Raw genomic sequence first — 576,716 nt, forward strand, 5'->3', positions numbered from 1 at the left:
TGTGGTTAGCTAGAAAACCGCTCGGAAGATCACGCGGTGTACGAGGAGTTAGGGCCCCTCCCTCTCCACAGCGTTAGCCGATCACAGTCGGCATGGTAAGGTGACGTAAGCACCTGTCGGGTACTTAAGCCGGTGCCCGTCAATCAATAAACGCACTTTGCCATCCACCATATTGGTGTAGTGTGCAATTTGTCGTGGCCAGTTTGTAGTTTCGCCGCGGTCTCCCTCCGGACCAGGTCGTCCTTGCTTTGCGTCACCAACGCGAAGCAACAAGGGGCAGAGCAATTCATTCCTTCTGCTGTTTATTCTGTTTATTTCTGTGTGAGAAAACATTATGATTAGTGTTAATCTGTTTTAAATGGAGCCCAGTGGACCTCAGGGGATCAGGGCACAAGTTCCAGCACAGTGGGCTGCACAAATTAGACAGAATTATGTAGCCTGCAATTATGCAGATGTGTAGTGCTCCATAATTTCTGTTCTGGAATAATGTGTATAAATCTCTAGGTTTCCTGCAAAAATGTCATCTTTGCTATCACTGCCAGCTTCCCAGGCTGTTTGTCATCTGCTCAAACCTTGTTGGGTCTTTGGGGTGCTGTGCAGAAATATCTGTCTGTGAAATGTGTGTCGTGAATTACAGTCCTGACAACTATCAGAGGGTGCATGCTGAGGTGTAGCATTAATATTCACTTGGGAACTGATGTCCTGGCTATTAGCCAGGGCAAAACCTTGTTGGGTTACATGTGGAGGAAAAAAGTCTTGCCCCTAAAAACTCAGTCTCTATAGAGCAAGCATTAAAAATATTTAATATCTTAAATACAGTTAGAAGAATAGGTAATATAAAAGTGTGGGTGCAGGTAATGCTGTAATAACTTATTTTCCCTAAACTGAAGGAAATATTTCCAAACAAAGGCTAATTTATACATTTACTTTAAATGGGGTTTAAGTGTCCATTCTTAACCCAGCATTTTTACACTGAAAACCTTAGCTATAAAAGAATTTTATTTTGCTTATACACTGGTAAAGATGTTAAGTAAGAATTCTTAAACCATTTTCCTGCTCTGTAGAGTAATGGCAATGTAGAGACACCGTATTTAAAAATCTTCTTTGCTCTTCCTGGCAAGATTTTTAATTCCAGTGAAGAATGACAACATCTCCTTCTGCTTGGTTAGTGTCATGCATGCATGTGCCTGCTGTTAGTTGCAGGACAAATCTTCACACCAGACACAAATAAGCAACAACAGGCAAAGCCAAAATCAGACTGTTTATGTTGAAAATAGCTTTCCTCTGTGCTCTGTGTGCTATTTCTAGGGCAGATGCTAATTCCAGTTCTGGACCAGCTGGTCATCTGCTCAGATGGCCTGAGATGTCATGGTTAAAATGTGTACAGATGCTGCCAGTGCTGTTGCAGAGGTGAACAGCAGCTGGCTGGCAGAGGTTTGGCACTCCAGAAGTCCTGCAATGAGTCCTGTGCCAAGTCTTGGCCATGAGCATCCAAGAGTTGAGCTACACATCTTTGTACATCCTCTCTGGGTTTTGTGTGTGCAGCAAGACGAAGCTTGCCTCACCATCTGCTTCTCTAGATGGAGATCTCTGCTGCCAGGGCAGCACTCAGGGGCTCACAAGGACATTTTCTGGCTGATGGGCATCCAGACACCTTGATGTCAGCACAGGGAGAAGTGGAGAGCTCTGCCCAAGAGCACCATCTCCATAAGCAATGGAATTCAGCCTTCAAGATTAGAGGCCAGGCAAGAAATTAACTCTGTATGATGAATATCTGTGAAACATCTGGATGGGGAAAAAACTGCCAAGGGCCCAAAAGCCTAAATCCTTCACTCTGGTTACTGATGAGAAAAGAGTAACAAAAATCATATGACTTTCCCTGACTTACTTCCCCTCCACAAGAAAGGAGTGAAACCTTTCTTTGACTGACCAGATTAGCTCATCTTTCAAGAGAAAGAAAGGAAAGAAAGAAAGAAAGAAAGAAAGAAAGAAAGAAAGAAAGAAAGAAAGAAAGAAAGAAAGAAAGAAATTTCCAAGCTTGTAGCCCTACTGAGGGTTTTTTACTCTGCACAGAGGAGCAGTGGGCTCTGCAGGCAGCACAGAGAGCAGAGGCTTGACTCATCACCATGGGTGCAAGAGCAGTTCCTGGAACCCACTGCACCCATGGCAGCATCTTTCTGGGAGAGGTGATTCATCACTGAGGAAGTGCAGGATGGGGTATGGACACCACCTTCCCAAAAGGGACAGCTGTGGTCTCTTGCACGCCCCTCCCCTGCCTGCAGCAGCACTGAAAATGACTTGTCTCCTCTGGGAATGAGCCCCATGTGCAGATCTCAGGGACTTGTCTCCTCTGAATTGCTAAAGCTGAGCCACTACAGGTGATGTCCCCCCCAAATGGGGTCTTTGTCAAAAAGGGCTTGCAGACAGTCCAATGGTTTTCTCAGGAGCCATAAAGATTGCACAGGGATTTCTGGAAATACCTAAGGCTTCTGTCTTTTTCACTCTGCAGAAATCTGATGTATGTTTCATCCACCTAGTGCAGGAGTGTCACACACTCTGTGGTCCAGCCTTGATTACACAAGGTGACAGCACCAAAAAATGGGTCCACTTCTAATCAACAGTTCTGCTACAAATAAACCAAATATTTCAGGGGAGATTCTGATAATCCACTGAGATTTGAGGGGGACCACAGGTGGACCTCAAAAAGGGGCACAAATCCTAGACAAAGAACTGCAAAAGTGAAGGATTGGAAAGAAACTGTGTGGGTGAGGAAATATGGGACAATATGTGTTCCATGGAACCAAAACATTTTGAGGATTTGTAGCAACTTTCAAGTGATGGACAGACCCTGTGGGTGACTTTGAGCTTTAGGCATCTTCTTCATGAGTTGTGGTGAAGCTAGAAGGATGGAGGAGAAAGGAGGAGCATGTGTGACTAAAACTCTGTGAAAACACAGATGAGTAATATAGAGGGGCACACATCCAGCATGCAGACAATGAAGAGCATCTGAAGGGCAAATAAATAAGAGATCAGAAACAGTAAGTCTTGAGAAAGCACAAGGATGTGAGGGATGCAACCCAGGGCTCTAAGTACATCAAAACATCCTTGGCTCCAAAATTTTCTAATCTGGAGATGGTGGCTGGGAGAGCACCCAGGGGAAATGTTGTATGTGCTTACCCTGTGTTCATACTTTTCCCCAGGCATTTTGCTTTTGCCCACTGTTGGAGACAGGAGCTGGATGGACCTTTGGCCTGGCTCAGTGTGGCTGCTCCTCTGTTCTTGTGCTCTCCTATTGTGAAAGAGCTGGAGTCCTTGTGGCGAGCCCTGCGTTCTTCAGCACAAGCTGCAGGACAAGCCATGCTTATCATGGTGCCACTGCTGACTCAGACACAGGGGGTCTTGCTGACATCCCACACTGCTGTGCACACAGCATGCTGAACACTTCATGCTGTGAAGGAAAGGCTCTGCAGTGCCCAGAACCAGCCAGGCTCCTCACCAAGCTGTCTCCTCTGTAGGTACAGCAGATTGCTGTCTCCTGCAGCCAGGCTCTCCAGCCTCAGCCTGTGGCAGGGTGGCAGCAGCAGCTTTCTGTCCAACAGAACATGTTTTGGCTTAAAATCCAGGGTGCTGTGCTGCTGGGAGTGCCTGGAGAGCCCCTCAGGGCACTGTCCTCGCCTCTGTGCCACTGCAGCCTCTGCTCTTCGGGCTCCTGCCCCAGTGTGCTTGTTCTGGGGCAGCTTTTGCTCTCTGGGGGGATGAGGTGTTGGGCTCCTGCCCCAGTTTGTTCTGGGGCTGCTTTTGCTCTCTGGGGGATGAGGTGTTGGGCTCCTGCCCCAGTTTGTTCTGGGGCAGCTTTTGCTCTCTGGGGGATGAGGTGTTTGGGTCCTGACCCAATGTGCTTGTTCTGGGGCTGCTCTTGCTCTCTGGGGGATGAGGTGTTGGGGTCCTGCCCCAATGTGCTTGTTCTGGGGCTGCTTTTGCTCTCTGGGGGATGAGGTGTTGGGGTCCTGCCCCAGTGTGCTTGTTCTGGGGCAGCTTTTGCTCTCTGGGGGATGAGGAGTTGGCAGCTCTTCCCATTTCTCTCCTTACTTCCATCTCAGCAGCTGTGACAGAACCTTCTGAGCCTTCTTCTGGGTGTTTTGGATTCCTTGCTCCTCCCCCTTCCCTGGCTCAGTAATCCCAGCTCTCCTGTGGCTGTAATTATCCCAGTGAGTATCCCAACCTGTCTTGCCTATCAGGGCTGGCATTACCAGGCAGGGTCTCCACGTTCCAAGAACACTGTGGCACTTTTAAAAAATAAATATCTCCCAAGGACATGAATCTCCTGAGAGCTGCACTCACCTTTTTGCTTTTTCCTTTCTCCTTTTCCTCATTTGCTCATTCCCATGGTAAGGATGGCAATATAATTTTTTGCACAATATTTTTTTCCACAATATTTTATAATTTATCATATTTATCAGGTAGGAAGAGGGGAGGAATTTGTAGGTAACAAGAAGGGGAATTTGCTTCTAGAGTGATTGAGAGGAGGGTCAGAGTTCCAGAGCAATGTTTATACACATGTACAGTAATTTCTTGCTCAGTGTGTGCATATGTGTGCACATGAACTACATATGTTAACAATACATTTTGTCTAAGGTCAATGTTGCTCTCTGCAGAGCCCAGACCCCACTTAGGGGAGAAACAAGGCTTGCCAATAAATGGATTCGATTTAAGAGAAACTAGGTGGAAATAATGATGAGGAAATGAGAAAAATAAGCTTTTGATGAAATAATTAATGACTAGTTGTGACACAATCTCACAGCAGCAATCCAAGGCTCAGGGAGATCAGAGGAGACAATTTACTGCCAGACAATGCTTACTATGCAAAGCCAAGCAGCCTCCTGTTTGCAATTTAAAATCATACCCCTATACATGAACTGCAGTTGGTGGTGGCTTGTTTGTTTTAAACTCTCTCCTAACAAAGTACCAGCACTCCCTTCACGTTGATCTGAGAGGGGAGCACGGGCTCCAAGCAGTTCTGCAAGATGGGTCCAGCTCTAAGGCAGCCACAGCCAGGAGATGAGTGCTTCAACATGTGTGAGTTATTTTACTGCCATCACACTGAGCAGAGCTCTGCTGCTCACAGCTCTGCTCCAAAAGACTGAAGCTGGTTATTCTTAGCTGGGGGTGTCTGGGCTGGGAAGGTCTTCTGGAGAGCCTGCAAAAGGTGCAGAGGAAAAGCAAACCCTTTGTCAGCAGGCTGTCACCAGCGGGGGGCTGGCAATATTTTCACGAGCCCACAAGTGGACAAAGAAGAAAGCAGCTGGCAGGAGATGTTTTTGCAGAAGGCTCTTCCCTGGGAGATGGGCACACAGTGCATTTCCCAGCACAAGACATTGCCTGTCACCCCAGGACAGCCAGTGCCACCACTCAGCTGCTGGGCAAAGCTTGGGGAGGTGCAGAGCTGGGCTGGCTCCTCTCACTGGAGCTCTGCACATCTGCCATGCCCAGCACACCCCTGGGGAAGGCAGGCTAGGAGACAGTCCACTCCTAATCACTTCCAGAGGTCCTGTTTCCAACTTGGTCAAGGCACTGCTGAGTCATTTTCATGCAGAATGAGTTATGGCTGTGTTTAAAACCTCTTTATTACCCTTCAGTAGTCCAGAGCTCCATCTTGCATTTTTAATGTTGCTCTTCTAAAGGGCAGATTTATATGTAAAACACTTTGCACTTTGGTTTCCTCCTAAATAATAACTAATGTTGTTCTTATGAGTGCTTTATGACATTAACTAACTAGCCCTGACAACACCCTGGTTTTACATATGCACAGCAGAAAGCTTGGATGAGCTTCTTAAGTCTGGTGTTTTCAATTCTCATGATTTTATTGTGAGTCTAGGGTGGGCTTTTTCTTCAAGTCTCAGCTTCTGGAAGCACACAATCACATGACTTTCTCACTTTTCTTTTTTTTTTACAATAAATTTCTGATTTTTCCAGTTGCAGGGGAATGCCTGGGAACATGATCCTGATGCATTACAAGGCTCAGAAACCAGATGCCAAATGAGTACCCAAACCATGGTGCCATTTTTGGGTATCCAAAGCTTTAAGGTAATCTAAGGATGCTCTGAGTCTTCACCCACGTTTTCTGAGTGTGGAAGGGCTCAGCAGAAAGCAAAGCTTCACATTTCATGAAGGCAAATAAAGCCTTCAGGGGTGCCAATATTCTCCATCTCCCCTCTCTTGCTTGCTTGTTTCTGATTTTCTTCCTGCCTGTGCTTTGCCTTCCACATTGTGAGTACCCACATTCCTCACAGTGTAAAAAAAAACCCAAAAAAACCACAAATAAATCTTTGCTTGAACAAGTAGTTTTAAATCAAAATTTTACATACAAGTAATGTCAAGGCTTTAAACTCTCCCATCTGTTGTTACATGCTTGTAGAGTGCACTTTGCTGGGGGATACAGCTCATGGCTCTCAGGACTACTGTAACACAACAGCCACCACAGCTACAGATGCTTCTACTACCAATAAAACAGAATTGTTAAGTAGATTTTGTGATTGTGTTTGTCTGCTTAAAAAGTTGCAAGAAAGCCTGCAGTGAGCTTTTATTCTGCAAACCAGCTTTTTCTACATTGTAAAAGGAGCAGGGCAACAAAAAATGAGTGACATCCTGATTTTATGTCATAGCTTTTGTGGGGGTTTTTACTTCATTATTGGTTTTATACTCAGACATTTAATTTTTCCCATTATTTCCTACTGACACAATTGCAGATTAGAGACCATAGGTAGCTGAACTGGCTTTGGGGCAGTGATTTAGATTTCTCTCATGCTTTTTAGCCCTGTGTAATGCTTACTGCTCTGCATGGGAATCCAATGCTATTTTAATTACTCCATGCGTGTATTTCTTCTTTAGTTATTAGAAAATCTCTGTTAGACTTGGAGGCCAGAGCTTTCCCAAAGAAAATATTTCCTAGCCTGGAAATCTTAAGGATACAAGATTTCTTGATATTTATTATAAACTGTCATTTCTTCATTTTCTCCCATGGTTTCCACACAAATATTTCTGTGACTCTCTGAACAAATCCCTTGTTTCTCCAAGTTGGACAGTTGCCTCCCTCTCACTTCTGCTCAGCTGAAGAATTATTTTTTTTTCTCCTTTAAGCATTTTAATCATGCTTGCTGTTCTTTAAACCATTGTGCCTGTTTGCCCACATGTTTACATGCTGAGTAGAAAAAACATTTCCCAGGAAGAATCAAAGGAAGCAGTGGTTGCCATCCTGTGGTGCCCAGTTACTGCCAGCACACCTTTGCATGTCAGACTGCCAGCAGAACCACAAAGGAGCTCCCTGTGCCAGCCACCAAATCCACTGAGAGAGCTGATGGGAGAGTCAATTGCCTGCTTCAAGTACTGACCACAAGCTTATTTAGACAGGTTTTGTCTAGGAATCTAAGAATTCCTGTATTGCAATCATCCTAGGACCTTCCAATTCTCTGCATAAGTAGAGTTGCTTTAATTTTGAAAACATCCTCTGCTTTTGTTCCAGTTTGGAGTGTTCAAAGCCAGACAACCCTAATTTATGTTTACTCTTGTTAAAGTCAGTCTATTCTACAGGCACAGCAGAACCAAGCCAAGACAGAGTGCCATTCACTTAAGAGTTGGGCTTGATGATTTTTGTGGGTCCCTTCCTACTCAGAATATTTTGTATATTGAAATTCTACACTGAGGAAAGTGACCAAGACTCCAGTTGGTGAATTTGCTAGTATCAAAGAAGTGAACCACTATCCAGCACAAGATAACCACAAATAGGTCCTTCCCAGCAAGGACCTGGACCCTTTCCTCCCCCTTCCAGGAGGGAAGTGCTGCTGTTGAGATGAGCTGCATGGTGCTGGTGTCACCTGGGGCTCCTGCCAGCTCTGCATCCAAGTAGGAAGCACCTTGCTGAACTGAGGGATGGAAAAGAGGCACAGACAGGACTGATTCAGCTGGCTGCTCTGCTCTGGCCATTCCTTGATGGATTTACCAGGTGCTTTTGGTTTGCTTTCCCCTCTCCTGTCCTTTAACACACACCTTACCACACGGCAACTCGGGATAGTGGATTGAAAGGTTTGTGGTGCTGATTCTGCAACAACCTCACTGAGTACCAAAAGTGCTTCCAATTTCCTGCATCAAGCTGAGCTAGTTTGTTAAAGGAATCCTCAGACAGCCCCTCATTCATACCTGGGCCTGGTTAGATCCACTGTCTTTAATTAATTCCCTGCTATTCCCTGCACTGGCAGTTTGTTCCCACTCACAGATTTGCTCCTCCACCAGCCATGGAAGCTGCCAAAATGAGCTGCACTCCAGGATTTGGACATTGACCTGTGTTTTCCTTGTTTGTTTAGTGAAACTGCCACATAACTGACCCAGCAGCCAGCAGTTCCAAACAAACTTTGGCTGCAGAGTGTGTGCTTGGCTCACCTTGACACACAGCTCTGCTTTCTGGAGGAGCAGACCCTCTGGAGAACAGTGTCACCAACTTGAGTAGAGCACAGAAAAAAGGCAGCAAAATTTCTATGGAATGCAGGGGGGTTTTATTCTTGTTCAGTTTACTTCTTTTTTTTTTTTATTTTAAAATATATGTGATTAATTGATGTGCTTCAGTATTAGGCTGTTCATACCTATATGGTGTATAAAGCTGATTAACAGATTGGCCTGTGATCTCATTTATGTCACCCTAATCCAAAGTGACTCACTTGAAAACAAAAAGCAAGACTCCATTAATGTTCCTAATCATTAATTTGTTCTATGGTAGGTTTCTGTTCCTTACATGTGAAAATGCAAATAGTTTGATGCTTTTTGAGGCAAAATTGTTTGCTAAGGCTGTAAATACTTCAATTAGTCCAAATATTGTAGTACATAAATTCTGTTCTGTTGAACATTTTTGTTGAACAAACAGGATTTACATTGAATATGTAATATACTCTTAATCTCTCATTTAAACTATCAAAAGGAGTCCAACTAAAGTTGACTAAGAAAACAGCTATGGTATCAATTCTGTGGTCTGTTGCAAATAAGTGTCAACTGTTACTGCCTGGTTAATATCAATGCCAGGAAATGACCACCATCAATTTTACAAAGTTAGCAATGCCTTTCAGAAATAAGTCTTTCAGGAACTTGTGGAGGCTCCTCATGACTTGGAGGAGCTTTCAGCAGGGACACATGGGCTTGGACAAATTGACAAATCTTTAAAACTATATGTTTGCACCAGTAAATTAATTCAGAGTCATTTTTCCTAAAGAGCTTCCCTGCAGGAGAGCTATTATACATGCTCTAGCCTGAAACTTGAGCTGGCCAGAGAGTGGAAATTGTGTTTCACAGACAATTTTGAGATTTTGAAATTTGTTTTCATTCCAATTCAAAACAAAACCTCAAAATGTTGAAATTCTCCACAAAGGAAAATTCCACCAAAAATAAATAGTTTAGTCGTATTTAGATCATCATAGCTTTTTTTAAATGCATATATTATATAAAATAAAGAACTCTAAATGTTCGTCTTTTTTAAATGTTGGGTTGTTTTTGGTTTTTTCCAGAAAGGTAAAATGATAGTTTCACAAGCATTTTGACTGTGACAGAATGACATTTTTGGAGGAAAGCTGCTCCATTAGATAATTCTCCATCTGAAGTCCATTAGAGCTCCTATTGCCACACTGTCCAGATCTTTTGTTGCAGTACAAAAACTCCACAAACAGTGTGGTGCCAGATCCATGGTCTGCAGCTCTGCTGCTTGTGGGCTCCTTGCTGTGCACTTGGGCTGTGGCAGGACCTGCACATGGGAGTCTCCTTGTCCTTGGCAAGGTGAGCAGGGAGGAATGAGCTGTGCTGCTGACAGAGCTCTCAGGGTGTCAGACATACAGCCTGCAGAAAATCACGAGAAATCCTCTCCCTGGTGGCAGAGCCAGCAAACAAAGCAGCACTGGGCATCAGAGCTGGCTCTGTCACTGAGAGGAAACAGCCCCAACAAGGAAATGTGCCTCCTCTGTCCCTAACAGAGCACAGTCCAAGTGAACAGACTCTAGGACACCTCAGTGACAACAGCCTGCACCCCACAGGTCAGGAGAGACAGTGGTGACATGCTTTCTGTGCCTCTGCTGAATTTTGGAAGACTTGTGCAGTCCCAGGGGTATTACCCCAGCAGAAGGGAGTCTCATTTTTCATCCATGTAAAACTGTGATCTATTTGACACCAGGACCAGATGGATGATGCCTCACAAACTGAAGAGGAGCTTTAGCTCCAGCCCAGCAGCATGGGAAGAGGAGCACTGGGGCTTGCACTGTGCTCAGAGCAGAGGCAGTGGCAGCAAATGCTGCCCTTCCAGCCCTCCTGAGGGACCTGGGCAGAGTGGGTGAAGCTAAAAGACTTTACATGTGCTGCTGCCTCTGCTTCTGATAAGCAAACCATTTGGTGTGGGCTGCTGGTAATGGCAGTGGCAGGTGAAGAGGTTATTGGATGACAAACCTGTTCACACAGGTCTGGTGAGATTCTTGCCCTGCATGCTGTGCCCAGCAAGAAGGAGCAGTGTTTGAGTCTCTATTATATGTAACAAAGCCAGCATGTTGTCTGCAAGTGGGACATTCAAGCTTGGAGGGTAATTCTGGAATATGTTATTTTCCTTGGGATATTTCTGAACTGCAGTCACTAGAAAGTGTCATGTAGGAGTCACCCTTACTTGTTGAAAACTTGGTAGGACGTCTGTACAGTATTATGGCCATCAAACTATGTCTTAACCTAATTGGTTGCATGTGGGATTAATTGCTTTAATATAAAGAACTGAATACACTGAGGACTTGCCAGAGGTTGTGGAGAAGATCAGAGAAGGTCAGATAAAAGGCCAAGTGTAGCTTCAGTAAGAGCAATTGTAAATGGTTATTCCTCCAGTGGAAGGGCTCTTGCCAGCTCCAGGCTGGGGCTGTGATCCTCAGGATAGGCTGCCCTTGACAGCCATGTCCAGCTCCCATGGCAGCATTATGGTCCAGAAATCATCTGGGGCCAATAATTCAGTGTGATGAGCTCAAAATGCTCCAGTCCTCTGGGAAGTAAAAATTTCTCTTGAGAAATTTATGAATTAAGTGTCTTAAACTATTGTCAGAAACTCCATAAAAGCATCAGGAAAGAGGCCCCAACCTTCCTGGTAACACTGCCACCCTGCCATCTCCCAAAGGAGCATCACCCCTGCAAAGCTGTGACCATCACGTTGTGCCCACACACAACAGCCCCACTCAAGGGCCAGGAATTCCCTGCATTGTACAGGCAGCTCCAAAACCAAACATCCAGGGTGCAGAGCCCTCAGTGCCTCACACAGGACCTCACTTATTTTCAGAGCCCACTGGCATGGAGCTGCATGGTCTGTTTGGGGAACAGGCTCACAAGAGTATTGACAGAGTATTTGCATGATGGTGAGACAGGTTTCTAGACAGAAAATGCCACGAACTTATTTTCCCAGCAGCCACTTCTGTCAGCTGCTCTTTGTTGGTTTAATTTCATCTCAAAGCATGTGAACAGCCCTGCTTGGTGCTCAGGAACAGGGATGATTTGGGTGTTTTGGTGCAGATCTTCAGCAAATGTTCTGAAGCAGAGCAAAACCTCTGCTGGGGGCACAGCCAGGAGAGGCTGCCCCTTCTGCAGGGCTGCACATTACCTGGCCAAGGGCTTATACAAGATCCAAAAAACTTCTTCAAGGCTCAGTCTGTGCCACGAGAGATGCAAGACAGAGCTTATTGAACAACACAAGTTGTTGCTACTAGGCACACACAAGGAAAGCTTCATTTAAACTTTTGCTGCCATAGCTGCAATGGTCAGAAGAGAAAGGGAGTGCACCTCTGAGCAGCAGAGCTGTGCTGGCAGAAGCCTGGTGTGAGCAGCCAGGTCCCCTTTGTGCTGTGACCCCTCTGGAGAGTGGGGATGACTGACTGCACAGGAACTCTCCAGCATGAACTGTGCTTTCCAGATTGGCATCCTCAAGTTTCCAGGGTGTCCCTAACCAAGAAAAGGCAAGGAAGACAGCCACACTGGAAACTGGAGTGGCACTGGGCACACTCATAAGGGAATTTGCCTGCATCTCTGTTTCTTGACAGCAGTTCCCAGCCAGGCTGCAAAGGCACAAGGACAAATGCAAAAGCAGAGTCTTGCCAGACATCAGGTTTGACCTGCACCAGATTCCCAAATATCTTTGGGGCTCTTCCCATCCTTACACAGGGCTCTGTGTCTGGCCTTGGACATTTTAGGGCTGGTCTTCCCCAATGGGATCTGGATGAATTATCCTATTCTGTTCCTATACAAGGAACTCTTGAGATCCCAAACACAAGCCCTGTAATTACAGTGTGTGTGTGTGTGTGTTAGCAAATGAGAACAAACTGAGTTAAGCTATTAGATGAGGCTGCAATTGCATGCTTGCTTTCTGTGCTGCCTGGTCAGAGAGGGCACTGGCACAAAGTGAAAAGCTTGGCAGCATGAGAGAAGGGCAGCTGGCTGGGACAGTGTCTGTGTCCCTACCCAAAGCCCCTCAAGGTTCAGGGAGATAAAGGTTAGGTGAACTAGAGTCATTTAAGCACAAGCACATCTGACTGAAATAATGAGCCCATTTTAAAGCCTTTTATTTCCTTAAACAGCAGTGTGTATTTGGGCATCTCTAAAAGATCTATGCCTGCTTGGCACTCACCAGCCTGCCATGGCTCATTAAGGGCCTGCCTGGACCCATGGCAGAAGCCAGGACTGGTGCTGAGCACTCCAGAAATTCCTCTCTAGCTCCAGTTCTGTTTGTTTTATTATCTTTGCACAGCAAGTCATTTAGAAGTCACTTTCTGAAGGGCCCCATACTAAAAAGCACCAAACACTCCATGGCACTAAGTGGTGACTCAAACCAGTGCTATTTTCCCCCAGGATGTTTGGGGAAGCCAAGGCACCGTGGCTGGAGTGTCCCTGTGACCTGTGCTTGTGACTTTGAATGGCTTGACCTCAGCACAGGGCAGAGATGGCAGTGCCTCCAAAGGGCTGGGAGAGAAATCCATCATGAACAGTGTCCATGGCTTTGTCATTCCTTTTTTTAATCAGCATTTCACTAATTCCTGCTAATTTAGCAAATGAATGCCACGATTGGCTTGATTAGGACTAGAATGAAGGGGAAGGTGTGGGATGTTGAGGAGCCTGCTCTGGTTTCTGTGCTGCAGGGATGGAAGGTGAGCTCAGGACTGGCCAGGGTGAGAGGGCAGGCTGCTGCTGTGTGTGCAGACCCTGATCACATCCCCAAGGGCAGAGAGCTTCAGGCTGCTGCTGTGTGTGCAGACCCTGATCACATCCCCAGAGGCTGCCAGCCCTGTGCTGATGGATTGTGCTCATGCAGAGCCTATTGAGGCTGCAGAAATGTCCTGGAGAGGAGGAGACTGTTGCTCTCTCTGGTGGGAAGAGGGAAACCTGAGCTATGATCATGAGGTTTTTAACTGTGGTCCTCTTGCAAATGAGCACTGTGCAAGACAGGCACCTTCACAGCCTCTGCAGTGTCCCAGTGACATTCATCCCTCCCAGCTTCTACCTGCTGCCATCAGAACCATCCCTGCACCCAGCCTGTGTCCTTGACACCATCACTGAGTGATCACTCCACAACTCCCAGGGGAGAAAAAGGTGCAGTAAGCAATTTTGTGATGGCCTCTTCCCATTATCATGCTGCCTGAGTAGAAAAGAGAGTAAAATCTCGACACAGGAGCTTGGACAAATGCTGTCCAAAGTGCAGCCATGGAGACCTGCCCGTGTGCTGGGGGCTTGGGCACCAAGCAAGGCAGCTGGGCACTGATCTGGCACCCTGGCACTGCTGCTCCTGGACTCTCCAGTGCACTGACTCCAGCCAGCTCCCACTGAGCACATTTCACTGCTGCCATCACAAATATTACTGCTGCTAAGGGCTGGTCAGCTGATGCTGCACCTATCCCATGGACTGCTGCAAAGTCCAATTAAATTAAGGAATTGTGAGCTCAATAATGGTCCAGAGGAAGCAGCAATTACGTATCTATTGTCTGATTGCTGATTTTTTTTTTTTTTTTTTTTTTTTTTTTTCAGCAGGCATGGCTCCTTGACATTAGGCCTATGGAATCTGCCCATTAATAGTAGCTTTAAATGGTCAAGAGGTTACAGCAGTAAGGAATGTTAGCAAAAAAATGTCTCTGTGGAGTTTAAACAACCAGTATTTTAGGCAGGGCTTGGTGGGTTACTGTCCCTGCACAAACAACTAGAATGTGAGAGTCTGGGCTGGGAAATACTTAAACTGTTTGGAAAAACTTGTTTTGTGCAGCTTGAGAGTGTCCCTGGAGGCTGTGGCCCGATGCCATGACTCCTGGTAAAGGCTGGGCTGCACTAACAATGAAGCTTTTATGGGGAAGCTGGAGAACAATCAGAAACTTTCTGGTCCCAAGGGATTATGGGGAGGGGAGTTCCTGGTTTCATGATGTCTGGCACATTATGCACATTTCCACCAGGATTTGGGGGTGTTCTATGGCATGCAAGGTATGCAAATTGCTAAATGTGTTTTCAATTTTGCTGTGCTGTGCTGTCTTTCTTGGGTGATCATTTTGTCTTCAGTGCAGCCAGAAGACAAGATGGGTTTGGAGCACAAGAGGAGAAGAGTTTGTCTCACAAGCAGTGCTGACCCATGAGGACTCATCCCTCCAGCACCCTCCTGTCTGGGTGGCTGCAGGATATTCACCAACTGAACCTTCTCTAGGACAAAGTGTCCTGAACAGAAAGGCATCCCTGTGGATCTCCTCCCCAGAGAGACCAGTGCACACAGAAACTCATTTGTTAACTACAGCTTACCTTTGTATGCCATAGCAGAGGTCAGCAAAGCTCTGGGAAGTCACTGAAGGTCCACTCCATCAGAGTGACTGCACTAATGCAGATTTCCTGCAAAGACATCACACTGATGGCAATCTGAGGGCATTTCCTTTTAGACATAGACTTGCATTACTATTGGTGTTGGCTGCTAGAAAAACCAGGGCAGGATGGACCCTGGTTCAGCCTGAGGGCCAATCTGCCACTGTGTGTCCACTCCAGAGTCTGGTTTGGAAACTTTAAACTGACCCAATGCCCACTGAAATCTGTGCAATGGTTCCTGGAGATCTCAGCAACCAGGAGGGGAGCATGCAGAGGCTGAGGGGCAGGGAACCCAGCTGCAGGAGCAACCCATGTCCTGTGAGCCTGCAGGGCAGGGCATGGCCAGCACAGCACAGGGTGGGCAAACCCTCCTGTGCCTGGGCAGGGAAAACGAGCTATGACTGAAGAGCTTGGAAATATATATATATATATATATATATATATATATATATATGTATACATATATAACATATATATATATATATATATATATATATATATATTTTTTTTTTTTTTTTTTTTTTTTTTTTTTTTTTTTTGGTACCAAGCTGAGACTGCCCCAAAGATTGTAGGATTCAATGTGTTTTATTGCTGCTCTCTTTCCCTTCTCTGCCTTCTCTGGACTCTCAAGGAAGTGAACCAGTGACAAGTGAACCCCTGCCAGGGTCCCTTATCCCCATTCTGTGCATCCTCCCCCATCATTTGCTGAGGTTTAACCTTAGGTCTGCTTCCAGTTTGGAAATACTGAATGGTCCTTAATGACAGCAGCACAAACACAACCCTATAAAGGCAAGATTTGTTATTTCCGTGGGGTTAATTACCACATCAAGCATGTTTATTCACTTTAATAAATTCTTAAGATAGGAACATGTATTAGCTTGACCAGATTAATCTGTGCATATATTTTTCTTGTAGCCATTTTTGCAAAGCTGTATGTGCAGGACAGAAAGAGGCAAGGGATGCCCATTATTTAGGCAGTAACTGATGAGCTGTGTGCTTTTCTGCCTGAAATGGGATTTACTTCAGATCTGGCACAAAATTGACTTTATCAATACTTGTGTTGCCTTTTTTCTTTAAGGAAATTAGTAGATAATAAGTATTAATTACAGCAGTGTGATCTATTACTCTGACATCCGCTTGCCACGGGAGGACTGCAAGGTCTATGTCTGCTTCTGCTAACAGAATAACACATATATCTGCTATAACTAATAGCACATGATCATTATATTCCTGAGATGAAAAATCTGCAGTGGCAGATGCTGGTGCCAGCCCAGGACCTGTGAGCTGTGCCTCTGTGAGGGTCCTACAAATTCATCACTTACTTCCATATTACTGGTGGTGACAAGCTGGAGATTCACACCATCAGTTTGAGCTAATAGCTTGGTTTCATTGGTCTGGTTTACTGATACAGAGAGGTGACCTCTGGTTTTAGGTGATGAATCACTTGAATAGCTCTGTGTGGACCAGCATTATTAAACACTGCAGCTGGCTCAATTGCATTCTGGTATACACAGGTGGCAAAGAGGGTTTCCTCAGCTGCTGACTCAAATGTAGCTTTAGCCACCTTCCAGGTTTTCAGTGCAAGGCTGGCTGCAGTGTCCCTGATTTCCTAGGCAAGTGTTCAGCACTGCACTGTGCCAAGCATTAGGAACTGGTGTCAGACAGAACATTTCATACAACACAGAAGATTCTGTCACCCTTGGTGGAAGGAAGCTGTTTGTGTTAAAGGTAATGTGAGACCAGGCAAGCTCTTTAGAACACACATTGTGCCATTGATGTACACAGTACAGTAAATATGAAAAACAAAGAATCCACTGTGGTATTTACCCTCACTGCAAACGCATTAGCAAAATAGGATTATTTGCAATCAAATCAAATAGTGCTGCTTTTAGGCAGAAATCCTGGGTGTTCAATGAAGTGTGCTCCTCAGGTTTTTTATCATTTATCAACCCCAACACATTCCTCTCCATTTTTTTTTTTTTTTAATTTTTTTTTTATGCCTTCCATTAATAGTTAAGAAAAACCTAGGGAAAACAAACACTCTATTCCTGATTGTTTATTCACCAGTCTCTTAGGAACCATAATTACGTCTCCCAGGAATTGTGTTTTATCATACTGTATATCTTAAAGAGCCACTTTAGGTAAAATAACAAGGAGTGCCTTATGAAAGAAAATTGGATTAATTTTAAGACTTTTTTAACCCTCTGAAGAATGGCTCTTTGTTTACTTCTCTAGTACATGTGGCAACTTGCCCAAGTAAATACTATGCTGCATAAATACCAGAGATTGGTATTTATGATATTACATAAACACACTGTGAATAATGAGTCATTGTAACAGTGAAGAAGAACATGAGCAACATACACTGCAGTCAATGCACTGCTCCTCATCAGTACTGTGTGGCACTGAGGTGCTGTGGTGCAGAATGACACTGGGAGTGGAGAGGAAAAAACCTATTTAGCACATCAGAGTTTACTAAACAGAGCAGAAAACAGGAACCTGATGAGGGTAAGGAGCACAGCAGGTGACTCATCAACAGGCAGGGCTGAGGAATCAGTGGTTAGGTGAATTTTGGGGTTGGTTGGCAGAAGGCTCAGTGCTCTCTGCAGTTCCAAGGAGCTGAGCCCCAGGGTTCACTCTCCTGACCACAGCTCTGCCTGTGCCAATGGGATGTTCACACCACTTCTGCACCCATGGAGCCACCTTCCAGATTTCTGCAATCTTAGTTTCCCCAGCTATACTTTTATTAAATATTTACCTGCACTCCAGCAAAACTCTGTGTGTGCAAGGTTTGTGTGAACAGAAGTGTTACCATGCCACACTTTGCATTACTGCCAAATGATCTGGCTCCTCTGCTGCAGGGCTCATACCTGGAAAATCAAAACCCTGAAGGGAAGATGTGTATGCCAGACCTTCTCTTTTAAATCTAGCAGGGTATTGCCAAACTTTATTTTTCAATGTTGTGGTCTGTCTCATTCAAACAGAAAAAAAAAACAACAAGCAAAAATGCAAAGACTCAAATCCTGTAAGGTCTACTAAACCTCTCCTTTCAAAAGGATGATAAAAATTATAATAAATAAAGCACAAGCCTAAAAACATGATTAAAAAAAAAATTCTTCCTTCCCTGGAGCAATCACAGCCCTTGAGGAGCAGAAGAGAGGCTCCCAAAGGCAGAGCATATCCACAGAGAAGGTGGTTGCTCCTCCTAAAATCCAGAAGTTTTGGGGGACACTCTGCTGGTGCAGCTCCCTCCCTGAGTGTGGGTTTGCACATTGTGAAAGAGGGGTGGCTCCTGTGTTTGCTGTCAACAGCAGGCATTTCCTAGGTGTGAATAAAGGGATGAGTTGAGGAATACCCTTGGCCCCCCTGCTCTCCCAGCTGAGAATATAGCTTTGGATATCCTCAGTGTCCTGGCAAAGCTCCTGGGTTTATGGGAACCTCTGGATTGCTCCCTGGTTAGTAGCTGTTTATTGTGGTTATTAAACCAAACCTTATTCTTCTATTTTTTTGCTGGTTTTAGTTCTTTAGTCAAACCCACTGGGCTCAAGTCGAGCTGTGCTCTGATGTTGTTCTGTGCTATTCCATCTCAGACACAAGGTCTTACCAGATGACTGAAACAGTCACTGACATTTTTTTTCCCTTGTGCTTGACAGGTTTTGTACAAAACTGGAGGTGACACAGGTGATGGGAAAGTAGAAGGCTGCTGGTCTGCAAGGAATCACCTTTAGAGCATGAGTTCTGGGCCAGGACAAAATGCAAGGTGTCCAAGTCTGGGAAGGGCTGGGATGCTCTCTGTGCCATTCTGTGTGACACAGGATTTATGCCTGGGCCACTTGCACACAGCTGCCTGAGGCACAAAGTTCCACCTTCAAGGTTTGTCTGCATTCCCTATTTTCCCAGAAAAAAGAAGCAGCAGTAATGTATACTGGCAAAGTTGAGAGAACAAGAAATATGGTCAGATTTTAAATTCAGTCACAGTCCCATTTTGTATTTTAGTATTGTTAAGTCAGCAGCACTGCCCAAAGCCTTCAGTTTCATGGTGTATGATGCTCTTCAAACACACACTGGGATGTTGTCCCAAGACATCTCCCCTTTGTTTGGATTTGAAGCCATGTCTTACTAACAGTTACCTCAAAACACATATTGAGACCAGTCCCAGGCAATTTTAATTTGAATTCTTCCCTCATGTTGCTTGAGGTCTTCTATTCTTAGTTCCTGGGAACCTGGGTGATGAGATGGCAGACTGAGGTCAGCACAAATCCTGATGACAGGAAAGCCCCATCCAAGCCCCAGAGAAATCAGTGGGAAGGCTTGGGTGGACAGCAGACACATTGGCTCAGGTCCAGAGATACTAGGAAAATAACAAAGGGACAGAAAGAAATAGCTTGATCAACCTTGGGGGTTATTCCTCCTGTCTTTTAAAAGGAATAAGTGTATGGCCTTTGAGTAATTTATCTGAGAAGTTTGTCCTCCCAGTCAGGTGTCACAGCAGTGTGCCTGTGTGATGCAGGCAGAGTTTACAAGTCTAAAATTTCTTTTCCAGTATAGTTCATTGCAGGGAACTGTAATGAGAACCAGCCTCCTCTCTGACATGCTGCTCTGCTTGGCATAAAAACATCCTTGCACTTAGCACAAGCACGAGGGTCACACTGGCAAAGAATGGTAGAATGGTTGGTTATTTATTCATTTAAGTGTCTGCAGATCTGAAGCAGCTTCCACACCTCTGATTGGTTTGTAGCTTTGTTCTTGCTCCTCAGTTTTGCACAGAAGGATGCAGACACATGTCACTGAGAGCTGCTTTGGAATCACAGCCCTCTGTGGTACCTGTTGAAGAAGAAAATAGGCAAGAGACTGCTTTTCATGATTTCTGCAGGGTAAACTGCACAGCCAGGGTCTCAGCTCTCACTTTGCCTATAGAAATACACATCAAAAATACTGTTCCAGGCAAAATGTATCTACATGGGCCTAGTACACAGGCTAAACTTACAATTCATTTTAGATTTTAACCTTTTCAGAAGTTCAGCTGTCTAAAGGAGGCCTTTATGTTTTGGCTCCTTGCTCCAGCAGCTTCTGCACAAGAGAGTATCCATGAGAATGCAGAGAAGAATGATGCAAACTCAGCATATAGCATTTGTTGAAATGGCTTAGAAGAGGATCCTATAACTTGAAAATGATGCCATGGCTCCTCAGTGGTCCTGCTTCCTTCTGCCACTCCCCACATAAGCAAACAAAGCAAATTCTGTCTCTCAATTTCACCTTGTACAACAACCAGCATTTTTCAGACATCTTTTCTCTTATTTCTCAAGTACCTTTTCTGATCTTTTACTTTATTTTGAAAGCAGAAAGAGAAATAAATCTGCAAACCAGACATGGCCAAGTGTTAATTGAAGTTGTCTGACAGGTGGGAAGTTGGCATCCATTACCAAAGCAAGAGACTTGTCTCTTTTCTTGGCCAGTTCAATGTCAGATTTTGGGGATCCTGAAAAATATAATTGCTGTATAGAAGAGAATATGTCTCCCCTGTATTCAGCTCTGCTGAGGGGTAAGAATGGTTCATATTAAGGATTTTCTACTCCATAGATAATGATTGTTTAAAAATATTTAAGGATCCTCACATCAAAATTATGCATGGACCACATCCACAAATATATTACATTAAGACAAGATGTTTACCTTTAGAATAAACATATATGAATTCTTATTTTCCCACTCCACAGCAGCTTCTGTTTCCCTGCACCATTAAGGATTTGCCCCATCCCTGTGGTACAGGTCACCTGTTCAACTTCAGTTTGTGACAAAAAAATTTACTGCAGATTATCCAAAGAAAAGCTTAGTACCAAACTGTACTAAGTAAAAAAGGTACTCAGCTACTTGTACAAGAGATGTGGTGTCAGAGATGTGTAAGAGCAGCCACAGGTAATAAACTGCATAATAAGCTGGATAATGAACTACAGCAGCCCTGGATAGCTGGTACAGGTGATATTGCTGAAAATTGCCTTTGGACAGTGGTTAGATGCTTCATTGTGCATGCCACAAGTATCAGTGCATTTGAGGATAACACAGTGTACTCAGGTGTATTATTCACAGAATATTTTCTATAAAATCAGTAGTTTATTCTAGGAAAACAGATCTCAGTGTTCTTGTCAGGTACCTCCAAGTGAATCACTAGCCATTCTTGCTCACTGACGAGGTAAACTGATTTTTTTCCCTATCACCAAATGCTTTAAATTCAATCTGTGATCTGAAGAAAACAGGCTCCTTCATTTTCATCAGTGTGCTAATAAAGATTCTGCAATTGGATCTTATCTGACAAGATGATTAATTGCATTGCTGCACAAGTGTAAATAGAATTCATCTTCCATCCCTGCATTTGACTCTCCCAGTAGTGAAGGTTTTCTGGTTTGTTGGTAAAAGATGTACACCCTGAAACTGGATCTGTTGATCAAATTCCATTTTTTACCACTTCTGTAACCTTAACTGCCTTTTTTGAAGAAAACTGAGATCAGCCTCATTGATGATGCTCCGTGAGTCAGAGACATGTCAGACTAGAAGGGTGATAGCTGCTCTCCTGCAACCACAGGCACCCAGCTGGGATTATTTATGTGCCATCATTAGTGGAACATGCTCAGACCTGAAGGGCTGCTGCTGACCTTCCCCTGCTAGCTAATCATTTATACACTCCTTGTTTTGAGTGCTCCACCTTAAGGTTTCTCATGACTCACTTTGTGCAGTGAACAAGTGAATGCTGAGGGACACTGCACACCTCCAAGTGTGTGAGCTGTGCCTGCACTCTCTGCAGTGCTGACTGCTGTGGGGTGACCTCAAACAGGACCTGGAGAGCAGGAGGATGGGGATGCTCTGGCTGTTCAGGCTTCTCTGGATGAATGCCAGCCCAGTGCTCTCACAGGTGCTATGGGGAAGGGATAAAGGTCCTCTGACTTTTGGAAACAGGGAAGTTGCACAATTTATAGCTCACCCTCCAAACAGGGAACCCCAAATATTCAGATAGAATACCTTGGGATGTGTATATATAATATAAACCATATATGACATACATATAATATCTACAACACAATATACAATTTGTTATGGTATATTTGCAGTTCTTATACATTAGGTGGGTATATATGCATGTACACCATCTATCCATATATACATGCACATATATATGTGTGTGTGTGTGTTTTAAACACACCTCTTTTAAACCATTTTTGTTCATTTTTGAGAGTTCTTGAGGTGACTCACTGAATGGGCACTGGCAGATGTGTTTTGTGTCTGAAGGGAACTGTGAATTGTAAATTCCTGGGTTGTTCAGTCCAAAAGACTCTCAGCTGCCAAGGGTGCTGCTGGTAACTCTTCCCCTTCTGCAGTGGCTGGTGCATTTGCTGGGTGGGGGTTCTCATGCTGACATCCCTCTCACTGCTTTTAGGACAAATAAACAGCAAGCAGATGCAAATGATTTGAACATGCAATAAGTGTACAAGGGTTGTGGAATGTAGCAATAATGGAAAAGAACCAATATTGCCATTAATAAGACACACAGCAGTTCACAAACAAGACAATGAGCTTGAGAAACCTAGTGAATCAGGTGTGAGAGGACATAGGTACAGGAGTGTGCAAGGAAACTGCACCTTGCCTTCATCCTTCCCTTGGGGAGCTCTTCTCCAGGAAGCATTGCAGGGAAGGCAAAAGAGAGCTGATCTGCCTGGAGCAGGGCTGGTTCAGCTGGGAGGTCAGAAGCAGAGGGAAAGGAGGAACATCTTTGGGTTTATGCTCAGCAGAGACTGTGGGGCTGGAGCTTCTGAGGACTTGTGATAGGGCTAAATGGGTGGGGAGCACACCAAAGTGTCATTTTGATGTGACCTGGCCTGCTGAGAGCCCTGCTGCCCTCATGGTCACTGGGTGAGACACATCAGATGGGAGGATGTTCACCAAGCAGTCCCAGGGCAGCAGCGTGGGGAGCAGCCACTGGGGTGGCTGCAGCCTGGGGAGTCAAACTGGGATGCAGAGAGGATGTGGTTCTTGCCATTCCTTCCCTGTGTCCCATTGTTTCCTTCCCAGGCACACACAGAATCTTCCTCTGACACTCCCAGCCCAGCTTTTCTCCTCTCTTTGGCTTTTTGTCCTTCCTCTGTTCTAGAGCCAAGCTCACCAGTACCCACACCCAGTGCAGTGGGGACTTGCCCATATTGAGTTAAATTTGCCCTTTTTTGCTGTTCCTCCCTATCTGGGACCCATATGCTGAGCAAAACAATTGTAAATGGGATTAGTTCATAGCTTTGGCATGGGGCAGCAGGAGGCAGGGCCAGAAATGGGTTCCTCAGAAAAGGTTGTACTTCACAGCTGTGCCCATTAATTGTGCTGGGTGGACTCTGATGAATTCACAGTGATCCCAGCCCAGATCTGGAATTAGAGCCCAGGTTCTGTCTCCTCCCTGTCACACAGGAAGGCCTGGGAGCCGTGAGCACAGTCAGCTCCTGCCTGCCTGGGATGCAAAGGACATGACCTGTCCTGCCATCAGCTCTCAGAGCCAAACTCTCCCTGGCTTCAGAGACTTTCTATGTGAGTGTGAGGAACCATGGCAAGGTCAGGGCTAGATTGCTTCACATCACCAAAATATGAATTCAGAGGTTCATCCTGGAACAAGGGTTGTGCAACAAAACTAAATGGAATAATATAAAAGCTGGGAGCTGCAATGGGCTGCAATATTATTGGAGGAAGCACACCAACAGCCTAAAATGAGACACAGATTAATGCAATCAAATTAACCAGATTTTTTTTTTTTTTTTGTTTAATCACAGACATGACCTTAGAGCTGTCCTTTGCATGCTAAAGATACCTCTGACACTGTGAGGTGCATTGCAGAACACATCTTTTAATGGAAGTTCCCAGGCAGCCTGCCAGTGCTCTGCAAACAGATAAATTTATGGTGTCTTTCAGGTACAAACCAGCATGATTTGTGGTCTGGAGGAGGATGTGGTTCTTTCCATTCCTTCTCCCTGGCCCCTTTAAGCCTTCCAAAGCACACATGAGCATGGCCCAGCAGTGCAATGTCCCAGGTGTGATAACCTGGGACACTCAAGGTTACTTATCTACCTTCAGCAAAAATAAGTAAAATTTTCATAAGCACAATCTATTAATCATTCTGCAAAATGCTATGTTGGCTTCACTGGTGCAACTCAAGACAGCTGTATGCTTTATTCTTATTTCTGCTGCTGAATCTGTGCTCTTTTGTTATTTACAATAATTGAAAACTCTGTAAACATGGAGCAGTTTGTAAACTGGGAAAATTCCTCTCTCAAAATTGCAAGTGTATTTTCCCATACTGATCTTGCACCAAAATAAGCAGCATTCACCCTGGAAATGGACCTGATTCTAAGTTCTTGTGCCATGCTGAATAACTGTGTGTCTCCAGATGGTGCAGGCAGCCCTGGACTTGCTTTGCTGGCACAGTGTGATATTTGGATGTGCTCCACAGCACCACACCCCAGCTGGTCCCGTGCTCATGGAGCACCAGGCAAGGCAGAACATTTATCAGGAGCCTCCCTGGGCTGGCAGGGATCAGCAGAATGCTCTGTCTCTGGGCCACAGGTGACAACAGGACCATGCTCAGGTGTGCAGCCAGCTGCCATCCATCTGCTGATACCAGAAAAATTTAAAACTAAAGCCACATCAAGTCCCAGGTGTGCTGGAATGGGTGTGACACAAATGCAGTGATTTATAGTGAAGCAGTGATTTATAGCCCTGCTCTTCTGACTATTTTCTGTCAGCTCAGAGAGAATAACTTGTGGTATCCATACTGAGCCCCCAGTTCATTATTGCTCAGGGACTGTGAACAGGCTAAGTTTGGCTACTTTCTAGATTTTCTGCCTGTATTAATAATACAAACCCTCTGTGTGCCAGGGAGGGAGAGAGGAAGATGTGGAAACTGCTGCATGCACATATTTATGAATATTTATGAAAGCTGTGCTCAGTTATTTCACTACCTGCTTGGTGGTATGGCTTTGTTTGCCTCCTCCCTTCAAGGGTCTTCAAATGCCTCATAGCAACTCCTTGAAGAGCAGCAGTATTTATATTAGTTCAACTGATAGACAAACAAACTTACAGTTAAATAAACAAACATATATGGGGCCACAAGGATCTGAGTCCATTTTAAAATTTTCAATGCTAAATGTGGGCTAAGTGCTGCTGTGAGTTCAGGTAAGTGGTGCAAGGTCCTTTGTACCAGGGAGGAAAACAGTGTTTGCCACTGCTGCTGCAGAAATCAGCTGAAGCACTGGGGGATGGCTTGGCTTTCTTAAGATTAGCTGGCAGTTTTGAGAAACTGAGGAAGCCTTGATCCAAGGCTCCCAGCTTTTACTAAAATCACATTTTCCTTCTTGTGGGCCATATTGTCTCAGAAATAGTTTTGATTGCTCTCCTGTAAAGCCTTTTCCTGTCTTTGGGATGTCAATGTTGGCATATAGGTGTTTTCAGTCTTCTCCAGAAAATTTAAGTTGCTCTGAAAAGGGAATTAAGTAGGGAAGATTTTCTACAATTTAATGAATCCAGCACTTCAATACCCATCCTCCAAGAAATGCTTTGTGATCCAAATGCTTTGTGTTGTCTGTCATTGCATTGGCAAGACTTCCTTTGTCAAAGACTTTCCATTTTTCTTCCTAGGTATTAACACAGACATAACCATCAGTGAAAGCATCTACTGAGATAAAACTTGCTTTTAAAACTGAGTAGGCTGGAAGGGACATCAAGTTATTTATCTTTCATTTTCAGTAGTATTTTTTTAAGCATTAATAATTATCCAGATTATTGGTCTTGCCTCCCTTCCAACAATAAGGACAAAATTTGGAACTGTTTCACAGTGATCTTGGAAGAACATGAATGGGATGTCTTGTTCCCTATGTAGGATTCATTCTAAATTCATTGTTATTTGCAGACAATGTCTTCACCTGGCTGTCTGCCCTGCTGTCCCCCTGGTTCTGTGCTGTTAACCTAAAGATAATTTGAGATAATTACAAAGTGGCTCAAACTCTCCTCAAGCTGAGTTATTGGAAGTATAAATGACACCAATCATTATTGTTCTGCACAGATTCAGCACAGTGCAGAGGTGTCTCCAAGAGTTTTGTGCAGGTGTGTGGTTGGCAGCAGCCACCCTTCAGAGGTCTGGGGCCCTCCTTGTAGCTCCACATGAGGTCCTTTTAAATTATGGGACACTTGCAGTGCCAGCCAAGGGGAGGATTTTGAGTGGTTAGAGGCATTTTAGAACACGGGATTCAAATTGTTCATTTTACCAAACTCATTAGCTGCCATGGAGAAGCCCTAAAGGCCAGGCAGGCCCTTCAGTGTCCCTGCCCTCTCTGAGCACACAGAGCACCAACGTGGAGGAGCAAGCCTGGGTCACACCTGGCACTGCCACAGTGCCCAAAGCTCTCCCAGGGGGTGCAGCAGGGCTCCTTGCACTGTGGAGCAGGGACAACCCACATGTCATTCCAGAGGACATTTATTTATTTGTTTGTTTGTTTGTTTGTTTGTTTGTTTTTTATTTATTTATTTATTTATTATTAACCTTCTGTGGCAGCAGCTGTTACTTGCAAAACAAGCTTTTTTGTGCTATGGATTTTTTCCTTGGTTGGAAAGTTAAAGCAGTTGTGGATGTAGGTGTAGAGCTGGCTTCTGCACAAGGAAAGAGCACACAGGACCTGCTGCTGGCAGGAGCTGCTCTGCCAGTGCTGCTGCCCCGTGCAGCCAGGGCTGATCTCCTGCAGCCTGGCACATCCCCACCCCAGCCCCACTGCCTGGTGCTCTGTGCCACCCCCAGCTCCCTCCAGCCACTGCCAAACCCCTTGCAGGGCCAGTGTTTTCCTGGGGAGGTGGTCCTGCAGCCCCCAGCAAGCATCTCAGTGTGGCCAGGCCCAGCTGGCACTGCCCTTGGCTGCTGGGGCACTCCTGGCAGGGCTGGCTCAGAGCCCTGGCACAAGCCTGTCCTGAACCACTGCCTACAGTGCTCTGCCCAGCTCACCCTTCCTGCCACCTTCCCCCCAGGGTCCTAACTCCCAACCTTGTTGCTCTATAAACACAACAATAATTATTCTCTCATTGGACACATAGCCATCTTCTTTGTTTGCAGCCTTAGATTAATATCGTTCCCATCTCAGAGTCTGATTCGTGAGTCAGGACCCTGGCAGCCCTCCAAAACCTCCTGCCCTCCTGTGTTTGTGTGAGAGGGAGAGAGTTTCACTGGGTGAAGAGTAAGAAACTGGAAGCCAAGTGAATTAAATACAAAGCAGGTAATTATATGTAATTCATTTACTGACTAATGATTGCACCTTGGTATGGAGGTTCATGAATTCATTTGACTCTGCAAGGTTCTCAAAACAATCTCCCTTCTACAAGATAAAAGCTGGCTGATTTTTTTAACAGATCAGTGTTTACATCACTGTTATTGTAAGATTCTGCCTTTTTGGCTCATTTCATATTTTATCTTGTGACCATTCACTTTTCCTGGGTTCATGTGGTGTCTCTTGGCCAGTTACAATTGCTCAGTGCTGTCCAGGCTGGGTGTCACTGCAGGCTGAGGACATCCTCTGCTCCTGAAAGCAACTGGACCTGGTTCTCTGCTGTCTGCTGCAGCCAAACCTTGCCATGGAGACTGTGATTTTGGCAGGGAAGCAGCAGGTCACAGCCCCCTTCTCCACTGCTGGGGTCCCCAGCAAACTGGCACTCCTCATGGTGTCACCCAGCTGCCACCATAGCCTGGTGCCATCAGCACCAACCCTCACCTGTGAACACTGGCTGGATTTTGGGTTGAGAACACAAGGACAAAGCCTTTGATGGGGTGAAAAAGCTTGTGCTCACCCAGTGAAACCCAGCAGCAGTGTCTCAGATGCCTTTGTCAAGATCTCAGCCTGTGTGATGCCACCCACGCCTGGCACCCAGACCCCAGGGCAGCTCCAGGGTGGAGGTGTGAACCTTGCCAGGCAAAGCCCCACGCCTGGGGGCTCACTCAGTGCTGCCAGGCAGCAGAGGTGCCACCCAAGGTGACATCTCTACCAGTGGCACAAGCAGAAGAACTTTTGCAGTTGTGCTCCCCTTGCAACTGCTAGACATAAGTGCGGCCCCTCTCTCACCCCTCCCTTCCAAGCAGAGCTATACACTCAGTTAATTGCTCAGGACCTCTGTGGCTGTGGTTTGTCAATCAATAGACATTTGACTGGGCCACCATGTAACTGGGAACCATGATTTTATCAGCCAGTTTAAGCACAGGGTACCTGAGAGGCAAATGCACAGCATTTGGGCATGAGGCAGAGGGCTACAGCTGCAGGCACTGGAATTTCTCTGGTATTCTCTATGAGATGCACTTAAAGACTGAATTTGGGAAGGGAACAAAACAAGAATAACACATCCTTAAGGGAATAATAAGGGAAAGGGGAAGCTATTTGGCAGTTTGAATAGAGACTATTTAATAAATCATGACATGATCACACTGAAGGATGAACACCCAAGCAGGTGATTACACTGGCACACACTTTCTGTCCTTGCCATGGTGTGCTGAAGTGTCCCACTGTGGGCTGAGCTCATGGCTGCCAGCAGAGCAGCAGCAGTGTCTGATGCAGGAACACACACTTGCAGGTGTCTCCTTGGAGCACTCACAGCCAGGGACCCCTGCCCTGGCCCTGCAGGAGCTGCCCTGGGCAAGTGACAGAGGTGCTGCTCTCTATGTCCATGGCAGCAGGTAATGAAAACAGCAGCAACAAAAACAAACAAAAACCAAAAATCTAACCCTCTGCTCTGCCACTTTTGATTTGAGCAATTTGTAATGAGAAAAGCCAAAACCAGCTCATCTCGTTGACATGAGTGTTCCCACTGACTAAAATTCAGTCACCATGCACTTTAATTTGGAGGCTGTGCAATCCTTTTCCAATGAAGATCTGGCAAGCCAGGACAGATTTCAGTCGGTGAGATACTTGCAGTGTGATAGTGTTTTACCTGTAGGTGGATCTTCATCTGAGATACTGAGATGCAGAGCCAATGAGCCTGATTCACTGCTGTGTTACTCCAGTTTTGCAGTGGAATAACACCACTGAATCATCAGCAAAGCTGAAATAACAAATGATAAAATGGGAGCATTGTGTCAAAGTGTGCAGGGACTGCATGGCAAAGACTAGCTAGCTCCCTCTTGCAGAGCCATTCACTTACATGGACTTTTATCACTTTGAAATTAATCAAAAATATGACAATGTGCCTAGGCTAAAGTTTTACATATAAAAACAAAATTAAAATTTAATATAACAGCTAGTTTGGGAATCCCTCAATTTCTCCATGTGGTAAGTAATATTTTATTTTCAGTCAGAAAAAGAGGATTTTTGAGTAGAGTCCTTAAATAGCTTCTAAGAAGATGCAAGTTTAGATGCAGTTGATTTCTATGCACTGGCTAGGAACCATGTAAAACTTGGAAATAGGACAAGTTAAAAAGACAGTCCTGTTTCTTTTGGGTTCTTTTAATTTGTGAAAACACTCACTGAGCAGTTGAAAACAACTGAGTAATTGTGAGGTTTTTGCAAGTAATGCTCTGGAAAAGCCAACTGAAGGTAGTAGGCAAGCTTGCAATTAGTATTTCTAATTATAAAGTACATAAAACAATGTAGCATCATAAATAAAGGCCAAATGTAAATGATGCAATAGGAACACTAGAACATCATAGAAAGATGGACAAAAAAGCCAGCAAGATAAATACTTGTAAATTGTCTCTATTTTTCCAATAATAGCAACAGCAACAACAACAGATGAAAGAATAGTGTACTTTGTTTTATTTTATGCAACTTTTACAGTGCCCCTGCCTCAGTGCCACCTGATGCACCTGCTTGTGTTGTGGACCTGGGGAGATTCCCAGGAAGGTGTCAGAGGCACCCTGGAGTGGTGCTGTGGGAGCCCCTGGCTCTGGGTTTGCCTTTCCCATCATTTGTGCCACTGCCATGGTGGAAAACAGCTTCCAAATGCCACAGTGGGAGGGGGTGTGAGCCTGACCCTGCAGGGCTTGGTCAGCCAGATCTGTGCCAAATTCCAGCTCTGGAGCCCCAACAGGGACTAACTGCAGTGCTACACAGGGGCTGTGTTTAGTCTGTGGTACAAAATACTTCATGTGGAACACAGAGAACAGGAAACTCCAGGGCTCTGGAGCATCCCCACCGCAGCACCCTCTGAGTGACACCTGGGCAAAGCACAGCAGCATTACTGCACTCCTCACACAGCTGCTCTCCAAATAAATCCCTGGATGCAGCTAGAGAAGGTGAGGAGACATAATACCTTAGGGAAATGTTTTTATTTATTCTCCTTGGGTGCATATATGGCAATCACCCATGCAGCGTGATCCAGGATGTTGAAAACCATTTCATTATGTTCTATAAATAAAGGACTGATGTGGTTCAATTGTATCAATTATGCAATTCTTCTAAGTGGTGTAGTCAAGGGTAAATTCAGGCAAAGGGCACTCCCTTTGGAGCTGCTTCTGCTCTGTGCACTTCTAGTATTTACCTGCTCTTTGTATACCACAGACAGATGAATCTGCCCACTGTTATTTACCACTACACCACTGACTCCTCTTTGGCCAGGAGCCTTTCCTATGCACAGATGACACAATGAAATAGAAAATGGAAGTCAAGACACTGGTGTGTGTTAGTCTGTTGTGCAAGAAATGTGGCTGCACAGTAATTTTGAGCAAAGCATCAGGCTTAAACCATGTTTAAACTGACACCATTATTATGCAATATTGTTAATTATGGCTAGGAGGGTACTTGAGGTTGGTTGGGGCTACCTGTGTCTATTTTATAATTATACCAAGAAAAGAACTACTAAATTGTGCCCAAGCTAATTGTATCCATTTGATTTTATCCCTCCTCTTCACCATTGTGAGCCACTTGCATTCTGAGCTGTCACTTCTTTTGAGGGGTTTGGGTGCATTTGAGCTAAATACAGTGGAGCTCAGCACTGACAGGGCAGCTGCAGGTAACACTGCAATAGCAGCACTAACAACAGCAACAATAAATAAATACAGCTAGTCCAAGTGATAAGTACACAGTAAATGTCACTTTTTTCCTGTCACAGTCACCTGCAGGAGGTTTATCCTTATCTATTCCTGAGCTGTGTGCTCCAGGATGTTCAGCACTCCTCCTGGGATGTTTGTGCTCAGAAACAGCTGGGTGCAGAGGCATAGCAGTGCCAGCCCTCCTGCCAGCTGTGCTGCAGGGTTTCAGCATTCAAGGGATGCACAGAACAGCTCAGCTGCTGCAGCTGATGGAGATGGGCATCCTAAAGTGCAGTCACCCCCAGCTCCACAAAGGCTGTGCTGCAGGTGTGACATCCTGCCACATAGGCTGTCTCATCTGAATGTCACCTGCCACTGTCAGGAAAAAAACAAAATTAACAAAGAAACAACCAAAAAAACCACCCCCAAACCTGACAAACACAAAACAAAACAAAACAAAACAACAAACAAACAAGCAAACAAACAAAAAGCCCCAAAAAAATCCACCCAAAAGACCCACAAAACCCCTACAAAATCTAAACCAAAACAAAACCCACCAAAATCAAACTAAAGGGAAAAAAACTCTCCCAGTGTCAGTGGATTTACCCCAGAAAGTAATTTGGTAACCCATGGTCTTGTTTGCCTATGACAAAAGGCTGCAGTCTGCCACTGATGGCACTTATGTAAAATAGAACTGCCTGCAAGGCCTGAGTGCTGTAATTAACAGGCACTTTTAAAAATTACTGGCTAATGCTATTTAATAGAAATATTGCCAACTATTGTTGCAAAAACGTGGTTTGTTCCTTTGGTATTTAATATAAAATGACTCAACATGGCTTCATTGGGAAAACATACCTTTGTCTGTTACATATCATTTACTTTTTTACACTGGTTAAACATCACAGTGAAAATTTTGGAATTTAAAAGTTTAATTTCTCAAAACTGAGAGGGTCAACAACCTCTTGAGCAACTACAATGCTGGTGATACAACCTGGCCCTTTTATTGTAACGTGGCATTGATGCTCCCACAGCAGCCAAGGCAGCTTTTGCCACTGGTGGTGTTAAAGCAGCAGCAAGTTTAAATGTTTTTGTATCAGGGAAATACACTCCTGGAAGCCTGAGCAGTATTTTCCTTGCACTGTGCACAGTATCACTCAGAGAATTAATACACATTCTTGCTAATAAACTCTCGATCACACTGGAGAGTACAGATAGCTCCAAGATAATGTGCTCTGCTCATGTCAGGTAGCTGTTCTATCACCTAAGAACATTTCCACTTATTTCACATCAGTTGCAATAATGACTAAAAGGTTATTTCTCAAACCTTGTCACCAAGGAGGTACCAGCTGAAATGTTTCTGTTTGATTGCTAAAGAGTAGAAAGCAACAAACTAATATTGGCAAATTTTAGATGAGGCATGATGTGAATGTTGCACACTTCAGCCTAATGCCCATCTTCACTTCAGGGAAAGGAGAAACCAGACTTGCAGACACATTAATTGCCTCCTGGTTGGAGAGTTCCCACTCACCTGTTTGGAAATGAACTCCAGAATCTCCCTGCTTTCTATTTACTGCACTGAGAGCCAGTAATCTCATAGTGCTGCTAGATCCTTAATTGCACCCCCAGTACAGCACTTTATGATGCCTTTTAATGCATGGATGCAAAAGAAAAAGCAGTCCATACAGAGATTGACCTTCCTGGTACATGGAGGGGAGGCAAAGTTCTCTCTCTGTTCAGGGGGAGTAGCACAAAGTGACCCTGCTTATGTTTGGGACAGCTCAACAGCGTGGGAGTGACACCAAACCAGGGTCAGCTCACCTCAGCTGCAGCACTTCAAGGGCAAGGATCAGCCAGTGTCAGACAAAAACAGAGCTCCCAAAGTCTATCTTCTGCCTGCACCCACTGCAGTTTGAGCACACAGGGTGTGCAGCCTGTCTGGGGCAAGAGCCAATGCCCTGCATGTTTCCCAAGGACAGGCACTTCCCAGCACAGGGCATTGATGTGGGTGGTTGGGACCTTCTGGACATGGCTCAAGTAAGCAAGACAGGGACACTGACAGCACCAGAGGGACTTGGGAGCCCCATCCCACTGGCTTTCAGGAGCATTTACCACAGCAAGCTGCTGAAGAACCAGTGAAACCCAGAGCACGATCCAGGCTGAGATCTGCCTGGCATTGTCTGTGAGCTGCCCTGCTCCTGAGCAGCTGCTGTACAGTGATCCCAGGAACAGGAACTCCCCTTGCAGACCCACACAGTGCCTGCAGTGCTCTGAGCAGAGCCCCGGGGTAATGGGGCACCCAAAGCACTCACACAGTGCCTGCAGTGCTCTGAGCAGAGCCCAGGAGCAATGGGGCACCCAAAGCACTCACACAGTGCCTGCAGTGCTCTGAGCAGAGCCCCGGGGCAATGGGGCACCCAAAGCACTCACACAGCCCTGCCTGCAGTGCTCTGAGCAGAGCCCACGGGCAATGGGGCACCCAAAGCACTCACACAGTGCCTGCAGTGCTCTGAGCAGAGCCCGGGGCAATGGGGCACCCAAAGCACTCACACAGTGCCTGCAGTGCTCTGTGTGGGGAGCAGAGCCCCAGGGGCAATGGGGCACCCAAAGCACTCACACAGTGCCTGCAGTGCTCTGAGCAGAGCCCAGGAGCAATGGGGCACCCAAAGCACTCACACAGTGCCTGCAGTGCTCTGAGCAGAGCCCAGGAGCAATGGAGCACCCAAAGCACTCACACAGTGCCTGCAGTGCTCTGAGCAGAGCCCCGGGGCAATGGGGCACCCAAAGCACTCACACAGTGCCTGCAGTGCTCTGAGCAGAGCCCCGGGGCAATGGGGCACCCAAAGCACTCCCAGCTCTGCAGGCTGGGCAGTCCCAGGGCCGGGCCAGAAGCAGAACTGCTGCTGCAGCAAACACTGCAGGGTATGTCACTGGCCATGCCTACCATCCCTGCTAGCTGACATGGCACATGCCTGTAGCACATGACACTGACACTACAGTGCTCACAGAGGTTGTGGAGGTTGTATATTAAAATATTGAGTGAATTGATTTCACTTTTCACTGCTGTCTCTTCTCTTTTCCCCCCATTGATCTGCACTTTAAAAGAAAATGTATCTCCTTGTTCAGGCCCCATGTATCCTTGTACCAGGAGAATCCTTGTCCACTGGCCAGAAACAGTGAATTGTTAATGCATCTTCTCCTTTGAAGTGTTATTCCATCCTCCCATACATCTTTCTTCTTTTGTAAGTACAGTCAGCCATCCCTAGGACCCACACATGGACAAAACAGATCTTGCTAAAGAGATTGCTGCCCCTGTTCCATAGTGTGTTTATAAGCTTGTTTGGATACCTCAAACTAACAACCCCCAGTGATGATGGAAGATGCTGAGCAACACAGAGCTTGGTGTGGGATATGTGGGACACTGGTGCCAAAGAGGTTCCAAAAGGTGAAGGGAGGAAAAGTTGCCTACTGCTGGTACTGTAATGGATCAGCACTGATGCCATCAATTAAAAAAAAAAAAAAAAAGTATGCTGGATGTTTTGTCTTGCTTGTGTGTAAACTGTACTGTTAGAATCTGAATAAACACAGTTTGTCAATTTTATTACCGTTATGATATAAAAATAAATAACCTTAAACAAAGAAGGAGTGAAGACTCACCAAGCCAGACTGGTTCAATAGGAACTACACTGACAAGGGAATAATTTTATCCCAAAGATAAGGGGATGAAATTCTAAGCTTTCCTACAGTAGGAGCTGTGTTTTACACAGGAGGGTTTAAAATTTAAAAGGGGATTCTTTGAAAAGGAAAGGAAAAAACCAAAAACATTATAAAATTTTTGGTACCAGAGCTGCTTTCTAGCTTAATGGGAAGCTGCATGCATGACAGGGTAACAGCAATTAGGAACATTTTAATGATCATTAAAAAATCACAAGGAAATTATACCGAGTATTAAGTAACTGAATATAAAACAGACATCAAAAAATCATGCTTTTACTTATTAATTAACTTCAGCAGTGAGTTCTAGGCTTACCACTCTGATGCCAACATGGGAACTTCCAGTAGGCATCAAGACATAATGACTGCTGGGTGGGGGCGAATCAACCACATTCTGACATGAAGCAAAGGAGAGACCCCAGCCCATCTGCCAAAGGTGGGTGGGTGAATAAGAGTGTTACTTTCTTGCTAGACTCCCATCAGGGCACCACACCTTTTGATATTATCTCTGTAATAAGCAAACAACTTTAAATGCTATTGTGTCACTCCAGGAGGGTGACCCAGCAAATCAGGTTTCATTAATGCAGAAGGACTGCAGAGTGCTCACACTTACCTTGGGACCCCGGAATCCTCAGCCTGCCATGCTGAGGAATCTGAGCTGGGTCTCCTTCATTATAATGCACATGGCTCAGGCAGCACTGTCACTACACCAACATCCTTTTTGCTTTCTGTGCACCACTCTTAAAAGTCTTCCAATGTGCTAGTAAGGAGATTAGAGGTGTAAGTCCATCACATTAGCATGGATACAAAAATGATGACAATTAGCAAGAGGTGCCCAGTGCTGCCTGAGTGCTCCTGCAGTCCTCACCAGGCACCTCGGTGCTGCCTCTCTCCTCGAGTGCAATGCCATGCTCCAGGGTCAGTCACAAAGAGTGTGCCTGCTCTGCTGAGTCCTTCTGGCTGTGAAGGCCCCAGGGAATCCCACAGGACCCCCTGTGAGGCTGGCCCACCCCTGTACTGACAGTGCTCCCAGGAGTTTTGTTTTCCACAGCAAAGGGGCGATTCAGGGCACTGCCTGGGCTGGAGCAGGTGCTGAGGCTGCAGCCAGGCCCCTGGGGCAGCAATAAGTCTCAAACCACCCAGATTCAAGCCAGCCTGGCACAGTAGTGTCTGTTCTGCTTGGGCTCCACAGTCAGACCTGGTGGCTTTTCACCCATTCTCTTTCTTACCTTCTATAGCTCTGACCTCAGCCCTGTATTCAGATATTTGTGAACCAAAGCTCTAACTAGTGAAACTCAGCTGCTGTCTCTGAATTCAAACCACTGCAGGCCATTGTGTAAACGTGGTTTTTACAAATGCCTGGCCCTTCCTGTTGACTGAACTACTCATGCTCTCCAGAAAGGACCATGCCTATCCCAAACACTCCATGCAGCTGACCTTACCCTTTCTTCCTACTTATGTTTTCCCTTTCCTCCAACTATTTGAATCTTTGCCAGGGCCAGAACCAGGCACCACCACACTGCACTGCTCAGTGGCCTGGTAGCCTCATTCCCCTGCTCTTCCCATTTCTTCCTTGTAGGGAAAGACCATGGAAACAATGGCAGAAGATTGTCCTTTGGTGGTGGGACTGGGAAGAAATAGCAGTATCCTGGTTAGGTTGCTTCTGGATTTAGCCTGCTTAGCCACTCCCTAACAAAAATTTCCTCAACCATCAGCATAGGCTCATGTTGAAGGTCTCACAAATTCAACACATGTAATCAACCTGCTTGTTCTGAAAGGGATTAGCCAAAGCAAAGATGAAGATGTCTTACAGAAGATATCCATACATTTTTCCTGGGAATATTATGGAGCAAATCCACAAAGGAACCATGTCCAGACACAAGAAGATAGGTAGTAACAGTCAGTATGTATCAAATAGAGACAAATTGTACCTGACTGGTGTGATTGTCACCTGTACTGGAATGATGTGCTCAATGGACAAGGTGAGGGAAGCAGTGGATGTCTCCTGTTTTGTTTTAGCATGGTCTTTGGCATTGTCTCCCATATGGGCCAATCTAGGATGGCATTCCCTGAATGGATGCACCACCACCTGGCTGAAAAAAGCTCACAGCTATCCTGTAAGGCTTGAAAAATAATAATGGGCAAGAACTAGACATTTAATTGGTATTAACAAATGGCATTCTTCAAGTGACAACACTAGGGCCAGTCTTCATCAGCAAACTGGATGACAGAAAATGATGCCTCAGCAAGTTTGTGCAGGACACTGAATTGAGGGTCTATGCCATTATGCTGGAGGACAAGGCAGCCATTCCAGTGGTCTTCAGCAACCTGGAAGACAAGCTTGAAAGAAATCTGTTGAAATTCATCAAGGACAAATGTAAAGTCTGCACCTGACCCAGACCAAACCTGTGTGTCAGTCAGCAGCATGCCTTTGCAGTGCTGATGGGCAGTGGCACTCTGCAGGGGTGAACAGCACAAAACAAGAGGAAACTGCAATGAACATCACAGAAGAAATGGTTCAAAACAAGAGCAGTTAAACTCAAGCAGGTGCCCAGAGAGGTTGTGAAATCCCCATCCTTGAAGATTTCAAAATGTAATGGACAAAGCCCTGAGCAGCCTAAGCTAATGTTGAGGTTAGCCCTGCTCTGAGGAGGTTGGTGTACAGCCCTCAAGATGTCCCTTCCAAACAATATTATTTTGTGTCAGTTTTGTTGGGCTTTTTTGTTTGTTTTTATAGCTGTTAACCAGGGAGATTCATCTGGAGTAAATGATTCCCCAGAAAGAATGGAAGCTGTTACCAGGTCCGTGGTTACCTGCCAATTATGTATTTATAATGTGAATGAATTCTGACTACACATCACAAGTTCAAACAGTGAAGAGACTTCAGAGATGCTGTGTTCAAGGATCAAAGATACTAACTTTCTCTCTCAGATCTCAAAACTAAGCAGAAAAGAGGTCCTGCCTCCACATAGGAGTCAAATTTGAAAAAACCTCAGTTCAGAGCTAGCAGAATAAAGACTATTTCTCAGCTTTATTTTGGATATATGCAGCTCTCACATATTCTTGTGGTGGCAACTCAACATGTTGAGAGGTTTTCTAATGAAAACATTGTTTTCACCTGAAAGCAATACCTGAGATCTTGCCTCCAAACCAAACCTCTGGTTGTGTGTGTGCATTCAGCTGCATCCCAGCCAACACACTGGGCTGTGCATTATTTGTGTGCAGCCATTTGTCCAGCAGCCCAAGCTGCCCAGGCTGCCAGAAGTTCAGGAAAATAGCTGCTGCCATGACAAAACCACAACCAAAGCTGGTTGCTGAGTCTCAGCAGGACCTGCTGCAAGCACTGAGGCATGGGAGCCTCCAAACAGCACTGCCTGCAACACCAGGCAAAAAGGGGGCCAGGATATTGTGATATATAGGATATATAGGATATATAGGATATATAGGATATATAGGATATATAGACTGACCTGCTGGTGTCTCTGGTCACTCCTGTGAGTCACAGACCCAAACTCCCCCCAGCCCAAATGCCCAGCCCTCTGCCCTTCTGTATGATTATGATGACCAATCTCAGGAAAGGCACCAGATTTGTGCATTAAAAATAATAAATACAGATCTCTGCATTAGTTGTTTTTTGTGATACCAACACAAAACCTGGGCCAAAAAGAAAAAAAAAAATATAAGTAAAACCCCAAACCTATTTGCAAGTATGTTCAGAAACTAACAAGCAAAACCTCTTATCCAACCAAATCATAGTTAGATCTTGGGTGACACCCAACTTAACCAAAGTTAACCAAGGAGCTTGGAGATACTTCTCCAGCCTTAACATTACACTACCAGCCTGGGCAAGTGCTCCTAGAAAACACCTCATTAAAATGCTGCTGTGGCTTTTATGTATCAATAGTAATTTATATCACATCCATCACAGACACTGATCTGGCAGCTAATCAGCAAATTGGACTGCTTCTCCCATGGCACCTGTGGCTCAAATCCTCTCCCCCTCTCCCCCACTCCCCCACTCCCTTACCAGCTCTACTGCTTCCCACTGGGTATCTGCACGTGTTCTCCTGCCAGGGCTGTCATTCTGCAAAGCTTCTCTCTTTGTCCAGCCCTGCAGCCCTCCAAACATGCAGGTGGGGTATCAGAGATGCAACAGCCACATCAAGAGCCAGGTCTGTGGTGCTCTGCAGGTAAGCATGCTTGGCTGCAATCATCAGAGGCACTACACACCTTATCCCTGCAGTGGACAGGCAGCTGGAATCTGTATTTGCTGGAGGGCCCAAGTGGCTTTGGAATGCACCAAGGATAACACCAGAGAATCACATCTGCAGGTCACAGACACTAGTGCAGCAGCCAGTGTGGTAAAACACCCTTATAAGAAAGCACAGGGTGTGTCTTCTGTGGGGAAAGCAAAGAAAAGAAAAAAAAAAAAAAAAAAAAAAAAAAGAAGAAGGAAAAACACTGGCCAAAAGAAAAAAAAAAAAAAAAAGACATTAGGTGAGGTAGCTGCCAGGAGCAATGTGAAATCAGTTTACATTAGAGCAGGTTGCTCTTGATTTCCCTTCAGCAGTCATCATGTTTGTAAGAATAACAAGCCATTGATATGTGCAGCTCAGCACAGGCAGCCCAGCGTAAAAATCTGAGCACAAGCAGTGCCTAGGATGGGACTTTTTAAAAAAAGCACATAAGATGGTTATGTAAATGAGTTTCCACTTCAGGAATCTGTTTCAGGAATCTTCAGAACAATGGTTTCCCTGTAAGGGGAATTTGTTACTATAGCACCTGATGTGTTACCTGAAATCTGTATTGAAATCTTGTATTGAAACACTGTCATACACACATCCCTGCAGCTCCTGGATCTTTCCCACTGTCTGGCCCCTTCAGTCTCCAACTTACTTTAATACTTTCAAGCTCAGAAGATCTAGATTTGCACCTCCATGCATGCCCAGAACTGCCCTAGTCCTGACAAGGCCAAGCAGCTCAGCCCAGCTCACACCTAAGTCTGATCAGGATCAAGAAACTAGGCGTTGCTTTGCTAAACCCCCGAGGGCTTTGATCAGGGATTAAATGTTACCTGGTGACTGTTTCATGTCAAATGCATAAACAATGCTGGGAGCAGAGTCCAGGATCTCAAGCTCCCTTGCACAGGCTGGAAGCAGGAGGTGGGACAGCCGTGCCCACCTCACCCAGGGGTGCAGTGATGTTTCTGCAGAGCCCCCAGTGTGCAGCTCCCAGCCTTGGGGCTTCAGTGCTCTGCTAGAGGGGCCAGCTGAGAACAAACAGCCTCCAGAGAACAGTGACCCTGTTTGTCACTTCCTGCCTGCTGGTAATCCACATTTCAGATTAGATATTTGTGCTGTGACAGAGGGACTGCTTCCAGAAGGCTGGATCACTGCAGCAGGAGCATTTAAGTCTTAAAATGTCCCTATTAATCTCTCTGCTCACCACCCTGAATGCTTTGATCCTTGTGTGGAAGTGCCAGGCTTGCCTCAGGCAGGCTGCAGGGATTGCTGGCTCTAAAACCAGGAGCTGGGCACTAGAAATAAGAAATACAGAGCTTAATACTGAGACATCCAAGTAGGATATAACTTTAAAAACTTGTAAATGCATCTGCAAATGGATATACCACATGCTCAGGCTAGGCACTCAGGTCTTGGTGTTTGACATGAGGCGCATCATGAATTAACCTGTGCTAAGTGAGAAACTTTCCTTTCATTAGGAAAATCTGTACTGCTGCTATTGCTAAAGGGAAACAAAGTCCTCCCCCTACCCAAATAGCACATCAGCTTCCTCCCTGATAATGCTCTCTCCCTAACAACTAGTGGTGCATTTGTCCATTCAGGACCATTTGAGGGGAGAGCAAACAGCTTTGTTTCTTCTAAAAATGGGGGGAAATTGCATTTATATCTTTAAATAGCAAGATTATTTCTGTGTCTGTTTGCATTGCTCATAGAGGAATAATTTTGCCATAAAAATGCACAAATTATTGCATTTCTCTGAGGAAACATCCAACTGAACATGCTTCCATGACAGTGTGCAGTTTGGTCTGGTTGGTTTCCATTTTTACTACAAAAAATATATTTGTGATGGTAGATATTGATAATTCTGACCTTGACCAAATACACAAACTTGCTTTGAAAAATGCAGTATCTTGCTTATAAATGCAAAGCAGAGGTTGTTTTTGAGTTTCACTTATTCAAGAACTCTTCCATAGTGGATTTCCCGGTTTGCTGCAGTGCTGAGGAGGTTCCTTTGGAAACCACTCAGCACACCCAGTACACACACCAAAAATACCAGGAGAGAGCCACAGCCTAAACTGTTTCTCATAAATGCTCTCAGGCTTCCATCTGAGATGACACAATAAAGAGCAAAGCTATTCACATTGCTTTCATGCCACAATCTGGAGGCAAAACCTCCTTCTGATACCTCAGAAGAATGAAAAAGAGAAGGCTGGGAATATGCTCCTGAATTGTGCACTTCAGCCACAGCAAGCTCCACCATGACTTTATGACTAATGCCACAACTCCTCTCTGGGCTGCCACTGCCTTTGCCATCACAGGCACTATTAGGGATCCCCTGCTAAAAGCTGGAGCAGCTTCTGACTGAGTCTACATCACCAGAGCTGCTGCTCTCAGAAGTCTGGCTCCTCCAGTCCCAGGCAGAAGCAGAACACAGTCACTGTCCCAGCCCCAAGACACCATTAAGAGGGCTGTGGGTGCTGCAGGGGTGGACAAGGCAAGCAGCTTTCCCTGGGGCTGATGGTGCATGAGGCTGAGGAAGCAGGTCACTGTGCTGTCCCCAGCAGTGAAGCTCAGGGCAGCAGTGGCAGTGCAGAGCTCTGATTCACAGCACTGCTTGCAGGGCCACCCTGCAAATCACCAACAGCTTCAGGGGAAAAATAACAGATGGTCATGGGGAAAATTCCCAGCGTTTCTTCCTCCTCTCCTCTGAGATAATAGGCTACTTATGATTGTCTGAAACCACCTGCATTTTTTCCCAGGCATCCTGGCTACCAGTTAGAACAAAGTGTATGTCTCTACAGTGGTGTTGGCAGCACTGGGCTCACCTTTCATTAAAAACTTCACATTTGTGTGCAAGAGACTGCACAGCCCAGAAGCTCACTGCCATGATGCCACTGAGGGGTGACATGGATGGCTAACTCAGGTTTAGGTTCAGGGAACACTTAACATTTTCTAGCTAATCCTACTGCTTCAGGTAGTACATCCTTGTACCCCAGGTTTTCTTCCACTGCTGTAAGGGGAAGAATTAAATCATCACCTAGTTTTTTACAGAAAGAGTGCAGCGAATCAGTGTTGTTAAAGACTCCTGCAACTTGCTAGGCAGCTTAGAAACAACAGATGTTACCCAGAACAAAGCACAACATGAGGAAATAGCACTCAACCCAGGGAAAGGAGCAGAAAATGCCACCACCCTGGGTGTATACTGCTGCAGCAAATGTGTATCTTATGTAAACTGAATTTTCATGTAGCATCCCAGTTCTGCAAAGTCTGCCATCCAGTAACACTGCTCTCCCTACCACGCCATGGGATGTACATGGCCATGTGCTCTGCCAGAGCAGCATAGAAACAGGATCTGGACTTTTCCTTGCCATCCTTCTAGCCTTGCTTAAGCTACAAGATATTTGCCAAAAATCCCCAGCTCAGCCAGATTTCATAAAAGTGAGCATCAATTTCACTTAACTCCCTGTTTCTGACACCAGGTTTTCTGGGATGAGCATCCTGCACACAGAGGTCACTTCAAGGACAGGTGAGCTGTACTCTTGCCAAGCACCCACCTGAAGCCCACTATGCAGCACAGACACACAGGGCAGCACCAATGACACCTCCACTCCCTCCTTCCCATCCTAGACACAGAACACACTGAGGCAAACATGAGAGCTCTGGGACACCCCAAATATCCCTTTCCTAGCAGCAAGGAGCCTCCTGATGTGTGTGAATCCTCTTTTCCTCCTGCTACGAGTACCCTACAACACATCCCACATTGTTCTTCCCAGTATGCTCTGTTCCTTCACACCAGAATCTGCTGCTCTGCCTCACTGCTTGGTGCAGATGGGCAGCTAGCTAAAAAAGCCTCTCCTTCCCTCTCCTGCTTGTGTGGCCAAGCCTTGGATGGAGGCAGGCCCTGCTCCCTGTGACTACAGAGCTCAGGAAGATTCTGTCAAAGGTCTGGCTCTTGAAAGATGCTCTGACTTCCCAGCCAAACACCACCTGCAGAGCAGGGACAACCTTTCCCTCAAGCTCTGTCCCTCCCCCAGGGTTAACAGCAGCTGGGGCTGGTGGAGCAGGGGTTGTTGATTTGTTAAAGGATCATTGCCTCCCAAATTGCATTCCAGGAAGCTGGGAATTGTCACCTGCAGGCTGCACGATTTCAGTTTCCAACGGTGATATGTGTGTGAGTGCCTGTGCCACCCTCCCTTGAGAGGCAGATCACCCTGGGGCAGCAGCACTGTGGGGCCATGCCAGCCGTGCCCTGGGGCTGTGCTTTGGCTATGGCTGCCCCAGCCCTGTGCCCATCACATCCCCTGTTTGAGCACAGATATGTGCCTCAGGCCAGGCCTGTTGAAGGGCAGGAGCACTGAGTGCTACAGCTGAGGAGCTGTGGTTACCTGGCAGGTATCATGAGTATTACTTTTATGATCACTAGCTCCAGTGGCAAAACCTTTTCCAGGGTTTTGAAAACCTTTTTCTGCAGCCAGTGGATGAACCACAAAGGACAGACTCCACCTCTTTTCCAGAACTGTTTGGTATCTAAAGACAAGTGTTTCTTAGAAAATGACTGTGTTTTTTTACAGAAGACAATGGCAGAACATGGGTCACAGTGCATAAAGTGCACTTATGCTCAGTCACTTGGAAGAAGGATGTGCTGTAGCACCCATGTTTGAATTTTAACTGTTGGCTGTGAGCCAGCTACAGAGATGACGTAGGTGTTTTTTTTAATTACCTCAGTAACTTAGTGGGGTGTCTGTAAGCAGGCCAGATGCATCTCGGCTCTTGACTGGCACAATTCCATAGAGAAGATGCACAGGTCTGAGCCTAAAGGAGAATTTCCCAGGAGATAAATAATGCCCTATCTGATATTTCAACCTTGATTGCCTACAGTATCCTGAGACAAACACTAGAAAACTGGAATATATGGACTATTGTTGTTGTTATTGTTGCTGTTGTCCCCAGTTGCAAAACCTCTCAATAGATCTGGAGATGTTGAAAATAATCTATGAGAATGTGGATTATTTTTAACTGGTATTTTAGTCTAGAACTGGAAATAGTGGTGATGGAAGAAAAGCTAAGCCAGGCTGACTTGTTACAGTAAAGTTGTGCTGTACTTTAGATTACTTATTAACAAACAGCAAATGGGCCTCTGCCTTGACCTTTTTCATTTGAGCAAATATACTCTTCCTGCCCCTTGTAAACAGAAGTTACTGGTAACTGAGTCACGTCCCCCCTCACATCCCTGGAGTTAGTTTTTTTTCATCTGTGGCAAGGATTTTAGTCAAATTGAATTTTGCCAGGCTCACCAAGGTTATTAGCAGTATTACTAGTCTTAATAATACAACAGTAATAATACTTCTTGGGATCACCATAAACCTGAAAACATCTAAGTACCTCACAAATATTAATTAAAAAAACTCCACAGGAGATCTGAGAAACCAGCAGAAATTGTCAGCTTTGCTCCAGAGCTGAAGAGCTGAAAACAGCCACACCAAGCACAGGTGGCAGTTTGCTAGATGAATTTCAATTAATGGCTGTTCCCTTGGTGTCATGAAATGCCAGGTGCACAGTGCCTCTGGCAACACTGCCAGGTTAAAAGCAGCAACCCACAGCACAAATCTGGAGCAGAAGAAGCCAGTGGTAGCTTTGGGACTGGAATCAAAATGATAGGTTCCTCACTGAGAGCTGGGTTTTCAGCAGCTGCTGTGCTTTCAGTGGGGCTGTTGGACATGCCCCAGGTGTCTTGTGCCTTAGGAGTGAATGGCTCCTTTGGAATATCTCTCTTCTGCAGATCTCCAGTGAAGCTGAAATCAAGAACATGCCCACAAATCTGCAAATGTCCCAACAAGCTCTGGCTATCCACTCCTTTGTCAGCTTTTAGGTTAAACCTTTTTGAATGAAGGAGGCAAACTCTGACAACCACAAGGAGCTCCTCTGCAAAGCTCATGACTACTTTTCCTACCTAATTATTTCCCTGACTTGTCTCTACTGGTATGAAACCTCCAGTGGTGGCCAAAACATGACAATAGGACCAAGGAGTTTGTAGAGCTCATCTTGATTTTAAGTTAATTTATCCTGCAGATATCACCCAAATCCATTCTGTAGAGGAAAACATCAGGTACTTGGTAAACAAGATGAAAGTTTCATCTAGATTCTTAACCAGTGATGTCTAACAGTTTTTGCAGCACAGGGTAATTATTTGTACTAATTGCAGACTCCTCTAAGGTACTTTATGCCACAGCATTTGGATGATTGGATGCACTGTCTGGAGGAGTGACTTTTTTGTTTTGTTGATTTGTTCAAAAAACTTACCATTTGTAGGCACAGAAAGGAGACAAAGTCAATCTGGACACAGACTAAGTCAATTATCTCTTGAAGGCAGAAGGACAAAGTCCTAATAACAACAGCCCTCACAAGTGAGAGATCCAGGTGCAGTTTCTCACTCTGACACAGACTGCTCATGTGATCCTGAGCATGTCACATGAGCTGTCTGTCCCCAGTTGTAAAATTAGGATAATAGTAGTTAGCTCAGGTCAAAACAGTACAAAAAAGAAAGCTTGTCTACACTGAGTCTTCACCCATCAGTGTCTTCTAAGACAAAAAGCATTGTGATCAGACTGATTCCATTTATTTCTCTGTGGCACAATCACTCATCTTTGACAGGTGGGCAATTTCTTCCTCTGTGACTATGCTCACTCCCTATGCTCCATGCCTTGTGAAGACACACTCTGATAACCTCTTCTCTGGAAAGGTGGATGCTCTGACTTCACCATCATATTCATCCAATTTACTCCATTCAATTCCCCCAAGCTCTTTAGAAAGCTCTCCACCTTTGCAATGAAGCATCTCATTTGTTGACAATAAATCCTTATGTTTCACATGTTCCTTTACAACTCCTGTGATAACTACTCCTTACAAAAGAAACACTGGTCCTAAGGCTGAAATTCTGTGAGGTCTTGCTATTTCAGGCATGGCAGAGTTCATTTCCCTCCACTTCCCTGTGTCTCAGCTGCCCCAGCCCAGAAACTCCTCTGCACAAACACGCTGCTGCCACAGAAGTTTTGCCATGTGATGCCCAGTAACTTTAATGGGAACCCCACAGCTGCCATCCCACACAGTGCTCTGAACATCTGGGCTCTGTGTTTCATCCCAGATAGACAGTCTATAAAAGTATGGCAAACAATTCAGGCACAGTTTCTCCACTTACATGTTATTGTAGAGCAGAAGCAGCTTCTGGGCCTGCATTCAGGCAGGAGTGGAAGTGATGCTGCATCTCTCTGGGAGCCCTGCTGGCCAGCAGATCCTAGAACACAACCCAAGCAAAGGTGAGGGTCCTCTGCACACACCCCTGGTACTGCACTCTCCAGGCAGAACATCTGGCAAACATCAAAGAGGGGCAGGAAGAATCCCACCCCCACCCTCTGCCCCCAAGGCTGGCAGGAGTTTTGGGAGTTCCTGCAGGGCAAGGCACACTATCTAGTTCCATGCCCTTGGCTGCAGTCATTCACAGAGCCTTGGAATTACACAGAGCTTTCTGGAGAGCTTTGGTGACTCTGATTAAAAAAATAAAATAAGCAAAGGCAGGGAAGCATGCTGGGGTCACCTGAGAGGACACCTTTGCATGGGAGAATTTCCTGTTCACAGCCTGGGGACAGCTGTGTATAACCTCCACTTGCTAAGGGCAGAGGCTCTCTGGACTTGTGTAGACCCCACATTCTCCTAGCTGTGTCTCAGCCAGCTGTGGGCTCTCTGCTCTACAGACACAGTGGCCTTCACTGCTGGCCTGACTTCCACAGCAGGGCAGGCCAGACAATCCTACAAGCAGACAATAGGATCATAATGTGCACTACAGTAAGGAATTGGGTTGCTGAGGTCCCAGACTCATGGACACATGAGTCCAATGCAGGCATCAGTGAGCAGGATTGTGTTGCCTCAGCTTTCTGAATCATTCTTCCTCACTTCCATGAATCCATCAGCTGCCAAAAACAGCTGCCTGGTACAGCAGGCCTGCTCCACATCACCCAAATATCCAGGAGCTGTTCTGCACCTGCAGCTGGGCAATGGTGCAATAGATCATGCCTAACCTTCCCTTCCCTTCCCTTCCCTTCCCTTCCCTTCCCTTCCCTTCCCTTCCCTTCCCTTCCCTTCCCTTCCCTTCCCTTCCCTTCCCTTCCCTTCCCTTCCCTTCCCTTCCCTTCCCTTCCCTTCCCTTCCCTTCCCTTCCCTTCCCTTCCCTTCCCTTCCTTTCCTTTTATCAAGCCCTGGGCTTGTCTCCTTCACTGAAGTGAACACCTGGGCGTGATGTCAGGTGAGCAGGGAACAGTGTCTCACCATCATCCTGTTCCTTGGCTCTCACACAATTGCAGCAGAGGTGTGGGATGACCATCCCTAGGCCAAGCTCTGTGCCCAGACCCTTAGCCCTCTCCTTCTCTATGGAGCTGCCCCTCAGCAGTAAAAAAGAAACAGAAAGGATCTGGAAAGCTGTGACCCAGTGCTGTTTTTGCATCTCTTTACACTCATTACTCTCTGAACAGGCAGAGATCTGTGAAGCTGCTGATTCATTAACATCTTTGCCATCTTGGCTGCTTCAAATGAGAGTTCACCCTGACCCAAGAATGATTTACTTCTCTTGGCTGTTCATCACAAACTGATACTGTCTCCAGTCCCTCAGACCTTGAGGGATTTGTGTAAAAATATTTTTTTTTTAATTTCTTGTGAAGTTGTTACTTTTGAGCAGTAAAACACTCAAGTATCTGACAGAGAAGGGAATGATATCTAGAATTAGTGTTGGGAGAAGCCAACTTCCTCAAACCTATCAGTATCAGCATATTTGCCAGATCACAGCTTGGGGACCATGGAAGAATGGATGAGAACCTCTGACACCCAAGGGCCCCCAACTGGGTCTGTGCATGGATTGGAAATAGGTTTCCAAGCTGCCAAATACTGCACCTGTCCATTGATATAGGCTACAGCATCACCAGAAAAGCTTCATTTCCTTCTTCCTCACCTCAGCTGTCAACAGCAGCTGTTTTTGCAGATGATTTCAGCTTTAGTCCTATTGCCTTTGCCTCCTTTCTCTTCTCATTGTGCTCTAAGAATCTGTTACTGCCAATCTACCTTCCCATGAATGATCAGAGTCTCACTAAGCAGGGCAAGGCTGTGGTCAGTAAGATTTCCTGCCAGTGCATGTTATATGGCACCATTGTGGCCAAGAAACTGCCCCCTTCCTCCCCCCAGCTCCCCACTTGTGAAACCATCCCCTCAGAACCAGAAGAGCCCACTCCAGGGTAAGATGCCCGAATGGGGCTAGCAGGATTTGGCTGAAACTTTGTTGTTAGAGCTGACTCCAGAATCCGAAGAGGAGCTGCTCAGCTGCACCTCCCAGTAAGATCACCAGTATGGAAGGTGGTTTGTATACCTCAATATTAGCCCCAGCATTATCACAGGACAAATCAAAACCATCACAATAAAATTTTGCAAGAACCTCAGTTTAATTAACAGCAAGGAGGAAAAAGTCTTGCCAGGCCAGATGGCAAACTCTTTGTTTCTCACATGGTGACTGTCAAATTACCATCTCCACAAAAGAACGTCACGGAATATATTTAATAAAACTTGGAAATGTTTATCAAAGTGGCAGTAAAGATCCTGACTGATCTGCCTGGATCTGTCCACATGAAACAGCCAAAAGTGGGCTAGGTTTAAGGAGTCACCACCAATAAAGGACTCAAGTGCATAATGCTGGACTCCAGCAGTACTCAGGCACTGAAGCCCAGAGTCACAGAGGCCTCACTCTCACGTGCCTGGACTCTGTGGTCTCTCCTTGGCTCACATTCAAGATTTATGCTCCCACACCTGGCCAGAACAGCATCTCCAAGGAGATGCACTTTACACTATCCTCCATGGGCATCCAGAGATGAGATCCTCTTCTCTGAATGCCCTAAGGGATGGGGTCTTTGTAAACCAGCTCTGAGAACAGCAAATGCAGCCTGAGGCTCCTCAAACCAGGGAGCTCTAATCCCCTCACTTCAAACTGAAGCTGCCCACCAGTGGGACAGGGAGAGCAACCATCCCATTAGTGGAGGGCATGGTTTCACCTCCACCCAGAATAGCTGATCAGCTGGCAGTTAGACAGTCTTATGGGAAGTGAGAGACAAACACTCTCAGATTGAGGAAGGCATTGAACTCAGGTCTCCCACTTCCCCAGTGAATGCTCTAAAACAAAAGACAGTGACTTAGACACCAACCAGAAGGAAGGAACACTACTCTTATCTCCAAGAGCACTGTCCCTGGGGAGATGCATGCCATCAGAGGGTTTACAGAACTCAAGCACTATGTTCTGAGTGAGGTTTCTGTGCTCTGATGGAATGGCAGGGACAGGAGAGTAGAAGATTTCAGAAACACCTGTATTTTCAGTCTGCCCTCACACACCACACATGGTCTCTGGGAGCAAGATGTCTCAATTGTCTAGGTTAGGTCTGAAAGTAGCCCTTACTGAACAGGGACAATGAGAAGGAGAAAGTGCTCTGTCATTGAGTAGCATTGCTGCTCCATTTCTTGGGAGCATACACTGATCTGGACCAGGATCCCTTCAGCCCATCCTAGCAGCCTGGCCTGCTGTCCTCTCCCTGTCCACGGGCTAGGGCGCCTTGGCACAACATTCTGCTTTTGGCACTAGGGTCTGGCTCTTGAGACTAGAGACAGTGGCACCTCCTCTTTGGACACTGAGCCTCCACAGCCTGACTTGCAGTAAGTCAGCACCACTCCTGGGGTGCCCAGGTGGCACTCTCATCACCAGAAGCTTGCCTTTCATCTACGCTCTTTGGGTGAAAGGATGTGGTTCACTGAAGGTTTATAGGTTTTTGGTTAGTGAATGGACATGTTCTATGGGAATTTGTTTCAGTTCTTCTATATTTTTGTCTTTTGGTAGGACAGTACACTTTGAAAATTTCTTTCCTCCCCACTTACAGAAAATAGGAGAAAAAATGACTGACACCTTCATACTGTAGCAGAACAATCTTTACACTGTACTAAGTTCTGCCTCATCTGTGTGAAAGCACAGTGTACTTTCATGGCCTTATCTGTTATCTTGCAATAACAATAACAACAATAAGAAAATGAATTTTCCATATAAAACAAAGCAATAAAAGTGCATCAGCTGCAAGTGCTGGTTGGAATCCCATGAGAAAAGGCAATATGACACAATTTTTGCAAGCTGTTTCTCTTGGCAGATGTTATTTCCATTTCCAGTGTAAAGGCTGAAGTGACTGACACCACTCTTAACTTTAGCAAAACCCTGCTATAGCTGCTGAAGCCACTGCAGGGTTCTGCTTTCATGTTGCTGCTAGCACAGGGAGTTTCAGAATAATTTTGGATTGGCTTGGATACAAGTCTAGTAGGGTGCTACAAATAGAAATAGCAGAAGAAGGTAGTAGAGTAAAAATACTCAGCGCTAGATCACGGGTGGAGAAGCAGCACAGACAGGAAGCCAGTGAAAGAGACAGAGCATGCTGCTGCTCTGCCACTTGCTAGATTCTGAATGCACTCATTTCCAAATTTCTGAAGAAAACTGCCACTTGCATCAACCTTGCCTCCTGCCTACACAACAGCATTCTGGATAAGGAAGCAGCCATGACAGGAAGGGGAACATTGCTTTAGAAGCTGCCCTTCCAAAGGCACCCTGTGCATTGCATCACAGCTCACACAGTCACCGTGCTACGAAGTTTCATCTCACAAACAGGTACACTGGGGCACAGCCCTGCACTTGAACCTCTCTGACCTTTGGGATACCTGTTTTCAGTCTGGGCTCACCCATTCCTGTGATGGCCCACATCTGACAGCCTGCATGCCTGCAGCCAGACTCTGTTGATGCACCTAATGGCCTGGCTTGGTGTCCAAGACCACGACCAATTCCCACTGTCTCACATGGGATTTGTCAGTAATTAAGGAACCTGAATCTGGATTTAGGAACCTAACTTATGGCACTTGGAGTGGAAAACTCTAGCCAGTAAGACTGCACAACCCTATTACCATGACAGCTCAGGAATGTCAGAACTCAGCAGTCTGGAATAAGGGGCCACTTTAAATGTAGATGAAACTGAAAACAGCCCTTATGGCCTAGAGCACCTGGAACCAGTGTCTGCCAGCTGAAATGCCTTGAAGGTAACTATTGCTGGTGAATCAGGTGCTGGTTTAAGGTGCCTACATTTGCCTCAAGACACAGACAGATTTTTTTTCCAGAGACACTGGTTTGATTTTTTTGGGCTTTTTTTTTAGTACGACAGGAAACTTGTGAGCTCCAACCCTACGGAGATCCATGCAAGCCTCCTGCAAACCTCCTGCTTGCTTTGGTTCCCATGGCACACCCACTGAGTCTCACTCATTTCAGCCTCACAAATCTCCAACCTCAGCCTAGAGAGATAAACTATGCCAAGCCTGGGTCCAGCTATGGAGCAGGACTGTTCCCCTTCCTCTGAACACTACTGTGTGAAACCAAGTTGCCCTGCTGTGACACAGGACAAATATGATCAGCATCCAGTGCAAGGCGTTGGGAGGATGTGTTTTCTCATCTGTTTGCAACCTGAGGGTGAAACAAAGGGTGAGCATTTCCCTGGCTGTGTCTTCCTGCTTGTCCTTTTGGTTCTCTTAGATGTGTCCAGCAGTGATCTCAGAGATTTGTTGACATGCCAGTGGGCACTTCTGACAGTGGATGGGGTGCCAGTGGTTCTGTGTTGTCTTTTCCGACAACTCCCCGAGGACAGTGATGCTTTTATGCCTAATACATGCTGTCATTTTGTATTATAGCTTTTCTTTGGAAGCAACTTCATAAAGGACCAAAAGAAAACACAGCCCCAAACCCCAAAATACAAACACCATAGAAAACTGAGGAGTTCTGCAGACATCACAGATGAATTACTGCTCCTTCAGTTGACACAGAGCCAACAGAAGCCATAGCCCTGCCTGCTTTACAACATGATCAGCCACTGGCTGGTGGTTACTGGTCACCAGCATGACTTCCCCTGCATTTCTGCTCTTTTTCTTCTCCAGTCCCATGATGTGGTGAGGCCCTTGATAGAGGCTTTTGCTGCTGTATCAGCATTTCTGGCATGAAAAAACATTTGTGACAATAGAGCAAAACTTTGGATTCCACAGCTATGTTGCTTGAAGACATAAATGACCAAGCATAACCCCAGTGCCTAACTGTCCTCCTCCTCAATTTGCCCTCCCATGCCTGATTCATGCAGCAGTCACAGAGTGGCAGCAAGAGTTGCAGTCTTGCATAAAGAACTCACAAATGACTTGCTCAAAGCAGACTGGATGGATTTGCATGTAATGGTTCAATGTGCTGGAATAATATTACAAGCACACTCCATCCAATTTCATCTTCAGCTGAGTGCAGTAATTCATTCAATATTGCAATACACTTGACAGATTAAGAAACCTTTTTTCTATTTTATTAGGCTTAATTCCCTTTGTATGTCTCTTATTTTCCCTGCATGACAGTTTGGGAATGCCATACAATTACAGGACCAAAAATAGACCAGTATATACCAAGTATGTGAATGACTATGCCCCATGATAAAAACAATGCCATAACTTTGGGGTGATTTTTCAGTAATTCTATTTCTGTTGATACAAGTTGTCTGCAAACATAATTGACTAGGTTCTGGTGAATAAATAAAACCAGATAAATGAGAGATGGGAATATACCTCCTGCAATTCCTGGGTTTTTCAAAGGCATGCCTACTCCCTCCAAACAATTTATACATTTTAAGGTCCAGAAGGCAGCTTTTTTTCACAGCTAACTTTATAATTTTACACTAGGCTTCATAATCCTAAAAATATCTCTGTGGCACAAAGCCACATATGCAATACGTGGGTGGAAGAGCTGTTAGCATAGTGGGAAAATATTCTGCTGAAACTCAAAACTTTGAAGAAACAGCTGAGTCACTCTTTCACAGTTAAGGTAGTCTGGGCTTGTTACTCTCTCCTATAGCCCTAGATGGTGTCTGGCACACTTCCCCATCCTCTGCCTTGGAAATACTGGGCTTTCAGGTGAATCTTTCCATGCAGGCACACAGGCTGAATGAACACTGGTTCTCCTGGGGACTCCCTGGGCACGTGCAGCAATGCAGGCACCTCTGCACTGACTCACAGACATCAGCTCTGCCTTGCTATGCCAGGTGATATTCAGTAACATCACCAATTTATGATCACAGTTCTCAAGGCAAATCATGTCTTCCTGGCCTTAGAAAAAAAATTCCTTTTTTATTAAAAATCATGAACATAGACAAAATTTCAAAACCTAGCTCAAGTGCACTAAGCTAGAGGAATGAGACAAAAACTTTGAAAAAAAATCTCATTTATCATTCTCTTATTTTATCTTTTTTCTCCTCTCCTCTCCTCTCCTCTCCTCTCCTCTCCTCTCCTCTCCTCTCCTCTCCTCTCCTCTCCTCTCCTCTCCTCTCCTCTCCTCTCCTCTCCTCTCCTCTCCTCTCCTCTCCTCTCCTCTCCTCTCCTCTCCTCTCCTCTCCTCTCCTCTCCTCTCCTCTCCTCTCCTCTCCTCTCCTCTCCTCTCCTCTCCTCTCCTCTCCTCTCCTCTCCTCTCCTCTCCTCTCCTCTCCTCTCCCCCTGATTCTAGTCAGCATTATTACTTTGGTAAAGAAGAGGGAGCTGCCTATGAGCCATTTATTGCTACATAAAATTACTGAAATTACAAAGGTCTATAAGTAATAACTGCCAACAGATTATAGGCTCTACTAATGCAGTCACCCATGAAATATATAAGGCTTATTTTAGAAAGAACTCTAGTACAGCCTATACATTTTGATCCCCAGAAAATAAAACATGGCTTGAAAATATTTTGATCTTTTGACCTGCATTTTAATTTTTTTTTTATTTTTGTTTTTGTGTGTACAAATCAGAAAAGCTTACACAGATGTAAACAACAGCTCAATTTGTACATGTGACAATGTGCCAGGTTTTCAGCCTGCAAGAATAATTTTCATATGAACTGCAACAACAATACAATTAATTAGCTGCACCATACACACACAGCCATGCAAATGCTGTCATTGGGATGGACTCACAGTGGCTTGTGGGACAGGTTTGCCAAAATGGCAATATCACAGGGGACCTTTGCATTTTAAGCCCTGTAACAACAAGCCCACTTTTAGTGATAAACCTTCCATAAAAGCCTATTTCCCAGTTTTGAGTTATGTGCTAATGTGATAGCTTCTAGCCAGTCTGATGTGTTTAATGTCTGGAGGAAAAAACAGCCATGTGTTTCCTCCTCTACTAGGAGGATATAATCCATATAAATCCATCATAAAGCAATGCTCAGGATGTGAAAATACTCCAAACTTGAATTACCCTACTCTGCTCTACCATCACATTGGAATTATGGATGGGACTCTTGCTGATGAAAGAAATGGAGGGAAGGATTCCCATATATTTTCAAAAATTTTCTGCAACTTTTCTTGTTCTTCTCACATTTCACAATATCCAGCAGTCCTCCAGCAAGAGCACTCTGCTTTTCACAGGAAATGACTCTGTCTGGGGCAACAATATATTTTTCTAAATAAACAGAGTATGTTATATAGCATGAAAGATAAAAAAATAAAGTAGGCTTAGCATGCCTACACCCCACCTGCCATCACCAAGTACACAAACATACCCAGGCTTTGGCTGGATAACATTTCAAGTGACAGGCCCTCCATGAGCAGATGTCCATTTTCTCTCTCTCTCTCTCTGGTCCTTTTTCTCCTTTTCCTGTATTTTTGTCCTTGAACATTTGCTCCCAGTCCAGTTAAACTCAATGCTAATTTTGCCATTTTGGCAGAATTTAACTCTAAATAGCCCCACATCTTAACTACAGCCTTTTTTCTCCTCTCTTTTCCAACCTTCCCTCAGTATCACATTTTCTTTTTAATACATCTCTTCTTATCTCCAGTGATGTTCATGCTTCTGCTGGCTGCTGGGTGCCCATCACTGGCCTGTAATGTAGCACTGTGGTGCTGTGGCACCATGCTGGTGAAGGGAAGCCTGCTCCTCATTCCTGTGTGTCTGACAGGTCCAGCAGCACTGGGGACAGCACTGCTAGGCTCATGTGAAAGTCTCTGTGCTCAGCCCTGTTTCCTCAGGCAGCCCTTTCTCTTAACAGCATACCCCAAAAGGAAAGGCAGACACAACTCCATGTGCTTCCAGGAAGCCTCCTCCAGGAATGCCCAGCAAAATCAAAGATACCTGTATTCCACACTGGCATCTTGCATTTAAGTATGCAAGCCTCTAAAAATCATTGCTCTGTTATGGGCACAAAATACAAATATACGTACTGTCCACCTGAGCCCCAAAATATTTTCATTACTTAAAATCTTCTTCTATCAGCTACTGAAAGGGAAAAAGCAAATTTCATTCTACTAAATTAATACATGAAAACTCTCTCAGCTGGCTGCTCATGAGCTCTTGCAGTGATAATTCAGGCCACTGGTGTAACACTGAAGAATACATCCAGCTACTGATGATGAACATCAGTCATGTCAAGAAATATCTGCTGCTGTTTAAAATTCTAAGCTAATCACAAATTAGCTAATAAAAATGAGTTATTTTACTGATAGCTAAATAATCACATTTCCTAAAGCACTTGGTAATCCCATTACATAATATATTACATGAGATAAATTAAAAACATTAATGACATTCTTCACATATTATAATATGACCTAGATATTGCTTTGGGTCTCATGAAATAGCCACTTGGAACTTGCCTTAGCAAAGGCCACTTCAGACTGCTTTTATCAATTCAGAATTCTCCATGTGCTATCTGTAAATGTTATTACTCCCAATGCAAACAGAAAGCAGTATTCCTAGAGCTTTATTTATTTACATTGCCTACATGTGCACTTCAAATCAGAACTTGATGATGTCCTGTGGAAATCATAGACTGACTTTTTCAAATAAATGTTGCCAATAGAGTTGTTACATCCATTCCTCACTTAGCAAACCAAATACACAGTGTTACTAACTAAAACTGCAGTCTAGGGAGTCAAATCCCAGTTTTATTCCAGTCACCCCCAGAAACAATTTGAATAAGCCAATTCTGTAAGAAATAATAAGACAGGTCAAGAAATGCTTGGTATGAAAACTCTGGCAATCCCATTCTTTTGATATTTAACATGAGTTCCAGTAAACACAGGAGGGTTGCTGACTGGAATGAAACAAACAGCAGTGGCACATAGCCTTTTAAATTTTATATTAGATTATGAGAAGTCTAAATGCTAATTTGCACAATTATGAATCAACAACATTTATTTCAGCCTGACTCTTGTCATCAGCATTTTAACTGAACTGACATACCAATAAAAATGTGAACATAACTTTTAAAAAATTAGGGAAGATACATTCCCAGTCCACCAAACTGAACGTGGTTCCATCACAGCAAATTAGACTCTAATGTATAAACAACAATATAAGAAAGGAAAATTTATATGACAAAAATTATTAGAAGCTTGTGTATAAGAGCTAGAATATGTGGCACTTAGTGACCACAGCAGATCTGGCATTCAGCCCTGATCTCAGTTGCTGGTTTGTGTGCACTTACTGATATTCACATAGTCTCTCCTCCCTCAGGGACTGGAATATAAATCATATGGTGCATCCAATGTGGAATAGCAGCTCAAGATTCGTTTGGTTCTTGAGGCAAGTCTACAGCCAGATAGAGTGAGAAAACTGAGACTCAAAATTTCCACAGTATTCAAGAAAGTTCTGAAACATCTGAGGCATCTATTCTGCCACGGTTTTCCCTGACTTCAAAATTATTTTGCCAAAGTGGTTTGAATGTCTAAAGTGGGGTTAATCCCTAAATGTGGCTCTTTATTTTAAATGTAAACAATTAAAATCACAAAACCCCTCTCAGAAAAAGTTCTGTGCTAATTCCTCTCTTGTCAGTGAAGCCGCTCTTAGAAAATCATTCATTGCTGCCTTCTACTGAGCATTCTCATGTTTTGTGGAAATCATCAAACTAATAAAGTCATGCCTAAAACTAGGGGAGGTCTTGAATCTCTCTGTTGACTAAGAACTGTTGTTAAAATGTAAGTTGCCCTGCCACACAGAAAATAGTGAGTGCAGGTAACGAGAGCCAGCTTCCATCACATGAGCCCAATCTTGTTCCCACTGAAGTCAATGGCAGAACTCCAACCTGTCTAAAGGGAAGGGCAACAAGCCTTCTATCTGCTGAATACAAATGAAGATACTCATCTCCTCTTTGACATATTTTGGGCTCCAAGCCATTGGCTGACACTTGTTTGGTTCTCTGCACGTATGTGACTCATGGGATAATATAATGCCTAACTTCCATTCTGCCAGACCTGTCTTTCTCTGTGGTTGACTATTAATTTCAGAGGCAAGATGCAATACTGCAGTAAAATAGGATGGTGTTAAACTAAGAAAATTGCACTTACTGAGAGTAAATGAATCAGATTCCCTTTGTGAGGATTCCCTTCCAATTAAACAGGTATACCCATGCAGTCCTGAAGGCATCAGCCCATTCCTCCTGCACAGAGAGGGAGTTTGTGGAAGTCTCTAGCAAAGTACTTGGCAGCAAAGGTAGTGTAAACATCCCACCTTCACCCCACCAGGGGTAACCTGAGGAGCAACCTAATAATGGAAAGGACATAAAAGTATCTGACTGGGTTAATCTGGACATACAGGTGTTCAATCAGCTTAGCTGATTTTCCACCAAAGATATAAACTCTTTAAGATATAGAATGATTTTCTCTCTTTGAACCCATAACTGAATAACAGTACCATCAAATAATAATAATAATATAATACAGACTGGAAGGAATATCTGAACAGACTTTCTGGTTCTTGTGAAGTTTCTTGTGATATGCTTATTATTACTAAGTCTTGGCTTTAAAGTGCAGTATGCATTTTATATATGACATAGCAAACCACACTGTAGCACTGGTACTTGTGTGGTGTTTGTATGCAATTTCATGTGTATGAACATGTATTTCATTACAGGGGAAGAAAGACACACCCAAAAACAGAGATGTCAATGTATAAAATTTAATTTTTCACCCCATTTTTTACTTTTTACCCAAGAGAGGGCAGTGGGTCTGTTTCTCCACCCTTTACTCAGACATTTGCCATTCTTTTCACCACTGAATTGGGTCAAAGCCAATTCAATCAATAAATCCAAATCAGTAAGCACAAAACACCTGCCTTCTCTTACCAGCAAAGCATCTCTCACTGCCCCACTTCAGTGTAGAAATTTGTTCCTTTCCTCCCAACTCCTGAAGTGGGTAGATGAGGAAAGCTCCCCAGGGTCAATTCTCTTGTCACAGCAATAAAAAATAGAAGACTGAGAAATCATGGCATTCCTCCACCACCCCCAACCCGCTGCAGGACTTTGCCATGGCCATGAGCAATCTCTCAACTCTGTACACAGTGCTAGAAGACAACTACTCCCTTCATCCTCAACATGTGATTGCTTGCTCAGCCTCAGTCAGTGCCCAGCCCCCTGCCTCACCCCCTCCGTGTCCCCAGCCCCCTGTCTGGGACTGCTGAGGGGCAGGGCTGGAGAAGGAAGGACTGCATAGTCCCACTGGTGCAGCAGGACGGGCAGAGGCTTGGCAGCATTGCAGCAGTGCTGCCAACAAAAGGAACAAGCTCAGTGGGAAAACCAAAAAACCACCCAGAAGTCACGAAGATAAATGCTGCTGAGGACATTCACCCACAGCAACCTCCCAGAGCTGGAGCTGATCAAGCCCCCGTCAGGCAGTGTTGGTGCAGGGTGCCTGTGTGCAGGGGGGTGAGTGCAAGTGCCAATGCAAGGACAGTCCCTGCTCAGAAGAGCACAGCACAGAAAAGAAGAGCACAGCAAAGCAGAGCACAGCACAGAGCACAGCACAGCACAGAGAAGAAGAGCAGAGCACAGCACAGAGCACAGCAGAGCACAGCACAGAGCACAGCACAGGCTGCCTGCCCTCCCCTGCACAGACTGCCAGCTGTGCTCACAGGAGTGAGCTGCTCCACACCTGTCCAAACCCCCACACCTGAGGCTTCCAGCCCCACCTGTCCTGTGATATTTGGAGTGGACAGTGTATAAAATCCTTCCCACCATCCAGCTTGTGCAGCACATGCCTAAATGCCAGTGAAACAGGTCACATGTGAGACTGGAGCACTGCAGGGTTGCAGGCTTTGACCCTGCTGCTAAGGCACACATCCTGGACGTGCTGCTTTCAGAACTCTTTTCACCTGGACAATGACTTAGGGACTTTCTGAAGGCTCAGCTGTGTGCAAGGGTAAGGGTTTGGTTGGAAAGGAAGGGAAAATGCAGCTCTGCAGCTGGGAAGGGCTGGGAAGGGGCTGCCAAGGCAAAAGGCAGTCCACAAGGAGCATGTTGAGACTGCAAAAAGCTCTGTGCTGTGAGAACTGCTTAGTCTGAGCCATGGCTGAGGGCCTTGTCGAGGGCTCAGCCTACAGTTAGGGTTAGGATTAGAGAATGCTGCTCACTTTGGCACTGTGTTTAAGGCAGTGTCTCTAAACACTTTTATGATATCAATAATTTACCCTTCGTACTCTTCCAGGGCATTCTGTGTTTATATAACTATTGAAACACCTATGTGGTAGACAGGTGATCTTACTTTCGAATCACAGAATGGCTGATTCTTCTGTCACTGAAGACTAGTTTAATCTAAAGTTCATTTAAATTAATGGAAAAATCTGCTTTGTGAGGCCATAAATGATTTGCTGAAACCAAACACACACACACGGTGAGTCACAGTTCAGAACGTAACTCAAACAACCAGGACTGTATTCCCATGCTCTAACCACTAGATTACAGTCCCTCCCACATATACCCTGCAATAATCTTTGCTCAAATGATAACAGCATTTCCCCACTTTACACGTTGGACAGCATTACTCAGTAAGGCACATCCTACCCGACGGCTGTAGAGCTCTGCAGGGCAGGGGAAGGAAGGAAGCACAAGTAAAAGTCATTATTTTTGCCCAACACCACTAGATCTTAACTCTCTCCTTGGAAAATTACTAGCTCTGGACCCTGCAACTTACATTTAACTGAAAAGTGAAATCCTTGATCCCGATTTGCATCCATCTTTCACCACCCCAAGCAGCGAGTGCCTGCAGACTCATCCTCACTGGATTTTTGAAGAGCAGCCTTCCCTTCCCTTCCCTTCCCTTCCCTTCCCTTCCCTTCCCTTCCCTTCCCTTCCCTTCCCTTCCCTTCCCTTCCCTTCCCTTCCCTTCCCTTCCCTTCCCTTCCCTTCCCTCCCGGACCCGGAGCCGCTCGGAGCTGCCCCGTCTCTCGCAGGGCTGGGGCTGCACCTGTGCCCGGCTGAGGCGCCCAGAGTCCCGCAGGGCCGCGCACGGCCGGATCGCACACACACCTGTGGATCCAACTCTCTCTCTGGGGTGTTTCATTTCTGCTGTGGAGTGCCACGCTGGACACACACAGCGTGAGGGCCACGGGCACCGCATGGAGCAGTGAGGGCCATGGGCACACCATGAAGCAGTGAGGGCGATGGGCGATGGGCACAGCTCAGAGCAGTGAGGGCCATGGGCACACCATGGAGCGGTGAGGGCGATGGGCGATGGGCACAGCACGGAGCAGTGAGGGCCACGGGCACAGCACGGAGCAGTGAGGGCCATGGGCACAGCACGGAGCAGTGAGGGCGATGGGCACAGCACCGAGCAGTGAGGGCGATGGGCGATAGGCGATGGGCACACCATGGAGCAGTGAGGGCGATGGGCACAGCACGGGGCAGTGAGGGCGATGGGCACAGCACCGAGCAGTGAGGGCCATGGACACAGCACGGAGCAGTGAGGGCGATGGGCGATGGGCACACCATAGAGCAGTGAGGGCGATGTGCGATGGGCACACCATGGAGCAGTGAGGGTGATGGGCGATGGGCTCAGCACAGAGCGGTGAGGGCGATGGGCACACCATGGTGCAGTGAGGGTGATGGGCGGTGGGCTCAGCACGGAGCGGTGAGGGCGATGGGCGATGGGCACACCATGGAGCAGTGAGGGCCATGGGCTCAGCACGGAGCGGTGAGGGCGATGGGCGATGGGCACACCATGGTGCAGTGAGGGTGATGGGCGGTGGGCTCAGCACGGAGCGGTGAGGGCGATGGGCGATGGGCACACCATGGAGCAGTGAGGGCGATGGGCGGTGGGCTCAGCACGGAGCAGTGAGGGCGATGGGCGATGGGCACACCATGGAGCGGTGAGCGCTCACGGGTGGGTTCCCCTCCCCGGGAAAGGTCAGCACAGGGCTGCAGAAGGGCCGGGCCCGGGGCAGCTTCCCTCACACGGCTGAGGCGCAGCCCCAGTCCAGCCGCAGAGAAGGGCGGGCGGGCGGGCGGGCGGGCGGCGCGCCGAGACCCCGCTGACCCCTCACAGGCACTGCGCCACACGCCGGCAGCGATTTCACCTCAGGCCGGCCGCCCCCACGGGGCAGCTCCTCGCCGGGCCGGGCCGGGCCGGGCAGAGCCGCCTCCCCCTCACGGCTGCTGCCCCTTCCCGCCCCCACCGCCCCACCTCCCGCCATGGCCCGCGGCCGAGCCCCGCCTGCCCCGTGCCTGCCCCGCCGGCACCGAGGGGCCCGGGGCGGTGCTTCCAGCCCCAATCCCGCTGGAGCGAAACTCCCCGGGGCGGGGAGCGCTCGCCCGGCCGGGAAGGTCCCGCCGAGCCCCGCCAGGCCCCGGGCCTGCCCCGCCGAGCCCCGCCGCTGCCCGGTGTCCCCGTGTCCTCCCCCTCCCTCCCGGCCGCCCGTCCCCGCTGCCCGCCCCAGGCCCCCGGCGGGGTGAAGGGTGAAGCGAGGGGTGACTCACGGGCACACATCTGCCACCGCAAGCGTTTAGGAAATTGCCCTTCTCTTAAAGGCAACCGTGTACTTATTTCTCTGGGGCGAAAATCGGGGAGCTGCACTCCATTAACGCGTTTCAGTCACCAGCCCTGGCAGGGATGTGCAGAAATCAGTGGAGAGCTGGATGCTGGTCTGGAGGAAGAGGAGAGCTTTTGCACTCCTGCTACAGGAGGAGGACTGGAAACAAGCAGAGAGGCGGATGGTTATGGTAGAATATATGCTGTTTATTTATGAAGGTAACCAGGACTTCTGACAAATTTTATATGCAGTTCCCCCCCTCCCAAATTAAAAAAAAAAAGCCCCATCAATGTGTGTGCATATACATACATGTATACATACCATACACACACACTGCACACACATACACACGCTGCCAGCACTATGCTCTCACTGTCATGCTTTCAAACAGTTCCATCCACCTTGTTCTCTCTTGTCAAGACTTACTTCAGTTAGACAAATTGTTATGCAGCTACGACACAAGGAAGAAATGTTCTGCATGGCTACCAGAATGCCCAGGGGGCCTGTTTGTTTGTTTATTTTCCTCTCACTCTGGGAGAAGCTCCAGAGTCCAAAGGTGCAGCAGCACCGGGGACAAGCCTCCTTGCCCCACCACAGGTATCCTGCAGCCCCACAGCCCATGTTCCAGGCACTCCTGCCTTGGGGTCGGGAGGCAGCAGCCAGTACAGGACAATGTGAGGAAGGCAACACACACTCACGCTCACCCACCCATACAAATAATAAAATAACGTTGCAGCACAAGGGCATAGTCTCTGTCACCAGATAAGAAAGTTGTGTGATGGCAAAGATCTAAGTAAGGCAATAAAGTATAGTGTACACGGAACGGCTTTCACATTACATGAGGCACAGTTTGGGCCGACAGAGACTTGGAGAAGAGCTAAATGTTCTGGAATAAAGCAAAATACACTGAAAGTTCATAGTAAATACCCGCATCAATAGGTATTTATTCATTTGTGCTTCGCCACGTCGTGACATACAGTACAAGACACTGCTGCTCTTTCTTTCAAAGGAGAGAGCTCACCACACTCTTGCAAGCTGCTGTTCCATCAGTCCAGGCTGTCCATCGGTCCTGCAGCCGTTCTGGCCCCTTGCCCCTCTCCCAGCCAAGGCAGGGGCCAGGGCTCGGCAGCGGCAGCCCAGCCAGGCTGCGACAGTCCTGGCAGCAGTCTGGAGGCTGCCCCACACCTCAGTGCTCCTAAAGGGCGACCAGTGCTGCACATCTCTCAGCCTCAAGTCCTCTTCTCGCTGCTGATTTCGCCGAGCCGCTCCTGCCTGCTGCGCTGCAGGCCAGCTGAAGGGGTCTGGCAGGACACCCCAGCCCTCAAGCTTGCACGTCCCTCACTCCCTCTCCTCGCACCCTGCAAGGCTGGAGGGCATAGTAAGCCCCAGAGCTCCTGCAGCCAGCTTTTAAGGCACATCTGGGTTGCTATGTGTGCTTTATTACTGTTGTTATTATTATTATCATTATTATTATTATTACTGTTATTTACCCTGTGTAGACACGTGGTCTTTTAATTCTTTCTTCCCCTTGCCTTTCTCCTTAGAAAACCCACCATGTTTTCAGCTTACTCGTGTGTCATCTCTAAGGCACAAACCTTTTAATACTAGAGCTGCCTGGCTTCTTGTATAGGTCGTGGATTGATAAAAAACAAACGAAACGAAACAAAACCAAAACAACCCCCCAGTCCCTCCCCCCGGCACACCGCGCTCGCCGGTACAGAGTATCTGTGCGGGCAGGGCAGCCCGGCCGGTCCCGAGCGGCGCTAGGCGCAGCTGCCCATGGCCTTCACCAGCGAGCTCTCGGGCAGCTGCCTGAAGATGCCCCGCAGAGTCTCCAGCTCGCGGGTGAGCTGCTCCACCCGCTTGCGCAGCCGCTCGTTGTCGGTGGTGAGCTCCAGCACCTTCTGCTGCGTCTCTACGTTGCGCTGCTTGGCCTTGTCCCGGCTCTTGCGCACCGCGATGTTGTTGCGCTCCCGGCGCACCCGGTACTCGTTGCTGTTCTTGTCCACTGTCTTTTTGGATTTGCTCCGGTGGTCCGAGGGCATCATCTTGAGGGTGCCCGCGGCGGGCAGGCCGCCGGGAGGGTGCGGGTGGTGCGGGTGGTGCGGGCTGGGCACGGGCGTGGGGGGCGGCGTGGGCTGCCCGGGCTGGAGGTGCATGGTGGTCTGGGCGCAGTGGGCGATCTGGTACTGGAGGTGGGACGGGTGCTGCTGCGGGGCGTGATGGGGATAGAGGGCCGACAGGGCCGCCGACTTCACCTCCTCCTCCTCGCGGGGCTCCTGCTTGATCACCAGCGGCCGCAAGCCCGGCGCGGCGATGCGCTCGTAGAGGGGGTCCAGCTTGCCGTCCATGTAGCCGGCCACGCAGCCGAAGAGCGGCTGCTGGTGGTGCTGCGGCTGGTGCCCCGGCGCCGAGGCGGCGGCTCCCGCCCCGTGCATGGTGTGGAAGTCGAAATCCCCGGCCAGGATGGCCTTGGCTTTCTCCTGCTGCTTGCTGTGCTGGAAGAGGTCGGCCAGGAACTCGTCGTTGAAGGCGGCTGGGTCGATGTAGGCGCTGATGTCGATGGAGTTCTCGTTCTCGCAGATGTCGCCGAGCTCCGCGCCGCCCGCAGCAGGTGCCGCCGCCGAGGGAGCCTCTCTGTAGCTGTAGGTGCTGCCGGGCAGGGGAGTCTGGAGCTGGTGGTGCTGGCCGCTGCTCATCGGGGGCCGGGAATCGACCTCGTAGAAATTGGCTTGCTCCATGAAGCAACTACAGTCTGCCGGGCATGGTGAAGGGCTCCTGCAATCCAGGTTTCGAACGGGACGGCGGCGGCGGCGGCTCTAACAATCTCGCGGCACGGTGCTGCACGGCACGGCTCGGTGCTCCCGGAGCCCGTCCCCCGGCCCAGCCCCGCCGCGCTCGCTGCCTGCCCTGTTGCTAGTGGGCTGCCGCGGTCCTGCTGCCGTATATATACAGCCCGCAGCAGGGCCGGGGATCGCCCTCTAGTGTCCAACCTCCTGCTGGGAACCTTTGACCGCCCGCAGCCGGGTCCCAGTGCCCCAGCCGGGCACGGCCGACCTGCCGCCGCCCCCGGGAGCCGCCGCACCGCGGGCAGCGCGCCCCGCGCTCCTCGGGCCCCTTCCCCCTGTCCCGCCGCCGCCCCGAGCCCGGCGGGCTGCGGCCGAGGAAGCTCCGCGCTGATACGAGGCCCGGGGGAGCGGCGCGGGGAGTTTGCGCCCGCGCTGCCGGGGCCGCTCGGCGGGGCAGAGCGGCCGAACGCGGCCGCTTCATTTCCGCCGACAGCCCCGGCCGCGCTGCGCAGACAGTCTCAAAGTTCACCATCCGCGCACACTTGCAAATATTTGGCCAGTCGGGAATACTCGCCCGGTCGGGATTGGGACCCGAGGCGCTGCCTCCCTGGCAGTGGTTACCTGCCGGCCCTGTAGCCGTCGGGCTCGGAACAGCCGCCCGAGGCCGCCCGCGCCGCGTTCCACCGCGGCCCGGCTTCACCGGGGGGCTCGCCCGGTCACAGCAGGACCCGCGAAGTTGCCCCCGAGCGCCGCCAGGACCTGTCCGGGATGGCCCCGGTGAGGTCTGTCCGGGATGGCCCCGGTGAGACCTGTCCGGGATGGCCCCGGTGAGACCTGTCCGGGATGGCCCCGGTGGGACTGTCCGGGATGGCCCCGTGGGACCTGTCCGGGATGGCCCCGGTGAGACTGTCCGGGATGGCCCCGGTGGGACTGTCCGGGATGGCCCCGTGGGACCTGTCCGGGATGGCCCCGGTGAGACTGTCCGGGATGGCCCCGGTGGGACTGTCCGGGATGGCCCCGTGGGACCCGTCCGGGATGGCCCCGGTGGGACCTGTCCGGGATGGCCCCGGTGGGACTGTCCGGGATGGCCCCGGTGAGACCTGTCCGGGATGGCCCCGGTGGGACTGTCCGGGATGGCCCCGGGCGCAGCGCTCCGTGGCCGCGGGCGCTCCCGGCTCCGCTGCCCGTGTCCGCCGGGTACCGCGGGTCCCCAGCCCGGAGGAGCTGCCCCGTCTGCGCGGAACGGCCCGAGCCGGGTCACCTCGGGCCGCTTCGCTCCCCGCACGAACCGAGCGGGTAAATTTAATGCCGGATTTCCCCAAACGCGCACTCAGCGATCAGTGCCCGGCCCTGACGCGGATGACGGCGGGCGCAGCGGGGCCCGGAACCCCGCGCAGCGCTGCCGTGCCCGGGTATCCCTGTACTGCACACGGTGTTGCCCGGCCCCGGCAGCAGCTTCCCAGCCCCCGTTTTCTGCGGGCTTTGAAGGCCATCAGTGTTCCCGCAAGCGCGGGACTGGAGAGGAGCTGCGTGTCCCAGCCACCGCCTCCCCAGGAGCATCCGTGTCCAGCTCCAGTCGGGCGGGGGAGGATGCACAGGACTCCTCTGGCTCTCATCACTCGCAGTAGGCAGAACAGATGTGTCTATCCCGACTTGCACAGCACCCAGGGGCACCTTGGGCAGCTCATGGGCATTTGGCTCCCCTGGTCCTGAAGGTCCCTTTGAAAGGACAAGCCAAGCTCACTGGAGTAGGTGTGGGCTTAAAATTGCTACAGAAAGACCTGCAGGGAAAATTAATCAGTGATGTCTGGAGAGAGAGGGAAAAAAATGCAAGTCTTAGTTCTGAGTGTTTTAGTAAAACAGAAACTTGTGACAGTAAATTCCTCAGAAAGAGTTTGACAGATTTCTTACACTTAAAAATCACTGTCAAAGGATTCAACGGGAAGCAAAAATGACAATGCACCAAACCCCCATGTTTCTGTTTCACACAATGCAGGTGTGAACTTTCGTTTCATGAGCAAGGCCAGCAGAGTCAGTTGGCACACTCCAGTGTCTTCTCAGGAGAATGGATTCTGTAATTACAGCAGGGAAACATTAATTTACAGATAACAGAGTATACTTTTCACTATCAATTGAAAAAAATCAATCCTAAATTGTTTTTACATGCAGTCAGTATTTTCTAAAATGACATGTCTTGGTTTTAATGCCATAGCAGTGCCTCACAGGGCTGCTCCCACTGGGAGCTGCAGCACTGGATAAGCACAAAAACACTCACAAGAACTCTGAACAGAGTACTAGTACAGAGGACAAGCCTCAAGTCTGTGACAAGAGTGAGTTTTAGGTGTTTCAGAGTGGAGAGTAAAATGTCCCTGACTGCACCCAACTGTCCAAATCCAGCTTGTTCTACTCAAGTGAACCCGTTTCCAGAAACAGGACAAACACAGAGCTGGACTTATTGCCTGCTGGGAGAAATATCATCTAGAATAAAAACTGGTCAGCAGTTTATGCTCAGAGCTTTCAAGAGGCCTTTTCTGACTCTGAAGTCAGCAGAAACAGGAATAGGCCGTGAACATTTAAAATAAAAAGTCACTGCTGCATGAAACAGCAGAAGGATAACTAAAAAAGTGTAAGCAGAAGTGTATCACTAAGTTTGTGATTTAATAACAATACCTACGCCTCTCTAGTCTTTAAACACTCACATTTTATAATCATTCTGAAATTAAGGCCTAACTGCATATTAAAAAAAATAATAAAGTAAATCAGAACGTTTAGGATCAGATTCCATTCCTAATTACTGTAATTAACGAACAAGTCCCCACAATTTAAGGACTGGTTTGCTCAGTTTTGTTTTGTATTTTTTTTCACATAGACCACTTTTATCTAAGTTAAGAACTTTTAAGTCTTCTATTTTTACATGGAAACCTCAACTCCTGTTCAAATTATTTTAATATAGTATAAAATGAAGCTTCCAGCTTTATCAAGAAACATCTTTGTCTTTTTACTTTCCCTCCCTGTTTGAAGACAAATAAAATGTTTAGAACTTGATCATCCCCAAACAAGCACAAATGCTTATTTCCACATTCCTATCAACAGTGATTGATACCAAATATTTCAAATATTAAACAGAAAGCTTGTTGCTTAAGTTTCATGAGCCAGGGAGCTGATTTAACTAAGAGAGGAAGGATGTGTGCTGCACACCATGGCTCCCTGAAGCAGTGCTGTCAACTCTTGAGGGTGCTATTCTTCCATCCCAAAGCAGATCTTGCTGTCCAGAAGCTCAGGGAGGGCGAGTAAAGTGCTCCACAATTCAAAACAGCAGCAAGAGTCATCTCTAGCCAGCCAGCTGCACTCCTTTATGCTTAGGGAAGGAAACTGGACAGAAAAACACAACTGTGAAGGAATGTGACTAAGTGCATTTGTGACTATTAAGTTTTTAATGGCATAGGAGCACTGAAGTCTCTTTATTTCACCTGAACTCTGCTCTTGTGTGGCTCTCAGGCCTTTCACTCCTGTGGGCTGCAGCAGGGTTACTGGCTGTGGGCAGGATGGTGCTCTGCTTGCTGATCCCACAGCCTGGCAGTCTGTGCACAGCATAGCATGTGGCAGCCCTGTTAGGAACCAGAGTGCAACTGCACATTTATTTTATTACCTTGTTAAACCAGAATCTTTCATTGCTACTGACAAAGCTCCAGGCAGGAGTCTGCACGCAAAACTTCTCGGGGTTGATGCCAGCAACAGCCCAGCCTCTCCTCTCTCCCACCTGCAGAACTGCTGGGGGAAGGAAGACCAGGGTGGGCACTGGGGAGCAGAAAGGATGTGACAAGAGGATATTATCCTCAGCTGTGTCCTGAGTGCACCTGAGGAGCAGGCAGGGATGGAGCAGCAGTGGTTTCCTATGCAAATAAAGAGCTGGCAATCTACCATCTTACTTGTTGTGGTACACTGAAACACAAACTTCTCCCCTTTCCTGCTGTGTTTTCTGCCCCAGGGAGGAGACACATGATACTGTGCATAAAAGCTGCCACACATGACAATTTTCAGAGGAAAAGATTTTATATGCCAAAGCCTTGGAGGTCTGTAGATCAGTGTGCAGCAGTGTCTGACAAGTCAGCCTTCCCTTCAGCTGGGAAAGGCAGCTGGGGGCTGCTTATCATTTTTTAATGTGCATTTTGGTCCAACAACAGATGATTTAATGACTTATCATTACAGCTTTTCTCCTTTGGAGAAACACAACTCCAAGGTGAACTCAAATCCATGCTATCTTCTTTTTCTGTACCATTCCCCTTCTTTTCAGGGTCTCAATGTCCATGTCCTCAATTCTTGCTATCCTTGTGCTCAACTGACTTCTGGCTCTTCTACTGAGAGCTCAGTCCTTTGCAATTTCCAAGCTAGGTGACCGAGGGCATTTTTTCACTTCCATTTCCCTGATAACTGCTCACTTCCATTCAAAAGGCCCTCACAGCCCAATCTCTTTTCTGTCACCTGTAATCTTGCACCAATCAGTCTCTGAAGTTGTTTCTTATCCACTCACAATCTTTGCATGGTTAATGAGCCATTGCACACACAGTTCCTCTCCTGTAATTAGGACCATATTTCACTGACCACATCCATGGTGCCCAAAACACTGCAGATGTTTTTCAGACACAGGATTAAGTCCCATTCCAAAGAATGTACAGTTGAAATACCACCAAAAAAAACCCCAAAAAAATGATACTGTTGCTCCTCACCTCTCAGGGTACTGTTTTTTTCTGCAGTACTAGGCCATCACCTTTGCCTAAAGACTTCCACAAATGATGTTATGATGTTTAACAGTAGTTCTTCCAATGGTGTCCAATTATCCCTTTGTTCAGTATTTGGCCTATCCACAATCACCCGTTCTCTCTCTCTTTAATCTTTCACCTCTGATTAAATTAAATTATAGCCTCCTTTCTTTCACACCTGAACTTCCAATCTTTCCAAACTTCAATGGTTTCTCTCCTCATGAATGGCTCATCATCTTCAATTTATTCATGTTACATCTCCCTGGATGATGGAGCAGTTTATTACTCTCTATTTCAAAGCTAGAGAGCTGTGAGATGCAATGACTTGCCAAGGCCATGCAAGAAATACATAAAAAGCTGAGCATTTAATCTCTCCTATACCCTAATACCAGCCTGCTAATGTAACCAGTGAGCATGCAAAAGTTTGACTGCTACATTCCTACAAACAAAATCCTTTCATACAGTGCCTTCTTGATGGTTTTTTAAATGGAAATAGATCAACTTTTTTTTTAATCTGAAATAAATTTATCTCTGAGGTAAACTGCCAAGAAAATGTAATTATTTTTGATTTTTGTCATTGTATGCTTAAAGAAACATATAGAAAATACAGCTTATCTTCTTCTAGACCTAGTCTGCTGGATTGAAGACTCTCATTGATCTCAGTAGGAACCTGTGCAGACCCTAGCCTGGCATACAAACTATGCAGCAGAACAGTAAAAGGGTATCCCACCCCAAACTCAATTCCCAACTGTGCTTTTAGGGAGGCGTTCTCAAAATATTCTCTGATCATTTTGGCTCTTAGACTTTGGCAAGCTAATTTTCATGGCATTATATAAGAGCTAATCCAAACCCAGAGATTTAAAATCCTTTAAAATACAGAAAAATTTTTTTTTTCTTTTTTTTTTTTTCCCATTCAGGTGACACCAACTTCTGGCATTTAATTAAGATGCTCTCAAAGTGCCTACGTGAGCTGTGCAAGGAACTTAGATTTACAAATCTCAATGTCTTAAACTGCACCTAAAACTAGATGCTGAAATAACAGCAGCTTAGCAGTCTTGTCAGCAGGACTGCACACCTGGGTTAGCATCAGCATTTACCAAAATCCTGCTAGTTAGAGCAGTAGCATCTCCTGACTTGCATGAGTAATTCACTCTGATACCCAAAGCACATTATGATTATGAGTTTCTCCATAAATCAGCAATTTGCAATCTACCCAAAGTGGCATCTAAGGCTGAACAACTACTCTGGTTTCAAAGCACACCTATGTGAGCACTGGGAGGTAACACTGAATCCCAAAGAAGAAAATCCCCTTGTTTGTCTCAGCAACATTATTCATTGTCCTTTTAATGTAAAAAGTTGTTTTTAAGCATAACTTTGGCAGTCCATAATCAATCATCTGTTTTGGAGAATGGTCTGGTACATCTACAAAGCTCAGCTAGAGCTTGAGAAAACTGCTTAATAATGAGGAATCCTTCCACTGACTTAGATGTTACATTTTTCTGTTCTCAAAAGACTTTCAAAAAGAAGAGCTTCATCACTCTTTATAGGCAGTTTGCACTGTAGACATTATTTTTTGAGTTTCTAAAAAAAAAAATACGACAAAAATACCAAAAAAGTTAAGCATTTTCTAGAAGTGTAGAAAGAGATGCTTTGATAGACAAAGAATGCACAGTCAGAAGAAGATGCAAAAAGTGAGAGCAATGGGACTAGAAATGAAGAGAAAGATCAACTGATACAAATAGTCATGGCATTTCTTAATTATGTATTTTAGTACATGACACATCCTGTCATCCAACTTACTCCCCTTTAGGAGAGATTGTTACAAGGATCAAGATTAGGCTAAAGAGTAAAAATGTGGCAGAAGTTTTCATTCTATAGTACAAAATGGATCTGAAAGCCTCATGCTGTTGTTTCACAGATGAAGACATTGCTAAATGCATGTCAGACTTCAGCATGAGAGCCCTGACAGAACTCAAGGATGTGGTGGGATTTTCCCACTGCTCTTCCAGTGAAGCTATTGTGTGATTTCCTGGTTGGACACTGGGATAACCCATGACCTCACAGTTTTTGACTGCCAGCCTGCAAATACTTGATGCTCAAAGTACCTATGGAATTAAGGACTAAGATTTTAAAATATGAAGATAATATACCTTTGGTGCAAACCTTCTTTTATTAAACCTTCTTTTAGTGTCATAAAGCATTCAACTTCAGTGAAAGAAAGCTTTGGGAACACACTCAAGTCATATTTTAAAATGTCAGATTCTGTAAGTATAGACTCTAAACTAAGAGGAAGCAATTTTACTGTTCAGAGCAGAAGCCACCTTCTATCTTAAAATCTGACCCCCTGCTGAGATAAATTCAGTTTTCTTTAATTATCCCACTATTTGCCCAGGGATTACTGGCATGAGTAATCCAAGCAAGAGCTGGCTGACTATATAAAAATGTCAATGGCAGCAAGAGGAAAGGGAGCTCAGGAAGGAAGAAGCTCAGCAAAGTCCTTGGAGTCACTCAGTGACATCACCAATGAAACCAAGCTGTGATCAAACCAACCACCAGCATGGGGGAACAACCAGTCACAGAGGAAGGAATCAGGTCAGAGGCAATCTTAGCTTGAAAAGGATCACAGATTTGTTATCAGTTTCCAGCTAATCATAGTGGCACTGCTGGCAGCAGAATTCCCTAGACTCTCCCAGGAGCAGCCCCTGCATGGAGATGGAGGGGCTCCAGCTTTGGAGCCAGCACTGTGCTGCAGTTCCATCTCTGGCACAGGGTAACTCAGCTGCAGCAGGCTCAGGGCCCTTCCTTTCCTGCAGGGGTTTCCAAGTCACTTGAAAACATCCAGAGAAGGAGCCTGGCACTCCTGCCTGCTGGGATAGCACCTCTTCTGACTTCTCAGCCTTCCCAGGAAGAGAAGCTGCCCACAGTAACATTCAGCATGACAGTCCTGTTAATAGAAATAAGGAGTCTTTACTCACCACCACAGGAGCTCCTCAAGACCTTCATATTTACATTTTTTTTGTCCAAATGGAATCTTATGCTTTAGGTAAAATAAGTCTTAAATGAAATGAAAGTTAATCACAGAGCAAGCGAATCTAATGATCAGTAGGGTTTTCCTGAAAGAATCATAAATAAAAATCTAGAATCCAAAGTTTCAAAATTTTGGAGGAAAACAGGGCTGGCTACTTCAAATGATGATGCTTGAAATAAACCATCCTTCTGCTTGTGTTTAAAGGCAGCTAATGCCTGAGCTACATAATACTTGAAATAAGTATTATCAGAATTCATACAAATACAATCAGAGGATTTCTTTTGATGGAAGCCATTATATTTTTTACTCATTTTATGGAATTATGAAAATATTTTGTTTGCAATAATATTTCAGAAAGTAAAAAGCCAGTGACAGTGCTAGTTTTTTTGCAAGGCTTGGGTATCTAAATGCTCATAAACAATGCTGAAAATTGTTTATGAGCATTTGAGCAACAATATCATGTGACTTACCTGGCCATAGTTAATAGCAGAGCTAAGTATAATCAAGCTAATCATTCAGCAAGAGCCCAGGGCTCAGAGGTTTCTAATTCTGAACAAAAAGTCTTTGCAAAATACTTGTGTTTCCAAGAAAAAAAAAGAACAAACTATGAAATGGGCTCCCATACAGCAAAAATGTCTATTTTTTTCTGCTGCTGTAATTAAAGATAGGAAATGGGAATAAGGTTTTGGACTCTAAATTATTCCCTTTGAATAATTCTTTCAAGCCTAAACAATTATGCTAGATGCTAATTTTAATCAAATTACATGTAATATGTTAATATGAGTGTAAATCCTACGTTCCTTGACAAACACCAAGATTATATTAATGTTACATAATTATATTAATGGGGTATATGAGCAGTACAAGCTGCTCACATTTATGACATAAATGTGGTAAATATAAAGTGAAATTCAAGTTGGCAAACTAAAATTTAATTTCAGAAAAATAACTCCTGTCCTCTTCAAAGCAGGCAAAAATCCCATATTTTTAATTATATGAGTTACATGATTCTAAAAAGAATGTTTTAGTGTTGGATGCTACAGCTCTTGCTTTTATTTTACCAAAATATATGACTTTAAAAGGACTATGATGATTTAAAAACCTGTGTGGCACAGAACCCATAGCATGGGAAGGCTGAATCCATGCTGGTTTTCTGCAACCTGACACTCAGCTGCAAAAGACAAGGACAGGAAAGTGTAACTTGGCACAGAACTCTGTTACTCCCTGTCAGAGAAACAACTGCTGACAGTTACCACAGCCCACACAGCTGGCATTTATGTTGGGTAAGACAGTACAGCTGATAGTGGGTCAGGATTTTCCATTTAGAAAGGGGGTATTCCCCACCAGCATGAATGTTCTGGGATGTTTCAGAAAGGCTTAGGAGATGGAAGTACTTATGTGACTAAGTGCAAGGCTTATGGACCATTTACATTTAATTTAAGTCATCAAGAGATCATTTGCATCTATGGTAGGGTCTAGACCACATGGGAATTACTCTTCTCCTTTATTAATAAACTGAAATAAACATGACTTATCCAGCTCAGGATGTCACTGATAAAGTCTGAGTCTCCTTTTGGAAGCTGAAGACACTGTGGGACTCCTGACTACAGTTGTTCCTTGTACATAGCTGTGCAAGTTCAGCTGCTGTTTCACTGGATGTGCAAAAAGTGGTGCCAGTGTTTAACGGAAGACAATCCATATAAATATATGTGTCCCTGTCAAGAAGAAATGCTTTATGTTCAACCTGGAAAATGCTGCAGGAGGAGCTCAGATCTTGTGACATATCAACTGCAAACTCAGTCTTCAGGAAGGTGCTTTGCCCCAGTGCCCCTTGCCTATTTGTTTCACAGTCAAATCTCCCTTGCAGCACTGAAACACCTCCTAGTCCTTGGATCTACATATTTTAATCACATCCATCTGGTGGGTGAGTATCTGAATGTGTGACTTACCAAATTTTAAGTGGACTGAAAACCTCTCCAGAAATCTATTAAAAAACACTCCAAAAGAAAGTAAAAGCCTGCAGCTCTTCAGTTTCCATAGCTCAGCTTCCAGTGCTGCTACAGCATGAGGTGTCTGAGAGCTACAGTCTTCATGTGAGAGAAGCCAAAGGTACATGGGCTGTTTCAGACTGCTGCAGTACTCTCTACTGATGCTGAATAAATGCCCCTGCATTGAACCAGCGTTCACACAAATGAAATATTTTGTTACAAATTTTTGTGTTTAAGGCGTTGGCATGTGTTTGGAAAACAAATGTTTTTTCAGTTATCTATGGCACCACTAAAGTACAACATCCCATGTTATATTGCTAGCAGTGCAGAAGTTTCTCAGACCTGGAGTTCTCCAGAAGTGCCTGCCTATGTGCATTTTCCTGCCAGGAATACACATATACCTGCATGCACTCATCCTGTCTTCATCCTGTTCTCAGGAATGAAAAAGACCACCGTGTGCATTAGACCCTTTGTCCCACTTGCTGAGTCCCTTAATGTCAAAGGGCTTCACACAAGAAGAAAAAGAGGACATGATATGAAAGTACACATAAACAAACATACCTTGAATAATCTCTTCCTGGTAAGCAAAGTCCTTTTCTCCAACTGCCAAACCACATTTACAATAGGACTGCAGGAAACTTGAAAAAGAGAGCCTCAAAAACCTGCACTAATGATTGTGACTTTTACCATATTTATTATGCACTTTCTACAATTCTGTGCGCCTTGGTGAAGTCCTCTTTAGAATGTGTGTGCTCAGCAAATATTGAGTCTGCAGCAAAAGACTTCAGGGACAGCAGTGCTTTTGTAGAGTAAGTCTCAGGCTCTGCCAGCTGATGGTGGTTGGTTGCCAGTGCATGTGCAGCACTGGGAGTCTGTGAGAGCAGGTTCAATGTTTTGAAGTGTTCTGTGCTGTCATCAGCTGTTTCTTTGCATTTTACTCTCTTTGGCCCCATATTTTTGCAAACAGGTTGTTCCACTGTAAGTCAGTGACATCAACTTTGTTGTAACATTGCTGAGCCTGAATTCTCTTCTTGGGAAGGATTCCTGATAACTTCAACTGGTGCCTTAATTGTGGGAGAACTTCTAATCAAATAAATCATGCCTGATGCATGAAACCCCCACATGATGGCTAAATAACTCAGAACGAGGAGACTCCTCTGTACAGAGATTTGCAAAGTTGCATTTTACAGCCATTGAGGTGCACAAACGAATGCAAAGAACATGTAGTGATGGAGGGAGCACAAAGCTGCTCCTATCAGAGGGAAGTCTGATCTGGTTACTGCTGAGAGGAGAAAAAACCTGATGTTGTTCCTGGAACATGCTACAAAGTGTTTTTCTCTACAAATTTGTCTGCAATGGTTATATTCAGTACAAACCCAGATTGTGTTTTTTAAGTTCACAATGACAAAGATATTCAGATGCCTGCAAGTGTAAGAGCAATTGCTTTGTTCTGGGAGCCTGCATTAAGTTTGAAGGTTGGCAGAGCCAAAGCAGAAAGCTGTGCCCCACTGTTTCTTTGGAAATTACTTCTTTTTCAGGAGGCAAGAGAACTGATGCCTTGCAGTGGCTTCCTAAAACAGGGGCTAGACAAAATTCAGAAAATAAAAGCAGTATTTATTGAAGGCCTTCAATAGCACACATTGGGCAGTCAAAAGCCTCAGAGGGGCTACACCCAAGATGGATGATGGTCATGAGTTTTTCATACAATTATAAGTTTGGTCCATTTATATACCAGAGGTTAATCCTCCAATTACAGCTTCAAGTAATGAAGTAATTTATTGCAAGGTTGTCCACCCCAATTCACTTGTTTACATCTCTTGGGGCCTGAGGCAATATGGTATCCTTGAGATTCAGACCTGGAGAGGAATTGTTATGTCTGAATAAAATGGGAGAACAGTAGCTGACAGGCTATGGAGTTTAGAGTTATACACTAAAGTAGTAGAGGATCTGAAAAATATAAAAGCTAAATCTTAAGGCATCAGAACTAGAAAGAGTTTACTCACCAAATGGAAAGAATTGATGTTCTGGAAGGAAGATGGCCCTGCTGAGGGAAGTACTTACCTTCTTTTCTGTTCGGGGCAAAAGACAGAGTCTGCTTTCCTGACCAAAGTATCAGTCACTGATTATCTCATCCAGAATTCTCCTCAATGTTAGCAGCAGGAGGTCAGTGACAGACATATTACATTTGCTAATACATTTCCTCAAACTGTCCTCCCACATATTTTGTACAATGATAAATAATTTTCTATTTTTATTTTCTATTCATGTTCATTAACAGAGTTGAGGTGGAGTGAACAATCAGGTGGACTGTCCTCTGCCAGGTGCCAGACTCTCAGTTTTGTTTCAAATGGCCATTCCTTGAGCTTTTTGTGGTATTTCAGAGGTCATATTGGTCATAGGGAATAATAAAGCCATTTATAAGAATGCAGTTTGTTTCCTCATCTTTCCAAAACCATGAGACCATAAACAAAGCTATGCCTCTCCAATTTAATTGCTTTTCTGGAAGGGTATTTATTTTAGGTTTCTGTTCTGAACCATTTTGTAGCCTGGATAAAATTAATGACTAAAACTATTCACTCTTCTTGATATCATAGGAATAAGGTAAAGTTCTTCACTAGAGTATACCCTGTGATAAACAATGCCCTAGTAATTATGGGTGGGGATTTTCACACGGTGACTGATGATGCCTTGGAAAAGAGCCATGGCACTGTGCATTCAGAAGCTAAGCTATCTAAATCCTTGCAGGCCTCGTTTATGCTTTTGGGAATATAGGACAGGTGTGGCAATTACTAAACCTGGATACTTGAGAATTCACCTCTTATTCCCAGGTGTGGGCCATTAATTCTCGCTCAGACTTGTTAGAACTGAACAAGTTCTCTTTTGAACCAGATTTTATATGTGCACATATACTCACACAATAAATGGCATTTTCCTTTCAATCATTTATCTATTTTGTTTTTACTCATCTTTAGCTCTGCAGCTCTCATCTTACCTAACATTTTACATACACATGGCAGCAAACCCCCAAAAAGGTCAGTGGCAGTCTGCAGATCCCTGTCATGTTCTGTAGATACCAGAAGACTTGCAGTTTGCATTGTTTTGTACAATTGCTAAAGAAACTTGGGTAAAACTCAAGCCAAGCCCCAGTGAAATTCACAACAAAGGCTATACCAATTTTTATTGGATCACTAGACATCAGAGCAATGCCAGAGAACACTCAAACACAAACATGTTTATAAAATCCTTTAAAAAACCCCCAAACTGTAAAGGAGTATAGTGTTCATTGTTTTTGTTAGATGATCTTCCAGAAATCTGAACACTTTGGGTTGACACACCTAGAAGCCTCCTCACAGACCAGGTATTCTTCAGGAACATATTTGATATTTTTAAACTCAAATACCTACAAGAAAGCTTCTAACTCGATATTCTGATATTTCCATAGAAGGTCACAGACAGTAATCTCAGCTGCTTCATTCCCTTCTGAACACTGATGTATATCTGGTCATCTTTATATACCTAAAATACGTGGGTCAATTACTAAGCAGTCCTCTGGAATACAGTGGAGAGATGGGATGATATATGGTAAATTTTGAAATAGCACACATTTTTGTGACAGTATTTTTATATGCAAAGAATTGTCACAAAAGTAACAAGATGTCCCTCTACCCTCAATTCCCTCATGAAGCCATGGCTGTCATGGCACATTTCTCAGGTAAAGTACCATCTGGTGAAAGAGAACACTGGTATTGCAGAACCTGAGCTGGCTTGGATGGAAGAACAAATTCCTGACAGCATGACAGCACAGACTGAGTAAGGGATCCATTAAAATATAAATTTACAGCCAACAGTATTTTGTAGCTAGGAAAGAGAAGACTCTGACATGTGACTGCTGAAGAACCCAACCTATTAACCAGAATACCACACAAAAAAAATTGAAACTTGCAAAAATGGGCACACCTTTATCTGTGCAGTTGGCTGATTCTGAAGGTGCTTGCTAACAGTTTCTGATTTAAAAAATCACCTTCCTGATAACTGCATGAAACAAAAATATGGCAATTAGGAAATCAAATCTCTGGGCACTGCTATTGCAGACTCTGCCTAGATGAAACCAGTTCATCTTGAAGTACCAAACCTCTCATTCCCCCAAAGCTGCAGAGGGAAGTGTGAACAGCAGTAGCTGGAGAAGCACGGTGTGTAACACCTATAGAAGTGACAGCCTGGGTTTGTTGTAAAAGCAAGCACATCATCAATGCACTCCTTCCCTACTACATGATGTATGTATCTCACTGATCTATTAGTTTTTTTCAGATGCTGTAAGACTTCTGGGTTAGCCTGACTCCTTTCACTATCACCCAATAGTCTGCTGAAGTTGTGGGGAGCAGTTGTCTATTATGGGTTTAATTGATTTTCAGAAACCAGTATAAGTAACTCTAGGTAGCTAGATAAGCTGGATATTTTGATAACTGCAAATAAAGGGGAGTAGTTCTAGAAGATGAAGAACTAGAAACTGGAAATACTTTTTTACAAGACTTATTAGCTGCATAGAGAGCAAGAACAAAGGCACTCGATTTTTCCTGCAAATGAACTCCAGGCAAATGTGACAATAAAATGGATGTTTGCTATTAGTACAGATTGGTTCCTTTCTTTACTTAGTGTTTGCTAGAACAAAAGCACTGTAACTTTCCAAGGCTGGAGTGAGTCAGTGCTGGAATTAGCAGTATGATACTGCAATAGTGATCACCACTACGGAATCTTTCCTTTCTCCTCACCTAGTCAAAAAGGCTACCTCTGACAAATCAGCTATTAACAGATAAGTTTCTGTCCTCAAACTATAAAACCATAGTGAAAACCCAAACTGTGTGCTTAGGAAGTATAAGCTTTTTCAAACAAATAGGCAGAGCTATTCATATTGCTTTTTCTCTCTGTGTTTAATTTTTTTTTAATATAGCCAGAGCCCTGAGAAAATAAATTCAGCAATCCTTCTGCTTTCTGAAGCTTAAACAGCTCTGCTCTGCAAAATTCAGATTTCTAACAATAGGATTTTGGTCTTGGTGCAGGTCAGTCCTGAACACGAAAAGTAATTATTGTAATACCAAAATGCTGGGCTGTTAAGAGAAGGGAGATTTGCAATAATAAGATTATGGAAAACCTCTATTACAGACTTTGTATTTCTGGGATATTCCTGAATGAATGCCATCTGCTTGGTGATCATAAGGAATGTAATCATATTGAGAGAATCCTTCCAGTTTTGAGTAAATCTAGGTTTGGATCACCAAGAAAAGGGGTAGCAGTTACCAATAAAAGGTTTTATTTTGGTATAATTCAGTGCATTTGCCCTTAAATACATCTGAGTGATCCTCACAGCCTGGAATTGTGTGTTTTTACCTAAGGGGCCTATTGATTTCCACCTGTGAGCTACATATTCAAATATTTTTATTCTTTTCTCTTCTAAATCACTGGAGAGAAATTATGATTTCTTCTCTAGTATTCAAAGGCATGGCTGTTAGACCAGACTGAAAAAGTACATAGCAGCATATAATGTGTGAAAAGTAAACTTTAACTGAAATGTGACAGTCTGAAGGAAAAAAAAAAAATAAAAAAGAGGGAAACAGAGACAAATGCTTATGGAAACAAACAATTTTGTAATGTGTAGGTTGTACTCCAGAAGTTTGTAGGGTTTTTATTTTAAGACAAAGAAATAACTGCCCATGAAGACAGAGGAAATACGTGTGAACAATGGAATCAGATACAAGGGAAACTATCCAAGGGCAACAAAGTAGTTTTTGCTCTGAGTGAAATGCACCAGGGAATTCTTAACATTTTTGTGCTAAAGGAACATACTGCCTGGGCAGTAAACAGGGACATTTGTCCCAACAGGCTTCTCTCCCCTTTACACCTTCTGACTCCAGTTCCTACAGTTTCTATTTCCTCAAGGGCCTCTCTGCCTCTAAATGTGAATTGCTGTACATTACTTGAAGACACTGAATATTAGTATAATTTTTTTTTCCAGGACTAAAGACTTCAAATAATTGTGAGACTGGATAACGCATTTGAAAATAAGAACTATCACATTATTCTCTGTTTTCCCACGAGTAGCTGGTTGCTATAGGAACACACCCAGAATCAGAGTGAGAAGGGCTCTGTCCCAGCAGGGATCAGGCTGCTTCTGACACCCGACCCCAGAGCTGCTGCTCATCTGGCACAACTTGCACATAAGCAGGTAAAGTGTGTGTTTCAATGCCACATCTCAGTTATTCATACGTTTCTGTGCTTACTTTTTAGATTGCTTCCATGGTATTCTATTTTTACTGTAACAGCGAGGGGGAAAAAATCTTGCAAAAACTGAAGTATGCTGTGTGAGGGTTTCCTTGAACAGGATATAATGCCAAACTAGGACTGGAGTGTCTTACATGCAGGGAATTATGTGTGAGTCTGAACGTTTAAAATAGCCAGACCCAGGGAGAGTAAGTTTGTCTACATTTTATTTTCTTCAGCTGTCTCTGATGAGGATTAATGAATGAATGATCATGAAATGCTTTAAAATCCTACAAAAGCACACTAAGAGCAGACATTTACTTAACTATTGTGAGCAAACGGTAATGTTTAAAGCTTACCTGGAATTTCACTCTAGCTATAGATGGATGAGTCATTGTCACAGAAAATGTAAGAGTTTCAATTAAGAAACAGAACAACATTAGAGAAACTAAATCAAATACCTGATGACTGCAAAGGAAAAGTATCTTTGTGGTAAATGAGCTTTGTAAAACTGTTTGCCCAGACTAACTCTGAGAATTTTTCTGCAAAGATGGTTTATTTTCCACAGGGCTTTACAAAAACAAAACCCCTCCACAACATCAGCCAGCCATAAAAATGGCAAATATAAATAATTGTATCTATATTACAGAGCTCTGCAACTGTATTTACAAATCTAATTCTTCACAGGTCTTTTGCAGACATAAAACATTTTCAAGCATGTCTATGTGCTAAACCAGAGTAGCACAAGTCTTTAACTTTTTTTTCTCTGCATTAAAAAATCCCACTTTTCCAACAGTATTGTTTTCACTGCCTGAACACTTGAACTTGTTCCAAACTTGCCTGCCTTATAAACAGAAAATTTTCAGACCTGCCCACTGCAAACACACACACCTGTGTATTGAAGTGCACATTTCCCACTCAGGGAGCTGCAAACACACCTTGCTCACACACAGCTTGAGATGTGAGCATATGCATGCATAGTAAGTATATGCTTGTTTGGGCAGAACTAAAGTGATATAAACCAAAGTGTCTGGAAAATATTAAGGGCAAAAAGAACTTTTCTCCACATAAAGTGATGCATTTTATAACAACAACCATACTAGTGAAACAGTGCATAATCTTCCTGTGACATTTAACTCTATGATCCAGATGCTTCCTAGTCTACCAACATTTAGGATTTCTTTTCTAATAGGAAGTTAGAAAAGAAAATTAACCAGGAATCCATGAAATTAAGAAATTTGCTCTAATTTCTGCTGTCAAGAGAACTGTTGATACTTTTTTGGGATGTCTTTGGCATTCCTTCCCCTTGATCTCACAACATTCTACAGAAGCAAACCACACAGCAGCTAGGATCGAGATGGGAATACACTGCCAGGTATTAATTAACAGCCTGGGAACAATTAGGATGTGCCAATCAGTACAGAAACACACCACCATGAACTTCGATACCCGTGGGGCACTGCCAGCTTCACCAGAATCACATAACATCCTGAGCTGGAAGAGGCTCATGGAGCCCATCCCTTACGCGAGGATCGAACCCAGGAGCTGTGCCAGGTACGCGCAGGAACCGGCCGGCCCGGGCACACCGGGGACCCAGCCGGGAATCGCTCTCGGCTCTGCCCCTCGGGCTGCTGAGGGTCTGTCGGGCTCCGGGCGGGCCCCGGCTCCTCCGGCGCGGGGACGCGGCCGCCTCGCTCCCCGCCAGCCCCGGGCCGGGCAGGGCAGCCTCTCCAGCCGGCCCCGGAGCCAGACACGACAGACGGCTCCAGGGGCCCGGGCCAGCGGCACCAGCGCCTTTCCCTGCAGCGCGGTGTCAAACCCTGCGAGCGGCCGTGACAGGGCCTCGGCCGTGGCCGGGCTCCGGCCGTAACGGGCTCAGACCGTGCCAAAGCTCCGGCCGTGCCCAGACTCAGACTCAGGCTCAGGCCGTGACGAGCTCCGGCCGTGCCCGAGCTCAGGCCGTGACGGGCCCCTGTCGTGGCCGCGCTCCGCCGTGACGGGCTCAGACCGCACCCCGGCCCAGGCCGTGCCCAGGCTCAAGCCGTGACGAGCCCCTGTCGTGCCCGAGCTCCGGCCGTGACGAGCTCAGGCCGGCCCCGGGCTCAGACCGTAGCGAGCCCCGGCCGTGCCCGCGCTGGAGCGGAGCCCGAGGGACGCGCTGCCCCCCCCGCCCCGCCGCTCCCCTCAGGCGCTGGCCCCGCCCCGCGCGGGCGCTGATTGGCCGCGCGCGCTGCCAGTCGCGCGGCGGTTGCATCACCCGGGGGCGGGGCGGCCTCGCGCGGTGTCGCAACCGGCGCCCGCCGCACGCGCACGGTACCGAGCGCGGCCCCGGCCCCTCCCGCCGCTCGCGCCGCTCAGGTAAGCGCGGGGGGCGCGCGCGGGGCCGGGGGCCGCGGCCTTCCCCGCCCGCCGGGCCCGCACGGCAGCGCTGATGCAATCGGCGGGCGGCCCCGGCTCCCTCCCCTCCCTCCCCCGGTGAAGTCACGGCTTGGCAGCGCCGGGCACCCCGCGCCCCGCTCGCTCGGGGGAGGAGCGGCGCGGCCTCGGCGGGCGGGCGGCCCGGGCAGGGCGGCGGCGCCGTGGGCCCGCCGGGGAGGGCCGGGCCGGGCCGGGGCCCGCGGTCGGTGCCGGCCCGGGGGCGGGGGGAGCGGGGCCGGGCCGGGCCGGGGGCAGCCGGGAGCGCCCGCGGTTCCGCCCGGTGCAGGCCCTGGGGAGCGGCTCTGCCGGGCCGGGCTCCGGCCGGGCTCCCAGCGCTCCAGTGCAAGTTTGAGAGCAGAAGTTTGGCAGGCAGGGAGCTCCGCGCTGGCCGCAGCGCTGACATCCGGCAGCAAGAGCGCTCGCTGCTCCGTGACACTGCCGTGCCGAGCCGCTGCGGAAAGTATAAGCATTTCTGGTCTGCAAAACTTTCGGATTTAAGGAACTGGTTTGTCGTTAGACATCACAGCTGTCGTTTTAATTCGAAAGACAGTCTTTTGCTACCTCCTTGCCTCCCAGTGTTTGGGATTCTGTCATGTTAAAATTAAAATGCATGCTTTATGTCTTCTGATACAGTCTGTTAAGGGTGTCAGAGTGCATTTTTCTTGTAAGATGTGTATTAAAAATGGAGATTCTGAAATAAATGTGGAAAAGTGATGATGTCAGCTATGGCAAGAAATGATGGGATTGAGCTGCCCAGTCCCAGAAGTGTTGTTGCCCAGCCTTCAGCAGGTGACAGTGAGTGCGAGCTCCTGCACACCTGTGTGAGCCATGCAGGAGCCAGCCCTCCCACTGTTCAGCAAATGTGCCTGCAGTTCTGTGCCACTGTCCTTAGTGCAGGGTCATTGGAATCTGGAGTCGGATCCTATTAGGGTATTCCTAGTGAAATGAAATGCTGTTCAGATTTGGACCGATTTTGCATTTGACAGGACAGCTTTGTGAATTTGTGCAATAAAGTCATTCTGACTAATGATCAGAATCAGTGTCACACCTCAAGAAAGGAGTAGAGAGAAGCACTTTGTATTTTTTGCTACCAAATTAAAAAAAATGCCAATTTAATTGACAAGACAATTTTTTTTTTCTGCCAAAGCAAACATTTGGAAGTTTAATGTCTTCATTTTTATTTTTTGTATGTGTGAAAGCAAATGAAGGCCTTCATTGCTTCACTGGTCCCTGAGGAGTACTGTGAGACAGTAAGAAACATCTTTCTGCCTGAGAAGACACCTCTTGAGTTACCAGCTATTATGCTGTAGTGGGTGGCCAGCTGGTTTCCTGGGTGGCCAGTTGGTGGCCCAAGGAGAGAACTAGGCAGTTCTAACTGGCCACTGGAAACAGTACCATGTGTTGGGTGGAACCAGCCTAGGGCTGTTGCTGAGCTGAAGCTCATGAGCAGTTTTATGGGAACAAGATGCTGGGAAACTGGGCTGGCTCTCAGAGGAGCTGTCTCCTGCTGTGCTGGGGCTGGCAGGCACTCACAGGAGAGCAACCTGTGTGCAGAGGCGTGCAGCAGCTGATTGGTGTTGCACAGCTCTGAGAAATGTGAGCCCTGTCTGCCTCTCCCAGTTACCATGTCCTTTAGCTCACCCTTCTGAGACTCCCCTCTGGATGTCTCATACCTGCTGCCTTTAAATCTTGCAGTATCTGCTGAAGGATGCCCCATAGCACCTGCTGCTATCTGGGATAACCTTCTGACAATTGGTAATGAGCATTCAGCCTCCAAATCACCAGGTGGAAAAACGAGTTTCAAGCCTCAGTTGTTGGCACTCATGTAACTCTGTGATGCAGTACAGTTAGTGCTACTTGCTCTGCATATTCTTTGGAGCAGGACAGGAATCCAGGTGTCACCTGTCCTAGCTAAGGGTTGTGATCATCAGGCCACATAAGAGCATGTCTTGCTCAAGAAACAGTAATTTAATAAAAAACAAATCAGTTCCAGTGGGAAGGAACTGAGGGAGGTCTGTCTGAGCAGGCAGGGCTAGAATTCTTGCTTGAGAATTCTCTCTGCCCAACTAAAATACTCCATTAATATTAGCTTTAATTGAACAAATAATTTTTTTCATTGAATCATAGGGAAATCTGATAGAGACAGGAAAGAAGTGTTAAAGAAGTATTAAATTGTTTTGTCAGCCTAGAGAGAAGTAGGACATGCAACCTGGTGATATGATGAAACTTGTTACATGTCAGGTGGGGTTCCTCTGGGGGCAGGAGCCACCCCTTCCTCTGTAGTAGCTCAAGGAGCACAAAAATCAGATTATGAAAATGGTGTGGGTTACATAACTGGCCTGTCCAGGTGAACTTTGCAAGCACTGAAATGTGTTGAAGCAGAGGGGACAGCAGAGTGTTCTGTCTGATTTGGAAAAGGTGTCAAAATCTACTTGTCAGAGACAACCTAGGAGACCTGTATATGCATTGAGGGCTGCAGAAATCCTCTATTTTAAAATGAAGTGCAGACAAGGCCAGTGTATGCTTTAAGAGGGGCATACACTTACACCTTGACTAAAAATGCCTGTGCAATGACACATGCACAGCTACAACTGGCCCTGCCAGTCTGGTGCTGGTGCACAGGAACACCTTGTTAGCTGGGTATTCAGTTCAACTGCCCAACCAAACTGCTTATTAGGTCAGAACCTGACAATGAATCATGGTTTGCAAAAGTTGCTTTAGGAGTTGCTATTGGGAAAATAGTAACACGAAGATGTTAGACACCCTGTGTCTAGATTCAGCTCCAGATGTCAGAAAGTGTTGATGGTCTCATTCTGCCCTGAAATAGGAAGATGACAAGGTTTCTGGATAGGAAGGGTATGGGTATACTCACACATCTTCACAAGTAGGACAGAGAATACTAATTTTGAGTTAACGTTCAAGCCAAATTTAGTGGCCTTTTCCATGAATGTTATTGAACCACACTCTGCAGCTGCATCTCATTCTGGCTCCTTCATCATGGAACAAAATATGCACTTGATCTACACAGTTGAATTTTAACATTTTAATGATAGCCCATCCGAAAGTAAAACAGCAACTCGGACTGCTGAGAAAAACAAACAAGAACATTACACAGCTGATGAACCTGTGAGTTCAGAATTATTAGTGACACACAGGAGCTGGCTTACAAGCCTCTCACACATCCCTCTGTTCACCAGGCAGACAGTGAAGCCATCCACGTGCTGTTATGGATGTGAGACGTGTTCTGGGCAGTCAGCACTGCCAGTGCTGCTGCAGCTGCTTGCTTTCCCCCAGTCCTCTGGGGCATGTATCCCACTGGTGTGATACTGCATGTCTGTGTGTGACAGTGCTGGGCTGCACTGCTGCCATGCAGTCTGAACTTGGAGTAGCATTGTTTAGTGCCAGTTAAATGCTTTTCTTCAGCATAACAAATCCACACTGATTTGACTGATCAGTAAGTATTTTTCATTGGAGCTGTAGGTAGGTGTTTCAGGAGCTTAGGACCATCCTGTTGTCCTTCCCCTCTTCTCTCCCAGGCACTTAGGAAGTCATCCTGTGAGATGAGAAGGGGACCAGCTGTTAGCCTTGCCAGGGCCCTGCAGCTGTGGTGGAATCCTTGTGCCACCAGTAGGGCCAGGAGCAGGCTGACCAACAGCAGCAGAACGTGAGTCAGGTGAGAGGATGTCTTGCTCACCAGGACAGTTTGTCTGCTGGAAAGAAGAGTGGGCAATGACCAGTGCACAAACTACAGCAGGTGACCTTATTTGTGGATGAGTCAGCTGTGACTGCTGTCTTTTGATGGATGACAGTCCTGTGTACTGATCTGCATCGCCATCACCCTGTGTTCCTGTCCCCCTGCTTGGTTCATGCTCAGCACGCTGCTGTGGTACAATGTCACCCAGACACAGCCTTTGCAATACCTTTCTCCACAGATCTCTTTTTCCACTCAATACTAGTAGACCTTACGACAGTCATCAACTTGAACATCATCTTTAGAACAAGTGCTGTAAGATGGTTGAGAAAAGGTGGACAGGCTGAGCACCCTTGCTCCAGAGAAAAGAGATCAGGGGGGACTTTGTCTGCGGATACACCCAGAGAAGTGGTCCGAAGAGGACAAGGATCAAATACCCCTGTTGGTCAAGAGTCAGGCTGTTAATAGGGTTAAGCCACAGAAGGAAAACTCCAGTCTGAAAACTAAGAAAATTGTATAACTGGAGGAAAAGTTAGACAGTGGAACATGTTGCCAAGACAGAGGTTGTGAAACTGGAGATATTTGAGGCTAGGCTAGACACCCATCCATCAGGGATGGCTTTGGAATAATTGAGTGAAGCCAGTGAACAATTCAAACAGCTTGACTAGATGACCCAGTAATAGTCCCATCCAATCCAAATATGTTTGAGGCTTCAGAAATGTAGTTGGCAGCTTGTCCACTTCCAGCACAGTTATGATGTGTTGTTGCCAGATGTACCATCAGTACTTTATGCTAAAGCCAGTGATGTATAAGATTGTAGTTGAAGCCAGCATCTTTAATAGCTTTTTTTTTTTCCCTACTAGGTTCACCTTGCTCTTAATCCATGTGAAGATCTGTTGGAAACACCTTCTAGAAACCCAAGAGTTTTCAGTCTAATAAATTCTGCTGTGTCCAAGAACAGCCTGTCCAAATGAGCAAGACATCCCAACAGAACAGCACCACAGATGCGAGCGGAGTAAGTGTGATTCACACCCAAGCACACTCCAGTGGTTTGCAGCAGGTTCCCCAGCTGGTGCCAGTTAGTCCTGGTGGTGGAGGCAAAGCTGTGCCTCCGAGCAAACAGGGGAAGAAAAATTCCTTTGTGGATAGAAACAGTGATGAGTATCGCCAGCGCAGAGAGCGAAACAACATGGCAGTGAAAAAGAGCCGCTTAAAAAGCAAGCAGAAAGCACAAGACACACTGCAAAGGGTCAACCAGCTTAAAGAAGAAAATGAACGTTTAGAGGCAAAAATTAAACTCCTGACCAAGGAGCTGAGCGTACTGAAAGACTTGTTCCTTGAGCATGCCCACAGTTTTGCAGATAACGTGCAACCTGTTGGCACTGAGACCACCACAACAAATCCAGAGAACAGTGGGCAGTAGACACCTGCGACCTTATGAAACAGACTCTTGAGGTGCAGCTTGTCTGCAGTGCCCATGCAGTAACCAAGCAAAGACTGTACCTTTAGTCACTGTTTTGTGGAGATTTTCTTCTTTAAGATTTAACACTGAAGATTTGTAACAATTAAACCAGAAACTGGTTAGGGTATTTGTTTTCAATATTTTTCTTCTTAAAGATTTATGCAGATCTGAACTCATAGCCAACGAGGAATGTAATATTTAGGAGATAATAATATTTTCACAGGAATATTCACTTACCATTTTAGACTTTGCATAATGGGAGGAATCCAGCAGAATGGCTCACTGTAGTATCAGAAACTTGTAATTGGATAGAATGTCTTTTAAATACCTGTTAGTGTATTTTAGCCCTTGGTTTTCTCCATGACATATTACAAACTGCAAAGGCTGTGGAGAATTTTTGCTTTTTAATCTGTAGAACAAGTCCTATGAAGCACCAAGTAGGTTCCTCCTGTCCAGGTATAGTTAATGGGGAGGTTGTAGTAATAGTGAGGTGGGATGCTTACCAGTGTTCACCAGAATAATAACAATATGCTCTGATATGTACAGGCAGGTGGCCTCCAAATGGCACAGGAAGCATCATGTACAAGAGGCAAAGCAGCACACTGACAAAGCTTTTTATTTAAGCTTGTATTCATATTGCTCACATAGTGACTGGGGCCTTATGAGAACAAGAGTTTGTTTCCAGAAAGTTTTGAAATGCTTCCAAAAAACTGTGCCCTGCAAAATTGCATTCTTGCTGGGAAGGAGGTATTGGGGAGAACAAGAAGTGCAGCTTGGCTTAGCAGTGAAAGGGGCAGGACAGCAGGTGTTCAGCTGAGATGTATGGATCACTGCTGGCTGACATTAATCTTACAGAAATTTACAGTGATTTTAAAAATAAATGGCCCTAGTATGAAAAATGGATTTGGTGGAATTTCTACAGCCATCGTACAGCTGTGTGAAGGAGTATCTTTAGTTGTGTTTTATTTCCATAGAAATTTTTCTGTAGCAACTTTTTTATTGCTACTGCTTAGTCCTTGCCATGATCCATAATGCAGTGCTATGTGCTATGTTGAGGATTTAAACAAAGTAAAGCAGGAACTTTGATGTAACTTTAATTTATTTTCATTTTAAAATATTTCATTGATGGTATGGTTATTTTACATTTAACCTGTGTGTCTGTCTTGTAGATTACTACACTGTCTTAATTTCCCTCTTACACTACCTTTGTCCATAGATTATTTTGGAGGATGCTTGTTTGCTTTGTATTTGTACTTAGGAAAAAACTTGGATGTTATCTCTATGAAGATATTGTTAGAGAATGAAACCTTGAAAAGTTCTTTTTTGAATTTAAACTTTTAATACATTTGGATAACTTTAATGGATTGTTTTGGATTGTGTTAGACTTTTTACAGATATGTTTTTTCATTCTAACTGCGTCTGAAGTTGGTAGGGTTGAAATACCAGAAGCTAATAAAAATGTTTTGCTTGTATTGGCCTCGTTTTTCCTGTCCCTTTTCTGTTTCCCTCAGGTGCCGAGTTGCCCAACTCACGCAGCTATCTTGGAGAAATCAGTGCAATAGTCTTTGTTCCACTCTTTCACTCAGGTTTTTGCTCCATGGAAGCAATCAGAAACTCATTATAGTTTTGTCTAAATGTCTGATTTAACAAAAAAGAAAAAAAAATTAAGTCTGCGAATATATTGCAGTTAGAGGGGAGGGGAGAGGCGCAGAACACCAAAACTTAGAAGGAAAAAGATGGCCTGAAGGCATGGCATTTGTTAGGTGCACCTCCTGTGGTGAACAGGGCAGTGCTGATCTCTTCCAGCTGGCTGACCTGTGCTCTGGCATCCTGTGGCCCTGCTCTCCAGGTTTGCCAGTCTGAACAGGGGCTGCAAATCCTGGCTGTTGGTTTGTGATTTTGGTGAAAAAGATTTCTTACATGTCCTGTGAGTGGGGTGATCCTTTTCCCAAAGCGCTGAAGGGTGACTTTTCCAGCTGCTGCTCCTGACAGCTGTGATCCCATTTCCTTCATGTTTAAAAGTTATGGAAAGACATTTGTTTGGAAAATGAAATTTCGGGTTTTCTGCAGTGGTTTTCTTTACTGATGTTGCGGTTTAAACCCAACTGGAAAATAAACCCCAGGCAGCCACTCCTGTCCTCCACCCCCTCAGGTGGGAGACCAAATGCAGATTATGGGTTGAGATAACAATTCAGTGTTAGTGTGACAATTCACAATTTAACGGGACCAGCTGGGGAAGCAGCAAGCACTGGTGCGGTGACAGCAGTGACAGAGGTGACAGGGGTGACAGCACTGACAGAGGTGACAGAGGTGACAGAGGTGACAGAGGTGACAGAGGTGACAGCGGTGACACAGAGGTGACAGAGGCGACAGAGGTGACAGAGGTGACAGCAGTGACAGAGGCGAAGCCGCTCCGAGCCCGGGACAGAACAGAAGGGACGGAAACGGCGGCGCCGCCTCCGAGCAGCGCCTGGGGCTGTGCCCAGCGCCGGCACAGGGACAGGGACAGAGAGAGACCCGGGCCTTGGGGACAGAGGGACAGAGAGAGAGATCCGGGCTTTGGGAACAGAGACCCAGGCCTTGGGGACAGTGATCCAGGCACTGGGGACAGCGGCACAGTGAGAGGGGCCTTGGGGACAGAGGGACAGAGACAGAGGGACAGAGACCCGGGCCTTGGGGACAGTGGGCCAGTGATCCCTAGCCTTGGTGACACCAGGACAAGAATCCTTGGCCTTGGCTGACAGTGGAACAAGGACCCCTGTCCTCGGCTGGCGCTGGGACAATGATCCTTGTCCTTGGCTGGCACCAGGACAAGGCCGGGAGGAGCAAGGGGCTCCGAGCACCTCAGTGCCCTGTTTGTAACAAATCAGTATTTTAGCCGTGCCTCAGGGAGAGGCTGGTTAAAGCAAGGGCTCAGTTTATTCCCAGCCCCCACCTGCCAAAGCAGCTCCGAGGAGCAAAGGCCATTTCCCCAGGGTGAAGCCGCCCAGGCTGTGCGACAGCAAAGTCCCTCCATCTCACCCCTCTGCTGCAAGGCACAGAGAATTTCATTTGTATAGAAGTTAGGATTTTCCTTTTAACACATTATTGACTGCAGTCAGTGCACGAGGAGTTACAGCAGGACAGCCGATTCCATTTTCTCCCCGTACCGCTAAGGGAAGCACTGGGAGCCGCGCTCCCCAACCACTCCCGCAGCTGCAGCACGGTAATTGGCAGGTAAACCCGGAGTGCACCCAGCCCCACGGAGCTGAAGCAATTTGCTGAAGCAATTTACATGTATCATTTCAGAAGTGCTCAGACGTTTCTAAACGCACGAATTTGCTCAGCCCAAGATACATTCTCTTACTTCGGAGCCAACTCTACTCAAGTCTGTTTGTGCCAAGGGGAAAAGGCATTTGGGAAAACATGGCAGTATAAAATAGCTTGATGTAGTAAAAAAGAAAATTTGCCATAACCTGTGCTTTCGCCCCATTAATACATTTTAAATTATTAAACATCACTTTTAAAAGTAATAAATATCACTTTTCCTTTCAAAAAAAGGTTTATTCCCCCTCTCCTGTCCAATTTAGGAAAAAAGGTCTAATTCACTTTTCACTTAAGTGGATAAAAATGATTACAATTACAGTACAAATTTCTGGAATGAAGGATGCAATTCTTAGTCCCTGATTGGTGGGCCTGCCGCTGAAGGGAATGGGAGCGGGTGCCCGTGCGGAGCGGAGCGCGGGCAGGCGGGGCGGCAGCGGCGGGCGCTGCCGGGCCGGGCGGGGCGCAGCCCGCAGAACCGGTTCTGCTGCGCACAGCCGCCACCGCCCGACCTGCCGATCCACTGCCCCGCGCCGCCGGCTTACCTGAAACTCTTCCAAAGCTCTCTTTCAAAAGCTGTGAAGTGTTACTATAGAACAGCAAAGGCTGCTGCACCCAAGCACAGCAGGTTTCGGAGTGCCCAGAGCAGCCATCCATCCATCCATCCATCCATCCATCCATCCATCCATCCATCCATCCATCCATCCATCCATCCATCCATCCATCCATCCATCCATCCATCCATCCATCCATCCCCCTGGCTGTGTTCAGAGCCTGCCACAGGAGAACACTTGGCTGGTGTTGGTGGAGGGAATGGGGCTGAGGCCACGAGCACAGCCTTGCATTGAAACCCCCTGAGCTCTAGGGGCAGATGAGCTCAGAGCAATGCCAGTATAGTCTCTGTGTTCCTATATCTGCAAGGCAGAGCAAAGCCTGATGTCCCTGGCCCTGTCCCTGTCCCTTCAGAGGTGGAAGACTCCAGTCACCACAGCAGGAACATCAATGCAGCAGCACATTCAAGCTTCTGCTCTCACAACCTCCCTTCCTGAAAAAACAGTTTCCCTTCACAGTCAAGAATTCTTGCACTTGCCTCTTACAAAGCAATGTCAAGAAACCTCCAAAAAATGTAAATAGGCTTATTTATTAATTCAGTGACATTAATGGAGTCCTCTGGATTGTTTCACAATGTTTCTTTGGTCTCCATAAGAGTTTCCTACACAGCAATGGATCACCAAGCTCTTGGGAATAAGGAGCAGGCTCTTGTCACACAGACCAACCTGCTTAGCGAAAGGAGCTCTCCTAGAGCAACATGTATGATGAATTTAAAGGAAATTATTTCAGGCCTAAATCCAGTCTGGGGGGGAGGGGGCACAAAGGCAGTGGCAGTGGTTTCTGACAGCATCCAAGCCCATGTTGAGCTTTGCCCCCCACGTGAGACAGGACACAGGACACTGCAGGAGCTCACAGTCCATCCATCCATCCATCCATCCATCCATCCATCCATCCATCCATCCATCCATCCATCCATCCATCCACCCATCAGTGTCAGTGGCCTGGTGTGAGCAACAGAACCCAGCTGCTCACACCAAGCTGCTGAGGTATCAACTCAGCTGATTCCTTCAGAGGGAAAATCCTCACCTGGCAGGCAGTGAGGTCCAGAAAGGCTCTGATGCTCTGCTGTGGCTTCAGCTCCCATCAGCACAGCACAGGGATGTTCTGAAGTGGCTTTGCAGTCAAACTGCAACAGAATCTGAAGACTGAACAGGAGTTTTGATGTGTATGTAGAGTGAGAAAGATTATTTTTATGTAGTTACCAGCACCTAGTGCTATCTTATGATGCAAGAAATATATTTATTATCCTGCAAGCTGATGAATACCTACAGTAAAGAAAAGCTTCTCTTGTTAATTTAAATCTTCCATGAGTGGAAAATAATTTTGTGACCAATATTAATATGTTTGTAAGGTATCCAAATAAAATTTACAGTATTTCATTCTGAACTGTCTAACACTGTACAGTTAAAAATAACTCTATCATATGCTGCTGAATGACCATAAGCCCTGCAGCAAAGATACTCCCCTCTTTCAACTTTAAAGGGTCACGAACACCATAGCAACCTATGTTTTTAAGGAACAAAGAAATGGACAAATCTAATGAACATGGGGCTGTGTGTGAAGGATCAGTACAGCCACTATCCAGAGCAGAAAACTCTGGCTAGTGAGGGTCAAAGGTTGCAGAGTACAAATTGGCAGTTGGGTCAGATAAAGAAGTAGGAACTGGAGCAGAAAAGCATAATAACCACGAAGTTGTGAACTCAAATGATGCCAAGGTGAATTTTAATAAAAATTTGATTCCACTTATTGCAAGGATACAGATCCATAAAAAAAAATGTGTCATTATGTCCACTGAGAACAACTGATTTTTATTTCTGCTTTTCACAGTACTTGTGATGAAGTTTAAAAAAGGAATTAAGAGCGTTACAACTGCTCATAACTTTCAGATAATCCATTTGGTATTTTAGAGTCCCAATCATCAAAATTCAGATTTAATTGCAAGATATATCTGAGCTGAAATCTGACAGAAATACGATAAGGCAGCAGGGCTATTTAGCTGCCACTAAACTGCTGATTGCAAGCAGCAGTTGAGGTACTTGGGCCTTCTACCTTCATTTTTAATGCATGAATTTTTCCAACTAATAGCCTGCCTGCCTCTCTTGCTGTTAAGAATTGGATGCATTTTATTTTATATGCTGACTGATGACTGATTAGCTGAGGCAGTAAGTATCTTCCTGAAGTTTACTGCTGCTGGCTGGAGAGGCAGCCAAAGGATTTGGCAGAGCTCTGGCCCTGTGCCATGAAGGCCTCGATCTCCTCCACAGTCCGTGGCACGCAGGTGAGCAGCTCCATGCCGGTGGCGGTGACGGCGACGTCGTCCTCGATGCGCACCTGCGGGAGCACACGTCAGCAGCGATCCCTGGGGAGCACGGGGCTCTGCAGCCAGCACAGCATCCCACTGCGGCAGGAATGGCAGCACCAGCACCTGGCACGGGGCTCTGCAGCCAGCACAGCATCCCACTGTGGCAGGAATGGCAGCACCAGCACCTGGCACGGGGCTGCTGGAGCCAGCACAGCATCCCACTGCAGCAGGAATGGCAGCACCAGCACGTGGCACGGGGCTCTGCAGCCAGCACAGCATCCCACTGCGGCAGGAATGGCAGCACCAGCACGTGGCACGGGGCTCTGCAGCCTCCAATCCCCCCCTGCCACCCCCCTGGGATCACACAAGCCTCGTGGTGACCCCGGTGTGCTGGTGGCCCCTCAGGTGCCTTGGGTACATCAAGGGCAGTCTGAGCAGGGTGCTGCAACAGTGAGTTCATGCTGTGTCACTCTATGGGGCCAGTAAATCTCAACCCCCTGACAGCAGCAGCAGTAAAAAGAACATTCTTCCCCGGGTTTGCCTCCAGCCTTCTCAGCACATGGCCTGCTCAGAACAGTGCCTCCTGATGCCCACAGTGCCAAAGCTGTCCTGTTGCTGAGCTGCAATTCAGGTAGCTTCTCTTTGCACTCAAAACTTTTCTCTAAACACAATAAACTTTCAAAGTGAAACTTTGAACATGAAAAAGCTTGTATTCCAAACACTGAATTTTGAGCTGATGAGAAAGTCCTAACCAGGTCAGACATTCCTTTTCAAATACAATCACGACATTTCAAATCATGGGAGGAAAAAGCAGATCCTCTCAGTTTTTCAACTCTTGCTATTAAAATGAAAAGTGTGCTCATTTCTGTTTGTCTCTAATCTCTTACCAGTAAATGTGCCTACACAGTCATTCCCGTTATCTTATCAGAAAAATGTTGCTAAGTTGCTAAGCTGCAATAAAAGCAATTTTAGTAAGGTGCAAATCCAAAAGAACACAAACCCTGGGTACTCCCACCTTACAATTGCTTTAATTGTTTCTGACCTCTTGACATTTTCAACTAAAAATAAAGCTGGTTAACATTTGTACTTCTGATTGCAAAATAATCCATTTGTTCAAACAAAATGAGTCATCCAGTCCTTATTAAACTGTTTAATGATGTCTTTGCCAGATTATTTCTTTTACATGGTATCAAGTTAAGTGTATTATAAAGCAGAATTAAATAAACAAAGTCCATTGAGTTTACACATTTGTTTTGGCCAGCTGTAAATTTGCAAGCTGTGAGGCTCTGTATGCTCAGTGTGCCTGAAAGGCTGGTGCCTTGCTGCAGAAGAGATCAGCAACACATGCAACGACTGCACTGGAACAGATTTTATCAGCATGGGCTTTTTGATTCACTGCTGCAAATTTGACTGCTGAGCAAAACATAACACAAGGATTCAGCATGAGGGTCCCTGTGCATCCAAAGGCAAATCCTGCTGTGTGCCTGTCCTGCTGGGTCTTGGGCCTGGGCAGAGCCTGCCTGGGTGGACCAGTCCCTGCCAAAAACCTGATGGAGTGCCAGAATCCAGGGACAGACCTGGTAAGATGGTAAAAGCCAAAGCATCACATTGGCAAGCCCAGCCAGTGTACATGAAGCAATGATGTGGGAAGTAAAAATGTCAGTGCAAAAGTAAGTCTGAGAGCAGAGTGAAGGCCAGCCAAAGCTAGAACTGACTGTGCCTACAGAGAGAGCCTTTTCCCAAGCACTGCCAGCTTTACAAACCTCTCCCTGCTTGAGCTGAAATTCCCCAGCTACAGAGACATATCAGCCAAAATTCATATGCTTAACCAGTAATATTAGCAAAAAAGCAAGAAAAATGGCTTGTGTTTTCCAGTTCAGTGTTTCACACCTTCACCAATACCTCTGCACTCTTTGGGAGGACGGACTGACTTAAAAGCAGAGCAGATGAAAGCCAGACTATAGTGGGGAAGAGTAAGTGGGGCAAGGTATCTATCCCTGCTGTTGTCTATCTAGGCCACAAGAGAAAATCAGGGTGGGGAAGGAGCTGGGAAATAGTTAAGAGTCAAGAAAGGATCAGGGAAAGGAAGGTATAGTGAGGTGAGACAGGATTGGTAAATAATGGACAAAGAGAGCTGGGACTGGCTAAGGAGTCCAGGTAGGGAGATCCTGGTGGAGGTGAGAAGTGAGACATCCTGAATGAGGAGAGCACACAGGGGCTGGAGCTGCCAAAGGCAGGGAACTGAGGGTGACCAGATGGAGGAGGATGTGTGCCATGCCCAGTGACTCCTTGTATAGGAGGAGCATTGTTAGGAGAGCACACAGTTGTGATCGCTGTGAAAAGTGGGAGAGCCAAGTACTGTCACATCAGCCCTGCTCAGCAGCAGCACCTCCAAATGGCCTTTGGGATGTGATGGAGGCACACAGAACCACCCTGGGACCACTCACCACTCCCTAGGAACATGCCACTTCTTTCCCTGGAATCTAACCCTTCCTCTGCTGGATGAATCTCACCTGAAATGGATGCTTGCCACAAGGGAGAAGTCAGATTTCCCATTTTCACTGCATGGTTTTTCCTTTGCCTAAAAGCAACATGAGTGCAGAGGAACAGGCTCTCAAGGGGAAGGAAATGGTTTCATTTGCTCTTTTCCTTCACACCCTCCATGCTTCACCCTGAGTTTAAACTCAACAGCAGCAAGAAGCAGCTTCAGAGGACCTGCAAGGCCTTCCCCACAGGAGAGCCTGTCATTTGGTCTTGTATTCTGTCCAAATGGACAAAAGATGCTGGATCTGCCTGGCAAGGCTCACTGGCTTGGGACTGCCTTTCCCAGAGGGGGACAGTGGTTATGAAACTTGCTCTCAGAGCTGTCCCTGTTTGCAGGCTCTTTGTTCATTAGTACTGCTTGTTTCAGGGCTACAGAGGGGTTTGGAATTGGGCACTGAAGTGTGAAGCTCACAGCACCCCCAACTTTCAGGGTGCTCTGCAAAAACCTAGGGGAGGCTCTACTATTTTGGTGTGAAATGGCAGACTTCAAAAAACCACTCCTGTAAAGATGCAGTGGCCAGGAATGCCAGGACTGCTCCAAAAATGCCTTTTTCTTATCAAGGGTAGTGGCATGATCTGTCTAGATAGACCTGATTGCACAACTGCCTAACACCAGCAACAGGCCATCATGTGGCTCAGCTCAATGGTCCCAATCTGTCCCAAAGCAGGGCTGTGGGGGCACAGCCAAGGACAGCACAGGAGTTAAACACCAGGGCTGCTGTCAGCTCTGTGCAGCCTCGCACTTTGTCCTGACTTACTAATACAGTCATGCTCCCCAGAGCCTCCTGTGTTACCTTCCAAGGGAAACAGGGTTGAACTTACTAATTTCTTTTGGATGATAATATATATACAAGGGTTTTGACAATCAAAAAACTCTTCTGGCCAATTAAATAATCCAGATTTGCATGATGACAGATCCCAGATGTCAAAAAAGGCAACTGGTGAAATATCCCCCCTTTTTATTTTCATCTATTGATCATTTGTTTGACCATGACTGTGGAAAGCAGCAACACTATCACTGCAAGACCTCAGAGTGGGACTTGCCTGGAAATAATGACAGGTGGCCACACATGGGACCATCCAAAGCAGACCAGCACACATCCAGCTGGAGGACCCATGGGTCTGTTCATGCTGCCCTACAGAGGCAGCTCAAGGTAGCCAAGGGAACTTATTTCAACTCAGCCATCCACTTACCAATAATTTTTAACAGAGCAAACTTATCATGAGCAGAGTTTGACTTCTGTATCTCAGAGGGATAGGAAACAGAGCTGCTACACCAAGCCCAGGGTGCAGGGCTGGGGAGGGCTCCCTCCTGTTGGTACACACAGTGGCTATGCCAAGGTGTTTTCTGCAGAGGCCTGTAGGCTCTCTGCTCAGTGAATCTCATCCCATGCTGTTGTCTTCCTGGCACAAGCAGGTTTCATTCACAACCAAGTCCTCGTGTCAAGAGAACCTTTATTTTAAATGTCCACATTTAAACGTTCACATTTTTATAGAAGAGGATCAATATAAATAGGGTGAGACCATGTGTTTTATTAGATTAACTAATGCAGATAGACAAAAAGCCTCAGGTGCCCAGTCCCTTCATCCAGGCTCAAAAAGTAGTATTAAACTACAAGCTAAATACAGGTTAGAAACAGCTGGTCTCACTTTAACCTGATTATGTTAACTACACAAGAGAAAAGGGTTAAAGAAGATTTATAAGCAACTAGCAGTAGTTTTTCGGTTGCTTACAACTATCACTTCCCTTAGAAGAACTTTTAAAGGAAGTTAAGTATGTACATTGGGACAACTGCTTTCCTATGAAAACTTTTGAAGAAATGCTGTGTAGCACTATTACTTTATATAAATATAAAAAAAATAAAATAAAAAATAAAATAAATTGTATATATTACTTATATACAATAAGCAATGTTAAAAAGTGGATGAGCATAATGTTTATTGCCTAGTAAACAATTTCATTTCACAATACAAATTCACCATAAACTCAGAAACAGAGCCTAATCTTCTGAAAAATAAAAATCAGACAGAGACAACTTGAACCAAAAGCAGAAGCAGTTAAATATCTTGCTCTTCATTTGGTTTAGCATTTATTCTGAGTAAGGGAAGTAGTATTGTTTTGAAAAATATTGTAATATTAGCGGATCTTCAAGTTCCTGGGCTTTGTAGATCCGTTTAATTTTTAAATGAGAAAAATCTGTAAACGGAAGAAACTAATGCATTTAACACCCATCTGTCTTTCAGCATTTTCTCTGAGTTGCATAGTTCTCAGATACTAAGTCTAGTGCTAGTTCTACAAATCCTAGGAAAAAATAAAGCCTGAACAGAGACTGAATGGCTTTACTGTGTCTTTGAGAAAACATCATATGAACTGCATGAATCAGTAATCAGCTTATGAAGAATGGAAATGTCAAACCCTAAAGGGCAGCATTTGGAGTCAGCACTTCCCCTTCCCCGAGGATTCAGCTGCTTTTCCTGAGCAGTGCACACACCCGTAGGCACATCCCTGTATTTGCACATCTGTGTTTATTCAGGAGCATGTGGGGCAGAGTCCAGGCAGAGCAAAGGTGCCCTGGGCCAGGCACTGTGCCAGTGTCCAGCAGCAGCCCTTGTCCCACAGGGTTTCTGACCTCGGCAAGCTGGACCTTGCTTTTGCAGATGGACAGCTGAAGTACATGTGACTGAAACGTCCCAAAATCGGCCGAGGGAGCTGGTGAAGGACTGAACTCACCAGTGCCAAGTACAGAGTGTGGGGCTTCAGACAGGGCAACATCCCCTGACCACTGCTCACCTCCCCACAGAGGGGTCTGTACGTGATCCAGAAGAGCTCATCTGTAAAAGGGGGTCCCTGAGCAGCAGTGACAGCCACAAGGGCTGTGCCTGTGCAGGAAGGTGTGCTGGGGACAGACCTGTCCCAGCAGTGCAGGCAAAGCAAACCTCCTGCTGACTCTTCCCTGCTCCTGCACCTTCCACGACCCCTTCATGGCTAACTCCATGCAGCACAGATCACAATAAATGGCTACAGTCTTGCCCTTTCTGGCACACTACAAGAGCTTTGCTTCTCAAGGCAGAGACTTGTCGTAGTCAAGAAAATTATCCAAAGCCCAAAGAAGACATGAATTCAAGGTGAATTTATTAAAAATCCAAAAATTCCCTGTGCGGACAGACTTACTTAGAATTACAGAGGTGTTACCTCAGTGAAAGTTAGTTTATTTTTGAAGTGAAACCAAATTAAGAACATTTTAATTAGTGCTGACTTCTGCAGAGGGAAATGGACAATTTATTTCCTTTTGTAGAATGTACTTTACTTTTACATTTAAAGGAAGATTAGACTGTGTGTAGGGAACTCTTCACCTAGAATTGACAGCAATACTAGCCCCTGTACTATTAATATTTGTCAGTAAAAACACTGGGCTGTACAAGACCTTTTTTAATCCCAGAGGAAGAAAGTTTTCTAGCATGCTTTTGTGAGAAATACTCTGGATAAACTAGAATGAAACATCTTGTTCATAACTAAGCACTCTACACAGCAGGAATTGCATCTTCTATTTATGCAGAATCAAGCCTGAATGGTAAAGATGGAAAAACTTATTTTGATTACATTGTAATTCAGCTTTTGTGAAGAATTCAGAAATATTCAGATGTATTCCAGCCTCCGAATTTATTTTCATTCTTCTCCTGGACAAAATCAAGTGACAACATCTGGCTCGGGGTTTGTGTGTATTATTATTTTTTCTCTCTAAGTAAAATGTATTGTTCACAGGGGGATCAGAGATTTAGATTTTTGCTCAATCGTTTTTGGGCAGCCCCTTCTTTTAGCAAAGTTTGTTGGCTAGCTCTCCCTACAAGTCATTGTTACAGGAAGCTAAGCAAAAATGAGGGAACAAAGTTTGCTTGAAATCTCTGGAACAAAAGTGCCTGATCCAGCAACTTATTACCAAGGTAGAGACCCCATGCTGACACTCCTATTCTATGCCTGTCACTCCTATTCTATGCAACCACAGGCACTGGGTGAGCCACAGACACACCTCGGGCTGCAGAAATGGAGTGGGCACTCACAGTCATTTGGGACGAATGTGGGCTCTGCTGAACAATTTCAGGGAAAGCTCACTAGGAATCAATTCAAATACTGGAAAACTCCCTAGGAGTGTTTACAAGGAAAATGAAGACAGTTAACCTGTTTCCATTGCAGTGTCAAGCTACACAAACACATGACAGTGTTTTTTTAAAATGCATTTCAGTGTGTGGTGCCATACAGAATATGCTCACAGTTAGAAAATGCAGAATTAGCTGCCTTTTGTTCGCCAGTACTTCAGTTGTCTGGCTGGAAAATCTTGATAAAGAAACAACACAGAGACAGATAATGTCCCAGACCTCAGCAGTGAATTAAATACCAGCAAGGGTAAAGTCCTGTGTTTCTTAATAAGGCTGCACCCATATCATGGGTGGCTGCCCTCGAGCCTGGTTGGCTCACATGACCGAGGACAGCACACACAACTTTTCTGTCAGGGCTGGTGGTTCCAGGGCAGCTCAGACCAAAGTGCTACAGTAATCACCCTCTCAAGGCTGAGGTACAGTGATAAATCAGTCAATGGCAGCAGCAGACAATTCCTAATGAATGACTCTTCATACCAGAGAATCACCACCACTGCCAGTGACTGCTTGCAGTATTGAGACTTAGCAGAAGAGCCACGGGGAGGATGTGGCATGGCAGCTGCCTACTCTATCTCCTCTGTGCAGGAATACAGAAGCTCAGAGAACAATGTGGCACCCTTCAAATGCTTGTCCTGCTGAAATAAAAACCCAGTGGAAGCACTGCAATTGCTGAATGCTCTGTGGGGGCGGTGGTTTGAATGGGAAATGTGCCCTGGACACTGTGTGCAAACAAGGCCCTTCTACCTGCCCAGCTGCTGCTGCAGGGGAACGATGGCCCAGATCACCTCCACCTCCCATGGCCAATCCTGTGCACACTGCTGCCTGAGCCTGGCACACTGAGCACGGGTGCTCTGGAGCCCCATCAGCCATTCTTCTGCAAAACGGGGAAGGCTCCCCAGCTCCCCCAAGGCACAAGTTTCATGCCATTCTGTCAATAATCCTGTAAGAGCAATCATTGCTGTTTTCATCTACTGCCTCCCCAACTAAAACAGCATCGGGCTCTTCTGCCCTGGCAGGAAGCACTGGACTGTGCTGCTGTCAAGGAAGCCAACCCTGGACCACAGAACTCAGTCTCATATTTCTTATTAGACAGAACACCTACCTGGCAAGTCACTGTATGGTGCTGGCAGAGGATGTTTCAGTCAATGGGAAAATAGGGGGCTATCATTAATCACTAGTACAAAACCACATTAAAAAATTAGAATAAACCGCCCCAGTTTGCAGAGTTAAATGGCCCAAATGACTCAAGGTGCTGCTTCAGGAACAGCCTATGTGCAAAGCCCTCTCCTCAGATCCACAGCAAGGGCAAACAAAGGGAAGGCAGTGAATAAAGGCATCAGTAGGCACGACTCACCCCGCCGAAGGCTCGGAAGCGCTGCAGGACGCTGCTGTCGATGAAGCAGGCCTGTGCAGGGTCTCTCAGGGCCTGCTCCAGCAGCGGCTGGATGAAGTAGATGCCCGGCTCGATGGTGAGCACCATGCCCGGCTGCAGGCGGCGCGCCGTGCGCAGGCTGCGCAGCCCCGGCTCCTCGATGCGCTCCACGCCCTGCGGGGCACACACCAACACACGGAGCTTACAGCCAGCCCTCCGTGCTGACTGCCCATCGACACAAAATATCATACAGAAACTGAAACTTAGCTGTGTAATTACCCCCCTCCCATCAGCCCTCATTTAGCTTGCACACGGAGCGATGACCAGTTTCCAACTCAATACCCCAACTGTTTTTTGCACCACAGAAGTCTTGGCTTTGGATATGCTTACTATCCTATTCTTATTATCCTAAGGTACTCTCTACCTTAGGAGAAATACTGCACTACAAAGAAAAATAAAATTACTTGCACTATTCCTTGGTATACTCTCCCTTGCAAAGTATGGTATTGTAAGTGACAGGCAGATTTTGAAATGCCCCTGCCACGTCATGGCTGAAACAGCTGAACTATGAAGCACAGAACAATTTCTCCAAGGATATGCAAATAGTTATTCTCACCAAATGTTATTAAAATTACACATTTATGATCTTGATTCAGGAGCAATGAGTCTACACATGACCTCATAAAAGCAGCCCATTTAAACTAAACTTTTGTCAGATTCAGACTTTCAGGCAACATGGTGCTGACTGGTATTATTAAAACCTAAGTCAAAACAAGTCCAAACTAGCAAAATATTCTCTTCTTCCCAAAAGCTGGTAAAATAAAATGATATATGAGGACATGCTTAGTCAAGGAATTAGAACACGGCAAAGACTAGTTCCGGATATTAATCTTCTTCCCCTCAAATGTGCCAGGTATTGCAATATCAGAATAAATATATCTCAATCCCATTAGGTTTCTTTTCATCTGTAGCAAAACTTCCCCAACAAATTATTGTAATAACCCATGAATAGCTCACAGACCCACCAGCTTCCAATCACACACTCTGCTCATGACACCTTTTCTGCTTTAGCCAGTGAGTGAGAGGCTAACATGCCTGAGACCATGGCATTATTTATCTGGTCTCCATGTAGCTTTCCTGAATCCTGGTTCTGTACTTTCCCTTGCCAGCAGAAGGGCAACTGGTATCAGCATCACTATGTGGATGATGGTATCACAAGGATGAAACTTTCCTTTCTGCCAGAGAAGCCCTGCCCAGCACTACCCCCAGTGCTGGGGCACCACGTCCTGGCACAGCCCAGCTCCCGTGTTTCGGCCAGGCCAGGCCAGGGATGGAGGAGGCTGGAGCACACCACCCATGTTTTCATCTTACTGGATCATTCCCTCTTCAGACTGCACACAGCCCTGCAGTATTGTTTGCTCTTGAGCTCCACTTTCAGTTCAGAGAAAGCCTGTTTCACAGAAATACTTTGCAGCAGCCCCTCCACAGTGTTTGCTTTATTCTCACTGGTTACCCAAGAAATGCTGGGGCTGCTTTTGTTCCCTTTGCAGAGCTTATTCTGTTCCAATGTACAGCATCTCACAGTAGCCAAGATTTCTAGAGCTAACCTGCGTGGACATTCGGATTTAGGTTTGCCCATTTTGACCGTGTGTTCGATATGTTTTATGTCATATGTTTGATTTGGACTTTGCAGAGCACTATATATTACACTATATATTACATATTCTTAAAATAAGAAAACATTGTTTTGTTTTACTGAGCCTAGGAAACAAGAATACTGTGATATTAAGCAAGGCATTTTGAATTTGTATTCTTATCAAAACTCAAAGAAAATCAATATATTTCTAAACTTGAAACAATAACTGCACTGAAATGGAGCCATTTTTTCTCTCATACTGCCCTTTGGGGTTTGGCATTTCACACATTCATTGTAATGTGTAAAGGAAATGAGGGCATCCAATCTTGTGGATTAATCTCTCCATGAGCTGTAAACAATTAGATTAGTGTCTGGACCTTTTGGTGCCTCGCCAACTATCTATCGGCTACTTTACAACAAACAGCCCCGATTTGGCTTTTAAGTACACTTCTCAATTCTACTTGTAAATGCCTCTTCCAAGGCAGTCAATCCAAGACAGATGCTAGAAAGACAAATGCTGAGCGAGGAAAACAATCGCAAACATCCTCTGAAGGCAGCCCTGGCACAGCATCCATATTTTTTTGCCTTTACTTAAAATAAATGGTGTTTAACACCATGTGTGACAATAAAGCCTCAGTAGCCCCCTTTATTTACTTCTGTACAGCTGCTGAAGCAATGGCAGGCATTTTGTCTAGACTGTTTGCAGTCTGATCCTGCTTTCAGTTCTTCCCTCAAGAACCTAACAGCGACTCAGGAACAAGTCCCAAGACACACATGTGGAAACGTCTCTTAGCAATGCAGGGAGACTCCCAGAGGCACCTGAATATTGCTGCTCACCCAAAAGTAACATTTTACTTCTCTGGAAGGAATTCACAAAGTCTTTTTGCTATTCCCCCCGTCCTATCTCAGTTCTGGGTTGTGCTGGCTCCAGGTTTCATCCCCAGATCTCTGGGTTCTGCAGGAACTGATGCAAGCTATATCCCTACCACAAAGGCATCTCCAGTGGGCCTCCAAAGAAAAGGTAACACTGCTCAGCTTTTCAAGGCTGAAAAGCAAGCAGGACAGCAGTGGGTGGGCTTGTCCCTTTTAACAGAGACTAGCAGGGTGCTCACCAGGAGAGGTGTGAGATGGCTGAATAGAGACAGGTCCTGGCTATGGCTTGTATGTGGCCACTCACACTCTGAGCAGAGGACTGCCCCAACCCAATCTGCTGCAAGGCTGAGGGACAAAATGAGCTGGCACAGGAAACAAGCAGAGAGGGACAATGACCAAGCTGGGTAGATGACAAAATCCCTTCTTTTGAGAACAGTGCTGGATTAAAACACACATCAGACATCTGATCTCTGGGCACTCATGACCACCTTGGTAGCCACCACACCAGTCTGGTCCAGGGGCTGACAGCTCTCTGTCTGCTGAGGTTGTTTATGAAAAGTAGGGCAAACTGAGGGCTATTTTAATGACTGAAACACCACAATCCCCAAACAGAAGATGACAGGTCTGAAACAAGACTTGCCATTTTTTATTAAGTCAACCTCTCCTGGGAGCAAAGCCTGACAGGGCAACCTTGCAGTGTCACCCAACAGTGTGAATCTGCTGGATTAATGGACTTCCTTCTTTGAGAAGAGGAACCTTCCCTACATCTCACAGCTAAACAACTCAAGCTTTGCTTTCAACAATGACCATGATGTTGTTTTGCAGTCAGATGAAATGAAGAGTGAAACTCTGAGTGCTGGTCCAGCAGCTGTGTGTGTACCTGTTTCTATCACCATTATATCCTGGATGCTTGGGCACTCAGCAGGACCCTTGTCACAGTACTGCACAGAGAGAAAGTATAAGTTGATAATTTGCCCCAAAAAAGTGTACAGAATAGTCTAGAAAATATTAGTGCCTAGGCATCTGAAAAGAGACTTGCAGTTATATTCTATGAAAACCAAATTTTGATTAACTGTTTATTCTCCTGTATATTGCAACAACTGACTATATCTGAAATTTTTTTCTAAGACTGACTTTGTTTGGAGATTCTGCTCACATTTTAAGATTGAGACACTCCTCCTCCAGTAAGCACAGATGTATGACACTGTCATTTGTGACTGTACTCCTGCCAAGAACATTGGATTCCAATTAATGGTTCATCTAAGGTAACAAAAACCAGCATGGCTAGGCAATAAGGACTGTCAAGGGAACAAGAGAATTATTATGTAAACTGATTTTATTACTATGTAAGCAAAATAAAAGTTCAAATTAAGTGTACAGTAATACAAAATATTACTATTTTTGGAATAAGTAGGGAATTAGGAAGTATGCAAATCTGCCTATTTCCCAGAAAAAGGGCTGTGAAGGCCTAGAATTTGCAACATCCCCAGAATACCTCAGGATAAAGATGAACTACTGCTTGCTCCTAAGCAACTCAATGGTTAATATGTTGCTTTTTCCATGGAAGAACTGCACTGTGTGTCATGCTGGATCTTGTTCCACAGGCACGGTCTCCCAGGCAAAGCAATCAGCAGCACAGACTCGGGCCAGATGCTGGGCTTGTTTCTGGATCAGAACAGAAGAAAAGCACAGGTGATGTCCCTGTGCTCACCCACAGGGCTGGGCAGTGAGTGCAGAGAGATGCAAGGGCACCCCACCTGCCAAAGCCAGGGGCTGCAAGCTGGCATCACCCCAAAGTGTCCTCAAGCCAGCAATGGCAGCAAACCCCAGGCAGGGCAGAGAACACCTGAGCTACTCCTGACTGCAAATACTGAACCACAGTGAAAGACTCATTAGTGACACATCCTCTTACATTCCCTTAATGTGAAACATTAGTTTCACATTCTCTTTTCCAGCTAAATCATCACAGAACTTTTTGGAGCCTGACAGACTGTCCCAGTTGGAACACATCCAGCACAGTGAATCCTAACCACTTTACCAAGCTAAGTGCAATCAAGTATTTAAATTAATCAGAATACTAACATTACATTTAGATAATGTGAAATGAGCACCAAGGTGAAATCTCAGCTCTTCTACTCTTCCCTGTTCTCCCACTGCATATACCTAACTTCTAATTAGCTCATTTAATGTAAAAAGAACAGAGCTGTGCAGCTAGGAAAATAAAAGTCTCAAATTCCATTTCACGTGTCTCCTGGTCCCTTCTCTCTAAGCCCTGGTTTCACTTGCTGAGTGTTACTAATGAAGATTAGTTTATTCAATCTCTCCAGCTTTTCCCCAGCAGCCTGAGCTGCCTTTAGTCACCTGAAGGAACTGTCAGTCCTGCCTCTGAAATGAGCAGCAGGTTACAGAGAATGTGCCCCAAGCACCACAGATCACTCGTGGCATTTGCAAATCAAAGCTTCCACTTCTGCAGGAGAATCGAATTACTAGCTGGAGCTTTTGGGACACAGCTCAAAGTTAATATTGGGGGAACAGAGGACACTTAATCTTTAACTGGCTATTTTACTTGAAGTGTTATCTTCTTTTTCTAAGTATTAACTGTGGTATCAGGTTTGAGTTACCTAAGAATTTTCCTGTTATTGCAGAGAATGAGGAAAAATCATCTGCCACTTATTTAAGGCACTGCTGCCTCGTGATTCAGCTGGAGCTGAATTTCAGCCCATCACTACAGCATGGCTCTGAGCAGAACTCCCCAAATAATTTTTGCTTTCTGGTCATCTGATGTTACCAAGCTCCAGTGCTATCATAATGGAAATAACAAAACATATGGACTATATTTTTTCTCCTTTCTTAGAACCTAAGTTTGAGAAAAAAAGAGAGAGCAAATAGTAAAAATCACCAAATTGACAACTACACATTAACCTGGAAGATGAGGAGAATATTTAGCACAAATTTATAAGAATTTTATAAGAAATGATAAAAAGAATTGCAAAAGCTACCAACAACAGTGTTTTAGAATGAAACCAATGACAAACACCATTTAAAATCTAATGAACAAGTTTCTTGTGACACACAGAAAGCAGATGTAGGCAATAGTCTTAAATGAAAGGGCTTTTTCTTTTGTGACCTTTAGATACCATTAGTGAAAACTGTATAGCAAAAATCCCAAAGTATACCAATGGTACCTTACTGTTTTCATGTAATTGAAAGCAGAACTCTACTGTTCTGTTTTTCTCTCCTACTGCACCTAGAATGAATTGTTCAAAAACACCCAAGCTCCATTAGTTGCTGCTAAAATTTCAGAAATATTTGGACAACAAATATTCAGATAAAAGCTCTGTTAGCACACAAAGTCTTTTGCAACAAACTTCAATAAGTCAAAGAAACGTAAGCAAGAATCTCCATTAAAAAAAAATTTAAACAGAACTAATGAAACCCAAACCAAGCAACTAAAAGCCTCAAGTCCTTAACACCTTCTTTCTGAGAAGAGGAGGGGAACTCTGTGGTATGACAGGGCATGTCTGCACCACAGCACTGCACTGACCCAGCACCTGAGCCTTCCCTCCTTTCCTGCCTCCGCTCCAGCCCTAAGTCCATAAGCACCCAGACTCCAGCATGTGTTCTCACAGGGACAGCTGCTGGGAACTGATCACAACTTCTCTGAACACAAGATGAGCCAGCAGGGTAAGATCTATTAGTCTAACTCTGAGAGGGGTTTAAACCCCACAGAAGAATCCTAGGCTGCAGGAAACTCTCCTGGTTGGTGTTGGACCCAGCAGGTAACAATAAGCACCATGGATTTCAGTGCTGCTCTGCATAGAAAGGCACTATTCACTCATCTGTTTCCCTCCTGCATATTGCCTACTCAGTGGCTGTATATATCTTTTTGCTATGCAGGAAGTCAAAGAACAAAAAAAAACCCCAAACCAAAAACAACAACAACAAAGAGCATTCAAGGGGGTCCCATGAATCAGAAGCAGCGAGTCTTTTCTCCTAATCTTTTCTCAAGGTGTACAATCACTTGCAAGAACAAAACCAAAAGCTAAAACTAATGAAAAGCCCTTTTACTCTTTGTACTCTAAGTGCCTTGCATACAGGTTGTTTCATGTTTGCAGGTCCTGGGTAACCAAAGCTGGAGCAAGGCTTTGCAAGGTTATGGCAAGTGAGGCAATTTGCACCACCAGCGCCCTACATAACAGCTTTAGGCTTCTTGGTGAATTCACCTCATCCTCTGATTCTTAAAGGAAAAAACATTAATGCATCATTTGCAATGCTAACCACAAAAAAATTGAAATCTGCTTCAGCAGAAAGTCGGATACATAAGGAAAATAATTTTTGCCAGAACAAGATTATTCCTGTATTCTCCAGGACATTTGGTGACTTAAATTCCCAGTCAGTCATCTGGGATCTGGGAGCAAGCTCTCTGTTAAAGCCAGACACAGCCTGTGCACAGCAGAGATGCTCCCCATGCATGAACAGTGATGGAAGGATCTGGGGAACCCCAAAACAGACCTCCAAACTTAATTTGTGATGCAGAATAGGTACAAAAGGATCAGCTTTTCATGAGAATTGAATTACAATTTTAAACTAAGGTAAATCTTGTAATTTTAAAAAACAAAACGAAATTAAACTCTTAATTCATAAGATGTGAAAATCACAGTAGTTATTAACCTAACTTAAATTAACTGGCTTATTATTACAGAAAGTCATCAAATGTACTTAGCATTCTTTAGAGCCTTATAGTCAATTAATATAGCATGAAATTGAATCAACTCAGGCATCTAGAGACACAGAACCTAGATTTAAATGAAAACTTCAGCCTCATCTACCTCAGGGTCTGAACATTTGGGGCCACCTACCACATTTTCTTCACTGTGACAGGCACAAAGCCTCATTTCTATCCCATATCGAATTTACCCAGAGACAGCTGCAAGAATGTGAGAAAACCATCTCCACGATTCAATTTAAGCCCACTGGGGTTTTCACCCTTTGAAGCGAGCTCTGTCTGACTGAGGGCCAGAATTTCTGAAGTGATTAGTACCACTGGGGCTGAATTTTCAGAAGTGCTGGAGCTGCAGTCAGCCCCTCAGAAGAAGCAGGCGGGTTTTCAAAGCAGTGCTGGGTTCCCATGAGGAATTTGGGGTCCCCAGGGAGCTCCTGGCTGCTCAGTGCTCCCCAAAACCAGAGCCCTCCCCAGAAACAGCACCTTCAGTGCTTCACTGCCAAACAATGCTGCTACACTACATGTTGCCCTAAAATAAGGTTGCCAAGACATATTTGTTGCTGGCCAAAACCAATCATTCTTTATCACAGCAAAAAGGAGGAAGGGAAATGTTGTATTTTCTAATATCTCCGAGTATACTCTGCAGAAAATCTGCAAGCATTTACATTTGTCAAAGAAGAAGAAAGTGCTTGTTCAATGCTGCATGTGAAAGCAGCTTACTGGAAAAGATGAAAACTTATTGCCAATTTTGAAAAAAGAAATCTTTGGCTACCAATGAATAACTAATCTAAGCTAACAATGTCTGGAAATAGTTTTTTTGGAACACACAAAACTTTCTGATGGATAAAAATTAGGAAATTAACGTTTATTGTATTATTTCAAATGTAACTGTTTACACTTGAGGAAAATAATGGAATAATATCCACTTGGAAAGTTTTTATTTTTAAAAAATCGTTTGTAATACTCCCAGAAATTCTCTTGGCCAAAAGCAAAGAAGTTGCTTTTTAACCAGCTAGAAAAAAGGACATGATACTACAGGCATGGACTCAGTGTACAATAAACACCAAAACAGCTTTATAAAAATCTAGCTGGTAAACATTTAAAATGCACCACAAATCAATCCAGAGTGTTCTAGATATCTTCAAAATGTGCTTTTTCATGAAACAATGAGGCATGGGTAACGAGCCCTCTCCCATTTAATACAGACACGTCCCACACTTGCAGGAAAGGTGCTCAGTTGTTCGTGTTTAGATTAATTTGGGCAGAACCACATCCCCTGCATCCTTCCATGGCTCCCTTGCTGTGGGCAAGGATCAGTTCATCAGGTCTCCCATGAGGGCTTCAAGCCCAGAGGAGGCTGATGAATTCCAGCTCCCTGATGGGCTCCTGGTGTGTCCTTCCCAAACCCAGGTACCTCATCTTAGCCAAAGGGCCTCCTGCTTTGGGTCAGAGAGAAGTGAGGGGTCTACCAGAGGTGGAATTCATGCTGCACAGAGAGTTTAAAGGGGTTGCTCTTCTGCAGAAGCTGGAATTCATAATTTTGCAAACTAAGGTGATGCCATACATCCATCTATGTGCACTTTTATATGCAAAGGTTTGATGCCATACACCCATCTATGTGCACCTTTATATGCAAATACACCATGTTAGCTATTTGTTTGTGAGCTTTCATATATGTTTCATATTCAAGGAACTTGCTGTTTAGGATTAGATTTTGAAAGTAAATTGGCCATGCAAACATTCTTCATGTAAGATTGCAGTCGCATGCCAACACAAACAAATGATTTTAGTATTTGCAGGTATTAAATTCTGCATAGAGCTCTGGCATTTTTACACACAGTAAGTATGAAATTGGAGAGCCTAACTCATTTGACAATACAGTGCCTATATCCATTTTTATCTCTAACAGGCTGCTCTTTGGATAGATCAGTTTGCTTTCAAAAAATGACTCTTAAATTCTATGATATAGCATATAATAACAATTATAAATTCAATCATATGAAAACAAAAACTATTGTCCAAAAATTATTCTGTAGCTTCTGTGCCATACTACTGGAATCTGCTGAGAGATAGAAGGTGGACAGGGTCCATTGCTCCAGACTCCCACAAAATCAGTTCTAGAAATCTCCCTTGACAGTAAGGTACTTGCTCTAATCTAAAGAATACAGTTTCCAGACAAAACCAAGAAGGGTAATTTTGCACTCTCAGAATTCTTCTCACTTGTTCCTAAAATGTAGTTTTTACCTACCTAGACTTCAACACATGCTCCTGTTTTTTAAGTTCACCAAATTCAGCGAGGTTGTTCCCAACACAAGTGAAAACAATCTAAGCAAAGGCATGCAACAGCAGGGTCCTGGATTTTCAAGGTAATGAACTCTCCAAGTAACCCCAGTCCTTGTGCTCTGCTGAATGTCTCTATTTGTACACAGAGAGAATGCACTTGGGAGGAACAAAGGGACAAGCATCCATCCTTTCTGTGTCAGCTAGTGCAGAAACCTTAAAAGCAGAATAGTACTGCTTTTGATTTGTTTCATTTTTATTACATGTAAGTTTATTAGCTGATCCTAATACATCATTATCACAATACTGTATCTCAACTATAATTATAATGTGAACATAGTAAGTATCCTCAAATATTACATACTGTGTCATCCTTGCCTGCAAAACTGAACCAGCAACACCAGCTGTTATGTAGCCTGGTCACCCAACATGAACAAGCACCAAAATATGCTTAAACCTTACCTGTAAAGTTCCTCGTTTCTTTTTCAGATTCTTGCAAAACAACAGCTTACATATGAGAGGAGACAAATGATCCATTTTTGTACTGTATTACTGAAAATCCTTAAACAGTTAGCCTCAAATAACCACAACCTAACACAAACACAGTCCTTCTGAAATCTTTCTGAAGCTGCTGTAAACTTTCCTTATTAAACATTGAGTACAATTTGACTTAGAGATTTTATTGTTTTAGTTATCATTGCAGACAAAGTGCTGTTGATTGGTTACAGTATTTTACCTATTCTGCTTTCAGAGCATAGTCATGAATCATCAAATTAATTTAGGGAAAAAGACAATCATTCTGTGTTTTCTGCAGGAACTCAGAATACAAGAGGTTATGCTTTCCCATTTGCAAAGACTGGAAGACTTGATGGACTTTTTTCTTTCTGCTCTCACTCCAGGACGGTACATCTATCCTGCTGCCCATGCTGACATGAGCCACCAAAGCTCAAGATAGGGCTACAAGCCAGCTTGTTTCCATATGACAGCCCCTGGGATTCACTTCCCAGGTACAGCAGGGGGCTCCTGCAGCTGCCTCACATCTGGAATAGAGCAGGTGAATCTTGCCAATACAGGACTCAGGTGCTCTGCCACAGCACAGGGTACCTGTGTGGTATCTGCCTGAGCAGTGACTTATGGAGGAACAGCACAATATATGTAGAAATTGAACACATTAAGAATGCCCAAAGAGCACCATCAGTTGAATTCTTCCCATAAACAATCTCTGTTTCAATGAACTAATAGATTTCCTTAGAGTAAATTACATAAAATATCACATCTAAAAAAAGGAGACACTTAAATGCACATCTGCTCTACCTCTGAGAAGAAGCAGCTGGGTAACCACACATAAAGCATGAGCAGTGCTGACTGAAGTGAGGGGGTTAATCTGCAGGGGAGTTGAGAATGGACTAACACTAACCTCTGGGTAGCCTCCAACATCATGCACGTCGATTCCAAGTAGATGTCCAAGTCCGTGTGGCATAAATACTGCACCCAGATGAACCTTCACCATGTCATCTACATTGCCTTTCAGAATGCCAATTCTAGTCAGCTCCTCCAGATGGACTCTGTCAGCCAGACGGTGCATATCAGGCCAGGAGACCCCTTGGAGAGCAGAAACAGGCAGCTGAGTTAACTATTGCTAAAAGTTTATTAACAACAACTTTCAAAAAACAGATGGAACACATGTGCCCTTTGTTTATTTAAAAAACAAAGGTGGAAAGAGCAACTACATTTTCACAAAAACATTTTAAACAAGACAAAACTATTTTAACATGTCTGTGAAGTACAGAAAACTATGAACAAGAGAAAAACTACAAACAAGAGAAACAGCAGCACCTTATAATGCAGACTGATATGAAAAGATGTTAATACAATGTATATAAGCATGTCCACACAGATGCAAATTAATTGGTGAGTCTCCTATAAGAACTGTAGATTGCAGTTGTCTAAAATGCAGAGCATAGAACATTATTATCCTATTATTTCCAAGAATGATCATACCCATTTAGAACATCTGACATGACACTGACATGGACATTACTTTTCTACGTACATTGAAGATTTAAAGCCCACATCTTTCTGGCAAAGACACTCTCCAGAAATTAATGATTCCCTTGTGTTAATGGGCTGTGTAAAACACAACTCCTCTAATACATGTACTGAAACAGCATTACAAAATACTGTTGTTTGACTGGAGACAGAGTGCCAGGATACATTAGGTTGCTATTATTTTGGTATAGGATACAATTTTGTTTGACAAAGTGCTGGGGAGAGGAGGGAGGAAGAAAGCAGCTCTTTTGTTAGTAACAAAGTACTGTCCTAATTAGTTCACCATGGCATTGAGTCATCATCAACAGAGCAGCAGTTGCAGAGTCAAGACAACTAGGGCTAAGGTACAGTTGAAGAATATTTTCCTTGTTCAATTTTGGCAAGATTAAACAAATAAGAAATGAGCAATTTTTAAGGCCAAACTCCCACCAAGTTCCGTTTGTTTTAATCCAGTTAAGCATGCAGCTCTAGGGTCTTGTGAACATAAATGTCATATCTTAATTGCATTATCACTTTTTGCTGAAGGTATTGAGGCTTCAAAACAGAAATAAAATCATCCTATGGGAGTGCTGGATAAAGCAGTCAGCTGTCTCTTATGGCTCTGATATGAAGATCAGAACCAAACTGAGCAGAAGTGGCTGCTCTGCCCTGTGCATGCTCTCACAACCCAATGCACCTTTACACCCCTGTGAGCACTGGCTGGGAAACAGCTGGGTCATCACTCAGATGATCCCCATCAGATCACTCAGGGATCCAACTGCAGCCTGCTGCACACAGGCTTCTGCCTGCCAAGCAAGGCCACAAGGCAGGGGACAGGCACAGACAAACCCTCACCTGCTGCTTCCTCACAAAAGCCAGCAGTGCCCAAGTGACTGATGCTCACCCACTAAATGTGTGCTATTTTTATGGTTTCTCTACTTTAAAAAGGAATTTAGATTTTTCATCCAACACGAACCAATACAACTATAACCAGCTGTTCTGTGACAACTGTTCAACATTTTCTGTAATTATTTATCTTTCTAGATGTTGATTTTATTGCAATTTTCACTTCTCTAGATTCACCTGTGCTTCACAACTCTCTCATGTTAGGCTCCACTCTACTGAATGATAAACTGAAATCACTACAATCCATCACATCAATATTACACATCACACTAAAAGTATTACTGAATCACAGTTCTTTCCTGTTGATTGCATAGTTGTGGGAATACAAAATTTCTGTGTCTAAGTCGAGGTTCAGCTTTTGCAGTTTTTAACTCCAACTGCTCTAAAAGTCTTCAATCTTTTTTCTGAGGACACTGTACATTCTTTCAAGATCTCTCCCATGATTTTTTTAGCTGAGTATTACTACACCTGTTTTCATTGCCATAATTGCAAAGGCACATGTAACAACATCTGACCCTGGTCAACTGTTTGAAGCCTCACCCTCTCTTGCTAAAAATGAAGGTCAGAGCTCCATGGCTGCAAGACAAAACACAGCCATATCCTGGATGCTCTGGATCAAGCTGAGTTGTCTGGGAGAAGTGGAGCTGAGGTGAGTGTTGTTTGGAGCTCAGCTTCCCTGGTACTGTTGGTCTCAACCCAAACCCACTTAGAGAGACATAGTCACCTTTATCAAACTCAGGAAGAGATACTAAAGGAGATACAAATACCAAACTGACCAGAAATAAAAACACCAAAGCCACACATCCATTTGTATGCAGAAATTTAAGAGACCAAATTACTGACACTATTGCCCTAAGTGAAAAGACTGCCATGGCTGTAAACCCTGAGTATTTCTAGGCACTGAGTAGATCCATTAGAACTCCTTCTTCCCTTATCCCTACCATTTTCTCTCATTGGCTTAAAGTGCAACTACTTCTCCTCTCCTTCTGCCCAGTACTCTTAATTCCCCATCTGTTTTGGTTTTTATTCATCTTATCTGTTTCATTAGAGACTGAAGACAACAAAAAAGCTCGACTGTGAAATAAATAATGAGGCTGGATGGAAAATCTGCAGCTTTGGGCTCTCTCTTGGAGCTAGGGTGGTGTTTCAGACAGAGCCCAGCAAAATGACTCTGGACCACTCTTTTATCATCCAGCCAGTGCCATGAGCTTTGCTAGATATGAAATATGTCAGCTCCAGTTCTCTCCCACATGCTGCTACAGCTGCCGACTGCACTGGGGCAGCTCTGGGCAGAGGGAAATTAAGTTTCTGCTGGAGGCACCCTGCTAAATAATACAAATCTTGGTTTACAAATAAATAGGTATTCAAACAGTCTTATTTAAAAAGCAAATGGTTTATAGATAGATTGCACTTTCTAGTCTATTGTCTGGCTTCATGCTTTATTCTATTATGACTATGGGGTGGTGGCCACCCCCCTCCAAGACACTTAACCTACAAACCTTGGATAAAACACTCAAATACAGACTATTACTTGAGTGCTAAGACAAAATAGGAAGATATTTTGAGCTGACTAGAGACAGTGAATTAAGTGGAGTGATTTTTCTGGTCTTCACTTAAAAAATGGTGATATCCTTGTCTTGTTTGATATGAAATAATTTCCATCATGCTAGGAATAACCTTTAAGAATAAGGTTCAAAGAGATTTCTACTCATTTCTTAAACAGGTAATTTGACAAAGAAAGAGAATCTAAATGCAAATCTTCATACACATCTTACTACCCTTATAATATTAAAAACATTAACTTTGTGAAGAGAAAAACTATTATACAGTACTAAGGCAACTACTGAAAAGTACAGAAAAAAATCCACTCAAAAAAAGGAACAACTGTAATTCAAGGCAGATGTCTTTGACCATCTTATCCAAAAGTATATTCACAGTTGCATACATTTATTATAGAGTAAACAGAAATATGTGGTGCTTTAAAGTTATTTTAGTATTTAGTTTTAGTATTATAGTATTATTTTAGTATTAGTTTTATCTGGCAATTGGAGTCTTTATAATGCAATGGCCTGTGCAAGCCCAGCTGTCTCTGGGACTGACTGCCATGTCATTTAGACAGCTAGTAAGTAAACTTGAAGAGTAGAAGTCCTTAAATTCTGCTAATCTAATTTTCCTTTATATATACTGAACTTCCAGTAATTGCAAAAAGCAGAGAAAGGAGGAAGAATTAAATATCAGAGTTGATAGCTTCACCAACCTGACAACTTGGTAAGAAGCATGAAGAGAACTTTTTGGTATTCTCACATGATGTGCAACTTTACAATCTGGAAATGGCACAAGGACCTGCAGTGAGACTATGTGAGTCCCTCTGTTAAAGCCCAGAGGTGTCTATATTCTGCTCAGATGTCTGTGCACACATGTGTGGACAGCTTTAGCATGTTACAGAAAACAATAACAAAGAAGAGTCTGCAGGCAGCCAGGGAACAATCTGCCCAAAAGATTGAAGACTTGCAGATGTGAAGAAAAAGAACACTGGCTAAACAGTGCTGAATGTACAACATTTTGTACAAAGAATCCTTACTTCATGTTCAGACACTTCAGCTTTTGGATTATTGGGGGTCCAGCAGAGACTTCTGTGCCCTGATGCAAGTTAACAGGAGAAGTCAAACACCATATTAGTATTCTTGTGGGGAGAAAAAAAAAGTTAAGTTAAAGTCCCACAACAACAACTTCCACACAAGTGCCTCTGCCATCAGGTGTGTGAGTTACCTCAGTGACTGTTCTGCAACATGGGCCAGCACTGACCTCCCACCAATCACTCACCAGGATTTTTTACTCATGCATTATTCAGGACTATTATTTTTAAGCTTTGGTGAAGTTTATCATAGTTGCAGACATGCTTTTTGTGTAAGAACTACGATAGTTGCAGACATGTTTTTTGTGTAGAAAGGTTAGTTCAGTTACTATCTTTAAGCCAATTTATAAACCAATTACAGTCCAGTGACAGATGAGGTTTAAAAAGTCAGATTGGAGGGTCCTTGGACTTTGACAGCTTGTACCAAAATGAGTCTGTGCTCAAGAAAATCTGCTGATGAGGTGTCTGCTTCCTCCTTAATTCTCTGCCAAATGAGATACTGGGTAATACAGGTCACTGAAGCAGTGCCTGGCTCCCCAGGAAAGCTCAGCTCCCCAGGCTCATTAGGCTGTGATTTGTTCCCTGCCATGCAGCACGTGCTCAGGAGAGAGGTCAGGTCAAAACCCACCTTTTACAGCAACCAAAGCACTTGAGATTCCTTGAGATACTGAGTGAATGAACTACACAGCAGCAAACAGACACTGGAGATGTCCAATAATGAAATAAAACAGACCATGGATTAATTAAACAACAAAAAACTAGGGAGGTTATTAGTTTTCAGACACCATGCAAACAGTACAGTGGAGGTTTGCAGATGTGTGAGGTACCACTTAAAAATGGCAAATTTAGGGCATTAAATTTGCCAAAGGTTTTTTTAAAATGTATCCTCATAAAGTTAGTTATCTGATACTCTTAGATATTACTGTGAAAGAAAGGAAAAAGATAAAATTAGTATTATTTTATTTCCCTGAAAATATTCCCTCTCTGATACCTGTTTGCAAAAACCCACAAAGTTTCAGATAAAAGGACTCTGGTACACCATATAAAAATCTCTGCAATAATGTGTGACCTCTTTGATCACACCAATGGAGATTTTTGTACCTTCTTTGCCCCTCTGTAAAAAGAAAAAAGTACTTCTAGTGAAACCAGAAATCAAAAGCATTCCTATCTTTTGATGAATATACCATAAATTTTTAATCAGCAGAATTAAAAAGATGAATTGCTATAACACATCACACTATAAACTGCTCCACAGTTGCTGTTAACTCACTAGTATTTTTATTCCAGTGATTATTATCTGAAGTTTTATTAGAATCCATTTGAGAACATAAAGTAGAAACAGCATACAAAAATAATTTAGAATTACTGCGTGGTATTTAGCCACTTTGGTCAGAAAGTACTCTGAAAAGGCCTAACAGGATTTTTTTGGCCACTACTTAGGGTACTTTGTGGCTGTAATGTGACAATGATTAAACCACAAATGATTTAACAGGGTTTTTCTTGTTGTTGGGTGGGGGTTTTTTGCCAACACAGATGTCACAATCTTACTAAAAAAAACCGAGTATGGCAAGGTTGTAGTAACTTCTCCCCAAATTGTGCTAAGGTTAAGTTACATTTAATTTCCAAGTGTCCACAGACAAGGGCAAAAGGCCCAATGTCCCCTGGCAGTGCCACTGAAATGCAGACAGAACACACAATCCCAGTCCAGCCAGCAACCCATTGGAACAGATTAAAATCTGCCAACTGGCAGAGACCATATCAGACATAAAACAATAGGTCTTTAGAAATTCCAATCAGACCCAGTTTAAAAAACAAACCAAAACATAATTTAAATACTAGAAGCAATTATCTTTTCCCTTTTCATTTGGGTGCTAGAGAAACAGTTGTCGTATTTGTGATTTTCATGCTCTCTTTTTGGCCCACTACATGAAATATTCAGTAGTTTCTCTGGTTTTGAACTTGGTGTCTTGCAGGAAAGGCAACTCTGCCATGGGGCAAACCCCCCAGATGCTGTACTCTATCACTGGCAATGTTTGGGCAACAGTGGAGCTGAATAAAGCTTCATCTGCTGTGTAGATGAGCACATGGCTCAAGGGGTGAGCACCAGATGAATGCAAGGATGCCTAATTCAGGGGTGCAATTTTTGACTGTGCTTTACAACTGTGGCATGGCTGCAACTGGCTGCCATGTGATGAGAAGAGCCTGGTGACTTCCCCAGCCCAAATACTAGACCTGACCCTGCCCTGTGCCCACAGCCCCAGTGCCACAGCTCTGAACCAGGATGGGCTCCTTCAGTCATCCCTTTATTCCCCAGAAAGATGCACCTGCCTTACAGGAGGGAAACAGAGACTGATCCTCATCATCTCTGAAATCTGGACTTCATAAGGCTGAGCAGCACGGTGCTATTCAGCTGTACTGTGACATTACCTTTGCATCAGCATGGTGGAGGTTTTCAGCAGTAAGTCCATCCTCCCAGTTATAAACCCTACACAAGATGAGCTGTTGCTCACCAGAAGCAACATGAGGGTAACATTCTGCCCTGCAGAAACATTAAGCAAAGCAATACAAGAGATGCAGATGTGGAGCAAGAGGAGGGATTTTTTCCATGTCTGGGTGCAGCACTGGATTGAGCAGTGCTGGCAGACACTATAGATTTTACAGCACATTCCTTCCAAAACAGGTGTATGCTGAAGAGGAAAAAAGGGAAAAGATTGACAGAATGAAGGAAGTGCTTGGAGGGAGTGATAACAGTGTGGAAATTTATCAATCTCCTGAGCTCAGAAAATACTCTGATTAGATAAGACTCAGGGCAAACAGTACGATTTATGTCTAGCAGGTTTGCACTCTGTCAGCTACAGCTGATGCAGTGTCAAGATTGAAAGACTTGTGAACTTTGCACCTCAACTCAAATTACAACATATAACAAGCATAATTCCTGAACATTGAGCTGTGAGAAAATCAGTGCAGGTACTAAAAATCAGACAAGGTACAGGCAGCTTATTTCCCAAAAGTCACTATTAACACCAGAATCATACAATGCTACAATATACACTGTGTTACAATAAGGAAAAAAGGATTAAGAAAAAAAAAAAGCCTTAAACCAAAATCCATTCAGTATAGAAAGGCTAAAAGACCTGCAGCTAATTTAGGCTAAGTCTGCAAAGGTATCTAAAGGTATTTGCTTGTGCAAGCCACACCTTTGAAGAAACCCTGAAAGTAGTGAAAGAAGCTGGAAAGCTGCAGGTTTGCCCCTGAACCATGGCAGCTCCTGCAGACACTCAGGTATCTTGAGATGAGAGGGACTTCAGGGCAGAAAGACCCAACAGTTTAAAGTTCCTGTTCTATACCCCTGGGAGTAACTCAGCATTATCTGAGGCCTCTGGATGCTGCAGTGGGCACTGTCTGTGGGGCAGCTCCTGTCCATCACAGCAGGAAGAGCAGCTCCCAGGTTTGCAGCCAGACTCACATTCCAACAGACTGCTGCTTTCACAGAGGGTCTGCAGGACCTACTGAAGCTGGCAGAAAACATTCCCTTTTCTTTCACCTCTTGCCATAGGTTACTGCTGTGCTGAACAAGGTTAGGTTACTTGACCAACGAGAGCTCTAGTAAGCAATCCTACCACTTTTATTTAATATCTTGAAAGAAGAAAGAATTTCAATTTGATTGACAGTACTATCTATGCATCCTTTAGTGCCTTCTGCTTTTATTTCCAAAGTAGTAGCAATGCCTTAACCATTTCTACTGACAAAACCAGAATTAACACACCACAGAAAGCTGTACTACCTTTGCTGGGTCCAACCCAGAGTCAGTATTCAACTTTTGTTGAATTTTTTGTTTGTTCATTAATTGATGAACATTAATGCCAACAAAAAAGTACAACCAACTCCATTCAATAGAGAAGACAGAGAGCAGATTACAAAATAGCTTTTAAGAACATACATTGACAAGATTTACTTTCCAATCTGTCTTTCAACACAGTAATGCATTCTGAATTGCAAGGAGGGAAAAATAATACTGCAGTGCCATTCAGCAAGATTTGTGAATACCAAATATTGGTTACAATATGCCCTAAAAGCATTTGTTCTTCAGAGGAACTGGAATAAAATCTTCAACTTCTGTCATTAATATTATATTCCTGAGAAGAATTGTTTTGCTTCAGATATTGCAGCAGATTAATAATGATCAGTAGTGCTTTGACTAAAATATGACAATCTGAATGGGAATAATTCACATGGGCATCTTGAAATTACACAAACTGTAAAACAGATTGTTCTCTCATACCCTTCCCTGTTGTGCTATTGTCAAAAATTCCAGTTTACAGTCCAGTTTCTTTTAAAAATTCACCAAAATCAGCTACTGTTTTTATACAGCACAGCTGAGAAGCATGGCCACATGGTGTTCCACTGTTCTGGACTATACAAAATAAAACTCAAAATTACTTCCATGCAAAAAACACCCACTGCATGTGAATAAGAACCTTCTACCTGGGAGAATAATCATTAGTAACAGTTACAGTTATTTTCTTTGGGTATAATAGATTTCAATCCTAGCTGAATACAGTGACAAATACTCTAAAGCAGTATTAGGAACCAAAAATAAATTTGAATTGTAAAGAAGTTATAGAACTGTTGTGGACAAAAAGAAGCAGTAATCTGTGAAGTTGCAAATTTTGAATTTGCATTTGTTGCCAAGCACAACTCTCCTCAACTTAATAACAGAAACACCTGCTGGTAATACGATCTGCCATGCCAAATATACACCCTAGCCATTAGTTTTCATTAAACTGTTTTCATTAAACAGTTCTTTAATTGAGTTTTTTTCAGCTTTGGTCTTAGTACTATTCTACCTGAGCTGCATTCTCCACTATTCTTTGTCAGAGACATTTTACTAGAAAATAGAACAGAGAATCATACAGCTGCTTTGAATTCAGATCACAGCATTTTTGTTGTCTAAATAGGTTTTGTAGTGGTTCACTAAACTTACTTCCTCTTGACTGTGCTTCAGTATTTAGGTACCAAAGGAGGACACACCATCCAAAATCTACATCCTGCTGCACTCCAATACAGACCATTCACACTGTAAAGTCCCTGGGCTTACCCCTCTACCCCCATCATCTTTTCTACTTCAATCCTTTAGCATCAGGCAAACAGGGAGGAGACAAAACACTAATTCACAACATTCCTTGGAAGGCTGTACATGGGAAAACTAGCTAAGACAACCCCTCCATAGCAAAGCAGTTAGGAAGTTACACCAATAAAGAAAACCTGAAGAAATCAGGAGAAATGCACAAAAAGTGCCCAGAGTTCCACAGAGCAGCTCAACTCTTACACAGTTACAGGTGCCCACAGGACAAAGAGCACATGGGATTAACTTTGTTCTGCATCCTGCACCTACAAATCCTCCTGAAGGAAGGGCAAAGCAGGAGGGGCTGACACTCAAAACTCCAGGCAGGAGCAGCAGTCACCCACAGGAACACACTGAGCCTGCTTTCCTGGCTGCCTCTGGCAAGTGGCTCTCGGCAGACCTGGGATGTTCCATCCAAGAGAACTCCCAAGGACAGTGTCTCCTGGTCTTCAAAGGAAGTCTTCAGAGTCAGACCTACAGAAGGGCCCCCCTCTGAACCATTCTGTATCTCAAATTGTTCATTTTGAAATTGTCTAAGCATGACAAAGAAATGACAGGTGGAAGGGTTGCTCCTAACATTAGAGAAGCACCTTCAAACACCTATTTTCAACTGCAAAATGCAAGACTTGACCCAGGGAGGAACCTGGAGCAAAGACTGAACTCTGCTGGCCTGTGCTCACCAGCCTGCTCCCCTTGGCCTCTCTATCTTAAAACACCTGAGTCTTTTGCCTTTATTTGGCATCCACAGCAAAAGAGAGGAGCCATTTCTTGTAGGCTCTGAGGATCAGCTGCTATCTACATGATTAATAAAAAGATCTTTTATTTGCTTGACATGTAGGTCTACTTCCTTGTCTGAAATGTTTTTGACTGTACTTGAAGTGTACTTGACTGCACTTTCTTGATCAAAGATTATATGGCAATCCTGGGATCAATGAAATCTGCAAAGCCTGATCTTTGATCCTGGAGGACAGGATTTAAAAGCTTAAAGAACCCAAATCTTTAAGTGAAACTGGATTACTGGGAAAACCACACACAAGGAACCTTCCAGCCCTAACATGGAGAAACCTCCATCTTGTGCTGTCAGAAATGTTAGCCCTGGGACTGAGATTTTCTTCAAGACCCTCCTCAAAAGCATTTATTGGAAAACAAAGCCTGAAAGCCAGAGGCAAGGCAGTACTCACTGTCTTGGATAGTAAAATGCAGAACTTGGGGATATGCATATAAGATGAGCTCCAACTTGAAAAAAGCAGAGGTACAAATTCTATAGGGAAACCCTGTGGTAATGTCAGTATCCCAAGGAGGAATTCACACTGCACATAAACTGATGTGATGAACAACAACTTCTGTGCATATTTGGAACTAATTTTTATTTTTCATTTTATTGAAACAAACAAACATCAATCAACAAATATTCCCAGCTGCATAGCTAATGTCTGAATGCAATTTTGATTCAATGGGGACTCTGTATACACAAGCTTTTCAAATCATAAAAATGTAGAGATAGGGACTTGAGTGGCTGCCAACCTAGCCTTACTCAACTGTTCCTTGGGAGCAGTTTTCTAGACAAGGAGATCTTTTTTGGAACTGGAATTTAGGACAATAGACCTTACAGAGCGAGGTGCTTTAATTCCTTCTTTCTTGCACCCCATATATTAATGTATATAACTTTAAAGATTGAAAAAAAGATTTTTTTCAACATGGATTTTGTAGTAGTACCAGGCATGTTAAGCACAACCAGCTCCCTTCCTTCTCCTTCTCCTGTGATTTTCCATTAGTCTACAGAGAAGACAGAGAGTAATGCCTAGAGGTCCCAGGATGCAATTGCAAAAGGATGAAGATGGAAAGTATGTGATTGCTCCAATATTTAGCTCATTAATCTTAAAGACTCTGTTTATGCTCTAGTGCATTAATGCAAAATAGCTCTAATTGCAAAGCTGAGAGATAGACATACTTCCTTTTTAGTTCTTCTCAACACAGTAGCAACTTAACACATTTCAGAAATTTCAATGTTTCCATAAACAGAAACTATACATAGAAACTTTCTATATGTAGCAACCACACTGTCCTCATCAACCAGGAATTAAATTTATAGAACTGAAATTATTAATATTCTCTAAATGCTTAAGATAATAACCCGAACAATAAATAACAGAATAGCAGAAATCACTTGAGAAGCTGTACATGGTATAAATACACAGTCATTTGCTGCAGAATAAAAGAGAAGCCACTCCACAGAAACCTCCCCAACACTATTGGGCTGGCATGTACCACTGAGAGTCACACATTGTGCCCAGGGCTGGCAGCACCACCTGCCCTGGGCAGAGCCACAGCTGAGTACACGGGCACTGATCCTCATCAGCCTCTCCTTGGCACTGACCACTGGCATTTCCATGGGGATGCTTCACAGCAGAGCATGGGCTGATTCAGGATAGGAGGATACCAGGAGGGTACCTGGCTCAGAGTAGGGCTAAATTGAAAGTTAGATCATGTTTCTTCAACAAATTGTTTTTTGAGGTTTCAGAGAGAGACTTACAGCAAAATAAATTATTTCATACTTTTTTTTCAGAGAGACTGATAGTAATTCCAAAGAGTAAACAATAGTGGCCTTCCAGGTGTAACCAGCTACAAATGATGGACAACAAAGCCAACACATTGACATTGGATCTAACACAATTAGGATAAAGAATGGAGTGAGACAGATTTGGGAACCATGCACATGTGCCCTTTCTAATCCTTCAGATCTTTCCACTACTAACAGACATGCCCAACCTGCTCACCAAAGAGTCTAACCTACTCCTGTAGTTCAGACTTTCAGCTACTACCACAAGAGGTGTCCACTGGAGGTGCTCCAGACATCAGGGCTGAGACCTTCACCCCTGCACTCTGCAGCCTCATGCCTACTCAGGGTGTGCTACACAATCCTTTTTTCCACCACAGTTTGCTTTTTTAAGCCTGGGCAATTAGGGGGGTGGGGGAGAGCTACACTAAGAGCAGTAATTTTATGGTTATAGCATCAAGGACTCCAGAGTTGAGCAATATCAACTGACAGTGTCTGTGTGAGCTTTGCTTGGACCCTTGGTGCTGACGTGTTATGGTTCAGTCCTTTAGTTACATGGACATCTGCTCCTTTACACAGGATTTCAATAGTACCTAGTCTTCTTGATGGTGCTGTCTATTCCAGCCCTGCAGTAAAATCTTAAAAAATGTAAAAAATTTTCAATGACACTTGCCAGAGGAACAGACCCAGGGCTATGTTTTGCAATGTAGACAGCTGGCTAAAGGATAGAAGACCTCAGGCAAAACTAGCATTCATGTGTTACTACAGACATGGAGGAGAGCCTCAGAAGTACCAGTGGAAAAACTTCCACCACACCAAACAAAGCTTCCCACCAACCACAAAATGCAAACCCACAGGAAGCTCCAAGTTCATTTACTTCTAGGTCTACCCAGTTTCCAGAAGGCAAGCACAGCTCCTGATAAACCACTGAAGATTTCTGCCCATTATATAACTTCTCTTCCATCTGTTACAAAAGCTGAAAACAAGCAAGAAAAAACCCAAGAGACTTCACAAGCGGGCAAGCATGGCAAATGCACCTAAAAGTTGCCTCTGGTAATCAGCAACCTTTCTTGCACCAGACTCAGGCTCCCAGCAGGATGCTAAGCAACTTGCTTCAAACACATGGGTTTTAAAAAATTTATTTTACATTTTTTAATTAATCATTTTCTTTCATTTTACCAGAGTTTGGCTTGACAATCTGGAGTGTAATTTGCAGAAAGGCTGGGCACTGAACAGCTGTAACAGAGGTCAAAAAGCTGGGGTTTGAGCAAGAGCAATGTTCAACTCTCTTAAAAAAGATCTGGAGCCTGATGAATTTCCATCTTGGAATCCCAAATGAGTCAATAGCTTTTGCATTAACTTCTCTAGCCTGTTGGCTCCTGCCTGCAGAAAGGGAACTGCTGCACACTTGCACATCATTAAGATGCAGCCCAAGCAAACTTACTTGCCTGCCCAGCACCTGTGTGCTGTTATGATGAGCACTCTGAGAAAAACTGGTGAGGAGGTTGATAATTTTGGATTCAGAGCAGGTTTTGAACAGTAGGCAATAAACAGCTCCAGGCTATGCACAGAACAAAAGGTTAAACTAAATTACTGAATAGCTGCTCATTAGCTCAGCTCTTACTGTTACATGGGTTGTGTGAAGACAGCAGAGTGAGAAACAATGAATGTATCTACAGGAACATTTAATTCCAATCATCCTTGGAGGTGAAATCTCTCGGTTGTCCCCACATACTGTGTTTTTGTTTACACAGTGGAATTTTGAAGTGCAGGAATTGAATCCATTTCAGATGAAAGTAAACTGGGAGATGTGCTCCAGGACTGCATTTAATGTGCCTCAACCTTTGGCAAATCCAATGAGATTAAAAAAGAATGCAGACGTGAGACAAATTAGGACACTAACTTCTGGAATACTCTGAGACATGTGGCTCTACAATTTCACTTTTTAAACTATTCTTCCTATGTAGCATATCTCTATAAAGCAAATTGTTTCTAAAATCACTGTTCTGAGAAAGAAACAGACATGCCTCAGCCATTGAAGGAAATTAAAGTGTCAATATTCTGCACATCTGTCCCTGTATTTTAGTTCCCTGGAAGAGGAAATTTAACACAGATGGACTTGACACAATTAAGAATATCCCCTAAGCAGAAATGCAACATTCCTCTCTGACATCTTGGATCATAGGCCTGACTTTGTAGGAAAGACAATTAGCCCACTGCCACACAAGCACACTTTTTTGACTTTCCCTTCAGTGACAAGCATCACTGTCTTCATCAGTGCTCAATGCTCAGTGGTTTCAAAACTGCTGCTTATGCAAGACTGAATAAGTCTTCCTCCTCTTTCACTTTAAACACATTTTGTTTGTGGCAGAAGTTGTGACAACTGCACTGAACTTGGGCTGTAATCCCACAGAGTGTTTCTTAACTTTTAGAATATATTATTTGCCTTGCAGAAGAAATTCTGTTCTTGGAGTTGTAAGGTAAGGAGACCCATATAAATGATTAAAGCTGTTTGTACATTCAGGCCATGCACAGAATGTAGTCAGGTGAATGCTTCTCTATAATGAAATAAAATGTTTTGGAGCATTTTTAAAATTATATCAACTGTTTATATATAGAAATTTAAAGAGAATGTATTAGGAGGTCTATTATCTCTCAACAAGTACTTGGACTCAAAAGTTAATTAGGTTCATATCAGAGCCAAACTGAAAGAAGAAATGCAAATCTCTGAATCAAACACACCTATACAGAATGTTTAAGGTTGCTAGCAAGCTGTGTCCTTCCATAAACACAGTTATGTAACCCAGTCTTTGCTCAGTGGCCCTCCCTAAAGTACTTGCTCCCTATCTTGCAGTCAGAAAGACCCCAGGAATCATTAACATCCTGAAGACAATTACTAGATGTGCCCTGTGACCCTGTGCCAATTAAGTGCCTTAAGTGCCAATTCTGCAGCAGGATTTCCTACATTTCCTACAGCTGCTGATTGTGCTGTGCCACTCTCACTCAGCCTGCTCCAGGAATGGCTCCTGCCACCTGACCAGTCACTTAGGAACTCTGGGAAGACTAGCAAAATAACAGCAAAATTAACATGGGCTCTGTAATCCAGAAAATCTCACTGAAACATGATGGCTCTGGATTTTAAATTTAGTGCCTCTATCCTGCAAGCTCCTCTGCCTCTTCTTTTGGAGACCCAAAGTACTATAGGGAGGAGAGATACTTGTGAATTCACATCATCATTTCCTCCTCCTGTCTGTGACAGTACCTGGCTTCCCCAGGAGCAGATGCTAGTGCTTTAGTCAAGGAACTCACAAATTAGGTTTGTTCAAGGAGGCTGCAGCCTCTCTCCCTGAAATGTCTCCTGGACTGCACTGACAATGCATTCATTGGCATCAGCCCCCCAGGGGTCTCTCGGGTTTCTCAGCCTGACAAGTATCTGACACCAACCATGCTATAGAGGTCAGCCTTTCCATTTCTTCTTTTTCAGAATGCTGGTCTTCCAGGAGATCTTAAAAAGAACCTAAAAAGCAGACTTTTTAAGATGGTGAAAATTTTTGCATGTTACCAGACTCTTAACTGGGTCTGTAATTCAAGAGTCCAGGTTGCATTTCACTGCACTCTAAAGCACAAAAGAAATGAAACCAATGAACCAGTCCACAGCCCATTTTCTGTTGATACAGAATTCATGATTACTAGTCTCATGAAGAGTACAAATACATTTTCACTGTTCTTCCAAACAGGCAAGACAACAATAAGAACAGAAAGTTTAGTTCCTTTTTCTGCCAGAGATTAAGAATGATTTGTCTGTCTGTGGATCTCAAGCTCCCAAAGCTAGTAAAAGACCATTGCAACTACTTCTCAGAAATCCTCAACTTAGTATGTCCTTATTTTCTGACACTGTAAATAAAGTGTTCAGCATACAGAAAATTTCTCTACACCATCCTGAGCACAGCATCATATTAGCTCCCAAATTCTGAAGACAGTCTGCAGCTTAGCATAAAATACTGCTAAAAATGTTACATGAAATTAAAGGTGACACTAAAATGCAACACAAACTGTGAAGAGGAATAGGGACGAGTCTTCAGGAGAGGAACAGCAGATGATGAAGAATACATATTGCTATTAAAATAGTCTCATTTTGCAGATAAGCATCAAGAGTTATTTCTCCTGATGCCTTAAGAGGCTGCCTAGAACAGAAGCTAGACAGTGTTATAGGAATAAAGTAGGTATTTATTAAAAAGTCCTTCAAAGGATTCACCTTGGGCAGTACAAGAGCCGTGGCTCCACCCTGGATGGACAACAGATCACGTGTTTTCACACTTTTATAAGTTTTGATCCATTTACATATTGAGGTTAATTGTCCAATTACAGCTCCAGGTTATGAAGTCCCATCCTCCCAGATTGATCTCCTCAATTTGCTGCTGTTTACACTTTTTGGGCCTGAAGCTGCAAAGGTGTCCTTGGTTCTGGGGCTGGAAAAGGCTTGTTTTGTGTGGCTGAGCTGTGAGAAGAACTTGCTCACACTTTCTATGAAGTTCAGAGTTGTATACCAATGCAGTATAGTCTGGATAATATGAAAGCTCAAACTTAAGGCATCACTCCCTTCCAAGCTGCCCAAATAAACAGTGCTGCTGCCAGCCTGTGTAACAGGAAAATTGCTTCAATCCAGAAAGTGCAGGCACTCCAGGCCTGACGACTGAAGACTAATACAGCACATTTAAAGGATAAGTGTGCTTTGTGCATTGAGTACATTCTTCTCAAAGATGTTCCATTAGTAATACTCAGAAATGCTCAGCTACCTTCACCAGTGACAAAATCACAGCAGCAGCTAGCTCTAAAACATTTATTTGCTGGCCTGAAAGCAGAATGGGAGAAGAATAAGGCCTCCATTAAGCCAGACAGTTGTTTCAAATGAAAATGTGTATTTGTTGAATCAGTGTGCCTGCACTTTAAAGGCATACAGTGAAGTACCCAATAGCCAGTGCTTTTGAAAGCTTTTTAAGGTTAATCATCCTTCCCAAAGATGCATACTCCATCCTCTTTTTTGACAGGAGATTTCTATTGTGCCTACACATAAAATACAGAAAATGCTTAAAACAAACTGAAGAACAACATGTGCTCACTTGAACTCTGACCTCAGCATTTGGCACACACTTCCTGAAAAAGATGGCTGTCTGTGTAAAGACAAATCAGAGTAACAACTGTCATCCTTAGAAGAAGGGAATTTAAGAAAAAAAGAAAAAATATTAAAGTATCTTATTAATTGTGTTAATAATTGTTTCTATGTTATGTATCCTACCTCTATATATTAGGAGCTGCTTAACCATGGAAATTAATTATATCATCTTGTTCCCTTCCAACACTTTCTAAAATGCAAACACAATTGATTTGACAGCCTGAATGCTGCTCTCAATTCCTGCTGACAGGCACTGGTATTTACCTGGCTTGATTGCTTTCATCACAGCCCGTGATGACTTCAGCACTGCCTCATAGATTGCCCTCTGGTCAGCAGTGAACTTGCCATTGGCAGGGAAGGTGCAGGTGATGTCAGAGCCATAGCAGTAATATTCTCCTCCCATATCAAACAGGCTGAAAAGGAAACACAGGGCAAAGAAGTGAAAATTTAGCTCCCAAGAAACAGTAGAACATTGTGGACCTTTCTCTTGCTCTGCACTTAAAAATCATTTTGGTAGATCACCAATATAATCAGTACTTGAACATTGTTCCAAGTAAAACAGGATGACAGTGCCTTGGAATCTGCAGAAGGGTATCTGCATTCCACAGGGCTTAAATGGACACCCTTATGGGTTGTGCTGGTCCAGGATGGGAATGCTCAGAGAACACAGAGAGCAAGATAAAAATTACATGAAGAATCCACTTTAAGCTGTTCAGTTCCAGTTTCTAGGAATTCTTCTCAGAAGAAAAACCATGTCCTTTTCTTCTTTCCTGAGAAATGCTAGCACCACATACAGCATCCAACATCCAAACCAGAATCTCATTTAACAAAGAAATGTCAATGGAATAGGATTATGGAAAGATCCAACCATAAAAGTACACACAGTACAGCTTTCTGCATCAGAGACAGAAGAAAGAAATTATGAAGTGCTTTCTTTTATGAGGACAAAAAAATTGGCTTACCCCTTCAGAAGTATATTTATTCTATACATGAATAAATGATTTACCACTGATTGCTCAGCTGCCAGAAATCAATCTACAGGAAGAGCAAGTGGGACTCTTCACCCTTGTGAGGACCATGTTAGACATTTGCAGTGCTGTGCTTCTCAAGCATGCTTGTTAAGGTACTGCACTGCCTTCATCAGGCTCAGAAATCAGTAAATAACCAAATAACAATGTGGACCAGATAACACTTGAGCAAATAACCCCCTTGGTTCATCATACATTGATTACAGGAAGGCACATATTTTCATCTTGATGCAGTATTTGTGTGACCTCCTGATTTCTATGGTAATGAGTCAGAGTTGAAATACGTGAATTTAAGTCTTCTTCCAACTACCCCAAACAACTATGAGAGGCTAACCACCATAAGAAATATGATTTTCCTTCACTGTGTTTGAAAACCTTGGAGTTTTCCTCCTCTTGCTGCTTTTTCACAGCAGGATCAGCTCAGACAGCACAAGCAGAAGGCAGGGCACCCTCTCTGCCACTGAGTCCTAATTACAGCAGTAATCAGGAAAACTGCAGTGTAGCTCTGTCCCCAAGCAGCACATGTGACAAGGTAAGGATAAATATAAACTACCACAAAAAGTGCTACCACAGTTTGCTGTAGCTGATCACCATTTCCAACATAACTGCTACTGAAAGCAATGGACAGTGAGGAAACAAATGCAATCATGATAAAACCAAAGGATATTTCAGCAGAGCTAGGACTCTTCTTGCTGCCTTGCACACACAGACACATGTTCATGAAGAGTTACTCCAAAAACTTTTACAATCCACTCGACAAATTCCTCCATGAACAAATCTCTGTGCTGAGTGAATCTCTGCCCTGCCTGAAGTCCTTGGGCAGGGCTCAGCTGCAGAGACTTGCAGGACTGGAACATCAGGAACAACCCCAGTGGTTGCAGCTGCAGAGCTGCACAAGGCTTAAAGCTACAGGAGCAAACTCCTTAGGAGAGTGCTACAGAGAGAACTGCAAAGTTACCTGTGTACACACCTAATACAAACACCACATTCGTTCACTTAAATAGGGAATATGGAATGTTAATCCAGAAAGTTCCTGGTTGAAAAAAGATACAAAACAGGCAGCAAACATCAGATCTACAGGGTAAAAAAAAACATGACTGGATACCAACATAGAAACTGCAAACCAGCCTGGCCAAATCTCAAAATCAGGAACCCCATCAGCACTGCCTAAGTTTTCATTCTATGGTTCGATTGGCTTCTAAGAATAACTGAAGGTACACATAAAAAATCTACAGATACAGAAAAATAGTTGCAGCAACTGAGAACCATGGAAGAAGCTGCTGTTATTACATGCTGTAATGTAACAAGAAACAGATCAGTTTTTGAATGCACCCCAGACTGACCCTTTTAAAGTCACAAATCAAGTTTCAAGATGCTTTGTGGGTTCTGTAGCAGTTCTGTGGCCTGACTCTGTAGCATTTAGAAGTGTAAATGCCCTTTCAGCATGGAGACAGTAAAGCTGCGACTAAGAGCTTGAGAACTCCCTGTACATGTCTACTGGAAGTTGTTATATTTTATGGCATATTTTACCTGCAAAGTAGTTATTCTGAACTTACCAGAGGCAGAATTTTACCTATGTCTTTAACCTTACAATTATCAGCATTTGCTCAAACCCATTCATCACTCAGTGGCTGTTTAGTAGTTCTTGAGTTACTGGAGAACTGAGCAATGGAAAAGAAATGTCCCAAAGCTGATGGTACACCAAAACAAAGCTCACAAACTAGGAAGCACCATTTGTTCAAGTCTCTTGGCTTCCAGACAAGGGGAGACATGAGGGAAGATGATCTTTCAAATTCCACCACAGATCACAGCACATCATCCAGCCTGTATGCTTCAGTAAGAAAGCATCCAAACCAAATGGGACATCTGGGAGATATTTTGGCTCTTATCAGGAATTCTCTTCCATTTAACTTCAGTTGGGAACATATCCATTAGCTAAAATGTTGCCCAAGACATGGAAATAGCCCAAATATTGTAATTTTACTGAGAAAATAATGGGAGCCTGAGAAGATCCCAGTTTCATAAATTTGCTTGCCAGGCAAAATAAATGGTGAAGCATTTTTATCAAATAAAATGCATGACAGCTACTATCTTTTCCTGTTGACTAACCAGAAAAAAAAAAAAATTCTAAAATAAGGTTCCTTGGAAAAAATACATTTATTTTACCCTGAAATTAGATGATAAATTTCTAGTGAAAAAGATACTATTAGTGCATTGTAGTTTGTTCTCAACTGCATGAACAAAATTACCTGTCTGATAGTACAGTCTTAAAAGGGTCACATACAGAAACAACCACTTATTATTATTTAGACTGTTACCAAATGTAGCAGCAATATAAACAAATTAAATGTAGAAATGAAAATAGGTTTATAGGCATCTTGATCTTTAGCTTACCTCTTAAAAGCTGTTTAAAACAGATCAACATATGTAATAATATCATAAATATTCACCAAACTCTATCATGTTTTCCTTTTAGATAAATTAAGTGCTACACATCTAGCAGACTGTGTATGTCATCATTACATATACATTGCACATACATTACATTTTGTATAATAAAACATAACTGTGAATTCAGTTTTCTGCTGAACTGTGAAAAACTTCATTCTAAAAATACCCTTTCACCACTCCTTTTTCAGCAAGAACACAATTGTGAATTGCTGATCTCAACAAGATGTCTGAGGCTGTCAGGTTTCTGAGGCACTTGAAAGGGATGGTGAATAGAGGAGTGTTGCTGACCAAAGGGAGACATTAGGTTTTATGTCAAACTGTTCATTGATTTAGCTTGAAGAGGAAGAGGTCAGCTCGATCTCTTTCAAAACCTTCTGAAAAAAGCTAATCTTGCTTTGCATCATCTTGTTGTGAGCAAAAGAACAAACACCTTCATGTTAGGATGAAAAGTGCATGATGTATACAGCAAATTTAACAGTCAGAAGACCTGAGCACCCCATGAAAATTCCATGCTACTGTTTCAATTTATTTTCTAGAATGACTAGGGAGCTACACCATAAGTAAAAGATGCATAACAAAAATAGTCCAACTTCTTGGAAGTATGGGCACAGCTCTCCCAATGGAGGCTTTAGTTCTGTGTGCATACATAATCTTTCCTACAAAACATATTGCAAAATACTGTAAACATTACTAACTAAAACTGAACAATGCAAAGCATAAGAAAAATCAGATAACCTGCCAGTTGCTCTACTGACAGAATGCCTTGCTTATGTACCAGTAATCCAACATTAGCCAACAGCAGTGGAATACAAGGCGCCTTCTGCCTGCTTTATAAGTCACCTTCAGAAATAACTGAGAGCATTTAATTCCTTTCATAGGGAAAAATAGGAACCCACAACTTGAAATCATTTTGCACATAAACCAGTTTCATAGTCAAAACGAAGGAGGAACGTGTGTGACATGCCACAGCCTTGCAGAAAGGCTTGACTGGACATGCCCCTCCTCAGAGCAGCTCCCCAGCCCTTCCCAGCAAGTCCCTGCAGCAGTTCTTCCACGTACAGCCCAACTGGGGCTCTGCTCCCCATGCAGAACCCAGCAGGGAAGTTTGGAGGAAATATTTCAAGTCCTGTCAATTTTAAAGTGAATACAGGTTTGTAAGTCGATGCTGGAACTGAAACACAATGTGATGCACACAAAAAGCTCCTTTCCCCTCCTGTCCCTCTGAAAGAAAACGGATGAGTAAGACATGGCTGTGTTACTTTCACAGAATATTGGCACCACAAAATGCAGATTTATAGTTACATTTTTTGCTTTCAAGCCAAGAAAAATAATATGCATTTTGATAGTGATTTTAGCTTTCTTAACCTTTGACTGTGAAGCACCATGAGACACTTTGTGTAACACTTCAAATTTGAACACTGTGGACTATAAAGTGTCACAGCTCTTTTCTTCATAAAGTCACTGTATGCCATTTTTCAAAAATAAAGCATCATCTTCCTTTAAGCATGTGTTTTACTTTTATAGGCTTGCTGACACTTTTATTGTCAAATAATTTGAAACTGCCAGGCAATGAGGCAAATTATGGCCAATATCACAATGGGAAGCAATACTTTATTTGGGATATCTGAGCCATGTGTATGAATTGTTATGATCCAACCACTAACCCAACCCAAAGACAAGCTCTCGCAGGCATTTTTTGGGAAGCCTACATCTACTCCCACGAGCTAACACATAAAGCTGTCACCTTCCTGCTCTACAGATCTGCTTGATCTGTACACTCAGAACTGGATCTGCTCATGATAGTTATAAAATAATTACTCTTCAGCAGTTGTTAATGTGGCAGAGCGATGACTGGGGTGAAACCCAGGTGGATGTCCTTGTGCAATGCACCCTGACACTGTTACTGAGCATCACCTGCCTGCAGCCCTCATCCTCCACTGAGTCTGTTCTCAGGACAAATCTTCCCTTCCCCTGGGTGGATTTGCAAGACTAGCAATTAGAAAACTGATATTGCCCTATCTTACTGTCCCTCCTCACACCTCAGGTTAAACAGGTGTGAATACTGAAGCACTTTACTCAGCAACATGTACTGAGGTTTTAGGGTTTGAGCCATTATTAACCAGCACACCTGTAAGCAGCCACACAGATGAGCTGGTGCCAGCCAGTCTTAGGACAGCAGGAATAAAGGTACACACAGTCTTGTCCTGCTCTTACTGCCATGAAAGCAAGTCATCCCCAGCTGGAGATTTATGCTGTGTGATCTCAGCATACTCTGCTCCGAGTTCACAGAGCGCACTGTGCTTTACACTTCATGCAGCAATTAAATCCTCAAGTATTCACACACTGACAAAACCCACTATTTGTTTGGTTAAACACTTCTAAGGCAATTTCGAGCTTAAGGGAACTAGGTATCAGCATTTCTATGAGATACATTTTGGAAACAGGCCAACTGGTTTGGAAATAGGGTGGTTTAATAGGAGACCACAAGAATGAATTATTGTAAATGATATCACAAGGAAGAAAACAGAGAGATAAGTGACACATATTTTTTCATACACTTGCATCTTGACTAGCCAAGAGTTATCAATTAAAAAAGCAACACTGGGTAAGATAAACATCAAAAAACCCCAAGAGAGAATTGGGGCAGTACAGTGTATAGTCCTACCATGCTCAGAAAGAGGTTTTTTAAGAGAAGCCTTGCTGTTACCAGCTTTTATCTGACATGGCAGACAAGGAACTTGTACTGGCTCTGTCCTGAAGCCAGGCTTGGCTCACTGGTTTAAAGACAGATTTTTGTCATCAGCACCTACAGAGTCAAGAATAACCTTTAAAAAGTGTCGGAGAATACTTTTTGTGTAGGAAATTTGACTCTGAGTATTCACAAGAAATCAAGTTTTTGTTTAAGCTGCCTGTTCAAAAGAAGAGGCTGCAGCCACACAGGTAAATGCAGTTACAGCTGGATGACTACTCTCCACCCAATTGCAAGTTAGGCAACCATTTGGTCCCACACTTGTTGTAACTCTTGTACCACCATCCCACTTCACAGGCTTTCCCAAACTATCTCAAAGATAATGGAAGGCTTGTCTCAAACTTTTCTCACAGAAGATGACAAGATCCTCCACTAACTAAGCTTTGCTCAGATAAAGAGTGTGATAAAAATAAATATCTCTGTCTATACTGAATTTTGAAGGAAAGAGGATTGCCTACCTGTATCTCTGCAATTCCAACTACAGAGACTTCAGTGGCTCTAGCAAGAATACACAAAAGTTTGAGCTGGCTGGATTAAAAAAGAAAAAAGAAAAGAAAGCAACCGAACACAAAAGCTCCACCAGGTGTTGGTGCCTGCACTGCTCAGAGCTTCTCCTCATTGTCACAGACACAGGAGACTGGCTCAGAATCAGAGCAGCAGTGTGATGATGGGTGCTGTACCCCTGGCAGGAGCTGTGCCCCTGCTGCTTCAGCCCTGATGCTGAGAGAAAACCAACAACAGTGTGTGGGGGTGTCCTCTCTTACAATGATTTGTGCCAAGCAGACCTACAGAGCCACTCCTCCCGTGGGATATGAAATCCAAATCTCACTGAATCTACCAAATGAGCTGCACATAAGAGCTGGTTCAGTAAACACCCATGTTATACTAGTAAGATTGCTGTTTTCATACACAGGCTAAGAAGGAGCCCATTGCTTACAGCATTTATCTCTTAAAGAAACCCATGACAAGATCCTTAAGCTTCTGCACTAAAAAAATAAATTTCCATGATCAAATATAAGCCCTCTTCTACTCCCATGCAGTTTGCATTAATGCCTTCTTAAAAACATTTAGTTTGCCCAGAGCAAAGAGCCAAAAAATCTTCTGATTGGCTTGTTCACAGATAAATTTGCCCCCAAGTGCCATTTTCAGTGTTTCAGCTAAAGCAGAGGGACATTTCTGATACAGAGGTGCTGCACACAAATCACAAGTACTGGTTACACCATGCCAGTACTGCTGGATTGGGTGAAGGAGGTGGCAGCAATGAGGGTTCCACAGGATGCAGAAGGCAGCTGGAAAGCTCAGCCAGATCCATGCTGACAGTGTGCCACAGACCAGGAGCAGACTCAGGGGAAGGGTTACCTATTTGACTTGTCTTTTTGCTGAATGGGTGATTCCTTTTCTCTGTCTTTACTACCCTAATTATTATCCATTTTAACAGACATATTTAGAAAGTCTCTCAACTCACTCTCTTTAGCAGTACTCTCTTCAGCAGAGACAGTTTGCTGAGAAGTCAGCAGAGATGGCAGCAAACCCCAAGTTTTGGCTAATTTCCATCCATGAGGAGCCTCCCCATTGGAAAGGCAGTATCTGGGGCTGCAGCTGACTTGCTCAAACAAGGAGCAAGGAAGTCAGAGCTGCAGGGAAGACAGGGGTGCATTCAGGGAGAAACCTGTACTGGCAGCTGAGTCCCAATGAACAGGACACCAGCAAACCTCAGTGGTCCCTCACCAGAATGTGTCTCACCTGCACAGGGTAAGGACAATACAGCTGCCTTTGCAAGTTACTGAACTTTTGCAGTTGACTAAACCTCTCCATTTCTAGATGTCTACTGAGAAGTGGAAGGTACTGAAAGTGAACTGTAAAAGTTTGATACTTCCCATGCAGGTCATGATTCCTGGGTGGTGATTCAGAACTACAAGCCTTTGCTTTCAGCAGCTGTTTCTGGACACTCTGACCTGTCCAGCCTTGACAAACAACCATCAGAGATCAACTGAGCAGGTGAAGGGTCAGGCCTTACTTAATGACTTTACTGTAAATATTGTCACGTTTTCTTACGTGTATATGTGCATGCTCACGTGGTTCCAATGTCTTTCCAAGATGAAAACTGGGCCAGTGTCCAATGGCACAGGTTCACTTAGTTTTTTGACAACTTATGGTTTTTTCCTTGATTGTTCAAGGAACCTCCAAATTATCAGTTCTTAAATAGAACACAACAGAGAGGAGTTTTAGAACACTCTACAGAAGCTGACAATGAAAAATGAATGAATGAATGAAAAAAAAATGAATGAAAAAGCCCTGAGAAGGCAGTTGCTAGCCTTTCCATGGACTTGTCCAAAAGTTCAAGCCAAGAGCACAGTAGTGAAGGCAGCAACTAGTATTCCCCAAAAGGAGGCTGCCTGTTCCCCAGCTGAGCCTGCTGTTTAGCCTGTAAGAACATTTCTTTCCTATTTGAAAGAAACTCTTCATGGCAGTGGGAAGTGGAAGTGCAGCACTGCACTCTGCAATTAGAAATACTGCCCTGAACAGCTCAGTGGGCTCAGGCTGGTGTGGAGCAGCACCCCAGCAGCAGGACTCCTGAGGCTCTGCCACGCTGTGCCCCTGCCCTGGGGTAACAAGAGATTCTCTGGACAGACACAAGAGACCCAACACTGACCCAAACACAAGGACTGGGAATCACATCTGGTTCAGGGGGAGCACACAGAAGTTGTGCTGGGGACTAACTGTACCTTCCCTCTGAGCCATGCAGTGGTTTAAAAGCCAGGTAGACTCTCACTAAAATTGTATTTTGACCTACCCAATTGAGTTCCCCACACCACTGAGAAAGATTTGGCTACTGACTTCTATCCAACACAATCAACATTCATCAAGAGTACTTCTATCACACTCCATATGTATTTGTGTTAAAGACCACCACAGAAAGTAGATTACAATTCCAACAGCAGCCAGTTTTTTTCAGAATATGCTGGGAATGCTGTGCTAAAACAATGACAGATAAAACTCACAGTTGACAATTAAAAAGACATTTTACATACATTATAGACAGCAAAAATTGCAAGGCAGACCATAATAGAGCACTTTATGGAAAGCCAAAATTTGTTACAGCAAACACACTAATACTTAGTGATCTGGGCTTTGGTGAAAAGGCTTATACATTTCTGACAGTAAGCAACCTCACAGCCTGAATTAACCAGTACTAACAGAACACATTCAATTACAGCAAAATTATTGTTAATTCCAGCAAATACATTTCTCTATTTTTAATCCACTTCAATTTTTCTGAATTAGCATAAAATTAATATAGTCCATAGGTACAACAAAATGAAAAATACCTACACTTGATGAAAACAGTAAATATTAATCAAACAAGAGGAATCAAGCCAAAGGAGTTATTTCAGAAATGGATAGCCAGTTAATTTTGCAATCAACCAGTAAGTAGTAGCAATGTACTTTGTATTATTATTAGAAACAAAACCATTACTACAAACAAGCTGTTTCAAAACTGCAGACTGAAAAGTTAAAGCTAACCATAATTTTTGCATATTACAGCACTGAACTTCAAAATACATAAAAGTGCACAAGGCCAAATGAAAATATTAGTCTCACCCACATAAAATAGTTGAGCATTTACATCTGACACATTAACATCCTGAGATCTTACAAGCAGTGCTTTCAAGAAGTAATAAATACAATATTTTGTACCCTAGGATAGATGGTTTTAATAGCAGACACTGAAGGACTCGGATTGGAAAAGGAAGGACTTCTATTTGATGGAAAAAGAGGGTCAGTTCCTGCTTTTTAAATGCAACATTGCCCCCACCTGGACAAATGAGATTTGGTTCTAGGTTGATATTGGTATTATAAAACTCAATGAAATACTGAGAATTCAAAAAAGAGTTTGGAAAAGAGATACATCAAACTTTAATTATCTTTTCTGGTATACCTTTTTAAAGTTCAACTAAATAGTTTCCTGACTTACTGAAAAATTTCCAATATTTTCCTAAAATAAATGACAGCCACTCTACTCACAGAAAGTCTTACACTTACTTACTTATTCCTCCAGTGAAGAGAATAGTGCATTTCCTACAAATAAAGTTGTATAATATTACAAAAAATATGCAGATATAGCTTCAATGCAGTATGTACAGTGCACATGTGTAGTGTCTGCATATATAAAAGATAAATACACATGGATTATACATGAATTGACAGACCTTTCCATTATAGAAAACTGTATATAATGCTTTGAACTCAAAGAATTAAAATCAGCAAAGTAACTTTTATTTTAGCTAATAGAAGGCTTAGCCATGAACAACTGAATCTGGCTAGCTCTTGCAAGAAGCAACTTTCTTTTGTGATATTTTTCACAGAATCACAGAATAGGCTGAGTTGGAAGGGACCCAAAAGGACCCCCAGCCCTGTCCCTGCAGCCCCCCAGCAATCCCCCTGTGCATCCCTGGAGTGCTGTCCAAGCTCTCCTGGAGCTCTGGCACCTCGGGGTCCATTCCTGGGGAGCCTGGGGGAGTAGAACCTTTCCCTGATACCCAACACAACCCTCCCCTCCTTCACACACCTTGGAGTGATCAGCCACTCCAGGGAGCCTGAAAACTGTCCTTTGCCCCTTTTCAGTCACTAAAAATAAAAAGCCCCAAACATTCAACATCTTCCCTCTCTGCATCATCCAGAACAACCTTTCACAACTCCCTGTACTGCAGCCAGGAAGAACTCCCTGTGATGAACAAAGCTTCTGAAATGACAATAGGAGAGGTTCTAGAGGGATCTTTTCAGAGTGCCACAGCTAATAATAAAAACATCAAAAGCTACATACAAATGACAAATGGAAGGAAACAAACCCAAGTTTGAGAGCTTGAACAGAACACATACATGTAAAGGCAGTGCTCCCAGAAGGAGCTGAGTGTATGCTCTGGCCAGCACAGGATGTCACCAATATGAAAACCTGGGCAAAGCTCACTTCTTTCCACAGATCTTACTTTAGTGCCCCCTGCTGTCAGTATTATTCTGAAGATTTAAATTTGCACTGGGATATTAAGGAAAGAAATAGAAACAAAAATATGCCTCAGAGTTAAACTATTCAGATAAAGACTTTTTGCAATACTAGACAGTTTTCCATATCCCCAGCTCTATCATTTGACTCAGCAAATAACTGTGCTTGTTGGTACAGCCAAGAGACATTTAAATCATTTCGCATTATGCTTTTGTAAGACTGTTGCTTTTGTAAGATTGTACTTTTATGACAGATGTGTTTGGTTCTGTGACACTAACAAAGCTTTCTGATACTAAAACTATTTCCAGGTAAAACTTGTTTTACTGTCATCCACAGCAGTGATGGCATGATATGGGAACAGCAGTGAGAGACATTCTGCTTCACCAAGGATACTGTACTCTGCTGTCACTGAAATCAAGACATTATTTCAATGAAATAAGTAATCCATGAGCAATTATGTGAGTGTTAAAAGACACAGTCAAATAAAATGAAAGACATCATCCGATGATCCAACCTGCTTCTATTTAAACTTCTAAAACTTCTAGTTTTATTTTATAAATAATAGATAGTCCCACTGTGAATACAAGGTTAATGGATTCTCTCTTAGGCCTGCTGCACTTCCCAAGCAGTTGATGCTGGTTGCACTCCCCTTATTTATGCTTCCACCCAAGCCCTCTTAATAAATTACACTCTGGCCCTGGCTCCAGTGAGGACCAGTGTCCCCTTCCAGCTGCCAGAGCTGCAGCAGGTCCTGACCCAAGTGAGTGCCTGGATTCCCTGGGGTGTGGAACAGACCCTGCACAGCCTCAGACTCTGCTGCTCATTAACATTGTAGCTTTGGAGGATATTTCTAAATGTTAAAAATGGGGTTTTTTTGCAGCAGAATAGAAAATTACTTTCATTATTTTGCAAATCCAAAATGGACCTACTAATGTCATTAAGTGCTTGAAGGTCAGTGAACCTGCCAATGAGAGCAGTTTACAAAGTACTGAATTTTCACTGAGGTACATTTGTCAGATGCCATAAAAATACCAAGAGCTTCAACTCGTGACACCTGCAGAAATGCACCTCAGGTAAGAGCTGTATCTATTTCAGTTACATCTGGGCTCAGGCTGATTTTCTTACTTTTCTATTATTTAAGTGTAAACCTCATCATGAATAATCAACCTTAATTTTAAGATCACAGAAGCATTTTCTATGTGCCAAACACTGCAGGAGCCCTGTTGATCAACTGCAACAGAACAATCAACTCCTGCCATGGGTTTGGCACGTGGCAATGCCAGGAACCCACTAAGTCAGGCTGTAAATCAAATGCAATTAAACTACAATTTTACTCAAAAACTTCTCAAATTAAAACATAAAATATACACTTCAGGGTCACACCTCTGATGGTTTCTAGAACAAAGGTGAGCAGACATTTGCCTTGCCCTTCCTCTGCTGCACGTGGCTTTGATGCTCAGTGTTCTCCCTTCCCCTCTCCTCAGCCATGAGTAACTCCAGTAACTCCACACTGCAGCACTGGCAGGGCAAGGACAGCAGGCAGAAAGAAGGACCAAAGGCAATTTGCTTCCATTACTTTTAAGGAAGCTTTCATTTTCCAGATGGCAGATGCTGGTTTGTTGAGACAAAACACTTTTCATAGAAGCACACTGGCTCTTACTGAACTTGTTCTGGATGCTGTTTTCCAGGGTCAAGTCATAACTTCCAGCCGAAGTCAGAGATCAGTTCAGGAGAGCTGAAACCAGTTTCCACCTCCCACAAGGGCCCTCTGACTGTTGAACCAGTATCTTTCTGCAGTGTGCTCATGAGATTCTTGCCCAGAAGAATGAGCCAGTGGGGGCTGCCCTTTGATGAGCAGGAGTCCCAAGTGCACATTTGCTTTTGATTTGTGCCTAGAGGACTCAGATCTCTACTCCTTCAATTTATTTGGGTTTTTGTCTTCTTGAGTATCAGCTTTCAATTTCATTCTACTCCTCACCAAACTTAGAAAGACCTTTGGTTTTCCAAAATGCTGGAAGCCTCTTGTGTGCAAGGCAGGAGATTGCAAACTACAAGAACTTTAGCTTATGACTCCACTTTCCCTACCATGAAATGCAGTTACAGCCTCAGTACAGAAACAGAAGGGGCCTTGGCACCCAATTAGTAATGCAATACCTGGAGAGGATGCAGTGAACCTCAGTCCAGGGATCAGCTCCAATCCAAGCTGTCAGAGCTTTAAGAGGACAGAAGAAAATCAGTATTTGTAAACAGCCTGGCCATACATCATCAGTGCAAGCTGTGATTTGCAACATTCCAAGTAGAAGATTTTATTTAAAGTTCATACTGAGTAAAAAGGCCATGTGCCTACAATGGTGACTCAGCCTACCCATTTATCTGCATGACCTTTCTGATCACAGAGAAAACAGACACCTGCTTAGGGAAAGTGATTGGTTTAGAGCAAATTGATAATTTCAATATTCACCACAGATTGCCACAGTACATGAATCATTTATACAAAACACTGCTGCTATTGCAATATTTGCTTTTAATATCCAGACCAGTTAAATATCTGTATCCTGAACACCTAAATTTCCCTAAAAATACTGATTTCTTTCTGTCAATCACAGTGCTTTGTGTTAGATAGCTATTTCAATATTTAACAGATTGAAAAGGATAGCCCTGCTTAGCAAGACAGTGTGTATTAAAAAGAAGTGTCAGAAATTCCCTTGATAGTCCTTTGTTTTGCACTGGGATGTTTCAGTGCAGAAGCTGTACCTATAAAAAATGTGGATTATGATGCAGCATCAGAGGTGCAATTCCATATCAGTATCTTACAGAAGCAATAAACCTACTTGATATAGGTCAATTTTAAAAATAGAACACCATAAAGCCAGGCTTTTCTAAACCTGCCACAGCTTTTGACAAAGAAGTCAGAATAACAGCCTTTTAAAAAGATATAAAAATGCAATAGCACAAGTATTTTGGCCTATGATCTTCTTTTGATGCAACTAAATCCTTGTTACTTATACTTTTAAAAGAGCAAACAATGCATGCACTCAAGCATTTCACAGAAGCAAAGTCTTAGTCTTCCAAATGTATTTTTTCTAATATTCAAGTGCTTAGTTGACTTATTTATGATACTTACTGCAGTGCACTGCTTTGTACATAAAAAAACTGAGAAGCACATTTCTGCAAAACCCATGAATGTTATTCATATCCACTAAGTAATGTTGAGAAAAAGATATGAAATTCTACTGAATAATTTATTAAAAATCATACCAAACACCCACTCTCCCAATTCTATTATATACAACCCTATGAAGAGTTAAATTAATGTTATGCCAAAATGCTGGCAGAAACAGAAATAACCCTTAAAATACTCTTACTTCTTTTTCACCAAAAATAAAGTCTGTTTTTCCCCCATGTTCAGGGCTTCCTAAGACAATCCAACAGAGGGCTCCCCATAGCTATTAAAAAGCTTAATTGAAAGCCAATATACAAATGCTAATATACCCAGGCAAATCAGCACACTGTCATTTTAATGCCTCCTCTGTATGCACACACACACCCTTCTACACCCAAACCAGACATTTGTAAAGGCACACAGTGAAACCACTCAGGTAGTGCCTTGGCAGAATTTGTATGCTGCTCATGTATGCAACACCTCAAGACTTTTTTCTGAAACACTATTTTTAACTGTGGAAAATGAGTGCATTTTTAAAATTGTCTTTACAGAAATTAAATCACTTTTTCTTATTATTTTTTTATTCTCCCTTGAGATAAATACCAAGAGGTCAGTGTGGAGCAGAGTGTGCTCCCTGGGATCAGCCAGTGGGAGAGGCAGGGCAGTAGCTGGAGCCTGGCAGGTGCTCCTGCATCTGGGGCACCCTTTGCTGACACCACCTGCACCTGGAAACACCTTCTCACCAAGAGCATGGTGCCATTGTGGTGGAGATTATTCCACACCCAGTTAAACCTCCTCTCTTTGTTGAGGCAGAGTGCTGCTCAGCAGCTGTGAAACACTGAAGTAATTGATGTCTTTGGTAGGTTATGGTTTCCTGACACTGAGATACCTGAGGCTGATAAAACCCAAACATGTTTTAAAGACTTTTCCAGTACTGCAGAAAAGAAGGGTTTGTAAAGAGTCTTGTGTGAGCTCTTGTGGTTTAAGAAGGACTACAGCCATCCACTAAACTGTCCTTGGAGACTGAAAGTGAAACATACCCTTCAGCCTGAGGTCTCCCTCACTGTTTAAAGATCTTAGTTTTAAATATGGGATATCATAATGCACTGTGACATATCTTCTCTCAGTAACACATGCTGAGATTTCCTGTATGCCACACACCTTTGTAAAATTTAATTGAATGACACAGCTGGTACACTTTTATGTTGGAATGTTCTTCCTGATCAAAAAATACTCATAGCATATTATCTACTCAAACACAACATAATCATAAATCAAAACTATCTCCTTGCAATAAATTAACTTTATTGTTTGATGGGTTTAGTAAGTTATCAACCACAGGTGAAGATAATACATAAACTATTGTACAAGAAGCTTTAAAAAATGTTTTTACAGTATTATAAATAAATTATCTATCTATAATTCCATAAGTTCACTGTGCAGCATCTGAAGATGTGCCTGGAACTTTAGCCAACAAGGCATATTTTTTAACTTCTGAGATTCAATTTGTTTTCCATAATAGGTTTTGAGCTTATCAATGATAATACTAATTTGCTTTCCTTCATACATTCACATTCCCCTGTGAAAATACATACCTGCACTCTTCCTGCACAGGCTACAAAGGTAATCCAATACCTTTCCTCCACTGAATGTCAGTGATTAACTTCTCCAAAACTAGCCTTGCATTTTTGTAAAAAAAGGCTTTTTGACCCATGTCTTTGGAGGTACAGTATGGAAGTTATGATCTGATATATTACACATCAGACAAAAAGATCTGTCTGGCAATTTATGGGAATGTATTTGGTGCTTCCATTCACTCTGCTTTTACCTGCAGTGATACTGCAAAGCATGTGGACATGTAGCACACATAGAGAAAATCTTATGGCATTTGCAGCTGTATTGCACATCACTAAACTCTTAACTAAATCTTTATAGGAAGTTTTTGGCACAACACTAGAACTAGAACTTCCTGACCTGAACCAAATTTGACCTCTTCACATATTCTAATCTCTACTTTCTTGTGGGGGTGTCTGTGTGCACATAGGCATTTGTAAGACCTAATCCATTCTGCAATTTGATGCAATTCTCTAAAAGTTGCCAACACTCTCATGATCCTCTACCCCAACACCAGAGCTGAGGTTTGGATCTGAGATCCAGGAGCAAACTCAAATCAAACTTTGCAGCTGCCCTTGTACTTAGAATACAGCCATTTCCTAAACTAAATTCTAAGTGCCTCTGGTCCAGAAGTCCAGTTTGAAACAATATCTCCTTCTTCCTTTCAACTGGAGATGCAGGTGTACAGGACCTTTGGAAGAAACCAGAATAATTTAGCATGCAAATCTACCTTCTATTTTAAAGATTTAGACTTTTTATCAGTATGCAATCATCCTTTTTCTAAGAGTACATACAATTCCTGTATGGAAACAATAGCAAAACAAAAATATCAAACAAACTCTAACCCTTTACTTACCATAAGTCTCCATCTTCAATAGTCTTATCATTTGGGGCTCCAGCATGGCCATAGTGCAAAACAGACGAGTTCTCCCCACTGATGGGCAAAAACAAAATTAGCACAGTTAGTGGAAGAAGAAACATTAACACACACATTCATAGGGCATAAGAAGGACCACTGTAAGCATCAGTGTATTCACACAAAAAGCAGCCTGTGAGAGCTGTCACAACCCCTGCCCTGCTGTGGGCTGCAATAGCTGCCCCACCACTTGTGCAGCAGAGATGGGCATGGCACAGGAATTCTGCTACCCCAGCTGCAGAAGAAACATGGCACAGTTCATATGAATGTTTCCTATACCCATGACAGTGTAAAGGAAAGAAATATGCACAAGTAATTTTTCAATTTACACCCATTTATTATTTTCTGGTGGGGTTTTTTGTTGGTTTTTTTTTTGTTTTGTTTTTTGTTTTTAATTACTTAGTGCTATTTTCCCCTATTCGAGGTTGAGTAGTCTGGGACACAAAACAAACTAACTTCCAGTGGAGTAAAACCTGACATTTGAAACACTCTAGGAAATAATGGGACTGGAGAAATTGAGCTGTTGGAGGGAACAGCTCCAATTCCCCTCTGGCATGGCTATAGGTGGTCTCTGCTGAAGGGGATACACTGCTTGGGGAACAGTCACAACTTACAATGCCAGCAGCAGGGGCAGGTATGAAAACTGTCACTTCTTATCTGCTGTTGAAAAATCCCATTGCAAAGAGAATATTTTTATTCCTGGAAATCTTGCAGAGTAAAATGCTGATTCACAAGAATAAAACAGCTCCAGAGAAGGAGGGACACTTGTTCTGTTGTTCAGAAGTTCCATGATCCACCAGGTGACCTACATTTGGCCTTGGCATCCTCTCTTGCCTACTGATATTCCTCTGGGTCTATAAAATGTCAGTTAAAAGGCTGATAAAGATCTCAAGCTCTACCTATTTTTCTTTTACTGTTCTCTTCAAATAGATGCTCTTGCTTTTTCTCTTCAAAAAGGTGGAAGAATTACATCACATCCAAAAATACACATGTTGGGACAGGTTTACTGCAGCTTCTCTCTGACCCCTTCAGCTCACTTGCCAGTCTGTACCCTCAGCTTTCATCCAAACCTTTCATTGGTCACCCTGCTCAAATTTGGTTCTTTCAAGTTGTGATGCTGGAACAGCTTTGTATCTTGGATGACAGGAATCTGAGGCTCAATTTCAATCAATCTTTTGTTGTATCTGGAGTAAATGTGACATCTGACATACTTCTCATATTAGACTTCTGATGTGTGCAATTACAAAACCAGTAGGCATGCACTGTATCCAAAAAGAGACTACTTTCAAGACACATTAAGTACTTGTGATATTAGATATTTAGATCAGCAGTCATTTAGATAATTTCATAAACAATGACTATGGAGTTGAAAGTGGTAAGTTTCTGCACGCTCTCAATCTAAATGGCTGGACTGTGTCCCTGGAAGTATTTAAAAGGACTTTAAAGGACATGTAGCAGTGGCACCTGGGGACACAGTGTAGCAGTGAACTTGGCAGTGCTGGGTTAATGGACTGGATGGTCCCAGATACAACCTGGATAACTCTACACTGATATTTTGAAAACATTAAGTATTTATTGATAAGGTTTTTTTAGCATATAAGAATCACTATGTAATAAGACAACAAAAGATGGTGTTTCAGAATCATGGGGATGATTTTTTGATACAAAGTGTACTTCATAAAATTATACACACTCCAAACAGAAAAATTAGAAAAGTTAAAAGTTGTTAAATCAAGAGCTAAAAAGCCCCACAGAACAAAGGCTGCAACTCATTCATTTTGTGATGCTGGTCCAATGGCTTAAGCACAGTTTCACAAATGGCTGGATGCTTTTTCCTTGCTGGATGGACTTGAGAACCTCTGCTGCAGTGCAGATAGCTAAAAATGGACTCAGAAAGCCTGTATACGAGATGGAGACAGGCATCAGCTTCTTTCTGAGATGTTCTGTCTCCTGGGCACTGTTGAAATATTTTCCACACCAGGACATTTACAGAATTAGTTTGCTCTATGTGAAGAAAAAACTTGTAACAGAGCAATGGAGTGCAATCAAAAGAAAAGGTCTCCTGTGCCAGGCACAGTGTCCAGTGGGAGCAGAGTCAGGTGCCAGGAGTGCAGGCTGCTCCCACCCCTGCACTGCACTATGGGTGTAGGGAATGCACCATCACCTCCTGCCTCAAGACCTGCTTCCCAGGTGGGGGGCTAAAATTTTGGGAGCATGGCATGTGGAAGAAGCAACTGGAATGACCTTGCATGACATTGTCTGGTGTTTAAGGAAAAACACAAGAAATAATAAAAAAACACCCACAGCTGGTGTGCACATGCATACTGCACAGCAGTTTTTCAGGAATTGAGCTGCAGATACTGTTCCTTATCTCCCTCCAAAACTGGGGATAAAGTATGGGAAGCAAACAGCACATGCATATATTTATGATCAACTTTTAAAAAATTATCATGAACCTTAAGGGCATGACTCCATGCTTATGTATTTGCAGACAGCTCGTTTACTCATCAAGATATGCTGGCACCCTCAGCAATACATACCAGTGCATAAATAAGTCATATACTCAAATTTGACAACTGCACAAATGCTTTCAACAAAACACACTGCAAATACAAAGATGAGGGGTTTCTTTTGCACATTTTAATGTAAAGGTTTTAGTTTATAAAATATTTCTGTTAGGCTCAGCACCAACTGTGATGGGAGCTGCATGAAGGATCTGTTTTTCAGCACCAGTGGTGAAGCGTTAAGCAGGCACAATCTCTCTTGGCATTGGAGACTCCTGATCTGCCAGGCACATCTTGGCTCTGTCACACACAGGATCACAGCACAGAGAGCACAGTTGGTGCTGAAGACCAGATCTGCACACCATATGCATTTCAGGGGTTTGGCTGCAGGGATTGACTGGCGTTAGAGGATCTGCTCCCCTAGGACTGGCTCTGGGCAGATACCCTGGGCTCAACAACCATGGCAGAGCCTGAAAGCTCTCCCAGCTGCTTTTCACCCAAAACAAATCCACCACATGCACAGAACTGATCCCTGGCTCTGAGCAGGCCCTGCAGCTGAGGATGAGTGGGACAGCTTGACTCAGAATTGCACTAGTGACCCAAACTAAGACAGCAATATGGAAACCTCCAGCAGGTTCCTGCCAAGAGGTGCACATCCAATCTCACCTGCAGGGTGCATCTTTACCACTGTCCTGAGATGAAGGCAGGAAAATGCTTCTGGAGCAATGCTACAGAAATGATGTGCACTCACAAGGTAAATGCTACACTTAGCCAGAAATTGTTCACACTGTTTCAGTAAGCTTTACAAGGTGGCTTTAAAACAATTTAAACAAAACCCCCAGCCACTGGCAAAGCAAATGAGCCTCCATGTAGAAGCCTCTTCTTTCTTTTTAAGAGGTGACAGTTGCAAGGTCTAGCATTAGAGCTCCAAGTCATGGTTCAGGATGAAGTGCTGTGGGGAGCTGAGGATCACTGCCTTCTTTTCAGTCAGCACCTCTGTAAACCATGTGAGGATGCCAGTGCTCACCTTCAGGCAGCCAGCCTGAAAAATCCTCCAAGAGGTTTCTGTGAGTCCATTTCTATTCCTTTAATAACTTGCTTCTAACTGGTGCCAAAGACATACAGAAAGAATTGCACAAAGCAGCAGAAGAGCTGCAAATTAACACCACTGAGAATGCAAACCACAGTAAGAGATTCTGATTAGTAGCAAAGGAAAACAATCCCCCAAGATGCATTTTAGATCAGAAAGCACCCTGAAAACAAATTATTAGAAGAAAGAGGAGGAATGTTAGCAATAGTTTAAGGAAAGAAATATGCTGAGCATCAAGCATTACAAGAAGTGTAGCTAGTAGCTCTATATTAAGAATATCTAAAGGAAAAACAAAAGACCATTGAATAAAACTGGAACATATTTCCATAATGGTTTAAATCATCAGAGAATCAACCCAGAAGAAAGCATTAACCCTTCTTGCCACTTTTTTGTCTAAGGCATGAAATCTTAAAATTTGTACTGAAGTGAAAAAAAGAAAAGTAGATTCAATAAGTATCCTAATCTGGGCCAAAAAGCTTCACTTATGGCAACCCTAAGATGGAAAAAGACATTTCACTGCACAATGTTATTCTTAATGACTGATAGCACCAGATGAGAGCTGTCATCTGCACAGAGACAGCAGTCAAGAACATCTGAACTGAGTCTAAGATGAGAGAGTAACAAGCAGCAGCTGATGGTGGCTCCTGTGGTGGCTTTAGAGACACCTAACTGCAGCTGGAACCTGTGCATTGCTTCCCAGCAGATGCCATCCACCCTAGCATCACCAGGACACTGGCATGGATCACCATCTGTAACAATGGTTCCTTGGTGCCCTACACTGCAGTGAATAATTCCTTAGCATCTGGACACTGCTTGGAAGTAGCACTTTGTAAATGAGTGCCAAATATACCCAAGTATGCTCAACAAATGCTCCCATTCTCCTTTCATGCCAGTGATGCCTGCACTTCAAACCCCTCCCCAGCACAGCATCTGAAAGTATCACTAACTCCAGGACTAATCTCAAAAGGTAACACCCTGGCACACTCATGAATGTGTGTTATTATTCTTATAATAACAGAGAACACATTAAGCAGTTTTGGTCACACCAAATATTCATTTAGCATCTCCTCAAGAACATAGCACTGCACAGGGACAGGAATAAATAAATGCACCCATCACATGAGAAGTGATTCATTTCTGTACTGAAATAACATATTGATTACTCCTGATTTCCAGTTCAATCAGCATATTTAAAAAATTTTGAATAACAAACTTGTTTTTATTTAAAAGGATTATTCTTTTCAATGTAAACTATTATCAGGCCTATAATCTAAAAAGGAAAGATCCTGTCAAAATATGCCCATTTTAAGTGTTCAGGAAAATACAAAATTCAGCCTGAATAGAATAAAACATTCAAAAATCCTAATTGCAAAAGCTATTTTTAGATGTAAGTGTAGTTAAGTGAAATATTTACAATGCATGACATTTTCACAGTATTAAAAATGTCTATTACTTTGCCATTATTTTTGCTATTATTATGTTAATTGAATTCATTCATTTATTAGAAGCTAGCTTAAAACTGTTAATATTATTCATTCTTACTTCATCACTCATAGTCAGAACATAGAATACAAAGACTTTTGTCTGTAAATTGCTGTCTCATGTAATGATTTCTTTTTTAAATCAAGTTTGTTGGCACCTTTGATTCTAGTGGTAGGATACAATGCCAGCTCCTAAGGACAACAGTGAGTCTCAATGTTGTTTGGATCCTGCATTCCAAGGACAGCCCTTCTCTATGTTTCAAATCCTCCAAGAGTTCAGATACAGCTCTAATACCACCCCCAAGCCCTGCAGGGCAGGACAGGATGCCCAGGGAGCTCCTGTCAGTCTCCAGGTCAGAGCTACTGTTGGGGCTTTCCTCCTCCTGGGTTCCCCAAGATATGTAATGCAGGTCCTGTGTTTTCAGTCCTGGGGAGAGTTCAGCCTGTTCCCACACAAGGTCACAAGGTCCTACTATACAAACATTGAACAGACAGTTCTGTAGGTTTAGCAAAGTGATTTGACCACCAGCACCCAAACCAGATCCTGCAGCACAGGCTCTGATCCAGTGTAAGTGAATGTGGAGTCTGCATGGCTGTGAAAAATCATAACACCAGTCTGTGACAAAAGCTTAGAGATGGAGTCTCATTTCACTGGGATGTTAATTCTCAAGTTATACAACGGTACTTAAACCAGGAAACTTTTCAGATAATTTAGATACACAATTTGCCATAAAATTGCTCATGCTCCTGCTGCAATTTTGCATATAGACTGGAAAATTGCATTTACAAACAAGCAATTGAGTAAACTGCAGAAAGAAGTGAAGGTGCTAATTATTCTTAGTACCTTCAAAGCAATATAACATTATAGTCATTAACATAAAAATTATCTTTTGCAAGTGTATGTGACTTCAGTGTAGGGCAAATGTTTCTGAGTAGCAGCAGAACAAGTGGAACATATATGGCTCATCTCACTGTCATACATCTCTGATTAGATTAATTCCACTAAGTAAGATTAATCTCTGCATGAAGCACACAGCTGTTCTTTAGCAGGTATACCACACTGTTCTTTTGTGCATTTCTACAACTGCAGGGAGAACTCTTATACTACTTTCCCAAATACAGTAACCCTCAACACTAGCTGTTCATCAAGAAGCAGAGAGAGCAAAAAATTCCAAATTCCAAAGAGATTAGTTTAATTGCTTCCTAATCTTTGAGACTAAGAATTTTGAGGATGATAAGAAATACTTAAGGCGTATTTCAAAGAAAGTATTTTTGAGAAACAGAGAATAGCTCTAAAGCCATTTTCCATGATGCCATTTAATAAAAAAAGCCAACTGCAGCACAGGAGTGAGTATAAACATGATCTTGGCAACAGCAGCAGCACTGGGGAACCTCTGGAGTGCAGCAGAATCTATTACCAAATTATGTCTTCAGGAGACAGAGGAAGCTACCTACCTGTCTTTGTCTTTTCCAGTGAAAACAGAGCAGAACTCACTCTGATGGCATTTGCAAACACATGACATGCCTGAAAGGACCAATTTTACAAATATCCAGGGGGAAACTGATGATGAAGATTACACAGTTGAGTGTAAATCATCCTCTTACCTGCCACAGATGCAAGTGTAGGAGGTGTGGCGCATGCCACCTCGAGTGTAGCAGTAGTGCTGGAACAGGCTGCAAAGAAACAAAGGTGGCAATTAATGATTTATACAAAATCATCCCAAGACAGGGAGAGAAACAGGCTCTGCTTGAGTACAGCTGTGTTGGTGTAAATCCCCAGCTGCCCAAGAAGGCTCTCTGCCCATTTCTGCTCAGCTGAACACTCCAGTGGCCCCACACCCACAGCTCAGCAGCCCTGCAGAGCTGCACGCCATTTCCACAAAGCACCTCTGCAGCAGAGAGGGGCTCAAGTGCAGCCCAGTGACCTCGAATGGCAACTGCTTTCCTTACAGCTCAACACCAAAAGGGAAATTACTGCTGGCAAGAGTTCATCTGACCCCAGAACAAACAGGATGGCAACAGTTAAAATGCTGAAGCTGGTAAAGCTGACCAAACTCTCCAAAGTGGAATTGAGAAAACCACTGCATTGCTGCATTTCAGGTACACAACCACATCCATTATCCTTTTTTTCAGTCCTGCTGCCCTCAATCTATGTTATGTAGATTCAGGAAAAGTGAAGTCCAAGCAGCCCTTCATGGAGGAAGGAGCTTGCCAGACCAGTCAAAGCTCTTTAAAATAATTTCAGCAGAAGCCCTCTCATTTTCACCACCTCACAGTCACCTCCTGCTGGAAGCTGAACTAAATATCCCCCTAAGCCTGATTTGCATCTGACTGTTCACCCTTCTCTCCAGACAAGCCAGCAGAGCTCTCCCTTCACATAACACCAAGTACTTTGTGCATCATAGTCCAGGTTGGAATGGACACTCTCATGTTTTCTTGTCTGTAGCACAACAGACATGGAGAAAACATAAGACTTACTCAATTTCAGACTGTGGTACCTAAATACCTCTATGATCTTTCTGTTCAAATGTGGGGAAAAAAATTAACACAACTCAATCCCAAGAGCAAGAAGATCACGTGGTAACATGAGGCCAAGTCTCCTGCAGCCTATAAAGGACAGTACAACACAGCACTGTTTGCTTTTGGGTGTGCTTGGGACAGGGAAGGGAAGGCAGAACATGGAACCCCTTTTTCACTGCCATCCTGCTGGAGGAGCTGTTTGGCCTTAGAAAGCATTACAGCATTTTCATCTTCACTGTCAAAGTCCCCTTCACATGAGGGCAGATGTGCCCAAAGCACAATTAATACAGGATTAGGTGCTTTACGAGCTAAGCACATATCATGGATCCTTTTATTCTTTCTGAAATATGCTCTAGTTACAATCCAATTCCCTGTAATACTGAATGAATTCCAAAACCTCATTTCTTGTAATTCTGAAATAATTTCATTAACATAGAGTGATAATGGTGCTATTCAAAGAAAAGAGATGTTGTGATTTTGCCCTTCTTCAGCAGCAAGCCACAGCACACCATTCAAATTCAAAAGATATTAAAGACATTACATGCTTGTAAATCTAAACTGGATTTTAAAATTACACAAAATGACAATATTTAAAGAGAAACAAAAGAAAACATACAAATTAATCACATATGAGAAGAAGAAAAGCCTCCACTTAGAGAATCAGTAGAAGGACACCCTGTTTACAAGATGTTATTTCTGTTCAAAACACCATGGTGGTTTACAAGGCAGAAAACACTAAGTTTGTTTTGGCCCATAAATGAATAATGGCAATGAGTAATTCAAATGCTAGAGAAGCTAAGGAGAAACTCTGACATGGTGAGAACCCAGCAGAGATATCACTAAATTGAGGTAACAAAATTTATCACCTAAACTGTCATTTTTTCTGACAGACATTCTTTCATGGAAATGGACATTTCATATGGGAACATCTGCTTGCAGACAAGGTTTACTCTATAAGACATGACACTATACACAAACATTTTGCACACTAATTATAGTTATATATGTATAGTTACATTTTAGGAAGCACCTTTTAGTGTATTTTATAGACCCTTCACCTTAAACTACGTCCTCTAGACAGCAATTTCCAGTAACCTTATAAAGAACTTAAAAATGAAATGTAAAAATGAAATAATGAAGGCTCTAAACATCTTTCCATCATCAGTGATGCAGGATAGCAAGGTTTATTTTTCCACATGACAACTGATCACATATTCATAGTTGCAATTAATATGAAACAATGCAGCCAGTAATGGTAGTCACCTCCTGCAGTACTTCCTGACTAGCAGTAAAAAGCAATAAATAAATAAGACACGCTTTGTGCAATCCAGCTGTTGCCTGGACTTTGTTTCTGTCTCATCATGGACTTCCTTTAAAGACTAAGAAGGAAGGGGCTATCTATGTGATTGAGCTGATGATGGTACAACTTTGCCAGGTGATGAGTTTCCTGCTAGTAAAACTACTCACATCACTTTTTTGAATTTACTTTTTCAGGGTATGACTTCATGCAACTGGAAAAAATCCAAAATTTTATCAGAGACAGCCAGCATCCTAGTATAATATGACCTAGATACGTGAAGGACTGGATATCCTGTTGATGACAAAGGCTGGCTTTTCAGAGCTAAAAGTGTGTATGTAGAATTAGAGAAGGAGTTTGTAGGTAAAGTCCACGTTCCACTGCAGTTAATGCACATTTTGACACCAGACTTCATCACATCAAGATTTCACTGTCTACACTCTGTAAGAATCTTTATCCATAAGAGCAACATAAAAGTATAAAGTCTGAAATAGCTGGATGGAATATAATTTAATCTGGCACTCTGCATACATTGCAAATATTGCACCCTGAACTTCTCCTGGTCTTTTTGGTTGGAAGATATGTGTGTTCAGTCAGTTTTATGTTGGTGCTGGATGCTTTGCCCTGAGCTTCTAATGCAACCAACACAGGCACAGAAATGAAGCACTCTTTCTCTTCTTCTTGCACGGGTTTAAAGCTTCCTGCCATGTTTTGTGCACTGTTTCTCCAGAAGCTGTGTGCATCACTTACCAGGGATGGCCTCAGTGGTGTACACAGATCAACCACTGGTGCACTGGCTTGTCAAATGCCACCTTCACAACAGTGCCAGAGCTACCATGGGCTGTGCATTGCTTTGGACACAATTGGTTTGTTGCTGTTGCTCTGTAGAGGAATATCCTGAGTTTGGTGCTCTTTTATTTTTTTTCCAAAACCATCACTTTCTTTGACTGACAATATGCAGAGAGTTAAAGCAGTTTTTAAAAAACTCACTCTTTTTTCCATCAATTAAAAAAAACCCAAAAAACCCAAGTATTGGTCACCATCAACTCAAGTAAATCTGACATGAGTGCACTTCCCCTCCTAGCAGATTTGCTGAGGCACAAGATAATGTTAACCCCACTGCTCTGCTGAGTCTCAGCTGCCTCACTGACTGTGCTGACTTGAGAGAAGAAAATTCTCCTTTCAGAAAAAATGGGTTATTCACCAGCAGGAATAACAGAACCAGTATATACTTTCAGATCCTATGGAGTTACTGCATACATCCAAACAAATCTCCAGAATGCTTGAACAGCCTCAACTTCAAAACAGCCTAAAAAGCCATTAAAGTAAAATTTTCTACGAACAATCTTTCTGACAAATTATCAAAATCACTCTGACAATGATGTTTGTGTTTCATGGTCATCTTTGGTCCTGTTTTTACTGCTGTCTAATGCACATTGACAATTACAATCACATATGTGCTATGAATTGAAACTGCACTAAATAAGGTAGTTCAATGTCAACAGTTTTCTTAATTTAAGTGAATTTACAGAATGAAGACACATAAAGCAGGAGAAAAAGAATTATCTGTATTGATTGCTCTCACATTTTGCCTTTGTTCAGGTCTTACTCATCACTAGAACACAACATATCCATACACACTCAGCAGTGTTATTTTTATTTCCAAAAAGAAGTACATAAATCGTCTCTAATTTTAATTCTTACCATCAGGCCTTCTTGAGTTATAAGTAATATTTATAAGAAAGCAACATCTGCATTTCTCAGCTATTCCCTCCTGAAACAAAGACTTGATCAAAAAGGTTTAAATTTTAAATAAAAATCCAATTGAGCATTCTGATCTGTATCTTACAAAACCAGGAAGAAATGCAATTATAGGAAGCATAATAAACATGGAGAAAAGAGAGATACAGAAGGAACTAAATGCAGCAAGAATATCTGAGCAATGTCTGTTTTAAAAAAATTTAAGACTTCACCAAGTTTTTCTAACACTGCCCAGTGCATTCCTCAGTGACATCTTCTGCTGGTCCCACACCCTCAGTAACTGCAGCCAAGTGCTGAATATGAGACATGCACATCACTTTGTGCTGGAGGAACAATTACTCATCCCAAGGTTTCTGATGGGAGAGAGAGAAAACCACGGAATAATCCTGTTCATTATTCCCAGATACTGCATCTAGAACACCTGGACACTCAAGAACCCAATTTTTAGGTTGTGTATCAGAGAGATCTGCTGCCAATTTGACCTGTGAAGTGTACAAATACAGAAGAGTCAAGGACACTTGTAGGTCAGCATCTCATTATGGTGTTTATATTGAAAACATATATTTGAAAAAGTTGCCTCTTAATAAAAAGAAACCTTTGGATACTTCAAAAATAGTACTCTTTGAACCTTCTAGCCCTTGAGAGCTGCCTTGAAATGCAAGCAGGTGGCTTTCAACTATAAATTGGAAACCACAGTAACTTAAGGGAGTTCTAGACAGAAGTTAGAGGATTTTCTGTAGTTCCCTCTTTTATTTTTATGACTACAACTGGAAGATGTAAGTGAATATCTATCTCTTAGTTACCTGTGCACTGAATTACTTCTGAATTACACCTACAATGTGCCCTTATGCTTTTGTAGGCTGTAAATATGAAGCATAGCCATGATACAGGCTAAAATCCAAAGCCTTTCTAAAGCATTCACAAAAGGCCAAATATTCCAAAGCTGATCCCCTTAGTTAGAACAGGACTGAAAGCCATTATTTTGATCATTCAGACACTTAAAATCTCCACATAAGAAAGCTATAAAGCCCAAACCCCACAAAATTGTTGAGCCACAGTAAATGTAATTTGCCCATGATTACTAAAGCCATTATCCTCAACATCAAGCTAGGCTGAAAGAAACATGCTCAGAGGAAAGAAGGCAAGGTGTCAGGAACAGCCTGTCAGTGAATACAGGGGCAAGGTGAGCAGTGCTTCCTTTAATCTCACACTAGACATAGTGAGGTCCCTAAAAACAGAGCATTTTCCTCTGTTAACCTACTTACTCTGCTAATGTAATGTATTTTCCATGGGCAGCTAGATGCTTAAAGGCTTAGCCTATCTAATCCTATTTTCATTTAGTTCACAACAGCACACTGCAAAACATCTCTGCCGTTGTTTTAATACAAAAACAAACAAAAAAAAGTCAGTACTTCATTGCAAAAGGATAAAATAGAGGGGAGAAGTGTAGGAGAAATAATCCAACTTACTATTAATGAACAAACTAACTTGCAGCCAAACAAGAAAAATAGCACAATGAGCAGATGAGCAAAGTTATTCTACACCCTGGAGACAATACATTTACTTATTTATGCCTGGAAATTGTATAGAACACAACTTGCAGATCCATGAACAACAGGAAACAAAACCACTTCTGTGCATTGACTTCTTAAACTAACTGGTTACATACTCCTAATGAAAATTTTAGGTTAGAATCCCTGGCTGGGTTATTTTGCATGCTCACAGAGGAGAGCTGCTGGAGCTTACTAACCAGAGATACTGAAAGGAGATATATTTTGAAGCATCTCTATTCACAATTGTCCTAATCTGTATTATCCACAAGAATAATATGAGATTTTTTTAAAAAAATGTTGATCCTTCTGAATTCTAACATCTAGATTCTGTTTTCATTTTTACTGTATTTTCTTTAAATTAGTTATTTTTTTATGTGCAGCAAATGCTACATAATAGTAGAACCTTAAAAGTGACCAATGTTATTTGAGTTCAGCAGGACAGAAGTGTAACTTTGGCAAGCAGCTATGACACAGGAAACTGGCAGTATATTTACATTTTTTACATTTTTACAATTTTTACACTTAATGTAAATACAGTAAGAATGTTTTGAAGGAAGAGCTGTGTAGAAGCAGCACAGAAGTAATTGTGCTCACCTCTGTAATAATTCATATTGGGATTTCTAAGAGTGTTACTTCTCTGTACTAAAATGGATCACAAGCCAGAGCTCAGGGCAGGAACAGAGGGTAAGATTACCCTAAAATGCAGATGTATTTTAAGATACAAACCAACACAGATCAGAAGGAATACAATTCCTTCAGGCAGCAAAGTCCATCAAGGTAAAGCCACTAATACTACTTGGAAGCCAGAGACACACGAAACAGAAAGTCCATAAATAAACCAAAACTCAGCACTGTCACATATGTTATATATGATTTGCAATGATTGAAGGGAATTGATAATATCAGTTCAAGAACAGAGAGTTTAGGTGAGGCATAATTAGCATTTTAATTGCATAATTGGGAATTATAAATTACCTGTCTTATGTAAAGAATAACTGAAGAGCTTATATGACATGAGCTGATAATTCATCTTTTAGCGTAAGCTACACAGGTTGATGAATTTAGAGAATCAGGAATTGCATTCTCCTCACAGACAGAGACATCTCCTCTTAGTTTCTTAATTTTGTAGCTCTTCCTTATATCTATTCCATATGAAGAACAATTTTCCCCATCAATTTGCAAATCTAGAATTTTTGAATTATTTTTGAGTCAGAGAACATGACTGATACTGCAGTAGTTTAAGATTTCCTGTGGAATGATCTCCCCTTCTCCCTTCTCTCTTCTGGACAGATTGACATAAGTTTTTTTGTAACAAGACTGTTGGAGTTTAATCCAAGTTTTTCCTTTTTTCAATATGAGGAAAGGGCAAGAGCTTTCAAAGATGGGATTTTAAAGAAGTGCATACGGAGACTCTCACTTGATTTGTCTTTCATCTGATTCTATACTGGTGCCACATCTCTTTAACTCTGAAAATTCATCAAGTTATGCTTTTTCACACAAGTTCAGCTAAGTCATTTCATTACCAATGTTCAAATGCAAACAATGATTATGTAAGCCTATAACCTCCCACTCAGTTGCTGCTTTTCCAGAAGATTGGCAAGACAATGAAATGGGTACCCTAGAGATAGGACAGTTATCAAGAATGCTCTGTAAATACCACTTTTCAGTAAGTCAATCTTCATATTAACAATTAAGAAGCCTTTAAAAATGTCTTAAAAAAGGTATGGTTGCCAAATTACTATTTTACTGAAACTCTTTTAACTCTACTCAGAAAATTCACCTATCATTTGTCAGACGTGCTTGATTCGTCTGCATAAAAACCAGTTGATTGTGGAGTCAAATGTTATGACTATTATGCTACTGAAATTTTAACTATCAATCCTGTTGAAATACAGTTAGTGTTTCATAGTAATCGAGCTGATTAAAATATTAATAATAAAAAGGTTTAATGCCAACTCTGACAGACTTGCAAGTCCAGGTCTACCTCACATGGATTTTGGCGCATAGCTCAGAGGCAGGAGGCGTGTGGCTGCTGCAGAGAGCACAAGTGAGGATTACCCAGAGCTCTGCAGCAGGGCTGCAGCCAGGCCAAGAGCCCCAGCAGGTGATGGACTGCCTAGGATGAGAGATGGCCACGCTGGAGCTCCAGCTGCGATGAGACCAGCACAGGCAATGGAACCGAGCCGATGTGAGCGAGCATCCTCTGCCCGCAGAGCCACAGCCCCGAGTGCCAGAGCAGGGCAAAGGGCACCTCAGTGCTCTGCAGCTGGAGCTCAGCGCTGTTTGAAGGCGGGGCCGTGTCCCTGTGTGCCGTGCTAAGCCCATATTCCATGTGCTTCCATGTGCTCCCTCCTGCCCCTGCCCCTGCCAGGCTGGCTGTATGAACGCCGAGGCTCCTCCGGCCCTGCTCCTCTACAGCGACCAGAAACACGGGAACAGCATCTGTGTTCATCCATCTCCCAAACCACAGGGATTTAAAATGGTTTTCAGTCTTTACTAAAGACATAAACAGAGAACAGATCCCACTGCCACACTACAATGCAATGATCATTAAAGAGTCTGTGTTTTAATTCCTCACCAATTCAAAAGACCACTTGGAATCACATCCATCACTAACAAGGCAGAACAAAGTTCTGCAGTGGCCTACATTTCATAATTATTTTAATACTACAGAAAGAGATGGCAGAGATGTTTCTGGACTCATTGCTCCATTTCCAGCTGCAGTAATTCTAGAGGACAGCCTGTTGCTGATGACGGAGGCAGGAATGTGCACCGACCTTCCGTGCGTACGGTTCTCCTTATATAGAGCAGAGATCCGCGTGCTCAATCCCCATTGGCTGAAGCAGCTGTCACTCAGCCAACCAGCCAATAGCGGCTCGCGTGCCCAGCGGCCTAGGCCGGCTCTGTCCACACTGAAGTTACGTCAGCAAGGTAATTACAGAACCAGTCACCTTCCAGTTATAAAAGAGAGATTAATCATAATTGTGAGGCCTTCAGGCCAGCTGTTGGCCACCACAACAACTGGCATATTTTAAATTAAAATTTTTTTGTAGTTTAAACCTATTTATCAACAGCTAATTAACGAGGTCTAAATCCTTTGATGACAGAATGATTAAATTGCATTTTAGCTAATCCATCTTTAATTAAAATGCTGCCAGCAAACCATTTCTGGATATGTAAAAAAGACACATTTATAGATGCTCACTCTTTAACTATGCATTATGTAAAGCCAATAATTAGAAGAACTCGTGATTTCAATTATATTTTAATTACTGTTACATATAAAACATGCTTTAATAGATGTAATGCAATACATTTTCTTTCTTTACAACCCACTAATCATTCCTATTGGGGTGACAACCATATAAAAGGAAGTTTAATACATGCGATAGTACAGGAATCTCTTTCTAGCTTTGAGCCAATTCTCTCTCCATTTCTTCTTTGCAGCAGAAAGGTACTTAATTATCTCCAAATCTAAACCACAAACGAATCCCTATAAATCCCTGTTAAAACTCTAAAAGGAGATTAGCAGTAACTGACCATAATAAAGAGGAATGCTTTATCCTTATTATTGCACCAGCATGTCTTCAAGTTTCTTCAATTCAAAGCACAAGGCTACTAAAAGCCTGCTCATTAGGCAAAAATAGAAGGTGACAATTAACCAATTTTCCTATTTAATTCCTTTCTTATTTTAGGAAACAAGAAGAGCCAAGAGAGGCTTCAGTTACTGGAGGAGCCATCAATTTTCATTTCTTTAGGGTATCCCCTTCCCTCCATCTGGGAGGTAATGCCATGGCAGCAGCCAGCTCCCCATCACCTGCATTAATGGGAGGCTGAGACTTGAAATGTGACAGTCATAAAAGTTTAACCATCCTTTACTGTGGGTAAGTCAGTTTTCAGTGCAAATCTCTTTCTAAAGCTGGGCAGGAACACTCAATATCCTGTAGCAAATTCAACCTTTAAAATTGTTGTTATTGCAATAGATTTTGTTTAGCTAAGACAACTTAAAAATGATGAATTACAGTTTTTAAACATGTTTCTAAGCTCTCCATGTTCCAAGTAGTTGTACATCACTGTAAACTATTTTACACCTTCACTGCTTGCAGTGATCTGAATGTGACATGAGGAAGCCAATAACTCTGTAGGAGAATCCTGTTTACCCATTATGTTGTACTTTACAAATATTAAAAAAAGGTATATTGTTATTTCTTCTAACTCAGAAATGTTAAAATTGAATTTTCATGTTGATTTCTACTGTTTGGATATGTTAATAAACGGTATGGATATGTTATGCTGGTATTTCAGTTTATTTCAAGTTTTCTCTAAAAATATTTAACATTTAAAACACTGTGATTGATAGTTAAAATGTTTTCACCACAGGCATCTATTATGAAATCACTGAACATATAAATACTGAAATAACCACAAAACAAGACTTGAGCTGCTGCCTAGTTTGATTTACATAAATCCTTTCATTTCCATTTTTGACAATTTCTGCTTATAAGCAAGCTCTTGTGGGCAGAGAATATATTTTACTACCCTACAAAGTGCATTGTCCATTTATATTCTGATGAAATAACAAGAACAGCTTATTATGAAGAGTATATAAGCTGTATCTCCTCTAGAACATGTCTAGAAAGGTCATTTGGAATATGTAAGTACTCATATCCAACAAGAACAAATGCTGATTTAGCAACGAGCTTTATCAAGGTTTATTGAGAACATTCATTACTTTTTAAAATATTGCAATAAATCTACCTGGAAAACACACCTCAAAACTTATTATGAATGGTACCTGATTGCTGTTCCCCCAGGAGCCTTGTAGTGCCAAGAGAAGTGACAAGCAGACAACCAAGACTGCATCATCTCACACCACCTGTTCTCCCAGCCACACCACTGCTTTTCCTGTCTCTCTGAAGCCTTGGCAGTATGAGACCAAGGACAAATATCTTTAAGGACTGCACACACAGTAATATTAAACAAGATGAAATATTCAAGAAGAAATATTTTAGCTGTTGGAAGCACTGGGGGAAGGACAGCAATAAGGCCAATAGCAGAAACAGCGTTATGGTAGAAGCTAATCAGATACATATTGACAGCTTGTCTTACTTTTGATTTAATGGACTGCTTCATTTGAATGCTAACTATAGTACTGCTTTTGTTTGAAGACAGCACTTTGGCCAGTAAGTGTTCTGATTTCCTTCTGAGTCTACAGAGACTGCCAGAGCAAGGACACAGCATGTAAATGCCAGCTGTCATCTGAGAGGTGACTAACATCTTCTTGGGAGGATATTTTCTTGGAGGAGGCTAGCGCCAGACAATTTTACTTGCCAGAATTCAGAGACCTGCAACACTGCCTAGATCTCCCACATGCTTTCTGGAGTAACACAGTGCATTGCTCCTTCTCTAGCAGAGAATATGCAACTACATATAGAAAAGCTGGTTAAGTATTTCAGAATCTTCTAGCAAACTCCACAACACTATCCAAACTTTTCTTAAAATTGCATTTTCCCTGGTCCCAGAAGTCTTGAGTAAGATGGTTTGTTTGGCTGGGTCTGCTTCCAGATGCTGTATCGTCAAAAAGAAAGTTTTCTTTGCTTGATAAATAACAGATCAGAGATGTCCTTCTCTAATCTTTCTGACCATGTTTCAAGGGTCCCAGTCACATAAAATGAGTGAATGGCTGTCCAGAGGACTACACCATTTACCACAAATTACTTCTTTATGGAAGAATCAATTTTATAGTCTCCTGAATTTCAAACACTTGCCTTTTCAATCCAGTGGAATTACTCTTTTGAGAGCCAAGCCTGAGATAGATGACTCTAAGGATCTACTCTTGGGGTTGTGAAATATCTGTTGTAAAAATCTAGAGAGGACTTATAAGTCTTTGCAAAAGACTCTGAGTAAAAAAAACATGTATCAACACTTTAAAATTATATGGCAAAAAGTGTCCAGACTAATCTGTTGAGTTTCCAATAATCTTCTGTCCTGACACACCAGGAAGCTAAATTCAAGTCAATCCAATCCAACAGAACTGGAAAGTGTTACCAAGAGACACCCTCTGCATGCTGTCCTGGAAACTCCCACGTGCATGGTTTTCTGCTCATGCAGGGAGGGTTTTGCAAAGCTGAACTCATGAGAATAAAGCTTTAAAGACACATTAACTGATTTAAACTCCTAAGGAGACAACAAGCAACTTGGAAAACAAATACCACTGCAAGACTGGGGAGCAAAATGAAATGCATTCAGGAGAGATGATTCCAACAGCTCTTAAGCTCTTGCAGTCTCAAGAAGAAATCCATAATACTGATCGTGATTCCCTTAATCCATGTCTCAGAGTACAAATCATCATCTGGGTGCAAGTGAAGGGAAAGTACACTCTCAACAGAACTTTCAACAATTCAAGCTGTCATGCAAGGCTTGACAAATCCATTTGCCTGCTTTTAAGTGGCACACAGAAAACTGCCTGACTCGGTGTTCATCAGTTTCTGCAGATCTACAGATCTTATTGAAAGAATTAAAGCTGTAAGGATTGGAAAGATAGCATTTATCAACTATAAATGAGCCTAACATTTCACTGCATGCCTAAAACTCTGAGGGTGTTTCAGTTACTCCATTCATGGCAGAGCCTCCACTAGCAGCAAATAAAGCAAGAATTCAGTCCTTAGCAAACAGCATAATTTCTAGAACTGTTAAATGAAAGAACTTTTGCCCTGATGCTGCATGTCTACTTAAAGATGGAAACTGTTTATGTCAAGATGTGAAACTGCATAGAAGAGCCCTGTCTGTGGGGAGGCACAGTCCAGCTCTTGCACCAAAATGACATAATCTGTTCTGTTACCCACCAACCCCAGTTCCTTCTCCCTACAGGAAGATGGAGTCACACAGAAAAACAGGCAACACACAGAGGCAGCACTTGCAGGACCAAGTCTCCCAGACTTAACCCCCAAACTCTTCTGTGCTTCCTGCTGACATTGCTGGAGAAGAAATCACATCCCCAAAGATTGAAAAAGATCTTCACAGTGACACTGCCTTAAAGCATCTCTCAGAGCCCAGTGCCACATCCATGCAGCAGTGGATTGATGTACAGAAATTCTCAACTCTTATTTCTTGCCATGTAAATCTCTGCAACAGGAATGTGAGTGGCTCAAACAGGTCATCCTACAAACCACTGATTCTGCCAGGAATATAAAGTATAAAACACCTCTTGATTCAGTTGGCCAATTATCTTTTCACTAGTACACTCTACCTTTCACCACCTGTGGAGGTGCCTATATGCAGAAGAGGTAAACATCTTTCACTGTATAGAGTAAACTGAGCAGATATAAACAGAAATATGGGCTTTATTTGCCATTTCTCCCAAAGTGAGAAAGATGAGGTCAGTGCTGAAACCCCACTAACAGGCTATGGAAGCAGTCACTCTTACCATTGGATCTGACAGGTCTCCACAAACACAAGGCAAAAAGATCTGGCTCATGCCCTGAGCACCAGGTAGAGGACCAAGAGCAGGAAGGATGGTAAAAGACCAGGATTGTAGAAGACCATGGAACAACAGGAAGCAGTGAGGGCTGCTGAATTCTCTGAATTCAGGGTGGTTAGGAACTGCCCGTTGGTTTGCTCATTTACATGTGCATTTTTACACTTAACTTCTAAGTCCTTCCTTAAATAGTCTTTCCCAAAACAAGCTGGTTCTCCATTTAAGAAGTGCTAATTCTGTGAACAGGTAGAATTCACCATTTCCTTTGTTTATAATTTATATCTTATCTGTGCCCTTCAGTTTCTATTCAATGTCATCTGGCTTCACCATACAGTTACTAAACATGTGGGGCCTTTTGTTTAAGCACCCAAGTAGCCCCAACCTGAATGTTCCTTAAAGAATTATCTGTATTTACCAAAATGGCTATTCTTGGATAATGCTGTGTGTAGGCCCTCATATTTCTCAAGAAAGAAGTGTTCCTTCCCATCATTTTCAAAAGTGATGGAGCTGACATTAGGAGACATTAGCTGTGACTTTCCACACAGACATCAGGCACAGAAACAGTACAGTGAGACATCTAAAAAACATTACCTTGGACTAGAATCATTCCCCCTGAGATAATTAAGCCTTTGTTCAGATGCATACACAAATGCCTCATTAGTTGTTTCTGAGTCTTACTACACAGAAGACATGTTCAGTTGTTTGCAAACTCTCACATTTAAATTATTTCCAGATCACAAGTGCAGTATTCTCTAGCTTTCATTTAAAACCTTTCTTCTTAAACTTATGATCTATTTCTTGAATATATTTAAAAAATGTTATATTGATAGGCTCAACAGATCAAGTGATCCAGATCTTACTGCTCAATTCCCATCACTTTGACAACTTAGTGACTTTCAAAGGTCTACCCCTACATGATTTATTGAGATCTAGAGATTTCTTCTGAGATGTCAATACTGCCAGATTTCACATCATCTCCTTTGCAACTCCACTTGTGAAAAAACAACAAGTGTTAGAAGATGATTCGTTCCTGACAACCACTTCTGTCAGTTAACCAGGCTTAAATCCACTGAATGTGTACCTTATTAATATGGTTATACAGCTAATCCCCATGTTGTGTGATAATAAGTCAAATGCACTGCTGAAGGCTAAATATATTAAATATAAGCCATGGAATTAACTTTATCAACTAAATATAAACTAAATAAAAAATTAAATTCTGGTTTCTTTAATAAGATGTCCTTCATAACACCACATTAATTCAAATTAATTAAATACTTGTCTTCCACTACTGGAACTTCATATCAGCACAGTTGTAGTTGCCAAATAAGCTTTTTTCATCATGAATTCAGCCTGATGCCACCCATAACCCCAGTCTGCACCTACTGGTTGCTCCCTCTCCTTCTGCCCCAGTGTAAATCAGAACCAGATGATCTGCTAAAATTTAAACCATGTTTTAGAATTTCTACATTGAATACACATATGGATAGTAAAATATTTAGGACACAGTAACAGCCAACAATATTAATTCATTTCCTCGTGGAACAAATGTGCCATTTTTCATTTTTAATACTCACTGAAGAAGAAATGGAACTGCTAAAGGAGATCTGTCTGCATCATGGCTTCATTTAATAAAGCTAATAATGAAATTATGTTTATATATATATATACACATGCACATATATATGTGTATGTATAAAACCTGAATTTTTAAAAGGACTATTTATTTAACTGTAGGTGTCAGATGACCATTATTCTACCAAACACATTCCTTTTTCACTTTAGTTTTGAGTTCAGTTACTTTTATTTGTCCTCAATTATTCAGCAGAAACCAGTAACATCAATAAAAAATGTCAATTTTGATCTGCCTCATAAGATGCAAGAGCTCTAGATACATTTTCAGTCAGCAGACAGGATGAGTAGAACAGCTATTATTAACAGCTGTTAGACAGAGTGGCAGGACCAGAAGACAGCTCACTAGATTTAGGCTGGATTAAGTGGATACTGTACTCACACAGACCTTCAAGCACTGTAAATAACTTTAAAACTCTACATTGTGGCTGTACTCTCTCTGCTGTCAGAATTGGTTAGGTCACATCATGAGATGGTTTACAGCAAAGTGACAAGGACTTTGCTGAATTGCAAACTTTATATGGCTTATCATAATAAATTAAAATTATTTAATACAGGTACTGGAGCAAAGGTCTACAAGAACGAGTGAGGCAAAGAAGATTGGCACAGAACTAATCAGAAAACCACTATAGGAGAGGAGAAAACACAGCAGCTTTGCTAGAAAGTTTGCTAGTTTTAAAATAACATTTCCTGCTTCTCCTGATGCTATCAAAACATTCTTTGGTGTCTTAGGTTGAAATGTAAGATGCAACCAGAAGTATGTATTCTATCACCATCCTCACAAGCTGTTAAAACCAGGTGGAGCAGTGCTCTTTATCTTCCCCATGACCCACCCTTCCTCCAGGAGATATCATCTGCTAATGGGCCACTGAGTCCCACTGCACGACTGATCAAATTACATCATCCCTGTGAGAGATGCTCCCCCCAAAGGGGAGGAACCAAGCATTTCATCTGGACATGAGGTTTGGAGGAGAACAAGCAGCCTTATCTGTAGGATTCCCAGAGGACAAGAGCTACATCACCATCCCTGGATCTTCAGAGGAAGATCAAACCCTTCTACAAGATCACCACTTCAAGAGAGCCACATCTATCCCTTCAGGAGAACTGCAGCCACCATTTAATCAGACTGCTACCACCACCCTGACTGACGGGGTTTCAGGCTGTATCCTGACTGTCAGTTTAAGCCAGTGTTTTCTGTCTTTAGTTTAATTTTCCTATTAAATTGCAGTTCTGAATTGGAATCTCCCGCTGATTTGTTTTCAAGCTAGTACATTTGGTTTTATGCCACCTGTATTTAAAATAGACTAGTCAAATGGAAGTAACTTTTACTTGGGCAGATACCCAAGTTCTATGATCATTGGGGATAAATACCCAGCTTTCATGAGCCAAAGAAAGGACACCAGTATTATTCATATAAAGAAAGGAATCAATGCAGTATGTTTTGCAGCAGTTCCTGATCCTGTTTGACAAAAGCACAGAGATCATGCTAGCATTTAACTTTCTTTTTCCTTTCATCTAACCTGTTTGCCAATATCCATCTCAAAAATTAAACCAAAACCCCATAAAATATAAAACAGAAAAAGACTCCAAACCTAAATAACCCAAAACAGCTACTAGTGAAGAGCTCAAATGCTCACAGAAAAGTTGTCATTTCTTCTTTACCATTAATATTTTCAGGTCCCCCTTATTGCTCTCTGAAGTTCCAGGTGTGTATTCCATAGCACTGCAGCTTTGGAATTAAACAAACAATAAGAAAGTTACTTTTATTCAGGTATTTTGTGCTTTTATGCTAATTACCTGCATGAACTTCAAGAGAGACCACTTCATGCAGCATTCTCCTCATCCCACAGCCCTGCTCAGGAGCTGAGGCAGTAGCAGTCCTTTTGGGGGTTCTTCCTGCCCTTGCCTCTGAGCCACCCCACACTCACCGCACCCAGCTGGTGTCCTGTGTGCCAAACCAACAGTGCTGCTCACCAGTTCCTTCACAGGGCTTCTAGGGAGGAAGATGGCACAGAGATTGCACAAACTCCTGCTGCTCCTTTTCAACAGGAGCATCTCTTCATGCCCAGCGTACATTATTAATAAGGCTTTTAAATTAAGAATAGCCAAGAAGGTAAGAGGGTCCTTTCAGAAAGCACTTTATCTTGGCAATTTAAGTCCATATTATAGAGTCCAGAATATTATAGACTGATTCCTACTCTATCCAAAAAGATCCAGTTGGCTTTAAAAATCTAGCCTTTAAAACTTTAAATCCTACTGAAAAGGTGATATGGAAGAGGAACTAGAGAACTTTTCAATATTGAAACCAAAGTCTTTCCTTACATTAACAGCAGCTCCTTTGGTAATTTAAGCTGAAAGGAATCCAATATATTTTTCACTCTCTAGTCTTACTTTTAATACCCTGTTAGCTTGGGTAACGAAAATAGATGAATCCATTTCACTTGCAGCTTCTTGTGCACCAGGTGAGCTCACCAGGCCCCAACACAGCCCAAGTCTGCCTTTGGGAAAATACAGCTGGCCCAGGCTTCTCCAGGTAAGTGAATGGAATTACTTCTATTGCTCTTCATTAGGAAAAATGGGAGAGGAGTGGCTTAGGGATAGCATTTATCAGTTGTGGTTACTCTCAGGGAAGAACGCAGATTTTTAATTTCTCTATTTGAATTTTTAGTAATTGCAACTGGAAAGGGATGCCATTATTATAATACACACAATAAAGAAATAAACTGCAGTTCTCCAAACTACTTTGTTTACTTTTCCACCAAAAAATCAATGCAATAAAAGCTCTTAAAACTGCTACAAGTCATCTTTACCAAGTTCAGATAAGCATCTTTTTGATCACAGCTAGCCAAAAGAAGACAGGTTTTTTTTTTCACATACAGGAAAAAAAACCTTTGTGCTACTAATTTTATAATTCATTTTGTCATGTTTCTCTTGAGCCAATTTTCTACAGAATCTTGCCGAACTAATTTACAAATACTCCCAGCTTTTGGGAGAAAATAAAAATGTTTCACCTATTTACTGCAGCTGCTTCCAGTACCTGCAGTAATCACCACACTGGGGTGAACTGCAGTTTAGAGACTACCCAGACTCATGTTCCTATTCCCATCATTTACCAGCAGTTTAATTTTGTTCTTCTTATATTCACTAACCTGTGTTGAGAGTCTTTAAAGGCAAGTGTACTGCTCCTTTAAATAGTAATTTCCTCAGTTGTATTCTGCTTTTATTTTACCTCTTAATGACAAACAATAACTAAACCCCACCTCATAACAAAAGCAGTCTGAATAGCTCCACAGAAAACTGGGATTTGACTCTCAAACTCCAAAGGAGCAGAGCTGTGGAAGCACCTGAGCAGGAAGGAGGCCTGGGGTGGTTATGGGGGCACACTTGAATGTTGCACAGAGGAACAAGAGATCCAGCTGAGGATGGTCATTTGCTGTTACAAGTACTGTAGGGAGTTTCTCTGTGTCCACAGAGACAAGAAATAATGAAAGGAAAAACACAAGGTGGTCAAACAGACTTGCCTGGCATCTCCCAGAAGAGCTCAGCATGGAAACACATTTTTAAGTTCTGGTCCAAGCCTTAGCCCTGGATACGCTGATTCTTGTCCCAGCTGGCTGATTTGGCAGTGTCTCCGCTGGCAGCTTTCCTGACTTCAGCTATTAGATGAGCATTTATTATCATTCTAGTTTTCTGTTCTGTTCTCATATGAGAACTTCAGTGCAAGGCAAGTTCATCTAGCCCCATTAATGAATTACGTTTATTAACAGGATTAAAAAGCCAAGTATTTTTCATACCTCAGGATGTATAGGCTATGCATTTGCACACTAGCAGTTAGTGATGTTTTTTTATAATTCATAGCATCACTAAGGTTGAAAAAGCCCTCCAAGACCACTGAGTCCAACCTGTAATCAATTCCCACTTTGTTCCCAGACCAGAGCATTGAGTGCCACATCCAGGCACTCCTTGGACACCTCCAGGGATGGGCACTCCAAACCTCCCTGGGCAGCCACTTCCAATATCTGACCACCCTTTCCATGGGGAAATTCCTCCTGATGTCCAACCTGAACCTCCCCAGGTGCAAGGAGGGAGGCAGGAAGGAAGGCAGGCAGGAAGGAATCAAGGAACGAAGGAAGAAAGGATTTTCAAGCAATTTCAAAGAAACAAGATATGAAAACAGATAAGCTAAAAATGAATTTGGAAGTTTAAATTGATGTCTAATCCCACCTGAAGTCTGGAAAGTAGAGAAGCTGTATTTTCAGCCATGATTCTTCAGTGCTACATGTGTATGGGGGCCTCACCAGAGCTCTGATCTCTGCTGCACAGTCCCTGTCAGCTCTTGGAAACACAATCACAGCTGGCACAGAATTTCCATCATCTTTTCTAGACATCCCATTCAGAAAAAACAGCATGCAGCATACACATAGAAAATGCCATACTTTGAATTTTGAGCAATGTACATTCAGTCCAGTGTGCAATATGATTTCACATGTATTTATAGAAGAATATCTTGCAAGACAACAGTTTGAAGCGTTTGTTCAATGAAATGTCATTCCTGCCAACTGCACCATTCTTCGAACAGCCACATCAGACCATTTTTTCACAGCAAGGAGTAGCATGAAAGTCTCAAGGCCAATGTGTTTTTCTGGGCCTTTTGTGTAAGATCAAGCCTGTATCAGAAAAAGTAATCCAGCTTCCCCCAATTCTTAACATGTTTCTTCTTTTCTATTATTCCTTAAAGATGTTCCTCAGCATAGACTGAAGCTTATTCAGTTATTCACACTCAGACCAGTATTACCACGCAGGGTTTGTAAGTATATCTCCGACAGGCACACTTCCAGGGATTTTAACAGATACTTTGCTTGTACAATACAAATCAGCAAGACTAGTGGCTTTAAAAAAGTGTTCTTGTTAGCAAAACGCTCTGTGAACATTACTTTTATCAAAACCATGTGCCAACTCACTGCACAAATAAATTGCAACCTCATAAAATTGTCAAAATTGTATCCCTTAGGAGCAACAAAGCACTTTCTGCATTGTAAAGTATTTCCTATTTGTTTCTACTATGTAAAGTGTAATAGGCTACACGATTTGATTTATATTTTGGGGATCCAGTACATCTATTAGCTATGTAAAACACAGCATACCAAATATTTCAGAGTTTATGCTCTGAGTTTCAATTATTCCTGACACTGAAATAATGAACTGGTACAGGCAAGAAAGTACTGGGGGGCAACAAAAACCAAAACCCAAACAAAAAAACCCAACCAACAACACTGCCCCAAGGGTGCTGGCACTGCCCAGGCTCCCCAGGGAATGGGCACAGCCCCAAGGCTTCCAGAGCTCCAGGAGAGTTTGGACAACACTCCCAAGGCACAGGGTGGGATTGTTGAGGTGCCTGTACAGGCCCAGGAGTTGGACTGAATGGGTCTTGTGTGTCCTTTCCAACTCAGCCTGTCCTGTAAATAGAAAAGAATTGTCTGCTGACTACTGCCAGCCTAAATCCTTCCAGAGCAAAGCAGGAGCCAGACTGGGGAAACACTAGGAAGTAAGGGACCAAGAAAAGATTTAGCTACATAAAGAAATAGTAGCTTTCTAATACTGGAGTGGAGAAACATTTTAATTCATGCCTATACCATCATTAACATTGAAATTAATATTCCTATGTGAACTAAGATAGACTGTTTTATTATTAATAAAAATAGTCAATTAATTTGAAATATGAGGAGGAAATAAAGCTAGATAGATTGCTGCTATGAATGAAAACTCAACCTTAGCTCACATCTTTGAAAATGAAGATCATATCTGCAAGTTAGTAACCATTTTTTTAAAAGTTGCACACAAATCCTTGCTTGAAGTCCCTCTAGAAGTCTGTCTCATGCAGTAAAAGCCCCTAATACTATCTGCATATTAACATAGAACACTGGAGCAACCTGCACACAAGAGTCACACCTGTACATCTGAACAATTCTTTCAATTTTTCAGATGATGAAAACACAAGTTTTCTTGTGTTTCTTTTTTAATCCTAGATAAATTGTTCTGCGTAGTGGAAACAATTAGTCCAATACACATAACTTTAGGATCAGCTTTGTTATAGATGTCGAAGTTTTATTAATGTACCACAAAACCCCTCCTGTGCATGCAAACAGCAAACCCCCAGGTCCCCAAGCAATAGCTCTCCCCCCCTGGCATTAAAATGACAAACTGCATCCCCAGCTGCAGCACACCCAAACTCCGTAACAGATTACATTGAAATTGAGCAATGCACCAAGGCAGCTATTAGTCTTTCAACTCAAGTGTCAACTTCAAACAAATTAATGGCTGAGCAATCTCAGCCAAATGGCGTCTTGACAATTACAAACTGCAATCCTAAATCCAAATTCCAGTGTGAGATTACTGAGTAAGTTTTCTGAATTGTAGTAATTTGAGTAAAAAAAATACTGCTGAATGTGATTCTGCTAGTTATCACATCCACTTCACCATCCAATTCTGTAAAGAAAGACATATACTGGAGATGAAAGAAGAAGAGATCAGAGCAAGAATTTGATATACAAGAGCTGGAAGTTACAACACGCATACAACCCTTGTCAAATTCCTCCAACTACACCCGTCTACACACAATCTACAGCTAAGATGAAACTGAATATTTCCCAAGAACCAGCATGATGTGAACTGCATCTCAGCTTGAAACTACAAAGAAATTGGCCAGTAGTTGAGATTTTTGCACACTATCATCCATTTTCAGCACACACTCTTGGAATTAGGGAAGACAAGTAAGCAGACAGTAGCAACTAATTGTATGGCCCTTTCCTTTTCCTTAGAGGTTTATTTTTTCTCTTCAAAGCTTTATAGATTGATTGCAAAGCTATGCTGTAAATCAAAAGGAAGCCACTACTCATTACCTAGTTAGAATTTTCTGAGCTCTTTACTGTAAAGCTATTTCTCTGCTGTTTGATCCAAAGGCCACTGGCAATGTCTATGAGTGCACTACCTGCCATGGCAGCTGAGACTCATTTTTTCCCAATTCCTTTTTCAACAGCTTGATGAATTTCCACCTGCTTCCAGTTCTAAAGAGAACCACCAAGGCATATGATTCATGGATTCAAAATACTTGTTCAAAGTGAACAAAAAAGAAAAAAAAAAATGTAGTCTAATAGTAAGTCAAAGAAGGTTCATGGTCTTCCAATGTAGACCAACATGCCCAGCTTTGATTACCTACACTCCACCTGAAAAGTAAGGGAACTAATGCCTTCTTCTTCTTCTTAAAGAAAATTAAAATTTAAAAGTACTGTTGCCACTATCGAAGTTATCCCTCAGCAAGAAAAAAATACATTGAAGGACACAAACATCCTGCTCACCCCTATCAGCTTCTAACTTTCTTCCTGATGTATGAAAGATGGCAGAGCAAGTTTTATTTTTGGGAGGTTTTCTTTATCTTTGAAATAGTCCAAGTCTCTTCTTTCTGCTACTGCTGGAGGACACTACTGAAACAAAGCACTTCCATTTTCCAGTCCTTCAGCATGCAATAGTGCACTCAGTCCCTCACCCATGTTCTTTCTAGATGCAAATGAATACTTTAAGCCATGCCTTCATCACTGCCAGCTTTGGGAAGCCCTGTGCCTCTTGTTTTAGTACAGTGAACACAGCTCCAAATGGCAGGTCTCTGGCAGCAACCCAGTCTTGACTGGTCAAGCCCTACCAACAACAGGAGGAACCTGAAGGGATTGTATATGTATATGTGTATCTTGGGATGTGGGGACCTGTGCTGAAGGTGACACTGGATGCTAGCAGAGGGCTAGTGAGCCCAGGTGGAAGCAGTGCAGGAAGATGAATGGCAGCTGGTAATGATCTGGCATTTATCTGGCGTGACAATGGTGACATCTGTGATTTGCCATGATTTGTAGCTGGAAGCCAGGAGCCCTACAACCACTTAGGTGTTGAGGATTAAGGCAAAGCCACCAGCAGACAGCCAAGATTAGTGTGGTGCAAAGTGCTGGCTGGCAGGGGGAACTCCATGCTTGAGCTGGTCCTGCTGGCACTCCACACTCCCCACTCAGTCCCTCTGACCACAGCCAAGTGACCTGGCCCAGCACAAACCTGTAGCACTCAGCCTTTGTCTCATGCAGCCTCAAGTGAAATCCTTGAGCAGTCTCTTCCTACACATGCTTGATTTTTCCAAGCTGTCTGCAGAGCATCAAAGCAGTGGCAAAGGGCATAACCCTGCCCCTCCTCTGTCACTGAGCAGGAGGAGAAAGTGGAGCAAGGTTAAATATATAGACTGAACACTGAAGGAATGAATACACCTGGCAAACAACGAAGTGATTTAGCTAAAAAAACCCCACAGGGATCATGTTCACAGATGCAGGTACAGCCTGCAGAGCAGCAGCACATTCTGTGTGGATCAAGCAGGACAACATGCAGCAGGTCACAGGGCTCCACCTAAGATCTGGCAATGCCACCTGAAAAGGGCTCATAAAAGGAGAGCAGTGCATTTCCCCATATTTTGGAAGAAATTTTTCAATGCTTGTCACAATAATCTGAAATAACATTCTGAATTGCTGAAAGGCCTCACAGAAACTGTTAAAATTACTTATGCATGCTAAGCAAAACTGAACCAAAACTTAACATAACTTCTAGGAAAAAAAACTTGTTAAATTTCATTGGATGTTCCACATAATAACTAAAGGATATCACTTGTGTCTACCCACACAAATGAAATCTGCAGCCTTTAGAAAGTTAGAAACTTCTGGATTTTTACTTGCAAGGTCCTCTCTTCACGTCTCAAAACTAGAAGTTCTTCATTTAATGTTGCCTGAGACTATTTTGAGTATCATCAATATTTTATATTTGGAAAACAATGTGATGAACTCAAATCACTAACTGAGAAACAAAAAGTACAAGTAAAGGTGACTCATCCTATCCCAGGGTTGATATATTTGGGACCCATTTGTCTTGCATAACATTCCTCTTAGCATCTCACAACTAGTGTCACTTTGCAAAAGTCTTTGAATACATGATGCAAGTTCTATCCATTTTATCAAAGTTTTGTCACAGTTAATGACCAGACTCATCCAGCACCAAAGAACATATATGAGAAAATAGGGAAGTGCAGGAAATCTGCTGGGTTTGGATCTGTTATTTAGGTAATAGAAAAATATTCTTTTAATTTCTGCTAGGAGTAATGGACATGCTTTGATTTGGTAAGTCCTAAACAAAGCCCAGAATGAAGGAAGCAGAAATGCACAGCCACGTAGCAGCTCCTGCAGAGGATGTGGGTTTCCCGAAGGCAGGATCAGCCCCGCAGAGCCGCGGCTGGGATGAGCCTCAGCTCCTGCACCGAACCTGTCCCTGGCCTGCAGCTCAGAACCACATCCAGCCGGTTCCTAAGCAACCCACACCCTCCCCCTGCTGCCACCGCCAGACAAGAGGTTTTAATCATCAATTCACTCTGCATCCAACCTGCCTGAGCCCCACCGGGAGAGGCTTGGGCACAGCGCTGCATTAAGCAGCATCAGGCAGCTCCAGCCCCAATTTTGTCTTCACCAAGGCATGCAGACTGCCAACTTAAAAGACAGCACTTTTACCTTTCAGTTGTTTATAAAGAAAATCTTTTAAAAAAAATCCTGGCTCAAACATAAAATAATGCAAATACAAGCTAAAAATTTTTATTCTTGCCAGCAGGAATGAAAACATTCTGTTGGAGGTACTGAGGGTTAAACTTATTTTTGACATTTATAATATTCAGTGCTGGAAAAAAATCTCAGCAAAGAGTAATTGCTCCCACAGGGACCAATCCATGGGTCACAGTTTTTTGCACTTGATGGCAACAGAGCCTTGACTGAGATTTTCTGTAAGACCCAGATTTAAGCTTGCAGCATAATCACAGTGTTTGCCCTAGCTCCAGAAGCTGAGCTAAAGCACTACTTCTACAGTGTAATTATTCTACATATGTTCCAAAACCCATGGGGAAATTTTATTATTCAGAAGAATAAATAGGGTAAAAATAAATGGTTTTTAATTTTAGCCAATTTTTAAACTCCTTATGAATTTTCATTTTTCTTATGCAAGTTTAAGTCCATGGGAGAAAGGATTTGCCTTGAAGAAATAATTAAACTTTCATCTTCAGTTACGGTTCTTAGCAAATACACAGCCACCCACATAGCACAAGTGCTGTTCAGTGACAGAGTGCCAACATAATCACTAATGCCTCATAATCTTCCTTTCAGTTTTAAATTGAATATTTGAAGTTTGAACTTGTGTTCAACAACCCAGAGCAAGCAGAAATGCAGTAAGGGCTTAGGTTAAAAGGGCGTTGGTGTCCCAGCATAGAGTTTAATTTGACCTCAATAGATTTTTCAATACTTGAACTATTCTGAGAGGAAAAGGCAGTAATTTGTCATTTGGGATATGCAAACCTACTTCCTTAAGGATAATAAAAGATTATAGTACTCAATTTATGATGACAATGTCTGGACCAAATTTAGTCAGGTGCAGAAGTCAGAATTTTGAAGGGAAGCTGAGAAAGCAGGTTCAGGAATATGGAGACACACTTTGAAGCTAAGTCTACAATGACACCTTCTCAATTCCTGGGAACATTTCAACACTCCTTTCTTTATGCAGGGACAAACAAATGACTACACAGGTGCTCTGTAGGCAGGTAAAAAAATCTGCACATGCCCTCACTGGTGAACACCTTGCACCCTGTTCCATTCACTGGCCTCAAGCCACACGCATCTGGAAAAATGCTGCTCCTTTTGCCTGGAGCTCAAGCTGCTTTCCAGCACCTGAGCTGGCTGAAGGATAGGGTGGAAAGACCAATCACCAACAGTGGAAATCAGAGGTTAATGCAGACTGAGCCACTGAAACAGGATTAATTGTCAATTGTTAGTCTAACTGCACAAGGGACCCAAATCAAGTTCCAAGGACCCATCACAGGTGATGAAATCACTACATCAATCCCAAGTATTAGAGGCAATATGAAAATGAAGCACAAAATAAAACAGAAAACTATCAGAAAGAAGTTATATCATCTACCCAAGAACTCCTTTGAGTAACAGAGGCCTCCTTACCCCACCAGCTCCAAAAAACAACAGGTTCACCTGATCCAAACAAATTCTAGGCCCCCTCAGAGGCGTTATGGACACAAGTCTCTATTCTGCAGCAGCAACAGAAACAGCAGGACCAGGACCTTCTTCAGTTTAATGGTTTCTTGTCATACAATACCCACTTCCTTCTCACAAATACAGAATTACTGATGAAAAGCAGATGACTCCTCTCTCAACATAAACATCTCAGGAATCTCCTGAAATATTGCAGGACAGGGAAGCCAATTCCTGAATGCCATTGCAATTTCCAACTCAAACAACATATGTAGTAACAGTTCTTATCTTCTTATCTTTCTTCAAACAGAAAAAAGAAAAAAACCCAAACACTGGAAAGTTGACCCAAGGTAATATACTACATCCAACATCAAACCTTCCATTACAAATCTAGAGGTTACACAGGCAGAAGGCTATTAATAAATCACATCCTACATGTCACACAGTCCTAACACCTAAACTTACAGTTACACTGTGCATCCAAACAACCCCATACAATTTTTGCAAATTATCTGCTAACCAGAGACAAGAATGCTTGCCCACCTCTGCCACCCAGTACTGACCAAGAGGACATAGCAGAGTTAATCTGAAATAAGAAAAAGCAGAAATCCAGTCCAATCCTCCTGAAGGATATGGCACTTTACAAGAGGTTTGTACCAACTGAGAAGTGATAGCAACTGTACCTTACAGATTAATTTGTGCACCCTTCACATATCTCATTAGTCCATTTAAATATACAGGTTTCAGTAGATGAACTGGGAAACCCAGAGTCAGTTGTCAGCAAAGCTCTTTTTACCTCTCACTTGCCAAGACTGCCTGAAGGTTCAATTTGATTTTAGCAGAAACATCACCTCTGCTGTCTAATGTAATTCAGATTCCTCTCCAGTCCTATATTTTCCATTCCTTTGCCTGCCTACTAGAGGTGTCCTGCCAGACCTGTTTGTGAACAAAGGACCAGTGGTGAGTGAGTGGTGCCCAGTGACCATCTTGGGCAGAGTGACCACAAAATGTTAGCATTTTCTATACTGGGTGAAGTAAGGAAGGACACCAGCAGAATTCCACCTTGGACTTACAGCAGGCAGACTTTGGCCTGTTTAGGACACTGATTGACAGAGTCCCTTGGGAGTCAGTCCTGAAGGACAAAGGAGTCCTGCTTTAAGGAGACATGCTTTAAAAAGGAACTCTTAAGTATTCAGGCTGTCTACATGTGTAGGAACACAAGTTGCCGGGGAGAAAGACTGGCCTGGTTAACAGAGAACTTAGGCTGGAGATAAGGGAGGAAAAAAGAGAATCTGTCATGTCTGGAAGAGGTGTCAGGTAACTTGGGAGGACTACGAGGATGACACAAGGTCATGTGGGGGAAGATCAGAAGAGTCAAAGCCCAACTAGAACTTGATTTGACCTCTCCACTCAAACACAACAAAAAAGTTTCTGTAAAAACCTTGGCAGCAAATGGAGAGTCAAGAGTGTCTCCATCATTTCTTGAATACAAGAGGGTAGTGCAGACAGGGAATGAGGAAACAGCAGAGGTACTTAACGCCTTCTGTGCCTCAGACTTCACTATCAGGACAAGTTGTCCTCAGGATACACAGCTCCTAGAGCTGGAAGTAGGTGATGGGGAAAAGAATGAAGTCCCCATAATCCAGAAGGAGGTGGTTAGTGACCTGCCCTGCCAGTTAGACACTCACAAGTCTATGGGCCCTGGTGAGATCCACCCCAGAGTGGCAAAAGAACTGGCCAAACCACTCTTCATCCTCTACCAGCAGTCCTGGAGAAGGAACTGGAGAAGTTCCAGCTGACTAGAAATTAGCAAATGTAATACTCATCTATAAGAAGGGTTGGAAGGCAGATCTGGGGAACTCCAGGCCTGTCAGTCTGACCTCAGTTATGGGCAAAGTTATGGAGCCATCCTGAGTACCATCACATGGCATGTACAGGACAACCAGGGCATCAAGCCCAGCCAACATGGATTTATGGATTTATAAAAGGCAAATCCTGCTTCATCAACCTGATCTTCTATGGCAAAACAACCACTTAGCAGATGAGGAAAAGGCTGTGGATGTGTTTATCTAGACTTCAGTAAAGCATTTGACACTGTGTCCCACAGCATTCTCTGGAGAAACTGGCTGCTTGTGGCTTAGATGGGTGGACTCTGATGACTGAAAAACTGGCTGACAGCCATGCCCAGAGATTTATGGTGAATGAAGCTAAATCCAGCTGGGGCCAGTTGCTAGTGGTGTTGCCCAGGGCTCAGTTTTGGGGCTGGTCCTGGTTAGCACCTTAATCGATGATGTGGATGTGGGGATTGAGAGCAGCCTCAGTAAATGTGCAGACTCCCATTGGGTGGGAGTGTGGATCTGCTGGAGGACAGGAAGGCTCTGCAGTGAGACTGGGACACTCGATCCACGGGCCAAGGACAGCGGCGTGAGGTTCCACAAGGCCAAGTGCCACCTCCTGCAGGTCAGCAGTCACCTCAGCGTGAGCCAAAGTGTGCCCAGGTGGGCAAGAGGCCAATGGCACTGGGCTGTATCAGCAGCAGCGTGGGCAGCAGGAGCAGGGCAGTGCCTGCCCCTCTGTGCTGGGCACTGCTGAGGCCACACCTCGAGTGCTGTGTCCAGCTCTGGGCCCTCATTTGAAAAAGGACACGGAGGGGCTGCAGTGTGCCCAGAGAAGGGCAGCAAGGCTCATGAGGGGTCTAGAAAACAAGCCCCATGAGGAGTAGCTGAGGGAGCTGGGTTTGTTCAGTCTAGGGAAGAGAAGGTTCAGAGGTCACTCTTTCTAAGTACCTGATAGGAGGGTGCAGGGAACTGAAGCTGATCTCCTCTGCTGTGCTTACAGTGTGAGGACAAGAGGAAACAGCCTCAAGCTGAGACAAGGAGACTCACACTAGGTATCATAAAAATATTTTTCAGCTTGGGAGGTGGAATTGTTTCCTCTGGAAGAAGGTGGAGTCACCATTCCTGGAGGTGATTAAGAGGAATCTGGATTTGGCACTGGGAAATGGTTTATGGTGGTGGTGCTGGGTTGATGGCTGGGATTGATCTTTAAGGCCTCTTCCAACCTTGATCCTGTGGTTACATATCATCCTGTAATGACAGCCCTGATCTTGCATTTTTCAATACTGTTGATAATGCACACACTCAAAAAACTACCACCTGCCAAAATAGTACACAACTCTGCACAATTCATCCCCTAGACAGATGATTCAACCATCAAACAACCAAACCAAACAAAAATCAAACAAGCAAAAGAGCCATCACAATAGACGTCACTTGCACACTATGATGATGCTCTAAGAACAAATTTGGGAAAGAATCTGTGCAGTGGGCAAGCCAGCAGCAAGGAACAAAATCTGCCCTTTTTCTTTTCATGTGTGTAAAATAGGTTTAATTTTCAGGTCAGTGTATGATATCATGACATTAATGGACAGCCTTGGATTCTACCCATTTCCTTCAGAGAGCTTCTGGTCTCTGATCATGATCACAAGCAATTCTGTTTATCAAAAGATGGCCAACAAACACAAAGTTCTTGTCTTTCTGCTTAATCAGTAATTAGTAAAAATTATCGAGGTAAAGCTTACAATGCAGATTAAGCCTCACACAGGGCAGAATCTTTACATTTGACTTGTCTGAACAAGCATGAACAAAATCCACATCAAATAGTAATTTCAGCCTGCTGTCTTTTATAATAAGTTTCATTTCACATATCTCCAATCGTAGCTTGTTATTAACAATGTTAATTAGTTCACTATCTCAATACCACACTAGATTTAGTAAAAACTGAAATCATTGCTAATTTGAGAAGAAAGCTTGTCCTTCCTTTAATATAGTAATAGTCACTGCAGTGACTAATAGTAAGTCACTGTAGAAAACATCCATAGAAATTAATAATGCTTTCAATTTTCAATCAGATATAACATTAAAATAAAAATGCTACTACTTTTTAATCTCCAAAAAGATAATAAAAGGATAATTATGGAATATCACATTTACTATATTACTAACCCTGTGAGGACATACAGTGACACAGCATTCAAAGCTGGATTATCTCCTGCTATGCCACGAGCCAAGTTCTGTATGCACACATGTGGTGCACATCCTGCCACAGCTCTCTTTCTGAAGGCAACCATCTTCCAGTACAAGCATGGTAATTGTTCTTTGGTATCTCTGTGATGATAAAGGGGCTTATTTTAAATCTCCCACATGACCCAAGATTACAGTTTTTTGTAGAAGGTAAAACCCAATTATGTGGAATTTCAATCACATCACAAGAGTGGCCTGTGCAATTAAAGAACTCTTGCACCAGGAGTTGACTGAAAGACAGAATACTGAGCTTTCCCCAGGACCTCCTGCAAAGGGCAAATGCTGAGAGGTTACTGGGAATACACTGAAACTGCTCTGCTCCCTCCCAGCAGCTGATGGAGTCCATCACCAACCACCATGAACATACTGACCAGCAGTTCAGACAAAATGGGTCTCTGAGGTTGCAGTGCCCCAAGAAATGTCTAAATCCCACATTTCTCCTCTCAGCTGGGCAGAAGGGGGAGAGCAGGGCAACTGGAAGTGGGCATAGGGGTGCCAGGGCTGGGGCAGCTGAAACATCTGCAGTGGATTTACAATTCCTAAAGCAGATGAGGTGCTGAGACAGGAGGTCTCCATCCTCACAGGTAATCCTCTCCCCCATTTCTGCTGAGTCGAATGTGCACACATTTGCAATTATGTCTCTTCTGCATGTCACAGAAGAGAAACAATGCTCGGGAGTTTTCTAAAGCAAATTTTAAATTTACATTTATTGAAAGACTTTTACAATCTTACTTCAGCTGGATTAGGAAATGAGTGGTGGCAGCTAACTTAAATATCAAAGGACCAGCTGTACGTAGGGAAGGTGGGCAGGAGGAGAAGGCTGCAGGATGTGTCTCTGAATCCAGCTGCTCTTCCAGGCAAACACATTATATCTGACTTCCCTCTGGGAGCTGAACACGTGAGATTCAGCAGCCCCTCAAACCAATGAGCAGGTACCCTATCCAGCATCTGCTCTCAGAGCTGTCAGCACTAAGCTGCCTACCTGGCCCTGGACACTGTTGGTCACTTCGTATCACCATTTTTAGGAAGCCCTGGATGACCCCTGCTGCCCCTACACAGGCACAGGGACAAAACCACTGCCTCAGCTACTCCTTCCCTGCCAGCCCCAGTGCACACACATTGAACAGAAGCTCCTGGGCTGCTGCATAGTGAGGATTTCTTGCTAAAAACAGGGACTGTGGCTGACCACTTCTTCCTTCAACCCTTGTGCTAGAACTAGATACACAGACAAATAAATAATATCAGGTACAGGATCATCTTACACCAAACCACCATCCTGCAGGCAGACTCCTGTTCTACCACACAGGCCTACAGAAACAAAGGAAAAATTAGTGGATTGCATGGGGGTTTTTAAAATGCAGGGAAAGGTCACCTTCCACCTCTCACTCTGTTTCTTATGTACTTTAAGGTTTGAAAAGTAACCTTTTGATAGCAGCACCCTACGTTTAAAACCTCTAATTGCAAGGCAGTTTGGGAAATAAGGCAGTCAAGCCATTTCCAGGCTACACAACACTAACTGTTAAAAAAAAAAAAAATAAGGAAAAGAAAAAAACATTAAAAAAATGTATCAGTAACTGAGAAGACTGGCATGCTGCTTGAGACTAATCAAGTGCTGGTCTCTTGTTTAATAAAAATACACAAACATCAGTTTCCACAGCAAAAAGCAACTCTGAAGGATTCACCTGTGTATTTTTGTCAGCTGCAGTGGGCATTCGTATTTACTATCTATGCACAGTTATGTGAAGGACTTACAAAGGTTATAATTGAGCTAAAATTCTATTCAGCCTCATGAAAAAAACAAGTATTTTTGAAGATCACTTGCTGCAGAAGTTAGTGACTTTTTTGAAAACATTCAAAGAGCAAAATAATCAGGAAATGGTAAGTGGCAAATACTGATTAGCTAAAATCATCAGCATTTCACTAAAATGAAATACCCAAAAGAAAATAAAATTATTCTGGCTATTTTCTCCTTTTTAGTGAAGTAACATGTATGGTTTATCTTTAATTTGTTCCACTGGAGCAGAGGAGAGAGAGTAAAATGAAAGATGGGAGCCATAATCTGTGAGAGCACTCTTAGACTTGCCCAGATAGTGAAATTTAACACTGACAAATATAATAGCAACTCATCTCAGAGCCCAAGCTCTGCTCTGGAATCAGAAACAGCACCAAAAAGAGCAGGGATAAAGAAATTTTATCAGCCTCAACTGGTAAGAGAAGCAAGGTGTAAAAATAGTGGGTAAGCATTGTAAACCAGCAAGAAAAAGACTCTGTAGCTGCTTTCTTGCCATTTCATTCTTCAAATTGTTGCTGTTATAGCAGAGTGGAATTTAAGTTTAGTATTAACTACTACAAAATCCCCAGAATTATTTCCCTTCCAATGAAGATTTTTTTTCTTACTATCCCATCTAGCTCTGCCCTCTGTCAGTTGAAACCATTACCCCTTGTCTTGTCACTCCAGGTCCTTGTAAGTAGTGCCTCACCATCTTTCCTGCAGCTCCTTCAGGCCCTGCAAGGCCCCCTGAGCTCACCCAAAGCTTCTCCTCTCCAGGTGAGCAATGCCAGCTGTGCCAGCCTTTCCTGCCAGCAGAGCTGCTCCATCCTCTGCTCACCCTGTGCCTCCTCTGGGCTCTCTGCAGCAGCTCCAGCTCCTGGCTGGGCTGGCCCAGGGCTGGGGCAGCTCTGCAGGTGCTCAGGGGCAGAATCCCCCTGCCCTGCTGCCCATGCTGCCTGCTCTGTACACCAGCCATTGCTGCCTGTGCACGAGCCACTGCCCCATGTACACCAGCCATTGCTGCCTGTGCACTAACCACTGCCCCATGTACACCAGCCATTGCTGCCTGTGCATTAGCCAATGTCCCATGTACACCAGCCATTGCTCCCTGTGCACTAACCACTGCCCCATGTACACCAGCCATTGCTCCCTGTGCATGGCCACTGCCCCATGTACACCAGCCATTGCTGCCTGTGCACTAACCACTGCCCCATGTACACCAGCCATTGCTGCCTGTGCATGGCCACTGCCCCATGTACACCAGCCATTGCTGCCTGTGCACTAACCACTGCCCCATGTACACCAGCCATTGCTGCCTGTGCACTAGCCACTGCCCCATGTACACCAGCCATTGCTCCCTGTGCATGGCCAATGCCCCATGTACACCAGCCATTGCTCCCTGTGCACTAGCCACTGCCCCATGTACACCAGCCATTGCTGCCTGTGCATGGCCACTGCCCCATGTACACCAGCCATTGCTCCCTGTGCACTAGCCACTGCCCCATGTACACCAGCCATTGCTCCCTGTGCATGGCCAATGCCCCATGTACACCAGCCATTGCTGCCTGTGCACTAACCACTGCCCCATGTACACCAGCCATTGCTGTCTGTGCACTAATCACTGCCCCATGTACACCAGCCATTGCTGCCTGTGCACTAACCACTGCCCCATGTACACCAGCCATTGCTCCCTGTGCATGGCCACTGCCCCATGTACACCAGCCATTGCTCCCTGTGCATGGCCACTGCCCCATGTACACCAGCCATTGCTGCCTGTGCACTAACCACTGCCCCATGTACACCAGCCATTGCTCCCTGTGCACTAGCCAATGTCCCATGTACACCAGCCATTGCTGCCTGTGCACTAACCACTGCCCCATGTACACCAGCCATTGCTGCCTGTGCATGGCCACTGCCCCATGTACACCAGCCATTGCTGCCTGTGCACTAACCACTGCCCCATGTACACCAGCCATTGCTGCCTGTGCACTAGCCACTGCCCCATGTACACCAGCCATTGCTCCCTGTGCATGGCCAATGCCCCATGTACACCAGCCATTGCTCCCTGTGCACTAGCCACTGCCCCATGTACACCAGCCATTGCTGCCTGTGCATGGCCACTGCCCCATGTACACCAGCCATTGCTCCCTGTGCACTAGCCACTGCCCCATGTACACCAGCCATTGCTCCCTGTGCATGGCCAATGCCCCATGTACACCAGCCATTGCTGCCTGTGCACTAACCACTGCCCCATGTACACCAGCCATTGCTGTCTGTGCACTAATCACTGCCCCATGTACACCAGCCATTGCTCCCTGTGCACTAGCCACTGCCCCATGTACACCAGCCATTGCTGCCTGTGCACTAGCCACTGCCCCATGTACACCAGCCATTGCTGCCTGTGCACTAACCACTGCCCCATGTACACCAGCCATTGCTGCCTGTGCACTAACCACTGCCCCATGTACACCAGCCATTGCTCCCTGTGCACTAACCACTGCCCCATGTACACCAGCCATTGCTGCCTGTGCACTAACCAATGCCCCATGTACACCAGCCATTGCTGCCTGTGCACTAACCACTGCCCCATGTACACCAGCCATTGGTGCCTGTGCACTAGCCAATGCTCCTCTGTTTTAAAAGGCTCCACTGTGCAGGATCAGGACCCAGGTTTTGGGCACTGGAATCAGTTCTTTGCATGATAAGCCCCAGGTGTTCCTGTGTTGAGCAGCTGCAGAGGTTTCCAAAGGGGCAGTCACATAATCCTGAGGGTGTCAGACAAGAGAATGGCTGTTCAGGGCTGGTTTAATGCTGCCAGATGTCATCAAGGCAGTGATAAATGCATCATAAATGCATTTAATGAACTCAGCACTGTGCACACGCTCCTAGCACAGTGATGACACCAAAAGGGTTAATTCATTTTACTGTGGCTGTGAAGCTTTCAGCAAAGAAACAAGGCATGCAAAAGCTGCTTTCAACAAGGACAGTTGGGAGATAAGAAGACATCTGGCTCAAGAATGCCATGATAGAGAAAACAAAGGACTGAATCTCTGGGAAAATGGAGTGGGATTTATGGTAATGGCTAAATTTTCACATGCATGTAGCAACTGTAGATAAGTAACACTCTTCTAGATCCGCATGGTCAGGTTAGGTTAGGATCTCCAGCATGAACCTGAATAAATGATGCTCTCTTTAATACAACCTTAGTGTTGGAGAACCTTATTCTGTCATTTTGGACATTTGGTAACAACAGCACCTTCAGTGCTATTGAGAAGAGGATAAACTCCCACAAAAATGGGCAATGCATACAACAGCTGTGTGTCCAGAACTCATGATGCAGGAAGTCACTCACCTGTTGCTACAGCATACACTTTTACATCATTCCCCAACCAAACTGACCTTCCAAGTAGCCACCCCAATCCTGAACATGTTCTTTTTGGTAAAATGGGAACAAATGAGGAAATGCACAGAAGATTCCACACTTAATTTAAAGTAAACAGATAAAATCTAGAAATTGATAACTTCTCTAGATCACTGTTTATCTCCAGGCCTTCAGAGCACTCTGAAACAGGTAACTGTAGGTCCTAATTAGTACTTTCAGTGTGTTTATATATAGATGTAAAACATCTTTGTCAATACATGCACACTTAAACAACTTTTGTGATACCACAGATTTTATTCACACACTTCTCAAGCTGAAGAGGTTTTTTACCATTTTGCTATATTTTAACACTATATTCACTACAGAGCATTTCATAATTAAAAGCCTTTAATTAAAGAAGGTTAATTAAACATGAGATAAGCACAAATACTAAACAAACTGCTCTAGAGAAAACCCAGAATCTGACCTACCAAGACTACTTTATATGCAATTACATGCTGTGAATTACTGTTTGTAGATAATTGCCTTGGCTGTCTCCTTAAAGTCAACCAGCCAGACATTAAAGTTAAATAATATCAAACCAGAAGAGAAGTCAGCACTGATTGGAGTTGCAGTTAAATGCATATATATTTTATATATCTCAGCATTAACACATAGCTGGTTTAAAATAATTTACCAGTGTCTTACTAAATGGACAAAGAAAAGGCAACACTTAGGTCCTACATCCAGTAACAGAGAATTTTAATTGCTTTTGGGATCTCTGCCACTATTCTTCCTATCAGATGGAAGAATAGCAAATAGCATTTAAATTTTTAGGGACCTTTTTCCTTAAAGGAATGGGTGCAGGGATGAAGTCTACCACTAAAAGAAACTTAAATCCTAATTATAGTCTCCAAGGCAGACAGAGTAGAGCAGTCTGCCAAGACCTCTTTCATTAGCCAAAACTCTTTCAAGAAGAGTAATCCATCAATATAAAAGAATTGAAGGCAATTTTAAATAGGTGTAGTAGCTGCTTAATTTATTAATTTTTTTCAATTGAAACACAAATACTCTTTTCAAAAGGTTGATGTGTATGGAAGGAGCTAGCCAGTGAAAAATGGAAGTCTTGGAAAAAAAAGGTAATACACCTTACAGAATTATAGAAGAATGTTTATATATGTTGCTGTATATATGTAGCTGTTGTATGACATTTAAATCAACCTACCAGGATCATGACATTTAAAAGCACCTGAGAACAAATTCTGCTTTAGGAAAATTTTTGATTGCTAATGACTTTCAGACCCAAAATTTCACTATCAGCATGTATAGTGAGTAAAATGAACAGAAACACAAAGTTCATAAATAGAGACAGATTGTAAACAATTTTTCCTCCCAGTTACTTGGTGGTATATGCAAGTGCAATTTAAGGCACTGATAAATTATAGACATTAGCCTATAGTATCTGCAGAAATTTTAACTGCTTAAATGCAACATTAGATTCTCCATATTGCATATGTTCTAAGGGCTTTATTTGTCTTTTGAGCTACCTTGAAATGCTGATAACAAATATTGTGGTCTCTTTACATTCCCTTCCCTGGGTGCTGCTCTAGCCTGCTTATAAGCCTTTGAAAAATTACTGCCAAGAAACAACAGTAACTGACATATGACTGTTATTTTCTATTCCTTCCTTATGCAAATACTTTGAAAATTGAAAACACCATGTACAAGCTAAAAATAAATGGACTTGATGATCAAAACCAAGCTTTATATGGTAAATGCTGATGATCTAATGTAACTATTGATTCAAGAGAGGAGGCAGTGCTTTCCTTAGATCTAGCCACATCATTAGTGTATCAATTAGGACCAGCCAAACCCCTCATGGATGCATGTACAGCATGTTCTTTTCAAAATAAGAGCTACCTGCTGCTTTCTTATGGACTTAGCAGCTGTAGAACACCCATCACACATGAGCTGAGCTCCTTGTGCAGGCTAAGCACAGGTACTGCTGCCTTGTAATTGCAGGCAAAATGGAATTGAACACAGCCTTTCATAAGGCTCTTAAACACCCACTCATGCAGTCTTCTAAGCATAACCAGACTAAAGGCAATGTTTAACCATAAACACCATTTTACTGGATGGCTTCAAACAATGAAAACAGCTATTCATCAATTTACTTCTGTAAATTACTGTAACTCCAGGAAGAGATATATGCTACACTTAACCAAAAAATAATCACAACTCATCAAGTGCATGTTTGAAACAGATTAAGTGCCACCTCAAAATAACAAAATAATGCTTAGAAGGGCCTTCAAACACCAATGAACTCTCAGTCTCAGCTGAATCCATGCTACTGCATTGTCTCAGCTATTGCTTTTCCCTCTACTACAGAGATACTATCTTTTTTATTATAGTTAGTGTAGGAACTCTTACCTCTCCATCTCGTATTCTTTCATTCCGACTTTTACGGCCTTCATTACCTGTAAGATACATATTAGCATGGGACCAACACAGCAGGAGGGAATCTCATATTTATAAATTTATGACTAACTCCAGAGAAACCTGTATTACAAAAATATCATCTGTACTTGATTTAAATTTACATCAGTAGATGCATTTTAAAACTGCACTGGAATCAACCACTTTAATCTTTAAAAATGCCCACAGTCTCCAGCAATAAAGCAAGTTTAATTGCCAAACTACTATATCCTAATAAAGTGCAGTTTATCAAAATACCAATGTTCAACTGTGAAAACTGTGGTGAACAGGGCAGCAAGTCCTTTTGTTCTACTTAGGCAAAACAAAGCTATGAACTGTATTATCCTACAATGGGAGAGTCTCTTTTATACATTGAAACAGAAAACTACTAGAGTTAACACTGGTTTGCAAGTCATAAATCTGATCCTTGTTCTCAGATTTGCTAAGAAAGTTGTATTCCTTTGTTTGTGTATTATAGAACTTCTAGGCAGCTGGTCTACAGGAAAAAATACTCTCAGATGTGATAAGATTATTCAAGGATGATGAAAAACCAAGGAGTATGAATGCAAAATGAGAAAACTCCTTTCAGTTTTCAATTTTACAATATTCATTTTCAAACACTCTTACTCTTCATAGTTTGGATACCTGAGGAGTAGGAGCCAAGACAACAGCTGGGTCAGTAGCCTCCTCAGGTACTTTTACCTAAGCTCTCCCTGGTCATCACCTCTCAGAACTCCCAGGCAGATCTGCTTCACTATATGGAGTACAGGACTGACACCCAAGTTGATTTTGTCATCACCACCAGGAGAGGAGTGCAGCTCCCCTGATGCAGTGCCAGGTCCCACCTGAGCAGCCTTGCTGAGAGCCTGGGCTTGTCACTGCCACATTGGTATGGCAACAGAACAGCAGTGCTCAGCACTGCCCCAGGGACACAGCCAGCTCTGAGGGGACCCTGAGGATTCCTTTCCCTGTCCTACACTCTGCATGGAAAGACTTCCCCAGCCCATCAGGATCTGGGACAGTCACCTGCTAGTTAAACTTTTCAGAGCTGCACATGGGCCTGAATAATCTTGACCTTTTTTTTCTCCATCATTATACAGGTATTTGTGCACACAGAACAGACAGACTGCAAGCAGGTCACCTTCTGCTGAGGTGAGCTCTTACCCAAACCCACACTTCATTTCTCACACATCACAAATGCACCACTGAGTTCAAGGACAATGCAAGGTATATTACTGGGCTGTAATAGAAGGGATATTATCCTCTTATTTCTATCCAGCCTTTCCATTATTTTATTACTAAGCAATTCTGGGTTGCTTGGGACATTTTCTGAGTACCACTGCTACACTAAGAGCGAAAATTATGAACAGTAAAGGATCCATTACCTCTTTATGAGCTTCACTGGAGATTTTATTGGTGTAGCGCAGAACTTCCAACTCCATGTCTGTCTTAATGACACGACTTAAAGAGAAGAAGAACAGATAGCATGTTAGACTGCAACTTCACAGCTTAAGAATGCAAAATGAAAAAACCCTGAAAATAATATGCATCACCTATAATAAGATTAGATCAAGTACACCTCAAGAGCAAACAGCTATTACAGTATTCATGACAGTAAAGTATTGTTGGCATTGATTCAGCATTAGCAAAACAATCTTACAAAGAGAAGTCACAAGAATTTTAAACATCAGCCTGCCTATTTAATACTTACAAACAAGTGGTTCAACCAACATTTATTCAACTCATTCTACAATACATTAGGAACAAAACCAATGCAATTCTGCATTTGTCATAACTCTGACACTACTTCAAATGGAACATTTTTACAAGCATGCTGAATTTCCTTTTAAACACAATTTGAAACTGTTTTACATATTTAAATTCCCAGAGCTCCAGAATTTCTGTTCAGCACAATCCCAACTCCCACCTATTCCCAATATCTCAAAAGGTAGGCAGGGGGTGGTGTGAAAAAATGTAATTTTTGTTTGGTATTAAAAAACCCAAACCATAAAACCCAGAAACCACAGCAGCAGTAATTGCAGCCATGATGTCCATTCTTTCACATGCTTCTGAAGGAAGATAAAAACATAAAACCCCAAACAAACCAATGCCTTAAAAACCCCATCCTACTCTTTGTGCCTTATGAGATGCTGAATTCATGTATGTTTATGGGCCTTGATACTCTCTTCTGAACTCATGTCAAAAATGCACCATTTAACTCTTCTCTACATGTATTTCTATCATGTGTTTAAAATAAAAGCAGCTATTGAGTGTGGCATACACAGTAAAGCAGACACAGTCCCATAACCTCTATTAAACACCACATACTCCTTCCACTGTTACACAAACTGAATTCCTAGTATTTTTCATGCCCATCTGCCAAGGCAGCTGTGAAGTACATACTGTTTACAAAGTACAGAACTACACCTATTGAATTGCATGAAAACATTTCAATCATGTTTTCAAGTTGCACTCCAAAGCTTGCAGCAGTTATAACTGTTATACTTTGAAACTGCCACCAAGACCCCTCTTTTTATTGTAACATGCTCCTTCTCACGCTGCTGTAGAAAACTATTTACTGTATTTTTGCTCTGTAGTTTGTTTTAATGAGTCTAGAAACAGGTTGCTCAGCCATCAGTGTCTCTGATGTGAGATTACAGCACTTTCCACAGACACTGGAAGGGAGCACAGCCACTCCCCTTCAAACACATCTCTTCTGGCAGGAGTAAAGGTATCTTTGTAAAATCCTGATATTGATCAAATGCTTTTACAAACAGAAACACTGTTGAGAGGAATGCATTGAATTTCTTAGTCAAATGGAATATGACACAAAATAATCACTATGCAATTGAGAATGAGAAGTACAAGGTTTTAAAAAGTACACCCAGGTGAAAAAATTACACTAGGATAGTAAAATCTGCTGACCATGAGTGAGGAAACAAACTTTCACTCCCATCTTTCAGCCAAGACATAAAAAAGAGTGACTCAAATATATTCCAGTTAGAATGGGGTAGCAAAAGCTTATAGATTTTTTTTTTTATTTTAAATCCTGTTCTTTGGATGACTGCATGTGCTAGCAGGGTAATTTAATACTTGTTTGATGTGCCTTTATAGTACTTTCAGTATACATTACATATCCATGATCTGCAATTGCCCAAAAAATTGGTTGTTTCATAATTCAGTTGTCTAATCTCTTTGTTGGAATCAGCTAGTAATAAAAGTTAGTAACTGCTCCACAGCAAGTGCAGTGTTAGAAACCATTTCCCTTGACGTGGGCATAAGGCTTCAGAATCAAGGTATTTGTATTAGATCACAGCTTCTCAGGAATTAGTTTGAATTTAGAAATTCATGCTCAGCCTCAAAATGACTATTTATGCAATGCAACCCATTCACTTACACAAGGTCAGACATTGAAATACTTTAGAGAAAATATTCCCTCATTCTGAGACCAATAAAAACCACTACCCAAGCACCAGAAGGAAGGAGAAGGAGGATGTACAGTTGTGCAGGGAACAGGATCAGCTTCAGCCTACACCAGACTCTGGGCTCCTGGGTTCCAGTGGTACCATTTCTGGAGTTCCCACATCCTGTCTGGGTAGTAGAAAAGCCTGCATTTTACCACCTTCCCACAGTGCAAAAAGCAGCACAATCTCAAGCCAGGTTTACAGCAGTGGCTAGCACTTCAGGGTAATCTTGCACGTGATGAGTGTCCACAGGTCTCATGATGTTTTCCCCCACTTCCAAAATAAGGATAGGAAGAAAATCCCACCTTTTTTTGTGAATGTGAACTTCAACATTCTATTAAAAACAGTTCTAGGACCAGTTACAGCCTCTGCAAAAACGCATTAATATTTTAATGGGAACAAATAAGCTAATGCAATTGCCACAATGTACAGATTCCACATATAATGCAGTCCTCAGATTAGCAGGGAGGGCCACTCAGTGCAATCTAGTTGAAATAGAAGCACAAGTCTCTGACTGTCAGGACTGACCTAAAACTTTCAACTTTTTGTCCCCCCTCATTTTATCAAATGTAAAAACATTTCTTCTTCCTCATTCTCCTTTTACACACATTTTCTGCTTTTATTTTCACTCCACCATATGAGCAGCTGGTCTTTTCACACATGTCAGTCATCCAACAGGATAGAGAACCTTTAATATAAACAAGTATCAGTTCAATCCTGAAAGTGCATTTGACCATTTTAAATGTCTGGATACCAAATTATATGCATGACCTAATCAAGTGGTCAAAAGCATATATAAAATTTGAGGCAATGATGAGGCTGAAACTCACATAACTCAAGTGTATATTCCTAAACCAGTGCTCTTCTCAAAGATACAAAAATTGGTTCTCTCTGTGCATTCTGCAGCTCTGATTATGCTGCCAGAAGTATTTGTTTCCAGTTATCAGATCACTGTTTTATCAGCTGGCTTATTTTGCTGCTTTTTAGTAGGTGTGTGTAACCTTAATATCTCCTTTTTGTGACATACATGGAAAACACCTGGGAATGTCCACGCCTCCTTTTCCTTCTGGAAATATTAGATTTACAGACCACCTGGTATATAAGGATAGTGCCCATGTGGGCACACTTCACAGGCCTGCCTTATTTTTACCCTTTCTCACCTCTGCTGTTACCTTTCCACATTTTATTTATACAAATTTCTCTACCACAGTTTATACATTTATGCTCTTCTGCAATGTATAAAAACTTGCTAACTGAATTAGCATCAATACAAATACAGCAATGTACATATGCAAAGGAGAGGCATCACACTGCAATTCTGAAGGACAAGTCCATGAACACCAAAGACAGGGCTTCAAAAAAATGTTAAGAAGTTTACAGCATAGATAGAAAAACCTCTGAAAACATAAAAAGCAAATGCACAGTTTTAAGACCTTAACGTACAGATCAGTTTTCACAAACAAATAATTATAGCTTTCCATCAAAATAATGCAAAATGCAGAGCATATGAAATCACATCAAACTATCAAACCCCATTTTCACTGAGCTTACAGGAAAATATAGTACATATAAAGAGTATATAAAGAGAGCTGCACATTACTAAATGTTTACTTCTAGCAACAGCATGATTATGATAGACATTGGCAAATTACAGGAACAAAAGGCCATTTGGCTAAGTGTTGGTGTCAAAAAAATCTCCTGATTACTTAAGGAGATCATTTGGATAAGTTTGAATTCTTTATTCTGTTAGATGACCTTTTCTTTTCAAAACACTGGAATCAATACTTAGGCTATCCATTCACTATGAAATTTGAAGTGGAAGCATTTAAGTTTGAAATGAAACTTTTAAAACTTGTTTGGAAATACATCTACTCAATAAAATGAAAAAAAAATAAACACTATCTGCAAACTGCTGAAATCCAGTGTAAGGTTGAATTCTCCTGTTTTATCTTTAAGTTCCATACTAAGTCATAAAATTATGAGATCTTGAAAAAGTAAGCAAGAGAGGCAACTACAAACACTTTGCCTCTTGTCAGTATTGAACCATTTTTTCTGCATTTTATTAGAAGACTGTATAATACTAGAGTTGTCTTTTGTATCTCCCAGTTCTCCCTGGCTGGCTCAGAAAGCTCAGCCATTTAATCTCTAGCTGGCAGTTTGACAGCATGGCAGACAGCAAAGTTTTTCTGACAAGTACCATGTAAAACATGTAGTTCAGAGCTCACCAAATCTGAAATGAAATGCATCCCTGCAAGGAGATAATTCAAAGGATGCAATTTCCTACCCCAGAATATAACCCAAAGAATTCATCTTCCTAAAAGAAAAATTTTCTTAACTCTAAAAATACTGCTTTCCAAACAAACTTTCTTGGCTGGTAACTTGATATTCCAAGGATATTTCTACTTTCCTAAGCTTTAATATACATGACCTGTCATTCACATGGTAATTTCACCAGACACTTAAATCCTAACAACCATCTTTAACATACTTCTGACTTAAAATGAAAGCCACCAAAGTCAGTAAAGTCTTTAAAAACATTTCTGAATACAAATCTGAGCTTTTCCTTTATTTAGAATTCCCTTTCCTTGAAAGGCAGGTGTAGGGAAGGTGCATACCAAGCACCCCTCTTCTGTGAGGCTGCAGGAAGAACTAAATCAGAATTCCAGGCTGCCCCTTACAATTCACTGAAGAGATTATTCTTTCCACCCCAGCTCCAAGTGCTGCCTTTCTACTGCCTCAATGCCCCACCTCTCTCAGTACAAACTCCAGGCCTTATGTTTGTCCATACCTGAGCTCCCTAAAGAAGATTTAATCACCCTTTAATTGAAACCACAGAGGAGAAAAGCTTATGACACCTTGGTAAGGTGGATGGAAACAACCTGAAAGCTACCTTGGGAAACAGTCTGTAGCCCTACTCAAAAGCCTTCTGCATCTAAAATTGCCATCTCTGTCCTTGCTGTCCTGCTGTGTCTTCAGAGCAAAGCTTGGAAGTCAGACAGGACCCTCTCCAGGTCCTCTTCCTCACCCCTCTTAAATTCAGAAATCTAACCTCTAACATAACTTCTCTGTTTAGGAAAAGGAACGGTGCAAATTCTAGGAGGACAGAATTGTCAGGAGAACACTAATGGGAACCAAGAAAGCAGCCATTCTCAGACTGCTCAAGGACAAGAAATTATAACAATGATTAAACACCTGCTGGAGACGTGATGTTTTGCAGAAAGCATGTTTCCAAAGAGGTGTTGCCTTTTTGGACCAATAAGCCTTTTCTATTTTGTATTGCACTAACTACCCTATATATAAGTGTAGTATTTCTTTAAATAAGGCTCTTATTACACAAAGAACTATGTTGCATTGTCCTCTTTGCCGCTCTCCTATAGCTCAAATGCAGCACAGAATGGGCAAGATCTAAAAATCAGTCCCCACTACACCCATTAGCAGGAGCAATGAGTCCACTGCCACACCTCCAGGCCCATCCATGACTCAGGGATGGAGCAATGTCTACACAGAGCCTCTCCACTTCCCACTTCCCTTTGGAAACTTTTTGTCCTGGCAAGCAATGAAAAATATCTGCCACAACAGATACGTGACCTTTTAATAATTCTAAATGTTCTGAAATCACTGATGTTCAAAAAACATCCCCACAGTTTTCAAGCTGGGAATTAGCTGTAGATGGAGATAAGAGAAGATGGTTCTCAGCATATGTGCTGAAAAAAAAACATTAAAAAGCATAATATGTAGTAGCATGCAATATAACAAGCTACAACAGTGGCAGTCAGAGGGTGCACCTGTGTTTTGTATTTTAAGCTTATCTGTCTTAGCTACGGATTTGCTTCCTCATTTCTAGATTAATACACACACACACAAAAAAAAGCTTAGATAAAAACTAATTCATAAACAAAAATCCACTATGTTCTTTCTTCAGTAATTTCCTAAATGGAAAACTAGAGAGCCTGAGTTAAGGAGCAATCCTGTGGACAAAGTCAGCAATGCTGACCAAAAGAGGAAAACTAGTAAAATGGAACAGCTTTGCACTTAGTACACAACTAATATGTTTGTTTCAGATAGGCTACAGCAGAATCCCCCAAGAATTACAAAGTACAGTTATATGAATAATAATTCAACAAAACTAAGGCTGTTAAAATAAATCCTGGAGAAGAAATTACACCTAATTGAGCACTACCTGTTTAGACAGAGTTTTGATCTACGTTTGATTTCTGTTGCTAGAACATAAATTATCCTCAGTTCTTTTTCCATTCATACATATTCATATTTACATGAATGTGACTTAAACCCTAACACATCCTAGAGAAATGTGTATCCAGATGCACACTTAAGAAACACTATACAAATTCTATGGTTTTCAATACTGTTACCTAGCCCTATTATTACGTTTGTACGTTATTTCCAGTCCATAACATGAAATCAATTTAAAATTAAAACTCCTGTGCTAAAGTAGGAGGCTTCTGCTGAGGGAATCTCTCTGAAGCAATGGTACAGTATAAGCATGTTCAACACTTCTCATAGAGAAAGATTCTATGTTACTCACCATTCTGCAATCTCAGGATGAAGAATCTTGTTGTTCACATTAAATCTAAAAAAACCCAAAGACACTAATATTAAAAAGCAGCCAGGCACAACAGCAGAGACTACATACTCTTTTTTTTTTTTAACCGTGTCTTCTCAGTGGAAGTAAAGTGAAAACAAGTGTTGTATGGGAATTCAATAGAGACCCCAGTGAGAAAAATGCATTTAATTTTGAAAAAGTGAGACTAAACCAGATACATAATTTTAAGGATGTGCAGAAGCCAGCATAACAGCATATTTGAGACACACTTATTTTGACAAGGATAAAATGTTAGGTTATCAGTTCACTGCTGTGAGTGTGAGGTGGACCAGGCTGACCTCCAGACGTTCCTTCCAAATGATTCTGTGGTTTTTACTTTGTTCCTCAAACACTTCAAGGAAATTAAACCCAGTGAATTGCAGATTTCATCCTTTGTTTCATGCCTTCCCACTTCTGTGTGCACAGAGGTGGCCGTGTGATAAACAAGCCTGCTTAGAGGATGGTGAAAAGGAAAATGACCTCTCCAAGTCTTTTCCAATCTACAGCAGAGGCAAAGCAGAACTCGCCTTGGCCTCTGACACTTCACTATTTTTCTGGTTATTTTCTACATGAGCAATCAATGTATTCTCAGAATGATTTTGAGGCTCTCTAAACAATAACACTATGGTGGCCAATGGAGTAAGGAGGTAAGTAATAAGGTGGAACACAAATGGATTTTCAAGAATTGTTACAATTTAAATGCCTAAGGAGTGTTCTGCATCAAAGATTTTTGTCTGCTGAGGACTGCTGGCTCTCCAGTTAGGGTATTTAAGAGAATTAAAATGCAACAAGCTCCCAACAGTTCTTCAAAAGAATGTTCTAAGGCAACAGTTTATTTGCCCACATTTTTGAAGGAAAAAATTAAATCTATTCCAGGTTATTAACCATTCTTTATACATCAGAAGGGAACAATGAAAGCACAAATTCAATTTAAAAAAATTACATAGAAGTCACTTTTAATTGTGTAAGGGTCTTTCTGGGTCCTGAGAAAGCAGAAAAAAACCCTTATGTTTCCCTTTTTCAGAAACTTATAAAACCCTAACAAGGAGAAGGCTAGCAGCTCTGTATTCCTGCACCAAGATACAAACCAAAACCTTGTTACAACATTCAACAAGGAGAAACTGTATGGTATTCAATATTAAGGGTATTAATGAGAATCACTGTAAAAACAACTCAAGACAAAAAGCCACCCACCAGTATCAAAAGGGCATATCTTCAATTTAATCATCATCATCTCAAAAATTATCACTTATGTACACCAATGCAGAAATAATTCTGCAATGGAAGAGACACTAAAATACAAATTTATGCAGAAGAAAATATTTGAATGACATGAACCCAAAAGCCTGAGCTCCCTGTGTGGCTGGAGAACATACCAACTGACACCACCACAGAAAACCAAGACAGAGTTATGCTGCAGCTGTAACAACAGACACAAAACCTTTCAATAATGTCATCAGCATGTCAGACAGAAAACTGATCAATGAAGGCAAATGTAAGGAGACAGTGCAGCTCTGGAGTGTCCAATACCAGCTCTATGCAAATAGGAGTAAACTGAATTATTGTGAAGTAACAAAAGAAAATAAAGCACAGGGAAGGGCAGTTACAGAAGGCAGCTGACTTTGACTCTGAAAATCCACATCTCAAACAACTGAATTGATCACTTTAACCACAAGCACAAATGGATGAAATCAAAAGCAAATCCCCAAACATGAACCTCATAAAAGAAGACTGTCTCACCAGAGCATTCAGAAAAGGGGGAAATTGTACACTGGTGTAGACTTACAGCAGTTCACTCTTTTCTAAAAGCCATTTCAGCTACAGTCCCCAGATTTCATCTTTCTGGGCAATAAAGGCTCTTCTTGAACTTTGTGCTACCAGAAATCCAAGTCTTGCTTAGTGGGACCACCTACTATGTGGCAGTTCCTTAAAATTCTGGTTTGCTGTCAATTGGGGAAGCTCATTAACCACACAGAGAGACAGCAGGATTGAATCAGGAGGGTTCTGGTGGGTAGAGAAGAGCCAGGAGGTCATCAGCTGAACAGAAGTTTTCTCTCTCACCTGAAATACAGACTTTCTGATGTAATGCCAACTAGGAAACAAGATGTTAGACCTCTGAGACACAGCATCAATCCATATGAGACAGAGAATATATTGTAGGTCAGTTTCTCAATGAAGACAAAGATTAAGGACAGAACTGTCTCAGCTCCACTCATCTCATGGAAGCTGTGGGTCCTGTGTGAGCAGCCACAAGGCCTTCAGTTTATAAATGTGAGACTTCTAAGGCTGAGGACTCAAATTACACTTCACTTAGGTTACTGCTGTGGTTTAGGGATAGTACTCTCCAATTTAGTGCTCTCACTAAAAACACAGTACACAGCAAACAACCTACTTGTAACAAAACATGTACTACCCAACTGTTCGGAGGATTAGGCAGTGCAATCTAATTTTACATTTTTCTGCAATTTGCAAATTAACAATACTTAGATGATGAGATATGTGGTCTTGAGGAAGAAAACAAATTGGCATTTGCTACAGTTGCAATCTGTAACATATTAATGCTCCCATTTAATCAATGCAGAACTAAGAAATACTACACTTTAAGGCATGTCCAAATTGATTTCATACTCAGTTGTCCTTTCACATGCAAGACAAATTCATTAGTTAAAATAACCCTAGAAATCTACACCTCCCATATAAAAGCACTGTATAATGAGACCTCTTTTTGTCAGTTTAATGAATACATTGTGTGTGTCTACAGTGATAAAAAATCTAAAACATAATCATACGCAATGTTAGAATTTTCTCCTCTTCTTCAACATGGGGAGTCTTTGTCCTAATGATGATTTGGCTATGCAATATGAAAAGAGGAATTTGCTGCAAAACTTTAAACAACAGGTACATTGCTTAAATTGTCCATCACTTACTTGAACTGATTCTGAGGATGAAAAAAACCCTGCCAACACAGTGAGCAAAGATTTATTCAACAGTATTTTAAAGCATATGGCACATTACTGTTCAACCCTACAGGTTAGAGATCCATTTTCTGTATGGTGAGTCACGTCTTCTCAAAGCATTTTTACAAGGGTATGTTACTGACACGATAAGATTAAAGAAAATCCTGCACATTCTCCAATCTCAAGAATGGATCCGTGAATTAGAAAAAAACCTGCGAACACAGAACTGGCCTCTACTACTAAAGAGAAACATTAATTTCTAAAAAAGAAAGTGCTAGAACTACTTTAGAAATCTGCCTTCTATGCTTAAGCCTTCTAGGACAAGTGAGCAATCCCCTTCTGCAGGATTCTGAAGAGCTGCAAACAGAGCTGACCTGAGGGCAGTTACCAGGAAACAGTCCAGGTCTCCTGTCTTCAGCCCTGTTCCAGGCTGGACCCTCACTGACCCTCAGTACCAGCCTCTGCTGAGCAGGGACCACTGGCTCTCCGTTCCCTGCAGCAACAGACCAGCTTTTCTGAAGGACAACATCCCTTGCTATATGAGAGAGCTATACATAAACTAATGGAAACCATTAAATTATTCACCACTATAGACTCTATAATCAGGATAGAATCAAGCTTAGCTACTGCTAGCATGACAAAAATAACTTCAGGGTGATCTTCAGGGCACAGAAATAATCCACGACCACATTTGGTCTCAAATGACTATTTATGATTGTAGAAAAATTAACCAAATAGCTCAGGTAATAATGTTCAAAGAAGTTCAAAAGGTTCAAAAAGTAAGCCAGGGGAGGCAACATCACTAGGGCAAGAAAAAGACAGCCTCTAACAGAAGAAGATGAACAGCATGCAAAGAGAGCAAGACTCACCTTTTCAGGAAGTTAGACATTATTTTCATTATTATTCATCATGAAACATCCCCCATGCCCCCCCACCCCCACTGAGCCAGGTCAACCTAGGAGAAAAAGGACATATGGGAGCAAGAGAAACACAAAACTGTCCTAGCAAGAAAACAGATCTTGGCCAGGAAGCCAGAAAAAAACCCAAACATATCAGGCATAAAATAGAGTATCATGGCCAGGATAGAGTCTGACTGAACCAAGAACTGAGAGAGCCAGCAAGGCACAGTCACAGGCAGGCAGGAGGGAGCACAGTCTGAAAGAACACATTGCTGTAGGTGTAATCTTCTTGGAAACAATCAATACACCTGAAATACATCTTTCTATAAAGGAAAAAATTGCCACAGGAGAGGTGGAGAAGCAGGAAAGCAGGAATGTAGAAATTAGTTTGGGTCTGTATTGAAAACAAATATAAAACGGATTGGTTTATATATACAGTTACAAAAATAGAGTTTAAAAGGAAGCTCACTTCCTACTCCAGACCACCAGTTACCTCCTGCACGTGGATCAAGCACGAGCTCACCAGAGCCACCACAACCCAGGAGAAGACACAAACAGAATCAGGGAGATCAAAGAAAGGCTGGAGTGACAAGTGGTTTGAAGGCATGGTCTCTGTCAGGAGAGGGGAGTTGATCCAACAACAAAATCAGTGCATGCTGTTCCATACTGCAAGCTTGCGAGGGGAAGGTACCAACCAGACCTGCCAAAGGCAGCAAAATGAGTGACCTAGTGCCTAGGGGTGGAGAGGGATGAACATGTGCCAGATCTCAAAAGAGAAATATCTGTCAACAGCTGGAAATCCCTGCTAGGAATGGAGAAGCACTCCTGGAGCCCATGGACAGCATGTTTTGCACTAACTGAGAAGCCAATGCTTAAATTAAGTGTTGTAGGAGACACTCTATTAAAATCTCAAATGAAGCACTAAATGGAGTGGCTTCCTTGCTTTATGTTGACTAGTGAATGGACTACTAATTAATCTCTTTAAATGGAGTTTAGTGAAATTCAGGGTAAAAAGGGGGTTTTGGCAGTTCAAACAGACTTTTGTACATCCTTCCAATAAATAATTGCCAGTGAAGTTAGTAACTCTTTATACTTCATGTGGAGGTATATCAGATAAAACAGGAGATACTGCTCCACACAGATTTTGGAGTCCACCTGTGTGTGGAGAGTGTAAGATGACTATCTACTTGGACAAAGCAGCAAAACTCATACTGGCTGTAACAGCAGAAAGGACACGAAACACTCATTAGAAGTGACCTGCATGTATTGTGGAATACTTCATATTAAACGCAGTGAGCAGCAAAAGATGTCCAAATGCCTGGCACCTGGTTCCCAATACCCCTGACAGAGCCATTACATTCCCATTTAGGATACAGAGGGGAGAACTAAGTAATTATGAAATCAGATTTTAGATTTCAGATCACTTGACACAAAGAAACGATCCCAGCAGAAAGCATGCTCAGACTATTCAAATGAGTGCCCAGACTTGCAGCAAATTCTGAGCCCTACCATCTTCACTGTAGAATTAACATGCTATTGAGAGAGGAGGATAGAAAAAAATATAGTAGGGTCACTGGGAGTCAATGATCATAAAAAAAGACCTCAACATCTCAGCACAACTGTTTATTTTAACAGGCTTTTTAATGAGGGGGGACTGTTTCTATTTTGCCATACACTTGAGCTAAAATCAGAAAATGATCTCGTTTAGAAGATATTGCAACAGAACAGACAATTGTATTTCATTAAAAATTGAGGCCATCATCCTCACATCCCAGAGCAAGCTGTGATCTATTTCTATTTACTGCCCTTTCAAAATACTGCATGCAGGAAGACATTTTCACCTCACTAGTAGCCAAACTTCATAAAAAGACAGCATTAAGGGACACTAAAAGCTCACATCTAGACAGAGAAATTATTCTTTTTTTTGGTGATTTGTGATTTTATTTTATACCTGTAATGTAACATTTTTTCAGAAGACTGTGCACTACCAGAATCCCTGATAGCTAGATTATTAATGTACAAGGAACTCAGTAAGAGAAAGAGGCTACTCTTAAAGATTAATTTTTCTTCAATCTGAAAATCAAATATTCCAATCTCAAAAGTAGAAATGGATGTACGAGGATGGGTCTATTTGGTTTTAAATAGCTACAATATAAACACAGACAAAGAGAAAATCTGGATTAACTTAGATACAAGAGATTTTTTTTATAAACCCGACTGTATTTCAAGTCATTAGAAACCGGGATCAAAATTTCTTTGGAAATAAAATGTTTGGCATCTGATCTGCCATTCAACATCCTTTCATTAAGAGAAAACATAATTTAATTTGAAATATAAAATTAATTCAACAAAACCATGTAACAGTTAATGTACAAAAAAGCTGTGTCACTTACTGGCTGATCCCCTCAAACGAAGCTTCTCTGGTGACATTTCCACTATCAGTATTAACACCACGCTGGGAGGAAAAAGATTAAAAGGACTGTGATTCTGAGCCAAACACATGTATTTAAAATTTAAATCATGGGGAGAACTTGATTGCAGTAAGTATTAGGGAAAACTTACACATAAGTTTACCTGAATCACTATAAACAAAAACCCCTGACTGTTCAAACATAGTCCAGCACAAGAAATAATCAGTTATAGGAGACCAGCACAGAACTCAAATCAGGATGTGCTGCTCAGGAAAAAGGCAAGCTTTGATTTCTAATGCCCTTACATCTTGAGAGGGAGGTGTAAGACCTATAATAAAATTATACAGGGCAAGAGAATGAAAAATAGGCAAGGTTTCTTTGAAAGTTATTTAATATTAAAATAAATTGTTATGCCCTGCCTTGGCAATGTTACTATTTAAATTTGCTTGCTGCTCCCCTACAGCTTTCCATTCAAGCAAGCAGCATAGGCAAGAGTATTTTGGCTGCTACACAGCAGATGAACACTTCTGACATGTGCCTGGGGAACCCTGCAGAGCAGCAGCTCTGGCATGAGACCACAGGAGGAGAGGCCCAGGTTTCCATTCAGTAGCAGACAGAGAAATGCTCTTCCCTTCTCTGAATACTTCTTCACAGGAGTGGGAGGAATGTGAAAGCATCACAGCACCCTCCTCTCAGCCAAAAATTATGTGAAAATTCCTGATTACCAACAGGATGCTCCCAGAGTGATAACTACTCAACAACTCCATGTGAAGAAATGCACAGTAAGAAGCACAAGACAGTAAAAAATTCTATTTCTTTCATTTCTCTTAAAGAATATGAAATTAAGACATAGGAGCATCTTTTAAGTGTATATGTGAGTATACAAATATAAGTGAAAGAAAGACTGAAAAATATTTATTATTCTTAATGGATAAAGACTTTCAGATCTGAGGCCATGGAGCTTCCTAAGGAGGGATTTTTTTTTTAAGATTTCTGTCTGGTCTCTTTCATGGGAAAACAAGAAATCCAGGAGCTGCCACTGCGTTTGCTCTAAGGGAAAGCTCAGAGTCAGCAAATAATTTTTATAAAGATTGGAGACAATAAAACAGATAGTGTGAGTTTAAAAAACACCTATAAAGCAGGGGAGCAGGTGGGAAAGAGGTGATGGGGAAGGAGAAACTTGCAGTCTTTGCCTCCACTCATTCATGCTTCTTCCCAAGAAATAAACAAGCACCATTCAAAATACTTAGCAAGCAGAAAGGCCCAAACATGCTCATGACATGACCAGAACAGCATAAAAGGAAAAAGAGATTTGGAGTCAGTGTAGATGGACTGGAGGCCATCATGGTCAATAGGTTTGTCATGTTTTACCAGAAAACCAATACAGCTTTTGGCAGACAGAATGCAGACTGGATGAGGCCAAAGGCTACAGATCTTGAAATCATGGAGAGGCCCAAAGACGAGATTGTTATACACAGGTGACCTCTAATTTGGTATAAAATGGGGAGGAAAAAATAGAGAATGACAGTGCAAAGAAATGCTGCATAAACTGGTATCTTTATTGAAGAAATTTAGTATTTTCAGGTTATGACTTACCAAAGTCAAAAGTACAGCAGGTTTCTTCAAAGCCAATACATTGGATATCTAAAAAGAGGTTTTAGATCACTGTTATTTGTCTTTCTTGCTTCCTCATAACCACATTGATACTAATTTCATCAATATTCATTGTATATAAAGTGAATGAGCTGCAAAAACAAAAAATGTCCCTCTGATACCTTTCAGATATTGTAGTATACCTGAGACATGCAACAAGAGACAGCAGAATACAAAATATTGACAGAAATGCAGTGATCAAGTTGATTGTGTCCTTTAAAGATATAAATATCAATTATAACTCATATCTATTGTCATCATTAGGAAGACAGAACATAGGAGCCAAAAAGTTGTAATGTCACACAGAAATAAGAAACACCAGGGTGCTCTAACCTGCACATATAACACTTGCATTAATATTACTACAATGTGCTAAATGCTTAGCAAAGAATATTTACTATTACTCTCACAGGGTCACTTCTATGACTAATCCTTTTATTAGGCTCCTTCAGTCTCCTTCAAACATTCACAAAATGAGAACAAAATCATTGGGCTTGTAGAGTGCTGGGCTTTCAGAGCAGCTGCAGAAGGGTGGCTGCTGAATTACACATACCTTGAGGCAATGAATATATGACACAGCTTCATGGAGCTTCTATCAACTTTAAACCACCTTAACAGCACACTACTAGTATTAACAAAAGAAAGCATATGGCAGGGAAGTTCAAAAATATCAATTGCACCCTTTAATTTTTTCGTTTCTTAATCTCATGAAATATCAGGGTAACACACACATGTTCACTGGCATAAAGCTATTCTATAAAAAAGGCCCCTGGTGTCTCAATGGTGGAAAACCAACTCATTGGCAAACAAGGCCAAAGTTATAGAAGAAACCATTGAGAGCCAAACAGTGAGGCTGCAAGCTTCAACAGATTCCCACTTCAATATATGCAGTCCAGGTTGAAAGTAGCCTTCATTTTAAAATTTATTTACTGGTCCACAAAAAGAGCACTTTTTCCCATCAAAGAAGTTTTTAAGCCATAAAAAAACAGAGAACAGAACTGCCATAAAGATATTTGTTGACAGAAAGTGACCCAAAATGACTAAGGTGAATGTGATTTTTAAAAACGTGATTTTTAAAAACAAAATATGTATTTTCTATTTGCAATTTTTACCAGATAAGCACTGGAGTACCTGAACACTACAGGACTCAAACTCACACATGGCAAAAATCAATCTCTCCATAGCTCCCTCCACTTCCAGCTTCTGACATGCACATCCAACTTTACTTTGTTGCTGGACTCATTATGAAAATTAAATGAAACTTTCTCACAGCTGATGAGAGCAAAACTTTTGTCTAGAGAGTCAGAGTTAGTGTTCTATGAGAACAGAAGAATCAGAGGATTCTTCTTCAAGCTGCTGTCCATGAAAGTCACACACACAGCTTGGCAGGAATACTGTCCTCACCTGCTGAGCCTTCCTGCCAAAGAAACGATCACTGGCCAGGTGCACAAGTGCACAAACATCTGCTCAGAAATTAAATCAGAAACCTAACTAAGCATGGCACACTTGCACTGAGGAATGGGAATATTTTTTTATTGAAGTAATAGGATGATTCTATAGAAAATAAGAGTGAGGCAGGCAGCCTGTCTCAACAGCTTTTTGGAGGCATAAAAAAAATGTAGGCTCCCAACTCTGAGCTAGGACATGCAACCTCAGTGACAGCAATCTCTTCAAATCTCCAAGGAATTCCAAAAAGTTTATTTAGCGACATGTTTCAGTTGGATAAAGCCACACAACGACAGGTCTCATCATGAACAAAACATGAGACTGCCTTTGGATTAAGAACTGTGTTCAGATCAAAAGAGCAACCTTAAAAAATATTTAGATGTGCTTTGTAAGATAAAAGGACATTTTCCAGTAACAGGGAAAGGAGAGAATATCCCACCAAGTCAGGAGACATCCAGTAAGAAGGGGACTAAAATTAAGCAAAGTCATTGCCACTCACTGATTTTGTATTCACAGAAAAAAATATTCAGAGACACAGAAAACTCACCTCAGTCACATAGTGGGCTTCATCCACAGCATATTTGTTTTTGAAGAATTCAGGGGGATGAATCCTTTGGAAAACAACAAAAAGAAATATTTGGGTTTAGCTTTGCTCTTATATTTAATAAGGCCATAGACAAAGAAATAATATTCTCTACTACACAACAATAGACTCAGATAAGAGGAATGTTTTACTAATCTTATCTTTAACTCTATTTCTCAAAACGGGAGATTACACAGAAAGTTGCCACAGCTACAAAAATCAGTGTGCTTTTATCCAGTCCATGTTTAGATAGCACAGTCTCCTCAGAATGAAAGTGTTTTTTCCCATTCTATGCACGACAGTTTTGTTAGGGACTTTTGGCAGGCCATTTATACACAACTCTCCAACTCACCAAACTTTGGAAGGATGTGGAAATAACAAAAGACCAGCCTATCCTGTGTTACATGCAAAGAGTGAATAAAGCATTCATTTTTTGCCCTGATAACTGCTCTAGCAGACTGAAGGCTATTAAGATGTGCTCTACTGCCTCTATTCATCAGGACACCAGAGATCCACTCCTCCAAGCCAACAGAGAGGACAACTTCACAGGTCAGTGTCCAAAACTAAATCTCTTCTACTCTTTCTCTCCGGATATGCAGCCAGAGACAATTTTCTAAAGGCAAGAGGAACATGAAGGATCTGCTTGCAGTCAGTGCCACCAGGACTCTCCTGCTGTCTTCTGTACCAGTGGCTGTACTGTTGCTCATTCCTTTCACTGTACGGTAGCAGCCAGTTATTCAGGAGACTTACAATCTCCATGTCCTCAACACTGAAATAAATACAACCTCTGTAATCTTGAAAATGTGGTCTCAAAATAATAAAATCATCCAGTCTCTATCCTTCCACCAAGTAAACATTTCTTAACTTCCAGGGTAAGGAAAAGGTGAGGAAAAAGCCATGACTGGAAGTGATGGAGCTTGGAGGATCCCATGCATTTTGCTCTCTGAGTGACAGTGGGAGAGCAAGTGATGCGTGCAGGACCAAAGCTTCAACTAGGTAAACATTACACAACAAGAGCACAAGACATCAGGGGAAAGAATAAATGAGGCTGGAGGCCAAAGAGCATTTCTAACCCTTGCAGTGAGGACCATCAGAAGTGGTGGGGCAAACAGCTCAGCACCTTGAGGAGCTGCTCCACAGCATGTGCCAGAGCTGCTGGCAGCACCAGGGTGCTGGAGCAGTGCCTCATGTTCACTTTTTAAATCTTGTATTCTCCTTATCATTTATATTTCTTCATGCTCCAAACAGTAGTTGGCTGTAACGTGAACAACATGAAACTGTTTATGGTGTTCTCAAGCAGAAAAAACACAGATTTTTAAAAATTTATTAACTGTGAAAGTACTACTCAAAAGTAACACAAAACTATCTCATTATATGTTCCCTTTTGCAATACTCCTTGTGTAGACTCTTCCTATCAGTGACAGAGATTTCAAAGCAATTATCATTTATCTCCTCTCCCTGGCTTATTTCACATATAATTTAAAACAACCCACTATATCCTCTTATCTTTATATACCCTCTGTATTATAGTTCCCTTACCTCCAGCTTTTGCATACTGTTTCTCCTGCAGACATCTCCTTATTCTTCCTTCATTCCTCACACACTTAAGTATTTTAATAATCCAGAAACATGATAAACAGATTTAGCACCTTCAGGTTTTGTTCTCTTACAGTTTTAAGCAATTCATCTGGTATCAGAAGAATCCCAACTGTAAAACCAGCTAATGTATGGCCAATGGTAATTTATGTAACATATGCTCTTTACAGCAATGCATCCAAAGCACCTTTTTATTATTAGCTGCATTGTTTAAATCAAAGAACTGTTTAATTTAAAGTAAATATTTCACAAAAGTTTACCCACAAGTGTGCTGGATTTTACTGACTTCATTTAATGCAATTAAAGTAAGAAAAGGTCTCATTTTCTATTACTCCAACAAGGAAATTTCTTTCTTTTCACAAGCTCTTTCTCAACTTCATTTTTGTTCTTCTTGTTGCTAGTTGCCTCCTATAATTATGTAGCCTACAGCACACAGCTACTAATTTAATTCTTCAGTTATGGTTAATATTAATCCGTTCCAGCTATAATCCCTCAAACATCTCTTTTTATGTACACTATGACTCTTCTGAGGAACAAAAGTGGCTCATCATTCTTTCAAGGCTGAGGAATTTTTCTCTACTTTAAGAGAAAGAGAACAGCAGCTTCCCACAATCCTCCATCCTCTCCCTCAGTTGTTAAACTAGGTTATCTTTGAGATACTTTTGACTTCATCACACCTAATGACAAGCTGCCACAATTCCCAGACGTAATCCTCCCTGCTCATCTTCTTGCTATTTCACTCAAAAGTCAGAAAGACTTTTAGCATGAGAGTCAGACTTAGCTCCTCTCTGAAGCACTCACAGCTCTGCCTCACTTTTTTATAGTCACTTAGCACCTCCAACTAGATGGAAAAATAAATTCATATACACTTCCCACAAACTACCATCCCACAGGAGCCACGATGCTCCAGTGATGAAGTTGCCTCTCCCACTGGAAAGATTTCTAAGACCAAGTCTATTGCAGAATCATAGAGGTGCAAGGAAAAAGTGTACATGAAGTCTGTGCTAGAGCCAAAAAATTCTATGCTGTCACATATAGAAAAGCACTATAGAAAGCAACCAAAGGTCATGGAGAAGGAGAAGCAAGAGAAAAAAAGCATGCCAAGGGAGGCAATTCTGCCCTTCTGCCCCTCAGGTGAGACCCTGAGCATCTGCAGAGCTGTCCCAGCCCTGGGCCAGCCCAGCTGGAGCTGGAGCTGCTGCAGAGAGCCCAGAGGAGGCACGCATAACGAAAATCTGAAGTTACATTCAGTTATCATAACTTCAAGTACATCTGGTACTTCCCAGGGATGAGGAGTATTTCTCTCCACAAATGACTCTCAAGAAGCTATAGTAAGTTAACTGGTTACAACTTTTAGGTTTGGCTTTGTCATTTGTAACGCTGCTATGGGCTGCCAGTTTCAGAATTCTGATTAATCACTGTTGAGACTACATACAAAAAACCCCACAGCAAACCATAAATTAATTAGAAAGATTACCCAAGTGGAAGATATTATTAAATCATGCCTATTTACCTATAAAAAAATTAACCCAAACCCTTTTGCAAACAGATGTGAACAGAAGCAATGACCTAATTTTTACAGGCTTCAGGCAGGAGCTTGGGGTGTGCAGAATTGTTTGAATTCCCTGACAACACAACTTGGCAAAAACCCACAGAGAATAATGCATATGAACCCCAAAAAGGCTCAATATCCTTTCCCTATAGTTTTATAACTCCAGCCAAGCAAATACCAATGTTAATTAGAATTGTCAATAGTTAACTTCCAGAATAACAGGAGCCATCATTTTCTCTTATAGTGGAAATAAGCAACTCCAAACTCCTGAAACATGCCCACGAACACACGGCCAAGCATCTAGGCAAAAATCTGGCATCTCAGAGTTCAAGGCCATTAGAAAGAAAATGTAAGAGTCCTGACCTGATATTAATTCACATGAATATGGTGCTCATTTTTCTCATTTTCAGCCACAAAGGACCCCTTAAACAAGAGACTGTCTCTACTTCATTGCTTACAATTCATCCCAATTTCTGGTGAAAAAGCTTGAGTTATTTTGAGTTAAACATTAAGCTGTTTACTTTCTGTTGATGCTTCCCATGCAACTCCTCTCTCTTCTACATTATTCTTCTCCTCTAGATCACCCGCTTGGTTTCTTACTCTCGAGATTTTCAGTGATTGGGAAATGCTGAAGATGGCCTAAAGATATGAAGCTGTATTTAAGAAGATTTTAATTCTTATACCCTGCCTTATTTTAACTGCTACAGTTTTATTTAGGCACCAAATAAGGAAGATTCATCCTTCAATGATAACAAGTGACTATGTTAAACAAAATTCTACTCAGGTAGAATGGGAAAAAAGAGGTGGGGGAGCAGCAAAACTTTCACTGTAAAAATACAATGTGCAACATTAAGTCAGAGAATAAATTAATGCCTTACAATAACTGTACTGCATTTCTGTAACACACATTTATCAAACAAAAACCACCAGCAAAAGCATAAGGGAGCACAGTATTAAAAACTAGTAATCACAATCCCAGTCAGTTATTCATCTTAGTGGAAAAAATCCAAGTTTCTTCTAAACTTCTCAATTTGGTTTAACTAAATTCCCATGGTACATGATGGCATGTTTAAAAACCAGGATGCTTCACCAAATCACAACCAAATCACACCAGTTCAGATTTTGCCAGACCACATTATGAGGACTGGCTCCACTTTTACGTGATCTTCAAATTGGAATATAACACTGACTCTTCTGTTTATCCATCAGTAAGATGAACAGCTATGACAGTTCTATATATATATACCTATAAATACACCAAAAATTAATTTTAAAGCTTTTACATATTTGGACAAAATTCAAATCACAATTTCTTTGTAGCAGTTTATCAACCATGTTTTGTTTCCACTTTAATCCCAATAAAAACTTGGCCTCAGTGTCTAAAAACGTTTTAAACCTGTTGCTCATTACATTGCACAAGAATTCATAACAGAAATCTTAAGAGATTTGCACAAATTTGACATTACTGTAAGAATTCCATTAAGCAACATTTCTTTGTATGCTAAAGGACTCTGAGCAATAGCCTTGTAATACCAACATGATAAAAAATGTTCTAGTTTTCAGAACTGTATTCAGAAGAGAGGCAAAATTAGATGGATCTAAATCAAAAATGCCAACGAAAAACTGTGAACAGAATTTTTAACAGCTGATAGCTATTCTTGAAAGAATCACATCTAAGCCACCTGTTAATATATTTGCAGCCTGATTGCTGATACACATTTTAGGTATATGCTTTCATTTGCAACTAAACATTCGTCCAAACTTCAATATATTTAACACTTATTCCTAAAAGTTGCTTTGTATTTCCATGTTTCAATGCTTCTAGGACAGATTTTCAGTTTTTAGTTTTTCCAGTGCATCTGCTCTAAAATGAAATTCAGCTTTTCCTGAAGCAGTCTGATTTAGCTTTTCTTCAGCATTTCAGTTGGAGTTCCTAGCTCAAGATTCATTATCTCACTGCATAGCCTAGAATGTACAATATTCACGTAGGAAAAAAATATTCCAAATGGTATGCTCATTAGCAATATTAAACAAATTATACCCCTTTAATGTTAAGATTTGAAAGGTTTCAGAGAATTCCTTAACTGCTCGCATCTGACCTCTTTTGTGCTTTGCAGCTATTCTGGGAAAAGGGTGTCTTACTCCACTGTTACATATAAAAGAAAGCAATAGGTGTAGCCTACTATAAGCACCAAGGTAATGTAACTGCTCTTCTGCAAAATGAAATATTAATTTAATATCAAATGGCACAGACAACAAAGCAGTATTCTGGATGTCATCACACATGCTATCGCTGAATGTATATTAGGACAAATAATGGGAATTACCTACACTTTCTAAGCACTGTATCTGGCTTTAGCAAGAAAAAAACTAAACCAAAACAAAAACCAAAACCCAAAAACAAGCTAAAAATCGCACACACACACACAAAAACAAACCCAAAAAAGAAAAAATCAAAACCAACCAACCAGCAAAACTCAAAAGCATTTATTTAATGTGTTTTTTTCAAAGGAGCTGTAGGAATCTCAAAATTACCAGTCAACAACTATTTTGAGGAACTCTTCCTACTATGTCAGGGAAGAAGAATCTTACTGTCTTTAGGATCCATAGTTCCTGGTAGATACCAGAAAGTAATGTTTTCCCAAGCAATAACTAAAAGTAAGTATTATCATAACTGGAACAATAACAGAATAGACCAAGAAGAAAATACACAATAATGTTCAGGATGCAGTACTCTCCTAATAGGTTCTGCAAGTTTTATTGCCTAAAATACATGAAAAATTGTTGAAGCTTTTATCACAAAATCAGAAGAGGATGATTCTTAATGTAGTAAGACAGAAAGGCTAAAACTAGTGAACTTCACAGAAAGCTTTCTGCTTCTTCCATTCAACCTTTACTTTAATATTCAGAGTAACAGATACAAAACACCACTTTATGGCAAAATCACTTTGTCTTGAGCAAATTAAATGCCTACATTATCTTGCAGGTAGCACCTGTACATAGCACTGCAGCACACACACAAGGCATGAATTAAATTACATTTTTCTTCACTTAAATGAGGGAAAGCACATGCACAAAGAGAAAATTGGACAAGCATAATCTTCAGCACTTGAAGTTCTACACAGTCAACAACTCATTTGACAACAACTTGCTAGAATGTGCTTAAAGCAGAGTATAAATTTCAGAGAGACTGCAAACACAGAGTAGTAACCTTGGGAAAATTTAAAGCAGAAGAATAGAAATACATCAGCATATGTAGCACTGAAAGAGGAAAAGGGATGCAAAACCAATGTTTTAATGCTGTCAGAGATTTACCAATAAACTCCCTTCTCATTACAGTATCATCAAGTTAACAGATGGTAAAGCATTAACCAAAAAAAGAGGGTGTCAAGAACTGCTAGGAAGAACAACACAGCACACTTTAAAAGACACCAGCAGATGTTCCTGATTTTGTCCAAAAAAGTGCCATCACCTTTATATCCAAAAGGAATTTCACTATCTCAAACAAGAAGATTAAAAGGCATCAAGCTAGATTTAAAACAAAACAGTACTAATGGGCTTGCTGGTGTCACAGACAGCCTCCAGCAATGTTTTGACTACCTTAATGGTATTCCCTTTCCACATTTCTCTATATTACTGCTACACTCTTTGAAAGACAAAACTACCTGCACACGTGTAAACTCCCTGCTCCTTTTGATTCAGTCTACAGCAAGATGGATTCTGAGAAAATACTGGACTTCAAAAGAAATCAAGGTGAAGATGACAACTCAAGCTGATCTGGTGGAAAACAAGCAGGAGTGTAAGTGAAGCCCCATCTGTCAGAGGGGCAGAACAACAGAGTCCACAAGCATGAAGAGCATGAAGCTGGACACAAGGTGCTGGGTGTGTGATCCAGTGCTGTACAGATCATGCAGAATCAGAATAACTAGGAGCAGCAATACAGGCCATTGCACTTAGGAAATCAGAAATAAAGTATTGAGGAGAATCTCACAGTAAGTCCTAGTAAAAGCCAAGCACTGATCTCCCTATTTCATCTACTTGAAGTACATGGTCTCACTGCTCCTGCTTAGCTATTCCCACCATGCATTTCCAAAAGATGAACAGTTCCTAAGACTTTCTATAAATTCCACCTCAAGTAGCAGTGTCTCAATTAGACATTTAAGAGATACTATCAAGAGCTACCCAGAAAAAAATACAGAAAACCTGCAATTGGTAACCTTTACTTTATTCCTCTCTGCAAATAAAATTCTTCCTTGGAGTCAAGGGCTCTATACAGAAAGAACTGTGACTAAGGAAATGTTTATACACTGAAATCCCCAAAAGATTTCTTGTAGTATTAAACTGATGACATATACTCATTAGAAAGCTCTCTTCTCAAAAAAAAAAAAAAAAAAAAAAAAAAAAAAAAGAGCATAGGAATTATAGTGGTTAAGACATTAAGTGTAATTTCTAGATAACTATATACAGTAAGTGTTTCCCTCAAACACTGGTCTCAATCCATGCTTCTTAACAAAAGAAAATTATATACTGAATCTGCCAATAGCAGATGTTCTGCTTGTACTTTGGAAAAACACCAATACTGGGGGAGAGACAAAGCAGCACTGATTTTTACAGCAGCATTACATGACCTGAACAGCTTTAAGAACGAAAGGGATGATAACATTCCCATTTTACAATTTTTAAGAAAAGCCAAACCAGAGAGAAGTTAAATGAACTTAACACAACAACTCAATGGGCACAAAGAAAAGGCAGAACCTACCCTTGCACACAGTGCTCTACTCAGATCATGCTGTCCCTGCCAGACAAAGAAGTATCTGGCGTCTCCCAGGACTGGGGTTGTGGCCACCCGCTCTGACTGACAGAGCTCCAGCAAGGGGTACACAACAGTAAAACACAACCTGCCTGCTTTACACTCACGTTCAACTCTTAAGAAGGATTAATATTGATTATATATTTCCCTAAAAAAATTTTAACAAAGCAGTTGGGTTTGTTTTTTCTTTCTTTTTTCTTAACAGAGACCATACTCTTTCAGAGAGTCCTTCCTGAGCATAGACAGGCCACTGGGAATAAAAAACCTAAGGAAACCAGTTAAGCTAAGAATATAGAATTTCAGCAGTGCAAGAATAGAGGAACCACTGTAGGTATTTCACTTGAGGTTTTTTTTTCACTGAAGTACTTTCCCACATGCAGGGCAACAAGAAGCAGAGCTCTGCCCTCAGCCTGGGCAGTGGCACAGCAGGAGGCAGTGTGGGGGTGCAGAGCCTTGTTGGAACACTGCTGGCAAACCCCCATGGACATTTCTTTTGCTGCAGCTCATCTTCCTACCAGCAGCAGCCAAGACCTTGTAGAAAAAACATGTGGCATGACTGATAAAAAAAGAAAACTTGGATTCTCTGATATTTCAAAATGTTATCGGGAGTTTGTATCAGTGAACTCAGTACTCCTGGTAGCACGCTACATAAAGTATAAAATAAGAAATGCCTGGTGGGGGTTATCAACATTCCCTGCCACACCACCAAGATGAGACATGCTATCTCAATCTGTGGTTGGAAGCCACATACGGATATTAAAAAACTGGTGCAGCATCATCAAACAGATTTGCTTAGTGCTGGTTCTTTTCTCAATACAAATCAAAAAGAGGAAAAGAAAAAGAAGCACTTTAATGCTTACAAAACCACCAACTGAAGCATTCACTTAAAGGTGTATGCTGGTAGAGATGGACAATCAATGGACTGATACAAATTGCTATTATGGTTTCAAGCCTTTTCAACAAGAAACTTAAGTTGTTTAATAAAGCCAAAAGAAAACAAAGATTTATTAAAATAATTACTGAAGTAAAAGTCATAAAAACAATACACATTCATCAAGCAAGGCTTGTGAACAGTAAGGACACTGGGACAATGACTACACTGAACATTTGAGAAGTCTGAGCATTTGAGCAGTGCTTTTAGAGAAGACAATTGTCAGTAAAGTGGCAAGAGATTCCAGACATTAATTATTCTGAAAACGTAATTGCATCCACAGAGAAATCGGGCAGCTCATGGGAATCTCATGAGGTTTAACAAGACCAAGTGCTAGAGCTGCATCTGGGTTAGAACAATCCTCAGGATCCATCCAGGCTGGGAATGAACAGGTCAAGAGCAGCCCTGGGAAAAGGACTTGGGGGTGCTGTGGGGCTGAGCTGGCCCTGCCCCAGCCATGGTTGCTGGACCCCAAACCCTCCTGCCCTGGGCTCAGCCCAAGTGTGGGCAGCAGGGCAGGGGGGATTCTGCCCCTCTGCCCCTCAGGTGAGACCCTGAGCACCTGCAGAGCTGCCCCAGCCCTGGGCCAGCACAGCCAGGAGCTGGAGCTGCTGCAGAGAGCCCAGAGGAGGCACAGGATGAGCAGAGAGCTGGGACAACTGGGATTGTTCAGCATGGAAAAGAGAAGTTTCGGAGTGACCTAACTGCAACCTTCCAGTGCCTGAAGGAGCCAAAAAGAAAGATGGAGAAAGTTTATTTTCAAGAGCCTGGAGTGACAGGACAAGGGGAAATAGCTTCAAACTAAAATAGACTAGGTTTAGGTTATATATCAGAAGAAATTTTTTCCCTGTAAGGGTGCTGAGTTCCTGGCACAGGCTGCTCAGAGAAGCTGTGGCTGCCCACGCCTGGAAGTGCTCAAGGCCAGGTTGGACAGGGCTTGGAGCAATATGGGACAGTGGAAGGTGTCCCTGCCCATGGTGGGAGGTTGGAACTTGATAATCTTTAAAGTCCCTTCCAACCCAAGCCATTCTATGATTCTATGAAATACAATAATAAATGAACAGGGGAAAAGAAATGGAAATCACTGTACCGGGGAGAGAACTGGAATCACGGAAAATAAGCACCCTGGGGAATTGCACAAGTAAGTCTTGTCAATCAAAAGCAACCAGCTTTATTGTGCAGTTTTGAAATTATCAGATGAAGGGTAAAGCAACAGATGTACTACCTGAATAATTGTAAAATATTTGACAAAATAAACTCTCTCAAGACTGCTACTCTCCAAAATCAACTCAAATTGACTTGGACAGAAACACTACAATGTAACCTGAAACCCAATGACTAGTCATAATAAGAAAACAGAAAAGCCTAAAGCAGAAAATAAAAATAAGTAAATAGATAAAAAGATGAGCATTACTCAGGCTGGGAAACTCTCCAACTGCCACACTGAGAAGTGCTGTGTCAATTTAGACGGATGTTCCCAGAAGTTAAAGCAATAAACAGAAATAGACTGTAAGTCTTGATTAGTGGGATACTGCAAAGATTGAAATTAGTTCTGACACTACTGAGAAGCAGAACTGAGTATGTTTGAGATCCACAGAGAACAATTCCAGGTGGTAACAAACTTTGCAGATAGACTGCAATGCCAACTGTTAGAAAACAGTTATAAGATGATCTAAAGTGATTAAAACCTGGAGTTTTTTTTAAACAGCAAAATAAAGATTCAGTAGGTACTGGAAAATGACAAACTGCAGTAAAAGATCAAACTGAGAGACACAGAAAAAGAAAAGCATATTTAATTCTAGACAAAAAATTACAATAAAAAATAGCAGGAGATGGCTGATCAGTTCTGAAAGTAAAACCAAAAAACACACAGCCCTGGAGCAAGAGAAGAGGACCTGTATGTTCCATTAATAAAATTCCTGTAAAAGATGTCCTTCATTCCTGCAAAATGTACATTAAGAAGAGCAATTAAGGTAATCTGGAGTTCATTCCCTATAATTCCCAACCACCTCCACTCCCTTTTCAAAGAGCTATCCTCACTGTCAGCTTCTCTTCTACAGACCTCGCCCTCTTGTTGCCAGAACAAGGGTAATTAATGCACCAGTCTCCATCCCCATGACACTGTCAGATAAGCATACCATGCTGAGCACAATTTGATACAATTATTCAAAATACAAATGCCACAAAATCTCACCAATCTCCATTAAGAAGAGATCAAGAAATCAATTTCTCAGCTTCTAATTTTCATGGTCACAAAAAGTCTATAAGAACAAAAATATAAAAGCCCAGACAGACTGAGAGGCTGCTTTCTTTTAAAAGTGTTCAAGGGAAAAAAGCAAATTAAAAAAAAAAAACAAAGCCAACCATGTACTTCTGCAGTATTTTTCAAAAGGCAGTAAAACTACTCAGCTTTGCTGATGTCAGTCAAGTGTAATCATGAAAACCAAAGGTTAATTTTGGTTGTAACCCACCTGAAATTGATGACAATGTTTTAAAGAGCTTCCTCATTAGGTCACTGAGAAATAACTAACATTTGCAAAGCATTTCTCTGTGTTTTATTACAGCTCCAAGTGCTAATCCAACATTCAACTTTGAACACATTACTTTATAGTGGGTGCAATGTCAGATTAAAGCTGCAATACTTACCAGTCATCCAGCAGAGCTTCAGAGAAAACACAGGAAATTTCACCATTAATTGGGCACCACAGCACCTTTTATTTTTCTGAACCATTAATACATTTAATAAGTGTTTCTAAAGCTAGAGTGTGAAAGGGTTAAGTACTTTTTGTCTTCCCTTAAAAACTCTCTATGTGACAAGGCTATTAAGTTATTCTGGCATGCTCTCCACATAAAGCAGCTGCTGTACAGTATGTTTTACTTTATAAAATATCTATAATCAGCACACTGACTAGTTCTGTCATTTATAATTAAGGAGGTAAATGGCAGGTGCAGCATAAATTAGCAAAACTGAAGTCTCTGTGAAGACTTCCAGTCATACCAACTCAATACTTTCTAGGAACAGAAATGATAGCTTAACAGCTTTGTTGCACCAGAAACTTGACTGGGTAAGACTATGCCAAGAAAGAGGGAGATTTACAAAACATTTACACTTCTGAAGCCACTATCCTATATTACCAGATTCATTTCTTAAACTCTTCCTTCTAAAGTTAAAACCAGAAAAATATTCAGGAGCAGAAAAGCCACCCACTAAGCTGTGGTTCTGCCTTACAAATAACAGAGGGACAGGGGCAGAGGTACAGGTCAAGCAACAGGCAAAGTGGTTCTCTTACTTCAAAACATTTTTCCAGCCAACAATTAAGAAATTTGCTGGCCCAACATCTGGAGAAATGCCCACACCCACAATTTAAAAACAGAGCAATGCTGTTGAGATCCATTCAGTGCACAAAAGATCGCCAGTCCTACAATTACTCTCATAAAAATTCTGCAACTGCCACCTTAGGTGGCTTTGGTTGTTTTTGGAAAAGGTCCATAGCCTGTGAGTTAAACTAAATCTCTCCTTCCCTTTAAAACTGCAGAGCTTATTTTGGCTTGAAGGACTTCTGACAGGTAGCCTTACAAGGTTTTACAAATCTTCAGAGCACACATATTCAGACCCACAACACTTCCAAAGTGGCAGCCACCCTCAGAACCAGTGCTGGTGGTGCTGGGTTGTGGGCTGACCCCAGCCCAGGGTGGTGAACTTCCCACCTCCATTCCACCTGTTCTGCAGGGTCTCCAGGCACCACCACCTCGGCAAGCAGCACCACTAGTAAAACAAGTACAGTGGTGAGGCTGGAAAAATTACAGTGTTCATGGTTTCATTTGTAAACTTACAGTCTGCTGATCTCCAAGCAAACACTCTCAGAAACTGCACTGGCTTTGGCCAAACTAAGACTGCAATTTGACTGGAGTCAAGAAGCCCCATTTTTGTATTCCTTCAAGGCAAAATGATTAACCCTTCTGAATGACACATTATCCACACTACACTTCAAACACAACTCAAACATGTGTTCTTCAAAAGCAAAGGCACAACACATCAAATGATACATTTAGTAACACAGCAGTGGTAAAACTGTAGTGAAGAGCTTTTTGCATTAATTATAAGAGAAACTATGTGTTTCTGCCCAAATTCACAGATTCCCACATCTGTCTTAAACAAAAAGCAGAATAAACACTGGGCAAAGCAACTCCACCCTGTGCTATCAACTAGCAGACCAGCCTGCAGACCTCTGTAAGATACCAACCTCAAACACCACACAAAGCCTTACACTGATTTGTGCTTCACTGATGTGAAATGACTGTTTCTTCAGTGGGTAGACAGTGCCTTCCACAGGCCCAGAAGAAAGTACTTCCAAGGGAAACTACAGTAATAAACTGCAGTGGATGGAAGGCATACTTACTTGTATTTTTCTTTCAGTGCTAATTTTGAGTTGAATCTTCTAGGAAAGAACACACAATCCCTAGCTGTGAGCAGTACCCACTGCCAAGCAACTTATGAAGCAGAACCACTACTGACTCACAAATGAGTTATTTACCCATCCTCCTTCTGACAAGCAGAAAAAGTACATGACCACAGCTGACAGAAGAGAAAACAAGATTCAAACAGAGGGATTCAGGAAGGGTGAGGAGAAGAATTTAGAAAACAACAAAGACCATTTTTTATACTCTGCAAGAAGACACAATGACAATAAACCACTTTTAACTAGACTTAATTAATTCTATAAATGGACAGATAACAAGTCCTGCACAAACAAATCAAAAAGGCCACTAGTTATAAGCACCACAATATTTTGCTTGAAAATGCAAAATGAGATGCTAGAATTTCAATAATATTTTTAAGCTTTTTTAGATTAGGCACAATCAGAGTGGTATGAAACAGCTGTTTTGAACTAACAGAAGAGAACTTAAGGAAAGGAAAAACCTGTCTGTAAGTGGCAACAAGCACCAAGTGGGAACAGATTTCAGAGTACACATGAGGGGCTTACAGAACCTGCCCTCCCAGACAGGTGTGGCTCACAGCTAAAATATTTCAGACAGCAGTATGCAGATTGTTATGCCATCACAACTTCAGTCCCCAGACAGGTCTAAGACAGTGAAATTCATATAAACTCTCTGAGAAGACAGCAGCCATGCCCTGCCATATGGTTTGGCACAGTTCAGCACTTGGGATCAGTTACAACTGTTTTCCTTTTCCCAAAATTAGCACTAAAATATAAGTGATAGCTTCAATTAGAAGTGAAGCAGCTTGTCAAAAGATTAAATTAGAAGCAATCCAATGTTCTGAGACAATGTAGATGATACAAAAATTTACAGTTTGGTAGAGGGTATAAATACAACTAAGATTGAGAAAATAAATGAACACATAAATAAATCAATTCCTCCACTACTATGGCCCTGTGCAGTATTACTACCAAGGTGGATGGAGAGATGTTCATGGTATACTCATAGAATGGCATCAAAATCACATTTTCCTGTCTGTGAGTTCATTTTTAAAAAGCCTATCAGAGGCAAAACTACCTTATGCCATTCAGAAAGCTTCATTAGCTATGGCTGCTGCAAAATGGAAAAGAAGCTTGAAAAATCCTGCTTCATTAATAAACTTGCTTGGGCTTAACACAAAATATTGACTTTTCTTTATGATTCATCTTCCCCTCAGAGCTACCACGAGATTCATGGGTTCCAATTCTAAGGGTACTGTGTTCTAAATGGGGGTGGATCACTTCATATCACATGAGCAACATCAACTGATCATGTTTTGTACCCTTGTTTGTATATATCACTATGTATATATCATTCCCATGCCTTGATTTGGTGGGATCTGATTAAATGACACAACACTGGAGCTCTACAGGCAATTATCTTATATAAAGTACTTGGATACACCAGAATGCAGTTAAAAGACAGGTCTTACTTTCCCATCCAAACAGCATAGCTTTCAGGGAGTTGTGGAACAAAAAGTATAGATCTTCCAGTATCAACATCTACTGCTCCAAAGCAGCCTGCTTCAGTTACTCCAAAAGTCCAGTGAAAGTAAGATTCCTAGGTTAAAACAAAATATATTCTTAGAAGAAAGACCTCAGTTCTACCAGCTCTAAAAATACACTAGAGTACATATTAATTCCTATTTCCACCTATCAGGAAGAGATCTCTTGCTTCTGAAGGGAGAGAAGTGGTTTAGATCTAAACATTTTCAGATTGGTTAGTTTTAGGTTAGAATAATACAAATCCCTTTGTTAGCAACTGGAAAGGATCAGAGATTAATAAACTACTATAAAGAGGTTAACTCAACACAATAAACATACACTACACAGTAAAATACATTCTTCCAATCTAGAATTATGGAATGTATTATCAGGGAGAAACAATCATGCCACAAGGGATAAGGCAAAAGCAGAGTGCAGCTTCATTGGGTTGTGAAGGCAGAGTGCTGAAGTGAAATCCCAACCTTCCCCAGAGAAGAGGAAGCTGCACCAGGAACAGCCCTTATCCAAGAATTATTTTAAGAACAAGCAAGCAAACAACAAAGCACCTAACAACATAGGATTTAATCTTGGTAAGGACAGACATATGCTCCAGTACCCTGAAAGGTGCATCTCCTCCAAAACCAGACTAATAACTACATTAAAGATATGTACTATCTAAATGAGAATTTACTGTGTTTGTTTCTTCATAACATACAACAGCTCAATTAAATTCACAAAACAAAGTGCTGCAGAAACCATGCAGGGTATGGGATATGCATAATTTGAGCTCTTTTACATCAACATCCCCAGAACATGTTAAGTCCTATATATAACAGAAGAACACATGGGTACTTAAGGAAGAGTGTAATTTAAGAAAACACATGTTGTAAATTCCAAGATATAGGCTGCTGTTCTATAAAACCTATCTATGAAATATACTTTTCTATTAATTAATTCAGCTTAGATCCACTGTAACATGTTTTATTACACATGGAAGGTTGTTTTTTGGGTCACAGACAAGACTGAAAAAAATGAAGAGATATTCCACTGCTGTCTTCAAGATTAGAATCAAACACTGATGAGCAATAAGGCTTGAACAGGTTTAGGCCCTTTAAACCTGATAATGAGCCTGCACTAAAGCACTGAAAGTGAGAGCAACTCAAAGCTGAAGAAGCAATGTTATAAAGAAGCCAATTTATTTAAGTGAAGCAAGACAATGCACATCTGAGAGATACAGAGAAAATAATTTAAAATCATTTAAAAATTCATGCAGCCAAAAAGAGTTTCTTAATTTGAGGTTTTGACTCAGCCCTTACCTGGCGAAACACAATACCAGTATCAGTACAGTATCTCTGGGTTTCTTCTCCACCCTGCAGCAAAACAATGGAATTCTTCTGCACATCCTTATTCTGTCTCAGGCGTTCACACAGCCTTCTTCTGTTCAAGGCAAAGAGTGCTACAGGCACTTTCAGAGTCTCGTTCCCCAGCCAATAGCAGGGTCTAGAAGAGATTTTGTCATTGACAATTAATGGCAAAGACAGTGGTTAGCACAATTTAGATGCAGAGTTTAGTCCAACTCTACTAGCAAGAGGCTCATCACTCATGGGGAAGAGATGTTGTATGCACTCATTGATCCCAACCATCAAGCATTGCTCACACAAGTACAAAGGAGAAAAAGGAAACAGCAGACAAGGCTGGCTGCAGCTACAGCCCACAGCACGTGCCTCAGTACATCCCTCTGGGCAACACAGCACAAAGTGACTACAGCCCATGTCAGCCGAGGAGAGGCAAAGCAGAAGGGCAGGAAATCAGCTCTGAGTTGCTGAAAACAGAAGTGGAAGTTTACATTAAGTCTAGCTTTAAACTTCAGCAAGTCCTTCTGGGGGAACAGGGAGTGAGAGAAAAGATGACGGACAGCAGACACAGGACAATAGCATTTCCCATACTCACACAGGACCAGCAAAATCTCTTTTCTACGTATATATGTTTGTTCTTGCATGCACATAAGCAGCTTCAGCCTGTGACTGAACTCAAACACGTGGCCACAGGAGCACTTATTGGGTACTACTGCCCGTCCCTAAGGATACACAAATGTGCTGAGACAGCCCAGAAAGTTCCTGTAAGATTGCACTCAGCAGAGCAGCTACTGCGAGGATACAGTTTAAAAGCAGAGCTCACTGTTACTAAGTAATTTTAGATCTTGAAAGTACAAGAACATGTGGCTGATTCATTCACGTTTGTTTCAGGTCCATAAGTGCACTTTTTGGAGCTTTACCAGTAGAAACACTATAGCTTTTTTAGGATATGGAACAAGGGAGGAGTTTAACCAGACAATACGAGAAAAACCTAAAAGCAGTTTATTTTGGGGGTGGTTTTTTATGCTTAATATAGCAAAGCTGTGCTTTGGATCTTCAGTATTAGAGATAATCAATAAAATTTATCTATAAAATCCTAGTATTTAAGTCCAATTTGTCCCTCTACCCCAGCTTCTCCAAGACTGACTGACTGGATGGTCACTTCCTGTCGTGCTTTACAGGAGACGCCAGGAAGGTGCAGTTAACTTGTTACTATGTTAAGATGACAAGAAACTAAATAACCACCAAAGGACTTAACCTTAGAGGAGCAAAGCTCCACATCTTAATTATTATATAGCTTTCATAGGCAATCTGAAAGCTAACCTTTGATTTATAGCTGCATAACCTCCTAAAAGAATTTATCAACCTCAGAAATGCAAACCCTATAATTTCCTACTGCAGCCACAGCATAAAAGAGCTAATAAAATACTTTATTTCACTTGCTTATAACCACTTGATGTAACAGTGCAAGTAATTGTAGAAGGCAAAAGACTGCTCTTGCTAATCCAATTATCAAACTATCTGCTTATAAGTTCAGCTGATGGTGCACAAAACCCAAATATGTTTATTTTTATTCCTTCCAACACACACCTGACAACCCAGCACTAAGGCAGGTAATGATCACAAGGGCTGCAGACTGCCTATTATAGCACATCAGCACAGCCTGGGAGCACAACATAAATTTTTTTTTTGGGGTACCCATGCCTGTAAGAAGAAGGAAGCAAGTTCATACAATCCTAGCAAAAGCTACTGGAAGTTCTAAGTCAGATAGTAAACCTTAAACTAAAGACAGGCAAGGCTTTCCAGGTACTAAGCTGTGGGTTGGTAGTTCAGCAGTGCACAACAGGCTGAAATTGCTGTTCTCCAAGCACTGTAAGTACATGCAATGGCCTGGAAATCATATGCTCACCTTATGGGACATTTATAAAAGGGAGGAGAGAACATCATCAGATACCCTTACACCATATGCTGCTCTCAGATCTTTGTGTCTGCTGATAAAAAAAACAACAAAAAAACTCCAACAGGCAGAGGTTGTAGCACAGCCTGTCTCATGTTTTGCTTCAAAGGAAGGAAAAAAGTCACTTTCATTGCAATTTTACTCGCTTCACAAGTTTGGCGATCTTTTTCTGTGATTAAAAAAAAAAAAAAAAAAAAAAAAAAAAAAAAAAAAAATAGAAAAAAGAGAACTCTGACCTCTCTCCTCCAGGCCTATTCCTACACCCTGGAGGTCACAGGAAACTGATACAAAGGCACATTTTCATCTCCCTTAAGTCAAATATGAATGCTTTTATTACACTTAAAACGTTTGACAATCCAAATGAGACTCAAGCAGAAATAATTGCATCAGGCAGCAATTCACACCAATAGTTGTACTAAGGTACTTAAATGTGCCTTTTACAGGGATCTTAATGCTAAAGCTAAAGTGCATTCTAGGGCAAAACAATAGTTCTTGTACATGTTTTCTCTAAGTGAAAGTGTGTTCTTGCTTGGACATAACAGATCTCACTTACCCTGTCTGAATACGATGCCACAGTATTAACCCACAGCAGTGGATTTGAGTGTTGCTGCAAATCCTGCTCTGTGCTCAGGTTCTCTGCTGAGCACTCATGTTAATTCACATCTCAGACAGAGTGAGCTTGCCAGGAAATATACCTACTTTCACAACTGGAATTCTGTGAGGAAAACTAGCTTTTAGAAAGAATATTCAGCTCAGAGGTGTCTTCTCCCTGCACAGCTCTTGTTCTCTGTTTTTCACCTGCAAGCAGCCAGACACCAAATTGATGGCACCCCTTGGATGGACTGCCAACACAGCAGAACACCCACAGGTGCTGCTTTGCCTCTGCCTTTGTAAGAGATCCAGTCACTTGGCACACACGAGCCAGGCACAAGCTCTCCACAGTTAACACAGAGAGCTCTTTTCAGAGACAATACTGGCTGGGGCATTTCAGTCTTACAAAAAGGTGTATGGCTGTACACCCAGCTTTCCATGGCAAACAAAAACTGGGAAACAGAACTCTCATAATACTCAAGATCACAAGAAAAAAGGCCACACATAGGACTGGCTGTTCAATGACTTGTAGTAAATTGAGTGGGTACATGTATGTAAGTGTCTCACATGTGTATCAACCCTACAAATACACATGCAATTACACTGCAAGCAGTGTGAATTTTTCCTTGGAACAAAACTGCTACAAAATTCTCTCTAGAGAAGAAACTACAAGCTTTTCATTTTGGTCCATGACCTTTAATCACTCAGTTATATCCCACAAGAGACACAAATCACAGAATCATACAATGGGTTGGATTGGAACAGACCTTAAAGATCATCTTGTCCCACTTCCCTGTCATGGGCAAGGACAGCTCCCACTAGACCAGGCTGCTCAAGGCTTTGCACAGCCTGGCTTTGAACACTGGCAGTGATGGGACATCCACAGCTCCCTGGGCAATCTGTTCCAGCATATTACCACTCTTACAGCTAAGAATTTCTTCTTAATACCCAGCCTAAATTTCCACTCTTTCAGTTTCTACCCATTACTCCTTGCCCTATCACTACAACTCCCAAAGAACAGTCCCTCTCCAGTTTCCCTGTAGCCCTTCAGATACTGGAAGGTGCTGTGAGTCTCCATACAGCCTTCTCCTTTTCTGAACAGACCCAATTTTCTCAGCTTGTCTTTTTACAAGAGGCACTTCAGTCCTCTGATCAACTTTGTGCTTCAGCAGAGTTATCAGAATTGAGTTAATACAACACATTGGCTGGTTGTTCGAGGTCAGTTTCTTCTCTTAGCACAAGGACTCCAGCATCTCCAGCCACAAACTCAACCCAAAACTCTCATGTGAAGTTACACATTTAATACAGAAGTGTATTTGATACAAGCACTGCTTTGTGGTGCATGCCTCTTTGAAGCTATGCAGGCTTCTGTCAAAAGTGGATACCTACAAGAACAAAACAGGGCAAGAGAAGCTCAGCTCCTTGTTTTCTCCAGTCTGGTACCAGCATTCAACCACTGCTCAGTCTGGTAAAGGCCTCCCACAGTAGCTGACAGTTTCCTGCTGGCTGTCACATACAATTTTTATGATCACTTAGGCCCAAGCTCACAGACGAGCTCTTTAATTTTATTATACTGCAAGTGAAATATAGCTAGGAACATTAAACTACATCTGTTTCTTTAAAATATATTTTTTTTTTGCCTGGAGCTCCTGATTTTCAATGCTTATTTCAGAAGTTTTATATTTTAGAGAGCGTACATTCTGGCACTATATGATTCATCTAACATTTTGGATTTGTTGTAAAGCAATCACCAGAACACAGTGGTAACCAAAACTCCTATTTTATCTCTGGTTTTCCCACCATTTTTCAGTTAACCTTTTGTAGTTCTGGTCTTACTGAGCAGAAAATTCATGGACTGCCATTTCTATTCTACTGAGATCCCACAGAAAGGATCCAGATTTCAATGAAGATGAGAAACCACTGAAAATACTTTTCAGTAAATTTTCCCTTGTTTGTTGACTGGGCCTTATTTATTTTTTTGTTTTGAACAACAGATTCATCAACATCAGCCTGAAGCCCAAACAATTATCAATGCTGTTTCCACACCCCATATGTGAAGTACAAGAGCCCTATGTTAACAGCAGCACAAGGAAACAGCAACTACAGCTGTTGAAGGTATAAAATGGGTATTTTCTTCAACTCAGTGCTTCTTGTAAAGTTGGCAGCTGGAAGTCCCGGCGCTGCTCCACGTCCTTGCTACCAGCGCAGGGTGGGAGTTCCCGGGGCAGGGACCGCCCGGACAGCGCTGGGGACCCCGGACCCGAGGGGACCTCCCAAAGCCCCGGGTCACAGCCGAGCCCCAGCCCGACTCGTGTTCGGCATCTTTGGAAACTTCCCCCTTCGTTTTGATACAGTTAGAATGGCATCTTCTTACAGCACGGGAAGGAATGGCTGAAATGTGGGAAAACCCGTGTGTTGTGTAATCCAAGCCACCTTTAAGCATCGCTTCTAAACCTGAGACAGCTTAAAGGATAACGCACGGCTGGGGACGAGGCACTCGGAGCCAACCCGCCCGTAGGACCCTCCACAGCTCTCTCACCGCCCCGCGCAAAACCCGAAATCCTTTCGGGGAGCCCCGGGTCCAGCGCACGCAGCCCGGCCCAGCCTACGCCCTGCCTGCCCGGCGCGGGACACCGCCGACCTCCGGCGGGCACCGCGCCCGTGGCAGGGAGCGGGGTGCCGGCGGTCCGGGGGTGCCGGGGCCGGTCCGGAGCGCACTCACCCCGCCGCCGCAGCCATGTTCGCTCGCCGGCCCTGCGCTGTCATGTGACGGCGGCGCCTCAGCGCGGGGCGGGCGGAACGGCCCTGCCGCCCTGCCCTCACAGCCCCGCCGGGCTCCCGTGACAGCCCCACTGCCCTGCCCTCACGGCCCCGCCGGGCTCCCGTGACAGCCCCGCCGCCCTGCCCTCACGGCCCCGCCGGGCTCCCGTGACAGCCCCGCCGCCCTGCCCTCACGGCCCCACTATGCTCCCGTGACAGCCCGACTGCCCTGCCCTCACGGCCCCACCGGGCTCCCGTGACAGCCCCGCCGTCCTGCCCTCACGGCCCCGCCGTCCTGCCCTCACGGCCTCGCCATGCTCCCGTGACAGCCCGACTGCCCTGCCCTCACGGCCCCACCGGGCTCCCGTGACAGCCCCGCCGCCCTGCCCTCAGAGCCCGGCCGGGCTTCAGTCACAGCCCTGCCGCCCTGCCCTCAGAGCCCCGCCGGGCTCCCGTGACAGCCCCGCCGCCCTGCTCACACGGCTCTGTTGCGCTCCCCTCACGCCCATCCCGCACTGCTCTCAGCCCCGCTGCGCTCCCCTCACGCCCATCCCATGGTACCCTCACGGCCCAGTTGTGCTCCCCTCACGCCCTCCCGCTCTGCCCTCACAGCCCCGCCACGCTCCCCTCATGCCCGTCCCGCGCCCTGCCCTCACGGCCCTGTTGTGCTCCCCTCACGCCTGTCCCCCCTTTCCCTCACGGGCGCCCTGCGCTGCCCTCACGGCACCGCCCTGGGATCCCCTGACCCCGGGGCTGCCGTCCTGACGGACCCGGTGCTCCGGCCCTCTCCGCCCTTGCTGGCTTCTAAGGAACAATTCCAGGCCTCGAAGCCAATACAACATATCGTAAACACGGCCTTTTACAGGGGTCGCTGCCCTACTGCTGACCTCTCCTCAATTAATGGTTGTTCAAAAATCCACTTCATGTGCAGTTCTGCTGTAATCCCTGGAAGAGATGTTTTCCTGCATTTTGAGGTGTGAAGGTGTTTAACAGAGTGGCCTTGGGGCATGGTGTGCTGGAGCCATCGCCAGCCCTTGGGCTTGCCCCACTGTTGTTTTTTTCCTATTCACATAGATTTCATCAGAACCCAAAATGACTCTTTCTTGCCTCAAAATTACTTGTTCTTCCTTCAAGATTACAAGATACCTGAAGAAACTATCATAGTCCAGGGCTCACATATCAAGTAACTCAATGCAGTTACAAAAGCAAATACCCAGGAACATGAAACACAAGAATGAGAGATTGGAGCTCTGCTCGGTGACCTGAACACAGGGTCCTCTGCTGTGTGCAGCAATAAAACAGCGATAAATGCAGCTCTGGGCAGGCAGGGAACCCTCCCTCCCTGGGAAAGAAGTGTGAGTCCTTCTCTAGGACTGCTTAGTGATGCCACTGCTCTCTGTCTGGCACTGATCTCAAAAGAAAGTACTGTGATACCTGAAATACGTGGCTGCTGCACATGGAGGGTCTGCTTCCACCACAAACACTCGGGAAAGAGAGGAGTGCAGGGCAGCACAAAGGCAGAGTATGAGCATAAAATACATGGAGCTTAAAGTTCACGTGTGTTATGAAAAATCAGTGCACTGTTACTAAGACATGCACAATTAAGCCCCTTTTTTCTCATTTGGTCATATTGTCCTCTAGAAGTCGAAAGAAAACTGCAGCTACTCATGCACAGCTGGCTCTGGAGTGGTGTGTGAGAGCTGCAGAGCAGTCATAGGCAAAGACTGATGTCAGGAGTTCTAGATATGTGCATGTAAACTGCTAAAACTAGGAAAGTCAAGCAATCCTTCTCTAGCTCTTTATGTTTTTATGTCCAAGAGTCAGAGACCTTTAGTACAAAATACATAATCAGAAGTTTCTTCCATGAACTGTGCATTTAACAAGTAACAAGTAACAATACTTATTTTGGCCCCATTTTAGAAATAATTGATAAGTTGTTGAATTTCAAGAAACTTCCCTCAGTTTTAGCAGACTGAAAAAAAAAAAATTGAACTGTAGTGAAATATTTTACTGCTTTCAGTTCTCTAGAGGGGCTCCCTTCTGCTTAGCTTCCAGCAGAACCACTGGGAGGAGGCTGGGAAGCTCACTTTGCTTTTCCTTCTCTCAGAACTAGAGAGAAAAGACTAAAGCCTTAAATTCTTCCAAATACTGCCATTAGTGGCTTTGGGCACTCATTCTTCCCTGCTCTCCTTTGCCTACCCCTACACTCACCCTCTGTAGAGTAAAGGTCTCCTGCATTGTAGTATCTGCTCTCTAAAATGGGTTTTCTGGGTCTCTGTCCTGTTTATTTTAATTTCCTTCTTGGGCATTTTACCAGCCTTCCAAAAACAATCACCACATTTAGAAGTTACCTGCAGTGTATTAAATCTCAGCAGAAAATAAGACTGCATTCCTTAGGGAGGAAAAAAATATCCTGTCTGTCTCAGGATTTGTAAGAATGAAACTCCTGCACTGTGCACAACTTAAACTCATTTGCAGGGTGGCTATACTTGAAATGCCAGCCACAAGAATGACACTGGCTGCCAGATGGGAGCAAACCCAGCTTTATTGCACACCTAGACAATTCTGATTCTCCCCATGCTGCAATTGACTCTGCATCTGAGAGGAGTAAACCTTAATATCTGAGAGGCTGAGTTTAGAACACAGCTCTACACCCAGGTCTGACTGACCATTACTGTCACTCACCTCCCAGTAGGGCTCTCAGAGAGCAAGAACATCCTTTCTCATGCTGAAGGTCTGATTTGCAATTCAGGCAGCTTCAAGATTCCCACTGTAGCAGTTTGGATGTACAAGAGATGCAGGACTGCAGCATGTGATGAGATTCTCCACTAGTTCTCTGTATTTCAACTGTTCACACTGCTGTCCAGGCAGCATCCTAGAGTTCAGAACCATCAGTGCTGATTGCTTCTATTATCTATATTATGAAAAGAAATAATGTTAGGTTAATAAACTTCCTTTTATTACATGAACATTACCCAGCTGTTGTGAATACAGGTCAAGGCATTTGCTCCTAGTTTTAGAGTACAATAGATGAAAATCCAAAGTTAGCAGGGACATATGCAGTCCAAATATGAGCTAGTGGAAAAGGAAGGATGCTGCAGCTATAGTCATAGCATGTGCTTGGGGAGCATCACCTCTCCTGCCCTCCAGCCTAGAGTGGTGTCAAATACTGCAGCTAAATACTCTCTGACTGCTGCAGTGTCTGACCTTTTCTCCTGCTTTGGGAAATTGCAATTGTTGAGAGACCAAATCACCTGGGACTGCTGTGCAGGATCACAGAGCCACACCGAGAGCACAGTACCACAGTAAGAAGTCTCGAGCTGCCAATACCATGACATGATGTGGGGAACAGGGTCTAATGCTCAGTGACTAAGGTCACCCTCACTAGTAAATCATTACTTGATATATGATTTCAATACAAGTTTCAACTGATTTTCTAAATATCCAGAAAGCTTCCATATCATACATGCCACCACAAAACCAGAAATAATGCGAAATGCTGATTAATCAGCACAGGAATTATTCTAAGTTCAGCTTGATCTGTTTTTCTGCTGATTATTCCTCCAAAATTTTGGAAGGTAGAATATTGCTGCCTGAAATACTCTGTGACCCTCTTCACTTGGGTGGGGGAGCACTGGCTAGGCAAAGAACAAGAGATAGATTTTGTACATATTTGAGTCAAAGCTTTTCATACATTGTAGGATCAGCTGTTAGTCCAAAGTAATCATATGGACTGGTTTGTTAAAATGTGTTAATACTGTGGGGTTTTTCAGTAGAATCATTCTACAGGGACCCCTACTGCCTTTGTCTGATATAATGGCTATAAGTCTTTAATGTGGAATTAAGATTGCAAGGTCCCTTCAAAGCAACAGATTGAACAAAAGCATCTGCCTTTGGCATTTTCATCATGAAACGATTTTTAGTAAATTTTCCCTCAAGCACTAAATGTATACTGCTGTATTGATCTTTTGGATCTTGAAATGAAAGTGTGATTTTCCCAAAGCTTGCTTGAACTAAATTATTATAAAAGATAAGAAAGGTAAAGCGTTACATTACCTCATTACTCTCACCATTGACTTTCACTTAAGAGTAAGAAAATCTAGTATATTCAAAATGTGCCCATCAAGGATCACACCATCTAAGGTTGCTTATCCAGCTAGTGTTTGATCTTCACAAAAATGTATAATTTATTTTTTTAGGTTAATTAGTATAGACTGTAATTGTTTCATTTAAATCAATCTGCCCAGCAGTATTTATAAATTGCTGCCACAGATACTCCTGTCTCATCAAAATATATCAAAACTGCTTCAAAGGCTTCCTTTTTTAGAGGTTTGGGTTGTCAGGTTTTTTTAAGAATTGTTGCCAATGTGATGTTCTCTGTACTGCTTCTCTAATATCTCTGGCAGCTTGAAAGAATCAATTTTTGTATATTGCAACATATTGCCTTGCTTCAATAAAGGGAGACTTCTCTATGATTTTTTTAATCTGTTTGCTCATATATTATATTTTTTGCTAACCCACAGGCCAGGAAGGCACAGTTTATGTCTGTCTGTGTGTCCTTTACCTAGTGCCCAGCACCAGGGCTCCTTTCTGGTTTTCAAAGAGTTGGGTGTACTTATACTGCTTTAAAAATGTGACATGAGTGCAGTTCAATCATGGCTAATTGCCAGGTATAAGAGACAGGCCACTATCCTGTATCTCCTTTTTTATAACTGATACTAGTTAGCATGACAGATGAACATTTCTGTTTATTCTAAGTAAGTTTTAATGAAAAACCCATACTGAAATTTTTCAACAGTGGGTTTGGAACATGAATGAAGTCAGTATCACTGAAGCCATTACCCCAACATCATCACCAGAGTTACAGCAGACACCACATCTGAGAACAAAAAATTCCTTCACATTACTCATGATTTCTTCAGCATTTCTCACTTTCAAAAGCACAGCCTCTTTCTACAATGAGGAGTGGCTCCCTGGCTGTGTTTTGAAGGGCACAACCAAAGGGGCTTTGCACCACCTTCTACAGTAGGAGCATGGGGAGAGGCTGATGGAGCTTCTGTGGTGTTACAGAGAATTTGTCTAGCCTGCACATGTGAACACTTCTGTACAATGGGAAAGCACCCCTTCTCTGCAACTGTGGTACCTTGAACTCAACCTGAACCCTTGCAATATGTTGTACAGTTTTAATACAGAACAGGTTTACAAAGTGTATTTTTTCTTTCATTAATATCTGCATAATATACTCTTCACCCAGTGCATGACAAATCCCCAAACAAGCTTATAATACACATATGTAAAAATTTTCTCAAAAGATTAATGCCTTCAGGTTTTTCCAGATTAAGATCCATATCTTCATACCAATTTAAAGTCAGATTTCTCACTTTTTTTTTTTTTGGTAGAAAAATCCTCTTTAATTATTGTTTATCTGGAATGTATTTTCCACTCTGAAATCTTACAATAAAATTGTAAGCCACTTGTTTATCAAGATCTGTATTTTGTTGATGATGAAGAAGTTGCTCTCTCTTACACAAACGTATTAGAATTGTGTGAAATGAGTTCTTTCAGGCTTTGCATGGGCAGCATTTCTTTTTCTGCTTGAAACAGTCCTACCCTCCTTGCTAGGACACAAAGGCATGCTTGTGATGCTGCCCTCTAATGCCAGGAACCCTGCTCCTGTAGCTTTTCCTTTCTCGTGCAGTCAGTCCAGGAATGACAGCAAGGTTGCCATGGAGCCCTGTCTGCCCCCGCACGAACTCAGCCCTTCCCGGCCACAAGTCATCAGTGCTGCTGCCCCAAAGCACCTCCCAGCGCTGGCCCTCAGTGCCAACTGCAGATGATGAGATAAATTACTTCCTTTTCCTGCAAACCACTCATCTAATCTCCTCTGCATCTGATGGAAATTTAACCCAGCTGGCTCCTGCCTTCAGTTTAAACCTAAAACCCCCAAGTGATAAGAAACTGGCCATCAGATTATCTAATCACAGTCTATGTCCTGGGACTTTAGCACTTTTTCAGTTTGGTCAGACCACTTACACTACCCAGTGTCCAAAGCCCCCTCTCATGAGCCAGCTCTAACCTGGGAGCTTAGGAAGGAGCAGGGGGACTGTGCAGTAACGTATTAGAGGACAGAGAAGATAAAAAACTAGAGCTTGTGAATCACAGAATTCCATCATCTTTTGAACTGTAAAAAAAGGCTGTTTTACACAACCACTGTCTCCCCTAAAGCCATTACACAGCTTCTCTTCAGGCAGTGGAAACTGTGCCAAAAGCACAAAGTTCACTGAGGATGTTATCCACCTCTTTGCCTTTTAATGAATCAACTGACTAACATTTATTTTAAAAAGGAGTCATATTTCCAGGCATTTTTCAAAGACTACCAGTTTGATGAGAGTGTGACTCAGTTTATTGCAGAGACAGCCCTTATTTGCAGAGTGTTTCTCCAGGGGTACAAGCTGGCACCTCCCTGCACAAGTCACAGTGGGCACAGGTATCTACAAGGTGACTTGACTTGGATGCATGCAGGAAAATTAGGCTCAATGAGAGTCAAATTGGGCAACAAAAATAATATCTACAGTCACCATCTTCTGCTGCCTAGCCTCTAAATTCAGATCTCATTGTCTGTTTTTAATTTTGCAGTCGTGAATATGGAGGTGATTTCTAGGAAATTATTATTTTCCATCTCAAAATTTTTTTTGCTAAGCTACCCTTTGGTTCTGTACAACTTTAAGCTTTTTTAAGGACAGCTTCTCTTGGTTCATGTCAGCACTAGCAGTGTTAATGCCATTTGTGCCAAGGAGATTCAGAAGGGAAGCTCAAAGAATGTGTGTGGTTTAATTGTGTGTGTGTGTGATATTTCCAAGCATCCTGTGTTTCAGGTGGCATCTGTCTGCATCCTTGAGAATAAAAAGGCTCATACAATTTCACTGATGTGCTGGTACAGCTGTGCCATTTTTTCTGCCTCAAGCCCTGACAGGCGTCTTTGTTTGCTTGTATGCAAGGGCCCTGTTTGAACTGTTGCCTGGTGTCCTTGCTTTGTAGGCTGGCAGGACAGGTCTTGGGGTTTTTTGGTTTTGTTTTGTTTTCATTTTCAGGAAAAGTGGTAACTTTTTTGCATCTGTTACTGTTGACAGCAATAACTTCTCTGGTCCAGGCTGACATTATATGATGGCCAGAGACAAAGGATTCAGCTTCAGAAAATTGTGTGGGTTCTCAGTGAGTCCCAGAGCTGGGGACTTGCCAAGCAGCAATAAAGTGCAGGCTTCTCCCTGGGATGCTGTTGTGCAAGCAGCCTGCTCCCCTCCAGCCCCAGCTTCTTCCCAGTGATAACTGTTAGGGCTTTAGGCTGAGCATCAGGAGGCCTAAAGCAGGTATAAACCAGAACAGTACCAGAATTAAATGTGACCCAACTGTGCTCATTTAGGACATGGCTTTGTGCATTTGCTTCCTGCTAATTGCATGTTTAACTGTGATACCACCCCTACTCTCCTATGAGTAAGGGCAGAAAAGGAGTAAGATTGCTTTCCCAAGACTGTAAAGAGGTAATTTTCACTTGTTTCCAAACACACAAAAAAAAAAAGAGAAGGAAAAACCTCTTCAGGCTCAGGCTTCTTTCTGAAATCACACCTTGGGGCATTAGGGTACCATCCTCCAGCTCATCAGCTGTGGGCTGCAGGCTGTGCCCATCTCCCTTGCTGTGTAAAGTCTTCCCAGTTTCACTTTTCTGCAGTAAGAATGGGAAAACAAATCACTGAACCACACAGCAAAGTAGGCCCAATGACATGCTGACTAATGGTGCTTTGACATCATTCAACAGATTTTATAGAGATTAAGGTCCCATCAGAAATTTGTCAGCAGTAGTTTAGGAAATACTTACTGAAGATTTGCAGAGTTAACAGCTTTGTGGGTGTTTGCTGTTTGGCTATCTACCTAAACAAACAGCTGGTGCAGTTGGAATCAAGTCAGCAAAGTTGTTACTGATTGAGATTCTTTGGGCATGTCTCTGCTCCAGGCACAGAAATGACTGTGCTGGAGCATACTGGAACCCCAGCTATTTTTAAAGCACCTAGCTTGGTACTGGAGGAAATCAGTTACAGTAGCACAGAGCTCATCATAAATTCATTTACCCAGCTTTTTGACTCAAATATCAGTGCCAGCAGGATTAACTAAACCCTTTTAAAATGAGAAAAAGGAGATAAAAGGACTTGATTCAGCAACAGTCTGATTCAAAGAGAAAACTCACATTTGCTCACTCTAGGAGATATGACAAGCTACACTGATTAAGACAAGAAGACAAAAAACTTGAATTTGCTGTATTGGACAGCGAGATGGGGGACAGGGGGCAGGGAGCCAGTAAATACAGTGCCTGCTGTGGAGAAGGGTCTGGCCTTCCCTGTGAATCCTCTGTGTCACTGCAAATGGAAATGAAGGAGATTCCTATTAATAAAGAGTCATTGGGGTAATGTGCACTAGAAGGGGAGGAGGGATTGTGTCCAGACATAGCTGCAAGGAGCTTTATGTGCTGCAAAAGCTCTGACTTTCTGCTTCTGGAAGACTTTCCTAACTCCAGTGTCAAAGTTCAGGGACCTTTCCCACATTCCCAGTGCTAGCTGGCAGAACCAGCCCTTTGCAATGATTTCTTTTTAGCAGTGTCTTGTTTTAAGCATGTGACTCTGGTCTGTTAGCAGCTGGTCAGAGAGGGAGGAAATAGCCCAAGGCAGTCAAGTGCTCACTGTGTAACTTCTGGCCAAGAGGAAGGACATAGCCCCAGTCACCAACACCCCATTGACCTACCCCAAATCTGAGATTTATGCTCCTTGCTAGTTGAGCAACAGTGAGAATAAAATGTGCAATTAAAAACAAAAAAAAAAAAGTGAAATATAAAATGGAAATATCCAGTAAACTTTAGACCTCCAGCAGGAGCCACACTATTTGCTGGGATTGCAATCTGTCAGAACAGGACTTGCTGGAAAAGCAGTTTCTTGTAAAAAGCTGCCTTCTTGTTCAGAACTTTAAGGGCCCTGGCTAAGGCACAGGTTGGGGCTAGGTCCTCACAAAACTAAAAAGAAGATTAAGGAGCTGTACATTAAGAAGCCTCCTAAAGCTATGCCAGCCAAGTCCAAAGGGGATGACAGCAGAAAATATATCCAAGTATTAAATGGAGAGAAGCTGAGCCCCTACATTGCCCCAAAGCAGGGGTGAGCAATGTCATTGCTGCAGCACAAGCCTTACAGACCCTAATGAGACAGGCTGACTAACAGGGAAAGGATGTGGGAGACATTCAGCAGGAGCAGGCCTCACCTGGAACTGAGCCCAAATTCTGTAGCAGAGAGTAATAGCAAGAAATGCAAGATCAGAGGAGACAGCCCTAACAAAGAGATGGGTAAAGACACTGAGCACTTGGCTCCCCAGTCCTCTGCTCCCACCTGGCCTCCTGTTCTCCCAGCTCTGTCCCATCACCTTTGCACACCTGAGCCTGGTGAGCAGGGCAGCTGCAGCTCAGCTGCTGTGGGTATATACAGCATGCCTGCTTGATGTATCCACAGCCATTATGCATGGGTAATCTTTATTACCCAAGGGCATTTCTCTTTTACATATCCCTAGCTCAAATTTTACTGAAATAATTTTCTTTTTTATTGGCCTCTTACATTGTTAGAGTGCCCGAGATTTCCCCAAGGTTAGATGATGAATGACAACACATCATGCAAAGACAAAATACAGGCATTTTCCAACTATAAAAGAGATTTTTTTTTTATTTGATATGTTTCCTTTTCTTGTGCAATGATAAGCAACCTCAGTGGGATGAACAGTACAAATAGAAGTTTAACAAGCTCTCTTCTGAATCCAGGATCACACAAAATATAGATTTAGTAAAAATACTAGATTTCTACTAACATGACAGAGCTTCAGAAAACGGAGTAACCATTATAAAGACAATTTCAAATATAACAGCTGAGTTCAATTGTGCAATTAGTTGTGCCTGGGTAGCCAGCTGAGTCCCTGAGAGGTTCCAGTGACCTCAGTAAAATCAGTGGGAATGTAGAGACATAACCTTTCATCTCTGCACTATCAGATGCAGGCTCAAATCCTCATCAGTTTAAGGATCTCTTTTCCCTCCTCCCTTTTTCCCCAGGCCTCTCCCTCAGCCCAGCAGCACAGACACCAAACAGGCAGCAGTGCCCCTTTCCCTCCCACCCTCCCATCTCCTTGTGAGCATCTGATAGCAGCAATACCTCCCAGCAGCCCTGTGCTGGAGGCAGCTTTTGTACAGACAGTATTTGCTGTTCAAACAGGCATTTCCAGCTGCTCCTGGGGAACAGAACATGAATATCATTGCTTTTCTGGCTGAAGCTGTGTGACCTAAGCCAAGCCAATCTGACCAATAGGTCTTTCCTTAAAAAGCCAGGCAAGAAGTAGCAAGCAACGTGTGGGTGCCCACAGCAGGTACCTGAGGTGACAGTGCTGCCCCACCTGAAGGTGAAAGAGGTTTAGGGACATTATTAATCCAAATATAACAACAGATCTTTCCTCTCAAACATATGCAGATTGCATGGGCAGCAGCAATTTGACCTTAAAAGAAACCACAAAAGAAGAGAAATTTAAATCCAGATTAGAAAAATAAAGTAAAAGAGAAATGATATGAGCTATTTTATTATGGCAAATACTTCCAGAAAATCCAATTATCAAAATCTCCAAGTGAACACTGTTGTACTTACTATTCTGAAGGTGAATATATTGGTGGTTGAATGGTAGGATATGCAAATATCAAGTGTTCCACACACTCCAGAAGTACTTCTAATCAAATACTATTCACCCACTTATCCATACCAATCTATACCTATCCATGTCACACTGAAGGGAGAGCAGGTAGCAAATTTTTTTCAGCCTTCTTCAGTCCTGGCTGCCGAGGATAATGAGCTGCCACCTCAATTTCATCCCCCTTTTTGAAGAACAGATCTCAAACTCAGTGAAGTTCACTGAAAAACTTCAGCTGATCCAGGGCTTTGGTTCACTCTTCTACCACAATTTCTTCTATTACTAGGATGGGAAAAAATGATTTTATTTTGTTAAAAAAAAACAAAACAGAAGAGCTATAAATCCAGCAGAATAGAATTCTAAGGTCTCAAACATAACTAGTGGGGCTCTAAGGAGAAGTACTAAGCAGAAAGCATAAATAACAGGTAAGCCAAAAAGACCTTAGAAACAAGTTACACACCTGAACTTTTGAACTCAATCTTCCCCCTGTAGTATCATGTATAAAAATGGTATGATTGATGGGCTTGAAATTCACCTTTCAAATTTTGCAGATGAGATTAAATTAGAGAAAACATCCAAACCATTTCTAATGCCATGGAGGCATTAGATTGATTATACTCTTGGATCAATAGATGGTCATTGTAGATACACAAAGACCTTTAAGTCTTCAAGCAAAGGACTTGCAGAAGAAATAACTATTATTTGGAAAGGCACTGGAGCAATCTACCTCATAAAAGAGATAAAACTTACAGTGCAATATTGTTAAGGTTTTCAGCCAATGTACATATGAAATGAAAAAATAGAGAATCAGATTGCTAAAGGAATAATGGAGAGATAAAAGGAATGACAGTTTTATTTTGTGAGGCACTGGTTAGATGTCACAGAGACTTCAATCACTGAAATGAAAATATATTTTCACTATAGCAGTAGCAAGCAGAAAAAGAGTAATATAATTAAGGGTGTGCTGAGACACACTTGGAAGAGTCAGCAGTAAAAAAGGCTGTTCCACACAGGGAGTCAAGGCTGAGCTGCACAACACACAGGTACTGCCAGTTCAACACAATGCACCTACTGAGGAGGGGTATCCCAAGTGTTTGCCCTGTCCTGAAAATATTCAGGACATTCATTCAAGGATTCCTGCAGGTCTAGAGCTCCTCATGATGACTGTGTGGACCAGGTTATCACAAAATGTACAGCAGATGTAAGTCTTCTGCTATGTTTTATAGACAAGTTGAAATTGGAAATCCCCAGTGGCAAGTGAAAAGGATACAAATGCAATAGCTATAAAATCTCCTGGTTGATCTAATGTTTCTGTGCTTAAAGTAGGCTTTTATATCCAAAGTTCTGCCAATCATACAGAAATTGCTGACAAAACAATGAAAATCAAAACTAAGGGTTTAGAAATGCAGTTTTTCTAAGCAATCACAATATTGATAAACAGACAGGCTGAGTGCTATGAATGCACCAGCCTGCCCACAGCAGGTGCAAGATTTCTGCTCTTGCCTACACATACACAACCATGGCTGACTCTCACCTGTGTTCCTTTGATTAGAACTATTTATTTGGGATTTTTAAAGTCTTCATGAAAGTAGCATATATTTGATGGAGAAGTGAAATGATCAGAGCATTTGCAAAATCTCCTGCCTTTTGTAGTCCTGGAACAATCAATACTGGTTGCAGTATTATCCAGCATTACTGTGACAGAGCTGTGCTGTGAAAGCCTAAGGAAAAGCAGTGCTGGATCAGCCCTGAGGGCCAAAGAAAAACAGATGCCACTCACCAGAATTTGTTTAATCTACAAAATAAAGCCCTTTTGTTCACATGCAGCAATGGTTAAGAAGTATTACATCTTGATCTATTTGTCACAAAAATGCTGATTTCCAAACCTCCCTCCACCCTTGGCATTTGCAAAAAAGGAAAGCTTCCTGCTATTCATATAATATGTAATCATAGATGCTGACAAGCTGGTGGCACAGCAGTGCAGTAGCCAAGGGCTTGTGTAGCAGTAAGAGCAGCTTCTTTCACACATGCAAGCTTTGAGGGTTTGGATTGAAGCACATTTATTTGTTCACTTGTGTACAAACATGGAACCTACATGGAGAAAGGTAACTGGAGAATAGCAGATTAAACTAGGATCCCAATCTTACAGGCCTCAGCTGAACCTCTTGAATGTGGGAAATGTGAATTCAAATCTTTTGTGGGGTGAAGTCTCTTGTCTTCTAACCATCTGTTTTGGTTTGAAAGACACATGTCAGCTAAGAAAGGCAGGAGCTTCTCTTTGAAATGGAGAATGTAAATCCCCTCCCTCCAAGTTATTATAATTTTGAAATTAAGGGGCTCTCAGGTAAAGATATGGGAATTAGGAATAACAGTTCTTTACTAGGAAAATTAAAATAGAAATACAGCATTACAAAGAACAATCCTAACCCTGACAGTCAGAATCCAAGCTGACACCCGTCAGTCAGTCAGGGTGTTGGCACAGTCCCATTCAATGGTGGCTGCATCCTCCTGCAGTGGCAGATGTGGTTCAGCTGGAGCAGTGCTCCTGGAGAAGGTGCAGTTTCCTCTGAAGTTCCAGGGATGATGTGGAAAGGTCTGGCTTTCCTCTGGAATCCAGTGGAAAGAAGGTTGCCTTGGTGTTCCAAATCTCAGATTTCATCTAGGTAGGAAAGGCTTGGCTGCTCCCCTGGCTGGAGCATCTCCCAGTGGGATGATGGAATTTTATCAGTCATGCAGTGGGACTGAATGGCCCAGCAGCAGATGATATCTTCCTGGAGGGAGGATGGGCTGTGGAAAGATAAAGATGACTGCCCCACCTGGTTTTAAAGATGGTGACAGAATACACACTTTTGGTCACATCCTGTATTGAACCTAAGACACCATCACCAGTTCATAAAAAGAAAATTGGAATGGATCTATTGTGGGACAGCTCGTGGCAGCAGAGGAGACCTGTGCAAACCTGGCCTCCTGCTCTCTGCCTTGCCTATCTCTGTAGTAAGGAACCAGGGCCCATGTTGGGACAACCTGCTTGAAAATCCTGCCTAAATGCCCATCTCTCCTGAAATCAGTCCATCCTGCTATAAATATTTTAGCAGCTTTTCAGTTGGAAGTGAATTCTTGTGCAGCTTTGTAAGCACTGGGACACACCTGTGGAAAGCCTCTCTCCCAGGTCAGTGAGCTGAGACCCTGGCACCAGGGAGCCCTGCCCAGCAGCATCAGGGCATGGTCCAGGTGCATGCATGCATTGTTTGGTCTGTTCCCAAGGCTCTGAGGCTCCATGGGGCCCTCTCCAGAAGGGATCTGGATCATCCCTGCTCGGAGCAGTTGTCAGCCACACGTGGCCAGCACAGCAGCAGACCCCAGGGAAACTCCTGACCTGCCCAGTGCCAAGCACACTTGTGATGATTCCCATGACAGACTGCTCAGGACTGTGAAAAGAGCAATCAGAAGACCTCCTGCTTCAAATGAACCATCTTAATTCACTCCAGGACCTGAAAACGCTTTTGAGACAGAGTTCAAAGAAACAGAGCTTGTTCTTACAAAACCTGCAAATTTTCAGTCCTAGCAGATTTGCCACCAAGTCTCATAGTAAAACAAATCCCCAAAACCCCCCAAGCAAACTAAAATCTTAGATGATTTAAACTGATACTTGTTTTCCTGCTTAGTTTCTGTTTAAATTTAGACTTAATAGAATTTACTCCCATGAAACAAACTCAGTCTGGAAAACAGGGAGCCTCCTCACCTTGCTTTATTGTTTAAACTAGACCTTCTGGAGACAGTTCTTCCTTTGCAAGTAAAACCCTTTTAATGGTGACAAATAAGACTGAGATCAGTGTTTTATTAAGGACAGACTCTTGCTACAATGTGCACAGATTATTTTAAATCATGTCATTGTGTCTAAATTACAATTTTCATTTGAATAGGATTTTTGACTAGAGAAAGGATTTATTGTCAATGTCTGGAATTCCTATCAGAGTACCAAAAATACAGCAGGTGCTATGGAAAAAGTATGAATTCTTACATTAAAGCTATTATCCTGACCAGAGCTCACATGTGCAGCACAGTACACATACTTGTGGCTATCTTTATTTCCATTTAGATATGTTCTATAGCAAAAGAAGATTTGTCACTCTAGCCATGGCAGTAGCATTAGAGAACTTTTAAAACAGGAGCAGATAGAAAGGATTTAATTTATCTTATCTCTGCACATTTGCACATTTCTCTCTTAAGAAAACCAAACTTCTGTGCATACAGTTGTTTGCAAGCTAATGCTTGAGATACATCTCTGAGTAGAAGTTAAATTGCTTGCACATGTACAGTAAATTGATAGCTAAACCTAAGTTGGGCTGTGTCTGAACAAAGCAGCTTCTTTGAGAAATGATAGCAGGTATCAGGTTCTGTGCACTTAATGCCCTGTGAGAGGGCAAGTGGCTACAGGCTTCTGAAGGAAGCCACTTCAGGTAACATGGAACTGAAAAGGTGTTTTCAGAGTGCAAAACCAGCAGATATTTACACTTTTCCTTAGTTATAAAATGCACCTAGATCACATGCAAAATCTTAAGTGTAGCTCACTGCTCGTACCATTGCTAGTATCCAGCCTCTGGTCCAACCTGCCTGACTGAAGGAGATGTGCACTCAGAGCAGCTCACCCTGAGTTTGGGAGATGGACAGAAAACTGGGCTCTGCAAAAAGCTCATCCTCCTTGGGGCAGAACATTGCATGCTGTGCTGTGCTGCTGCATAGGCACCAAAACTATGGGAAAGGGAGAGAGGGGAGACACAAGGACCTGTAGGATTTGAAGTGAAATAGGGGTGCTTGCATGGGGGTATGTAGGGCATGAATCCTTCCTCAGCTGAGGCAGTGATGGAGCTGATGTCCAACATGGAGCATCTCCTGGGCTGAACTCCTTCCACACAAAAAGACTTCTGTTGGGAGCAGACACAATATTGAGGAGGGCAAGCTGTAGGATGCTCTTCATTCTGGGTGTGGATGATAGAGCCACACTATCCTGCTGAACAGCCCAGTGCATGCACATGACTTGATTTGGAAGAGACTAAACATCACTGCAAATTTTAGAACTATAATTTTAAAAGCCTGGTTGAGAATTCAATCAGAATATGGAAATTACATGCATAAACTTAGTTTCTCTGCAAATGTTGACACATGCTCCAAACCTCTCCTATTGACAAGTTTTCTGTACTGAATTCACTCTTGAGATTTAAAAAAATCAGAGCTCCCAACTGCAAGTTTCTGCTCTATGTGCTATATTTCTTAAAATTATCATAAAAGAAAACTGACATTTTCATAAACTAGAAGGATTGTATTAAGATCATGCAATGGGTATTTATAGTCTTGTTAGTCTTTAGTCCCTGGTAGCAACTACCAAAAATAATCATGTAATGTGATATTATCACACTCCTACTAGTTACAGTGTGAAAGTGAATTAAAACATGGTTAAAATTTTCTATAGAAGCTCTGAAGAGAGGCCAGAAGAAGGACAAAGGAGGACACTGAACCACACATCTGAAAGCACAGCACATCCTGCTGTCACTGGGTGTGAAGATTAGTGGCCCACCATGCCCCAGTGGAATTGCTTCACCATTTCCTGCTGCACCAGCAGGAAGAGACCAAAGACAATTAGCAAAGAAAGTGTCATTTGGATTTGTACAGTAACAAGCAATATACCTCCAGAAGTTCATCAATTCAGGCTATAATTCCACCTTAGATTATGGTCATGTCAATAAACTGTTCCTTCTGCTCTCAGGGCTCTAAGACACCTCCAGGCAGACTGTCAGAGGAATGAGATGTGTGGCACTCACTGTGGGCAGTGAGGGGGTGTTTCCAGCTCTGCTGGTTAGATTCTTCATGAGCTGCATCTCCTTCCTCCCTTTTATTCCCTTTGCACTTACCAGAGCAGATATTCTTCCTCCTCCCTCCACTATGCTGCAGCATTTTGGTCTTATGTGGAGAGATGGAGACAAGAGGCCAAAAGTTTAGCATCATTCCACAGCACAGAAGAAAATTATAAATTTATGGCAAACCACTAAGTGTTATCCTGCAAACTGAAGAAGGTGCAAAGCAGAGCCATCTGGCAGTCTCTCCTCCCTCCTTCTGAATCGCTGTCACATTTCAAAATCAGCCTGTGTTTTCCATCAAAATTGGGAACCCATGGGCCACAGGCTGGGAAATATCTCTAGAGTAGGTGGAACAGGGGGCAGAAAGCTTGAATCCTTACTTGATACTGCATTTTGTGGGGTTTACTTCCAATCTGCTGCTTCCCCTGCTCCTAGGAAAGGCAGAGGAGGTGGTGGTAGGCACTCACTCAGGCACTCACTCAGGCAGGACCAAATCCCAAAATTTTCTGAAGGTCCTTCATTTCTCCAAGGTCATGAGACCAAAAATGTCATTCTACCCCTCCTCTGGGAAAAATAACAAACATCCTTTGCCCCAGCCCCACTGCAAAGCTGCAGCTATGCTGACATTTTTGTAAACGTTTTATATTTCGCTGCTTTTGAGTAAACAAGCTTCTGTGGAGAGACAGAGAGAAGTGTGAGCCCAAATTCAGCTCTTTGGATGAAAAGAGAATTTTTCTCTGTGTAGATGTGTGATTGTTTAGGCTCCATCTGAACAGAGTTCATGGATACACACAGGTACCCATGACAACCCAGCACACAGAGACCTGGGTATTCTGCATGGGGATGGATGGGTTAGAACACACACAATGACAAGGATCTTCCAAATGAGGGATGACAGCAAATCACTTCCATCTGTGATGTAAAAGAAAACCTTGGCATTTCATTCTACATACTTGATCTTCTCTAAGTACCTTCCCATTTGTTCTGTAAATAAATAATAGTTTTACTTTGAGTGTGCTCTTCTCCCAGCTAAGTGGAAAAGACTGGTTCCCTTATCAAGCACAGAAAATGTGCTATTGGTTATGGGAGTGTCAACAAGGCAACACTTGTACTGCCCAGCACACCCCAGGAAAGAAAATACAACAGAAAAATAGAGTGGCTCCAAGTTTAATTTGTTTGTTGTTCTCATTCTGTCTCATTTTCATTCCATTTCTGTTACCAATCCAAAATTCTTAAATCTTTTGGGTGAAACACTAGCTTAACTGGCAAAACAGAACTACACTGTAATCACAGCTCTGACCCAATTATTTCATTCTGCTTGGTGATCATTCCCTTCCATGGCTGAAAACTGCAATGTAAAGCCATAGCTCTGGAGTGAAAAAACTTTTTATGCCACTTTTTTATCCCCTCTACTGTTGTGAGGCATCCTCTGAGCAGTTCCTTGTGAGGATACAGCACACTACAGCACATACTTCCATGCATTTGCTTATGAGTCATGGAGAGCTCCATGTACATCTTAGTTCCATAGCTCTTCCACAGAAGGACTACTTTTAAAATGTTTTTGAACACCAGCCATAAATTCTTGATCCAAGTATTCAGCTTAATCAGGACTTGCTCTCATGTCAGACTGCATCCCTGCATGAAAAGTCATGTCCTTTAAATACTATGGAAATATTACCTCTGACAAAGATGCACAAAATGCCACAGACTGCAGAGTGCACTTACATCTCTTTTACTTACGCTGAGATATTAGAATAGTTCTACTGGTACCATTTATTTGATTGGAGAAGTTTTTACATATTCATGCTAATCTCAAGCAAGTGCCTCAGTCCGATTTATGATGTAAGTTCTTTTCATTTTTTAAGCCATTCATGCAGGCTTTTCATTAAAGTAGAAGAGAATCTATAATGGATTCAATATGTAATGCAAAGATCAGCTTTGAAAATAGACCTATTTCTGCCTAAGTCATCAAATATTACATGTACATGAGTCTAAGTTCTGAGAAAGCCAACTGAAATGAGAAACTGCCTTGAAGATGATACTGTGGGTGCTGGCAATTACAGAGGTTTTCCATTTGTTCAAAGTCTCCTTTTTACTTCTGTACTCAGATCTTCCTTCCCAATTCTGTATATCCTCCCTTCCCATATCCTGCAGCCTCTCTGCTCATGAAACTTCCTGGTGTCTTGTCCTTTTGGCAGTCTTTTGTGCTCCATCCTGCTTGTCTAAGTGAGACATACAGTATGAGGCCTTTCAGTATTTCTGTAGCACTGAAACTGGTAACTGGCCCAAAACTTTCACCTTATTTTGACAAAGCTTCTACTGAAGTTGTTGGTTAAACAGCCAATGAGTTATTTTTCCTGATTTGGCCTTAAATGCTGGGTATATTAAAATGGGAAGAAAAGCAAAGAGATGCTGTCAGTTATCATCCAAGTACTGAGTACAAAATTAGGAATCAAAGTCTTTTCTCAAATTAGAGCAGACATGAACTCTGAAGAATAGAGGATAACCTACCAGCAAAACATACAAATGAGGTCTCAAAAGGTATTTCTATTAATAATGAGTCACCCATCCATCTAAGCAAGATTTCCAAGTTCCCAGGGACATTTACAGGCCAATAAGTGAATCAAATAGGGTAACAAGGAGACAAGGGAACAGAAATCTTCAAGGCATCAGCTACAGTAAATGGAAGCAAATGAGAAGATATGCACAGCAGTTTGCTGTGAAGGATTTGCCAAGGGCAGAAGGTAAAATGGAACTCTTCAGGAGCAAACCCAGCAGTGACAAACATCCATTTGGACATCCAGCAATGCACAGCCAAACCAGACAGACAAATTCAGGAAGAACCTGAGCAGCTTAATAACGTGGCCCACAGAACTTCAAGGCCAAGTCAACATCACTGGTGAGCCAAGCTAATGCTAATTATGCAGTTCTTTGACATACTACTAGAGGAAACCAAAAATTGCTCGATTCATATTTGAGAAATAATTGATCTGACAACTTATTTGATTTATTTGGAACAAGGTATATAATGATTGACCTTCCTCTTTGCCATATTTATTTTCAGCTCATAGAGCTGCATAGATTACTTGTGAACATATTCATTGAACATTTTATTGGATCAATTTTTCAAAGATGCTTATAGACAACCAATGTTTTTTCCTTTTCATTTTCTTGCTTATGTCATGCTGCTACACCAAGAGTTATGGATGGCCAGGAGTACAAGAATCAGAGCCTCAGGGAGCCCTCATCCTTCTTGGTTACAAACAACAGCAGCAAACACCTCTTCATTAGCAGCTACAAGAGGACTTACAACACACCAGTGGCAACCCTGCCTCCATCCATCAGGATCATTCCCCTTTTACCCTAGGAACACCCAAACCACTGTAACAACCTTGTAAACAAGAGCAAGGCATATTCCTGCCTATTGCCAGAGCCTGAAATAGTCCACGAGCAGAGATTTTACAATGCTTAACATTTTGCATTTATTTTTAATGTCACTCTGCGTAAAATCAGAACCATTCAAATTCTTTCTGTAAAGATATTTCAGTAAAAGCTTTGCTGCTAAGATGAGAAGATGCCTGTTGTTTAATCCCACATCTTTGCTGTATTTCTCCTGCTGTTCTTGTTGTGCTTGGTTCCTTTGCTACTGGCTCAGTAAAAAAGCACAGCATAGCACTACTACTTGTTTAAGTACATTTTGGGGGAAAAAGGCAAGCCCTGTACAAAACCCTAACTAACAAGATTGCTGTAAGCCCTGAGGAGCTGCAGCATTGTCTCTGTGTGTAGGTGGCCTGAGCCAATGGCAGAAGCAGCAAAGCACCAGGAATCTAAATCCAACTGCAGAGCTGGGGATTGAGCTCAGTTCGAGTGTAAACAAGTGAAACTCCATCCAAACCAGGAGCTGTGCCTGCTTTTCCCAGGAGGGTTTTCTGCCAAGTGTGTATTCCAGAGGCACTGCCTGCAGCCAGGGCTGGCCAACCTTCCAGAAGATACTGCTGCCAGCAAAGAGGGACAGCCTGGTTAGCCAAAACCTGCCATTTTACAAACATTATTGTTTAGCACTGTGTTGTTGTTTCTCCTCATTGTAGGCTAGGAAGTCTGTACTACATGGGAAAGGCTCAAAATGATGAATTCCTTTGCAAGTGCCATGTTTACATGGCATGCTTGCACATCACCTTTGTTTTGCTGGGAGCAAGGCAAGGACCAGATCAGAAGCTGGAGTTTCAGTCTTCAGCAGGGTCCCCTGAGACTCAACTCTGAAGCCCTAACACAGCAGCTGCTAGGTACAGGTCATGTGGAAAATCAAACAGCAGTACAAATCCAGCTCAAAACTGGTGAAGATTGTGCCATGCTCTGTTTTAAAGGATTCTGTTCTGAGTAGTAGAGATTACAGTGACATCAGGGCAAACCCTGAAGCAGATCAAAGCTCAGAGGAACTGTTCTCACACACACCCTGCTTCAAATAGAGAAATCAGAGCAGGGGAACAGGTGATAAAATATACTCCAAATGCCAAAATTCATCCCCCAGCTAGTGCTGAACCAGATTAACTTGCCATGGCACGGAGGGAGCAACAGCATCACCAGAACAAGCAATCCAACTTCAGTGTCTGATACCACTTCATCATAGTGAAAGATGTTTGGCCTGTCTGCCATGTGCACCCCAATCAGAGATTCCTCACACTTTTACAGCAAGCCTGCTCATCTTTCTTCCTAAAACAAATAATCTCTGAGGCTCATTGCAAACCACCAGTGACGCTTAGTATTCTGATCACTCCATGCAAGTCCACCTGGTATACTGTGTTTTAAATCCAAGCACTATTATGGCTATGCATTTTCACTAGCTCCATGCTAGAACACAGAAGCTCTATTCAGTAAGAAGTAAATCTAAATTTCAATCCTTGACTGGTGAGGGTTATATAACAGTGGGTTTTTTTACACTTTTATGCATCTTGAAACCAAATCTGTCAAAACATGTTAACTAAACAATAGGATACTTAAACACTCACTGCAATATCAAGGAGCTTTTTCTTCCTCCCATTTCACTGGTTACAAACCTTTTTGATCTTAAACAGTGACAAAGGATCATTGAAAAAGTCCCCACTGTCTGGTAATGTCTGGAAAACACTATTTATCCTAGACAGTTTATCAATGTGTCATTTAGCTCAAGGAGATTATAAAAAGGGATGAAGCACATCAGCTCCAGAGGGACTTTCAGAAATCTGACAACACCCCCACTTGGCTCATGGCTCACCTGCCCCCACATCCCTACAAAAGAGGATCCTACTAAGATTTTCATTCTGCTGCCATAGGGATGGAGCTGTGCAGTACATCCTTGGCTTGGCACTGGATGAAATCCCTGACCCTGCTTCCTGATGGTGTGAGGTGTGATCCCAGGCTGAGAGGGACCAAGCATCACATGGAACTTCAACAGCAAAGGCAAACAAATACTGGATCTGCTCCCAGGACTACTGACATCACTTGCAGTTTCTGCAGAGACCTCAAGGCCTTTGGGAACATTTTTGTTATTCTTTTAGCTAAAATCATTGATGAAAGCAGGACAGATGTGAGTTCAAATCTACCTAAGCTGCCAGATCTAAATAGTGTAATGACAGAAAGGTAATAATTTCCTGTAATCATGTAAACATCTCTCATTTACCAGTGTCCAGCTCTCCTGTCTGTGGATACTGCTCATACTTCCCCATTAGCCTCTCCAACAAAGATCAAACTTGTATGTCTCATAACTCCTTAATGTGATTTATAAAGCTATCTAACTTGTTTTCTTCCTGGCTTATCTCATGTAACCTATTTGTCTTTTTATTACAGCATCTTATCTGCCCCTTATTTGCTGCAGCTATTTATCAAAGACTTACAGTAATACCTCTTCCTCCAACATTATTGATGGGGATGCATGCACAGCCAAACCCCAGGCTGGCTGTGCTGTGTGAGGGTGACAAAGCTCAGGCTGTGGAGCAGCAGCAGCACTAACCAGCAGTCCTGCAGGGTGACTTCACACCCTGCCCCTCAGCTGTGCCTGGAGGTACCTTCAGTGGCTCAGGTGGATGAACCTGCCTGCTCTGCACATTCCCAGGGCAGGGAATGTCCCAGTGTGGCACCCAGAGAGTGGCAGGGCCACAAATCACAGCCACCAGCAGCTGATGGGAGTGCATTTCAACTTTTGGGGACTGACTCACACTCTCTACCCTAGCCTGTCTATGGTAGGTGAGTTATGCTGGTGCTTTGCTGCATGACAAAAGATGTACAAGTCTTAGATCATTCAGTGTATAGAGCCCTCTGGAGATGTGCTTGGCTTTATAACTCTATTGCCAATACCAATACTATTGCTGCCATAGTTGTGGTTGTTTTCAGTCAAATACCTCAGCCAGTGACAGCTCTTTGTGGTTGGTTTTGAGTCTAATTTGTTACTTAACATCAGCTTTAAAGGTAATGAAAAGCAAAATAATGACAAAAATATTGATCTTTAATATTCAAAAAAGGCAACAGGAAAAATGCTTGTTAGGGTGCATTTATATTCATATACATGTGTATATATCTCAGGGAGATGTTTTAAGGTGTGTGGTCAGTAGAGATCTGCCAGGAATGATCTCTCCCATGCAGAAGGGCTCTGTGCTGTGCCCTGGGAATGCAAAGAGCACAGACTCCTTCAGAGCCATTTTCTGTGTATTTATATTTGTATTTGAAAGTTGTAGAAAACTAAAGTCCATCTAACTGTGTGTTCTCATGAAGAGATCTTATTAAACTTTCCTGAAACAGAGATACCACTTGACCCACCCTGTAAGAAACCATGTGCAACCAGACTGCCTAAAATGTCCCTAAAATCTTTCCTGAGCCAGGAAACTCAGCTGGGTGCTGGGCAGCTGCTGCCTGCTGTGGATTTATAACAAACTCTCTCCTCTTAGTGGCTGCTTTGTGCTCTGAAGTCAGGGGGGTTATTTCAGTGGACACACACTCAAAGTAAACTTTAAGCATACATCTTAAAAATGTCTTCTACTAATTAAATCTTCTCTAATTGTATGAATTCTTATTATCTACATAAATAAATGCCTTTTTCCATGAACATTACTATATGTTGATAGACAAAAAGTAGCAAGTTCCAGGCACTCATGACATATTATTTTTTTAAAGCAGCAAATAGGAAGAAATTTGACTTGAAATTCTGATTTATACATCAACTCAGACTAGTTTTCTTCAGAACTAGCTAATCTTGACCTTCTAACCCTGTCTTCACACAGAAATTTATCTAATCATTAACAGTCCTATTCTCATTTACCTGATCTACCAGGTGCAGGAAAATCTTAAAATGGGCAAGTGACAAGCATGAGAAGAATGATGAGAAAGAAAATGAGGTGTCAGGTTTATTAGAGAAGATACAAAAGAAGTACTGAGAGAAAAGCAGGTGAGAGTAGCAGTGCCTTATGAGTTGTAAAAGTTTTATTAGATTTTTTTAGTTCAGGCATTGAGTAGCAGACAGGAGAGCATGTCAGCTGGCCAGGAAAGCCAGGAGTAGTCCTGTGCCCTCTGGGAAATGCAAGTTCCCCAACCAGAGGATAAGGAGCCTACCATGGCAAATTTGCTGCAAGGAAGATGAATCAGACTGAACTGGGACACTGGAGGAAAGATCCTGCTGGAGCTGGGAGAGGCCAGGGCTCTAGAAGGGAGAATGTTAGAACCTACAAGATGGTCTTCTTTAAATTCTCCACAAAGGATTCCTCATGCACTGGTTAAGCCCACAAAAATTGAGACATCAGAGAGATGTGGATAGCAGGGCAAGAGGAGAGGTCAAGCTGAACAAAGGGAAACAAAAGGCACCATTTTATCTGCAGGAGAAAAGCAGTGGGATGCTTCAGGTACCGAGTGACCTGAACCAAGACTACAATGAGCATTACAAAGTCTGCATTAAGGAGGGAGAATAATTCCTTCTTTTCAAAATCAAATTCAAGCAGAAGCAGCCTTAGCAAAACCCACTTTATATAAATTAACACAATTCTTTCATATATCACAATGACTGGCTGGGCCAGAGGACTTTTATTGTCTGCAATTTCCTCCCAGCTGTGGTGCTTTGGCTGTGTGTGTGACAGAACCTCAACAGTGCAGCCCAGCACAAAGACAAGGGATCTCTGTGATATTCACCAGGTGCCTTCTGCCTCCCAAATGGAAAATGAAGGCCAGGCCATCTGAGATTGGCTCATTTGGTCAGAGCATGGTGATAATAACACCAAAGTTGTGGGTTTGAGTCTCATATGAGCCATTCAGAGTTGGACTCCATGATCCCTGTGGGTCTCTTCCAACTCAGAATACTCTGTGGTTCTGTGATGGAATTAGTTTGCACTAATTCAGTAGAGATTGAGAACAAGGGATGGAGATGACTTAAGGCATGCTTATTTCTGTGTGATCTCTGAGCAACCCTGGACCTGCAGGAGGGCAGCAAAGCCCTGGTGTGCCCACCCCAGGGTCCACTGCTGTGCTGCCAGCTGGGCTGTGTCTCCTGGCATGCTGTCTTGGGCTGCAATACAGGATGTGGCCAGAAATGTGAATTCTGTCACCATCTGCTGGAGCTGGGTGGGGCAGTGACCCTTATCTCTGTGGCACATATTATCTGCTAATGGGCCATTTTTAAAACCAGCTGGGGCAATCATCTTTATCTTTTCCCCAACCCATCCTCTCTCCAGGAAGATATCATCTGCTGCTGGGCCATTCAGTCCCACTGCATGACTGATAAAATTCCATCATCCCACTGGGAGATGCTCCAGCCAGGGGGAGGAGCCAAGCCTTTCCTACCTAGATAAAATCTAAAATTTTAGGCAGCAAAATACCTTCTTTCCACTAAATTCCAAAACAAAGCTGGACCTTTCCACATCATCCCTAAACCTTCAAAAAAAACCCTGCACTCTTCTACAGGAGCACTGCTCCAGCTGAACCACATCTGCCCCTGCAGGAGGATGCAGCCACCATTGAATGGGACTGTGCCAACACCCTGACTGACTGATGGGGTGTCAGGTTGGATTCTGACTCTGTCAGTGTTTTGGGATTGTTCTTTGTAATACTCTATTTCTATTTTAATTTTCCTAGTAAAGAACTGTTACTCCTAATTCCCATATCTTTGCCTGAGAGCCCCTTAATTTCAAAATCATAATAATAATTTGGAGAAAGGGGGTTTACATTCTCCATTTCAAAGAAAAGCTTCTCCCTTTATTGGCAGACACCTGTCCTTCAAACCAGGACACATGCCCAGCCCTGCCAGGCATTGTCTGCACACTGCACAGTGAGCTGGAAATCACACAACGTGCTACAACTAAGAAATTAGTTGAGAGGACCCTAATAACTGAGGAAACTGGAGGAAAACCAGGAGTGTCACACCTCTCTATGGCAGAGGTGAATGCTGTTGATTTTGAGGCTTTCTTGTGAGCAATAATCTCCATCAACAGGTCCACAGTAGGTGGACAACAATTAAGACCTATGCTGAAAGTAACTATCACCATCTGCATAAGGGGAAAAAATACACACAAACTGAGTTTCAAGGGTACTTGAGTAAGTCTGGTTCCTGTAATTACATCAGCCAATTAATGTCTGAGGAAAATCTTCTTTAGCTCATTACACAGAGCTAGTCAGGGGCATCACTAGGAATTCACCTTGGAGATGTCATGGAGAGGCACAAAACAATTGGAAAGTGACAGTGCCCATGCTGAACACGGGGGAGGATGGCAGAGTGAGGAATGAAAGGGCAGTTGAGAATGCTGGAACAAATAAACAAGTGATTTGTAAGGCCAGGGAGGACATGAAGGAGATGAACAGCCCTGTGCATGAATCTGTCATGTAAAAATAATATCAAAACAATATCATTTCATTCTGCAACAAGGTAGCAGACCTTGTGGTGAAGGGAGAAGGGCGAACCTCATACTTAACCTACTAAGTCTCTGACACTGTTTCTCATATATTTTATATAAGCTATGGATATAAAATGTAGATTAAACTTCTGTAGGAGGATGCAAGAAAGACAGGGTGACTCAAGCCAGGGAGGAGTTATTGATTGCTTGCTGCTCAAAATGGAAGGATGCACAAAACAAAGGCACTGCCTGGGGATTTGTCCTGAGCCAGCTCTGCTCAATGCCACATGGCTGTGACCTGGAAGATAGGATATAGAGTGTTCTCAGTGCATTTGCAAATGACCCCCAGCCAGAAGGGACTGCAAATGTGTGGGAGGACAGCATCAGAATTGCAAATGGTCCCAACAAGCACAAACAAGAGGGTGCATTTCAACAAGAGCCTGCAAAAATACTGCAGAAATACAAGATGGAGGGAAATGGGTTAGATGGAAGTTCTTTAGCAAAGGATCTAAGAATTATAGTAAATTATACTGAGTGGCACTCAAGAATGCCACAATTTTGAAAGAGCATAATGCATAAATAAAGGAGAGTCTGCAAGTTGTGCAGGTTGTTGGGGAAGCTGAGCAGAGTGGGGCTGTCCTTCAGGAGGGGCCTGGACTGCTTGGTAAGGGTCTGAAGGAGAGCAGTGGGAAAGGTCAAAGCCTAGAAAACAGCCGACATGGAACTGTGAATGAGTATTTTTATTTAGCCTAATGCTAAATAAAAGCTAGCTTTGGTGAAAAGACACAAGGAATCAAATGCTTTCTTTGTCCCCAGCTGATGGAATAGGAAGCAGTGTGGAACTCAGCATCAGTTTGTACAGACACTGCAGATGAGGGGTTTCATTAGAGGAAAAAAAAAAAAATTCTAACCCACTGGAATAATCTGAAACCAGGCTGGCATGGGCTCACACCACTACTTCAATAATCATTCCTATGATGAGAAAGGCATAGTCAAGATCAACATGTAATGATCAAGGAATGTTAACCACTGAATACTTGAGTGCAAGGTGTGCCAGTCAATCAAGGTGAAAAAAAAATCATGTCACACAAATCCTACTTCAAGGATAAAAAACCCCATGATTTGTATTTTCAGGTGATTGCAATGTTGTAAGAGAGGTCATCACATTGAATATTCATAGATTGCCTTAGGCAATGCCTTAGAGTGATCAGAGCAATCTCTGACTGCCCAGCAGTATAATTTTATTTGATCTTAATTGAAATTTAGGATTGAACAAGCTTTTGTAATTGTCCTTAAAGTGCTCCCTTCCTGGACATTTATCCTGTCCAGCCTCACCTCTGACTGAAAACCAGTGTTTCATGGGCACTGCTTCTGTGTTAGCTGCAGAGAGACTACTCCAAAACCTCCAGAAGGAAGCCCCTTAAAGCTCAGTGGCAAGGAGCCCCTCATTGCCATCCCAAACCCTCCAGCTCCTGTAAACCACTTTGAGAGCAATGACTCTTCAGCTGGAGCACCCCAGGACCCCTCTGGACCCAGCAGAGGGCAAGGCCCATGGGATCCTGCTGGGATCCAGGGGTGGGGAGGGGCACCAGGACACAGCTCATTTCCAGAACCCACCCAGTGCCTGCTTCACAGCCACCCTGCTTCTCATGGCTTAGAGCCATGATGACAATATCCACCCTGACAAACTCCCACATCTCATTCTGACAGTGGGCACAGCACTGTAAAATTAATGAATTAGCAGGAGGAGAAAACTACTCATTTGGAAGAAAACTTCTGGAGCAATATAAAGCTGCAGGAAACCTGCCTGATTTGTCTTTTGGCAAGTTCTGCTACCAGCTTTAAATTAACACTGCAAGTGTTCTCAACTGATTCTCTACAGGAACTAGTCAAGTGAACCTGAGCACACCTGTAATTGCACATTGAAGTTACTCAGACCTCAGCTTCATGTCTTGGAACAAATTAGGTTTATTTTTAGGTTTTTGTCTTCACCTGAATCCAAAGCTACAGCTACAGCTTTGTAATGTTAAATTCACAAAGGTCAAAGTCAGAAGAAAATTATTGCAGCAGCTGTTTTGAAGTGAAAGATGCATTTTACAGAGATCTGCTGGTAATGTTTTGTTCTGCTTCTCTGTCCTTGCACAATTTTCTGTGCAAAGAGACTCTTTTGACACTGGCATTGTATTCTGCAAGTGCTGGCTAGGAACAACTTCTCCAGCTTCCACAAGGTTTTTAAAGCTAACATTTTTTTTTTAGTATTATCTTCATCCCTCCCATGTCAACTTAGCAGTGATTGAGAAAGGCTAATTGGAGTTTTTGGGTTTACCTTACATCTTGAATGTAATGTGGATCTATTTGTTTTGTCAGATTAGAGTGGTGTAAGAGCTGAGGAAATTTTTATGTTATTACAGCTTCAGCATTCAAGTTAACACATGATGAAGAGAAGGAAACTTAAAAATACGGAAAAAATTGTGGAAATGTGAGATCTTTCAAAACTATATAAAACTATGTAAACTTCTAGAACTATATAAGGCATCCCACATGCTTGCTCCTGTTGCTAAGAGCAATCTGAAAGTCAAAGGCAACAAAAGCTCTCACCCCAAGTAATTCATGTCTCACTCACTATCAAAACCTCTAAAATATGTCAGGTTTTACAGTCAGCTCTAATTAAAAGTGACAGGTGACAGGATGGTCCCCATTCCTGGGCCCTGCTGCCCTTTGTGGTACTCTTCTGGGGCTGGCATTCACCAGAGACACTCAGAGCAGCCTTCAGATGTTTTTACTCCCCCTGAAAGCCCAGCCAGAGCTAGGGCAGCACAAAGTGAGGCAGCCCTGCAGCAGTTTCAGCAGTGCCTCCATTAGCCAGCCCACTGCAGTGGCATCAGGACACCCAGCAGCAGCTGACAAGACCCTTCACATCTCCAGCATGTGAGGATCATGGGTTTGACTTGGATTAGATTGTTCTTGATTTTTCCTCAGGGAATCAAAACTTTCTGAAGAAGCATTAGGTGCACTCTAAAATGATCTCCTGGTGCAGGGTGCAGTTCAGAGCCCAGTGTCCTGTTAAACACCAGGCACCATCAGAGGATCAACATCAAACCAAGCCCCTGCCCTACCTCAACCACTGTGACCAAGCCTAACTTCTCACTCCTCTGTCCCAAAACATTGAAAGTTTCTTGAGGTAGCTGGGGAGGAATGTTGCAGATGCCTTGAAAGTCAGGGTATCATGCAAATCTATCAACCCCAGCTATGAAGTGCCTTAATTATGCCCCACTATCTTCATTACATAGGTCTTATTCCCATTTGAAATGCATCCAGCTCCCAGCACAAGCATTACATTTGATTACCACAGGATTTTTAGGAAAGGGCAGCATTGCTGACTCACAGAAGTTTTCCTGAGCTATTTCAGTCCTGTTTGATTTAAGGAGCTGTGAAAATTTCCCTTCTCTGTGCATTACAAACTTCATCTTCTTCCACTTAGTTACAAAGTTGAGATCTAAAAAAGGCAAAATCCCCAAGGCTGACACAAAGAAACACCCTGACTTATAATCTCAAAGTATGAAGAAGTAAATTTCCAGCAGAGTGAGCTACCTACCTAGCTGCAGTTATTATATGTAAAAATTCCCTGTACACCACACAGAAAATTTGCCCCTAAGCATTTTTAAAATTTTCCCCCATCATACAAACTGCCAGAATACTAAAGTGACTTTTAGGAAATTGCTCTCACTGGTAAAAATTCACTATCTGATATCCAAACATAAGCCTGAAACACAGAGGCCACAACCAGCCCTCTAATTTGGAGTAGGTGGGGATTTTCTGACAAAACATGTTCTGTCAGAAAATGTCAATTAATCAGCTTTTCCCAAAAAGGAGACTTCATCTATTTCATTAAAATGTTCCCTGAAAAGTGTCAGACTGCCAGCATGGACAAAGCAGGCTCCTTTCCTGCCTAACTCCCAGCACTGGCTGGGACTCTTCTTTCCAGGAGCTCTCCCAGCCTCCCATTTTCCTTTCCATTTTTGTGTGCTGTTTACAGAATAATTTAACATTTAGTGGCCCCAAGAGCCCACAGGGGCAGCTCAGTGGTTCTGCCACCCCAAAATCTAAAGCATGTCTCCATTCCTGGTTACAAACCATCAGGAGCTGGATGCTTAATCCTGGCACAAAGCTCAGTCCTAACGTTCCCAGTTAACCCACTGAAATTACTGCAACTCACTGTGAGCTTTGGCTAAGTACAGGGGGAGCTTTGGACTATGGCAAGGTGTTTAAGGGTAGTAAATAACAGGGATTTGTCATTTCCTCTGTGAGAAAGGCTATCTGCCAATCTGCCCTGCTCACTGCACTATCAGCACCCACTCCCTTCACAGGCCCAAGCCAATACATCACACACTGATGCTCGTGGCTGAAACTCATTAGAAGAGATATGTCTGGGTTATTGCTTCCACAGGAATGAGATTTTCTTCTGGAAACTGTGAGCTGATAAAAATTCCCTTTGTAAATATCAAGGTTGCTTGAAATTTTTCCTTCTAATTTTCTCTCATGAATGTGAAGGATGTTCAAGGAACAGACCACAGAACAGGGAATGGCAGAATGTGGGAAATTTTCCTCCTGAAGCTTTTCCACTTTTTATGGAAACGTTGAAAACATTTTTATTTTCTCCTGTTCAGAACTAAAAATATTTATTTTTGCATCTTCTAAGGCATCTACAAGTAATTCAAAATTTTCTCCCAAAAAATAATCATTATACCAAAGCAGGCCAGTGTTTCCCAAAGGAATAAATAGCAGCTGGACCTTTCAGCCCTGCTCAGCATATTCTGCACATCAAAAAGAAAGATGTGTAAAACTATTGATCACTTCTGCTTCAATGCACTAAAAATCTGAATTTAACAAAAGTGCAAGGCCAACATTGGGAATTTCTGTACATTCCCAAAACAAGGAGGCAAGTGAGGCATTGCTCATGGTGCCCCAAATTTAATTATTTCCCCAGAAACAAAACCTGCCTTGGTCCTATTGCAGGTTACAATCAAGGCATCCAAAATTGACAGGCTGTCAATTAATGTTCAGCTTGGGAGCTTTTTATTATGTCCATAAAGAATTAGAGTGTGGCCATTGCACTCACACACTGAATCAAATGGGAATGATATACAGTCAGAGCAAGCCTTGCTAGTAATCTAGCCACATTATTTTAATTCTCTCTAATTCTCTGTGCTTGTGGAAATCCCACAAGAGAAAATCTAAATAAATGAATCATAATTATAAATGTTGTTTATGTAATTGGTAAATGGTGCAGAGATAAGTGAGCACTGTTTGTTCCTACACAAATACAAATTACATCTGGACACTGCACCAAAGATGTGACCCATAGTACTCCAAATTTAACAGGATTCAAAAAGCTCAGCCCACTGCTGATTGTCTGTCTTACCACACCTTCATATCTAAGCACACCCATACACCATGGCTCCCAAATGGGAATTATGGATCAGATAATTTTAAGAAAACATAAGCACATTTTTCATATCCCAAGTGCAAAAGGAAAGGGCAAGATAATCCGTCAGCAAACGAGCCCTTATCAGGATCCCAGGCAGCCCCATTACTGCTGTGACAGCTAGCTCAGCTGCCAGCAAGTGCCTGCAAAAGGCCAGCCAAAAATCCATCAGTAAAAGCTCATTTCTCTCTGCTGAAGGAAAAGCCAGGCTGGCATGGCAGGGCTGGCTCCAGAGCGAGGTGTGCAGGGCTCAGCAGGCAGCTGGACACAGCCCCACTCCCATGCAAAACTGAACCCACTAAAGCAGAAAGAGCAGCACAGGGTGGTTTGCAAGGCTCAGAGGTGAGTGTGTGGCCTGAGCCACTTGGAGCCCCCTCCAGGGAGGAGCCACAATGCATTCAGTTCATTATTTCACCAAATGAACTTTAGAAGTTCAGAAGATGGATTTTTTAAAAGCTGGAGAAAAGAAGACTACAGACAGGCTTTTAAGCACATCCTAACTTTTTTTTTTTTTTTCAATATGTATTCCAAGGAAGCACAGTACCTCTGTACCTTTCTCTAGAAACATCCTTTTGAGGCGCTGCAGTGCCAGTGGAGGCACAGGATTGACAGCTCTGGAGATTCATTCTGCTGTTTACCCACTGAACAGGCACAGTGCAGGCAGCACAAACTTTGCTGAGCCTGCCTGACCAATGTGCCTTTGGCAGCTGGTAAAAAATTCAGCACCTCCAGGAGATGCTGTGACTGGCAGAGGGAGCAGGCTGGGTGCCCAGGAAGGAAGGAAGGAAGGAAGGAAGGAAGGGAGGGAGGGAAAAGAAAGAAAAGAAAGAAAAGAAAGAAAAGAACCCAGCCAAAGCTAATTCACTCAATCCACATACAGTTGTGTCTTGCAGGTAAAGTACAAGATTCAGCTATTCCAGCTTATTGCTATAAGGGAAAAGCTGCTTGATTGGCCCAGGGGTGAGCCAGAGCAGAAGGAGAAGCTGTGATAAAGAGTCAGGAGTAGGAGGGAGTGAAGGGCATGGATCCAAGGTTATAAAACCCTGGCAGGTCTGCTGTTAACATGACAATTGCCTCTCAAGGGACTGCTGCCTGTACAAACTGCCCAGGCCACTCCAGGCTGGATCCCAGGGCTGGGCAGGACAGGAGCACACCACAGCCATGCAAACTCGGGATTCTCCATTTGCAGCAAGAACCCACATCCAGCCTCTTGACACTGGTGCCAGGCAATTTGCCTGGGGGATCTCAGAACAGCAGATTCTCAGGGGTGCTGCTCCTCACCCCAGCAGCAGCCTGGCAGTGATGCAGAAGCAGGGAGTGATGCAGGAGCCTCAGAGCAGGAGATGGAAGTCTGCTGCTTAAATATCTACACTGGGTGAGCAGATTCAAGCTCATCTTCCTCAAATTGCTTTACTAACCACATTAACCTCTGGGACTCCCCTTTGTTTCCTGAGGTGGGTGAGTAATAGCTCAGGGATCCAGCAGTAATGGCTGAGCTCACTTTCCAGTGAGGATTGCACCAGATGACATGGGAAGCTGTGGTTTCCAGAAATGATGTATTATTAGTGCTGCATCTGAAATAACCCAGTAATTGCTTAATGCTTTATATTTACATAGGCTATACATTATGTTTGCTCTGAGAGAAGGAAGGAAAACTAAGCAGGAAAGGAGTTTGCAATAAACCTACAGTAAGCAATAAAGAGCTATAAATGGTAATCTGTCAATAGCATCAGCTTCATGAAGGGCTTGGCTTAGGAAAAGAAGAGCATCCTTAGCTCCCAACAGACCTAAACCAGCCCAGACTGATGTAGTACCAAGCATGACTGAGTCCTTCCTGAAGGATGAGCTATTAAATGTAAACATACATAAAATCTTGTTTGAAAGAAAGATGCTGGGCTGTGCCATCTTTCTGTGAGCATGTACAGTTCCCATGTGAAAGGAGATGCCCCAGGCCAGCTGTAAACTAAACAATTATTTGCAATATTAATTCTTGAGCTTTCTTTCTTTCTTTCTTTCTTTCTTTCTTTCTTTCTTTCTTTCTTTCTTTCTTTCTTTCTTTCTTTCTTTCTTTCTTTCTTTCTTTCTTTCTTTCTTCCTTTCTTTCTTCCTTTCTTCCTTTCTTCCTTTCTTCCTTTCTTTCTTCCTTCCTTTCTTTCTTTCTTCCTTCCTTTTGTGTAGCAAATGTTTAACCCTACAGAGTTTACCATGTTCACTAAGAAACTGATGCTAAGGAAGTTTGGCCTCTTCCAAGTTTGCTGTCTGCATTTAAACTTCCATCCCAGGGAAATGGAGAACAGTCATGAGCACCAACTTGTGGGTGCTCATCTGTTTTCAAAAACAAAAACTTCTGCAGATTTTAATTACAAAATTGCCCTCAGAAACAAACAGTCAAACCCTTGTAAATAAGCAAGAACATGCATGTGTGTGCACACTGCTACATGCTGGATGCTGCTGCACTGAGAAACTGGAGGTACCAGGGTACAGGAGAACTGGGAGCTGTAAAAACTCTGAGGATATTATACTAGAATTACCATGGCAAATATATTGCAGTCTACTGTGGGCAAAATGAAAGAAAAATAAGAAAGGAAAAAAGAAAAGAAGGAAAAAAGCCAGCCAAAGCCAATTCACTCAATCCACATACAGTTGTGTCTTGCAGGTAAAGTACAAGATTCAGCTATTCCAGCTTACTGCTATAAGGGAAAAGCTGCTTGATTGGCCCAGGGGTGAGCAGCAAAAAGAAGCTGTGATAAAGAGTCAGGGGTAGGAGGGAGGGAAGGGCATGGATCCAAGGTTATAAAACCCTGGCAGGTCTGCTGTTAACATGACAATTGCCTCTCAAGGGTCTGCTGCCTGTACAAACTGCCCAGGCCAGTGTGGCAACACCCAAAACACACAGGCATGAGCAGGGCCCCAGAGGTCAGCCAAGCAGTGCCTCATCTCAAGGTACCAACATCCATGCAAAAAGTTATAAAATAAAATAATTTCATTCCTGGTCCTTGCAGGGAATCTCTCCCTGCCCCTCTGCAGCCCTCCTCCAGGGCAGTGGGCCAGTGGGATGGGGGCAGCAGTCTCACACTGCCCCAGTGCTGCCCAAGCTTCCCATGGGGACAGCCAGCCAGGACTGGCAAACCATCCTCTGTGCTCCCAGACAGGCCCTGAGCTGAAATCCAGCACAAGACACTCAGGGCTTTGCTAGAATGACACAGGAGCCACAGCCCTGACATCTGAGGTGTCAGACACTGGGGCAGGGGCTGTAGCCTGGCGGTGAAGGAGAGCACTCCCTTCTACACCTTTTTGATAATTCACACATATGACGCCATTAAAAATAGGCAGGGGAGGTGACAGAACCCAGCCTGCACCACAAAAGGGAAGAAACCCTGCAGGAGGTGCCACCATACCTCACTACTGAGAGAGCTTTATGAAAACTGTGGGAAGAAAGAACTAATTAGCAGTGAGTGGTAGGAGCAGATGAACTTTTTAAAAAGGAAGATCTCCATTTTATGCCCATAGCACCTCAGTAACAAGCAGAAGGAAGGAGAAATATAGAAAGTATATGAGACTGATGAGGAATTATTTGAAACTTCATAGAGCAGGACTGGGCATTTAGTTACAATGACTGAACAAGAAATGTGCTACTGCACAGGGAGGAACCTCTTCAGCTCCAGTGTGCCTCTGCTGGGGCAGGGACTCCTGCCAGCTTGCAGACAGGAGAAGGAACATTTTAAGCATCTCAGAGAAAGGGGCCTGCACCTCTTGAGGCAGGAGCTGTGAATGCCATCCAATGTTCAGGGAATGATAGGGAGATCACCTGAACAATTAACCAAAATCAATCTGTGTCCTGTTCTGGACTAACCCAACCCACACAGAGCAAAGACCTCACTGACATCAGGGAAAACAGCAGAGTCCCAGCTGACACTTGCCAGAGACAAATGAAGGAATGTTTGCACAAAACACCCTTTAGAGGGACAGTCAGCAGGTCCCAGGTGAGATAAATGGGAATACTGAGAAGCTGCCTTGCCATTGCCTTTGGAGCCTGTCACAAGATTCCTGGCAGCAGTCTGGCCATGAACAGCACTGCAAAGCCTCAACAATCTGGCCAGCAATTTTTTATTTTTCTGACAAAAACCTCAAGCCCACCCCACACATGAAAGCTGTGCAACATGGTACTTTTACAATAGCTTGCATGGAAAACCTTCCAGCTGGTCAGTCCAGCCATGGAGCTGAGTAACTTGAGAAGTCTGAATACATTTAGCTTACTGTTTTCACCATGGAAATGCTCAACAAAACTGGCCTTTTCAATTTCAATAAAACTGGATTTTCCTGTAGGTCCCTTGTCAGCCACTGCAATAATAAGTGAGAATGCTAAAGCCCAGAATTATTAAAAACTGAAAAAGAATAAAATGGTGTCCCAGCCCCACTGCTGCTGAGCTGGATCTGACTGCATTCACTCTGCTGGCAAAGCTGCACTGTCCTTCAAAAATTTCAGAAAATTTCAAACTCTGAAGTTTCTTATGTTTTTTACCAAGGAGTTTTGGCACACCTGTTCTTCAGACTATGATCAGTCTCAAGAATAATAGATAAAAAACATGGCTGGAAAAATATTGATGTCTGTTTAGACACATGCATTAAGTAACCATCATTTGGCAGCAGCTGAAGTAAGAAATTATTTCTTCTTTGTGTTTAACTTTCTCCAGTGTCTGTGTTTAGGAAGGTATCCCCAGGAGTGATGAAATTTAGGCATTCACACCTCAGTCAATGCTTTTGGGACTGGGTAGTTTTGAATTATCCAAATCTACATTTCACATGTTACTATTTTAGCAAAATATGGATATGGGTAGACAAAATCTGAAACAGAGCAGCTTTTAATTAACCCCTCAGGTTCCAGCAAACCACATTGTTAAAACAGCTACCATCAGGTTCCAGTGTGTCTGTCCTCCCCACACTCTCTTAGCTCCAAAATATAAATTTTCCCTTGAGATTCAAAATGGGCTGTTAACATGCCAGTTGTTAACACTGTGCTGTTCAGACATTTCACATGTCAGACAGACAACAAGGTCTGCCTAAAGCCAGGGCAGGGCTGCTGTGTGGCACAGCCAGCCCAGGGCCCCCCGGCCCTGCTCTCCCCATCCCTCACACACAGGGCTGGGTTTGCCATCCTGTCATGGAGCACTGCCTGCCTGTGGCTGCAGTGTGCTGCAGGGACAAGGCTGCCCACTGCCAAGTGCTAGTGATGCCTTTTCACCTGAAGTGTGCTTCCATGCTGCCTGCTTGCCTAAAAGAGAGATCCAAAACTGAGCTTAACCCTTTTCCTTGGCAGGTTTACAGATCCTTTCCACTTTCCAAAATACGAGACCATGCATGTATCTGTGCTCACATCACTTTCTTTCCTTTTGCTGTAACAACAGGAGTTTTGGGTCTCTGTTCCCACAGTGGAATTAATCCATGGAGGCCCAGCCTCAGCTGAACCTTATTCAGTATTTGTTGGCTGCTGCAGAAGTGCAGAGCACACTGCTCAGCAGTGAGTTCACAGCTTTTGGTGCCTCCCTGCTGTTCCTTGAACAGAGGCATGAAATGAGAAATACTCACATTCTGCTGCAGGTACCATGGACTCCCTGGTGATGGGGCAGTGCTTTGTCCACATTCCTCACCTCTTCCCAAGAGCTCCTGATGTGCAGGTGTCCCAGTCCTCTTCTGCTTGTGCACACCAGCTGCTGGAACAAAGGGCAGGCAGAGCCAAGAGCCTGAGCAGTGCTTGCACCTGGGGACCTGCTGAAAGCTCCTGCTCCTCCCGACTTGCTTTGAGCTCAGCTTCTGCTTCAACACAATATTTTTTTCCTTGACAGCTTGAGAAAAATAACTTCTGTTATTCTGAAGGCTATGGAAAGGAAAAGCCAACAAAAATAAAATCTCTCCTCCTATTTCCCACTTCCATGTAACTTATTGCAGTAGCACAGTGCATGTGCTGCCCAGCTCCCCCAGCTGCCTGAGGGGCCAGAGCCTTTGGGCAAGACACACACCAGATCCAAGGGATGAAATGATCCATGCCCTGGGGAACTTACAGCCCCACAGGGTAATGGCACCTACTGGGATGCCTTCAGGGTGGTCCAGGGGCAGAGGAGTCTGAAGAGTTAATTCAACTTTCAGAAGAGTTAATTCAAAGTTTTAAGTTCACTGGCAATAGTGGCTCTGTGCTCCCACCCAAGAGCCCTGTCTCTGCCAGCTGCATCTGCACTGGAGAGCCAGCAATGCCTTCAGTGGGGAGGCTGACAGGCTTTGCCAATGCAAGGCAAATTACAGAACTAAGGGTTTTAATTACTTGTTTCATACCTCCTTAACAGAAATAATGTTCCTGAAAACCCATAGCAAATCCAGCTGAAAAACAAAGGAATAAAGGGAGCAAGAGAAAACCTAATCCTGAAGTAAGGATGAGGATAAGCCCATCCATAAGTTAGAGCATTTTATTTAAGACCATTTATTTTTGCTTTGCCCTGTTTACCAGAGCTGTAGACCTTTGATCCTGCCAAAGGCTGTACAGACACATTACCTCTACCAGTGACATTCAGATGCCTTTCAGCTGCATGACCAACACAGCTGCAGAGCAGGATGCTGGTGGAAAGTGGATTAGGAGATTGCTCATCCTCTCAGAAAGTCACCTGGGACAGCTGTGTGTTGCTAAGCTCTGCATCAGATGGAGGGAAAAGGGTATTTTGCTCAAATCAGGAATTTGGTTTAATTGTCACAGTTCACAGCTTCAGCAGGAACCCAAGGTGTGAGGCTGGTGGTTCACACTCCAACAAGAAACAGGAAAACAGCCCAGAAGTTTTAAAAATAGGCATGGCACACCAGGCAAAGGCTGTGGCAGAGAGAGGGAAGATCCCAGAGGGAAGAGCATTGCCACCCCAGCCCTGCTCCAGGCTCTGTGCACTCAGAGAAAGGGCTCTGAGCAGTGCTGGCCTCCCTGCCTGGCAGAGAGGAGCTCTGTGCTTCCTACCAGCACTGGCTAGTGAGTCAGAGCACATTTTAAGCCAAATGTTTGTGAGACTGGTGGCTGGGGGGTGTGGGGAGAAGCCTCCTTCTTCTGCAAAAATTACAGGACTGGTTCTTCATTTTATCCCTGCTCAGTACACAGAGCATCTTCAGAAATGGTCCTTCACACACAAGGCCAAAGGTAGTGCTGGTGCCACCCCCCTGTCCCTGTGGGATGCAGAAGGGGACTTGCCCTTCTCCTCCTAGGAACTGTGATTCCCATTACCTTCCCAAAGCGATTCCATATGAAAGTGGACTCAAAGGAACCATGCAAAATCAAAGACTACCTGAAGGAAATTAAGCAAGCCTCTTTCTGCATGCCATTAAAGCCCAAATGCTAAGGAAATAACCTTGTGTGCTTCAGACAGTTTGTTTCACTCTGCTAGTTTTTCAAATGATTTTAAATTACACATGCTCAAATAGAAAAGGATGGCAGTAAATAGGAAGCTGTAACTAAACATTGCTCCTTAACAGACAGCAGATGAGATGCCAGCCACACCATACAATGGCATCAAATATATACAGATTTTCCTAATATTTTTCCATCACTCTGATTTAAGAAAAGGATGGCTGCTATTTGCAGCCTGTCATGGAGTGCTCTGAACACTGCTGTGGTCTTCCTTTGGGTTCCCTATAATTTATCTAATTTCCTAAGCCCATTTCTTAAGAATCATTCAGGGATATTGCCAAGTTTTATATTTTTACTCAGTTTTCCTCAATCCATGTATCCCCACAGGAATTAAAGCAACTGAACACAGAATCCTGACCTTTGTTGATCTGTCTTGTTTTCAAGAGATGCAGCTCTTTGTGCAGTCAAAACAGACAACCCCAGGCATTTGCTCTACACCACAGCCCATCCTTGTCACTCCTCTGTGCAGTCATCAGTTCTGCTCCCCATTATCTGCTCCCTGCATGGCAGAAAGTGAGGGTTCATGAGCACAGACAGGGCAGCCTGGCTCCCTGGGACCAGAGGAGCTCTGGGCATGGAGGTAATTCCATCCAAACAAGTCTTGAAAAACAAGTCTCCATTAAAACTCCAAAACATAGTTTTAGACATCATAAAAATATAGTAAGAATAATGTTTACATTTTTCAGATAGAACAGATAGGCCATATGTGTAGATTATGTGTAATCTTTTGTACTAAGAAATTAGAACTCTAATAGGTTAAGAAGAAATGCTTCAGATTGATGTTTTTAGCTCATTGGGTAACTTGTAAATAAGAATCAGTGTATTGGAGTGAGAGCTCTCTCACTCTGTCTTCCTCCACTATCATCACCATCACTACCACTACATGAAGAAGAGGAAGAACAAGAAGAACACAAGAAGAAAAAACCAGGGAGCATCTCCCTCTGAGACTCTGTACCAGGCTGCACCTTCAGCCCTCCCAGGGCCTTGCACCAGGAGCTGCTCCTGCTTCTAATGGGGACTTTACCTCCATTTGGGACTCTATCCCCAAAAAAAAACAAAAAAAAAAACAAAAACAAAAAAAAAAAAAAAAAAAAAAAACAAAAAAAAAACAAAAAAAAAAAACAACAACAACTTTTAACATGGACTTGAACACTTGGGACTTTTTGCCTTTTGAGACTGATGTGCCTTTATAATAAAGATCTTCATAGCATCTAAGAACTGCTCAGCTCTTTTATAGAAAACAAACAACCCAACACTGTGTCTCAGTGCCAGCCTCTGCTGGAGCCTGGGCACCCCCTGCTCCTGCAGACTTGTGCCTTGAGACAGACATTTCAAAAGTGCCCCAGAATAAACACTAATAGCTGCTGGGTCAAACTATTTGCTGGCTCAGTGGACACATGGGGCTTCCTCCTGCAGCCTTCTCTGCTTCCATTTGACTCCTTTGTGAAAAAGGCTGAGGGAAAGAGACTTTCTTTTATAAATTAGACTATTATCTCAAACTCACCTTTTCTCTTCCCTTAATGAAAAGCAAGTTTCTACAGCATGTCAAATAAATAGCCCTTAAGTACAATACAGTCAAGTTCTTCTAATGCATGTCTTGGAAAATGGGGAGTTCTCCCAGTAGGTCTGTACCCCCAGAACCCCCAGCAGGATGATCAGCATCTCTGCACCCCAGCAGAAAGCAGCACCACCTCCCTTCTTGTGACCAACACCATCCACTTTCAAAAGCACTGTCTTTCTTCTCAATTTCCTTTAAGGTTTTTCACTGCTGCCATTGCTCAGCCTGTGGGGAATGCTCTAACCTCAAACCTTACTCGGGTTCCCAGAGCCTCATTTTTTGAAACTATGAGATTTCCCAGCATCTCAACCCACTTCACATTTTCCTGTCCTTTTTCTAACATATGCCCTACCCCTTCATTTTTGTTTACTACTCTTATCCCCTTTACTATTTTTCCCCATTTTTTTATTGATCCATTTTTTTTTACCCTCTTCCCTTCAAGCCTTTGCTTCTCTTTTTTCTCCCTGCCCCATCCCAGTGACACTTTCTGGCTGGATGTATTGCCCACTGTGCTGAGGGAAGCAGTGCATGTGAATTCAAGCTGCACTGCACAAGAGCAGTCCTATATATACTTATAGAAACAGCAAATCAAACTCTGAGTGTTCTCTCCCCATGCTAAACTCCCAGAGCCAAATGCCTCCCATTATCAAAACAATTTTAAATAAAGCTAAGGGGAGGATTAAATGAGAAATAAATTGGGCATTTAAAGGCCAGTTTGCAGCACTCAGCTGCTCTCACTTCAATAGCTGCACTGCTCACCTTCCATCAGGCAGAGCAGTCTGTGTTCCCCACTCTGCCAGACATGATACAGACACCCTGCTCTGCCAGATAAGCAATACATGACCCTCTCCCTTGCCTACAATTAAAATGAGTACATTAATTTATTTTCTACTACAGGCTACAGCACAAATTAGAGGGAGAGGGAGCACGTTCTGCACTTGGCTGTGCTCAGAACTGTGCATCGCCCCACACTTGGCCAACACTTTTGTGGTAAACCTTCAGATACTTCTGCATAAAAATGAAATAAAATGGAAATAACTACTGCTCTGGGATGACATGATTTTGTACTTTTTACACTCACAGCAAGTGAATGCCAACCACATCCTTTTTGGATAGGCCCTCCCCAGCTGGATGGGAGCAGAGCACATCTGGGTGACCTGTTCCCTCCATGGCCAAGGGAATATCATCTGAGAAATAAAAGTGCTTTAATTGAAAGCAATCAAAAATCAGAGTGATGCCAAGGAATCCTTTTTTTCAGCCCTAAACAAAATGAAAATCAAACTGAGAAATTAGTTGTTCAGAGGTCAGGAGAAAACTAGCTAGAAGGAGATAATGCTACATGTTTATACATTCTATGTATTTTCTGTCCATTTTAATGAGAATCGTTTCTAAACTGGCTGACACTCATGTGAATGATGACATCTGGCTCTAGAGGCTGTAGACACAGGCAGTGAATAAACAAACCCACTGCACCTGTCCTGCTGACACAGGGCACTTTCATGCACTGCTAAAGGGATGCAGAGGAAGTAACAAAGAAATGTACAAATTCAGATTCAGAAAATATAATTCTTCTTGTCAGTGAAAAACAACAGAATATTTTCACAGATGCACATGGATACACGTACACCTGTGCAGGCAGTGTGGGGGAGAAGGAGGAAGAATGAGACACAGGAAAACCATAAAGATCTTACTGTTCTCACCAAAACACTCTAGTCCTGTTATAAGGAAAAAAAATCCAATCCTGGTATACAAGCAAATTTCCCAGGCTGTGGTCTAATATATATATTTTGCTTTTTATTTAGCTATACTTTTGAACTACTGAGTTACAGATTTAAAATACACAGAATCAGTGTAGGGAAGCATAGGGAAAAGCAGAAAGAGGCTCCTCCTTAAGACTCAATTGAATTATTCTGAAAAGATTAATTAAAATTGAATTCTCTTTTGACACAAAATCTCCTGTTTGCTAGTTCTCAGTACATCTATTACCTAGTTTCCATTAGGAGATATTATAGTCTGTAATGAAATAAACCTCAAGGACCCTGTGGGATTAAACAAAAAGTTTACTGTATTCTGAGAGCTTCAGGAGCAGTGAGGTTCCAGTGCAAACTGGCTTGCTTAATGAGAAAATGTTTACATGTCATCACTGAATTCACATCAGGGACCTCCATCTTTCCTTTTTAAAGTACAGAAGGGCAAATAATGAGTGCAGATCAGAAAACAGCTTGATTTGCAAAGTGACAGCCAAAAGGTCTTTATTTGATCTCTCAAAAAATCTAAAGGGGGGAGGAGGAGATTTCCTTCAACCCTGAGAACAGCTCTGTAACTAGAACAAGAATTGTTAAGCAGGAAAGGCCACTGGCACCTCCAGCACATGGTTGTGCTGTCAGTATTTGGGAAGCCATCCAGGGAATCACCTACATTAGGGATCAGTGTGAACGAGTTAGATACAAGAGTGAGAACATTTACATTTCAGCTGGTGCTTCAGGTCTGACATGCTACAAAATACTGCTTTTTGTTTTACCATACCACACTTAGAGCCTTGACATGCCCCTCAAAATGGACCTGGGGGCAGAGCCTGGCCCTAGATGAAATTCTTCCCTAGGAAGAATTTCACTGCAGTGTTGAATTAACAGCAGCACAAAGAGTCACTGACCACTTTAAGTGGACAAGGAAAATCAGTTTGAGCAAACATCATTTGTATCCTTTTGTTTTTTCTGCATATTCTCGTTTTATGGCACTTGCAAGGACACTATGAAATTTCCAGTATCTTAAGTCTTGGCCTCAGAAGCTGGCACTGATATCAAGAGGATAATATTTGTGTGTGGCTGTTTGGGGCACTGTGACAGACCCCACCAAACAGGTATTCACCACATCCCAAATTTGTGCTTCCAGCTACACAGCCAGCAGCCTTGTGCTGGAAATGAAAATACAAGCTGCTGTTTTAGTGCAATCACACAAATGTAGTAGCTTATGTTCTCTTTTCCTTTATTTCCAGAATGGACAGGGTGCCTGAATCAAGCTACAGCTAATACTTTTCCTTTTTTCTCCTTTTTTCTTTTCCCTAAGTGCCCAGTCAATTAAATCTCCCTTACATAAAGAATTCTTACTTGCCTTATTTCTAAAATGACAGTTGACAATGTTCAGACTAAAGGATGCCAAAATCTGATTTTCCCTAGACAGTAAAAATACAAACAGAAATCAAACCCAAGCAGACTAATAAAGGACTACAAGAGCTGACAGTGCTTTGTGAATTTGAAAGGTTACATTGCTTGGTTCAAAACCTGGAATCCTGAGTCTGCCCTGAGATTTTTGCCTCCCCTGTTCACAACAGTCTTCCCTTTGTCATATAGATAATTGTTCACAAAGGAGTTCACTGACATCACCTTGCTCATCTAGTCCAGATGGCCCAAAGTGATGAAAATCCAAAGGTATTCCAGGAAGTGACCTTGGAGGTGCTTTAGTGATTCAAAATGCAGGGAAGTCTGAGAGCCTGACTCTGGAAGCATCACAGCTCTAAGGAAAACCTGTTCACCCTTTTAAAGGACAACAGCAGATTCCCCAGTTGACAAGACATCTGCTCCAGTTTCCCACAATTACTGATTTACAAAGGAAATAAGAGCTGGTTTGCATCATGTATGTCAATAGCTGGGATTTTTTATCTTTCTTACCCTTCAGCTTGTGTTACCTCTAATGAGACAAGATGACAATGCCTGTTCAGAAATGAAAACAAGAGGGGGAAATCTATAGGACAAAGATAGTTTATTTTTTTTTCCTCTGAACTGATCTGTTAGCTTTCCTCTGAGAAGCTGGCCAAACTGAAAATCACAGCTCTGTGCTGCTCTCACCCTCTGGGAAATAGATAGATAGATAGATAGATAGATAGATAGATAGATAGATAGATAGATAGATAGATAGACAGACAGATAGATGATAGATAGATTAGATAGATAGACAGACAGATAGATAGATAGATAGATAGATAGATAGATAGATAGATAGATAGATAGATAGATAGATAGATGATAGATAGATTAGATAGATAGATAGATAGATAGATAGATAGATAGATAGATAGATAGATAGACAGATAGATAGATGATAGATAGATTAGATAGATAGATAGACAGACAGATAGATGATAGATAGATAGATTAGATAGATAGATAGATAGATAGATAGATAGATAGATAGATAGATAGATAGATAGATAGATAGATGATAGATGATAGATAGATAGACAGATAGATAGATAGATGATTGATAGATAGATAGATAGATAGATAGATAGATAGATAGATAGACAGACAGATAGACAGATGATAGATAGATAGATTAGATAGATAGATGATAGATAGATAGATAGATAGATAGATGATAGATAGATTAGATAGATAGATAGATAGATAGATAGATAGATAGATAGATAGATAGACAGATAGATAGATGATAGATTAGATAGATAGATAGATAGATAGATAGATAGATAGATAGATAGATAGATAGATAGATAGATACATAGATAAAGATATAAAGTACCTCTTCCCAAACCAGACCCAGCTTGGCAAAATAAAAATTAAATCAAGGTGGTTTTGCAACACAAAGCCACCCTCTCACTTTTGCTGAGGACTGTCTGAAATAAAGATGGATCATAGTGTGAGTCATTTATCTCTCCTCTCTGATGCACTCACACACGCCTACCACTGCAGGGGGATTCAGAGGAATGACCTGAATCTCAAGCACCCGTGGGTTTGCAAACAAAACCCAGCTGATGAGGTCATGCAAAGTCAGGCCTAAATGTATGGCTTCCCTTTGCCCCTGGTTTGCTCCTCTCAGTATTTCAAACAGTGGGACTGCAGGAGAAGCAAGGAGTGGTGCCACATAATAAAACCAGGGATCACAGAGCAGCTCCAGGGTATGGCATTCCCATTTCACAGGGGGGTACTCAGGCAAGCAGATGAGGTGAAATCCCAGTTGACCACAATACTTGCACTTATTTTAATTGTTTATTGAAAACAGCATGACAGATGCAAAACTAAGGGAGAATGAAGAAAAAGAAACATCAGCTTCATTAACAGGCTCAGCTCCCTCTGCATGAACCACACACAAAATCAATTCTTCACATTATATTTAAAAAAAAAACCTGTTAATAGTAACATGAGAGGGAAAAGAGGTAGCAAAGAAAAAAAGAGGTGGCAGGAAGGTCTGGTCAAAGACAGGTTTGTTTTGGCAGCAGGTGTGTGGGATGGAGATGCAGAGGAGCACTCCAGGGATAAAGAAGCAGAAGGCAGGAGATGCTGAAGAGAGAAGGTCCATGATCAGGGATCAGGAGCCAGACCTAGCATAAGGCTGGCAAGAGCCTCACTTTGTACTCATTCTGCTTTGGTTGGTCCTCAGAACAGTGGTTCAGGAGCAGGCTTACATGTCTGCACAGAGTTCCCTCCCTGCTGACTCATATCACATAAAATTGAGAAGAATGAATGCAAGTATCAGGAGATCTTCCCTGTTCCCAGCAGCCCAAAAAGGAACTTGTTTATGCCACCTATGAAAGAGCTGTGACACATTCCTTCAGTGATGGAATGATCCCACTAGGATCACATTTGCTGGCCAACATTGAGCGTATTTTTCTTCAATTCATCTTTCCAGTGTGATTTATTCCACACATCCACTTGGAAAAACATGCTCAGCACCATCACAGCAGCTGCAGAGCAAAGTCCATCACTATATTGATAGATCATGGTTTAATTTCTTGTCCAAACACAGACAACAAGGACCTGCACATGAATTCTGTCCCTGAGCTTTACTGTCTCAGCAAATGACAAAGCAAATCCATCCAGAACAATGAAGCCAAATCTGAAAGCCCCAAATGCCAAGACCCCCTGAAGACCCAAATTTAGGACAGCACTCTGTATCACCTGCAACAAGTTAGTCCTTAGAGAATGGTATTACCTGCAGGTTTGGTTTGGAAGAGCCATCAGCAATTACTCCATCTTAACCACCATTTTTCCAGGATGGATGAAAAACAGGAGCAGTAAAACACTCCAAACCCCTGCACCCTTGTATGTTGTTCTGGGGAGTGTTTCAGCACACATCTTTGTGTGTCCTGCAGAAAGAATCCCTTCCTGCACCTACCCAGTGTAAGCAGCACAACAGCTCCAGCTCCCAGTTACTCTAAGTTATTGATGGAATTTCCAAAGAGAAGTTTTGAGTGCCATTTTTGGATTCTGAGTCTGGCAGGTCTGGCTGCTCTCGCTTAAGACTAAATCAAATGCTTCTCAGGCTCTCCTGTCCAAACCATATTGTTCCTTCTGGGCCCTTTGGCTATATTTTATGAAATAACTGATGTTCTCTATCTCCAGGGGGCAATTTATTACTGCTTCTACCAACAAGGAACCATATGATCTAATACATCTCTTCCAGTTCTGTCTTTTGAGGTTTCTATAATTTTTCCAGAGATTTTTATTTTGTTCCCAAAGAATGGTTTGTGTACCCTACAATTTGTCCCATGGATATTTCCTGGTCTGAAAAAGACACTGCCTCTCCATAGAAGCCTTGCCAGCTACTACCTATGCAGAAGCATTGCTCCAGGGGTAGAGTGCATGGAATTATTTAATATTCCCTTAATACTGGTTAACTCCAGAAAATTCACTATTATTCCAGTTTCTTCTATCCCTGGCATTACTGTGTGCTTTCCTCAACCCTCACTGGCACAGTCCCATACCCCAGCCTGCCCAGCTCACTCAGACTGGCTCGTTGTGTGTAAGCATTTTTAAGAAAATGGTCTTCAGAGAAAAGCTCTGTTCCCCCAGTCAGGTCTGGTAACTCTCAAGCAGCATCAGTAACACAATCAGGAACTGGCCACAGAAGAAACTTAACTCTAGCCCAAGAGCCTACAGGGGCAGATGTTTGAAGCAGGGTTTTACCAAGCACCTCGTACACACTTACTTCAGCTGGGCACCAAAATGAGTGGAGCTTGCAAATGAGCTTGATCCCCATGTAGTTTAGATATGGGGCATGTGCATCCTGCTATGAGCTGCTTTTTGAGGGAAGGATCCAAAGGGAATGAAGGATTAGAGACCTGGGAGACAAAATTGCCCAGATCTGCTTTAGACATTCCAATGAGGTTCTTAATTTGCTGCTTTTTGCACTACATGTAGACACACACACACATACACATGTAAATATGCTTTTTTTCCCCATAACACCCAACTGCTTTTGCTGCTTCTTGAGAAGGATGGTTTTGAAATATCCTTTCCAAAGCTGGGAGAGATGTTTCCACTGTTGGGGTTTATTAAGTTCCTGTGGCTGCTATTTCCAAGGCTGCTTTATCATTTCTATGCAAGAGACCAAGAATGGCAGAGGAGCTTTGCAGATAAGCATTTCAATTGCAACCTTTATACTAAAGTGTAATAGGAACATCGGGGAATTAAATAAAATTATATTTTTCCTAGATGTCTGCTTAAAAAGGAAATTCAAGATTTTATGGATGCCCCAGAGACAAACTATTACATTACATTCCTCGCTGTTCTTATTTGAGTTCTGTCTGTTTGAGCACCTCAAATAGCACAGAATCATTCATAAAGAATGGGCAAGAGAGACTGTGTCCCATCAATATTTCAAGCTTGGTTATCAAATCAAGAGAAATTCATGAGTTCTGCTCCAGCTCAACATTTTCAGGTTTGATACTATTGTTTGACAGTTTAGAGGGTTTTCCCTCTGCATTCTCACTGTCATTAATATTTTATATAATGTTCCAGTTGATACTATTGTAATATTTATTAAATTTTTTTTTTTACTTGGCTGTACTAACCACTTTTTTCTTTTCTCTTTCAGCAGGGAGAAATTCACACTCATTTGCTATTTGTGGGGTGATGACATAGTGTGAAGAAACAGTAATGATGACTGACTGATAGAAGACACCATATGTTCTCTTCATTTTTCTCTGTGCTATTTTCCAAGAGATGAATAAAGACTCTGTGTAAGATAAGCTTTCCTATATATAGTACAAAAAAAAAATTGACCTTTTTTCCCAAATAATTGGCAGGATGGGAGAAATGATATTTTTTCCTAAAGCATTCAAACAGTATTGCTATAAATATCAGGCTCCAAATCACCAAGATAAATAATTTCCAGTCTTTTCCACCAGAAACATTTTACATGTACCCAGGCACCAGAAACAATTTTACAATTAATTCCACTCACCCCCAAATGTTCTCCATCTTTCTATAGCAAACATTTTGAAAATATAAGTTGCACTTGCTGATGACTAAGCAAAGGTAAACAATTCCTTCCAGTCTTAAAAGAAACTAAATTCTACATAGGACTTTAAGTGACTGTGTGCAGTGCATGATAATCAGAAATCCTGATTATAAGCACAGTACTACCATCACTAAATCACAATACTAGATTATATGCTGGGGTGTTTCTTTGCACCCTGAGTGTCTGACTCCATACAACTAATAAAACAGAAGATTCCCTTCAAAAAATATTGTCTTTGCTTTAACATGCTTTAATATCAAAATAATTGGAAATCTCATTTCCTAGAAATAACAGAATAAAAATCTTTTATTGTTCTAGCATACGCATTTACCAAGTATATTCTTTTCCTAAATAAATACTTTTTTTTTTTTTTCTCTCTGTCCTTTTTGTTCATTCTACCCTCTCAAAACCAAGGCTTTGTGATTGTTTGTCTTCCTCATAACTTTGTAATAGCCACTAACCAGCCCCAGACCACAGCAGAGCCGCACACGTATCTGCTAATAAGCAGTCAGGAGCAGAAACAAAGAAGTAAACAAAAGGGATTCACATTGCCTTCTGTTCCATTGGAGACAGAGAGGGGAAAAAATAAAAATCAATCCTCCAAACAAAAAGGTAACCCCCAGAAATCGTTGGTTTAAGATACCTTATTTTTCAAATTCACAGGAATTTTTTGTAAGCAATGGAGCCACAATTGGAGAAAAACATGATTGTGAGTCCTGCAAGGCAGCAGGGCAGAGAACTCGCTGTCAACGGAGCTAGTGCCAGGACTCCTGTTTGGGCTTTGTTTTCAAGGTCATCCATTTAAAGCATTTTTCATAGCACAACCTGAATAAAGAATAGAGAGGCACACTGTGCTGGCCCTGCTGACAGAGGCGCCCGGCACAGATGCAGCAGGGAAGCTCCTTGTGCCAGGAGATGGCCCTTGGGGGACACGCTCTCCCCAGTCACCTGCCATAGCAACAGACACCCAGAAATGCTTTACACGTAGAGTGCAACTCACTTTACCCAGTTACAGACTTACTGCTGTGCTGTGACAGCACCCTGCACCACGGAGAGCAGGACAGAAGGGGCTCAGGTAAAGCAATGACTGCAGTTTTCACATGTTATTCTTCCTTTGAACTCCAAGTGGCATGAATGCATCATCCCCTGGAAAGCTGTCATGTGCACCTTCTTTTCCTATGACAATGGAATTGCATAGAGTCTGATCTCAAAACTCTCATTTAAATGTTCCATCCTATCAGCAATGAGCTGGCTGGCTTAAGGACTACAAAGTTGGGTCCCTAATCAATACTTTAATAAATAACACCTACTTAGAACAATTGACTGCTAGGGAGCAGACTAAGTATAATGTATTTCTGCTAATCTAGTCACAGGATAAATGTCATCGTTTATTTATAAGACACACCTGGAATTATTCTGAGGGCTGTAGACAGGATCCATCCTGCCACGTGGCATTTCACGGTGTGCACACACAGTGTCAGGTTGGGGTGGGTGGTGGGCATGCACTCACGGCAGCACGTCTGGCACTGCTTGTTGCCAAGCTCCCGATGGCCCCCGGGCTGCCAAAGCTCAGCAAGGGCAGCCCCTGGGACCCACACTCCAAACTGAGGAGTGGGTGCAGAGCACAGCATAACCCTGATGCCAGGCTCTGGGGGCATTACTCAGTCTAATTAAATGGCCACTTCATTGTACTAGCAATAGCCACCGCGGCCATTCTCGGGGTTTGCAGCCGTACCCCGGGTTTACTCTCATGAGACTCTTTATTCTGCACAGTTATGTGGGAAAAGTCTCTCTGTACTTTAGGGTGGGAAATAGCCAGCAGAGAGTGCAAGAGGTCCCTTTTGTGCTGTCACTCCACAGTCCATATCCAGGCTCAAGACAAGGCACCTTGGTGCCCACCATGCCCTGCCTACAGTGTGTCTGCTCCAATTTGTTGTTCGAGGACACCACCACTTCAATTCTCTTCCAATTACTTCTGTGTCTGCCCTTGAGGTGTGTGCTCACAACCTCCCTTTGGGAGCAAATATGGGCCACCGATCTTCCCAACTGGTCCTAAAATATATATTCTACAAATTGCAGCCCAGAGGAGACGCCCGGCAGGATGCTTGTATCCCCACGGAGGATACGGAGGAGCCTTCCTTCTCCATTCCTCCCAGACGACGCCGGCAGCAGGGGAGCAGAGGATTCCCCGCAGCCTGCGGGGACCTCTCCTCCATCCCGGCACCGAGCGCCTCGGGGGTGCAATATCCTCGCCGGGGCTGGGGCTGCGGGGCCGGGAGCGCGCAGGGCCGAACTGCCCTGCAGACAATGCGCGATCCGGCGGGGAGCGGCCGGAACGTGCCCAACTCGAGAGGCGGCAGCACCCTGGAAAGGCGGCGGCCCCGGCCGGCCCCGCCCGCGCCGCGGCGAGGGGAGATGCGGCGGGGCGAGGGGAGAGGCGGCGGGGCGAGGGAAGATGCGGCGGGGCGAGGGAAGATGCGGCGGGGCGAGGGGAGATGCGGCGGGGCGAGAGGAGAGGCGGCGGGGCGAGGGGAGCTGCGGCGGGGCCAGGGGAGCTGCGGCGGGGCCAGGGGAGCTGCGGCGGGGCGAGGGGAGAGGCGGCGGGGCGAGGGAAGATGCGGCGGGGCCAGGGGAGCTGCGGCGGGGCCAGGGGAGCCGCGGCGGGGCCGGAGCGCTGCGCTCCCGCCGGAGGCGCCGCTCCCGCTCCCGCTCCCGCTCCCGCTCCCGAGGTGCGCGCCGGGCGCGGGGCGGTGGCCGCGCCGCCAGCGGGGCCGGGGCCGGCGGGCGGGAGGCGGGAGGCGGGGAGGGGGGCGGCGGCCTCCCGGCTCCGGGCGGGCTGTCCCGCTTCACTCTCTCCTCCCCGCCGAGCATCGCGGCGCGGAGCCGCGGCTGCGGCGCGCAGGGCGGCGGCGGGAGCGGCGGAGGATGCGCTGAGCGAGCGCGGGAGGCGGCGCGGCCGCGGCGCAGGTCAGTGCCAGACCCCCTGTCCCCGGGCTCGGGACGCGCTTCGCCGGCCGGATCCATCCCCGCATCCCCCGGCCGCTCCCCAACTTTTCCCCGCACCACTTCGGGAAAGTGACCAAACTTGCGGCTGGGGCCGCGGGTCCCGTGTCCCCTCCTCGTCCCCGCGGCGCGACCCGCTGACCTCCCGGCCGTGTCCCGGCCGCGGCGCTCGGCTCCCGGTGCCGGTGCCGGTGATGGTGATGGTGATGGTGATGGTGATGGTGATGGTGATGGTGGGCGGAGGGGCAGCGGGGCGCGGTGCGGGGCGCGGTGCGGGGCGCTCCCCTCGCTCCGCTCCCTTCGCGCCGGGCGGGGCCGGCCCAGCCCCGCTCGGCACCGGGACCCATCTCCCGGTGAGGATGGAGAGGCGTCAACGGGCTGAGCGCTCGTGGGGATGGGTCCGGCACGGGTTTCTCTAACGAAAATGACGGGATCCGAAGCAAACTAGTTGATAAATGCAGGCATCTCCCTCGGCTGGAAACCCAGTTCACCCGGAGTTCAGTCCGTGCGAGCAGGAGCGGTATGAGGGGACACGGAGGTATTTTTAAATTTCTGAAGTTATCTTTAGAGAGCAGAGGCTTTCTTTGGGCGCTGCTCTCCCGCAGGAGCGCTTTTCAGCACGTCCCGGTTCCCCTGCCCTGCTCGGCCCCAGCGGCAGCTCAGACCTTGCGATGCCCCTTTACACTTCACCCAACCCTCCAGGACGGGTGTGTTCAAACCACGGCAAGCGTACGGCAAAGAATGATGTGTACAAGTGTGTTAGTACCAGTGTGCTGGTGGTGGGCAGCCGGACAGCACCCTGCTGACGTCTGGGATTCCCGGGTGCTGGTGCTAGAAGTAGCCAGGAATGATGGTTGTAGCTGTGCCATTAGTTTTTTAAGATTTTCCGGGGTTTAGGAAAACCCATTATTGTAATTGTGTCATAATATTGCTTTCTGTCTGTGGCTGATTTATGTTGCATGTAGATTAACAAGTTTAAAAAACCCAAATATGCTCTTTCTTTAATGTTAGACACCTACCATAAAATTCTTGTATTTTATTGCAAGATTTAAAAGTTGCAGCTATTAAGAGAATAGGCTGCATCTACAGTACCAGGGAGAGAGGGTGAATAGTAAACCTGAATGGTCTCAGAAATGAAAATTGGAATGCTGCTGCTAAATCTGTTTTGTTTATTAATGATGCTCACCATTTGACAAGAAAGCTACGCTCAGTTTATCCCAAGAAGATTTCATTTTGCCAGATGCCTGGTGTCTCATCAATTCCTTTCATGTCCCTGGGATTTTCTCTTTTCCAGGCTCAGGCCACAGCAGCTCTCTGTGTTGGGGATAACTGTTAAGCTCTTCTTTTGAATTCATGAGCTTCCAAATTAAACTTTTGCTGACACCTGCTACCTAGCCTGGTTGAGCATAATGACAGTGTCACCCAGGCCACTAGAGCTCTGCCACCAAACAAAGTAAATCACAAACAAAAATAATTGTAAGGTGCCTGGACTAGGTAACACAATGATTTGGGGGACATCTGGGAAACTCTGGCTACTGGAAATCCAATCAAAGTCTGCTTCTAATGGAGCAAACTTTCCAACAGCAATCACAGGCAGGAATTAAATCCATAGAGTAGATGGCAACAGAGATTAATAATCATCATCAATTAGCTGATGGAATCAAACAGAACAAAATGAGGGTAAACAAAGACCTGTCTCCCCCTCCCCCTTGAATCCAGTCCCACCTTCATTTATCCAGAGTCAAGCATCTCTCCTGAGCACTGGTTTCAAGTGCCAAAAAATTTAGCAGGTGTCATAACATAAGGTCAAGACTTAATTATTTATATGGAGACATCAATCATCCTGTGGGGATGATTTATTTATAAATCACCAGAGCTGTAACACAAGACAATGAATTCTGATTTCCTCCTGCTCTCTCCTGAAGGGAGCAGGAAGGTCCACACTGTGGCCAGATGGCCTCAGGAGCCTATGGAAGTTTTTGCCCAGCCCCACATGGAGGAGGCTTTTCTACACCCTTTAGATCATGCATATTTGCTACATCTCAGCAATGAACATTTACTGATTATGGGTTATCTGGAGAATTCAGCTTTTTAAACATTATTCAAATTTTTATGTTTATGTAAGCTAATAAGACTAAGGAGATTCAGTAACTACTCTTTGCCTTACAGTATTTGAAAAGAGTGTCCACAGAGCTTAGCTCAGCATCTTGCACAGTCACTTTTAAAAGACCAAAATAGAATTTTTCTGCCTGAAAAAAACCACCCTATGTCTACTCCGTATAATGTTCTTTGCTCACAATTAATGCCAAAAATCAATTTTCTAATACGCTTTTTATGTTTCTGCTGAGCACAAACAGGATGGCATAGTAAAAGCTTTTATTGCCATCTGATTAAGCTGCAGTGGGGGTAAGGAAGTGGCTTGGGCCAGCAGGGCTGCAAGATTGCTGTGCTGGATGCAGAAAACACAGAGGAGGGCATGGGATGAGGAGCACCAGCCACAATCCTGCTCTCAGGGTCATTCAGAGAAATGTTACCAGCTCTGTGGGCAGAAGCAGGGTCAGGCCCATTGGGTTTTCTGGTAGCTGGACAAAGTCCTGGACATGTGCTTGGGCTGTTCCTTAACCTCCTCTTCTGGGATTTTGATAAAGGGTTAATTACAGCCAGGGATTCACAGAGATTGGTCCATTTATTTATCTGTTAAGAGGAATCATGCTATTGATCTTATTCACATGACTCTTTTTCAGGAAGGGAGGTGATTAAATTTGAGTGAAACTGGTAAAAAAAGAATAGAGGAAGAGAGATGGAAAGGAAAGTTATGGTAAAAATGAGAGCGAGGATGGAAGGTTTCCTTTGCTCTTCTGTCATTATCTTGTGAAACTGTGTAGCCCAAACCCATCAGCTTTACCATCAAGGAAAGAGGAGCACAAGGAGTATCTAGGGCATCTTGTGATCCTTCTGAACTCCATTCTGGCAAGAGCAAGTCAATAAGCTCTTCTGCACATCCATTATTCTGTTCCCACTGATTTTAAAAGAAGACCATTTATCACTGTATTTCAGCGACAAAAATACTAACATAATGTTTCACTGGGTTTGTAAGAGGGTGTGGAAAAGGATGGATGAGCTGGCAACATCTTCAAGGAACAATTAAGACATTAAGAGTGCAGGAAAATATTGTTAGGAAATAACTAATTAGTGAGAAAATAGGAATTTAGGACCCAATTCAGTTATGAGATGTTCCTCAAGCACCCTCTGGATTTTGCTCAGAGCATGTGAAAAAAATGAAAAATTCATAATATTTCTTGTAGGCAAGACCAGTCATCTGCTTGTGTGTTTTTAGGCTATACTGGGTATATTTATAGCATTTAGTAATGCCAGCAACATTCAATGTAAAGAGTAACAGATGCCTGTATCGTGAAACAAGGCACTGGCAAGGCAGGTGGGAAATTATTTCCAAAATATTGCAGCAACCAGGCTGGGAGAAATCTAGGAAGATGGTAAACATAACAGACCTAGGTAGCTTAAAGCAAAAGCAGGGTTAAAGGCCCAGGTGAGCCTCCACAGGTGTTCTGTAGGGGAGGAGAGCCAGGACTCCTGAGTGTGAGCCCAGCAGAGCTGCCTCACACCACTCCAGCCCCAGTGCATCCAAGGGCATGGGTGACACTAAAATTGCAGTTGAGTGCTGAGAGAAGAAAGGAGGGGAATGAAATTGTATTGGCTCAGCTGCAAGAAGCAAATCACAGGCTTCCCTAATCAGACAGATGATGCCTAACTAGGGCACAACGTGAACCACAAAGAAAGGTGGCAGATTTCACAAATTAGTCATGGCAAAAATGGTGAATTTCACAGCTTGAAGTGAATTCATGTTATAGGATGAAACAGCACAAAGTGATTAAGAGCTCTAACTGATAGGAGCAATAAGCATGTGAGACTTAGTCATCACACAGCAGCCAACATTTGTCTCTGGCTTCAGCTGAGCCACAGGAGCAGCCCTTCAGCCTCCAGGTTTTGATGCTGAGTGGGAGCTGGTGGGGGCAATCAAACGAGATCCCACAGCTGTTTGTGGAGTTTTCTGTTTCTGTGAGGTGCAGCCATGGCAGTCCAGCAGAGCTGGAGATGTTCTGCAGGCACAGGCTCCATTCCTGGTGCCACCACCGAGACCTTGGAGCGCTGGCATCAGGAACTCATCTGCACAGCACCACCCCAGTGAAGAGCAGGGGGAAAACAGCTGAGAAGGGCTGGAATGAGGGGGTCACTGTGGCAGCACTCTCCCTGCCATGCTGGGGATGACCTTCCAGGCATGGCAGTGCCATTTTTAGAGCCACTAGGTGCTGGCATGTGCCACCTCATAGTAACCACACCACAGCGTGCATCCCTAATAGAAAACAACCATTAAACGCTCAATTCCCATTTTCTGTTCTTTCAGGGGATCAAAACCAGTGTCACAAGCCTCTGTCACAGGTGGTGTTGCATGACTTCTGCTGGTAAAACATTTTAACACTTTCAAGGAAATGTCTGTTCCAGATTCTGGAATTTTACCTTTCCACTTATCCCTGCTTTTAGATGATGATAAAAATTCTGGAGAAAAATGTCACCATTATTCCTTAATACTTTTGTTTCAATGTACACTTCTTCATATCTATTGAAAATTCATAGAGCAAAATAGAAGCAAAGTGAGCTAATACCAGCCAGGACAATTCCACGCTGGAGAATTCCTCCTCTGGCAGCAGAAGCCTCCTTCAAACTCCTCCCCAGCTGTGGCCAGGCTGGGGCAGTGCCCTGAGCAGAGCTGTGCCAGGGGGTTAACACAGCCTGGGCTGCCAGGTGGAGCTGTGAACCCTTCAGGGAGCAGAGCTGGCAGCTTTCCTCTGCTTGTTGAGGGTGTTCCAGCACCGTCGGGTGTGCTGAGCGCAGCTGTGTTAGTGCTGTGCAGGGAGAGGGGAACTGTGGAAGTTGCCAGGACTGAAGCCACAGAGGAACGTAATGGGGCAGTGCCAGTCCCTTTAAATCCCACCTGGAACTTCTTAGCCATCTGTGGGGGTTGTGGAGCATCTGCCCCCCGGGTTATCAAGCACTCACCCTCTGTGCAGAGCCCAGCTGCACTGGGCAGTGCCTGGCCACAGCTCCACTCCTGACCCAGCACCACAGCATTTCCAATTGTGCTGTGAAGAAAGACCCCAAGAGGAATTGATCACTCTTGAACAAGGATGCAAATACAAAGTTTGAAAAGGATTATGATTTCTAAAGCATTTTGAATGGAATACCCTTGGAGTCCTGGTAAGGAGCTAGAAAGGACTTTTAAGAAGGCAGTCAGGGTGAGAGACCCTCTCCTCCTACACTGATTTTGGAACCTGGCAAGTTTTAAGAGATCCTTCAGTAACATTTTGCAAGTCAATGCTAATTTGATGTATCAGAGCCCAGCACTTTGCCAATTCACTGTCAAACCAGTATTAACTAGGCATTTTTGGGGAACACTTATAGCTCAAGGTCCATTAAATATGCCAACCTGGCAATTATTTCACCACCCTTAAAATCCTTAATTTGAAATGTGCATCAGAGCACCCATGGTCTTTCAGTGTTCATCCAAATGAAGCCTCCCTCTCTTGAAGGTGGTCAGTGTTCTGGGAGAGGGGCTGGTGGATGGAGACAGGAGGCAGGAGGGGCTGGTGCTGCCTGCAGGGCACAGCCACCTTCAGGTCTGCCAGGGCCTGATCTGCCGACTGCCATTCACACACCAGCCAACCTGGAGACACTCAGGAAATGTTAAATAAATGGCAAACCTCCAGAGAGCACTAATTACTCACCTTGGGAAAGGTGGCCAGATCAGTTGCATAAACTTTCTGAGTGCTTGTTCAACCCCAGTGCCTGTGATCTGACATCCACTTAAAGCTGGGAGCTACACGAAAGTTGCTTTATTTTTTAACAATTGCTAGTTTAGCCAAAGCTGCAAGAGATCCTGGCCTTTAAATCTGGGTTCCTTTAATGCCTGCACATTAAAGTTTGGGAGAGGTTGGTTTCTCCTGCTATTCAGACCCAATCCCCTTCAGAGCTGGGAGAATCACAGCATAGTTAGCTGGTGATATGTATATTTAGATGGCTGACTTCAGGCACCTATATTTGAATATTTGATTTAATATGCCTTCATTTTTATGTCCTGAGATGGGGATACTACTTAGCTCAAAGAAGATCAATTAATTTTTGTGTTGCTTTTAAGTTCTTTAATGGAAGATGTTACATAAATAATTATTTAATTAACAAGTTTTTTTGCATGAGCTGCTTGATCTGCTTAAAGCATATAAATCAGTATGAGCTGATTAGTATTAGTATAAATCAGTATTAGCTAAATAATAAAATAAGTTCAGAAATCTAAGGAGTGCATCAGAAGTTAGACTAGTGCATAAAAAGGGGTAAAAGCTAAGTTGCTCTTTCATTGGCAAAAAGCAGACAGATTGGGGTTTTTTGTGAACCTTTAAACTTCTCATTTCTCAGGAATCACAAAATCCATTTGTGAAAAGATCTAGGAAATAAAGAAAGAAATTGTGCAAGTTGCATCCTGGTCAGTAAAGCATGTGAGTCTGCAGGCACACAGACAGGATGATGCCATGAATCTCCCCTTTGTGGTGCAGCTCAGAAGAGGAGTTATTTCCTTCATCTGAGCAGATGCCAAGGGCTCAGAGGAGGGCGAGCAGGCAGAACTCAGCCCCTTTCTTGTAGCAGAAATGTATTTGCCTGGTTTCTCAAGTCACAGGAGAGAGAATCCCATCCTGATCTGCAGGGATGAAACCTCTTTGTCAGGGGGTTATCACAGCACTGGGTGTAAGGCAGAGCACAACCAACTATTATTTCATCCCTCCATCCATCCCCCAGCCAGAACCTACTCCATCCAATACAGATTTCCACATCCACCAGTTCTTGGGAAAGTTCCTTCCCTGCCATCTCCATGGTATTTTACAAATACTTGCATGCATTTTTCCATCTTTTCCCAAAAGCAGACTTTATCACACTCACTTTCAAAAACCTCCCTCTCGAGCTACAGAAGCAAATTTATTACTTTTCTGGCTTTTCTTCTCAACTGTTATTCAGATCCCATTGTTAGTGTTTCTTCCAATAATACCAAAGCCCTGTGACAATGTCTTAACGAGTCACTTATAACCTACTAGCAAAATAATTCACATTATGGCAGCATGATCCACCCAAGGAAGTTGCTGTCCAATAAATTACTGAACCATCTGCCTTCACACAGTGCTCCCCAAACTCTCCAGCATCTCTTCACTGCTTTCTATCACCTAACTTAGTGCAGAGACCAAGGGTGGCAGCTGTTTCAGCACTTAATGCCAGGATTCCTTTGCAGACTGGGGGAAAGGATTTCCTTTCAAGATGCCACTCTTCCCACTGAGAGTGGCAGTAGTATTATCTCACATCTTTAAACACAACTCTTGGAGTTACCAGTGTGACAGCAAGGTGCAGAGATTTTGTGATACAGAAAATTTACATGAGCTATTTATTTATGCATTTATTTTCAACATTTAAAATCTAAAGTTACATTTGAATCCTTCAATAAATTAATTAATCCTTTTCTCATAAACACTGTAATCATTTAATGCTTTGCACTGCCCATATTGTTTTGTGTATGCTGCCACTCCTGCAGGTCTCAGTGTCTCCCCACAGCATTAAATGCTGTATATGCAGCTAACACATGTGTGTCTATGACTCACATAAAGCTATTCTATTCCCTACCTTACACAGGAGGGCTACAGCACTGATGGCCAGTACATAGTATCTATAAAAATCATCACACTTACCTGCACTATGTTCATCTTATACATTATTTTTAACCTCTGTTGCAGCACTTTTACTTCAAAATACTAGAATCAGCTTGTATTCTACCTTTAATTTACACTGGGAGAAACCTCAGCTCAGGGGAATGTCAGGAGATTATCTGAGGTCTCTGTTATAGTAGCAGCATGTGTTGCTAGCACAGAAATTCATCTGTTTTTCATAAATATTTGATAGGGCTCTATCATCCTCATCATCATTTTGGGCTGGTTGGAAGAGGATCCCCCTGCAATTGCAGCCCATTTCTGAGTTGTCAGGGAAAGTCAGTCGGTGATATTTCAATCAGAGTGCTCTTGTAACACATTCCATTCAAATTCTGTCTGAAAGGGAGTTAAGGTTTCATCCTGCTGCTTAGAGAATGATATGCTAAATGCAGCTTCCCATGGGCTTGGCTGCAGTCCAGCACTTTGTAATTTATAGTTCTCCTTCTGAGTTCTGGCTGTGACCTTGGGACTGCACGCTGAAGTTCTCCCATCTCTGGCACTTTTTGCTACAGCACCATCCCAGAGTCCTGACCCCTTCCCAGGCAGCTCCTGGGAGATCCAGGGCACTGCTCTGGCACATGGACACGTGGCAGCAGCAGCACTGGGGAGTGCTCATGTTCTTTTTTACTATTAGGAGGAGATCATGGATGGTTGTTCTTAAATGACAGAAATTACTAGCTAGCTTCAAAGCATGAAATTCATTCACAGAAGAGGTTTAAATTTTATTAGCCAAAGGTGTTTTCTGCAGAGACAGCCACCAAACAGCTCTAATTTGAGATCTCCAAACAGCTGTTGTGCCCTATGTATTTATACTGAAAAAATAACTTGGAAGATTATGGTAACATGCAATTAAATTTTTAAAAAAAGTTTTAACATTAATGCTGATCTTATTGTTAGTGTGCAGGGGGTGTCTAAGATGCTCTGCTGAGAAATGTGTGTGTCCATGGCCAGAGGAACTGACAACCCAGATTGTAACACATGCCACTTTTAAGGGAAAAATTGTGTAATTGAGAGAAATTATTGCCCCTTGAAGATTACATTCATTATAGATTGTAGCAGAGATATGTCTTCAGAATGACTGCAGTTCCCTTCAGTTAAAGAGCTATTCAGAAATGCCAGTGTTGGAGCTCATGGACATAGCTGCAATTGTTTTAGCAGAGTTAGTGAGGAAAAGCAATTTAGAGGAAGGTACAGCAGACCCATGCAGCTCTTTTGTTTCTTTATTCTTTCCAGATTTTTCAAGGACATATCTTCTGAAAGCACTTTTTTGTATTTACCTGTTTGGATTCCTTAGGATGGGGAATAAATTTAAAATTAAAAAAGGATTACTTTTAAAATAACGATTTTAAAAATTATTTTTAAAAATTTTAATATCATGATTTTAGAAGTCTCTTAATTGCAGTCTGCAGTAACTGCCATGGATTTTCTGCAAAACAAGTCATATGGATTTAGCTTTGAAACCAAAGAAAAACGATTTTTCTTTTTTTTTTTCATTTAGTCTTCAAAGTATTGCATCTGACATTTTTAGTGATTGGCATTTACCATAAATGAACCTTCTCAGTAACCCAGTTGTATCCCAGCTGTATCTCTTTTGAAGTGCTTTGTCTATTACCTATTGTGAATACATCAGAGAATCATTATGTTAAGTAGTTCTTTGTAAACAACAAACCAAGAAACTCCATTTGCTGGGTGCTCATCACTGAGGTACCACTGGCAAAACGAGCATCAGCTCCCTGGACCAGTCTGAAAAAGGTGGCCCTGCACTGGAGAAGTTCAGCAGAAATATGTTTGGGTTTTTCCTCACTTGTGGCACCGTGAGAAGGCTCCAGGTGTGGGCAGTGCCCAGAGGGAGCTGTGTGGAGCTCCCAGTGCTGCTGTGAGTGCAGAGACTGCAGCAGTGCCCGGGAAAGGACAACTGGCAGTATTTATGGCAGGCTTCTGTGCAAGGGCTTGCTGTGCTCTACACTGAGTATTTATTCTGGCAGAAGCTCTAATTGTGCTGTAAACCACCCTGGGTGCTGGTTGCTGAGTGCCCAGGAGTTTGACTAGAAACCAGCCAGCAGTGAGCTCTGTGATAATGGTGCATCATTCTCTGCAGGAGCCTCATGCCCGTGGGTACAGCAGCCTCCCTGCTGCCTCCCACGCTGCTCTGAGCAGCCCAATCCCATCTCCAGGGTCTCTGCTGGACTCTAAACTTGCTGGTGTTTATTATTAGCACACCTCATGAAGTGTGAGGCTGGTATCACATGTTAGAGAATTAATATCAGCCTGTCTCCAGCCCAGCTGACCCCATTCCCATGCATTTCTAGGGCAGGGAGAACTTGTGCAGAAGGGACCAACCCCCAGAGCTCATCATTCCCTCCAGGAAGTCTTCCCTTCTCAAAATCCTGCTCAGCCCTGAGAATCTCCTCATTCTTTCAGTGGAGACCAGTCAGTGTTGGCTTTTGCAGTGCTCTGAGCAGCAGCAGTGGTTTCTTCCAGCTTTCCAGTGTTGCAGAGTTTTTTGTATGATCATTGGCATTATTCATGCACTCCTCCAGCTCCTCATCCTTAAGTGACTTTGAGCCTTCCTTCTAATCCATCATACCAGCAGCCCTCTTGGCTGGCCTTGCCTTACTGACAACTGCTTCTTCTTCCAGCATTCTCCCGACACCTCTTGTCAGCAGGACAGAAAGCTGAGCTCAGGAACAGGGGACTGCATGGAATTCATCCACATTTGGATGGGAAGGGAGGGTGCATGATGGATAAATGAGAAATGTGAGACAGCATCAGAGGAAGCAGCTCTGCCTTGTGATCGCTGTGTGCCATTCCCTGGAGCAGAGCCTGTGAGACCAAGGAACAGTCATTCCCTCTCAGCTGGCTCGTGTGTGTGGCTGGAGCCTCTCTGCTTCTTGCAGCCACACACCATCTCACTGCTGCACAAGCCTGGCAGTCACTCCACACTGGGCACTTCCCCTGTTTGGCTATTCAACTGCCCTGTTACTTTCTTTTCTCAGGGCCTCTTTTCCCCTCTAATATCTCACCTAAACATTTTTCTTTCTTAGCTTCAGACCATTGCTCCCTGGCCTACAATTTTCTGAGACTGTGAATAACTTCCTTCATTTCTGTTGTTCCTTTGATATTAGACTCTGGTCATGCTCACCCTGAACCATCTCTCTCACCAAACTCTGAATTTGTCTTTCTCAGCCTCTCCACATGTTTTATTCTCTAATCTACATGTCATTGTCCTCCTTTGTTTTCATCTTCTTCTGAAGGTTGGTTGCTAGAAATACAGAGCATCATGGTTCTGGATGGCTGTTATTTGTATTGACTTTCATGCACTTCCCACAGTTAGCTGTATTTTCTTACCCAGAAGGGCTATTTTTGTTTATATTGCTTTACTTTATGAAATTATCTCTCTCCTCTCCAAATTTAATTTTGCAAATGAAAATATATGAAATAACTCTCCATTTTGCTGCCAAGGTATCAGCAGAAAGCAGTAAGGCTAAAGAAGACAACTGGTTATAAAGGCTCTGAAGTTCAATTTTTGTTTGCTGCAACAGCTTTGTATGAGTTTGGTGCAGATCCTGCAGAGGTAACAGGGAGGCAGGGAGGTTATCCCTGTTCATGTGTAAGGATCTCTTACAGAAAAAATGTACTATCAGCTACCTGTTCCCAGAGATTTAGTTTCTCCAGTAATTAGGGTCTCAGTTCTGAAAAATCATGAGAGAAAGAATACTTTTTAAATGTTTTTAAAATAACTAATTCTCAGTTCTACATTGACTTATTGAAAAAACCCCTCCAATAACTATTAATATCAATGCATATGACACTGCTGATGTAAAGGGCAGGACAAACTTTTTAAAATATCCCACATCTTTGTACTCTATAAATATTTATTTGTAACAATACAAATTTCACTGGCACCCACCTCACTCTGTGTCAGCAGAGCCATGACATCTTCATAGGACAGTACCAAGTGAACAAGTAATCTGCAGAGCCTGTTCCTGACAGGAGAATTGGCCTCTGAATAATTTTTCTTTTCAGTGTTGAACCAAAATCAGTAGGGGGAAGAATTGCTTCAGTTGTCCAAACAACAACTCAAGTGTTTCTTTTTTATCACTGAAATAGCAATCTTCAAAATTAAAACTAATTTCCAATACAAAAATTACTTTTTTTCCTTGTAAGTAAAACAAAACGTTTGTATTTTTTAAGTTCAGAATAATGTTTCTGATGTTTAATTAGTTGCTACCCTCATTTAAAAAAAATCAAAAACCAACAAATAGTTCATAAAACATATAACAAATGAAAGATCCCAGCAAGCCTCAGCAAGAATTACAATGAAGTAATTGCCTTTTAGACAATCAGTGCTTTTAATGGACCTGAAATGCACTTTGGAAATGGACTGTTGCATCTGTCTTTCACTCAATTATTAAATTCAAAGTGTTTGAAATATGTGTTGTAAGATGACTTTATTTTAATTTTCCCAGCAGAGCCATTGACACCTCCTGGATGATACTGCACCAAACTGTCCTCTTTAATGACACTTTCTTTTTAATAATCATTGATCCACATGAATTTGTCAGCTCCTAAGTAGGAGCTCATCCCTCACATTGCTTGTGAGAGTTCTGTCAAGGGCTGAGCATGGCACAGAGGATCTCCTGCTATGCAAGTTCACCATATAATCATGATTTGGATTCTAATATTTTGTGGCTGCTCTAAATACCACAGTGTACCAAAATGCCATGTCTTTTGTGCATGTAGAAGGGTGCAAGAGGAAAGTGTAAATTCTTAAATACAAGAGTGAGAAGCCAGAGGAGCTGAAAGGAGAGCTGGCATCAGTGCCTCAAGGGATTCATGAGGAGCAGAAGGCTGCCTGGCTGTTAGAGTGTCCTTTCAAGGACACCAAGGAGGGTGGGAACAGCTTGCAGCAATTCCTGGTGGCAGAGACAGGGTGAGTCTCCCACAGGCTGGGCCTTGGATCAGCCACACTATTGCAACACCTTGCTTCTCCCTCTCACTGCTCCAGGTCTTGTCCTGGACTCACCTTGACTGTTCTGAAAGCAAACACCTTCTGGAAATGGAATTGTAACTTGTGGTATAAGAGCACACGTGGAGCCCTAGAAAACCATTACAAAATCATGTTTTAGTGGGTCTGGTCATAAGGAGAAACTGTGGCTTCCAGCTGTTCTACAGAGCCTTGAGAAGCATCATATAATTATAAAAAGAAAAGACATCAGCACTTTTGTGACTTCTTCCCTGCATAGGGAGTGCTATGGGGGAAGAGATGGGGAAGGCCTCCTGTCCTTTCTCAGAGAATCCCCTGGATTGGGGAAAGGAGAGTCCTTTAGGATCCCTCCCTAGATTCCACTAATACTCTTACTCTTCTTTAGTGATTTCCAGCAGTTCTCACAGATTAGCACCCCCTCAGGACAGTTCTGCACACAGACACATAATGCTCTGTTTGCTCCTTCCCTCAGCATCTCCCCTGAACTGGTATCCTTGGGAAGGAGAAAGGTTCACTGTTCTTCCCCCTTTTTTGTCTGGTAAGCTGCACTCATTTTCTGCTGCTACACAGACAATAAACCAGGTTCCCAAGCAGGGCTTGTTTTAGCAACATTCCATTTCTCTGTCAGACTTCAGGTCAGGTGATAATTTGGGGTGAGGTATTGTCTGCAAAGACAATGAATGCAAGAAACCATCTTTATCCCAGCAAGGGATAAACTAGATGATCCAAGTGATTTTCTCTGTCACTATCTATGTTTCTGCTATGGAATGAACTGCTGGATGAGGAGAAGGATTTATTGCTTGGACTGTAGTGATGGATACTTCCAGAAAAACTCAACCCAGGTTATCTTCTCACTGCCTCATAAGGGCAGCCTGTGTCCAGCAGAAAAAAAAGGATATTTCCCTGCTGTGCAGAGACAAGCTGGAAAGCACAGCCTATTCCCCTGAAGGGTGTCACATATGGAAAGGACCCTTGGTGTGGATGGCTCAGGTCTTAAATGTCAGCAAGAACTCGAGGCAAATTTTGGCTTTCTTTGTTTTTTCAGCCTTTCTGAGACATATTTCATTCTAGAATGAATTCTTAGGAGTTGTGCTCTAAGGAAGCTCTAGGAATACTGAAGTAGGGAGGAGAGTTCTAGGGAAATGCATGGATTACAGCTTTTCCCTTCCCTGGAAGCCTGAACCACAATTACAGCCTGTCCATTACCAACTTCAGGGGCAGGAAGAAATTTGCAGTCATGATGCCAGCAGAAAAATCCTCCATGAAGCAGTGTGTTTTTAAGATCCTTTTCATTATACAGCAAAGGTCTCACAGGTCAGTCTGTTGTTCTACTTTTTAAATGAGAATGCCATAGTCCAGCTCATAACAACTGTGAGGTACCAGCCCTCTGCCTTGTACATTTGTTTTTCTAGGCAACTGAAGAAAAAAGCCCTTTAGTGGGTTCAACAAAGGGAACCAAGCATAATTGTTTATAGCATATAGACATGAAGGTGACTCGTGGATGTTTATACTTCCCAGACTGAGAAATGCTATTCAAGGGAACAGGATGTTTTGAGCCTACAGCATCCTATTTTTTTTTCTGTGAAATAAAACTCCATGGTATCACAGGGTCAATAGTTTATTTCTGCTGCTAGCCCCTCAATTCTATTAAGAAATTCTTAAATATTCTTTCCTTGCCTCTTTCCCTTTTTCATTTTTTTGTTTTGTTTGTTTGTTGTTTGTTTGTTTGTTTTGCTTACCAGATATAGAAACACTTCTCTTAAAACACTGTAGTCAGTGAGTGTCTGTAGCTGACACTGCATAAAGTTGTCATTATGATTTAGGATTTCACCAATTGTGCTTTATTATTTTTATATTTTGGAAGAGGTTTTTAACTTTCATTTTGTGTGTTCATAGAATTGTTTAAAGTGAAGGGGCTTTGCCATACCACAAGGATATTGAGGAGAGCCTGTTGTTATTACCATGCAAGCCAGACAGTCTGAACAGTCTTTTAGTCAGATGTAAATCCACAATTATAAATCACCATGTGAAGGGGAAAGCAATCATTTCATTTTGATCTATCACCACAATACTTTTCATATAAATACACTGACCAGAATAGGAAATTTAGGTGTATGTTCTGTGTCTTTATGCAGTAAACATCTCACTGAAGCACCAGTTGTGCTAGATGTCAAGAATATCTCTGAATAAGAACTGCTCACAAAGAAGAGGTGGTGCCAGCCTTAGGGATTTAAAAAACCTAATGGGTGGCAAAACTAGGTAGGTCTGTCAAATTTCTACAAGCTGGGATGTATAGCATGTGTAGTTGTGTACACACCATGCTTAAATAGTTCCCTCTGCTTCAAAGAGAAGAGCTGTCCTGGGAGCTGTGGGGCAATCAGAGTTTAGTTCTTGCTTTGGACTTCTGTGGTATTTTCTGTGAGTTGTTTAATTTCATTGTGCCTAAGTTTCTTCATCTGTAAAATAAATCCTTCAAGTACAATTGGATCAGCTTCATACAGCAAATTACATCTGATGCTGAATCATGTCTTTTATCTCTCTATCTGCCTGCTTATTTTTATTGTGAGCTCCTCAGGGCAAAGACTATTGCTTGAAGTCTCATATATAATAAAAGTGTCTTTAGCACCACAGATCCCGTTCTTGGGGACTGGAAGCTTAGTGTAATAAAAATAAACAAATGTGATCAGCCATGGGAATTAAAATAAAGCATCCAAACCAAAGAAAATCTATACTTGTGACCTTCTCTCATGAATATACTGGCCCCCAGAACAGACACACTCTTTAGATGCTTCCCAGATGTAAAACACTTTGTCGTGTGGCCAGTTGCATGTGTAAAGAAAAGCTTCCTTGCCACAGCAGAGCCATGTAAGAATAAAATAAGATCATTTCCTAGTCTAGGAAATGGGGTAGTCAATGTTTCAATGACATTAACAAGGGTTTGGAAAGGAGCATTAATATTCCTGAACCTCTATTTTTTATTTGTAGGAGCAGGTTGGCTAGTCTAAACATATCTGAGCTGGAAAAAAATTAGGAAAAAAAATAATTTTTCTGGTGACACAGACACATGGGGGTGGGGTACCTGGAAAAGAGAGCTGAAAACAAAATGAGGTCTGCCTGTTTCCAGAGCCAGGGCTACCAGCCAGGTTTTGTGACATACTCACATAGCATAGAAAGACTTATTTTAAAAGGTCCTTCTTAGAAGGCAGAAGCTAAAATTTTGTTCTTACTGAAAATGTCATCTCCTGATACAGAATAGAGATACAACCTGAGTAGAAGCATGACAGGGATTTGGTCTGATGAGCAGTTTCAGAGCATGTTTACCATACTTCATCTGGGCAAAAAACTAAAGCGCGGCAAAGACAGAAATACTTTCTTTTTTTAATGCCTAGATTTGAACATTATTTGCAAATAAATAGAGAGGAGATAATAGGCTTATTAGGCTGTAGAAACACCCTTGAAAACTGTGGGAGGAGGTGAGGGGTCACTGAGGTCAGTCCCTTGAGGCTGAGCAGGAGCTCTTTGCTCAGTGTCTCCCACTCACGTTGGTTGCAAGTCCAGAGCCCAAGGTTGTGTCCTAATGACAAGCTCGTGATACAGTGCTCATTATTTTTCATACATATTAAAGTAATTGTGTTCCCAGAAGAGGTCTCTGGGGTCAGCAGACACCCCTGGTTCCTGCTCCCTTCAATGGCATTAACGTGGCAGCAGCTCAGCAATTTTGCTTGCTGGGCCCACATTTTAAAGAACATCATTTTCTTCCAGAAAAAACATTTTAGTTCTTGCAATCAGTGCTTGTTTCTGTAAATTAAGGAATGAATTGTGCCAAATTGTTCTCCTCTTCTTCTCTCTTCCAGGGCTATTTGCAATGTAGCTTATGCTGCTGTCAGTACATGCACTGCGTGCTTTACAGGAAAATGAAATCATTACACACAACACACATTGCTAGCCCTCTTTCACAATCACACACTCTTAATTGGCATGCAAGCACCAAGATCCCTGTAATACATGCACTAAAATGTCTCTGACTCATTTTTTTCTCCCAGGTTGAAAGGTCAATGAGAATATTTTTCTTTAATTTGACAGGCACACAAGAAATAATGCAAGACTCATTTATGGTCAGGTAATGCACAAAGAAATCTATAAATCAAGCTAAGGGGAATATTAGATCATGCTCATATCTGAACCCATCTGGCTTAGTTCACAAAAGAATCAATATGAGGCAGAGAGCTCAGTATTACTTGTGATTTATGCTCTTGCATCTAAGGGAAGAAACATTTGCAATTTTTAAGTCTCTTCATCTAAAACAAAAGGTGAAAAAGAAACTACGGTTGGCTCTTACAACACATGCAATAGGTAAGTGATACAGTGACAGATTACAGCTGCAGGGGGAAGGGATGCTTCATTCCACTTAATGACTCAGCACATTGTTTTAGTATTTTCATCTTCACATCCCTCGCCCCCAAAATGTATCAGTGCAGAGTGATTAAGAAATAAAATTGACTAGATTTCCACAAGTTTTATGTTTGTAAATTAATTGTGATTGATAGTTCACTGGCACAGTACTGTTAGAAAATACAGCATATTGTAGCACACAGTTTTCTTCACTGTCTTCTTTCAAATACCACTTTCACCAATAAACCCCACACCTAAAAACGTGGCATGGCTAAATATCAATCCTGCCCCGCACCGTCGTATGCACAAAAGCTTTTGATCCTTTTGTGAACACCCAGGATTTACATGAAAGATTTCTGCTTCTATAGTACATCTCTCAACTAAATAAAATCTCCAGTTGGCCTCGAGTTGAGCCTCCCCAAGAGGCAGGAGGAGGAGTGTCAGCATTGCTGAAAGCTGCGCCCGTGCTCGGGGTGGGAGGCAGAGGCAGAGCTCTCCCAAAGCAATTAGGGTATGAAAAACACACTGCAGTGATGGGTGCCATAAAAGTGTCAGGGGAGCTGGGGCAAGTAAAACATCCATTTCAGCCTCAGTGATTTGTTTTACATACACTGCTAATATCCTTCATACAAATACCAAATGCAGTTTAATTTAAATCTCGGAAGCCATTTAGACTAAAGTGAGAGCCTGACATATTTTTCTCACAGCTAATGTGCACAAGAAAAATCAATAATTTTCCCAGTATAATTTGATAAATTATTACATCAGACATTATTGATCCAGTCAAAGAAGAAGGAGGTCAAAATAATGGAAATCAGTTGGTTGTGATTAGAAATGCTTGGGATATTAGTTTGGAAAAGGTTGATAAGTAAAATGGTCTATGGGCTTTACACTTATTGATTTAATAAATAGAATAAGCCAAAACAAGGTTACTTGTATAGGTATTTCAGGGGGTTTTGTTGCTGAAAGCCAGTCTATATGTCAACAGCTCCTGGTAAGGAAGCTGTTGGGAAGGATGAATCAGGAAAACCTTATAAATATGATTGCCTAGCAAAAGATTTTGAGAATATGGAAACCATCAGCGAGATTGAGATGAAAGCAGTTTTCGACTGTTGCTGAGAGCAACAGTGTGGATGTTTGAAGGCCTTCTCCCCTTGTTTAGATAATGCCAGTTGCTGCAAATACCAAAAAAACCAGCAGACACCCTCTCCAGGCATGGCAGGATGGATCAGAGATAAGGTTCAGAGATAAGAAAGCAGTAAAACATGGTAGTGTAGCAATTCTTACAGGCTGTATGTAAATGCTAGAGAATTTGTATCTTGTATTAGATTGGTTAGTGGAAATTAGAGTATTCAGCACAGAAGAAGATTTATTGTGTTGTAAACAGGAAAATCACTCTCTTGCCTCCCTTACTTCGCTCCCTTACTTCATTCTCTTACTCCCCTCTCTTATCTCTTAGAACTCCTGCCCCCACCCACTTTATTTCTGCCCTGCTCTGAGCTGCAGCTGGCAGCTCCTGGCAGCTCCCTTTTTACCCACACCCTATGTAATAAACTGCAAACATCAAGACCAAAATATAGAGAGCCCCTTAGTTTGTGCTGAGCACCGTCCACCCCCGAGGCTCCCGCAGGAAGCAGCAGAGCTGAGTGTGTTTCACCTGCTTTTTGCTGGTGCCCATCAGAGCAGGCCAGAGCATTGCCTCTGGGAAGGACAATTTAACTGAGCATGCAATACAAGTGTATTACTATAGTCCTGAATTGCAAAAGAGAGAGCTCTGCCACATCTCTGGGAATGTGGTCACATCCATCCTCTTCAAACGTCCTTTAGCACAGGAAATGTGTGTGTGCAGATACGGCTCATTGGAAGTTTAAAATTTTTATCCTGTCTTTTTTCCTCACTTGGAATTACTCCAAAATTTCTCTTGAGCATGAGAAGAAACTAAATATGCTTTCCTTAAGGTCTTTAGAAATTCCTTGCTCTGGTTCTGGTGTAATAAATACCAGCTGACATTTGAGTTGACAGTAGCTACAAAGCCTGGGCCACACAGGACAGCAGTATAGTGTGAAAAATTAAAACATCCACGGGTGCTGCTTATGTGCTGTGAGTAGAAGGAGATCCTGAAGAAGAATTCCATATTTCACCCCAATCATCCTTCAGCATGGCCAATGCCTAAAGGTATGTGTGTTTTCCCTTGCCAGCAGCACATCTAGCAGGCACAGCTGCTGTGCAGGAGTTATATAACCAGGGTGACAAAAGTCATCTCCCAGACAGGTAGGAAATGACACAAGCTCTGTGGCACATGACTGGATTGATCATACCTGCTCTGCACCTATCTGAAGGTGCAATAGCAGAGCACAGCAAGTTATGCTGGCTAACTCAGTGTAGCAGCATCACAGCCTCTCTTCTGAGTTACAGTTATGAATCTCCTTTAGACAGTACAATGCAACTTTTCCTTCTGGATAAGGTCTATTTTTTTTGTCACCTGCTCTATAATAAGACACCTGGAACATGATTATTCCAGACCAACTTTATAGGTTCTTCTGCCTGCCCGAATTGTTTCATCCTAGAACTCACCAGAATGATCAGGATGAGAAGAGTTGGTTGGGGTAAAAAGGAGGAGAAACACTGATTCCCAGTTCCTGTACATGCTGCAAGATGCAGCAGAGTCTTCTGAGTTATAGCAATGGGCATGGCAAAGCTTTGTGGTCCTTTCTAAACAGCCCAGATTTCACTGAGCTGAGCACAGGCTGTAAAGGATGAGACAGGGAGTGCTTAAAGGGCCATTGCTAAACATTTTCTTTGCTCTCCAGGCACTAAGTTCAGCTCTGGAGCTTTACCTGCAGTAGTGGTTTAGGATTAGATTAAGAAGTACTTGTGCCTGGGATTACACCCAGGTGCAGAGAAGTCATTTCAGATCTCTGAGGAGCAGTCACAGCCTAAAGCAGAGAGGCAGCTGTCCTGTGCATGGTGAGATGCTGAGCACTGAGCTCCTAACAAGGCACCAGGGAGCCATTTGCTGCCCCTCACCTGAAAAGAGAGATGATTTCCCCAGCAGGGAGCCTGGTATTTGTACTGCAGTCAGGTCATAATGTTTGTATCTCTGTTAAAATAGCATATTACTCCCAGTGCCAGTATCTTTCTGGCCACAGAGGCTAAAGTAGTATTTCTTGTTCATACTTTATGTATTTTTTTCCTGCAAAGCTTCACTTCTTTATTGTTTCTTATTTAGAAACTCTGAGTTATGTAAATAAAGTCTGTGGCTTTTGCTTTTCCAGGGGCTAGAGCTGAGTTAATGTAGAGCAGTGCCAAGGAGCAAACAGGGTTAGAGCATGTTTTAAATTGCCCTTCTCTTGCTTGTAATTTATTCTTCCTATCTCCAGCATTCCTCTGCAGAGATATTTATAAAAATAGGTGTTCCATGCACTGTATATCACAGGTTTATTTAGGATTGTTGTTGAAGATTTACACTGCTCAAAAGAGCAGTCATAGTAGATAATTCCATTTGCAAGCTTCAACAAAGTGTTCTGGGGAAAGTGTTGTTATCACCATGAAGGATTTTAATGATGGCAGACAAATTCTTTGGCAAACAAGGCTGCAGCAAGATAACTCAGCAAGTTCCTTTGCCAGTGGTGGTTTTGTATTTTTGCTGCTACCTGTTAAATACATCTTACATCCACCTCCCAACCCTTCCCAGAAGTTTTAGCAGCACATCTACACCCTGCAGTGCTAACCTTCCTAAACATAGAACACCTCTCAGGATCTCACCTGAAAGGTTGCTGAGCACCTCACAGATCAGCCACCACTTCTTCTGTTATAAAACCTCTTGTTGAACAAATGTGTTCTGGCTTTGCCATTACAATAAGGACAATGATGACTTTACTAATAACCTAATATGATTCGATGTGATCATGGGAGAAGCTCAGTTAAGATGCTTTTTACATTTACACCTGCAGGGACATTTGAGAGGGATTTCAGTGATATTCTTGCTATATATTGCATGTAATACACAATTATTATGTGTCATGTATTGCACACAGGCACATAAAATGTAATGATAATACAGTGCTATATATTGCAGTTATCCAGGTTAGATTCCCTTCTCTGGAGACAAACTGGTTTTCTGTGTCACAGCCCTGGTGACCTCTGAGCAGCCACTGCCTTGGCCACCTCAGGGTCCCAGTGCCAGCCATGCCACTGCTGAAAGGGCAAGAGGGACTCAGTGTCTGTGGCCTTCCCTTCACAACCTTTCACTGGTGTCTGGAAAAGGGAATTTTTGCTGTTCCTTCTCATATTGTTCCTTTTCAGCAAAACCATCAGATTTTGGTGCTGTCAGTCTGGCATCCCCTCATTAGCACTAGAAAAGCTCATCAGTGTAATTCTGTGTATATTGCACTGGAAATCTTGCAAGATGCCTCAGAACTCCCCTGTGATTTTTTTTTTTCCTTTCTCTCATTGCTTTTATGTTGTCAGCAAGAACAAAAGGAGTTTCAGTTAATTATCTGTGTATGTTCTGAAACCACTAACCTACATCCCAGCTAGCACAAAACAGTTGCTTGACTGAAGTTCTTGGCAGATTTAAACACCTTCTGGTCCTAAGTTTAAATAAAAATCTACTCCTGTTTTCCAATCTGCACATTCAAGTTTTCTTATACAAAAATAAACATTCTACTTTTTTCACTATTCTCCAGTACCTAAGGAAAAGGAGGATGATTAAGTAGCTGGAAAACTAACCTGAAGTCTGGGGGGGTCCAAACCCTTGCTGGTTTTGTCCACAAATTTTCACTTCTGTGGGCAAGTTCTTTAATTTCCTGTGCCACAGTTTTACCTTTGTAAAAGGCAAGCAACAGCATTGTTTTCAGAACTACAGATTGTGAAAATCTCAGCTGTTACAGTAACAAGAACAGTGCAGGTGATTAAATAGATAATTAGATAAATAGATATTGGGGTATTTAGTCTGGTTTAAAGCTTTGAAAATATATTTATCTCCATGAATATGACTTTCTTTCAGTGCCTTTCTGTTTTGGTGCACTGCTCCTTAGCTGAATCTGTTTCCTCAGCTCACTCCACTACCCACAGTATAGTGAGAAGACAGCTCAGAGACACTTTGCAATGTAGTGCAGGATGAGATGGCTCCAAGTATTAACTTCTTGAGTTGAGCCACCACCAAACAGCACACCACAGCCCCAGAGCTTCAGCAATCATTTCTTTTGCACAGTAGCACATGACATAGCTGGAGCCAAATTAATGTTTCCACTGATTTTTCATAGATCTGTGCCCTTGCATGCAATATCCAGACAGATCACATCCAAGTCACAGCCACCTCACTGAAAAAAACAGTGTCACCATCTATGCACCCACCATGTTGTCCTCACCCTTGATGGCAATTAAATGTGATTTTCTTTTCCTCTAGGGAAAAAATTAAACAGCTGCAAGATGTGGAGGTTTTATCATGTGTGTGGAGGGAGAGGGTTCAGATGTCTCTCTTCTGGCAGATAATTGCTTGGTTTAATGAGGAAGTTTTGTAGTATTTTTAACCATTGCTTCTGTGCCTTGTTTAATTATTTGCATATGGCATCATCAAGTTAAAAAGAGTGTATACATTCAGCACTTCTTCTAAGTCTTGTATTAGACATTAATGAAAAGAAGCTGAGGATAGGTTTCTTGCTAATGATGATGGAAAATTAGCTTCAAAACCCCAGAGGTGTCTTGCAAGATACACCAATGATATATAAAGGTCCAAGGAGAGAAATTCAGCACGAAATATTGCCTAGGCTCTTTTGGACTGTTTCTCCAAGAGATCCTTTTCCCATTTAATTTTGTAGTTATGAGGGAGGATGGCAAAGAGTAAACACAGAAGGTTCTGAGAGATTGCAAGGCTGCAATGCTGCCAGCAAGTGAGGCTGATAAACAGCACAGGCAGACAGCGAATGCCAGCGTGGCATATCCAGAAAAGGTCACATGCCTGGAGACCTGCAGCAAAAGACAGATTCATGGCTGTTTTTCCTAAGTCTTGAGCTAGTGAAAAGTTGAGTGTCTGGAGAGGAGCACCTCTTTATGCATTAGTCATAAGATTTTGAAGGGCAGCAAATCCACAGCAGGAGCACAAGAAAACAGTTGCTGTTCCTTTCCCTCTCCTCCTGCAAGGTGCAGCCTCCAGGTATTGCCAGGCACCTCAGCCCAGCAACAAGGACCCAGTTCAGAGGGGACCATGCTCTAGCTGCTGCCCTAGGCTTCAGCATCTCATTTGCAATCTTGTCTATTCTCTGATAAGGTTTGGGTTCAGCAGTTTTTCAGGTGTGAGGGGAAGGGACAGTGTTGATCATTAGGTCTGACTGGCTCAGTCAGTGGTGAGCAGTCATGAGAGTCTCTAACAGCAGCCACATTTAGCAGCAAGGGATCTGTTTGCCCAGCTTCATGTTGTCCTGCAGCTGAATTGGGAAGAGCTGCAGGAGGGAGGGTTGGGTGATGCTGCTGACATGGCTCAACCATTCAGACGGGTGTTCAGTGTGGGAGGTCATTTATTTTCCTGAACAAGACACTCCTAATTTTTTGTTTGAGGGCCTGCATAGCTCTACAGATAAATAAGTCTGTGGCAATAAGGCTGCCTTTTTAGATAATTTCAGAAGAGTTTAGACATAGCCCAGATACACAGTCAGCTTGAGAATTCCTCCACCTAACAGCTGCTGCTCACTGCCTACACTTGCTGTTTGCATTGTCTCCTGTGTCTCTTGGGTTATCTCCTTAATGGCTTTGACATTAAACACCTGAAAAGTTGTTCAATATACAGAATAGGAAAAAAAGGATGAGGCAAGATTGATAAAAGATAAATGGAGGTGAAAAGAAGGTATCACTAATGGTTCAAACCAAAATAGCTCGTTTTATATTTGAGCAGGTCCTTGAAACACAAATGCATCACAACCATTAGCCATAAGATGCACAGTTTGCTTGTGTTAGTATCAGTGCTCTCAATTCACTTTATTTTACTGATCTCAAATATTTTACACATAATTATGATTTTGTAGTTACAGTTTAGTTATGTGGGAAAGGCTCTAAAGTTATCTTGTCACACAGTGTGTGCTGGAAGTGTGTTTAAACCAGAACTAAGGGTTTGAAGAGGTCCCAGGTCCTTTTTGTTTTGCAGTCAGCATTTAGCAATAACTCAGTCATGATGCTACTTTAAAAGGGGCAAAATACACCTGTAGGAACAATCAATAAAACTGGAAGAAAAAGTAATGGACTGGAAGCTGGGAAAAGCCAGAATAAAATCTAAAACAGTGCACTTAACATCCCTGTTGCACCCTGAGTATTTTGGGGATCTGACACTGGCCCAGCCACTCTTAGGCACACACAGCAGGACAGTGTTTGGGCAAAGCTGTCATTTCCCCTGTGGTGCATGTGCATACACTCCAGCCACTGCTAGCCCTGAAGAGGGCTGCAGAGCTGCAGCATTGCTGTCTGGAACCTTTAGAGTTCCTCTGCTGGCTTCTGCAGTTTGTTCAATGAAACTTTTACAGTTAAGTTTTCTGTCTAACCACAGCTCAGTGCCAGTGATCAGCTCACACACTGCTAATTGCAAGTGGGGTAGAAATAACGTGCAGCCTGACTTGACTTTTAAAAAGTGTATTTTCCTCAAATCCTACACTGTTTTTTCCTCTATCAGAGTCACACAACCATGAAGTGTCATCTGATGAGGCAGCAGAACATGAAAGGTTTGGATTTCAGGCTCTGGATGTTTTCATCTTGCCAGGATGAGTAGGGGCATTGGTCTGAAAAGAAAGTTTCTAAGGAGACAGAAGTTGCTTTCAGTGACTTGAGCAAAACCAGGCCAGTGGCAGGGCTTCCTTGGGAAACAACCCCAGTGCAGCCCATCAACACATTTTGGTGTCCTTAGGAGTGCTTTGTGTCAATGTATTTACCAGGCAACATGTATGTATTTTGAAATTATAGTAGTATTCACAATATTAGTTTTGGCAATCAGACACAGAATTTATCTTTGTCGAGGAAAGCAACCCATTTTGTTAAAAAGCCATTTTGGCCAAGAGAATGGACTTGCTCTAATCAAAACCACAACACTATATAAAACACAATATAAAATAAGAGAGAAGTGACTATGCTATTGAGGGCATCTGAGCATAAAATGGTGAAACAAGGGAGGGAACTCAAGGGCACTTTTTGTCACCTTCCTACTGCTCTGCCCATAGAAGGGGGAAATCATACTGGAGAGCACCTGAGTCAGGTAAAGAAACATCAGTGGCATTTCATTTTTCTGATGTCAACTGTTCAAAATTCTTGAGTGACACTCTCCAAAATAATGAGGTTTAAAAATAGTAAATGTCATAAATGCTTTCTGGTTTTTATTCCATAATCAAAGTAATTACAACTCAGTTTAAGGTTAAGTGCCTTATTATTAATCTTTCATTACCTATGATTGAATTAAAGGCCAGCAGCATTCAAACCAGTCCTGCAAGCACTTGCTTGCTGGCTACTACCCTTTTCTTGATATAAGTAGCACAACTCTGTCATCTCAAGGGACTCTAGCAAAACATTAGCTTTTGAAACATGACTGGAAAGGTACCAAGTTTGGGTTATTTTCAGTCTGTGGGAGTGAGTTCTAGAAAAAGAGCTGGTTGGGGAATTCTCCAGCAGAAGGTTTTTTAGCAAGAAAATGCCCTTTTCAAACAACCAATGTTTTCTATGTGGAAAAAGAAAATTTTTAAAAATACATTTTTTCCCTGGGAGAATCAAAACAAAGGCTGGCCCAGCTGCTGCCTGCTACACACTCCCCAGTTCCACTTTGAGCAAAAAGTGAGTGTAACAGCTGCTGGAGGTGGGCACCAGCTCTCTGTCCTGCTGGTGTGTGCCAGCTGCAGAGGGAGAGGAGCAGGGTGAATGGGGAGCATCAGAGCCCTCCGTGCTCCTGGTGAACCTTTGCCACTTCCCAGGCTTGCTGCACAGCTCCCCAAGTCATAGCAGCCACACACAATGAAAACACTACTTCAGGGCCCAAGAAATTAAATATTTCTGCAAATCCATTCCTGCAAAAATGTCACTTTGACATTTTGTCCTGGTTCAATACACCTGTTTTCCCTGGGGAACGGAGTTTTCTGTTTTCAGGATGATTCTGCCCACGCATGGCAGGCTCTCAGGAGACCCCCCTGCCACCACTCCTGTGGGTGGAACAAGGACACCATGCCTGGGTGACCCTGCTGGCCATGGGGAAGGGCTGTCCCACTGCTGAGGCCCCTGCAGAGCTGCTGGAGCACTGAGTGAGCAATTAACAAACCTGAAATTAGAGCTGAGGTCGGAAGAAAAGCTCAAATCCCTCCATCGCCAGAGCTATAAAATGTTTATTCCAACCACAGCATAGAAACATGGGTTTAATGGCACTTAAATTTATTGGTGTCTTACAGCATCCTAGGACATGAATATATTCATCTCTTTGCTTAGTTGCAGGAAATTGCAGTGATGGATTGACATCATTTTGTAATTGCATGCGATGCACAGCCCAAACAGAGCTCGGGCAGTGAGCTGCATTCCAAATAAATGCTCAGGATTTGTTAATAATGAAAGTTCAGCTAGCTTGATACAAGAGCTGCAATATTAATTTATTATGCTTCAGTTGAGATTTTTAAGGTAGTCTGATTTTCCTTGAATGTGTGTGTTTATCATTAGCAGCCTGAACACAACTAGCACTCCAAGATTTCTCACTGAAAAGAAATTGAGCGTGCAAATCCTCTTTCATCATAATCACACTGACTGTGCAGGGTAATTCATAAAAGAGCCAAAAATATATTGAAATTCAATATTATTTTAGTCCAAATCAATATTAATAATTGTTTGTATTTTAAAGTGAAATTTACAGTTGAAAAATGTTCAGAGAGCAACCCATAGTTGCTAGCACATCAAATTTTCCTATTAAACTTAAAGGCACAGTAATTTTATTTCAAAATGTTTCTTATAAAGCAAGAGAAGGCATTGATCTGTGAAAACAGCTATCTATTATTTATATGAACAACATTAGAACAGATTTTAATTATAAATGAGCTGAAAGGTCAGTAACTATTTTATTTTTAAGGTCTTGATTTTAAATTTGGATAGCTTAATAAAAATATTTATGTGGGTCGGCTCCCAGTGGAAATGCACAGAAGGACTAGGCACAAAACTATCCACAGTCAAACCCCAATATTATTGGTACCTTTTACAGAACCATTAAATGTGAGTGATTACAGTAAACTGATAATGATTTCTTTGATCTTCAGTCATAGAATCATAGAATCATAGAATCAGAACAGTTTGGAAGGGACCTTAAAGATCATCCAGTCCCAACTGGATTTCAATCTAGTTACTTCCAGGTTCTTTTGAGTGTGAATGCCTTGATTTCAGTACCAAATGCAGATGGGTTGGGTTACAAACCAAGCCTGATGTCAGGTGCAGGGAGTCAGTAGAGTCTGTCCATTCCTACAGAGCATCAGTGGAACAACAGGAAGTTTGCTGGTGACATTTAGAGCTGGTGACATCTGATATTTGCAGCACATGGCAGCTACTTGCCTTATCTGTTCTTATTACAGATCACACAAAATGTGCTTAAAAATAACTGAATAACAGCAAATCAAATAGTGATATTCTCCCACTGTACCAGCATTACAGAACTGATTTTAAAGAGATTTCATGCCCATTCAGGATTCTCATTACAGCTCAATATGAAAAATTGCATTCTGTTTAAAAGGCTGAGTAGTTGCACTGATATCTGTGTGTTTCCTCTGGCTGCTCTAAGTGTGGAGTGCCTGAAATTCTGGTGCAGAGTAGCTTGAAAAGGAAGAACTAGAAGTGCATCATGTGTAGGAGTCCAAGTTCTTTGTACAGTGACCATCATGCTGGTGTCTGCTCCCCTGTGTAAATGGGATTTATGGACACCTTGCAGCTCCTTTCTCACCCACCCAGACTTACATTTGGCACAGCCACCTCCTGAGGACACAGCCCTGTTTGTGAGCACAGCCTGTGGCATCTCCTCCCTGGATCTGTTGGCAGCTCTGCCCTCCTGGTGTTCAAATGTGGCTGTGCTGAAGCTGCAGCTGGGATTCCACCCCTTCCCCAAAGCTGACTTTGGAAAAGGCAAAACTTTTGGAAATGAAGGGGTGTGAGGTGCAAATGTTCACTGTCCTGTGTAAGCAGTGCTCCAGTAAACATTCCAGCTCTGCCTCTTCAGCCCTTCCACCTTCCACATGCACCTGCCTCACTCACCATCACACAGAACCACTCCACTCCTTGAAGTGATGGAAAGTTCCCAGCTCCTTCTCTGCCCTCATACACACCTCAGTTTGCAGATCTTCCCTTGGTGCCATTTGGAATCAAAATATAGAAGGCATTTTAAAGACAAAGCCAGTTTCCCAAGTAGATCTGGTTGTAGATGTCTTCTCAGCTGGCTGCTTTAACTGCCCAAGTCAAGAGCAAGAGAAGATATCTCAGCTCTGATATACAGGCATAGTCTAAGTGAAAAAGCACCTTGATTAAACAGGTCTTTGATTAGGAAGAAAGCAAATTTCAATAGGAAACAAATTACTCATGGCTGGAAGGATTGAGTCAGTATTAGCTGAGAGCAGCCAAATGTGCACCATTACAGAAGGTGCTAGAGTCCATAAAGGAAGCCTCTCCACAGCCACAGCAAAAGGTGCTGTTCCAAGGTTTTGTTCTTCCTGTAGAAGAACATCATCACAAACCCACACAGTGCCAGTCAGGAGCTTGTTATCCTTCTGCTTTAGCAGAAATTTTGGTTTATTTTGTTTCCTCAAGTGCACAATTAAAACCACCCTCATTGGTGATAAAGGTATTTAAAGGTATTTAATTTCTAGGTTACAGGGACCATGTCACAATTTTTCCTTTTTTTTTTTTTTTTTTTTTTCTTTTTTTTGCTTGCTTATGGCTCCCAGACACAGATTGTCCACTTCAGATATTTCTGTCCTTTAGGAAAAGGAAATACAATTGAGGAGTCATGAACCTCTGCACTGTATTGCATGAACTGTATTGCATATGGCACAGTTAAGCCATAATGTTGAGGAGGAGTGCCCTACACATAAAAATGCATAAAGCCACTCAAAATTATTGCTATAAAAAGTATTTAAAATCTCATGATATCAAGAAGTGTGGCATGGGAATAAAACTTTTACCCAATGGATAGGAACATATAAACTTTTTATACAAACATGCACATATATATCAGCTGCTCATAAAATCTTTAAATTTTGTCATCTTTTCCTCTTTATCATAATACACCTAAAACTGCAAAAAAAAAAAAAAAAGTTAATTTATAAAGGAAAAATTCAAATTTACATTTGCTTCATACTGACATAAAGGAGGAAGGATGTCTGGGGTAATCACTTGTTTGGAAATCCAGTTTATTCCAGGTGCATTGCAACTTCTGAAGGAAGGCATTTTCATTTGAAATACAGAGGAAACCTATGGAACAGATAAACGAAGCAAGACAACTGAAGAAGAATATAATATCATATAACTGTTATGTGACAGTGCAATAATCTAAAAAACCCTTTGAAGATGTGAGAGTTACTTTAAATAGAAAAGAGACTGAGGCAAGTGGAGGGAAGGGAAGCATTTCAAATTGGGCTGTAATGAGAACCAAGTGGGCAGCTGAATAACCAGAACTTTTCTGCTGTATTTTACAAGAGTTCAGTGTTCTCCACACTGCATATTTCTATATGTAATGTTGGATTTGGATAACATGTAAATCCTGCTGCCAGGCAGTGCCTGGAAAGGCTGAGCTGCCCTGCAAATTGTGTGCCTTCCCCTCCAGGGTGGAAAAAAGCTGGACAAGTTCATTATTGACACTCACTGTGTACACTGTCACTGTGCAGCTCCTGTGAGATGTTAATTTGAAACACAGTAAAAAAAAAAAAAAAAAAAAAAAACCTTTTTCATTTCAAAGGCAAACTGCTTTTGAGATTATGTTTTAGTTTAGGAATAGAATTATAACCCCTCAAGGATCTTGGAGAGGTGTGTGTTGACCTGGTAAGGCCCTGCTGCAGTACTGAGGAGATTAGTAACACATGATGCCTGCTACAATTTGCACCCAGAAAGATAGGAAGCAAATCTTCTTGACTTTGAAAGGATTATTTTGGTTGCTTACTGAGTGCTGTCCCTTTTGGTCTTATATTGTAGATGAAAGTGGAAACCAGAAGTGCCCACTTCCTATTGCAGCATGTGATGGAAGTGAGAGCAACAGCTTTACCAGATTTGCCAGGGGTTTGGGAATGGGAAAAAGGGCTCATACATTACCACTCTTGACTTCAGCCACGTAAAACAATAACACAACTTTCTGCAATCATGCTGAAATTCAGGCTTTGGCACATTATGTGGCTTTAATATCCCTTCTAGTACTGTGTGGGTCCAAAGACAGCACTGATGTGTGTGGGAGAGTAGAAATGGATCCACTAATACCTGACAAAACAAGTTTCCACCAGAGTAAGAGAAAGCCTCCTATCTCCCTTTCCATACTCTTTTGGGTAAATGGATTGGTTTATAGGTGAGCAAAAGAGGCTCCTGTAATTTTCAGGAATCTCTTCCTGTCAAGAATTCTGCATTTTGCATAATTGGAAGAGATGCTGAAAGCCAGGACATGTCATGACACCAGTGACTGGACAATAGAGCTGTCAATAGGCAATAAGTTCTGCCTGGTTTGCTGCCACACTGCTGGTGTGCACTGGTGGCAGGTAGCAGGGATGCTCAGCTCAGCATCAGCTGGATCCCAGGATCACTGGGATGCAGGAGAGGCTATTTAGGCAGCAGGGGGATGAGGTGCCAGCTCCTCAGGCTGGTCCCAAGCTCAGTAGGTCCAGTTCACTGGAGTGCCAGTTCCTGCCTCTCAGGTAGTTCTTGGAGAAAATGGAGAGTGTAAGGAGTGCTGCACAAAGTCACACAAGGCAGGTGTGTCCCTTCCTGAATTCCAGGAGTGCTGCACAAAGTCACACAAGGCAGGTGTGTGTCCCTTCCTGAATTCCAGGAGTGCTGCACAAAGTCACACAAGGCAGGTGTGTGTCCCTTCCTGAATTCCAGGAGTGCTGCACAAAGTCACACAAGGCAGGTGTGTCCCTTCCTGGATTCCTGTGCATCTGCAGTGCTCAGGAGATGCCCCTGGAGCCACCAGGGCTCATCACAGTCCTGAGGACACAGGCTGAGCCACCCCTCTCCACTCAAGTGTTTCACTTCTGATTGAAAGGATTTCAGAGCTGGAGAAACCCTTCACTTCTCCTGATTTAACCAAAGTAGGTTTCGTTCCTTTCCCCATAGGAAGGGAAAATATGAATCCAAATCTTCTCAGAAAAGAGTTTTGGGGATGTTTCAGGAACAGGGTATTTGGAACAGTTTCAAATTTAAAGTTAATATTTCACCTTTCTCCAAAATGCTTCTTTTCTATTATTACACAAAGAAGAACATGATTATATATCAAGTCAATATAAGCCAGACAAAATGTTTTGATCTGAAATATCATCTGGAAACAAATTTGTCCTTCCCAAATCTCAGGGAAAATTAAAGTTTTTGTTCTATTGATACATGAGCCTGAATATAGTGATAAAAAATACCCAAAGATGAACATTTGATGAATGGAAGTAGCCACAGGATTAATAGTTTCCTACTTTTTTCTCTGCTAAAGAAGCTAGAGAGGCTTTGGGGCATAATAGGATTCATTTGCAATTCCTATTTCCAAGAAGTGCTGACAGATACAGAATAATATGACTATTAGTATCTCCACCTCTGCTTTTGTAAAACTCCTATAAAAAGTTAGTTTTGCTGGTGAATATGAATAATGTTTATAAATCCAATCTTTGCTTCTATAAATGTCATGACAAGCCTTATCTAGAAGTCAGGGACTGGACACTTGAGTGATTGGAAAACTCAGTGCCCTGTCTTTGAAGCCTTTTGTCTCTGTAAGTGCTTTGAAGCAAGGAAACACATACTTGGCTCAGCTGCAGAGTGAGAATTAGCTGTTGTTCACAAACCTCCTAGAAACAGCTAATGGATCTAGAAGAGATCACTTCAGGAATAATAGTAAATTTTTTCCTATATTCTTATAGTAGTAATATTCCCTTTTTCTTAATTCAGCTGTTTACCCAATATCACTGTCCCAGTCTCTAACTATATTAAACAAGTAAAATCATCTTAATAATGCAGAAAGAAAGTGCTTCATTATGGTTCAGAATATCCAAAAGAAAAAAAAAAACCTCACATCTCCCAGTTGCCAGCAGCTCCCAGTTAATCTTCCCCAGATCAACTGCAAGAATGCTGAAATTTCACACGTAGTTTTTATTGCTGTCAGGCAAATCTTGACTTAGAAAAACATTTCTGCATTAAAAAGTCTCTCTCTGAAACTGGGAATGCTGCCAGTGTGTGCTTTAGCTGGGGACAGGGCATCAAGGGTCAGCCACTGCTGAGGCTGGTCAGGGCAGTGCCACTGTCAATGTGCACAGAACTGGACACTGCAGAGTTCCACAGCACTGGGGGGATGCCCCAGTTTGCCCCAGGAATGGCACAACCTGAGCTGCAGGGGTGCCCAGGCTGATCTCTGCTGCTCAGCGTGTGCTGATTCCTGAATCCCTGGTTCCACAGGACACCTGCATCCTGCTCTGAACCAGCAGCAGGCTCTTGCTCTGCTCTGAGGCAGGAAGAGCAGCTAAACCTCACACAGCATGAGCAATGAGCTGTGCCATGTGTGAACTAGGCATTTACATTCCTTCCCGGGTGATTTGTAATTGTCCAATTTAGTGATGAGCAGTTTAGCGATTTGCAAAGAATTTGGGTGTTTTGTCGACTTGCTGATGCATGTGGCAACAATACATAATGCTGATGCTGGCATTAGTCTGTGTTCTGGATTCACTGGCAGCTGCCTTGGCACCTTGCAGTGAAGCCTCAGAAGGGAGAGTATAGAGGTGCCTTGTACCTTCACAGTCTCTGGCACACCTTGATCCTTCCCTTCCCCTGGTTCCACAGGGGGAAAAACCCTCTCTGGCTCTTATCTTGGCACTTTGATCTTCAGGCTGGCTTGGCTGTGCTGTAAGCAGCTCTGCAGTGGAGTGGCAGCACAGCAGCACCAATCCCACACCAGGCAGCTTGGGCTGTGCAGGGGGCTGCAGGTGAGCAGCCTGAGACAGAAGGGAGGGGCTGGAGCAGCCTGGACCCTCTGTGCCCCCTGCTCTCTGCAGATGGCCAAGCTCTTGGGAAAGCTGCACACCCTGATACCATGTTTTTCTAAGACAGTCTTAGATACTCTGTGCTCATACTGACCTCAGCTGAAGATAACAAACCTTTTCCTGGGGAAAAGGGGACAGCTTACCCTGCCACTTTGCTCTGCAAGGTTTTATTCTACTTTCCTTTGATGCATCAGTGTGGTTAGGGAAAGATCCAGCTCTAGATGGACCAAAGGCTAGCTCCTGCCTTTCTGCCTAAGGATTACACCATGCCCTTAGGTTGTATCTCATCCATGCTGTTCTTCACTGACTTCAGCAGCAGACAGGGGAGAGAATGTCATGTTTGCAACACCAGGGATGGACAGATAGCCATGAGCTGTCAGACACCACCCCAGGGCAGCTGGCTGACCCACCTCAGACCAGGGATCAAACAGCACAGGTGTTTCCTCCTTGGGCTGATCAGTGTTATAACACCAAACTGCTCCAGGGTTTGGTCATTAGGCCTCCAGGCAGAGATTGCCAAAAGCAGACCTGCATAGCACTACTTTCAGAGACACTTTTGTCAGAAGATTTAAATAAATCTTTGCAGGGTCTTTCCATACTGCTTGGGAGGAGGGAGAAATTAGTTCTGCTTCTGTGTTTGTAAAGAAAAGATTTCCTGCCAGGAAATTTTGCTATAATAATCAAGTATTTTCCACAAACGTATTTGGAATTTTTTTTTACCTAAAAGTGTACATCTTTTTTCTTTAAAAGTCTTGCATTAATGATCCAACACCCATTCTCCTATGTGATGCTAATACTCCCTCAGCTCACAATTCATATGAGTACTGTGGTGATTGATAAATGTCTTTGAGCTGGAAAGTGCTGAGTGCTAATTACTATCCGTGCACACTCATACTTGTGCTGCTTTTGGGTCAAGGGCAGTCAAATATCACTGTAATGGGAAAGCTTAGGAGAACAGATATTGATACCTAGGAGTTTTGTCCACCATAGGAATATAATAAGGAAGAATAAATTAAAAGTTAGATGTTTCAATTCATTATTGCACATTCTAATGAACCTCTTTCCATCTGTTTGGTAGGTTCAGGGCAGCTCAAAATGGAGCTCAGATTGGAAGCTGCTTGCATCCTTATCTGCTTGCACTCTGGGTAATGTGAAGAATTACAAAAAGATGTTATTGCCCATTGTGAGGAGCACAGTTAAATTTTGTGACTGCAAAGTGCAAGCTGAAGGGTATGGATTCATCCAAATTCTGCCCCCAGATGCTGGGACACTGGATGGGTCAATCCAGAGCTCCCACAGAAAGCATCCATCACACACCTGAGGAAGTGCTGCCTGATGAAACTTAGGTCAAGCTGCACTTAGGTTTTTTGTAGATTTTTTTCCCCCTCATCCATCTTTAAAGTGATGTGATTGGCGTGTAAAGGGTATTTTCAAATGCTTCCTTAATGAGGATACTCTGTTCACATTTATCAGTCGGTGCTAACTGCTTTCAGAGCTGCTGTAGCTCAAGGACCAGCCTGGGAGGGCTTGGGAAGCACCTGCTCAGCATCCATAAACCAGCCACTGCCTTTCCCCAGCCCTGCTCACAGAGGACATGTTAATTAAAGTCAACTGATTGGAAAAATAATTACGGCAGAATAGGGAGGGGGAAAGCTTAGACCCATCATCTAAAGATCTCTGACGTTTCTGTGTTGTTGAGAGGTGGTAATTTCATGGAGAGGAAAGAGGATCTCTTCCTTTTTCTTTCTTGGATTCCTGTGCTCACTGCTTGCAGAAACAGGCAACAAGCAGCAGTATTTCTTTAGTTATGCAAGTACATGTGGCCTTTTATTCTTTCCAATACATGCTTTCACCTAGCTTTGTTGCTGTTGTATCTTGAGGTGTTCTGAAGAGGCTCTAATGTCCAGCCAAATAAAGTTTTGTATTCCTGGACACACTTATTCTATAGGATGTGGGATAATGTGAACACTCTAAGTGTTAAAAACTGCTATTTTAGCATTTCTTGCACTAATTAAAACCTGGCTAGGGATCTTGATGCTGCCTCTACTTCAAACAAAAGCATTTCAGCAAATCAAATCCAGGGAAAATGGTTTCACATTTTAAGCTAATAATACTAATAGTTTTAGAAACCCATATTTGCTCAAGGGTATAATTCATTAAAAAAAGACCTTAGAATTCAACACTGAGCAAATATAAACCCCTTTTTATTTGGGGGTGGATGTTTTACAGCTACATACAGGAAATCCTGTATAAATACAATTCTGGCTGGACAGATTTACAAAGTGATGGTGTGAGTTTGGTGTTGTACCAGCCTTGCCAGCACTGGATTTGTTTGGAAGTGCCCATTTATCCAAACCCCTGCCTATGTAGCCAAACAAATCCTGTAGTGAACCAGAGAGGGGGGGTTGTGTTCCCTGTTTGCTCACAACAGCAGTGGTTGGAACTGGAACACAGTTCCCTTGAAGGCTAATCTGACTCCCCTGGTGCTTTAGAGATAGCTTTTGGCATTTAAAGGTAAATGTAGTAAAGGCAAATGTCCATCCATACTAGATTCACAACAGGCACAGATGGACCTGCACGAGGACTTAGAAAACCTGGTTTTTCTAGTGTTGAAAAACTGATATTTTCATTTAGTTTTACTTTTAAAGGTGTGAGAAGGGTTTAAGGTGAAAAAAAGAATACACAATTACCATCTGCCATAATTTGAACAGAGAATAAAGCTGAATTTGCTTATGCATAGAGAGAACTTAGTGCTCTGCATTCATTTAAGATACAACATCCCCCAGTGTTCCTGGCCTGGAGCTCTGGCTGCTTTACACACTGAATAAATATAGCTGCCACTAAATAATGTTAATAACCTTATCAGTCAGAGTCACAGAATGACTTCATCTTTCACACCTCATGTTCTTCTTTGATGCCTTTTAGAAATTTAGAATGCCAGTACACTACAGAAAATTAAAAACTTGCTAAGGAAACCATGAAAAGCATACCAGTTGCCCCAACACCAAATATTCCAGGCACATTAAGAATGGATCTTTAAAGACTTTTCCTGACATAACTACTTTGAATCATCACCCCTCCACAACCCCTCCTTTCTGCAGACTGATGTTAGCTATACATTTACACATTTATAACTGATGTTAGCTATATATTTAAATACACTCCTTCTGTGTTTAAAATCCCTTTTGTAAATGAAGACCAGCTTCAAAAACTTTCCTTCAGAGCAGATCACATTTGCACTAAAAAAATCTGAGGACAGCAAAGTGGTTTCTACCCCTGCAGCCTGCTGCTGACCTCCAGCTGAGCCCTTGTGTTCAATAATTTGCTATTAAGAAATCCAGTTCCATTTTGAGAACCAGTTCCACTGCCTGTGCCCTAATGCACCTTTCCTTGTGCTGCTGGGAAATGCATAGCTCTCAGAAGCATTCACTTTAATTAATAAAGACATAAATAAGACATTAATAAAGCTTCTTCCATGGTTGGTTGGAGTGTGACTGCTTTTTTCTCAGCTGCCAGTTCTGTGTTTGGCACAAAGGTGATTGTTCCCCACACATTATCTCCCTGTATGGTTTTCATATTGTTTAATCAGTGAGAAATAAAAATAGAAAGTACATATTCTAAGCAAACTACTGAGAGAGATTTCTCTGAGAATTGCAGCCATGGAATGACCATTTTTTCCAAAATGCAGTTTTTAACTTTATTCTACCTGTTAAAGTACATAAAATTAAAGACAGACTGGTGGGAGAGAAATAGACTGGATGATTGCATTTAACTGTACAAAAGAAATGCTAGAAAAATCAGTCATTTGGTCTAAATGAAAACTTAAATCCACTTATATCTACTAATCTTGGAAAAATGAATGCCCTCTATGCTAAGTTTTGGGGGTTTGGTTTCTTACCTCTTGTAGACATATTCCACGAGAATTCCAGAAGAGAGGACGAAGACTATGAGTGAGGAGTGCCCTGGAGGTCACAGGCAGTTCTTTTCCTGGCTCAGAACTGGATTGATCTGAGAGCAGTAATTATGAGGCTGACATGCATGTTCTCCTTCATCTTGCTGTTTGGAGCAGCTGGGCTCGTTGTCTTCATTCACCTGCAGGATCCAGAAGAAATAGTTCATCAGCAGACACCAGGTCAGCATTCCTGTTTCTGTTTGAATCCCCTGCCTTTTCATGGTCAGTATTTTGTACTTATGTTCTACATGTTTCACAGAGAATACCTCAAAAAGGTTTGTCATCCTTAATGAAGGCTACCCTGAAAGTAATTATCAATGTCTGAAAAAAAAAAAAAAAATAAAAGCATTTTCTGACAAAACAGTTCCAAGAACCAATTAATTGATTATGCAGGGGCCTTTGCCAAGATGCATAGGGTCAGCTGGGTGGAGTTAAGTTTCTGCTAAAGTTGAGACCAATTTTTGATACCAACTATATCAGTATAAATGTGAAAATGAGAGATTTCATCTCAAGTTCTGTTCCTGGAAATGCACACCTCTGAATTTATCTTTACTTGTGTATGGTATTCAGATGCAAAATAAGAGATGTATGAATGAGTCACATCAAAAACATTAAATACTTTAGGATGCATTCACTTAAATTGCTTAACTTCAATTAAACCTTTAGTAGCTATTACTCATATGCATGTTATCTGCCTGCACTGCTAACTTGAAACTGTGAAGAGCCACAAAGGCCACAGAGATGGGAAAATTAGAAAATTGTGGGCTGAAATAGTAGTTTCTTTTTAAAGGGAGGCACAGAAGAAGTATGAAAGAACCTAAGATTTACTTACAGTCCTTTTCTCTTTGACTGTGGCTGTAATGAAGGCTACTTTAGAGCCCAGACAAATGCCAGTGCAGTTACTCTTGTTCAGGATAATGCCACTGTTCTGGGGTTCTGTCCCTGTGCTTGCTCTTATATGCACTGAAATTGTCCCTTGACTAAACAAGTGCTTCATAAAATGTTTGTTCTTTGACATCTTCATTGTACAGGGAACACAATGTGTCTATATAAAATCATTGCTAACATTTTTAAGGAAGCTCAACTGTAACACAGAGAACTCTTAAACATTAATTGCTAATTTCTGTGTCTAGGTTTGTTAAGTGCTTGTTTCCATGTCACAAAACAATCTGTACTTTAATATGCTGTTTATTTAGTCCAGCTGCAGACACCAATTTTGAAAGCAGCCACTCAGCTGAAACTATAGAAGTAATGACTCTTCAGTGTTGTGCAAAGCAGGGAATTAACTAGTTCCTTCAGTGCTTTTGCAATTTATTTTTGTATGCTTACACGTGAAAGAGTTTATAGATTAAAAACAGAGGTTATGGCCATATTTGTCTGAAACTGGCCAGTGGTTTAGGCATGGGGGAAACATGCATGGACAACAAATGCAGGCAGTTCTCTAAAGCATCTAAGAATGTGTAACTTTACATTGAATAGTTAATTCTTTGCTCCTGAAAAAGGTGGTTTCCTAGTGTGGTCTCAAAGCCAGTGCAATTTCTTTCCCATTTTTTTTGTTGTCAGTCCCTGCTCTTGACCTGTTCTCTGCCATAAACCTCTTGAATGCTGACTGCTGATTGTAGAACACTGGGAAATTATTTTTTTAGGGCAGAAGGGGACACCCAAGCATATTTAAATAAAAGCAAGTTTGAACAGAGCTCCTACCCCTGGTGGGGAAACTCACTCTGTAAGGTGCTCGATTGCTGTGGATACCTAAAACACAAACAACAATGCTGTTACTGCCAAAGGTGTGTGATCAATTCCTCAATTCTCACATTCAATTACTATTTGTGTTAATAGGAACCAGGCTGTACCCTTGAGCTTAAGGTGCTCAGTACAATTACTTTTATTTCTGTTTGGCTGATTTTCATGTGTGTTAAGTGCTTTCCACTCCCAGTGGACTGAGAAACTCCTCCTATCCACAGCTTTTGAAAATTATACCAGTTACCACTAAAACATATTAGGTGACTTAAAGAACACAGGAAAAAATATCCATTCATTCAATTAAAAAAAAAAAAAAAAAGAGGTTGGCATATTTCCTTCCTAGACAGTCTCCTGTGAAAATCTGTCAATCACAGGCAATGTTTTTGGTGTGCTGAGAAGGATCCTTCCCTTGCTGTGCTCACTGTTTCTCCATAAAGGGGTCTGGTTCTAGTGGAGATGGGATATTGCTGTAATTTGCTTGCCTGATTGCTCTCTTGAGAGAATTGAGCAAATGCACGTATCATTAAGCTACTTAGGACAACAGATTCTGCATGGAAAAGCTTTACTGGATTAGCTTTGTTTTTGTATTTCCTGTGTATAAAACACATTTGCCAGACGCTGGAATCTCATCAGCAGGGCTGGAGAGAGGTTGGTAACACTCATTTTCCACTGAAAAGCAGCACAAGAGCCTTTGCACTGTCCAAAAGGACATTTTTTGTTGTTAGTATGCTCAGTCATCTTTAATTTAGGATAGAACAACTTATGAAACAAGATTAATAAAAATACTTTGGTACTTCAGTTTTGTCTGTCTGTTTTGGGAATTGTTCTTGATTGTTTTAGTCTTGGCAAGCATGACAGTGAGACCTTGATGTATTACTTAAACCAGTATAAAATCCATAGTCATAAAACTTTAAGTAATGCTTACATTACTTTCACTGAGCAAAGTACTCTTGACAGTAGCTGTTTGTGTTGATTTGTTACTATTCATTTATTCTTTCCCTGTGCTTCACATTGCTACCTAATTGTGATGCTGTACTGAGAAAGCAATATCAAAGTAATTTTCCACAACATTAGTTACAATTTTCTTCTGATCTTTCAAGTGAAAAAATCCCATCCTGTTGGCTTCTGTGAGCATATAAACCTTGATTACATTTATCTGTTGGAAACCAATGCTTACAAAGTACATGTGCCCAGGACAGAGGGTGTAGGGCCTTTTTTGCTGATTGACAAACATGCTGTCTGTGTGTTTTTGTTTATATAACACACATCACTCTGAGCAGATATATTTAAGACAGATAGCTATTTGGAGTGGGCAGAACAGATTTCCCAAAGCAATATATTAAATACAGTAGATATTCCTGTGGTCATTAAAGAGACAATAACTTCACTTAGTTGTTTTCTTGGCATGTATGAAGAGTGCTCTTACTAGGGGGAGCTCAGGACAAAAACAGAAGGGGCATGAGTGATAGTCACATCATATAAAGGAACATAATGTTATTGTAATAACTCACCCTGTATAATTGTATATGCCCCTGCACATCATGCAAGGTGCAAGGAAGAAATTCTTCCCTGTGAGGCACTGGCATGGGTTGCTCAGAGAATCTGTGGGTGCTCATCCCTGGAAATATTCAAGGCCAGAATGGATGAGGCTTTGAACAACCTGAACTAGTGAAAGGTGTCCCCAGCCTAGGGCAGTGGAGTTGGACCTCGATGATCTTCAAGGTTCCCTTCCACCCCAGACCATTCTGCAACTCTATGATTTCATGGTACAAAACTTGCCTTCTGCAATAATCATACCATTGTTCTTAAACAGACACACTAAAGGATTTGTTTGAAGTCAAGCACATTTGCACATGGTGCACAAGAAAAATCTAATATATATCCCCATCCTAATGCTAATGCCTAAATGTCCTGTCTGTGACAATGTAGTAAACATGAAAAAAAGACTTTAAGTAACAAAATATTTATCCACTCCACCACTGTGTTGGTCCTGGAACTGATGCCAGTTTGTGTTTTGCCCTTTGTTCTTTTATATGTTCTCTGTGTTCTTTGCACATATATTTGTAGCTCTGTAGCCTACTGTACTAGCAGCTAGTTTTCCTAATTATTCTCCATGGCCTTTCCCTAGGCAGAAGGACAAAACAAATTGCAGAGCTCCAAGCCCCAGGAAGTGCAGGAACCCTGTGCTACCTTGGTTCTTCCTAGGAGCCAAGGCCAAGAACAGCCCTTAGAGATATATTTCATGGACAAAGTACAGCTAGTGCTGAGGGGAGGACCTTCTTTTATATCAGCTCCTTGCTAAAATTACCTCCAGTTTAATTTCCAGGTTGGGAAAAAGGCAAGAGAACCACGAGAGAGAAGGGTCCTGTCCAGCCCGTGGTAGGAGGAGGATTCTTCAGCACAGAATTGTCAGACCTCTGTGTCAGGGTCTGCAGGGAGGAGTCAGCAGGGCTGATGAGCCCTTCCCAGCCTGGCCAGGGCCAGAGCAGCTCATGAGATCGCTGAGAGCAAGGGCTGTGAGAGCTGCAGCTGGGCACTGCTGGAGAGAGCAGCTTGGACATGCAACAACGAGAGAAGGGCACAGCATGTCCTGGCACATCTCAAAGGGGTTCCAGCATAAACTTGTGAGCCACAGAGCAGCCAGTCCGTGGGCTGGAGACAGGACTGTGGCCATGAATAGCAGGTGGGTGGCTGAGGAAGGAGCACTGCTTCCACATGTCACCAGGTGTGACATCTGTGCTGTACTACAGTCCCTATGACTTGAGACTCTGTGCTCCATGGACTGCAGTCAGGAGAGACACAGTGTTTTAAAATTACTTTTCTAACAGGAGATTTTGCCACATAAGAACTGGAGAAAGTATTAGTAATCTTCTATATAAGTCTGTGGGGAGAAAAAAATAATTGCATTTTTGCCATATGGTTACCAAATTCACAAACCTGTATTTTCAGTTAGAACTTCTAAGGCGAATATATATGGTCACTTGCTTCTCTGGGAGCTGAAAAAAATGTGGAAAATACATCTCAAAGGATCTGTATTGTAAAAGCTCCTAAAGGGGGATACATGGAATGGCTTTGCACTCTGACTGTATCAGAATTTGAAAGTCAAATATGAATATAACCAAGCCTGAAACTCATCTGACTGAGATTTTGCAGTGATTCCCATCTTACCTCATTGACCAGTTTCTAACATTATTCTCTCATTCTCTTTATTTTCTGCTTTGCTGAGGGTGTGATGGGGAGGAGAGGGAGGAAGGAGAGGTGGGGAGGGGCTGGCACAGGGATGCTGCTGTCCCTGACAGCACAGGGGAGGCACAGCAGGTGCTGCAGCAGCCTTAGAGCAAGAACCAGCACTACAGCTGTACTTAAAGCTACTTAGGAGCACACACACCTTGTTACTCACAAACTACACTGCTGTGACACCTCCATGCTCACTGTACATTTCCATAATGCTGTCCCTGTGCACATGCACTGTTTGCTTGCCAGAATGGAAACTTTCTATAAATACAGTTGAAAATGAGCTAGCATTGTACAATTTCAGGAGTAATTTTCCTCCCATTTGCAACTTACTGCTCTTTATAAGCTAGGAGCCATTTAATCTACTTTTCAACTGAGTGTATCAGCAGAAATGATGAGCAAAGAATCTGGTGGCTGTGGCAGAGGTGAGGGGCTTGCTGGTGCTCTTGTGAGGCAGAAGAAATGTCTCTTATGTGTGTAGGGTAGTTCTGCCAAGTCAAGAGAGGTTGAACCTGCTGCAGTCACATACTCTGAGTCTTCTTAAACTTCCCAAAGAAAGAACTTCCCTGCAGACTGGTTCACAATGGTCTGCAGTTACTGGGACAAAAAGAGAAATATCTATTTCCTTGTCTGCCAAGGCTCTTACTAGGGACTTATGAGTATGATATTCCCTTTCCTGCTGCTTGAAATGGTTTAGACTGTGAATGTGAGCCTGGTTGTTTTTCAGATGGGAAAGAAGTGCTAGCAATGACTTCACCAGCCTACTGCTCTAAGGGATCAAACACTGGCCAGATGGTTTCAGAGGAAACCCTGCCCCACACTGCCAGTGCAAATCTGTTCCAAAGAAATGTAGTCAAGTGTAGAAAGCAAAAACAAATAATCTGTTTTATCACCAGTGCACTACACAGAGGTTGTCTCCTACAACCTTCTCCTTGCTTTCATTTCTATGCCATATTCTTGGCAGTCTTATAAAAAATGCAGCAGTTATTTATTACATGGGATTGAGAAGGCACCACTCATTTCCCCCCTTTTTTTTAATTTTTTTTCCTTTTCTTTCTTTGTTTTTTTTTTTTTTTTTGTTTGTTTGTTTGTTTGTTTGTTTGTTAACATTCTTGAGCCTAAAGCCTAGTAAAGCAATTACAGCTCTTATGCTGTAGCATGGCAGACCAGCATTCATTTGACAAGTATTTTCTGCCAACCATCAGCAAGTTTTTCACAGGAGCCACAGCACTGAGGTGTTTTAGGGCTGTGGAACTGGGATCCAAAGCTGCTGAGATTTGCTCCTGTCTTGCCCTACTGCTCATAGATTGTGCTGTATTGTGTTATGTCAGGCAATTCACCCATTCAGTGTGTCCATTTCCTCTTATAAAGGGAATTCTCTGCAGAGGATTCAAGGTGCCCAAGGACTTTTAGATATCATAACAAAAAACCACATTAACCATGATGTTATCAGCAAATCCAGTGCACTGCCAGCAGCAGTTACAATCCCACTGCAGTGGTGCCCACACACTGACCCAGCTGGCTGAACCAGATCATTTATTTGCCCATTTATTTGATGGCATAAAGACCATGCCACCTCATCCCAAGTGTATTTATCAGCATAAAACCAGAGTGGTGTTGTGCTGACTCACTCCTGCAGGGCAGCTTTCACTTCCACAAATTTCCCTATCCTCTCTCTTTCTGTGAGCTTTTCTGGTTAAAAAAAAAAAAAAAAAAAAAAAAAATTAAAAAAAAAAAATAAAATAAAATAAAATGTTTAATATTTCCTTTAAAGCTTAGTTTTAAAAACTGTCAGAGGCTGACGCTTCCTTGTTGTGTCTGGAAAAATAAAAAGCAACCTGCCATCTCTGAGCTGCATTCATTTGTGGTGCTTGGCAACATATCATGGGCAAAACTCAGCTGCACCATGTCAGAGGACTCTCAGAATTGCAGCTTTCTGAAAGAGTATTCCCAGGGAATGAGCCTGGAAGCATCCAAGATTCCCCTGGAAATTTACAGGAGCATTACAAAAATGTGCAAAAGTTGATCAGCAAACTTCCATTTCACCTCAAAACATCTATTCTAAATATAAGGCTGTATTTAATTTTCCATAGAAAATGTGTCTGCACTAGAAAGCCTCCTTCCATATGTCAGCTATCATTCAGTTTGCAGGATTTTTAAAACATAGTAACATATTGAGGAGCTTAAGTCAGTTTAAATACTTCCTGGATTTTCTGCAGTTTATGCCATTTTAAACGTGTTTTATAATATATGTTTCCATTTCTGAAAGTTACTAATATCCCCTTAAAAGCTTAACCAAAACTTCCCCTCTCCAGCAATATCATCCTTTTTCATTTAGTAAACATTAATTTTCCTTTCATGATTCTAGTGGAGCTTGAAATTAAGGGTGGCTTTCTTCTCTATTATGGCTTTCTTTGTGTATCAGCATCAAAACTGTGAGTTTACTGCTTTAGCACCTGTCAAGAGAGCAAAAAAAACCAAAGTAATTGATCTTGTGTGGGCCCTACACAAGATCAGCTTCTTGGGGACCTCTATAATTTTCTCCAAACAATCTGTCTATTTTTGAAAATCAGTGACTGGTTTGAGATTTGTCACCACTTGATATACACAAGGTGGTTAACTGATTTTGATCTGTATAGGTCCTCTCCTGTAAGACCCCATCTCATAGCAATAGTGCAATAAAGCATTTCCCTATCACTGGTTCAGTGCTGCTTCTGCTCCAATGCCTCAGTGTTCTGCATCTTGTGAAATTCAGTCCCATCTTTGTCACTTTTTGGTCTCAGCCACTTCAGAAGATCTGTGTGGTGATTAAGGGTTAAAATGCTCCTGCCAGGCCCTTCCTGTACTGCCACTCCTGCACATCAGGGCAAGTCAGAGATGCTCCTTCCCTCTTTTCTTTAGAATCACTATCCATAGCCACAGAAATTGGGTCTTTTGGGCCTTCTGTTCCTGTGCTTGGTTGGAAACCACACATTTTCTCACACAGCTCTTGACAGGGACTATATGTCTGATGTTTGCATGTCTGTGTTTACAGACTTTGGGCATCCCCAAATGATGATGATGTGACACCAAGGATTACACAGGCCTGGGGGAAGGCAGAGACATCAAGTCCCTTCATGGAGCAATTGGTACTGAACAGCCTCAGGAGGGAAAAACCTGCAGGGTGTGAATGAATTCCTCACCCTTCAGCTGGTGCTCCACTGCCCTGCTCCTTTTGTGTTCTAGTTCAGCTACCTCTCTCCTTCCACTGGCAGTGCTGAGCTTCCTGTAATGATGGCACACAGTGCTTGGGACAAACAAAGGTGAATTTGCAGGAGTCTCTGGATGGCCTGCAGCCATGCACTCAGAGTGGCTGATATGGAAGCAGGGGACACACACAGGTCCTCCTCATTGTGGCCAGGAGGACAGAAAGCACAAGCCTAAACAGGGGAAACTGGTCCCTTGCCTAGTGGCTGCTTGAGAGGGATGGAAGAGGAGACTCCTTTCCTCAAGGTCCTACATACCAGTTTCCAGATTGCTGCATTTTTTTTTCTTAACTTGTTTGACTTAACTTCATTTGTTAATGAAGTCCTGCACAACCCCTAAGTCAAACCACAGGAGAAATTACAGACAGCAATCACTGCAGCTCTGTGTGAATGGATTGCAGCTTTAATTGGGCTCCCCTAATTGTGTGTGCAGCTGCTCAGGGAAACATGATGAGCCTTATCTCATGCAGGAAAACAAACTCTGCTCACTATTCCACTGTATATGAATGAGAAGGTGTGTGTTTAAATGGTCACAAAAGTAAATACACCCACCTGCAGGCAGGGACCAGGAATTTTATGCCATAGCAAAGCAATTCTGTACTCATTGAGACTTCAGTGAGGAGCACAGTAGTTCACTGTGATTGTTTAAAACTCACCCTAAAGGCTGTGTGGAGAGCTGAAACAGAGCTGGGATGCCATTCACATGCTCAAAACAAATATGAGCCCCTCAGAGACCGAGTTCACTTGGATGCTGTGAACAGCCAATACCAACAGTGGAAACCAATCCTCTGCTTTCCTCTGAGCTGCTAAATTGAAACCTGCCCCTCCCTCCATTCAGCTCAAGAAACACTATTTCCTTGTAAACAGGAGGCATCCTTAAATCATTATGTAATTAAAATTCCCATTACTCTGCATTTATGAGCTGCTCATTCTTCTGCCAGTGGAAGGAGCTGAGCTGCTCAAGAATGTAGCAGGTAAAGTGTTATTTAACACCTGTGCACTGGTGATGTGGGTGTTCAGTGCTTCAATATCTCTCCTATGTAAGTGGAAGAGGAACAGGAAAAAAAAATATGTGTGCAGGAGAAGAATGGTGGGCAAAGAGGTCTGAGAAACATCAGCTGAGACAACTGCATTTTCTGTTCTTCACATTGAAATTATCTAAACCAGCTTTGTGGGGTTTTTGTCAGAAAACATACAGAGACACTAATTCTGCTAGGTTCTTCAACATTTTTTAAAAAGGAAAAAGTTATTATTAAAGTGGGGGTTTTTAATTAAGTGAGGATATAACAAAATTTACTGCAGTTTTATAATGCATGTTAATAGGCAATGGGTCCAGAATCAGTGTGACTGAAATTCATGGGGTGCTACAATGGAGACAAGGGAAGTAGGAAGGAAAATGTATATTTTCTATAGTTACCTTACAGTAGTTAACAAATTTAGGAAGAACACCTGGAATTTTTAAAGCACTAAATATTTCTAAGAAACAATAATGATATAATTATATTATACTTCCATATACAAATCCTTAGAACATAAAACATCCTTAATGTCTACACATCTGCACACCATATTTTACCTCTTGCTAATTCCAGAGATCAAATTATATATTCAGTGTATTCTGATTATTCTCTGCCTTTTCCTCCAAAGGCAGTGGCTTCACTTCTTAATTGTGACCCAGTGGAGATAAGTTCACCACAACATAATTTAATGAACTGTGGAAGAGTTCCCTCTTTCTGCATGAAGTATCAGGCAGCATGTCAGAGAAGGAGTATCTCCTAGGTGATGTTTCAGTAGATAATAATTTAGTGAGACATTTCCTACAATAATACTGCCCACACACAAAAGCAGCCCTTCCCCCCAAATTGGACAACACAAAAAGTGAATTAACAAGCCAAGGACACCGTTCCTAAAAGAAATTCAGTCCCACAATTTCTTTCCTCTATGAAATCACAGATTAGAAATAGAAACCTACAGTACAGACAAGGGAATTTTCCTGTTTTTCCCTTCAGCTTCAAAGGCTGAATTACTTTATTCACCTTTCACATCAGTCTTGGATGTGCCATCACCAGGGTCCCTTCCAGGTGTGGAGTTTTTCCTTTTTGCCCTAAGTGATCAGCAGCAGCACTCTCAGACACACAGCTGCCCACTGGGCACCTCCAGCCCCCTTTCCTGGGGCCTTTGGAAGAGATTTCTGCAGCACCAGCCTTGCTGTATTTTGAACTTATTTATATTTTTATATAGGGAAAGGAGCTCAGACTTTAAAACATGCCCTGTGAGCTGGCTGGGGAGCAGGACTGAGCTGCCTCCCATCTCCCTGCCATCCTTCATCTCCCTCACCCACACCTGCTCTTTGCAGCCTGGAACAGTTAAAGCATCCCTGTGTCCCTTTTTCTTTGTATATTTTTGTTGCAATTTAATCTTAATTAGATTTCAAATTCCTCAAATTAAGGTGTGCAAGTCAAATGCTGGCTCCTGCTGAGTTCAGAAGTGTGTGTGTGGATTTTTAGGCATCTTTACAGCATTCAGCCACTTTCATCACAGCTTCCACACCACCACTAACAGACAGTCCTGTGATTAAAATGCAATATGTTTCACAAAGAAACAGAGATAGCATTTCAAAACTTCTGAACTTTTAAATATTCATTCATTAAGTGTTTCTGTGTTTCTGTCCTTTTAGCAACCAACCACTGATGCTGTTAAAGCATTCAAGTGAAGGGCTAATCATCCATATTCCAAGAGAAACCCTATTTGCTACAACAGCAGCTACCATTAGCAAGGCAAACCATCTCCTTGCAGTCATTTAGTGGAACCAGAAGCAAGCACAGAGCTCTGATATTGAAGCAAAGTATTTGCCATCTCCTTCTCCAAGAAGAAGGTGCATGGTGTTAGAGGCTCACCTTGGGAAAGGCAATTCTGCTTTCTGCCTGTGACTTTGCTCCCCAAACAAAGCATTTGTTAGACTTGTTGCATGTAATGACTGTTTTTATAGCCTAGTTGCATGAATCTGTCCCTATTTACTTTTATTTAGCAAGCTCAACTGTTCTTTGTCAGGAGTTTCCCGAAACTAAGATTCCTGGAATGCACAGCTGCATTTGGATTGTATGTCCATCTTCTCCACAGCTGTGTCTTAGCTGTGGGGCACCTGTAAAATGGGAACCCAGGTGCAGGTGGCCAAGAAGGTTTTTTAGACACAGAATGGGAAAACCCACAGGTTTTTTCACTGATAATTTCAGTGTTTCCCATCACAAAGAGGAGCTGAAGCCAGACCTTCATGGCTTGGAGCCTCCAAGAAGGGGTGGCCAGGTCAGGGTATGCAAAATATGTGGGAACCATTCTACACTACATTTTCAAGTCCATGGATTACTTTTAAAGCAACTAGAAGGTCCAAACAAGGGGAAAAAGTAAGATTACACCAGCACACCTCAATAGAAAGAGGTCTGTATGTCCACACAATAATTTTAGGAGCTCACGGACTTAATGGATGTTGGAGCTGCAGTTCAAAGGGTAGAGTAACCAGAAGTGCATCTAAAGCTATGCATTGGGTTTGAACTGTAATCTCTCCAAAAGGAGATTGAAGGAATTAGGAATGCTCCACACCAGATACAAATAACCACCCAGCTGGAGAGTTCCATCTCCTCCCTGGGCCAGTGCAGAAGGATGGTTAGCAGTAAACGTGCCTGCACTTAATGGCCCTTTTTGCAGCCTCACTCAAGTTTACAGGGAGAAATCCCAGCCCCAGCTTTGTACAGAAGCTGTATTTGCTTTGCCTTGTTCAGAGAACTTTTGAGGATGAGTCTGTGAGGGTGCAGAGCTCTGTCCTCCCTGTGGCTCCCCATGCTGCTCACCCATGGCTCCAGCAGTGAGCAGTGCTGTGTACAGATCATGTTGGATACACTGCTCACAGCAGCCACATTTAACCCTCCTGCAAACATACATATTTCAGATCTCTTTCTATATCTGAAACAACAGCAAGGTACATCTTTGTACACATTGGGAAGTAACCAAAGCTTCAGAGTGGTTAGTCTGTTCAACATTCATCTTTCCCAAAAAGTGGTGCAGAAGTGATGCATGCAGCCTCTGCTACAGCTGATGCAGCCTCATCCTTTGAGCTGTGCTCCCTTTCAGTCCCATCCCTCTGCTCAGACAACAGTACAAGCCCCTGTGATGTGGGTGAGACTGGAAGGGACAGCATCCAGAAATCCTCAGGCATTTCTGTGGGAAATTAGGGTGGAAAGGCCCTAAAGCAGCAGGGGTCACTCCCAGCAGGTTCCAGTGGCACCTCTGCTTTCAAACTTCTGGTGCACTGGGCACAAGGATCTTCCTTGGATTGCTCTAGCCACTCATACACATAAATAGCTAATTTGCCCAATTGTTATGTTGGCTCCTAAAGCAGGTGCAGGTCCATGCACTTTAAAAATAGCTTTAGAAAACCTGATTCAGAGACTGTTAGAGAGAATAGTAACTTTTCTTGACTCGCTTTCAAGTGTGTCCCAAGAAGTTATCAGTTCCTGCAGCCCCTGCTTCAATAGAGTTGAACTCAGCTTACTGAACATGATACTCTGCTTTTTTCTTATTACTGGTTAAATTTATATTCACAGTGCAGCACTTTGAATCAGAGGTTTTCCCCAGATGCCTCTGATGCTTATCCTCCTTTGTTGAAGAGAATGCTACTTCATCTTGCAGAGCTGGTGGCCTCTTTTCAAAACCTACCACACTGCAAAGAATGTTGTCAGACAAAATGATCTTTCTCCAATTGCTTTTGCAGCACTTTTGTTATAAAGATGTTAAAGATAACATGGAAGAGAAAAGGAACAGATTTAGAGTCTTGGGATAACAAAATACAAAGCATGACAAAGAATCATAATACTGATACTTGTAATTGAAAGAGCTACTGAGTAAATCTATTCTGGGTTTTGGGGAAGAATAAGGGAAATTAGTAATGTAGGTTGCTAAAAATAATAAGTAGATTTTTGTGAGAAATTATAACAATATTATTTTTAAGAACTGTTCATTGCTTTGTTTCAGTGCTGTAACTGACACTTATTTGTGCTAACTAGAAAGAGCATCAGTCCAAGATAACACCTTCAGCAGTTTGAGCCTCCAATTCACAGTTAAGCTAATCCAGGGAACTATTAAGTACAATAAAAGGCCAGGAATAGCATGAATATCATGGGAACAGAGAGCTACAGCACTTACTCTAGCCCTGTGGAACAGAAATTATAATGAAAATATTTAAAAATGCATTGATGTGGAGAGTCCTTAGTAACATTACACTGACTTAAAGTGATGGCCCAGCTTTTGGGCTGAGTTCTGCTCACAGGGTCAAGGTCTGTACACAGTCTGCTAGATGGTGTTTTCTCAAATAACAAAAATACCTCAATCCATCTCTTACTGGTAACAGTGTTAGCAGATTTATACTAGTGCTGAATACTTTGCAAAACCTGAGATACTGAAGAGTAGAAAGTCCCTTAGAGAAGATCTAGTTAGGGGTACAGGGGACAGAGAACAAGGTTCATTTTGCAACTACACATGTTCAAAGACAGCTTGTGCAAGAGTGAAAGAGTTTCTTCTAATACCCTCCTTAATGGGAGTTGTTCTATTCTTCAAGAAAACAGAAAGTGCAGGTCACCCTGAACTCACCTTATTTTGGTGAGATTTCCTATTTGGTGGAGTTGTGCTTCCTCCTGTTAGAAAGAAAGACAAAACCCAAGGGAACAAGAAGCCCTTAGACAGCACCTACTGTAAAATAAAGCCTGGATCTCTTCATTGCTGAGACTGCCCCCTGTTCCACATGGATGGAGCTGCAGTGCCCAGAGACAGTTCTTGGAGCAGGGCTGGGCTGTTCCAGAGCCAGCTGCTCCTGCATTCCCTCCTGTGATGAGTCTCTCTTTGCTGCACCCAGTGAACAAGTTTTAAAGGATACAAACACCAAGTAAAGAGCCCACCTGGTGGGCTCTCTCCACGTATCTTTTTCTTGCTTTCTACCTTTGTAAACAAGTTAAAAATGCAGCAAAGAGGAAAATTGCTAGTGATGCTTCAGACCTTGTGGGTCTCCTACCATAACCACTCTGAACAGCACAGAAAAGTAGTTATGCCAATTAAGAGAATTGGAGTAATAACTTTGAAATAGCAGATGTAAAACTTACCATTTTTGAGTGAAGTCATCTAAAACAGCTTCTGAATTTTCTGAATTTTTTTGCACAAAGTATTGTAGCGTGCACAAGTCTTATAATTAAAGTGCTATCATAGTGAATAGCATGTACCAGGGCTGAGGATTAGGTGATCTTACTCCTGTAATAGGATTTGCCTGCTAATTGTCACTGAAATGACAGCAGCCTCTGTTATTAGGAGCAGAGATATTGCCATGCTGGCTCAGATCAGCAGCCCTTCTATCCATTAAAACATCCTGTCTTTAGCAGTATGTACTGCTTTAGAAGAAAAGGCAAGGCAGTCTGTTCTGGAATAAACTGCTGTCAGGTAAAGGTTCTTCAATATTCTCATTACTAACACACAGGTTATGCCCTAACCCAGGAGCACTCATATTTCTTACAGAACTGCTTTTATGTTGGCAAAGAATCACAGCCTTTTAATTTGTCTTCAAAAAATTTGTAAAATTCTTTCTGTGACTCCCAGACTTCAGAAGATACACGGTGTGATGGCTCTCCTTGTTCATCACCTGAATTTCTTTGTGCCATCCTGGTCATGCCCAGAGCAGCCCATGATGGTTGCATGGGTAGAACTTCATGAGAGACAAAGACCAAGAACTGAGGGATTCACCCAGAAATGTGTGACACAGTTGTGCAAAAAGTGAGGTGCATAGAGAAGACTCTTTCCTGCAGCCTGTTCCTGAAATCATCAAGCTTCAGTTCAGGAAATCTAGGACTTCACAAGGCAACAATGATGGTTGTGGAAATTTCAACTGAATGCAGTGATAGCTTCTCCTGACTTTTGGAAAACAAATTCAGATCAGCAGGGCTGTCAGGAAAGAGGTGAGCTACAGCAGCTGCCCTGGGCAGTGACAAGGGCTCCAGAGCACCAAAGAACCACCTTTGCTGCATCAGCACAGTCCTGCCCTGTGTATGGAATGTGCAAGGAGGATGCTGAGGAGGGAGAGGAATAGGGTGGGTGATGTGAGAAGAGCAGCTCTGAATGCTTGTCTCATCAAAGCTCAAAGCAACACCTGCCCATGGCCAGGTCACAGATCAGTCTGGTTCTGACTTTACCTGTAAGCTGAAATAATTTAATGATTTGGGATTCTTCTTTCTTTATACTCCAAAACCAAGTGATCCTTCTGAAAACCCACTCTATGACTTCTGCATTTCTGTTTCTACTGCATAAGTAAGACAAAAACAAGCAGTACACTGCAATATCAGGTAATTATATCACAATATGTCCAGGCTCTTTCAAATCATTCATTAGTCAAACATCTGCTGCAGATTAATATTGGGCCAAACTTGTCTATTAGGTAATTCAATGGACTTCAGTACCATTTAAGCAAGGGATGATCTGTTCCAACACATGTACTGTCTGTGGGTAATTTACTCTGGTTTAGAGCTTCTCCCTTGCACTGCTCTAGCTTGAAATCCTCTTGCAGTGCAGTTGCTATTTACTAGCATGTGCTGACACATCCACTTTTTCTGACTTAATTCAACAAAATTCAAAATGCACACATTGCCAAGGAAATTAATTTATTCAATGAGCCCAGCAATGTCTGCTCTTACTAATTCAGTAATGCTGGAATAAACAAAATCAGAAATTATGCTTGGCTTTCTAGGCATCAATAAAACCTCATAAAACTGCAAGGACTCATAAATTTCACTGTATAAAACCTGATATTAAGGCAACCTTTAACTTGGAAAATTCATATTACATTTTAACCAGACAACAAATGAAGCTAATATGTATTGATTGCATTAAAAATTCATAAATGCACGGAAAATAAATAAAGAGTCTTTATAGCATTGCCATGTCTTTGAGGCATTGATTAAACTCTGTAGCTGCTGGTCTGCCACTCCAGAGCTGCTCAGTAAGCTCAGTGTTTGTCCATCAATGTCTTTTGTCGTTGCTCTGGCTGTCCTGCTCCTTCCCAGGTTGGCAGACATTTCAAAAAATGAACTGTCACCGTGGGATAATCAATTAATCAAGCGTGAATTGCTGGACCGAATCTCCTAATGAGTGTTAACATGTAAACACTTGTCAGGCACTTGCAGAGCAGAGGGTTTGTGTGGTGCTGTTGGTGTCTGGGAAACTGAGTGGCAGCTCATCCCGTGAGCACAGACCTATCTCACCGTGTTAATAATGCACATTGCTTACCAGGATTTCTTTAAAATAGATTAGCTGCAGCCATAGTGATTTTATTGATTTTGCAATCTTTTCTCCTGTAGGAATTGAGATGAATCTTTGCAGGAAGAGGCTGGTGCCCTACAGGGACTAGGGGAGCATGCAGGGTGGGAATGGTTGATGCTTCTTCATGAGCCATTGCCTCTCCTCACAGGAGCATTTTCCAGCCAATCCCTGTAATTACAGTACTGCTTAGCAACACCCCAAAAGTCCTATTGCTATTTCAATGACAAGCCTCATTCATAGGGATTACACTTGTTAAATTAATATTAAAACTATGCAACAGTTCTTTGTGAAGATTTACATTTTAATTATTTTGTATAAATAGGGTGCCTTAAACCACTGGGCTGTGATGAGCACAAGAGTGGAGGGTAACTATTTCAGCAAACAGTGTTAATTGTCTGCTATGCTATCCAGGATCTTAAGGTGCTAAAGTGTCAATTTTTGTTCTCTAAATTTATTCTTGAACCTTTAAATAAATCAATTTATTATCCAAACTGGTCAACAAAATGAGTTAAGGAATTTTTTAAACAAAAGCATTTTAAGGTCACTGGCTTTTAACCAAACACTAGATTTTGTCCCTCAGAAGTTTTGTGGGGTTTTTTTCCCAACAAAACTCACAAAAGAAAAAAATCAATATGATGTTTTTCTGATTCAAACACAGCAGTTTTACATATAAATACACTTTTTTCTGGAGCACTTCCCCTCCTGAACAATCTCCACTGAACAGTGTGCTTTTAAAATGAGGGCACTTTTTGAGATGAAGGATTATGGGCTCAGTAATCCAGGTTTAGTCAGGCTGGCTGTGAATTCCTGTGGTGGTGTGTGTGTGGTGGTGAGCTGCACTGTGGCAGTTCAGAGCTGTGCTGGGCCATACAGGGTCAGGCTTTGCACACAGGAACCTTCTTTTTAAAATTCAAAATCGCCATTTACGGACAGCAACTAGCACTTAACTTTTATTTTTGGGATGCTGCCTCTGCTCTGAGCAGGATGACTTTCTTGGGAGTGCCTGGAATGAGTGCAGAAGAAGCACCCAAAGGGCAGCAGCAGCCCCAGCTGGGCTCAGAGCTCTCTGAGCACCCAGCAAGCCGTCCAGGAAAATGCCATTTTGATTATAATCCTCTTTATTTAGTGAACTTCCTTTATGGAAATGGCACACAGACCTTTGGAACGATGTGCATTGGCTTTTCATTCTCAAAGGAAGCAGTATGTTCTTTTATGCTTCCCAGATCATACAGTGTTATTAATCTCATATAAAAACCATCAAAGAATGAAAATGGCATCTGAGACAGTCCCTATCACACTGTATACATGCTTTGCAAAGCATATAAAAACATGAAAATATGCTTCCAGTTGGTTTAATGTGAGTTACCCTATATATTTGTCTTTTTCATAGAATCATTAAGGTTAGAAAAAACCTCAAAGTTCACCAAGTTCAACCATCAACTTACAAGGCCCAATCTTTTTGTCACATTATTGTAATGGATTATTTACTTAAACTTACTTATATTATTACATCCAGTGCAAACATGTGAAGTCCGTTTCCAAAAAGTGACTAGACTTAGAAACCATAGCTTTATCAACTTCCCAAAGCTTGACTTTAGATCAGTCAATGTACAGCTGTTTTGTTTCAATTAAAACTGGTTTTTAATAATATTGCCACTTGCTTCTCTGGAACCACATGTGTGTCCTGGTTTGAAGGACAGGTGTCTGCCAACAAAGGGAGAAGGTTCTCTTTGAAATGGAGAATGTCAACCCCCTTTCTCCAAATTATTATGATGATTTTGAAATTTAGGGGCTCTCAGGCAAAGATATGGGAATAGGAATAACAGTTCTTTACTAGAAAATTAAAATAGAAATACAGTGTTACAAAGAACAATCCCAAAACACTGACAGAGTCAGACTACAACCTGACACCCCATCAGTCAGTCAGGGTGTTGGTAGCAGTGCCATTCAATGGTGGCTGCATCCTCCTGCAGGGGCAGATGTGGTTCAGCTGGAGCAGTGCTCCTGGAGAAGGTGCAGTTTCCTCTGAAGCTCCAGGGATGATGTGGAAAGGTCTGGCTTTCCTCTGGAATCCAGTGGAAAGAAGGTTGCCTTGGTGTTCCAAATCTCAGTTTTTATCTGGGTAGGAAAGGCTTGGCTGCTCCCCTGGCTGGAGCATCTCCCAGTGGGATGATGGAATTTTATCAGTCATGCAGTGGGGCTCAATGGGCCAGCAGCAGATGATATCTTCCTGGAGGGAAGATGGGCTGTGGAAAAGATAAAGATGATTGCCCAGCTGCTTTATAGATGGCCCATTAGCAGATAATATGTGCCAGGAGATCAGGGTCACTGCCCCACCCAGCTTCAACAGATGGTGACAGAATTCACATTTCTGGTACATCCTGTATTGCAGCCCAAGACAATGTGTAATAGAGCAGAGCAGCATGTTTCATTCATTCATTCCCTACATTGTAGTTGGTAACATAAGTGCTTCTTCTGAATACCCATGAAACTAATATGTACATGCATGAGTTATTTTCTCAAGAAAGAGACATGCCTTGGAGGAGAGGCAAGCTAGGAAACCCCACCCAGGCTGCACAAAATATTCTTTAGCTGTGCCCTCTTGTGTGTGATCTTCAAAATAAATGGGAGAAGAGAAAGGCTTAAGTGTAAGACAAATTTATCAGTTATTACAGCTATCAAGTTTATTTTGCTTATTCTCATGGAGTCTGGTTCTCATTTATGCTTTTCCACTATAATTTATACCCTGGGAAAGTTTATGTAAATAGCTAGGTAGTATAGAGGGATGTTAATGTAACTAAAAATAAGGTTCTCATAATGACTTTATATATATATATATTTATACATAAATGAGTAAAACAGCCTGTAAGCAAGTAAGACATTACTTACAGGTGTTATTTAAGGAATGGACATTTTTGCTATTTTCCTGGATTTAACAAAATCAGTAGAAGGCATGCATAAATATTAAGGACTGAAAAGCCATTCCCTACATCTATGTAGCCTGGATTCTCCCTACATGGTGTTCTCAACCCTTTAATATTCTGTGGTGGCATTTTTGGGCTGATAACAACTATTCTGTGATGTTGTTCAGGTTTTGTTGCCAAGCTCATTTAAGCTTGCATAAAACCCCAAAATCCAAACAGAAAGGTTTGTTGCAGCAGATGCATTGGATGTGTGACCTCAGTGGAGCCACACTGCTGAACATTAGCAGAAATTCATCCCAGTGCCCTGTCAGTGGCTCTGAGCAGCCATCACCACACAGGAGTTCCTGTCCCATTGCAGGTTTACTCATCTCCAGATGGCCCCTGGGCTGAGCAGAGGACTCCAGCAAACCCCAGCACTGGGTTTTAATGAGAGATGCCCAGAATAAGTGTGCATGAAAACGATGTTGCAGGGATACCTGAGAGTCCCATCTATTTCCAGCACTGCTCACTTTCATTTATGGAGCAGCAATGACATTTCTGACACATGCTCTGTGGCTGTCAGAACATTTTTTCTTAACCCTTTGCCAAAAGCACCTGGAAGCTCCCACTGCCTGCCATGGACAAGCCTGCTCCACATGCACCAGATGAGCAGTTCCAATGTCACCCCAAGCCCCAGCCCACCAGGAGCTGCCTGCCAGCCTCCTGCATTTTCCTGTTCAGCAAGGACTCGACTTTGGGGAATCTCTGAAGTCTGTTTCACATGGTTTCAAATCCATTTCCATACCTTCTAAAGTGCTTTATCCACACACATCTGTGATTACCTAACTCCACATTGCAGGGACCTTTTTGGAAAGACTTTGCCTGGAGCACTGATTTTGCAAATGTAGTCATACATGCTAAACCTTGATCGTGTGCCTACTCCTGTGAAAACCAGTGACACAGTGTGAATATTTGCTGTATACTTAATACACTCTGGAGTGCTACAATGACAGAAAAGCTTCCCTGTGTAAACAGACTAAAGATTGTGAGAAGCTACACAAAGAAACAACACCCACACTCCTCCCTTCTTCCCTCATTGCAAAAGTTTTTTTTCCCTCTCAGTGGTATTACTATATATTGTGGCATATTTCAGCATCTACATTTCTAAAGCTGTTTTTAATTCAGTATTTTCATTTTAAAATGCTGGCTGAAGATTTAAAGAACCTACAGCATCAGTATTTTGAAGGCTAATTAAACTCACAGTACCAATTTTCAAGTTTTTAAAATTATTTTATATTTATTTGGTTAATCTTAACATAGCAGAAGTTTGGTATTTTTTTGTAGTCATCTTTAATATTTTTGTGTTAAGATGAGAGCAGAACACTTATTTAATGAAACACAAAATGAGAACTACTCACAAAATCACCTAATTGCAGGAGAAAGGGATTTGGAAAAAAACTCATGCATTTGAACAAATTTTTTAAATCATGCTTGTTGTTGTTAATATTATTTCCACCTTTCCCCAAGGCCAGCTTGGAGCACAGTTTGCTGGAGCTCAGAGAGAAGCAGCAGGTGCCTGCAGGGGTGCCAGGTTGGTTCTGGCTGGGGAAGGAGCAGGAGGATGCACAGGCTGGACCAGTCCTTAAAGCTCTGGGATGCCCCTGCTGATGCATTCCCCTCCCTTGGTGTGCAGGGAGCCAGGACTGGGCTGCAAGGGCAGGTGGGAGCCCAGGGTGTCAGGAGGGATGATGCACCCAGCTGTGAAATGCAGCCCTGCAGCCCCACACAGGCAGCAATACCCTCAGACTGCAGTGGCACAGCAGACTTTAATGTCAACTTTCTCCTGCTGCCCTTTGAGATAAATACAGCATCCTCCTTAATCCTACCAGTGGCTTAGCTGTGCATTTGCACTACCTACAGCTTACAGGATCAAGCCTGGAGTTGTTAAATGATCCAAGAGAAATGTATTTCAGGATTTTGCTATCTTCAAGCTTTACAAAAAAGCTATTGGTGAGAGAGACAGTGAATAATCATATTTGTTCCACTATCAAATGGCAAAATATAAAGAAAACGTTATCTGAATTGGATCAGTTCAAAATGTTTATGCTGCTGCTGAATGCCACTTGAATATTGCTGGGTAGATCAATTGAAAGATGGAATTGCTTCTAGTTCAGAGTTGGAAGTACAGGCTGCACATAGGAGGCACCTGATTAATCCACAGAAACCATCAAAATACAGGAAAAGAAAAGTCTGGAACCCCAGCAGCACAGCAGCACCAGCTCCAATCTGAAGTTGTATTGCTGATGCTCATCTCTGACAGAAATTGTTCTTTAAGAAATGCAAGATTGGTGCCCAGCTGGTGAGGCACACAGCACTGCAGCTACTCCTTCCCTCAGTTCATCCCCACCCTCACTCAGTGGCAAGCCCTGTAAGCCAGCTGCCTTTTTCAGGTAGTTTTTTACATCTTTTGGCTGCTGTTTAGCATTGCTGTCAGAACATACACTGGGAGATTTAGTTTAAAGTTTACCTGACACATTACAGATAATCTGATCAGATCTTCAGTTACTGTATTTCCATCAGAGAAATCCTTGTGGGAAGCTGAGGAGAGCTGGTTACCTGCTGGATTTCTCTGGCTAATTATGTCATCTGCACCAAGTATTGTTTTGCAGGCAGCATTGCACATGTGCTGAAAGAGTTGATTAACCAGTACAGCTGCTCTTGTTAAGTGTTTATACTGCCTGTACTTTGTTAAAGAGAGCATAAATCTATTTAGAAGAGGAGTCATTGCTATCATACAGGAAATTAGCTCAAAGATAGCTAATTTGTCAGCTAAATACATACCTGCATCTCCCTCCCCACATATAGATAAAAAAGGATTACAATTAATCACCTTTGTGGGTTTTATCTGTTCTTGCTCTAAATTAACACCTCTGTGCCTAAAAGGAATGCCTGGCACAGCTGATGGACTCACCTGAGCTGGTCCCATCAGCCTCAGGGATGTCACAGCTTTTCCATTGCAGAAGTGCAATCCTTGCTACCCTCTCAATGAGCAATTCCAAACACAATCCAGATTGTAACCTTGACTGATCTGTTTTCCTGGTTTTGTTTCAGCAGTTAAATCCTTGCACAAATGCAATCTGAAGTACTAAACAGGCTCAACTCTTGGTTTCTATGCTCCAGGCCCAGGGAAGAGCTCCTTCATGCTTTTTGTCATGTTACAGGAATGTCACTCTGACTGTTAGATAGATGTAAGTATCAGTAATGCAGAAGGTCTATCAGTAGCATAAGGAGACCTTCTAAAAGTCTAAAATTTGTACAACTAAAGACCCTCATTTTCATAAATGTCCCAAGTGGCATAAAAGAAAAGCTTTCAGTTGTATTTAATAAACCTCACATGTAGGTATGCTGCCAGCCTTCCCACGGGCCAAGGGGCACACAGTGAATTCCTACATCTTCAGTGTTTACTCCATGGCTCCTTTGAAAACAACTAGCTGTGTTGATGGAAATGTTGCCTGAGGTCACTGAGCAGTCATTAAACCCTTAGCCTTGTGTTCAGTATGAAATGACGTGCTCCTCCTGCATTCCTTTCACTGAGCTGCTGTGGAGGGGCCATGATCCAATTGATATGCCTGGCTCAAGCCCAAAAATGATTGCACTGCACTTGGCTGCAGCAGGCTGTCAGCTCACATTCAGAAAGCCATACAGGATGCAATTGTCTGGTCACTGAAAATAGCTTTGGTGCATATTTAAGCCATTTCAGTGTGGCAATATGAGAATTAATTCTCTCTTTTCTTCCTGGGAGTGGATCATTTGCATGGCAGTGCTGCTCAGCGTGCACGGAATCATGGCATCCCACCACATATTAATATTTTAGTGTGTTATCTCTCTAGTTATTTTTAGCAGCCAGCTGTCCTTGTGTGGAGCTCCAGGCTGCAGCAGGATGCTCAGGCCTGTTGTGTGTGGTCAAGGACGTGTTGTGGTGCAGCTCTCAGCAGGCTGCAGCCTTCTCCATTATTAAAGCCATCTCTGAACTACACTCCAACACATGTAATCACCAGCCACAGGATGTCTTTTCCCACCTGCTCACTGTTTATTAGCCTGTTAATCCTGCAAGCTTTAGCAGCAACTTGTGTTTCAGCTGATGAGCACCCAGAACTGCCACAAAGCACAGCATTTTGTGATCAATTTATCTTGAGTGACTGATGCAGATCCTATTTTTTCAGTAGGCATTTCTATTTTTAGTGTTGGTTTAAGGGCTGAGAAATGTATAACGATCAAAATTAATTGAATATCAATATTCTGGCTTTACAGGCAAGAATCACATTTAATAAACCAAGTGGGTAATAGATTCTATTGTTTTGTCCTTCTTTTTGAAAATGCACAAGTTTTCTATAGGAGCTGAAATGTTAGAATATCAATTTGGAAATGGATTTATGTCAAATTTTATATGCTGAAAAGATCCGTGGTCCCCAACTGAAACTTTTGCTGCTTTTTTGTGACACAGTAAAGGCTCAACAAGATCTATGATGTTTTGGCTGTAAATACAATGTACTAATAATCTCAATTTCTCCTTCAGAGCAGAACCTTTTGCATTTTGGCAAATTAGCACAGTGCATGTAGATACTAAGGAATATATTAATTTTATTATTTTCCCCCTTCCAGTACAGAGAGTGGGAATATGGGTTTTGAAATTTTCAGCAATCATTAATGTTACAGAATTCTAATTTACTAGGCAGAAAACAAGGGAAATACCAATGTCAGTGAGGAGCCTTGCAGGCTCTCAGTCTCACAGGCTTCACCTTCAGGAACCAGCCTTTCTGAAATTATGGCTTGATTTTGCTTTCCCTTCCCAAGTAACTGCATTACACTCCTGATGGTCTCTGCACGAAGATTAAAAAAAAAAAAAAAAAAAAAGAGAAGAATCCAACTCATGTTCACCTTCAAAACTGAAACAAAAGGAGGGTGGAGAGCTCTCTCATGATTTTGCTCCATGTGTGGTTTCTGCCCAATCCTGTTCTGCAGCTGCCACCACTGAGAAGAGGAAATTTCCAGGAAGGGCAAACATGGAGCTGTTTAAACACTTCTAAAGGGCCAGTGAGAAAACAGGGTTCAGAACACAAGAAATTCCTGATTTGAGTATTTCACAAAACAGCTTTACTTCACTACAGGAAAACCAAAGTGGGAGATCCTACAGCTTTATTTGCTCTAGAGATTGTACAGTGGAGGTTGGGTTAATAGAGTACAGAAATACTAATGAAGTGCTGCTCATTCAGCTTTTGCATTTTTTTCCAGCCAGTTTCAGTGGGGTTTTCTTTTTCTTTCTTCAGTCTCTTGCTTATAGATATGTACTCATGTATCTTCACTCTCTCATGTGATGTCTGATGATGTATAGGATATATATGGTATATGGTGTCTGAACTTTAAGTAATTAATGTATTTTGCAGGGAAAAAATAGATTGTCTTACACCTGTAGTCATTATGTGATACAACAAATACTGCAAAACTGGCATAAAAGGAATTTAAAATCTTAATTCGTACTATGGAAATCAAATAATATGATAACTCTTCTTGAGCAAATCATATTCTCAAGGAAAAAGACCCAGATTTGAACTATATTTTAATAGTAATTCTACTGTCATTCCATAATAGATTATAAAAATTCAGATGCTCAGTACCAAACTATCTTTCAGAATAGAGGAGGCATATGACGGGGAGGATATGAAAAGAGTAATTAATTGGTTCATAATTTATTAATTATAGAGTAAAAAGTTGGAAGGGGTGGCTTTGTTTAAAACACCTAGACTTCACTATAACCACATGTTAAAATCTCAGCAGGATTGCTTTTAGGAGGAAATGGAATAAAATCACATCATTAATTAACTTATAATTTATGAATTAAAAAGGAGGTGGAGGAGGCAGACTTGTTTAAAACATCTAGATCCCATTGCTAATGAATATTACAGTGTCAGTAAGACAATCAGGTCCTTCTGTCTGCCCAACATGTAAAGCAAGGACTGCACCAATTCCTGTGCACACATCTGGGGGGTTGGGGTGGAGGCTCTTGGAACATCACATTAAAAACAGTTGTCAGGACTGGGTTTGAATGGCAGAAAGATAGCCCAGCCCAGGAAATGAAGAATGTGCTGGGGTACAATACAGCCAGACTGTCCCCTCCCTCTACTGAAATTCCCAGGTTGTGAAAAACTTGTCATGGATACTTGGTCATTAAGGTATCAACATATAAACTGCCCCAGGAGCCTTTGGGCTGAAAAAACTGGACTGAGTGCTTAAACCTAGATAAAAAACACAGCATTTGGTAATTAAAGTTGATAATAGGTCTGTATCTAGCAAAGCACTTCCATGCATGCTGAGCTTGAAGTAATTAATTAGTTTTGCTTACACACTTTAAAAAAAGTCAGGTGAATGATTTCCGTGAGCAGCAGCAGATCTGGAAAACTAAGCTGAGGCTTACTTTGAAAAGAGATTTCTAAAATAACCTGCAGTTTTGTTTTTGTGTCCCTCGTATTTCAACCTTGTTAGGTCCTACATGGCAGATAATTAGATAATACAACACTACATCTGAACATGTGCACTCACTGCTTAAATTCACTGCATGTCCTAAACAAGCCCATAAACAAAAGGTCTCAGGTGCTCAGCAGCACTTTACAGGATAAGGCTGGTAATGAGAAGCAACTACAATCAATGACAGAAGATGAGGACTCTTGCTTATGTCTACAGTAAAAATACTCCTGGCTGCAGCCTCCAGATAATCACAAGCATCAGTTTTGCTGCTGTGGGCAGGTAAGAAAATGCCACAGCCCCGTCTGAGGGAGCTCTTTGTCACTTCTCTCTCCAGCCTTAGGAAGCAGCAGAAGCTGAGTACGGCAGGAGCCACGCAGAGGAATCTCATCAGTTGACTCTTCTGTTTGGGTGTGTTTTGGGGAGCAGCTGTACAAGCCACAGAAAATGCCCTGTGAAAAGCAGGGCTGTGTTTAACGTGGCTTCAGTGGCTCACCAGCAAAAGGTTCCTGCCTGCTGAGCATTACTTCACACAAGTGTCACCTGTGCCTCCACACAAGCATCTGCACATGGCAGAGAGGTGTTGAATGCATATTTAATAGGCTTGTTCTGTAAACACATCCTAATGGAAACGGTATTTGCCTACAAGGGCAGCCCTGCCCGTGGCTTTTAGTGGTGACACTCAATGAGTGAAGTGCCTCTGTGCCTCCCTGTGTTTGGATCTCCTCTCTGCACTGCAGAGCCTGGGCTCGTTTCACATTGCTACAAGTACACTGAGGCTTGTTTTCATATCCAGCTGCGAGGGCAAATGCCACAGTTAACACATGCCCCAGGGCAGGAAAACCCTAAAGAGCCAACAAAATATCTGTGCACCATCTCAAGGAGCTTTTCTAAGCTTCACCCTTACAGAATATCTATAATTATTGAAATTATTAGACTAGAGTTATACAGAGGCAATCCAAGACACTGGTCCCAGATAAATGGGTGATTCCTTTCAAACAGCTCTTCCTAAGCACAGAGAAGTGATTGCAGACCAAAGCAGTTGCCTCACCCCTCCTGTGCCTGCCCACAGCAAGGGCTACACAGCACCTTTCAAAAGACTTGGAACAAATCATACTCAGGACCACAGCAGTGCTCACTGGAAGAAGCAGCCCTAGTTTCATTGATGCATTTCAGTCATATTACTTTGTTTTTTCAGTGTAGTCTGAACCAAACTCCCCAGCCCTAACTAAACACTCCTGGAATCTGGCATCCTTCTAGTGTAATTGCCAGGGCATTTATATTTGTGATGGAGCATTTATATTTGTGATGGATATTTTATGTCAAGCTTGACTTTCTCATGGAGATTCATTTCCACAGTCTTTTATTTCCCATTGACTGTAACAATTCAAGCCACAACACCTCCTGGTACTGGATGATGAAGTTGCAGAGGTCTGCAGCAGGAGCTGAAGGAAACAGCATCACCAGTGCATGTCAGTGCAGGGCCACCAGCACCACTCCCATTGAACAGCTGGGTATTAAAGTTCCTCTCATCTACAGAGCTGTGAGACAAACCCTTCTACTGCATAAATCACATAAATGGGTGTCAGGGGCTGAGCATGCAGACAGATGCTGTTTTAGGAACTCTACCTCAGAACAGCCAAGTTAAACCCACTATTATAAGAAATCCTTACTCTAGGAAACCCAATGAGGCAATAATACCTGCTAAAAATAATATGTTTCTTTCAAAGCTAAGGGAAGCAGGAAACTTAAAGGAAGTACACTTCTAAAAGCATTCAAATATTTGCATATTTGCTGATCTAAAGGAAGAAAGGATCCAGGTTGAGAAATGGATTATTCAGAAGAATAATGTAAAATTCTTTCCCACTAGGTACTTTGTGGAAACAGGGGAATCAGACCCTGTGTTTAATTTCCCCAGACAGCTGTGCAGACCCAAACAATGCCAAAGACACTGCTTCAGGGAGTGCTACATCAGACACATGTGGCAGTTTGCTAAACCAAGCCTCTCTGCTATTTCCCACAGCAGCCTGATCCTTCCCTTTGATTCTTTATGGAAGTGTAACACAGGTACAGTGAGGCAAGAAAGGGTTAAGAAGAAAATGTGGTCTTCATCCTTTCCTGATTTTGTGAGCATGAATCTCTTTCATGGAACAGCTGTCAAGTCAGCCAACGAAGCAGGTCTGCTTAGGTCTCCTGACAATACCAACTGCTGCTGTTCATGTATCCTCAGTGACAGCAGCAAGATGAAAATCGAAATGAATCGCTCTACAAATGAGACACTTTTCTGCTTTGACTTTCCAAAAGTGACAGTGTTGTTTGTTTTTTCAGTCAGCCACATTTAGAGATGTTAGAAGGCTCTGGTGTCAGGACGTTGCTCAGGGGGCAGTTTCAAAAATTTAAAAATAAAAGGGGGGAGAAATCTGCATAACAGTTGCTTGCATAATAATGTTTGAATTTCTGTCCATTAGTACTACTGCCACAAAACTGAATAGCAAAATATTCCTAGCCAAACAAACAACTGCAGGCTTTGAGCAGCAGCTCAGACTGTGAACATTTCATATCTCACTACAAAGTATTTATTTATTATCCTTACTGTGCTAGGGGTGCAAAATGTGGGTTCTGGCTACAGATCACAAAGTGCTGAGAAAAAGAGATGGTTAAAAGTTCTTCAGTATGAGTTTGACACAGGAACATTTGCCCTCCTATGCAAAGAGCTGGAAACACCCTCCAACAAGCACTGCAGTATATGTGAAATAATATTTCTCCCCAGCTTGTACAGAAGAATCTGAGGCACAAGGTGTGCACTGAAACCCATCAGCTCTCTCTTGTTTTGTGCAATATGCAGCAAGAAACAAAAACTATACTTGTAAAACACTGATTTTTTAACAGTTGCATTAAGACTCATGGGCCGTATCAAAACAAACACTGAAATATATTTTTGCACATCCAAATGAAACTTTCCTTTTCAAATACATATTTTCCTAATTCATTTTTTTCCTAATGGAACACCAATACAATACCTATTACAAGAAGCACAATCTAGCTTTTAGAATTCCCCACAATTTCAAAAATAGAAAAAATGAAATGCTATTCCCCTTCCCCCCCCTCCCCCCAAAAAACCCTAAAACAACAACAACAACAAAAAAAAACACCAAAAAAAAAAGGAGATGGCTCTTAAAAATGCATTATATATTTATTTGGCTTCAAAGGACCATAGACCTTACAGACTTCTCTCCATGGTGGTTACAGAAATGCCTCTTGCTGTAGACAGCTCAGGCACTGCAGCAGCACCAAGAGAAATGTCTCTCACATCAGGATGGTTTTGGGATGTACTTGGGATTTATTGTGCAACTGGCTCAGTTACACAGTGATATCCCAAATCTCTAGAAGTTTTCTGTAAATCCACTGTGTGAAAATCTGTTCTTAGTCCATGAATATTTCTCCAACGCCCATCCTTGTCAAACAATCAACTTTAAAGCTTCCTGTTCTGTCAAGCAAAATTTATTTTAGGGAACAGCCTCCCAAAATCCCTGGGTTTGCAAGTGCCAAGCTGTGAGACATCCAAAGAATTTTAATAATTAATATCAGTACTATGTGCTAACAGCACTTCCAATCTGAGAGGCTCAAAGTGATTAACAAATACTAATTAAGCCTCCAAACCTGTTGTGAGTGTCCCCACATTACCAATGAAGGAAGGAAACCCAGTCATCCGGTCCCTTTATCCAGAAAACTTGTGGGAGTGTAAAGAATCCCAAAATTTCAGTTTTGTACTGCCAGCACAAAGCCATCTTGTGTTCCTGGGGTTTTGTTAATCTTTTTTTATTAAACTGTTTTCAGATTATACAATGTTTTCTTGAACCATGTGGGTAGATAAAGCCAGAAATTCTCCATCATGAACTGGTTGTTTTTGATTCCAGATTATTTTGCATGTGGTCTTCTCCGAAGCTGAGGAATAAGTGAAGATGAGCATCATGTCACTGCAGTTACCAGCACTGCTTTGTGAGATCTTGTAGTTTTGCTGCTAAATTTAGAACTATTCTTTCATACTCTCCATGCTCAGAATGTCTAGTTGGGCTGCCTTTTTTTTTCCCCCACAAATTAAATGATACAGCAGATTTAAAAATTAGCTGGGGAAGGGGAAGAGGCAATTTTTTGGTTTCTTTTTAAACTGCTGGAATCAGGTGTGTGTTCTGCTGAACAAGTGGCACTGTTGCTAGTAAAGGGACAGTGGTGGGGACAGAGATTTGCCTTCTGATCTCCTTGTTGTAAGGTACTCACGTGGGACCCTCTGCCCTCACTGAAGACAATTTCTTTGTATCTCCATGTCAAAGAACTGAGAGTCAGTCCAAACCTAGGACTCAGAAAAACTCAGATCAGAAACTAACAGAATAGTCAATGATACAAAATCTTCATCTTGATAACATGATTTCTCTTCACTTTAGTCCTGATGCTTGTGCATCACAAACTTCCCTCAGTCCATCTGTGGAGGATGCCAAAACCCAGGAATAGGAACTGTTTTGTTTAGGCACTCTGAATTCAGGAACAAACAAGCATGAGGTAGCTCAGTTAACAGCACTGCACCTCTGGAGGTGTGACAAGCAATCCTGAAGTGCAGGCAAAGGCTTTCAGTGCTGATCAGTCATTTCCCATCCCTTCCCAGAGAGCTGGAGCCACCTGGCACAGGGCCAGCACTCCCAACTGTGACACTCCAACAAGAGCCTGCTTGATAATTAATGCAACAGAATTTAATTCTGGGATTTTTGGCACCACTGAGCTGAAGACTGAAGAGTAAGTAGGAACTTCCTTGGCTGTTAGCAGCAGAATGTTGCCCTCCTCCACAGCAAACCCTGCCACAGGGACAGGCTTGTCAAATCTGCATGTAAACCACTACAGATTTCAACTATTGGTACCAATCAGGCCACTGCTTCCCCCTTCTGATATTTCCTATTACCTTCTCCATTCTAATTCTCCCAGAGCAATAGCCTCTATTTTGTTTAATCCTCCAGTATTCCCCACCAGTGCATCTGGTCCTTTTCCATTTGACCACTCCATCTGAAAAGTAGCCCCAGCCTTGGGGTGTCTCTGCACTCCCTCAACAGCTAGTGTAGCAGGGCTAGAAATTATAAATCACTCTATTGTGCCCCAAAACTGGCAGCCCAGGCTGCTTGCTGATGCATCAATGTACAGAGAGTGCTCCTGCCTCAGCCATCCATGTGCCAGGCTGGAGCTGAGGTGAAGCAGCAAGCCTGGCCAGAGCCAGTCTTCACTGGGCTCAGTGTGGCCATGCCACAGGGATCACCCTGAGGACAGCAGGGTTGCCAGCCTGCCCTCCTCTGGGATATCAGTGGGTTTTTTCATAGCATTTTAAATGTATAAATAAGCTGCTCTGGCACAACTGAGCCGGGTTTGGGGCTGCAAAAAGCAAGAAATTTTCACATCTGTCAGATTAATTTAAATGAGGTTGGTTAGTCAGAGCAGTTCAGTGGTTTGGAAAGTAAAAATAAGTCCTCAAGAGACGAGTGGGGCCTCAGGGAACTCCTCAATAAACAGACTTACCAGCAGGCTATGCATTCACTGCAACATGTGAACCCAGGAGTGTGAAAGCCGTGAGTGTATCTGAGTGTCTGTAGCTTGTGTGTGCACACACATTCACAAATCAAACTCTAGAGACAGACCAGGGGGTCTCTGTGCCTTAAGCCACTGGAGCTGAATGGATTTAACCATTTAACCAACCAGGCTGATCACTTACAGTCTCCTTCCTTTGCTCAGGTGCCAGCACACAGGCAGTGGCAGAGCCCGGGACAGGGGATGGGTGGCAGTGCCATGTCTGGCCCTACCCACAGCAGCCAACAGGCAGGAACTGGTATTTGCTATCCTGAATTTCCTGCTCTGTCCTCCTTTGGTCACTGAAGGAATCCTTCCTGCTACAGAGCAGCTTTTTAGTCAATCTGCCTTCACAGTTTTCCCATCACCTTAATGTCTTGACTTAGGTATATGTTTGAAGAATCCATATAATAAATACATTATCTTATATTTTATTTAGCTATTATATTTGACCTACACCAGAAAAATGTAGCATTGACTGTTTCCCAGCATTTTAGAGTATGCTTTGGAAGCCCAGGAAACCCAGGATGATTTCCTTTTATTTCTACCTGAGCATTTCTTTTTCAGAAAGCCATTTGACTGGCTTTTCTGAATGTAGCACCATAAAGAAGCACATATTTCCAGGATTATAGAAAGTGGGTTCACTGCAGAGGTCAAGCATCAGCTGTTGATCTTTGTTCCTGTACTTTGTCACAGTATTACTGCAGCCCCCAAATAACACAGGGCTGAACTGCCAAACTAAAACCACATCATTTGTACAGATTCTCTGTGACAAAAATAGGAGGACCCAAATTATTGGGTGATTCAGCTTCTAGTACTGCAGAGAGTAGATCAAGCACCAGACTGGAATCTCTTTTAGGCCAGTGTGAATACCCAGATATAAACTGGTGTAGCAGGGATCAGAAGGGGTGCACACAGCTGTCCCTGTTCATTTTCTCTGCACCAAGGGTGAGGCAGGATCCTCAGGCAGTGTGAGGTGCTGGGGAAGGTCTCACCTGAGCTCCAAACAGGCCTTTCTCCACTTTATCACAGTCTGACAAGGGCAAAAATGGCCCAGAAGGGGAAATCACTTTTGAAATACTTAGGAAATGTGGTTGCAAATTGTGTGTGTTACAGAAAATCAAACAAGTGAATCCTGTATTATTTGAAAGTAAAATGCACATGAAGGTCACACTGGTCAGTATATGGTGAGCACCAAATTTTCTAAAGCCCTCCTGAAATTCCAGTGTATCCTGTGCAATCCCAGTCTCTGTGCTCAGGGCAGGTGGAACCTCACTTCATAGGAGAGACTCCCATCCTACTTTCATTAAAGACTTGGCAAATTCAGAGACTTTCCTGAAAACATGGTCCTGTGATTTATTTATTCATTTTAAAAATTTAAAAATTATTTATATATATATATATATATGTGTGTGTGTGTGTGTGTGTGTGTGTGTGTGTGTGTATATATATGTAATTTAAAAATTTAAAAATGCTATAGACAAAATATATAGTGCAAGAAGGAAGCTTTGAGTATACAGAAGAACTTTTTTTGTTATTCTGATTTGATTTTGCTATTGATTTACTTTGTTTTTGACCAAGACCATGTAAGCTGAGTTGTGGTACAAAACCTCTAAATAAGCTCCTGCCTGGAAGCATTCTGGAATACATCTTGCTCATAGTCCCTACCTCCTTCACTAGGGAATTTTTTCTGTGAGTAGTTGTTTAGAAAGTTGTTCTGCCAAGAGCAGACTTTTGGCCATGTGCTGCATGCAGCATTTTACACACAATAAATTTAAGAGAAGGTAACCTCATTATGCAATTGTTCTTGTGAACATTAGGAAAGCTATTAAAATTTGATGTGCTCGTTTATCACAAGCATAGTTATTACAAATGCTAATACAACAGATGTGATTATAGTTTACAAGTCAGTGCTACATGGGAGGATGAGATGTTGGCAATTGTTTGTCACACTTGGCTTAGAATTAATTTTTATTAAATAATATTATAAATGCATCATTTTGTTTTTTCCACTGTGCTGCAGGTAGATATTTGTCTTCTAGTAGCTCACTGTAAGTTCTCTAAATAGTTGTAACTTCTAATATAAAAACAGGTAAACTGCCAAATAATGCCAAATATTTGACATGCTCCACATGTCAAACCCAGTTTGATACACAGAATTGGTTGTGTGTTTTTCAGAGTGCAAGGCACATTGTACAAGTTTTAACCAGCTTTATAACAAAATGTTCCTTCTGGCTTGATGCTAGAAAATATTGCTTCTGAAAGGGGATTATTTATTTATTCACAACAAAAACCCAACAGCCCTACCATATGGTTTCATACCAGATATGCAGTGTCAGTCAGGCATGCTCTGTTAGCCAGGACCATTTGCCTGCTCTGTGTCATGTTTAAGAATCTCTGTATTCTGTCTTTACCTTTTGGACATACGTGTTTGCTAATATCCAGATGCTAAATAAATCAATAATACATCAGACTTTGTGCAAAGAGGAACAGAAGATGGGGTGTCTGAGCATCAGCCTGGGACACATGATTGACAGCTAATAATTTCCTACCTAGTGATCTATAGATAACCTTATTTGTGCTCTCACCTTAATACCAGGTTATATGCAGATGGCATCAAAAATACCTTTTCTACAGTCATTTATAGTGACTCTTGCACTCAGCTGATCTAACAGCCTTATTCACCAGGCACTAGCAATAACATCAGCTAAATAACTGTGCTTCAAAAAGTGCTAGAATTAGTTTCTCAGGCCCTAATGTTACCTATAATTAACTGTAGAGCAGAAAAAATTATCAATGTCAAGTGTAGGCTAATCCATTAAATTTAGGATTTTGAATCCTTGGTGGTACCTGTAGTTTTAGCTTTTTCCTACCCTACCTCTTCAACCTGGTTTTCAAAAAAAGGTGCAATGTGCAAAATGTGGAGGTTCTTGAATGATGTCTTTAAAACGAGGGTAGGGATGAGCCCAAATACCAGACAGATGGAAAATTAAATTTAAGGGTATATGAAAATACATCTGCCTCTGAGTTGCAGGATAAAATGGAGCAGATACCTCTCAGTATGGGGCTGTCTTTGAGAGAGCTGAATCCATTGCACTGCTTAATCCAAGGAGAGGAGAAACAGAGCAGTTTATCAAAAGCATAAAACAGTGTTTTCATCCTGCTGCTCTCCACTCACACAGAAAAAAAACCAAAAAAAACCAAAAAAAAAAAAAAAAAAAAAAAAAAAGAGAGAGTTGTTTAGAGGAGCCACAGACAAGACAGGATTGTGCTCAAGATTTCCAGGGGGAGGAACAAACCTGGACTCTGTCCTTGACTGCCCGTGGCACCAGTGCTCCCACCCTGCCATCCCTGCCCTGCCATCACTGTCACCCCCTCCAGAGCTCCCAAGCTCTGCACAGAAACACAGGAGTGCTGAATGTTAACCTGCTGAAACCCACAGTGACTTGTGAGGCAAAGAGGTAACGCTGGGGCTCCCCATAGTTTCTGTGAAATCAAAGCATTATCAGCTTTTATAGCCTAGATGAGTTTTAAGTTTTTAGCCAAGTTGTTCTCCTAATTTTAATTACCACAGGAGATAGAAGTAGAGTAGGTAAGCTGCTGCTTTCACTTCCCACAAACACTTTTTATTTGACCCCAAATGGCAACTTTAGGAGGAGAGGCACCAGAACACTCCCTGGCCTCACAGGTGTGGCATGCACTTGGAATACAGATGACCTAAGATCCAAATTAAACACAGCAGAAGGTTCAACCTGAATTTTGCACATCCCTGTCAGCCACAAATTCTGACTCAAATGGTATTTAATTCTTTCTGCAGAGAGGAAACTGTTGCAGCTGAGTTTGAGAGCAGCACCTACACTCAATTGACCTTGAAAGGCAAGTTCAGCCCGAATATTCACACCCTTAAAAGCCAGACAGGAGGCTGAGAACACTGACCAATCTCTTATCAAGGTATCACTCATCACCAAACACATTAAAATATGTTTTATCCACTACCTAGGGTGGAGTAAACCACACACTTCCCTAGAAAAAGCCACTAACACAGGTATTTGCATCATTTCCAAATCTGCCCATTTTGCATCATCAAGCACAGCTGGCACCAGTTTGTGCTTTGGCTGCAGAGTGACCCCCAGTCCCTGGGGGCAGCCTGGCCACAGCAGCAGGGCTGGGGCAGTCCCTCCTTCACCTGCCTTTGGCACAGCTCTGAAATGCACAGTGTGGGGCCAGGATGAAGGGAAGGTTCAGCTTTGGGGAAATGTTATGAAAAGCTCTTCAAAAATTGCTTCTGGGGTAGTAAAGAAAGAAAGGGGAAGTGAGCATTGTTAACAAAACAGAGCCCCTTGAGACATATTTTATTTGCCAAGCAATGTACACAAAAACCAGATTAATTAAAGTTACATTCGGATATTTTAAACAGCCTTAAATTATTAATTTCCATTTTAAAAATATATGCAAGCACAGTTTCTTCAGCAATAAATTTTTAAGATGGTGGGACATTTTACATCATACTGTTCTCTGGAGACTTCTCCTTGCATCTTGGGTTGTCCATGAAGCCAGGAATAGTGGAATGGGAAGGACTGGGCAATATTAAGCAAGGCATTTCTGGTTCTGGGCTCACTGGGCACAAACACCAGGAGCAGCTGAAGTGGAAATGGAGCTGGAGGCCCCTGTGCTGCTGAGCTGGCACACACTCCAGGGAGCAGGTCCAGAGTTAGTGCTCTTCCACAGGGACGCCCACAGCAGGTTTACTACCCCTGGCAGCTGCTGCAGGCTCTGTCTGTGTAGAGTGCAGGAGCTCATGAAGATTTTTGTCAAAAGCAGAAAATTCAAATTCTCCTGCTCTGCTGTGAGCCTTGCATGAGCCTTCTAAACCCAGGTTTGAGCTTTCTCTCAGTGCCACCCTGCAGAACCAGATGATGTCTCCACTACTGAAATGGTGCTGAACAGAGCTTCCCTGCTGGCAGCTCCTTCATAAACATTTCCTACCATCTCTGTGGACAAATCAAGTCACCCTTTCACAGGACAGCATCACTTTCCATCCTAAATTTGTACAAAGCAAGTGGTTAAATAGACCAGTAAGCCACAAATTCGCACAAGATTTTTAATTCAATTGAATTAAAATTGAATGAAGTTTTACTTCTATCACACAGGTGATACACGCAGAAAAATCTTCATAGGTTGAGATTTAAGTCACCCAGTTCTTGTAATTTTTTCTCAAAAATGAGGGACAATAAAAAGCATCTATCCTGCCCCTCTCCAGCTTCACAGAGTGAGCAGAATGTGCAGTGAAGCACTGTCAGAACTGGTGCTTGATGTGAAAAACAGCCACTGAGAGCTGAAGCTTGCAAGTTTTTGACAATTAAAGCTCTACCCTGCTGTCCTTCAGAGAAGCTGATGGGAGGTTTGACTGAAATTGGTTTTGCGAAGCCAACAATGTGAGACTGCCATGAATATTTTAAAGTAAAGGAGTTGGAATACTCTAATGATCTTATGTAAATCTGGTCTAAGAAATTCATTGGTAATTTTTTTGAATGGATCATTAAGCAGGGGAGAAAAGGTTGGAAAGCAGCCTGAAAAGGAGAACAGTTTCAAAAGCCAAAATACTCCCCAAATGCTTCAGAGCCATCCAATTAATCTAGCTTGGGGAAACCAAAGGAGAACAAAGTGACAGAGCATCAAATACATGAGTAACTATAGGCAGATGCTCCAGTTTGTCAGGAGGCAGCAGGAAGTCAGTAATGCATAGTTACCATGGTTAAATGCTGAATTTGAACCTTATGTACATTTTAAAATACCTGTGACTTAGCATTTTGCTCCTTATCATTAGTGCTAAAAACAGAAGTCCTGCAGAAATTCCAGAAGTCCTGCAGAAATTCCAGATTCAGCAGGAGTACAAAGCATGGAGGTGCTGCCACTGGTGAGAGTGCCAGCACCTCCTGGTTCCCTGGCTCACCTACAGCCTCACCACTGCACAGCCTGCTGCAGGACACCTTTGATTAGCTGTTCAACTAATTCTTTTTTTTGCTGTGAAACAGCACAAGTATTTGTTAAGAAATTGATTTTTTTGAATAAAACAATGAAACTGCCCTTAGCAACTGCAGAACTTTTAATGCCTGGTTTCCTTAGTCTTTATGTGAATGCATCCTGTTATTTGGAATGTGGGAGGAGCATATTTATGAACATTTTTGGTGAAGAAGTGATTGGGGTAAGGCTGTATGTGCACAGTAGACAAACAGTTTCACAGTCTGTCTGGCAGAGCTCACTCATTAAACCCCATCAGTTTTCTGTTGACTTTTCTCTTGAAAATTTATTCCAGGAGCAGCACTATGTCTGCAGCATCTATGTCACAATAGCAATCACTTACATGTATCTGGGATGTTGAAATAAAAACCTAGTATAAAAACCAGATAATTTTTTATGACAAAAAAAAATCAAGTTTTCATGGTTTTACCTAGAGGTAATGCTGATGGCAGCAATTCTGGGAAAAGACAAGTTTGGGTTTATGTGACAAAAAAAATCTTCACAAATTACTGAGGCTGTTGAGTAAGCAAATGGTGACCCACTGAAAGGAGTCATGCAATATACAGAAAAGATCTGGGGCCATCCCAGTGATTTAATAAGACAAGGACAATGCCAAGTACAAATGGAGGTAAAGTTTGGAAAGAACTGTAACAGGGAAGCCTCCTGCAAAGAGCTAATCCAGATGATTAAACAAGAAAATCACTAAGATAGACATCATCCCTAGTAACATACTTAGTCACTTCAGAAAGAACTCAAAAGTTGGTGTTGATGTGTGCTGGAGAAGGAATTGATACCCAGAGATGTGCTCATCATAGACAAAACTATTTAGATTGCTTTGAGGGAGAATTAAGAGACCTGGACCATTCACAAAAGTGAATAAAAACTATTTTGTTGACAAAATAACTAAAATTGGTCAGAAGAATTTTACCTAAATTCCTGGTCACAGATCAGACACTTGGGAATGTCTTTGTCTGTCCAGATCAAGGAACCCAAATTCCTCTCTGTCTTGCCCCTGACACCAAGTGTCTGCTTTGGCCTCTGCTAGAGTACTCTCCCCTAAATGAGGCTCATAAAGCAAAATAACACTTCCCATCCAAACATCAAAAAGTAAACTTGTAATGGAGATGGCAGCTGAGTACCAAATGGCTTGGTGTAAACACATCTCAAATGTTTCCCAAATAAACTCTGTGCTTGAAAATACCACACTGATTAGGAAGCTCAGAGTTTTGCATGCCATCAGAAGCATTTCTTTCATTCTTATTAAGAATTAAGAAGTAGAATATAGTTCTCTGTACTATTGACAGGGTTGGAAAGTGCTGCCTATATTTAGACATTACAGTAATCTCCCTGTCACAACCCCTGAAGTAGGTAAGTATTTTGGATATTTATAAACTGGTTCATTAGTGCTCCCTTCCCTCCCATGTCAAGTTACACAAAGAATGAACAGGAGCACAGAAATTCACCTAGGGCCAAGGTGTTATTGATCATAATCATAACATTCCAGTGACAGCTGCTTACATTTACTGCTGCACTAAATATTAATAAGGGTTAACTCTGAGTTATTGGCATTATTATGGAATGAAATTGGATATCACTTTTCTGTGTAAATTCCACCTTTTCATCCTGTAAATATCAGTGCATGTTAAATATTTGAATTTTCACTGTATTAAAGGATCTAAAGTTCAACGGTAATTAGTGCAATCAGGTGCCAAATGATTCAATTCCCAGGAGAGCAGTATTATAGAAGGAACTATGGCAAAGCTTCAAGGACTGAATATATAGTATAATTAGTAGAAACCTCACATTTTTAGCATAATCTAGTACTTACATAATTTTGTTCTGTGGATTTTGCAAAGCACTACCTATAAAAAATTTGAAGCACCTTAATTTGACAAAAATAAGAGTTAAATTATCTTATAATGCTGATGTTAATTCTTGACAGAGAACATAAATTACTTTAGGAAAAAGCCTAGTTAGTTGGGTAGATGTTTCTGCAGCACAATCCAGAAATCAAAATTATACAAATCTAATGTTCCCTAGTGTTTACTCTAAGTCTCATTTTCCTCCTACCAGAATAATTTCTGTTTCACAGGTGTGATACTGAGCCTGCTATCAGTGAGAGGTGGCACCTCAGAAATGAGAGCATACATATCTGTCATCAAAGTAAAATAACTGAGCTGCACACAGCAATTAGCAGCCATCAATTAAAAATCTAATTTTAGATTCTTGATTCTGGAAAACCTGACAAATAGCTGTGATTTCACTCCCATGAACAGCACTAAGGGATCACTGAGAAAACATAGTTAAGACCTTGCATATAGGGAATTATGTCTTCCTGGAGATCATTAGATTCCAAAGGTAAATTCAAAGATCCCTGGTGTTTATGTCTTATTAAAAACAAAAATTTCCAAAGGTAATATTTTAATTAAAGCAATATAATTTCCTTGCATACACAATTTCCTCTCTCTTCCTCTGTTCAGGCTGGCCTTAGGTAACAGGAGCAGTTTTGTGAGCACCAGCACTAATGGAACCCTTGTTCCCTGCAGATTTGACTGTCTTCATTGACAGAAAAACTGAGCTGGTCAGGCTGAAGCTTTACTAGCAGTTGGGACATTTTATAAGTCACAAAACTGACTCTTCCCTCTGCCCCACTCCCTCCTTACTCCATGTCCTTCATCCTCGTGGGGGCTGCTCCCAGTGGGAATCAATGTGGCACTTCTGCATCTTGTCACTGCAAAGTGCTTTGGATTCAGCCACTCCCCCCAGGCAGCCTCAAAGGGGGAATCATTACAGCTACATGACAACAATGCCCTGATAAAAGTTATCTTCATCATTTTATAGCTGACCTTTCTCCAGAGAAGTTTATGTGATATGATGTTAAATAATCACCTAATCTAATGACACTGCTACATGCACATACCCAGTGCAGCAGGTAGGTGTTCTCCCCAGCTAAGGAAACTGTGCCAGGCTGATCAGTACTTCAGACAAGCCTGGACATGGTACATCTGTCAGAGCTGCATTTTCTATGTTTCACACAATATTCACAGAATCACAGAATATGCTGAGCTGGGAGGGACCCATCAGAGCCATGCAGTCCAGCTCCTGGCCCTGCAGACACCCCAGCAATCCCAGCCTGTGCATCCCTGGCAGTGCTGCCAAACTCTTCTTGAGCCCTGGCAAGCTCGGGATCCATTCCCTGGGGAGCCTGTTCAGTGCCATCACCCTCTGGGGGAAGAACTTTGTTCTGAGATCCAACCTAAACCTCCCCTGGCACAGCTCCAGCCATTTCCTGAGGTCCTGTCCCTGGTCAGGAGGGTGAAGAGATCAGCGCTGCTCCTTTGTGGTGATGTTGGAGACCCCAGTGAGGTCAGACCTGTCTCTTCTCCAGCTGAGCACACCAAGTGCCCTCAGCTGCTGCTCATTGAGGGCTTCCCCTGCAGCCCTTCCCCATCCTCATGGCCTCCTCTGGGCACTCTCTTCGTGTCTTTTTTGTGCTGTGGTGCCCAGAGCTGCCCCAGCAGGGGAGGTGAGGCCCCAGCCCAGAGCAGAGGGAACAGTTCCCTTCCTGCTGGGCTGGCAGGGCAGGGCTGGTGCCCAGGACAGGGATGTCCCTGCTGGCTCAGGGCACTGCTGGCTCAGATCCCACTGACCAGGAGCCCCAGGTCCCTTCCTGCAGCTGCTCTCAGCCCCTCATGCCCACCCAGCCAGGGGTGTCCTGTCCCAGTGCAGAGCCCAGCACTGCCTGTGAAACTTCACATGCCTGGGATTGTTCATCTCTCCTTGGGCTGGGTCTCCTTGCAGGGCCTCTCTGCCCTCAGAGGAGTCACCAGCTCTCCTGATTCAGTGTCATCAGCAAACCCCCTTAGTGCCCCTCTGGGTCCTGGGTCCAGCTCCTGAGTGAAGCACTGGAGGCACAGGCTGAGGATGGAGCCCTGCAGAGCCCAGCTGGTGCCAGCCCCAGCCTGGTGTCACCCTTTGTGCCTGACCTGGGGGCCAGCTGCTCACCCATAAACCATGTGTTTATCCAGCTGTGGCCTGGACATTTTGTCCAGAAGGATCCTGGGAGAGATGGTCTCAAAGCTTTGCTGAAGTCCAAAAAGATTCCATCAAGTGGCTCCCTTGGGTTACCCTGCTGCAGATCAGGTTTGACAAGCAGGGCTCTCCCCTCCTGAGGCTGTGCTGGCTGCATGGTCCTGGCAGACCCTCTGCACCTCCCAGAATAATCTTTTCCATGATTTTACCAGGCACTGAAGTGGCACTGACAAGCCTAAGTCAATCCAGGGTCCTTCTTGCCTTCTTGAAAACTGGGACAACTTCCAGTCAGCTAGAACCTCTACAGAATCCCAATACTGCTCAAAAACCATCAAGAAAGGTTTTGCAATGACATCAGCAGCTCTTTGATGATTCTTGGATGGATCCCATCCTGTAGATGTGTAGGGATCCAGCTGGAGCAGTAGATCTCACACAATTTCAGGGTCAACTGGGAGTTGGTCATTGTCACAGTCATGGTCAGCTCAGGGCACTGAGCCCCCTTGGTCCATGATCCATGTTGAAGACAGAGGCAAAGAACACAATAAACATTTCTACCTTCTCCCTGTTGCTGTTTGAGAGGTGACCATCCTCATCCTGGAACAAGACTATGTTATTTCTGCACTTCCTTTTGTCATTAATATATTTGAAAAAACTCTTTTTTATTGTCCCCCACATTTCTAGCAACTTTTGGCTGCAAAGATTTTCTCCCCATGGTGGTGAGCAGCATCTCTTCCTATGGCACGTGAACTTGCTTCTACTGGGTGTATACTTTCCTCTTTTGCTTAATTTCCTAGAGGAGATTCCTGATCAGCCAAGCCACCTTTCTGCCCCACCTGCTTGACCTCTGACATTTGGGAATTGCTGCTCCAGTGCCTTTAAGAGGTGATGTTTAAAAAGTGACAGCACTGATGGACCCAGCACCTGCCACAGCATTTTCCCTGGGGATTTAACTCAGTATTTCCTGAGCAGCCTGAAGTCTGCTCTACTTCATAAAGTATGGTTTCTAAACTCCTATCTGTTTGATTGACAATTTAATATCTTTTTGGATCTTTTTATTCCCCATGAAAAAAGTCCACCACTTCAAATGAAGGATGCTGTGTTTTTAATCAAATGTCAGACTTGAGCACCTCAGCTCCAGTTCTTTGGTGGAAAGCACTTGGCAATACAGGGCATGTCAAAATGAGTAAAGCAGTAACAGCCAAGTAGAGAAAGAGAGCTCCCAAATATGTTCTCCTGCTCCAAGGTTATCTCTTATGTTGAAGATTAGATGTTCATTTGCCTTGGCTTATGGCAGGGAGTGCTGCCTTTACTTGGAGAACTTCCATCCCCTCAAAGTGCAGACTATACTACATTTAAGGCTGAAACCTTGAACAAAACTATACCTTTCATATATTGCTATACTTGAACAGAACAGGTACTTTCCAACCATTTTAGCCGACTCTCACAGTAAAAATCCCTCTTTCTCCTCCCAGAAAAGGTTTATGTAAATCTTAATTACTGCATCACAATTCCAATATTTACTGACATGCTGTAAATCCATTGTGTACAAAGCAGACTAGGATCCAATAATACAGATGCATTGTTTAATTACATGTTTATTAGAGCAGTAAAACTAATAATCCCCAGTAAAATCTTTGAGAATTATCCTGTCATGACAGAGTAATCACTGTCCTTTCAGAGCAGGATAAAAGCACAGCAAACAGACATTGCTGTGTCACAAAGCTGTAGCAGGCACAGTGACACGGCTCCAAGTCCAATTCACTCTGTCAGCCTTACACAATCAATGTATTTAAAAACATGCATTAGGAAAGCAATGGAATCATTCAACTTTCGGTGCCTATATCAATTATTTCATTTCACTGGGCCTCGCTCGCAGGGAATGGATTCTAAAAGCTCATTTTAACCACACAGCTGTGATCCAAAGCCAGGAGCAGTTAGGAGGTCTTCCCTTTGGACCAGCCATCTGTGAATGAGGCCAATCCTGACAAGCCCTCTCTGGGGCAATGCAGCAGGCTTCTGGCAAGATGCTTTTGATAAGTACAGAGCACATTTCTGTTCGGTCAGGGAGCATGGGGGCATTTTGCTTTTTGCAGTTTACTGTGCACGTGCCCTCTTGGTTACATGTCCCATAATTCGTGAGGATGCAAGCTGCTCATGTAACAGAGGAAATGTATATTTACCACCAGCTTTCCCTATAAATTAATTCTAATGGGGAGAAGAACACTTATTACCATGTGCATGTATTTATCCACGTGGAGACAAAGCATCAGTGTCTCTTTATCCACCTGTGAGTTAAGAAGCTGTTCTTCAGCTTGTGGGCTGTGGCTGTTGCTAGGACAACTGCAGTGCAGCCGTGCCCAAAGTCCGTGATCACGCACCACAAGCTGTAATTTACCCACAGGTTCCTCATTTCTTAGAGCAGAGGAGCAGCAGGGTGGCTGCTGCAGCATGTCCCACATGATTCTGTGAGCGTGGAATGAGTGGCTGTCACCACCTGCTCTGGGTGCATTGGAAAGGAGACCCAATGCTTGGTAAATGCTTTATCAGAGTGCAGTGTAACCTCTGAGCCTGGAAAGGAAATTAAGGAAAACCCTACCACTCTCTAATTGCCTCAAGTGAAACACAACTGCCCACATTATACACTTTGAAGGACTTCCTCAGATAAATGTGAGTCCTTCAGAGACTGAGGAATCAAGCTAGAAACAGCACAGTCTGGGGCCTTTTGTCACTCCATTACCTGGCAAAGAATAGGGCAGTAATTAGGTAATCATGTAAGTAATCATGCAGAGCCAGTACAACTTCATGTAGTGTGTTTTACCGCTTGGAAGGATGAGCCAACAACAAAAGTTCTTTGCTCTGTAAATGGTCTGTACCATGCTGTTCACTGTCTGGGAACACCTTCAAGATCAGTCACTGACCTTAAAGTGCCCAACTCCTCAGGAGGAGCACTCCAACAGCACAGCCTTCCCTACTGCCAGCATGCACTGTTGCATTTTGGCTGTAGGAGAGGCAGAAAGGATAATGTAATAAAGTCCTTCGTGTAAAGGAGGAGCAAAAAGAGAGAGCTTTATTTAAAGAAACACTACACTTATACAGAGTAGTTGGTGCAAAACAGAATAGAAAAAGCTCATTGGTCCAAGAAGGCAACACCTCCTTGAAAACATGCTTTCTGCAAAACATCCAGCAGGTGTTTAATCATTGTTATAATTTCTTGTCCTTGAGCAGCCTGAGAAACTCAAGGCTTCAAGGCTGCTTTCTCCCTGGTTCCCAGCAGTATCCAACAACAGTGCACAGAGTTAATTTGGCCAGCAGAGCCTGACATTCCTGTACTGGCTGTAATATGAAATTATTTGGGTTCTTCTCTAAAGCTGATGTGTTGCAATCCTATGAGCATGCAAAAGTGATGGGTCACTGAAGGTTGATAAGAGAGGGATGAGGAGAGAGGTCTGTGCCAGTGTGGTGAGAGTCACTTACCTGCACAAAGGCAGGACAGGAAGATGTGGAGGCCAACCAAGAGGAAGAAAAGAGCTCCTGAACACTCAGATTGCTGGAGCAGCTGTTGGGGCAGCAGCACCTGCTGACAGAATTCAGTAAGGCACCCTGGTATTTCTGAATTTGAGTTTTAAAGTCTTCACAGCACTTGCAGCACACAATGGTGTCATACTGTTGTGCAATGACACTGAGGCATCAGAAGAAGCCTCTGCTTGTCTTGTTCTGTGTATCCAGCCTCCTCAGACATGCACCCTGTGTTCGGGGGCTTGTCAGCACCGAGCAGCCGTGCCTGCACTACTGCTGATAACAAGCATTAGTGAGGTGAGGATTGAAAGGCAACTATAGAAGGTAGCTACCAAATGCATGTCAAATATTAATTTTCTTGTAATCCAGGACTTCCATTGCCATGAGACATCACCAAGACATTTGTAGCTACAGGTTCCCACTCAGATTCTTGTGGGCATCAACCAACCAGTCTCATTACTTGAACAGTGCTTCACAATCTATAGTGTATAGGTCTTTAAAATTTTTCTACTTCCTCCTTATTTGAGCATGTATTTTGTGCATAACTATTTTAGTTTACTGCAATAAAATCTATTCTCCTTAAGGCATAATCTATAATGAACAAATAAAAAATCTTATTTTGTTCAGAATGTGTTATGAACAGCTCAGTATCAATTTTAAGGAAGTGTGACTAGCTTGCTAACAGCTTCTTATTTCAGTTATTTCTAGCTGCAACTAAGCCAGACAAATGCTTTAAAATCATTCCTATTAAAGCACTTGAGAGGTTTTTAGCAATGCTTAGATGTGCCATCAGTAAGACATTTTAAATAACACACCTAAAAATAGAACTGTTTCTAGAGATCATACAGGAAATGTGCCATAAGGGAAATATGCTTATGATGAAAGAGATTTCCTATACATATTCTTAGCTTCATAAAGCCACTTGAGAATCCCATTTTAGAGACAGGAAATTTGTATACCTTAGCCCTTATTTATGTTCTTTAAAATCAAACTATCTTCCAAGCTGCTGGTGTCTGAATGCTCCAGTTATGTCCTAAAAGCTCAGCACTTTGGGAAAATTTCTGCTTTGCAGGATCCTGAGTTCAGATTTAGGTTTTGAGTATTATTTTCCATGCTTGAAGTCACAGTGGAGTCCAACAAACCTGAACTCAGGAAAGTAGCCCAAATTTGCCTGCAGCAATTCACATCTCCTAGGCTTCAACACATACTTTGGTCAATCTATTCATTCCCTGATTTCAGCTTCATGATGGTTCCTGTTGTTCTCCATTTTCATTTCAACAAGGTCTGTTATTCAGGCATCCCTTGACTCACTCTTACATTTCCCTGTCATCACTGGAGCTGAGCAACTTCCACAAAAACCAGGCAAGTCCTTTGGGCTCCATGCATGATTTTTTTTTTTTTTTTGCAAGTGGTATAAAAGGAACTAGAGAATGTCATATATGTCCCCTAAGTGTAGGAGAGGTTCTTAGAAAGAATGAGCTGCTCCTTCTGCTACCTGGCTGGATAACTGCTGATGATGAATTTTGACATTGATAGTATTAATTTTATGTAGAAACACAAAAACCCAGTCTTCTCTGCACCTATCTTTTGAGATAATGGTAGAGATTTCTGCCCTGTTCCTGAAGGAAAAACAAAAAATGTGTATAAATTCGCTTAGATGTGTGTATTCAGCTTTCTGTGTATTACTCTGTAGTTTTAATTTTCAGCACATTATGTCATTCTATTTATCAACAACCTGACTTCCCTTCTAACATATTACAGTTTAAAATCCATTCAAGAGTATGATACACAATTCAGTGTGGCACAAAACACAATACATTAATAAATTCCATTAAATCCTTGCCAGCCCCTTGTCTGTCAGTTAAAAACCACAAACTGTAATGCAGGTTCCTCCTCACTTCCCATCACCTTGGACTTAGCCAAAAAGGGAGGAGTTAATTCTAGTACAGAAGAGCAAGGTCCACTAATTTAATTCCTTTCTTATTGCCTCATTTCTCTTAAATCAGTTTAAAGAGCAGGTACTTTGTTTTAGAAATTGGATCACAATTTCACTGTGGAAAGGCAACCCCTGCCAATATAACAGATATGAAAGGGGTTGTGAAAATTCCCACCTGCCTGGGTACCTATAGGGGGATACTCATCTCTGCTGGGGCAACTGCAAAAGTACTCAATTCAAAAGTACAAGAGTGTTATAAATTATGTCATAAAGGCTGGACCAGGAGTGCTTAGAAATAAAAGAGATGAAATGGAGTAGACCCCAAAATTGTAAAATTTCTTTTTATTATTATACAGATAAAAATGGTTTATATAGAAATTTACATTTGAAGGGATGTATGTTAGGTATTAAGTCAATAATTCCAGGAGAAGAGAGGAAGCAGTGAACCACTCAAAAGATCAGAGACAGCAGAGACCAAAAGATCTGCTGGGCTGCATTTTTGACTGATGGAAGCATTTGCATTTTCCAGGAAAACAAAACAAAACAAAAACCTCAAACAAACAAGCAAACCAGAAAAGAAAAAAAAACTAACAAACATACCAAAACCCACCAAAAAAACCCCAAAACACCACCAAAAAATCCCACAAACAAACAGGAAAAAAACCCCACCACAAAGAAACAAAAGCATGTCATAAAGAGAATTGAGTTTTTAAACTTATCCAGAACAACAAAGGATTTTCATTTCTCTGGAGGATGAAGCTCAATGGTACAAAAAGCAGGTTTTTATTAGGTGGATTTATTATTTTATTAGGTATTTATTGTTTTATTCCATTCTCTCACACTCTCACTCCTTCCCCATGGCACCTTAGCCTGGAACCTCTCTGACAAAGAAGCTCCTGACAACAGCAAGAGAAGAGAAAGAGAATTCAGAGAAAAAGGAAATTTGACATAAATATCACCTGAGTAAAAGGGTTTTGGTGGCAAGACAATGTTTTGGTATCATAGTGACAGCACATGGCAAGCTGCAAAACTGTGTCAAAAGAAAAGGATAGAGAGGAGTTGCTAAAAGAGAGATCAGGCAACAAGCAGCCACCAAGGAAAATTCATCTCCCAGGACAAAATCTCAGACTTCCAAAGGCATGCAAATTTCCAAAAGCAGGCATCTATATTTGTTTCAATCTCCTGTGAAATTAATAAAACCTCTTTACTAATACAGATAATTATTTAAATGTAGTTGTTGTGGTAAGTTAATTATTCATGGCATTTTAAAGAAAGTAACATTGGAGTTCCTTCATGGGTAACATGGGTGCACCTGGGTGGAGGAAAGGAGTGAATAAGTGACTGTGGAGGTCTTTTCTTAGACCTTTTCTTTCAGACATGAAAGCATCTGTGGTAAAACTATGCCTAACAAAATCCAGATGATCAAAGAGCTTGCAGTAAGTCTGAAATGTCCCAAATAAAAACAGATTACTTAAATTGCAAATCCCTGAACACAGGGAAGTGTCTCCCCAGTTTGGTGAATTACCCAACTAAATGGAGGAAATATAACAAAACTGGCTTAAATAGCTATTCAATAACTGCCACTAGCAAACCTTCCAAAGGAACTAATTTTTAAAATGTCTTGATTAAAAACAAATCTAAAGTATTCCTGCAGAGCAATTACAGGGTTCTTTATCTCTGGCATGCTTTCACTAATGAGGAGAGATACTGAAGTTAATTTTTATGAAAGTTCTTGTCATCTCATATTATTAAACTGGACTGGCTTTCAAGGGGCTCATAAGCAATTTGTTGACACTGTGTTAAAAGGTTCATGTACTGAATTATAAGGAGCATAAAATTTTGGAACAGAGGCACAGAGAGTATTTGGCTTCCATAATTGTTTACCATGCAAAATACATACCTTACCATACATACTCATTTGTATATTACCAAATTATACTGGAAGGAATATTTATCCCTTGTAATAAATGAAATGGCAGCAAAGCCACAAGGACTGAACTAGTCCATTTGATGAGCTGGCAAGAAGGACATCAGCATTAGAGTGTGGTGCTTGAGGAGCACTTACAAGTCTATGCTCATGACATTTTAAAAAGTTTACTTCTTTGTTCAAATAAAGGTCAATGGCTTTAATAATTATTTTTCTAAAATAGTTTTTAAGATATTTTTCGTCAGTGGTACGAACACATTCTAGTATGTTGAAATAAAAGAACTGTTCCTGGATTTAGTTCTGAAATACTGACAAAATAAAAAAATGGATTGCAAATAGGTTAGATATTCTCAGCACAGACTGCACAGTAATGATTTAGATGTATAAAGAAGAAGCTGCATGGTGTGAGAGCCATTTCTGAAATGGCTATTCTCTCCTATTTCTGAATTTTACATGCAATTGATGAAAAGGTTCAACTTCCTTTGTTGGTGAGGTGTCTTTGTTATCCCAGCACCCAAGCAAGCCTTTGAACAGCAGCACATTGCATTTCTTTCCAGAGAATACCCCTGGGAGATGGGGGCAGCTGACACACTGCATCCCTCGGGAGCACAGAACAGGAGAATCCAGCAGTGGGCTGCAGTTTGGTTATTGCAGAATCAAGAGAGTGCTGGTTTGTTCACAGGACTCAGTGAGAGGCACTGCTCAGATCCTCTCTGCCCTGCCCCAGCAGCAGCTGATTGCAAAGGGGTTGTGATGCTCACCCTGCAAACTCCTGCTTCCCTCTTTGGGATCTGCCCCACAGACTGTGCACTGCACCCAACAAAGCTCAGGAATGCTACAAGAGCTGGTACAAAATTGTACAAAATTGGGTTTTGTTATTAAAGCTTTGTGCAGATGCACAAGCATAAAACAACCATAATGTACATACAGCTTTATCATTTTTTTAAACTGTTTTAAAACCAGCTGGTTTTCCTCAGCTCTATATTGTCATTTTATCCTGCTCTCACCCTGCATATGCTTTGATGACTTTTTTTGTAATTAATTCTGTGCCCTTGATTAATATTTTAATTTTCCCCATCTGACTTTTTCTTCCTCCCCCCCAAAAAAGAGATTTGCAGTGTAATTAATTTTAAATGGTAGGGGAAAAAACCAACTGAATGGAATTCTATGAGGTTTTTAATTTTGGGTGCTTTATTTTTTTTTCCCCTAGAGGATCAGTTATTAAGCCTCACTACTTTGATATTGCCACTTGAACTTAAGACCTATAAGCAGAGTGGTTGCCTTGCAAACAGCACATTTGGACCATTTTAAACAAAAATTGACATGATGAGCAAACACATGTAACTGGAATGAAAACAGTCTGAAAAGCACTTGTTATGGAAGGAGCAATTTCAGACAGCAGGGGTCAGGAGAGGGGGTGCTGTGAAGGTTCCTGTAAACAGGGGACCTCTGTTAAATTCATTTGCTGATGTCCTGTATCCCACTGCTCCTGGGGGAAAATTCAGACACTAAAGTAAAGGCCTGGCATGCAGGCCACTTTCAAAAATTAAAACAAAGTTTTCAAAGCAGATGATTAAAGAGCAAAGCCAACTCTTAGCACTGAATACCTTGATTTGATGTGAAAGGTCTACACTGCAATTCAAAGCATCCAACAGCCACACTGCCCAGTATCCAAACTACAGCACTGCCACACAAACATCTGCACAACATCTGTCAGCCTGCTGCAGAGAGCCCAGAGGAGGCACAGGGGGAGCAGAGGATGGAGCAGCTCTGCTGGCAGGAAAGGCTGGCACAGCTGGCATTGCTCACCTGGAGAGGAGAAGCTTTGGCTGAGCTCAGGGGGCCTTGCAGGGCCTGAAGGAGCTGCAGGAAAAATGGAGAGAGACACTTGGCAAGGGCTGGAGGGACAGGAGCCAGGGAGTGGCTCCAGTGGGAGAGGGCAGGGCTGGGTGGGATATTGGGAATTAGGAATTGTTCCCTGGCAGGGTGGGCAGGGCTGGCACAGGGTGCCCATACAGCTGTGGCTGCCCCTGGATCCCTGGCAGTGCCCAAGGCCAGGCTGGACACTGGGGCTGGAGCAGCTGGGACACTGGGAGGGGTCCCTGCCAGGGCTGGGGTGGGGGGATGAGTTTAGGGTCCCTTCCCAGGCCTTTCTGTGATTCTGTGATCTGGGCACCTCTTTTATAAAGATGTTGGGAAGGAGAGCTATAATCAGATGATGTTTAAACCCTTTCTGATGACTTGACAGGCAATAAAAATTGTGCAGGAGAGACACTGAGAACTGATTAAATATAAAGGTGCAAGATGCAGCACTGAGGGTATGAGAGAATAAGGAGTTTAAACAATTGGATAAGCATTTTAACTCTCCCCACACACACTTCTCCATCAAAACAGTCTGCAGCATGACTCCCCACAATTTAGCCTATAGATCAACCTCAGAGCAAATTGGCTCACAGTGTGCTAAAAAAGAAATGGAAATTACTTTCTTCCCTGCTCTAGAAGTGATAAAATTTACCCATAATACGAATCAATTGACTGATTCCAAATCTCTTAGCCAGACACTTCTACTGATAGGACAAGAATAAACCTTTCTATTTAAGGAATGATTTTATAACTCGTTATCAAAATTACAATTTATTTTTCTTTCCTAAGCAAACAGTGCTCTGAGAGAGAGATATGTTGTAGCAGTCAGGACAGAACTCAGCTTTGCTAAGGTGGGAGAGACCAGAGAACGTGAGAGTGCTGGGAAGGTGAAATGAGCAGCATCAGCTCCTGGGGAGGGACTGCAGGGCACAGCTGAGTGATTCTCCTGTGCTTCCCCTGCAGAACAAACACCTGAGTGACATACACATGGGGGAACAAGCTTCTTGGGACCACAGAAAATGCACAGAACTGCAGCTCAGAGAGCAATCTCCAGGCCATGGCCAGCCCTGCTTTGCTCCAATTTCCTGCAAGCCAACCCTGGGCTGGGATGAACCACCCAAAGGAAACAGTCCAGGAGTGACAAAGCACACAGCCACTGAGAACAAAACCTTGTTTGGAGTATCCATTTACCAAGGCAAAGGGGATTTAGGCTCCAGACATATGTGGTTTTCCAAAACGATGTTTTCAGGGGGGGCCAGGGGCTGTGAGCTGGGGCCATCCACACAGAGAGTTTACAGCCCAAACCAACAAGGCAGACTAACCTTGTGTCCAAGGAGCTGAGTTTGTCCTCATTCTGGACACAGAAAAGTGGAAAGTGGAATCACTTCTTCCTCCAAAGGAGTGGGCTCAGAGCTGTGAAAAGTCAAATCTACTAAATCCTTCATTTCAAATTTTATCTGCAGAAGTTTCTTTCCAAATCCCTTGGATAGCAAAGGTATTTCTCCCTACATTACTAGATTTTCTTTACACTAGAGAATTTCCAAACAATTTAGTGTCTCAATTAGAGCTCAAGTTTTAACCTAAGTGAAATATTTCCCAGGGCATGATGCCAAACCCTCGTGCCAGCAGCACCTGTGGCTCTCAGCCAGGACACTCCAGACAGCCACCCTGCAGCCATGGACACTTTATAGTGTGGGAGATGTTGGAGAGCCACGAGGGAGATGGAAACAGAGCCTTTGGGCAGGATTTTGGAAGGTAGAATGGCAGTGCAGAAGTAGTTAGTGCTCCCCCTGGACTGTGCACAAGTGCCCAAATGACAACATCTGCTCTGCCACAGCTGCACAGCCCAGAGGAGTGGGAGAGCTAGACCACAGACAGAGCTCCTGACCCTTGACAAAAGCATAAAAGCAAGATGTGAAAACTATCAGGAATGCATTTTCCATGCTGACAGTGCCAATTTATGTGTGGTAAATCTAAAGGCACCCTATACACTTCTGCAAAGGAATTGGGGAGTGGGTTAAAGGCCATAAATATGAGTCTTTTCCCTACACCCTGAAAAGCTGGGCTGATTTTGAAAGCATCCCACGTATTCTCTGCTATTTCTAAAATAATTTTCCTTCTTTCCTAAGATGCTACATGGTGATACACAGGCCAAGTTTTGAAATTTAATCTGAAAAATGCTTGAATCTGCACTAGATATATTTACAAAGAAAAATCTTAAACCTGCCAAGATTTGTAACACTGTGAGATGAAAAACTCCTGGGTATTTTATAGAATAAATGATTGCATACTGGATACCCCAGAAGAATCAGCTTTTACTGCAAAGCAAACTGGAGCCAGAGGAAAGACTTCTGCTCCCTTTTGTGGGCTTTGTGCCAGCTTTTCTATGTCTGCAGCATTTGATGCCAAGCTATAGATGGAGCAGAAATCATTAACCAGCCTTACATCATTTTGTAGGCTATGTTTTATGTTTTGCTTTAATTTTAACAGTCTCTGGCATTGCATTTCCCATTTAAGAGCAGTGTATTCTTACCTTTCTTCCACAGGTTATTTCAGAGCATTCAACTGATTGTTGTATTACTGGCACTGATTTTACCAATTCAGACTTCTCTAGGAAAGGCTGGTTTTAATTTCAAGTAGAATGCTTGAAATTAAGGTAGACTAAGGTTTCACAATGGTCATGAAAGGTGCCAGCTTGTTAAAAACTGGGAACTGATATTTTGTACTTAAGAGATGCAGCTGAGAAAGCAAATTTCAACATCTTCCCATGCCATAAAGCCCCTGCCATCAAAGCAGCCACTCCAGAGGAGGGGGGCTCAAGTCTCTTCTGCCCTGTCAGAACTGCATCTCCTGTCACTATGGCTATGCCTAGTTTGCAAAACAGAGGATGTTAAACTTCCATCTAGTGTTAATTTAAATTAGAAGCATTTTGAGAAGCAATGCCAAGGCACTGGGATCCACATCTCTCAAATACTTGCATAATGACATCTTCATTTGGGCACACTCAGTCAGTTCTGAATGCCATGGCTCCTTTTACAAGAATTGATAAATTAACTCAGAGGCAGTACAAATTTGATTTGGGGAACAATTAATTTACACCTTCTGAGGCAATTTGTGTTGCCCAGTTTTTATCTAGGTGGAAACTACACAAATGCCTTCCCATATGGAGGGGAACCTGGTCTCTCTGAGGTGACCAGTGGCTGTGAGGGCATTTCAGTACCCTCAGCAGATGGCAAGGCACTGACAGCTTTAGATGTTCTAAATTAAATAAATCAAGACACCACTTGTTCCAAGTGAGTGGGTGTTTAATCACATTCACCCTTTCTGTTGTTGAGAGATAATGTTGATTTTGGGGATAAAAAAAATATGAGAATTGTGCAAAAGATGGAAATGTGTTTTAAATTCAGAACAAAAGGTCAATTTTCCACTCATAATCAACTCTTCCATTCTCCTATCAAATCATATTTGAAATAAAAGAATTTTTAAAGGTAGAAAAATCTAGCAGTTTCCACAGTGAAAGTAAATAAGTTATCACAAGGCTGTGTGCAACTGGTCCTTTCTGTTACTCAGAAACACAGTACAAATAATCATCCCTGATTTTAAACCTCTAGGCTTCCCAATCCTTGTGCCACAATTCATATAAAAACATTAATCATTGCCATGTTTATTGTCATATGAAATATCAGGGCACTGATTTCTACACATCTGTTTCATTAATCTCATGTTAGTAACAGATATTTGAGCATTATTCCTTCATATTTTAGCTTGAATGATGGACAGAATATGAACCCAAAGGCTGAGTAAACAGTTAGTTATAAATCCAAAATGAAAAATTCACTATTTCCTTTTCTGCATGTGCTTACATATATGGAAAATGGAGCTCTCTTCATAGAAGTCTTTGGCCTGATTTAGAGCCTTGATCAGAGGGATCAGTTGCATGATCAGTAGCTTCAGGAGCACAGCAGACTATTCACTGTTACTCAGACTTCTCTTATTTGGGTTGTCCTCAAGAAAAGCAATTCTGTCTAACAACATAAATTGGCACGAGCTGCTACTTGAGCATGACAGCAATATCAACTATTCTGCTTAATGGCAACATTTGGTCAGTATTGAGAAGCAAAGTGGTGTTTTACCAGGTGTGGTTTAGGCAAGAAACACTCATCTCTTGTCTTTTATCAAAAAGGCTATCCCAAAAAATGAGTAAAAAAAATACAAGACAAGAAAAAAAATAAATGCAGTGAATATTTTATAAATTTAGCTGACATTTTATTTTGCCTTTTTAGATTTATCTGCCACAAATTCTTCCTACCAAGTGTAAACATTCAAAGCACTGCAGAATAAATTACTATTCTTTTAAGGGAGATAATGGGATCCACTGTGCTGTCCCAATTAAGAGAATTCTCACGTACTGATTTTATGCCACCTAATTAAGGCTCATTTATGGCTCTAGGAGGCTGGCCTGGGCTTGTGGTGAATAGCAGAGACTTTGAAGCTCCAAGGCTGGAGATGTTCACCCTGCTGGGCCACAAGCAGCCCCACGATCTCCCTGGAGTGTCCTTGCTGCAGGTGGGCAGATGCAGAGCAGATGTGCAGCCCCTGCCCAGCTCACACAAAAACCCAGAGCAGGGCAACAGCCTCTCACAAAGGCCAAGCCCCTGGGGACACAAAGGCTCACTCTTTGCCAGAGTTTCTAGAAATAGCTAGGAACTTTCTAGAAATAACCATTCTGTGATAAAAAGCCATAAACAAATGCAGTGTGCTCAGGAAAAAGAGCAAACCCAGGTAACCTGTTTGCTGACTCCTGCACATGGTGAGATACTGCCCCAGAGAGCCCTTCTGCTTTGCACTGAGAATAGAACATTTTTATGGTTATATTTATTACATTCTGGGTTGGAGGCAAGGGCAGATGCTGAAACAAACCTTCCAAGGGCTTCACTGCTTTGGAAATGTGTCCCAGGGTCCAGGTAACTGCAGGCAGCAGTGCCCTTGGCAGAACAGAAGGTAATGTTTTCCAAAGGATGAACTGCTCCTGAACAAACTCTCCCATGCACTAAGGCCCAAATAAGCACTGATTCAAAATCAGCCACACATGTCTTCAGCCTCCAACTCTTTTCACCTTGTGGGGGAATTTATGGGAGCCAAAACAGTGTCACTGACCACGGTTTAGAGTCCTCCCTGTGGGACAGCAGCAGGGTGTCATTCTGGAGGACATGTGCACACATATACTGAGGGGACAGAGATGTACAGACATCCAGGCTCCTGCCACAGCTGCTGCCAGGGGGCACAGGGCACCACCCATCCCCAGCAGCAGCAGGTGCATTATTCCTGGTGTGTGCTGTGCCCAGGAGAGCCCTGAGAGCACAGAGCACCCATTCCATTTCCCCAGCCCCTGCAGCTGCCACCAGAGCTGTCATCACTGAGTGCCTGACCAGCCTCCTGCTCCCACAGAAATCATTACCTCCTGAGCACCATCATTTCAGCAAAGAGCAGAAAATACTCCAGGACTACAGAAAGAAAAATGAGAGCTGGTAGGCTTACCAAGATTAGATGGGTTTGTTAGACTGGGAACAAAATCAGGTTTCTTGTTAGGAGAGGAAGAAAGAAGAGGCACATTTCCAGCCTTAATTTTAGCCCCTTCTGGAAAGGCTGTAATGGGTTTGGAGGAAAATGCCCTCCTCCTCCTCGAGTTTTTACTGCTTCAATTGAAATTCCACTGCACAGTCTGGAAGAATGCTACAGAGACCCAATTCATTAATTTTTATTTTATGTTATAAATAAATAACATCATGAAATAGGAGCAAAATGCAAATTTAAATATCTGTGTTTACAGTGCACATGTAAGGATTCATGGGCAGGAATGGAGAAGCTGTCAAGGCACAGCAAACACAGATGCAATGGTCTTGCTGTGACACTTCCTGCATTTTTCAAGCATGGTAGCAGGGGAGGAAAGGCAGCCCAGGGAGAGAAAACACACCACCTCTTACAGCTACACTTCTAGTAAGAATTAAATACAACAGAAACCCAAGTACCATTCTCCAACAGGGAACCTTCTCTTTCTCCACTTGGAATAACATTAAAATGGGTAGAAACTGCATCAGCATCATGTGATTGTAAACCTTGTATTTGCTGCAAGGGATTCAAAGGGTAGCTTGCCTTCCAGCACTCTTGTACCCAGGAATATGTTTTTGTTAGTGCTGACTCTAAATCTTTACTTAGAAAAAAGATTTAATTCCACTACTAAAAGAGGGCCCATGACACTTGTTGCTGTGCTTTGTTATACTGTGAATCCAAAGGAAGGTTCACACCTTGTAATATTTCCCTTCCTTCTTCCTTGTATATATGGAAAGCCTGCTAAAAATACCTAAATTGGCTGCCTAAAGAGAGCCAGAATGAGCCCTCACATAAAAACAACAATAAAACTCACCACAACTCATAAGTGACTCTGTTGGTATCCTGTGTCTGTGAGAGCAGAACAGCACAGAAATATCCAAAGGCAAAGAAGTGATGCAACCCATTCTGTAAATAACCAACATGGATTTTTCTCTAAATCTCCCTGCCTGTGCCAGAACTTTTGTGTTCCAGATATTTTCTTTTTGGATTTTAAACCTGCTGGAACAGATCTTTCCTTGGTGCCCCATGGTGCTGCTGAAGGCATCACCTCCAGTGATTCTGGGTGAGGAGATCCAGCTGAAGGTGAGGATGTAATCTGGAGAGGGCAGGCAGTACCTGCAGGTTTTGCTTGCCTTTGCTGCAGGAGAATTTACATGTTTAACTGCTGGATTCTCCAAAATATCTTATTGACTTTCAAGTCAATGGTGCTTGTGGTCTTAAACTGCTTAAGTGCTTTCAGAAATCCAGCACTAGTCTGTGAATCAGATTTGTTCTGTCCAGTTTGCCCAAGAGGCAGCACTTTCAAGTTTTCTTCCAAGTCCCAGAATCAGCAGTCACCTCAAGTAGCTCTTTAGACACAGAAAGTGAAAACTGTCTGAATTAAGGAATCTGTAATACTCAAAACTGAGACTTCTGTTTCAGGTATGACATATGACTACTTTAAATATTCTTGCCTAAAATAAATATTAAAAAATCTATTTGTGAAATGGAGAAACAATTAAATTGCTGTGTTTCGGTTCAAAGCTTTCCCTTGCCAAGGGAAAAACCAAAACTAAATAGGAGAGAGAGTAATATTCCCATCCTGGCTATGAACCTTAATGATTCTATGATTCTGTAATGACCACTGTGCCAAGGACAGCATGATGTAACAACCAAGGTAAAAGCTGCCCCCCTGCCCTGTTGGTCTCCAGACACTTGGAATAAAACTGCTCTTACTCATCTCAGAGGTCAGGAATGTGCCAGGAGCACATCAAATTTCAGTCTGTGTCTTAAACAATGCCAATATTTTCCATGAACTTTTAAGGAAGACAGAGTACAGTCAGAACCCATCAAAGCTTTGAACCTTTGTACATCAAAAGTAACAGAGAAATAATACAAAGAACTGCAATTTTTACCAGCTTTTTTCAGTCACAAGTACTGGATATGAGATGTAATTTGTGGGATGAGAGAATTTCAGATAAATTCAGAGATTGCCAAGAAAGACAAGTAAATAAATGCCAGGTAAGTGCCTACTGCAGCACTGTCTTACCCTCTGTTCCCAGGGTGTTCCTGAGATTGCCATCCCTCTTGCACAAAGCTCTTCTTACCACAAAATGTCTGGTTTCATCATGTGCACCTATTGCAAAACCTAAGTGCAAAATCCCTTATAAAAATCAGGCATCAAAATGCCTTTTTAAAGTTGGACCAAAACACATAAAATTAAGTCTTCTATCAGAATTCCTACTGCTTCTAAAAAAACCAGGAATTACATTCACTGAGTGAATTACAGGATTATAAATGGAAACTGATAACTGCAATTATATATGACAGAAAACAAGCTTGAAAACTCCTAGGGATATTATATGAGGCTTTCTTTGTATTTCCTTCCCTCCTTTTCCTTGTAATGAAGAAACTGTTCCTGGCAAGTGGAATTAACCACGAGCTGCTTTGAATGCTTTTAGTCTGTCACTTGGCTTTACACTCAAGAGCTGACACTGAAAGTCAGTCCCTTCTAATAACCCCACAACATATTTTCTGACTATTCTGCTCTCTAATCACAACCATGGGCACTTTCCAAAGGAAGTCTGACAGACCTTAGCCTGCCCCTGGTGCTTTAAACACCACCTGAACCAAGTCTGTCTACTGCATGTGATCTTTAGGGAGGGAAAAACTTTGGTTTTCCTCAGTTACAATTTGTGAATATCTAAATGACTGACATGATTGATGCAGAGAGCTGGGTGCAGGTGTGGGGCCTCCAGCACAGCACAGACATGGACCTGTTGGACCAGAGGAGACAGCCAGGATCATCAGGGGCTGGAGCAGGCTGGGGGAGCTGGGCTGGTCCACCTGGAGGAAGGAAGGCTCCAGGAGAACCTCATTGCCACTGTGCAGTGCTTTAAGGGGGCTTATAAATGGGCACATGGTGACAGGACCAAGGGGAGTGTCTTTAAAAGAGGGGATGTTTACATCAGATGTATGAAAGAAGTTCTTTACTCTGAAGGTAGTGAGGGCCAGCACAGGTTGCCAGAGAAGTTGTGGCTCCCACATCCCTGGGAGTGTCCAAGGTCAGGTTGGATGGGACCCTGCCCATGGCAGGGCATTTGGAAGCAGAGGGACACTTCTGCTCTGTTGCATATTGTCTTTTCAGGAAGCTGAATTGAAGTGAGCACTGTTGCCTGCATAGCACAGGAAATACCTGGAAGAAGTAGGAGTAGATCTGGAAGTTCTGATCCTCAAACCTGCCAGCCTCCTTTTTGGTTGTCTGCATTCAGTTCCCATTGGATCATTTAATGTGGTATCAGCTAAGGCATGCTGTGTTGGGGGTGACCCAGGTGTTGAGAAGGGCATGAGATGTTCCTGTGCTGGACCTCAATCCCAGTTTACCCACAGCAGTCTCTGCTGTGCACCAAGCACACTTCCAGAGGAAGGGATGAGCCAGGCAGGGCCCTGGAGCCAGGCAGCCCCCAGGCTGACACTGCAGCTTGCAGCAGCTGGCACTGGCACAGAACGTTTTCCCCTTTGTTATGAAAGTTGCTTTAAAACATGGGTCACAATTTATATGTGAAATAAGCCAGCAGTGTAATTGTGCACTGTTCCACTGGAGGGACAGACTGCCTGTGGGTGCCACAGAATACTGTGGCTCATGTGCTGGCATTTCCTCCCACCCTGACAGCTTCATGCTCTGATGGAAAACTGACACAGAGCTTCTGTTCACCATAAATCCTCAAACAGTAGTTTATTACTGTTATGCTAGGGAAATATTCCCACTTACTGAGGCTGCCCAAGGATGGATACTGTGTGGGTTTTTCTGACAGCAGCCAATAAAAATGCTCACAGCCACGGCTGCAGAGATAAATCTGCACAATGGGCACAGCACAAGTGTCCTGTGCTGGCCATAAACTGCTGGAAGAAAGGAAGGCAAACAGGGATAAACCCATCAAAGGCACAGCAGTGATACAACCAGGGCTGCACACAGAGTGGTTCTAACCCAAAACTTGGCTTGTTGTAATCCTGCCAAGCTCCTTTCACATATCTCACAAGCTCCCTTTTTATCAATTATATTTAATCTGAAAATAATATTAGAAAATATCATGTACTGAGTCTGAGGCAAAGAGATGAGATCACCTGAAAATTCCTCAATATAAAATGACATTTCTGGAGGTAACAAAGTGCAGTGTCACCTATTTCAAGTTTCTTGGTACATAATACAAAAAAATTGGAGATTATGATCATTGATTCAGATTGGAAAGGGTTTTAGCCTTTTACAGATCTGTGGACTGTTGTCCTAAGGTTTTAGACTTCTGCATTCAAAATAGTTTATATCCTTTAAAATGAAAAAACCAACCAAACAACCAAAACTAAGTAACAAGTATTTCCCCAGGCAGCCAAACTAATGTAGGGTGTAGAGTCTCTGGTGGCCAATAGAGTGCAAACACCATTTGAAGGTTTGTTTGTGGTGGTCATAACATGTTGTTAGAGCACTTGTGGAGCTGAAAAAACCCATCCAAAGCAGCACTGGTGGATGCACAATCCCTAGAAAAATAGTTCAGAACTTTGGATAACAACTGGAGCTCCAAAATCCAAAATAAAATTATTCTCCCCCTCTTATATTTCTTTAGAAAGGGTCCATTTCTTTTGTTTGTTTTCCCAAGCCAACATCCTGAGAGCTGTCCCTGGGCAGCAGCTGTGCTGCACTCACCCTCAGAGGCTCCCCTTCCTTATGGCACAGGCAAAGCTGGGTGCAAACAGAGGCTTCCCAGAGATCACCTTGCTAAACAAGGGCTCCTAATTTCACTTTTCTTTTTCTGCATCCCCCAGTCACAGCACAGAAGGCAAAGCTCTTGGTGCAGCATCTACCACACTGTGGGCACCCCCATTAAATCCAGTCAGTGCTCAGCAGAGCAGAAAGTTCTGAACTCAGAATGTTCTGCATCCTCATCACTCAGGAGGAGGCCAGACTGAGCTCAGAAGACACTAACTGCATTATTTTAGTTTGGTCCACAGATCTGAGAATTCAGAAAGGTAGCTCATTTCATCACAACTATTTTTCAGCCTATTTGAACATATTAATTAAATATGTGCAACAGACACTGTAAAATTCATCAGCATTTAGGAAAAAAAACTAAAATTCACTAATGTGTTTTATTTTGACTACTTCACACACCTTTCACCTTGTATATTCACTGACCTTTCATCAGCTGCAGGGATCTGCAGACACTGGAACCAAAGTCTCACTGGTAGCAAATATTCAGTTCGTACTGCAAATGTTTTAACTCTCTGACCTCTACTTGAAGAAATTTATGTGTGTCCACGCCTGCCTAAATACTGGAGGTGTTGAGGTGAATATGAAGCTGGAAGAGAATTATTTGTTTTCACTTATAACTCTTTTCTCTGCAGTTTCACATTAACAATCCAGAGACCTGCCTGTTAATCATTCAATTTTAGAGAAGTTTTATTGCCACTGGACATGCCTGGAGATTTTCACACTTGCTAGCAGACTGCCCCTGAGCAGGGGAGGTCTGCCCAGGCAGCATCAGCCTGGGCTCTGCCTGGAAGACTGGGGTTTCTTTTGCTCATTTGGTGATCAGGAATATAAATGCATGATCAATCACCCCAGTTAATGAAATTTCACAACATCAAAAAGATCTCTTGAAATAAAAAAAAAAATAATAAATCAAGGTTGCCTAAGGTATCATCCTCAAAACTCTGGGCTGTTCTTTACAGCTAATTTTTTTTTTTTTTTTCCAGAACAAGTTTTAAAAGAGCAAGGGGATGGGTTTTTGCAGCCCTTTCCTTGCAGCAAACAGAGACAGGAGTTCAGAGTCCTGGCAAAGGGCACAGAAATAGCCAAGCTGTTCCCCACTGAATAGATCAGAGTACAGACAGCAGCACTTCCAGGGACACTCCAGAAAAACAGCAGACACTGGCACAAGCTGCCAGCACAGGAGTCTAATTAGTGTTTTCCACAGCTTCAGTGAAAATTTTGCCAGTATAGATCCAAACATGCTGTATTAATTGTCATTTCATTAGGACTTTTAATAGCTTCTGAGGGGATAATAAAGCAAAGAGAAAAATATTCATATAATGGGAAATTAACTCCAGAAAATCTTGTAATATGGTTGTTGCTAACCATGTGACCACCTTCTTTGTGTGACAGGTTTTTCAACTAAATGAAAAGCAAATATAAATGCTGCTCTTGTTTAGAGTCTATCCAGACTACCATAGGTACCCTAAGATAACAGAGTAAAATTAATTTACTAGAATTTTCAGCCACTTAAGGCTCTGCTGAAGGGAAAAGGAAAGAATTACAGATGCAGGTGCTTTTCAGACTACAATGCCCAATTCCATCCTTTTAGTTGTGGCAGCTTTCAAGTCAAGCCTTTACCTTTTTCTGAAGCTGTGATAGGAAGCCCTTTGATCCCTTCCTGCTTGTGACATTCCTTTGTGCATTCACAGTATTGTTCTCCATTACAAATACAGGTGAAATTGTGGCTTAAAAATAAATTAACAGTGTGCATCATGGGGAGCTGATGTCAAAGTAGACTGAATAGTTTTTTATTTAATACTGAAGTCTGTGCTTCCTAAAGCTCCTAGCTCAAAGCATGGTAATTCAATGGCAAATTAACACAAAGTAGCCCTTATGTAGTAACTTTGAAAATTAGCATTATACACCTTCTACCACACAGAAAAAAAAAAAAAATCTTTCTGTAATACATGAGACTTTTCCAGCTCTGATACCCTGGTGATAAATACAAAAATCCTCACATCCACACCCACCAAGCAGTATCACAGCTCAGGCACAGCACACGTGAGCCTGAACAAAACAAATACCTCTGACAGGGGGTGAGCTTTGGAGGAAAAAGGAGCAGGACTGCCTCAGAAGGAAATGTGTTGGTAATTCAGCAATGTAAACCCACAAAGAGGAGAGTGGCACAGGTAACAACAACCTGATCAAGGTGTCCAAGCTTGGGAAACCCTTTAATGGATGAGAGAACACAGAGGGGTCTGGAGCTCAAGAGGCTTGAAAAACTAACTTAGGCAGCAGAAACAGCCACCAAGGAAAAACCATATCTTCCACCTCTGCAGATGATCAACAGTAGTTCTGCAGTATGATATTAATATAGTTTTATATCATTTAATATCATTTACCCTGCTGCAAAGACACTGCAATCTGGTCTCCTTTCAAATTCTTTATGTAGAGAGTTTGCTTACAGCATCCAAAAACTCTTACAAAGCCCTTGGTTTCTAATCTCAAAGAAAACTCTGATTTGGAGCACACTCCTTTCCACAGCTCCTTTTGGAGCTAGTTCTTCTGTCCAGCCCCATTTGGGAGCCATCCCAGCTGACCCAGACCAGCCCTTCTGTGTTGCTGTTAAAGCAGCCCGAGATGGGCATTGCCAGCCCAGCCCACACTGATCCCAGCCCACCTGCTGCCCCTCCAGCACTCCCAAACTACTTGCAATCAGAGCATAAAGTTGTGTTGGCCCCACAAAGTGCAAGAAAGGGCAGGTTGTGCTGTTAATTCTGTGGCTTTGCAGCCCCCAGGGCACCTCACTGCCCTCACGCCACCCACGAGCTCGGGCTCACAGCTGCTCCTCCCACACACATTAATCCACAGAATGTGCAGGGCTAAGCCAGCCTGATCTCTGAAGAACATCACTAGCAATTGCTGATAATACCCCTTTAACAAGATCTGTGGTAACTTTCTCTTTAGTTAGCTCACCACAATCCTTGCATTGATTAATTGTATCTTCAAAAATGAGAAACTACAGTTGCAGCTATCACACTATCAGCAAATAGCTGCTTATCTCTCCTTCTGTTTCTTTTAACTGACTGGCAGTCTTGCTAACTGACCATAAAATTGCAGGAGATAGAATTAGAAACATAATCTTACCCCTTATTTGTTTCTAAAGTCTGCAAAACCATTTTGTTGCTTGCAATTTTGAAGATGGCTGGTCTTCACAGTGCTGCCACTAACTCGGCCAACTTTATTTCTAATTTAAAATTATTCTGGAATCTCTAATCCCTTATTTGAAATTTCCATTACTGGGGGCTCTAATCACAATTGCCTTGGCAAGAAATGAGTTTACACAAGTCCTGTCTGTTAGTGCCAACCTAGTCAGCCACTCCATCAGAAATACCTGCTTTCAGGACAGGAAATGCCTTTGCACAAACAAACACAGATGTGCACTCATCCACAGTCAAACCATTTTTAGTTATAGTCTCCCTTGAACCAGTGGCTTTTTTCTGACAACATTTTAAAAAATCAGGATTTCTGTGGAGTTATAAGACATTATTGGTAAAGTCAAAATATTTTATTCTTTGCTCTTCCTTCTTTTTTATCTGGCACATTCCTTTTGATGAGTGAAAGAACAAATAGATCTCTATTATGCCATATGAATCAAACATCATCTCCATCCTCCATGAACTCCATCCTGGAGAGCAGAAATACCAGTATCTAACTCATTTAATGAATACTTGAGTACTTTGTGCAGCTTTGGATGCCATAGTATAAAAAAGACATTAAGTTATTAGAGACTATCCAAAGGAGGCCACAAGGATGGGGAAGGGTCTGGAGGGAAAGTCCTTATGAGGATGTAATGGTTTGAAAGCAAAACCAGTGAGAGACTCCAAGTCAGAAATAAAATTTAATAGGGGAGGGGAAAAAAAAAAAAAAAGAAAAAGAAAAAGAGAAAAATAAAATACATGCAACAGTACAAAAGAAAAACCACTGTCAGAGTCAGAATACAACCTGACACCCCGCTAGTTAGTGTGGTGATAGCAGTCTGAAGGAAGTGATCTTCTCAAAGCAGTGATCCTGGTAGCTCTTGTCCTCTGGAAACCAGTGGGTAAGGGCAGCCTTGGTGTTCCAAATCTCAGTTTTTATCTAGGTAGGAAAGGCTTAGCACCTCCCCCTGGGTGGAGCATCTCCCAGTGGGATGATGTAATTTTATCAGTCATGCAAATGGGACTCAGTGGCCCATTAACAGGAGATATCTCCTGGAGGAAGGGTGGGTCGTGGGAAAGATAAAGAACATTGCCCCATCTGGTTTCTAACAGTTGGCCCATTAGCAGAGGATATCTCCCACAGAGATAAGAATCACTGCCCCACCTGGTTTCAGCAGATGGTGATAGAATACATCTCTTTGGGGATCTTTACATTGTAACCTAGGACAGAGGAGCAGCTGAGGGCACTTGGTGTGTTCAGCCTGGAGAAGAGACTGAGGTCACACCTCACTGAGCTCTTCATCATCCTCCCCAGACAGCCCAGGGACAAGGACCAATCTCTGCTCTGTGACCAGGGAACAGCTGGAGCTGTGCCAGGGGAGGTTTAGGTTGGGTCTCAGGATAAAGTTCTTCCCCAGAGGGTGCTGGGCACTGCCCAGGCTCCCCAGGAATGGGCACGGCCCCGAGGCTGCCAGAGCTCCAGGAGAATTTGGGCACTGCTCCAGGGATGCACAGGGGGATTGCTGGGGGGGTCTGGGCAGGGACCTGAGCTGGACTGGATGATCTTGCTGGGTCACTTGCAACTCAGCATCTGCTGTGATTCTGTGTCTTTTGGTGTGATTTAGCCACTTCTAAAAGTATCTCCTGTAGATATCTCACTTTTTTGCTTTCTTCACACCCCCAGGACTTCCACTCGGGCTCTTTATCCATTCATTACCACCTCCTCTCCAGGATCACATAATCTGCTTAATATAAAAAACATTACATCCTTTCCAAAACTGCTCCTTGCCCTTATTTTTAAAGCTGTTGTTTAATTCCTACTCTTATTCTGGAAATAGTAGAAAACATCCTTCTTGAACAAGATGACAAATATGTAAGTTATAACAAACTAATTATCTGTAATTTCACCCTTGCTTTTTCCATGAAGTTTATTAAGCCACTCTACAGAATCACAGGTTATCTTGGATTACTGATCACTGCTCCAGGTAAAGGTAATTTTACAGGATTGTGCCAGTCTTTGTTTAAAGCAGCTTTTGCTCACAGCTGCTTCACCTTACTCTTAAAACCCAAAATGCACAGCCTTGATTGTTCTTTGGCCTCTTTCCCTCTTTGGCATGATTTTCAAAGCATTTCACTGCAGAAATTCTGTTCAGAAATATTTTTAGCATCTATGGGGTTCTGCAGGGACAAGAGTAGGGTCAAGTCTTTTAATCCTAACATTGATACCCTCACCATCAGACATCCAAGATATAAAATACTCGTGCACATAGATAATATGGTTAAAATGTTTATTGCAAATATTACATCTATCTCAAACCTGCCCTCTTCTCCAGTGACACAGCATTGACAGTCATTAATAAATAATGCTCAAGCTCTGTTCCACTCATTGTTCTTTCTTCCAGGACACTCAGCCCAGCAGGTACCTGCAGAGCACACACTGAAAATTCTCCTTCAGCCTGTGTCACATTTAACAAATACCTTAAAGCAAAATCTTGGGAATAACCTGGCCTTTAATAAATACATGGCTTGCATGCTAAACATTACCCTGATTTTTAAAAATACTCTCTAGAAGGAGCTAAATATTTACTGTTGGTTCTCCATCAGCTCTTTGTAAGGAACTGGTGTCATTTCACCCTGAAGATGAGAATCAACACTTTGAGTATGTGCTTTTATTCAGCTGCCAAAGTTACCAGAAGATGTTGTAACATAATCAGGGTGGAAGAGAGTGAGTTTAAGATTGTAGTCCATGCACAGAGACATTGCAAGGGAGTGTTTCTGCCCCTTAGTGAGGGGCTTTCATTGGATTGCTGAAGGTTTGGGCTGGGGGAGGGTCAAAACCAAAAAGACAGACACACCTTAGCACAAGAACAGATTTTTCTAGTGAACAGTCAGAGAACTGGAAGATGCATAGTATCTACACTTGAACAGAATGCAAACTGACTCCTTTGACTCCAAGCATCAAATGATGGGTTTTAATTAAGTATACTTTCAAATAATTGATCTCTTGCATTATGTACTTGGAGCCTTCATCCTACAGCACACTGGCTGTATATTATCATAACCATGCTGAAGTAACTAAATCTGTGCATTAAAAAAGAGGGGAAGTAAGATGCTAGAGAATCTGTTTTCCTGTTTAAACAAAACATTTCTTCATACTGAAAGGGAGATACATCATATGGCAAACGTACATAAGCAATTAATTTGCTAAGAAGATTTATACTTCCCATCTAAATGTATTACTAGATGGGAGCAGAGAGAAAGGTCAACATTCATTAGGCAAAATGAGGGGGGAGAGAATTAGTCTGATTAATGTATTAGCATATAGATATATATGTCAGGAATCTTGAATCTCAGCACATTCCCAACCACAAGTTCTTAGGGGTACAAGTCATCCCTGTCAGACACAAAACTGCAGCAAAGTGGCAGAGTCATTGGTAGGAAGGAAACAACACCAACTTTAAGAAAAAGGATAGCTTTAGCATAAGCCTTTTCTAAAACTTTGTGATACACTATTGGAATGCATCATAAATTCCAGAGGCTGTTAAATATATTGCCTGGGAAGAAGATTGTAAAAACACACAGCCAAAGTACAATTGGATTACAAAAGCTTTATAAGTTACTGCCCTTCATCTCAGTCACTGCAACTGGAGCAGGCTTTTAGCCTGCTCTGGTGCACTAAATATTGAGTGTAAACTCAATAAGGACTCTTGCTGTAAATAAATTTCAATTCACCATTGCCATGACACACAGTTTGTCCAAAGGCAGTGGCAGCAGCTCAGCTGAAAATGGCAACACAGGAAAGCAGCTGGTCACATGGAAGTGCCAGCTCACTTCCTGAGGGGGGAGTTTTGCTCTCAGGCAAAGGCAAAAATATTTCAAATCCTCCTGATATTAGACAGAACTTTATAAAAAATACCCTCCCTTACCCAAATCCATCTTCTGCTTTATATGTAGTTGGTAGCAGCAGACTTAGCTGAAAACATAATGGGTATATACAAACTCTGATCATAAAATTTTGGTATTATATTGTCTCAATATTCCTTTGTTTCATGGTGGTAAATTTACTGTTGCTAAAGTAAGCTGGATGTACATAATAATATTTCCAGAAAGAGTTCTGAAACATATTCGGTCTCAACCTTTATTATCTTACATCTCTGCAGTGAGCAAACTCACCCACAGACTTGTGTATTCTGATTCTCCATAAGAAACTAGGCATCCTAACAATCCTCACATGCAGAAAAAAAATTGTATTAATTTCTTTGTCCACAGTTCTCCAGCTTTCAGAATCAACCAACAAAACAAAATTTTCCATCTTACTAAATCTCTCCATAAATCCAACCACACAATTGCCTTAACTTGGAGATAAAAAAATAACTGCATTGCATTTTATGATCCCAGATCCAGAGATTAAAATGAACTCAATAAATAAACAAGCTGTGGTTTGCTGCATACTGCTAACCAGATTCCTCTTCTGATTAAGGTATTACCAGGGATATTGTCTATCACACACTGGATAAATGGTCAGCAAAGGGGAAGTTATCCATCTTGCAACTTACAGGAGAAGAAACCAATAACAGAAACACAGTGCTTTGGCTGACACTGGTTAAGAACACTGCCAAGACAATAAAATGAATAAGAGAAATTGGGCGGATGGTATTGGAAATAAATCAGAGGGGTGAGAGGGCAGTGGGCAGGAGCACTGACTGACAAATTCACTATGACAGAAAACTCAAAATTAAATCTAGGGAACTGAAATTTAAATGCAGAATTATTTTCATTTAGAGATTTACTCACTTTTTTCCTGGTCCCCACTCAGAGCTGAGCCTGCAAAGAGCCCCCAACAAGCACAGCCAAGGGAAACTGCCCAGCCTTGCATGAGACTGGGCAGAGGCTGGGCAGGGACCTCCAGAGGCTCTGCAGAAACCAAGGCTTGCTTTAAGAACATGGGACCAGCAGGAACCCAGCTCAGAATTTCCTGGATTCTCCGGGAACAAAAAGGTGAAACAATGTCGCTGTCTGATTAGGAAGGTAAATACAGCAACACACACACGATTTCAAGGCAGCAAGAAGAGGTGACTTATTGAAAGGCCACCACACTTATATAGGATAGATCCTGCAATACAGAATAGAGAAAGATCACTGGTCCAAGAAGGCAACACCTCTTTGAAAACATGCTTTATGCAAAACATCACATAGCACATGCACTGCTCTGTGATTAACAACAGGTGTTAATCTATGCTATTCATTCTTCCTTCTCTTGTTTATCTCTGCGAAAAGTCCCCACCTGGGAAAGATCCGAGCTGGAGCTGGGAAAGCCAACAGATTGGGAAAAATCTGGTTGGATTTTTCCTGGAGCCTTCAGCAGTGTCCACAAAACAACCCCATGGCAGCTGTACATCCATCCAGCCCAAATGTGCATCAGCAGGGCTTTGCCACCCACAGGGATTTAACTCGTGCCCAGTCTCTGAACATGATGCACTTGCTTTGCTGTTTGTTGTTTTAAGGTGTACACAGAGTTTGAGCAAATAGAAAAATCAGCAAAGCAAAAAGTGGGGTGTACTTAAGAGTGTGCCTGGAGGGACAGGAACCTTTCCTGCTGAGAGCTGAGTGTGAAACCTCCTTAGCACCTTGGTCAGCTCAGATCCGTGCCTGCATCCAGGTTGAACTATCTCCACTGAGTTCTGTGCTGCTTCAAAGCAGCTCTTACAAAATAATTATTGCAAAATACCAAAGTAAGTTTCCTTCCTGCAGTAAAAAAAATGAGTCTTATTTAATTTACCTCTCCTTTACATAATTGGTAACATTTTTCTTCAGCGATTAAATTTGTATTTAAATTAATTTCTTCAAACATTAAAAGCTGGACATCCTCTGTAAGCTAGAGATTTTTATTTAAAATATTTGATAGAACTGGGACAAAGCCAGAAAAAAATATTCCTCTAACTTTCAATACTTAACTCAAAGGTCCTCAAAATTTTCTAGTTTTTTTTTTTTTCATTTGACATTTATGAAGCATCTTCCAAAAACACAGTCTTTTGCAGACTTCAAATTTCTGATAATTACACTTCAAGTATCACTACTAGGCACGAGTGTAAGCCTGAAGCCAAATTTTGCCTTTGGTTTGGAAAGGATTTTGGTTCTCACCAGCATTGGTCTAGAAAGCAGCAATCTCCAGTGACCTCATTTCCACAGTGAATTTCCATCTTATTTGGTGGGATTTTATATATAAAACAGAGTCTGCCCCATTACATGAAGTTATTCTCTTCAAGTAAATCTCTGTCTCCATAATTTACAAATGATGTCAGAGAAGAAAGAATAGTTCAGTCAATTGAGAATTACAGCAAGCCATCACCACTAAAGGTGATTCATATCCTAAATGCAAAAAATTGAATGTTTTTCTTCAAGCCCAGTGTTAATAAAAGACTGTCAGTCAAAATGCAGGTCACAACAACTATGAAAAAATAAAAGATGCTTTAAAATATTTATTTCAGAATTTGTTGACATATAACTACTCAGTGGAATAATAACTGCAAGAGCAGGAACCTGCTATCATGGCTGGAAATTTAATCATTTAAGTACTGGGAGCTTCATTACTTATTGATGGTGTAGAACATCTCCATAGCACACAGGACACAGAGCCTCCCACTGGCTCTAAATGTCAGGAGCCAAAAAAGCTGTGAGCAAGAACAAGAAACAGGAAAACAAGAATATTCTGTAACTGATCCTGAGCAGAAATGTATTTTTGGGGAGCTTCCTTTGTTCCCCCACAGTGCTCCAGTGCACTGGCCAGAAGATCCCTGTGCTCATGGATCTTTCCAAATATGAGACACTTGTAAGATTCTTGGTTAAATCACTGACCCTGAAGGTCTGGAGTGAGAAGAGAAATTCCTCTTTTTGCCTTCTAGGCCCAGCCCATCAGAGCAGCAGATCAGAACAGGGAGTTTCAAGGAAGGTACCAAGAGCACAAAGAGTATTGGGAAAAATGGAGGAAAATTCAGACATTCAGCTTTTTTCTTTTTAATGCAGAAAAGAGAACAGGAGAGGACAGAAAATGAATTCTTAATGTAAAGCACTTACTAGGAGGGAGCCTGATGAATGATTTTTTGTGTCTGCTGGGGAGAGGACAAGACAAAATTGGCCTAATTTTCAGTGCAAAGCTCTTCGATTGGGATAAATTCTATACATCAAAAGGCAATTATAACAGAATGGGCAGCTAGCAGAGGTTATGCAAACCTGTCATTCTCTACAGGCATGGCTTAGGTAAGACATTTGTCAGGCAGAGGGCAGGGATAACCTCCTCCTCTGAAGAGCTGCTGATCCTAAATGTTTTAAGCCTAGAAAAACTTTATATACACTAGATTTGAGCTTGCCTCTAGGCCTGCCATGTGATCCTTTACAAAGTGTGGTGGAATAAAGGCACGATAAGGGGGTGAGCTCATGGACCAGCTCCCTGGGCTTTGCAGGCGTTTTTTTGTAATTCTCATGCACTGGAGGAAATAAAAAGATAAAATTAAAAAATATTAATTAATTAAAAGAAAAAGTAACAGTCTAGGGGGGTTCTGCCTGTACCTGTGGGTAGAGCACAGCCTCCCCCAGCTCTGGCACTCTGGACTGGGAAGGGCTCCAGGCTCCCCAAGCTCCCACTTTTCACACCTCCAGGAGAGGGGAAGGAATGTGTAAGACAGGAACCTGCACTTTGTTCAGGTCATGCAAAGCCTCAGGTGATCTGATCACCTTACCAGCATACCCCTGACTGCTTTGAAATGTGCATCTGCTTTCCTGACCCTGAACTTAGCTGGATCCCCCTTGGAGCAGGCAGCAGCTCCCCAGGCACAGCCAGCATCTGCTCCAGGTCTCTCTCCCAGTCCTGCCCAGCCACATTAAGATAAGGTGCTTAGCTCTGCCAGGAGAAAGGGAACTGCAGGATTTCCTCCCTGTTAATGAGTGGATGAGCATTTAATCGTTCTAAGTCAATTTAAAATGCTTGCTTGTCTTCACAAGCTTAACTTCTAATATTCCTTCTTAAGTGAATACCACAGAAAGAATGTTATTCTGTCACACCTCCTGGGTGTCCCCATATCAGACTGCATAGGGCTATTGATGAGTCACAGCACAGCAGGAATTTCTTCATCTGCCTGTAAATGGTGGAATTTTAAAAATACTTTCAAGAACTGGATTAAGTGCATGGGAAATGTGCTGCTAAACAACCTGGCAATGTACAGGCACCTTAGAGGTACCCAAGTCAGTCCAAACTGAAAGGCAAGGAACAGTTCAATTTCTTTGGCATCCATAGATTTAAGAAGCAAAATAAAATAAAACAAAAAAAAAATCCCAAATTAAAAACTTGAACACCAAAACCTGAAGCTTCCATCCAACCAGGATTTCAAAGTTAAATAGACAAGCAACAGTTCATCTTGATATTCAAGGGTAGATATATATATTTTAAAATAGCATTTGGGTAGCAGCCCTGTGGGTAGTGACAAACAGAGGAATGTAAAGTGATGTCATGCAGTGATAGTAAAATCTTCCAAAGTCTCATTTTTTAGTTTAGTTGCTATGCTCTACATATAGTGCTAAAACTGTATAAAAAGGGATTGCAGTTTTTCATTCATAGATAAAAATGACTAAAATTTACTTTTCTCATTATCCATTGTCTGAGGAAGGCCACGCTCACGATGCAGAGATAAGAAAACTCATTTAGAGCTATTTGTAAGGACTAGGATTTGCACTTGTGTGTTCAGTAATAATTATAGCCACACATACAGTTAGCCTGCCACACATAATCTATCATCTGATTATTGCTGTCCACCCACTGAATTTTAGTGATACCAAATGCCTCTCATTACCAGGGACACTGGGACTGGAGGCACTGTAAAAGCAGGAGGCAGCACTATCATAAATAGCACTATCATAAATAGTATCAACAACAGGAGGTTATTTGATAGGTCTTGCTCCCAACCCTGGTCTCTTATGAATTGCTTTCATTAAGTATCTCAGAAGCCTGAGGTTATTTAGGAATCTGTAACTGTGCAATTAGAGCTTGTGGCAGAGCAGCCCTGACATCCCTGTGCTGAGCAGGGCAGGGAGGGGGCACTGTCACCTCTGCTGGCACAGCACACCTTGCTCTCCCTGCTGCTCCATGAGGAGCCTCCCAGACCAGCCCTGGCCCCAGCCCACGCTCATGAACTCCTGCACAGCTCTCCCTGACGTGCAGGAGGCAGGAAATCTTTGCACAAACCAGCCAAGCTGAGCTGGCTGAGGAAGGAGTGGGGCTGAGCCAGGGGCAGGCAGCCAGAGCAGCCCCCAGGGAGCAGCAGTGCAGGGACTCACTCAGGTCTCTGTGTCAGTGTCTCTGCTCTCTGCCTCCACTCACTGTGCCACGGAGTTTGGCACCAGTGGCTCAACGAGGGCTGAGGTTTTTGGCCCAAGGAGAGGCTCTAAGCCCAGCTCTTCTGGCAGTGAACAGCTCAGGTCCATGGCAAGAGCTCCTGGAGCTGCAGCTGACCACCAGGGAGCTGCCACTGCTACCCTGGGTGCACATCTCTCAGTTTGGAACAAGGTTTCTGAGCTCCACCACCACTACCAGGCTTCTGAAAGCTCTTCATCTACAGGACAGAGCAGAAGAAGTAGAAATTAATCAGGACCATAGCACATTCTGGTGATCAGCACTTCTTCCTTGCTTTATCAGACTGCTCCCTCATCTTGGACCAGTCCCTGTGCTCTGATTTGCAGCCTCCCTCCCTCTGCCTTGGAAATTCCCATGGTCTGACCCAACAGGCAATCACTGATCCCAAATTCTTTCCCTGGTGCTCAGCACTCACTCCTTGTTAAGCCAAGGTATGAACAGGATAAGAGAAAGCAATGATCTTGCATACTCAAAGGGCACAGACTGACAGGGATGCACTGAAATTGCCTCAGTATCAAACAGTGTCCGTGAGCTCTGCATTTCCTAAAGCACTGCAAGCATCCTATTTTTATAAAAATGAGCTATGAAAATTAACAAATATACTGAGTTCTTCAAAACGTATTTCTTGTAAGCCAAGTCTATTTTAAGTGTATCTAGCATTGCCAGAACAAACAGCACACACAGATGAATAACTGAAATTCTGCTGTCCTTTTGCAAGTAGTATTTTTCCATCTGTAACCACACACAGCCAGAATGCAAACACTCACAGAGGATGGCCTTCACTTCAGCACCCCCTGGGCTCTCCTCTACTCCAGAGAGATTCTAGAAAAACAAAAAATAAGATGCAGCCCAGACACCCTTTCTGAATACAGACAATGAAGGAAGATGGCAGTTCTTTCTCACACCATTTTACTAAATTACATTAACTAAATTATATTACTAAATTAGGATTAACTGTGCCATTCAAGCCATTTTTGAGTTCAGCAGGTGTCAAGAGATGCCAACACCTTCTGAGCAGCAGAGGAAGTGTCAAATGCTTGGAACAGAGCTGCTGCCAAGGGAGTTGGATTAGGAGCTATCTGCATATTCCTGTGTCATTTATTAAAGCTCCATTTTGTTGCTATTTTAAACATAACCACGAGTGCCAGTCTGGGGAAACAACTGAAGTCTTAAGAATCTTTCATTCTGTTTTCTTCTAAATATCTAGAAAAATCCAGGGGATAGGAAAAAACCCTGGCAATCTTTTCCTTCTCTAGGTTGCTCAGTCTTCACACCTTGAGCATCTGAATCATTATTTTCCTGAATCAGAAACTGGGTGTTGGATTAATCTTTCTTAGCTTTATCTGGGTTGCTTCTTAGTAAAATCACTGTTTCCTCTACAGTCTACCAAATCCAGTGGAATAATTTCTCTTTTGTCTGTTGCAGTGGTGCTCTGTTGCTTTTCTCAAGGATTCAGGTTATGGTTCAGCATTTAACTCACTCCTGGAGAATTCTCTGCTGTCATCTTCAGTGACAAGTGGGTGCAGTTTTCATAATCACAACTAAAAACTGTAGCTCAGAAAATAGATGTGTGACTTCAAACCTTCACAAGAAACATCTTGACATTTAAATCCAATTGCATCCTCTCCTTCCTGATGAAAATATGATACCAACTAGAGGAAAATTCTCCTACACAAATACATCATATTCTCCAGGCCCTACAAACTTTTTGGCACCACTTCTGGTATTACACATTGCATTCCCTGTCAGTCATTTTACAAAATAAAGGGTTAGAAAGTGTGCAGTAGTTGATAGGTGATGCCAACAAGTCTATAAAAAATTATTTGGAAGGTCTTCGTAGGATGATGATCTTGTCCCCAGCTGAAATCATTAATTGCAAAACTGGAATGAGCTCCAAGTTAAGGCAGACTACTGCTCTTTGTAATAAATTAAACTGTCAATCACTCAAAGAACCTTTAATAACACACTGGGTCCCTGAGCTCTTAAATTACAGGCTGGATTTCATTTATCAGTCTGCTCTATGTGAAAAAGGATTAATTAAACTCATTCCAGTATTACAGTAAGGCCCTATTTCTCTTAGTACTGCAGAATAATTGGCTGAAAATGAATTGAAAAGTGAGTAAGTAATTGTAGTTATTATTCTGATGTAAATATTAGTTCTCTTTTGACATTTCAAAAGATTCAGTAGAGGCACTTTAGTGATAAGACAGATCATTACCCTGGCTAGGAAAAAGAGATAGCACAGAGAAAGTGAAATTACAATCATTAGTTTAGATACCTAAAATACTCCTATTATTTTCTCTTCCATATAGTTATGTACACCTTAAAGTACATTTTCATTAACTGCTGCTCCTGATTTATTGTATTAAGTATACTGCAGTAAAGGCAATGCATTATAGCCTGGTGCTGTGGGAAGAATCCAGAGGTAAAATGAGTTCTGACAGAAAATGAGTGAGAAGACAGTCATGACACTGCCAGTGCTATAAAATTCAAATCAACAGATTGCCATGGTGAATGACTAATTTTTATGAAAAAATTATACCAACAGGCACATTGAACAGCAAGAAATCACCTTTTAATTGGACAATCTGAACCAGCTCAGACAAGAAACTGCAGCATCTCCAGAGTGAGCAGAAGATTTGCTTTTCAGAACTGTGGGCAACAGGAGATCACTGGAGCCATTTTCCAAATACAATGTCTCCTGACATCTGTGCAGAGATCAGGGCCACACACAGAAAACCAGCAGCCCAAAATTTGGCTTCTAAGTCTGCATTTTCATTTTGGGGGCAGCTAGATTGATTTCAGCAATTCTCTGACCCCTAAAGATTGGGTTTTTCTAATATTCTTGTAAAGCTGAACCTGTGAGAAAAAAACAAACCTGAAGCCTCTGAATTTGACTTTTTTCCAGTTTTTGCTTCTTTTCTCATTTCACTCCTTACCTTTCTGCAGTTTTGATTCTCAACCTCTCAATAGCAGATCACAAGGAAACTTCAAAGCAGTTTCAGCCTCTGAGCAGGGGAAGAATTGAGCATTTCATGTCCAGCATGGGCTGGCAGCACAACTTCTGCACATTCCAGCATTTCCTTGAAGCCACAGCTCAGACACACTTTGCTTGTGATTGTTTATTTTCTGCTCCTCTTTTTTTTTTTTTTTTCAGGCTAAAACAGGCTGTTTACCTCACAGAACTTTAAATAAACGTTTCTTCCTCAAGTGCACAACACACAAACCTGCCAAGGAATGCAGATGGTATCTAGTTTCTCTGAGAATTTATCTGCTCTTTAGAGATATCTTTTTCCTTTCCTTTTTTTCCTCTTTTAATTGAAGAAAACTCTTCAGCAGTTTGGACAAATGTTTAATTTTACACATCTGTGAAAGCAGAGCATCATAACCCAGATATTTAGTGCATATTTAGGCTTTCTTGTGGGGTGTGTATAATAGGAACAGGTGGATAAATGCAAGTTAGTTTTGAATTATCATAAGGACACCTGAGGGTAAGTGGAACCAGAAAACCATTTGGATCAGTTAATTCAGGGAGTCAATCAGCACACTGAGGACCCTGTGCAATCACTGGTGAAGGAACTTCAACAACAAGAACATTCCTTATTACTGAAATGTAAATATAAATGCAATGTGCATCAGTAGCTCAAAATAGGCAAGGCATCATAGAGAATAAATATCTAAACAACAATTAATATATTGAAGTGGATAATTAACTTTTTTCCAGCTACACTTTGAAAACAATTAATGTCAGAGATTTTTGTGTTTCCTCCTTACAGGTTTGTTATGAAGTACTGCACTTTATAGGTAACAAAGACATTCTGCAACTAGATAATTAAGTTTGCTCATAACTTGTACATTGAGATAGCAAATCAATGTGGCCAATGAAGCAAAGTGATTCTTTAAATTAAAAACAAATGTGTCTGCAGTTTAGGGTTTGCCACTACCCTCCTTGCCCGACTTGTCACCAATTCTTTGTTTCAAACAGGCACTCAGATATTGCAGTCTCCAGACAATTTAAAAGCTTGGCTGAGAAAAATTAAAATAATTCTATTTTTATTACTTAGTTCCCCCAAAATTTGGAAGCACACAAAAAGGGAAACAAAAAGAGATTACAAGAAAAAGGGATCAGGTTATTGATAAAACTGCTGTAAGATAAATAAGCCACAACATTAAGTAGTGATGGTTTACACCCCATGGAAAGTTCAATATATTAAGTAAACCTTTCAAAGGGTCATCTAAAACTCTGCAAAAATCCTCTTATCTGGCAAAAAATAAGTATCTACTTGGAAATACAAATTAGAGGATCAGATTAATTTCACAAGCTTTTATATAAAATCATGAGTTTTATAGAAATCTGTAGCACTCTCTTAGAAATTAGGCATATTTCCTGTGAAGAACAAGAGGGCAGGGGAGAAGTAATTGCATGGCAATCCCAGAGAAAAATATATCAAAGATGGGCTGAAAAATAATGTGAGCCAAATAAAGTTACACTCATCACTCAGAAGATCTGTGGAAGGGAAACACTTCAGATAAATGAGGCATCACTCCATCAAAACCTCCAGGGAAGATGAGGAAGATTTTTCATATTAGCTTAATTTCTAGGTGCCAAAATTTGGCTGATAAAATAAAAATGAACTTCAGTATTCTGCCTGAATCTTTCCAGGCAGATGGTAAAGCAGGAAATAAGGGTCAAACTCTTTTACAACATTCACCTGTTTTGCAGAGGGAAAACTTCTGCATCCCAAGCTCTGCAAAAGTTTCCCAGCATCATTTCTGCCTTTTCCCAACACTTTAACTGGTAATATCATGCAGCTCCACAAAGTCAGAATGCCCACTGCAGAAACCATTCAAAATAAAAATTACAGCCTTTAGCCAAATCCTGAGATTTGTTTTCACTGAAATCATTCAATCCAATAAGAACCAGCATACTTCACAAAATGTGTAGGATTACAGACCCAGGTTTGTCAAATATCTGAGCAAAACTGGATAACAAATGGAATTAGGGCATTAAAAAGGTAAAACAGGATTGGAATGCAGCTGCCTAGGAGGCTGGTGCAGAAGCAGGGACAGGACTGTCAGATTCTCCACCTGCCTAAGCACAGCTGCTAAATTGGTGGTTCCAGGTTAAACCTCTGTCTTTATCTCTCAGCTGTCCAACTGTGAAGCTGGAGGGAAATCCTCCCCTTTAAGACACTGAGATTTCTCCAAGAGAGATGTGTAATTCCAGAGTGTTTGCATCTTCCCAGGGCTCCCTGCATCAGTGCCAGCTGAACAGGCACCAGCAGAAACACAAAGGGGTGGATTTCATCTGAAAACTGCAGTTGAGGAAATGCTGTGAGCTGCTCCCACTGTAGTGACTTCAAGGAAATATCCAGCATTAAATGATGATGAAATATGTGGGAAAGGTTCTTGCTGAAAGAAAGGCTCAGGCATTTATTCAAAGGAAGCAGGTATAAGAACATTCTGTTTTTTAAAATAAGTTACCATAAAATTAAAGCAATATTTGCATCCAGTGCTGATTCAGATTGAATCAGCAGAAAAGCACTCAATAACTTCAGTAGAATTAACATCCAGAGAATTTGATTAAACCCTATGGACAATTACAATCTTGGCTATGTGTAGCATAGTAATACTGATGCTGAAGTTATCCATGAAGTCCAAACTGTGAACTATCCCAAACTTCCAAATTTTCCTGAGTTTGAATTTTAGCCTAGCACATAGCAACAGCTGGAGCCTGTGTCTATTCACTCCTCCCTTGTGAGCCTGAAGGTGTGAATGCATCTCTGGCAGGGGTGCCCTTGCCTGAGCTGTGTGCTGTGGGCTGGCCCAAGGCTCATTTTGGCCACTGCTGCACACACAGATCAGCTCCAAACCCAAACAGGGAGGGACAGCTGAGACTGCACAGATCTCCTCACCCAGTCTTGCATTAATGGCATAGTTAGGGTTGATCACAGTGTTTAAAATTTTCATTGCATAAAGGATTCAGTCAAAAGCAGAGATTTAACAATGCCTGGCAGGCTTCTCTCTTCTGTAGTTACATTTTGTGCTCCTCGTTCCAGTGACACCTCGTTACCCAAACAGGCAGTACTGCCTGCTTCAAACTTCACCAAGCTCATGGTTATGGGGATTTTTCATCCAGCTGCTGTGTACATGCACAGCAGAGGGGAGAGCTCTTGTGTATCCAGCTTTCAGTTCTCTCTCTCATCTCCCTTCTTGTGCCACAGTTGACTGACACACTCTTGTCTCTGTCCCCAGAGCAGCCCATCACACCCTTCTCATTTATTATTGCACCTTCTCCTGGCTCTGATAACACAGCAGTGTCATAAACTGCTTCTTCAAACCAAAAAGACAGCACCCTTTTTGCTTTAGCCTTCAAAAAAATGAGTCAAACACGTTTCTAGGACAATGACTCATTTAGACTCTGCCTTCAAAGTTCAATTTTCAACGTGCCTTTTAAAAATTGAATGCCAGGATCCTGCCAGGAAGTAAAGGGCATCATTTCCTAGGGTTCAGGAAGGCCATTCCCCCTTCACAGAAATCATTTTGTTATTCCCCAGCACAGCTCTGAACTCTTCAAGTCAGGATTTCAGTGAGTTTCTAGCTCAGCATGCACCATTTGCTTTCAGGAAATGTCCAGGCAAAGGCATCTAATCCCAGATCCTCTGTCCATGTGGTCACAGGCTCTGTGGCAAACATTCCCAGCACTGAGCAGCCTGCCTGCTCGTGTGCTAAATCTGCTCTGGAAACCAAGAAACCCACACTGAGTTCATTCAAATCATATTCCCGTTTTCATGTTCCTTTTTTAAAGTTTCCTAACATTTTAATGATGCTTCATACTCCAGGGAACATCAATACCTGACATTGTGTCAAGGAGGTGGCAAACACACAAACCCTGCATGGGAACAGCTTTGCTGCTCCACCAAGACAGGAGGAATATTCATGAGTGCTCTCTTCTATTCTCCTATATATCCTAGAATATTTCTTCCTCTTTCCAAATCTGCAAGAGTCCAAATATTGAACTAACATTCTTTAATTATGGTCCTGTTGCTGGATACTACATCAAATTATGAGCATATTAAATCCTGCTGTTCTGCCTACTGTGACACACAAAACCAAGTTTATTTTCTCAGAACTTCAAGCATCATGATGCACTCAAGTCGTTCACAAACACAAAAGATGCCTTGATTGAATTGCTTTCTAGTTATTCTTAGAAAAAAACTTTAAACTATAATGATGCATGCCTAATTGCCATGAAAAAAATTCTTTCAACAGCTTCCAGAAAAAAAAACATATAAAGATTTTGCCTGTGCTCAAGAATTGACTTGAAAACAGAAAATAAATAAACACAAAATGAATCTTAAAATTGTATTTCACAGTCATGCTGAAAATATCTGGAATTCTACTACTGATGAAAATGGGCTCCAAAACTTGTTAGCAGATAGAATTAAAAATTCTAATTAGAATGGAACATCACATTAGTTGAGTATTTTCAATCTCCAAGTAGTCTCTAGGAAGAGTTATTTTAAGAAGCTGTAGCCAGCCCTCAGGCCCTCTGGAGCTGCAGCTCTGAGTGCCAGCAAGGTCAGCACACAATTCAAATGTCACCTGCTGTCTCCAGCTCCACACTGGCATCCTAAATCTAACTGAAACCACGTTTGCTGGGAAGTATCTGGCAAAATGGGTATCAAATGCAGTGCAAATCTCAGCTAGATACCTAATTATTTATGGGTATGAACAAATCTGTTAGCAAGACACCTAAATTTCCTTTCCTCCCTCCTCACAACACATGGCACACATGAGGCAGAGATGTGGTAACAGCTCACACAAAATCAGACCCTACCAACCCACTGGAAGTTTTTACCATTCAAAAGCTGAATCCTGCTGCTTGGAAACCAAGTTGTCATCCAGTTTAGTTTGCCCATTATTATTGGTGAAGTATTTCCTCCTCCCAGCAGGGCTGAGATACACCCAGTGAGTTCTGAGCTCTGCAGCCTGGAGAGAGAACTCTGAGCAGTCAGTGCTCAGGGATGGGGAGATGAAGGCAGGATCCACAGAGTTCTTACAGCACTTCTGAAAAGTTAATTTTACATTTTGGCTGCCCTTACACATACCTGAAATCTGATCATGCAGATGGCAGAAAAACTTCTTAATATGCAGGATCACAAGAGGGCTGGGGTTTGGGATTTTTTTTTTCCACATGAAAAGGAAACACAAGCTTCTTTGACAGGTTTAACATTAATTAAATACACATAGATCTCTGTGCTGACTGCAGTATGCTACATGGTCATTTCTTTTCAGCATGTGACTCTCTAATTTCCTTTGAGTCCATTTAGAAGTCTATTACATTAAGGGAGGGAAGTGCATCACTTTGGTAATTATTCTGTTTACACTCACACACAGCCTCAACCACAAGACAAATAAAGATTATTTCCCAGGTTAATAGGGGTTACATTCATGACAAAGAAACCTCATGGAGTGTGGCACAAAACACCTTTAGATGAATTCATGTGTGCTGCTGTAGTTCAGGAGTTGCACTGCTGGCCATGCACCAGGGCTCAGAGATCAGGCTGCATCAGCCTTCACCTGGCTCTGCCTTACTCGAGCCTGTGTCACCCACTGCTGCTTTTGGTGCAGCCCAGGAGGAAAAACTGGGCTCTGTGACTTATTTGGATTTCTAATGAACAACCTCAAAAATATTCGTGCTTGCCTACACACTATGAGTTTTAAACTGTGAGAGCAACACAAAGTAGAGGGACTAATCTCAGTTTTAACTAATCATGTTTGTTTAGGTTTTTTGGTTTGTTTGTTTTTTTTGGTTTTTTTTTTGTTTTGTTTTGTTTTTTTTTTTGAGGGACATTAAGGATTTCACTGTACAGGACATTAAAAGACCATGAGATATCTTTCTCCAGGACCCCTCTGTTTTATGATTTCTTTGCAGTTAATTACTGGGGAGATTGTCTGTTCTCTCCAGGCTGATGTGAAAAGCTGCAGAAGGAGCTGAAAGGGTGTCAGCAATCATCTGAATCCTCATAAATGCCCACAGTGGTAATTAGCCAAGCTGAAGCCATTTCTAATTCAAGGTATTAAAGTTAAAAACACTCTTAGAGTGAGTTTACAGGAGGGTTTGTGTGACTGGGACTCTGGCTAGGGATAAAAACTGTTATGACTTCACCTAATTTTTTCCATGAATTTACAGGAATTATACACAGTTCTATCAGAGAAATCCTCCTGAATAAGGATTTTAAAATAGTGACATTTGCATTTCCTTATTCGGTTCCTAAAAGCCTTTCTCTGAATTACTAGGAGGAGAAACTGGAGCATCCAGAACAGAGGGATGGTAACTGTTAGGTACTCACATGGCAGAGGTCAAACCCACATGCTGAACTTCCCCAAACTGGGGAGAAGGGAGGTGCAGGGGATCCATCAGAGAAGGGAGGGTCTCCTGAGGGTCACTGTGACATGGTCACTGTGACATGGGCACAAGCCATGCCAGACACAGTGCAGAGTGCCAGCCTGCTCTGCCAAAATCCTGCAACTTCCCCAGCAACCTGCTTCTTCTGGCTTCCTTAGAGCCAAATCCCTCACACTAAACCTTCCACAACTAAAGCAAAGGCTTTATAAAGGAAGTTTCTGATCAATCTATTGTATGGTCAGTGTGTTGATCCTGTTGGTGCTTGGAGGGGCCAGGCTGCTCCCTCCTCTCCTCAGTCTGTGCTGCCAGGAGGGAGAGAGGCTCCTCAGCACTCCCAAGAGCTTGTCTGGAACCAGCACTGCTGTCCCTGGCCCTGGTTTGGGTCTGTGGCAGTCTGATTCCTGGGGATGCCCAGGTGTCCTGGTTTGAAGGACAGGTGTCTGCCAATAAAGGCAGGAGCTTCTCTTTGAAATGGAGAATGTAAACCCCCTCCCTCCAAATTATTATAATTTTGAAATTAAGGGGCTATCAGGCAAAGATATGGGAATTAGGAATAACAGTCCTTTACTAGGAAAATTAAAATAGAAATACAGTATTACAAAGAACAATCCCAACCCTGCCAGAGTCAGAATCCAAGCTGACACCCGTCAGTCAGTCAGGGTGTTGGCACAGTCCCATTCAATGGTGGCTGCATCCTCCTGCAGTGGCAGATGTGGTTCAGCTGGAGCAGTGCTCCTGGAGAAGGTGCAGTTTCCTCTGAAGCTCCAGGGATGATGTGGAAAGGTCTGGCTTTCCTCTGGAATCCAGTGGAAAGAAGGTTGCCTTGGTGTTCCAAATCTCAGATTTTATCTGGGTAGGAAAGGCTTGGCTCCTCCCCTGGCTGGAGCATCTCCCCGTGGGATGATGGAATTTTATCAGTCATGCACTGGGACTGAATGGCCCAGCAGCAGATGATATCTTCCTGGAGAGAAGATGGGTTGTGAAAAAGCTAAGGAACACTGCCCCACTTGGTTTTAAACATGGCCCATTAGCAGATAATATGTGCCAGGAGATCAGGGTCACTGCCCCACCCAGCTTCAGCAGATGGTGACAGAATTCACATTTCTGGCCACATCCTGTATTGCAGCCCAAGACACCAGGCCTGGATGCTGCTGCAGCCCCAGCACCAGGAATGGGAATTCTGTTTTGTGAACTATTCCATCAGTGGAGCTTCTTTGAATGGCAGAGGAAATAAAACAAAGATAATTAGAGAGAAGAGAATCTAGTCTCAAATATGCAGAGTACAGAGAGATGAAAGAGGACAGAATAATCCAAAAATTATATTGTGAACAAAATAAGGGAGGCTCACTGAAAAAGGGGTCAGGAACAGTGTAAAGGAGGGCATGAAGACCAGAGGGTAAAAAGCTGATTAGCTGCTAATACACAAGCAGATCTAAAATAGTGAGGTAATTATCTTAGGAAGCAAGAGAAACTTAAAACAGACACACAGTAAAGACACAGAGTACAGAAAACCCTTTGAAATTTTTTCTTAAGAGGGCTTTATACAATAAAAAGAACTAAAAGGGGCTGTGATGCAGCAATAATTCAGAAATGGCAAAAGGCATACAAGCAAGGGGAAAGAGACAGGAAATATCCAAACGTGCAGTGCATTTAACATCAGCTGCCCAGCATCTGCAATGTCACAGTATTGATGTTTGGTGTCCTGGAGCTTTCACTTTAAACTGAAAGGGAAATCAATTGAACCTCAAACAGCAAAATTTTGGCTCTGTGAAGCATGGTTCTAGGCACCACTTTTTGGTAAAATTCCTGTGGAAAATGAACAGCAGACAGGTAATTTAAATTATGATACCACTGAAGTGAGCAAGGAAAAACAGTTCCAGAACAATCCCCTCTTAAATACTAGGATTCAACTTACATTTTTCTTTAGAATACTCTCCTGTATTCACCTGTTCCTTAAGCCTAGCTGGATCTTACAGTTCTGTTCAAAAGTATGCAGAATGTAATTCATAAAATCCCTTTTAATTCTTTGGGGAATCATTGAAAGTGCTACAGATTCCTTCATGTTTCCAAAGGCAGGTAAAGTGTTTTACCGTGGAGCTGTGAAAGGCAACATTAAGAAGGACAAAATATGAACACAATAAAAATGTGATGACCTGCTAAACTCGAGGGTGTCATAGAATCACAATAAAGTCAGGTTGCAGGGCACTTCTGGAGGTCTCCAGTGAAACTTCCTGCTAAAAGCAGAGCAGGCTTTAAAGTTAAATCAGGTTGCCATGGTCTATCAGACCTTTATGAGAAATTGTCACAGAGATTAAGAATAAGCTGGTATTTCTAGGAGCCAGCTTTCTTCTGTTGTCTCTGCCCAATCAGAAATAGCAGCCTCTGAATTCTGCAAAGCATCCTGACACATCAGAGAACGTTCAGACTTCCCTGTCAGTGGGGCAGATGCTTCCATTCTGGGCAGATGATGCTTCACTGGACAAAGGATAGCCCTGCTCTGTCAATGCCCTTGGAAGAGCAGCAGTGTGGGCTGCAGAGCACTCCCTGCCATGAGCTCACCCAAAGCACAGGAGAACTGAAAATTGCCTTCTATTGGCATTTCTGTATGGCAGGGGAAAGTGAAGTGCTTCTGACCCCAACAGTTACATTTTCAGAAACTCATTCTCCAGCAGATAATGGATTCATTTCTGCTGCATAAAGCAATATCCTCCTAACTAACAGGATTTCAGGGGATGAAAAAGTGACTTCATCCCCAGTACCATCAAAATCCCAGTGATGTTAACAGGCTCCTTAAACCACAGCCAAAGTCTGACCTGAGTACCTGAAGGGAGCAGTGAACTGTGCAAGAACTCAGTGAGCCAACACCCAGCCCAGCCCCAGAGCCCAGGACACAGAAACAGCACAGGGTCTGGCACCCCTGGGGGCTGGGGGAGGAAGGAGAGCAGTGGCTTTGGAAAAAAAAAAAAAATCCCTGCTCCCCTACCAAATAGAGTGTGTGCTACACTGGAGAAAAACACACACACACAAAAGTAAAATTTTACAAAACAGTCACCAGTTCCTTAGTTCAAAACAAGCCTTATTGAAGACACTAAAAGCTGTTAGAGCACTCCTTTACTCCCAGTTTTATCAAAACTTCCATTAAATGATGTTGACATGCAATTACTCTGCTGTTAAATACCAGGCCACTGCTGAGCTTGGACTAAAGGCCACTAATGCATGTACTGGCAAACAGGCACTGGATCATTGTCTGTGCTGGGGAAGGCAGAGAGGCTTAGTCAAAACTGCATTAAACTTCTATTTGCTATTGTTTTTGTGAGCAATAAAGGGCTGAAACAGAAGTACAGCAGCTTCTACCTCACAGTCAGAATATTTGGCAATCAAAAGTGGTGTTTAATGAGCAAGTTTGAAGAACCAGGGTTCAGTGGTTGCAAGAGGAACCCGAACATTTCTCTCAATTTGCTTCATATCAAGTAACTGACACTGTTTAATAGAGAATCACAAAATTACAACCAAGATTTTACCTCCCAGACTACTGTGCTCTATTAGTTCTCTTAAAACTAAAATGGTTTTGATGAGATAAAGCATCACTACAAGGAACTGTTGCTCAATCATTGATCTTCTGAAAGAAGACATCACAAATAAGTATAATTTGGGCTGTTAGAACTGCATTTTATTTAATGTAGGTTTATTAATCCACATTTCCATCAAAGTAGAAACCTTTTATTGTAGTGAAGAGAAGGGAAGGAACACTTGGAACCTTTCAAGCTTTTAGACTACTAAACATAGGAGAGTATTATGAAAATCCTTATTTCATAATCTCTAGAAAGAATTAAGCTGATTCTAATGTGAAAAACTTTACACTCTTTCATTATTTAAAATTCATTGTGAAATTAAATCAGACTAGGGCACAATTTTATAAACAGAGACATTTAAAAATATTTTAGCATGAATCCATGGCTCTCCCACAGAACTGCTCCAGTTCCACACTCTGTGAGGTGCTATTTGGAAATAACTTCGTTGTCAAAGCACCTTTCTTGACTTAGATTTAAGGCTTAGACTACTTTAACTTGTGCAAAATGACCCTGATAAGTTACCCCATGAAACAGCACAAATTGCTTTGTTAGGCTTGCAAACATTGACAAACACTAAATTTCACTCCAGTCTACCAAGATCCCTGAGTCACTGAAACCTCCCAAGCACAGCTCTGCTTTCAGTCACAGCCATGCAGCTGGGACACTTCTCCACAGCCCTCCTGTTGCTGACAGAGGCTTCTCTTCCCCTGAACTCATTGTGCTGTTGGAGCTACAATACTCACCCCTGAGAGCAGCCCAGTGTTGTGGGACCCTGACCCTCCTCATCTTCCTCACAGACACCCACTCTGAGTGTCCTGAGCTGCAGCAGATGAGATGCTGAAGTCCAGAGTGCTGCAGGTAAGCAGGGAGGGCTCGCAGCTCCATGCTGTAATTGGATTTACAGCAGCAGGAGTGTTTCTGTGCTGTGCCCAGCAGGAACCAGGGCAGCCCCACCTCTGCACAGGCAGAATCTTCATGCAAAACAGAAAGAGGGAACCAGGCCCAGGAAACTGCTGCTGAAATTGTCATTTGGCAGGAGACTTGACAAGTGCCAGGAACATTCTTGGAGAAAACCAAGACCTTTAACTGTTCAGAAGACAAGGAAGGAGTTTTCCATGAGAGCTGTTGAAGGTTTAGTTTTGTCCTGCTCCCAGTGCAGTCTGTGAACCTGCACTACTGAACCAGCAAACAAAGGAGACAGGAGCCTGTCCAAATCTGGGTCAAAAATCCTTTAGTAAGGACAGGAATAAAATCCCAGCCATGGATGAGTCTCCTGTCTTCAGTTCACACTTGGAAGTCAAAGCCATTATGTACTTCTGAACTTCAGTCCTGTGAACTCCAACCCACTGTACTTTTTGTGATCAGCCTACATAGCTTGAAAAATAATTGGACTTTTGAGTACTTTCTTTTTCCAATAAAGTACAGACAATAAAATATATGGCAAGTCTATATTTTTTAACCTTCTTGATATGGCACAGAAATCAGAATAATTCAGTCACAGGAAGTGAGTTTAATTCTGCAGCAGCTGCAAGGTGCAGCTATATTGTAAAATGCATTCTTGTATTTGTTTTTTGAGTCTAATAATGATCTACCATTCCCCATTTCAATGGTATTTGGATATTACTATGTTCTGTAATATTAATAACATCATAATCTTCATTAGAATGCAAATCTATACCATCTGACAAGCTCTTGTTCTCTTCCACGAGCTCCTTTGTTGTTGCAGCCTCATGAATTTCATTATGACACAAGATCATTACCAGACAGTGGGAAGTGGGGGAGTGGAAATTATAATTTCTTGGTTTAACAATGAATCCAGTTTCACATTCCAGTCTGTTTTTGCACAAGCTGCTTCTGAGAGAAAAGGGAGCAAAGGGGAGGAAATTCTTCCAAAACTGCTTCTGTACAGTGACCTCTCAAGCAGATGCCACTGGAGGGATGCACTGAAGGGAGATGTTCCTCAGCCCTGTGTTTCATTTACATTTCAAAAAACAACAATTATTCTATCCACATGTTTTTTTTTCTATTCATAGCTTTACAGATGGCAAAAAGAAAACAAGAGGATTCATGCCATTCAAAAACTCATGGCCATTTCCTCTCCAGTTAAACTGATACCAATTATCAGTCTTCATCTCCAGCCACAATAATTATTAAAAAACTGTAATTATTCCTGGAGCAAACTGTGGCTGTAAAAATAAACACCATTTGACAAACTAGCAAAAAGCTTGTGGGAGTGAAAAATATTCCTTCCAGTGTGAAAACACATCCTGGGCAGGCTCCAGAGCAGCCAAGGCTGTGTCCCCTCAATTCCAGCAGCCCCAGCTCCATTGTGGGGCCTCTCTGCTCCCAACTTCTTGTGCTTTCAGGCTAGAGGGACTTTAGGGCAAAGATAAAGCAACAGAAATTATGGGATTAAGTAGGAAAAGTCCACTGGGCCTCCAAGCCCTGGGAATTGTGCATCTCCCCCCAGAGTTCTGGGAGACACAGCAGGGTCATTAAACTGCTGCTGTCACGCCAGAAGAGCATCTATAATTTTCTTATTAAAAAAAAAAAAAACACAGACTCCTAAGTCATACAGAACCCAGCAATTTCTAAAAACAAACATGATTCCTTAGAAAATAAATTGAAGTCACTAACATTGTGTTGAGACCCAGTACTAAAAACAGATTTCTATCCCCCCTGTAAAACTTTGCATTTTACCTGAATTACTGCTTAGATAATTATAATACCCAAATCAACCTTATTATTAAAACCTACAGTGTTCTCTACAAAAGGCCACACACAGGACCTGGTTTGGCTGCTTAGTCAATTGAAGAAAATCTGATCAGCATTAATATGGGATTATCTTCTCTTTTCCTGATAAGAATGACTGCACATCAGCTAACATGATCATGTGAATTTAGGTAACATTAACTGCTGTTGTTTATTAACCAATTTGTCAGAGGTCTCCCCTTCTCAAAGGGGATTTTAGCACTAGAACTAGACTTATCTCCAAAAACTCCATGAATGGTGTAATTATTCTAAGCTATTTATCACAGAAAAGATTAGTAAACTCAACCAGAACACCCAATTTCAAAAGCTATTTCAGATTACTTACCACAAAGAAATGTGAATTATAACATTATGTGACCTACAATGCAAGATTTCTTTGGCTTTTTTTGCTATTGAAATCTTACATTCAAATGCTAATATAAATATGTTTATATTTTAAAATGCCGCTGGCAATTAAAAATTAGACATTAATTAAAACACTGCCAATTTTCCTATTTTCCTAGTTGGTGCTGTCAAAAATCAGAACTTTTGTCCTACTGAAGTTGCACTGACAGGCTCAGAGTTGTTCACTTTATCATCCTCCTCATTAAAGAAAAACCTGTCATTAAAAGAAACTATTTAAAGAAAGAAAAGAAATATGTGAGTCTATTTAAAGCAAGCAGAGAAATGTTTCTGGACTTTGATTATAGCAATTAAAAAGCCCTGCTATTCAAAGATGGTGATTTTTTTAGTATTTAAATAACACTTCATATTCTTCTAAGGCATTTTATTAAGAAGATTGTTAAATTAGGTGATAAAAGGTTACATTTGTCTTTGAAACTGAAATATGTAACTATTATTTCTTATTTTCTTATCTATCTGGAATTAGAAAAGCTTCAATATCATACATTTTACAGGACTCATTATCCAAATTCACCAGACTTCATAAAACAAGCAAATGCTTCACTTCCCTTGTTTAATCTCAGTGAGGCAATTTCTTCCTTGTTTTGAAAGGGAAGATTTCTTTCAACATTTGATGGAGCAATATTTTTTATTTTCAAGTAAAATAAAATGTTGTTGGGAAGCCATAACTACCTTCCTTTCAAAGCATAAGAAATGGGGCACTTGTCAGGATGCATTTTAAGAGGAAGCCTCAGAAAGATCAGGGTTGGCAAAGAAAAACAATATTATCTTCAATTTTAAGGTCAGAACAAGACTAAAATGCAACTTAAAACGTCCTAGTAGGTCAGATCACAATGCAAAATTATGTACCATGACACAAAATCATAGCTATTTAAATAATAATAAATTAATGTCCTACTGATGTGAATGTTGGAAAATGTCATTTATGCACAAAAATTTCTACTGGCAAAAGACACAGAGTTGAAAAATCCTATGATTAATTGCATTTTCATATTCTTTGTAAGTTTTGACTACTAATCCATCCTGCTGAAATGACAATTTCAGATCTCTAAGCAGACTTGCAAAGCACTGTGAGTTTTTAGATAATCCATCATTAATATTTCCATCACTAACCTTCAGATTTGTACTTCCCACGAAATTCCAAATGATGTTGGTCTAAGGATGTCAGGATGCTGCTTGTTCACTCTGGGACAGAGAGGAAGGTAAAGTTATTTAAAACACGGTTTTGATAGGAAATAAAAGTACATAATCCATTTCCTTCAATGCCCTACACCCATCATTGAAATCACAGAATCAACCAGGCTGGAAATGACCTTTGAGAGTATCAAGTCCAGCCTTTGACCCAACACCAGACCCTGGCACTGAGTGACACATCCAGGCTTTCCTTAAACACCCCCAGGATGGTGACTCACCCACCTCCCTGGGCAGCCCATTCCAATGCCCAGTCACCCTCTTTGTCAAGAATATTTCCCAATGTCCAGCCTGAACCTCCCCTGGTGCTCCTCAAGGCTGTGTCCTCTTCCTGTCACTGTTCCCTGGGAGAAGAGCTGAAACCACCTGGCTGCACCCTCCCATCAGGGAGTTGTAGACAGGGATGAGGGCTCCTCTGAGCCTCCTCTTCTCCAGGATAAACATCCCCAGCTCCTGTTGCAGTAATTATGTTGAGATGGACTGGACTGGCATCATCACCAGTCCTTTACTGAAAACTTTCCATACCTTCATTCAGTGGAATTCTTTCCAGGCAACTCTGACTCCTTTCCCCACAGGCAGCTCCACACAGCACTGACTCCTCTCCTCTCTGCAAGTTTCCTTCTTCCTCCTGCATGTCTGGTTAAACCCAAACCTGTCCCTTACCCAGCCACCTAACCCTGTCTGCTCCTCACACAGCATCTTCTCACCTTATCTGTCCTTGCACCACCACATGTCCCTTCCTCCTCACAGCACAACCAGCACACTTGTGATGGTTTGAAAGCAAAGCCAGTGACAGACTTCGAGTCAGAAATACAATTTGATAGTGAAAACGGAGAAAAAAAATACATGCAAAAGAAAAAAAATACATGCAAAATAAAAAAACTACAGACAGAGTCAGAATACAACCTGACACCTCACTAGTCAGGGTGGTGGTAGCAGTCCAGATGAAGGGGTCTTGTTGAAGCAGTGATCCTGGTAGCTCTTGTCCTCTGGAAAACAGTGGGTAAGGGCAGCCTTGGTGTTCCAAATCTCAGTTTTTATCGAGGTAGGAAAGGCTTAGCACCTCCCCCTGCGTGGAGCATCTCCCAGTGGGATGATGTAATTTTATCAGCCATGCAAATGGGACTCAATGATCCATTAACAGAAGGTATGTTCCTGGAGGAAGGGTGGGTCGTGGGAAAGATAAAGAACATTGCCCCATCTGGTTTTTAACAGTTGGCCCATTAGCAGAGGATATCTCCCACAGAGATAAGAATCACTGCCCCACCTGGTTTCAGCAGATGGTGATAGAATACATCCCTCTAGACACATCTTTACATTGTAACCTAGAATAACACTCCATCCCAAACCACAGCAGACTCTGGGCCTCAAGCTGCAACTTCAGCTAATGGCCAGCTAGCCCATTCTTTTATAACACCCAAACTAATTGGGCAGGCGAGGCTGTTTCTACTCCTTGATAATCAGTACAGCTCTAATTCATTGGGGAAGATCGCCTTTGCACTATGCTGACAAACTATTCTCCTACAATTGCTAACTATTCTACTACAAGCTCCCTCAGCTGCTCCTCACAGGATTTGTGCTCCAGACCCCTCAGGGTCTTGTTGTCCTTCTCTGGACAGGCTCCAGCCCCTCAATATCCATCCAAAACAGGGGCCCAGAGCTGGACACAGCACTCCAGCTGGATTCCAGCGCCAAGAGAAGGACAGTCATCTGCTGTGGGATGTGCTGCCTTCCATTTTCACAGGATCAGTACACCCAGCCCTGGCAAATTCCAATTCCAATGGCACCACACCAGTTAAAAGTACTCAGCAATAGCTCTCTAGCTACTAACAATCACACCTTCATCAACGGGCTTCATTTCAAAAATAAATCACTTTGTGGATTCTTCTCCTTTTGTCCATTACCATTCCAAGATGATCCATGCTGTTCTTCCAGATTTAACCATCCCAAATCAAATCCATTGGAAAGTCAGTCCAGTGCTAACTTTTTCACTTGTGTTATTTTAAGGTTTCAACAGATTCAGTCATTAAATCATATAAGTCAAAAGATATAAGCATAGAACAGAATGTGTCCCAGTCCAACTGTATTCTAAGAGTTTTACTGTCCTCTGAAACTTTTGTGAGGCACAGCAAATTAAAATTCCCAACATTGCTGCAAGGGCCAGAGTGTCAGAAAAGCAAGGACTGGCACAAAGTCTGAAGAGAGTCTCACCCAGGAAGTGTAAAACTCATTAGACAATTCAACCTCTTTAAGTTCATGTATTTAAATAGCAAACTGTTTGGCCTCACTCTTCAGAAACAAGCCCTTTTTAACCTGCTCTCTTCTGCAACCTTGAGTTAAGCAGGATTTTTTCATTGCTTGTTGACTCCAAAACTGAATAATGCCAACCTGTTATGAACATTTTCCTAAATACTAGCAAATTATTGCTTTCATTTGTGCTTTAATTAAGGGGTTGTATCTACACTTGTGATAAATATTTATAGCTGGCAATTTTTGAGATCTTACACAAGGTAGTCTTGCAGTGACTACATGTTAATAGATACTAAGATCAGAGTGGCTTGGTAGATAGAATTATAAATAGCAATATCAAAGAACATGGGAAAATCATTGAACTAAATTATTTACTGAGAGAGAGAAGAAATGCTGTTTGACAGGTATCAAAACTAAGGAGTTTTTAAATTAAAGAGTCTTCCTTCAAGAGCTGTCCCAACATACAAACCCCAAGGCTCAGTAATCACAATGATGAGTACAATGCATGGCAACTGCACAGGAAGTCCTGTCCTGCCTTTTTTTGGCTTTTAACCACTTCAGTGTTTCTGCAGCCCAGCTTGCTTGGGGTAGTTGGTGTTGACACCACCCCACATAAACAAAAACTTAAAAGAGAAAAGAAATACCCTAGAAAACTGGAGTCAATGGGAAGCCAACACTTGATTGTCTGCTGAATCTGTCCCTCACTCTTATACAATGAATTTGCTTGGGTAGAGCCCTATCCAGTGGGGGTTAAACATCATCTCTGGAATAAAGCTCTTACCAACTTCCATGGAACACAACAACTGAGTTTCACATCTAAAATCTAAAAATCTACAGCAGCCAAAGCAGGGGAGCAGCAGCCAGGCTGGGGCCCTGACCCTTGGCAGCTGCACTGGCTGGGACCAGGGCAAGGGAAGAGCAGAAACCTCACCCAAAGCTATTTTGCACTGCAAACACTAATTAGAGGCAAATACATCTGTAACAAGGTTAAGAAAATCTCTTATTTGCTCTGAAATCTCTTGAGTAGACTCTGAATTTATAGGTAAAACATGCAGTGTTCTAGCTCTGGAAATGAATCCCAATTCAGCACTTAGAAATCATCACTATTACCCTCACTGTGCTGCAATTCAGGCTTGGCCAGCAGAATGCAGGGACTGGAACCCAGCAGAAGCAGAGGAAGGAATATAAATGATATTTTGTTATTCAGACACAACTACCACCAAGTCTGTCCATACAAGCTTTTTATAGCCCATCTCCTCCCAATTATTTCAGTAAGAATTGTTCATTAAACAATAGGAAAAATAATGCCTAGTGAAGAGTGAAATGCTTTGAATTGTGTCTGTCTTCCCAGAAAAATTTCAGGCAAAAACATCAAAATTTCCTTCTCAGTCTTAAACAAAATGTTTTCATATTCCTTGATAAAGAGAATTATTAATTTCAAAAACCTGTGATGATGAATTTTACAAAAAATTGGGAAAAAATTTAATATTTTGAGTTTATTTAAAAAATCTCACTTATAGCAAGACTATTTCTTGTAAAATTACAGTCTAAGAAGAAAATTCTCTCTTCAGCTCTAATTATTTAAAATATGCAAAAGCATCCACATTTGGCACTTGATTCTGTGACTGCAACCCTTGTTCTTGCAATTGTTCCTAAACTATGATAATGTAGTATTTGTTTAAAATAATAACAAAGCATAACAGTAATCATACTTTGTGTAGCAGAAACAACTTTTATTATGCAAATCATTAAAAAGAATGCTATCTAATCCCTGGGAAAATCTTGTGGCAAATTGGATAAATTAAAATTATTGTCATTACATTTACAGAAGGCCTTTTATCCCATTTTTATATCCAGCACATTTCAATTCATAATTAGAAGAGATGAAATTAGTGCTTCAAATGAAAACAATTCAATAAAACTTGAAAAATGTTTAATTTTTCCTATTAATAAATGGTCACAGTGAGAGTGCAGATACTCAGTAACACGTGGCCTTCATAACACCCACAGTTAATTACAGTATTTTCATTCCCCAACCAGAACCATTTTAGTCTTGTCCTCTCTGCTTTCTGAGAATGGACTGTGTGATTTTGGCAGCTCAGGGTGTGTCATGCTTCAAAGGATAGAGGAAAGCAGCTTGGGATTGTTTTTGATTCCAGCCCGTTGTGACCTCCCTCCACCCCAGCAGCTCTCCATGGATCTGGGCTGACACAGTGGCTGCTCCTGTTTCTGCTCTTTCTGGAGATGTTACAGTGCAAGACAATGAAAATCAGCCCCCAGCAGAACAGCTCCAGCTTTACAAACACTGTCAAGCTTTAGCATTAATTAATTTCTCTTTCAGTTTGGGAACAAGAAGTGATGCAGTGAACATTTTCCAGCCCTTTGTTGTTTCCATTGTCTCCAAGTTTTCTCTTAGACAGCAAAGTTTGTAGAGAATGGCCCCATATTTGGTCTGAAAGCCCCAGTATTCCAGAAATAATATCAGCAGCACTTGAAGGAGTTGCTTATATTAAAACAAATATAACAAAGTTCCATACAAAAGTTTGCCTCTTCCAAAGCCAGACATGCTGTGCACCTGGAGCCATTTCCAATAGGTCTTGAAAACAACCACCTAAAAAACCACCATGGGCTTTGAGAATGAGAGGGCTCCAGGAAAAATGCTGGAAAATGATTGCACCTGCTCCAGGTTGGTCAGCATGTCTGAAGGACAGAGCCAGCTGCTTTGGGAAAATACATTCTTTCCAGTCAAACAAGGAACAGTTTACTTGGAGAATGTAAATGTAAAATTCGGCTTGGGATTTTTCACTTAATTTTCATAGATATCTGATTTTAAAAATAACCTCTCAGCAGTATTTAGGGTGTCTCAATAAACCAACTTTTAAAATATTTTAAAGTATTTCTTCTTTTCAGAAGAGCGTTCTGCTAATAAGTAAGACATCAGCAGGAAATAAATTGCATTTTGAGTTCAAGGTGATATATACTTTAAAGAGAAAATCCTTAACTTGTTTACAGTTAACACAATTATCCAACAGCTCTCCTTTAAACACTCATCCTACTACAGTACATGTTTGCTTTCAGATTTTTTCTTATGTTGGCTTTGTTCCCTTTTCTCTCCTATTTCCATGAAACACAAGACTCATAACTACATATCAAAAAAGTAATTCCATGTTAGGGCTAACTGGCTAATTACACTCATTCAAAATCTTCAAATTCCTTTTATTCTGTTCAAGGCAGACATAAATCTATTCTTTTTTCCAAACAATGGCCCACTTTATCAAGAGCATGTGAAAACTGGAGAAAACTGTTGTTAGCAGAAATCACCTGAAATGCTCAAAACACCAACTTAATCAACAATTCAGAAACATTGCTGCTTCTTGATTCATCACAAATAACAGCAAATGAAAATGTTTTCAATTGTGGAATATTAACTCTCCTAAATAGAACTGAAAATCTTTAATGCCCATTTATTTTTCTATGTTTCTTGGAAAGGCAGAATTATTGTGTGTCAGGTATGGCCATTATGGCCAACTATAAAGCCAATAAAGAAGATATATGTGGAAAAAAAAGCAGATGCCCCCTTTCCAAAGTCTCCTTCTGTCTCCTTCTCTGAGGTGGCAGCTTCCTCTGTTAGCTCACTGCAACCCCAGGGATTTCTTGTACCACCTGTGTGCCTCAGGAGAAATAATCTGGCAATTATTGAGAGCTAGTGGCTACTTCAGAACTTTTCCTCCCCTTGCAAAAGATGCACGCAGTATATTCTGTAAAATTATGAAAAATTATGAAAAATTATGAAAATTATTTTCTTCAGAATTTCATTGTTGTTGATTGCTCCCCACTTTCTGCAGTGCACAGGGCATCCTACTGACTCACAATTATTCCTGTTCTGAGTTGGGGAAATCAGGTGTTAATATCTTCCTTTGCCCTCATCTCTGTTTCACAGGCAATGAAAAAGAAAAGGCTTTAAGAAGGAAAAAAAAAAGAAAATAAAGAACTGGCTTTTTTCAAGCTGAACTATCAAGACTTCCTTTATAAAACATAAAAACCTGCAATGCATGTTATTCTTGCTATTTTTTATGACTATAATTCATTCCATCAGGCTTTCTTACACGTATCCATAAAGTGATGCAGACAACAGAAATTCTCTGTAAATACAGAGCTGGTTTTCATTCTGTGCCTGTAACTACCAGGCTTGCTGAAATTTCAGTTATTACATTTAACATGGAAAGGGATGAAGTTACATTAATCTCCACCAAATGGGACTGTGGCTCTCACTCAGGGTAAGCTACTATGCAGAGCTACTTCCATGATAGCTTTAATTAAATCTGTTCTTTTTCTGGCCAGGCTGGAGAGCACAGGAGTGCACAGCTGGCTGACCTTGGGCTCTCAGGGCACCCCTGGCCACAGCCCTTCCCATCCTCAGCACAGGAGCAGAGGAAAAAGGAAACATGTCCAAGGGAGACTCCTGTATTTGTAGCTGGCCAAATGAAAAGTGCATTTTGTTGATGTTCCATGGAAGAAACAGCAGCACTGGGCTGCTCTCTTAAGCACAAAGAGCAACATCTGTCTTAAAATGTGGCCAACAGAGCTACAATGATCATGGCTGGTTTCACCTTTTCAGGCATTTCCATATAATCAGATATTCAAACTGGATCTTTCTTTATTCATAAACAAACCAATTTTTGCAGATTTAGGTACAGCCATGGCTCAGATTGAAATTAAAATGGTGACAATGAACCAGATTTGGTTCAGCTCCCTCAGCAGCCCTTCCCAGCTGGAATACTTTTCAGGTCTCAGTTAGTAGGAGTGGGTTAAACAGCTCAAAAAAACATATCTGGCCCAAAGATTTTCTGCCTGAGGCAGAAACAGCCAAAGAGCAAAGCAATCATTATTCCCATTTGCAGGAAGGAATGACTTCCCTAACACCCCACAGGGAATCTGGAGTAGAACTAAACCTCAAAGCTGCTAAGCCCAGCTTGCTCCATCATCTGCCTGAAAAACATGGAGCAGACATGATACAGTTGTTTAAGACTCTTTGAAATTAAAAGGATTTTGACCTCACATGGGCTCATAGGTATTCAGCATCCACAAAAAATAAAAAGCTACATATGAAGGTTAAGAAAGACAGAAAGAAAATGCATCTGTGTTTTATGGAGGTTGCTGAAATGGATTTGCCTTTTTTAACTATGCTGTGGAGCTCAGTAGGAAAGCTGATTTATCCTGTGAGTGCACAGCAGTTGCTCCCTGCTAGAGCTGCTGTTTAAGTTTAATTGGAATACAAAGCATTTGTGTAATTTTCATATCATGGAGAATATTTAGGAAAAGCAGAAAGGCCCTTTCAGTTCCACACACTTATTTCTGTTGTGATCCTGATCAGTGAACCCAAAGGGAAAAATGAACAACCAAATGATTTCTTTGCTGCCTGTTTTAGTCAGGGACAGCAGGGGCAGAAATGGCTGCTTGCAGAAGAGATGAAAAACAGGCCAGGACTGACTAACTAAGGGGACTGGCAATGGGACACAGAGACTTTAATCTACAGATTGCTGAATCCAGCAAAGGGCTATAGGAACCAAAAAAATTATTGCCATCTGTAATGGTTTTGAAAGCAAAACCAGTGAGAGACTCCAAGTCAGAAATACAATTGAATAGGGAAAAAAAGAAAAATAAAATACATGCAATAGTACAAGACAAAAAAACAACTGACAGTCAGAATACAACCTGACACTCTGGTAGTCAGGGTGGTGGTAGCAGTCCAGATGAAGTGATCTTCCTGAAGCAGTGATCCTGTAGAAAGGTCTGGTAGCTCTCGTCCTCTGGAAACCAGTGGGTAAGGGCAGCCTCAGTGTTCCAAATCTCAGTTTTTATCTAGGTAGGAAAGGCTTAGCACCTCCCCCTGGGTGGAGCATCTCTCAAAAGGATGATGTAATTTTATCAGTCATGCACTGGGACTCAGTGGCCCATTAACAGGAGATATCTCCTGGAGGGAGGATGGGTTGTGGGAAAGATAAAGAACATTGCCCCACCTGATTTTAACAGTTGGCCCATTAGCAGAGGATATCTCCCACAGAGATAAGAATCACTGCCCCATCTGGTTTCAGAGTACATACTTTTGGACATGCCTTTACATTGTAACCTAGGACACCATCAAACGGAGCTTCAGTGGCCTAAGAGAAATCAATTAAATGGTTTCTGCTTCATACAGGCACTTGCAGCTGAGGAATTATTGCTACAATTAGCAGTACTGCACAGTCATCATTGATGTGGAAGCTTTTAGTGTGTTTTCACATTCCCAGAAACAGAATGGTGTCCCTGAAAAAATCCTGTAATGATTATTTTGGCCAAGAACATTTTTCATAGACCTAAAGATTTGGCTATTTTTTCTTTTCATTTTTAGAATTATTTTAGTTTTATTTAGGCCCCTTCAGCAGTTTTCTTTGCCTTTTCCCATGTTATAGATCAGAAGATAAAAGTCTTGTCCAAATGACTTTTCCTAAAAAGCAATCTTCAGAAAGGCTGTGAGGTGGAAAGCTGCATCCTGTCCAAAACAGAGCCTTCCACTCTTAATGCATTTGCGTTTGGCTCAAACATTAAACACAAAGTATTTTTAACTGGAAACTTCCCATTTTCCAGGGAACTGGGTGGCATTTTTCCTTTAAGGTATCTATAATGTATAATGTATAATCTATAATTTATAAAGGCTTTCAAGGGAAATTTTAGCAAATGTTACCACAGACCAATATTCGATCAAAAGGACCTCTAGTGATTGGTTTAGTGCCTGGAATTAATGAATGAATGAACCTGGAAGGAATTCCCTGCAGGAGTTGGCAGCTGAGGTCAGGGGTGGCTCTCAGGACACTGCAGTGTCCACTCACCTGTCTCACACCTCCATGCTTTTGTTTGCCATAGGACCATAGAGGGGCTTGTGAAAAAGGAAATTTAAAGGTCACTGAGACCAGCATCCTGCAATGAGCAGGTACATCTTCAATGGGATCAGCTTCCTCAGAGCTGTGTTCAACCTGACCTTGAATATTTCAGGGAAGGGGCACCCACCCCCTCTCCATGCAACCTGCTGTTTCACCCTGAAAAATTTCTGCTCTACACCCAGTTTGAATCTCCCTGCTTTTGGTTTGAAACCATTACCCCGGTCCCACTGCCACAGGCCCTACAAATCATCTGTCCCTTCTGCAATAATGTTTTCACTTTCTGTGACTGACACTTAGCCCAGTGGGGTGACTCTGCTGTGGTTTATCCATGGGGCAGCAGCCTCCTCCAGAAGCCCTAACAGCCCTGCCATCCCCTCCCAAAGTGGGAGCAATGGAGCACACCCTGACACCAAGCACTCAGGAAGGCTGAACTCTGGATCCAGGCAGATACATTCCTGCTGCATCTTGTATTCCAGTTAACATTTCCAGTTTTATCAATCTCATTATGCAGGTGCAAGTGTTACAGCAGAGGTCACACACTTGCAGTTTAACAGTAAAGACATGCTTGTGCTAAATAAATTTGTGCACTTGCTTTGTGAAAATTCTGCGTTCAATAGGTCTCATCAAATGTTGCTGCCCAGATTGGTTTAATAGCATGTTCAGCTGCAGAACAAAACATGCAAGGGCAACAGTTCAAGAGCTTTTTCTACTCTGGTGGTACATGTAATGTTTCTGTAGTTAGAAAACTCATATACACACACATGCTCACTGGATTTCTTTACTAAGAAAAGGTCTCTGCATATTTATGTTAACAGTTTTGCTAAGTATTCTGAACATAGAGCCTTATGGCTACCTAAATGTAGGATTAATTTTTTGAAATAAAGTTACAGCACACACTCAGAAGATGCAAAGGGATTGTTGAAAAGCAAGCAGTGTATTTCAATAAAAATGCAATTATGTCTGTGAAACTTCATATGCTTCACACTGCAGAGTGTTACACAACACTACTAAAGATATGTTACATAGACAGTTAGAATTTAATTTGGGGGTATAACAGATTCCTGAGTCCATAACAGTCACTCCAGCATTCCATTTAGGTGCATCCACAGTAATGCCTTTCCTATTTTGAAATAAGATAGTGATCACAAAAGAGACAAGCACTAGTGCACTACATGAATGGAAACCCAGGTTTTTTTCTAGAAGATGTAGCACTATTAAATCAAGCCTGTGTTTTGTAGAGGTTAGGCTTCACAATTCTGCCTCTTGGTTATCTAGCAATAAATGGCCCATTTATTTGAACTTTGGAGGGAGGGATGTGTTTGACATATTAGTTAGGTGCAAAATGTAGCATGACTTATAATTCTCAGCTCAGCAGCCAGGCATACCTCATACATCTCATGAGTGTTCCTCACATTCAGCTCTGGCTGTAGAACAACCAGCTCTGGTCTAGGATCCAGTTAAAGCACTGTGGATAAAAATCTGCTCCCAATGCAGAGAGCATCATGGCTTCAGAAAAACAGACATTATAGCATAAATCATGTAATTGTATTCCTGTAGTGAGGAACAAACAAGCAGTATCTCAATGAACTATAGAGGCAATTAAGTTAATTGCTGCCCTATAATGTTTTAAGAGAGCACTATCCTTTCCCAAACCATCAGAGCAATGATTCTTTTTCTGTTCTCAGCTTTGTAGGATGACTGTAAAAATCTGCAGGAAATCACTGACTTTGATACAGAAGACAGATGGAGGGCCATGACAGAAGCAGAGACTTTTCTTTATTAAATTGATATCTGCACCAATTTACACAACTATCCAACATATCCCTTCAGTTCAGCTTTTGCTTTCCTGGTGTGACAAAGAAAGGATGGGAAAAGATCAACCTCAGCAATGAGGACTGAAAAAAGCCACAGCAACCCATCACATCCCACTTCTGTCAGTCCTGAGAGTCAAGCTGAAAAGCCCCTCAGCTTGGCAACCCCCAAACTACAAGGCACAGGTTTAGGGGGTGTCTGAGCATCCCAGCCCAGGGAAGCAGAGCCTGAACTCCCCCTGCTCACCTGCAGACACCCACCCTGCTGGGACACAAACCAGCCCAGAGGAAAGCCCCAGAGCAGGAACTGAGAAGTCCCAGCTTTGCCAGGGTCACCCCAGGGTCACCCCATTTAAAACTGCAGGATTCAAAGCTCAGCCTGGACTGTGCTGCTCCCAGAGGTTTATAGACAGGGGTGGTAGGATAGTGATGAAAACCAGCAGCTTTTTTTCCAAATGGAATTTAAATTACCTGGGACATAGAGGAAAATTTGGGTAAGGCAAATCATGGTTGAAGAGGAGTGACTGCTTTGCCATGTCTCTAACAATATCAGCAAGGAAGCAGCAGAAGAAAAGCTGCTGAGGAAAGAAAAGAGGAGGGTAATCTCCTGGGGTAGGTATGGGTAGCCAAGCCCCACGTTTCTGCTCCCAGAGCTGTACCCAGCTAAAAATTCTCCACAGCCACAATGACTGAAGCATGCCCTGAAACTCCTCAGACCTCAGCCAACCTACTCAGAGAATTTCCACTCAGGACAGACTCTGTGTCTCTCTACACCCCATTTTCCTCATTCTTGTACCACAAGACACATCTCAGCCTGTCCTGCTGGAAAGTCTCCAGGCATCTTCAGGCAGCTGACACTTCTTGCAGCTGCTGCATCTGTCAGGGAGGCCATATGAGCTTATCCTTGGAAAATGCCTGCTCACTGGGTCAAGAATACTTCTGCTCCTGCTGCTGCAAGGCTTTCAGAAACCTGTGAGGAGGCTGCAGTAATTCAGATTTCACTTGATACATACAGAAGGGAATGCAGTGATCTAGTCTCCAGCTGGATCAGATGTATTACAGACAATTGCATTTGTCTATAATGATGGTACACCATAAGGTTTTGAGGAAAACAAAGGTGATGCTACAGCCTCTCTCTGAGTCTCATCCTGCCAACCTAGATACCTCCCAGTTTCTTTAATCACATGAAATTCAGATACCTCATATACAACCTTTTCTATCTCTCTCCCATTCTATTGACTTTGTTTGTACCTAGAACCTTTTCATTCTTTTTTCTCTATGTTGACTTCTCACTAAATATTATTCTTCTATATATCTGTAATGCCTAGTGAATTAAGTGATTTACATGAAAATGGATACACAGTGTGTTTATTGTAAGAAACACTCCCTGGACCAACGTATGGCAGAGAGCTCTCACACCCTCAGCAGGCTGCAAGGCAATGATTTAGTAGGCATTGACTCTAGAAGACTGTTATCTCACATACATATTAATTATGATAGCATAGCCAAATGAGAGCATGGCCACTCATTCCTCACTGGTACCACCACAAGGAATGCAGCTGGGGTAGGATGTTAGCATGGGATTCAAAATTGGTCATAATAACACCCATCATTTTTGGAGGGGTAAGAGAAATGGGACTGAAAATCCTTTTTTTTTTTTTTATAGCACTGAAAAGAGCAGTATGAAGAGATGAGATAAAGCACTGAGGTTGTCAGGAATTAATGATACATGAAACTGTTTTTTGCTCTCTAAGTAATCCTGTAAGGGTATCAAATAAAGGAATAAAGGTCAGGAGGGTAAGAGCTGGAAATGAAAACTACAAAAATAGAGCAGTTAGGGAGAGGAAAAGCACATGAGAATGTCACTACCAATCTTTGTTAAAACCCCACACCCAAGAGTCTAATTGCAAGTGTCACACCTGAGTGCCAGTTTCCTTTGATCCACATTTTGCTGTCTGGAGCTGAGCAAGGCTTCCTTCTGCTGGGATCCTTTTTTGCCAAAGGGAAAATGCCTCAAAAGCAGGCAGGCTGTGCATATTGACTGGAAAATCCTCTGGTGTTTCAGCATTTCCCACTCTGCACCCACCAGGCACCTTCCACACGCAGCAGGAGTGTCAGTGCACGTGCATCTAAAAATCCCTCATGTATTTCACCTCTGGGGGAACAGCCACCATTTCCTGATGCATTAAACCTCATTTTATAGAGCAAATGTGTTTCAATGCAGTTCATGTGTGTGGTGTGGTCTAATCCTGGCATCCCAGGCAGCAAGCATGGTCCTGAATTCAGGACTTCTGACAGGAGGGAATACTTGTCAGGCTGCTGCAGTCAGCCAAATAAGCCTTACATTAATGCATGTTTTGTCTTACAGGAACAGGAAGAAAAATAATAGGGCTGCAGGTCAGGTGAAGTGCAGTCACATGCCCCAAAATTCCCCCTGATATACACTTAATACAAGAAATAGCAGATATATAGCAGCTGTAAGAGTCACTTGCTAATAATTAAGTATTTATGATTTCATCTCCTTGCCGATTTTAAAATGCAGAGTGGAGGAGGCAAAACATATTAATCATATACACAGGGCTTTTGTTTGGAAAAATAAAATCTCTCTTTACAAAACCTGCACAGCCATCTAAAATACTGTTTACTTCCCTCTACAGTACTGTTTAATATGTATTTGGGACTAGAACATACAATTTAAATGCTGACTCTCAAGTGTAATATTTTTCTCTTTTTACTGGAAAACAAAAATCTTTGCACAGAATCAAAAAATGAAAGAAGGTCATGACATTCTAGTGGGCTTTTTTTATGGTTTATGAAACTCTTCATTAAACTTTTAGAAGCCAGAACACTGAATGGCTCTGGGAGAAAGCAAAAACCTCAGAGTGCTTCTGGGGAACATCACCTGTAATTTATTCACTTTGAATGCTTTTCATGGTGCAGCTCAAGACAGATGCATGACATGATTCCAACATCCACAAACCCAAGGCATTAAGTAATTGAATCTATAACCAGAAGCTGGTAAATGGGTATTCTTATGAGTTGTTCTGTAAGTGTGACATGGAGAACAGCTTGCTTCACAATCATTATTTTACTGTAGTGCAGAAATCACATAATGAGGACTTCATGCTGTTAGGATCCTAAGCCTTGATTGTTAGAACATTTCAGTCATATTAAAAAAATGATATATTGAAAGCAGATAGGAAGAAAAACAGTAATTGGAAGCTCAGCAGTGGGTTAAAGCCACAATTTATTTACCATTTCCCTTGCATTAGATGAAACATTAACAGGATTATTAAAGATTCTGTATTGGGTTTGTCACACAGCAGCAACGTGTCATCCTATTCTGCTGCCAAAAGCATGTCAGGATAGTTTTCTTAAGGCTGCAGAGAAATCTTATCTGGTCTAAAATTACTGAAATATGTTAACTTTTATAGCTGCTTGAATTAGTACATGACCTTTAAAATAGAGAGGCAAAAGCTGTACATCCATCTGATGATATTGATTTCTTGGTTACACAAGGTGTCTGCATTAAGGAAATTGAATTGCAAATTAAAATTCAGCACTGCTTTATTAAAAATCAGGTGTTGATGAAAAGCAATTCTCTTCCCAAGATGTTTTTCTAATTTCCATTGCAGTTGCTGTCACCAACTGGAGTCATTAGTCCCCAGAAAATCTGGGTTTATTTTTGGTCGTGCAGTTATAATTCAGAATTGTTTCATGGTTTTTTGTAGTACTTTGCCATGTAGTTGGGAATACCTGATTCTCTGATCTATGATACTAAAAAAAAAAACCCTCTCCTCCTTCAGCTGTTGCTCAGGTGCCCAGCACAATCTCAGAGATGTCCAGGGGGAAAGTGGACCAAGGGACAGCCTTTGGCCTCTGCATATGTGAACAAGTTTGGTTATGGTAGCAGAACTCCTCTCATCAATTCTCCCCTTTGCAAATGAGCTTCAAAGGCAGTTCACTCTTTCAGGATACAGAAAAATAAAAACATTTCTCTTCAAAATATCTCAAGTGAAACCACTCAGATTTTGCTGTGGCAATTTCTCAAGGTAGATGCTTCATGGCTTTTATTTTTAAATTCCCAACATGAAATAATTACATAAAGTATTTGCTTTATTAGTTCATAGAGCAACTGGAAGACAAGTTCATAAAAAATAATGTGCATATGACAATTAAGTATATAAAATCTCCTATAATTTTAAGATATTCCCAGTTCACTTGCTCAAAGGAAAAAGTAATATGAACAGCTTTTTATTTGCTAATTTTACATATTTTTGAAAATACAAAAAACTTTTTTATTTTTTAATAAGTAATATACCTTAGGTCAGTCTCAGAACACAAACCCAGCTGCTGCAGATTGGATGAAAAGTCAGGAAAAAATAAACAGGGGGTCTTCTGATCTCAGGTTGGGGAGGAGATGGGAGCAGCTTGCTTTGAAATTATTATTTTACTGCAGAGTAGAAATGGCATAATGAGAACTTCACACTGCCAGAAGCTGTAACCCTTGATGGCTGGAATACAGCTGTCACATTAAAAGTGACACATTGCCAGTAGAGTGGCATAGCTGCAGTAATCAGACTTCACATCTGTGCTGCACTTGCCAAATAAGGAGCTTTTAGTGCAAGTCTAGGCCAAGGTTAATGAAATTATTTAATATGTTTTATTGCAGCATGGTCGTTCAAAGAAGTCAATGGAAAGGTACATTAAAACTTATTATTCCAATTGGCAGCAGAAAAAAATTAAAAATTAACACCTATTATTGTAGCAAATTGTCCTTAAGAACCCATTGTATGAACTACAGGCACCTTAACCACTTTTTTCAATTATATCTACATACTTTAAAGAGAAATGCTTAAAGGAAACCAAAGAAATGAGTTTGCATCAGGACACTGGTTAGGAAAAACAGGTTTATATCTTCAATGCAGATCATATATCTACATGAATTCCACTTTTCTTTATGAAATCCTGTTCCTGTGAGCATGAGCCAGGTGATCTTCCCTGTATTTCAATTCTTTATTATAGCCCTCCAAATAACAGTGAGCAGAAGTGATTCTTGCAAGCCTGGAACTACAAACAGGATTGTAGCTGCCACCAGAAGGAACCTCTGGCCACAGACTGAGCTATCCTGGCTCAAAACAAAATAAGAGCAAAGCCCTTTCACTGCTGGCACTGTCTACTCAACAAAACACTGCCTTGTGTAGGAACTTGCACATTTCAGAAAGAGGAATAATGTGTTGAAGTTCTACCAACCACTATTTCCTTTCTGTGAATATTTTCATTGCCAATGTAACAACTTTCAGTGTTTGGATATGCTTGTCTGACTTGAGGGTGCTACAATCTTCAGCTCTGGGAATAAATACCTTATACTGAAAACCCAGTCAGAAGTCATTTGAAGTCTTTCTTGTCACTCCAAAAACCAGGAAGCCAAGCAAAACCCTCATCATACAATTCACAATGATCTAAGAAGTTCCTTGACACTGCAAATATTACAGAAAATCCCAGAGCAAGTTAGATTACATTGGATTAAACAGAGAATCTTTGTAGAGTCAGGGTAGACAGCATCTCCATGTCAGTTACTTGGATTTGGTTCTTTGGTAGTTTGGGTTGGGTTTTTGGTTGGCTTTGGTGTTTTCTCTTTGGGAGGTGAGGGGGTGGTCCCCTCTTTCTCAGGAAAAGAAAGAATTTCACTGCTGGGATTTAACCCCAGCCAGCAACAAAGCTCCACACGAGGATTAGCTCCACACTTCCTCCACCCACAGTGGGACCAGAGGGAGAATTGCAATGTAAAAGGGAGAAAAGCCATGGTGGCAATAAAGAGAGTTTAACAGGTGAACAAAAGCTGCCCACACAGGCAAAGCAAAGCAAGGAATTCCTTCTCTGCTTTCCATGGGCAGGTGCTGGGCACCCCCATCACACACAGCAGTGATTGGGATGGCAAAGCCAATTCCAGCCACTGCTCCCCTCCTTCCCCCTGTTCCTCAGATTTCCATGAGCCCTGGGGTCAGCTGTGCACCCCCAGCCTACTCCATGGTGGGTGAGGAGCAGGAAAGGCCTTGGCTCAGGAATGAAAACATCCCTGGATTTCAGCACCAATGAAAAACACACCCTGGCACTGGCTGCTGTGAAGAAAATTGACTGAATCCCAGCAAAAGTCATAATACTCATTAATTAACATTTGGTGGCAGGAGAAAAGGAAGAGTTATTAGGAAGGTTCTGGCTGAGTTCAACAGAGGCAAGTTAAAAGTAAGGAGCAGTAAGGAGCAGAATAAGGAATGTCACAGGTCAAGGAGAGGTCTGTGTTATTATGGACTCCTGGTTTTGTGATGGAACACAAGGAGAAGAAAACACACTGGACACTGCCATGGGCAGAACATTACCAGAGCTCTGGGTCACCTCTATCTTTTTGTTTGTGGTTTGTTTTGGTTTTTTATTGAGGATTTTTGCTGGTTTCTTTGTGTTTTTGGTTTGGTATTTTTTCGTTTGGGGATTTTTGCTGGCTTGTTTAGTTTTGCTTTCTTTTTTTCAAACCACTGCGTAAACTATTTAAAACATGAGGAGGATGTGGAAGCCTCTCTAGAATGAGTATTCTGGTTTTACCATGAGTCCTGGCTGATGTGGTGCACCCCTGCAGACTCATCATGCCTGCCAGACTCTGTGTCTGGAGGGGGATAGAAAAAGAGAAAAAATAATGGAAAGATAAATGCCCCATGTGTCACATTGTCAACCTTATCAAAACCATGAGTCAGACTCAAAAGTGCCATAATTTTAATCTCATAAATCTGAGAGTTGAAGTAATAAAATGACAAATCTGATTAATTTTTTAATGTTTTGAGAGGGTCTTTAGATCTTATTTTACTGGCAATTCACTTCATTTCCCAAGTGACACTAGCATAAGAAGAGGCAGAGGAAAATCACCTCATAAAAGCATGAATGTACCCTGGGAAATACTGCCTTTCCCAGTGACCTGCAGTATTTTGAGTTCCCCTAGTAAGCAGGTTATGACTTGGCTTTACAGCTTCATTAGACTCCATGAGCTCTGATTGGCATGAAATCATTTACAGGGGCAGCAGCATCAGAGATTGAAGTGACAAAACCCCACAGTATCCTTCTGCAGATCCCTCTGGTAGCAATTCCTCTCCTCCTGCCTGCAAAAACAATGCCAAGGCTTCATGGAAGGAGAAAGAGAAGTGTAGCTGACCTGGCACTAGATACCTCCCTGTCCTGCAAGAGGGATAGGAAGAGCTAATGCTGAAAATATCCCATCCCTTGTGAAGCAAAAGATCATTTGCTAAGGGTAAAAGGGGAATTTGAAGGGGTCTCAAAGCCCATGAGAATTTAATAAATTCGCTGAGAAGTAAATTGGACTTGTGCACAACAATCTGGGCGAACAATTCAGAAGGTGATGCCCTAGAACTGCTTTAAGAAATAAAGAACTAAATTTTGCCCTATGGCATTTTTTTGCCCAGATTGAAGAGTTAATTGGACAAAAGCTAATAGTTAAGATTTGGGTATAGAAGAGAGCTTTTCCACTCTTTGGAATGGTAGCAGGCAACAGCAAGCTTGTTAGTTTACCATTCATAGAAAAATTCCCTTTTACAGCAGTCTCCTGATTTTCTAGACAAATGTATTTATTTCTCTGTACAGACTTATCTAGAGTGAGTGAGTGAGTGCTATGTGCAAAGCATCTCAAGCCTGCTCATGATTGTTTCTGTCTCACTACAGTTTGACACAGTTCAGATAACCACTGAATAATTTAAACACCACCAACACCTATTGAGATGAAGGAAGAATTTCTTGTCGTTCTTGTGCTGTCATAACATGAATATACTAACACAGAGTGGAAAAATTATACATACTGGGCTGTAAATCCATCAATTTTCAAATAATTTGGGCTTTAACCATTAGCAGTTGCAAAAAAAAAAAAAAAAAAATAGAGAAAGCTTCATGAAGTGAGGAAATTCACCTCAGCTGTGAACCCAGTCACTGTGATTTTAATGGATGTGGAGTGATTTTTCCCAGTACAGACTTAGCTCACTGAGCAGTTTCATGTTTGCAAGCTTCATTAAATACACACACTTACAATTTCTAATTGTGGTGAAAACAGAGATAATTTTAACACCACCCTTTTAAAAATAGCTCAACTTACAGCATCAAATTGTGCCATGCATTGCCAAATAAAAATAGTGCTATCAGTCTTTATTTGACAATTTTGGCAGAACAAAGCAGTGCCAAGCTAGAGCACAAAGCTGCTGAGAGGCCTGCAGCTATTTATGGGGATGGCTGGCAGCCATGGAACTTGTTCAGAAATTCTTTAAAATGTGACAAAGAGAATTAAGTTTAAACTCCATATAAGAGAGAGCATTTTTTACAGTTTATGTTCCTATTACTTTATTTTTTCCTATATTGAAAGTAGAGGCTATCTGAGCAACAAGATTTACAAAGATAGTAAAAAATAAATAGATGTATTTCCAATGTTTTGTTATTAGGCCTTACCAAAGAATTTAATAAGTTGAATTTTTCTATTAAATTTAATGAGTTTCTTAATTTATTACTGCACAAGACTTGAATTATAAAACAATAACATAAGCTGCACTCTAATTGCCTAAGTATGTCTGAGGATGACAGCATGTTTAGGCTTTCACTTGAGCATCTAATCTAAATATATTAACAAATAGCACAAAAAACATTGCAGTTGTTCAAAGAGACATTGCAGAATTAATTGGTTTTTGTGACAAATAAAACCATTCTATTAAAGCATTATGTTTACTGTTACATTCCACTTTGTGATGGGGAATTTCCAAGCTCTTTGCTTAATATTAATACAGCTCTGTGGCTTCCTTGAGGGCTTGTTAAGAAAGATTATTCCCACTAAACCAATAACCTGAACAAGGCTGAGCATGGAAGTTTAGGGGCTGAGGCAGGTCTAGGAGGCACAGGATGAGCTCAGCTGCACACAGGTCTGTCTTCAGCAGCCAGAGCCTGCCCCATGATATCTTTTTCTTGAATGACTTTCACATCCAATTTCAAAACATCCTGGCTTCTCATCCAGGAGGTCTCTGGGCTGGTGTCCTGCAGGTCTGGCAGGGACAGCTCCATGTCCTGTCCTCAGCTGGATCAGCCACACATCTCATCAGGAGACAAAGCATATTTTTTACATGAAACTCAGTTTTTTAAATGCATCTCTCATTACCCCAAACAAAAGTTTTCTATCAGATAACACTCAAAAATAGTTATATCTAACACTTTTATGCTCTTTCATGACAGTTTGATAATATTGTTAGCTACAAAATCTTTGCAATGCATAGGAGTTGACATGTTAGTTTATTTTTTTAATTGCCCATAATGTTTTCTTCACAACAAAAAACACACAAGGAAAATTAAAACACTTCATATTAATAGACTGGGTGGGTGGATTGGTTGATTTGGGGTTTTTTAAACATATTGATACTTCTGGAAAAGTATTCCAGAAAATACAATTATAAGAGAAGCTGACTATTCCTAAAATGACAACTTCTTAAATTAAACTGGTGTTTTCATGTCATGAAAACTTACACTCTAAGCTTCAAGCAAAATCCTGTTTTTCACCTGGATCTAAATGGAAAAAGAAGTAGTACAGTTTTTTATTTTGTCCTTTGGAAGAGAGCTTTTTTTAAAATTACCTGTATATTTTTACCTTGTCACCTGGAATAACATTATTCATAAATTTGAACTGTTATTATGCCTGTCTGCCAGTCTTCCCACCAGGTGGTGGTAAAGTTGGGGCAGACCCAAAAGTTTCAGAGTTTAAGTTCCAGTCCAAATCAGCTACTTACATAACACCTGTTAACTCACAATGAGAATTGTTCTCTCTCCAACAGGACAATTGGCAGCTTTTTTAAGGGTCCCAGACCAATGTGGCAAGAAGGAGCAGATTCCTGGGAATTCTGATTCCTGGGAATTCTGATTCCTGTCAGGTGTACATCACTTTCCCATTGCCCTGGCTATGCTATCAGACCACTTATTGCAAGAATACAAAAAACTCATTGCAAGTGGCCTCAGTGAATGTGGCAGCTCCTTCCTGAGGAGACAATCTGCCTGTTTCAGAATTTTACCTGCTTTGTTGGTGGGGCTGAGTGATCTGGAAGGACATGGAAATTGCAACAACCAGACTTCATCACTGGATCCACAGGTTGTGACCTTTCCACTCTTCTCCTTTCTGCCTCTTTCTTTCTCTCCTTCTTTTCCTAAATTCTTCTTCTCAGAATATATTGTAAACCAGAGTAGAAATTCCAGTCAATGCCTTAGTGAGTGCCTTGTTGTGCCTGGATATGTTCAAGTTGGCTAAGTTTGAGTTTGAGTTTGAGTTTCCTAAGTTTAAGTTTGCAAAGTACCTTCTTTTGCACGTTGTTTTAAAATCTGCCAAGTAATTTGTTTCTACCTCATTGTTCTAAAATTGGCAGTAAAAGTTTGTTATTGAGCCTCCTGAGAATTTTGTAAAGATTTCAAAGTAAATAAAACAACCTCCCCATTTACCTATTGAGAGGATCAGGGCTGTGAATGACTAATTGATATCTAACTTGGTTTAATTTCCTACCAAGACAAGCAAATGGTTTCTATCATTCAACATACTGATATATATATTTTATTTTTATTTTTATTTTTTTAAGAGGGCAACTTCTGTTTTTTGCAGTCAGGCTCAGAGTTTGAGGAAGGTAAGGAATAGAAGAATTCCATTTATAAGCATCAGTATTCAAACTGTCTTCCCTGGCCTGTTCCTTTCTCCTCCCCCTAAAGATACAGAGGAAGAACATGAATAGAAGTAGTTGCAGGATCTAACAGGGCCATTTGTCACTGCCAAGATTCATCAGTGATACAGGATTACAAGAGGGAACAACTGAAAGGCTAAGGATTTATCTAGAACATCTGAAATGGATATTAAACTGAGATTTATAGCAAAGTGATTAATGAAAATTAATGTTTTCTGTCTTAGCTACTGTAGTACTGAAAACAAAGAAACTTGTTCCCTTTCCAGGAGCCATCATGACCTCTTCACTTGCTAGCAACACTTAGAGTAGGTACATATGTTAAACATTTTGTATTTTGACTTTACTGTGCAGAAATTTAGCCAAGAATATAAATATGTTCACAGGACTGGAGTGCTGTAAGCACAGAGGCAATGACTTTTGCAGATGACTGTGAGAAAAATGTTTAGTGTCTAAATATGGTTCACTGCCTGCTGAAACTGAGACCCTCTGAGCAATAAAAAATTTCATAAAAGCTCATAAAGGCAGTTTTATTGTTTTTGTAGAGCTGTGATCAGGATTTTCCTTTCAATATCTATCTGGTGACATGCTTTTTAAAGGAGTTACAGGCTTGCAAAGTTACAGGAGGTATTTAAAGAGAGGAGTTAAGGAGTGGCTGGGGGGGTGCTGGGTTAATGGTTGGACTCAGTGATTGCAAAGGATGTTTCCAACCCAAACGACTCTTGTAAAGATCAATGAAAAGCTAATGGCCCGTGGTGAGAAGGGCTACGAGCTGACATCTTCATGCCCGTGCTGCTTGGCAGGTTCACTGTAATTCAGTGAGAGATTTGGGAGCAGGACTGAGCCACAGAAAATCCTCTCTGGGCTGGTTTCAGTACAGAACCCAGCCATGAACTGCAGGAGGTTCTAGAAGAATACTTGTTTTTTTTTTTTAAATATGAAATCTCTAACCTGAAGTTTTTCATGTATATTAAAAATAACAGCTTCTACTGTAGAAAGGAAGAAGAAAAACATTACTATTTCCATGTTGTTTTTTCCCATGTACCTTCTCTCTGGATGTGGACACTAGAAATCAACTAAAACATTTTCTGCTCTTATTGAATTATGTCTAACAAGATTCAAGTTCTTAGTGCTGTAACTTACTGTCTAAAGCACTAAAGAGACTTTTAGTTAATTTAACATAACATTTACTCAGAAAGAAATCAGCAGTATTCTTATAAAAATTTAGGATGAAATGTGTTCATTAGTATGCCTCTCAATTTCAATAAAGGTGATGTATAGAAGGATGAAGTTCTTATTTAATAGTTTTGAACTAGTAGTAGCATTTTACATGTCATGAATATTTGGACATTTATTTGATTAAAGGAGACATTAAATACAGAGAAATATAATTAAATACAGTTGAAACAAACAGCATTCTTCAACTGACCCAGCATTTTTATATTACTTTATTTTGGTATTCAATAATTCTCTAATTCAATAACAAGTGAATCAGGGTTCCTCAGTCCCTGTGTAGATTTAAGCCAAAAGAAATCACTGTCTGGATTTCTGATTAATTGTAAGTTTATTGCTTAAACAAAGCCACATACAGTTAAGGGAAAGCAGAAAAACATTCAAAACATCAGAAATCCTAATAGGCCCTTCTCTTAAGATGCTTGCATACACTCATTTTGGCTACTGTGATGCCTTTAGGGTGTTGACAAAGAAAGAGAACCCTGAGAACAAGGGAGAATTTGTGCAGAGCTGTAAAACAGACTCATTCCTTTCAGAGGACTCAGAGAGAAGATGGTTTAAGCAAAGATACTACAGCTAGTTTAGCTCTCTGAAATCTTAACAGGCAAGATTTCTTTGTATTATATTACTGAGAAAGGTGAAATCATATTTTAAAATTACTAAAACGCATTTTAAAGAGTGTTGGTTTTTATGCAGATTTTGAGATTATGACCAGAAAGTAGTATTAAAAAAACAGTAAAACTACTTTATGTAGCAGTCATATATCCTATCCACCTCCAAATTTGTCTGAAACACTCTACAGAACTAAATAAAACTTACAAGCTAAGCATTAAAAGGCACTGAAGTGGTTTACATATACAAATCAAAGTCTCTCAAAGAACATTTCTAGTCTCTACATCAGTTCTTCCAATGTGGCACTCTGGGTAATATAGAATATGAGGCCAAGTAATTGGAAAATTATATTTGAAAATCTGTCCTGTCAAAGGAACATGCATTGGGAAAATGTTTGTGTCAACAGCATCTCCATCAATGTTAACATATAGACACAGGCAGAACTGGGAAGAAATTCCAAGACAAGCAAGGTGACACAAAACATGTCAGGAGAAACTTTTGGGCAGAAGGTAGGGGGGAAAAAAGAGTAACTTTGTGTTAACTAAGTTAAGTAACTAAGCTTGTGATCAGCAATTTAATTCTCAGCAATTCAGTAAGTTAAGGAGAGCATCCTTAGAATGTTTGCAGAGCACTGAGCACTCCTGTTCCTGGTGAATCAGCTTGCAGGCACTGCACTCCTCTGAGACAGCACATCCCTCCCATGTTATAGCCCAGGAGACAGAGGCTCAGAGTTAGTAATGAGCCCAAGCCTCCAGACCGAGCCAAGCCTGCCAAGCTCACAACTTTATGTTAGATGGGCTCTGAAACCTCCCCTGCTGCAAACTCTGGAAAATTAAACTCATTTAAAATACAATCAGCAAAACACGAAGTGATATTGTCTACATTAATTAGCTCTCATGGCTTTAACCTCAGCCAGTAATTAGACACCACAGCCACTCTCTCACTTCTCTTCCCACGGGGCTGGGAGAGAATCCGAAGAGCAGAAAACTCGTGGTTGAGATAAAGCCAGTTTAACAGGCTGTCGTGGGAAACCCAGAATTTTACTGTATTCCACATCTGTCTGCGCCCAAAATTGCTACAGTGGCTTTAAAGCCTAATGCCACAGCTGGAAATGGGATCAGGGCTTGCTGGGATCTTTTTTGGGGATCCCTTGAGCAGATCTGCTCTGGCCTCGTGGGCTTGGGCTCAAGGTGAGTCCTTCGGCTTTGGTCTTGGGGCTGTCCTGCCTCTCGGGTTCTTGTCACACAGCTGAGGCAGCAGGGGCGAAGGCTTCTCTTTGGTGTCCCCTGCCACACCCTGCCATCCCTTGATGTCCCCTGCTGTCCCCTGGGGACAGGGCTGGGGCCACTTCCCCTGCGCTCAGCTGCGGGAGCCGCCCCATGGAAGGGGTTAAACCCTCCGGGTTTGTCTCTATCCCCAAGAGTCAGTGGCAATTTTGCATCTACGGATCTTCACTTCATTTTTGCCTGTTGGTAAACTGTTATTTTTTTCACATACAGATATTTGTTTTTCATTTCTCCTAATTGGTGGAAAGGGATCAGTTACAACTATAAGGGAAGGTAACTCCTTGCAGGGTGTCTATCTCTTAAATTGCCTTAACCAAGACAGGCAAAGCCAAGGATCAGCACACCAGCAAAGCAAAGCAAAGCAAAGCAAAGCAAAGCAAGGATTTCATTCCCTGCTTCCCATGGGCAGCTGAAAGTTCAGCAGGGTGTTTGTTTGTGGTTGCTTGGGCAGGCCAATGCCATCAGTCCATCAGCCCCTCTTCCTCCTGCTCCCACAGCTTTACATGCTGAGCACCATGGAATGCCACACCCTATGGAATATCTGGGTCAGCTGTGTCCCCTCTAAACCCTTGTGCATCCCCAGCCTATTCCATCACAGGGCAAGGAACAGCAAAGGCTTTGACTTTGTGTAAACCCTCCCCAGCAGTAACAAAAACATCCCTGGATTTCAACAGACTCCAGCACAAATGCAAAATGCAGCTCCACAGTTGCTACCTTGAGAAAATTGATTCTATCCCAGCCAAAATGAGCACAGTAACAACCTCTGAAATTGCCTGACCCATACATAGCCATTTACTAACAGTAGATTACTTCAGAATTTTTCTTCCATTAATTCACTTCAAGGCAATATCTTCTTGTGACTTGACAAAAAATTTTTATGAAAACACACCATTATGAAATACAAAATTAGGCACTACAGAAAAGATATCTTGAGGATGCAGTGTTGCAAAAATATATTCAGACTTTATGCCAGAGGTTCTGTATCTAAACTTTTAGGATATTATAGCTTCTCTGTGAGAATAAAGCAAGCACTGAATCATTCAGTCTTTCAGCAAGTTCCCCAAGCTAATCCAGCAGCACTGGGCTGGCAGCTGGGTTCAGCACACCAGCAAGAAACAAGCTTGCTAAAGACCACTCTGCTTATCTTTCCCACAGTGTATTTATTTTATTACAAATGTAGTTTGAAAGTCTGGCCTGAAGTGTCTGACAGTCACCAAGGAAATCACTCACATTGCTTCTTCCAGCGCTTGCTGCCAACATATTGGCAATTTCCACCTTCCTTAATGGGGAAAAAAAAAGGAAAATTATGTCAAGTAAGAGGCTAGAATCTCATTTGTCTACAAGAAAATTTGAATCCATAGCTCTGTTAAGGAGGTACTAGATTGAGACTAGATCACGCTTACTATGATTTTAATTATTTCATTTTTTTAACATAACATATTCTTCTTATAAGATTACCAGGCCTGAACCTCATACAAAACATACAAGTGAAAAAGCACTTTTCTCAAGTTCCTCAGGGAAAAATTGCCTTCAGAGATTCTCTGAGGAATATGCCCTAAAGAATTTCATTTTTGTGCAAGAAAACGAAATACACGAGAAGTTATGGGAAGGGATTTGAAGCCATACTACTATGTATTTTCTCAAACCAAGTTGAATCTTTATGTTCTGAATAGCAAAAAGTATAGAAAAGCTATCTGAAATTGCACATGGTGTGCCTCTGCAAGTTTTAGTTCATTTCAGTTCCACAAAGATAGTTTAGAGCATCTTTGAAAAGAGAATATGAGATTGCATCAAAAGCATAAACCCAATTCATGCTAGAAGGACTTTGTTGCCTTCAGATGAAAAAGAAAATCTAAAAAGAGTAAAAATCAGCAAAGTTGGATTTGCATGAGGAAACAGAGACAGACATTTAAATTCATTCTAAAGAATGATGCAAACCGTTTTTATTTCTTTGTCCTTCTGTTTTTGACATCTTCACTTTTTGGATAATTAAGTCTTTTCCTACAGAGATTTATGACAGTTTTGTAAATGCTGCCCATTCTTATGCAAAGAGAGAAGACTGGGAAAAAAGTGAGTGTGTGTGAAGCAGTGGTGTTTTTTCCATGCCTGTTCCTGATGGTTTTAGTCTTTCTTGAGGCAGTGACACAAAGAAATTAAAACTGAGACGAAAACTTCAGACTGTGTATTTTTTGACACGTATTTACTTTCTCGTATTATAGTTCTTGCAGAAGTAAAAAAAAGTAAAATTTTATCCAATAATTTTTTTCTTAAATAAAATTTAACAGGAAGAAACTTGCTTTTTGCAAGCCCATAGTAGTTTTCAATTGGTTTCAGAGGAGCAGCACTAACTTCCCAATCCTTTCAGGGAAAAGTAGAGTGAGAAGAGGGAGCATTGAGTAAAGACATTAGGAGAGCAGTTTACCACCACCTGAAAAATCCATTATGTGGTGCTGCTTGCTCATGAAGGAGCTGATCTAGTACCCACTGAAGTAAATGCCAAATTTTCATATTTGAAAAGACAAGGTTATATAATCATAGATAACTATCACTTAAGCAGAAGCTGTTCTAATACTGCAACAAAGGGAGTTTTAAACCCATGCTTCCAATTCTCAAAGCAGCAAGTCTTCAGACAGTGGAGTGCAAAGGTTTTAAATATTTCATTTCTGATTAATGAGTAATAAAACTAAGATAACTCAGTCATTTGAGTAAAAATTTCTTTTTCCTCTTTCGCCCAATGGATCAATTCCAAGACCATCAAAAGATCACCAAATGAGATTGTCTAATGTTTACACATAGAGAGCAGCCTGTAGGCATCCTCAACAAAAACACAAGACAGAAAGTAGCTCGATAAGAATCCACATCTGAAGCAAGAGTTGCATCTCAGGTGGAGCAAACAGCCAGGTCAGTAAAGGCCTGCAGTGGTAGCTGCTCACTTTTCCACAGTCCTGGGCTTTCAGCAGCACCAGAGCAGAGGCAGCCAAACAAGAGATGGTGTTGAATTGCACTGTGTAAGTTCACACCCAGACATAGCTCTTCCTGGCAGAGTGCTGCCTCTGCACACTGAAACAGAGGGGCAGATTGTGCCAGAGATCCTTCAGCAAATGCATAACAGAGAATGGATCATATATAACTGTATGCAAGGTCCTGAATGAACCATGGTTGTATTGAAATGCTCTGAGCAACAATTGTCACGGAAAAGCTATCAGTGAAATCAGACACATTCACACACCTTCATCAGCTAAATAAAAGTTCCATTCCTAGCTAACCATATCCAGCAATCAATTGGCTACTTACTGTTTGCATGCACTGACTTACAAAATCCAATTATTCAATTGTCATAGCAACTGTATCCCAAATTTGGGCTGTCAGGGTGTATGCAAACAATCCATCTCTCAATTCATACAGCCCTTCCTTGGCCTGATGCAGCATTCTACACTGGGGTACTGGGAAATACAGAAAGTGCTATTATGTGTGCATGAAAAATGCAGATGTGCCCATAAATGGCAGTGCAGAAGGTTTCTCACTGCAGATACCACTGATATTTCAGGCTATAGAGAGAGGCAACCACTCCAGAGTCTCTGGCTCCTGCATCCCAGGCTTTGTAGGAAGGAAATGGGGAAGAGTGACCTAATGGAGAATATCTGTCTGTTCTCCCTGCCAGAGCAGATGTGACCCCTCCAGAAGAGCAATGGAGCTCATCCAGGTGTGTAGATGACCAGAACAGCCACCAATCCCCACAGAAGGCTGTTTTTATCTCCCCACATCCCTGAGGTGCTGCATCATCTCCTTTATTTCTCTGCCAGATCCCAAGTTCTGTGCTGTGCAGAGGAGAGGAAGGAGGTGACCTGGCAGAGACAGGGAGCAGGAGAGTGAAGAGATGAGCCATGGGGGTAGATGAAACCTCTCTCCTGTAGCAGCAGCTCCATGTGCTCCCTGACTGAGCTATTCACAGCCAAGTGGGGTAGAATGAAGACAGGAATTGTGCTGGGAAGTGAACAGGGAGAGAGGCACCAAAGGCTTCCCTCCAATGCCAGTTCCAAGCTGCAAAGGGATCAAAGTCTGGGATATCCAGTTTCTTAGTGGTAAGAGTTGTGAGCTGAAGTTAACAGAGCAAATGTCCTCCAAATCCCACTGCCATTACATTGTCTTTATGTCACATGACATAAATCTTTGTTAGGATCAAACCTTAAGTCCTGTAAGCCCCTGAACCTCTCAGGCACACGCCACATGAAGCATTAGGTGTCCTCAGCAAGGCATGTCCATTTTAGGCTTTCCAGATTCTCCTGGAAATTTTCATTGAAATTTTCATTTTCATACCAATTTTCATTGAACTTTGCATGGCCAAGGAGAAAACACGAGCATAAAATTGGCACTTTACTGATGGAGAAATTGTGAATTCCAGAAGTTTTGGAGCACCTTTAAATGGTCTCCCCTTACCTTTAAAAAGTATCAAGCTTACTAAAACTCAGTACTAGCACTTCAACTCCTGCTACCTGGGTTGCACCTCAGGTCAAGTCCTAGGTACCATCTAATGTCACCTGAATCCTGGCAGTACTGAGCACTCAGTTTTTGAGCAGAACCATTTCTCCCTCAGTCTTACTGATAGGAAAGTCAATTCAAGACACTATTCTCGTGCAGCCATGTTGTTCTACCCATCAGTCATGAAAATCTGGCTGAAGGAGTGCAAGTGAGCTCCTTAACAGGATACAGAAAGCCTTCCACAAAGAAGAGTAGAGCCAGTGAGAAATGACAAACAGGAAATCCCACTGCCCTTCAAGAACTCAGGAATAAAGGGCCTGGCAAAGAGCTCAACTGAGCTTCCCAAGAACTGCTTTTCTTCACAGGGTATGAATCAAAGTCTGTCCAATTATCACCCCTTCTGCACCAAGTTTTGTAGCTGTTTCAAGTGTTAACCTTTTTTAATGTTCCATATTGATCTTTTATACTGAGAAGACTTGTCAAGAATCAACTATGAGAAGAGGAGAAAGGGAAACTCTATCAGTTCCAGTTAATTGATTGCAACACAATAATATGTAACATTTGGGTACACATCTGGGCTATTTGATCCACAGTCAATCTATCAAAGCAGTGAATTTCAGCACTCAGAGGCATGGCTGTGTAGACATACTTTTTCAATTTTGCCTGCAGCCTTCTCTCTTTCCATCTGCACTTTCTTTCCCAAAGAAACATCTCTGCAGAGTGACATGAAAGCAGCCCAAAATTCCACCTGTATCACTTTGTCTCCCCTCCAATAGAAAGACCAGTGAAGCTTTCATGTCCGACATGCACAATGCCTTGAAATATTTCTGGGTTCTGGTTGAGCTATTCTAACTAGCTACATGAAGTCAAATTACATGAAATTGCTTGAAATTCATTGAAATTCCTCTGGTTACCTGAATAGCTCTACAGGCTACTAAATATAAATGCAGTGTTAGATTTTAAACTTTAGCTTTTACTTTTTAATAAATCTGGGAAAGTGTAATGTCCTTGCCAAAGTCATGCTACGAAGGCAATATGAAAATGTTAAATATGAGAATGAAGAATAACTGAAAGGTATTAAGTAGAAATTGCAAGTAACTGCTGACAGTGCCTGAAAGCTAATGATGTTAATTAACTATATTCCCAGGGATAGGTCCAAAGAAGGAATGGGAAATGCAATAACACAGACCTGACTTCTCTTTATAGAATTCTTATTGAATATAAATTTAGTCAGGAAATGGCAAGTTCTAATTAGTATGGCTAGATAGCAAAGAAGACAAAGCAAACAAGAAGTTGTACCTTCCTCATAATAAATTCACAAACTACTCCACCTATTCTTTCAATTAAACCTTCAATATAAATGTGTCATGCCCCCTCCTTTATTGGGTATCATGGAAGCAGAGCAAGCTTAAGTTGCATCATTATTTAGTCAAGAAGAATGATTAAGTTTATATTAGAATATAAGACCATTCTGAAAAAAAAAAGCACAATTGTATGTGTTTTTCTCAAATAGTTCATATACCTGTTCTATTAGTATGTTGCAAGTTAAAGAAGTATCAGGGTTTCCAAATCCCAGTTAATAAAAGAATCTTTTCCTCAGTCAACTTCCAATCTCAACAATAGAGGACAGTTAACAGCCCCGTTGCAAACTCTGGACGTAAATTTAAAATTTTCTGGACAAAAGTAACACCACAGATTCAGAATACTCAGCTATCAATATCAGCTGTGCAGGTAGTGGGACTCACCAGAATGACACAGCAACACTTTATTTGGGTTTTGGTTCAAAAGGAATGTATTCCTTTAAAATGCTACTATTTCTGTTTCTGCTTCTCTCCTGCTTTCACTTTGATGAATAAAACAATTTGCAAGACAACCCATATCAAAACAATTATTTCACACATGGAGCTGTTTTTAGAATAACAAAAGAATAAACAGTAGCTTTAAGAGATGGTATTTCTGACTAGTACATAAAAATATGTACAGCAAACAGGCACGAGGCAAGAGCTACAAAGCCTTTATGAGGGGGTGTGTTGGTTTTGCATGGCCTGGCTCTTGGTAGCAGGGGGGCCATGGAGGTGACTTCTGTGAGAAGCTGCTGAAGCCTCCACCATGGCCAGCAGAGCCAGTCCCTGGGGGCTCTGAGGATGGACATGCTGCTGGGCAAGCTGGGCCAATTAGAGGTGATGGAAACACCTCTGTGATAACATATTGGAGAAAAAATCAAAACAAAGTGGGAGCACAGTTTGAATTCCAGCTGGAGGAGGGAGTGAGAACATGTGAGGGAAGCAGCATGGAGTCACCAAGGTCAGTGCAGAAGGAGGGCAGGAGGTGCTCCAGGTGCCAGAGCTGAGATTTCTCTGCAGCCCATGGTGATGGCCATGGTGAAACAGCCCATGGGATCGATGGGGGATGCACAGATCCATGGGGATGCACAGATCCCCCCAGCCCATGGGATCCATGGGGATGCACAGATCCATGGGGATGCACAGATCCCCCCCAGCCCATGGGATCCATGGGGGTGCACAGATCCCCCCCAGCCCATGGGATCCATGGGGATGCACAGATCCCCCCAGCCCATGGGATCCATGGGGATGCACAGATCCCCCCCAGCCCATGGGATCCATGGGGATGCACAGATCCCCCCCAGCCCATGGGATCCATGGGGATGCACAGATCCCCCCAAGCCCATGGGATCCATGGGGATGCACAGATCCATGGGGATGCACAGATCCATGGGGATGCACAGATCCCCCCAGCCCATGGGATCCATGGGGATGCACAGATCCCCCCAGCCCATGGGATCCATGGGGATGCACAGATCCCCCCCAGCCCATGGGATCCATGGGGATGCACAGATCCATGGGGATGCACAGATCCCCCCAGCCCATGGGATCCATGGGGATGCACAGATCCCCCCCAGCCCATGGGGAAGATGCTCACACTGGAGCAGGTGGATTCCTGGAGGGGGCTGTGACCCAGTAGGAGACCCAGGGGAGAGGGGCCCTGGTTCCAGGCTGGAGCAGCCTGTCCCTGGAGGACTGCAGCCCATGGGAAGGGAGAGCCATGTCCCAGCAGTTTTGGGAGGGCTGTGAGCCCTGGGAGGGACTCACCCTGCAGCAGGGGTGGTTTGGCTGCTCTCATGAGATGGAGCCAAGCTGGAGAAGTTCACAGAGAACTGTCTCCCGTGGGAGGGATCCCACAGTCCCACAGGGAAGAACTCCTCTCCATGGGCAGGGGAACAAGATCTCAGATGAACTGACCAAAACCCCACACCCTGTCTCCCTGAGCTGTTGGTAGGAAGGAGGGAGGGGTTGGGGAAAGAAAATATGTTTTTAAGGGCTAATTTAATTTTCATAATCCTCCCCTGACTTTGATGGTCATAAAAATCACTTTGCATCTCTAAATTGAGCCTGTTTTGCCCTTGGAGTGTTTTCTCCCAGTCCTAATCTCAACTCATGAACTTTTCATTCATTTTTTCCCCTCTCCTCTCCCCAACTGTGGCAGGGGAGGATGAGAGAGTGACTTTTGTGGGTTCCTGGCAGCTGGTCAGTGCCAAACAAGACAGGAAGATAGCCTGGGTATTTTGTCTGAGAAATGCTGTGTAGGCATAAACACCATCCTCAGGTGGAAGCCAAATCTACAAACAATGGGTACCCAGCTGCACACACTGATCTTTTATCCAGATTCCCTTCCTGGAAAAGGCAAGGCCAGCCATGTGGGAAGGGTGGCCAAGGTTAAGCTGCCAAGAGGGACACAGCACCTTTGCTATGAGAGAGTTAATGGGGGATCAGGAGGGAAGCAGGGACACCATGGCAGCAGCTGTGACTCAGAACTGTGCTTCACAACAGCTCTGTGCAGATTTGCTGGTTCCAGCATATGGGATCAGCTACTGGTGCCACAAATCATCTGGGAATATCAACTTCTTTGACAGTATGAAAGTCCTCAAGAGGCAAACATTAAAATATCACTTAATGCGTGTACTGATCTCTGCTTTGGCTCCCTGATTTGTAATTTTTTCTTGTTCAAACTGATGGATGAACTGAATGTTTTTAATTATTTCCAGGCTATGCCCTTCAGAATTGCATTGCTTTCCCTGCATACAGTACTTCTGTCCAGAGACTCCCTTGCTTCATTAAGATGGAAAGTCATTTCAGTTACAAAAAGCCAGAGTAATCGTGTTTTAATCAACTGAAGTGCACACAAGCTGCTCCCATCTAAGCACCCCATGACACAAAGGCACAAGGCTGCATTGCCTGCTGCCTGTGGGATGCAGGAACCCCAAATTTGCCTGCTTTGGAAGTGACACCCACAGTTTCATTTAAATCCAATGTCTGCATCTCTGAAGCTGGACATAAAAGCACAAGAGCAATGGAAATTATTGGTGTGTTAGCACAATACTAGCACAGGAAAGTGGAAAATGAGGATCTCTTTTTGGGGAGTGTTCTGCTTCATCACAACTACTGCTTGAGAAGAAGCCATCAGTCAGAGTTCAAATTTCCTCAAATAGACTGCATTTAAACCATTAGAAATTGTATGCTTGACAATGGTAGGATTTAAACAAAAAGCTGAGAATTCAGGACAAATGTGCTACCTGAGTTACAAAAGAACTCACACATGAAAGAAAGCTCAAAGAGACTAAAAAACCCCAACCCTCAGCAGCTTGGCAAACTTCTTATGTCTGCCAAAAATAGGGGGGGAAAAAAGAAGCTCTTTACTCAAAGAGGCATGATTAACTACTTACTGCTCCAAAGGCCTAGTTTGGAGACTGGGAAGCAGCCAGAGAAAGATTCCATCATTTCCCCAGTGCACAGGAAATAAGCACCAAACCTGGCTGCACATGCATCACTTAACCCAAGCATCCCCTGCCAGAGCTTGCCCATGTGTGGAAGGGACAGCACACACTTGCAGCTTCACTGGGGACTCAGGGATCAGATTTTGCAGATCTGCTGCACAGGTTTGCTTCTTTCCTGATGTACAACTCATCACTTCTGCTACTGCTTTCCTAAGACTACTTTACTTGGTCTCATTAATTCTATCTGTATTAAAATGAGATACTGTGTGCAGCTTAGATGGAACCTTTGAAGGCATTTTTCCAAATCAAACTATAACTTTATGTTAGAAAAAGGATTTATAGCACATTGTTAAAACAGACACACATATAAAGTCTGTTCTAATTAGGCTTTAATTTTTGTAGAAAATGCTTTTATTTTAGAGGTTTATATATTTCAAAAGTATTCCAGATGTGTATACAACATCTATATTTTATACAGATGCAAAACCAAATAATTTACTATGGTAGCAATCTTTAACTAAATTTCTTTACTGAGAAATTTAATTCAAATATGCAAACAATTGGACAGCAGAATAAGTTAGAATCAGCTATGGGCAGGTCTTTTATACTGTATGAGCTGAGTTAAGTTTAAATTAAAAAGAAAAAAACAAAAAAAGGAAAAAAAAAGCTGTCTTAATTTTCTGACCAGTATTTTTGGGAAAATCTTCTTTCAGCTAAATTTTTTTCATGCCTATCAGAATTCTGAGTACTACTCTTTTAATCATTCTGCAATTAAGTACACACTATTGTCTCTGAGAAAAGACCTAAGACTGGGTGTCTGTGGATAGGACACTTGCCACAGATGTTCCTGAAATGCCATAACAGCTGTTCCAGAGGAAATTTCACAAATCTGTTTGGATGGAGCAAACGAGAGCACTCTGTGCACAGAAGCTCTGGAAGGGAAGAGTTGAAGATGCAGGCTTGAGGTTATCATTTTTATTAAAAAATATTTCAGCTGTAGCTGAGTCTCAAAACAGAGCAAAACATCAGAGGCAACCCAAAATTCTGTCCTGAAGCAGAGAGAGAGGAGAAGGCAGAATGGTGAAACTAAGCAGTATTACATGAGGGAGATGAAGGCCATTCTGTTGTGTTGATAGTAGCATTTGGAAAAGAAAATAAAGAACAGCTCACAGTGGGTTTCACTGTGTGGTAGGACTGGATAAAACACAGGCCAGGCTCAAGCCTGGAAAATCATGGTCACAAAAGTAGAAGAGCAAAGAACACCATGAAAACCACCAAAAATAATCCTTAATTGAAAGAATGAGTCTCTGCTATTCCCTCTGTGTTTGGGCTCCAGTGAGATGCTGGTCATCATCATGTCTGGCACCTAAGTTATTGATCAACTGTGTGTACCAGACACCAGTGGTTTATTTATGGCCAAAAATATTACCCTTTTGGCAATAAAATCAAAGACCTGGTAAAAAATATGGATAGTAAAGGTGTAGCATAACAATAAATTAAGATTTTGATTAGTATAATAGATCTGTGCAATATAACTTCTCTGACTTCATTGCACTTAAGAGGTTTTTATCATGTAGATTTAAATCTAAAGTGACAGACTGTATCATGAGAAAGATAACTAAAGGAAGCCAAATTTAGATGTCACAAATTCAGAAAACATTGAAGAGATTGGCAAGTGCTTCACCAAACATTTATATTAAGCAGGAATTATTGTTCTGATTACATCTTAAAGCCAGTAAATGAATAACCATCTTTTTAGATGGTTACTCATCTCTTCCCAGCATTTATTTTTCATTTTTCAAAACAAAGCATATCAGTACAAAATATTAATCTCCCAGATAAGTTATCTTTATGAAACACTACTACAAAAACATAATCATAATTAACCACAAAATAGTTAGGTCTCATACCTGCTCTTTGCACTTTTGAGGGATTTTATTAATCATAATTAGTCATGGCCAGCTTTAAGAGGTAATTACACAAAGTGTGTGGGTTTGCCACAAGGTACCAGATCTTGCTTTAAGTCAGAACAAATGACAACAACTGAAAAAAACTAACCCTGAGTTATGTTATGATTCAGACACAACAAATGCTCCAGTACTTGTAACTGGTTCCATCCAAAGTACTTCCCCAGTTTTTTAATAAAGTGACCAAAAGTCTTTCCTCATCTATTTAAGTTTTCAAGTGTAAAAAGCTCAAAATATTTTGGAAAGGGAAGTTCATCTTCCCCATCTTACAACTTAAGAAACTACCCCAAGTGCTGCATTAATGATGTTAGAGCAAAGGCCAAGCAGCTCAAATAGCTTAAAATTAGCCCTTAGGGTATAGCAGAAAAGAAGCAGTTCCATTCACTGACAAATACAACATTTTCATGGTATAAACAAATCACCCATGCTTTAGGATCAGCTGTTTCAAAGTGCTGGTGCTCGGATTTTGCTGGGGTTTTTGGACAGCAGGTTCCTTCCCTGCCTTGCTCTGTAACACATTACACAGCAGTAGAATAAATGTGGTTCTTTGATCACTTCAGGAACTGGACAACAGCTCAGGAGCATCTCCTAAAGCCTGGTGCAGAAGAATCAGCCTCAGGTTTCCAGAATGCATACAGGAGTGCTACAGACAAGCTCTATTTCTCTTTAGTAGATACTTTCTGACTAAACATTTTTGAGAAGCAGCTGGGAGAAGGCTTAAAACTCCTGTAAGGTGTCTAGAACTTATTTCTGATGAAGTAAAAATAATATGCTCTTTACTTTTAATAGGCACAGAGTCACAATATCCCACTCAACCTGGAGTTCATTGCTAACAAATTGCAGAAGTGGAGTCAAAGCTCAAACATAAGACAAAAGCATCATGAACACTGTTAGAGGAGCTCTTGGAGCATAGAAATAACCAGAGCAATTTTATGTAGACTCTACTATGAATATCAGTTTGTAGCTCTGATTTCAAAAATAAAGCATGACTAATTATCTAAACCTTAACTGCTGTAAGTCACAATGTGAACACTCATGTCAGGTGTTTCTGAGAGTTTTCCTGGTACTATGAAAATCAGCCTAATGGGACTCAGCTTTCACTCAGTGATGTGCAAGACCTTTAGCTGTAATTGTCCTTGTCCAAAAGGCTGTGGATTCATCATGCACACTTATTAACCTGAAGTCTTCAAGCAACATTGACAGTGATGACAGCAGTTCTACCAGTTGAAAAACAAATGTCATAATTCAGGAGCATTTCCATTATCCATTCCTGTATTATTAAGTTATACCTAACAAAGGTTATGGTCATGAAACAAACCCTACACATCAGCTAAAGCTGCCATCTAGGATTTTCACAGCTTTATTACTCTATTTTCAGGTAAATATCACTGTAGAAGTCAGAAGATTAGAGAAAATATGATTCTGTATTGTTTGCCTCTCCAAAAGTGCAAATATGACCTCACTTACACATAACTCCAGTGCATGTTGCCTTTACAGCAGAGTACCCCATGCAAGCTGTTATTAGGATTAAGTACTGTCCTACCCAAAGTCCCAGGGTGGAAGCTGTATAGCTTTGGGTAAATACACAAAGGACAGTTTGTTTTTAATTAGATCTCTAGCCTGGAGTCACAACCTTCAGCTGATTCTTGTTCTGCTGCTGGTCTTTTAACTGAGGTTTAACAATCACTTTTGTTCCACTTTTGTTCATCTCAGTTTCCCCATCTGTAAAGGGTGAAAGTTACAGAGTCTTTTACTCCATTTCACAATTTTTATTACATCTATACATAAAGTAGCCTTTCAAGGATTATTGTTACTATGAAATATACATTAATTATGATTCACCATTGGTCTATTTGTCATTTCATTAACAGCACTTGCTCTATCAGTCTAGAAGAAAAGAAACTAATGTTTTTTATTTCTAAATAATTACTTTACTTTCTTTCTTTGTTTAGGGATAAAATATAACATGGGATTCCAGCAACCAAAAAAAGTAAGTTTTCAGAAGTACATAAAGAAAATTGCACCCATATTCTGAGTATGGAGTACAGATAGAGATGACTCAGATAAGGCCACTAGACTGGAGATGAAGCACTGAAAAGGAAAAATGCATCAAAAGCTTAGCCATGAAAATGTAAATTTTCCTTTTAAAATAGGAATTTGATAAGCTATGCAACTTCAGTTTTATGAGTTTTTTCCTAGACTGGATATTGCTAAAAGATATTGTAAACTTTGCATATATTAATATTCTGCATGAAATCTCACTGATCAAATGAATGCCTTGAGAAGTACTTAAAAAGAGGCTAAAGAAAAATGCTGGTGGAATTCCTCCATCTAGTGGCTGTCAGGCTGCAGGGGCTGGCTCTAGTCCACAGTCAAAGACAAGAGCAAAGTGCAGGAACACCGTGCAGCTGCCAGCTGTTCCAGATGCATGGCCTGCTCAGATGGGTGAGAGGGGCTGACAGCTCCTCTGCAGCTCCAGCCCCACCTTCTGCACCAAGGGCAGCACTGACAGAACATGTTCAAGCTTCCCAGAAACTGCAGGGTCATCAGCAGCCTCATCAAAAATCCAGAATTCCAGAGTATCAAATCCAGCCTGAATTTGATGACTTTTAAATATCAACCATGTCATGAGCACATAGGATTGATCTACAGTCAGTCTTGTAAAGGGTAATATTTAGAAATACATCTGGAATTTACAAAGACAAACACATTTCTGACCACAGAAACAACCTCTGAAGATAAGAGTAGAGTCCAACAATCACTCCCAACAACTGAATAGTGTTTTGCATAACAAGTTATCTGTTGGTTTCCCAGTCTGCACACCATACTTGCTACCAGAGCATCCAACCTGAACTCTGCCAGTGTCCTAAAACTTGTGTTTAATACTGATCTGTTGTGTTCAAGTTTTGTATAGTAATTATCAATACAAGCAAGTCACCTACAAAATACAATTTGTTTTCTTTTTTTGTTCTTTTGTCACCAATATTTTTTGTAATGAATTCTGCATCTCTTTTCTGAGACTATTCTATTCTCTGACCCTTTAAGTAGAATGTGACAAGATATAACCTCCATGACAGAACAAGTTTGTCACCTATTGCAATGCTTTTTTCAGACAACAAAGACATAAAAAACTGATTAAGATTTAATCTGCCAGCCTGAAAGAACATGGGCCTTCTAATCCCCAACTGTATGCCTCAAAATTCACACAGTATCCTATTTTTAAGCCAGTTGTAAATACTATTGGGTAAACACTGAAAAATCAAAAATTTAAATTTAAAATTGTAAACCATCTAGCTAAGTATTTTGGGTCAACAATAAATATTCTGCAACTACATATCCTCTGTTGAAATACTCCATGGTAATTAACATGCTACTCTGATCCAGGTTACCTCAAAATGGGGATGATAGTTAAACAGTGCCCAGAACCTAATTCTGATCTTAGAGGCATAGAAAGGATTTAATTCAGCTACTTTGAAAAGCAGGAAATAATGGAGTACACCTGGGATATATGCAGGAAGTATTAACAGAGAGATCTCCCAATGAAGAGCAAGTCCCAGAAAGCCTTACCCATAGACCTGCTTTGCTTACTCAGTTTTCAGTGACCTAATCCTCCACAGCTTCCTTCAATGCTTCTCATCCAGGCTCAATTGCTCACCTCACTCAAGCCTCCCTTTGGGGTCCCCTTTGTGGTGCTCTCACCAAACAAACCCATTTGTTGTGTGCCAAACCCATTTATTGTGTGCCAAACCCATTTGTTGTGTGCCAAACCACAGCATTTTCACTGACATCCTTCCTGCTTCCCTCTGCCCATATTTACATCTCACTCCACCTTACAAACTCAACAAACCCCCCTCCCTTCCCTGTTGGGCTTCACTCTGTGCCAAACTGTTCTCACTGCAAAGATAAATCACTGGTGTGGGGGTGGTGGCGGGAAACACACGACCCAAACAAACAAACTCTTCAGTTTGGGTGACAGCAGGGGCAGTCTAGAGTAATTAAGCAAGTCCTCTACTCAGATACGGTTTTGTAGAAATTTCAACAACATCTAAGGCAAAAGCACCTGTCAAGGTCTGGGTACACCACCTAAAATACTGTAATACAATTAAATTCAAATGGGAACTAGAATTTACTGGAAATTTAGATCAGGTTCATCTCTGCCTTTGAGTTTCAGATAAGCACATGACAAGGTGACAAGAGAAGAGCCTGTGCCACAGTGCAGTGCTGAGGGCTTGTGGCAACACCTTTCCTTGTACAGTTCTGAAAGCTACAAAAGATCCACACGAAGTGCTGCAAGCTGTAAGCAGTGACAATCTCTCACTTACTAATAACTTTAATCTATTTTTCCTCAGGACTGCGTTTCCAGCAATAACCAGGATGGAAGATTAAGAAAAAATACTGCAGACGGAGCAGCAACAGTTAAGCAGAGCGATTCATTAGAGCCATCTGAAAGTGTGCCCACCAAGCTTCAAAGCACTGACAGGAGGCAAAGCAGCCTCATGTTTGCTATGAAAGATCAACAGAAAGGTGAGGAAATTAATTCCATCAAGCTCTATAAACGCAGGAGGAGGTTTATAATTAAAAAGAGCCCAATTCTGATTTCCATGAACAGCTCCATTCTCAACCTGCCCACACTTAAATATGAGGATAGAAACAACAGCAAGTGGAAAAGTCTTTATCAGATCCAAGGAGAAAGGAAGCGGATTATGAGGGAAACTTGTTCGAAATACAAGAGCAATAGCAGAAGAATAATCACTCCTTATCATGTGTCTAGAATATTTGTGGAAGACAAATACAGAGTTTTGTACTGTGAGGTCCCCAAAGCGGGCTGCTCTAACTGGAAGCGGGTGCTGATGGTGCTGAACGGGCTGGCCTCCTCCACAAAGGACATCCAGCACAACACAGTGCACTACGGAAACTACCTGAAACGGCTGGATGGCTTTGACCACAAGGGCATCTACCACAGGCTCAACACCTACACAAAGATGCTCTTTATCAGGGAGCCTTTTGAGAAGCTGGTGTCTGCATTTCGGGACAAGTTTGAGCACCCGAACAACTACTACCACCCGGTCTTTGGAAAAGCCATCATCTCCAGGTACCGTGTCAATGCCACCAAAGAAGCACTAAGGACAGGCTCTGGAGTCAAGTTTAAGGAGTTCATTCAGTATCTCCTGGATGTACACAGGCCAGTGGGTATGGATATACACTGGGATCATGTCAATAGGCTTTGCAGCCCGTGTTTGATAGACTACGACTTTGTTGGGAAATTTGAAAGTATGGAAGAGGATGCAAACTTCTTCTTGCACTTAATTGGTGCTCCACAAAATTTAACTTTCCCCAAGTTTAAAGATCGTCACTCCAATGAAGAAAGAACTACCACTAAAATTACCCAGCAGTATTTTGCACAGCTTTCTCCTTCTCAACGACAACAAAGCTATGACTTCTACTATATGGATTACTTGATGTTCAACTACTCAAAACCTTTTGAAGATTTATATTAATTTGAGAGCCTGGGTATTTCCACAGTCACATCAGTTGAATTGTGTGACAAATTCAGGTGGCATCTGTTTATATATACTTACCTGTTAGGAAACAATTGGTTGAAGAGCAGGGAAAAACCCAAACCAGAACATAAACAGATGTTTACATCTTCACCTTAATTGCCTCCTTTTTCAAATCATAATTTTTTCTATAATTTCTCCATATGAAATGTATGTACATATATGTATAATATGTCAGGGCCCCCAAATAAAGCACAGAATTTTCCAGGCTGGTGTGGGCTATGTTTGCACTTGGGGGAGAGTGTCTTGAAATGAGGGAAACACAAGTGGCAATTCTAAAGGGCAGCCAGTATTTCAAGCTCTTTGCAGTTCAGAAAATAAGTTGTTAAGTGATGGAGTAGCAAGAAAGAAAATACACTGAGTAATACTTAGAGTTTGTTGAAATGTGCAAGGCATGAAGCCATACACAGGTCCTGTGTGTTTGAAGGTGGATGCTGATCATGGTTTTCTGATATTCTTAAGTTAGTTAGGGAGAAAAAGTCTAATCATACTTACACTATTCACAAACACACTGGTGAAAACAACTAATACTTAATGACCATGTGAGAGCAGTATTTAACCAGATGTTGCAATTCAGACTGAGGATGTGTTCTCCTCCTTCAATATTTCCCTTGTGGCACGTTCATCTGCAAAAAGATAAAATGCAGGCGAACATTTGTATCTTTATAAGTGGTATTAAAATTCTTTTAATCCTTTGCATTAACATAAATCTCTGGTTTAATTTTCATAGTCACCAGGAATATCAAATCTTTCCATCATAATAACAAGCAAGAATAAATGCCACTTCCTGCCCAACAGGATAGTTCTTTTCATTGCTGCAAACAATTTGCACTTGCTTATTTTAGTAACAATTATATCTGACTTAACATGCAAAAAAATATTCCAGGTGTTTCAGTTCAATTTCTATGCTTGAGAGGACTTTCTCATCTCTACCAGAGTGTCTTGTGAGAATAAAATACTTGACATTCCACTAGTTAGTGCCTCTAATCACAGAATATTCTGATTTGGAAGTCACCCACAAGAATTCTTAAGCCAAACTCTCAAGTGAATGGCCCATGCAGGAATCAAACCCTCAACCTTGTCCTTATCAGCACCATGCTCTGACCAATTGCTGAGACCAACAGTCTCAGTTCTGCAAATTTTCACTGAAATTCTCTATACAGAACTCTTGTTTACATGTCATTTATCCACTTGACATGATATTCAAAACTGGCCATACTGGAACAAGGATCAAACTCCACCACAATGCCAACTTGGACTCCCCAGTAACTTCTAGAATTTGTATTTCACAGCTGAGAATTCCATCACAACTGGCACTGTACAAATGTAAACACCTAAGAAAAAATGCTTGTTTCAATCTGTTTCCAGGTTCAGATCCTCATAGGGTCACAAGAACTGGCACTAGTTTCCTCAGAAACACCCAGTATATTTTTGGGGTTTAAGAATTTAAATGGGGAAAAAGTTGTTTCAAAATACCTTGTAGTGAAAGCTTCACTGACAAATACTTTACATATCAAGTCTGACATCACATTTTCCATTTTAGTTCAGAGAAAAATTGGTTGCATTAAAAAAGTAATGTGGAACTTACAGTGTTCCATGCAAGGAGTAACCCTTCCCTGTGCCCAAGCACCTCATCACTGCCTTGCTGCTGCTGCAGCCCCCCTCCCATCCCACTTTTCCATACACTCAAAGACTTGTTGGTGCTCTCATGACTGCAGAACAGCCTTTGTATTCAAAGCAATGTTTCTGCTAGTCCAGCTCAGATCAGCAGTACAGACTGGGTCTGCTAGCTCAGACTGCCCAGCCAACAGCCTCACTCAGCAGGTCACAGTCAGCAGCATCCAGGGGAAAGAAGGCACAGGATCACTTCCTAGTGCACATGGAGCCGATTCTGGTAGTGGTGGGAGCTCCTGGAGGGTGGATTGGGGTGTGAGGGGTCATAGCCAAGATCACCACTAGGAATTTAAGTTAAGGCATCCTTAGCATTTAATGATATTAAGTGCTCTGAGAAGTGGTGGTGCTCTGATTGATGGAACTGATGGCCTGTGGCTGCAGTCACCCACACAAGGAGAGGACATACTGGATATTGCAGCCCTCTTGGGCTTTTTCAGGGTCTTTGTCAGTGTACCAGAGCTCAGTGTGATGAGCTCATTCCAGGCAGCAGCTGAGCTTCCACTGGGAGAAGAATCTCAACTCCTCCTATTGCAGCAGCAAAGGGAACACGCAGAGTCATGGGGCAGCTCTGTGAGGCAGCCAGAATAAAGCTGGGCATCATTTGGATTCACACCTCTGCTGGTTTTAGAGTGCTTTAAGGGTAAGATTGAGGGACTTAGTCCTTCAGCTGGATTCACATTGAAGATCTGACTCTCCTTCCTCCTCCTGCCTCCTCCTAGTTCCTTTTCAGCTTAATCTTCATCTCCACATAAATTCATACAGTCACATTTACATCTGAAATGCTTGATACATTCCCATATCAGCACTGCTCGCTGTATGAGTGAAAAAACTGCCAGCAATACCAGTGCAAAACTGCACTTCTGATTGTGTCAAACCTCCACTTTACCTACCACTACCCCCTCCATATCTATTTTAATTAATTTACAGTAAAAGATAACAACAGGGAAGTTACATTTTTAATGACAAACGAAGGTGAAGACTGAGAGGGTTTATTTTGTCTGGGATAACAAGCACTCTTCAAACAAAAACTGATCAATGATTTGCATGTTTATAACAAGCTGTATATGGCACAGGAGATCCTGGCTTACAGTTTCTCAAAGAAGAGAGAAGCATCCTTCTAATACTCACATATACTCAATCCTAGCCAGTTGCATTAATTTGGCTTTGTTACTTTCAGCTCCTATTCCCTGCTGAGTAGTAGAAACAAGGTAACAAAGTGATTTTAAAAAAATATTTGTAAAGATGCATTTTAAAGCCAGAAGAAATGCAGTATCTTGAACAAAAAAATCCAAGGCAGCAGACAATATTTTCATGTCAAGAAAATTTTTTAAGTAAAAAGCAATAATTTTAACTAGATTGTGGGAAGTTTTCAGACTGCTTATTTCCCTTTGGATTACCTTGTCTTTTTTCCCCCCACATATAAAGTCTTGGCATTTTCATTTCAATGCAATTGAATTTTTTCAGAGGTGTTCATTCTTATTTCATTCCCATATTTTCTCCTTCTCTTCATAGAGAAACATTTCATTTCTTATGGAAAGTGGAAATCAAAGACTGCACCAAAAAATCCTGTTTTCAAACAAACAGTGTATCTCAGAGGTCAACCAAGGTAAATATTAGACAAAATAATTTTGCCAATCCAATTGGTTTTAAATTCTTGTTGAGGTATCTTAGGTAAGAGGTAAATTTTGTAACTACTGGACTGATCACTGTACTCCTAGCTCTCACTTTAAGTTTTTCCATATTTTACTCCTGTTCCTTTACTGCCATTCCTCTCTACTCACAACTCTTACTGTCTTAGAGCTTTGAGTTAGTAACTAAAAATAGCACAGGTACTTGTAGAGTACTTGGGATGCTCTGTAAGTGAAATTCATTGAGATCTAAGCAAAGCCATGTTCTTGAGACCTTCGTGCACCCAAAAAAGTCATCCTTGCAATGTGCACAAATTGAGTGATGGTGATTTGCTGGGGGTTTTATCATTTAAGTCCCCCCATCACCATATTTACTGACCATAGCTGACCTCATACCAGAAGTGTCAGTTTATGGAGGTTTATGCCTCCAAAAATAAAGGAATCAAGACATTAAAATGAATTTTCTTAACTCCTTCTGTCCATATCTTTTCAGAATTTCCATGATGGGGTTCCAATGCTTTCTTCCATAACAATCACCAATGTTTGAGCACATCAGACTGCACAATGTCAAAAGAGGATATGAATTGAGGATAGCAGTTCACTTTTTCTTTGCCACAATTTGGACTCAGTAATCTCAGAGGTCTTTTCCAACTTAATTGATTATGTAATTTGGTTTATTGGCTTACAGCTCATCTTATACAGTGATTGAAGTAAAGAGTTTTTAAAGTTTTTTAATTGTAGCTACTGAATTCTGGTGATTCCCTTCCTCCCCTGCCTCATTTGACCAACTTACTGAGAAATCCACTCTTTGGATGATCAGAGTATCCTTTTTGAGAGAGAGAGGGATACCCAGAGTAAGGGAGAGGTGCACACATGGACTGCATGCACTACACTGTACATGAACTTAATCCCATTTCTTTGCACTACTTTTCCTGTTTGGGCAACACCATCACTGACAGCAAGAGCACAACTGTGACAAATCCATGCACAATTATCTGTTTATACACACAGATAAAGTACATAGAAAAAGACCCTAAGCAAATAGCATTATACATACTAAGGCACATGCAAATGCATGGAGGGAGATATAATGCCAAAAAAGTTAATTACAAAATGAGTTCAATGTATATGAAACATCTGCGTTGTTTTTTACATAGTTGTTTTTAGTGTCTTTGTACAACAGTACTAATTAATTTGTCAGGACAATTCAAATGGTACCACATTACCAGGAATGAGCAGATAAAAAGGGAACTTTCTTTTTTGATGTTGTTTCTCTTAACCATGGTTGCTTTCTTGATACAAGTTGCTGACACTGAGATGAAGGATGTTCTTTTCCTACCCCCAAAAAGAAATCACAGAGGCAGCTGGGCATATTTGGAATACACTGTACAAATCCCAGCCTCACCATTTCAACTTCACTGACTCTGGAACACATCTGCATGCACATCAGTTTGTTTTCAGAGCACAAGAGAGAGGCAAAGCTGAGCACAGCCTGTGTGAGCTGACACTGCTTCAAGGGATGATTGTCAGGTTGGCATTGTTATGTGTGGGAATTTCAAAGCCTCAGCATGCACCTGCATGCTCCTGAATAATGACTTGGGAAGTGTATCAAGCTTCACATGGCAAGATGCATGTAATTTTTGTCCAAAGACAACAGCTACTTAAGAAGGACCAGCAATTTTCTTGGGTTCTCTCTCTGGAACCTCACAGGCAAGTCTATAAACAAACATCTCTAATACCTTCCAGGCTGATACTGCAAAATGCACCAGAGTCAAGAACAAGACACCTTTTTCCATTAGCTACACTAGTGACAACAGATACTTACCAGTGGTAAGTCACTTTTGCCAAAATTTCTCAGAACTATCCATTCCAACAGAGGTGCAAGAATTAAACATGCAGTAAAGATTCACAATGGATTTGAGTTTTGAGAATGGCAGGCACTCCCCCATTCCACAATCACTTGAACCCTGGAATATGTTGAAGCATTATACACAGTGCATCACTTGAGCAGTGAGACAGTCCAGAGCTGACACAGAAGAGGGAGACAGACATGACTAAGCCTTGCTCACTGCCATCAGACTGCTTCAGTAATAGATTATGAAACAATTGACACAGTTAGTTGCGACTCATGCAAGAGAATAAGAGTGATTGCTTTACCACAAGTCTAAGAGAAACATTCAACCTTGTAAAAATATTTTCTGGTTTAAGGAAGAACTCCAAATATTTAGTTTAAAATGACACTTGGGGAAGTCCTATTCATACACACACATTAGTGCACAACTAACTTGCACCTAATAAGGAACATATGTACACAACATATGCTCCTTACATATCCAACATATCCTATATGCATAAATCCAACATATCTGATGTGGATAAATCTTTCAAGAATCATTTTCCAGGCAGTTTGTGCCATGGTGACTTTTACATAATCAGACAAATAAGCTTGCTCAAATTTTGCCACCAGCTTATTTTATTTTTTTTTTTGACTGAAGACACATTTATCAGAACTGCAGCAGAGGTCAAGTTTTCTATTATGTACCTACTTTGCATGAGACCTAAATTCCTCTGTTTAAATTCAACAATTACAGCAGTGCTGGCCCTATGTTTCACATTCAGCTTTATGGGATCTCTATGGGTGATCTTTTCTAATAGTTTCCTCTTTTTTTCATGGAACTTAAAATTACAGTGTCAAGTTAGGGAAATTGAAACAGGCTTTCAAAATCCAACCTTTCCCCAGTTATTCTCCAGTCTGGAAATTCTGTCCAGATATATTTTCACTTAATATAGGTAATTTCCTCTCAACATATCCAAACATAAGCATGTCAGAGCTGCAAGAGGTGTTAAGATTGTGCTCCAGCAGAGAGAACAGCAGCATGGGAAGCAATGGCCCAAGGCAACTGCACTGAGAGCTTGTCCCAACCCATTAAACACTAGTGGAGGTGGCTTCTTTCTCAAGAAGGGAAAGCTCCAGGCTACAGTTCACCTTCAAATTCATAGATACAGACTAACACACGTTATGATCACAAGGAAAAGTTCTTTTATCTTTGTTTTAACTGTGCACCCTGTCACTATAACCCTTCCTGTGTGCCACAGGGAAGTCGTGTGAAGGTGATGCCAGCCCACACACAGTTCCCTCCACACAAGTCCACAGGACACACTTTCAGCTGTCTGTTGTGTAAAATGGCAAACAGCTGACCTGTTTCTATAGAATTCATTCACAATACCACTACTCCTACACCCAGCAGTAGCCAGGTAAGCTAACACTTAGGGCAGGTGACTGGGAGCTTCAGTCTATGATTTGCCTCTATCTGACTGCTTTGGGTCTCCTCTAGAACTGCTCCACTTATCTTTCCCCATCTCTGGTGAGGAGGAAAATGAGGAATGGTACAATGTTTAGTGTTTTACCCTTCTTTTTATTTAATGATCTCAAAATCATTTAATTCACCTATTGCAAAATATAATGGAAAGGAGTTTTCCCCACCAATGTTACCAGAATATTGTTTTCTTATTAATACCAGGAAAAAAACAAAGCAAAGCAAAGCAAAACAAAACAAAACCACCACCACCACAGGAACAACAAAAACACAAAAAAATCAAAATCCAAAACAAAACAAAACAAAACAAAAAACCACAACCAACTAACCAAAAAAACCATCACTACAGCACAGGTAACCTACCCAATAAAACGAACAATGTGATAGAGCAAGCAGCTGCAATATTTATATTGTCTCACATTGTATTTCTCCATTGAAATCCATACAGACATGAATCCTGCTCAAGTGACACACTGTGTACTCATCAAGGTGATACTGTCTTTATAAATCAGACATACAGTGACCATTTCAGGCACTGTAGAAAACACAGCAGATATAATATGAGATGGGCTATGAATCTGACAATTCATCCATGTTTATCCTTGAAAAAAGGGGGTTTCTTTTTTATTATCTAAAATAAATCTCAGAACTTCATTAGATCATCCCACCAAAATTGAATGTCAGGTTTATATTATAGTCTACAAAGCACACAGTAGCTGGTAATTATCAAAAACATTTTACCTTGCAGCTCTTTCAAAATTGACCGTTCAGAATAAAAAGCTAAGCCTGTCATACTTGACAAAAAAATACAGCTTATGAACAGTCCAGAATGAACATGTGCAGAAGTAAAATCAATTTTAGAAAAATTCAGAAGATAAAAGGGTTGACAGTACACCTCATTTATCCCCTGTCACAAGGAGCTACTTCTTCCCCACTATTCACCGTTTTAAACTATGAGAAATAAGTGATACCCAGAATTACAATAAAGACTGGCTTCAAACACATTTTCCCACTCCCTACCTTCAGCTCAGAAACCTCTTCCTTTGCAGCTGTACCTGACAAGCAAAGTACTCTGAGGTAACACCTTCCAAAGTGCTGAGCATCCCAATCCCACTGGGTTTGAAGGCATTGACTCCCCTCTTTCTGCAGTGAAAGGAGGTACTGACACAGCTATTTAAGGAGCATTACCCTCTCACTGACTCTGTATCAACCTCTGTGTCCAAACCTTACAAGTATCTGGCTCCTGTTTTCTTGTCTTTAATTCAGATTTTATACTGTAGCCTTGCAGATTATCTGCAAGAATGGTTTCAAACCAAATGGGTTTTTTCTCACATATCAAAATCTCCTATTCCTCCTGAAACCTCCATAGGGCTGGGGAGAAACCACACTGTCTGGTTTTAAACATCCTGAATCTTCTCAGAACTTTTCAATGCTCCTGCATTTAACACCACCTGCACAACACCCACCTTTTGCAGGTCTAGCATGTGGCACCAATGTCAAATGATGCAAAACAGACAGGCCTGCTAGTTTTGAAAATCTAAGTCAATAGTTTGGATTCATATTCTCCCTGACAACAATCAAAACCTGCAGATACACTCAGCCTCACTAATCCAAATCTGTGGAAGAAATGCTAATACAAATCCAAGTAGATACATCCACTCTTCAGTTCTGCTTTCACTGACTGATTGGTAATTAAGGCATATATTTGGTTCCAGAGATATAGAAAAAACCCCAATCCCAAAGGAAGCTCAAATCTGAGCCCAAGGTTATTAATCATACTGCCTGTAATTGTATATAAAGTATCTTTACTCCCTCAAAAATGTTTTTTTAAAATATTATGGGATTTAAATATGTCACAATATTCTGGATATCTTGATTAGATCTCCTTTAATATACTGCCTCCGAATAATTCGTAATTTATTTAACAGGAATGAAGAACTCTTACTAATCATTAAGATTAAGCAGAATTTTTAGCCTGACTAGACTAGCAACAAAAGTTGATAAGGGGATTTTTTTTTTCTTAAACAGTGCTTTTTACTGTCTTCTTGTAATTAAAGTTTCAGCCAAGGTCCCATTAGGCTGATAGTGAACCCCCCTGTGAATCAGACAGACCCTCAAGTCTTCAAGTTTCAGAGTAAAGTCTCATTGGTGACTAGCATCTGGGAAGGGTTTGACTAAATCAAGCAAAAAACTCACTAAGATTAAAAGCCTAAAGAATTTTGCTCCTCATTGACATTTCAAATCCTTTCTACATCATTCCCCTGACCCAGCCAGATCAATGTGCTCACAAAGCACCACAAGGGTTACTTCAGACTACCTTCCCTTGCAGCCAACCCTGCACAGGGGCCAATTTCATATCAGGCAGCCAAAGTACACTGCAGCTCACTATAAATACCCTCCCTCCTTCAGGGGCCCCTCAGGATTAGGGCACAAAAATCAGTCCAGTAAAAATCAGGGAGGACAGAACCCATGCCAAGAAGAAAGCCAAGAGAGGGGAAGGGGAAGGGGAAGGGGAAGGGCAAGGGCGAGGGCAAGGGGAAGGGGAAGGGGAAGGGGAAGGGGAAGGGGAAGGGGAAGGGGAAGGGGAAGGGGAAGGGGAAGGGGAAGGGGAAGGGGAAGGGGAAGGGGAAGGGGAAGGGGAAGGGGAAGGGGAAGGGGAAGGGGAAGGCTACACAAAATCCCTGAAGAGAGGAAGAACTGCCTTGGGTGAAGCACTACAGGATCTGCACAAGGAGAACACACCAATACACACTGCAGCTGAGCCTGCAGTGGAAGTGCTTTGGAAGAATTCCTCACACCTAACAGGAGCTGAAGCAGGGACATTCTTCTTTCTTTTATGGCTTCCATCTTCGTAGTCCTTCCACAAGTGCCCCAGCTTTGGTAAAAGCCACCACATCCCTTCTGTGGCAAGAGCACTTCCAGATTTCCTTTCTAAACTACAGCAATACATATTCTCCACAGGTTTAATCTATTTCTCTCCTTCTGATCCTGGCTTTCACAGTTTCTCTTCTATATTACCCTTACAGTTCCTATAAGAATTCCCCCTCAGTCTTTTCCCCTTCCCTCAATCAATGTGTCAGATTGTAAAACCAAATTCAGGCCTTCAGACTCTCTCCTTCACGGTAAAGATATTTTAGGACTGACTAGGCACTGGTCTATCAGACCCAAATCAGCTTTCTTCGTTCCCTGTTTATTCAGTTTCTCCCCCTTACAGCTTCTCTGTAGCTAATAAGCATAGATATTAGCATATCTATAAATAAGCATTACCTTTGCCATCTTCCAAGTCATGCTTACACACCTTGAAGAAGCTCAGTTTAACATCCTTCTTCCTAATACTTGTTCCTCTCCACAAATCTAGAAGATTATCCCACAAACACTGAGTGGGCCAGGAGGGCAGATCTACTGAAAATGGATAAACAGAGACTCACACAGCAGATACAAGGTCAATCTTGTCTACCCATCAAGGTCTTTAACACAGTGAAAGACAGCTGTACAGTCAATCCAGAGGTATGGGTAAGCAAAGCCAGAGACTTTTTCTTTACAAAAGGGATCCCCAAAAGTAGGCAATGAAAGTCTTTCTGATACCTTATTTATGTGTAACAGCTCAATGCATGGTTGCTTTTTTTTTAAGCTTTTACCAAACATACCTCAAAACAACCACAAGCAAAGGATCAAGGACTGCTCTTAATCAAGCAGTAAAAGAAAAAGAACAGTATACCTTTTATCACACCATAACAGTGTGAGATTTTATATTTACCATAAAACAGAAACAAAGTTGTATAAGGCATTTGATCAGCTGAAGAGTTCACCAATCCCAGTATTGTGTGTTAATATTTTCAGCTCTAAAGAACTGAAAAAATAGTGGCATTGTAGCACATCCAGTCAAGGCAAAGGGAAAGCAAATGAAAGCACCAAATGGAGAAGAGGTAGAAATCCATACTCTGCTCATAAATAGCTCTGCATTCAAAGTTACCTTCCTGCTTAGAGAAAGATTTTCCCTTTCATTCCCTTCTGAAGAATTCAATATAGCTTAGTGCCAAAGGCAAGATTTCATATTCACTAGGAGAAAAATCCTGATGCTCTTTGGGAAGTCTCATTCAGCTTGTCCCAATATGTTTCTCTGCATCCTACTGCTTGCTGTAGCCTTAAAGAATAAGGGTCTTTTTATTACACAGGTGATATGGTGGCAGAAAAGTATAAACTATTTATGTAAAATACCTTGCTGCAGTTTGCTGAAGACTTCCTTGTTCCATTTTTGAGGAAGATAAGGTATTTCATTGAAAGAAAAAGAATTTTAAGATCCAATTAAATTCCTTAATCAAAAGCATTTAAGCATGATGCTTTGTGCTGTAGGTACTTAATACAGCTATTAACCAAGAAAATACTTTTTTTTTTTTTTTTTAATGAAGCCTTTTCTTTCAGAAAGAAGCAAAAGAAAGATGCTGCCATCATTTACAAGTACAACATCAAGCACAAGAAGCTTAAGTAACTTTTGATCACAGAGTGCTGATCTGCTTCAAAAATCAAGTAACTACAGCCAGGATCATTTGAATTAGAACTGTTAATGTAGCAAAAGGTGAACGGTTCAATTAGTTCTTCAAAGATAAAAATTGTCACCATGAAGTTTGTCCAAGATGAATGGTCTCAAACATATCTGGGGGTGCCAAGGCCACCCCAGGAGGAAACTCTTTGTTGCTCTGTGGCCAGAACACTGAAGAGGTGTTGTGGTCTCCTGCCATGCCACAAAGAGCAGCAGCTCTTGCACACCACAGAGCATTTCATTCAGTCTCAGGGAAATTGTCAGACACTTTGCAAAGGGCACACGTGGTGCCACTTCAAGAATGAACATACTGTAAATAAGAAAATAGTCACAGAAATCAGGTATCTGAGCTATTGCTTGAACTGCTGCTAATCTTTCCTGAGACACTATAAAGAGATGCATTGGAAGTTTCTTGAAGTTTTCTATAACTTGAGAATCAACACTTCATATGAGACAGAATAAGAGTACTGGTGAATAACCAAAACAGCAGCACAGTACATTCCACTAGAAAGACACCTAGGAGTCAGCTCTGATTGGCCACTGTTGTTTCCAGGTACCACATGAATACATTTCAGAATGATGAGAAAGAACACAGCAAACTTTCATGTTACTCAGTATAAGGTACCTACTCAGTTTCCCCACAATGCATCTGTCAAAACTCATCTTCTTTACCTACTGCAATTTTTTTACTTTTCTGTCATCCAACCTGATGACACAAAAGGACCACTTGAAATGAGAACAGGAAAATGCACCTGACAAATTAAAATACTTTATTTATCCATAGAAATTTTACCACATTGTATGATAGGAACTACTTGGCACACTGTTATTTCACTTCCACTTAATTTTTGCCATACTCTACAGGGTCTCTTCCTTTACCTTGTTGTTTCCCCACAGTCATAGATTATTTAATTATCTGTCTTGGAAGACGTGGTCTTTTCCTTTGGAAACTGGAAACATCAGTTTGCATCCTAAGCAACAATGATCTCAATTTTATAAAGAAGGCGGGGGCAGGCAGAGGACTTAACCTTTCATAAGCTTTCCCATTGGTTTTGAAAAATCTGGCAGCTGCCCAGAGGAAAAGATTGTCCCAATAATAGAGGCTGTACTGCTGAAAAATGTCATTTCTAAAACTGTTGATCATTAGCGAAATACCATAGATCAGGATCTTTTTAACCAGAAGCACTAGAATAACTTGAGAGGGTGACTAAAGCCAGTGAAGAGTATTCCCCATAATTACTGAAAAATGAAACTAATTTCTTTTCACCCTGAACAGCTTTCACCTCTTGCCAGAGGCATTAATGTAGAATAGGGATGTTAATAATGAGGATAGTAAGAACAAGAAGTGTTTTAAGATTTAAAGGCTGACTTTTTAATGGTGTTCATGTTGTAGCGTGGCATGCCCTATAATTAATGCAACTCCTTTTTACCAATTCAAAAATGTGTACTTCTCTTCACAGAGCAGCAGTTCTGACACTATTTAGACCAACTCTTGGCCCTTTTGAATCCTCTCTTATCTCAGATCATTAAGTGCTTTGGGTGACACCACAGCAATGAAACTTACTTTCATTTTGTAAAGTCTTTAATTTCCAAACATAATATAGCTATAACTGTAGGATGGTTTATGCTCTCAGCACCCCACCTGACAAATAACATGACAAATGTAGGTGTAGGAGAAGAGATTACAGGTGACCTTGCCCTTGATAAGTCACAGCTGTACCAACTACCAAAGAAGAGGAACAGCCTTGCCCTTAATGGGTAGCAGCTGTGACTAATAAAGATAAATGTGATAAAAGGGGTGGGTTGGCTGGTCACAAGGATCTTAGAGGCAGAGGGCCTGGAGAAAGAGGATCTTGAGAAGCCCTGAGGAAAGAGGAACACTCCAGACAGACACAAAGAAGAATGAAACAAGGAAGAGAGCTGGTGCAGTAGAAGATGTGCTGTGGGGTCAGTCTGGGTCTGATGGAGTCAGAGCTGCTGTTGGAGCCTGCAGCCACAGCTGAGTGAGGTGAAAGCTGTGACCAGAGTCTGCAAACCAGTACTTGCAGTCACAGTCCAGCAGGAAATAGCCAGCAGTCAGTCTGCAGCTGGACCCTACAGTGGGAGCTTGCTGTAATCAGTCAGGATGGCAAAGAATAAACTAGGGCCCTTTTCATGTTTTTGAATGAGAGTGTGTCTCGACTCATTTCTACCCCTAATGAGAGGTCTGCTGCAACAACAAAGTATTCAGTAGAAATGGACACAGCAAATTTTCCTTGCTTTTCTCCAAGAACTGCCTGTGTTTCTTGTGCTGCTCTCACAAGTACAATTGCCCTCATTCCAACTTTAAGAAAACTAGCTGGGGTGTGAGTAACAAAGCTGGAGCAGAACAAGGCTCTACTACAGACTGAGAAATTGTGGGATGTTCTTGAGCTGCTGCCACTGAAAGCCAGGCAGCCTCATGCTCAGAGGTACCTGTAACCTGCAGTAAAGTTATCAAGGAATCCCCACCTCTGTCACGCCTTTCCTACAGTTCACATACGTTCAGAGCTTCATAAAGACTGACAGTTTTGCTGTTACTCTGTTGAAATTAAATTGATTTGAATCACAGCAAGCCAAACTCACTCCCAAGTTTTCTTGGGGGGAAAAAAAAAAGAAGCAAAAACACAGAACACCAGCACATACCCTGCCTGAAACACCCAATTTTCAAAATTCCCTGTGTTTCCTCAATCACTCTAAAGCCAGATTTGAGTCTGAAACAAAAGTCACCTTTTGTTCAGGGTGAGGGGGGGAAAGCAACTAACAACTTCACAGCTATATTCCACATGCAAATTTAGATTAACAATCAGCCAGCTTGTCTTTGCCCTTTCAACCTCAGTTATTCCTTTGAACCTCAGTTCCCAGAAAGTTTAGGAGAGCCTACACAATAATTGAAGAATTTAATATTTTGTGTATTTTAATCAAAGAACTAATACTGTTGCACGGCTTTAGATTTCACATCTCTGTGACTGTATTATGAAAAGACAGAAGTATTCTTTATTAGTGATGATAGTCTTGCCACTATCTGTTGCCCTGATTCACTGTAGACTTTAGTCACAAAGTATTTTTAAAAATACAGATTTCGTGCACTGTTTAAATGTTTCCCTGTCTATAGAAATAGCCTGAACTTGACCTAATGACTTTGGATGACAGGAGAGAGAAAAAAACCAAAACAAAACAAAAATAAACCCATCACATTCTTGGGAATGTAAACATGTTGTAAAACACCAGCACCAAATCCCTAAGCAGCTGGTACAGAGCAAGGCCAACAGGGCAAAGTTTCTATAAGTCATCTAGGAGTCTCTTTTTGCCATGGACTTTTTCACAGTCACTTAAATAAAAGGAACCTACAAATGTCTATTCTGTATCTTCTGTAAGTGATAACATTTCTATGAATAGCACAAATTGGCGGGGAAAGTACCTTCTCTAATTATTCACTGTGAAAACAGAGTCCAAACTGGAATTCATGATCAGCTTAAATAATAATCAGTTTAATGACTAGTTTGGCAACAGACAGAAGCTTGAAGGAACAAGATGAATTGCTGCAGGGTTATCATGGGGGAAGCTGTTGCTTCTGAGCCAGTAGCTGTTGAAAAATCTCCTCTGAGAGTTTAAAGAGACTTGCAATGGAGAACCACAGAGATCCAGCACCAACTGAAAGAGTTATAAATAATTTTATACCAATGCACCTTCCATACACGAGCAGCCAGAGGATGCAGCATCCCCAAAGAGACCAGACAAATTTAAAAAGATCCCACTCATAGAAGAGGAGCCTGCAAATATCTTTAATGTACTGCAGCATCATGAAAGACAAGGACCGTAGAATGAAAACCTGCATTGTGAAGGTGTCACCTTTAGGATTTATACACAATTTAATATTTGTATTAAGTAGATAAAAAGAGCAAAAAGAACAAGTGACTGCTTTCAAGTAGATAAGCAAGCAGAGGCTTACATGGGGTAAAACCAATTGGTTTCTGCTTCATGATGACCCATGGCTATAAAGACACACATAGATCCATATTCACAACCCTGACAATGCCTAACTCTGATGTCTGTGGCATGGAAAAGCCCTCCTTACCTTTGCTCTAAAAGACATTTGTTCATTGCCTATTTCTTCTTGTAAAAGATACAGAAGTTTTCTTTGCCATTTCTGGCAGTGGGTATTACTGTATACACATATTAACTTTTCCAGTTAACAAAAGGTGGCACAGCTAAGAATCAGTGATTTTTGTCTTCAGAAGGCTCCCAATACAGTAGAGACTGAATTCTGTACACCTAAGGAACACTGAAAAGGCTGTGGAATGCTGATCTCTGCATACATACCCATACAGTGTAGAGGGAGCCTGGGGACAGTGTTCAGACAGTGTTCAGTCTTCTGCCATCCTTTGGCACCACTCACTCTAAAATGGACAAAGGATGAGGGAGGGAAAAAAAAGCAGCACCAGCCCATTTATTTCATTTGTGTGGTATGCCTTTTTAATCTTTCTCTGACTTTGCCTCTGCATTAGCTAGCTAACTAACCTAACCACAACCTCTCAAAAACACAGGCTTGGATCCTGCTCCTTTCCATCTTATTTTTCACCAGTACACACATTGCAAAGCCCAGGCCTTCTTGTGCTGAAGTCAAACTTCATCTAGCTATTTTCCTCTGACAGCTGCAAACCACAAAAAGTAGTGATGATATATTTAGGCTGTTGTCCAAAAACACCAGAAATGTCTGCTTCTTTTATATTGCTGTACCTCATGTTATGGTTTGAGCAAGCCCACATCAAGCCACCGCAGAACCACTTGGCATTCTCCAGCCATGAAACCAGTCCTAGTGCAAGAGAACAGGGGAACCCTCTCTCTGCATGGCATAACAAATGAGCACAACAGCCATTTGTTGTCATTTCCACCTCAGAAGAGAAGTGAGATGAGGATGTGATTGCAGAGCCTCAGGAGAGGTGATTTAAAATCTAGTCCTCTCCCAGGCCCAGGCCATAAGGAGGATCCGAGCAGAGGGTGGTAGATGGGGGTGAGAGCACAAAAGCTCTCTTTAGAGGAGTGCTAGGAATTCTCAACAGGCATGGCAGAGCCCAGGCAGCCATTTTGGAAAGGTCCTTTACTAAGAGCACTAAATTGCCACAATTTCCAAATAATTGCAAGTCCTGTGTGTTTTCTGAATTCACTAGCTCACAACTGAGCAAAGCCCAGCAGCTCCCAGAGCCCATCAGTTCCTTGGGAAGATAGGGCTTAAGGGCAGGTACCACAGCACAGCTGGAGCTCTGCAAGGGGCTGGAGGAGACATTTATTCCTCCTGACACTGTAACTTACTGTGTCGGTCACAATGTTATCTGGGTCACTGCTGCAAGTTTATGAGGCATCAACAGCAGCTCTGCTGGCAGGCTTCCCCTCAGAACCACAGAGAGGTAGTATTAGCATCCAGTCCTGAGCACTGCAAAACTGAGATTACAAATCTAATCCAGATGAAACTTCAGTTCCAGAGGAGAGAGGGGAATTATCAGCGAATGGCAGCATCATTAAACTGCATTCTGGTTGTCAGACATCCAGCATGAGGATTGTGCTGCAGCTGGCAGCCAGCCCATCTTTGAGAGTAAAATTACTACATTTACTTGTTCGTTTTCCTCTCCCTCCATGTGCCTCATAAACCAGTTGTGAAGTGTAACAGTGGTGGAGTTTTGCAGCACTTAATTAGTGGTTTGTCTGGAGTCTCTTCTGTCTTCACTCAGACCTAGGATTAAAAAAGACATGATGGAAATGGATTTCCTCATGTTCGGGCTTGGTTGTTTATTAAATCTTATCAAAAATACAGAAAGTTCAGCAGCACTTCCAGCCACCAGCTAGAAGAATAAAATGGAGTGAGATCCAGCTGCTGCAAGGTTTCTTAAAGCTAAATAGTCTAGAAGAGAAATTAGACCAATATTATTTATCCTTTTAACCCAATAACCAAATTCCCATGACCTGCAGTGCAGCACCAACTGTCCAACCAGAAACTGCCTGAAACCACAAAGAAGCAGGATGAGCACTGAAAAGAGACACCACTCAAAATCCTCCATCTTGTCCATATCTATTACTATATTATAAAAACCTCAAATTTAAACCCTTTCACCATGTGAAAGCACACACCTCTATTTAACTACACACCCATGATTTTAACTCTGTCACTCAAATTTGGAAGCTTCTCCTTGGCCTCAGTGTTCTCCAGGGGGTTAGTGCCAGAAAGCACAAAAGGGCTGGGTGTGCGGGGTGCAGCAGCACGGCAGCACAGGGGCCGTGCATTGTCCCCATGCATTGTCCATTGTCCCCATGCACTGTCCATTGTCCCTGTGCATTGTCCCCGTGCACTGTCCACTGTCCCCATGCATTGTCCCCATGCATTGTCCATTGTCCCCATGTGCATTGTCCATTGTCCCTGTGCATTGTCCCCATGCATTGTCCACTGTCCCCATGCATTGTCCATTGACCCCGTGCATTGTCCCCATGCATTGTCCATTGTCCCCGTGCACTGTCCACTGTCCCCGTGCATTGTCCATTGTCCCCATGCATTGTTCCCATGCATTGTCCATTGTCCCCATGCATTGTTCATTGTCCCCGTGCATTGTCCATTGTCCCCATGCATTGTCCATTGTCCCCGTGCATTGTCCCCATGCATTGTCCATTGTCCCCGTGCATTGTCCATTGTCCCCATGCATTGTCCCCATGCACTGTCCATTGTCCCCGTGCATTGTCCATTGTCCCCGTGCATTGTCCCCATGCACTGTCCATTGTCCCCGTGCATTGTCCCCGTGCATTGTCCATTGTCCCCATGCATTGTTCCCGTGCATTGTCCACTGTCCCCGTGCATTGTCCCCGTGCACTGTCCATTGTCCCCGTGAACTGTCGCCGTGCCCCGCACGGGCCGGGCGGTGCCGCTGTCTCCGCAGCAGCCCGAGGGATGCGGTGCTGCTGTGCGGTTTCCATGGCGCTGCCGAGCCCCGCGGCTGCAGCCCTGCTGTCTGTCTGCAGAGACACCGAACGTGCCTTCTCGGGGCTGCTCCTGCCTTCAGAGCCCTCGCAATACATCATTTCCTTTGTCTTTGCCTTTCCTCACATCCCCACTGCCGCTAATTAGGCTGGCACTTCATGGAGCCGACAACACTCGAGCCTACCCAATTAAGCAGGCGCTCAGCAGAAGGTGGACTGTCTCCACAAAACCAGGCATGACACTAGAAAAACCTCATCTCTCTTTTTTCCAACCTCATCTCTGGTTTTTTTCCAACATTTTTCTTTTCTTTCCCCATAGCAAATAGGAATAGGAGCATTCAAAATAGAAAACCCAAACGATCTCATCTGAAATGCATGCTTCAGATGTCAGGATTTTTATTTCTTTTCATTTAATTAAATTAATTACATCTGGGGGGGTTGCTTCAGTCATAAAAGGAAAAACAAAACCCCCATAGTGTATGACTGAAAAAAGTCCCAGAGTTGCTGACCAGGAGAATACAAATGGACCTGTAAAAACAAGCAACAGCCACCAAAAATTCACCTGATGACCTTCACCTTCCCTGCCTCCCCCAGGAGGAAAAAATTGTAATGAGTGAAAAACATTCTTTCAGGAACAAAGTGCCCAACACTTGGGAAAGGAAATAAACAGCTATCTGCAAAAGTGACCTCCTGGCCTGCCCTGTAGGATGACATTAAAACAGGAGTAAAGGCTCAGTGTCCAAATCTAGTTGTGATTAACACAGGATTCAAAGACAGAGAGAAGGAATTTAGTTACAAGGAAAATTGGCTGCTCTTTCATCTGAGCCTTTCTTCTGTTTTTCTGTTCTATCTGAAAAAAATATTTTACCTTAGAAGGGGAAGAAAAAAAAAAGACAAATTTTGTGTCATTCCCTTTTCTTTCCTATGACAAGCTGTCACTTCTAGACATGGAAACCATATCACCATGTTGCTGGAGAGAATAAGTGGGGCATGATTTCTCCTTCCCTTTGATATGAACAAAGATTAAAGTAATAAAAAACTAAGAAGATGAGAGTGAAGGAAAAGCAGAATTTTTCAGCAGAGCTGATGTTATTTTAGTATGACATTCTGTGAAGCAACAGTGGCATCCAGTGGTAAATTTCCATAAGCAAGTTTCATATCCTACTTTCACTAAGTTTCACATCAGATTTTTTAATTTTTTTTTTTTTTTTTTTTTTTTTTTGGCAACAGGTTCTCAAGAAACCTTCCCCTTCTTCCTCCCACTTACACCACCAAAACTGCCAGCATGCACCCAGTCCTCAATACCAGTAGTGGAGACCAAGCTATCAGTTTTCTCAAAGGCTGTACATTATATCTGCATAGTCAGAAATTCCAGTTGTTACTGAGAAGCTGCAACATTGACACAACCACATTTTTAAATCATTCTCAGAAAAATAATGGGCATTTTTCTCCTGGTGCCCACAAGAGTGCAGCAAATATAATTCTGTACTGTCCCTTTCCCAGTCCCCCTTCCCACTTTGTTTTTCTGCAAGGCAATATGATCATTCTTCTCTCATTTAGTGACATTAAGATTATTTTCACTTTATGATATCTCCTAAGTAGATGCCCTGGGCAAAAATGAAGGGCTTATAATTATAAGAGTATACTACAGAAGAAAGTCAATTCAGTGAATGTATTATGGTATTTGCAGCCTGAAATCACATTTACAGTTAAAAAAGCACCTTATGCTAGCACAAGCTCAGTATCATTGTCAGTTATAATTTGGTAATGAGAAGAATTGTCTCCTCACCAACACAGAGCTGAGAACTCAAACTTGTCAGTCTGGCTCACAGGCCAATCAAAATTTCTGGTCTGATTTTATTTTAGTATATGTCTAGAGATTCTTTAAAATAATCTATCTCAACATCACTAAAAATTATGCTTTTTCACTTAAATTTCCAAAAGACCTAAACTAGACTATCTTCTCCCTTCTGATAGGACAATTTCTCTATCTGCACACCTTAAATTAACCCTCAGAAAGCTGAATTAAACAATGAGGTTCTCTGAAGGAAAGCATTAGGTTTGTTTTCTCTCCCAACATGATAAAACCTAAAACATCTCATGAAGAAACTGAAGCTTGCCTGTATCCAGTCTTCATATGACAATACAGTAACAGAATTAATTGGTTTTTAATTTATGTGGTTCCACAAGTAAGAGACTACTCTATCCATCCCAAGAAATGCAGACAGAAAAGGATAATTACTGCCACTCTGCTGAGGAGGAGGGGGTAGTTTAGGAACAGAGTGTTTGACACTGAACTAAACTGCACTAAAGTGTATCAGCAAATTCTCTGCCACAGGTCTACTCACATCCATTTGTATTATCCAAACCCCTGCCCACCAGAAGCAGAGCAGAACAATTCACTCTTTGGAGCATACAATGTATTTTATTCATCATAGTACCAAAAGGCCAGAATTCATGAATATCATCCATTTGTGACTCTAATGATGTGACCTGAGAAGCAGGTTACTGACACATGCTGCTGCTAAATGCCTGATGTGGCTGATCAAGAAGCCAGCCTCCTGAGATGGGTCCACCCCAGTGCAGACCAGCATTGAAATGTTGGATGTGTGGGTTTAGGTATTTGTTAACTTGTTTCCCTCCTTGAACTGGCTATTTCCCAAAAAGTATTATTTTTGTGCGAGCAGGCAAAAACTTGCAGATGGAGTCTGCCCCCAAAGCAGGAAAAGGATTCAGAACTCTTATAATATATTGTTCTAGCAAGTGAGATGCTAACATTAAAAATAGAAGAAAAATGTATAAAGAACAAAAGAAGCTCAAGATTTATTGCCTTCTGATGAAGGGGGAAATCCCACATGATTGGGGCGGGCAGTTATGCACGGGAGATGAGCCTGAACTACAAAGCAGAACCACGACTGAACTTGTGCTATGCTTGGGATAAAGCAATCTTTCAGTAGCAAAGTTGTAACACAGAGAAATCTCAAGACTGACATGGAATGATCAATATCCTATGGAATGAAACCTCAGAAGAATCAGGTATTTTAAAGCAGAGCTGAAAGATTAAGATGAATTCTTTTTTTTTTTTTTTTTCCTTTCTTTTATTCCCCTGGGCCTTTGAGCTGAGCTAGGAGGTTTCTGAATATCCTTAATACATAGAGCTCCCAATGAATTGCAGACTCTTTTTCCTCAACATATACTTTGGAAACAAACACAACAAAGCAAGATCTGTGCAGCTCTGAGCCCACCCTGATTTTATGCAAGTTCTGACTCTAGCAATGCAACACCAAGCAAAAGGTAGCTCCAGTTTCCTGCAGAGTTCCTCCCTTCCTCCCCTCCCTCCTGCAGTACAAGGCTGTCCCCACACCCTGCCCACTGCCACCAGCTCTAAGGGAGCAGAACAGCAGGACCCAAGCAGAGGTCTCAGCTGAACCTCCAAGCCAGGGTCAGACCAGTATCTCCCAGAACAGCAGCATCAAGTGTCCTGATAATTTGGGACTTGCACCTGGCAGCAGTATTTCTGAAGAATCAATAAAGAACTCAAGCATCAAAAAACCTGCTAGGATCATCATAGTTATATAGATGACATTTTTCTGAAAAAAACTTTGGATACCCAAAGGTAGCTAAACCTGTACCATACTAATTTATTTCCAGTGTAGATTAAGAGTTTGGGGAGGAATTTAACAAAATAAGCTTTCTTTGGTAGCTTAGAAGAGATCACTATTCATTAAGAACATAATCACGTTGCCATGTATTCTGGTTTGGACAACATGAAATATGAGATCACTCATCTGAATTTCATCTTGAGCAGTGGTTTCAAACAACATATAATGCATTTATGTACCAAATAATCCCATTTATGGATGGGATCTGTTGCTCCTGATACCATCTTTCCACCAGATGTCACACTTCCCCTTTACCTGGTAACTCCAAACCTCAATATAACCCTGTGCACAGATTCATGTGTTCATTTACTGACCATTTCCACACTCTATTCTTAACTAAATATTAGCCCTTCTATTTTGTTTACAGTAGCAACCCTGCATTTAACACCAAAACATATCACTTGTGCAGTTAAGTTCAAGACCTCACCTTTGTACTGGTACTTATGCTGTCATAAACAGTAAAAAAAATCTGCATTGTTTTGTTACAGTCCAAAGCCCACATATATGTATACACAAATAGGTTATTTAAGATTACAAAAATTCCTTTCCTAATGCTCATTTTTAAACAGTATCATTCTTCAGGGTCTCATTTTACAGGCCTCTCAGCATTCAAAATTAACTAGAGGGAAAAAATCCATTCACATTGACCAAATGCACCCAACAGAAGCATTATTTTCAAACCCAAATGCCTGAGTCCTGGCACTAAATAAGTGTTTTATGATACAATTTAATGAAAAAATGGGAGGTTAAAATCAGTAATATTTTTAGCATAAGAGCAAAGTTTGGTCCAGCCCTGCCACATTCTGATATGGTTTGTTTTACTTTACTGTTTCTAACTGCTGTGTCAGATGTAACTCATCAGCATCAGCTGTCTTTAGAGTCTGCAGCCATCCTCTTGTTTTGATAAATACAGTGTTAATGTAATATTCTAGAAAATAATCCATGGAAGGCTACAAATTTTGAAGACAGCATGACCTCAGCTTCAGAGTATGCTATCACACTAGACTGCAATGGTTTAGTTTATAGATTTATACAATTCCTTTCCTGTCCTTTGACAATGACCTATTTTTAGACACACATCACACTGAGTGGGTATGTCACTTGATAGAATACCATCCTGAAGATTCAAGTCTGTCATAAATAAATATGTAAGACAAACTGGTACATACAAGTTGCCTCTGAGACCTGCTTTCAAGTCCATTCCAGAATGCAGTGAATGAAAATCATTTCAAATGAATGTCTGCTGGTCTCTGCCATGTTTCTTTTCTGAGAATTGCACATCACAACCTAGTCAAGCATTTCCAAACAGACAGCTCTAAGAAGGGACAGAGGGAGGTAGAAAGGAAACCTTCCACTAACCAGGTGCTACCCTTTTCCAGCTCTTCCCCTTGCTGCCTCTTAGTGGGGAAGGTCTCTACTCAGACTCAGCTGATACTTCTATTCTGCAGAAGGAAATTTCTTAATTAGAAAAACAAACAATAGCAAGACAACTTGCAATAAGTATTATTCTGAGGAGACAGCAGTTGGGTTTTGGGGGTTTTGTTGTTGATATTTTTGTTGGTTTTTAACTCCACCTAGGAAATATTGCCTAGCAACAATGGGAGAACCCTTCTAACAAAATGAATCATGCAGGTATTGGCTGTTTATTCCCATGAAGGGCTGTGTTTCCACCCTGTCAAATGACATCAAGGCCATGTTGCCAGAGGCATTGGGAGTTTTGACCTCTAAAAGGCAATTTTCTCACTGTCTGCTCAGAATTGTAACATTTTTCATATTGAAGGCTTTTATATCATATCTTGTAGGTTTCAGATCTATAAATAACATACTAAAATTTTCCAACACAGCAAAGCACAGCTATTATCTTTACCTATTAACACTGTAAACATTAAATATCACAAAGTTAACACTCTATTAGCATAACTATCAGGCACCAACAACAACAACAAAAAAAAAGAAGTGAAAAAAAAAAGAAAAAAAAAGGAAGAAAACCACATTAAATTGCATGACCAAGTTTAATGGAAATGAACAGAGGCCATAACTTGATTCATAAAAGTTCTGCATTTCAGAAAGAAATAATGTACTAGATCACCTGATACCTATGCAAGATTAACTTTGAGTTTCCTTGCATAAGTAAATCCTCCCTTAATTTCTTAACGGGGCTATAACAAAGAAGAGTTTTAAGTTACAGGCTGGGCTAACAGCATGTAAACAGAAAAGCTAAGACCTATTATTTGCATAGAATGCAGAAGTATAATTCTCACCAATAAATGAGCATGTGCAGAGTGAGTGTCGCCTCCCAAATTAATTCTTATTAAAGACTTCCTATATTTTAATTGCAGCAGCTTTACTAAAAGCAGAGTGAGCCAGTGAGTCTTTGGTCCTAAAATTACTGCTTTCTCAGTTGCTCTGCAAAGGATGAGATGCAGCTTGTGACAGCTGAGTTTATCTAACAAACATAGTTAACTACAGCTTTGTACACCAATATTATGTTTTCCAAGTAAGGAGACAATGAGGACTCCCAGAACACCACAAGGCTGTTCTGCTAACTGCCCTGATCAATACCACCAGGGGTTTGTTTGCTTGTTTTTGCCCACAGTAAAAGAGTCATCAAATCTTTAAGAGAATCAGCATTAGCAAGTCATGGCAAGGCAAGCAGGTTGTCTCTGAGAACATCAGCGTTTTCACAAAATTATTCTGTCTTGGGAGTGGTGGTTGATCGAAAACTCATCATGAGCCAGCAGTGAGTGCTCCCAGCCCAGAAAGCCAAGGGAATCCTGAGCTGCATCCAGAGAACTGTGGGGTCAGAGGAGGAGATTCTCCCCCCTACTCTGCTTTTGTGAGACCCCACTGGCAGTGCTGCATCCAGTTCTGGTGTTCCCAACACAAGAAGGACATGGAACTGTTGCAGCAAGCCCTGAGGATTGGGGCACATCCCCTATGAGGACAAACTGAGGAAGCTGGAGCTGTTCAGCCTGGAGAAGAGAAGGGTCTTTGTGTGGAGACCTCAGGGCACCTTCCAGGGTCTGAAGGGGCTACAGGAAGGACATCTTGCCAGAAGCTGTAGTGGTAGGACAGAAGAGTCACAGATAAACTGGATATTAAGAATTTTTTTCACTGTGAGGCTGGTGAGACACTGGAACAGGCTGCAGATTCCCCATCCCTGGAAGTGTCCAAGGCCAGGTTGCACAAGGCCTTGAGCAGCCTGGTCTAGTGGAAGGTGTCCTGCCCATGGCAGGGGGCTGGGACCAGGTGATGTTTCAGGTCCCTTCCAATTCCTTAACATTGTGTCATTCTGTGATTCTCTCAAGCTTTTTCACAAAATTATTCTATACAGCTACAGGAATCAAAGCTCTGCATACCAAAGCAAGTACTTCTGGTGCATTCTCACACTGACGATTTTAGACTACACAAGAAGATGGTCAAGAAATTAAATTCCTAAGACTTCAACTTCCACAATCACAGACAATCTGCAAAACAATGAGGTGTGAAATGAGGTAGAAGCACTCTTAGTGGGCTGGGTTTTAGAAACAATCAGTAACCTTTCTCAAAATAATGCTGAATTATTAAGTAATAATTTTCATAAATGTAGAAGGAAGATCATGCTTTGCTTCCAAAGATAAGCTGCAACTGGCAACTTTTCCCAGATATCTGTACTTTAGAACAGATATTTTTCTATGTTCTTCAGCAATATGATTTTTTTTAATTTATTGAAAATTAAATAATTTTAGACACAGACACGTCAAGACAAATAATTGGTTAAGATTTTTTGTATAAATGCAAAATATTAAAGTGTTTATTCTCCTATTCAATGAATTTACTATCATTTTCTTAGACTCCTATACTGTGTGTTTCCTATTCTAGAGATGCAGTATAACTATGAATCACCCACCTTACCACTCTGTTATTTTCTATAGGCCACAAAGAAACAGTAACACAATTTCTGTTTCAAACACTTGACTTAAACACCTATTTCTGTGAAGCCAAGCGTCAGCAGTGTTGGCACCCTACTCCTTGGAGAGAAAAAAAAAGAAAAAAAAAAAAAGCCCAAGAGTTGAGACAAGCTTACCATGCTTTGCAATGCAGTGTGAAACTTACAGAGGTAATGTGTAGCTCTATGGCTGGATTTATTCACCCATACCGAATCCAGCTTCTGTATCATCTTTCTTCAATTTGGCTTGTTGAAAGAGACATTCTCCCTTGTTATCACTCTCAAAAATAAATTAACTGCAAAATAAACACACAGAACCATGGACACATATATAGAAATCAAGTGGTTTTGCCTGACCCTCTTTGTGGCACTTGGTGCCATGGTCTAGTTGAGGTGTTAGGGCATGGGTTGGACTTGATGATCTTGGAGGTCTCCTCCAACCCGGTGATTCTGTGATTTTGTGACTATAAGCAAATCAGACTCATCCTCACCACAAGTATGTGTTTAAATGCATGGTTGATATTGAGTTTGTAAAGAGTATATAGCCAAAGAGAAGACTTGAAAAAAAACCCCAGGGGTGGGGAGGAGGAAGCTTATTGTAAAATAAAACCAGGTTCTAACACGTGTCACCTTATCATTTCCCCTGAGTACTCGTGACATAACTTTATCCCAGCACAACTCTATCTAGAGGTCTAAGTGATCTCCAAACTCCCTAGAGCCCTAGAACCAAGTGCCCTTGGCAGAGCAGGAGCATCCCAGGATCTGTGGAGGTGCTCTGAGAAAGGCAGGTGAGTCCTGCCTCCCCAGCAGCACGAGTGCGCTGACAGGACAGCGAGCCCTCAGAGCCCCGCGCGGAACAGCAAACAGCTCCACAGGAAAATAGCGAGACCACGGCTGCAACCGTGTAAATATTGGGTATTTCTTCGGTGGTACAGCTACAACAGCAGAGTTAAGTGCAACACAGGACCTAGGCAGATTTATAAATAATTTTTAATTAACTGAACCCTAGAATATACCTTTGTTGCGACAATACTCCTGAGAGCCCGGTAACACAGATTAGGCTACCACACAGGCATTAATTAGAAACAACACCGGGTTCCTCTCGGAGGGCCGCGCTCCGCGGCAGCTCCCGCGGCCCGAGCCGCTCCCGCCGGGAGCTGCGGGAGCCGGGGGCGCTCACAGGAGCCACGGGCCCTGCAAGGCGCTGGGCCCCGCACAGAGGGTCCCGCTCAGCCCCGGGGCTGCTCGGCACAGCCGGCCCCACAGGGACCCGCAGCGCCCGCATCGCTCAGCCAGGGGCGCCGCTCCCCTCCGGCCCCCTCAGCCCCGGGCAGCGCCCGTCTCCAGGCAACGGCGGAGCGGGACGGGAGCAGGAGCGGGGCTGAGGGAGCGGGGCTGAGGGAGCGGGGCTGAGGGAGCGGGGCTGAGGGACTGGGACTGAGGGAGCGGGGCTGAGGCGGGAGCGGGGCTGAGGGAGCGGGGCTGAGGCGGGAGCGGGGCTGAGGGAGCGGGGCTGAGGGAGCGGGACTGAGGGACCGGAGCTGAGGCGGGACCGGGGCTGAGGGAGCGGGGCTGAGGGAGCGGGGCTGAGGGAGCGGGGCTGAGGGAGCGGGACTGAGACGGGACGGGAGCGGGAGCGGGGCTGAGGGAGCGGGACTGAGGGACCGGAGCTGAGGCGGGACCGGGGCTGAGGGAGCGGGACTGAGGGAGCGGGACTGAGGCGGGACGGGAGCGGGAGCGGGACTGAGGGAGCGGGACTGAGGCGGGACGGGAGCGGGAGCGGGGCTGAGGGAGCGGGACTGAGGGACCGGAGCTGAGGCGAGGCTCAGGCTGGAGCGGGGCTCAGGCTCAGGCGGGGCTCAGGCTCAGGCCAGGCTCAGACTGGAGCGGGGCTCAGGCTGGAGCGAGGCTGAGGTGAGGCTCAGGCTGGAGCGGGGATCAGGCCAGGCTCAGGCTGGAGCGGGGCTCAGGCTCAGACCATCCTCAGGCTGGAGCGGGGCTCAGGCGAGGCTCAGGCTGGAGCGGGGCTGAGGTGAGACTCAGGCTGGAGCGGGGATCAGACCATCCTCAGGCTGGAGCGGGGCTGAGGTGAGACTCAGGCTGGAGCGAGGCTCAGGCTCAGGCTCAGCTCAGGCCGCAGCGGGACTTGGCGGCTCCCCGGTCCTGAGCGCGACTCACCCCCCGGCTCTGCCCTGGGGCCCGAATGGTGACACGGACACAGCGGGTCCCCCTCGCCCCACCGCAGGTCAGAGCAAAGCCCCGACCTCAGCGATACAAACGGGACCCACAGCTCCTGTCCTGCATTATTCATCATCTCACCAGTGGATATGGGGAGATGGGGGAACCCAACGAAATATATTATATCTATATATTCATTTAAAACTATTTGTCAGATTGCTTCAAAATTCAAATTAATTAAGATTAATTAAAAATTAAATAAAAAATAGAAAGCTCCAAAAGTGATTTTAAATTTCACTTACATCTTTAATGTAGAAGTAACTCCAGTGGGGTTGGTATTTTTAGTTTCATGCAGCATAACAGGAGAGATGGGGACTTGCTATTCTACTGTGGCAGAGCTGCCGAGCAGGGAACAATCGGACGGGGGCCTTCATCTGGGGAAACAACGGGGAAAACTGTAGGGATGAGGAGGGGACACAGGAGGAAGACTGGCAGAGATGTCTCCATGTGTGGCCTCCCTTCCCTTACCCTAAGCCATTCCAGTTACCTGCCGGCTCCAGCAAATGTGAAGAGAAAAGGGGAGAGGAAAGGAGAGAGCCTTCCCTGCTTCAACCATCACTGACTCCAGGAAAGCCATGGCCACAGTCACCCACCCTGCTTCATCATTCCCCAGATGCAAGGAAGAAGTACCTTAATCCTCTTGGAAGAGCTGCCCTTTTCACAGGCAAAACGTGTGCCCTCCCACCCCGGCCATTCTGGGAATACGAATGTAGATGCTCATGAAAAGCAAGTAAATACCTGGTCCACAGGGGGAAGAGTCTGTGTTGGAATTTCAGGCCTGTGACTGAAGAGTGAAACTCTACAAAGCAGCAAATGAGAAGGAATATGGGATCCTGCACAGACCCAAGTGTAATTTTTATTCACATCCTTTATCATTTAATCAGAGCTGATGACACGACTCTTGCAAGCAATTGTGTAGTCAGTGTTGATGCCCAGATGAGAAATGGGCTCCAGTGTGTTGGATACACAAAAGTATCACTTCTCAAAAAATTATCAGTGTCATCTGAAATAAGAGGCAAGAATTGAACAGCAAAGCAGCAAGGGGAGGCAACTGAAGGGTCTTGGCAATGTAGATGAGATTACTTGTCCCTGGACACCTTCATGGTCCTGTTGAATTAAGATCATTTCCACCTGTTCAGTTCATTTACCCTTTTACTATTAAATCACCAATTCCTCAGAGGAAAGGCAGTTCCTAGCCAGGAGGTTCCTTGGTTATGTCATAACTCAAGAATATCTTGTGAGGAACAGGAGGTGGTCTGGAAAACTAATTCCAAGATGGGGTTTTACAAGGAGAGACACTTCTGAGCAAGCAGCAGAGCAGCCAAGGCTGACCTCCTCTGTTAGACTTAACACAGCGAATTCAAAAATGAGGGATTAAAGTGAAACTGTTTCATGCAAGGACTTTTCAAATGCCTTTATTCACCAAAGAATATCACATCTGAAAATATACATACACCTTTTTCCCAAGAGGATGTCTTGACAACAGAAAGTGTAACTGAATAGCATTCACAAAAATACTAAATGTGCACAATGACCCTTTGCATAAAGCAGACTTAGCATAATGTTCCAAAAATTAACAAAACAGAACCACATAATTGCTGCTACAAACCACTTCAAGAAGGCTACTATGCTGGGGTTAGTAGTATCAAATAATTTTTATTTCAAATTGTATTGAATTCATCTGTTTGCAGATTTCTTCTACAAGTTTTACATCTCAGGGGCTAATTGCAAACTAAAAGTTGGATATAAAAATACAAATTAATTCCTTCAATAAACGTTCAAAGTGAAGACTGGCAAAATGTGTGACATTGTAATAAAACGCTTGAACTAAAGTTTAAACAAGGGTTTAACAAAGACTTTTATTACTCTCTTCTCTATGCACCATTCAACATGCACATCAAGATGAGAAATATGCCTGTTATTTAAGGAGTTTATTCCAACAAGCATTCTGTTCTTTTTTGAGAAGAAATCCATGACAGAAATGTGAAATAATACAATGTTTACAAAGTCAAGAGTGCAAATCCATGGAAAATGGACATGCATATGCATCCTCAAAGACACAGGTTAGAACAGATAAGTATAATTTCTACTACTTGGCAATGCTGTTTCTATATCAGTTGCTTTAGGGATGCTTGTTTTATTAACTTTACATACTTGCATGACATCTGCTGTGACACCATGAATATAAAATATTCTACAGAGTCAGGATGCTGAAATTTTGCTCTCACAGAATACCCAGCTCTGCTTTTTCAACCAAGCAACACTGCTAAAGTAAAGGATAGCCCCCTGTGTATGTCTGAAAGGATGCCAGACAGGGAAAATGGAAAGCTCCGACTAGCTGCATATCTGAAATCAGTGAAGCAAAGGAGCAGAGACCATCAGGGAGACTGCAAAGGTCCCTGATTCTCAGGCCCAGTGTAAATTAGAGCCCAGCTGGCAGCGGTACTCGGGAGACCATACGCTAGCCGAGGATGGCTGGAGCACAGCATGTTTCAACCATATGTCTGACATACTGCCTCCTTTCCAAGGGTCTCTGGCATAGCAGGATTTGGACAGGCTCTCGCTCAGCTGGCCAGGTTCAGAGCTCTCCTCTTCTTTGTGCTGAAACAATGGCAGCGAGGCTGCAGCCAGGCACCGCAGCACCACCGCGCATCAGCCCCGTGCTGGGGGCACGCTCTGTGCTGGAAACGCTCCAGCTGAGCCCCTGCGTCACAGGTGGGCAGGGAGAGCCACCGCGGCTCAGCAGGCAGGAATCATGGCCCACAACACTGCCACTGCTCCCCTTTCATTCTGCTAGCAGTACCGAGTTCTGGTCTGTATTGTGCCTCGCTCTGCTCCTTCACCGCAGAACCACAAATTCCAATTCGCTAATCATTTTGTCCAACTGGTGAACATCACCACCTCAAAATATTCTTCTAGTTTTCTCCTTTCAATTCTGCCATTTTTTCTACTATTTAGATATTTTTCAAAATAAAGGTGTGCTTAAATCCATTTCTGTGTGCTGTTAAATTCAGGTTCTGGAAGAACTCGCTCCATTTTCTTTTCCTTCCACTTTCATGGCTTTGTCATGACACTTTACTGAGCTGCTGCTCTCTCAGGTTCTGTCCCTGCCATGCATGATCCAAACCCCTCTGGTCTAGTATTTGCCAAAGAAAAAGTGGGCTGAAATGCTGCTACATAAATAAGCAATGCACCTATGATTCTAGAGGTGCCTGTGCCCAAAGATCCTAAAGAGTGCAAATCATTTGTTACAAAAGGGCCGTTAGAGCTCTTTTCTTCATTCTCTATATTCTGTTAAGTGATTTTTCTGCAGTTTAACATATTCCAGACCTTTGCTGGCAGAAGCAATGCGTACAACCTCCCTTAGAAGTGTATTCAGTTGGGAGCTGCCTGGCTACACAGGATTTTATACATCGTTCAGCTAAGTCAGCGATCCATATGCAAAAATCAAGCGCTCAGGGACACCATGTGGATTTGTGACATTCTTCAGAGTACATTGTGTCTCTAATAAACCAATGAATGGATTAAACTCAGCCATAAAAATGTTTTCTCGTCTCTGTGACATACACAATATGGGTAAGCTTTATTTAATAAGTAGCTAAAAACTAACACCACACACGTTACTTAACAGGTTAAAAAACACCCCTCAATTTTATAACCTGTTTAAGAAGAGGAGGCAGAACACTTACACCATGATGAACACTAACATGGGATATCTTCATTATGTACATTTCATTTTGGAAGCTATCTTTGGCTTATAACACTTGGAAGCAGAAAAGACAAACAAACCTTTCCAATACTGTATTTCCTGACAAGCTATTTCATCTTGGCATTCCAGGACAGATTATTTCTTTGCATCACACTGTTGTCACGAGTTAGGCACTGGATAATGGATAGTTTTAAAAACAATCCATCTGTATTTAGTCAATAAAGTAATGGTTTGTAAACTTACTCAGCAGCAAGCTGTTTCTTGAAAAGAATAGAAGAGCATTCAAGGGAAAAGACTGACAAGACTTGGTTATTTCCTAATGATCAGATTTTGTTCTTTGCACGGTCATGCTTACTGCTCTCAGGAAACCCCTCATCTGTCTACAAATGACAAACAATTATTTGACTTAATTAGCAAACCCTGGGTAGAGTTCCTGTTCCAGAATGATTGGCACCGCAACTGGCTTGAAAACTTGCTTCAGTGGGAGATGCCCTTTCTTTTCATTATTCCTTATATGTCAACTGACTGTAGCAAGTACTGGGGTTTCAAGCTGCTTAATATTTTCAGGTTCCTCACAAAAACAAACCATTCAGGAGGCTCAACACATATGTAACATCAGCTTTCTACGTTTTCCGGTTGTCTCTCATTTCCAGTGACGGAAGCGATGTCAGAGCACCCACGGTCACTGATCTCTGTGTTCAGATGTGTTTGTCCCTGGTGCCCCTGTGGTCCAGGAGACAGAGCCAAACCCAGTCACAGCAGTGAAAACCCACTGAAAGGAACAGCCATGCAGCCACTGCTGAGTGTGCACCCAATGCCCAACAATTACTTTTGAAATTCCAATTATTTACTCAAATCTTCTAAAATAAAAGTCCATCTAAACTACAGTGGTAACTGTGACTGGTAGGAGTATTAATCTGCGTATAGACATTGATTCCTTTGTTTTAAAGGAACAATCCCTTAATTCTCATTTATCTGCTTTAGACATTTAATGAAATGATCCATTTTCCCCTTACTTCCTTCTTTATCTTAAAATGCCTGGTAGAACATGGGGAGTTTCAGCGAGGACCAGGCACTCCACAGCTTTCTCCCTGCACTTATTGTAGCTGGTGGAAATGTAGTCATCACCAGAATGCCTCAAGTTATATAACATAACAAGTGCTGAAGTCAGGTTCAAACCTCAGGATAAACCCCCTAACACAGGAGAAAGAGTAAGGACAAGGACAGGATGAAGTCTCCTACCACAATGTCAAACAGGGCCCTCAAGAACAACACCAGCTGAAAGTTGTCCTGCCCTAATTCAGAGAGCGTGGTGCAGAAGAGGTTAATGCTGTTTGTCAATTTATGGAACTTCCTTTCGCACATCTCAAAATATATTTGGATCATCTTTTTGATAGGAAACTTATATTCCTTCAAATCAGCATATTTTCACGATCTAGTAAAATTCTGTCCTGTAACATACATACAAACATACATACAACTAATTATTTTTGAGGAAAAAAAAAGAAAATGAGCTGGAGTTCCTTACAGCTTCTCTTTCACACTGTCTTAGGTGTATCAATAAATATTTTACCCATTCATTAAAAAAAAGAAAGTAAACTACAGAATAATTAGGTATAAAAACAGATTACAGATTAGTTCTGTCCAATTCTATTTTTAAGCATCTGCAGAGAATACAAAAAACTGTTGGTAAGAAAAAAAATCCAAAGTATATATTTTTAAGTACTTGGAATTGTACTAAACACATGCTGGGTATTTGATTAAGAACTTCTAAGCACCTGTGATAAATTACAACTTATAATTTCTAATTCTAATATCCTACAACTGAGCTCGGGAATCTTCTCCTACAAATTTTTTATTGCTTTATAGGGAGGATAATAGAATTGTTGAGAAAATAAGTTATATTCAGTTCTAACAGTATTTCTTCTTTTTTGTTCACTACATACTATTTAATATTTTCCTTTGTACACTTCTTGATAGTTGAGCTTTAAGTGAAACTCTGAAAAACAACATTAGGATTCAAAATACAGTGGAAGATTTTATTTTCAGGGTCACAAGTAGCATAGTGAGATTTCTCTCTTAAACAATGACACTTAGTATCTCTGTAGTTCTATGAATACTTTTGAAGTGTCATATTAAAACCAATCTCTTGGCCTTCAGGCAAAGAGAAGCAATTAGTCTTGGAGTTGTGAATAAATAAAAATCCATTTATATACCCGTCCTTGACACGTACCTTGCAAATCTTAGAAACTTCATCTAGTGGGAAAAGAAATGTTAAATCATGAACACCAATACTAATCATACCGCAATGTTGCTTCCTAAAACTGTTTAGTTTATATCAATCTTTTAAGTATTGATTCATATGTATATATTCATACATATTGAAACAAAACAACAGAAAGGCACTCACACACTTGAGTGAGAAGAAAGAACCGAGAGCGTGCATACAGAGCTCTAACGCGTACCTTTATTACCCTCAACATTAATAGAGGCAAGAAAAAACACAAAGCTCCCAAGTACATTGTCCTTTTCTCAGATACAGTAAAAACAATCCCGCACAAGTTACCTACCATGCGCGGGCTTTTTCATTCCAAGTGCTACTGTGTCTTTGCTTTGATCTACAAGCAAACAAACAAACCGAATCTTTATTATCCGTGCATCCCATTTCCATGCAGCACAATTAAACAGTGCCTGGCACAGATGTGTTGGGATGAGTCAGATCGCAATTTCTACTTTTCGTGTAAGTGCAGTATTTTTAGGTCTTCTCTTTCCTCTTTAGCGTGTCTCAGTGCAGAAGTATCCTATTTTTATGCTGCTCTGATTGCTGTTCGAGATTCCCGTATTTATTTTTCACTTAGCAGTCAGTAATTCACAAAGGAAGTGAAAATTATGATGCCAAGTCGTTCCAAATATTCCGCCCGCACCCCTACAAAAAAGCCGAGCGAAACTCGGGCTGCGCGGCAGGTCAGGTCCCAGTGGAGCTTGTCCTCCCCGGATCCACTTGTTGACCAGAGTGCCGAGGAAATGAGAGTACTTAGGCTACAGCCATCAGGTGAGGCAGCTGGCTGGGGACACGCTTGTGTGCGGAGGTTATTTCAGAATAAAATCGACCCCTTTGTGCCGTGCTCACAGAGTCAGTGCCCCAGCCTGGGGGTCAGAGGTGGGACAGTGACCCCTACAAAGATCACACCTGGGCTGATGGGATGGTCAAGGAAAACAAATTTTAGTCTGTTCTGGATGCAAATCTCTGAGCTGACCTAGTTCTCATTCTCCTTTTCATTTCAGAAGCTCAGCTAAAAATCCATAAATTAAGGAAATTAACTGATGGAGCCTCCGGCATCTTTGTAAGCTATTTAAATCTTTAAATTTACAACATCTTCTGCATATATCAAGTAATTGAACTAACTGCAGGGATGTAACTTTAATGAGAAAATTTCCCTCTTCTCCTGTAGTTTGTACTCTAGAAGGGAAAAAAAAAAAAAAAAAAAAAGGGAAAAAAAAAAAAAAAAAAAAAAAAAGTAAAAAAAAAAAAGATCCCCTTAGGAGAAAAGTTTCTGTTTATTCCTGCCGCGGAAGAAAACTTTAACCCCCCTCCCTCCCCAGTTTTGGGGTGTCCTGGCGGCGCGGCCCCGGCTCTGGGGCGGGGGCAGCGGGGCCGGGCCCGCTCCGCTCTGACCTTCGGGGCCGCGCGCGGTTGCGTAACGGGCGCGCGGCGGCGCGCGCTAGTGGGCGCTGCAGCCCCGCCGAGCCGCGGCCGCCGCGCGCGGAGCCGTTCCGCGGGCGCGGAGGCGCCGGAACCCCCGGCACCCCCGGCACCATCCCCATTCCCTCCATCCCCATTCCCCTCAGCGCCGGGAACGCCGCCGGGAGCGCCGCGATGGGGCGCACAGCGGCCCCGCGCCCTCCGCCGAGCTTCCGCGGGAAGCAGCGCGGAGCGGGGGCGCATCCCCCGCGGCGGCGCGCAGAAACGCGCAGGCACCGGCAGACCCGCGCCTCTGGCTGAAAGTTGAGGGAGGGATTTGCCTTTTTTTGTTGTTTTTTTTTTTTTTTTTTGTCCTTCCCCCCTGCCGGTCCTCCCCCGGTAGGTGGGCCGGGCGCGCTGCGCGCCCGCGGAGCCGCCCGCGGAGCCCCGCGCCATCGCGCCGCGCGCTCTAATTGAAATGGCGCTTTTGGCCGGGGGCGGGCTGCCAGGGCGCTCCGCAATAGCACAATGCATGTCGATAGACGTCATTTGGTTTTAATGGCCTACAGGAAATTTGGCGTTTACAATGCGAGACATTAGCAAAGGGTGAAAGGGAGGGGGAGGCAGGCAGGATGGATGGCTGGGAATAATTGCAGCCCCCCCCGCCCCCGAGGCCCCCCGTCCGCACCTCGGCGGCGCTGGGCGCTGCAGGGAAGGGGGGGTCGGGGCTATTCTTTAATTATTTATTTTTTAACTTCATCTAGTTTATCAACAAGTGCAGAGTGGGTGCTACCCTAATTGTAACAGAGGAGTCAAGAGATGTGAGAAACGTGCCCTGTGTTACTTATTTGGGAGCTGAAAATTTATGCCTAGTTGAAAATGCCTGGGGAAATATTACATCAGACCAAATGACAATGATTAAAATCAGCTTTTTTCCTCCCCTTCCCCCCCTCTCTTTTCCTCCTTCTTCTTTTCAGTAAGTCTGTTGAAGGACGTGACAGTGGCCTGATCCTCCCCAGCACCGAACCGTTATCCCCGGGCAGGGCCGGGCCGGGCCGGGCCGGCTCCGCGCTCCCTCCGCGCTCGCTCCGCGCTCCCGCCCCGGCCGCGCCGCGCGGAGCGCCTCGGCGGGCGGCGGCGCCGGGGGCGCGGGCTGGGAGCCGGCCGCCTTCCCAGCCTTATTTCATTTTCAAGGGCTGTATTTTATTTTATTCTTGGGGGGTGGGGGGGTGGGGGGTGGTGGGGGAAGTAAATCTGCAGACCTTCACCAAAAGGAGGGAAAAATATCCAATTTTCATCGCAAAATTAGCTAGGGCGAGAGCAAAGGGCTGAGCTAATTGTAGCCTAATCCTCTGCCCTGCAGGCGTTTGCAAAGCCCTGAGCAAGAATTCGCTTTTTTTCCTCCTCTTCTCCCTTCCCTCTGTTATTTAGAGACGGGATTATTGCCTTTCTTCTCATAACAGCCTCGGCAGTTTCATTTAAAGGCTTTTTTTCCCCCCCCCCTCTCTCACACACACATACACACACACGCACAAAATAAATAGAAAAAGAAGCAGCAAAAACAGGGGAAGAGAGAGGAGACAGAGCAGCTTTAGAAATAATAATCACAGCAGGATCTGCGGAGCAAAGATAGTAATAAAAGCAAAAAGCTGAGCCCATCCACACACAGCCCCGGCAGAGCCCAAAGCCAAAGGGGGGCTCGCAGATCTCTTCTGTGCTCAAGGTAAGGACGGCGGCAGCGGCTCCCGCAGCCGCCCGTGCGCCCGCCCGCGCGGCCGGAGCGCCGTACGCGCCGTGCCTCGCTCGCATCGCCCGCTCCGCGCCTGCTCGCGCTCCTTTCCCCCCCCCCCACCTCCTTTTTTTTTTTTTTTTTTTTTTTTTTTTTCTTTTGTAAAGTGCCTCTTCAAACTCACTCGGCTACCGGCTCCGGGGAGCAGCGGCAGGGTTGTTTTTTTTAAAGCTACAGGAGCCGTTTGCAGCCGCCCCGCTTTGGTAGCGCTGCGCGTGTGTGTGTGTCTGTGTGTGTGTGTGCGTGCGTGTGTATGTTTTGTTTTGCTCCGCTCCAGCATGGGCAGCGCCGGCGGAGCCCCGCGGCCCGGGGTGCCCGCGCTCCCGGTGCCCCCCCGGCCCCGGCTCTGAAGACGGCGCAGCCCCAGCGCGGCGGAGGCAGCGCGGCTCGCTCCGCGCTCTCGCATGGTACGCGCGGAGCCGCGGCTCGGGCGGGGGCAGCGCGGGCCGGGGCGCGGGGCTGGCGGCGGGGCGGCTCGGCACAAAGGGAAGGCGGGCGACAATGGGGAGCGCCGCGTATGGAAAACACGGGCGGGCTGTGAATGAAACTCTGGCGCCAGTGAGAGTGGAAGGCTTGGTTTGGGGTAGACTTCAAACCACTCTAGGCTATAGTTTGCATTCCTGCTCCTGCATGCGATGTGGCACACTTCTGCAAAATTAATACATTAGCCTGGCTAATGCTCACCACCATTGGCTGCGCGGAAAATGTGCAGGATCGGGGATTCGGGCTTGACTTTTTTTTTTCTTGCATTCATCTAAGACATCTCCTTTCTTGTTATGTGGGAATAAGTAAAGGACGCCATGTTGTGCCTTTTTTTTTTTTTTTTTTTTTTTGGTTGAATTTTACCTTTGGGCATGCAGCGTGTTCAAAAGAAAAAGGCAGAAGTTGAGTGACCGGGTGCGTTGCTCGCTGGTGATTTCCCTGACCATCAGCAGGGAAAAGCATTTGGGTGACGTGAAACTTGCACTAAATAGACTGGAGACTGCCAGAGAGAGGCGGGTTGCGGGGGGGGGAAGAGGGGGAGGAAGGAGAAAGCCTTTCCTTTTTTTTTTTTTTTTCTTTCTTTCTTTTTTTATTTTTTTTTTTTAATTTTTTTATTTTTTTGGTTGGGGCAACCAGAGCTCCACAGGGAGTTCCCCTTTTGCCCCCCCCCCCCCCCCCCAAGAAAAAAAAAAGTTTCGGGCACGATCTGCTCCGTCTCTCGGTGCAGCGTTCAGTAAAGCAGCGTGGCGGTGTGTGCAAATGTTTATGGACTTTTAATTTTGGAGCCGCCGAGCCCCAGGTTCGTAGCCCGCCCCGGCCCGCTTTGTCTGTGGGCCGGGAGCACGGCGTGGGCAAGTTGTGTGCAGCGGCAGAGCCGGGGCTCGCCGGCCCTGCGAGGCAGACAAAGGTAATGGCCCGGGCTGAGGCTGTGCCCGGGGCTGCAGACGCTGCCCTGAGGCACGGCAGCGCCGGGGAGCCGAGGGGCGGTGGGGGGCTGCAATGCCCGGGGGGCTGCGGTGCCCGAGGGGCTGCAATGCCCGGGGGGCTGCAATGCCCGGGGGGCTGCGGTGCCTGAGGGGGGCTGCGGTGCCTGAGGGGCTGCAATGCCTGAGGGGCTGCAATGCCCGGGGGCTGCAGTGCCCGGGCTCACCCCGGTGCTGGTACCGAGGGTCCCTGTGGCCATGGAGCCCGGCTCGGCTCTGCGGCCCGGCCCGGCCCCGCTCGGCCCTGCGGCCCGGCCCGCCCCCAGCCCGGCTCCCCGGGAGAGCGGCTCCGCGGCAAACCTGCCGTGCTCGCTGCACGTCTTCAATGTGCGTGAAGGAATTAAACTGCACGAGTGAATAACAGCATTAGTTTCAATTAATTTTTATCCTGGCAACAATAAACTTTAGAAACAAAGCGCTTTTACATCCTTAATTAGTCTTGCTTCCCATCTGTAGTCTTTTAAGTGCCTGCTCCTTGATTTAACTTTGTCCCTCCTTCAGAGCCGCCTCCTTTTTTATTATTTTACTTTTTTTTTTTTTTTTTCCCGTTCCCCTTTCCAGACTGCTGCCTGTTTCTTTCCTACAACCTTTCACCTCCCTTGTCCCTGTCTGTCTGCTCTGCTCTGTGCAGTTTATTTCTCCTGTATTTTCCCAACATCAACAGCAGTATTGGTTACCATGGCCCCGAGCTATGTGCAGAGGTGGGAAAGCTTCATCCGCCCAAAACTTCTTACACTTTTGAAGTCTTTCTTTTAGTAGGATCTGAAATGTATCATCTAGAGTGTGTATTAAATGAACAGTATTCCTGAAGGCTTTAGAGCAAGAAAGGCAACACCCTGGAAAATTCTGCAGTCTTTCAGCATTCTCTGCCCTAGGGTTATAGCCCTGGGCACGGAGCTGAATGGAGCTCTTACAACTGCCTTCTGTTTACCTTTTATGGTTAAAATAACAGCTTAGCAAAGAAGCAACTTCATGGAGAAACGATTCAGTGAAATCATCTCAAGCTGTAGCAGCATAGCTAGTTTAATCACCCCTAGAGAGCTGAACAACTGTGAGCACAATGGGACACAAAATCATTTTGTGTGTAAATGAGCATGGCATTGTGATTATTTCACTTTGCATGGGCAAATAGTTTTTACAAGCAGTTAGCTTAGGAAGGCAAAAAAAGATAAGCTGGCTCTGAAAGATCTTGGTGTGTAATGTTTGAAAAACTAAATATTCACATAATTTGGGAATCAGGCTCTATTGATTTTGCCTTCAGCAGGTTCCTGTGTTACTTATTAGAGCAGGGTTATTGTCTGTGCCACTAGTTGGGATGCTGTATCCTGTTGTAGGCAGCTAAAGAGCAAGGATTATTTTACATGGTTTAATAAATGAAGTTTGTTAGTGTTTCTGCGATATTTACCCTTAAGGTTTTAATTTTCTCATCCATATTAGAAAATATGCGCATAAAGACTTTCACTGGATAAATACATTTAGGATTTTGCTTTGTGCATAAAATAAGTACATTACTCAGTGTGATGAATTTTTGCTGTGTGTTACATTAAGAAGAGGATGGAGTCATTAGGAATAGGGTTATGGTACCTTAAGAAACAGGGGGTATTTTTTTTTGGAGCAGTAGTGCCCTTTATGCAGTGCTTGGTAGTTGTTTCTCTTGGTAGTTTGCTCATACAAAAATGTTTGACTTCCACACCTCTAATAAAAATCTAGGATTCATTTTTTAATATGAGTCCTCTCCAGCCAGCGTTTTAATTCCCCTTCTCCTCCTCTCCCCCCAAAAGCCAGTGGCACCCTCAATAAGTATGAAAAGCCATAAAAGTTTGAAAACTATTTTAGCTTTCCAGTGATTTTCTATAATTAAGTGTTTTTTCAACACATGCTCTAGCTGAGAAATGCCAAAAGCAGAGGATTGTTCAAAAGGTCCCTCCAGTGAATAGTATAAATTAAATATCTACTGTGTGAGTATGGCCTCACTGAGAATCTCAGTCTTTACAGATCAAGGAATTTACTGGTATACTAACATTAAACAAAATCCTAAGATAGCAGCAGTGTTTAAATATGCACAAATAGATTCATATCACTTGATCTTTAGCTATCTGTGCATATTTTAAAATTGATGTCTGTATTTCAAGACAAATGGTTAAATGTAAGACACATTTACAGACGACTGGAAGTCCTTTGATTTCATTTGGAAATTGTAACAAGGGGTGCAGATGAGCCCTAATTAGATTTTTGTTTTGTGAAACTGCATGAGATTTATTTCTAAGGCAGCCCTGTGCCGTGCAAGGTCTGTACCTTTATCATTAGTGGTAATGGTTGGGGTCTGAACAAAGACAGGGTTGACATTCAGCCTGGATCTTCTGACCCTTTCATTTAAGTGAAGGAGTAGAGACTGAACATGAGTTTACAGTGCTCTTTGGTAAGGAAAAAAAACAGCAACCTTTGTCTCTGTTGGCAGACAGATTAGTAAACACGTTGCTAAAATACTGTAGGTACTTACATACTAAGTTGTTTTTAAAAGTTAGTTGTTTTATTTATGCTGTATGACATGTTTACTGAAGGCTGGCTACAACAAGCTCTTGTGGGAAACAAGAAAGCAACATCTTCAGTCATGAAAGGATTCAGTCACTTTCCTTGAAGGTGGTGCTGTAGTGAAAATGTTAATGCCCAATTTGGCGTCGGCTGACACAGAAGTCCTAGGACAGAGTTGGCATTTGCTTCGTGTTCAGTGCAGATGTCCATCCAGCCTCTGGAGAACAAGGATGTGGATTCATAATGGGGTGATGTATTTCTGTGCTGTAGATGCAAGGAGTTCCTAGGAGCTAACCAAGAGGAGATACAGTAAATTGAGATGTCGTGATGACTTTGTGAGGCTGTTCAGATGGGTTAAGGTTTTTCAATCCCTTTCTCTGTAGCTTGGAAATTATTTTACAAGGAATGTTGCTAATTTATGTTCATCAAGTGGCGTAGTCGGGCATCTCGTGTGAAATACTGCTAAGAGAAAGGCAAGACCAGCTTTAGATTTCTGAGAAACACTGTCAAAGTAATGTGGGAGAAACAGAAATTCACTTTGCAATGCTGCATGTGAAGTGCTTGTCAGATGCCAGGAAGAGCCCGGGTGCTTGGTAGCATGCTTGAATTACAGAATACCAGGAAAATTAGATTATATTCAGAAATGTCTTCGACCATAATGTTTTGCATATGTTGCTTTCCCCATAAGGGGCAGAATGGATGTATATTTTCTTAAACTTTTTGAAAAGGGTTTTTTCTGTCTGACCTGTGTGCCGTCTGCGCCGATTGAACTGAACTCAGCTCTGAGACACACGTTTCATGCAGAATAAACTGTGCTTTTCTTAAGAAGAGAATTGAGGAATTTTCTTTTGCTTGGTTGTCCTGTTGATTTTTAAGATATTTCAGTATTTTTAGCTTTGATTTTGCTGAAAATGTTTGGATTCAATTCCGTAATTTCACTAATTTTCCAATTTTTTAGGGCAGGAAATATTAGGTGGATTGTGAAATTTATAATTTCACGTGCTAGACTACACAGTACTTTCTGAAAGCATGGGTCAGTTTATTTATCTTTCTATTTTCACTGCTTCCAGGTATTAATTGCTTTCAGTTTGAAAGCTTACTAGTTGTTTATGTCTAATAGTAAGGCTTAACTGAAAATTACCCATTTATTTCACAATTATTGAAAATAAGCCAGAAAAATTGATCTTAGTTTGATGTGAAATTTACTACATGTATAAACCAAATGCCTTAGGTATTGAGGAAGTCACTAATTTAGAGGTGTCTTGTTACTGAGACAAACTTGCAAAAACCCCCTGAATCCCAATTCACAAATTGGTTATTCGTTTGTCAGGGGATATTTCACATCTAACACATAAGCCCACGACCTTTAATTAGAATTTTGCAGTTTGTTTTATGCCCCTTGAGGCTGACACCTTGAAAAAAATTTTTTTTTCTTGATTTCTTATTGCTAATAAGCATCTTTCTCTTCCCCTCTGGTACTTAGAAGAAAATGATGCAAATACACTTAATTACAGTGGTGGCAATAATTTGTTAGCTGAATATGTGATCAGGCAGATGCAAAAATGATCTGATTAGATCTGTGATCACACTGGAGAGAAAGGTAACACAGTGCTACGTTTAAGAGGAGTTGTTCTTTTTGCTCCCCGCTGCAGGAGGGAAGAAGCATGTCCCGTCTGTCTCTAACACGCTCCCCGGTTTCTCCTCTGGCTGCTCAAGGAATTCCTCTCCCAGCTCAACTCACCAAGTCCAACGCTCCCGTGCACATCGATGTAGGAGGACACATGTACACCAGCAGCCTGGCCACCCTGACCAAGTACCCAGACTCCAGGTAAGAGCTGCTGCTGCCTGCTGCCTGCCTGCTTCTGTTCCCTGCACGTACCTGTGAGCAATATTTCAGTGCGAAGTACCATTTATTATATATTCACCACTTATGAATAATTCAGTTTCTGATTTATACAGTAACTTCACTAGGGTTCTGCAGAAAAAAAGGCCTGTACAATTTATATATTATTTAGAGAGTCTATTCATTTTCTCTCTCAACATCTTCGGCGCTCTGCTGATGTGTTTGAAGCACCTGTTGGTGTGCTGCCCTAGATTATCTCCAACTCTACCAGGAAACTTGTTTCTCTCAGGTTTAGTGAGAAAAATTGGTTTTTTTCTTCCTCAAAGAGAAAGAATGGTTCTACTTCTGTGGGACTGATGGATGCTTCTGTTGGGCAGCCAGAGTTCTGACCTCAGTGTGTGCTGTGTGCCTCAGCAGTCAGTTCCTTTGGGCAGTGCCTGGCTGAGCCACTGTGGTGCTGCATTAAATTCCTGTGTGTTCAAACATGGTGCCTTGTGCTGGACAGGTTGGTGACATGTCTGGCAAGATTTATGTAGATCTGGCCAGTATTATCTCAGGATAGACTCCAGATATGCCAAATTAGGAGTAGATGTGGCATGAGATGATACCTGTATGGGTTGTTTGCCTGGCTGCCTGTCCTGCAGGGTTCTGGGATCCTGGGCAGCGTGGAGGGGTTGGAGAGGTGAGGGATTGGAGAGGTGCCTGATTTTTATTTACAGTTATGGTCACTAAACCAGTTCATCTTTTTGTCGTTGAGGCTGCTCAGGGTCCAGAGGGTGAGTGTGAGTGCAGGGCAGATGTGCCTGTGCCAGGCCAGGGTGCCCAGTGCACTGCTGGCTCCAAAACAAACCAAGGCCCAGGTCTTGTTGCCAGAGGTTTTGCTACCTGTGTGGCCAGTATTCCATAAGAGAGTTGTTGAGTTTTTTTGGTTTTTTGGTTTTTTTTTCTTTTTTGTTATGATAACCAGTGTAAAGAGCTAGTTTTATCTGAAGATTTTTCTTTTAAAAGAACTAAGGGGTTTTGCAGATTTGGCAGATTCCCAAGCAATAAATGACATTTATGGAGACACCTTGAAATGCCTCTGATATCATAAAGCATATGGCTGTGATTTCATTCCAAGGAAAGGGAGCTGCTGAAATTCTCTGTGGAAAAAAGCCCAATTATTAAAACACCTATATTTTATGGTCAGACCAAAACAATATGATTTTTTTGGACAGTGTCTGTTTAATAATATCTTTGTGGTACTACTTTACTCATAAAGAAGAAATCTGTTTAGTGAAGAGAGATTTATAATGGAGGAACATACAAATGCTTCATAATATTAAAAAAGACAGTGAAGATCCAGCAGTTGTAGTAGAGTGACACATCTGTTTCCACATTTTAAAATATCACTGCTATTTTTAAAATATGCCCCACATCAAACTTACTTAATAAAAGCTTCAGTTATGGAAGCTTTGGGAGAATATACATAAATTCACAGATTTTATTTCAAGGGAATAGAGTACCGAACCAAAATATTTTTTTTCTGCTTGATAAATAACAAAAGCATATTTCTTCAGATTTTGAAAGTACAAAGCTGACGAGAGCTTACATGCTGCCTGGTGTTTTGCTGTGTACTGTCTTTAGTTTGTGTTGCTGTGCTATTTCATAAGGCTTGAATGCTTTTTCAGCTGCTCAAACTTCAGTTCTCATTGAAGTGAGAGCTTTCAGGATGAAACCTGTAGATGACATTATTTTTACAGCAAAAGATAACCTTTCACCAGCATCCCAAGGAGGACTTATTGCTTGATACCTTACAAAACTGGGTGAAGGCTATATTTAATTTATTATCTTCTTTTTGTTGATTTTTATTTATTTATTTTTCTGCAGTGCTGCATAGTGTACTTAGTTGTAAGCCCCTCATTGCAGTTATTGCCCTGGGGGTGGTTGGAGCTCCTGGTGCTGCTTCCCTGCCCCGTGTGGATCTTCCACATGGCACAGCCTGGCTGTGCAGTGGAGTAGCTGGAAAGGATTCCTGCTCTCTCATGGGGCAGGGGGAAGGAGATAGCTCTTCTGAGCAAAACATCTGGAAATAATGCCAGGGCACTGCTGGCTGCTGCTCAGAGGTAACATGTGGAAAGACACGGCCAGCCTGATCCACAGGCAGAGCTTTCTGGATTATTTTGGACTGTGTGTTAAACTCTAGGTTTGAGTGTGAGTTTAAAAGCTTCAGATCCAAGAAGTCACACGAATCTGTATGTAGATTGCATTTCAGCAAAAGATGTAAGCATATGCTGAAATGCTCTGCTAAATCTTAGCTGCAGTCACATAAAATAGTTTGTGCATTAAAACTTTGAGAATAAGCTTCCTTTTTATTTGTTTCACAATTTCTGTTGCTTTCTCTATGCTCCCAGATCCCAGAGAGCTTTTAGCTTGTAGGCCTTTCAGCATGTACTGTACCTGGATTTTTAAGGACACATGGATTGTGAGTGTGTGTATAAACACACCCAGGTGTGCATCACATGCTGATGGAAAACAGGAAAAAACAAATCAGCAAGTCGTGTTTAAACTTCCTCTGTGTTTGAAGGAGGTCCAGTCCTGCTCAGTCCGGGACAAAGTGGGTTCAGATTGGTTCAGTGGGAGGCAGGAGCTCCCAGCAGCTGGCCAGCTCAGCACACAGGTGTGGGTAAGAGCAGTTCTGCCTGTAGCTGTGCAGCCACCCCTCTGTGAGACACAGATCACCCTGACAGCACAGCAGGTTCTCACTGGATCCCAGGGCACTGACTGCTCTGCCCACTCTGCTGGCTGGGCCAGGCTGTCTGTGTGCTTGGCTCTGATTGGGGAGGAAAGGGAAATTTTCGGGAAACCTTCCTTAAGTTAGTGAATGGCTGTTAATGTGAAACCAGAGGCCAAATCTTGCATTTCAGAGCTCCCAGAGTTATTTCAGAGCAACTTTGACAAAGTCTTTGATGTTGTTTGTATTAGTGCAGCTGCTGTGATCAGAGCATTTGTCCATTGATTAAATTTGCATAAGTAAAGGGTGCCAGATTAGGCATTAAAGGGGGAGATGTCCTCCTTCCCGTAAATTTTTATGGCCTACATAAATTCTCTTAAGAGGAGAAAACTTGAGCAGCACACAGCTGATGTGACAAAGGAGAAGAAGGTTAAACAGCCACTGCCAAAGTGCTTTCTGAGCCACTCACACTCACCCACTACTCTTGCACACCTTTCCAGTTGGCTTTTTGAGTTAAATCACACACAAGAAAAAAAAACAACTGGCTTTTCAGAGGGTGAAAGGCAAGGGAAATGAGAAACATAAAAAGAAATTGTGATCAGCATAGTGATGGTCTCAGAAATTACCTCACAAATAATATTATTATTCCCACATCCTGTACCTACTTGTGGCCACTTTCCATGCATACCCAAAATTGTCATTAAAGTTGACCAGCTTTGAAGGTACAAGGAGGTTGATGTTGTCTTACCTGGATCTGAGGCTCAATTTCAGTAGTTTGTTTTTTGCAATTTCTCCTACTTAAACTCCCAATTCTTGTAGTTCTGATTTACAGGTAAAAAAACCAACAACAACAACAAAAAGCCAAATCAAAAAACTGTTAAATTCTAGTGACTCTTACCATCAGCATCTTATTTCTATAATAACTGGCTAAGTAGAGAAATAATTCATCTTTGTAGCATTTGCTCTGGAAATTTCATTTCTGTTTTCACCCAGAGGACCTCTAAAGCAGTCCCTTCACACGTTGACACTTGAATGTGGATTTATATGACAGATTGTAAAGGCTGCAAAACCTCTAGCACATCTGCAAAGTGAGTTGCAAATTGTATTTATCCAATGGAGTGAGACAGTTTTTACATTTAGAAAACAAACCTGCACCCAAAGTCCAAGCATGCAGTCAGGAATACCCAAAGGCATTGCCAGATCTCCCGGTCTTATTCCCACTGAACTCTGGCAGACTTCTCATTGACTTCAAGCAGAAAAGAAGTAGAACCTCCAAATCCCTGTAGACCACAGCAAGCCCCAGCTTCTTGATTCCACTGGAAATTTTGATACCACTTTGAATTTTTGTTAGAAGGCAGAACGAGATTTTTCATCAGCAGCCCATCCTTTCCACAGTCCTGAGCAGTGTTTTTATCTCAGGGAATTGCTCTGAGCTCTCTCTAAGTTGTTCTGCTATACCAGATAAATCTATTTACCTTCCATTCTTGGCTAGTTTGTGTTTGTGTGTAACCCTCTGTTAAAGATATTTCTGTTTGCTATAGAAGCTGATGCTGTCTGTGGCATTCCTTGTGACCAGGGGAGCAGGAATGATTTCCATGCAGGCTCTGCTGTGCAGGTGGGAGCAGTGAGGGTGCACAGGGCCCAGAGAGCCTCCCCAAAGGTTTGCATCCCTTGGGCTTTGGGAGCTCTGCTCTGTGCAGCACAGAGCCCTGCTGACCTCAGCTCTGTGCCCTCCAAGGAAAACCAGCTCAGGTTTTATTGTTTGTTTCAGGAGCTAATGACCTCTCTACAAGTAATTTTCCAGGCCTCACTTTCCTCTGAACCCATGGACTTTCTTGGTGATTGACGAAGGAGTCCCCTAAAGCATGTGTCTTCTCCTCTGAATGTTTCTTGTCAAAACACATTGTCATTCTTCTGACCCACCCTTACAAGCTCTCCTACCAAGTGACCTGATTCTAGCTATTCTCTAGGTATCTTGGGGTTTAAATTCACCTGCCTTTTCCTCCAGCACCCCCATGTCTCTGGTTGTTGGAACTCAGCACTGACACCTGAGATCTGCTTCTCCCCTCTCCTCTGCAGCCACACCAGCCTGGGCTGAGTTCAGGAGAATTCTCTGCTCCAAGTTTGAGGACCCCTCTGTTTTCCCTGCTGGAACATGATTACTGACCCTGTTCAGCTGAACACTGTGGTTTCATGGCTCAGACACACCTACTGACATCTACAAGACAGATTTTCCACGTTATCCTTTCACATGATGCTCCAACTCTGCACTTCTTGGGAGGGAGCAGGGAAATTCTTAATTTGGTTGTATTTAGGATACATAATTCTCTGCATTTAGCAGAACTCATATATCTTGCTCATGTATTCAGTGTCAGCCTTCTAATAATTTATTTGCTAATTTTCCATCAAATCTGTGCATTATTGAGGTTATTGCCTGAAGACAATGTCCAATTAGCAAATTTTGTCACTTACCCCATGCTGGCAGTTAGGGTGTAAATCAGTGATTAAATGAGGCCTGTGCTCAAGACAGGTTAAGTGGGGTGAAGGCCAGATGTGTGAGTGTTGGTGGTTGTGCAAGCACAGCACAGGGAAGGGAGGATGCCCATCTGGAGCAGTGTTGGCTCTCCTGGGACAGCCCAGCCCTGCACCACTGCATCACATCCATCCTGGCTCAGGGCTCTCCACATCTCTCTGTGCCACTCTCACTGTGTGCTGTCACCCACCCACAGCTGTGCAGGGTCCCTCTCCCATCCCTCCCCCTTTCAGGCACAGTGGAAGACACAGGGGCACGTTTCAGCCTCTGGAAGGCTCCTGCTCCCACCCAGCCAGCTGTGGGGGGCCCTGTTTGTGGGGTGGCAGCAGCAATCCCTGGGAGCCTGTGTTCCCCAAAGGCAGCTCCCAGTCAGATCCAGCACCCCACCTTCCAGCAAAGCACTACAAAATGTGCCTGCATGTGAGCAGCAGCACAAAGCTCATTAATTTTAATAGCCATTGTGAACTTAACCCATACACTGACTTTCAAGCAGAGCACCTGAAGAGGCAGGAGCAGGAATTTTCCCTGCACGTTGGGAGTGCTGTGAGAGGCACTGGGCACGGTGCAGGAGCACTGGCACAGCAGCCTGGCAGCTCTGCAGCCAGGGCTGAGCCTGCCAGGGCTGCCCAGGGCTCTGCCCTCTGCCAGGCACTTGGCTCTGTGCTGCAGATGAGAACAAGGAGCCAAAACCCAGAGGTTTTGGTTATATGCAGTCTTTTTCTGAATTAATATAGGAGTTCTTACAGAGATTAACATAGTTTTTGGATTCATATCATGCACTTGAGATTCAGAGAGAAATCTTTTGATTTTTTCTTATCTGGCCATTGAGCAGATGTCTCTCTGGTTTCTAAGGGAACTTTGACCAGCAGAACCCATAAGATAAAAACCCAAAGGAGGCCTTTCCCTGCTTGCATCCTCTGTTTCTGCCTGTGGATGTTGTAGTAAAGCAGGAGTTGGATGGAGCAAGGGTCTCCCTTTGCCAGTCTGCTTTATCAGGTGCTGTAAGCTGAACCTGTCTGTCCTCATCTGCAGAGCCAGTTCATTGCAGGTGCTACATGGCCAAGGTCACACAAGTCCTTGCAGCACTTTGATAAGCTCTGGGAAAGGTGTGAAGTGTTTGTTCCTACAGGCCTTGTGTCCTGCAGCAATGTGAGTTGCTGCTTGGACACATCCAGCACAGCTCCAGGACACATCCAGGACACATCCAGCACAGCTCCTGAGCAGGGGCAGAGCTGAGCAGCACCTGCCCCAGGTGCCAGAGGAGGAGTACATGGCTTGGTCTCTATGGAAAATAAAAATAATCTGTATTAGGGGTGTATTTACAGCTGGGAATGATGATGTTAAATACCCTGTCTCTATCTGTCACTAACTGGACAAAGAGCCCATGGTAGAAGCACACTGTGGTAGCAGATTTCCATGTATTCCCTCTGTTGTTGCACAGCTTTGGTGGTAAAGGAGAGTAATTCCTGTAACCCTAACCCATTGATTTAGGGAGATGGGAAGGAAGGAATTGATATGAAAGCTGATTCTTCAGACCTGTTTGTGTCCAGCTGTCCAGGATCTCCAGCTACCTGGCACGTAGGGAGCCACAGCAGAGCTGAGCTGTCTGCTGTGATGCAGTACAAAGGTGTTTACTCCTTCCTGCACTTGGTGGCCACTGCCTTGCCCAGCACAGCCACAGACTGGGAACTGCCCCCAGCTCTGGAGAGGAAAGCAGAGTTCAGCCTTTGAGGTGCAGATCTTCCTGTAATTGGGTGGGCTGTGAGGAGTTCTAGGCACAAGTGGCATAAGTGCTCCTTATGTGGAGGAGCAGACAGCAAATCAGCCCTGGCATGACTTAGAGAAATGACATGGTGGTGGTGTGCCTGGCACAGGGTGTTCAGAACCCCTGAATTTGAGAAAATTGCACACTCCTTCCCAGGCAGCAGCTTCCTGGCCTCAGCTAGTCAGAAGGAAGAGCAGGTCTGTCTGCAGCCAGGAGTGGGCAGGAGGGATGGCACCTGTGCCTCTGAGGCATCCAAAAGATGGACATTGAGTGGTGTGTCCATTCAGTGTTCAGGCTGACCCTGCCTTGCTCTCTGCTCTTCCTTTCATGTTCTGCAGTGATAACATCCCTGTAGCTGAGGTACCACGTTAGTAATTCCCACCCTTCCTGCTTGCAACAGGTTGAAAATCAGTCTGTTTTACTAAAACACACAAAGAGAAGCCAGCAGACAAGGAGACCAAAATTACAACTTTTTTTTTTCATTCAGCACTCAGTTTCTCGTTGGTCAAGTTTGGTTTGTCATTTATTTTGTTGCTACCTTTGCTTACACCTGACAGGGAGGGCACCAGCAGCATAATTTAAGTATTTTTCAGCAGTCAGTTTTGGGATGGTAAGAGGAAAAGCATTGTATTTTGAGAAACCACTCCACAGGATGCTGTGGAAGGAGCTGCCTCTTTGAGGTGCTGCAAGTGGAGGCTCTTTCCTGCTCAACAGTGTGGTGTGAAGTGCTGTAAAGATGCTGTACAATGAAATGCAGCATCTTTACACTTAAAACAAAGGAGGATCTCCTTTTATTGATTGCTGCTTCATGTGCTGTGCATCCAGCTCCCTCCTGGCATGCAGAGGAGTTGAGTAAAGATGTAAAGACACAGGTTCAGTGGCTTTGTGCTGGAAATCGTGTCCCCAGGTCACAGCTCTCCACTGGAGCTGAGAGGTGTTCCCCCTTCCTGGCTGCTCTTTGAACACACATCACTGGTGTTTGTCTTTTCATTCATAAACTTTGGATTTATAAAGACCCTGCATTGGCAAGTAGACCTAGTCTGCTTAGGGGGATATTTCATGGACTACTTAGGAAGTTTATAAAACAGACTCCCTAGGTTATGAAGCAAGGGGGTATCTGTTTTGTAAGGAAAATGTTACGAAATTATTTTTGTCTCTAGGCCTAACTTAATTATTTTAATGATCCTACTGGTGGTTGTTGTAGGTGTTATTCTGTGTGCATATTGTGACCTACATGCTTGTGATCATTTGTGAAATCTAAGGATTTAAAAATACATTGGACCTTATTATTTCCTTGCCTCCTTCCACTTGAAGTAAGTGGAGGTGGCTTGGATATTGGTATGTTGGACCAGATCTCTCTTGCAGTGAAGTCAATGAGAGTTTTACTGTAAGCCTAAATGAAAAGAAAACAAGCCCTTTTGTTTTAGAAAGTGAATTCTGGCCAGAATACTCCTTGGTGTAACCCTATTATCCTCTGTGGAGTTTCACCAGGGGTTTTGCTGGTGTGCTGCCTGGTGAGGAGTTAGCAGAATCTGAGCACTGCAGTCAGATGTTCTGCTGGGTGTCCAATGCTCAGAGGAGTCTCAAAGACTTCAGAGTGTGTAAAACCAGCAGTCAGATGAACACAAAGTGTGCTGCCCTTACAGGTGCATGCACAAACCTCTCCTGGCCTTCCCAAAGACATGCTGGTTTTGAAGGAGTTCCTTTAAATTTGTATCTGTATAACTGAAATCAGAATTAATCTATTCATGGGTTAATGAAATCTTTAAGAACAAAGTGCATATTTAAATAGAAGAAATATGCAGGCATGCAAACACAGGATTGGTATGTGAGAGCAGAAGGGAAACTGGGTCTCTGGAGCACAGAGTAACAAGCTGGTGTGGAGGATGCCAGGCAGGAGCTGGTGCAGGCTGTGCCCTGTGTGCTGGTACCCCATGAACTTTGCTAAGTTTTTGTCATGTGAAATGTAATAAATTGGTGAGCATAGCTAGGTCTTGCAGTAGCTCAGCTGTCCTGGCAATAAGTGCATAATCTGATGGCAAGGACAGGTATTGTCAGACACTTCCATCACTGCTGTTGTTGCCTGGAAAGGCTGACCTGGAACAGAGACTAGACAGAGCAAAAGGGATAAAATAATAAAAAATAAAATAAAATAAAATAGGTATTTAGTGAAAGGATACACCTTGGGCAGTGCAAGAGCCCTGCTAGGGCTGCACCCAAATCAAATCCAAGATGGATCCTGGTCATGAGTCTTTACACTTTTATAAGTTTTGGTTCATTTATATATTGGGGTCAGTTGTCCAACCACAGCCCCAGGCTATGAAGTCTCCCCTGGCTTGTCCCCTTTCCCTCCATTGTTTCTGATTATTGGGTACCAGTTGTCCTTGATTCTCCAGCTAGAAAGGGATTATTTTGTCAAACTACCCTGTGAAGAGAACTTACTCTGAAACTTCATATTGGATGTTACACACTAAGCAGCAGAGATTCTGAAGAATATAAAAGCTAAAACCCAAGGCATCACTATAACTCCACTGATACAGAATTACACCAGGTTGGTGGCTTTCCTAATCTGAATTTACAGCTGGGAGAAGCTGCAGAGCTTATGAACTTTTAAAGAAAGACTTATGAACTCACTTCTCCATGCTTTGTCCACCAAACTCCCTACTCCATCTCAGCTGCTGTGATTAGCTTGTACTTTAGCATGTACTTTTTAGTATGTACTAAGTATTCTTTTGATACTTAAAAATGAAATTACATCTGTAAAAACTTCATGGGAGCTTGTTTTTACCTGACTTGCTCTCAGCTGAAACTCTGCCAGGCAGAGCTCTTGGTTTCCCAAGTGTGCTTGGTTGTGTTCCTGAGGCAGGCACTGACAGCTGCCTGTGTGTCAGAGCTGGGCACCAGGACAGAGGCAGGGCAGAGGAGTTTGGTGTCACCTGTGCTGTGTTAAATTGGCTCTACTGCAGTATGGTATGTGTTCAAAGGCTAAACTTGCTGCTCTTTTATCTGCTGAAGATCACATGAAGGGGAACCTGGGAGGAGTCCTGCACGGGGATGTTGGAAGTTGTTATGCAGCATTTGCACTGTTCCTCTTGGTCAGGCTCAGGAGGGCTCAGCTGGCAGGCACTGGAGGCTGAGATTTGCACCATAGAGCAGCAGCACTGGAGGAGTCCCAGTGCACAGGGCAGGCTCCTGTTTCACCTCCCTGCTGATGGAGTGCAGCTGCTGCCAGTGCTGCAGGTAATCCATTTAGATCTGGGAGATGCTCTGGCAGCAGCAAATCTCTCTCTTGAGAAAGTGGACAATGAAAACCAGGGACTCTCTTTAACCTCTTTGGTGTCATACTGTGTTAGGCCAACAATTTGTAGCAGTGCTGTTCACACCAAAGGCTGCAGCTTTGGCATTTGGGGAATGTGGTGTGCAGACTGCTGCCTGAGCTCTGCCCCTGCAAAACTTACTGCAGTTCCATGGGCAGATGTGACCAGTGGAGCTCCATGGGAGCCAGGACATGGCAGTGGAGAACTGGGTCCTCTGCCTGTGCCAGAGGTGTCTTGGAGGAGGCAAGAGCTGAATTTTGGCCAGCAGTACATAAAATTGCTGTTGAGTGAGGAAAAAAATTCAGTGACTGCTTTTTAGTCTTACAGAGGGGGGATAATAAAGCTTGGAGTTAATACCAGTTTCAAACATATTTCTTTGTTTCACATCCAGTTGTATTCTGTTTGCAGGCATGAGGGTTAAAATGGGGGCCTGCTTCTGCTTCCAGTTAAATCAAAGGATGTTTTGGCCTTGACTTCACTGGAACCAGAATCAAACCCATGACCAGAGTATTGTATTTAAGAATGAATCTCTTCAGTCACATAAGAGAGTCAGGTTCAGCTTTCAGTAGCTCATCAGAATTCAACATCTGACAGTTGACTTATTATTTTAAAGTTTTTGATAAGCTTGGTTTTGTAGGGCAGGTGTCCTTTGTGCAGCAGGTGGATTGCTGTCTCCTTCCCAGGTGTGGGTTCCTTCTCCATAGCCCCTAGGCAGGGGCTCCTTTTTTTGGGAATGTGGCTGTGGGGGTGGGCTCTTCCCAGCAGACGTGGTGGTGCCTTGCCTCCTGTCTGTCCCTGAAGTGAAAAACCTGCTGGGAGTTTCTCTTTGTTTCTGCTCATCTGCCAATGGCTCAGGCTCACCAGCAGAAAACTTACACAAATCTTCCTGCTTGGTGTGGCTCCGTGGGCTTTGGGGATTGTTTTCCCTTTGAAATAGCTTTTAAAGAAGTTGTTCTTGATCTGTTCAGTTTCTTTAAAAGAGCAGCCAGGAAAAATTGGTTACATTGGTTACAGCTTAATCAAAAGTTAGAATAAACAAGAGAATAAACATTATTTGTTCATCATTTGGAGTGTGATAAAAAAATAGGGATAGGGAGAGCTGGATGCAATTCCCAATCACACTTAGGCTTGTAGAGAAATAGGAGCAGTGACAGTCTCCTGTAACTTCTTGCTCCAGAGCAGGTGCTGATGTCAGCAGTGCTGGAGGTGTGCAGTACTGTACTGCTGCAGTTTTACATTCTGGAACTGGGCAAAATAGGTGTGGTTAATCAGTGGAGGACACAGGGATGGGCTGCAGGAAAAGCAAATGGAGCAAGAATGAAAGACAAGCTGGGTTCTTCCCAAATTATTGTCAGCAACAGGAGAGCTGTACCTGTTTAGTGGATCAGCAGACCAAGGAGATGTCTGAGCAGCAGGGGCAGCTGCTTGTAAGCAGAAAACTGATTTATCAGTACCCAGAGAGACTGGGATCATTCCTGTTCACAGCACTGGGGATGTCCAGTTTGGGCACCAAGGGTTACTGGCTGTGTCCAGTTTGGGCACCAAGGGTCACTGGGGATATCCAGTTTGGGGACCAGGGGTCACTGGGTGTCCAGTTTAGACACCAAGGGTCACTGAGGTTGTCCAGTTGGGCACCAAGGGTCACTGGGAATGTCCAGTTTGGGCACCAAGGGTCACTGGGAATGTCCAGTTTAGACACCAAGGGTCACTGGGTGTCCCTGCTCAGCCCAGGTGATGCAGAGCTGCAGAGTTTTGGGCAGTCTGTGTCTGGGAACTCTTTCCTGTGAATCTGGAAATAAAGGAGATAGTTGTAGGAATAAACTGCTCAGCTTTCCTAGGTGTGGGGTCAGAAGTGGAGGTCTGTGGCTGCAGCAGTTCTGATGTTCAGCAGTGTGTAAGGTCACTGTGTTGTTGTCACCATTTGTGCTGTATAAAAGGTTGTGAAGCCCTTGAGTCAATGACATCCCTCCTTCTCCTAGTGAAACATCCTGGTTTCACAGCACCCACACATGCAAAAGATGTGGAGGGCCAGACTCACACCCTGAAAGGAAAATGAGTTCCACTTGAAATTTTCCCTGCATTCACTGAGTCTCAGTGGGAGTTCCACTCTTGACTTCAACAAGTGAGGATTTATCCCATTTATATTATAATATAACTAGTGCCTGCATGTTTTCAACCTGCCAGCATGCCCAGTTGTACTGGGGTGTTGGCAATGGGAGTAATGTCCAGATTTAGTCAGATTGAAAATCTTAGAAAATCCTGAGTTATCCTCCACTTGAAGCCCCAGAAAGCAGATGAGCAGCCAGAGAGCTGAGCTGGTGTTTGGTGCAGCCCTGCCCTCACCAGGGCCCTCCTAACACCATGGTCAGGGAAAAGGATGGTTAAAGGAACAGCAAGAAAAGACTTGTACAGGCAGGAATGTTTTATTTGAAATTTGTATCTTCTCATGTATTAACAACTTCATTTTCTTGAGTGCCTGCAACTCCCACAGACTGAGCTGCAGTGCAGTTCTTGCAGGATTGGGACCTTTGGAAAACCAGGAAACTAAGAGGCTAGTTTTGAATTTTGGTTTAAATTAAAGAATTTTTGTTCTGAGTCTGTTTTCATGACCAATATTTAGTGTAAATTACGTGTTGAGCAAACATGAGAGGCCCAGAATCCTCACAGGCCTCAAATCAGAGCAGCAGGAACAATGGCATAATAGAGGATAAAATATGAATTTATATTAATGTTTTTAATCTTCCCCAACTATTTAGGCAAAATTTCAGTTAGAATGAGGTAAAAGGCACTTTTAGGCACAGTAAAGAATGTTATACTGGAAAAAATCAATAGCACCAGAAATCCAGCTTACATGCCTCTTTAACTTCAAATGTGAGTCTACAATTAAAATAAAAAGAGGAATTCCCAGGCAGATGGACATTACTCACAGTGTAGCAACTTCTGTGTAGTTACTGGATCTCAGTGTATTTCATTGAAATAATAATATTCAGAATAATATTCAGCTCCTACCCTAAACACATTCTGTGTTTGAAGGCTCATAGTGTATTGTAATATTATTTGGTTACTTTTATTAAAAGCAGCAGGTCAGGCAGACTGTGCTGTTCTGTCTCCCCAAAGTGTGCTTGTTGGGAGCAGGGCTGGCAGAACTGGCCTGTCCTGCACTGCAGTAGCACAAACCTCTCTGCTCTGCCCTGGATCCTCACACCTGACGTGCTCAGAGCCCTGTTCTGGTCATGGTTACTCCAGAGCAGCTCAGCCAGAGCTTCCCAAACAGTGGGAATTGGATGGTTAAGCACCATAAATCATGGAAGGCTCCTCATCACTGTCCCTGGTGCAAAAGATGAACAAACCATGGTAGGGAACTGCTAATGAAGAAATGCAGATTGCTCCTGTGTTTGAAATGTATGTTTTCTCCCTTGTTGAGCACAGCAGATGCTTTTCATCACTGATGAGGTGTGGGATGCTGATGTGTGTGTAGCAAAAGGTCTCTGTCCTCTGTGTGTGTGTCTGCTTCCCTTACCTATGGATACAGGCATGTGCCACATTAAATTAAAGGATTTGTGATACAGCAATTAGCATACTAGAAGTGTTTGTTTAGTGAAGTATTCTAGTAGCTGTTAGTGCACTAAAACAGCCAAACTATTGAATAAGGGAAACTGGAGCCATCAGCCTGATGAGGGCTGTGTCCTGCTGGTCTCCCACCCCTGGCAGCTGCCAGGGAGAAGCTGGCTGCTGAGAAATTGGGCCTGATCCCATCAGCAGGTGAAGAGTTTGGGGTTCATACTCTTGTAAACCTGGTGAGAAAGAAAGGCTTGGAAAGGAAAGCTTACAGAACCTCAGCTCCTTGGTCTGCTCATTGTAATTGTTTAACCACTCCTTCCTGTTGGGATGTGTGGCTGGAGGGATACAGGGCCAGGGTGGCTCTTGACTACCAGGAGAATATTTTCATTCAAGAAAAGATACAGGCTTCTCTGTCTGGGATTAGTGTTTCCACCTCCTTGTTTTACCTGCTAATTTATGTCGAGTTGATACTGTTCCTGCAAATTAGGAGATAAGTGTAGTGCATCAAAATATGAATACATACACATTTCCAGGAGATTATATATTAATCTGCTGAAGTGTCTTAAATGTGGAGATAGGCTATAAACAACAAGCATCTCTCACCCTTACCTTGGATGCTTTGTGGTATTTCAAAAATAATAGGTAATTTCCACTTCAGTGGATTTTATTACCTGTTGCTCCAGTGGACTTTAATTGATAGTAAGAGTGAACAGAAAACAAAATTCTCCATGGCTTTGTTTTAACTACAAAATCCATTATATACCTAATTTTGCTTTTTTAATGGTGGCGTAGAAAGAAGAAAGAAAATCCTTCCAGAGCTTCCTAAGAATGATTCTGCATGGTAGATGATAATGTTCTTTATGGATTATTGACTTTTAAAAATACATGTTGATACTGTATAGACTAGCTCTGATGTGTAACAAAAATAGATATTGTAGCCTGAACAGCAAAATATGAAGTATTAAATCTAGGTAATAGATCCTGCAGTTCCTTCAGGTGCTCAATAGTTAATGAATGCAATATCCTTCAGAAGCACAGCAAAGTGAGCATATGGCTCAAAAACTCCTGTGGCATTCCAGGATCTGCACTGGGAGGCAGGAGCAGGAGGTTACAGGAGTTGGATATGGATAAGCACATTACCTTGTGAGTTAGCTCTTGTGGTGAGCTGACCTGGCTGCACTCCAGGCACCACCAGAGCTTCTCTCTCACCCCTCCACAGCTGGGCAGGGGAGAGAAAATACAGTGAAGGTTCATGAGTTAAAGACTGGGAAGGGTCACTCAGGAAATACCATCACAGGCAAAACAGGCTGGAATTAGAGATATTAATTGGATTTATTTCTAACAAAATCAGAGCAGGATAATGAGAAATAAAATAAACACTTCCCCCCAGCCCTACCTCCTTCCCAGCTCTGTCTCTCCCTGATGGCACAGGGAGGCAGGGGATGGAGGTTTTGGTCAGTTCATCCCCCTGCTGCTCAGGGAGAGGGGCTGTTCCCTGCAGGATGGTGGGGTCCTTCCCAAAGGAGAGTTCTGCAGGAGCTGCTCTGGTGTGGCTCCATCTCATGAGAGCAGCCAAACCACCCCTGCTGCAGGGAGAGTCCCTCCCAGGGCTCACAGTCCTCCCAAAACTGCTGGGACATGGCTCTGCCTTCCCACGGGCTGCAGTCCTCCAGGGACAGGCTGCTCCAGCCTGGAACCAGGGCCCCTCTCCCCTGGGTCTCCCACTGGGTCACAGCCCCCTCCAGGAATCCACCTGCTCCAGTGTGAGCATCTTCCCCATGGGCTGGGGGGGATCTGTGCATCCCCATGGATCCCATGGGCTGGGGGGGATCTGTGCATCCCCATGGATCCCATGGGCTGGGGGGGGAATCTGTGCATCCCCATGGATCTGTGCATCCCCATGGATCCCATGGGCTGGGGGGGATCTGTTCATCCCCATGGATCCCATGGGCTGGGGGGGATCTGTTCATCCCCATGGCTCTGTGCATCCCCATGGATCCCATGGGCTGGGGGGATCTGTGCATCCCCATGGATCCCATGGGCTGGGGGGGATCTGTGCATCCCCATGGATCCCATGGGCTGGGGGGATCTGTGCATCCCCATGGATCTGTGCATCCCCCATCGATCCCATGGGCTGTTTCACCATGGCCATCACCATGGGCTGCAGAGGAATCCTAGCTCTGGCACCTGGAGCACCTCCTGCCCTCCTTCTGCACTTGTTTCTGCAGAGTTGTTCCTCCCACATGTCCTCACCTTCTCCTCTTCTCTGGCCACAATTACAGCTGTGCAGTAACTTTTCTTTTTCTTCTTAAAACATTACCACAGAGGTGTTATTACTAGTTCTGATTTGGCACAGCCTTGGCCAGTGGCCCATCTGTGTTTGGGGTGCCAGGGATTGGCTCTGCCAGACATGGAGAAGCTTCTGCCAGCTTCTCACGGAAACCACCCCTGTTGTCCCTCTGCTACCAAAGCTTGGCCATGCCACCCCAGTACACTCCTCCACCCTTCTGCTGAGGTTGGGCTGTACTGCTTGATGCTCTTGGTAGAAATTGAGGCTTTACTATCTGTGTTTTGTTCTCACAGGTCAGTTTTGCTGTGGTAGCTCACTTGTGTCGTCAGGATTGCCAGGTCTGGGGCTGGGTGATGCCAAGCAGTGCCTGTAGGTTGGACACTGGCACCTGAGCCTGCCTTGCTGGAGGGAAGGTGCTTGCCCCAGCAGTGGGAGTGTGAGGAGAAGGAGCCAATGGCCAGGGTGGCTGGAGCCCATGGAGTGCTGGTGACCTGCCTGACACCACTTGGGACCTGATCTGGTACTTGCTTTTGCCAGAAACTCCTTTTGGGAGGCACACGTGGCTGCTTGGATGCCATAGTTTGCAGAGCAGCAGTTCATACCCAAAGTTTAACTCAGGCTCTCACATACAGAGTTTTTCCTCATCACTGTCCAAAAAAAAGATGTTTCAAATTCTCCCCAGCCCAGCACCCTCCAAGCCAAGCTCACTGCCTGCAGCAGTTCTGGGTGGTGCAGATGTTGTCTTTGATGGAAGAGCTGCATGGGCAGAGCCTCACAGGGATGGACAGAGCCTCACAGGGGTTCTGAGCACAGGACAGAGCCTCACAGGGATGGACAGAGCCTCACAGGGATTCTGAGCACAGGACAGAGCCTCACAGGGATGGACAGAGCCTCACAGGGGTTCTGCATGCAGGGCAGCCAGGCTGGGTGGACACTGTCCAGGCTGCAGTGCTTTGCCTCTCCTCAGTGCAGAGGGGTTAACATCACAGCTCAGAGAGCAGGGAGGGAAGGTATGGTGCAACCATACAGCTGGCACACTAATTGTAGCTGAAGTTTTAAACTGAGGCAGATCACAAAACCTGCATCTTTTAGCCATGTTCCTTGCAGTGCAGGGCATGAGAGAGCTTGTGCCCTGGCAGAGGCAGTGCCTTCACACCTCTCATAACTAATGCCAGGCCAGCAGGCAGAAGACACCCATCTGCTGGGCTATCCCTGTCCTCCTCTGGCCAGCCTGGCCTGCTTTTCAGACAGCCTGGCTGTTTTAAGGTGCCTCCCTGGGGAAAGCAAATGCAGGTGTTTTCTCCATTATGGTTTGCTTTGCTGAGAACTTGTGCACAAATCCAGGCAGTTTTATAGAAATACTGGAAATAGGAAAAGTGCTACTGTGTGACAGCACTGTGCAGTGCCCATCAGGCTGTGGCAGTGCCAGCAGAGCTGGCTCCTGGCACAGGCACTGCAGAGCCTTTCCAGAGTCCTTTCCCAGCAGTGTCTGCCTTGTGATGGGACAGGCAGAGACTCCTGACACACACAGCACTGCCAGACACCCTGGGAGGCTGTCAAGTACCTCTGCTTCAATTCATGGCATTTTTTCTCTCCCAGGCAGATAAGAGTATCTGTCCTACCCACCTTAAGCAAGTATTTCAGAGATAAGCAGCACTGTGTGTGCTCAGCAGCAGTGACTGGACCCTGCTATACCAGGGGTGCTTTGCTGGCATGTCCTGCAGGGCAGTTTCAGGTCATGCTCAGTGTCCCATCTCTAAATAACCCTCTTCTCCCTCTCTGTGCCATTTCCCACAGCCAGGCCCAAAAGCCAGGAGCAGCTGAGAGCCCCTGAGCACAGGAGATGTGCAGATGTGCAGGGCAGGAGGGCACACCAGGGGCAGTTCAGCAGGGAGGGCTCTTGCTGCAGCACAGACTTGCAGGACACCCAGACAGGCATTTCTCCCTCCTTCCCCTGCCCTCCCATGAAATTGGGGGAGAGACACGTTTTAATGACAGCTTGCTGAAATGTGCATTCCCTGCTGATTTGACATTGGGCAGAAAAAGTGTCTACAAAATCAATTTTTAATAAATGTAAACAGCTAAATTATGAATGACAAAAATATCACTGAACAGTTAAATATTAATCACGTAATTACTTAAATTAATACTTTTAGTGCAATATTGTGATAAAGAGCTCTGCTTACACTGTGTCACTGTGCACAGGGGACAGCAGGGCCACAGTGGCCCCCACAGCAGGGGGATCTGGGATCCTCATGGTGCCACAGCCTTAGCTGCTGGTTGCTCACAGCTTCCACAATACTGACTGCTCTTCTTAAGACCTCTGGAACCAGATTTATTAGGAAAGAACTTCTATTTTCTGTTCAGAATAAAGCTGTCAAGAAAATGGCTAAACTGGCCCAAACCAGAGAGCAAACTGCTCCACCCCAAAACCTTTCCTGTCCCAAAGTGCGTGAAAGTCCCCAGCAGCTGTGTGTGATGTGCAGACCCACAGCTGTGCTCAGTGATGATTTTTGGGAAGCCCAGAGGTGCTCTGGAGGGAGCTGGGAGTGCCAAAAGCTCTGTCTGATTCTGGGATGGAGTTGGGAGAGTTGCTGGAGGAGGTGGTGTGTGCTGAGCTTGCCCTGCAGCCCCTCTGTGCTGCTGCCCCAGCAGGAGATTGGGCACAGGGTTAGGGGTGGGTGGGCAGCAGCCTTCTGTAGGTACTTGCAGCAGCACAGGGCTTCTTTCCCTGCCCAAGAAACTTAGAAAAGAATTTACTGGCACTCTTGTCCTTGTGGGTTGGCTGTCTTTGTTGTTTGTTTTTAATCTAATAAAAGAAAATCTTAATATCATAGTAAAATTGGTACAAAGCTAGAAACTCGCCCCTCGGCGTTTTGGCGAAACATTATTGGAAATGTAAAAAGCCTTTAGCAGAAACAAGAGGAGCACAAAGGAACAGCAGGAGTGGGATCCACAGGTTGTGTTCTGGCTCTTGGGAGAGGCAGGGCTCGAGGTGCCAGGCTGGAGCTGGACACCAGCCCCGTGGGGCTGAGCACAGGAACCGTCTGGGGGCTGGGTGGAAGCACAGAGAGCACCAGGTGGGAAGAGCACATTGCTGGGAGGGCAGGAGCAGCCCAGGAGGAGGAAGAGGCAGCTGGGAGGAGGAGGAGGGCCCTGGGCAGATGGTGTGAGCCTGGTGGTGGAGACACACTTGGCATCCTTGGGCTTGCAACTGCTGGAGTTGGTCCTGGCTCAGTCTGCTCCCTGTATGGAATTTAAATACTGGACACAGATTATACAAGTGTTTCTAAATTAGAAAGTGAAGCATCTCTTGCAGAAAGGTGGGAATGCTGTGGAAGTGTTCCTTGCTCAGACTTGCCCTTTGCTGTAGGATCCCAATGCAGCTCTTGGTGCCTTGTCTCCCTTTCCCTGTGCCTCCTGCCTCTTCACAGGCATCACTGCAAGTACCATTCCTGTGTGCCCTAAGCAAGTGCCTCCTGAAAATGCCATTAACTGGTTTGTCCACCAGTACAGTACTGTTTGCCAAGACCACTCATAAAAACAACCATTTTCAGGGTGACTGCTGCCCAGCCTGAGCTGCAGCAACATAATTTTAACTCGAGGCACAGGGTGGGTCCCTGGAGGGAGCAGCTTCCTGAGCTGGTACCTTATTTCTGATTGATCATTAGCAGGTCTGTCCAGTGTAAAGCCCTTCCTGTCCCCCTGCTCTTGCTGCCTTGCCAGCTCTCTGCCAGCCTGAGTGCATTTTGCTTCTCTGCTGCTGTGTGAGGAGTTTTGTTCTGGCCACCAAAACCTGTCCATGGAGAGCTTCATGTCCCAGTGCAGAGCATGGAGCTGCTCCTGCTCTTCTCCTCAGCTTCACACAGGTGAGGAATCCTGTCAGGAGCTGTCCATGTGAGCTCATTTTGTGCTCTCACAGCATTGCATTTTCCAAAGGGCTTTCCCAGGTATGGTTTAAACTGGGAGAAGCAGGAGCACTTTCCACACTCAGCATTACAACATGCTGCAGTGTAGTTGGTTCTTGGAACATAGCAGCCCCCTAAAATGTCAAATAAATCCTTAAACTATTCATCACTCTGTTTTTGGGGTGGCAGTTAAGTCTTTCAACACTCTGTGAGTTTCTTTCCCCAGCAGTAATTTTGCTGGTGAAGAAATACAGCTCAGGGCACTCCACAAAGTGGAGCCTCAAAATTCATGTTTTGTTTTCATTACCAAAAAAATGCTTTACTACATTAAAGAGCGGCCCATTAAAATTTTGTACCCTGCCTTCTCTGCACCCTGTCGTTGTTGGCAGGCCTTCCCCATGCCCATACAGAGCTGAGCAGCTTTGCTTCTGCAGGCTCCACAGAGCAAGGGCAGCAAGGGAGAGGAGGGTTCAGCCACAGCTCAGCTTCTTTACATGTGAGATCTCAAAATTCCAACAGCCATGCAAATTTACTCAGTAAATGTATGTACTGAACCTTAAGCTATCCAGTGCTTCCTCTGCTTTCGGTGTATCCCAGCACAGCACACTGCCAAAGGAAATCAATTAACTGTCTGGCTGCTGGACTAAAATGTAACACTGTACAGAGCAGAGTATTTAACTGTCTTGGGCAAATGGCCCTAAAATAACAGTAGAACACAGTGAATTACAGGAGTCTTACTGAACCTTGTGATTATATAAATTAGATGTTGCCAGGTGAACTGGGTGATATTCTCTGATACTGTAGGAATGCTGGAGGTTGGAGAAAACAGTGAATATTATAATTAGGGTTTAGGAGAGGAGAGCACTTGGTTATTCTCACAAGTAACTCAGACTAGCTGTATTGTGGCATGGCCATGAGAGCAGGCATTAGAACCTGGAGCTTCCTTAATTAAGAGGGCAGAAAGGTTTTTTAGCAGAATTCAGCAGAGACTTACAAAGTCCAGTTTTATTTAATATTTCCACATTTTATTTAGATATAAATGGCACATTAATAGATTTACAAATGTATTAGCAAGTTGGAAGATCAGAGCAAGGTGCAGCTGTGGACCAGGGCCCAGGGCACAGCCAGGAGCACCAGCAGTGGGGCAGCAAGCTGCTCCTTCCAGCCCTGGGTGGGCACTGGCAGCACTTGCAGATGCCCCCACGCTGCTGCAGGAGGAGGCAGTGGTCAGCAGTGCTGGACTCTGCCTGCAGCAAGGCTTGATGAGCTTGTTTTGCAGGGCAGGGGAAAGCCCTGCCCTGGTCTCAGAGGGGATTTCACAGGCCATTGGAAGGGGTGGCTCGACAGTGAAACCCAGCCAGCTGTGGGATGGCCTCTCTGGGAGATGGAGGAGTCCTCCCTGGCAGGATTATTTAAGACTTGACTTTGAAAGACGAGACACTGTGCAGTTGGGAACAATGCTGCCCTGTCAGGGAGATGGACTCAATTACTTAATAGGTCGTTGCTGTCTGTCTCCTGCATTTTCCCTTTCAAGAACATACATTCAGCTGGGTTATTTCTCATGGGAAGGCAGAGCATTGTGAGAGAAGCCAGGCATTTGGAAGGGAGAGGCTGCAGGAGTGGCAGCCAGGCAGATGCCTGCTTTGCTCTCTGTGGAGCAGGCTCCTTGGGGCTTGAAAAACCTGGAGTGTGGAGCTGATGTGGTCCTTTGGGCCCATAATCAGCTCATCCCCAGTCTCACAGGTCTTGCTCTGGATTTTTTTTCTCACAAAAGGTTTGCCATGGTGCTCATCCCCAGGGCTGCTGGTGGCGACACTGTGGTCCCTCAGGCTGTGCCATAGGGGCTCATGGCCATTGGTTTATGCTTTTCCAAAACGTGCTGCACTGGATGGACACTGACAGGTCCATGCAGCCCACCCCAGTGCTTGGGCAGCACTTTGAGCAGCACAGGAAGGCATGGGTGGTGTTTGGTCATGGCCAGGAACCCATCTCTGATGGAACCCCATTAGCAGGACCTGGTGGGCAGGGATGTCCAGCAGCCAGGGCCTCATGTTCTCCCCAGAATCACTGTCCCAGCCATGGGTGAGCATTCCAGGGTGCTTTCCTGGCTGAGGGCAGCACCAGCTGGGTGCCAGGGCAATCTCACTGCCCACCTCCCTGCCCTCTGCATGTGTTTGTCACCAAATTAACATCCTGCATTACCTTATGCACATTGAATTGATGCACCTCAATTGGTTGCTCTTAAGCCCTGAGGCTGTAATGAGATTTTGTCTCTTTTGCCCATTTCTTTTTCTCTTCTTTTATTTCAGAATAAGTCGTCTGTTTAATGGCACAGAGCCTATTGTCTTGGACAGTTTAAAACAACATTATTTCATTGATCGAGATGGGGAAATTTTCAGATATGTATTAAGCTTCCTAAGGACATCTAAGCTACTGCTCCCAGATGACTTTAAGGTAAGGAGAGCTACAGTCTGCAATCTGTTTTTTCCTCCCATTCTGTCATTTGTTTTGGTGCAGGTTGGTTTGTGTGCTTGACCTAAACACCCTTAACTAAATGTTGCTGTTTATTTGTTAGGATTTTTAGTACTTGTGTATTACACCAGGGATGCTGTTATTTAATAAATGGACCAATGGTTGTCATGGATACCAAGAAAAGTTAAATGATGAAGCTGTTTCAGTTTTTCTAAACTAATTGTATTTTCTCACATTTTTGCCTTATTTATCAGGGTATAACAACAATTAAGAAGCAACATCAGCAGCTTGCATTTAGCAGGGTTTAATGCTCAGAATCTGAAATGAGTGTTTTAAATTTGATATGTAGAAGACTTGAACTGTGTAAATTTTTTTCTTGCTGGTATAAAAAAGAAACCCTTAAACAAGCCCATTTGTGTTAGACAAAACCTATGCAGATGCTTTGATTTCAGGAAGTAATCTGGTCACAGTTAATGTCAAAATATTCCTGGGAGATGGAATTGGCTGAAGGCTTTTTAAGGAGCAGGACATGTTTTGGTGAAGTCATGGTGCTGGTTGTTTCTTTGGTTGTTTAAAGGTTCTCCTTTCAGCCTTGTTTGTTTGGCTTTGCACTTATGAAACTTCCAACATTGTCACCCTTATGTATGAAAATTGGAAAAGTGTCCAAATGTAGATGACAAGGTTCAACAAAAGCACCAATTCCAGGATGAAATGATGAATAAATTGGGGTGGCAGATGGGGATCTGCTCAGTCAGAGGATGCAGAGCATTGCTAGGAAGGGGAGCTCCTGCTTTCTCTGAAATGCCATTTCACTTTGTTGTACTGGCTGATCACTTGGCCATGAGTGAGTGCAGAGCTGTGGTGGTGGCATTGCTTTGGGGTAGAGCTGGTCCCTGTCCTGCAGACTGAGCCATTCCCACCTGGGCCAGGAGGAGCATCATGTCTGGGAGGGTCTCAGCTCACAGCTTGTCCCGAGGCAGGGGGAGCTTTTGGCAGTCCTGGTTTGGGCTCCTGCTGATCACTGGTGAGGGGCACAGGGCTGGGGAGGCTGTGAGATGGGGGAAACAGAGAAATGAGGGCTGGGGGGGAGAAAACTCTGCAGAGAAGTGAGAGAAAGCCTGTGTGCAGCAGTGAGGGTAAGGACCAGCCCAGCCCTAGGGGTTGTAAGATGGGTCAGGGAAAGGGGATGGATGGAGAAGTGCAGGAGGGATGCTTTAGCAGCAGTGTTTTGGACAATCCAGTGGGACAAGGTGTGAGAAGAGAGGGTAGGAGAGAAGAGAGAGGAGCTTTGAGCTGGTCATGGCCTGGACCAGCATCAGATTTGAGGTGCTCAGGGCTTGGCTGGAGCCTGGAGGGGAGGGTGCCCATGGGTGCCAAGGACTTGTCTGTGCATTGAGCCCTGGCAGGGCTGGGGAGGCTCAGGGAGCTGTGCCCAGCTCAGGCCACTGCTCCAGACCATCCCTTTGCACAGGGCTAACTGCATTTTATTCAGTTCCTCCCTGGGAGAGCTCTAGAGCAAACCCCAGGCTAATGAGGGCTCAAGAACAAAGCAAAGCATTGCTAGGTAGGGAGTAACTAAATCAAAATGCATAGAATAATGCTCTGTAAAGCTGTATTAAAAGTGCACTGTAAACGGATTTAACTTCACAGAAATCGTGTAATTTTGCCAGCATGATTAAAGTGACAGAAGACAATAATCAAAGGCAGCAAATGGAATCACTCTGTGTTTCTAAATGCAAAACTCTATTTAAGGTATAAAACCTGACAGCTTTTCCAGTGAGACTTGCATTAAATGTTCTTTATGTCAAACAAAGCATTATCAAGTGTTTTGAATATTTATTAGTTTTTACCCCTTAATTTAATCAAGCAGTTTATTAGCCTCAAGGTTTAGCCAAGTTGCTTTTCAACTTGAATTGCTGCTCAGATGGTTATTTTGGAAAGTTTGGAATGTTAGTACCACACCAGCATTATTGTGTTTGCTATTTCAGTGTTGTTTTCAGACTAAGTTAACACTGAAATGCAGAGAAAGTGGGGTGAGTGTTCCTAGGCTAGTGATTCTTTATTATCAAGTTTGAGTGGTGTGTTTACAGTGAATATTAATTACATTTGCAACTACTACTGAGCCAGAACTTGAAAGTGTCTCCCAGGTCTTCCTGCTGAAAGCAGCACTCTCATGGTTGCTGTAATTTCCCTGGGTTTGGGGCATTTTAAGGCACATGAGTTGTGCTGAGGAGTGAGTGTGAGTGTTTGGGCTCTGCTCTGCAGCCAGGCTCCCTGTGCCTGCTCTGGGTCATGTCCCAGGGCCAGGCTGAGTGGTGCTGCTCCCTGTGAGCATCCCTGAGCCTGGGGCCAGCACCCCCAGCCCTGGCACTGCCCCTGGAGCTGCTCCTGCTCTGCTGCACTCCTGCAGTCACAGGGGCTCCCCCAGCACCTCCTGAGCAGCACATGGCAGTGCCCAGCTGCACACAAACCTGGAGCTGTTGTGCCTTTGTTTGACTCACTCCCTGCTCAGAGAGCCTCAGACAGAAATGCACACAGGCAGTGTGTGTATTGTCACTCCCTCTCAGAGAGGGGAGGAGCACCAAGGCTCAGCACATCTGGGTTTTGTGTGCATTACAGAGATCACCTGGAACACCAGAGTGACAAGGCCACTGCTCTAATTTATTAATACAGTTATTAAATGTGTGTGCTTGCATCTAAAATCTTCACAAACTGACCTCAGGAAAAGGTGCAGTTGTCATTGTGGAATTGAGCAACTTTCTTTCATACCCAGGAGTCAGATCTTCACAGCACTAAAAATATAAAAGAAACACTGAGTTAGGGTGACAGTTTGTTGTTTCATGTAATAAGGGATAACAAGTAAAAAATGGACAGAAAGAGCCATTTCAGCCTGTTCAGGAGTCAACAGTAGGTACAAGAATAAAGGTGCTGAGAGAACAGCATCAGGTGTGTGGCACAGGTGGTCCCAGTCTCTGCCTGGGCAGCAGATCTGTCCCAGCCACTGGCCCTGACATGGAAACAGCTGCACCCCTGGGTCACAGCTCCCACCTCCTGCCCAGGAAAATGTCACCCTTTCCAGAGGTGACTGCAGAATTTGGCCCACTTGAAAAAAAAAAAAAAAGCTTTTCTACTGAATTTTTTTGTGAAAGGCAAAAGGCTGCATCTTTGAAAGATCTGTTTGTGTTTGCCATGAGATCTAGATGTGGGCCAGGAGCTGTGGCTGGAGAGGGGCTCTGTGCATCCCTCCTGCCTCTGCCTCTCTGAAGGGACCTGGCGGAGCTCCCCCAGCAGCTCCTGCAGCAGCCACGGGAGCCTGGAGGCTCATGGTAGCTCTAAAGGCTTTTTGTGCTGCTTCACAGGAAAATTAGAGGCTGTGCTGTCTCCCCTTTCAGGCTATCAGAGAGCACCCTGCTTGTGACTGCCACTGGGGGTGGGAGTCACCCTTGAGTAAAATGTGTTCCCAGGCTAAACAGGAGCAGCTGCACTATCACAGTGCTTGGCTCTGGTGCTGCTGTTAGGGAGCTGGGAGCACAGAAATGATGCTGGCAAGAGATGGGAGATGCATTAGTCCTGCAGGACAAGGAATTCCTGGGTATTGTACAAACCTGCTGTGGAGTGCTCAGAGCTCTGCCCTGCCCCAGGCTGGAGCCCGTGGAGAGGGTGCAGTGTCCATGTGCAGGGGTCAGTGCTGCCCTGGGGCAGGAGCTGCTCTGGGGCTGGGTTTCACTGAATTTCTGTGCCCTTGGCCACTGTGCCTCTCGTGGAAGGGGCTGGGAGGATTCATGTCTGCATCTGCCTTTGATACCTTATCAAAACTAACAGCATGGAAATGTTTTCATGCAGTTCCTGTGGCACCTTCCTGGTGGGTTTAATTCTTCCACTCTACATTTCATATTAAACTTCAGTGAATCTTCAGGGTAGAATTTGATATCTGCAGTGCAAGGGTAGGAATACCTGTGCCAGTATTACCTGGGCACCCCAGTCATTCTGTGCAGCTAGTCCAGAGCTGGGCTTTCCCAGACTGGTCACAGACAGAATTCTGAACACTCTATAAAAGCTGAAGGGAAAGGTGGGCTTGGTGTGCAGAGCCCGTGACCCTGCCCAAGCACAGGGTTTGGAGAGCTGGACCCCCATGCTGTGAGCCACTCATGCTGTACTCCTGGGTTTGTGAAATCCTCTTCCCTCCTTAAACACACGGTCAGATTCCCTCAGGATGCCCCAGTCCCTCCCTGCAGAAAGGCCAAATGTCCCACAGGAGGGGCAGAGCAGGGTGTGGCAGCCTCTGTGCTGGTGGCTGTGGGTCACACAAGGTGTCCCTTCCCAGCACTGCCACTGGTGCCCGCAGTGAATTTCTCTTGCCTGCAGAAGACCCTTCTTTATCCCCTGCCCTTGTTACTGTGCTACAGCACAACAAATTCCCTCTGTTGGCACTGCCAGTAGGTGCCTGATTCCCTGGCATCACCTGCTGGCACCAGCACACCCAGTGCCCAGGGTCTGTTACTGGGCCCTTCTTGTGCACAGTCCTTCCCATGTTAGTGCTCAGCCCAGGTGTGGAACAGACACAGGCACGAGTCTGACTTTGGGACCAGCCCAGAGACAAACCCTGGCTCAGCCCAGGCTGCTGTGGCAGTGCCCCCTTGTCCCACAGAGCCCAGGATGCTCCAGCACAGCCCTGATTCCCACACAGCCTCCCCAGGTGTTGCTCTGTCACTCTGGGAGCAGCAGTGTTTTCTTCTCACAATCAGAATGTAAAATTGATCCTGTTCATTTTAGGGCAGATGGCAGCTAGCAAGAGTCACTACAAAGCTGCAGGTGATGGTGGGCTCAGTTGGCTGTGGGAGAAGTAGGGGTGCTGTGATCCTGGTTCTGCTTGGTTTTTGGCATTGCTGTTGTGGCCTGAGGGTGCAGGACATTGAAGTGAAGGGTTCAGGAACTGGCTGGTCCAAAGCCAGTGAAGGCAGTCACAGACTCTGCAATGTGATGGACTTCACATCCAGCCTCAGGAGCACTGTACTGCTCTCTGCTCTCAAAAATTAAGGGCTTTTTTCTATCACTGTACCATCTCTTCCAGGTTTTACTGTGGAGTTTTCTTAGCACATATTCACTTGATTGATTTTACAAACAATACCTTATTTTATAGTGTCCATGAACCCAGATATATAAAACTGGTTTTTCAGGACCTACTGAAAAGAGCAGATGACTTTCCATTGCCTTCCGAAATACTGGGTGCTCCTGTTCACTCTACACCATCACATTTTTCCTTAGAATTGCATGTTTCCTTGCTTGAAAAAGCAACCCATGGCACCAGCAGTGCTGGCTAGTGAACATCTGTCAGGCACTGCACACACCTCTGTGAGCACACTTAGGTGGCAGACTGTGCTGATTCAGTGTCCTGCACAGAGATTTCAGCATTTCTTATTTCTAATCTAGGCCAGTAATCCCTGCAGGTTTAAACTGATGCCCTGTTCAGGGAGCATCCCTGGTGGGCAGAGAACAGCAGTAATGGTTGTGGGAATCCCTTCCATCATGGGAGGGGCTTTGGGGCTGGTGCTGTCTCACCTGAGCCCAGGTGGTGCAGCAGCCTCCACGTCTCCTTATCTGCACCAGTTATTGGTTGTTTGCAGCATCCTCTCTGCATGATTTCTTCTTTAATCTCTTGTTTCTCATCCTCAAGCTGTCCCATGGGAGTGTTTGTTGCCCTCATTTCTTCCCACTTGCTCTTATCCTGCTTCCCCTCTGCTGCTCTTATCCTCCAGCCCTTTTTTCTCCCTCAGCCTGTGCACATTGTCCCAACCCTGGCAGACATCAAAGAGATGGAAAGGATTGGATGTCCCTTTTGTCAGGGATCACCTTGCCCTGCCCTGTGAATATTCATGTGTCCCCAGGCTGCAGGCAGCCCAGGGGTGAAGGAGCACCTCCACCACGGTGGGTCTGTGCTGCCAGATTTGAGCAGAGCTAACTGCTTTGGTTCAGCAATACCCTGCAGCAGGAGATTTTACAGGTTAATTCCAAACCACTATGAAGAGTGGCACCTTTTTGTGCTGCATGTTCCCTGGCCTTTGATTCCCCTTCCTCCCTGAGTCCTGGGGCAGCAGCACACCTGTTATTTTTCGTGTCATTTTGGTGCCCATTTCTTTATTGCTTCTTGTCATAGCATTCTTCCCAGTCCAAATAACTTCAATCTTGATTTTTCTTTTAATTTCATTTTCTCTTTCATTTCATGGGTGCAGAGCTGCCCTTTGTGCCAGGTGCTGACCTCCAGCACACCCCACAGAAGCACCTGTGGTGCAGCATTTGCATGTGCAAAGAGCCAGGAAAGCAAATCCAGGAATTTGCAGGGAGGAACCTGAGCTCCTGTTGCTCCTCTTCCCCTGGGAGGCTGGAGGAGGCTGGGGAGCAGAGAGCCCCCAGGGGCCTTGTCCTCTGCTGCTGGTGTGGCTGGCAGGGGGGCTCAGCAGCTCCTGGGGTCTGGGGGTGCTCACACCCTTTGCCTCCCTGTGCTCACATATTTCAGCTGAGGTGGGAAGATCTGTCAGAATTTGATGAGGCAATCACAGAACTGGGAATTGGATCCAGCTGGGAATTGGAAGTGCCCAAAGCCCAGGTGAAGTGCTGGACAAGTGGCAGGGCAGAGCTGCTTCTTTTCAGGCACTGGAGCACAGAGCTGGGCTCCAGCCAGCAGGGTGGCCACTGCCTCCATGGCATTTACAGGGCTCCAAATACACTTTAAATACATGAATAGTCACCAACTGCAGGCAGCAGCTCAGCTGCTGGAGCTGAATTTCAGCCTCAGCAAAGACAGGTGAGAAGTGAAGCTGAACTGACATCTCCATCTCTAACGTGAGAGAGGGGAAGGCTGAGATTGCTGTGAGATCAGAGCTAGCAGAGTGCAGATCAGGGCTTGGAACATTTTCCCTTACATCAGGAAGCTTTGTTTATTCAACCAGCTATTTTGATTTCTTAATCCAAGAGTCAAGCCTCCTGGCATTGAGCTTGTGGGATAATAAATGAAGGGATAATTCAGTGCAATGGGAGCTTCTCAGTCAGCTCAGATTGAGCAGCAGCCCTGTGTGGTTTTCTGTGGAGGTGTGAGTACCTGGGTACCTGTTGCCTTTGCTCTCTTGCTGACAATACATAAGCCTAAGTAGGTCAAACAGGAACAATACTCATTTTTAAAAGAGAACTATAAGCATTTCTAGTTTCTCTCTCTGCCTCTCTTTTTTTTTTTCTTTTTTTTTTTTTTTTCCCAGGACTTTAATCTTTTATATGAAGAAGCAAAGTATTACCAGCTGCAGCCAATGATTAAGGAACTGGAGCGATGGAAACAAGAGAAAGAACAAAGGAAACATTTCCAGCCTTGTGACTGCTTGGTTGTAAGAGTGACTCCAGATCTGGGGGAAAGAATTGCATTGAGTGGAGAGAAGGCTTTGATAGAAGAGATCTTCCCAGAGACTGGGGATGTCATGTGCAACTCTGTGAATGCAGGCTGGAACCAGGACCCCACCCACGTTATCAGGTTTCCCCTGAATGGATACTGCAGGTTGAACTCCGTGCAGGTAATGCAGGAATGGCCTCTTGTGCTGCCTCACCCCTGGCTGGGCTGCTTTCTTACTTTGTCTTCTTCAATTCTGTGCAAATTATTTGCTTCTGCCCAATTACTTTCAGTGCTTCTACTGCAAGGAAACATTTTTCTGCCTGGTGAGATCACAGTCTTTCAGGTTTTCCTAAGTCTAAGCAGAAAAATACATTTAGATTTTGTGTATGTTAGTGCCATGCTGGCCTCATAATGGTGTTATACTGATAAATGCTAATTTTTTTCATCAATGTATAGCCTTTGGCAGTTTTTTTTTTTCCTCCAAAGTGCCTCTAGGAAGAAAGAGAGAGTTCCAAAAACTACAAAAAAAATCTCCACACCATTTTATAGAAAATGCAACAATGTGTAAATGCATAATTTATGTCTCACTCATAATTAAATGATGGTGCCTGCGGGATGGACTTAAAAAAATTGATCTCTGCACTTTTTTTTTTTTTCAAAAGGATGTTCTATAAAAATTGCCCAGAGTATTTTAAACAAAAATGTATTTCATTTTACACTCAGAGTTTTGACATTAGGTTTAAAATTAAACATATGAAACAAAAGAAGATAACTGGACAGATAGGTGGATGGATAGGAATAAATGCATGGTCTGTGCTGGGGCAGCAGTGCCATTCCCAGGGATCCCAGAGGGATTGTCAGAGCTCTGCTGCTGGGCTGTCCTGGCTTGGGCTTTGATTTACAGGGCAGGACAGAGCTCTTGGAGTTCCTTTGGAACACACTGCAGATACTCCTGTTTTGGGCAGGGAAATCAGCCTGCAGGGGAGTGTTTCCCAAATTCCCATCCTGTGCAGGTGTGGGCTGGGCTCTGGGAAATGCCAAGGTTGTCTTGATAAACTCAAATCCCAGAGCAGAGCTGGGCTGGCTGGGAGGAGGAGAGGCTGGAGCTGCTGGGCTGTGAGGGGTTAATTCACACCAGGCTCAGGGGACACCTGGGGACACCTGGGCTGCCAGGGGACATCTGCAGGGAGCTGCAGGCACCTGGGGTGGGCAGTGACCCCCTGGGCTGGAACCATCCCAGAATTGGGTGGGTTTTGGTTCAACACTCCCAAGTGAGTGCTTGGTTGGGGTTAGTTCTGCACAGCCCTTGGCAGTTTGGCACTTGGCAGGGTTTGGGGTGGGTTTGGAAGGTTTGGGATGGTCAGGGGCTGCTCCCTGTGCTGGCAGGGACAGGGAGGTGTCTCCAGTGCTGTGCTGGGAGGAGAGGAGCAGTTCAGCTCAGGTAAATGGGTAGGGAAGAGCATTTGTATCCCAGGCAGGCTGTCCATGGGACCCTGGGAATTCACACGAGGAGTGAGAGGCACTGGAACCCTGAAGGGTCACAGTGACCAGCTCAGCAGTGCCTGGCAGAGCTCTGGTGCCCACATCAGCTCTCCTTCATCCAGTGCTGTAACTCATAGGATACATGTGCAGTAAAAGCTGAACAATAATTACTGTTATTATTTGAATGTGTTTTGAATTCAGTCAAAATTCAGACAGAATCAAAGGGTCTCTTTACAAGTTCATGTCGTGGAAAAATTTTCTGTCAAAGAGTTACAGTATAAGTAATGCTGTTAAATTACATCATTTTACTAAGTTACATCATTTGACTATGTAATTAATAGAAAGTGTTTTCAAACACTTTCTGGAAAGTGATGCATTTCTGAGAGCAAAGGCTGATGAAATCAGCAGCTAATTAGCACTGGCTCTGATGAACTCTGGTCAGCACACAGGCACTGCTCTTCCCCCTCCAAGGAATTTTTTGGCAAAACAATATTAAGTCAAGAGCTGGAAGTACAGTGAGGCAAATGCACAGACTTAAGGAAGATGGGTGGGGGTAGGAAGAGCAGAATTGCTTGCAAGGAATCCCAAAGAACAACACAGAAGCCTGTCTGCTGTTTGCTGAGGTGATACATTACTTCTGGCTCCCTGTGCTCTGCTCAGTGTATTTGGTAGCACAATTGCAATATTGATACTTTTTTTCTATATTTGAAAAATATTTTCATTACATGCTTTATATCAAGAACTATGCATATAAAGCAAAGAACATGAACATTTAATAGGCAAAAAAATGCAGTAACTCTTAATTTTACACCCATTTGTAATTATATATAGGTATAAGTTTTTTTCAACTCCTTTCAAGAGGTTCTGGTGGGAATTATGAATTTACCTTAGAGAAAATTCTGTGATAGTTGTCAATGTTGGACATTAGGTCTTCATAATTAAGAATGTATTTGTTAATATTCTGCAGAATTTAAATGAAATGCACTATGTGAAAGGATCAGGTTTCCATTTGGAAAACTTTCAACAAAATCAGATGTGCTTGGAATATTGGAAGACAGCATATATTAAATCTGAGCACAAATCCTCTGTTTAATAATGTGCATGTGTCCCTGTACATGGGAGAGTCACAGCTGATACTCAGGTTTTGGCATATTCTCTTTGGAGGTTTTCAGCAGAGATGGTCACCCCTTTCCCCCTGTCCATATCTTACCTTCAGAAGGAAGAATGTGTATAGAGTCAAATTTAAATGGGATTTAAACCTGTCCATGTTCAAAGTGCTGTTCAGTCTCATGCACAGAAGCACTGAAAGGAGCTTTTCTCCCTAGACCTGAGCTCAGCCTCATCCCAGTGACACTTGAAACTGCAGTATTTAAACATCCTCAGCACTGATTACAGGATTTGGCCAGTTCTGTTTCTTGCTGGGAAAATTGATGATGCCAAGGTTTTTAACACCAGATTATAGCCTACAGTCTGCTCCTTCCAGCAGAAGGAAAGACCTTCTGCTCAGTACTGAGCAGAAATGAATGGCTTTGTGGGGTGTGTGGTGCTCTGAGGTGCGATGTCTGTCTGGGCTGGGTGTCTGCAGAGAGGCTCAGTGAAAAGGAATCCTGTGTTAACATCCAGTGAAAAGGAATCCTGTGTTAACATCCAGCTTTCCATAGCTTTGGTCTGAGGCAAGCCAAGGGCACCCCCCTGCTTGTTCTGTCTCACAAGCAAATTGATTTAAAAAACTTCTTAGCAAGGATTTTGAAGTCCCATCTCTCTCAGAAATCTTACCTGTCAATGCTCTGTTCCCTATCCAGTTCAGGGGAAGAAGCCTCCCTTGCCATGGCTGGGTTTTCTCTCATCTCCACCCTGTCAGGGCTGGGAGCAGTGATCAGATCCAGGCAGGATGTACTGCAGCCTGAAACAGCAGCCTGCTGATGTCTCATTCCTCCTTCCCTCTCAGACTCCTCCTGCCCTCCTCTCTGAGGAGGAACAGTGCTGGTGTCTGCACCCCATTCCTGTCCTGCAGCCTGGGTGAACAGGAGGGATGAAAGCTTGCTTTCTCTATCTTAAATGTATTTTATTAACCCACTCTCCTGCCTCTTCTTTCCTTCTCTTCCACTTCATTTTTCTTCCATGATCTGCTGTGCTTTTTTGATCTTTCAGTTCTACTACTTCCTCACAGTGTAGAGTATGTAAAAATCAGGGCAAAAGTCAGGGAGATTTGGCAGATGTGACTTTGTGAGAATGTTAAATCCCTGTGTCCCAGGGCCAGGCAGAACTCCTCAGGCAAGTTGATTTTCAGCAGACTCTGCATGACTTAGGCAAAGCTCTGCTGGAGCAGCCTCTTTCCTTTGCCTGTCCTTAGAGCCAGGGTAGCAAGAGTAAAACAAGTAAAACTCCAAAAGAGTTAGCCCTGAAAAGCCAAACCCTGGATTAAATGCAGCTGGATAACACAGGCAGCCCCTAAGGAGGGATGGAAGGGATTAGAGCCAGCAGATGCTGCTGCCATGGTTTGCACTGCACCAGGACACCACCTTGGACACAGCTGTCCTTCTAAAATCATGTTTCTGGAAAAGGCAGAGCCCACACTCAGGCAGAAGTGGTGAAGCACAGTGGCTCTCATGGATCTGAGTGAGGGCAGTGCTCTGGTGCCAGCACTGGCTGCTACAGGGACACTGAACACAGACCAAACTCCTCCTGGAACCTCAGCCCAGCACAGCAGGAGCTGACTCTGGAGGTGATGTATTGTCAGACACTTCTCTAGGACAAAGAACAAGTTTCAGAGGGCTTGGTCCAGGTTGCTGTGGACACAGAGGTGTCACACCTCTGGTGCTGCTGTGACCAGGATCCTTGGGTTTATTAAACCATGGGGTCACCTCCCTGTTCCTGGTGCTGCCACAGTGGGAGCCACACTTTGGGTGAGGCTCTTGGAGAGGAGCACAGGCTGCTCCTGGGTGGCATTTATCAGTAGAAGAAAACACAGCACCCATTCTTGCAGGCTGCTGCCCAGGACTCAGGAGAGCCTGAGTGGGTCCTGCACTGTGATGTGCCCAAGGTGGGTCTGGCCTCTGCCCTCCCCTGACTCTGGGAAAAGCCTGGTGTGTCCTGCTCTGCTGGGAAGCCAAATATCAGCACTCTCACCATGTGAAAAACGCCCCAGTCCCAGTGCCAGGATCAGTGTGTCCTGGGGAAATGTGCTGTGTGACAGGCACAGAAATTAAAGTTGCCTCTGGGTTCCTTAAATTCATGCATCTAAATTGCACCAACTTTTCTTTAGCAGGAGAAAGAGAAAATATGTATTTGGGCAGTAGAGATTAACCTCTTTCTTGGGCCAGAGCATTTCCCTGTTTTCCATGTCCTGGCTCTGCATCCTGTCCCTGCTGTGCTTTGCTCCCTTCCAACGAGGGCACACAGCTGTGATTGCCACAAAGATCTGGTGGATGTGTTATTTGAGCTCCCAATACATTTTCATCTGCCAAGGAAGAGCTTCTCAGCCTCCCTCTCTCTCAGACTCTTCATGGTACTAATGAATAATTGGCACTTTTTATTAGAACTTAAACCTGATGTTGCTTTCTATAAGGAACGAGAGTATCAGTATCACCACAGTCCAGTATTTTACTATATAATGTACTAAGCTGCTCTGCAGAGTGCTTATTTCTTTGATTAATTTTTGTTTTCTACAGAGGTTTGCTGAGAGCGAGACTTTAATCACAGTATAGTCATTTAACAATAAGTTATAGAATTATAGCTGAATAATATTCATTCAGTGAGGACTCGAAAGACTAAATCCATCATTTAGATCTGGTGCTTCTGAATGCTTTCATCACTAAAATTTGCTAAATATTAATCTGGTTTTTTCCCTCCACATTGCAGGTGCTGGAAAGATTGTTTCAGAAGGGATTTACCGTGGCAGCTTCCTGTGGTGGCGGGGTGGATTCCTCCCAGTTCAGCGAGTACGTGCTGTGCCGCGAAGACAGACGAGCACAACCCACCCCAACAATCAGAATAAAACAGGAGCCCCTGGACTAGACCCTCCCCTGCCCCCTTTGTAACCATAGAAGTGTTTAATAGTCCCTTATGTGAAACACTAAGGATTTGCAAAACAGTATTAGCAAACTTTATGTTGCCAATTAGTGGTATTCTGAAACTACCTGTCACGTAGCCAGCCACGGAATGCAAAACCCGTTGTTCACGGTGGAGTTCCTGAGCACGCTCAGCACGGCAGGGCTGGGATGTTCTTTGGGCTGAGCAGCAGTGGTGTGGAGCAGGCAGAGCTGCAGAAGCCTGGCCCTGCACTGGAGTTGTGCCATGGGAGCAGTGGAACGGAGCAGCAGAGCCCAGGGACGCCCCAGAGCTGCGCTGCGGGGACGGGGTGGCTGCGGGAGGAAGAACCCCAAAAACTGCACTGAGAACCTTCCCTGAGTGCCCCTCCTCCATATCAGCTGTGCTTTACACCCCAGCATCTCGGCCACCTGGTGATTGTACTCACCCACATCAGCAAATGGCTTATTTTTATACTCCATTTCCAGCTGAGGTCTCTCTCTGTGAACAGGATCCAGAACCAGGAGAGGACTGATCCATAGTCACTGGTGCTCAGTACTAAACCCCCCCACAAACCAAACCAAACAAGCGACAAGAAATTAGACAGGCCCACTTATGGCAATATCTGCAAGAGTAGGGATCTGGAAGCACAAAATGAAATGCCATCCACCATCACACGAGGGTCACACACCCCACGTGCCGCTGTAGCTCTTCTAAAGCCAATCTTGTTTTGACACAGCAGCTTTTAAGTTTTGCATCATCAAAGAAGCGTGGTTCTACCAAGCAAGCCACCCCTTGTTAATCATTTACTGACCATGTTAGAAGCCCACATTTAGCAGGAAAATTTAAGATTTTTGGACAAGCCCGCTCTTTATGGATTTGGAATTCTTGCAAAGAGTTGTTAAAACCCTGTATTGCCATTGCCAGATGAAAGCAGGCTGCCTTCAGTTTAATTTTTTTTATTTTAAATTATTATTAAAATTCTGTAGCTGCCCTCTATCTGTGTAACTTTGTAATGAAGTCAGGGGTCTGTCTGCAGGAGGGTCCTGCTTCTGCCAGGACTTGGCACTGACTCACAGGGCTTTCTAACTCAGGAGACAGCACCATGCTTGCAGGTGCCAGGTTATAAATAGCATTCTGCTAAATTCTGTTTATTGGTGTTTAGCATGATTGGGTCCTCAATCACTAATTCATGTGTTAATCACAATTTAGTTTCTCCCACATTAATTTATAGAATACTGTTGTAGATGCTGAATTTTAATTAAACTCTTTTTAAATGCATAAATATGGCCATATGGAACAAAGGACAGAGTATTAAGTGGTCAGCAGTTCTTAATGCAAATTAATTGCAATCAGGCAAAATTTAAAAGTCACGTTTACGACTAGTATTTTCAAAAGCAGGGAGCTGTACTGACTGTCCAAGGTAAAATCTAGGCAGGGGTCTTATTTTTGGAAAAGGGCTGGATACCTGTCCATGGAAAATCAGACCTCTGCAGGTTTTCTCACCTTGGTCACCCAACTCAGAAATCTCTAATGGCAATCCTGGCCACTTGGCCTGCTACCTTAGCAGAACAGTTGAGCAAATCTGTCTACTTTAAGAGTTGTAAAGTTATTTTATTTTGTGGTTTTATACTTGTACGACATTCTAAAGTTGCTAGGCATTGCCATATTTAAATATGTGGCACAACATTCACCTTTGTATGTAAGATATCTGTAGAATTGTATATTATACATTTAATATTGTAAAGAACTTAATGTATAATTGTCATGTATTTGTGTATGCACATTTCTTATACAGTACTTCATGCCATAAACATTTCTGTAAAGTAAATGAACAAAAACAAGCACGTAGGGTGGAACACTCACTGTATCTCCCATGTTGTTTGAAAGAGGTGAGAATTTTTAATTGTGTCTTTTCCAGCCCTTTGCTCCATTCAGCTTGATGTAGCCATGTCTTACAAAAAGATAGACTTGTTTTATTTATTACTTTCATACCTTTAAGTCCAAAGTATCCTTCAGGTCCATTCAGGTTCTTGTTTTTTATCCTGTATCCTCTATCCTGTATCCACTCCTGCCCTCCCTCCAGCACAGGGTGAGCTGAGCTCTTGTGGCAGCACACCCTGTCCAGTTCTTACCTCTCAGCCAGGGAATAAAGGTGATATTCCATGCCAGGGGCTGCTCCAGGGAATAAAGGTGATATTCCATCCCAGGGGCTGCTCCTGCCCCTGGTGCTCTCCCCAGGCTCTCTGGGGAGCGCAGACTGGGATGGTGCTTTTACACATCTGTGGAACGTTGGAAGTATTCGTGGTTGCTAGGTTGGTTGGTTGGTTGGTTGGTTTTTCCTCAGTTTGGTGTTTACTGTATTTTTTTATGGCTCAATAAAGCAGCTCCCGTGGTTGGAGCAGCTTTGCTGAGGTGGCATTGGAAAGGGTTCCAGGCTGCACCAGCCGAGTTAAATGTGAACTTGAGATGGAAAGTTTAAACCATGACATCACAGCATTGACTGCAAAACAGCACAAAGGCAAGAAGACATGTGGAAACAATCACTTTCTTAGACGAAATATGCCTTTAAAGAAAAAAATGTTAAGCTAGGACATGTTCTTTTAGTTAGTAACTTCAGGTCACATTTAAAGATTATTACAGTTTCATTTATCTATTTTTACTTATTTCCCTATATTTTTAGGCATCAATATCAGCAAAAACTGATTTGAATATTTACTTCTGGCCTTAAACCACAGCAACATAACTTAATGAAGAACATTGCTCAGCATCACTGAGATGCTTTAAAGCAGCACAGAGGCCGTGGTGTGCAGCCAGCAGACGTTTTTGTGGCGAAGGCCAAGAATAAAGCACAGCCTGGTTTTCCACCTGATTCCATTGAGCAAAACTGTTCTGATTCGCTGTTGCTGAGCACTGCCCCGTGCCTGCCAAGCACGAGGCTTCACGAGCACTTTGTGTCCAGGCTGTCCCAGCTCCAGTGGCAGGAGGGAGTGAGGAGAATGTTCTGTTGTGCTTGGACTCCTCCTCCCGAGAAAGCCACTGCTGAGAGCATCCATTCTCTGTCCTGATGGCACCGAGGTTTGTTGACAATTTTATTAGATGTTTCACAAAGGATAAGAATCAGCACAACAAAACATGGAAGTATTTGGTTTTCATATTTGTTTGTGGGTATTCTGTTAATATTTTAATGCAAAATGTTTCTGACCAGTGCTTAAGAACTACAAGACAATGTGAAATTCATGTTTGATAAATTAATACTGTATGTCACTCGATGTGTTACTTTAGTAAATTGTTTTATTTCTTTACAAAATAAGTACAAATAAGGGAGTATGTTTTCACACAAATTGGGGGTATTTACCAGTATGTACAGAAATCATCAAAATAACGTAACTCTAATAAACACAAGGCCTTTATAAACAATATGTACAAATTATCAATACATTTAAAACATAACTTTACACTTCCTGGCCTTAAATACCTTATGAATAATCTTTTGGCTAAATAGCAGCAGTATAAATTTTCTTCTGCTTTTCATAAACCTTAAAAAATAATTAAAACCTTTGTTTTTAAAACTATTGGACAAATAGTTCTATTTGTGCTTTCGCTATGGTTTCCCATCAAAAAAAATATTGCCTCAAAAAAGTGGCAAGCATAACATAGTAAAAATGGAGAAGATAAATAAGCAAAAGTCTCCCTTTGTGGTGACTGTAACACTGTTAGCTCGTGCCCCTGCCTGCTCGATCCCCATTCCTCAGACTCACACCGACGTCGCTCGGCTTCGTGTGCGTCCGAGTTCTGCTTCAGCAAAGCATTTTAAAGGCATTCCCCCCACCTGCAGGTACTGCCAGCTGCTCCTTGTGCCTGGAGCCCCGTGCCTGTCCAGGAGCCTCCCCTGCTGAGGGCTGGAGCCTTGGTCCAGCTGTGCAGGCAGAGGTGTCCTCACTGCAGGTGGCACTGCCAGGGCTCACCTGCTCTCCCCGCTCCAGGAGCGGATCAGCCCCCAAAACCTTTACAGCGACTTTAAAAATCCATATAGAATACTCTACAATCTTTACTGAACAATATTCTCTTTTAAAACCACCATTAAACCATACTCTTTGCAATAAATAAATTAACATTTTTTTTTTTTTTAGAAAATAAAACCCAACTTTGAATCTTGTTACTAACCAGCTGCTACAAATGCGCAAAAGGTTGATGAGATTTAGAAAACAACTGGAAGCAAGTCAAGGTAACTCAGCTGAGACCCTGCACACAGATTTCATACACTTAAGATTTGGTTCAGCAAATGGTTCAGGAAATGAGCTGTGCAGTAAAAGCAAAAATCCTAAATATATAAAATTTGTGGGAGTGCGCAGTGGCTAGTGTCTTGCCTGTGCAAAAAATTGCCATTACGACTAAGGAAAGTAGCAACAGGTATCACTGTGGTTAGTGAGACAGTGCTAGTAAACTGAAAACAAAACGAGCCCAGCACCAGGAGTGAACACTCAGGTGAACACCAGGGCTGGGACCCTCTCCTGTGAACCTGTCCCAGGCCTGGCCAGGAGATGGTTTAGGTGAGCATTGCATTTGTGTAATTCAACACAGCTACTTCAGCCTTACCTAAAATGGCCAAATGGAGCAAGCCTTCCATGTTGGTTTTATTTGTGGAGTTAACATTTTGAAACCTTTTGCACATTTTTTGTGGTTTTATATATATATATATATAATTTTTTACATAAAGGGAATTTATTGCATGTGTCTGACAATTTTACAAAACAAAATTACTGGAACGTTGACTTCTGAAAAAAATAGAAGGCACATTAAAATGACAGCTTTCAAAGCAAGTTGAGCTTCTGTGGAGCATTCAGTACAACTGTTGGCTTTATTTAAGCAGAGCTCGGTAGAGCAGGAGGGAACGGCTCATTTCTCGCTCCTGCTCCATGTAGAAGATGAAGTCCCTGAGGTTCACTCGAGTGATTTTCTGCCGGGGGTACTGCCTGGGGGAGGCTGTGCCCAGCCCCTGGCTGCCCCCGCACAGCCCCACGCCCTGCAAGAGAACACAGCACAGCTGAGTCTGCAGCAGCCAAGGGCTTCCCTCACAGGGCTGCAGCTGCTGCATTCTTCTCAGCAGCTTCCCTGGGTCATTATGAGCCTCATCCTGAGCACATCACAAGAGGGCTTTTCTGTTATTATTATTATTATTATTATTTTTTCTATTCTTCTGAGTCTCACCAAATTAACCTGCAAGCACGTGAGGGTAAACCTTGTTCACTTACAACTCAGGAAAAATCCATCCTGCTACACTCAAGTTCACCAGTTTAAATTCAGGAGCCTTTTAAGAACAGAACTATTTTCAGCAGATAAGACCATTAATACATCAAATGTGTGCACAATCCTGCTGCTCATCCCAGGACTGGGAACAGGTGAGTGACACTTTGGGAGTCACCACAGGGACCCCAGTTCTCTCCTCTGGGTCTGCTGAACAGAAGGGCTCAGTGTGGGGAGATACTCAGCAAACCATCAAAAAACTAAATGGCAAAATCATAAAGACAATGTCTGATGATAAACTCAAATATCAGTATACTTGTTTCGACAGCTATTTTAAATAATTATATATTTTTTAATTGGTTCATTGGTACTGAATTACTCATGCTTCATCCTGGCTTTGTATATAGAGAGAAAATTCTTCAACTAGGCCTGAGAACACTGTGATCTGAATATTTAGAAAAAAGAAAGGACATAATTACAGCCCCTGCAGTCTCCTGGAGTTTAAACTGAAATCTGATGCATACATGTTCAGTTGTTTTTTCATCCATAGGAGTTCACTGTTTTTATTAATTCCAATTGGTTTGTAGCAAAATAAAGTGTTCTAACTTAGAAAAATAGGTTTTAATCTCTGAAAAGATTTAAGCTATTTTTCAAACCTCTAGGACATCTGGTAAAATTTTCAATGCTTTTAATATCCCAAATTTACTTACTGCTGCTCAAATCCACCTTCCCTTCCCCAGGAAATGCTTATTCTAGGATCTTGACTCCAGACATTAAGAATACAGTTAAGGGTAATTTTACTACTGAAGGCTGTAGGGGAAGCATGTATGGTCTGCTGAGTGCAAGGCATGGCACTGCTTCCCTCTGTCCTTCAGAACTGCACCACTCCTGTTATTTCTGCCACACCTGCTCATTTGATTACAGCAGTGGGGCAAATCCTGTTCTGTCCCCACAAACACAAAAGGCTTCATGCAGTGCAGTGAATGTGGCTCAGCTTGCAGGGAACAGAGGGAGAAGCCACAAAATTTGAGCTGAGGGATTCTGCTCTCCAGTATGGAGCAGGTTTTGTTAATTAATTGATGGAGCACTGAACCTCAGTGCTCATAGGAAATGCAGCTGTGGGGCTGCTCACCCATGCTGAAGCCAGACACATGCCCAGTGCAAAATCCATGGATTCAGCAGTGCTTCCAGTTCAGACCTTAACCCAAGAAACACTTTGCACTCCTAAAAGAAACAAAATCATTTAAACTCTTCCTCTCAGTCTTCTCCAGGCTGGAACACTTGACCTGCCTCTCTCTGCACTCTGACCATCCTCCCACCCTGCCAGGCCCCTGCCCATTCTAAGTCCTTAAGAAACCACTGTGTGTGTATTTATTTTAAATCAAACTGTCTCAAAAAATACTTCTCCTCCTTCTCTGTTCCCCCCATGGTGCATCTCTCCCCTGCCCACAGCACTAATTTCAGATTCATCCTGACTACAGGACCTGTGACAAACACACTTGTAAGGAACGTGGCCACCTTAAACTCCTTGGAAACCACTGTCCATAGCACTCCAGACTGGGAGCATCCCACACACACTTACCAAGCAGTCAGAGAAAAGCTGCACAATAAAAAAAAAAAAAAATCTTTATATAAAACTATTTCTTGAGTCAGTTGAGTTACATTTACAGCAAGGAACTGCTCTTCTAATTTGGACAGAGTGGCTGGAATTAAGATGTGCCAAGTCCCTATTAATTGTATTTATCACTAGAGAAACTGAACTTCAGCATAGGAAGACCATCTCCTTAACCAGCACCAGAGCACCAAGCTGTGCACATTCATAACCCCACTTGTGAGCCCATCAGTCATGTCCTGGAGTTGTTTTACAAGGTGAAAAATAATCATAAAAATTATTTCAGAAATACAGAAGCACATCTGTAAGCTGACAGAACAGTAATTTGTATGTGTCAATATGATCACTAATTTAAATTAAAGACCAGTTTGTTTGGTACTGCATTGTACTCAAAATTATTCTGCAGATGCTGTATTAAAAAAACCAGACAACTAAATGCCATAATTATTTAACTGCATACGTGAATTCAAGTATAGTTAAAAATAATGGCCAAGAATAGTGGAATTGAAGTAATTCAAAATTTTCTCAAGAAAAATCACATTTTTTATCAGCATGACAGATTTTTCATCAACCCAAACAAGCCCCTGTGTTGTCTGTATCTATGGCAACTAATCAGAGTTACACAGATAAAAGAATAAATGGTTGTAAACTGTTTACCTCCTTTATTTCCTGGCCTGCCACACACAAGCCATTCCCAAATCCCACACACTCAAATATACATCAGTGCTAGTTTTTGTATCAGTGAACTTCTAATTTCAGGAAAACCTGAGACATTCCAGACCAGAAAAAAGCCCAAGTCACTTATATATGACCTTCTGCCTCTCCATTTTGAGCCATTCCAAGCATGAGTGACAGTGACTCCCTATCCCTTCTCTCCTGGCCTCTCCTTTCCCCTCTGCCTCTCCTGTGCTCCTTCAGTCCTTTTTTGTGGCACCCTGGGGACTGCCTGGGACCTGGTGGCTGTGGATCCCCCAGCCCAGCCCAGCCCAGAGCAATCAGATTCTCTGTGCTCTCCCCCAGCTCCTGCTCCCAGCCAGGGCTGCAGGGAGGATCAATCCCTGAGAAATCCCAGGTGGGAATCTGTAACCCTGCCACTGGGTGTAATCCCAGACACAGCCTGTCTGCCTGAACAGCCTCACTGCACTGCAAAATCATCCCTGAGCTGATGGGACAGAGCTCACAGCACTCCAATAACAGTGCTGCACTGACAGGCTGGATTCCACTGCTGCAAGTCACCTGGCTTGAAATTACAGCTTCAGAAGAATCAGAGTAGTTACTCCTTCAGGATGCACACTTGGAAGCAATTCTGAATTAATGTCAGATGTGACAAGGTTTGGGCCACCTTTCTCAGCCTGTCTGCTATTTTCATGATTTTCCTCTATAAGAGAACTCATGCTGTTCACAAAGGGAAACACAAACAGTTCAGAATAAAATAGTGACTGAAGATCTGGTGGATCAGTAGCTAAATATCCAACAGTCTGCACAGAAAGACACTCCCTGAGTGACAGGGAGACCACAGCAAGCCCTGTGCTTGCTGCACAGCCTCTCTTGGCTGTACCCAAGCCAAAGGCTCCCACAGAAGCTGCAGGGACTGAAAATCCCAAGCTCCCTCCTACCTCTCCTCCTGCTGGGCCTCAATACATAATTTGATCCCTAAGGACCCCCAGAGGTTTAAAGGCTGCTGGGAAAGGTGACTGAGGCACAGACACATCTTCCAAAATAACCTCATCCCAAAATGGGCAAACTGCTCACAAAGTACCAGTGTCTTTGTGCATTAAATAACAACAGTTACAGCAGCAGGTGGATGGAAATCAAAGTGTGCAAGTCCCAAAAATGTGCTGTTCCCTGCTTGGCACAGAAGTGCTTTCACAGAAGAAAGTAAATGTAATACAATCTACACTTATTTTTATAACAATTATTTCTACTGTTGAACAATTAATTTTTTTTTTCCCTTCACAAACCTGCACCCCTTCAACTCTGAATTACAGAGCCATGGAAATACAGTACAACATTCCTGTCAGGGAACAGAAAGATAAGGGCAAGTAGAAGATTGCTTTTAATATTTTATCCATCCTTCCTTCACCAGAAAACAATTCAGTGCTGACATCTCTGCTTTGAACAGAGCCTTGATCTGTGGCTATTGCTTCTCAGTGAGCCAGAGACAAGGCAATAATGACAAAAGATCCTCTGGGTTTCTTCCCAGGCTGCATGGCACTTCCTTATGGCAGACTTCACTCCAAGCCAAAGTCTGAAAGTGGGAATCACACAGCAGCAATTCAAAGCCAAGCTAGGGAGTAAAATACAATGGAATTTTGTCTCTGCAAGCTGCATGCACTGCAGAGGAGTGGGAAGATAGGGTATCTATTAGTCTGCTCTTATGAATAAGAGCTCTTGAATCACAAGAAACATTCTGGAGATATTCTGCAGCAATTATGTTTTTACTTGCATGAAATGCTATTAGACCTTTGGCTGAGAGGCACATGAAAAACAGGAATAGTACTATGTATGATTAGCTGTCCCACATAAATTAGGGTTTAATTCAACACCTACTGAGGCTAATAGTAATGATTTCACTGAAACATCCTAAAATTAAGATGCCTCTAAAGTACAGAAATGTAATAACTGTTCATCAGCACCTCAAAGATTAACAATACTATATGAAATATAATTATATCTACAAAAATACCATGAATCTCCATATGTGCAACACGGTGGCTCTTCAGAAAGATTCATCACCAAAAGCTATCATTTAGGCCTTCAGATGAGCAGCTTTTGCAGGGAGGATTAGTCCCATGCTTTCTCCAGAAGCTGCTTATTTTCATTTGCCAACATTTTTACCCTGTGCTATTTTAGTGCAACTGTTCCTACAGACTCTTTTGGCACTCCTTCACTTGCTACACCCTCCTGGATGCAAATGCATCTCCTTTCCCCTGGGCACATAAACACACACCTCACCCTGCAGACAAACATCAGAAAAACTGATTTGCACAAGTACTTACAGGTACTTCAAATACCAACACAATTGCAACATTTCAAAGACAGCATGCAGTAATTTTTAAATTAAGAAATAATAAGGGGAAGGTAAATCAAACTAAGTCAAGGATACCGTGAAAATTTTTTCTTCAGATGTGATCACTTCAGTTTATAATTACCTGGTGTTATTTGAACCCAAAGAAATGGGCTGCCATTACAAGCACAAGTTTTATATCTACCTGCTCCTTGCCCTTACTACATTATGCCAAGTCACATATGCAACTACTATTAAAATAAAAACCTGCTTGGTAAAGCAGCATCAAACCAAAACCTTCCAGTTGAGGGAACTGGGCATCCATTCCAATCTCACCACTTACTGCTCCCTCTAAGACAGCACTTCCCCCAGCTGAAGGACAGCAGGGGCAAAAAGCAGCTATGAGGCATTTCAGTGGGAAACTACCTGGGAAAAGGAGTCTGCCCCAGTGCCAACCAACAATGAGATGAAGGGTAAGGCAGCTTTGGGCTATGGCACTCACTTGCTCAGAAGAGATGGGTGTTCAGTCCTCAACAGGGCACTCTAGGTAGGAACCAGACTGCAACTAATTTCTACTCCTTAATCAATGTATCCATGCAGTGTCTGAATAACCACTGCACTGATGTGAGGCAAACAAAGTCAGGTTTTTGAGACAAGCTCTGCATTCTGCAGAGACCTTTGAGCTTTCCAAGATCTTTAGGTACCCCCAGTGCCCAGCTGGTGTCTGGTAAGAGCACAGTGCCTTGTATCCCCCAGCTCCCTGCAGCACACTCAGGTGTGCTGCTGCAAGCTCTGCTCTCCTCATTTCCTTTACTCATGAATCTGCTCTTCAGAGCAGCCACAGCTCCTGCCAACATCTTTATCCACAAGCATCTCATACCCAGCACAACCCACTGCCTTACTTGGACTTAAAAGCAATGACAATTTTACCTGATTAAGAATTCTTAAGTTTGGGCTGCATTCTTGCTGTGGTAATTATGAGTGGAATATTCTATTTATCCTGTTTCCATCATACACATATATTTTCATTTTGCTTGGAATGTTTCTCCTCTCATGCTTTCCAAATGTTTAATCAAGTGCTGCTCCCTTTGAAATACTAATCCTGCCAGTTTTTTACTGCTAGTTTTCAAGCATTGTGGTGCTTTACTTGTCTCATCTTTCAATACTAACATAGGGGGTTTTTTTTCCCTTGTTTTCTGTTGTTTTGTTGAGGTTTTTTTAAGGATTTGCCTGTGTTACTCCAGCCTCTGTACACTGGGAGTCAAGAAACATCAAACCAACTTCAGGAGAAGCCCTACAGCCCAGTTTGCAGGATCCACGTTTTCCTTGAGACATATTTGATTCCCATCTGAATTTTTTCTAATATCCTTGATATTAGTTTGAAACTGTCTCAGTTTTACATAGTGGGTGGCCCTTTCCTTTCTAACCTGTATGACTGTGACTTTCATTAAATCAGAAACATAAAATAATTAAAATATTCTTGACATTCATCAATCTCTAGGCACATATAACTGTAAAATTTAATTGTTTAAATATCTAATTAAAACATACATAATTGCTGTACAGCAAAGGCTGCTTTTTGGCCTGTCTCTTACTGAAAACAGTCTGAGCAGAATGACTGTAGGGGACCAGACTCATGTACAGCAGGTTTTGGTGAGATGTCAGCACTCCCATGTGCATCACAACACCCCACACACATGTCCAGGTGACACCCAGGGGTCACACAGCTGCTCCCTGTACAGGTGACACCCAGGGGTCACACAGCTGCTCCCTGTACAGGTGACACCCAGGGGTCACAGAGCTGCTCCATGTCCCAGGTGACACCCAGGGGTCACAGAGCTGTTCCCTGTACAGGTGACACCCAGGGGTCACACAGCTGCTCCATGTCCAGGTGACACCCAGGGGTCACAGAGCTGCTCCATGTCCAGGTGACACTCAGGGGTCACAGAGCTGCTCCATGTCCAGGTGACACTCAGGGGTCACCTGGACAGGGACACACAGCTGCTCCATGTCCAGGTGACACCCAGGGGTCACAGAGCTGTTCCCTGTACAGGTGACACTCAGGGGTCACACAGCTGCTCCATGTCCAGGTGACACCCAGGGGTCACAGAGCTGCTCCATGTCCAGGTGACACCCAGGGGTCACAGAGCTGCTCCATGTCCTGCCAGCCCTCCCATGGGCAGGAGACAGAGACAAAAGTGTCCACATGTTCAACACAGAATCACTTTCTCAGCTCTTGAGAGCATGAATTGCTCTCATTCATCTCAGCTGACTTTCAGTTCTTAAGCCTAATTATGATGTATAACAGCCAGACTTTATAATAATTGTGTTTCCAGCTGTTGGCCATCCTGCTCACTCCCAGCAACTGTGCAAGTGCCAATCAAGGGACTTTATGGCCCAGTTGCCAAACAAAGGACAGAAATACCCACAGATCTACCAGCTCCTTAGGACTTCATTCCTGTGCAAAATGCTGGTGGATTAGTCACTCTCTCTGAGCAGTGATCTAAACCTTTCCCTGTAATTACCACAGGCTCCTCTGTGGATTGAGGTAGTGCAGGGCCCTTACCCATACCCAGCCCATTAAACAAACCAAAATAAAGCAGGCAATGCAGTTATCTCTGGATTGAGTGGCAATAAAATTAAGCCCTAAATGCTAATACCTTCAGCTTTCAGGATAAACTTTGCCAGAACACAGCCCAGTGTGCAGGAAAAAAGACATTATCATTTGTAAATAAGAGGTGGAAGACAGCTAACACTCCATTACTTCAAATATCATGGAATATAATTAAGGCTGGTGCATTTCAGACATTAGGGAGAAATGACAGAGTCCAGCAGGGAGAAGTTACCAGATCACTCAGCCATTCAGTTCTTGGTTTCTTCACATTTCTTACAGCTAAGTCTCACTCTTGGCTCTTTTTAAGTTAGTGGTTTGCTTGTTCCAAAAACATTTTAAAAACTTAGATTGGCACAAAGAACTCTCAGAAAAAAGGCTCCTCAAAGGAAACAAATTCCTACAGACATCAGTGACCTCAAGCCAGCCCCAGCCCCTGCACAGCCTGGGCACCAAGGGCTGTTTCCATCATGCTCCTTCTCCAGTCCTTTCCCCCCTCCCTGTCTCTCTCTCCCACACCAGGATATCTCTCCAGGATACACTTGGTGACCTGCATGTCTGCACCACTTCTGACTGCTCTGCATTAGTGTCACTCTGCCTACCTAACCTGCCCCTAAACTTCCAGAACCAACCCTCTGCTTCATTCTGTCCTCCAAGTGTCAACCCAGGTTTTTCTTCTCCCTCCATTATTAGACAAAATAAGACAGCCAAGCCTTGAGTAACAAGCAAATCATTTTAATTTATAAACATATTACTGACAATTTCAACTTTGCTCTACACTTTAGAAACCCTGTAATCCCCTCTTACTTCACAAATTCCCAAATCCTTATCATCCTCCAGCCCATTTCACCACAAAGCAACCAACCAATCTTTTAAAGGCACCTTCAACATGGCCAACAACAAAGAAAAAAGCTTAAATTTCAAACTGAGCTATTTGGAAAAAAACTCAGACATACCTGTCTTTTGTAAAGTTAACCCTTTCACACCCACACAATTGTCCCAGATCCACCTCACTGCATAAACAGTAGGATTAAATGCATCACAAAAACTTTCCAAATGGTTCTTTAATCAACTCTATCTTGCTGTAACAAAATGATTGGGCAATCCATATCAATATCTAGAAAGAATAAATTACTTCAGTGTATAGATGATCACAGAGGAGACACAGTGATGCAGAAAAACATTTTTTTCAGATGTTAAAGCTCTACTGTTAGTTATTTCTAGTTTTTAATTTTTACTATTCTGGTAGGTTTGAAAACCACTCACACTACCTCAAGAAAAGAAGATTTAACAAGCAAATGTCACAACTACTACCCCCTTTCCTTTATCAAAACCACCCCCCACATATGTAGTTATTATTTAAAATAAATTAAAAACCAGGTAAACAAAATCAAGTGCTCCACTACAAACAACTCCAATTAAAATAGGTCCTAAAATACATAATAGAAATAAATCTGAGCCAGACACAAAATCACCTAATGAAGCATCTGATACATGCTGAAGAGCTCTTATGCATGGGTCCTGACAATTGACAGTAATCAATGTATAAACTGACAAGTCTATCAGACCTAATCACTCCCAAAACAAAACAAACATCAATGTTAAATTTCAAAGAAGGTTGTAACTACAAAAGAAAAGCCTTTCCCAAAGCAGTGGCTCAGAGCAGAGGCTGGTGATGTGCTGTGTCACAGTGGAGCTGGCACAGTGACCCTGGCAGAACTGAGAACAGAGCAGATGTGGCAGAGGCACCAGGAGACAAAGCAGCACAGGAGCTGCACTGGCACTGCAGCAGTTCCAGAGCCAAGGGACCCAGCAGTGCCTCCCAGTGTGCCCAGTGCAGGGAATGGTGCTCGGGCTGTCTCACCCCTGGCAGCAGGAGGGGAGGCACAGCAGCTCCAGGAGGAGAAGTGCATTATGATACAACACAACATGAGCATTATAAAATGAGAGATGAATCTCGAGCCCAGAGGCTCTTTAGCACCACTCCAAATCACAACTCTCTGCCTTCATTTTTCTTCTTTGCTACTATTCCACTTCTCCTCTCAGTACTTCTGACTCGATTAACCCTTTTTTCTCTTTTTGTCTTCTACCTTTTCATGGTATCACATCAGATTCCTCAAAAAGCCTCTGAGTATCATCAGCAGAGATTAGAGACCAGCACTCAGGTTTTCTGACACACTCTAACCCAGTGAAGCTCCAGTTGTTTCCAGTAAGAAATTTATCATTTCACTGGCACCTCAATAAGACAGCATGCTCTTTTGACAATCTGGCCCCCGAATAAAAGTTAGAAAAATCATAAATCAAACTATATAACCTGTTTTTAATGGCCTGAATTCAAGTGCTGTGAATTTGCTTTTTCTTCAAATACTTTCCCCAGAAATTCAAGTCTAACGAGCCCGAAACAGACTTCCTGAAACACAAGCTTCATTTTTGTTTTCTGGGAATTAGAAAAGATGCAGTTATGTGTTACACCTCATTTTTGGTATCCCTTTCTGGAATGGTGACTTCTGGTGCTGGGTTTAACAAATGACATCTGTCTCATTAACCTGGCCTGAAATGATGAAATCCATTTTTCAAGCTCTTTTTTGGTCTTTCTACAAATCTGTGCTGGGATCCTTGATCTTTCCACACTGTACACTTAATGTGCTACCTGAATGCGTGCACAGCAACATATGGTACAGTAGGTTAGAACTATTTTACCATCTGTTCTAGCTGAACTCTAACCTCAATAATCCCATATCAGCTTTTCCTGTTAACTGCCACAGCCCTTAGATCTTGGCTTCTACTCACTCTTTTAAAATTAAATTGCAGCAAAATGCAAGGCCAGATCATAGACTGCTCTTCAGAAACCTCCACTGCTCCCCAGGTGACTTCATTTGGCCAGGGTCTTAAACAAATTATCAATTCAGAGATACAGGCCTTCTTTTTATTTTTTCTTTTTTTTCTTTTTCTTTTTTTTTTTTTTTTCAGTGAAAAAGATAAATCAGCAACTGGAACATTATTCATTCTGAAAAATATTGCTCAAGACCCCACAGTATCTTTTACATACTCATTTCCAAAGAACTTTGTTTCTATTCAGCTCTTATTTAGAAAAGGCCATCCAGGAGCAAACTTCAGTGCTGTCCCAGTCTAACCACCTCCCACTATGGGCATAATTTGGTTTTCCTCAAACAGAGCATCACTATAACCCCTTACTGCCTTGCTACTCTGTGTACCCATAAAACCCAAACAGTTGCATCACAGTGAACAATAAAATGTGAACTTTATTGCAATAATTCTAAGTTCTATCCAAAGTTCAGGAAACTGGACAGATTTTGTAAACTGAGAGAAGACATTTGAAATTTTTATTACTATTAGGGTTTGTTGGTTTTGTTTTTGTTTGGGCTGTAGGGTTTTTGTTTTGTTTTGGTGTTTTATTTGGGTTTTTTTGTTTTACTTTTAAGACTTGCATCTCATGTCATCAAGTTCTATTTCATATAGACGTTGGAATTTGAAAGTAAGCTCTAATTCCAGCCAGAACAACTCATCTGGTGGACTGCCTTCAAATTTAAAGTCTGTTTCATTTACAAAAACTTCAAAAATAGCTACATAGTAATTAAAATCCATGAAAGACTGTGGCTTTGGTATAATTTACACATACCCATGCAAAACTACTACATACACACAGACATATGGAAAACAAAAATATATTTTAATATACACTAATCACAGCCACAGGAATATGCCCCTCTATTTTTTGCTACAGTACTTGACAAAACCAGTTCTTATGGATGATAAAATTGAAGAAAGAATCAAACATGATTATCACCAGTTACTATTTTACAATATCCATATTCAACTCAGAACAGTAAATCATAACAGCTCAGTAAACTTCTCTGACTCATTACCAACTGAACCAGACTGTAATGCCCACACAATGAAAACTACATTTGTAAAAGAGTATCTTTGTAAAATTATTCAACTTTTATAATCAGTATAATGCCTTCTCATTAAAAGTATTTGTATCTTCTCCATTTTGAAATACTACATCTTGTGCACAAACACTGCTTCCTCTGGATTCCTGTTTAGTATCTGAACAAAAGGGAAATTCGATTTTTTGAATGTGTGAAGAAATCAGTTCGTGAGATATAATTTTGCTTTTTCACACATGAGCAGTTTAAATATGTTATTCAATGTTATCTTGAGGCACAAACATAAGGCATGGAGGTTAGAGAAGTCAAAACTACATACTAGTCTGTTACCTCAAATGTCTTCCAAAACATGCAGCCAAGGAATATTGTGGAATCTATGGTTTAATTAAGGAATATTGACTTTAATTGTAATCTGGGTCCTATTACACAGATGGTATACAGTGCCTACACAAATATACATAGGCCCTAAATATATAATTCCACACATGTTTTCCAACCACACAAATGGATCTGTATAGCTCTACTTGGGGGAACAGAGTAGAACTTTGTTCCTTTTGGAGTTTATGCTCAAATAGACTCTTCCTTCACCCCTTCCCACTGAGCAAGGGAAATAAGAGCTGCAATAGTTAACAACTGGACTTCACTTTTCTCCTCCAAACACAGCACATCTGCCCTCCCCCACCAATCCTCCTTTGCATTCAAAATATTTCCACCTCTGCATAAAAATTACTTTCTTATTATGCAGTTTCACAGAGTTTCCTAGGTGGCACCCCAGGAGCATAATCCTGGTTCAGGGAACAAAACCATCTAATTACCCCAGCTGCATAATTCATTGGGCCATGAACAGGAGCTGGCCAAGCCATGATCTTATCTGGCACACTCTGGGGAGCACCTCTGGGAATCTGTGCCCCAGAGAGGCACCAGGCAGGGCCAACACCTCCTTGGGCATCCTGGGGTGCCAAGGGGAAGGAGGACAAAGGAGAGGAGCCACCCTGCAGCTGGAGCCCTGCCTCTGTCTGCTCAGGATGAATCAGTGAAGGAGGTTTCCTGCAGCTCTGACCCTCCACAGCCACACTGCAATGAGCCAACACTTAACTGCAAGGAAAACACCTGAACTGCAAATACTCAAAGTATAGGCTACAGGTTTACTTCAACCTCATTCAGAGGCAAGACTGTAATTCTAAAATCAGACATTGCTCAGATGACAGAAACAAAACACAGTTATGGAGTATTCCTTACTTTGCATCTATTTTTTTCTATCATTTTGATGAGAAGCTCACAGTATTCTGGCAAGCTTCCCAACAGAAACATTTTAGACACTGTCTTTAGAGAATTGCAGCAGGTCCTTTTATTACTGCTTGTTTGTTTTAATTTAGCAGAGCTGCTCTCAAGTTCCAGCTAACCTTTGAAAAGCAGCATCCTGTTTGTTTTCATGATCAGGTATCTGCCATTCACTAAATTACAAATGAAGATGGGCCCTGGACCACTCCTGGTGCCAGCTGGCAAAACCCCTTCTGGTCTCAGGTGAATTTCAAATGTAAAGTACTGATATTTAAAACAACTATGAATTGGGTTCTAACATTTTACCTTATAAGAAAGACTAAGGCAGAAAACATTCCAATTCCCAACAATGTTTTCATCCTGCATTATAACAAACATGAGTGGCAGAGAGACTTGTCAGCCCAGTGGTTCAGGCACTATTCATCTTTCATCTCCTACATCTGGGCTGCAACCACTCAGCAATAGACTCACTTTCTCACTAGAAATGTCATCTCAGAGCTGAGAAACCTTCTTGACAAATATGTTTTTGAAACAGATGTATTTTTGCTAAACATTTTATCTTTGACAAAAATGTATTTTGACAGAGGAAGTTTCATAGCAATTTTTTTTTTCACCAGCTCTAATAACAACTTCGACTTTTAGGGTGTAAATGGGGAAAACTGCTCAGACTGTGCCTTGCTGAAGGAGGTGAGGGCTCAGTGGCTGGAGCAATGACCACTGCTGTGACCATCCCATAAATCTGTGGCCACTATCCATTGCTCTGTCCCCATTTACCACTGTTCACACTGAGAGCTGCAGGGATGCTCCTGTGAGCAAGGCTAGGAATGGGACATGAGCTTGTCTCATCCTCCTCATCCATCCTTCACAGCTCTGTCTGAATGACTACTTTGTGTACTTAAGTAGTAATTAACAACATAAATGCTTAGAATAAACAGTTAGGATGGGGCATTTCAAAAAAGAGTTAACAGATGTCCTTGCCATTGCTGCTGGCCTAATAACGTTCCTGCAGTCATTCATTTGATGTGGAGTTTATTTAGCTGCTGCAAACATGCAGGGTTATAATAATCATAAGCAGGTTGCATTAAGCACAATACGACTTGGGTGTGTAACACCATGTTAAAAATAATCCTAGAAACTGTATGCCTTGAAGATATTAGATGTGTAGTATATTCTACAACCTGATTGTGAAAAGCTAGCCAGAAAGCACCTTTCAGATAAAAAAAAGATATTAAAAGAAATATAAAACCTAAGACTTCTTTTACAGATAATTTTGCTTATAGTTTGGGATAAATTCAAACATCAAATCCTGGCATACTTCAGAAAGCTATCAGCACAGCAGTGCTGCCTTTTTTTCCTTTGAAAAATGAAAGAATTAAATTCAAAACAAACAACTTCAATTTAACACCAAACTACAGGATAACCAATCTTAAAAATGTCAAATTGTAATGGATCTTAATACCCATATAAAACACAAAAATAGTGGCATTGTTCCTTGGTAATGCATAGCAACCTTACAGAATTTCAGTGAAGGAGAAAGAAGGGAAAAACACCTTATTACTTCTAACTCCTGCGAGCCATTTTGGTCTCCAAAGGTTTTGGAGCGCCCGGGGCCATGTGTCTGCAGTGTTTCGGGAAATGACTTGCCTTCGCACGAACACTGCTATGTTCTGCAGCACTGCTGCCCCCCAGCATCCCCGCTCCATTTCTAGTTAACTCTTCCTTACCTGTAGCAGCCTTTCTCCCCCACCTTATTTTTTTTTTTTTTTTTTTTTTTCCCCAGCAAGATTCCAGAAAGGTTCTGCTTAGGGAAAAAAAAAACCAAAAAACCAACAAAATATTCCCCCCCGTAAAAACGCAAACCAAAAACCTCTCTGCTTTTTCTGAAGTTTTCTCAGAAAGAAACAAGACTGGAATTTAACTCTATAAGCCTTTGAGAGAAAAAGGAAATCAATTTGAAAGTAAAATATTTGGCAGCACAACTAGTTTAGGCTAACAATCACCACAGAGCTTTGGAGTTTGATACTGCTCTGATGTTTGTGTTTTGCCCCAGTTAACAAACAATAGCCAGAAAACAAAAAAAAATCAACACCCCCAAGAACACAATGGCACTACTAAAATCCTAAATATTAAATACTATCTAAATACTAATTCAGATTTTTAATTACACTCCCAGCACCACATTACAGGCTTCGATTAAGTCCCTGGATAAGGCCTCATACCTATTCACCAATTTGTCTCAGCAGCAATATTAGAAGTACAGGAAATAACCCACCCAGCTCAGAGGGGAACAGAAAGATTTCATCCTCCATGCCATGTACTAAACTCACTTAGCACAGACGTTTTGTGCTTCCCTCTATTTTCTGTGAAGATACATGGCTGCACACAAAGCTATTCTGCTTGATAGCTTTTTTAAAAATCTCCAGAAAATTCTTTGCCAAGGTCACTGCTGATTGACTCTAAATATGACAGTGTACGAGGCTACTAAAATATTCTGTTCATCTCAGAGCTTAAGTAAGCAGCTCTAACTAAGAGGAAAATCAATATAATACTTCACAGTGAGGAAGAAAATGGAAAATAGTTTAGCAGTTAAGTGGTTAATGCAATTCCTAAGTGTTCAGCAATCATTGCAATTTAGTGCCATTTCGATTATTACACAATAAACAGACCATGTTGTCTGGAAGCAAATTTTTATGAGTATAGCTGAAGGGGTTGCAACTTATTTAGCTGCTGAAACTCTAAGGGAAAGAACATTTCTGAATGCTAACACTACAGATCAGAAATATACAGGTACACTGGAAAGGTTATTTTTAGGTCACTACTATGGTAACTAACCACACTGACCTTTAAAATTAGTATGCAGTTCAAGAAAAACGAAGTTCAGTAAAATGTTCTTTAAACAGCATAATTTTAATAAACAATATTGCACATCCTTACAGCAGAATTCTGTCACTTTTTACAGCTATTAATTTTACTTTTATATCATAATATAATGTACAAAAATATCATGATGCAGAACCGACTAGGAAAAAAATGTAAACAGCCAGAAAACTGATTAAACTATCATTAATTTATGTTTAAAGAAATTAAAAAAACAAAAAAAAAAAGAACAGCTATATTTATTTCTGTAGAATAAAATAAAACTGCTAGCTGGAGAAGTGCAGTTTTTCATATCATGTAAAGTCATGGAAATATTCAGAACAGGCATAGTTGAAATCATCTTACTTTGTCTCATTTGAAACACAGAATTTTAGGTGGATGTCAAAAGCAAACCCAGTTCTGCAATTTACAAATTCAAAGAAACAGGCAAGAATTATGTTTGGGACAGATGAAATAAATAGTGTGAAACTGAGAGTGTATGGTTGATGGCAGCAGGGACTCAATAAAGGAAACGGTATTTTGAACAAAAAGTGCTCTCTGAATCCAACATACTAAGACAAAACACCAATTAGAATCATGGCTTTAATAAATAATACATGTGCCAGTCCATTAGTTAAGAAACGGAAATCAAACTTTGGTTGGTCATAAAGGTGTGCCTGCTGTCCAAGAAACCACTACCAGCACACAGAACCCACTAACAAGTAGTCAGTGCTGGACTTGGAAAGAGCCAGTTTACCCCAGCAACCCATAATTATCAAACACAGAACACAACCCTTCTACTTTTATTTTCTTAGCCATGTTTGAGACAGCTTATAATGTTATGTCAAATGGTTGATAATAAATCATATACATAATCAAAAATTAAGCACACGTATCTGTCCATACCTGCATGTGTACAGGGAGAGATACACACAAATATTTTAGCCTGGACCATATTGCAGACCTTTTTCAAAATGTGGCTCTTCCAAAAGAATACATAAAAATTAATTTTAAAGAGGGAAAATTATATCTGAATTTTTCAAACCTTAATATGTGAGTAACATTGCTTTCAAAGTGACTTTTAAATACCTGGATCACAACTGCTATGAAAAAGGAAAAAAAAAAAAAAATCTCAACAACTAGTGGGATTCTGGGTGGTCTGCACAGTGTTCCTGTGTTTACTGAATTTTTATCATCCCTACACCTCTGCTAGTCTCAGGCAGGAGAGCTAGATGCTGGTCACTGGTAACCTTTAAGGGACATCTGGAAATGAGCCCTCTTACAATATTCACTGTACAAAGAGACAGCAAGGGACAGGCACAATTTCCTATTTAACACCACCAGCAACAAACCAAAAACAATCAAACCCCCAAAGCATGGATGATAAGATGTGCTATGTCCTCCTTGTCCTGCCAGGGCTGTCAGTGCAGCCATGGCACTGAGCTGGTCCTCATGGCAAGGGGAGAAATGTGTGCTGGGGACAGTGGCCACAGCCAGGAGAGTGACCACAGCCAGGAGAGTGACCACAGCCAGGAGAGTGACCACAGCCAGGAAGAGTGACCACAGCCAGGACAGTGACCACAGCCAGGAACCAGTGACCACAGCCAGGAACAGTGACCACAGCCAGGAACAGTGACCACAGCCAGGAGAGTGACCACAGCCAGGACAGTGACCACAGCCAGTGACCACAGCCAGGAGAGTGACCACAGCCAGGAACAGTGACCACAGCCAGGAACAGTGACCACAGCCAGGACAGTGACCACAGCCAGCACAGTGACCACAGCCAGCACAGTGACCACAGCCAGAACAGTGACCACAGCCAGGAACAGTGACCACAGCCAGGAGAGTGACCACAGCCAGGAACAGTGACCACAGCCAGGAGAGTGACCACAGCCAGAACAGTGACCACAGCCAGGAAGAGTGACCACAGCCAGGAACAGTGACCACAGCCAGGAACAGTGACCACAGCCAGAACAGTGACCACAGCCAGGAGAGTGACCACAGCCAGGAACAGTGACCACAGCCAGGAGAGTGACCACAGCCAGGACAGTGACCACAGCCAGGAGAGTGACCACAGCCAGGAACAGTGACCACAGCCAGGAGAGTGACCACAGCCAGGAACAGTGACCACAGCCAGGAGAGTGACCACAACCAGGAACAGTGACCACAGCCAGGAACAGTGACCACAGCCATGAACAGTGACCACAGCCAGGAGAGTGACCACAGCCAGGAACAGTGACCACAGCCAGGAACAGTGACCACAGCCAGGAACAGTGACCACAGCCAGGAACAGTGACCACAGCCAGGAGAGTGACCACAGCCAGGAACCGTGACCACAGCCAGCACAGTGACCACAACCAGGAACAGTGACCACAGCCAGGAACAGTGACCACAGCCAGGAACAGTGACCACAGCCAGGACAGTGACCACAGCCAGGAACAGTGACCACAGCCAGGAACAGTGACCACAGCCAGCACAGTGACCACAGCCAGCACAGTGACCACAGCCAGGAACAGTGACCACAGCCAGGAACAGTGACCACAGCCAGGAACAGTGACCACAGCCAGGAACAGTGACCACAGCCAGGAACAGTGACCACAGCCAGGAACCCTGCCCTGACACTGTGCTGGGGACAGTGACCACAGCCAGGACCCTGCCCTGCCACCACTGGGCTCAGGGTTCAGGGACACATTTGCCAGGTTAGAAATTCAGCTCAGAAGCAGACATCCAACCTGTCCATGTCTAAAGCTGGGCACACAGGGCAGCACACTGATTTCTCTCTGTTGGTACTAAAGGATCTACACTGGCAGCCACACTCTTTCTCTTTTTCTCCCATCTCATTAACACAATAGTTTTTCTGTTAGCAAAAAAACAACTTAGGTGTATTTAAAAAAAGTGATATGACAACAGGGTCTTGTTTCCAAAATGTAAAGCAAAATCTTGAACTTTGCTTTTCTGAAAATTTAAGACCTACTAATTAGCCTCCCCTGCCTTTCTATGGGGGAATTTTGCTGATTAGTAAATTATCAAAATTGTCATTTTTTGAAAGCCAACCAAGACTCTGAACATTCTTCTTGACACCTTTTTAGCCTAGACTGCTTCCAGCTGTTGGGCAGAGAGCTCATTGAAAGAATGGAATGTGCCAGCCAGGTGAGAGTCCCTAGCAGGAAGGGAACGAGCAAACACAACAGGTTCAATGCTCAGATGGAAAAAATCTCCCCATGGTATTCTCTCATCAGCAAAGACATTCATTCTGCTGTAATGAATGTTACAATCTCCACATTTATATTAAAACAGATAAAGGTTCTGAAAGGTTATTTGTCATTTTGCTTGACTGGTGTTTACACAAACAAATCCAAATTTCAATTTAAACAAACAAACAAACAAAAATGCTCATGTAAGTACTAATTCAGAACTAAGGTCCACCAAGATTATATTTTCCAGCCTGACATAAGAGAAACATGAAGCAGAAATAATTACTGTCTGACACTAGGAAAAACGATGCTGATTAACTACACAGACTTAGTTTTAAAATACAGATTTCACTGCAATACTGTAGCCACATCCAAATATCTAGCTTTAAAAATAAACTGCTAATTCAAAGGAGAACATGGAGGGGTTTTTTGAGTGTATAAATATATACTCTTTTCATCTATTTAGTGTGCAAATTTATTTAAAACACAATAAAATGACAGGCAAGTCTAAAAGCTAAATATAAAAATATAAGAATGTGAAATGAACAAACTTTTTCACACTGCAGTTTTTATTTTATTATTAGATGCTATTCCTAACTTGTTAAAATTCATCAAATAGAAAGCTGTGAATAGAGAAAAAATTAAGCCAACTAGAAAAGTGTGACTTGGATTTAATATTTTATAATTGCCAAGGGACATACTGAGATCAATGAATTTTTGCCCGAGATGAACGTCAGAAAGAGATGTACTTCAGTCTTTTAGGGAACATTGGTCTATTTAATTCTTGTGTCTGATGCATGTGAAATATGCCTGTCTTGGCCTTCTTGGTGCCTGCAGGCCATGCTGGAGGCAGACATTACCACTTTTAATAGGCCGCCATCTGAGGAATGGCAAGGGATCCAATAACCCATCGACTCTAATGGATTTGCCTGTTTATTCACTTACACCTTTTTTGCAGCTAATTTTAGTTTTGCATGCTGAGTTGTTTCACTTTAAATTAAATGAATAGAAACAAAGGGGAAAAGACTGTGCAGCTAATAAACCATGATTATTTTCCAAGTTCTTCACAACAGGATCCTCCATATACTAAGGTATATCACTTGAGAACAGATTTGCTGCTGCGTTTTTCCACTTGTTGTCACAATTAACAAAGCTTCTTTTAGATTTAGTGAGACAAAAAGTAGGTTATTATAAAGTCTTACTTATAATGCACTAATGATTTGCAGCAGTCTAAGACAACAAGCTTCAAATGATTATGAGGGTCATGAGCATCTTCAAAGAATAATATAGGTAACTTTACTGATTGTGCAGTATTATCACAAACAAAAACAGTATATAGTTTAATCTAGCCCTTCATGTGTACTTTGAAGATCACAGGTAACACTTAATGTGTTACTTATAAACTTATAGTCCCTCTAGATACAGAGGAACTCTGAGTAATAAAAATTTCCACTACATTTGATCCTTAGGAAAAATATACATTACAGGCTAAAACTTATTAGGGGATATAATCTCTATATTTGGACTGCATTAATATTTTGTTCCTTTACAAAAAAGCTCTTCCTCCCTTTCCTTAGGAGATGCCCTTGCATCTCACTCTCCACAATTCGTGGGTCCTCTGCAAAAGCTCGAGGGGATCTTTAAGGTCCCTTCCAACCCAAACCCTTCCAAACCCACACCCTTCTATGATTTATTCCAGAACCTTCTGCTCACCCAGCTCTTTTTAGACCCTCAGTTCAGGTGCTTTGCTTTTCTCAGAAAGGCTGAAAGGGACTTACTCAGGGGCTGTCACTGCCAGGCACAGCTTCAGAACAGCTCTCGGTGAGTTACAAAGGGGCTTTTCTTTCTCTCCGGGCTTGGATGCATCCCCCACTGCCAGGGCTCCCCAGTGTCCATCAGTTAGAGAGGGGCAGACAAGGGCCAGGTGTCACCTGCTGCTGACAGGTCACTGACTGAAGCTCTGCAGGAGCCTCTGTGTGCCTGCCTGGGGGGACACATCCCTCTGGGCACACCAACAGCCCTGACCACTGCCTGCCCCGAGGAAATCGCTGCGGCTTTCAGGCAGCTAGGCATCAAATCTAGGAACCATCCTCTTCTAAAGGCATAAAAATAATACAGCTCCTGCTTCCAGAAAGAACAGCACAGCCTTGGTCCCTGAGGTAACCAAAACACAGCACCACCAGGGTCAGCCCAGGAAAAACAGCTGCTGAACTGGGGCACTCCCCGGAGACTCCCACTCACTGCTGCAAAGAATTACTCTTCCCTATAATAAAATTGCATAAAATACAGCAGCATGTGGTCATTTTGTTCCCTCTTCATGACAGAAACCAAAATGCATGACATCTACAAAAGGTGGTAATATGGGGTAAGGTTTGTTCACCAAACTCCAGGAATATGGATATAAAAAACTAATATTAAAGGGCCAAAAACTTGGGAACCAAAACTCTGCAGCACTTGGGGCCACATATATATTTAGTTTGGGAGATGCTGCCCCTCTAAAGTCTCTGTAACACTAAACAGCCATAAAACAATGTAAAAACTCTCTTTGGAGCGAAATATATTACAACAAAAAAGGGTCTGTGTCATTCAGAAGGGTCCAGCACTACCAGTTACTAACACAGATGGGAAACAAAGCAGCTACAAGTCCTTTTTTGTCTCTAGCTGGTTATGTTTTCCTTTAAGGGATCACATTATGAATCTGACATCTCCTTATTTTTGCCAAAAAGACTTCACCTCCTTTTATATCAGTTGCTGATCTCTTACAGATTCCTTAACAACATGGTGTGACACAGAACCAACTCAGAGGCTTTACCAGGGCTTTTGGGCTGGATTTGGGTTTTTTCTCACTCAGTGGCTCACAAGACACAAAAGTATGTATTTCAAAGGATGATCCACACATGATGAAAATTGGCATCTTCACTTTGCATTCATTTTATTGCTAGAGAATGTTTTCTCTTAGAATTGAGACTGCAGTGGAAGACTCTATTTCTGACACAAACTATCACCAGTATCCCCTTAAATATATAGTAAGAATTAAAATAAAGCTCCTCAAATAATTTCACATCAATCTACACATCCAAAGCTTAAACCTGTTGGAGATAAATATTTTTGGATAGTTACAAATCCAGCTTCCCTCTAAATATGTTAACTCAGACCTATTATTAAAATGTCACAAACACCCAAGACCAACAGGACATTTTACAAGCACACAGACAAGTTAAAATAATCTGCCTGCTTTAGATATGTGCAAGTGAATCTACAAAACAGAAGAAGTTAATAGCAGCAGAATAATTTTTTTCCCCCAAATTGTATTTGTAGACCTGGATACTAACTCCCAGACACACTGTGGAAAGAAAAATGGGAACAACAGACTGAAGTTGGGATTGATTTACTTCATTAGCTGGGATTACAAGTTTAACTTACAAACCAGAGGTCAAAATTTCTCATTAACAAGGGGGCCATGAATCGCTGCAGGGCTTGGTTCAAGAGGAGACCACTCTTATTACTAACTACACATTTCAATCTGTCTTTGATGTTCTCCTTCTACCCTCCTCCCTTTTATTTTTTGGCAGAGGAGTTGATTTTAATTGTAGCTATACAACACAGCTCAGTTTGCCTGAGAGCCAGCCTCCACATCTGCAGTGAGTGCAGTTCTAGTGATATTGGGTGCAGTCCATAGCTTAGGGCTAATTTTAATGGCTCCCCTTTTCATACAAGGCTCAGATTGTTTTCCACGTGATTCCTGTTAATTTAGCTGCAGGAAAGGGCATCAGTTTTCCTTGCGAGTTTCTGATCCATACTTCTAAACTAGGTGAAATGTATTAAAGAAGAGAAATGATCATAAAATAAGAGATTGAATTCTCTACTGCCTCCCTAAGTGATTAAGCAAGTAATCCCACTATTTTAACACACAAAAGAAAAAGAGAAGATACAAATGGTATTTTTCTTATATCTGTATTTTTATAAACAATTTATGAAATGTTGTAGAGAAGCTCTTGAAATCTCTGACAGTGCTAAGGGTAAAAAAAAGGAAAGCTTAAATATCTGGATACTGTGCATTTTCAAAATCTACAGATTCAAACAAAGATTTCACAGTACATTTCTCAAAACAAGAGTTGTGTGCATCATGGCAGCAGATGGTGGAGTACACCATCAAATAATAAAAATGTTTAATGAATATTATCCATTTCTTGATGAACAGAACTAAAATATAACTGAATAGTCAAAGGTGGAGTATTTAAGCAGATTAGAAGTGCTCATTCTACAGGACCTACTCCAGTTTTTAAAGGAAAGCATGCCACTGATTAAATAGCTGAAATTTTCATATCTCATGTATAGTTGAAATAATTAAATTTGTCTCAGCAATCAAAGTTATACTCTCTATAGTTGGAACCACCTTTGAACATTGCCAAATTAGAAAAGCCTCAAAAAAAGAGCAGTCAATTCTTACAAGTAAAAACCACAGATATCCTTTCAACAAAAACAAAGTGTGATGGTATTTTTTTTCGTAATTTAAATGTAGAAAAACAATTGCTAAGGGTAATGGTTCCCAAAATAATTTGTCATAGATATACAGTTTCTTGCCTTTGTTTACATACATCTATTTAGACTACAAAGAGGTACCATCTCCAGCTTCATACCTATTTATTACCAGCAATGAAAGACAATTCTGCACATGGTAAATTCATGCAGGCTTATGATGCAAAACCCCAAGGTGAAAAGACAGGAATGATTAGGTAATTTTAGTTCAGGACCAACACAAATTTCTATTTATTCCAACAGACAAAAATCTCCTGTATATTATGCAGATCTGTTCCACGTTTCCCATTTTCTACTGGGCCAGTTTCCACTTCACACTTGGGGGCAGCATGTATTAAATCACTTTCTTGTTTATATTAACAGTTGCTGTTAATACTCCCTTTCCCAAGCCTTTCCAGTTGTCACAGCATTAGAAGGTATAATTCAATCCACACCCAGAGCCAGGAATTAACTTTTCTGATGGCCAAGCCGGTCCCTTTTGTGCAAGGTCTCCATTGCCAGTGTGTAACTAATGTGCCCCTGGAAGTCCATAAAGGCCCTTTGTGTGCCCCTGGAGCTGGGGGGCGTGGGGGGCTCACTCAGCCTGGCTCTCAGGGCTGGTGGCCACACAGCCCAGGGCACTGGCCACGTCTCGCCAACACGGGGTGCAGGAGCCACCCCAGCTTCCAACAGGGGGTTATCTTAACAACTAGACATCTTTAAAAGGTCATTATTGCAGTCTCATTTCAAACTGGCACCAAAATGAAGGGTTGTCTTTGTGCAGGATTAATTTAAAAACCTCAGGATTTGATGTCAGTGGGAAATAACCAGCGTGGGACTCATAATGCTGCCTTCTCCTGCTTCTGGCCAGCACCTAGGGCTAATTTCTTAGGAGATGAAAACTATGACAAGCCCTTCAGTTAAGCTGAAAGCAGGCAGCAGTCCAGTAACACCCACAGGCCTCAGAGGCATCCTGTGACCCCCTTAGAAAAGTCACATTCACTTTGCTCTTGAGAAAGGAAAAATAATGCTGGAGGCATTTTGTTTTAAACCATGTGAAATAAGGAAATGTGAGGATGTGAAAATGAAGTGAAAAAAGTTAGAATTCATTTCCTCCCTTTGCAATGGCTTAGAAGCAAAACTGGTTCATTTTAAAAGTGTGTGTAAAAATCTGATACATTCACCAGTAGGCAGTGACTACAAAATGCTTAAGGTAAAATATGTAAATATGTAAAATAATCTCTTGAAAACCATCTCCTTTTGTGCTTGAAAGCATTTTGTAAAAGCATCTTTATTTCTCAGTAGCATTAACAGACAGTCAGAAAGAAAACTTGTCAAAACAAAAAATAGCAACAAAATTCAAGGTACTAGAATAATATTTTGAAACAAATCTGCAGAATAGTGAAAGCGAAGAAAATGAATGCATAAGTTCCTTGGATGACTTCTGCCCTTTTAGTATTAATCTGAATAATAATAAAGGAACATGTAAATTACAGTTTCAAAATTTTAAATGGGGTTATTTTAACTATCATAGACTTAAGGCAAATCTAATCTGCCAAGTTTTCACTCTCATTTCAGTCTAAAACTGTGTCTCACTTTTTTACTCCTATTATGCCTTTTAACTTAGATGGGCTTTTTATCTCCTAGCTAAGCACATCCAACCTCATTTCCTTGTTCCCATTAAAGAGGTCTACACAAATGTGCATTCAGTCTGTTTATAACTTGCCACAGACTTGCTCCAAAATATTCTCATTAATAAAAGGTTGCAGGTTGAGGACCCATTAAAATGCTCAAATTAAGAGAATACTCAAAACTTTCATCCTTTGTCCAAAGTTCTTGAGATGTATTATATTGCCATATTATCAACTACATAACCAAAACCAAGTGGAAGAGGATTCGTTAACATTAATACAATTTTCAAAAACTCTTCCACAAGTGAGGTCTCAAATCTGAAAAATTAACTCCAGCACTAAAATAATTTGTCTTGATTTAATTTTTTTCCTTATGTGGAGAAAGCTAAGAATATACAATGAAAGCTAAGGTAAGGAACATGTAAGGAAGAAGATAGGAACAAAGACAGAGCCTGGGAATCTTGAGCCACTGCAACACACAGGTACTGAATGATTCTTCTAGCAAAAGGCTAAAGGGAGTTGGCTGAAAAAATTCACATGGTATCAGGCCTCAAGGGGGTATGTAACTACAGAAACACTACAGAAAGGAAATAATTATAAATTTGAATTATTTTGAGATACGGCAAAATTTACACATTCCAGGAGTTTTTATAAAAAACTCATCAGAATTAAAATTTTTTCCACCTCAAAAATGACAAATTATTTGCAGCATTGCATCTGAGCCCCACAACCAGACTACCCCACATTAATTTATGGGGAGTCAGATGTATTTACCTTGTTGTAGAGACCTTCTTACTACCACCCCAAAATAATGACACCATGACATGCTGAAAGGAAATCTGGGAAGCTGATAATGCCAAAGAATGACATATCCAAAGTCTTCATCATTCTCTTTTGCACAGCATTATGATTAACTGAATAAGCAGTAGGAATGGCAAAAGGATGGTCTGTATCAGTATGAAAGGGAATCAAAACAGCCAGCTTGATTTTCCTGCTGCCAAACTGTGATTTCTCACTAAACTGAAGATGGAATGATGATGCAATGCATCTTGACATGCTTTTAATATGCAAACTATTAATCCTAGAAGCTATGATTCTGCAAATTTTTTAAGTCTGAAGTGCATGCTTGAGTTAAGTATTTAGATAAATTGGCATTTTTTCTACCTAAGACAGCTATAGTTAATGGGTCAAAACATAATTTGCCTGTCTTGTTTGAGCTCACAGACATTTGTACAAGTGTCACAATCATTCATGTGACACTTGTCTGCTTTATTATTCTATGCCAAAACACAGCAAATGTTTACAAGATTTGTTTTTCTGAAGCGTATAGGGAGCACGTAAGAAAAGGGAAAGATATGAATAAGAGTAAGCAGAGAACCTTCATAGATCCCAAGACTGCTCCTTTCCAACACTGCTTTTTTGAATGCAAGCTTCTCCTCCCTGTGTTCTTTATGGTGTCCTTAATTTATTATAAGGATGTTTTAATCAACTCAGTTATGGTCAAGCGTGCACTGGCCTGTAAATTCAAACATCCTGCCCCCCCATCATCCATTCACTTCCTCACAGGCACAGAGAGGAGCTTCATGACTGGAATATCCCGGGAATATGGGCACATGGACTCCTGCTCCTCAGATCTGACAGCCAAGGAGGGAGCTCACACCCAGCTCTTCCATGGCAATCTCAGCACAACTAAACAGCCTCTTTGTGTAAGTCCTTCATTTTCATTCCACAGCTGCTCTTTCCTGAGACTTACACATATAACCATTGCTGGGAAAGTATAGGAAAGTTAATAATTGTTAAAGGCTTACATGAAAGTAATTGTTCTGTTTCTTCTGAATTGCCAATACTGATTTTGCTGTGAGAGGGGTTTATAGAAAGAAATGGAACACTAGAGACGGGAAAGTACTGTTACCAAAATAATCTAACAAATGCAAATACAGCCCCCAGTATTAACAGAAGTGTCGAGTCTAAGAGCACAGACAGATGTTCGCTGCGGATCCAGCTGTGCTGATGAAGGGCTCTGTGCCCCCCAGCTGCTCCTCGGTGCCCCCTGCTGAAGCCATTATCCCGCGGATCCGCCCGGTGCGGTGGCAGGGCCAGCCCAGCCCAGCCCCTCACACGGCACCATGAAACAGCCCATAAACAACTGCTCCTGCCCCAGTGAGTGCCCTGCACAGCACAGCCCCTCACACAGCACCATAAAATAACCCATAAAATACCTGCTCCTGCCCCAGTGAGTGCCCTGCCCAGCCCCTCTGCCCAGCCCAGTGACCTCCTCAGCTCTCACATGATGCCAACCAGAGCAGTCCTTGCACTGGCACGCCCCAGAAAACAGGCACTGCTAAAATACCATCTCCCTCAGTAATATACAGAAAAAGCATTTTTAAAAGTCACCCAAACCAATAAAGCAATGCCTAGCATCTGATTTTTTTTTTCCCCAACAAACATACCCATGGATTTTTCTTACTGTACTACAGACAGGATTCAAACAGAATTGACATCTGAAAACAGCACAAACAGTAAAGATAACTTCAAATGTACACAGCACCAAAACCACCATATTTGTTCAAATAATGCTTGTAAGTGATCACCAACAGCAAGAACTTAAATTACCAATTGGTTTGTTTGGTGATTCTTGATTTTGAGGGCATAGATTGTACTTGAGACAACTTTCACACTGAAACGATCTGAGATTTTTGTTAATAAAGACAAAACTAAATAGACAAATCAGATAACATTTAGAGCTGCAAACCCCTTATCTAGAGTGACACATTCCCTTGCCAACCTGTAAAATGCATTGTAGAACAGTATTTTTTTTTTTTCATTTAAAATTTGCAAGAGAATTTCATATCATCTTTCACTTCTTTTTGGAGGTGTATTTCAAACCACACAACACACATTTCACAGCCTAACCACAAGGTGCTTACTGTTACACTACACATTAAAAGAGCTATTTAAATACTAAATACTAACTGTGACCATATTTTCAGATGGATTTCAGCCTGCTCTGGTAACTTATCTCTTCAGGTGACAAACTAGCAGTAACTGAATTCATTACAGCCTGCTTAATTATGCTGTTTTCATACAAAGGAAAAAAGAGACTTCAATCAGAAGAGGTAACCTTAAACAGTACCTGTGTAGCAGCGTATCAGAACATCAATCCCACATCCATGCACCTCCATTTGCTTTGAGAATTCTTAGTAATTACTTCTCCCTTTCTATCACATAGCTCTGCTTAACTCCAGGGTCTGAAAAACTAAAGGAAGAGGTTTGGAGCACACCAGTTCCAGCTGACAGGATTTATACCACTTACCAGAAATACTGAAAACTGCACCTTATGCTCTCCCCTTACCATGACCTAACTGCACACAACCAGCCTTTTTCTCCCCAGCTGAACACAGCAGGAGTTTGGGGAATAAAAGGAGAAGAGAAGAGTGGAGCCAAATGTCATCCATCTCTTTTCTCAGACAGCTGATGACTTGCCAGGTTTTCATCTTCTACATATTTGGAGACAACTTCCTTAAATGATCCAGAAGCTGAGAAGCACCTGGCCATTACCTTCTCCTAAAGCAGGCCTATCACCACAGCATAGGGATGGCACCTAGACAGCAATACCACTTTTGCTTGCCTGCCTTTTGTGCTTGTTAACATGCAAAGGCAAATTAATCTAAGACAAGGATCTGGCCTATGTGTCTAAAACACACACTGCATAATTAAACTGGGAATGAAAACAAATCAAAGGTATATATGTTCAAATAGCATTTATTGTTCCTTTACAAAAAGGAACAAGGAACTTGGCAAATATTTCTTATGAATAAAGAGCCATCTTCACAAAGTAAGGGTTATGAATAGCAATGAACAAGATAAGAGCACATGAGATAAAGCCAGCTAGAGTAAGCCACAGATGCAAGCAGAGCCAGACTGACAATGGAGGAATTTCCACCCTAGCGGGCTACGGAGAGCTCTCCACACAACCACTTAATGCCAACACACATCAGCACTTACACTAAAGGAGACACTTCAGAGAAATATTTTTAAATGCAAAGTTTGGGATATCTCTTTTTTAATATGGATAATACTCAAAGCATATATCTCTCTACAGACTTAGGTCTCTCGTGCTTAGTCTGTAACATGCCTGTGTGCTCTGCTGCTAACGGCGATTTAAAGAATTTGCTGTACCTACAGAATTGTATTAGGGAGATCCTAGAGGGGATGACTAAAACTTGTTGAAATTAAGTTCTAAGGAAATATATAAATGTAGGTGACTGGTTAGGGTTTGGTTAGAGCCAAGAAGAGAAGATGCTCTCAGGTCTCTTTCTCAGAGCCAATTGCCTGTGATAATAAATACACAGGGTTGGCTGTGGAATCAGGTGCTTTGGAGAAAAATAAAAATGCGTTGCAAATATTGCCAGACCAACAGGCTTCTCTGTCTCATTCAAACCCACCATCATCCTGTATGAACAAAAACTGCAGGAAGACAGCTTAGACTGTCACACTCAGGCAAAAGGAGCTGGCACTGACTGCAAACAAAATGCAGTGACAAAATGTCATCCTCTTGTTCTTCACTTAGGATGCCCCTGCATTACACTCATGGACCTAGGTTGTCACATCTCTCTTTTAATTAGGCAAAATAATGCTGCAGCTAATACCTAGCAAAGAATTTACCATAGCTGTGGGAAAAGTATGAGATCAGCTTGCAAAACCTCACTCCGAAAAGAACAAAAAGGAAATGAAACTCAAAAATAGATTCTTTATTAAAGAGCATTGTTTAAGCAGTTAAGGCAGCTCATCTTTATCCAATTTCTGTAAACAAAACTGATTTTTGCCACAGATAAGAGATGTAAAACCATAGAATAACAAGTAATCGAAACATGTTTTGTGAAACTATATCATTCACTAACTTGCTAACACATTCTTCTAAAGAGAATGAAATGTAAAGAAAAATTCAATGGATTTATTTTCAGTTATATGACTGCCTTCTTTTCAATATTTTTCCTCAAAATTTAACCATGAATGAAAACAACAAAATGTCTGAACAGAGATGAAAAGATATACTTAATATTTTATCAATTACTATTAACCTTGCTATTATAAATATTCAAAGACTTACAAATACATATCCAAAGATATATATAAACCAGCCAAAAATTAATCCTAAAAAAAAAAAATGCAGTAGAGCAGAAACCTCTCTCACAGATTTGGCTGGCTCAACCAATCTGCTATGGCCCCTCAACCAGTTAAATAAATTTCTATAATGATTTCACCATTTTAGGCTGCCTATCTGCAAGTTCTTACTGTCAACACAAATTACCCTGTGTGCTGAAATCCCCCCATCAGCTGAGACAAAGTATGACTGTTGTGGTGCTCTGTTAACATGACATGCTTCTCACAGATCTGTGTTCCAGACGTCAGGACAATCCAGCACAGCCAGCCAGAGGTGTCCTGTTACCTGGGAGAGCAACTCCCACTAAATCCTACAGCCTGGGCAGGTGCAGGGTTTGCTGTGCTGTGCTGGAGCTGGGTGCCAGGTCTGAGCACACAGGGGATTAATGGGACACCCATCCCAAGAGAGCTGGGGCACAACCTTTGTCTGGGCAGGGAGGGGTGTTATAAATACATATTATGGTACTGGATTTTTGCAAATATTAGGGTGACTACTGTATGTGTGGTGTTGAAATGATTTTTAATATACAGTTTTTTTTAGGAGTAACATAAAATGTCTTTAGTAAGTGCACTGCCTGCTTGGTTGGATAACACCCACTGAAGACACCTGGTGCTGATACACCAGTTACCAGCATGACTGACTGTAGAAATTGAAGACCACAGCCCAAATTAAGGCTGATAAGAAAAATAAATCAAAACCACAGCCAAGAAACATGCATGCTCTAAAAAGGTGGACTCAAGGAGTGGCCATGTAAAACATGTTCTTGGAATATGGAAAATAGTTTATAGCAAAGTTTGAAAATGTATGATAGGTGTATGAATTTGCAATGGGCTGATGAATTTAAGGGATGTCTCCAGAACAGCAGGGGTGCTCTTGGCTGACTGTCAAGCACCCAGCCATTATAACCATTTGCTTTGTCTCTTATTGTCTTTTATTAAACCTTTTAAAATCTACCAGGAACATCATTTTTCACTGAGGGTTCAGTACATTAACAGGACACCCATCCCAGCAGAGCCAGGGCAGGGAGGGGCAGAAGGAGGGCATGAAAAGCCCATGAGCTTTTCCACTCATGAGCTGCTCTTGGGTCTTCCTCCAGAGAAAGCTGTATCAGAAATTCAGCACAAAGTTTTCATAAAGGAGCCACTTACATAAACCAATTGAATGCTGGAGATAAAAATACCCCTCTGAAACACATAAAAACTATAGATGTTGTTAAGGTATATAGGATTACACATTTAATTTAAAAACAATGAATCTCAGTATATGCACTAATTAAATAACTCAGAAGTTACAGATGATACTGCCTCATTAAAAAATTATTTTGAAATTAGAAGGCTTATGCTAAATTCATAATTTAAATATGACAATGAAAGATCTCATTTTTTAGAATCTGTATTTGGAAAAACAGTTACACAAGAAGAAACACAGCTTTACTATCTCCCACCCACACACTCAGTACAACTTAATAAATTTACCACAGCAGTATATAATATCTAGAGAGTGAGGGCCGAAATATAGAAAATTATGTTAAAAAGTAATTGGTCTTCATCACCACCAGAATAAAAGGCAATATATAACTTTTTAGAAGTTGTATGAAGCCCACAAAATCTTGTATCCCAGTAGAACTAATATAAGAAATGCATTTGACTGCAGACCAACCAGGATTTACAGCCCAACACAGGCTGCACAAGCTGAATTATGGATTACATTACATTTTTTTATATATGGCACTGTAGAAAAGAAACCCCAATAGGTCAGACTGACTTATTAATCACTATAGCTAAAATAAATAGTATATGTGAATAATATCTACTCATGGGCCACAAAATAGATCAAGGTAGAGAATTCTGAAGACACTTGGAACATTGGAGTCTTCAGTACCTATCAACAATATCAACTGAAAAGCATTAAAATGCTCAATAAACATTTGTAATTTCCACTAATTGCTGCAGACTGGGCAGACATCACACTGAAATACACAATGTACACATCCAGATTTCATCTAGCCTGTACTTTAAGACTTTACTCCAGATGTTCTTCATCAGGAATTTTATAAAATTATGTACTATTGCTTAAGTGATTTGGACACTCAAAACTGAAAATTAATGATCTGTGGTAGAATCAAATCACCTGTTGTACTACTTCTTGTCCTCAACCAGGAGAAGCCACAGAACATGTCCCAGTACAGTTAAGCTCCTTAAAACAATGAATATTTCACAATATTAAAAAACAACTAATTGAAGATTCAAGCTCATAGTACTTGTTGAAGTAAATAAAATAATTCTTCTTCTGGATTCTCAATCAAGACATACGACACGATGTCAAATACTTCCAAAGATGCCATTTTTATTTCTGTAGAGAGAGAAAACCTACCTTCCAATTTTCTTCTGGAAACCCTTCCATACTGTTATTTAAGAAATATTATGAAAAGACTACTTGAAATCTTGATGTATGTTTGCTCTTAACATCACCAAATTATTATTACTTTGACTACCTGCATAGCTGGCAAGAACACCAGAGAACAGCACCTGCAGTTCCTCATTGTTCTGTTACTTAGGCAGGTAAAAGCTAAACCCACATTTATACCATCTCACTGTAGCTACACAGCTGAAGATCAAAACTTTTGTTAAAAGAATTTTGTGGCAACATTAAGGTTTACCAAAATGCAACACACCTATGGCTGTCAATGGTGTCCAGGGGCAGGACTTGTGTGGAGTGCTCTTTGTTTCCCCTTCCATCCTTTAATTGAGCTTCAATGTACTGAAACTGAATGCTATTCATAAAAATTACTTACAGAGATAAGTAATTTTGGCTTTGGAGACAAGCACTAGGCAATTTTTCAAGTCCATTAGATGTAGCTCATCTTGTGCTTTGTAAAGATGCTTTTTAAAAAAACTGTAATAGCATAAAAATGACAACAAAATAAAAAGAGAAAACAGAGGGATTAACAAAAGCCTGCAAAAGAGAGAAATGCAGATGGCTTTTTTTATGGATGAGGAAAAACATTACACAGGCCAGTGATATGGCCTGGGAAAAAAATGCCCTGTGCCAACACCTCCCCTATAGATAAAGCAGGCTGCAGTGCTGCTGTCTTTTTGATCAAGAGAAGAAATCCCACACCAGTGACTGTTTCCCCTGACAGACTGCTTGTCCTTTTTAATGTTACATGAGAGCACCAGCCTGAACTTCCCTCCCCTCAGAGCTCATACCACTATCACTGATTAGAGATGCTGCTCTGCCTAGGGCTACTCACTTCTTTGGCCAAGGCTGTTTAACCTGTTGTGCTCCTTGTACTCCTTACCTTCTCCTTTGGAGACAGAAACCTTGCCTTTTTTATGGAACTTTTTGTTCATTCTCCTGGCAGAGCTTCCTCTCAATTGTTCAGTAATTGGTGCATCATACAGATGTTCAGCTCTTGTTAGGCTCCTGTCTTTGCAAGAGTGTGTCATGCTCAAAAAGACTGGAGAATTAACCCCTTTCTTGATAAAACTACAGCATGGGCCAACCCTTAACTTCATGCTGCTACAGCACAGAAATCACTATTTATGATATCTTCTACTGTCTCAAACACAGCTGCAGAAAATTCTCATTTGCCTCCCCATACAACACTGCTATTCACTGCCCTTTGTTTGCTGAGATAATTATTATACCAAGAATACTACAAAAAGAATAACAAAAGCCAGTGAAAACAGGTCTACTGCATTACCTCCTTCAGACACCTCAAAACTCATCAAGAAGGTTGGAGGGTGAGGCAGGGTAAGGATTCCCAAAGAGATTCAACAGCCCAGAAGTCTGGCTCTTAAGGACTGGTGACCTATGGTTTCCACACCCAAGTTTTGTAATAATTTAACTTAGTTTTAGTTAACACTGTGAAATGTCTGGGTATATATTCAGTCAGGCTAGGAGAAGTGATCTGTAACTTGTTGGAAAAACACCCTGTGAAACCAACTCCAGCATCCCATGAACTCATACTGGTTAAAAAGCTGTAATTTTATGCAAATCACTGTAACTTCATATAGGCAAAAAACCCAAGACTTTTCTCCAAAGACAGGAGGAGAAGGAGGGAAAAAACCTCCTTCTGACTTACACGGAGACACTCATGATAATTTTATCATCACAGTCCTTCTAGATGGTTAAAAATTCCTTAAGTTGTTGCTATTTTTTAACTTCTCTGCTTCTCTTTTTGACCACCTCTTGGATTGCCAGTACTGAAAAAAACACCCCAAACTCCACCAGCATAAGAAATCTTGCCAAGGTCAGGGAGCAGCAGTTCTGCCTGATGCCCTTCCCTCCCTATTGCACCTCCCCTGCAGGAACTGGCTGCCAGCCTGTAACTTGAAGGCAGGCAGTAACCAAGTAACTAATAAATAAGGAGTACACCACTAAAGTAAACAGTACCCCAGCTATAATTAGCCAGAACAGACAAGCTGCTGGTGGTAGATGTCTCTCTGAGTTCCCTCAGGCCCTCTCCAGCCCCCACAGAATCCCTTTAACCAGCATGCTCCTGTTTGACTCCAGGCAAAACAAAAACAAAAACCCCCTTTTTTCCTAGTCATTCACTAGAACAGAGTATGGAACAAAAGAAAGACCAAGATGAAGATCCCACTATTAGCTATTTTTACTGTGTTATTTCTTTGAAAGCAAAATACTGCCTGTAATATTCAAGACTCATCTTGAAACTTCATAAACCTGAATTTAGACAATACTTATTAGTCCCACACACTTCCATGGCCAAGCAGCACGAGACTTTCCAAAAACATGCAATATGACAATTTCTAGAAAGAAAACCCAGGCTTTACTAGAGAAGGAAATACAGAAAATAAAGTGTTTTCCTACACCAGAACCAGTCAGGGATGAGCAAAGCCGAGCTCATGCAGTGGGAAATGCAGGGAGATTGACAGGAACACAGTGCTTCAACAAAAGCTTATTGCAGGTAATTAATGTTCTACACGAGGCACATTACTGACTTCAAACAAACTCACCCCTCTGCCTACAGTTAAGATGTGCACATGTCCTTGCAGGTCTGGAGCTCCAACGCTCAGCTTCTCATGAATGTGGCCAAACAGGACCCGCTTTGCCATCACTCCTACAAGGGAAGGATGTGCAAAGCACACTGTTCCATTAGCTGGGAAGAGTTTTTAACAAAGCTGAAAAGCTTGTTTCAGCTCAAAATTTAAATATTTGAGCTCCACCTTTCAATTTTATCATTGGCAAATTTCAGCCAAATTCTGAAGGAGGAGTGTGCACAGTAGGAGACTGGTCAACACGTGTAAAAAAGGATGAAAACTTCTATCAAATTAAACAAGTATTTGCTCAAAATACTTTTACAATTTAGAACAAGAGACAGGGATTAAAATGCATTATGTTCCTTGAACAGCAAAGCTGGTCAAAATAAATTTGCCTGCACCACAAACTGCTGATATTCTGTCATTTCAGGATGACATCACTTATGAAACCTGTAATAAGGACCTGCCTTTAAATTTTGTGCACAGATATACATATGATATGCACATATTAAACACACAGAAAAACATTCTGACTTACAGTAAGAATCTGGAAGACTTGCACATGGTAAAAGGAAACCATGAAAGGCCTGTTTTCATTTCTCTTTCTTACACACTAAGTTCGTTTTCAATTGGACTACTGAAAATGAAGGGATAATTTTTTGAACATATAAGTTCTGAAAAAAATGTTTATCTGTTGGGCTTTTGTTTTGTTTTCCTTTTAAATCAAGAACTTATACTTTTTTTATCAACAGACCACATTCAGCTGTACATAAAGCACAGAGCTGATGCAGAGGGGGCATGGCCATTGCCATTCTTTATCACCCACATCAGCACTTGGGATGCAGCTTTGGGGGGAAGAAAATGTGAAGCCAGAGAGGGTTAATTAGTAAGGTTTACTTCTGAAAGGAATTTTACCAAGGCCATTGGTATGGAGACTGAGAAGAGAAGAAGAAGATAAGCAAAAAGAAAAGTTTTAGACAAAGAAGAAAAAGATTATTCCACAAAATTTACCTAGCACTGAATGGGATCGAAGCAGAAGGAAATGAATCTATTTGATGATTCATCTGACTGCTCTAGGGAAGAACTACTTCAATGGGAAACATTGCCACCTTAAGATACAGGTATGAATCTTCCCATGTACAAGTTGAAAAGTTACACCTTGAAAATTTTCTGGTCAGGTTTTAAAAATTATTTTCACTGACATCTAAAATTGTCACAGCACCTTGAGCTTTACCTTCTGAAGTTAATGGACAAACCCCCTGCTAGACCCTTCCATGTTTTCTCTTAGTCTTACCAGTTTTACTTAGCCAGAAAAAGGAAAAAAATCTGTAATTATAAGCATCAGAAAAACAGAGACTGCAAAATAGATTCTATCCTTCTGAAAGTGTAGTGAAAAATTTTAGTGTCTGAAAATCAGGAAGGCAGAGAGGAGACAACTGAAAATACAGAAAAACTCAACCCAAAACCAGCTCCCAAAAAACCCCCAAATGCAAAGTCACACACCCTCTGTCCCCACACATCCTCAAGGTAGTTGCCTGTTGCAAGAAAAACACAACCTTCTCAAGAATAGCAGTAGAGCTCCACAGGGATTGACAAATAATGGATGAACTCTTAGCTACTCAGACATCTTTGTGCCAAGTTCTCATTTTCCACACTAATAAGCTGCACACACTGGATTTACAAAGTATCCATGAACAAAGCAATTGTATTTATTATTACCATATTGATAAAATTTTCTTTTAAAAAATGTACTATTTTTTTTTAACCAAGGAGGAGGATTTCTCTTTCTATTAAGAAAAAATAAAAAAAGAACAAAATACTATTTGAGTAAAAATGCAGTAGAAACTTTTGAGAAGCAGAGAAAAAATGTTCTCATGGTCTCCTCCTGCATGCTACATCAACATCATGCAGTCAGGTGGGACCAACTTCCATCTCCAAATGAAGTAAAAATCAAATTTGTCTTGGCCAATAAGGAAAAATTATTAATATCATTGAACCTCTGTCGGATTATTTTGTATTCCATAGATCAAAGGAATACACACAGCATGCAAACCTGTTCTACTAGTAAAAAAAGAATGTTTTTCCTGGCACAGAGCCCACTTGCTATTTTCTTGCATTGCTGCCTGGCTTTTTCCTTCTGTGAACTGAGATCCATGCAAAAATGTTCTACTGTCTCCTGACTCAGTGGCTGTATTCCTGCACAGATTTTATATTTCCACACATTCACTCCCAGTTACAATTAGTAATCATCAATGTAAACATCACATTGTCCATCATCTTCAATGTCTTCCTAGTTTTACTGCTAAGTCTGCAAGAAGCATTAGTCATGTTTCTAAGTTTTATTTCACAAAATAAAACCAGAATTCTAAAAAAAACCCCAGTTTGTGTTCATCATGGGCTAAAACACAGTTGGAATTAAATGTTTAAAAATGAAAGCTCCTCATTGGGACAATTGGTTTTTAAATTGAAATCTCATTCATTTAAGAATAAGGAAAAAAAGGTGCAATTGCTAATTAGGATAACATCTATAGAGGGTTTCAAAATACTGCTTTTGAAATAGATTATCAACATGTTTATGTTGATTTTGATTTATTTGAATTTATTTGATTTTGAAAACAGGAAGTTAAACAAAACAGACATAAAAGAGAAGTTGAAGCCAAACTCAAGATTTTCAAAGATTTATAAAGTAGTATATATGTAATTCCATTAAAAAAAATGTAAGGATAGACACCTTTCTTTCATCTCCTTGAAAATTTAAACCCATAAATTTAAGTGATAGTTTTGTGATACCTCAAATGAAATCATAACTGTCAGCAGCAATGACATCCTACACCAAAACAGGTCTGAGAGAACACTGCATTTTATCATATCAGTAAGACTTGGAGCAAAGAGTGCTTGAAAAGGTAATGACACAACAAATCATAAAAATCCCTCCTGTTCTGCTCTTACACTACAGGCTTAAAAAGCACAAAAAGCAAACTTTAACTTCTTGATCCATAAATGCTTACAAAAGGTGTTTTGCTCCATTGTATCCTATAACTCAAGCTTAACCAGTGTAAAGGGGCTTTAGACTCCAGTGCTTTCTAAACACATCTTCACCACCTTAAACAAAAAGTAATTTATCAAGAGTTACAGTAGGAAGACCAAGCTGAGACTTGAGTTGTTCCAAGGATCTTGGGAAGTGGATGCCATAAAATAAACTTCAGTTCCAGAAAGGTGAGAGAACAGCCTGAAGATTTGCTCAGAGAATGGTAATGCTGGTTATTGGTGTTTTTCCCCAAAATAAAAGACTATTCCTTGGTTCTAGTTATTTGGGGTCTGCCAAGAGCAGCTATGCCTCATATATTGGCTGATTCATGACCTTCTAAAAGTGGGTGATATTCACTGAGTAGAAACTCAGGACAGAAGCCAAGGCACAGCCCTCCAGTAACAGAGACTTCTGCAGGACACACTACACATCTCTTATAGTTTAAAAGGGCAAGAAAGGAAGGAAACAAGGTCAGGTTTTCAAGAGACAGCTCATATCCAGCCCATTCCAAAGGGAAAATTACCTAGTATCCTGATTTCTTCTTTATATTGCTAAGATACTGACAATGGATTTGAGGAAGAATTGCAGGTGTTGCTGAAATGTCCATGGATAATCCAAGCATGAAGTGAGAATGTCAGCTGAAATGGTGAAATGAATCACATAACCAAAAAGAGACTGCAGTCAAAAGTATTTTTTTCCAACTCCAGCACATACCCAAGTGCTTCCCACATAATCCTGAATCCATCCCTACATTTCCACTTAGAAATCAGGAGTTACTAAAAGTATGAAGACCTAATAGACACTAATATTAAGTAACCTCTCTATGTCTGCTTCTGGTAGAACACAGATTTCCAAGTCTTAAACTAGAATCTTAATCATGTTTTGTACAAAACCTAAACATGAAAGCAGCTTTAAAATACTTAAATTATACCATCTGAAAGATTAATTTAATTAAAAAATGTGGTGCCTCGTACCCAAAATACATCTCACAATCACATCAGTAATTAGCTTTTCTCTACACAAAACATCTCTGTTTTAACTGTTAGTTTTGGGACTTTCCATGGCTGCAAGAACATTATCTTTCTTGACTAATATAATGGCTGGAATATACTGGATGAGAAAACACACAGAGTATCAGATCTCCCTCGAGCACTGGCCCAACATATGGTCCTGCACATTTTGAAAGATGGTGTTTGGGATAGTTTGCTGAATATTCTAAAGATGACTGCTCTTCTGCTATGTGAGGAAGAGGGCTTTTTCTTATCCCTAAAATGACTGTCTTCAATAAGTGGTGATTCACTGAACTAGCCCTGAAGCTGCCTTTGGAAGCTCAGTATTCAAAAACCATCTGTGCCAGCAAGTACCAGGAGAGGGCTTTCACTTGATATTTAAACAAATTATACCCTCAGATATTTCAAACATATACTCTGTATTTATGTATTTTGGGATACTAGCCATAGATCTTGATGAAAAGCCTAATTATTTAATTATTACTATTAAATAGAGAAAAAATACTTGTATTTAACCTCCACACTTTAATTCCATAATAAGAAATGAAGGACTTGAAAATATGCAAATTCTGCATTCATGCCACCTTAGCAGTATTCAAATATTTAGCTTGTAAAGCTACCTGACCTAGTCTTGCAATGGCTAATCCTATTTCTAAAGCCTTAACTCTTAGATTTATATGAAAATATCTATTTCATAAACAAACCAAAATTTTAATTCTAACTATTAAAAGACTTATCATTCAAGAAAAAATAAAAAAGCAAACATTGAAAATGTGAACTGAACAGATTCAAAATCAATCAAAAAGTAACTAAGGTGAATAAAAGCAACCCCAACCTTACATTTAATCTGACATCAGAGGTGCTCAGGGATGCTAACTGAAGAACTTCAGTGCTTGCTGTCCTGAATGTTGTGACCTGTTTGTGTCACCCACTGCTGAGT

At 42.5% G+C, this 576,716-nt stretch overlaps 6 protein-coding genes and 3 long non-coding RNA genes across 15 annotated transcripts in view; 4 read left to right on the forward strand and 5 right to left on the reverse strand.

Moving 5' to 3' along the window:
* The window catches only part of LOC130258022 (uncharacterized), a 10,515-nt gene extending 3,990 nt beyond the window's left edge, over positions 1-6,525 (forward strand). Inside the window, exon 3 of the long non-coding RNA XR_008841426.1 lies at positions 5,974-6,525. This is a non-coding gene — a long non-coding RNA (uncharacterized LOC130258022). The remainder of the gene's footprint in view (positions 1-5,973) is intronic.
* A 30,210-nt stretch (positions 6,526-36,735) lies between these two features.
* On the reverse strand, positions 36,736-38,992 carry LOC130258023 (uncharacterized). Its single transcript, XR_008841427.1, has 2 exons — positions 38,831-38,992; positions 36,736-36,928 (listed from the first exon to the last, which is right to left on the reverse strand). It is a non-coding gene; the product is annotated as an uncharacterized LOC130258023 (long non-coding RNA).
* Positions 38,993-62,650: 23,658 nt separating this feature from the next.
* On the reverse strand, positions 62,651-64,666 carry CEBPA (CCAAT enhancer binding protein alpha). Its single transcript, XM_056500797.1, has one exon. The coding sequence runs from the start codon at positions 64,476-64,478 to the stop codon at positions 63,501-63,503; it is 978 nt and encodes a 325-aa protein (XP_056356772.1). The 5' UTR covers positions 64,479-64,666; the 3' UTR covers positions 62,651-63,500.
* A 15,657-nt stretch (positions 64,667-80,323) lies between these two features.
* CEBPG (CCAAT enhancer binding protein gamma) lies at positions 80,324-89,600 on the forward strand. 4 transcript variants are annotated; one of them, XM_056500348.1, is made up of 2 exons: positions 80,324-80,522; positions 87,530-89,600. In XM_056500348.1, exon 2 carries the CDS (start codon positions 87,637-87,639, stop codon positions 88,087-88,089), a length of 453 nt encoding a protein of 150 aa, XP_056356323.1. In that variant the 5' UTR covers positions 80,324-80,522; positions 87,530-87,636; the 3' UTR covers positions 88,090-89,600. The 4 variants fall into 4 exon arrangements, 1 of the variants encoding a protein (XP_056356323.1); XR_008841357.1 differs by lacking the exon at positions 80,324-80,522 and adding an exon at positions 80,531-82,111; XR_008841356.1 differs by lacking the exon at positions 80,324-80,522 and adding an exon at positions 82,118-82,915.
* LOC130257622 (uncharacterized) lies at positions 85,722-290,765 on the reverse strand. The gene is made up of 3 exons (XR_008841359.1): positions 290,756-290,765; positions 93,070-94,182; positions 85,722-86,528 (listed from the first exon to the last, which is right to left on the reverse strand). It is a non-coding gene; the product is annotated as an uncharacterized LOC130257622 (long non-coding RNA).
* On the reverse strand, positions 93,749-231,000 carry PEPD (peptidase D). Its single transcript, XM_056500346.1, has 15 exons — positions 230,869-231,000; positions 225,560-225,743; positions 224,192-224,319; positions 209,356-209,419; positions 207,306-207,353; positions 205,692-205,753; positions 199,386-199,430; positions 192,761-192,836; positions 191,331-191,377; positions 153,956-154,024; positions 147,216-147,293; positions 130,617-130,765; positions 113,346-113,530; positions 102,399-102,590; positions 93,749-94,374 (listed from the first exon to the last, which is right to left on the reverse strand). The coding sequence occupies exons 1-15, from the start codon at positions 230,910-230,912 to the stop codon at positions 94,225-94,227; spliced, it is 1,521 nt and encodes a 506-aa protein (XP_056356321.1). The 5' UTR covers positions 230,913-231,000; the 3' UTR covers positions 93,749-94,224.
* On the forward strand, positions 282,955-453,472 carry CHST8 (carbohydrate sulfotransferase 8). The gene is made up of 4 exons (XM_056500347.1): positions 282,955-283,056; positions 320,392-320,616; positions 449,661-449,698; positions 452,058-453,472. The coding sequence occupies exons 2-4, from the start codon at positions 320,508-320,510 to the stop codon at positions 453,204-453,206; spliced, it is 1,296 nt and encodes a 431-aa protein (XP_056356322.1). The 5' UTR covers positions 282,955-283,056; positions 320,392-320,507; the 3' UTR covers positions 453,207-453,472.
* A 36,364-nt stretch (positions 453,473-489,836) lies between these two features.
* KCTD15 (potassium channel tetramerization domain containing 15) lies at positions 489,837-533,565 on the forward strand. 4 transcript variants are annotated; one of them, XM_056500569.1, is made up of 5 exons: positions 489,837-490,348; positions 496,065-496,240; positions 518,652-518,796; positions 526,065-526,370; positions 531,533-533,565. In XM_056500569.1, the coding sequence occupies exons 2-5, from the start codon at positions 496,077-496,079 to the stop codon at positions 531,686-531,688; spliced, it is 771 nt and encodes a 256-aa protein (XP_056356544.1). In that variant the 5' UTR covers positions 489,837-490,348; positions 496,065-496,076; the 3' UTR covers positions 531,689-533,565. The 4 variants fall into 4 exon arrangements, with proteins under 4 accessions (XP_056356544.1, XP_056356543.1, XP_056356545.1 ...); XM_056500568.1 differs by lacking the exon at positions 489,837-490,348 and adding an exon at positions 490,522-490,821; XM_056500570.1 differs by lacking the exon at positions 489,837-490,348 and adding an exon at positions 491,591-491,804.
* Positions 533,566-535,261: 1,696 nt separating this feature from the next.
* The window catches only part of LOC130257746 (transcription initiation factor TFIID subunit 4-like), a 144,720-nt gene continuing 103,265 nt past the window's right edge, over positions 535,262-576,716 (reverse strand). Inside the window, exon 15 of the mRNA XM_056500566.1 lies at positions 535,262-536,726. Within this exon, the coding sequence (XP_056356541.1) occupies positions 536,562-536,726 (165 nt within the window). The 3' untranslated portion in view covers positions 535,262-536,561. The remainder of the gene's footprint in view (positions 536,727-576,716) is intronic.

Source organism: Oenanthe melanoleuca, chromosome 11 (genome assembly GCF_029582105.1).
Source record: "Oenanthe melanoleuca isolate GR-GAL-2019-014 chromosome 11, OMel1.0, whole genome shotgun sequence".
Classification (NCBI taxonomy): Eukaryota; Metazoa; Chordata; class Aves; order Passeriformes; family Muscicapidae; genus Oenanthe; species Oenanthe melanoleuca.

What these genes read in the sequence shown, in the direction of transcription:
- CEBPA (XM_056500797.1), bottom strand. Translation starts at nt 64,478, where the DNA reads ATGGAGCAAGCCAATTTCTACGAGGTCGATTCCCGGCCCCCGATGAGC.
- CEBPG (XM_056500348.1), top strand. Translation starts at nt 87,637, where the DNA reads ATGAGCAAGACATCCCAACAGAACAGCACCACAGATGCGAGCGGAGTA.
- PEPD (XM_056500346.1), bottom strand. Translation starts at nt 230,912, where the DNA reads ATGACAGCGCAGGGCCGGCGAGCGAACATGGCTGCGGCGGCGGG. An exon ending in AACATGGCTGCGGCGGCGGG is followed by an intron (nt 225,744 to 230,868) that starts GTGAGTGCGCTC and finishes AATCTCTTCTAG; the next exon opens with ACCCTGCTATTGGCTGGGGA. An exon ending in CTGCTGTACTTTTGACTTTG is followed by an intron (nt 205,754 to 207,305) that starts GTAAGTCATAAC and finishes TTTTCCTCCCAG; the next exon opens with CGTGGTGTTAATACTGATAG.
- CHST8 (XM_056500347.1), top strand. Translation starts at nt 320,508, where the DNA reads ATGAGGCTGACATGCATGTTCTCCTTCATCTTGCTGTTTGGAGCAGCT. An exon ending in AGTTCATCAGCAGACACCAG is followed by an intron (nt 320,617 to 449,660) that starts GTCAGCATTCCT and finishes TTCTTTGTTTAG; the next exon opens with GGATAAAATATAACATGGGA. An exon ending in GATTCCAGCAACCAAAAAAA is followed by an intron (nt 449,699 to 452,057) that starts GTAAGTTTTCAG and finishes ATTTTTCCTCAG; the next exon opens with GACTGCGTTTCCAGCAATAA.
- KCTD15 (XM_056500567.1), top strand. Translation starts at nt 494,538, where the DNA reads ATGTTAATGCCCAATTTGGCGTCGGCTGACACAGAAGTCCTAGGACAG. An exon ending in GGATGTGGATTCATAATGGG is followed by an intron (nt 494,661 to 496,064) that starts GTGATGTATTTC and finishes TCCCCGCTGCAG; the next exon opens with GAGGGAAGAAGCATGTCCCG. An exon ending in ACCAAGTACCCAGACTCCAG is followed by an intron (nt 496,241 to 518,651) that starts GTAAGAGCTGCT and finishes CTTTTATTTCAG; the next exon opens with AATAAGTCGTCTGTTTAATG.